The following is a 576716-nucleotide window of genomic DNA, read 5'->3' as shown; positions in this document are numbered from 1 at the left end:
TACCCTTCTATATTTGCCTTTGAATTTCCAGACCTTGACACCACACCCTCAAGTGGGTAACTCCCCTCAATCCCCCTTTTTTTCAGCTCCTTTTTGTCCATTGACTTATCCCCATTAAAGTGTAAGCTCTTTGGGGACAAGAAGTCTTTCTTTTTTCTTCTATTTGTATCCCCATGATTTAGTACAGTGCCTGGAACATAGCAAGAGCTTTAATAAATGCATTTTTGCCTAGTCTTGCCTAGAGGCTTTTTAGGTGTGTATATGAAAAGGAATGTGGTGAAAAAAGATAATGAGCTCTGTTTTAGCAATAAAAGGAGTTATAATTCCCTTTTGGCTAGGGGTATTAGAGAAGGCTTCTTGGAAGAAGGATATTTTTTTAATAAAAGTATTTTATTATTTTCCAGTTACATGTAGAGATAGTTTTCAACATTTGTTGTTATAAGATTTCCAATTTCAAATTTTTCTCCCTCCCTTCCCTTCCTTCCCCCTCCCCTAGACAGCAGGTAACCTGATATAGGTGTTATATATATATATATATATATATATATATATATATATACACACACACACATATATATATAATAACATTAAACATATTTCTGCATTAGTCATGTTATAAGAGAAGAATCAGAGCAAAAAGGAAAAACCTCAAAAAAGAACAGCACCCAAAACAAAAGAAATACTATGGTTTAATCAGCATCCATATTCCACAGGTTTTTTTTTTCTTTTTTCTGGCTTTGGAGAGCCTTTTCCATCATGAGTTCTTCAGGACTTTCTTGTACCATTGTATTGGTGAGAAGAATCTAGTCTATTACAGTTGATCAGCACATAATGTTGATGATACTGTGTATAATGTTCTTCTGGTTCTGCTCATCTCACTCATCATCAGTTCATGCAAGTCCTGGAGGAAGGATATTTTAATTGAACTTTGAAGGATGGGTAATATTTTGACAAACAGAGAAGGGAGAGAAGGTATTCTAGGCAGAAAGAAAGGCATGGAGGTAGGAAATAAGATGTGTTCAGAGAATGGTAGAAACTGGGCTCTAAATTAGGTTTTACATTGAAGAGGAGTAGGAGAAACAACTGGATTGGGGTCAGATCGTAGGCTTTGAACACCATGCTAAGCAGTTTAAACTTTACTCCCAGGGCAATCAGAGCCACCGCAGCATTTTTGGTTGTTTGTGGGGTTTTGTATTTATTTTTGAGTAAGGATGTAACATTTTCAGGGGTGAATTGTAGCAAGACTAATTTGGCAACAATGTTCATGGTAGTGCTGAGGAAGAAGAGATGAGACAGAGGAACACCATTTTGAAGACTGTTACAATGTACAGAATAGAAATGAAATAGAAATGATGAGGGCCTAATCTAGAATGGCAATGGTGAGAATGACAAGAATCAATCCAGGTGTAGAACATCACAACAGAGATTAATTGGTGCTTGAATATGGAAGCATATGGGAATATGGGAATATGGGAAGGGGCAAAAAATTCTTCTGGGTTCCAATCCATGTGACTGGATGGGGAAATCACCTATAGAAAATGAGGTCCTTTATGTGTTTCTATTTATAGATGATATGTGTTGATTGCATTGAGCCTCTAAATATTGCAGAGCCTCCTAAATAAGGTACATATGTAGCATGAACATGATGCTGATACCACCCTCCGCCATTTCTTTTTCTTTTCCCCCTTACTCCTTCTCCCTCTTTCCCTCCTCTTCCTCTTCCCCTGCGTTTATCTCTTTGACTCTATAACTTCTGAGCTCCCACCAATGAGCTCCCCACTAACATAAAACCATTTTAATCGCGAATGTTTACTAAACTAGACAGCAGAAGTAAGCCTGTAGTCAAGAAGACCTGAGATCAAATGAAATGTTGATCTGGAGCTTGGGAGAGAAGTCAAGGCTAGAGAAAGAGATCTGGAAATTTTTACACGGAAAACACATGGAATGGCTAATGTCTCCAAGTGAGAATATATAGAGAACAGCCAAACAATCAGACTGAACTTCTATGAACACCCACATTTAGGAGGCAGGAAGTGAAAGAGGACTCTGATCATGCATTAGCCTGGCCATCTTCCCACCATGCCATTGGATTGTGCAGCTTACCATCTTCCTCCTGCCCCTGCCCTTCTATTTCTTACTTAGTGACAATAATCTAGTTAACATCACCATTCCTTCTGGAAAGGGCATGTCAGATGACTATCATAGCACTCCATCTACTATCCTTGGGACTTCCAAAACCAAAACACCCTCCCCTGGCTAACACTGTCTTGTCTGTGTAATCTCCTATTAGAATGTAAGCTCCTTGAGGCCAGAGCCTGGCTTGCTTTTGTATCTGCAGCCCCTTCATAGCACAGTACCTGGTATATAATTAGTGCTTAATAAATGTTTTTTTTATGTTATTCCTCATTTCTTGCAAATCCCTGTGAGATAGCTTTAAAAAATGGACATTAGAGGAAATGAGGCTCACAGAGGTCAAAGAAGATCTACAGAGTCATTAGAAGTGTTTGATTGAATTTCATGGACAGATTTTTGTCTTCTAGGCACTGAGAACCAGCATGGAAAGGGGTACCAACCCTAGAGTCAGGAAGGCTTGAGCTCAAATCTGGCCTCAGACATTTACTAGCTGTGTGACCCTGGGCAAGTCACTTAACCTTGATTGCCTAAAAAAAAGAGAAGAGTGTGAGAATTGGCCACAAGAGCTCTTGGTTTTAATCTTACCTCAGACAAGCTGTGTGATTGTGGGCAGGTGTCTGGGTTTCTGAGTCTGCAAAATGGCAGTGACAATATTCTCTGTCTCTGTTTCTGTCTTTCTGTGTCACTCTTTCTCTCTCCCTCCCTCCCTTTCTGTCTGTCTCTGTCTCTCTGTCTGTCTCTATCTGTCTCTGTCTCCGTCTCTCTGTCTCTCTTCCCCCCTCTCCCCTCTCTCTTTCTGGGATGCTTTGTAAATGTCAAAGTGCTATACAGGTGTGAGTTATCATTAGGAAATTAAAAGAAGGACAGACAGGACAACTAGTTGTATTAGAAAAAGAGAGTTCAGAGGATGACATGGTCAGGCTGTCTCCAGGTCTGGCAAGGGAAAAGTATGGCCTGACCAACCAACGGGAGTGTTTGGCAGGCACCTCTCTAGAGCAGAAGAGAGCGTGACTCAGCCCAGCCGAGCCCAGTGGGATGAGAACATCTCAGGAGGAGGTATTCTCTGAGCTCTGATTGCAGGGCCTTACTAAGCAGCCTTTAGATTCCCTCATCTGTTTCTCTGAGACTAGATCCAAATTTAAAGGCACAAGTCAAAAGAGTGGAAAGACCACTCGATTTGGATTCAAAGGATCTAAGAGTAGGCTCAGTTACTTACTTTCCATGTGACCTTGGGCAGAACACTTTGCTTGCTCATCTGTAAAATGGGGGACTTTGTTTAGATCACCCCTCTGGTCCTTTCCAGCTGTAGGGCTGGGATGTTACCTCTCAATCATTTTCATTCCCTAATGATCATAGGAAGGGACTCCTGTGGTCTCCCTCCCTTATTTTATAGATGAGGAAATAGGCATGAGGACTCTTGTGATCTCAACTGTCTCATGCAGCAGATGAAGTAATTGAGGTACATGGAGATTAAGTGACTTGCCTAAGGTCACATAGCTAGTCAGTGACTGAGTCAGAATTAGAACTGTTTTTCCTGACTCCAAGTCCAGCACTCTATCCACTATGCCACCTAGTTTCCTTGTAAACAGTAGTGGGTAACTTTGTCCATCCCATTGTAACAATTGGAATGATGCCACCTGCTGGAGACTTACTGTAGGAAAGCTCCACCATGAGGAGAAGGTCTCTGAGGGCAAGACCATGAGTCTTTTCTTTGCCATCAGGAAGGGACGTTTGCTTGTGGGAGGAGGAAGGGGGAGCCTGGCGCTATGACTCTCTCTTTCCTGAGGACTCTGGTGGAGAAGGCAGCTAGAAATGCCTCTCCCTTTAATAGACAGATGAATCTAGGCCTTTCTCTCTCTCTTTACCAAATTCTTATTCTCCTTAATAAATGCTTAAAAGTTTAACTCTTGCTAAACCTTATAATGTATTCGTGACCACTCATTAGATATTTTAGACAGACTAGCTAGAATTTTAGCCCTTACACCATTTCACAGATGAGAAAAATTAGATTTTGGGGAGAGGGACAAGTGCCTTGACCTAGAAGAGAGATGTTGGTGGGACGAGAACTAGAAACTTTCTCAAACAAGGGTGCTTTGTTTGTTTGTCTTATCATATGGCCCATGATGCATCTCTGAGAACACGGTCACCCAAGAGAAGCTGGGGCAGGTGACTGTGATAATCCATCATAAAATTTATGAGAGTTTGACCTTTATTTTTAAAAAGAAAATGAATCCATGCCCAGGGCCCAGGGATACACTCTGTCCAAGCTCCCAGATTAGTGTGAGGACAGTTCATCTCCTGCTGTGTGCTTTGGCAGGCCTGGATGTTTCTTGCCAGTGGCAGGTGGGATTTCTCAACCATCATGGCTGGCAGAGACAGGCCCTCCTTCGGCCAAAGCCTGTGGCCACATCTGAACGTCAGTAGGGGCAGGTTTCAGGAGTCCTGGCCGACACCCCCAGATTGACGGATACACTTGTAAATACAGAATGTCAGGAGGTCATCTTGTCCAGTCTCTGACCTATGGGGAGGACTGTAGTTGGACTGGCCCAAAGGAGCCAAGTTTGTGCTCTGAAGCGCCAAGGCAGATTCGTGCCAGAAATGACCTCCAGAGGAACAAACAAGTTGTAATCACCCGGGCAGTGCCCCCCGAGGATCTCCCACAGCCATCTGCAAAGCAGGATCTTTCTACTACTTGTCATTTACTCAGTCACTACATGGCACGGTCCTAAGTACCATGAAGGGTCCTTATGAAGGGTTCATGAGCAGCCTTGACAAATAAATAAACGTGGCTGCTGCTTCCATAGGCCATTAGATTCCATGACCCTCATATCCATTCTCGGACCTGAGCCTCACAATAACCTTTTGAGGCATTGGGCAAGTGAAAGAAGTGAAATGACCAGCCCAAGGTCACACAGATAGTACATATCTGAGGCAGGATTGAAAGCCATGTTTGTCAGGACTCCAGGTCCAGCTGTCTACACCCTAGCTGCTGCTTCTTCTTCTTCTTCTTCTTCTTCTTCTTCTTCTTCTTCTTCTTCTTCTTCTTCTTCTTCTTCTTCTTCTTCTTTTGGTGAATCAATTGGGGTTGACTTGCCCAGGGTCACACAGCTAGTAAGTATCAAGTGTCTGAGGCTGGATTTGAACTCAGGTCTTCCTGAATCCAGGGCTAGTGCTCTATCCACTGTGCCACCTAGCTGCCCCGACACCCTAGCTTCTTAAACTATGAGTCGAGACCCCATATGGGGTCATATAATTGAATGGGGGGAGGTCACGAAAAATTTGGCAACAGCAAAAGGTTATGTATGCTTATTTTATATATCTATATGCCTGGGGTGGCATAAAAATTTCTTGGGTGAAAAGGGGTCATGAGTGGAAAAGGTTTAAGAAGTCCTCATCTACACCACATAAAACTGCCACATTGGGCTTAGAGTATCCCTACTCCATTCTCTTTCCCCTGCTGGCCATTGGCCGTTTCACTCTGAATCACAAGACTAATCCTTGGGGGACTTGACCTGTTCAGCTCTGAAGCTCCCATAGGGTCGGCGCAGTGATTGTGGGCTGTCCCAAGTGGGGAGTGTACAAACAAAAACTACCCAGGGTGAGCTGGTTCTCTCTGTCTAGGGATACCCCCACCCATCACTTCTCCTCTCCCATGCTTCACCATTCCATACCAGGCATCTTAGTAACCTCTGCTCCCTGCTCCTTCTCCTTCTATCACTTACTCAGAAAACTATAACCAACTCAAACCACCATTGCTACTGGAAAGAGTGTGTCAGCGAACTTATTCCTGTGACATCCCATACCCAAATTCACCTCCTGCTCTGCATATGGCCTTGCTTCTCCTCTTAGAAGCTGAGGGCAGAGATAGTTTCACTCTTCTATTGGATCTGTGTTTAAATTGTATCCTGTTCTGCCCCCTCCCCCAATCTTTCACTCCCTCCCACCCCCAGCCCAGCTTCTAGTCATTATAGTAAGTTTGTAAGTATAATGTAGCAATAGCAGGAAATAAGATTGCAAAGGGGAGCCTGGAAGACATGTACAAACTGTCCCAGAGATCAAAGGGGCGTGATTTTAAAATGACATCACATATTGACCAAAAATCACATCCTGGTCATATGTGGGGAATCAGGGGGAGTCAAGGAGGCCTTGCTGTAAGGTCCTTTGAGGTCTGTGATATGGGTATCTCAGACCAATTCCAGACATCCACAGGAAGACTAGCAGAACACCAAACGGTGCTGATGATTTTGAGATGATGTGGATGTGTCAACTTTAAAGTTTTACTGGCAACTTTGAAAAGATTTGGATATCTTAATGAACTAATGCCAAGGTGGCACAGAGAAGAGGTTAGTCTATTCCTTCCCCAAATCCTATAAAAATGAGACCACAAACTCCTGCCCCCAAGATCCTCCTCCACTTCCATTTGTGTCCATTGAGATGCTGAATGCTCCCAATTCTATTTATGGTTATGGAGTGATTATCTGTGCCCCTCTTCTTCCCCATTGTCCTCCCCATGCTGCCTGCCTTCCTTCTTGTCTGTCTCTGTACCCTTTTCCCTTCTTGTCTCTGTACTTCCTGTAAACACTCTGTGCCTTATTAACTAACATGTGATTGCAGCCTCTCTCCTCATGCCATCATGGTCTTTCCCAATTAGTATCCAAATAATGGGGCAAGACTGTTCCCATTTCATAATTTCATAAAATAATTAGCAATTTGGTATTTCTATTGCTTAACAGATGCTAAGCTCTACTAGATGTAGTTTTTCATTCATCAAAAAATAAAACCTCCTAAAAATGACTGGAAGCTTTGAACTAGAATCAACAAGTCAAATATGCCCAATGGCCGAAGATGGGGGCTATAAGAATCTCAATCTTCTTTAGGCAGGAAACAAGGAAATAGTGCATAGCAGGAAACTTATTGACTTCTGGGAGTCAAAACTCAATGGTACAAATTCATCCAGGACATTAAACACCATTGCAACATCAATCTTACACTATGCCCTTAGAATAGTAAAATGGATGACCATGGATTTAGAAAGTCTCTGAACAAAAACTCAAGGAATGTGCACAAAGCACAGAACCCATCACCCTAAATGAGCTACTTATTTGTCAAATAGAAAGAAGGGGATTGATAGATGTTTTCAGACTGAACAGCAAATAGGACAAAAATTTGTAGAAATATTTTCTGAACAAATAATAACATTAATAGCCTGCATTTATATAGCACTTTAAGATTTGCAAAGTACTATGTGTGTGTGTGTGTGTGTGTGTATATACACACATACATATATATACTTATACCTATACACATATATGTATTGTGTATATTTGTATATATATGATCTTATATATACATGCCTACATGCCCACACACATATGAATGATCCTCACAACAACTCTGGGAGGTAGGTACTGCAATTATCCCCATTTGACAGATAAGGAAACTGAGGCAGACAGATTATTAATAATGTGATAGCTAACATTTATATAGTGCCTACTATGTGCCAGGCACTGTGCTAAGCACTTTATAATTATTATCTCATTTGATCCTCACAACCACCCTGGGAGGTAGGTACTATAACCCCCCCCTTTTTACAGATGAGGAAACTGAGGCAGACAGGTTCATAATAATGATGATAGCTAACATTTATATAGTGCCCACTATGTGCCGGGCACTGTTTTAAGCACTAGCGATGCCCAGAAAGTCAAACAACTGTCCCTGTTCTCAAGGGGCTCACGTCTTAACAGGGGAGACAACATGTAAACAGCTCTGTATAACTAAGATATGTGCAGGGTAAATGGGAGGTAACCAACAGAAAAACAAAAACAAAACAAAAACAAAAGAGAGGGGCAGCTAGTTGGCATTGCAGTGGATAAAACACTGGTCCTAGAGTCAGGAGGACCTGAGGTTGAATCCAGCCTCAGACACTTACTAGCTGTGTGACCCTGGGCAAGTCATTTAACTCAATTGACTCAAGAAAATTATGTGTGTGTGTGTGTGTGTGTGTGTGTGTGTGTGTGTGTATAAAACACATACTCCATAATACCCATGTGAATCTGGTAGTGCAAATATTACCAAATCAGATCGGAAATTGAGGCCAAGAAAGGCTCAGTAATTTACCTATAGCTTGCTCTCTCTCTCTCTCTCTCTCTCTCTCTCCACACACACACACACATACACGTATCCATCCATCTATACATACAGATAATCACAGGGCTAGTAAGGGGAGGATTTGGGACTTGTCCCAACTCTCCTGCCTCCAAGCTCAGTACTCTTTCTAGCACAACATGTACTGCCTATTGGTGCAAATCTAAAACTGGGTGTGAGCACTGCCACTTTTGAGTGAATGAGTCACACTTTCTTTCTGGAAGAGGCCAGTTCACGTGTATATGACAAGAGTAGCCCAGCTCAATACAAAGGTCAGGAAACTCCTATGGGTTTTCTCTTTCAAGAATCATAATCGATATTTGGTTAGTGGAAAGACGGGTGAGTCCAACTCCAGGACCTACGTCCACCACTCAGACGCTCTCCCTCACAACCCACTTCTCTTAACAGTGATGGAATTGCCCAATCACACAACTGGAAGGGATCTTGGAGACCATCAAGTGCAATCCCAGAGTGATCCTCCAGCCTCTGCTTGGAGGCCTCCAGAGAGAGGCAGCTCGTAACCACCTGAGCAATGACCACCCTCCCCCCCCCGCCCCCCCACCTCCCCCATTCCCTGCCCCCATTCCACTTTTGGATGGTATTCATTGTTCTGAAGCCTGGCTTCACATTGAGGCCAGATTGGCCCTTTTGCAACATCCAACCATGACTCCCAGTTTTCTTCTTCCTGGGCCCCAGGAGAAGTAGAACCCTTTGCCATTGGGTAGCTCTTCAAAACCTTGGAAGCCATTCTCATGTCTCCCTCTAAGTCTTTTCTTCTCCAGGCTATCTGTTCCCAATCTGAAAAATGTTTCTTTTTGTATGAACAAATAAACAAACAATAAACAAGTAAATAAATGAATAAATAAATAAATGGACATGAGTTTAAAAAAATTAAAATGGCATTCTTATGCATGGCTATTACCTCGCAACTTCTGAGCCTCAGTTTCCTCATCTGTAAAATGGGAATAATATTAGTGTTTCCTCCCAGGGTTATTGTGAAGACTAAATGAGAGAAGAGATGTAAGTCACTCTATAACTCTATAAAAAGCCTTATAAATGTTAGCTATTATTACTGCCTTTTTATGTCCAGATCTTTATTGTTTTATGGATAGAAAGAACGCTTTGTAAGGAACTTCCTCTACCAATCCATTTAGGAACTTGTTTTGCAAATTATGGCCTTAGAGAATGGCCTGAGGCACTGAAAAGTGAAATGACTTGCCCAGTGTCACAAAGTCAATATATATCTATATATCTGAAAAAATGCTCTAAATCTCTAATGATTAGAGAGATGCAAATTAAAACAACTCTGAGGTACCACCTGACACCTATCAGATTGGCTAAAATGACAAAAAAGGAAGATAATAAATGTTGGAGAGGCTGTGGGAAAATTGGAACACTAATGCATTGTTGGTGGAGCTGTGAGCTGATCCAACCATTCTGGAGAGCAATTTGGAATTATGCCCAAAGGGCAATAAAGCTGTGCATACCCTTTGACCCAGCAATTCCACTTTTAGGTCTTTTGCCCAAAGAAATCATGGAAGGGGGAAAGGGACCCACATGTACAAAAATATTTATAGCTGCTCTTTACGTGGTAGCAAGGAATTGGAAGTTGAGGGGGTGCCCATCAATTGGGGAATGGCTGGACAAGTTGTGGTATATGAATACAATGGAATACTATTGTGCTGTAAGAAATGATGAACAGGAAGAGTTCAGAGAAACCTGGAGGGTCTTACGTGAGCTGATGATGAGTGAGATGAGCAGAACCAGAAGAACATTGTACACAGTATCATCAACATTGAGTGTTGACCTACTGTGATGGACTATATTCTTCTCACCAATGCAATGGTACAGAAGAGTTCCAGGGAACTCATGATGGAAGAGGATCTCCAAATCCAAGAAAAAAAAAGAAAGAAAGAACTGTGGAGTATAGATGCTGATTGAACCATATTATTTCTTTTGTTTTGGGTGCTGTTGTTTTTTTTTTCTATTTTGAGGTTTTGCATCACTGCTCTGATTTTTTCTCTTGTAACAGGATTAATGCAGAAATAGAATTAATGTTATTATGTGTATATATATGTGTGTGTATATATCTATATCTATATGTATATGTATAGAGATATATAGATATAACCTATATCAGATTACCTGCTGTCTAGGGGAGGGGGGAGGGAGGGGAGGGAGGGAGAAAAATCTGAAATTGTAAAGCTTGTATAAACAAAAGTTAAGAACTATCTTTACATGTAACGGAAAAAATACAATACCTTATACATTAAAATATATATATATATATATATATTTAGAGCCAGTACTTGCATCCCAGTCTTTCTGACTCTAAGGTTGGCCCTTGAGTCACTGTACACGTCTTCTCTATAACCATATGCATTTGACTTCTGCACTAAGTTCTAAATCTGGCATCTTCTGCAGTGAGGTGACAAAATAGATGGAGCACTGGGCTGGGAATCAAGAAAACTCATCTTTCCAAGTTCAAATCCTGCCTCAGATACTTAGTAGCTGTGTGACATTGGGTTAGTCACTTAACCCTGTTTGCCTCAGTTTCTCATTTGTAAAAATGAGCTGGAGAAGGAAATGGCAAACCATTCCAGTGTCTCTGCCAAGAAAACCCCAAATGGAGTCCCAAAGAGTCAGACACAACTGAAACAACTGACCAACAATAACTAGAAAATAAATACTTGTCTTTACAATACCCAAACAAACAAACCCATTTAGAAAGCATAACCAAGGTTATGTGTCACAAGGGTAATGTATGCCCTCCCCCATGTCCTCACTCACCTTAGAGCTCCATGGAGATCTAAGTCTGTGTCCTGGCCACTTGTGGGGAAAATATGTGCTCGACCCTCCACAGCTTGTGCCCAGCCAGAATAGACTGGGGAGGTTGGAGTATATGCCCATTACATATGTATCCTTTGTACTTAGCACAGTACCTGGCACATAGTGGTGCCTAATAAATGTTTATTGATTGATTCATGTCTCTTTAGCAAATAACAGTTTGAAAACACCGTGGTGCTCTATGTGTAGATCTCACATTTCATATAGAAAGAGACAGGCACATGGTTTCTCCTTTCTATTCCTGTTTCCTTTCATGGTTAATCACCACTCTTTTTTTTTTAAACATCCCAATCATTTCCCAATATATTTCCAGCCCCACCCCTTGCTACATCATCTCTTGTCATCCAGAAGAACACAAAAGCAAAACTAAATTACAAAGCAGCCACATCTCACAGAGGATGTTGCACTGTGCACCTGGAGGTACCAAGCTCTCTAACAAGAGGAGGGAGGGATATCTCACCCTCTGCTCTCTCAGGAAGCAAGATCATTCATGATGACCATTCTCCATTAATAACAGTCAGCATTCATCTAGCACCTTAAAGTTTGTGAAGCACTTTTCAAATGTTATCTCATTTAATCCTTACAACAACCCTGAAAGGTAGGGGCTATCATTGCAATTTTGCAGATTTCAAAACTGAGACAGACGGGTGGTTGAGTGACTTGCCTTTGTAAGTGGCTGAGGTCAGATTTAAACTTGCAGCTTCCTCACTCCGGGTCTGAGGTTCTATCTACTACACCACCTCGCTGCTATTTCAATTGCCTTTTAGTGCTGTTTTCATTTACATTATCACAATCATTGTTGCTACTTTACATTCTTTGCTCTTCATCACTTAATGTATCTGGCACTATCGACTTGCCCCATCATATTGCATCTTATTCCATGTGCCTCTAAAATGCAAGGAAATGATGAGGAAAATCAAAAAACTTTGTGTCCACCTCTTTGTATGTGATACAAAGTCTCCACATGGAGTACAGTGATTTTTCTCTCTATCATGGAAACCCTCCTTCAGTCATAATCATAATGGGCACCACTGAGACTCAGAGCTCAGTATTAGTTCAGTTCTGGGTTTCCAAATGAAAGGGGATGTGGAAAACTAAGAGCGCTTCAGAAAAGATCAACACTGAGAAGACTATGTTGGGAAATAATATGAGGAAAGTTTAGAAAAAGGTCCAGGGTCATTCTGATGGTAAGCTTCAGAGGTGGTATTTCTTTTTTTCTTTTTTTGGTGAGGCAATTGGGGTTAAGTGACTTTCCCAGGGTCACACAGCTAGTAAGTGTCAAGTGTCTGAGGTAAGATTTGAACTCAGGTCCTCCTGACTCCAGGGCCGGTGCTCTATCCACTGTGCCACCTAGCTGCCCCCAGAGGTGGTATTTCAAACCAGGTCTTCCTGTCCCGCCAGTCCAGCACCCTACCCACACCCTTCATACAAGTGTTCCATTATTTCTCTAAATTCCTCATGGTTGAAGGATTATAGATTTAAAGCTTGAAGGAGATGATTGAGTCCAGCCCCCTATTTTAGAGATGAAGAACCTAGGGCACTATTGTTTCCTATGGCAAAATAATATTCCTTTCTATTCCAATTCCACAAGCTCTTCAGTCATTTGTTTCCAGTTTTTTGTTACTGCAAGGGCTGCGGCTAGAAATATTCTGTTACATATGGAGCCTCTCTTTACATCATTGATTTCTTTGGGATATATATGCCTCAACAAGTTTTCAAGGTCATAGAATATGAACAGTTTGGTGCCTTTTGTTGTAGAGTTCCAACTTCTTCCCCAAAATGGTTGTACCAATTCATAATCCTGTCAACTGTCTATCTTCCCAAAGCCACTCCAACATTGACTGTTTCTATTTTTGATCATTTTTGCCATGAATTAGTATAAGGTGAAAGCTGAGAATTCGATTTGGCGCATTTATTCATATTGTGATTGACCATTTCATTTCTAGTGACAACTTTTTGTTTTCTTATCTACTGGCTCTTGGTTTTTCTATATTTCTATCAAGTCTCTATCTTAAGCATCAGACTCCTCAATAATATCTGAGGAGAATATTTTCCTCATTTATGGATCCTCTTCTTCTCTGAGCTACACCAACTTTTCCCCAGGCAAATATTTTTGGGTTTTATTTTTATTTCTTTCTATTTTCTCCCACCATAGAACAATAGAATAAGATGCAAGAAAAGATACTGCCCCATATCCTGTGCCCTGGCCCCCCATTTCCCAAAGTGGAACTGATTTGTTCTGATCCTAAAGGATGTGTCTGAATTCAAATTTGCTATTGCGGTCTATTCTAGTTGGGAGTGATAGTTGGAGGACTAGATGTCATAACACAGTATTAAAAATATGCAGCAAGGTTTTCAGTTGATAGAGTGCTGGGCCTGGAATCAGGAAGACCTCATTTCAAATCTGGACTGGGACACTTCCTCTCTGTGTGACCCTGGGCAAGTCATATAACCTCTGCCTAGTTTTCTCAACTGTAAAAGAATAAAAATAGCATCCACCTCAAAGGGTGTTGTGAGGATATGAGATATTTGTAAAGCACTTAACTGTGCCTGGCATATAGTTGGTGCTTAATAAAGATTTATTTCCTTCCCTTCCAATGGGTACAAACAAAATTATGCTATAATTCCTTGCTGCATCTTACTCTATGTGCATCTACAGTACAAGGAAATGACAGGAACCACAATGGGCACCACTGAGACTCAGAGTTCAGGATTACTTCAGTTCTGGGTTTCCCAATGAAAGGGGACATGGAAAACTAGGAGCGCTTAGAAAAGATCACCACTGAGAAGACTATGTTGGGAAAGTTTAGAAACAGGATTGTTAGAACAGAGGAAAGAAGACCAAGGAGTTATTTTACAACCAATTACCTAAACTTCAGATAATAGCAAGTCAACTTCTTCATCATCCTGAGAAGAGGAGTGGAAGAGATGGGATTAGAAAGGTAGTCTATTTTGCTAGATGATGCAGTGGATAGAGTGCTGGGCCTGGACTCAGGAAGACTCATCTTTGTGAATTCAAATCTGGCCTCAGATACTTCCTAGCTGTGTGACCTTGGGCAAGGCACCTAACCTTGTTTACCTCAGTTTCCTCATCTGTAACATGAGCTAGAGAAGGAAATGGGAAACCACTCCAGTATCTTTGCCAAGAAAAAACCAAAATGGGATCACAAAGAGTTGGACACAACTAAAAAAATACTGAAACTATATGGCTCATCTGACAATTCAACTATGAGGTGACTGGAATTTCCTTCACTTGAAATCTATGAAAATAGGGTCAATTCTCTTCTGTCTAGAATTATTTAAATGTGATCTTGTCTCAAGGTGGGAAAGTAGATGAGATCCCAGAGGGGCAGGGTGATACAGTGGGAAAGAAGTCTGGGCATGGAATCTAAGCACCTTCATCCAGCTTCTATCTCCAATACTTATTCCTCATGTGACCTTAGAGAAGTCAGCCAACCTTACCGGTCTTCAACACTGTCATCTTCAAAATGAAAGAATTGAATTAGATAAACTATGAGGTCCCTTCTAGCTTTAAGTGCATGAGATGACCTTTCTTGGGTTAATTGTCTAATGAAAAACCTTCCCCTCTTTCCCCTCTCCTTTGAATTTAATATTACAGCTAATGGTGTTATGAAGAATTACACACACACAGAGCCTTTGTCCACCTTTTTGCTGTGTAATTAAATAGTTAAAATACCCACCTGTTTAGAACATGTGAAGATACCATGAGATATAGACGAATTTGGAATAGTCAAAGCCTACAGGGAAGTTTCTATACATCACTGGGGAGGAAAAGGGTCATGTCTATCAGATCAACTGTTCTGTGTTTTATTAAATGTTTATATTTAAACAAGGGACTTCAGGATATGAATCACAGATGCACATAGACTTCTTAGTTATTCATTTTTTCCCTTTACATTTTAAAAAAGTTTTATTGATGTCTTTTGTTTTTAAAAGTCATTTAAAAATAAGTCATTTCCCAACATGATTCTTCCTCTCCCCCATACAATCATTCCTTGTAATAAAGGAAAACATTTAAGTGAAACCGGCTAACAAGGTGACCCCACTGGACATGATCTGAGATCAGCTACCTTTAGTGTTAACTTTGGCAGTCATAAAATCCTCTCTCCTTTCCAAGAGGTAGGAAGAGTGATCTATTTCCCATCTTTTGGATACCCAAATCCACTTTGAAATGCTTTTAATTTGAGTTCAGTTGAGTTTTAGTAGGGTTTTCATCCCCATTATTTAGCCATCATATATACTGTTCTCCTGACTCTGCTTTCTTTACTCTACATTGTTCATATAGGTCTTCCCATAGTGCTCTGAATTCCTCATATTCCCTGTTTCTTATGGAGAATATAATTCCATTCCAGCAGTATACCACAATTTGTTCAGCTGGTCAACCAATCAATCCCCAACAGATGAATAGCCAGTTCTGGTTTATTTCCAGGTTTGTGCTTAAACTACAAAAACAAAATTCTGCTTTGGATATTTTTTGTATATTTGGGATCTTTCTCTCTGCCTTTGACTTCTTTGGGTTATATGTCCAGTGGTGGTATCCTTGAGTCAAAGGACACGAATACGTCAGTCATTTTTCTCAAGTCATTTCAAATTGTTTTCTAAAATGGCTAGACCAATTCTCCGCTCTGCCAACAATGCTTGCACATGCCTACCTACCCATCTTTCTTGTCTTTGTCAGTTCGCTGCATGGAAGGGGAAGCCTCTGCATTGTTTCGGTTTGCATTTGTCTTATTAATATCATGGAACAAGTTTCCATATGTTCTTCTTGTGAAAACTGTCCATAGCCTTGATCCATGTATACACTAGGCATCTTGGGTATTTCAAAGGAATTTGCCTTTGAGGCCTGATTGGGAAACAGAGACTCTACAATGAGTGGTGGGGGTAGAGTGACAAATGAAAAGATGAACAATTCACAGAACAGAAAGAGCTTAGTAGTTTAGTTCTGCTTTTCTATAAGCCACAGGACCTTTGTCTCCTTTCCTTATCCCTTCCCTCCTGTTTAAAATTCTTCTTGGATGGGCCTTGACATGAATTTGCTTGAGTCTTAATGCCTTGGAATTCAGTGGCCAGAGCTGACCTTCACAGCTTTTAGACTCTCCAACCTTGACAACGGCATCTGGGCAGCCTGGCTTATCTGCAGGGACTTTCCTTTTCCATTCCCCTCCCTAGCTTAGTCATCTTGGGTTCTACCCACATTGATCCCCTGGCCATGGCCCGGGAAAGACTATCTTTCCCATTTAAAGTCTCACTGAGAAATGTGGTTTTCTTTTCTGGGCCCCAAAACTCTCCTAGATTTCTGGCCTAGGCACCTCCTTCAATGTATTGTCAAGGTCTGCTGCTCCCCCTCACACCTCTGGCTGGTCTTACAAGCACATTTCACAAAACAAATCTTTCCAAAAGCTTAGATTCTGAGAAAAGAGTACAAATCTTCAAGTTACCCTAGGCAGCTGGGTGACACAGTAGGTAGAGACCTGGACCTGGAGTCAGGAAGACCTATTTTAATCTAGCCTTAGACACTTTCTAGCAGTGTGATCCAAGGCAAGTAAGAACTTCTCTCAGTCTTAGATTCTTCATCTGTACAGTGGGCATGATTGTGGTACCTCCCTCCCAGGGTTATTGTGAGGATCAAATGAGATGATATTTGTAAAGAGTTTTGTAAACCTTGAAGTGCTACAGAAATCCTAGACATTTTTACTACTTGGCCTCTCTGAGCTTCAGTTTCCTAACATGGAAAATAGGTGTAATGATATTAGAATTACTTTCTCTGTTGTTGCCAAGAAGGCACTTCACAGATCTTAAAGCATGGTTTTATTGTTTGTTGTTCAGTCATGGCTGATCCTTCATGATCCCATTTGGGGTTTTCTTGGTGAAGATACTGGAGTGGTTGGACATCTCCTTCTCCAGCTCATTTTATAGATGAGCAAACTGAGGTGAATACGGTTAAGTGACTTACCCAGTCACACACAGCCAGTGTCTGAGGCTGAATTTGAACTCTGGTCTTCCTGATCCCAGGCCTGAAGCCTTAATACATTGTAGAATTAGCCACGTTTTCCACTATACTACACATCACTATACTTAACCTTGTCATGGATGTGAGTCAGGCAGTGTAAATATCACTGAATTTAAATTCTAAACTTGGAGTTCCGGGCTCTGGGTTCAGATTGTGGCTAGGCCACTTACTCCCTTTTTGACCTTGGGAAAAACAATTATCCTCTTTGGACCTCAGCTCCAAAGTAGGGGGTTGGACTAGGTGGCCTTTGAGGTCCCTCCCAGCTCCAGACTAGGGAGCATTAACTTTTTTGTGGGTGACACAAATTCCTTTGGCAGTCTGATGAGACCTATGGACCCCTTCTCAGAAGATTTTTGGATCAATGATTTCAAGTAGAACTTAATGAAAATAAAGATGTAGATTCTCTCTCCACCCATCCCCCCTTCAAGTTCATGGCCTGAAATCTAGTTATGAACGAAGGACACCATAGATCCCAGCTCAAGACCCTCTGACCTATACTTATGATTCTATGACTGCCCCCCCCCAAAAAGATAGGATGACTGGTGTTGGCTTGTGTCATTTCAAGTCCTCCTTACCAATGTGGTGCCTGCTTACTTTTCCTTAAGAGGCAATTATATACTTAATGATCCAAGCCTGAGTTGAAGGCTGTTGGACACTGGTAGTCAGAGAAGGAAGGACTTGACTCTGACTGACTTGCCTCCAGTAGTGTTCATCTTCAACTCACCACTTTCACACCTTGACCACATTCTGGCAGGTACCCATTAGCAATGTAAAGTATGGGAGGCCCTTTTATTCCATCGAAGTTTCCAATATCGCTGGCTTTCTGTGCCAAACCATGTTCTCTGCCTAATTGGAGGCTGTTTTAATGAGTCTCCAGGCCCACAGGGCTATTTGGAATGGGGTGCTCAGTGTTCTGCTCCAGCTCAATTCCCAGTATTTTAATCCCTATTGGATTAGCCAAACCCAATTAAAGTTTCATTTAGATTGCAAATGCCCCCTGGCTGGGTTAAGCTTCATTCGAACCTGTTTCACCTGGACTGTGCTGTTCTGAGTTCATACTGTTCCGTGTTCTGCAGGCATATGCCATCTCCTGAGTGGGTGAGGAGAGGAACGAGATATTGGTGTTCCAAACATGGTGTCTTGTTTCAGGGAGCAATTTTCCAAATAGGATTCTGACTCTTCCTGTTTAGTTCTGGAACCAGTTCCTGGTCTGGCTGCATTACAGATCTGAGATATAAGTACTGATACCCTAACTAACTCATTGGGTTGCCCATCCAGCTGCCTGTCAAAATTTGGGCAATAAGCCTTCAATCAGTCACTCCCTGGTTGATGGGCATCCATTTCCCTTCTAGTTCTTTGCTACAACAAAAAGGGTTTACTACAAATATACACCAAGCATTAGGTGGCACAGTGGATAGGCCTGGAGTCAGGAAGCATCATCTTCTTGAGGTCAAATGCAACCTCAGACACTTGCTAGCTGTGTGACGCCGGCCAAGTGACTTAGCCCTGTTTGCCTCAGTTTCCTCATCTGTGATATGAGCTGGAGAAGCAAATGGTAAACTACTCCAGTACCTTGGCTAAAAAAATCCCAAATGGAGTTACAAAGAGTCAGATATGACTGGAAATGCCTAAACAATATGTAGATAAATATATATATAAGCATGTATATGTAAGCATATGTATGTATATGTGTATGTATATATATGTATATGCATGTGTCTATGAAGGTTTTTCCCTTGATCTTTGACCTTCTTCAGGTATGTGTCTAGTGTTGGTATAAATGGGTCAAACAATCAATCAATAAATATTGATTTATCATCTACTATATACCAGGTACTCTGAGGATACTAGTACAAAGAAGGAAACAATTCCTACACCCAAGATGCTTGCACCCTAATGGAGGAGGCAGCAAACACACATATAAACATATGCATTACAAATCAAAGTGAATCAATTCAAATATATACAAAGTAGATGAAGACAAGGTTGTTTGAGAGGGAGGAGAAATGGAAAAGGCTTCATGCAGAAGATGGGGCTTAAACTCTATTTTAAAGGAACAGTATCCTATGAAGTCGTCAGAGGGGACAATGTTTGTTGACTTTTAAAAAATAGAATTTAAAATGGTTTTCTTCATTTCTAGAAATGAGGAAATGACTCCAGAATGGTTAATTGACTTTGCTATGGTCACATAGGTAGTAAGCAGCAAAGTTAGGAGTTGAATGCACCACTTTCTTCCTTTTCAGGGCTCCATTCAATGAGCCCAATGACATCCATAAATCTCCTTGTGGATGAGAAACCACTCTTCCCTTTAGTCTTTGGGTAGGACATCCCTTGTGACTCTGCCTCCTGGTTATCACGTCACTGGAGGTTAATAGGTAATGGATCATTCATTGAGCAGTTATATCTATGGAATTTTGTAGGATTTCCTAAGGTCCTACAAAATTTGCTAAGATTCATGGTCAGATAGCATGAAATGAAAAAGGCCAAAGGCTTGCAAGCTACTCAGAAGCCTCACATCTTTGTATCACGAATCTGAAGAATCAGGAGGCAATGGGAGTAGTATACAGCAAATGACATTTTTAAAAAATGGAAATTGATTTTTATCTTAAAGGCAAGAAATGACTGATTACTGATGTGAGAGTTATTGCAGAATAATTTGTGTGAGAACTGTTTCATTCAACAAAAATAAAATCAGCATCAAATTAAAAGAAAGATGAAAAGACATTTCATGTAATTATAACTCTAGGCTGACCTATTCAAATGAGCAGTTGACTTAAAAAACTGGGAAATGGACAAAAGTACAAACATTGATACTAACATCATTTCTTAGAGTTGTTTCACTAAGACAAGGAATGTCACAATGAAGAAATCAAAAGAACCCAGATGGTTTGTGATTCAGTCAACACTTGATCTTGAGAAGTGGAAAGACATAGCAGTCAAAGGTAACAGTGTTTAAGATAAAGGTTTATTTGTAAGACATTATGGAAGAGACTTATGAGGAACTATATCTTCTTTTTCTTCTTTTGTAAATTGTATTTTATTTTTTCCAATTATATATAGTTTTCTACATTAATTTTTTTTTGTGAGGCAATTGGGGTTAAGTGACTTGCCCAGGGTCACACAGCTAGTAAGTGTAAGTATTAATCTGAGGCCAGATTTGAGCTCAGGTCTTCCTGAATCCAGGGCCAGTGCTCTATCCACTGCGCCACCTAGCTGCCCCTCTACATTAATTTTTAATAAGATTTTGAGTTTCAAATTTTTCTCCTTCGCTTCCTCCCATCCCCCCACCCCAAGACAGCAAGCAATCTGATATAGGTTATACGTGTGCAATCATGTAAACATAATTCCACATTAGTCATGTTATGAAAGAAGAAACAGAACAAAAAGGAAAAGCCACAAAAAAAGAGAAAATAGTATGCTTCAATCTGGATTCAGACTCCATAGTTCTTTCTCTGAGTCCTTTGGAATTGTCTTGGGTCACTGTATTCTTGAGAAGAGCTAAGTCAATCACAGTTATCATTACACAATGTTGCTTCTACTGTGTACAGTGTTCTCATAATTCTCATCCCTTCACTCAGCATCAGGAACTATATCTTCTTACAAAACATAAAGAAGCAGTTGGGTAAAAAATTAACCTAGAGAAATCTTGGCATTAAAACTAGCTGATCCAAAGACACATGTAAATAAAACAGAGGCCAACAAATGGATTTAAAATAGAATAAATCAGTTGGCCCATGTAGGGCAGTTTCATTGGTAATAATAGTGGAAGCACATTTGAACTTCATCTCAATACACAATGCACTATTTGCTGAAATTGCATGTTAATTAAGAAAATGAAAGTTGATTAAAATGTCTTGACCTGAAAATAATAAATGCAGCAGATTCTCTCATGAAATAACATTTTAAAGATAATTTAAAAATAATTCAAAGAAGGGTAGATTCCAAAATAATGGAAAAGAACATTGAAGATAACATTATTATAAAAATAGAATAAAACTGCTAAGAGAAAAGGAAAGCAAACTGTTTAAAACAATTCATTCTATGAGTGAGTAGCTGGTAGCCTTCAATTGTGCTATCTATATTTGCACTTAACAGGGAAAGCTTGCTTACATAAATAAATCTCTCTTTGGTGTAATAAGTAGTGAGAGGCCCATATTTTCTGGAGAGCATGATGTTTTGGAAAGAGTATAAGATTTGGAGGCAGAGAACATGAGTCTGCAAGCTTGCCTTGGAATCAAGATTTGAGTTCAAGTCACCTCTCAGCTATAGTGACTGTGTGACCCTGAACAAAATATGGTCGAAAGAACAAGTCACTCAACCTCTACCTCTCAGTATCTCCAGTGACCTCCCTATATTGCAGATCAGTTGCAGAGTTTCCTCAACTGAGTTCCCTACTGGGGGAATCCAAATGGGGAGATACAACATGTTAATAGATAAACATGTATTTGAGTATATGAGAGGTGATGCCTAGGCATGGAGCATTGCATTTGAAGGGAGGAAAACCTTACTTCAAACCTCACCTCAGACTGATCTATGTCACCCTGAAAAAAACACTTAAGCTCATTGTGCTTCAGTTTCCTCATTTGTAAAATGATAATTAACCTTTTAGTTGCTTCTACCTCTAAAGCTAGGATTCTGATTATTGGAGAAGGGAGAATACAGGCAACTAATATGCATTAATTAAGCATCTCCTATCTGCTGGGCACTGGGGAAATGGTCTTTGTCCTCAAAGAGTTTACATCCTAAGAGGGAATAAGAACTAGGGGACTAAGAAGAGATTGCACTTGAGCTAAACCTTGAAGAAAGGTGCTTAGAAGCAATCCCTAATGCAGTCAACTCACATTTTAAAAATTCTAGGAATGGGTCCAAGAGTCCTCTAACTCTTGGACATAAGAATTGCCTGAGGTTTCTTCCTCTTTTTGTTTCAAGATGATGCACATCTCCAATTTTGACCTATTTCCAAGGATAACAGCTTTTTCATCCATTTTTGAAGAGGTTTCTCGTTGTTTCCATATGCCTTTTTTCTTCTAGGGATAGTTGGCATGAATCTTGGGCAAGGACATTAAAAAGAGCACTCAGCTATGGTGAACAGTCCTTGTATAATAATCCTTGTACAAAACACAGTGTGCTTTCAGATACAAGGATGAGCAAATGTGTCCTGAATTTGAATACTCATGCAGGGTTAGACACTCAGACTATCAAATGACATTTTCCCAGGATTGCAGGCAAATCTGCCCTGCATGAACCCCCTGATGCAATAGGGATCTAGTCTTTTGACATCCAGTTTGAGTTTCTGTGCGTTTGGTTTCCGGGATTTGGGGTTGAAGACTTGGCTCTATACAGTCTGCAGAAGACAACTCCCAACAGGCAAATCTGGAGGAAAATGTTTGCCCTGTCCTGCCTGTCCTGCCCTGCCCTGGTCCACCCTGCCCCCTAGGCAGAGGCAGAGAAGTCTGGCTGCACCTAGTCTACTCCCACCTGGCCCAGGTGTGAGACTCATTGCAGAGCTGGCCAGGGTGGGGAGCGCTCTAGCTCTGTAAGTTACCAGGCATTTTGAAAAAGGTTTGTTTCATGTTCTTTAAAATTATGTCATGTACAAATAATCTCCCCACAGACTTGCCTCTTGTAATTAAAAAAGAAAACATTCAAGTAAGACAATTCAACACCTCCCTTAGGACTGGTAGCATGTGCAACCTTCTGCACCTATAGTCCCCCTCTCTACTGAGAAGTAGCAAACATGCTTCATCACTAGATCTTGGGGATCAAGATGAATCATTGCATGAGGGCAGCGAGGTGGCACAGGGGGTCGAGCTCTTGTACCCTTGTTCTGCTGATAACGCCATTACAATGAAGATTAAAGACTTAGTTTTGGTCATGTTGATAGGCACTGGGAGAGATAGGAAGTATAGAGAATGAGCTTACAGAATGGTAAGGGAGAAATACAGAATGCATAGAAAAGTCAGTCAATAAATATTTATTAAACAACTACTATGTGCAAGGCACTATGAAAAGTGCCAGGGATACAAATATAAGTTTAAAAAAATAGTCCCTGCCACCAAGGTGCTTACAATCTTTTTTTTTGGGGGGGGGGAAGATAACCTACAAAAGGAAACTGGAAAGTGGGATGGGGTGGGGTACACCCAGTGCAGGGGCATGATGGAGGAGTCCAAAAGCAGCGTAACTGGTTAGAAATGGAGAAAAGTCTGTGCTAAGCCCCTTTTAAAAATAGACGCCCTAAAAATCATGGCTCTGCCTTCCAGTCAGAGGATCCAATCAGAGGGGCAAAGGGTACTGATAAAATGTGAGTACTAGGCAGATTCAATCTGTCAGCATAATGAGATTTACCAATGATAAGTTTCCTGGGAAAGAAAGACACTATGGAGATAAAGGTCCAGAGAAGTTCAAAAGCAGGGTAACTTGTTGGAAATGTCACAATACCACAAACCAACCGCATTCAAGACATGTGAGAGAAAGTGCTATGTGGGATCTGAGGGGAAAGGTGACTGCCAGTGAAGGGCATTGGGAAAGCTTCATGGAAGAATTCCAAGGCATGATGGGGAATTCAGATGCCAGATAGCCAGTGGAGGAAGCCTGAAATTCACCTAGCCTGGCACTCCTTCCATATGACAGAGAGATGCAATCAACTGAACTAAGAAAATATTCACTAAGTACCTACCAGAAGCTAGGTCCTGGGAGTACTGAGATGAAAGTAAAAACAATCCCTGCCCCCAAGTAACTTACCTTTATATCTAGAAGAAGGAAAACTAGCACCTGCCTTTACACTCTGCCCTCTGCTCTCCTACAATGGGTTGCTTATTGATTGACTGCCTGAAATTTTTTCAGTGAGGCTTCTGAATAAACTTCTTTCCATATCAACTCAATCCAATCTAGACACAAATCTCTCTTCAACCTCTGGTCTCATACTTAGCACTCATCAACTGGCTCAGAGACTTTCAAACTTGACATCCCAGATTTCCAATATGGAAATAGGTACATTCCGTACCCCACCCCCCCAGCCCCATCCATGCCCCATCCATACTAGCCCATTTCTCTTGAGGGCTTCACCCACCCCCCACACATGTCCAATCTGTTGCTAAGTCTGGCCAGTTCTCCTTCCACAGCATCTCTCGTACCCAGTCACTTCTCTTCACTTCCAGAGCTTTTGGCTTGGTTTTGGACCTCCCCACCATCTGACCTCCTCACCATCATCCTGCACTATTACAGTAGTGTCCTCATTCATCTTCTCAACATAGCTTCTGACCTCTTCAATCTCTCCTCCACAAGGTGCCAAATTGATATTCCTAAAACACAGATACAATTATGTCTCCTCTGTACAAAAAGCAAACAAATTAAAAAACCTAGAATGGTCCTGTTGCCTTCAGGATGAAATGCAGACTCCTAACTCTGGCATTTGCAGCCTTACATAATCTGACTCCCCAACTCCTTCTCCCATTTTATGTCATGACACTCCATCCCACTAAAAATGACTTGCCAGCAGTCCCTGAAAGATGACAGTGCTGTCACCCCCACCTCTGTGTGGCCTCCATGGCTGAAATGCACAGGGAAATGTTTAATAATTGACTGGGAGATGGGGGTGGTGGTGAATGTACACAGAACACACTTAAATTTAGTCCCCATCATTTTCTAGGCAATCAAGAAAACAAGAAACCAAGTCCTCATTTTTAGCTTTGGCCAATTTACAAAATTTAAATGTTCGCACTGAAAATTTAACAATCAGATCTCCAGAGCTAGTTTAAGCTGTCTCCTTTATACTGCTAGGAATGCACTGATCATCGCCTCACCTGTGCTTCTTGGAGTCTCTAACTTCTATCAAAGTACTGTTCCCACTGATCCCCCAACTTTAGCGCTTCCTCCCTCTTTCAATTACCTTTTGTTTGCATGTACTTTATATTTAACTACCTGTGGGACAACTAGTTGACACAGTGGATAGAACCACGGGACTTGGAGACAGAAATCACCCCCATCACCGTCATCGCATTTATATAGCATTTACTATGTGACCAGCACAGTGCTGAGTGCTTGACAATGATTCCATTTGGTCCTCACAGCAACCATAGCAAGGTAGAGGCTAATACTAATCCCTGTTTTACAGATGAGAAAACGGAGGCAAATGGACGTTAAATGACTTGCCCAAGGTCACACAGCTAATAAGTATCAGAGGCTGTATTTGAATTCAGGTCTTCCTGACTGTAGACCTGGTGCTCTAACCACTGTACCATCTAGGTGCCTTAGATCCAAATTCAAATCTGGCCCTCAGACACTAGCCATGTGACCTTGGGCAAGTCACTTAACTCCTGCTTGCCTTAGTATCCTCAGCTGTAAAATGGGGATAATATTAGCTCTACCTACCAGGGTTGTTGTGAGGTTCAAATGAGGTAATATCTGTGGAGCTCTTAGTGCACTGGCACAAAATAGGCAATCAATAAATGTGGAATAAAATGAATTGTGGTGGTCCATGGTTAAAAGCTGTAGCTATATTTTCATTTAGAGAATATCGATGGTTTTATTTATTTATTTATTATTTATTTGGTGAGGCAATTGGGGTTAAGTGACTTGCCTAGGGTCACACAGCTAGTAAGTGTCAAGGGTCTGAGGCTGGATTTGAACTCAGGTCCTCCTGACTCCAGGGCCAGTGCTCTATCCACTGCGCCACCTAGCTGCTCTTTTTGACAGTAATAGGGAAATGAGGAATAGGGAAGAGTCTGAGGGGAATGATACTGAGTTCAGTTTTGGACAAGTTGAACTTGTCCATTGGAGACTCTAGTACACAGTTGGAGATGTATGACTACAGGTCAGGAGAGAGGTTATGACTGGATATATTGATCTGAGAATCACCTGATAATCCATGAAAGCTGATGAGATAATCAGAAAAGTAGCATAGGAGAGCCTTGGAAGACATCCAGGGTTAGTGGACATAACCTGGAGGAAGATCTAGCAAAGGAGACAGGTGGAAAGAAAACTAGGAGAGAGCAGTGTCATGAAATCCTAGAGAGAAGAGACTGAAGGATGAGAAAGTGATTGACAGTGTCAAAGACTGGAAAGATGGTGAGAAGGATGAAAACTGAGAAAAGGCCATTAGATCTGTCAATTAAGAGATCATTGGTAACTTGGAAGAGAGAAATTTAGGTTGAATGATGAGACTGGTACCCAGACTGTGGAGAGTTAAGAAGAGAGGGAGAGGAAATGAAGTGGGGACATGGAGGATAGATTTCTTTCTCAAGAAGATCAGCCATGAGAGAAAGGAAAGGTATAGGATGATAGGTAGCGGGAATGGACAGACCCATTCGATAATTTTTTAAGGATGGTGGTGACATAGGAATGTTTGTATGTACCAGGGAAGGGGCCAGAGAAGGCAGAATGGAATAAGATCAAAAATGCACATAGGAGGAGTCTGCCTTGGCAAGGAGATCTCTTCCGGTATGTAGTCAATCATCTTCAGGAGTGGCAACGTATGAAGGAATTCATCACCTCACACCAACCGTCTGGTGACGGGCCTCTCCAGACTTCACTTGGTTCTCAGACATGGGAGCCATCTCCAAGCCCACACTTGAAATTTTCCAGGATTGTTAGGCGTCATAGCTTCCATTTCACTGCCAATGGCCTGGGGAGCCCATTGTCACCTCCATGCCACAAATGAGGCAGCAGTGTAGAGCCTGCTAGAGGAAGGGTGAGTTATCAGCCAGCAGCAAAAGACAGTAAATGGATAAGTAATTGAATAAATGAATGAATGAACAATGGAATCCCCACCCAGTGTTTGTTGTCACAATAAAATGTGACCATTAGGACCTCGTAGAACCACAACCTTAGGAAACACAAGTACCCATCAGCTCATCAGGAACGCCTACTAGAGGTAAAGGTTAATTATGCCTAGATAGCACTTCCTTATGGGATGACCTCTTTTCTTCCCTAGGAAGGTGAGGGGAGTAGGGGTGGAGTTAACTCAATGATTTGCATTTTCTGTTATTGCTACAGATTCTGGGGAAATACTTACATCATTTCAGCATGGACATTGGGTGGTGGGTTTGTTTCTTTGTTTTAATTCATTTGCCCATGAAAGCCTTCTGTCAAAAAGCTAGACAGCCCAGTTAAATGCATGTTTGAAGTGAAAGCCTTGTTTTGAGCAGATGTTCAGTAACTCGAATTTATATCAACATCGTATAGGGCTTGTCAAAGAGCTGCCCAGCTGGAAAGAGGAACTTCCTTGGTTGCTTTATTGGGACCCATTATAGCAAATCATTGAGTTCTCTGGAGGACAATGGAGAGGGACAGTGTCATTTTTCCCTCAGAGGACCTGAGTTCAAGACTTGCCTCTGTGACTTTGAGGAGTGACTTTGAGGAGACTCTTAGCTTCTCTGGTCATCAGATTTTGATTATTTGTAAAACAAGTGAGCAAGAAAGAAAAGACAATTAAAAAATACACAGAAGAAAGCAAAAAATTTAAACAGGGTGATTTTGTCGCTACTTCTTTAAACTCGGTGTTTAAAAAACCAAAACTGCAACAGAAGTTGTCTAGTTCATATCCATTCCTCTCTTTATATACTAAAATGTTTGTTGATAAATTGTTAAGTTCATAATAAAAAAGAAAGTAAAAACAAGCAAAGAAAAAAATTAATCTAACAAGTACCCTCCCTGATAGTGACCCCAAATGATGTTGTCTGGTCTAAGAAAGTATATGATGTCATCAGCAGAAGCTCATTTTTGCCCCTAAGCCTAAAGTCAAGGGGAAATTGTATGCATGCAGGCTACATTGTAAGGCCATGGTGTGCCATATTGAATTGAAAGAGGGCTTCCTATACCTGCTCACAAAATGTGTATAGTGGGGGTTGGGGGTCGGAGGTGAGGTGAGGGCTGTTGGGCCAAAACTCTAAGCTGAGAATCAAGGTTAAAACAGTTGATAAAATACAAATATCAGGGGAAAATCCCCCAAATTGGGTTGCTTCATTACTACATTATCCCATAGAGGCAGAGATGGAAAAAAGCCCACCAGCCCCCAGGTCTGGAGAGCGGGAGTTCAAATCCTGACCACCATTTGCTCTATATGGGACCAAGGGCGTGTTTCTTCATTTCTCTGGACCTCAGTTTCCTTGTTTGTAGAACAAAGGGGTTGGTCTGGATAGCCTTGTGGCTCCCCTCAAGCTCTGGGTAGCCAGTGGCGCAGTAGAAAAAGTACTTGGACCTGGAGTCAGTAAGGTCTGAGTGAGTTCAAATCCAGCCTCAGATGCTTACTAGTGGCGTGACCCTGGGCAAGTCACTTAATCTCCATCTGCCTCAGTGCCCTACTCTGTAAAAAGGAGATATATCAGTAACTACCTAGTTGTGAGGATCAAATGAGATAACATTTGTGAAGGCTTCATCAGCCTTAAAGCACTGATGACATTGTTTAAATTTGTAAACTCTTTAGAAAGAAATGCATTATTTCTAGGGGTTCAGCCCTTCTTAGCACAGGGTAGAAAAAGTTCCTTTCTTATCTTCCCTCTCTTCTCCATTCTAATTTTGGGGGTGTGGTAGGTCCAACATTCCCTTTGTATGTGGAGCCAGAAGTCGTGTGCCCAGATTGAGAGCACCCAGTTTGGGTTCTTAAGATCAGACAGGGTTGTGCTATCAAAGCATCTTTAAGATGAGGCTAAAAGGGTCATGGAAAAATTCCTAATCTCTGGGCCTAGTTGCCTGCCCACTGCACCTTATGGGATACAGACAAGATCGAGTCTGAAAAGTGCTTTGTAAGCTTTCAAGTGTTATATAAATAGCACTTGTTGTTATTGTTGTTATTTTGCTAGTTAATGTTCCCAGTTTCCAGGAGTAAACTGATGAATTGATATTTTAACCAATGGTGAAGAGCACAGGATTTGGATCCAAGTTTGAATCCCAGTCTAGCTACTCATTATATACCCACAGGTGAGTTACCTCTTCGGGTTTCTGTTTTCTCCACTGTTTATAAGAGTTGGATCAGGCAAACTCCAAGCTGCCCTCTAGCTCAAAATCCTAGGATCCCATTTTCTTTCCTTCCCTCCTCTAGCCTCAATCTACATAAGCAAGCTTTCCATTGGCCAGCCTCAGCATTCCCTCTGGGTTACCTGAAGTCTTTGGAACTGTGGCCCTGGGGTCCAGCTGTCTTGAATGGTGACCAAGTGCAAACTAGTCCACCTAGCCCACTTTGTCTAGCTAGTCACAGATCCCAGACCACATTTCACCTTTCTGTCCCATCCAGTCATCTACGAAGGCTGTTGTGCCATCTGACTGCCTTGTTTTCCATCCTTTCTCCTTCCCTACCTTCCACCTCCTGTTCTGGCCTATATAATCAAATGTAATAAAATCAATAGTACCACTTATTCTGGAAAGAGCTTGTCCACTGATCCTTCTATAGATCAACTCACCATTCCTATGATACCCCAGAACAAGACTCCCTGCCTGGGCACAACTACCCAGTAGACCTTACCTGTTCAAAAGGAAATTTCTTGAGGGAGGGAGACAATTTTTATTGTATGACCAGCACATCACAGTGTCTGGCATATAATCAACGTAAATACATTTCCATCCATCCAGCCATCCATCCGTCCATCCGTCCAACCGTCCATCCATCCATCTATTCATTCATTCATTCATTCATCCATCCTCTACTCCCCAAGAATGTCAGTGAAAATTGGCAGAACATTAATGAAGAGACAGACTGTTCCTTGAAGAAATGGGACAGCCTAATTTTCCTTCTCCAGTTGTCAGGAAGGATGACCTGTGACTGGCTCACATAATGAAATCACCAGATCACTGCAGTTTCTGCCTCCAGGGATTTTCCATATTGAGAAGCAAGACCACAAATCAAAGTCTGCACCCTCACTAGCAAGGGGTAGTGGGTGATAAGGCAGTGGGTGTGGCCAAAGCTTCTTCCTTTGGTTCCCCAGATTGATAGACCCTTCTTAGCTGATCTCTCTCCTCCTCCCTTGCTTTCCTGGGATCATGAGATAGAGAGAGACATAAATGGCCAGAGAAGAGCACTTTGCAAATGAGCCCCAAACTGCTAAGCACATCAGCTCAGATGCTGTGCTTGGTAGGATGTAGTTGTTTCATGTTGTTTCCCTCCCATTAGATTGTGAGCACCATGAGGGCTCTTCATCTCCCCAGCACTTAGGATGGACAATGCCCAGCACAGAGCAGGTGCTTAATAAATGTTGATTGACCAGACAGAATGTATATGACTTTCTATTTTTGTCATAACTCACAACACTTGGCAAAGAGATCTGGAAGGGACAATCTCCTCATGTTATATTCCCAAGTGTGATTGACTTGACCAAGGTCATATAGCTAATGAGACCCACCTCTAACCCTTACAAGCTATAGCACCTGGGAGAGGATTTGAACCTAGGTCTTGCCAATTACATTTTAGTGCTCTTTGACCATCCTATCCCATGCAGAGGTAGAAAATATGGGCTGGTTGTTAAGCTGATGTGAATTTGAAGAATAGCAGCTACTTTAGAGGTTAGCTAGTCCCAAACCCTTCTCCACAGAGCAGGAGGGTAGGGTTTCAACTGCTTCTTTGACTCCCAGTGCAGAGTTCTTTCCCTGCTTGAGGGGTGTGCTGGAGGGAGTTCAAACTGGCTCATGAAATCGGTTGTTAAAATTGCACTATGAACATTTATACCTTGGAAATCAGCAAAGGTGACAAATCAGGGCTTGGTTTATTGTGTTATTGCTTGTCTAGATTTGTGAAAGTTATGGAGAAAATGTTAATGCAAATTAAACTTGAGTGTCCAGTGGGTGCTTTTTTTTGAGAACTGGTTGTTAAACATTTACCAGCATCTGCCTGCCACTAATTCACATTTCAGTGTGGATCTGTGTCCTAGTATGAAAGTCTCTCCCATGGATTCATACCAGCAACAACTTTATATGCAGGATTTGAACCCAGGTCTTCCTGATTCCAAGAGCACCCTTCTATCCATGGTGATGCCTCGTGTTCACATAAAACCTTTATTTCTAGGTTCCACAGTCTATTCCTCATAAGAACCCATGGAGGTAGGCAGTGGCTGTCTTACTGTTCACACTTTCAGATGAGGAAACCGAGAGCCAGACACTTGATGGATAGTCACACCAAGAGTAACTAGCAGAGCTGGTACTCTAAGCCTTTGTCTCCAACTCCAGTCAAGTTCACAATACCCTGCAAGCATCCCCGGTTATATTGAAAAATAGAGAGCCATTCACATCCACGAATCCAGAGGAAGCCATTCTGTAAGGATTAATGGGCTTGTTCATTACAGAGCCTGAGACCATCATGACCAGAGACTGAAGACTTTTGTGGGTAAATATCTGATTCTTCCTATATTTCTAGGTGTCTCTGGAGTTAGAGGAAAGTGGCAATGGGTCAGTGTAGTGGTCTTGGGTCCCTACTCCCTACTGTTTTAGAAGGCAGCAAGATAGTATGGACAAAAACTAGAAGCAATGGAGAGTTGGAATATTGGAGTGGGTTCCTGTTCTATTTTCCTGTTTGGATGTGTTCAGGCTGAGGATGGATGCACATTAGTTGAAGATGATACAGAGGGGCTTCCTGATTCCAAATGAGCTGAGTGCCTTCCAACTGAGATTCTGCCTCACACAGAGTAAGTATTATTAACAGATAATTGTATTATTTACTTTGAGTTGGACTGACTTCTTAGAAGGTGCCCCATTGGCAAACCCCCAAAGTTAAGAGAATAAGAGGAAGGCCTCTAACATGTTGGTCAATCCCCTTGCAACAGATTTGGGATAGTCAGGTGGTCCAGTGCACAGAGGGCCATCCTTCATAAGACCTGAGTTCAAATTCTACCTCGGACACATTAGCTAGGTGACCATGGGAATGTTGCCTCAGTTTACTTATCTGTAAAATGGAAATAAAGTATCCAAAGTTCAGGGTTTGTGTTGAGTATCCAGTGAAACAACACCTATGAAGTACTTCTCAACCCTTAAAGTATTGTCTAAATGCTAACCATTATCGTTACTGAGAGCACATGGGCAAGAGTCCCTCAGGATGGTCATGAGAAATAAGGCTGGTCATGGAGGTTGGGAACAAATAACACTGGGTTCTGGAAGCCAACCAGGAGATTTATGGTCAGAGGCACCACGGAACGATCCTAAGATCTTGCTGCTGGTAGAGTCTGTTCTACTGGAGACAAGACAAACAAACACAATTAACTTTATGAACTGTATTATTACCACAACAGACTCACAGTTATTCTTGCTAACAAGGAGTGATGAACTTGGAAACAAAATGATTACAGAAAAAAACACACACATTAAAATCTAATTTTAGAAATGCATGTTTGTCTCTGGTCCAGTCGAACCTTTATTGCAATGGCTAAGAGGTGGCGAACTCGAGCTGTGTGATTTTTCCCTTCTTCTCTTTCCTTGCCAACCACTGGGCAGAGGTGCTAATGAGCCAGGAAATTCTTAAAATGCAGCATATTTAAAAGATGGCACAGGAGAAGCTGAGGAGAAGAGGAAGATATTGCTCGAACTATTATCAATACAATATATGCTTTCAGGTATGTTTCCTATAGTGGAAAAGCCTCAGAATGAATCCTTGTGCAAGGGGGACCACAGAGACCGCCTAGTCCAATCCCCTAAAGTGACAAATGAGCCTCGGAGATTGGGTGACTTTCCCAAGTCAGTAGTAGTAGCTAGTTAGTAACAAGGTTGGGACAGAACCCAGTTCTCCTGCATCTCAGTTCAGAGCTCCTGCCGCTCCTAGACTATCTCTGCCTATGTATCGACAGTCATGTTCTCTCTCCTGGTGGCATTTCCCCCTTTCTGGACAGTTAGGGGAGGGACCTTAGAGATTATCCAGCCCATCAACCTCAGTTTATAGATAATGGAACTGAGACAAAGAAATGTGGAATAACTCAAGGTCATACAGAGAGAGAGTAAGAGTCAGAGCTAGGATTTAAACTCAGGTTTTCTGACTGAACCCTTTCCACTGCTCCACACTACCTTTTGAAAGCAAATCCTGCAGTAATAGAACAAATGTTTTTTTGTTTGTTTTGTTTTTGTTTTTTGTTTGTTTTGCATGAAACCAAATGACCTGAGTAGAACTGAATCCATAGCTTTGGTGACTTTAGCCCTATGCCTGCTATGCTAGAGCCATTCTCTGCCTTTCAGTCCCCCTGGCTCCTGATCATCCTTCATGATCCCATTCAAGCCCCTTCTCTTCCATGAAGCCGTATATCAACTACTCCAGTCCATGGGTATGACTCCCTCCTCTGACCTTGTATTTCACCTAGAATTGGTACTATCCGATTTGTCATTCAATATTTATTCACTGATTACAGAACTATAATTAACATTTTCCAAGCCTAGAGCAGCCTTTGCAAAAAATGGCCTCAAATTTTTTTGCTCTTTAAAAAAAAAAATGCTGGGGGCAGCTGGATGGCTCAGTGGATAAAGCACTGGCCCTGGATTCAGGAGGATCTGAGTTCAAATCCAGCCTCAGATGCTTGATACTTACTAGCTATGTGACCCTGGGCAAGTCACTTAACCCTCATTGCCCCGCCCCCCAAAAATGCTGCATAGATATCTTTTGCTTTTGCATCCCCTTCATTTCTGAATATACCAATGCCCTCTCCCCATCCCCCACATTTTTTTAAAAGAGGAGGAAAACCAGCATTTTAGCAAAACCGATAAATATTTCAATTGAATTTGAGGGTTCATGTGATATTTTTCTCCCATAACCTCTATATTCGCAAAGAATCAAGCAATGTGGTTCTTTCTCACCCCCATTCTTCTCTGGACCCTACCTGGGCATTATAGAATTACAGAATTTAAAAGCTGGAAGGGATGCTTGTGATTACCAAGTATAACCCATTCCTGAGATAACCTCCCTCTACAACATATGGCCAGGTGCTCATGCATCCTCTGGGGCCACCCAGAACCTCCCTCTCTTCATGCAAAGAAATCTCAGAGATGATCTAGTTCAAGGGTTCTTAACGTGTGTGATTAAGTCCCTTGGAAGCCCAGTGGATCCTATGTTCTCAGAATTTTGCTTTTAAATGCATAATCTAAAATATAGACAATTACAAAAGAAATCAATTATGTCAAAACACAGTTATTAAACTATTAAAAACGAAATTCACAGATGGGGCAAAGAACCTCTAATCTCATCTGATCCTCTAGTGTCAGACTGCGGAGGGGAAGGGGGCGGGGCATGTAGACGGCACATTGCAATTACACAGTGTGTAGTTCGAATCAACTTTTAAGAATAAATTCATTTGAGGGAGTTGGGGAGAATAGAGACCTCTGGCCATGGGGAGGCAGCTCTACTTCTATCTCCAGGGAATTCACCTGATGTGTGGCCCATAGGGTAGAAGATGTGATTAATACTTCTAAGCTCCCCATCTTAACTAATTGTTCTTAATAATTAGCCTCACTGTTTCTAGCTTCAAGAGAGTCAATGAATCAACGCCCCCTGACTTCGTTTGTCCCAAAGGCCTAGTTGCTTATCTTAGTTGAAGCTCTGGCTGATTGATAACACGGGAAAGGGCTGAGGGAAATAGAAGTGTCAAGTAAAAACCCCCTAGCATCCTCCAGATCTGAAGATCTCGTTCTGCTCTGCCTAGTACAGGTCAGGTTTTCTTGTTGTACTGAACATAGGGACACCACTGGAAAGCGAATCTAAGCCGTATTTTACTTCTCACTCTCTTCATTGAAATGACAGCTTCACACCAGAAAGAAACCTTTGAACCCTCATTATGGATATTTTTTTTCCATTCCAACACGAGAAGGATGGATTAGGGGATCTTTTAGACTGCTTCTCAGCTTGAAATCCTATGATCCTGCATTATCGGAAAATTCCACTCCGAAAGAAAAGTGAATGTTCTAGCTCTAGGGAACAATTTATTCTAGCCTGGTTCCTCCTGAGCTACTCAGATATAAAAATTCATAGAACATAATATGTAACAATTTAGTTGACAGAATGAAATGGGGAAAGAAACCCAAACCCAATCTTCTGGTAATTAAAAGAAATAAGAAAGGCTTAAAAAATATACATTCACACATAGGTGTGTGCCCACACATGCACAAACACACTCACACATACATGTATGTAGAGAAATATGTACACACAGATACATGTTGCATATATACACATATACCCACACACATTAAAATATTCATGCATATGCATACTTTAATGTATGTATGCATACACACATATGTATGTTTCTATATACAGACATACTATATATACATATACATAAGTGTATGCATATCTTACATACACACACACATCATACACATACCTAATATACACATATGAGGCAGCTAGGTGGTGCTGCAATCAGGAAGACTCATCTCTCTGATTTCAAATCCAGCCTTGTGTACTTCATAGCTGTGTGATCCTGGGCAAGTCACTTAACCCAGTTTGCCTCAGTTTCCTCATTTGTAAAATGAGCTGGAGAAGGAAATAGCAAGCCAGTCTGGTATCTTTGCCAAGAAAGCCCCAAATGAGATCACAAAGAGTTGGACATGATTGAAACAACTGAACAACACGAACACCAACACCCATGGATGCACATATACATATATATGTGCACACATAGGCACACACATGTACACGCACACACATGCTACAACCACCCCAACTTAGAGCAGAATGGCCCAGAATGATTGACCGTAGAGAGGGATAGCCCATATTCCAATGTAACGAGTGTACTCTAAGCTCTCTCATGAAAGGCAAGGCCAATGTGTTGGCTATATTTCACACCTCCTCTAGGTCCAAGCACACAATAGGCATTTAATGACATGTTCCCATATGTGTCTATGTTGTCTGTCTTGGTTGGGGACTGTTTTCCTATGGTTTTTTTACCCCAGGGCACAGCACATAGAACATGTCTAATAAATGCTTGTTGATTGGTTGACTTGAGACTCAATCTTTGTTGGTTTTTTGGATCTTGTTGAGTCACATGGCATGGTACAGTGGAAGGAGAGATGGATTGAGACAAAGAAAGCCCAGGTTTTCAGTCCTGGCTTTCTGCAACATATTAACTGCGTGACCTTGATAAATAATTTCACCTCAGTTTCCCCATCTGTAAAATGCACATGATCTTGCCAAGGGTAATAGTGAAGATCAAGTGAGATTTTTGTGAGGTACTTTACAAACCTTAAAGAGGGAGAAATGCTCACTATTTTCCTGTGATCACGGATCCACGTTCTTGCCTCTATCTCTTTCAGAGAAGTTGTTTGTGCATTTGAGAGAGAAATGTGGACATTTTCTACATGACAGTGTCTGATCTAATATCTTGCCACCAGGAAACTTGTAAAACCATAGGACAGTTGGAAATGATGCCACAGGTCCTGTAACATTATCATCAACCCAACTGACACCCTCTGGGAAAGTGAAATGTCCAAGGTCTGCTAATGATTCACCAAAACATCTAATGTCCTGGAACAGAGACTCAGTGGACTGCACATTCATTCAGACAGCAGAACATTTCAGATGTGTTCTCCCAGAAATAAGATTATCTTGGCAGCCAATGAATAAGAATTCTAAGTCTGCCCTGCTTCTGGTCGCCACAGAGACTCTGAAGAAATCCTGCCTCCTCCTTGCTCTCAAGTTTTCTCTGGTATATTGAGTTCCTGTCAGGAATTCATGACTGATAATACAAGAAGAAACTCTCTTATCCCTGCATATGGGCCACTCTGGGGTACTTACAACCAGGGAGTAGATGTGGATTATTAAAGGATTCCAGACTTGAAGATATTGATAGAACTCTGGGGTGAAATCTGGATCTTAGAAGTGGCCTCCTCTGCCATGGCTTTGCAAGGACTTAAGAGTCATAGGACCTGGATTTAAATCCCTTCTCCTGCCACTTAAAGCCTGAGTGACCTTGGTGAAAATCACTCCACCTCCCTAGGACTTACTTTCCTCCTCTGTAAAATGAGTCAGGTCCTTCCCAGCTCTAAATCTGGGATGTAGGATTCTCTATAAACTTCAGCCCCACCCTCAGTTCTGTACTATGGGAACAACATTACCCTTTTCTCTCCTGTTTCATTTTTTTCTGTTTTGGACTAAAATGGCCATATCTATATGCATCCTTCAAAGTATAAATAGGTAGATGTTCACAGATCCATTTTCTCTGTTGCCCAATTGTGCACATTCATCTACCCCTAAAAAATATCAGCATGTGCTTGACTAACTGATTCATAAACAGAAGCCAGTGTTCAGTGAATATAGACATAGTTTCACCCTGGTTTCCTTTTCCTATGTTTGACACGGCTCATTCCAGACAACCAAGCTACCTTGAACTGATAGTGTCCCCAAGTGGCCAGCATGGAGAACTCTCAGACCTACCAACTCCTCTCTTTTCCTTCAGAGAGATTAACACACACATCTCATTCATCTCATTCAAGTTCAGCTAAGGCAATCGCAGATACCTGTATAGATTGTAACTTAAACCACATCCCTGATCTTCTTTCTATTAACTCTTCTCTTCGATCAGGAAAACAAAAACAAAACCAAAAACAAAACAACCAAACCACCCAACAACCTTTCTTTCCTCTCTTTGTCTTCTACTCATGGCTAATAAGTATGAAGAACAGTATTATTCGTATGCCCATATCAGGGAAAAGGAAAACCATAAGAAATCTGTTGCAACCATGCTTCCTACTTTGCATAGGTGGGAAACTATGGATTCAGAGAACTGCATATGCTGGCAGACTCAGAAGATGTGTTGATTAATTCTGCTAAACTGTTTTTCCTTCTCATTTAAAAAGAATTCTCAAAGGCTTATAAGGCTGTGTATATATGTGTGTGTATGTAGATGTGTGTGTGTATATGTGTATATATATATATATATATATATATATATTCTCAGTTAAAGGAATATAGGGCTATATATAGAGATATATACACATATATGCGTAAATTCTTAGTTAAAAGGTGATACAGAGATCCTCAGAGGTTCACTACGTAGCCGAGAATGGAGGACTATATCTAAAAATAAAAGTGATATAAAATACAGCAAATATTTTTAAAAACAGAGAAAATAGAAACTATGTCAGACTGTGATTTTGGCCCCAACTTTCCCCCTATCTAAATGCCACTTTCCTCTTTTTTAGCTGAAAGAATTAGGCTAGATGCTCATTGAGGTCTGTGTTAGCTCTAAAAGTCAATGACTTGATGCTATGACCACTTGACTCCCCAGAGTCCATGAAAATGCCTGGATGTTTTCATCTTCTTTTCCATCATCCTCTGTGGTTGCCAAAGTTGACCAGGCTCTCCCAGAGGATTGGTCTCTGGTCATGGAGGAAGCGTGGTCTAGTTCCGGAGCCTGATGGGGAATTGGAGAACATGCAGAAGCGCCCAAATATTATGGAGGGAATTGCTTTCAAACACATGGTAGACTAGGTGGCCACCAACATTCCTTCCAACTTTAAATTCTGTAATTCTGTGTTATTTTGGAGGGGCACTGTGCTAGGCACCCAGGTATTAATAAAGCACTAAGATATAGTTCCTGCTTTCAAGGAGCTCACTCTAATAATAACTGGCATGTGTATTAGGCAATTAGGTGGCACAGAGGATAGAGCGCTGGGCTTAGCGTCAGAAAGGCCCTAGTGAGTTCAGATCTTACCTCAGATAGCTGTGTCACCCTGGGTGAGACGCTTAACCACCATCTGCCTCTGTTTCTCATGAGACATTGTTGGTTAAGTGCTACATAAACAGCAGCTGTGTAGCCCTTTGACATTTGTAGAACAATTTACCCACAGATCTCCTCCTTTGAGCTTGGTACTATGAAAGACACTACCATCTCCATTTCACAGATAAGGATGCTCAGACAGGTCAAGTGTATTTCTTGGAATTCAGCACTAGTCGATGTCAGAGGCAGGATTTAACCAATGTCTTCCTGCCTCCATCAATTCACCACTGTGTCAGGATGTTTCAATGAGCCCACAGAAGAAAAAAAAGAGAGAAAGGAGTAAGTACCAGTAGAGAGGTATTACAAAGTGTCATGGGAATTCAGTAGAAAAAAGAGTCTTTTTGGCTGAGGCAGGGGAGAATGGTGATCGGAGATTTTGTAGAAATGGCATTTGAACTGGGTGGGACAGACAGGATTTCAAAAGGCAGAAATGGAGGTTGAGAGGATATCAAAGGCAAAGAAAAAGAGCCAGCTCTATTTAGGAGGGGGTAATTAGGTGGCATAGTAGATAGACCCTCACTAGTTATATGACTCTGGGCAAGTCACTTAACCCTGCTTGCCTCAGTTTTCTCATCTGCAAAATGAGTTGAGAAGGAAATGGCAAACCACTCCAGTATCTTTCCCCCAAAAAAAACCCTGAATGGGTCAGGAAGAGTCAGACATGACTGAAAACGACCGAATGATAACAACTATTTAGTATTTATAGTACATAATCTAGTTTGTCTGGAAAGTAAGGATATATTATGGGGAGGATCACGGGTCAAGGTTGCAAAGGAAGCTTAGGTTCAGGCAAGGAAGGACCTTGAATGCTAGTCAGTCAATCAATAAACATGTATTTGATAGCTGCTATGTGCCAAACACCATGCTAAGCACTGGGGACACAAATAGGTAAAAGAAAGACAACCCCTGCCCTCCGGGAGTTTATAATCTAATGGGGCAAGACACCACACACAAAAGGAAGATGAAAAGGGGAGGGAAAACTATACCACGCTGGGGGCACGATGGAGTCCAGTCCAAAGGATGACATCTGGTTGGGAAGTGAAGGGATGGTTGACTGAGAGCCATCAGAAGCTAGAGGCTTTGGGAGAGTTCTTGGCTCCTCCTCCAGGACTTCTACAAGAGGGGCAGAGGTACCGGGGTTCTAAGCTAGCAGGAGAACCAAAGCTTGTGCAGCCTTTCAGGATGATGAGGTTTCCTAGTGTGAGAAAATGGTTAATAACAGGGGTTTGGGGATTCCCAGAGGCCCCCAATGAGAGAGCCAGGACTGACCTTTCTTAAGGTCAGCCCAGAGTCAGGAAGTTACCTCATTCAAAACCACCCCTACCTGAAAGCCTTGTTCCCGCCGGAGGATCTGTTCTCTGGGCTCTGAGCTCAGCACGACTGCACCAAACCACCCTCAAATTCAGTGAACCAGTAGATTTGAGTGATGCCAGCCAATGAGCTTTGAGAAATGCGTATGGGCTGGCTCTGCCCGCAGCAGGTTGGCACAGACACTCGCTCTCTTTGGCCCGGGAACTTGGTGAGAGCAGACACAGCGCTCTAGGGTTCCCCATTTTCTCTCTTCTCTCTTCTATTTCCTAGGTAGGCTTTCCTATCTTTCAGAGCCATGTGCTCTATCTTTACTAATACTTAATATGCTTTAATAAATGCTTAATGCCCCCAAACTGGTGCAGTGGCCTCTAATTTCTAAGTAACAAATAGATGATAAACCCCAGCTACTTTTCCCTACACTTGGGACAGATAGAGGGCGACCCCATATAATTGTACTCGCCACACTAGGAACAAGGGGAGTGTCCCGTCCAGGGAGTGTGCTTAGGGTCCAACAAGGTTGCTTTGATCATATGGCATAAAAAAGAGCTCATTTTATATTTTGTATCTCTCTTTATGAAGAGGCGGTGTGGCTTGGTGGATCGTGTGCTAGAAGTGGACTTAGGGGACTCTTAGGCATGTTTCTTTTACCTTTTGTACCAATTTCTCCATGTTCTTGTATCTCCAACCTCCTCCCTCCTCAGTGGGGTGCAGGCTCGTTGTGGGTAGGCACCAAAGGTATTTGGCTTTGTCACAGCACCTAGCATGGTGCCTTACCCAAAGAGTTAAAGCTGCAAGAGACCTTAGAGGCATCTGGGTCAACCCTTCATTTTCCAAATGAAGAAACTGAGGCACAGAGGCAGAGAATAGCCAAGCTGGGATCTGAATCCAGGCCAAAGGCAGGGTGGTATTTTCACCGCACCACATGCATCCTGCTTAAGCAATGCCGATTGAACAGAACTGAATCCCTCTGAGCCTGGCCAATAACACAAGAAGTCTGCACAGCTGCTGTGAAGCTCTGAAGAAGCCGTCTCCTTGCATCTGCACAGACAGTCCCTCCTGCCAGTTGTGCCCTTCTTCCTCACCTCTTTCTTTCATGAAGCCTTTCCTAATACTGCTTTTTAGTGTTTCCTCATGACCAGTTTATCTTGTATTTATTTTGTATGCATTTATATAGAGGTAGCAAGGTGGTGTAGTGGATGTCATTAGACTTGCAGTCAGGAAGACCTGAATTCAAATTTTCCATCAAATATTTGATAGCTGTGTAACTTTGGGTAAGTCACTTAACCTTTGTCTGCCTCAGTTTTCTCATCTGTACAGTGATAGGGAATAATAGCACCTACTTCCCATTTAAAGTGTCCCTCAAATATTTCCAGCAGTATAACTTTGGAGCCTGTGGGCTTCTTAAAATGTGCATAAAGTGCTTTACAAACTTCAGAGTGCCCCATAGATGTCAGATGCCACTATTAATAATTTAAAGCGTAAATTGAATAGCTCCACAAAGGTATGACTTGGTTTTGCCAGATTCATAAATAATAATAATAGCTAGAATTTATAGAGTGCTTTAAGATTTGCAGAGCACCCGTGTTATTGTATCTGAGCCTCATAACAATCCTGCGAGGTGGACACTGTCGTGAGCCTCATTTTACAGATGAGGTAACTGAGGCAGGGGTTAAGTAACTAGCCCAGGGACATACAGTTAGAAAATTTCCGTGGTAGGATTTGAATTCAGGTCTTCTTGAGTTCTCAGTCTAACAATTCTATTCATAGGGTATTTAAGGGGAGAAACCTTACATCTGTGGAAATTTATTTTGATTTGGGGACCCTACCTTTAGGCTGAGATTAGAAAGCCTTAGCCCCTCAGGGTCTCTCTCCCCCTCCTCCTCAGCTTCAGCGGAGCGAAAAAGCCCTGTGGGCTATACAAGACGCCAGGTCAGACAGCTGGGGAGGGGGGGGAAGCCCCCAGCTCCCTTCAACCTGAGCGGAGCTATCTGAAAGATAGCCTGTGAGGCATGAGGCTCGAGAGCACACCGTGCCGCCCCCCCCCTCCCCCCAGCTGCAGCTCTGGCTGGCGGATTAGCGACTGGGGACGGACTAGGAGGGGGCTGACTAGAGGGCAGCGGGGACAAGGACGAGGAGAGTTCGGTTCGGAAAAGGAGAGACGGGTCTGACAAGGTTACAGGCCTTAATACAAACCAGGGAAAGTGTACCGTGCCCTGAGGCCGGAGGCGGCTAAGGCCCTTATTGTATTCAAGAAGTTCAAGGCGCAGCAGGTGGGAAAGAGACGCAGTGGAAAGAGACCGCAGGAAAGCAGTCAGGTTGTACACTTTACTTCCCTGTATTCCTAATTTGAAATAGTACCTCATAAATAAACTCTGCTTTGATTATTTGGTTAAGAGGCTTCTTAATCTTTAGTCTATCAGTTTGGGAGCAGTGTGGTGGAACTTTATAACCGGCCCACATTAAATTAATGAAGTCAGATAGCCAAATAGTCAACAGTCCCCAGTTTAGTCCTCCAGTCAGATTAGCCCCCCCCCAAATTAGGCTAGTCATTTAAAAATATTTCAACACATCAGAAGTGGGGACAGGAGGGAATCAATTCTTGAGGTTCTTGGACCTCTCTAACAATGTGTTCTTCCAGAGCAGCTATGGCACTTTGGGCTTGTCACTTGTAGAGTCTGGTTCCAGTTAGAGATGAAAGTGACTTTAGGCATGTGCCAGGCAAATGCCATGGGAATGTAAGTATCAGGGCATTTCTTTTCCAGAAAAAAATGGCCACAGTGATTGTGAAGAGGACTGAAAAGATAAACCCCAATCAACTCCATACGTTTCCTCTTCATTTGCCTTGGATAGACAAAACAGAAAATGACACCCATTTGTTTACCCCTAGGCTGAAGAGCCTCCCAACCCACTCCTCAAGATCCGGGACCCCATTGGGTTTCCGGAATGAAGGGGAAAGATCTGCCTCAGAAAGGGAAGGTCCATCCCTGGGGGGAATGGAGAAAGTTCTTCTTGGCCACTTAAACAGCTCTCTCCCCCAAGGGCTCTGAATCCCACAAAGGCTTTCAAGGTGCAACCTGAGCAGAACGCCCTTCCTCATGCCTCAGGCGATGGAATCAGAGCCCTCCTTGGGTTTCTGTCTCTAGCTCCTTGGCATCCAGACTGCACACCATGACGTGAGATGTTTTCAGGTTTCTATCTCGAATGGTTCTTGACTCAGGAGTACTGTTTTTGAAGGGGAGTGTCCTGGCCTCCCTGAGCAACCATTGGATTCTGGACACCCTGTCCTGCCTCCTGCATATAACTCCACAGCAGTTGCCTTGCCCCCCTAAACAGACATCTCACACCCCTACTTTCCTGTTACACACAGCTGTCTGACGCACTGGGACAACTCCACCACGATGTTGAGCCCTTTTGGGGAATGTTAAGCTACTTGGACTCATTCTTTTTTTTTTTTTTTTTTTTTTTTAGGCAATGGGGTTTAAGTGACTTGCCCACGGTCACACAGCTAGTAAGTGTCAAGTGTCTGAGGCCGGATTTGAACTCAGGTACTCCTGAATCCAGGGCCGGTGCTTTAACCACTGCACCATCTAGCTGCCCCCTGGACTCATTCTTGTTTTGTTTTTTTGTTTTTGTTTTTCAGTGAGGCAATTGGGGTTAAGTGACTTGCCCAGGGTCACACAACTAGTAAGTGTTAAGTGTCTGAGGCCAGATTTGAACTCGGGTACTCCTGAATCCAGGGCCGGTGCTTTAACCACTGCACCATCTAGCTGCCCCCTGGACTCATTCTTAATGACTAGCACATTCCTACCTACTCCATCAAAGTGAAGCTAGGTGGCTCAATGGATAGAGTGCTGGGCCTGAATTCAGAAAGACCCGAGTTCAAATTTGACCTCAGGCACTTACTAGCTGTGTGACTCTGGGCAAATCACTTAACCTTTGTCTGCCTAATCCACTGGGAAAGGAAACCACTCTAGTATCTTTGCCAAGCAAACCCATGCACTGTATGGTGCACAGGGTCACAAAGAGTCAGACACAACTGAACAACAAACGACCACCCCATCAAACACCCCGTTACAGCGATTCTGAACTCTGCTCTCACCTCTCTGACTTTATTTCAGGGATATACAGGAGCCAGCCCACACTATTCTCCTGAGATCTGATTGAGACTTTTTCAGTGCGAGGATTTCTATTTCAGCAAATGCTGCAAATCAGGGCTAGATTCATTGCTTTGTTGATTATCTAGATTTGAGAAAGTGGTAGAGAAAATATTACAATGCAAATTAAATTGAAAAGTGTATCATGAATGTATTTTTGAGGTCTGGTTGTTAAACACTTACTAGCCTCTATTTTTATCTTCTTTAACCCAACCCCACCAATGACCCACAAGAAACCCGATCTCTGCACCCTGAGATGACAGCTCCATAGGGAACAAGTGTGCTTTTGTTTTCAATCTTTCCTTTCGGGGCAGCTAGGTGGCGCAGTGGATAGAGCACCAGCCCTGGATTCAGGAGGACCTGAGTTCAAATCTGGCCTCAGACACTTAACACTTACTAGCTGTGTGACCCTGGGCAAGTCACTTAACCCCAATTGCCTCACTAAAAAAAACAAAACAAAACAAAACAAAAACAATCTTTCCTTTCTGACTCCATCCATCTTCTGGAACTCACTGGGACCAGGCTCCCTCCTGATGACACAACTTCCTCCGTGCCCACCCTTTCCAGCACTGGTTACACTTTCCTATACCTCACCCCCCCTCCCAACACACACTCATTGGTCATAGTAGGGAAGATGAACTGTTCCTTGCTCCCCTTGGCGACTTCCTCGCTCTCCCTCTGTCACCATCACTTAGTCACCTCCACAGACACACACAGATGCATTGTTGTTGTCTACTTGTTTCAGTCATGTCTCACTCTTCATGAACCCATCTGGGGCTTTTGTGGTAAAGATACTGAAGTGATTTGTCATTTTCTTCTCCAGCTCATTTGACAGATCAGGGAACCGAGGCAAACAAGGTGAAGTGACTTGCCCAAGGTCACACAGCTAGTAAGTGTCAAGTGTCTGAGGCCGGATTTGAACTCAGGTACTCCTGAATCCAGGGACGGTGCTTTATCCACTGCGCCACCTAGCCACCCAGGAAGCTAAGTCTTCTTGACTCCAGGCCCTGCACTCTATCCACTGTACCACCTTCCCTGTTCCCACCTTGTGCCAACCGCCTCCAATTTATTCTGCCTTAACTTGTTTGTTAACTATAACATGTTATCTCCCCCATCAAACCATGAGCTCCTTTCGGGCAGGGGCTGTCTTTTACCTTTCTTTGTTTCCCTAGTGTTTAGCATAGTGCCTGACGTGTAGTAGGCACTTAATAAATGTTTATTGACTGGATCCCTAACTGCTTTGTGAACTACATTTCTTTACGGAGACAATTTGGGGACCTGACAAAGCTACCATTTGGAGTAATCTATGCATCCTGGGATTATAGAGAGACTCAGATGAGATGTTTTTTAGGCAACATTCTGCACCGACTGTAGAAGAAACCACAAAGAGACCACCCAACCCAACCACAGCCAGACCCAGATCAGTCTATGACCCATTCATCCATTCTGTACAAGAGACCAAGAGAAATGAGTATATGCCCCATTATTGGTCTTAACTCTACTATTATGTAAAGAAACTATAAATATAGCACAGTGTAATTCTGCTGATGAGTCAGTAAATTATATACTGAGTTAATAATAGTGAAACATCTACCGGCTTTTCTGGGGAGGAGCTATGGATGAGTGTGCTCACATTCTGAAACAATGGGGTGATTTAATGGATAAGCTTGCCAGAGGTTCCTTTTGGATTTCAGAGGAGGAAAGCCTGGCAGAGGGAGATGTGTCCCAGGCTGCCTATGGAGCAAGGGGCGCAGAAGGGCTTCCATCGGGGTAGCATGGGGCAAACAGCACATCTCCATTTTAACTTCCCTACAAGTAGGTTGGGGATGGGGTGGGGAGAGAAAACAGATGCTTGTTAGTTGAAAAAAATAAACATTTTAAAATTAATTTTAAAAACAAGTGATCTGGAGGGCAGCTAGGTGGCACAGTGGATAGAGCATCGGCCCTGGATTCAGGAGGACCTGAGTTCAAATCCGGTTTCAGACACTTGACACTTACTAGCTGTGTGACCCTGGGCAAGTCACTTAACCCTCATTGCCTCACAAAAACCCACAAACAAACAAAAACGAGGGATCTGAAATGGTAGTACTTTTCCCCACTAATGGAAAATCATAAGACAGGGAGGTCAGAAGGTGTCAGGGGTGAGGAGACTCACAGCTACAAAGAGAGGAAGACATGGCTGAAGGGAGGGGTGGGAATGAAAGTGCCAGGCACTGGGCAAGCATGACCATCCTGGGTTCTTCCACAGAATGGAAACTTCAGAGGAACTCGCCAATGGGAAAAGGAAGCAGGCCCTCCAGAGGGGAGTTCCTTCCACCAGGGGTGGTTAGATGCCCCAGGGAGAGAAGGCCCCAGACGCTGAGGGAAGTCCCAGAATGAGACAGCGAGCTCAGTGAGTCTGGAAGCCAGAAACAGGGCCTGGAGGGGAATGACTAGTTGAGAGACCACATGCTTCAGGGAAACGGCATTCAGGGCCTTGTGGTAAGCTGAAATCTTGGCCTCAACCCCTGTGGGCTTTAGGTATTGTGTACAAAAAGCAAACAAACAAACAAAAAATCAATAGCATCTCCCGGAGAAAGGTTTATCAGCCTGTCAACTAGAATTTATTAAGCACTTACTATGTGCCAGACACTGTGCTAAGCACTAGGAACACAAAGAAAGGCAACCTGAGTACCTGCCTTCAAGGGCCTCCCAATCTGCCGAGGCGGGAGGGGGGATAACATGTACAAACAAGATGCAGACAGGAGAAATGAGAGGCAACCAGCAGCAGGAAGGCCCTAAGGTTCTTGTACAAGGTGCCTTTTTAGCTGAGACTTGAAGACCCTTTAGACTGGCCAAGTGGGCCTGGAAGTACCTGCTTATGATTGGAGAAACAGGGGTGGCCTTTTGGAGGCCTGGGGTCTAGCAGAATCGCTGGCTCTCTCCTCTGTTTTCCATAAAGAACAGAAAGAGAAGTTGTGAGGTTGATGTAGTCAGATGAAACCTTTCCTGTGATTGGCCAAAAACTGTTTAAGCTGATGGATGGACCCCCTCGGGCTGGGAGGATAAAGAGGCTGAAATGGCCACTGGGAGAGTGGCAGGTGTGGGGCGCCCTGACACATAACCAGCCCGATGGCTTCGGACCCTGCTGAGAGAAGCTTTTAACATCAGACTCTGATTCAGGGAGCCTGGCAGGGAGGGGACAAGGCAAAAGGTACCATATTATACTGGGGAGCTTGCATATTTTAAAAGTTAGTCAACCTAACAATATTATGGCCTGTTTTGTTAGGTTTAAATCCTACTGTTTTAATAGGGAAATTATTTTTAAAAGACTTTTATGGATGCCTTTTGTTTTTATACAAGCCATTTCCCAAATACTCTTTCTTGCCTATGCCTGCACCTTTGCCTTGTCACCAAGAAAAACCCTTTAAGCAAAATCAATCCACCCATCCTCAACTATCTTGATAACAACATCCCTCTGTCACAGACCTTCCCCCCAGCCCCCACATCTCTCTAATGAAAAGAGTGCGATTCTTCATCTCTTTTCTTAGGACCAGTTTTGTTCAATCATTTTTCAGTCATGCCCAATTCTTTTTGACCCCATTTGGAGTTTTCTCGGCAAAAATATTAAAGTGGTTTTTACATCTTTCCCCAACTCATTTTACAGATGAGGAAATTCGGTCATGCAGGGTTAAGTGACTTGCCCAGGGTCATGTGGCTGGTTCTGAGGCTGGATTTGTTTCTGGGACAAAGAGTAACTTCACAGCTCATCAATTTAAGTTCTTCACCCCCTGACTCCAGCTTCCTTTCCTAGATAGATTTATCACAGATCTAGAGCTGGGCAGTACCTTAGAGGCCATCCAGTACTATTCCCTCATTTGACAGGGGAGGAAACTGAGGCCTCAAAAGAATAAATGATTTGCCATCTTGTCAGGCAGGATTTGAATCTAAACCCTCTGCTCCAAAGACCAAGTGATCTTCCCACTTGACCAGATTATTCCTTTATTTACCTTCCATTCAGCAAACATTTATTAAACACCTACTCTATAAGAAGAGGCTAAAGGCAGACCCTGCCCTCAAGAAGTTCATAATTCAGTGGGGGAGACAACACGCACACAAAGCAAGGTATATGCAGGATGAATAGGAAATAATGAAGGGAAGGAACACCATGGAATTAAGAGGGATTGGGAAATGCTTCCTGGATGTGCTCTACAATGCAGGTCCTGCTGAAAATATTGTACTGGCCCACTAGGAAACCTTTCCCCCTCAAAACTCTTTTTTCTTTTAAAAAACCATTGCTTTCAGTCCCCAGTGTTCCCCCCTTTCCCTCATTATAGCCTTTCTTTCAAACAAATAGATATAGTTAAGCAAAGCTAAACAAGACGTTGGCCATGCCAGACAGCATAGACCTGCGCCACCATCTTCCTGCAGAAGGAAGGAAGGGAAGCTATGCTTCAGGATGACTCCTCTGAAGTCACGATTCTGTTTTATTGAGTGGAGTTTTGATGTCTTCCAGTGTTGTTTTCCTTTATGTTACTGTGTGAATTATCTTCTTTCTGTTTACTTAGGTCTATGTTAGTTAATGCAAGTTTTACCAAGCTTGTCCGAATTATTTGTTGATTGCTACTTACAACTCGATACTATTCCATCACCTTCACACACCATTTTTCATTAAGCCATTCCCCAATTGCTAAGCTCCTATGTTGTTTCCAATTTTTTTTGCTATCATAAAAAGGAATGTTATAAATATTTTGCTATATGTCGGACCTTTTCCCCACTTTGTTCACCTTGGGATTTATGCAGTTACGATATCACTAAATCAAAGGGTATAAACATTTAATGACTTTTCTTTTTTCTTTCTTTCTTTTTTTTTTTTTTAGTGAGACAATTGGGGTTAAGTGACTTGCCCAGGATCACACAGCTAGTAAGTGTTAAGTGTCTGAGGTCGGATTTGAACTCAGGTCCTCCTGAATCCAGGGCCATTGCTTTATCCACTGTGCCACTCAGCTGCCCAATTGCAAGTTGTTTTGCAGAAAGACTGAATCAATTCCCAGTTCTGACAAGAGTGCATTAGTGTGTTTGTCTTTCCAGAATTCCTCCAACATTTACCTTTTTCATTTGTCAGCTTTGCCAATCTGATCACTTTGGACAAAACTCAGTTGTTTCCCTTTGCATTTTTCTGGTTATTGAGTGAACCAGAGCACTTTTTGATTTAATGGTTTTTGATAATTTACCTTTCTTCTTTTAATTTTTTTTTGGAGAGGGGCTATATCTTTTCACCATATATGCACTGGGAAATTGTTCTTGGCGTTTTGGGGAGAAAGAAAATTCGTTCAGTTTTAGATATGTTGAGTTTAGGATGTCTATGGGATATCCGATTGAAGCTGTCCAATAGGCAGCTGGAGATGCAAGAATGAAGGTCAAGAGAGAGATAAATAGATCTGAGAATCATCTGCATAGAGATGGTAATTGAATCTCTAGAAGTTGATGAGCTCACCAAGAGAAATAGAATAGGTGGAGAAGAGAAGAGAGTGTAAGACAGCTTTGGCAGACATCCATGTTTAGTGCACTGGACCTACATTGAGAAGTAGTGATGATACAGGACAGAAAATCAAGAGAAAGCAGTGGTATGAAAATTTAGAGAGGAGAGACTCTCAAGGAGAAGAGGGTGATCAACAGCATCAAAGGATGCATGCATGCCATCCACATCTTCTCATCAACTTTGCACAAGTGAATGCCAAGGGAGAAACCTCAGTTACACTAAGGGAAATCAGTCACTTGTGACCTTAAGCACTATATTGCAGTACTGATCATTCTGTGAGACCTCGGAAGAAATCTTTGTCTAAGCTAGATCTAACTTACTAGCTGTGTGACCCCGGGCAAGTCACTTAAGCCTCAATGTCCTGCCAAAAAATTAAAAAAAAAATAAACTAGATCTAGCCACTTGATTGAGGAGTAGTTGTGTGTGTGTTTTTTTTTTTTTTACAGCTTCCTAATGTACTAAACCAGATTCATCTAAGGATGTCTGATGCCCATTGTGTAACTGGGTAACTCCTAAAGCTAATCATTCAGTTCTTTTTTAAACATACTCTCGAAGATGGGGAAGGGCTCTGTATAGTGGAGAAAAAATCAATTCAAGAGGTAGGGATAGGGTCTGGACTTGTGATTTTTCTGTAGGGAACCCCAGGATGAGAATCCTATATACCAATGTAGGCAAGCACCTCTTTTGTAACTTGAGATCTTCCAGGGTCACAAAACCAGAGGGTGTCAGAGATGGGAGGTCCTTGGGCTCAGCGGACTGCTCTCCATTATTCCATCATCATTGCCTCTATGATTCAATTTAAGAAAGAAACACCTATTAAACACCTTCTGTGGATAAGTGCCAGGAAGACTGGCACAAAGAGTTCAAAAGTGACAAAATCCCAACTTAAAGGAATTTATATATGTGGTGGCATGAATAGAGTGCTGAACCTGGCGTCAGGAAGACTCATCTTCCTGAGTTCAATTCCAGCCTGAGACACTTAGTAGCTGTGTGACCCTGAGCAAGTAACATAACCCAGTTTGCCTCAGTTTCCTCATCTGTAAAATGAGCTAGAGAAGGAGATAGCAAACCACTCCAGTAACTTTGCCAAGAAAATCCCCAATGGGGGTCACAAAGAGTTGAATATGACTGAAGAATGACTCCACAACAACATTCTACCAATCAATAAGCATATATTATGTACCTATTATGTGTCAGGCAGTGCTGAGGATACAAGAATAAAAAGAATTAGTCCCTCCCCTCAAGGCACTTTGGTGAGACTCAAGGGGATCTGGGCAGTGCTGTATGTTATCTTCCAAAATAGAATGTCTTTAAATAACACTTGGTTATCTCCATCTATCATGATTATTAATAATAGTGGAACTTTAAGGTTCACAAAATACCTCCAAATATTACTTCATTTGATCCTCACAATAATCCTGAGAGTTGTGTCATTATCCCCATTTTACATTTGAAGAAACTGAGGCAGAGAGTGGTTAAGTGACTTGTCCAGGGTCAGATGGCAAGTATATGTGTCTGAGGATGGATTTGAACTCAGGGCTTCCTGACTCCAGGTGAGCCCTGGATCTACACTACCACCTAGAGGGCTACAGGATGATTACTTCCATCTTTCCCAGAGGGCCATTGGTCCTTCAGTCAAGAAGCTGGGAGTAAGGTTGGGAAGTGAGGAAGGCAATACGAGGGCAGCACTTTGGGATCTCTAGAAGAGAGGAGTAAAAGAAATATACAATGTGAACCATTTATGTAGAACTGAAAGGAGCACCCAGAGGACATCTAGTCCAACCCTCTTGTTTTACAGAATAGGAAACTGAGGTCCAGAAAGAGAAGCAACTTGCTGACCAAGTCACACAAGCATCATCAGAGCAGGATTGGAAACCAGTTCCTCTCTCCATCAACACTACAGCTCTTTCCACATCTTCCCCAATCGTTCAATCAACAAGCATTTATTAAAATTCTCATTGTCTTCCAAGTACTTTGCTACTGAAAACAGTAATAACCAGATGGAATCTATGAACCTATGAACTCATAGGTCAACTTTATGAAGATTTGCATATTTGGTTCCTTTAAATAATCTACCTAGAAATGATTTGTGTGTTTTTAGAATTGAATTCGTTATTAAATCATGATGGGGAGACTTTGGGGGTTTATATCTTAAAGTCACACACAGGACTTAAAATGTATTCTTTGGCCAGAGGAAGTAGCCCTTTTATAAAAATTTGTTTAAACATCTTATTTTATCTTTTAATTTTTTAAATCTATTTTATTGATGCCTCCTGTTTTTACATCATGGTTATTTGCCTACACGTGAAAGTAAGCTCAAGAAGTAGTCTGGGTAGCCATGGGCTGAGCCAGGTTTAAAGAGAGAGCAGGTTGTTTGTGTACCCTTAGAATTATAGGGAGGCAGCATGTCACAATGTGGTCTGCTGGTTTGTTCAACTACTGGATCTTTGGGGGAAAATGTACATAGGACACATGTTTAGTTTGAATCTGTAGCATTTGCTGATTTCCAAGGTATAAGTGCTCATACTAAAGATTTAACAATCAGCTTTCTGGAACCTGTTGGAGGTATCTCCAGCACATCTCCTGGAAAGAACACTGAATTTGGAATCATGGGTATGTGTGTGTCCGGTCATTTTTCACTTGTGTCTGACTCTTCATGAGAACCCATTTGGGGTTTTCCTGGCCAAGATATTGGAATGATTTGCCATTCCCTTCTCCGGCTCATTTTATAGATGAGGAAACTGAGGCAAACAAGGTGAAGTCAAAGTGTCTGAGGTCAGATTTGAACTCAGAAAATGTCTTCCCGACTCTAGGTCAGGCAATCTGTGCACTGTGGAGCCACCTAACTGGAGTCAGGGGACCTGAGTTCAAATCCTGATTCTGTTGTTTACTACTTATATGACTTTAAGCAAGTCACTTCTCCTTGAAGGGTCTCAGTTTCCTCCTCCGGAAAATGAGGGTGCTGGACTTGACTTCTAAAATCCCTTCCATTTACCACTAGGATTTTATGTTCAAGAAATGGCATAAAATTTAATTCGGGAAAGAGAGGTTCTCTCTCTCTGTCTCTTTGTCTGTCTCTCTGTCTCTTTCTTTCTCTGTCTCTGTCTCTCTCTGTCTCTGTCTCTGTCTCTCTCTCTCATTCTCTCTCATTTACCAGCCACTCAGGGAACCAAGGAATGGTTAAAAACAGAAACAAAAACAAACCACTGAGGAAGGCCTCCAGCATTGGCAGAACCTCAATTTAGGGTTTTGGAGAAAACTTGGCAACTAATCCCTCAGGATTAGAGGGAGGGTTACCCAACTAACTGGAGGGAGTGGTCACATTGATGAGATCACTCAGCCCTCTTAATAGGACAGGAGATTCCCTTCTCTAAAGTATCTGGATCTTTTCAGTATGACACCACAAAGTCAATATCGTGTTCTAAAGGTTAAAGATAAATCTATTTTTTCTACATCAGATAATACTTCAAATGCCCTACAGGAGCTCATGATTTAGGAAAAGCTATGGTGAATTATTCTGTAATTGGATGAATCCTTTTGTAATGTGATTTTTTTCCCCCTTGTTTCATAAATCTAGACTTGTAGAAGGTCGTTGATCCAAGCATTTCCAAGCAGAAGGCAAACATCAACAGCATTTCTATAAATGGATTGTTTGTTCCACCTCCCAGAGGAATGAGCTGCCATAGTGGATACAAGTTGGCCTCATAGTCAATAACACCTGGGCTCTGAGCCTGCTCTGACACAGACTGGTTGTTCAGCCCTGGGCAAGTCACTAACCTAAGTCCTTCAATTGGAGATGAAGTTTCCGATGATGAAATCACAGTTCAAATCAAGAAACTGGAAATTATCTAGGGGCCAACACAACTCGTATTGTCCTCTGTAAATGACAATGCAATTTAAAATTAAGATGTCATGTATTTGTACTAAAGAGCAAATTGGAAAGTTGAAGAATTTTCTTCTCTGTGCAATTAAATAAGCAGAAATGTTGTATCCAAACAACAGCAACAACAACAACTAGCATTTATATAGTGCCTACTATATGCTAGGCAGTGTGCTAAGCACTTTATAAATATTATCCTCTTTGATGTTCACAACATGCCTGTGAGGTAGCTTCTACTATCATCCTTAATTTACAGTTAAGGAAAATATGGCAAACAGAGGTCAAAACAAAGTAGTGTGATTCTTACAGCAAGAACACACAAGATCTTATTGGGGAATTTCACCCTTAATGAGAATCTAAATTTCTGGATTTTTATAAAGATGGTTTATTTTCTCTTTTTTAAAAGTTGCTTTTCTGAGTAATTTTACTTCAAGAGGACAAAACAAAACATGAATTACCTGTTTTGAGTCTTACAACAACCTGGAGAGGGTAGATGCTGTTGTAAAATATATATTTTACAAATAAGGAAACTGAGTCAGCTTAACAGGGGTTGCCATGGGGTACTGGGTGACTTTGATTCCAGGTCACCATGGCCACCCACACTCTCAGCCACACCCCATGCTGCCCCTCTGCAGATTTCTTCCCGAAAGGGGAAAAACGAAACAAAATCCAAGGAATACAATCATCTCTCTTTTTCTGGTAAATACTCTGTGGAGGGCCAAAAGGAAATTTGCCAGGCAGGGAACGAATTTACAATAGTTGTAGGATTCTTCCAAGTGCTTGGAATATTCCTTAAGCCTTGTTCTGTTGTAGGGCATCTGGGACAGGATGGAGACTTGTTTTTTCTTCTTTAAAAAATCTGTTTTGTAGGAGCAGCTAGTTGGCACAGTGGATAAAGAACTAGCCCTGGATTCAGGAGGACCTGAGTTCAAATCCAGCTTCAGACACTTGACACTTACTAGCTGTGTGACACTGGGCAAGTCATTTAACCCTCATTGCCCTGAAAAAAAAAAAAAGAAAAAGAAAAATTCATTTTGTAGACGCGTGTTGTTTTCACGACATGGTCATTTTTGTCTCTGCTCCCTTTGCAGATGCTGGTTTTGCTTTTCTATTATTTCCATTCTCACATGCTTAATCTTTAATTGAAGCATTTTATTTATAGAATATCACTTTTTACAATCCATTTCATCAAACGCTTACTTAGGAAGACACTGAATACAAGGGACTCAAGTTTCCCAGGCTGGAGACTTCAGTCATCTTGGACTCTTCTTCTTCATCCTCCTCATCCCACAACTTGCCAAGACCTCTTCAACTTCTCACCATCTGTTCCCTCTCTCATTTCCCCATCCCAGTCATTCTAATTGTGGAGGCTTTATGTGGTTTATTGGAAAGAGGGGTTGATTGAGAGTCCCAAGATGGAGTGAGAATTCTGGCTTTGCAACTAAGTAATTGGGAGACTGAGCAAATCATTTAACCTCTCTTGGCCACACTTTCCTTACCTGGAAATTAAGGAGGAGAAGCTACTTGACTTCTAAGATTCCTTCCAAATCAAAATCAGTTCAGGCCTTAATCTTTTCTTGCCCAGGTCAAAATTAACTTCCTATCTCCAACTGTCCTTTTTCCAAATGTCCACTTCTTCTTCCCAGTACAGATCTCCACCAAATGCCTTCCACAGATCGCCAAACTGAATCAACTCTCAATTCTTTGGTTCAAGAGCCTCTATTATTGGCTTTCAATGAACACTTTCTTCTTTATTTTAAACAACTCAGTTTCAAGTACTCTGCACTTCAGCCAAATTGAGCCACTCTAGTAAAAGTTGTCTCCAAAATGCAGGCTGGGATGCCAGGCATTATCCCAAGGGGTGTGTACTCAACCACTCCGAGTTTCCACCTGCATCAATGTGTGGGGCTGACCCCACACAATCCCACCTACCCTGACCCTTCATGATGACCCTACTTCAGCTCCTTCCAATGCTTAGCAACATCCCAACCTCCCAGTTACTGAGCTGAGAACCTGGTCCTTAGAACAGCTATCACCTAAACTAATTGCTACCCACAGCACCTGTTTGGATGACATGGGGAACATCTCACCCTCTAGGTCTCCGCAATAGCTCTCTTTTGTGTCCTGTGCTTGGGGGCAGTGAAAGGGGGAGTAAGAGCCCCACCTCCTGCCTCTTCATATTGGATAGGACAGATTAAGTCACACTGAATCATGACTCTTTTTTCTCCCAAGCCCACTCATCTTCTGAATTTCCCTACTGGTCTCCAGGGCACCATCATCCTTCCAGTCACAACCTCGGTGTCATCTTGAACTCCTACTTTCCCCCCACATCCCCATCTCCAATGAGCTGCCAGATCTGATCGGGTGTGAGCTCAGCAGTCCTTCCATCTGACCCCTTTTCCCCACTCACACGGCCACTGCCCTAGTTGCAGGCTCTTCGTCTCTCACTGGGACTATCATCATAACCTCACAGCTGGGCACTCTTCCTACCAAAAGTCTCTCCCCATTCCAATCCATATTGAGCAAATTAACTTGCATAAGCTGAATCTCAGACTATGTTGCTCAGTAAACTCCCCTGGCGCTTTTGATTCTGGAACCAAGGGCAATGCTCTCTGTATCTCACCCTTTTCATAAGTCTTGAGGCATCCTTTGAAAAGTTTGAGTCTCTGATTTCATTGGTACAGGGTACGCCCAGGGAGGAAATTCCCTTTACTAGCACAGATCAAAATTCACTTCCTATCTCCAATTCATTCTTCAAGCAAATGTCCACTTTGTGAGAGTTTCCTTCAGTACTGAAAAGTTGTGTCTTGTCAAGGGGCACATTTAGGGTCACACAGCCTGCGTGTGTCAGAGGGGAGACAAACCCGGATCTTCCTGGCTTCAAGGCCACTTCTCTATCCGCTATGCCTCCTGTCCTCTGACATTATTGTTTAGTCTATTTGCACAGGTGGATGCTTTATCTAGTAAGAAATATATACCTATAGGAGACACATGCTCAAAAATAAATGACGTAGGGGGTTGTGATTAAGAAAGTTTCGAGACACTTCTTTAGTAGGAGAGGGGAGAGTTTCTTCCTAATCCCTCCCTCCTTTCTAAATAACTAGAACTAGCCAGACTGTCCATGTAATTCGATGACCAGCCTATTGAGTTAGTCTACGAATTAATAATTGTTAGGCCAGCAGTGCCTAGACCTCAGATAGGAATTGTCAATGGAAAATGAGCTAACACCTCCCCACGCCCCAAATCTGCCCTTTCTTCTGTTGCACCATCAGATTCTTCACCTATTCTCTTCCTCACCCGGATTCTTGAAGGTCTGGTCTGTTTGGAACCTAAACTAGATTTCTTTGAAAGGGAAAAGTGGTCTTGCTAATGACATCTTTTGCCAAAGCACAGAGAACTCCTCTCTGCCCATGATCAAACATCTGACTTCAGGGTCAAGCCCAAATGGATCTCCTGTAAAAAAAACTTTGCCTTCCCCCTTGGGCGATCAGGTTTTCTGTGAACCTTTTTAGCAAAAGAGGTTAAAGCACTCCAGAGACCATAAATAGCCTATGGCTCTTGGTGTTCTCTCCCAATGCAAATTTCCTCGGGTGAGAGTTTGACAAACATCATTGTTAATATTAATGATTGTTAAGTACCCATGCAGCTTTAACTATAAACAATCCCTGCCCAGCCCCCAGATCTTAGTTCAAAGGCAGAAATTTTTACTGGGGGTCTTTAACTTTAATTTATGGGGTGTTTTACATTATATAGATGTAAATATATATATTTCCATGTACACATACACATGTATCGCTACTGAAACAAAGAAGGCTGCGCCGGCTCGGTCATGTGCACCGCATGCAAGATGGGGGCATTCCTAAAGACCTACTCTATGGCGAATTAGCCCCAGGCCAAAGACCTGCTGGACACCCCCAGCTTCCCTACAGAGATGTATGCAAGCAGAGACTTGAGGGCTCTGGGAGTAGACACCGGCAGCTGGGAGGAGATGGCCAAGGATCCCGCCGATGGAGTTCAATACTCAGGAGCAGCTTGCACACAGCTGAGATGGGCCTCCAAGCTCTGGAGGAAGAAAAACGAATGAGACGCAGGAACCGACAGGGAACAGAGAGCGCAGTTTTCCGATGTCCTCGTTGGGGCAGGAGCTGCGGCTCCCGTATCGGACTGCACAGCCACACTGTGGCCTGTGGCTCTTCCAGGCACTGATCCGTGGTCGTCCTCGACTGGCTGAAGCCTGCTATACTATACACACACACACACACACACACACACACACACACACACACACACATGTTAAATATACAAAATGACATACAAATATCACTGTATAAACACATATATATGATGTTTAAACAATACCTATTGAACACATGTACATGCATCTAATGAACTATATTTCAATATAATCAGTTTCCTTTTTATTCCTATTCATTCTTTTAGGCACTTAAAAACATGATTCAGAGAAAGTGTCCATAGGTTCTACTGGCCCAAAGAGTCCATGTCCCAAAGGGGAAGATCCCTTCTTTTTTCCTTGCAGACAAAGAGAGCCAGGCACTATTCTGTATTGACTATATACCCCTCGGAGTTTTCCTCCCCAATTTAATACTTGCTGCACTTAGCGAAGCATCTTAAAGATGGCAGGTGCTCACAGTGTGCTTGCTGCCACGGTGGGTCTTCAGAGCTTAGCCGGCGTGAGAAACCTCATGTGAAGCCCCCTGTCACCATCTGTGACTGTCATCTCGGACTGTCTCCAAGTCTTCCCAAGACTCTCCAGAAATTTTAGGGGCCTGACTTTCGAAAGCAGACTCATTCCGTATGTAGAGCTGAATAGATGTACCTGCAAAGGATGAATGCTGGGCAGAAATAGCGGCTGCCTGGTGTTTCCTACTAAGGCAAAATGTGAGTGAGGAAAATGCCTTGGAAGGGAGGCTACGACCCCCCACAAACAGGCCTGGGGTGCAGAGCTCGAGGTGGATTTTAGAAAGTGTCACCGAACTGCGGGAGCATTAGAAAAAACATGTGAGGCCTCATTTTGTTTGTTGGAGGTGGGTAGGGTGGGCAATGCATTTTTAAATGTTCATAAAAAGGTAAAACAAAGAGGGTCCCAACCTTCCACCATTCATTTAATGCCAAAGTAGCTCTTTTAGTCAAGGCCTAGACCAGGAGAGACAGCATGGGAAAACTGAGAGAGTGCCCAGAGATCTGGATTTGAATCTCCTCTCTGACACTGACTATCTTTGTGATCATAGGCACTGTAGTCTCCTCATCTGTAACAATAACAACAACAAGAACAACAAAATCAGCTAAGATTTATATCAAGGCTTAAGGTTTCTAAAACGTTTCACAAATGTCCTCATTTTTTCTATCTAACCCTTTGGGATGGGTGCTGTGATTACCCCCACATTTTACAGAGAAAGGAAGGGACAAGCATTTATATAGTGGTGGCCATGGATAAGAGACCATAGGATGGTACCCAGGGAGGAGCAATAGTGATAAGGCAGACATTGGGAAAGTCCATGGATTGGCTACCCTCCAATTGGGCTGGTGGCTCAAGGGTAGCCACACAGTGGCTTTTAAAAATCTGTACTACATGGAGCAGCTAGGTGGTGCGGTGGATAGAGCACCAGCCCTGGAGTCAGGAGTACCCGAGTTAAAATCCGGCCTTAGACACTCAACACTTACTAGCTGTGTGACCCTGGGCAAGTCACTTAACCCCAATTGCCTCACTAAAAAAAATTAAAATAAAAAAAAATCTGTACTACATCCCCAAACTGCCTAATTAATTAATTAATTAAATGTCAGCCTGTTCCTCCTCAGATTATGAAAAGCAGGAGAAAAAGCCAGGCGTGGACGAATCTAGCTTAGGCAGCATCACTGAGGCACCCCTCTCTTTACTAAATAGTTCTTCCTATCTGATGACACAGCTCTGTGTCTCTGTTCTTCATCCACAAAGCCAAAGGGGGTGGGGAGGGGGGAAAGCCAATGGGAAAGAGGGGGAGTGAGGTCCTCAGTCATCAGAAAATGGAACTCAAAGTCAGAGAAAAGAAGGTGAAATGGTGGCAGGTTCTCTTGGATGGGACCTACCTCTGAGTCCCTTACTCCTGCTCTAAGAACACTTAACTACCCATAGGTACATGCTGACCAGCAGCAGGACATCACTGGTCATAGGAGCCTTTATCTGTCCCAGGTGGGAACAGAGAATGTGATCTGCCATTTCCCTGTCCTTTCACCCAAGGAGCCAAGAGCAGAGCGTGAGTCTGGCTAAAGGATGGTCTCACTGGATGCCGTGAGTTGAGCGTCACTTGGGAATTTGGGGGTATTCTCTGCATCCAGGCATATGGTGGTCAATGATTAATGTCAGAAATACAGGACACACTTTTAAATTCAATCTGCCATGCAGACACTTTCTTCAGTCTAGGCAATCAATAAAACATCCAGCCCTAATTTGTAGCATCTGCCAGTTCTGAGGTGTAAATGTTCACACTGAAATTTCCACAATGGCTCTTGTAAGAGGGCTCCAGTATATCCTAACTTATACCCCACAAGGTTAAACTGAATGAGTTCTTTCCTAAAGTTCTCTAATTCATATGATTTAAGGGCAGCCTGCATTTAGGAGAAGCCACAAGGTGTGAAGCCTTGGCCTAGATGTTCCATTATGGGTTGTTGTTCAGTCACGTTCAGTCCTGTCCAACTCTTTGTCACCCTCTTCTGGGTTTTCTTGACAAAGATACTAGAACGGTTTGCCATTGCCTTCTCCAGCTCATCTGACAGATGAGGAAAGTGAAGCAAACAGTGTGAAGTGACTTGCTCAGCTAGTGAGTGTCCGAGGCCAGATTTGAACTCAAGTCTTCCTGACTACTGTGCCACGTAGCTGCCCTTCTATTATATATTACTCATTTCTTTGATCAGTGCCTCTCTTTTCCCAAAAGGGTGGAATAAACTTTGTTCTGGCAAGGCAATATGATGAAGGCTCAGTGAAATCCAACAGATCCACAGGGGAAGGAGAATTTGGGATACAGAAAGAGGAAATTGAGAGCAATTTCGTGGGATGGGTGGTAAAAGCTGCCTCATGAACCGTACCTGCCTGTTCGAGGGGAAGAGCATCAGGCTAGTGCCTCCCGAGGCCACAGTGTGGCCAAAAATATTTGTATGCCACATCAGACTAGCTCTATAGCTGGAATTCACTCATGCTGCCAATTTGCAAATAATCGTATTTTTTGGAGAACGGAAAGAAGGAAGGGTTTGGGTTAAACATCACCCAATAATCACAGCAGATGTTCTCAAGTGTATCCTTGAATATTATAGATTGACAATATCTTGACCCTCTGTAAACAGTAGAACTCTCAAAGTTAAGAACATGTCATCAATCAATCAACATTTATTAAATACCTACTATATTCCTGGCACTGTGCTAAGTGCTCTGTAGTCTGTATATTCATTCAAAATTGGCCCAGTCAGAAACATTAAGATGTTCCTCGGCCCCAAGGGGTTTTTGATTTCTAAGCAGTGAAGCTGGTTATAATTTTCTACTGCTTCTCTCTGTGCCAAGGAATGTGCTGTCTGTAAGAGAGTGGATCCTTCCTGCCCACATCCTTATTCGGCTTCTCCTCTTGTGTGGTCTAGCCTCAGCCACCAGCTCCAAAGAACACCCTAGCAGATGAGGAGAAACCTTTGCTGCCCTCCAGGGAGAATTCTCAGGAATGTTCCCAGGCTCCTCAGTACCCTGAAGAGGTAATGCTGATCTTAGGCTCCATGGGCAGAATGGTTTGGCTCTGGGTCAGGATTAGGGAAATCCTCTCTCTCCCTCTCCCCTCTCCCTTTTTTCCCTCTCCTGTCTCCTCTCTCTGTCTCTGTCTGTCTGTCTGTCTGTCTGTCTCTCCCCCCTACTCATTTTTCTACAATCCAAGTCCTGGGTCTCTGGCCCCTATGACATGTTGTAATATGCAGTTTATACTTAGCACATAGTAGGCACTTAATAAATGTTGATTGATTGATACCAGCAACATTGATTCAACACAATCCAAGTGAAATACAGTACTTCCAAGCTTTTAGTGCTCTGAACACTGTGTGGGGCACCCCAGAGGGAGAAATCTAGACACAAGCAAGGTCTGCTGGGTCTTAAAGGAGTTTGCAGGGTCTAGACTAGGTACTTGTGTGCCCTTGGCAAGATTTTAAAAGTATCCCCTGTGAATTACTGTGTAGGGCAGGGAGGGAGGCCTGATACTTTCACTGCACAGTGGTTTAATGGTTAGACTGTCTTTCTGAATTGGAGTCACAAAGACCTGAGTTCAAATTCAGCTATAGACACTTACTAGTAGGACAACCTTGAGCAAGTCACTTAGCCACTATCTGTTTAAAAAAAAAAAAGATAAAAGATAATAATAGTTTGTGTGATGTTTGCTTTAACCCCTCTCAGCCTCAGTTTTCTCATCTGTAAAATGGGGGTTAATAATAGCATCTACCTCCTGGGATTATTGTGAAGATCGAGTGAGGTAATATTTGCAAAGTGTTTTGAAACCTCAGATGCTATATAAATGCTGACTATTATTATTATTATTCCATTTTTCTAAGCTGGCAAATTCCAAGGAAGCAAGGGGATACATGTATTACATTTAATCCATAGCCTTTTGTGACTAGACGAGAATCTATCAGCCAAAGTAGATTGCTCTTAGCCTGTCCTGTTCCCCAAACTTCCTGTGCCTTTGATCATTGCAGACAGGAATATCCTCCCATCCTTCCCTCTCCCTTCCACTCCATCTCTACCTGCTGCAATCTTACCCATTATTAAAGTCCCCTCCTCCCAAGCCCTGAACAGCCTCTGAAGCCACAGTTACCTTCCCTTCCTCAGACCTCCAGCAGTACCACTTTATACACCATGTTGTCTTTGTCACCTTGCTTATTTATGTATATGGTCAGAGCTAGGACTAGGGGTGGGCAAGGTCAGCAGCCTGGACCACACAGAGGCTCCACACCCAACCAATTCAGCTCCCTCCCCCCCCCCCACCCTCCCCAGGCCAGAATCCTCAGAATCAGGCAAGGTAAACAGCCACCTCAGCCATAACTGGGGGAGGAGAGGAGAACAAGGAGGGACTTTAAACAAGATAATTATTAGCAGCTCTTTTTGTAGGCTAAGAATTGGAAATGAAAGAAATGTCCATCAATTGAGGAATGGCTAAATAACTGTGGTATATGATGGTGATGGAATATAAGAAACCACAAACAGGGTGATTTCAGAAAGGCCTGGAAAGACTTGTATGAGCTGGAGAATAGTGAAGGGAGCAGAACCGGGATAACATTGTGCACAAAGACACCAATGTTGTTTGATGAAGAACCATGAAAGACAACTATTCTCAACAATACAATGATCCAAGACAATCCCAAAGGACTAATGATGAAACATACTATCCACGTCCAAAGAAAGAACTGATATTGATGGACCACAGATGGAAACATTTTTTTTTTCACTTTCTTTAATTTTTTTATTAGGGTTTTTGTGAGGGAAAAATCCATCCTCTTCCCAATAATTCTCAGGAACTCAGCATCGAGGTGACAAAGGCTTTATTTTCTTCTCATGAGAAGGAGGCACTCTAGTGTGCAGCTAGTGGGTGCTCAGAAAGGGGGCTCGCAGACCCTGTTTTATACCCTAGTCCCTAACGCGAATGGACCTTCCCCTTTTTCATCACTGGTCGGGGTCACAATCTACGCCCCAAAACTAGCCAATCGGAACGCAGTATTCCCACCCCTCTTCCTTGTATGGGTATAACTCAGGAGTGGACCTTATACTTCCTTATATGGACAGAATTCTGGAGAGGACCTAATTGAGACCAGGGCTCCTTGAACCATGTGACCTTGCTAACCTGAGTGGGAGGAGGGGATCTGAGACCTTTGTCCTACAACCAGGTCAGGGGAGTATGACTGACTGTTATATCCACATTGAGAGGAGACAATTACCCATTTCTCATAGTTTTCTTATACAAAATGAATAATATGGCAATGTTTTACATAATTGCACATGTATAACCTATATCTGATTGCTTACCACCTTAGGGAGGGGGGAGGGGAGAGAGGGAAGTAGGGATAAAATTTGGAACTCAAAATTTTAAATAAAGGAGTATTTATTGGAAAAAAAAAGAGATGACTATCCATAGTCAGAGTTTTAAAAAAAAAGCTTTCTAATGGTAACTGCTGTTTATATGGCAGTATGCAAAGTGCTTTCACAATCAGCTCCTTGGAACCTCCCAACCACCTTCGAAGAAAGGGCGTGTAGGTATTATTGGCCCTAGTTTACAGGTGAGGAAACTGAAGCCCTAATCAATTAAGTAACTTGCTCAAAATTACACAGGAATGAAATCAGAGTCAGGATTTGATCCCAGATTCTTTTTTTATTTTTTGGGCGGGGCAATGAGGGTTAAGTGACTTGCCCAGGGTCACACAGCTAGTAAGTGTCAAGTGTTTGAGGTTGGATTTGAACTCAGGCCCTCCTGAATCCAGGGCTGGTGCTTTATCCACTTTGCCACCTACTGCCCCTACCCAGATTCTTTGAATCTAGGTCCAGCACTGTCTACTGTGAAACCACCTCTTGGTAGTCAAGGTATGGCACAGGAATTTCTTACCCTTTTTTACCGAAGCCCCCTAGACTGATGAAGCAATGACTAGAGATCTCCCACACACATTTCCATAGTATTTTACACAAACTTGAATGAATTAAGCACCAGGGATCTTCAATGCTAATTAAGTGATTTAGCATAGCTCTAAAAATCTGTTTTTCTTTCTTTCTTTCTTTCCATCCTTCTTTCCTTCCTTCCTCCTTTCTCTTTCTTTCTTTCTTTCCTTCCTTCCTTCTTTCTTTCTTTCTTTCTTTCTTTCTTTCTTTCTTTCTTTCTTTCTTTCTTTCTTTCTTTCTTCCTTCCTTCCTTCCTTCCTTCCTTCCTTCCTTCCTTCCTTCCTTCCTTCCTTCCTTCCTTCCTTCCTTCCTTCCTTTCTTTCTTTCTTTCTTTCTTTCTTTCTTTCTTTCTTTCTTTCTTTCTTTCTTTCTTTCCGTCTTTCTTTCCTTCTTTCTTCCTTCCTTCCTCAGTTTCTTTCAGCTACTATAAGCTTTGTGGGGGCAAGATCTGTCTTTCTTTTTTCATTTGTTTCTTTAGTACTTTGCCCAGTGCCAGGCACAAAGTAGGTGTTTTATTGTCGTTTAGTTGATTAGTCATGCCCCACTTTTTGTGACCCTATTTGGAGTTTTCTTGGCAAAGATCCTGGAGTAATTTGTCATTTCCTTTTCCAGCTCATTTTACAGATGAGGAAACTGAGGCAAACAGGGTTAAGTGATTTGCTCAGGGTCACCTAGCTAGTTAGTGTGTGAGGCCAGATTTGAACCCAGATCCTCCTGACTCAGGGGCCAGTGCTCTATTCACTGTACTACCAAGTTTCACCATGGTGCTTAATACATGTTTATTAACTACTGGCAAGTCAGGATTGGTTAAACAGTCTAGTATGTGTCGGGTACTAGAGTTTCAAAGACACACACACAAAAAGGACCAAAAAAAAAGCCTCTGCCTTTGAGGAGTTTACATTCTTTTAAGAGAGAAATGTGGGCAAAGAGACTTACATGTACATCATCTCATTTGAGCTTCACAACATTCCCATAAAATTGGTATTCTAGACTTCACAGAGGAAGACTCACAGGATCATAAACTTGCAGCCAGAAGTGAACTTAGGGATCAACAAGACCAACATCTCTACACCTGTACTTTACAGATGAGAAAAGTGAAGCACAGTCAGGTTAAATGTCTTGCCCAGGGTGACAAAGCCAGTAAGTTCATGAAACAAAATTCGAATCCAGTGCCCTATATATTACACTAAGACCAGAGAGGTTAAAGTGGTTGGTTTTTCTCATGGTAACAAAATATGGTGTGAGAGAAAGGATTTGAATCTAAAGCTTATTTGAAAAGCCAAGGACTGCACAGTGTCTACTACCCTACTGTATGAGATGATTATGGATTTGAGTCAGATTAAACTCTGAGGATGGGGTCTAGAAGGTACCCAGCCCCACCCCAGTATAGTTAGTTTAAAAATTTATTGCTTGTCAAATTCTCACTGTCTCCTTTAAGTTTTATTGCCAATTAACAGTATTTTTACTTCTGCTCAGTCTCCCCACTTGTCAGCTACATCTTAGTTTTACCTGGAATCCATCATGTGTCAGAACCCCAGTCTCTGTTGAGTGGGTCGGGGAGTTTGCTCACCAATTCGGGACTCAAGAAGAAAGGACAGGGCTCGGCACAGGATGCGGCAATTAAGTTGAGACCAGATGTTAAGTGACATGTCTCTTTTTCTCAGAGCAGAATCCCCTTGACCCTAGGGTCCCAACAATGTGTTATTCTTTTATTCTTTATTCTATTTCTTTGATTTCCCAACATAGCTGAAGATAAATTTTAACCCTGTCATCCTTCTAAAATTAACACGACTACAAAACAATGCTGAAACACCTGAGTGACTCTTCCTGTTATTCAAGTTGAATATCTTTAGAGATGGGGGCCGGGAGAGGGGAGTCAGTGGGAACTGTGAGATCTGAAACATCTGACTGTGACTCCCCCGTTCCCTCTCCCTTTGGTTTGACCTTGTTCCCCCTCCCCTTTTCCCCCTTGTTCCTGGAACACGTATGCATGTCTCCATACATTGATCACAAGCTAAACACACACCCTGGGTGAGACAAGATTGGATGTTAGATTGTGAGCTCGCCCTAGTGTGCGTGGGGACTTCCCCTCTGACCAACATTCTTATAAAAGGTCAAGACATGTATTAGCTATTGCGGCTCAGGCATTGAGTTTGCCCATTCCTGCAGGAATGTAATAAATCTGTCTCTGCTTGACTTGGTGGTCTCCTCGAGTTATTTGGGTAAACTGAGGCAGTTTGCCCCATACACTACCATATTTATTTTAACTTTTTCTTTTTTTTAGTGAGGCAATTGGGGTTAAGTGACTTGTTCAGGGTCACACAGCTAGTAAGTGTTAAGTGTCTGAGGCTGGATTTGAACTCAGGTACTCCTGATTCCAGGGCCGGTGCTCTATCCACTGCGCCACCTAGCTGCCCCCTTAACTTTTTCTTGCCCCTCATTTTATCAAAAACTTCTCAAAGGGAATGTTAGAAATGGGAAGACCCTACTCTAATCCCTAAGGGTTAGTGTGGTAGAAGCAATATCTGACATAGGCTAGCTAAGCTAGTCCTTTCTTCAGAAAGGAATTAAGGGGGTCTAAAGCTTAAACCATTACCATCACTTCCTGGTCATCCAGAAACAAAACCCAACACATTTAAGAGCCAGCCTTGACGCATGCTTCTGACCACACTGTCACCACGGCAAATGTGGAAACAGGAAAGCTGCATCCAGTGTAACATTGTTGTCTATCCTTTTCATGCTGCTGTGACGTAACCCTCATTTCCCACCTTCTGAGGGCTTGATCTCATTTCAACCCTGAAGCCGCTAGGACAGGCCAAGATCGTACTTTGCTTGGACCATTCGTTGGCAGGATTGGATGGGAATGACTTTGTAGATGGGCTCATGGTTGAAGTGAGGAAAGAGCAACTTGGATAAAGGAGATCTTTGTGAAATTGGACCCAGTGACCTGTTGGGATTAGGGAGTGAACAGTCTGTGAGCATCAGGAAATTAGAGGCAGATGGAAATGCGCTCCGAGTCTTTAAGAACCATGTCTGGAAGATGATAACTATCATAAAACATTGTTTGTCAAATTTGCACGACTTTCTGTCTAGGAGGGATTGTGATTTCCTAGTACACCAGCTATGGTAGGCCTACGCACTCCCTGAAGACATAAATTTCAACATTGTTTAAAAGCTGTGCTGAATGGACTGCTGTCTTGCTACAAATGACTCCAACCCATGATAGGTTAAAAGGCTACCAGAAATGTCCTCATCTGCAATGTGACCTTGAAATTCTTGGTTCCCATCCTGTTCAATGTCACAATTTTACACTGGAAATCCTATTGCGAAGTCTAAAGTTCAGCATCACCCACCATGTGGAACAGATCATTCACATCCAGGAAGGACTTGGTCTTTCTGAAGGGGAATGCAAAGTGTGGTGTTCCTGCTTTGCCTCCTCCTCCATATTTAGTCATTCATTCCTTTAGGGCATCATTACGTTGTTCATTGTCTTTCTGGTTTGGGTTTTTTTGTTTGTTTGTTTTTGCTGCTTTTACTATCTTTAAACTCCTTCTCCAATGCAGCCAAAGTCAGCCTTTGGCAAATTTTGAGCTCAAGTTTGCTTCGTAATGACCCTAAGGCCATTTAAATTGTGAAAGGGCTTCTAGAAGAAGCTTATGATGAGAAACAGTATTAGAACGGGGAGTTCAACTTACCTCAGCCATTCCATTTGAAACCAGGGTCCTGCTTTAGTTTACATAAAGCTGTTATGATGCTGGGGCTGAAATGTACAACTGGGAAAATCTCTTTCCAGTATGAACCTAAATTTATTGTGCCCTGCAGTACTACATCTATGATGCATGGGTGATAACTCTTGCGTTTATGAGAAACTGGGGGAATTTAGAAGTTAAAATTTGAAAACCTCTATCAATGATTATTGGTATAATATATTTTCCCTCAGTTTCCAAAGTCATTTTATTAGTATCCTTAGGCAAATAAACACCTTTTTTCATAGCCTATGTGTATTGGGGCTGTTGCTAATTTTGTGCCATGCTTCCATACTGAATTAGAAAAATATTTTTTCTAAGCTTTCAACTCAGAGACTCTAACAGAGAAATCTTCCGAATGGTTTTGTTTGATTATATTCTTAGAAAGATGAATTTATTAATCTGACAGTAAAATGTATTCTCTACATTTTCAAGCCATTAGAGTCCCAGAGTGCTTGGAGCTTGAAGGGGATTTATAGATCACGTTGTCCAACCCTTCTACGTACAGATTAAAAAACTCAATTCAACTCAATTCAGTAAGCATTTATCAAATATTTTCCATATGGAAGGCACTGCATTAGCCACCAGGGATACAAAACCAAAAAGAGATAGAGACACTGCCCTCGAGGGTTGGGGGTGGGGGTACGGAGATAAAGTATGTACACAAATAAATATTTAAAACATATACAAAATTTTGTGTAAGAGGGAATTTCATATCCTGCCCCCAAGTGTATTTGATATAATAACAGAGAAAATTAGATATTAATGTGTTAATATGGTGTTAACACCTCCTAGTGATCCTTTTATGAGATGTAATTGAAATTAATTAAAGGGTAGAGGGCAGCTAGGTGGCGCAGTGGATAGAGCACCAGCCCTGGAGTCAGGAGTACCTGAGTTCAAATCCGGCCTCAGACACTTAACACTTACTAGCTGTGTGACCCTGGGCAAGTCACTTAACCCCAATTGCCTCACTAAAAAAAAAGAAAGAAAGAAAGAAAGAAAGAAAGAAATTAATTAAAGGGTACAATCTCATTGGGCAAATAAAAATTGGACACAGCTTTGGAGGGCTTTAAATATCTAAGCCCTAGGGACAGCTTGAGATTTTGAGGGTATATAGACTCTGGAGTTCTTTGTGGAAGACACCTCTGAAGGGGGTAAGAGGGCATTTCTCTTTTCCCCTTTCTATCATTCAGTAACCACCGGCCCAGAGGGAGATATCTTATTTAGTGGTTTGAGTTCATCAATTCAAGAGAGTTTGAGGCATATTAGAGAGAGCAGAGATGTAGACTGCAGATACTTAACCTTATAGCCGACACTTGAGGCCAGAAACAGCTTTGAGGAAAGGAATCCCTGGCAGCAGAGAATAGAATTGACTATGGATTCAAGAAAAAACTAGCCCTGGCAATTGAGAGCTTTGGAGAGGAAGAGACCCTGGGAACCCAACTCAATCTCCCTTCAAGCAGAGATGATATAGTTAAAGGGTGTTGCATAAGGCCTCTATGATGAGAAAAGTAACCTCAGACCCTGTGGTATGGAGTTTCCCTTGGCCATGTGAGTCTCCCATGCGTGTGCCTCATTACTGTTGTACTTTAAATTTGTTCTCACTTTCCCCACAGACAATGTGAGTATTTGTGGGGGAATTTATCTCATGCTTACACAGAGGGGTAATTTTCTAGTTACTGTTTTTTCTTTCTTTTCTTTTCTTTTCTTTTCTTTTCTTTTCTTTTCTTTTCTTTTCTTTTTTTTTTTTGCAGGGCAATGAGTGTTAAGTGACTTGTCCAGGGTCACACAGCTAGTAAGTGTCAGGTGTTTGACTGAGGTCGGATTTGAACTCAGGTCCTCCTGAATCCAGGGCCAGTGCTTTATCCACTGGGATACCTAGCTGTTCCCTAGTTACTGTTTTTAACTATGCCATCTTCACAAATGCCTTTCTTTGCTAAGAACTGGTTTTATCTACTATCTTATCATTCATAGGAACCACACCAGTAGGGGCTACTCAGCAATAGTTTTAGGAGTGATGACTTGGAGAATTAATCCCAGAACCCAAGGAAGCAAGTGACCTTTGGAGGAGAAGCTCAAATGGGGGTGCTCCACATGTGATTTTAAGAAGGAAAGAGAAAGGTCACTGACAACCAAGACATTAAGAAATTACTCTTGTGGTTAGGGCCTCTGAATTGTGTTTTGAATGAAACCAGAAAAATCTATGGCATATTACACAAGGAGAGACTGTATTCTATACATGGGGGCAGACTCTGCTGAGCATGGAATACCAGTTATTTATTTATTTTGATTGATTCATTTATTGAAAATATCTATTGATACATAGATATTTCTAATTGATTGTCTTTTTAAAAAATAAAAGTATTTTATTATTTTCTAGTTACATGTAGAGATAGTTTTCAACATGTTTTTATAAGATTTCCAATTTCAAATTTTTCTTCCTCCCTCCCCCCTTCCCCAAGACAGCAGGTGATCTGATATAGGTTATATATGTACAATAACATTAAACATTTCTATATTAGTCATGTTATAAGAGAAGAATCAGAGCAAAAAGGAAAAACCTCAAAAAAGAAAAACAACAGCACCCAAAATAAAAGAAATAGTATGGTTCAATCAGCATCCATATTCTACAGTTCTTTTTTTTTTTTCTGGATTTGGAGAGGCTTTTCCATCATGAGTACCCTGGAACTTTCTTGCACTGTTGTATTGGTGAGAAGAATCTAGTCTATCACAGTTGATCAACACATAATGTTGGTGATACTATGTACAATGTTCTTCTGGTTCTGCTCATCTCACTCATCATCAGTTCATGCAAGTCCTTCCAGATTTCTCTGAATTCCTCCTGTTCATCGTTTCTTACAGCACAATAGAATTCTATTACATTCATATACCACAACTTGTTCAGCCATTCCCCAATTGATGGGCAGCCCCTCAATTTCCAATTCCTTCCTACCACAAAAAGAGCAGCTATATTTCTATACATGTGGGTCCTTTTCCCTTTTCATGGAATACCATTTAGAGGAACATTGGGTAAGCCAGTTTGCCCGGAATGACAAGAGGGTGAAGGGTGGTATAAGGTGAAATAAATATAGTAGATGTAGAGACCACATTGGCAGGTAGATGCCCTATGCAGCTAAAAACTAGGAAGGTCCCACATCAACATATTCACTGCAGCATTTGGTATTGTAGGAAAGACCTGGAAACAAAATAAGTGCCTATCCATAGAGGAATGACAACAATTGGGGGCACACAAATGTATCAGAATATTCTCATGCTGAAGAAAGTGAGGAATATGAAGAATTCAGAGATGCCTGGGAAGACATGGGAAGTGAGGTAGAGTCGAGAAAGCAAAATCAGGAAAATTATATACTATTGCCACAACATTGTAAATGGAAAAAAAAATACCCAATAAAATAAAATGGAACATCTTGTAACTATAATGGCTAAGCCAGTTGCCAGAGAGGAGTTGGGGGAATATGCTGTCTTCCCTTCAATGCAGGCATAAAAAGAACATCGGGGTCACGTCTAGTTGTCCTGATCTATATCTTGCCACTGGACCCAGATGGCTCCAGCGGAGTGAAATGAGGTTGGTGACTCTGCACAGCCCTCCCTTACTTAAATCCGATTCACTGTAAGTCATGGCATTATTTTCCTGATCTCAAAGTCCTCTTTTAGAATGAATGACAAATAATAACAACAACAGAAAGAAGGTCACATATACTATCAGACATAGTCAATGTGCTTCTTTGGTTGAACTGCTATTTTTTGTTTCTTTCTTCCAAGGGAAGGCTCTGTGGGTTAGCTGGGGGTGGGAAGGGTTATATTTAGAAATAAGTGTGATATAAAACAAAAGGCATGATTAAAAATAAATAATACAGGAGGAGGGAGCCAGATTCAAGAGGGCTTTACACAGGTGTGCTAGAGTCAGCTCATACTGGCTTAGAGAGAGAGCCTATGGTTAAATTTTCAGTGCGAGCACTTACTTATCCTTCTTTTGATGATTGTTTTGTTGACTGTCTAGACTTAAGGAAGTGAAAATGTTTATAATGCAGATTAAACTGCAAAGTGTGTTGGGCTTTGCTGTTAAACATTTACCAGCACACTCCTAGCTTTAAATACCAGGCTGAGGAAACTGAGACCCACAGAGAAGAAACCTTTCCCAAGGTTACACAATAAGTCTAGTGGCAAAATGGTCATTCTAATCATTAACATAGTCATGGAAACAAATGCTTGTTCATATTTCCTTATGGGGGTGGGTGGGGAGCTAATAAATGCTGGGAGTCAGATTTCACTTTCTGTCCTTGCCTGCCACAAATGGAATTTTAACATTGAAATCATTATACTGACCGGAAGGGAACAATGTCTACGTTGTTCATAATTCACTCAATTGACATTCAGTTGGTGAAGAAAGCTTATTGGCCAGACTGTGAAAGAAAGGTGGAAGGGTCGCCCCATGAGTGCATCGGGATCTACTGGAGTGTTGGACAAGCCTTGCATCTGCAATGTTGTGTGCTCAGAATAGAGCAGGCCAGTCCAAAGGCTCTCAACCGAAAACAAAATGGCGGCCATGTGGTCTCCTTGGGGCAGATGACAAAGGCCAGAACCATCCTTTTTAGAAATGTGGGTTGTTACTATGCACTGGGAATACAAGCACAAAGAATGAAACAATCTCTACTCACGGGGGGCTTCCATTCTAATAGGGTACAACGAGTACACATCAAATAACAGCCCTGTAAGGCTGGTGAAGCACCTTACAAATATTATCTCTTTTATCCCCAAACAGTCTTGAGAGGCAGGTGCTGTTATTGCTCTGATCCTCAACCATCGTCTTCATCAACTTCATCATTGACAGACGTTTGGCCTCTTTTTTAAATTCATTTTAAAATCTGACACATAGCAGGCACTTACTAAATGTTTTTTGAATGAATTGAATGAGAAAAGGAAATGAAGGCAGACAGAGGTGAAGGGGCTTACCCAAGGTCATTCAGCTAGAAAGTATCTGAGAGCAAATTTGAACTCAGGTCTTCCTGCCTTCAAGCCTAGCTCTCTACCCAGCAGCAACCAGCAGCCTTAACATATATGTAAATATATGCAAATACATATTTACATACACACATAGCATAAACACAACGTTAATAAGTGCAAACAGATACAAATGGTTAACTACAAGGTAATTACAGTATATTAATTATATTTAATATATTATGCATACATACATGATATATATAAAGACATTTGTAAATAGACAACATAAACATTCCGTTAATAAATAGACACAGATACAAAGTTATTACAAGATATTAATTATATAAACACACACAATTATATTACATTACAACATATTAAAATATGTAAATACACAGCATAAAATAATTGGTAATAAACAAAACTTAGAATAGAGGGTAATTCGGGAGAATGAATAAGAATGAATGAATGAATGAATGAATGAATGAATGAAGTAGAACAAAAGAACCAAAGAAGGAGTGAAAGAAGCCTCCTCCCTGAGGTCTAACCTCAGTTCTCACGCTCTCTCTCCCCCCTCTCCTCCTCCTCTTCGGAGAGCTTCCGTGTCAGTGTCTGTGATGCTTGCTGTCAATAAAGTTTCCTAAATTAAAAAAAACCCTTCAGGGAAACAGCCGCAAGTCCCGTCTCCCCCTGCCCGGGCGTCACAACCCCTCGCAGCCACGTCGCTGCTCTGCTGCACCGGACCCGGAACTGAAGTTCTCGCCGCTCTCACAGGTCGGGAATGCAAAGACTGGCATCGGCGCCGCCCAAATCGGAGTTCAGTGCTCGCGCGCGGCGGCCGTAGTCCCGCCCCGGCCTGCGCTGACGGGTCGCTCCGGGGTACGGCGGCCGCGAGGGGCGGGGCGCAGGCCTTCGCCCTCCCCTGCTTCTCGCTCGCGCCGGGCCGCAGTGGAGCCGAGCGGAGCCGGCCGTCTCCTCGCGTTTCTCGGTCCCGGCCATGGCTCCCAAGGGTGGCCTCAAGCAGCAGTCGGAGGAGGACCTGCTCCTGCAGGATTTCAGCCGCAACCTCTCGGCCAAGTCGTCGGCGCTCTTTTTCGGGAATGCCTTCATCGTGTCGGCCATCCCCATCTGTGAGTAGGCCCTGGGCGGGCGGCCTGGGGACGTGGCGGGCGGGAGGGGGGTGGGGGCGGGGGTCCGCCGCCCCTCACCAGCCATTATTGAGCGCCTGCTGTATACCGAGCGCCGTGAGCCGAGACGGCCCCCCCCCCCATGAAATCAAACGAGAGAGTGTGCCTGTACACAGCAGGCGCTCCATAAGTGCGCGCTCCCTTCCCGTTACCGGCCGAAATAAGACAACTGTATACGGAGTGTGGGGATAGGAGGGGGCCCAGGGGAGGCCCGAGGTCAGCAGTTTTGCTTCCAGGGCCGAGGCCCCAGGGGAGGCTTGAAGTCGGGAGACCCGGGAAGGAAGGACCCCAGTGATGTCACTGGGAGATGAATGAATGGGAAATTGACCAGACTTGCCTCGGATGGGGCGGGGGAGGAGGAGGGATCTGGGGCTGTGGAACAGGACGGTAAGGGGGTGTCTTGGTTGGAAATGGGGGCATGCAGAGGACTCTGTCACTGTGCCCGGAGGGAACAAGAAGACCCTGCATTCTGGCATACGAGATGCCCACCAGACGGGAGAACTTGGCGGTGCTGGCAGGGGCTCAGGGCCCAAAGACCTGCCTGGACCGACCTGGAGTTGTTGGGGGAGGGGGACCGAGGATGGAGAGAGAGAATCCCAGTTCAGTGTATTGATAAAGTGCCTACTGTGTGCCCGGCACCGTGCTAAGCACTGACATCCAAAGAGAGGCAGAAGACAGGCCCTGCCCTCGATGAGCTTACAGTCTGAGGGAGGTCAGAGAGCTAGAGGCCTCACAGGCCTCCTCTCCCATTTCACAGGTGAAAGAAACAGAGGCCCAGTCTGGGGAAGGGTCATGGCTGAGCCGGGCTGTGGCCGCCACATGGTGTTCTGTCTGAATTTTACGATGGCGCTCCTGAGCAGGGAAGGTCAGGATCAGGGGCTTCCCAGGGGGCCCAGAAGAAGATGGTACACTCAGCTTCCCAGCCAGGGTCTCAGGCTGACTTAGTCACCCACCATTAAGTGTGCTGGTGGAACCTACACACAGGCGTCTGGAGGACTAAGTGGGGAGGGGAGCAGAGGTCCCGGAGGCATCAGGCGTGGGGGCATGGAGGCCTTAGAGCTGATCTGCTGAGTCCTGCCTTCTCATTTTGCAGATGAGATTTGAACCCAGGTCTTTCTTGGACCCTGTGTCAGAGAAGGTGTGAAGGATCTGTGTGTGGTTCCTGGATCACCTCCTCCACCATCCTCCTCTCCCTTCTTCTTCTTTTAGGGTGTTGCTGTCCACTGAGCTTTATTGAAATTATAGCTTTTTTGTTCTTTGATGGGTACCTTTCCTTACCTTGTTAGTATTGAACTTCACAACTCCCAGTGAGGGAGGTTGATCCCTGCCCCCTCCCCCCTTTTCCTATTGTAAATATGGGGAAAAACCTTAAGTAAGCCCAACTCCTTGTCCAGGGTCATGTAGCCAATTAGCAGCAACTGGCCTGGGCTCTGTTTCCTCCCTGCTGAGCTTCAGAGCCAATGACATCAACATCTTTGGGGTTTGGGGAGTGGGGGCAAAGTGGTCCTTTATGGTATCCATTGGCGACACCCTAGCTTTGGTATTAGAAGAGCCCTGTTTCTCCTTTGGGCTCAGCCCCTTACGGATGTGGGTACCAGCGGACACTGGGGGCTGTGGAAAGGGCCCTGGCATCAGTCAGAGGCCCTTGGTTTAGTCCCAGTTCTGTTAGTTCTTCCCTGGGTGACCTTGGGCCAGGTTGTGGCTCTCTTATTCTAGGCCTGTAAATGAGGGGTCAGGCTGGATGATCTCTAGAGTCCCTACATTGTCTGTCTCTTATCTTGAAAGTCACTGTTCTTCCTTAAGTCCATATAATGCCCTGCAAGCCTTGGGCAAGTCACCCACACTGTCCTGAGCCTCAGCTCCCTCCTTTATAAAATGTTTATAATCCTCAGCTCTGCCCTTGTAGCCTTAGTGGGTGCAGACAGGAAGCTGTTTGGGATTTGTATGTATAAAACGAATGACTCAGAGCTCTCAGGCCACCTGACCTGTGTGCTCCAGCCATGGTGTTGCCTTGCTTTCAGTGGTGTTGGGGTGCAGGGCTCTGGGGGCTTGGCAAAAACCATATTTAATACAGGCTGTTCCAGAGGTCTTAGTGCAGTTATAAGCTTGGATAACCCCAGCAGGATAAGTGCCACAAACTTTCAAGAAACAACACTTGAAAGATGAATTTTAAAATTTCAGAATGATGTTTCTTATTAAAATCCAGCCTAACCTCTTTCTTGGGCACTATATCCATCTCCCTAGTCAATTTTCAGACGTGGTAAAATTTTTCATCAAGTGCTGCTCAGTGACTGAATGGATCACATTTGTAATACTAGCCGTAAGATCACCTAGAGTATGACATGTTGTTGCATATGTGATAGCTTTGAGGCTATCCAACAAGAAAAAGTCCAGTGGGGATGGTTCAGGGGGCCGAGGGGCCCGGGTAAGGGGACCTTTATTGCAAACTGAGAAAGTGTCATCCATAAACACGTGCAGTGTGTAATGATGGAGCATACCGGCTTCTAAAAGTCAAAATCATTCGAAGTTCGCTGAACTGAGTGCAAAAGAAATTAAAACAAACTTTCCAATGATGTTCCTCCTGAGTCTGTAACATTGAGACGTCTGGAGTTATCCACGGTTAGCACCGCACCGAGACTTTTGGGACACTCATTGTCCGGCCTGGGTCGAGGTCAGTCACACTGGGGCTTTGTCCGTTGCAGGGCTCTACTGGCGAATATGGCACATGGACCTCGTGCAGTCGGCCGTCCTCTACAGCGTCATGACCCTGGTCAGCACGTACCTGGTCGCTTTTGCCTACAAGAACGTCAAGTTTGTTCTCAAACACAAGTAAGTCATTTGCAGGTGAAACTTTATTCAGCTTTTAAAAAAATATTAAAATAAATAGTCTTTTTTTAACCATTAAAAGCTTCTTAGGAAATTCTTTTTTTCCCCAGCAGTGGTTTCTTTTGGTTGGTGGCATAGTCCTTTTGAGTTAGTTATAGCTATTGCTGAAAAACTGACCCAGAGATTGTGGTTTGTCTAAGTAGTACCCTGGGGATCCTTCCAAGCAGGGATAAGTGCCTGAGAATGTTCTTTTAATCGTAAGACTTTTCAGAAAAACAACCCCTTCAAAAACTAGCAACTCCAAACCCAGCCCTCAGAAGGTAAATGGACTTCATTTCTGACATAGTTGTTGCATCCTCTGTATATAAATACATGTTCTTAGAGAATGGCATCCACGAGGAAAATGGCAGAGTGGGCAAGGATTCCTGCCTTCTTTTATTGACTCCTGATGTTGGCAGTTGTTATACATCATCAGATTAGTGTAAGACAAGAAAAATTAAAGGAATTATTATGCTCTTCTTAAAACGACTGTCCTCAGTGGGCTTTGTGAGTATTTCAAGATTAGCTGATTCTCAGTTAGAAACACAGTTGGCTCATCTTAGGCCTCTCTCTTGCATACATCCCATTGATTTGCCAAGGCAGGACTGGCTGGGGTCTCGGGGCTCTGCCGGGTCATAGTCGTATAACATCAGGCTCTGTTTCCTCACCTCTAACGTGAGGAGGGGGTTGGATGGGGTGGCTTCCCAGGTCTCTGCCAACCCACATTCTGTGAATTGATGAATCTTGTGAACTTGTGACAGCTCTTTTAGCAACAGATCCTCAGGAGACCCTTGGAAGTCTTGGGCTGAAAACCCACCAAGTTGGGCTGGTTCTCCTCTGTAGTCTCTGGGACTTTTCCTTCCCTTCCCCTTTACGCCACCGCTAGTCCTAGTAAGGACATTCCTTCAACCCTGGGTCCATAACTGGTCTCTGCTGTACCTAGTTCATCCTCTGCAAAGCCTCTAGAACACTCTTCCTCGGGTGCTGCCGGTATCCTAGCAGTTCCCTGTATTTGTTCACACACCTTGTTTGGATGGTAGTGTTGGGCTCTGCTGCTGAGCCCCTCCAGGCTTAGCTTCATTCCATCCCCTCTTCGGTTGCCATGCCAGTTTCCTGTCTGTCTTAACATCAGTTTGTGTCAAGCATTTCTTTAAGATTGAACTGCAGAGGGGGAAGCTAGGTGGTGTAGTGAGTGGATAGAGCACCGGCTCTGGAGTCAGGAGGACCTGAGTTCACATCTGGCCTCAGACACTTAACACTGACCAGCTGTGTGACCCTAGGCAAGTCACTTAACCCCAATCGCCTCACCAAAAAAAAAAAGAAAAAGAAAAGATTGAACTGCAGAAAGGCCAGCCTAGAGGTGTAACGTGGTTGAGCTGTCCTGGGACATTTGCAGCCCCATGCTTCATACCCCCTATATGCTGTACGTTCTTAAGAGCAACAGTTACGCTGTTGTGTCCTTGCGAATTCCCTGCAGTGTCCATTTCAGTGCTTTGGATTCTGCGGGTGATCAGCACCGTCTTGGCAGCTGAGCCAAAAGGTTTTCACGCTTGCGGTGTTGACTCCCTCAATCCAGTTTGGGATTTAATGTCCATTTTGGTCAGCTCAGCAAGTTGACAAGCATGTGCTTCGTGCACAAGGCACTGTGCTAAGTGTTTTAGAATCAATTTTGGTTCAAAGGACCATAACAATTGTGAAATCACCCCCTGGATTAGTTCTAGTATGATGTTATAGAACCTTGCACTTAATAAATCACGTAGCCCAATATCCTTGCCTGCAGGAAGTTGAATATGTGAATCTTTTGGACAGATGGCTGCCTGTATTATTTTTATTTATTTATTTTTTTGCAGGGCAATGGGGGTTAAGTGACTTGCCCAAGGTCACACAGCTAGTAAGTGTCAAGTGTCTGAGGCTGGATTTGAACTCCGGTCCTCCTGACTCCAGGGCCGGTGCATTATCCACTGCGCCACCTAGCTGCCCCCGATTGCCTGTATTATTGAAGATTCTCCAAGGTTAGGGTCCCCATAGCCTTTCTTGCTGGGTCATTCCATTACACTGATGGTAAGCCTTAAACCTTGCTTTCATTCTTTCTTTTTCTCCCTTCCTTCCCATTCCTCCTTTCTTCCTTCCTAAAATTGAACTCAGTATTATTTATATTCACTTAAAGACAGTAGTTTGTTTTCCTTCAGTTGCCTTTGTTGTTGTTGAGTCATTTTAGTCATGTCTAACTCTTCTTGACCCCTTTGGGGTTTTCTTGGCAGAGATCCTGGGGTGGTTTGCCATTTCCTTCTCCAGCTCATTTGACAGATGAGGAAACTGAGGCAAACAGGGTGAAGTGACTTGTCTAAGGTCACACAGCTAGTAAGTGTCTGAGATCAGATTGGAAGTCAGGAGAAGCGATCTTCCTGATTCTAGGCCCAGCGCTCTCTTCACTCTGACACCGAGCTGAGCTGCCTAGGTTAGACTGCCCACTTTCCTTTCATCTTCCATAAAAGGACTTATTTTTTTGTTCTTTAAATCTCTTCCTAGATCTTTTTTTGATGTCTAGTGTAATCTGATTTTATGCAGAGCTGAGTGGAAAGAAGGCATAGCCTTTAATACATTAGTACTATGCTCGTTCAGCTTTGGGTCATCTCTCCATTTCTCCTAGTTCCTAATACCCTTCTGTCCTCAGCTCCTTTACCCCCCTCGTTTTTTGTCTCCATAGCAGTCCATCTTCCTTAGGTTTCTAGTACTTTGGGTCTTTAAATGGGTCCGTATTGTGCCTGTTGATTTTCATTTTAAGTCTTTGTATGCAGAATAGCGTGGAGCCTTGCCCAGGGAAGACGTTTAGTAGATGTTTGTTAGATTGACTTGGCTTCTAATTTATCAGGTCATTTTGAATTTCATTCCTGCCTTTCAGTAGCAACTTGATTCATCAGTGGCATCGGGCTTTCGCTTTCTTTGTCCTCCTGATAGGCTGTGGATCTGCTGCTCTGCAGCAGGGATCTGGTCTTAGTTATCTCTACATTACCTCCCTCCCCACTCTGTGCTTCAGATCCTGCTTTGTACAGAGGAGCTGGGCCTGGCCTCTGTTGGGGTGGGGTGGGGGGGGGCACTTCTCTCCCTCTGACCCTGTGGCACCTGCAGTATCCCCCTGGGTCCCTGCCTCCCTGCCTGGAGATCACCGTGTGGAGTCCATTTCCAGTTGGAGTTTAGACCAACGTGGGCTATGTTGTCTGTGTTGTCCCTGCGGCATGTCAGAGGAAGAGTTAAATGTACCTGGAGTCATGCTGGTGCCAGTGATTATTGGTAGGCGCTGGATTTCTGTGCCTGTTATTCATTAGTCAAATGAATGGACTTGGAGGTGTCAGCTTGTCATTTTAGGTAAAGAGTGAGTAGACTTGGTATTGATTGACAGCTGCGCTTATGACTTGGCATTATAGACTTATTGAATGTCTACAACTAGGCATGTTTGAGTTCTTAAATAACCAAGCCAGATGCACTGTTATAGCTTCTGGAAGTATCTTGTCGGGGGGTCACTGGCCTGCTTTTGGCCCAGTACAGACTGTGTTTTTGAACTATAAATTTGGGGCTTAGGGTCCGAGCTTCTTTTCCAATGTAAGTAGCCCACAGCTGCCAAGACTAACTGTGAGGACACAGTGTTTCTAGGAGGGCATTCACACCCAGAGCTTGTGAACACTGTGCTGCACATTTCCCCACAGGGTAGCCCAGAAGAGGGAGGACGCTGTCTCCAAAGAAGTGACTCGGAAACTTTCTGAGGCTGACAACAGGAAGATGTCTCGGAAAGAGAAAGACGAAAGGTTGGTTTCTTAAAGTATCTATGAATTTAACAAAAAATGTAAAGGGGATTTGGGAAAATAGTTGTTCAGATTTTAGAATTTCGATGAAAGGAGGTAGAGGTTGTCTGTGTAGGGACCCTGAGCAAGTCACATCATGTGGCCTCCCCCACACTCTCTTCTCATTTCCTTCTCTGTAAAAAACCGAGAGGTTGAGAGTATAGGGCCCCCCCCCCCCCCCCGCGCCCGTGTTCTTTCTAGTCCAAGATGCTCTGCTCTCTCCAGCCAGCTCATGGTTATCTCTGTATAAATGGGGAGCTGGGAGATGGCGCCGGCTGCTGTTGTCGGCTCCCTCTCCCCCCTGGCTTGGCCAGAGCTGCCAACAGTTAGTGGGGCCGATGGGGCTCTCTCCCTTCTGCCAACTTCTGCTTTAGCTCCTGACGCTAAGAACAGCACACTGCCAAACGTGTGAGCAGCAGAATGGGGGCTGAGGTCTGGATAAATCAGTGCTCCAATACCGAAGTGGACTGCCTAAGAGACGCCAGATGGTCTAGGGGAGAGAGGGTTTATTTCTGTTCCTCCCTTGGCCCCTAACACAGGGACTGCCCCGCTTGCCTAAGACAGGCTTGGAGAGTTGGATGGGACTGGGCGTGCGCCATTCCGACCCGTTCCTCCTGGTCTCCTAGCCTCATGATGGCTGCCTCCCCTCCCTCTCCAGGCGTAGCTTCTATCTCCAACCACCAGCTGTCCCTCCTCACCATTTCTAGCCGCCTTTCCTGACCCCATCCCCACCAGAAGTCCTTGGTGGAGAGGTGGTCTCCCCCAGAGCATAAACTCCCTGAGGGCAAGAGCAGCCCATGCTTCCTCAGTGCTGATGATTGACTGGCCCAGCCCCCACTGACAAGACCAGTAAGGTGGTGGGTGGGTGGGTGCGCTTTGCTCACATGCAGCATACACACCCCTCAGGACCTCAGCTTCCTGGTGACCGGCCCTGCATTTCTGTCACTCTAGAGCATGAGACACAGGGTGCTTGCCCTCTGCGGCACAGACATCACTACTCTGTCCTGTCCTCCGTCCGGTCCCGTCCCGGATGCCTCCCTCCCCCACAGCCCAAGGCCCCAGCACGTCCCATGAGCTGGAGCCCTGCTCCACGTGCTTGGAGCCTTGACGCTGCCCTCTCTGTATCTGCAGAATCCTGTGGAAAAAAAATGAAGTGGCCGACTATGAAGCTACAACCTTCTCCATCTTCTACAATAACACCCTTTTCCTGGTCTTGGTCATTGTCGCTTCTTTCTTTATCCTGAAGAACTTCAACCCAACCGTGTATCCTTTGAACTGCTCAGGACCTTCCTTTCTTGGGCTGGGCTGGGCTGGCATGAAGGGCCCCGAGGCAGGAGGCCCCTTTGTTGTGAGCCTCCTCCTTGGTAAGATTTGGGGACTGGATTAGATGGAGTTCTGTGGTTTCATAATAAAGAATCATACCCAAACTGTGCCGGGGATTCCCATATGCCAGGAATGTGTAACAGGGTTTGGAAACTGCAGCGAGCTTGTCACCGTGGGTCTCTTCTAGCTCCAGATTGTCAGACCCTGGGCACTGACATTGGCCAGCTGGCAGGGGCTCTGGAAGAGGCCCACGTCACGATCCCATGCAGGGCCCAAGCTGTCCAATTTGGGTTCATGGTCTAATGGAGCCGTTGGGCAGGAAGAGCGCCTTACCTTGCTTCTAAAAGGAATGTGTGGCCGGGCTCCTCACAGGTGAAGTCATGCTGTCATAGAGGAGCAGTGCCAGCCAGCCAGCCATAGCCTTGTGGGCTTGGAGACCAGAACTCTGAGAGGCCCTGGCGGCCAAGGGATAGCCCAGGAGGGGGCGCCTGACACCCCAGAGAGGGGATCATCCCGAGGGCTCTGCGCCTCCTTTACTCATGGAGAAGACCAGTTGTCTCCTCCCTTCACACTTGCCATGGCACTTAGTGAACTGTTTCTTTAAGACTGAATTCAGTCAGATGAATTGGGTGCCCTCCCCGTCTTTGAGACTTTAAGGTGGCGCAGGTTTTCTGCCGATGGTTCTCTGTTCCTGTGGGCTTCTGCCTTGGGCATTTATTTTCAGTCGGCTGGTTGCAGGGCGATGTGATTAAACACTCAGTGTGGAGAAGCTCTTCTGCTTTGGCATGCTATGATCTGAGGAGTTTGAGTTTTTCCTTAACAATGAACCCTTTGCAGGAACTATATCTTATCCATCAGTGCCTCGTCAGGCCTGATTGCCCTGCTGTCTACCGGCTCCAAATAGATGAAGAGAAGATCCTTCCTTGTAGGGCTGGGCTGTGGTAACAGAAGGGGAGGAGAGGGACTGGGGAGGGAGACATGCAAGAGCTGTTTTTTATAGGCAAATCTAACAGGTTTTGTGCGTGTTTTTTTTAAAATAAGAAGATGTAAAATAACCTTTGTTTTTTGGGCTCCTTTTGACAGATTGTTGAAATAAAATAAATTGGTCAGAAAACTTCGTGTTCCAGAACGTTTATTAAACAGCAAGGATTACTTTGTAATATGCTATAATCACATTTGAGCAGAAAATAACTTGTTTCCTTGACCTGTCAGAGGTCACAGTAACCTGAGCTGTTCTGTTGTTTTTATAAAAGCAAGAAGTTAATAACCAGTTCTCTGTGTTCCCAGGAGAAAATTATATATATATTTTTTACAGCAAACACCAAAACGAAGTATTTTTTTCTTTCTTATTTTCGTTAGCAGCCTTATTTGTACTTTTATACAACAGGCCAAAAACTGTCTCCAGTTTAGAGTTTGAAATAGTTCATTTAAAAGAACACTCGAACACCCAAATTTTTTCATGGTGGGAAACTTTAGAAAAGTTATAATTTCAAAAAAATGGTTATGGAAAGGGTATGAATACAAAACACAGAGTTGTCCTGCGAGCCATGTAAGGATGCCTTTTAATGATCTCCACAGTGTTAGCCCCATGTCTTCAGAAGCTCGGTCATGCTGACCGTGCCAGCCCTGTTGGTTCAGCTTCCCAAGCTTGAAATGTCTCTGACATCCCTGGAGGCAAGCAGGAACAAACTTCTCCACAGAATCCCGTTGGCCTTTGACAATCCAAAGGAGGCCTTGTGATCTTCATTAGGATTCTGAGCGTGGTCTGGGGAAGGGTTCTTGTGGTTGGCTCCTGGACCTGCCAGCACCTTTCTAACAGGCGTTGTGTCATTCTGACCCAGTGGCTGGTGACGGGGTGACGATGGAGTCACCCACACTGGCGGTTTCATGCTATGTTAGCTTTTGCTCACCACATCTGGTAATTCTTTCAAGCCCTAAGCACGAGTGTACCAGACGAATGTAGCTTGTATATCTGACATACTCCTATTAAATTTGGAATTGGAAGAAAAAGTTCTACTTGTTATTTGCTGACAGCTGGAGTCTGCTGTGGTGTAGAAGGAGTTGTGGAGGCAGGACCTGGGTTCAAATCTTGCTCTGTTACTATTGGGCTCGTCATTTAGTTTTTCTAGAAATTTCGTTTCCTTATTTGTTTGAGCTAGATCATATGATCTTTAAAGAGCCTTTCCAGCTCCATTGTTAAGCTAATCTATGAGTCATTGTAACTCACATTAAAGTGGATGTGAAAGGAAGAGGCCATGAGTCTTATTTTGTATAGAGAGCCTACCCTGAAGAAAGGCATTTCCTGGTGCCCTCTTCCTTGGATGCTGGTCATTAATCTGCAGTAAAGTTATGGGAAAAAGGCACAGAGAACTCCCTGTTGGGGACGATTAAGAACACTATGAATTTCTTTTGTTCCCTTGCTATCTATTTCGTGTTCAGAAATGTGTGTTTCTTCTTGTACCTTGCCCAGGAGGTGGGCAGTGTGCCTCAGCCAGGTCCTCCGGAGACGTGCCCAGGCACTGCTGCTTTCATCTGTGTTCTGAAATACCTTTCAGAGGTATTGTTCCAAATTGTTCTGGTTCAGCTCACCTCATTCTACTTCATTTCATCCTTACCAGGATGTTTCTGAAAATTGTTTTTTACATAATTTCCTACAATGCAAGAGTGTTCCAGCACAGCTGTTCTAAAGTCAGGGCAGTTTTAAGCCTTAATAGTGTTAATAGCTCAAGTTCTAAGCTATTAAGTTTAAAGCCATTAAGGCTTAAAATTGCACTAGGTCTTTGGGGACAGCCTGTATTTATATGCCACAATTTGTCCAGCTAGTCCCCATTCAAAGAGCAGCCTCCCCCTACATTCCAAATGTTCTCTTTTAATTTCCCCATCAAGATCAGGGAGTTTGTTTTGCTTGTAACTGCTCCTTCCCCGGTATCCTCCTCCCTCTCAACCCCTCCTCTTCTTATCTCCACTTGTTTCTCTGTCAAATATGTGCATTTCTACAACAGACTTTATGTATGGTGAACATGTGGATTTTCAGCCTCCTTTGGTTCAGTATGAATGTGAGGTTTACACTTGCCTGCTCCCCAAGCCTTTCCCTTGCAGCCCAGTCTGGGAAAGCCAAGTTCCATCCCCTTCTTCCCTCCATTCCACAGTAGAGTGTTTCCTTCTTTTACCCTCCGTTCTCTTTCCCTTTCTGAAATCTTCAGAATGGAGCCAAGATACTCACAGGTCCTGCCTGTTTCTCTTATTTAATGCTTCAATTTCCTATTGAAAAATAAAGTTTTGAAAGGATACCTGTTTCTTTTCCCTTTACTGGATTGTTAGCAACTGCATCCATCATACAGCCGCTTTCTTGCCCTTGACGAAAGAAATTTGCCTTTCTAGTGTCCCTTGATTCTGGTTTCTGCATGTCAAAGTTTCTTCTCAGCTTTGGGCTTTTCATTGGAATACTTGAAAATTTCATCTTTATTCCATTAGAGATCTGTTTTCTTTCCTATAGAATTAGACTGAGCTTTCCAGAGTGAGTTATTACTGGTTATACATGCCATTGGTCTTTGGAATATCCTATTTGAATCTCTTTTCTTACTTATAGTATGAACTGCTGGTAAAGGCTATAAAATGGAGTAAATGCTATAAAAATAGTTAATGCTGTAAAAATATAGACATTGCTATTAAAGCTTACATGATCCTGACTGTGGTTAGGGCCTCAGGCCTTCTGGAAGCTTGCAGAATTTTTGATGTGGAAGCTCTGGATTTTGGCCATGACATTTCTGGGACGTTTAGGGTTTCAGCAGGTGATAGATGATTCTAGATTCACTTTGCTCTCTGGTTATGGTAGATCTGGGCAGTTTTAATTTCTGATTCTTTGAAATAGTGTTTGGGCTTTTTTTTAAAAGCGTAGTTTTCAGGGAGGCCAGTGATAATTAAATTATCTGTCTTTGACCAGTTCCCAGGTCAGTTTATTATATGTGTGTGTATATATTATATATACATGTATATATGATGTATCAGATATCTTACATTTTCTCCTATTTTCTTAATCTTTTGTTTTGTTTTAATGTTTCTTACTGTTCCATAGAATCAGTGATATCTGTTTGATCAGTTCTGCATCAGGTCTTCATTTTCTAGGATAAAATTGCTATTTTATGATCTAAGCTAGTTAGTTTCCTTGTAATTCTTTCTGAGCTTTTTCATGTCATTGACAATAAACCTCTTGCTCCATTTTTTTTGGGGGGCAATGAGGTTAAGTGACTTGCCCAAGGTCACACAGCTAGTAAGTGTCAAGTGTCTGAAGCTGGATTTGAACTCAGGTCTCCGACTCCAAGGCCAGTCCTTTATCCACTGCGCCACCTAGCCTCCCCCTCTTGCTCCATTTTCTAGTATTCACGTAGTCCTTGTGAGAAGCCAGTTTTCTCCTTAAATCTATGTTTCGTTATAATATTCCTTCTGTGTTGGATTTTTGGGCATCACCGCTTCTGCAATAATTCTTTCTCATAATAGGTGTTTTCTTCAGTTTACTTGTCTCTAGACTGTTTCTTGACCTGGGGCTTTGTGCTAGGCCCAGGCTCTGTCTTCTATACTTTTGGATCAGTACTGTTCAGTCTTGCCCCGGCTTCCTTCCCTGACCTCCACTTTCTGACCATATGCCCTTGTATCAATGAAGCTCTATGTGCTTGGTTTTCAAGGTACTCTGTGGCCTCTTGAGATAGAATTCTAGTGACCTCAGCCTGAGACACTTCCAGGGGCTGCATCGTGGGTGGCTGCGCAATGCTGGAGCTTTGGACATTGAGCCCTGTCGGTCACACATTTTTCTGGGAGGCTGTGGGCTGGTTTGCCTTGGCTAGTGGCACTGGCTTTGCTGATAGCTCCCTTTCCATCCCCTGGGGGTTTCTGGCTGACTCTCCCTGTAGTTCTGAGGTGGAAGCGGGCAATGGAGGTCCTCACTGGATTTCCTGATCATTATTTGGCATGATGTGATTCTTAGGTTTTGGCTGGGTGGGTGTGGCCCTCTCTTGTGGCTGCTGTGTTTTTTTTTTTTTTTTTTTTGTGAGGCAATTGGGGTTAAGTGACTTGCCCAGGGTCACACAGCTAGTCAGTGTTAAGTGTCTGAGGCCGGATTTGAACTCAGGTACTCCTGACTCCAGGGCCGGTGCTCTATCCACTGCGCCACCTAGCTGCCCCGTGGCTGCTGTTTTATCTAGAAGGTCTTCCTTTCATTTCTCAACCAAAGCGTAATGAGAGCTTGATCCAACAGTGATAGGAAATGACCCACATCTTGTACCCTATACAGGTTTGCCTATGTTTAAGATTTTCTTAGCTGCTAAGGAAGAATTTGAACCCTTGGCTCAAATGTGGGCTTAGTGTTTATATCAATGCCAGTTCAATGATTAAGATACACCACAGTTGGACCAGTCACTTTGGAAATTGCAGGAAAGTTGCCACTAGATGGCAGTCACTCAGTTAGAAATGAAAAAGATGTTGCTTTTTGGAGCAAGTTGGGTCAATTAGTAGCTCAGGAGTGGTAATAGTTGATGTTGGGGCCTGCATTGTTCTTACAATCGTTTCTATTGAAACAGGACTGAATAACTTGAAGAGGAGCGAGGTGAAATTTATTCCTGGACCTGAACTTCCTTACGGTGGTGCTTCGGTATTGCGTTTTGACCCCTTGGAGAATGAGTGTTTTCCAAGTCTTTCTAATAGATGCCCTGTGTTATTTAAGAAGGCCTTTCTCAGAATGGGCGCCATCCTCCGGGCGTCAGTCTGTTTTCATCAAGGCTCCTTAGATGGGGTCATGTACTAGTGATAACCAACCTTCTATGGCAAGTAGAGTGGGTAGAGTTGGACTTGAAACAAGAGGCATGGATTCAAGACACTCCTGCCTCATGACACTCATTAATTCTTTCCCCTGGGGTGAGCCATTTCCTCTCTTTGTGCCTCAATATCTGGAAAATGGAGCTGGTAGCATATACCTCAAAGGGGGTCCTGAGGACCCAGTGAGATCATGTAAAGTACTTCACAGATCTTCAAATGAAATTGTAGGCATTGCCTCTCCCCCATATAATATGTCTTCATCATCTTCCCTTCACCGAGGAGAGTGGCGTCATACTGATTCAGACAGAAGTTTATTTCCTATGGATTCTGGCTTTAAAAAAAAAAAAAAGAAAAGTGGGAGGGGGGAGCATTGATTGGGTTTTGGGACTACTGACACAGCTTGAGCATCCCTGATAGTACATCATCTCTCCCCTTCAAACAAAAATTGGTTTTTCACTGGGCTGTGCATCGTATGGGAGCTGAATGGCCAGAAGTCCTGAGTGCTGCACCCCTACAAGGTAATGGAGGACAGTGCCTTTCACTTGGCAGGGCCTTCCTTGCCTCCTATGTGGACAGCAGGCTCTTTACAGGCCACCAGCTTTCCCTCCTTCCCTACCACCCTCCAATAATAGCTAGTGCTCTAAGGTTGATTGTAGATGATCCTCACAACAACTCAGTGATGTTGGGGCACTGAGTCAGAATTGTATACCCCGCTAGTGTTGGAGGAAGGATTTGAACTCAGGTCTTCCCACATCCCAAGTCCCAGTGTTCTCTCCCTGTGCCATCTAGCTGCTTCCCAAATTATCTCTGAGGCTGGAGAAAATCCTTAGGAGCCTTAAGAGATCCCATTTCCCCAAACACTTTGAACTGTTTGTCCTGGTGTCTGGGCTCAGCCTCTGCCTTGCGCACTGCCTCTCAGCTGCACAGATGGCCCGGTGGACTTCCTGGAGACTGGGGCTTGGGCAACAAAGGATGTGAGGGAGCGATCCTCTGATTGTCAGTTTCACAATCCAGTGCCCAGCAGCTCTGGAGGTGAGGCAGGGTGGGTGGAATCGGGGTCCTGAATGCCAGTTTGTGACCTTGGGTAAGTCACTTCTGCATACCCTGTAAAATGGAGATGGACAAGATAACCCACAAGGGCCCTGCTGTGCTTGAGGATTCTGTCTAGTGTCGCCCTGTGCTTCAGAAGTGTAGCCCCCCATTTTTGGGGGTCCTAATTTTCCCCACTTTGTTGGTTTCCCTTTATCTTGATAAAGGGTTTCTATTAATTCCATCCTTTTAGCTTCAAGGTGAGCCTGCCTGATTATTGAGTCTTGAGAATGTGTGAGTATGTTAGTGTGAGTGTATGTGTGTGTATGCATGTGCATGTGCAATGAGATCCCTAGATGAGGATGAGAACAAAAAGGGTTCTGGTCTGTCAACTTAACTTGGCTGACAAATGATGCTGTTAACCCATTTTGTGTCATGGCCTGCCAGGGATTCTATCATCCCCATTTACAATTCAGTCTTAATATAAAGGAGTATTCCATGATACTTCAGCTTTCTTCACACCAATGTATTTCTGAGTCTTGAACTTCTTAAAAGCTCTTTAGGGTGAGCAGTGATTTTCATTTTTCAAATGAAATCTGTGTCCTAATTTTGGGCACATTTAATTGCATTTCCAGTTTTTGAAGTAGCAGATCAAAAGACCACCAAGGAGAATGAGAGTCACATATGAAAATGAGCAGGCGTAATTTCAAAGGAAGACACGTCACCAGCATCACCCCACATCTGCTGGCCCCTTCCCCTTTGGTACTGGGCATGCCAGGCCCTGCTGTTTCTCCTTAGTGCCTTTTATGCACAATGAGGGGATTGACACAGATCCAACCTTGGACCACACCTTGGCACTCTCTGTTGGAGGGAGGTGAGGAGTTAGGAAATATACCAGGATGCAGTGCGCCTCTCTTCTTGCCATCTTGGCTGTGAATTCAAGGTCCGTGACTGCTAATTTTGCTTCCAAGAACAAAATGTTCTCTGTACATGGATTTCATCCTTTTTAAAAAGAAAAGGTTATTGGAGATCTTTCTTAAATGTGCCACAGAAAACCCATGCAATCAGAGCATAAGTTTGTCATTCGAGGTTCACAGACCTCTAGATTTCAGGAGAGCTAGGAACTGACATGAGTAAAAGATTCTATCTTTACTTTTACTAGCCTCCACCTGAAATTTAGCATTTGCTTCAGTCATGAATGTAGCTAGCAAAAACCATTATTCTAAGAAGGGGTCTGGCCTTTACCAGACCTCATCTAATCAATGAGATTTGGGCTAGATTTTCTTATTTGAGAAGGAGATGTTTCAAGGGTGAGAAGAGTGGGGAAAGAGATCATGGCATAAAAGATCCTGGCACAGGGGAGGGGAGAACATATTCCAACCCTTTAACTGGAAGCTTTGTAGTTCATCTAAAACTTGCTATTCTTACTACTCATTCCTAACCAGCTGCTGAGCTCTGCTATTTCTATGTTGTGAAAACACTCTAAGAGCCATCAGTACCCTTAAGATTTGGAACCCTGGGACAAAAGCCCAGTTGTCCAACCCTGGTTCTGGTTCTGGTTGGAAGAATAAGATCGAGGTAGAAGTGGAACAGATTTTAGAGGTCATTGAGTTTAACCCTTTCATTTTAAGGGGGGAGTCTTGGGGAATTAAGTGATTTGTTCAGGGTTCCACATCTAAGAAGTGTCTGAGGCAGAATTTAAACTCAGTTCTTTCTGACTCCAACCACAGTGCTCTCTCCACGATGACACAGAGCATCCTCTAAGTCAGTGAGTTCCCACCAAGATCTGAACTCATGTCTGGATTAAAAACCCAGAGTGTTTATTGACCAACTAATTATGGCAGTTCATATCTAAGGTCATAGCACAGGTAGATGCTGCTTCCCCTTTTCTTTTTTGTTACCAATCTTCCAGCAATAACCCATCCCGTTCAGTGGGGTGTTTCCTGTTTTGTGACATTAGGTAAGTTTTACCTCAAAAAGCGTTGAATAATGAACTTTGTAGCTAGAACATTAGATGCACAAAATCCTTTTATTTTCTCCAAGCAAATGTATAGCAAGTAGATTGCAATTTCTGATACTCGGCACTACAGCGCCTTTATACACACGGTAGACCATAAGATGAAATACAAAATGAATTTTAAAAGTTTTTTTTTTTTTATCATGAATCCGGTACTCTTCTGTTTGATGGGGTTGGGAGTGGGGAACAAAATTATCTCCATGAAATAGTTACAGGTTCATGATTATCAAGGAAGAATTGTTGGTGTCCCATATTCACCCTTTAAGATTTAGCATTGAACCACTCCTCTCTGTAAATGATAGTGATTCTATACGAATTATACAATTCTACGATCTTTGGGTTCAAAGTGTTTCGTGTAAAAGTGACATGGCCCTGTTGCTGAGAAAATGAAGGTTGAAAATTGTCCTTCTTTTCAGTGGTCTGATCATTGATGTCCCCTCTGAGGGACAGGTGGGGGAGTTCATAGCATCTCTGTTAAGTGGATGCAGGTGGTATGTAGGAGAATAAGAGAGGTCATTCAGCAACAGGAGTCACCACAACTCAAGTTCAAGGTCAACTAGTGCCCAGTGAATCCATTTGCTTTTTGCCCATGCTGTCTCATGCATACTATGGCTTAATGCACCTATTGGGGTTACGGAGGCATCAGGAAATTTTTGCCTGTTTCTCAGTGGATCAGTGCGGGAATCCACATTGACCGAAGTCTACTGCCTAGGTGACCCAGCACCGCCACGAAACACAACCTGTTTCTTGTTGATTCCCCACCTCCCCAAATCCTAAGCATTAGATTGATAGTCTTAGTGTTGAACTTTTTTTTGGGGGGGGGCATTTTATAGCATTAAATTGCACATGTATATCTTAAAAGCTCAACTAGTGAAACTTTCAGAAGCTATACCTACAAGCAAATATATGAAACAGCTTTTAATAACATGTAGACAAAAATGAATACATTTCCAGCTACATTGGTATATGATTTATTCAGAACAAAGATTCCTTAGAAGCATTCGTTTATCTCCCTCTGATAAAGTCATCATACCATCTCTGGTTAATTATTATGTGATCCATCCTCTTATCAACTATTCCTTTAATCTTTAAGTGAACATAACATTAATGATATCCGATTAGGAGCACTGATAAAGGTATAGAAGACAGTGTTTGTAGCAAACTACAGCTGATATTTAAAAGGAAAAATACCACAGACAAGTGAGAGGCTGCCCATGGAGCCTTGGGTTTAAGGTCCTGCCTGAGATACTACTAGCTGAATGACCAAGAAACCACTTAATCAGTGCTTGGGGAACCTTCTAAGGCTGTTAGGCACAAATTGCCAATCTGCCTCGGGGGAGGGAGTTTCCATGCTGGGGGTACTGTTCCCATCTATAATAATGACAGACAGCTTTGTTAAATGACTAAGTGAAAGAAAACTTGATTTTAGAAAAAAGAAAAGAAAAAAAAAAGCTGAAATTACTCCTGCTTCTTAAGCCTCATCAAGACTTTTTTTTAAATATATATATATATATATATATGTATATAATCTCATAATCGCATCAGAGGATTTTGTTCGTTTGAAAAAATATATCTGTACAGCCTTCTTTAAGTTACCAAATACCTGAAGGTTATAAATCTTTTGTTTCTGTTTCTCATCTACTTTTCATTGCATAAGCATGAGGTACACAGAGCAACAACGCAAGGATCAGCAGCGGCTTTAGTCATAGATAAGAAAATAGAATCGCTATTCTCGGTGGTGAGTTTTCGCGTGTGCTTTCAAACATCGGCACACAGTGGTAGCGACAGCAGACACCTCGGAGGATCCAGGAACGCTAGAGGCTGAGCAGCGGGCTGCTAAGTGACTTGGATGACTGGATATTGGAACAGTTCGGAACTGGCTACAGGCCCCTATGATAACCATGCACTTCCATCGCCTCATGCAGGGATTAGGAGCGATAGTCCTTTTTACTGTAGGGCTTGTTCCGCAGTATGTTATCGATCTCGTTCACCACGTGTGATGTCATCTTTGGAAGGACCTGAGATGAGGGAAAAGGAGAACAAATGGTGGATGTATACTTCCAACCAAAGTGGCAGCGCTGTGAGGGTGGTGACTATATCACTTTTGTCTTTGTATAATAATAAAGAAAAATAGCCAGTTATGCTCTCATTTGATTCTCACAGCAGTTCTGGGAGGGAGGTGTTGTTATTCCCATTTTTGCAAATGAGGAAAATGAGACAAATAGAGGTGAAGAGACTCTGCCAGGGTCACACATCTGGTCATTGAGGCAAAATTTGAACTCAGTCTTTCAAATTTTAAGTCCAACATTCTGTCCCCTCTGCTACCACTGACCAATGAACTTTATGATTTTTTGTTGTATTTAATCAAGTAGTCAGAATCGAGTATCATTTGTCCTCCATTCTTTAGTTAGTTAGCTCTCTCCTGACACCCTGTAATGCCTCTTTGTGGTGAGGAGATGACCCTCAATCCCCAGGACCAACGCTAGCAGACCACAAGCTCTGGCAGGACCTACCAAGGTGGAAATAGTCAATCAATTAAGAAGCATTTATTAAGTGCTGACTGTATTCCAGGCCCTGTGCTAAGCACCAGGAATACAAAGCAAAACTCCAAAAAACTGACTCGTACCTTTATGGAGTTTCTATTCTATTGGAAGAGAAATATACTAGATACCGAACATGAAAGATAGCTGGTGGGGGGGGGGGGAACAGGCCTGTTTACAGGTGATGTCATCTTTGGCAGCTCCAAGAGTTATCTACCTCAGACTGGCCAGCCACAGTCCTAGGAGGTTGTTCATGGGTGATAAAATTGGGGGGCTTGTAGCAATTTTTAAAAAAGTTGAGTAGGAGGTCAAGGGCCTCAATCTGGATTTGCAGAGAGATTATATGGACAATCAATCATAGATCCTTGAAGTCTCAATGTATAGAGATCTATAGAGAGCTACAAATATATTTGACCTGATGTTTTTGCCTGGAAATCTATTACTGACTAAATCTATCCTCAGTCAAGAATCCTGTTGTAGTATCTAACACCAAAGATTACCATAACATCTTCAAATTACTTAAAAGTCTAAGTATAGTTCATTTAAGTTTTGACTCTCCTTTATGGAAGAGTTACGGATGCTGTAATCTGCTACCCATGAAGCTGTGAGTTGCCACAAACACATAAGTAAGGACACATATAGCCTATGAAATTTTAAAAATAAACATTTTAATCTTGAGTTTCTTATCCTAAACGGCATGATACCTAATGGAAATTAACCCAATCTTTTAATACCTAGGTATTTAAGTGGAATAGCTATTTTATATATGACCAGTAGGGGGTGCTCCTCCCTTTGGCTTCCAACTTTGGGATTTCAGAGGCATGGCTATTCTTTTCTGGTCCTCCTAGGTGGGCTCCTTCTCAGCACTGCCCACATTCCATTGGGCATACCCAAGGAGAGAACATTAGAGGAAGGCCTCTGAAATGCCAATTGGAGCTTAGAGGAAAAGCTAATAGAAATTCATCCATTTCTCTGGCTACCATCAGAATTCAAACTAGTGGTTTTCTAGTAACCAGAGTGGCATCATCTTAGGGGGATCCAAGGGTTAGCAACTTGGATAATGAAAGATAATGTTTCTTTCTCTCAACTTCATACTTATTGTATATGTATCACTTGGATTGTGTTGTGGGAGGAGCTTATTGTGTATAAATACCCTGAGGTTCTGAGGTTCAGGGTCTTTGGGTCCTAGACCAGAGACCAGCTTTTTTTTGAGTGAGGATCCCTCTCAATAAGCCTATTTACTTTGGCTTGGAGACTTTCTTTTTTCTTTGTCTAACCCTGCGACTTAGAAATTTTCGCAACAGTAATAAAAACATTTCATACTCCAAGAATCTATCATTTTGTTGGTTATGGATACTTTTTCCACCTACATGGATTGTACGTCCTCCATCACTGAAAAAGTCACTCAGGCCCCCTAGACTCCAGAAGTTAGCTTGATGAGAAGTCTGTGACCTAATTAGGATGGTCCTCAGGTAGCTATGGACAGTCCATCCTTGGAACCCTAGATGAAAATGGATGGACATAATGGCATAATGTATGGGGTACGGGAAAATCTTGATACAGATCTTGCCCTGGACACTTATTAGCTGTATGACCCTGGGAAGGTCACAACCTCTCTGAGCTATAAAATGAGGGGATTGAACCAAATGGTCAATAAGCTCCCTTCCAGCTCTGAAACTATGATCCTAAGATGATGTCATGGGGGACAAAGGGGAAGATAAGTAAAAAGTTTATATTGTATTTTAATTTAAACTCATTTATTATTATTATTATTATTTCTTTTTGCGGGGCAATGAGGGTTAAGTGACTTGCCCAGGGTCACACAACTAATAAGTGTCAAGTGTCTGAGGTCAGATTTGAACTCAGGTCCTCCTGAATCCAGGGACAGTGCTTTATCCACTGTGCCACCTAGCTGCCCCCCTAAACTCATTTATTTTTGACATTCAATTAAAAAATTGAATTCCAAATTCTGTCTCCTAATCTCACCTCCCCCCAATCATTGAAAGGCAAATAATATGACATGTGATATGTAAAATCATACAGAGCATATTTCCATAGTAGCCACATTGTCAAAAGAATCAAGAAAAAAAAGAAAGTGAAAAAAATATGCTTCAATCTGAACTCAGAGTTCATTAATTCTCTCTGGAGATGGATAGCATTTTTCATCATGGGTCCTTTGGAATTGTCTTGGATCATTGTATTGCTGAGAATAGCTAAGTCATTTAGAATTGAACATTGTACAATATTGTTGCTACTGTGTACAATGTTCTTCTGGTTCTGCTCACTTCACTTTGCATCAGTTCGGGGGACAATTTACATACTTCATTTTCATATTCTCAACACTGGAATTGTGAAGGCTTCACAATTCTAATCTGACCCAGAGCAGACTGTAATAGGAGTCAGTGTGAGCCAAATCAATTGTTAAAATTTCATTGTTAGCATTTCTACCTTAGAAATCAGCAAATGCTATAAATTAGAGCTTCATTGATTGTTTCATTGATCATGGGTGATGCATCCTTAGCTTCATGTGACAGCACTACCATGCAGCCCAAACCAGATTAAAATGCAGTTGGGAAATATTTAACAAAATAAATAAAAACACAATAAAACACAGGTAACAGCTAAGTAAAAAAAGCTAGGTCAAAGCTAAGTCAATATGCAGCTCAGAGATCCCTTATGTAGGGATCCCTTAGTGGCCGTGTTTCCATTTGTGTCTAAATTTAAGAAAGTGATGGAGAAAATGTTAATAATGAAGATTAAACTTAAAAGTGGGTAATACATACACACACTTCTTTTTTCTTTTCTTTTTCTTCTTTTTTTTTTTTTTTTTGGTGAGGCAATTGGGGTTAAGTGACTTGCCCAGGGTCACATAGCTAGTAAGTGTCAAGTGTCTGAGACCGAATTTGAACTCAGGTCCTTCTGAATTCAGGGCCAGTGCTCTATCCACTGCGCCACCTAGCCGCCCAAACTTATTATTTTTTTGGAGAGTCTGTTGTTAAACATTTGCCAGCATACTACTGATTGAGACCCTATATATTGTTGTTCCCTGGCCATCCAAATGTCAATTTCATCAGCATACCTTTCTCCTCCTTCTTCTACCCTGCCCTGGGCAGTCCCCTTTCCCTGTACCAATGAATGTCATGGCTTTCCACCTTTACCTCTGGGAACAATCATAAAATTCAACAGTTTTTCTGGGAAAAGGCATGTCAATCAAAAGGTTATTTCTACTCACCATCTCTCTGACTTCCTTGACCAAAACACAACTCCCTGGACACCATTCCCTATGTGTGTTATCTTCCCCTATTAGAATATAAGCTTCTTGAGGGCAGGAATAATCTTGCTTATATTTATGTCCTCATTAACTTGGCAGGGTGCTTAATACATGGTAAAAGCTTAGTAAATATCCATCCATCCATCCATCCATCCATTCATTCATTCATTCTCAGTTGTGCAGTGCAGCAAATAGAATGTATTCTTAATACATTCCTCTCCAGGATTCCTCTCCAATCTCCTTGATGGAATCAGAGTCCACCAGATTTACTGATGATTCATTGGCAAATGTACCAGAGTTTTTTATTGGCTAAGATTGATGCATAATGTTATAATTGTTTCCAAACTAGATCTAACTCATTCTTGGAGTTTGGGGCTTCTTGGCAACTCAAAGGTTATGACTTTCTGAGGCACTGAAATGAGGAAAGTGAAGTCACCATTTGTGAACATTTTTGATGGAACTCATTGGTAATGGGTCTACTTACCTGAATGGCACCGAGGTTTTCTATAAGTTGCTCAGGATTGGAACACCCCAGGAGAACAGAGCTCACTCCCTCATTCCGCAGGCACCATGCTAGGGAAAAAGAAGAATCAATCACTCCTTTGAAGCACTTCTGAAAACTGTCAGAGGAATAGCATATGTAATGGGATTGTCAGACCTTAAAGTACCATGTCAATGTTTTATCATCACCACCATCACCATTATCATTACACTTTATTTACAAAGTGCAATCTTGTAGGGTAGATAAGCTAACCTTTATCCCATGGGAGCTATGGGACTCCATGCCATGGTGCAATTCACCTTTCCTTCCATAAACCTCTTTCCCTTGGACACTAAGATTGTCTCCCGTTTCTGCAGGATCTTGCTCTCAGCTGGCAGCTAATCCCAATGAGATTGTTCCCTATTAAAAGGGTCTCTTTGATGGTGACTATGATGGTAGCTATCATTTCTTTCAAACCTTAAGGATTACCTCATATTTTACACACTATCTCCTTGGAGTGTCATGACAACCTGTGAAATGGTTATCATAGTTATTATAACTGCCTCCCCCCCCCCCATTTTACAGATATAGAGCCCCAAACTCAGAAAGATGAACTGACTTCTTTGCCATCACACAGCAGACAAGTACCTTGGCTTAAGTGACTCTATTTCTTTCTTGTTAAGTCTGAAGAGTATTTTGTCAGACCTCACCATAGGGGACCTCTCTGCAACTTTTGACATTGCTCATCAGCTTCTGCTGCACAGCCCCTCTTCTCTGAGTCTTCCTCTTTTTTATCACTCTGCTCTTTCTTGGGTCTCCTACTACCTGCCTGACTGTGCCCTCTCAGTCTCCTTTGCTGGATCATCATCCACCCCTTGCCTCCTAGCAGTGAATCTTACCCAGCTCAGGTACCACTTCCCCCAGGAAGGGGTCCCTCTAGTTCCTCTCACCTCTGAAGATATAATAACTATATTACTATAAATTTTGTATTTATTTTATGTGTATATATTTTCTCCCAATAGAATATAGATCCTCTGAGGCAGGAATTATTTTTCTTTTAACTATGTATACACAGAGCCTGGCACAATCTCAGGCACATAGTAGGTACTTAAGAAATGTTTATTAACTGAATAACTAAAGCTACAGGTCTAGGTACAGAGCAGTGACAGGCAGTATGGTTTAATAGAAGGAGCATTGAAATTAGAATCAGAAGACCTCATCAATAGTCAATAAACATATACTAAGTGCCTACTATGTTCCAGACACTGTAATAAGTGTTGAGAATACAAATCAGAAAAAGAAGGATGGCCCTTGTCCTCAAGGAGCTTACACTCCAATGGAGAAAGACAATTTACAAAAGGCAGCTAAGAAGGAGGAAGGGAAGACTCAAGAGGTCAGGAGTGGAGGAGCTGTGTTGGAATGTTTATGGAGTAGGAACCAAGCAGAGGAGCTGATGGGAAATGAAGAGCCCTTTCTAAAGGGAGGCTATAGGAATCCTATTTAGAGAAGAGAGGCAACTGAGGGTATTGAGGAGGTGACAAGCATCAATGCAGAAGAATTCTCCTGGAGCATGAGATTCCTGGGAATGAGTTTATCCTGTGGACAGCAGGATCTTCCTGGAGTGAGGCAGAGGAGCTGATGGGAAATGAAGAGCCCTTTCTAAAGGGAGGCTATAGGAACCCTATTTAGAGAAGAGAGGCAACTGAGGGTATTGAGGAGGTGACAAGCATCAATGCAGAAGAATTCTCCTGGAGCATGAGATTCCTGGGAATGAGTTTATCCTGTGGACAGCAGGATCTTCCTGGAGTGAGGCAGAGGAGCTGATGGGAAATGAAGAGCCCTTTCTAAAGGGAGGCTATAGGAACCCTATTTAGAGAAGAGAGGCAACTGAGGGTATTGAGGAGGTGACAAGCATCAATGCAGAAGAATTCTCCTGGAGCATGAGATTCCTGGGAATGAGTTTATCCTGTGGACAGCAGGATCTTCCTGGAGTGAGGCAGAGCAGCTGATGGGAAATGAAGAGCTTTTCTAAAGGGAGGCTATAGGAACCCTATTTAGAGAAGAGAGGCAACTGAAGGTATTGAGGAGGTGACAAGCATCAATGCAGAAGAATTCTCCTGGAGCATGAGATTCCTGGGAATGAGTTTATCCTGTGGACAGCAGGATCTTCCTGGAGTGAGGCAGAGCAGCTGGTGGGAAAAGACCTAAGTTTAAGTCTTTGCTCAGACATGTACTAGGTCACCCCCCAGACAAATCCTTTCCTGTTTCTGAACCTCATTTCCCTTATCCATGGAAAGAAAGGTTGGACCCAATGTCCCCAGAGCTCCCTTGCATCTTGAACAGCCTATGATTTCTCTATAAAATATAATTTCATGGGTGTTCTAGAGCAGAGGTTCTTTTGTATTGTGAATGCCTTCAGAAGTCTGGGGAAGCCTAGAGCTCTTCTCAGATTTCCAAATTTTAACCAATGGAAGAAAATGCTAAATTCCAGTTAGAAGTTGGTGAAAATAAAGGTATATATTTTTCCCCAACCAAGTTCATGGACCTCCAGAATTCTATCCTGGACCACAGGTTAAGAGTCCCAGTTCTTTTAGAGGTTACTTTTTTATTTTTGATTTTGTTTTAATTTTTTGGTGAGGCAATGGGGGTTAAGTGACTTGCCCAGGGTCACACAGGTAGTAAGTGTCAAATGTCTGAGGCCAGATTTGAACTCAGGTCCTCCTGACTCCAGGGCCGGTGCTCTATCCATTGTGCCACCTAGCTGCCCTTAGAGGTTACTTATTCCAAGGAACCATTGGGAGGGCAGGCTCTTCACTTGCTGCCCTGCCAGCAGATGGATCTGTTCCACAGACTTGTCTAAATCCATGGGTAAGCACAGCTGCAGACGATTTGTGATAATTACCAATGGAATGTAGCCACAGAAGTTGGTGGGGATGCAAACTGCCATGCAAACAGCCACAGAAGGTAGCTTGTCACATCCCAAGGCTCCTAGAAACCTGTTCTGTATGCAGGTGTGGGCAGCAGGGGGCCAGGGGACAGAGATGTTTATTTAAATGGCTCATTTCCTTCTGGTGCAGTGGCTTATCTCTTGGCACCACAGTGGATCAAAGGCAATGTGACCCTGGTTAATTTCTCTTAATGCCTTCACAGATTTGTGGTGGAAACTTGTCTGTGAAAGATAAAAAGAAATTGGGAGGATGGAGAAATGTATGTTTGCTCTGTGCTTCTGGGGTGGAGATAGGGGACAGAAGTGGATTATAGAACGAGAAAGTTATGGACATAGAGAATGAATTTATCCAGGGCATTCAGTAAATGCTTAAGTCAACAGAGACTCTCCTCTCTAGGCATAAAATGCTTTCCTACACTTTCAAAGTTCAATTTAAAGGATCCTAGATCACCATTGACTCAATTACTAAGTGCATGTTTTACAATTTTCCCCCTCCTGTCCTCTCTACCAGATAGAGAGCCTCTCATAAAAAACTGTATACAGTTGGAAGAATATGCATGTAGGTTGGTAGTTATTGATATTCCTACTCGATTTTTAAAAAATGAGGGTATTAAGATCTAAGATTTCAGTTATCAATAAGTGCAACGAGATTCTCCAAACACTGAAGGGGAGACCACTAAGCTATTTAGAGGGATGTTACACAAAATTCCCTGAACCACATCAACTCTTCTTGACCATGATAATGAGTCTCAATAGGCATTTCCTAGGGTGATACCATTCCAAAGCCAAGAAGAGATTCTCGCATATAATTTTTAGTTCCTTTCTACAAGCAAAAAGAAACTAGAGGTAACAAGTTCACAGTTTTTTATACAAACTTCTTGTTCTTTGTATGTTGGCATGTTTGTTTGTTGTCAAGTTCACAATAATAAAATTATCATAACACTAGCAACAACACACCAGAGAATGTAGAATGTCAGAACTAGGAAGCAACTTTGACATAAACTAGCCAAACCTTCTGCTTTTCCAGATGGGGAAACTAAGACTCTTTTCTCTGTCTCCAAATTGATCTATGATTTCACCAATTCAGGGGTATGTAATATGAATTACACGTGCCTGCCCAGTCTCCAGGACCCTTGACCAAGTTCTCCCAGAAGTTTGCCATAGGAGAGTTCACCCAACATCCTGGACACCTTCTCTGGTTTCTCCTGACATTAAGAAAGTACTGTGGGAAGTTCTCTAGCTGCCTACGTATCACCCTTGGCTCTTGCCATGTGACCAAGTTCTCTTTTCTTCCTGCCCCAAGCTTCCTTGATGATGACCTTCACAGGTGTTCTACTTCAGAGTTCCTCATCAGTTCTGTGGTGACATTTGCTAACCCCCACCATGCACTTCTCCCTTGCCTTCTGTCTGATCCTTACCTAGTTCTTCTGGTCTCACTGCCATATGTCAACACTAGTAAAGTGTTAATGTTGGAGTTGGGCCTTTGACTTCATGAGAGGCTTGAGGTTGATAAAAGAGTAATTTCCTCCAAGCAATCCAGCCCAATCTTGTTTTCACTTCTGTGCTCAGAATGTTGTCTCCCTGTATCGTCTGTTCCATATATATACAGTCGGACAAGATCTACGGCGTATCTGCCCAGAGGCAAATTGAAATCTGCCCAACTGTCATTTTTCATCCACTTGGTCTTTCTTGTGTCAATGGACAGACCAAACTCTTTTGATCAGGCCTAGATCTCTTCTAGGAGACTGCAACATTTTAGGGCTTGATGCAATCAATACAATGCCTTGTGAAAACATTTAATTTAGTTTTTTAAAGGCCCAATAGATTTCCATTATATTCATATACCATAATTTGTCCAGCCATTTCCTCCTTATTCCAGTTCTTTGTCACTAGAGAAAGAGCTGCTCTAAATGGTTGTGGTGGTTGTTTTTCTTTCTTTTTTCTTTTAAGAATTTTTTCTTTATTTTTTTGGTGGGTCAATGAGGGTTAAGTGGCTTGCCCAGGGTCACACAGCTAAGTAAGTGTCAAGTGTCTCAGGCTGGATTTGAACTCAGATGCTCCTGAATCCAGGGCTGGTGCTTTATCTGCTGCGTGACCTAGCTGCCCTGTGGTGGTTGTTTTAACATGAGTTTTCAGTTTCTTTGGGAACTTCATTCTGGGTCAAAGAGTATACATAGTTAAGCGTCTTTGGGGGCATAATTCCAAATTGGCTTCCAGAATGGCTGGACCAACTCACAGTTCCACCAACAGAGCATTAATGTGCCTGTTTTCCCAAAGCCTCTCCAACATTTGTCATTTTTTGGTCTTGTTTGTCAATCTGTTGGGTGTGAGGTACAACCTCTGAGTTACTTTAATTTTCATGTCCTAAATATTAGTGCTTTGCAGCATTTCACTCATGGCTGTTGGATGTTAAAGTTTCAATGCGTTGGCTTCACTGTCCTTAAAGACCCCTGGATACAACATGTGAATCCTCCCTCTAGCATGACTGATAAGTGATCATTTAGTCCTTGCTTATCACTTCTTACTGCTAATGTAAACCATTCCAATTATGGATTCTAACTCCCCCTCCACACACCCACACCCCTACTGCTCCCACCACTCTGTTTTATCAAGTCAAAATCTACCTCTGCTCCTTATTCTGCTTTATAGGGCTAAGAAGAATGAGACTAGTCCCTCTTCCACATGGTTGCCCAACAAATACTGGAAGATGGGTATTAGGTCTCCCCAAGAGGCTTCTCTTTTCCACAATATACATCCTTGGTTCCTCTCACCACATGGTCTCTAGTTGCCTCATCATCCTGGTCCCTCTCTTTTGGATTTGCCCCCCGATTGTTAGAAGCAAGCACAACGGTGTGGATACTGCTAGGGCAAAGTACAGTGGGACTATCACTGTCTTTGTTAAGGAAACTATACCTCTTATAATGGAGCTTAGGAGAATATTAACATGTTTGACTGCTGTAATGTACTGTGGTCTAATGTTAAACTTAGTATCATAGATTTGGGACTGGAAGAGATGAGTGGACCAAAAAAAATCTATCCTAAAACAAATCTTTATTTTTGACATTTTATCTTCTTTAGTCCCCTTCTACCCAATTTGTCACTAAGAGGGGCTGATTTTCCCAGAAAGGGTTTTAGAACCCACTCCTGTCCATTTCCAAAGTAACCAGCCTAATCTAGCATGTCACCCCCTTCCATCAGGACAATGGTAGCGACATCAGCTCCCAATTGCTTTTCCCACCTCCAGTTTCCAATTCATAAATATGCAACTCATATTTACTGGGCGCTTATTATTCTTATTCAAGTGGCTGTGGGGAAGGGAGAGATGAGCGGGACTTGGTCATTGTCCTCAAGGAGCCCACAGACTAGTGGGGAAGATGAGGCATACACACTAATTCTAACATAAGGAATGATGGACAGTTTTAATGAGAAAGTAACCAAGATACTCGAGTTAGTTCTTTGGAGAAGGCTCCATGGAAGATGGGGTATTTGCCCAGCTTCTTGAAGGATGGCTAGGAATTGGACAGGCAGAATTGTAGGGGAGGGCAAAGGGTTCCCTGCCAAGTAATCCTTTCTGTGTCAGGGCTGGGGGGGGGGGGTCTTACTCAAGCACGTTTGGTGGCATTCACCATCTTGTGCACCAGCAATGAACCTCCAAGTCCATGTCATGCCCCTCTGTAGCTACATTCCAGGACTGTAGATTTAGAGCCCACCGGATGGATTCAGGTGGTTTTTAATTTCTTTCCTCTGCCTGTTTACTTATTGCTGACAAATCAGCTGAGCATCTCTCATTATGCCTTAAGAAATCCAAGGGAATAGTCTCCTCTTAGAACAGCTTTGGTGTGCTGGTGCGTTCTGACAAAGTGAGCTTTCTAAACTGCAAATCTGACCATGTTTCTCTTCTACTTGAAAATCTCCAGTGGTTTCTTTTGATCCCTGGGATAAATGATAACGTCCTTCACAGCCTGGCATTTGATGCCCTCTATCATCTGACTCCTGTCTACTTCTTCTCATCTTATTTCCCATCACTTCCCTTTCCTGTGTTCTCTGTCACAGGCAGACAGGCATATGGGCTGTTTCTTATGCACCACATCATATCCCCCAGCTCCATGACTTTGGACAGGCTGTCTCTCATGTTTGGAATTCACTGTCCCCTCCTAGAATACTGGCTTCCTTCCAAACATTGGTCAGGTATGGACTCTTGCAGGAAGCCTTTCTAGGCCACCACCCCCAAATGAGAGGAAATGGATGGGACAGGAAAGGCCAGTTGTCACTCAGCTTTTGATTGCAACTTTCTCTGTGTGTGTGTGTGTGTGTGTGTGTGTGTGTGTGTGTGTGTGTGCCTGAACACAGGTGTTATTATTTAATGTAAGCTCCTTGAGGTCAGAATTTTTTTTTTTTTTTTGCAGGGCAGTAGGGGTTAAGTGACTTGCCCAGGGTCACACAGCTAGTAAGTGTTAAGTGTCTGAGGCTGAATTTGAACTCAGGTCCTTCTGAATCCAAGGCCAGTGCTTTATCACTGCACCACCTAGCTGCCCCCCAGAAACAAGTTTTTTTCTTTTGGCAGGGCAATGGGGGTTAAGTGACTTGCCCAGGATCACACAGCTAGTAAGTATCAAATGTCTGAGGCCGGATTTGAACAAGTTTTTTTTTTTTTAATTATTTTTCTTTTTTCTTTTTTGGTCAGAAACAATTTAATTTTTTTGTTGTTCTTTTTCTATCCCTGGGGTCTAGACCACACAGGAGGTGCTTAATGAGACTTTGTAGAATGATTGAGGAGGGAAACATCTGGGAATGGAAAAAAGGCTTTGGGTTTCTGGAAAATTCACTTGAGAGAATATAAATTGGTGTCTGCAATACAAAAAATAGCACAAGAAGTGTAGGATTGAAAAAGATAAAGTCTGTGAGTCCAGGCAAAACCTGTCTTCTTTCAGACCATTGGCGCTTACCCACTGCTAGCTGAGGTAGGGTACAGCCCAGGCGTTCAGCAATTGGAGAAAGGTCCTTTAGCTTGCTTTGCTGTTTTCTTCCTTCTTCACTTATAATTTTTTCTTTCAGCCATTGGTAGCACTGTGGGTGAAAGAGAGCAAAAGTTAACACCGCCTAAATATTTGGTGTGAACAATTGATTGGTCAGATTGAGTCCCAACTGATGTCTCTTGATCTGTCCCAGAATTGGTTTAAGTCACAGATCTTGGTCTCTGATGGCTAGCCCAGTGGATAGCATAGGCTGCAGCAGGTTCAACCAGACTAGAAAGACCTTGCATATCAATCATTCCAGCAACAGACTGAGCCTGTTATCCCAAGGTGCTCTAGTTAGGTAAGAGATACCCATCATCAGCTGATCACTAGGTGATGGATTCTTTGGCCGTGCCAACCAGTAAACTTATTTTATTTTTGCAGGGCAATTGGGGTTAAGTCACTTGTCCAGGGTCACACAGCTAGTAAGTGTTAAGTGTCTGAGGTTGGATTTGAACTCAGGTCCTCCTGAATCCAGGGCCGGTGCTCTATCCACTGTGCCACCTAGCTGCCCCAGTAAACTTATTTTTTAAATGACACCTCATCCTCTGCACCCACTTCCAGTTCCACGGTGATGGTAGACTGGTAGAAAAGGAGGCAGAGGCTGCTAAGAGCCTGGACAGACATGAACTGAAAGTCCCACTTGACAGAGTTTACAGGATGATGGAAGAGATCACCTTGACTCATAACTGAGACTGGACTAAATCCTGGGGGATGGAAAAAGGAGGAAGACCTGTCTCTTTATTGACCATGTTCCTAAAATTCCCAAATGACCATTTAAAAAGTTTCAAAACAAACAAACAAAAAAAGAGGGCAGCTAGGTGGTGCAGTGGATAGAGCACTGGCCCTGGAGTCAGGAGTACCTGAGTTCAAATCTGGCCTCAGACACTTAACACTTACTAGCTGTGTGACCCTGGGCAAGTCACTTAACCCCAATTGCCTCACTTTAAAAAAAAGTTTCAAAACTCCCTGATTTTAAGGGATTTTCATTGTCCTAAAGTACAAGGCAAATTACTTAGAAAATTTTGGCATGTTCAGTTCCGGAGAGTGGAATAATTTACTTATCTACTTATCAAAGAACAAAATTTTAAGATGTAGTAAAATTTAATTTTAAGATGTAGTAAAAACCTAATGATTTTATCTCCCCAAACTTGTAAATGCTATTGTAGGATTCTCCCACCTAGCCAAAGATGTCCGGATGAGAAAATTCTCGTTAAGGCATGAGAAGGGGCTTCAGAGGATGGATTCAGCTTTCCTTCTCCAAGGTAGTGACCCTCTGAGAGGCAGCCGAGGAGGGAGTGTGCCCACACTGAAGTCAGAGAACCAAGCCTTCGGTCCTGAAGCTTCCTCTACCTTTAGGCTCTGGTGACTTGGGATAAAAACTCAATTCACGTTTCTTGCCTTGTTTCCTTATCTGCCAAATAAGGAGGTTGGACCAGATCACCTCTAAGGGTCCTTCCAGTTCCAAGCCTGCAACCCTTTTCACGTTTTCTTACTTTTCTAAGGGTTCTCTTTGACCATGACATAGGTAACAATGGAATCTTTTGCCCAAGGTAAGAATAGCTCAGCCAGAAGGAGATTTCACAATATGTAACTCTTTTCTTTTTAGAGAAACTATTAAAAACCATGCCACTGTACAAGGCCCAAGTGATTCTAGGCTCAGAGTTTCTTTGGAGAAAGCATTTGTCAAGTTATAGATACCATTGACCTTTAGCTTCTCTTAGGAAATAAATGGTACAACATTCAGCTGCAGGCAGATCCCAGACACTCCACCCACACTATTTTAATGGATTACATCTTTTCACAAAACATTTTTCATAATCAAATGAAGCTTCCCCAGGGATACTTGCAAATGAATACCATGGCTGTATTGTGGTTTTATTCGTGGGTGTGTGCACGTGTGCGTGTGCCCAAGTGTTAATTCTGCTGACAGTAAATATATTCAAAGAGAGAAACAGAAAGGATGAGTTATATCAGTTTTATTCACCTTCTCCAATCTCACAGGCTTGTGCTCAAGCTCTTGTCTGAGAGAGTTAATAAGGAAGGAAGACCTGCCTTCCACTCCTCCCTGGTTAAGGTGGGTTGCCAGTCCAAGCCCTGAAGTTCTTCAGGGGTTACATTTGACGCCAATGATTTCAGGGTGTGCAACTGTCAGTGGTGAAGATTGGCAATCCAACCTTCCCAGGCAACATTCCCAGAAATGCTAGTGGCTGCTGGAGTGTGTCCCCCTACAGCTCATTTCTGTTCTTAATAGGAAAACCAGTATTGATCCAAATTAGGTGGAAACTTATTGCTGACATTTTCCAGGGACTCAGATCTCCAAATGTGACAAAAAGGCAAACCGTCAATGGCAGGAGCCCAGGTAATGTTAGAATAAGCGATCTGAATTTGCCATTCCAAGGAGTACTTGGCCACATGGATAGATCCATGAGTTCATTGACGTGGTTCTTCCTTCACTGACACATATCAGTCTATCCATGCTTGTATTCTTTTGGTTTTTCTTAACATTATGTGGACGCCATTGGAGTACATGGGGTATCTCTTGAGCTCACTCATTACCTGCCTTATCAATCAATGAATGAATGTAAAAGCATTTATTGTCTCTCTCATGAACCAGACACTGCAGGAAGGGCTAGTGACTTAATTATAAACAAATAAGACAATCCTTGCCTTCAAGAAGCCCACATGCTGATAGAGGAAGACAACATAGATTGGGGAACAATGTCCAGGGAAGCTGGAGGGAATGGTGATTGGTGTCTTGTGTGACTGACATTTCCTTTTTAGGAATGGTAGCATAGATCAGATGACTGACTTCAGAGTTACAGTTGGAAAGCTGAGGAGGGGAGGGTACATCCTGGACAAAGCATGGGAATGGCCAAGAAGCATCAAGGTGGGTCTGGGTCCAGGCGGGGTGAAGGGGATGGTCACCAATCAAATTCCAGGGTCTCCTGAATTTTCCCTCTTGGCCCCTTCTCTGGTACCATTCTTCCTGTGCATTGCTTTGAAGCATACTTGTGCCTCTTCATTGCCCTTAGGTGACCTTCCACTTGAATTCTTCAGTGGGACGCCATGACTCACACACACAACATCCTCAGAAGAATGTTGTCGTTATCCAAAAATATAAGCCTTTGTTCCAGAGAAATGTTTAAGGTCATGAAGAGGGCTGTGTAAGTTGCCGTAACTACAGAGTCTTATGCCCACTTGTACATGTGTGTGACATTTTTGAGAATAACGTACAAGCCTATGGAGAACATGCTCGAAGACTTGACCCTGGGCAAGTTACTCAACCCTCATTGTCCCTCAAAAAATAATTAAAAAATAAAATAAAAAAAAAATAAAAAATAAATAGTAATAGGGAAATGAGGGAGAGGGGGTAGTTATTTTTTTGGGCAAAGATAATGAGTTCGGTTTTGGACACGTCAACACTGCAGATCCTCAAGCATGACACGCCATCTCCTTTTCTTATGTCTTTGTGCTGGCTGTCCCCATGCCCAAAATACTCCCCTGCCTCTTCTTCACCTCCTGTATTCTCTAGTTTCCTTCAAGTCCTGGCTAAAATTCTCCCTTCTAGGGCAGTTGGGTGGCTCAGTGGATAGAGCACCAGCCCTGGATTCAGGAGGACCTGAGTTCAAATACAAACTCAGACACTTGACACTTACTAGCTGTGTGACCCTGGGCAAGTCACTTAACCCCAATGGCCTCCCCCTTCCCCCCCCCCCCCCCCCCCCCCGCCAAATTCTCCCTTCTACAGGAAGCCTTTCCCAATCCCCCTTCATGCTAGTACCTTCCCTCTGGGATCATCTCCAGTTGTCCTGTCTGTAGCTTATTTGTCTAGAGCTATTTGCTCCCCTGTTAGACTAGGAGCTTCTTAAGGGCAGGGACTGTCTTTTACCTTTTTTGGGGGGGTATCCACAGAGCTTAGTGCAGTGCCTGGCACATAGTAGGCATTCAATAAGTGCTTGTTGACTTGGTGTGCATATATATATATATATATATATATGTCAAGATTCCTTTAAAGTTTAACATCAACAACAACTTTCTTCAATTATTCTCTGATTATTAATAGTAAGAGAGGCACAAAATGAGATGTGTTTATTAAAGAAGAATGTCCAGTTCAGAGCCCAAATGGAAGGGGGAATCTCTACAGACTAGCATAGTACCTGGCATGTAGTAGGTGCTTAATAAATGTTTATTGACTGACTGATTAACTGATGGTGGAGTCTTTTAGATGTCCCTTTTTATGGATGACTTTGTGTTGATTGTGTCAAGCCCCAGAACAAAGCAGAGCCTTCCAGATGAGATACATGATCACTCTAAATAGTTTCACCTGCCTATCCCCACAGGAACACTCCAGTGGATAAAGAATTATTGCCTAGCCTATCATATGTACAATTGGGTAGGCAATCTGGGCAACCCACAGAGCTGGTCTAGTTCATAGACCATAGACCATAGTCCATAGTTATCTTTTTTTGTTTGTTTGTTTTGTGGGGCAACGAGGGTTAAGTGACTTGCCCAGGGTCACACAGCTAGTGTCAAGTGTCTGAGGCTGGATTTGAACTCAGGTCCTCCTGAATTCAGGGCCAGAGCTTTAACCACTGCGCCACCTAGCTGCTCCTTCATAGCTATCTTTGACAGAAAGTGAGATCAGTAATGAACTAGGTTCTGAGTTAATTACTCGGTCCTTTCTATGACTCCAACCTTTCTTTCTCTCTCTCTCTCTGTCTCACACACACACACACACACACACACACACACACACACATATACTTTATTATCCCCACCTGAGGCTCTGCTGTGCTTGTGTCTTGTGGTGTTTTTCTTGTGGTTAAAGAAGATTTTGTACAAGATATTGCTTTACTTTAGACAGAACTCTAATAGGTTTTTAAGAGGCGTGTGGGTGTGGGTACAGGGGAGGTGTTTAAGGAGGTGTATCTATGGCACCACCAGAAACTTCATTAATGTTTATTTAATAAAGAGCATCTGCAGCAGAGACGGAAAATGAGAAATTGGCTAATAATGATAATTCCTTGCTTATATTTAAGGAGATGAAAATTCTTTGAAAATAAGTAGCAATATCTGTTTATACAGACAGGAAAGGGCCAGACTAGGATGGGCTTATTTCCAATTGGAAGTGAGTATTTGTCCAGTATTCCTTCTTTAAGGGCGGGTCTGCCAGGGTTGGTGTCCGCATTCTAAAGGGTCTGCCTCGCCCCCTGGAGGTATTGTTGCTCCAAGAATCACAGGCCGAAGCTGGCAAAATGGGTCTGGCTGAGGGAGCCTCGTGGAGAGCCTGGCAGCAGTAGTGGACCCCAGGCTTGAAAGACACATTGTTCTCAGAAACATTTCCCTCCGGCCCAGACCTCACCCCTACTTCTTAGGTTAAATTCAGTGATTCCAAAATTGGAGCTTATTCAGCAGTAGCCTGGCTCAGGGGTTAGAGAGAGCCTGACCTGAATTAGGACATTTTAGGATGCCACTTTATGTTCCTCAGCCAACATACTGTTTTCTTGCAAGTGCTTATAGAGGATTTTTTTTTTTGGGGGGGGCAATGAGGGTTGAGTAACTTGCCCAGAGTCACACAGCTATTGTCAAGTGTCTGAGGTCAGATTTGAACTCAGGTCCTCTTGAATCCAGGGCCGGTGCTCTATACACTGCACCACCTAGCTGCCCCCGCTTACAGATGATTTTAAAGATAAAATTATGAATGCTTTGCATAACATACGTAGATGTGTGTTGGCCTATATTTTGAAGAGCCACTGGTATTTTTCCCTTTGACTATGAAATGCCTTCTGTTAAGACATCTCTTAGTTTTATGTCTAAGAGGAAACTGCTAATGTGCTTTGCTAGCACTTCACGTGCCATATGGAAATATTTGATATGATCATTATGAACCACATCTTCAGTTGTATCCCTTGGCATAAATGTTCTGTCAATGATATGTCATTTATGTTTCTCAATTGACCTCACTTCCATTTTCATTGTGTCGAACCTTTCATGATTTTTATTTGTTGTTATTCAGTTATATCCAACTCTGCAAGACCCCATTTGGGGTTTTCTTGGCTGAGATCCTATGAGAGTTTGCCATTTCCTTCTCCAGCTCATTTCATAGATGAGGAAACTGAGGCAAACAAGGTTAAGTGACTTCCCCAGAGTCTCAGAGTTAGTAAGAGCGTGAGGCCAGATTTGAACTCGTGAAGGTGAGTATTCCTTATTCCAATCCCAGCGACTATATAGAAAACCAGAAACTTTCCACATTGTATGGGGGTCAAGGGTTTTCTGTCTCTTCTGATTTCTTGGCTTTTCTAATCTCTGCTGTCAACTTTTAATTGTTGGTAAATTGTTTATATTTTCCTTGATGTTGCTTTGATTCCCAGTATCTCATTAACTATTTGACATTTGCCTTCAATTGCTGAATAAAGGAATCTAAAGTTTCTGATACACTTCTGTCTTCTAGGTTTCATTCCACATACTTCTTTCTTCTTGTTGAAAATCTTTGGAGACATTGATATTGTCTCTGCAGTGGAGAAAGGGCTGGAGCTGGAGTGCCAAAAACTTGAATCCCAATCAGTCACTTATTAGCTGTGTGATTCTGGGAGAGTAATTTCATCTTTTTTTTAGCCTTACTTTCCTTAGCTGCAAAATGGGAAGAGTAATAGCACCTACCTTACTGGGTTATTGTGAGGATCAAATGTGAGAATACTTATAAAGTGCTTTCGAACCTTAAAGTGCTGTATAAATTCTGACCAGTACTATTTTGTCATTAGTTATTCCAGGAATTTGCATTAATTAAGTGAAGATTTTCAATGACCTTGGCTTCCTGAACTTTCTTCTCTTCAAATTTTAATAGGTCTCTTATTTCATTTGTTATTTTGTCTGATCTAAGCTTAGGAATGAAGTTATTTCTTCTGATTTCAGCAGTCACTTGAGTGACTTGGAGCTGAGGGTACCATTGACAAAACTGAGTAGGGCATCCTTGCTGGGCCAACTGGTAAAATCTATTTTTAATTTTGTTATGATATTGAGGAACTATGGAAGTATTCATGTCTTCAAGCCATTGCATGAACACTTGTCATTTTCCAGCTTTATTGGTCAATATCTTTGGTGCCAAAGAGTTTCCAGCAGGTGAGAAGTTAGCATTTTTTATTTACTCTGCTTTACTTCACCTCCTCATAGTACCAGAATAGGAAGGAGTATGACGGCTCCACTCTCTTCCACGTTAAGAAGAGAGCATCAAGATGGTTTTAAGCAGGGCGACCCTCACCCCTAAGCTGCCCTGTCTATTTTTTTGATTCTTTGGGGTTGTTGCATCACACTGACTGAGGTGCTATCTGAGTAGAGACCCAATTGGCCAGTGTTTTATAGTTCCTATCAGGCCTTTGGAGCCACACGATTTCAGAGCACACAAAGTTTCAGAGCCGCCCTGGGTGGTGTTCTCTTACTTTCCCACTCAAAGCAGAAATGACATGCTAGATTTGGAGGCTGTGATAATTATTATCAACAATGCTATTGGGCAGCTAGGTGACACAGTGGATAAAGCAGCAGCCCTGGAGTCAGGAGTACCTGAGTTCAAATCCGGCCTCAGACACTTAAAACTTACTGGCTGTGTGACCCTGGGCAAGTCACTTAACCCCAATTGCTTCACTAAAAAAAAAAAAATAAATAAAATAAAAACAATGCTATTAGGGACCTGTGATTTTCTTGGTAAAGGGAATTAACTCATGGATAAGGAAACTTCCTCTATCAATATAGGTAGGTACATTTTTTATATCTCATAATCTTAGAGTTGCTTAGAATGCTAAGAAGTTATGTGACTTGCCCAAGGTCACACAGTCAACCAGTATGTGACTAAGGCAAGACTTGAACCCAATTACAAGGCCATCTCTCTATCTACTATACCACACTGCTGCTACCACCACCACCACCACCACCACCACCACCACTACTACTACTGCTACTATTACTACCTCTGCTGCTGCTGTTACTATTATTATCGTTATCATTACTTGAGCCTGGATTAGAACTGATGCTGGGCTTATCAAGATATAGAAAAAATGGAACGAACCTAAACCATGTTCTGGCTTAGTGCGCTGTGGATCATATTTACAACAAAACAACAGGACCAGATTCCCAAACACCCTCAGAAACACTACAGAGATGTCCTCTCTCATTTTTAAGCTCTAATAAAAAAACTCTAGTCACTGGGACTCCTTTTAGAAGTTTCTTAGTTTTACCTGAATATTCCACTGTCACTTCTACTTCATTGGATAGATCCACATAGATAATCCATGTGGATCCTCCCTCCACAAGTGAAGCTCCAATGCCCATTACAACTTCCCATAATGGAAGACTCTTGTCCTTGCTTTCCTGCAAATCCTACATAGAATATCTGTCCATTGCATTGGGGGAACTTCAAAGAGTCATTGACTTCAAGATAGAAGGGGCCTTAAATGCCAACTAGTTCAACCCCCTAATTAAAAAAAAACAAAACTATTGGTCAATGGTCATTTTAATAGCTGACATTTATAAAACACCATAAGTTTTATGAAATGCCTTCCATACATTAGTCATCAATCAGTCATCCAGTCAACAAGACCTTATTAAGTCATTTTGACATGCCAGGCTCTATGGCTTAGCACAGTTCTGAGGACCCTAAAGGAACTCACTGTCTTATGGGAGGAATAAATGTTAATAACTAGGTACACACAAGATATGTACAGAGTAAATGGAAAGTAGCTTGTGAAGGGGAAGGCATTGGTAACTGGGGGTAGGGAGTAAGAGGGGAGGCAGGAAAGGCCTCCTACAGAAAGTGGAATTTGAGCTGAATCAGTCAGGAGGTGGAGGGAAAGGCAGAGAGCATCCTCAGTCTGGAAGCCAGGAAATACAGAGGCATAAGGATGATGAGTGATGTTTGAAGAACTCAAAAGAGGCCCATGTTGTTGCATCATATAAAGCAAGGACATAGATGGAGCCCCAGCAAAGGAGACAAAGAAGGTGTGCTCAGAGGCACACGGGAGAAGCCAAGCAGTGTCAGGAAAGCCTAGAGAGGAGGAAGAATCCAGGAGGAGAGGGATATCAAGAGCGGCAGATGTTGCAGATAGGACAAAGAAGCATCTAAACTAAGAGAGGCCCATTCGGTTTGGCAATGAAGAGATCCTTGGTGGCTTTGGGAAGAGTGAGCCGCATTAAAAGAGGTGCTGTGGGTGTTATTATCCTGACCTTGGAAATGAGGAGACTGAGCCTCTGAAAAGTTAAGTGAGTTGCCTCTACTGAAAACTGGGATGTATCCGAGGTGAGACTGAAAGCTAGGCTTTCCGGTATCCACTCTGCAATTCTGCTTGCTGCAGAGAGAAAAATCTCTTGGGGAATAATACATCTAGAACTACTCTCACTTAACTTGACAACCAGAAAGATTCTAAGTTGCTTAATGAGTCCATCTCGTATACTAGAATCTCCCCCACTGCTTGGACGATGGACATTATTTTGATGTGGCTCAGTTTCCACATTTCTTTGAATCTTCTCCCAGTCCTGTATACTTGTATATGTCATCCTGCAGAGCTGTTGCTTCTGGGATTATTGTCATTTTGGCAATACTTCTGCCCGGTAGGGGTTGGCTCAATCAATAAATTCCACCATTACTTTTATAGCAGTCTGACTGTTTGGTTTGGCCCCGGGTTTATTAGCCTGATTTTATGGTTTTAGGACATCTGGCTTATACTAAAATAGCCTTAGGCTCATATGGACAGTACAAGGTTAATCTATTTATCAGCACACAGTTCAGGGTTTGGTCTAGGTGCATCATGTGAACCATCTCAAGATGCCCGTTGGTAGGACTTGCCCTAGATGTTGGCTGACCTCCATTTCCATTTCTTTGAGTGACTGCCATCTTATTTTTATCACTCCTCACCTCCCCATTCCTTCTCAGAGGGGCTACATCTTTTACTTCTTGCTTTACGTTCCTGGTTGAGTTATTGATCATGAGCTGTTTTCCTAGGTGTGCCCCTGAGCTGTTTCAGAGGATACTAGAGTCGATCATTTATGAAGCCTTGAAATTCCACTGGTGCTTCTGAAGAGCTCTCAACAAACTTGTTTTCTGATCATCTGCTTTTTCAGCTCAGAAGCTTCTTTTTGGTTTATTGCCAAGGAAGTTTCAGTGGTCATTAAGTCTGCTTTATACAAGTAACAACAGACAATAATTCTCAAGTTGCCTTTGGACTCAGCTAACCTAAAACATTTGCTTATGTTTGTGTTTGTGATTATGTGTGCGTGTGTGTGACTCTTATTTTGTGGTAGCAGTGGCTAGTGTCTTTCCAGCTGCATAGCAGCTTCTCTCTGTCATATTTGGAGGTCCACAAATCATCCTGAACAGTAGCTACCCTTTTTTTTTTTTCTGAGCAAAAGTGTGATAGTGTCATAGGTAGATAAATAACCAGGGAACCAGGAGAGCAGTTTTCATCTGTTGCTACATACCTTTATGCCTCAGTTTCTTCATCTCCAATAACCTTTGCCCCTCCCTATCTCCCAAAGATGATGAGAGGACAGACAGATGTGAAGGTATTGTGTTCTCTTGGAATTCCCAAGGACCATGATTCCTGAGCTTTTTTGATTTAATCCCCAAAAACTGACTCAGGAGCAATGGGTGAAAGTTGCAAAGAAGAACATCTGGGATTGAAATTAGGAAAAACTTGCTAACAATTAGAACTGGCCCACAGTGGACTGGGTTGCCATGGGCAAGATGTCCATAGACATATTATTCATTAAAGATGCTTTGAGTTTTAATTTCCTAACTTGTTCTTAGTTAATTCAGGGATAGGGAACAGGGACTACATCTGTGACTTCATTGATATAGGAAATTCATAAGTGAGGAAACTACCAATGCAGGTCAGCATTTTCTCTTCAACTTAGTTGCATAGAGTTTGTCAGATCACTGAGAGGTTAAGTTACTTGCCCAGGGTCACACAGTCTGTGTCAGAGGTGAGACTTGAACTCACAACTTCTTAGCTTCAAAGATGACATTCTATTCACTATGCCAAACTTTGTTCAGAACAACCTAAAAGACTTTTTAGAAGCAGATGTTTGCTTTCTAGATCTGGGATAATTTGCCCAAGAATACCAAAACATTAAAAAAAAAAACTCCAGCACTTTGGAACCATCAATAGAGCTGCTTTAGAAACGTTTGCCTAGCTCTGTGGAGAATATGCCAATTCTCTACTTGTGAGACACAGAATGGACAACCTAATTTCTGGGGCGTTACAGGCAGACAGGAAGGTCAATCCCATAGTCTTAAATACACACTGATTAGGGAATGCACATCATTGCCCTGGTTTCAATAACTCTAGAGTCTTACTGTTAAATAATACATACTAATATACTGTTAAATAACTGTAGGGTCCTACTTGACTTGAGCAGTTCATGAAACAGTTTAGATGGAAGGGAGAGAGACCTACTGGCTTCCCATTAGGGTGGGCTTTAGTTGTTTATATTTTAAAGATGTTGTTGCTTAGTGTATGGCCACATTTTAAATGAATACTATGATCACTCATGTCATTACATATTGCTTCAAGGCAGGAAAGTACTTAAAAATTAAAATGAAGAAATAGGGAGGCCCTGAATCATCACTATAATTCATAGGATGTGCTTTGCGTTTAGATTTTTTTTTTTTTTTTGCGGGGCAGTGGGGGTTAAGTGACTTGCCCAAGGTCACACAGCTAGTAAGTGTCAAGTGTCTGAGGCCGGATTTGAATTCAGGAACTCCTGAATCCAGGGCCGGTGCTTTATCCACTGCGCCACCTAGCCGCCCCGCGTTTAGATTTATAGCATTTCAGAGTTGGAAGAACCTCAATAATCATCTAATCCAAGACATGGCAAAACAAGAATTCCCTCTAGGACGTTCCTGGCCACCAGCTATGACTTGTAGACCTCCAGTGAGGGGAGAGCCCAAGGCAACCTAGCCCGCTGTGGACCAGTTCTAACTGTTGGCATTTTTTCCTGATTTTAATCCTAAATGTTCCTCTTTGCAATTTTTACTCATTGCTCCTGATTCAGCTTCTTGGGCTTAAATAAAAAAGGCCAAATCCCCCTTTCATGTTGAGAGCCCTTCAAATAACTGAGGATAGCTCTTATATGCTCTTGCATCTTTTCTTCCTCAACTCTTCAACCAATCTTCATTAGGGATGAACTCAAGGGCCTTCACCATCTTGGTGATCATTTTTCGGACAGTCACCAGTCTATCATTGTCCTTCCTAAAGTATGGCAGACTTGAACACCATGTTCCAGAAGTAGATGGACCAAGGAAGAATATACCAACTCCTGTCATGTCTCTCTTAAAGTAGCCAAGATAACATTAACTAAATGGCACAGTAGAAAGAACAGTTGGCTTGAAGTCAGAAAGACCAAGTTCAAATCTGGCTTTAGGCATTTACTGGTTGTGTGATCCTGGGCAAGTCATAACCTCTGTTTGCCTCAGCTTCCTCAACTGTAGAAAGGGGGATAATAACAGCATATATCTCAGAGGATTGTTATGAGGATCAAATGATATACTTGTAAAGAGCTTAGCACACTTTCTGTAACATTGTTTAGCCAATTAGTTGTCTCTGACTCTTCATGACCCCAATTTGGGGTTTTCTTAGAAAAGATACTGGAGTGGTTTGCTCTTTCCTTCTCCAGCTCATTTTAAATATGGGGAAACTGAGGCAAACAGGGTTAAGTGACTTGACTAGGGTTATACAACTAGAAAGTTATTCAGGGAGATTAGTTTTTCCTGACTCTAGGCGAAGTACTCTATCCATTGTACCACCTAGCTAGCTGCCCATAATAGGTGCTTAATAAATTATTTCCCCCTTCTTTTGGCTTCTACATTACATTGCTGACAAATACTGAACTTGTAGTCCCCTAAAAATCTTTAGAGCTTATTCAGGTGAATTACTTTCTTAGCACAGTTTCCTTTCTTTGAACTTGTGAAATTGAGTTTTTGAACCCAAGTGCAAGTCTTCACATTTATACTTATTGAATTTCATCTTATTCAATTCAGTCCAGTGTCTGGCTTGTTAAGATCCTTTTGAATTCTGTTTCTGATATTCATTATGCTATCCCTCCCCTCCAGTTTTGTATCATCTAGTAATTGGACCAGGATGCCACCGATGCCCCCATGAAAGTCATTAAAAAACCATTGAATGGAGTAGAGCCAAGCACCACTCCACTCCTTGGAAAACCTTCCCAATGGACATAAAACTGTTATTGACAATATTTGTGATCTGCTCATTCTACAACTTTACGTATATCTAACTGTGGCCAAGATGACTTCTATCTGTCATCTTTACAAGAATAGCCTGAATTCTTGCTCAAATACTTAGCTAGAAATCTAGAGAAACTATTTAAAACAGAGGTTCTTGACTTTGAACATCTTTGGCAGTCTGGTGAAGTCTGGGGACTACTCAGAATAATCTTTTTAAATGCATGAACTAAAATATATAGCACCACAAAGGAAATAAATTCTATCAAATATAGTTATCATGTTGTTTGTAACTTAGTTCAATGTCACCAGGAGAAGAACTCTTAGCTAAAACATTCTTTGGATGTACCAACTGAGTAACCCTCTAAAAAGGAAGTCATGTTAATCTGGGCTGACTTGTTCCTTATACTGGCTCTTTGGGACCTCAACTTTTCTTGCTGGATGTTCTCTAGACATAGGATATTCTCTCATTTTGTCAAAAATCTTTGTTTTGTCAAGTAGAAAATTGCCTGCTGGAGAATGAAATGGTAAACCACTCTACTATCTTTGCCAATAAAACCCCAATGGAGTCACAAAGAGTATAAAAAAATACATATGCTTTTCATCTTATAGGTATAAAAGGATGTCACAGTGCTCCCCAAATGTAGAAATACATACAAATCAACAGAGACACAAATGGGATTGGGGGGAGGGCTTAAAGGGAAGATAATATTAGGAGAGAATAGTTGGCAGCAAAATAAATTTCCTGATCATGAGATTAAAAGGAAAAATAAAAAAAAACCCAAAGAACTAGAACAAAAATAGGGGGTGCCCATCAATTGGTGAATGACTGAACAAATGGTGGTATATAAATAAATGGATAAGAAATGACAAGAGAGAAGATTTCAGAGAATCTTGAATAGTATGAACTGATACAGATCAAAGTGAGCAGAATCATGAAAACATTGTATGTAACAACAACAACACTGTAAAGACAATAGTTCAGAACTCTGATCTCCAAGTAGTAGCTAACCATTCCCCAAAAGGATCTATGATAAAGTCTGTTCATATTCTCTCTCTCTCTTTTTCTCTTGAGAGAGAGTCACTCAACAAGGGCTAAGTGACTTGCCCAGGGTCACATAGCTAGTAAGTGTCAAGTGTCTGAGTCCATATTTGAACTCAGGTCCTCCTGACTCCAGGGCCAGTGTTTTATCCACTGTGCCACCTACCTGCCCCTTGTTAATTCCCTTTTGATAAAGGGTGATGGATTCAAGGTCCACAAACATACAATGGTTGCCAAAATCAAAGTTTCTGTTTAGCCCATTGGAGTTGCTCTTTGGCATAATTAACCTGGTCCTCTTTCCTATTTCTCAAAAAAATTTCTAAATCTATATCCAGTTGAGACTCCCCTTACTTGAACAAAATATAGAAAACATTTCTAATAATTGTAGCTTTCCGAAAATGGAATGTACTGCTCTGAATACTAAAACACTGGAGGTGTTCAGGTGGAGTCTGCATGACTTCTGTGTTGGGGATATTGTTGATGGTATCCGTGCTTTGGGCCAGGGATGGGTTAGGTGTCCTGTAAGGGTGATTTGGACTCTAGGGCTATGTCTCTCCTTGTAACTTGAGCCCTGAGTTGGGGTGGTGGCGGTAGAAACAGTCCAGAGTTGGAGGGGGACACTCTGGAAGCTCCCCTCCTTACCTCTCACTAGAAAAGGGTTGAGGTCTGGGGCACTCCCTAGCAGATTCAGAAACTTGCATGTCAATGTCTCCCTGCAGAGCCATTGCCATCTCCCAGGTGACCCTTCCTTCTCCCATCATCCCGAAAAGAAGCTTCCTTCATGGAAGTTCCAAGAAATACCTTGAGTGATGCTCTGGAGCTTTCGGGCACACCATTGCCATATTTCCCTGAGATGATTCCACAGGCGAGGGGGGACCAGGTCATTGCTCCAACCCCTGCAGGAAAAATATATGCAAATCACCAGAGTGTGGACTTTTCAATGGGACTTTTCCAAAGCAAGAACTTGACCTGATATTTAATTTTCATTATGGCAGATCTCTTTAACAAGACTAAATATCTTTCATTAAAATGGCCACAGTTATGTCAAAGACCATCTACTACATGAGCACTTGCATGATCCCTCCAGCTTCTAGTACTTCCTCCAACAATTACCATGGATTTACTTTGTATTCACTTAAACATGTACCTGATGTCTCCCTCAACAGAATGTATGCTTCTTTATAGAGATTTTTTGCATGGTCTATAAAATGTTTGAAATTTGTTAGCTCATTGCATCCTTTATGATTCTCAGATGCATAAAGGGTCATATTTTTAAATGTTATTGATTACAATCAATAAATTAGCAAGCATTTAGTAAATCCCACTCTGTGCTCAGCATGTAGGGGCTGGGGAAATCAAGTCAAAAATGAAGCATTTGGGGCAGCTAGGTGGCTGTGTGACCCTGGGCAAGTCACTTAACCCTTACTGCCCTGCTCCCCCCGCCCCCCAAATGAAGCAGTCAAGCTTATATTCTATTAGAGGACCATGTATTACTTTGTGGGAGTTTTCATGCTTAGGAAAACTATCTTCTAATCAGTTAGTCATTTATTAAACTCTCTCTTGATAAATCAATCAAGTATTTATTGAGTAAATGATAAGTGCCAGATACTTTGCTGTATATGAGGGAGACAAAGACAAAAATGAAAGTCCCTGCCCTCAGAAAGATTATATTTTGTTTAGGGAGACATTAGGCACGTATGTAAGTAAATATTAAAGAATCCCATGCTAACTGTGGGAGGAATTCCTAGAAGCTGGAGAGATACATACAAGTGCCCATGTAGGAAGTGGTCTTTGACATAAATGTTGAAATAACTGAGAGATTTGAAAGAAAACTAGAGGTTGTTAAGGGGAAAATAGTAAGGTGCCATTTTTCTTGATGATCAAGTCTATAAACACAGCTTTTTCCTATCTTTTAGATACAAATACAAAGAAATCCATGTATGTTTTGCCCTGTGAAAAAAGCTTCAACTCATGTAAAAGCTTGCTGCCACACATGCATCTGATAACTCAGAATGAGTTCACTCATTCATTCAAGGAATAACTACAAGGTAGCTACAACAAGCAAGGGATCGTGTTTGGTGTTACTAGTAGGGTGGTTTGCTTCTATCACCAACATCCCCATAGACAAGATGTTGCCTTATTTCATCCCTGTGAAACTTGTTGGCCCAGGAGATTGTGACCTGAATTCTTTTTGTTTTGTTTTGCGGGGCAATGAAGGTTAAGTGACTTGCCCAGGGTCACACAGCTAGTAAGTGTCAAGTGTCTGAGGCCCGATTTGAACTCAGGTACTCCTGAATCCAGGGCTGGTGCTCTATCCACTGAGCCACCTAGCCGCCCCATGACTTGCATTCTTAATGAAGAATAATTATGGAAGCATTTTGGCAATACTTTTTGTGTACGTATATGTGGCTTCCATGTCATTGGCTTCCTCTTGGCTGAGAGAGAATGAATGAGCTCCCTTCTATACATTACCTATCTTGTGGTATAGTTCCGGCAATTGTACCTCCACCTTCTCTCTTTGGAAAAGATGATATTCAGCTTGTTCACATACTGGTGGAATCATGTTGAACTGTCTTGCTACAGAATAGGCTTCCTAAAAAAAGAGAGAAGCAGCTAGGTCTGATGGAAGCATTATATTCATGTTAATTCAGGATAGACTGCATGATTATGGACAATGTAGTCGACCCCTTCAGGCCTCAGTTTCTTCATTTATGAAATGAGGAGATTGAGTTACATCAGCAATTTTTACCTCTGTGATGTTTAAAATCTAAATTGTGGTCGCCTTAAACTAGAAGCTTCAGCACCAGTCTTTGGGCATTAAACATTTATTAAAGCATAGAGGTATTCACAAGGAGTTCAGAAAGTTAAGAAAAGGTCTATCTAGCTTAGAGTTCCAGCCTGGTTGGGTTCTTCCTCAAGTCCTCCTCCAGGAGCCTGCTTTAATCAGGAACTCTCCAGCAAGCTGATTGTGGAAGCTTTTCATAGGTCTGGAACAGAGGCGGTCCTTACTGCTTCAAGCTGATTGGTTGGCATCATCCAAATCCATTGGCTCTGAAGGTGTTCTCCAGTTGAGTTCCCAGTCTAGCTTCTGAGAACAATACCTTCTTAAGGGCTAGCCAGGTGTGCTTACAATCCAGTTAATTTGAAGTAGGCTAATCAGCAGTTAATCCCTCTCACTTGATTCAATCAGTCTAGATTAATCTCCAGGTGGGTCTGTGAGTATCTGTGAAATCCCATTATTTCATCACACCTCAGGTCTGTGAACTTGTTTTTAAAATATACTGGTCCCTGTATTTTAATAGAATTGGTTTTCTTTGTAATCCTAAGTATTTTATTTTGTGTATTTAAAACATTATTCTGAGGAGGGATCCATTAGCTTCACTAGATTGCCAGTGAAGTCAATGACACACAAAAGGTTAAGAATCCTTGGAGTGGGTGCTTTTTAAGGTCTCTTCCACATTGAAATCAATGATCTTTTGACGATTTCCACACTACCAAATGGCAAATTCATAATATTCTGTTTCTTTGTCAACCACTGGAGATAAACAGTTAAAAATATTTTTTGTTTGTTTGTTTTTGGTGAGGCAATTGGGGTTAAGTGACTTGCCCAGGGTCACACAGCTAGTAAGTGTCAAGTGTCTGAGACTGGATTTGAACTCAGGTCCTCCTGAATCCAGGGTCGGTGCTCTATCCACGGCACCACCTAGCTTCCCCAACAGTTAAAAATCTTATAAATTTGCATTCAGGGAAAATGGAAATCGTGAAATAAAGAAGAAAGAATTTTTAGAGAAAATAAAGTTTCATTATAGAAACTGGAATTGGAATATCTAAGTGTTGACTAATAAAGGTCTTTAGGGAGACTAGTTTAGGTAGGGTATTAATGATCAGACAATCATGGTCCATAATTAAGATTAACTGTTGATCATCAATAGGTTTTTTTTCTCCCAGTACTTACAAACACCTGGTTCTCTTAACTTCCAGCTTCTTGCTAGAAAACCTGTTTGGCTTCGTTGGTTTCAATCAGACCCATAATTTCATTGGTCAAGTAAGCTCCACATAAGGCATTTCCTTTATCCATTTAGTGATCATCTTCTGTATAGTTTCTGGTCTTATAGAACAGCCTTGGGCACAGAGCAGTTCAGTGATTTGCCCAGAGTCACACAGACACTGTGTAGCAGAAACTGAACTTGAACATAGATCTTTTTCACTCCCCAGCCAGCTCTCTATCCATTATGCCTCACGGTTTTTTTTTCCGAAATCTTTTCTTCTATTGATTTCTTCAGCAAATCCTTTTCCATATTTAGTTCGAAACTGCCTCACTCTTGTTCAAAGTCCCTGAAATCCTAAATTAGTGCAGGCTGAATTAATGAGGTTTTACATGAAATCTTTTCCAAATGTCCTTATGATGTTTTGATCTGTGCACAATTTCAAGAAGACATGTCTCTTTAAAGCAGGATAAAAAGGCTCAAACAACCACTTGTCAAGAAATTAGTAAAGGAAATTATAGCTAGAAGTTTTTATTATTGGTTTTCCTTTTTTATTCTGAATTTCCTTAACATCAAATAAAATATTAAATAAAATGATCATTTTTATATACATTGTACAGCTTGCTTTTCTTTTAAAATCTATAATAAATGCAACATCTAACTTTCTAAGTTATCCTGTTTGTGATTCTTTCTGGACTTCCTTCTGTTCTCTTTTCTTGTGTCTGCATGTTTGTGTGTGTGTGTGTGTGTGTGTGTGTGTGTGTTTGTAGGGTCTTCCTCCCCTCTTATCTTCGTTTCTACCCCTCCTCCCATGGGAAAAAAGAAAGAAAAACAAAATCATTGTAACAAACATGTACAGCAAAGCAATACACATTTGTACATTGATCTTATCCCAAAAAATCCATGCTTATTCCATACCCAGAGCCCATTACCACTCTGTCCAGAAGTGGAGAACATTTTTCTTCAACAGTCTGCTGGAATCATGGTTGGGGGTTACTTTGATCCATGATCTTAAATCTTTCAAAGCTTTGCTTTTCCCTTTATGTTGTTATTGTTTTCCTGGTTCTGATCAATTTTTTCTTTATCATGAAGTTCAAGGAAGTTTTCCCAAGTTTCTTTGAAATTATAGTATAATGATACCATTATATATATTGTACACAATTGTATTGAATACAGTACTATTGTATATGTTGTGTATTAGTATAATAATGCTATTGGTTCTCCATGAAATTATTATTTACCTCATGGATGTGTCTCTCTGTGAAGTTACTTAAAGTCTCCCCATAGTCAAAATTAAATTCTAATTTTTGATGGTTTAAGTCCAAATGAGTTTTAATCCCCTCTTCCAGGAATTAGTCGTGTGAACCTGAGCAAGTGAATTCACTTCTTTGATACTCCCTTTGTTTCCTTATCTTTAAATAAGAGCAGGAACTGGACAACCTCTGAGGTTCCTTCCAATGTTTATATTACATGTAATTCTTGTTAAACTGGACACACTATGCAATGTTCTGTGGGTCAGGAACCAAACCCCCAACTTCACCATGGAGAGCCCCATCCCTAAGGATTGCTTTGCTAGAGATTCTCATGCAAATTTAGATAGAATCTCCTCCTTCACATCAGCTGATTTGTCTTATGCTTTTTACTTCCAGCCATTGCAGTGAAGCTTTTGCCAACCTATGTGACCCATGAATATGAATCCTACTTAAGGAAACTACTTATAATTTTCTATAAGTCTTTTTTTAATGCCAGGTGTTTTAAAAATATAAATCCTTAAGAGTCTGAGGATCAAAGGATTATCCACCTAGAACTGGAAAGGACATCAGCAGTCATCTTGTCCAGCTCTCTCATTTTTTACTTTAAGGAACTGAGGTCTGGGCTGGGGGAGGGCAAGGCATTTCAAGTGACTTGCCCAGTGTCACATGGGTAGCAAGAATCAGAGGCAGGATTTGAGAGCAGATCCTTTGCCTCCGGAGACAGTCCTGTTCCCATTGTACCACAGTCTTGAGAGCCTGAAGTTCAGCTTAAGAAAATCCAAAGGAAGGGGGTGTCCTTGACCAATGTAGCAGTGTATATATGAAGAGAGTCAAGGAAGGCTCTCATAATCCATAATAAAGGGGCAGTTCCAGAAAATAAAAAAAAATTATGGATAACATTGGAAGAAGACAGAACCTCATCTTCGGCTAGGATCTTATCATAATAAACAACACCGTGGTTCAGCTGTTTTCCCTTTCAGCCACCTTATGTGAGCTATATGTACTAGTACTTGATCTATCAATAATTATGATTACCGGTTGAAAGTGTAATCCAAGCTTCAATGCTTGGATTACACAGAGACAATGGGTACTGTCAGTGTATCTTGAAGAGGGACTGGAATCTTTGGAGAGAGTCATTTTAACTCTCATCTAGAGATTTCATTTGCATAGCTGAGAGAAATTGTTTTGGGACAGAAGAGACTAAGAAAGGGAACTTCTTTTTCTGAGAGACTTGATTGGATGACATCTTTAAGAGAGAGTGAAGAGACATTTCCTGAGAGAACTACGTTTAACTCCTATCTTGAGATGAAACATTGGGAAGAGAATGCTTGAGAAGAGGTCTTGACTTGCCACGCTGACAGAACCTAATGTCAGGACCATGTTTGCAGCCAGCAGTCACAGTTGATGGTTAGAAGTAACTCTACTGCCACGAATTAATTTTCTTACATTGTTGAAATATTTAAATACATCTTTGTGCTGTTTGTTAAATTGCTGGTAGATTAAATAGTCAATGGTATTCATGATGCTAATTAAACTTATGTGTGTTTCTGAGAATTTGTGAGATTTTCTTTACTGTCAATCTATATAGAAATGTAGAATTACCAATAACCTCAAGGCCATTTGCCCAGGTGAGAAGTCTTTATAGCCAGACAGCAGACCAGAAGAAGACATCAGACAGAAGGAAGAAGGATCTTAGCTTTAGAGTTGGATCTTTGTGTGTGTGTGTGTGTGGGGGGGGCAATGAGGGTTAAGTGACTTGCCCAGGGTCACACAGCTAGTACATCTCAAGTGTCTGAGACTGGATTTGAACTCAGGTCCTCCTGAATCCAGGGCTGGTGTTTTATCCACTGCACCACCTAGCTAACCCCTACAGTTAGATCTTAAAGGCTTTCTAGTCCAAATTCTCCATTTTATAGAAAACTAACTGAGGCCCATTAAAGCAAAAAAACTTGAGCTAGGTTGACTATTTATATCATAAATAGTAGAACTAGGATTTGAACCCAGGTCCTTTGATTTTAGCTCCAGTGTTTTTCCCCCTGTATGAAGCGTGTATTAACTGGGACAGGTACACTAGGTCATAAGAAAGGAGAGAACAAATGAACCTATCAGAAAACAGACTGTGTACCCACCTTTTGGGGATTTTTGCATAAAAAGACTCAGGAAAATGAGCCTCTTCAGGATGCCACCAAAATGACAATGGAATCTCAAGGATTCGACTGAAGGTCAGTTTGGGTCACCACAGCCACACTGCTCCTTGAGCATGCTCATCCACTTACACTGATAATGAACCTTGTATGAACGGTGCCAAGCACTGAAAGAAAGCCTGCCTTGGAGTCAGGCCGACTTGGGCTAGCTCTGTGTTGTGCAATCCTTGGAAATCACGGAGCCTCTAATTCCCCAGGTGATTCTCTAGGACTGTGAGCTCGAGATGAGAGCTCCTCTCTGTTGTTGGTGGAGGAGTGTCTACACATGGAGCTCCCAAACTGAGGGAATCGTAGTATGTACGTGTGAATAAGAACATCGTACATGTAGGTGAGTCTGTGTGTGTGTGTGTGTGTGTGTGCGCGCGCGCACATGTGTGTAACAGAGGGACACTGAGGCAGAGAGAGACAGAAATGCACAGAGAGAAACAGAGACAGATAAGATAGAGATACAAAGACAGAGAGATAGAGACAGAGAATCAGAGAGGAGAGACAAAGATAGAGAGATAGATACCAAGATGGAAAGAGAGGGGAAAAGAGAAGAGAGAGAGAGGGAGGAATGGAGGGAGGGAGAGAAAGAAAGGAGGGAAGAAGGTAGAGGTAGAGAGAGAAAGGAAGGGAGAGAGAGGAAGGGGAGGGGGAGACACACACAGAGAGATAGAAACAGAGACAGAGAGACATACACACAGAGACACAGAGAGAGAGAGACAGAGACAGAGACAGAGAGAGTGTTAAGGTTTGATGGAGCTTCTGGATGAACAAATCTTTGAAAATAGAAATTCTATAGCAGCACGACTCCATTAACAGCACCACATGTTCTATACTTAGGGCCAGGAATCCCTAGGAAATCTTTCTGGATATGGACAGGATGGATCTGTGGTGCAGTCCATCTTCCATATTTGATTGAACAAAGAGCCTAGATAGGTTGTCATGATTTGAAATTAATTTAGTTGAGATCAGACCAATACCAGTTATGGCTTTCCCTAAAACTTGTAAGATACAGTTTTCTTGGCACAGTGGATAGAGCACCGGCCCTGGAGTCAGGAGTACCTGAGTTCAAATCCAGCCTCAGACACTTAACACTTACTAGCTGTGTGACCCTGGGCAAGTCACTTAACCCCAATTGCCTCACTAAAAAAAAAAAAAAGATACAGTTCTTTCTTTCAGGGATAACAAACACATCACTGACTAGAAGCGACTACGCCATTTTTTTTCTTCAGCAACATAGTTATTACTGAACACCATTCATGTTTTTTTTAAAGAAACTCATAACACTGTGCCCACAAGCCCTATGAACCCTGCTATTCCTGTTAGCCTTTTGCTAACAAGGATCAAGGATCCTTGCATATGGTTCTTATTACTATATTTAGCTGTAACAGACTGACTGGGCTTCCTGAGTGTTAGCACCTCCTTCTTATATTACGTCCTGTGGAATATAGTTGGCTTTAAGTGAAGAAAAGAACCCTTCCCTGAAGCTGTATCATGATGGAATTAGCTGCTTGAGACATGGTCATTTTCAGCTTTTAGGCTTGATTTTGGTGGCAATGTGCTGGAATGGACAGAGTGCTGGTCTTAATGGACAGAGCACTCATCTTGGTGTCATAAAGACCTAGCTCCTTTAGCACTTACTGGCTAATCTAGAACTAGTCGTTGATAGACTTTATACTTCAGGCAAGGACCTGTCCATTTACCATGTGCTATAAATGGAATAGATCTTCCTGAAATGGTGGAGGGAATTCCCATACTGTAGCCAGAACACAAATCATTCTTGAATTCAGATTTCAGTACATGATTTGCATAGGGTAATAGATGATTTTTTTTTAAAGAAACTTAATGGCTTTTTCAAAGAAGAAGTCAAATTACCATAATCTCCATAGCACTCCATCTTGATGTTCCCCAGTACATGGCCATTCCCTGGTTTATGACGTGGGTCATTGCTCGGACAATTTCTATGGAAGATCAAACACATAAGCACACCATGAAATTTTATATTTCTCAAGTAAAATATCAAAGTTACCAAGGCTTCTTTTTCTTTCACCCCCACCCCCACCAAGTTATAAATCTATGGCCCCTGAGGTCTCCTCTTGCTCTAAATCCAAGTTCCTGTAATAATAAAAGTTTAATGGAATAAGCCATTGTTCGACTGCTTGAAGGCAATCTAATAAAAAGCAATATTTGGAGACACACAGGAGAAGAGTATTGAGAGATAGAAGGGACCTTGATGGAGAAACCGAGGCCCACATTTGTCAAGATGAGATGATGGGGCTAATCAATGAACCATGATTACCTTTCAAAGCATAGCTTGTAGCACCTCCAGCAGGAGGCCTCTTGGACCTCCCCCGAAACTCTCCTGTTGGTCCAAACTAACATTTATTTATTCTGTATGTCCTTACCTGTGTATGTGTTATTTCTTCCCACTAGAATGTAAGCTTTTTTTTTTTTATGTGGGGCAATGAGGGTTAAGTGACTTGCCCAGGGTCACACAGCTAGTAAGTGTCAAGTGTCTGAGGTCGGATTTGAACTTAGGTCCTCCTGAATCCATGGCCGATGCTTTATCCAACTGTACCACCTAGCTGTCTCCAGAATGTAAGCTTCTTAAAGATGGGAATTTGTATCCCCAACTTTTATCAATGGGTTTGGTATATATAGTAGTAGCCAAATAATGTTGAACTGAACTGAATTGCTACATGGCTGTATTACATTATAATGTACTTACAATGACCCCATGAGATAGGTAGTATGGATCCTATTATTCCCATTTTATGCATGTGGAAACTGAATTCCAGAGAGGTTATCTCACTTGCTCACAGTCACATACTAGTGTAAAGGATAAAGCAGGGACTCATACCAAGACCTGGGGCATAGAGCAACATGGTCAAATTCAGTCAGCTGGTAAATGGCAGAGTCAAGATTCAAAACCAAGTCCTCTCCCTGTGTTCCCTAAGGTCCCTTCCAGCTCATGATTCCATGATGCCATATACTCTAAAGAAATTCATTCTATTGGTTACACTAGTGTTGGAGGATGAAGAGACAGTCTCAGAAGAAGCGTGGTGTATGGACATGAAGCTAGCTTTGTGGGTCTCGATCCTGTTTCTTTCACTTAGTTCCCATGGGCAAGTTACATTTTTTCTCCAGACTTCGTTTCCTCATCCAGACAATGAGGAAGTTAGATGAGATGATCTTTGAGGTTCTTTTTTTTGGGGAGGGGAAGGAAGGAATAACTAATTTTATTATGTAAGACCTAGCAACTCTATATTAAAACTTAATTGGTTTTGAAAGGATTAAAAAAAAGTTTAGGGGCAGCTAGATGGCACAGTGGATAGAGCACCAGCCCTGGAGTCAGGAGTACCTGAGTTCAAATCCAGCCTCAGACACTTAACACTTACAAGCTGTGTGACCCTGGGCAAGTCACTTAACCCCAATTGCCTCACTAAAAAAAAAAAAAAGTGTAATTCATGGCATCAATTTAGTTCTGTATACAAGTTCTTTTCTTAAAATTACACTTTTTACTTCCATTTGAATATTTCACTTAAATATCCTAATTTAAGAAAAGGAAACCACAAGTGGGTATGAATGTAGCCAAAACAAAACAGACCTCATGAACTAGTTCATAATTTTCTCAGTTGTACTGATTTAGAAAACGAATGACATCTATATGTTACAGTTAAAAGTAAATTATCTCAACCATATTTGCATAAACTAGGTCCTGGTGAATATGTTTGAAAACAGCCTAGAGCCATCAAGAACTGTTAATCGGTCAAGTAATATGCTAAACTACAAGAAACCAGGAGGAAACAAACAAAAAATCTTTTATTTGTAAGTTTCTTTGGATGACGATAATTAACAGAAAGAAGTCCACATCAATCATCCATTCCAAAAGTGTGAGTATGTCTAAATTAAGCCGACTAAAGGAAAAGGGCACTTTTTATTTTATTTATTTGTTTGTTTGTTTGTTTATTTATTTATTTTGCTGGGCAATGAGGGTTAAGTGACTTGCTCAGGGAAGGGGCCCATTTTATGATGGGATTTAAAAAAAGAAACATCAATCGTGTATGCCTCAATTGTAAAAAAAAAATATTTAAGACAATGACCATTTTATAATTTATTTCAGACCTGTGATTTGAAGAGTTCTAAACGTTTCTACATCATTATTGCTGGAAAATTTGAAGACACTTACAAACAGCTGTGGTCATGAATCAGAATCATTTGCTCTCAATTTAGCCCTGCATCCTGAGAACCTTCCTGAATGAGAATTTAAAATTCCTTTTTAATCTCTTCCTTGATGGTGTTCATCCACATACAAGTTTGGTGAAGGTTACTCAATACCTGTGTTCATAGTTTAGGCAAGAACACTACGTAATCCCTGGATATACTATTAAATAGCAGGAAATAAAATTAGCAACACGCACTCTAGAGAGAGAGTTTAGGATCAATATTTAGAAGTGGAAAGTAACTTATAAGTCATCCTAGAACAATTCTCTCCCTTTGAAGATGAAGCAAAAGCCCATAGCTATTCCATCTTTATTCTTCAAAGTATAAATCATTGATGGTAGAAACCACCTCTCTGGTCCATTGGTTTAGTCATACTGTGGCTATCTAATGTACTGGCTGTTCAGTGACCATGACTCGATGACATTTTTCTAAATGGCAGTCATTGGTGTGGAACAAACCACTATGTTGAGAGTTCCCCTTTTGCTGCCGCTCCACGTGGAGTGTCAGGTGCTGCTCTGGTTTTTCTGAACTAAACTTTGCTCTAAAACTTCTTGGTAATTGATTTCACTGGGAATTGCATGATGGACATGGTCCAGCTTTGCCAGGGCCTGCTGATTCCATGCTCCCTGAGTAGGAAAATGAGCTTGCTTCCTAAAATTCTTTCGCTGAGCTAAGCATAAGACAACCAGCCATGTGTGGTGGGTTCCTGCAGGACTGGAGGCCTTGGGGAGTCTCACTTTTAATTTGGTCACAAACTGGCTTGGAGTGCTTTCACAAAGTAGGTCAAACAAGGCACATCCCCATGATGACAGACTATTCAGGAACTGTCAAGGGTTGGAAATTCAATTAATCAACAAACACTGAGGTTTTAAATGAATGGTTACTGAAGTGAAGTGAATTTATTACATCCGCACTAGGTCTATGTGGCGAGGTAGTTTAGCACGAGTCAGGAATACCTGGATTCGAATTTTGCCTCTGGCTGTGTGTAGACGGGCCTCCAAGGTGCCTTCCAAGCTCCAAACTGTGGGCAAATTCATCAGACCTTGGGGTTGGAGCTGGAAGGCATCTTGGAGGCCTGTCTAGTCTAACCCTTCCCTCATCTCACAGATGGAGAAACTGAGTCCCGGGGATGTTCAGCAAATTGTCGAAAGTTACATCCATCATAAGTGTCAGAGGCAGCATTTGAGCCTCATCATACAGAAAGGAAACTGAGGCTTATTGAGGTCTTGTCCGTGATCAAGCAGCCTCTCCTGCCATCGGGGTCAGAACTGCACTTCATGCCATGCCATCTTTTCTTAGCAGTAGCCCTTTCCTGCTAAAGATGGGTTTCTGAGATGCTGCACAGCAATAGAAGTTCCATGTTTAAAAGTCTCTTTTCCTGCTAATTGTTCAGACATCACTGGAGATGAGTTCCTATAGAAAGAGGCTTTTTATAACTAGACAAAGATACAGGAAGTGAATGTTGGATGATGGGCTAGGGGGCTGAAAGCACAATGCAGTGGAAAGAACATTGGAGTTTGGGAATCAGATGGCATGGGTTCAAATCTCTCCTCTGAGGCTTAACTACCTGTGTGATCTTAAGCAAGACACTTAACCATCCAAAGCCTCCATTTCCTCATTTTGAAAGGAAGTGAGGTGGACTAAATGGCTTCTGAGGACCTTTTGTCTCTAGATCTATGGTTCTATGAACTGAATTCTCATTCAGGCTCTGTCATTGATCAGTTGTTTGATGTTGGATGAGTCATCTCCCCTCTGTGGGACTCTTGATCATTATAAGAGCTAGCTTTTATATAGGGATTTTAGGTTTGCAAGTATCTAATTGTTTTTTCTTTTGCCAGGCAATGGGGGTTAAGTGACTTGCCCGAGGTCACACAGCTAGTAAGTGTCAAGTGTCTGAGGCCGGATTTGAACTCAGGAACTCCTGAATCCAGGGCCGGTGCTTTATCCACTGCGCCACCTAGCCTCCCCGCAAGTATCTCACTTTATCCTCACAACAACCCTGAGAAGTAGATGCTATTATTACCCCCATTTTAGAGACAAGGAGACTGAGGCTGAAAGAGATTCAGGGACTTGCCCAGGGTCACACATCTAGGTAGTGTCTGAAGCCAGGTTTGGACTCAGGTTTTGCCACTCTGAGCCATATGCTCTGCAAAGGCCCAAACCCAACAGCTCAGACTACTTAGTTCCCCATTACCTGGCTGCCATCTCTCAATCTGAGACATCACCTCAGTTTTTCTCTGTAACTGAGGCCAGGAACATGGCAGAGTCGGGGCAGGAAACTTAGAGGCTGTTGGGCTCAAGACCTGTGATGTACAGAGGAGAGGTGACTTTCCCAAGGTCACATGGATAAGCAGCAGAGCCGAGCTTCCTTGCCCTTTATGCTCTAACCCATTGCATCTCTCAGAACAGAATAATGTCATTTGGAACCTTGAGATCCCGACAGTGCGTTCTGGATGATGATTTAGCCAATGGGGCCTTCAAGGAAAAGCTACTTGTGGAGAATGTAGTATCTAGGTGGCAGAGGGTACTGCACTTGGGAAGTCCCAAGTTCAGATCCTGTCTCAGACACTTTTTTTTTTTTTTTGCAGGGCAAGGAGGGTTAAGTGACTTGTCCAGGGTCACACAGCTAGCAAGTGTCAAGTGTCTGAGGCTTGATTTGAACCCAGGTCCTTCTGACTCCAGGTCCATTGCTTTATCCACTGCACCACCTAGCTGCCCCTCAGACACTTTCTAATTGTGTGACCCTGGGCAAGTCATATGACCTCTCTCTCTCTAAAAGTCAGTTTAATGGGAATAACAACAGCACACACAGTTTTTGGGAGGATTAAATGAGTTCATCCATGTAAACCTTCAAGGGCTATAATAACACCAGTGATTATCATAGTGGTTTGGGTTGAACTAGAAGACTACTGGAGTCCCTTTCAATCCTATGGCCCTGTGGATGTCTTTTCCTTTGAACATTTCATCCCAAATTTCTTGGCATTATTTTTCTATGGTACAAATCAAGGATTTTTTATGTGCTTTAATCATCATAGCCACAAGAGGGCAGCATTGCTAAAAGAAAAAAAAATCCCAATTCCTAGCCACAACACAAAATAGTCTTTTAGAAATATCATTCAGATTCTAGAACAGCAGGGTTAAAAAACTCCTGAAAGGTTATTTAAAAGTCCATTCCTTTGTCTTAAAAAAGAAAAAGATGCTTCAAGCAGCTGACAGAGATGAGAAGAGAGAGGAGATTTCCTCCCAAAATCTTGAAGGGAAGATGGGTCTCTCTCCTTCTGTAAGATGAGGGAGTCAGACCATGACCATTAAGGGCCCTCTAAGCTCTGGGGGTCTTTGAATTGTCAAATTCCAAAATTTAAACTATCTCAATTATTCTCTTGTTTTCATGAGAAACAACATACGCTGCCGAATTTTAAAACTTCCATCTACCCTAAATCCCTCATGCCTCTGAACTAATCACACAGTGTGTATGTGTGAAGGAGGCAGTGTTGCCTAATGGAGAGAGCCCTGGAACCAGAGGCAGGAAGACTTTGGTTTGAATCAGATTCTTACTAGCTGGATGACCCTTGGCAATAGTCATAACAACAACAATACCGATGAGCGTTTATAGAGTGTTTCAAGATTCATAAAGCGCTTCTGTATATTAATCTGATTTGATCAAAGCATGAGACCTCTCTTAGCCTCAGTTTCCTCATCTATGGCAACCACATCACAGCTTTGCAAGGACCAAATGAGATTTTTCTACCTTACCCTCAGTTGTGTGTGCCTTTTATGTATAAGTACCTTGCGTTTACTTTGCATATATTTTATGAATTTTGTTTACAAGATATATAATTATATATGCAATTAGGTATTTATTAGATATATAATTAAATATAACAGTTATATGCACTTACTTATTTATAAGGTATGTAATATATAATAATTGGGTGCATATGTATGTGTATGTAAGTATATATACACATACATACATAGACACATATCTCTCTTTTTCTATCTCTATCTCTATATATGACTTATGTACATACATATTGCAGCTCCTTGAGGTCGGAGTGATTTTTTTCTTTGTATCTCCCATACCTATTGGAATTGAGGTACTTACAGGTTAACTGCTTGTTGGACTTCTTGCTTGCTTGACAACGTATGTAATGTGTCCTTAAATGATTATTTTTTACTATTATTTTTATGTGATGGGTCTTCAGGGATACTAAGAGAGGTAGCTCAGGTCATAAGAAGGTGGCCTAGTTGTGGATGACTTCAGCAGTGCCTTTGAGTATTTATTAAAGATGGAAGACCTGCCTGCTACCTTTCCCTAAGGCTCCCTGAAGTTTGTTTTCTGGGAGACAGTGACAGTAACAGTTTTTATTTCATTCTTCCCATGTGACTACTTGGCAGTCATTTCTCTCCCCGCCTGCTCTTCCCCAGAGAAGTCAGGAATGTAGTTTCATAGTATTACAGAATTTTGATCTAGAGATTATCCAATCCAACCCTTTCATTTTCTCTATGATGTAACGCAAGCCCAGGGAAGTTTTGACTTGCCCCAAATTCCACAGGCAGCACTGAAATCTGTACGTGGATGGGTACTGCCGTTGTTCAGTCATGTTCAACTCTTCATGACCTCATTTGGGTCGTACAGGAGTGGCTCGCCATTTCCTTCTCCAGCTCATTTTACAGATGAGGAAACTGGGGTTCAGTGACTTACTCAGAGTTATACAAGTTAGTAAGTACCTGAGGCAGGCTTGGAATTAAGTTTTCCTAACTTCAGGCTCAGTGTTCTATGAGTACCACATAACTACTCAGCCTTTTTGTTTTTTTTTTTGTTTGTTTTTTGGTAAGGCAATTGGGGTTAAGTGACTTTCCCAGGGTCACGCAGCTAGTAAGTGTTAAGTGTCTGAGGCCAGATTTGAACTCAGGTGCTCCTGAATCCAGGGCCGGTGCTCTATCCACTGCGCCACCTAGCTGCCCCTCTACTCATCCTTTTAAATGTAAAATAATCAGCATTTATGAAGACTTAGAGTGGGGAAATTGATATTATGGAAGAATCATGGATTTAGAGGCTTGGAAGAGATTTCTGAGTCATCTAATACAGTCATCTTATTTTGCAGAAGAGGAAAGTGAGACTTGCCCAAAGCCTCACTAGCAGGACACACCAGAGGGTTTTACTTGGCTTCAGGCTCTCTGACTCCAGGGCTAATTCTCTTTCTATCATGCTGCATTGTATCCTAGGGGTGACCTGTGGGTGAAACCAAGAGTAAGGTAGAGTTCACATGTCCTTGTGGGACATGCTAGTCTTTAGTGAAGATGAGTGGTGAATAAAGTTGTAAACATTTGCTTACTTACATCATGAAACATCCAAGTTGTTCTATGTTTGTGAAGAAGGCTAAGGATGCTGGGGAAGAACTTGGTCACTAGAAAGGAGATCATGATTAAGAAAGAAGAGCACATTTGGAGGGAGGTGATAGAGATAATAAGCTTGGTTTTGGACATATTGAATATTCCATGTTAGTGAAACATTCAAATGGAGATATCCTGCAGGATTGGAGTTCAAGAGAGAGGTCAAGGCTTGATGTAGAGATTTAGATGATATTTTTGGTGATAGACATTATCTTTGTGGAGGTGAGTGAGTTTGTCAAGGGAAAATAAGAAGAGAAGAGGCAATCCCCCATTCCATCATGGACATGTCATTAAACTTGTTGGGTTGGCCGAGCCACTCCTGGTCACAGATCCTGAATATTCATAGTATGTTAGAGCTAGAAGGAATTGTACTGATGCCCTAGTCAAACTCTCTAAGTTTACAGGTAAGGAAATTGAGAACCAAAAGGGAAAGTGCTTCATTTTACCACAGTCACTGACTGTACATTTATGGAATACAAGCCTTGACCTTCCTATGGTCTGTTGAAAGGCAGACAGGGTCTTTGGCTCTGTTGAGCTTATCTTTAGAATTTTGTAATTCTGAGGATTTGTTTGTTTCTCCTGAATTCTACCATTCTATGACTTAAAAAAAATTCCAGAAACTCAGATTTGGAAGGAACTTCCATACTTGGGGAAAAAAAAAAAACACCTCACAACATTGTCCTCAACAAGTTATAGACTCAGCTCTCTCTTCCTGAGTCTATTTTCTCCAGATTTTCCTTAGACTAGCAGGATGGGACTCTATAGTGTGACTGACTAGTTCCCTCAAAGGTCACTCAAGGGCAACCTTTGGTGGTTTTTTAAAATTACTATAGCTCATGAATTCCTGCATGGAGTGCTTCTCACTGATTTCCAGCCAGCCAGACTTAATTGGCTTTAGAAAAGGGTATTTACTAAGATATTATAATGGTCACAAAAACATTCCCCCTAAAAGCTTTTGACACACTCTCCCATTGCCCACACAAGGTCCCTGGGAAGAGTGGGTTTAGACTTAGAGATCATATGTGGTCAAAGGGTAACTCATGGTTCCTGGTCAATGGAAGTTTTGTTTTCCCTTTGTGGAGTTGTAATGAAATTGCCATTCTGTTCAAAATGCCCCAAGAATTTCTAAAAGGAAATGATAATGGAGATTTCTGTAGTAGGATAACAACTCTCAGCTGGTCTCTGAAGGTGGGTGACCTACATTCCAGAAGCTACTTTTCTTCCCTGTGTCTGTATCCTTAAAGGGCCCATGATACAGAGCCTGCCTTCTGCTGCTGCTGCTAACCCTCCAGTGAAGAGAAGTCCAAGTCTTCTGATTGGTCAGAGTTTACAAGGTCATCCTCAGATCTGGACCAGAATGACTGTTTGTCTTTAAACAGCAAGGACACATTTCCTGTGTGATGTCATAGTTTTCATTCAATTTGTATTGGGTTCTCACCTGTAATTTATTGGTTGAAGAGAGGTGTCTAGGAATTGTTAATGTCTATTTTATACCTTTGATACCAAAGAAACATTCTTTCCAGATTAAAGGTAGCAGTGTGCACAGATTCTTATTAATGCTATTTATTAGGATTGAGGGATTGTAGGGTGCCTACCTTACAAAGTAACTATGCATACTTTGTATACATCTGGAGAGGTACCACTGACTCCCTCCCATAGCACTGTCAGATTTTTTCATGGCTGCCATTGTTGGGTACTTTTCTCTTATAAACCTACACTTGCATCTTTGAAATTTCTACCAATTTACTCCTAGATCTGCCTTCTAGAGCCAAGCAGAGCAAGTCTAGTCCGTGGGATCATCCTGCTAATACTTGTAGACAGGCCCTCTCTCCCTACACTCCCTCTTCTTCACTTCTAACCTGCCTAGATTTTCTCTTCCCCAGGGAAATTATCCCAGCTCCTTAAAAGTGATATAGATTGTATATTTTACAATGCAAATATTGCATAATATTGAGGTCCTTCACCATCTTTACCGCTCTCCTTTGAACCTCTTCTGTTTCAATGCCTTTCCTAAAATGTGCTACCCAGAACAGAACACACGACATAGACTGAGTACAATGGGTTTATTAACTGACTTGTCCTGGACTCTAGGACCCATCAATGCAGCCTCATATTTTATGAAATTTCTCAGTTGTCTTATTACAGTGTTGACTCCCATGGAGTTTGTGGTCCATTTGAAGGCTGAGATTCTGTTCAGATTCCCTGCTTCCTGGCCATGCTCACACTTTCCCCAAATTACACTTGTAACACTGTTGTTGTTTTTTAAACCCACCCACAAGGCATTCCCCTTTTCTTATTAAATGCTATCCTATTACACTTAGCTAAACCTTGAAGTGAGTAGAGATAATTTTAATTCCTTTTAGTTTTTCATCATCCAAATGCTTGATTAGTATGCAAGTTATGTCTTTATACATATCACCTATAAAAATGTTAAACAGAACAGGACCAAGGACAGATCCCTGGAGCAAGCTTTTTCAAACTCTTTACTAAAAGCATCAATAATAAAGAATTTGCCTAATCTACCAGTCTATTATTCTTGTTTAAAAAAAAAGTAGTGGTGGTGGTGGCAGGAGAAGTTTATTCTGGTATGACTTGTTCTTACTGAAGATATGTTGTTTCTGGGTGATTACTGCTTCCTTTTCTAAAAATCCACTCACTGTCTCTTTAACAATCTATTAAACTGTAAGCTCCTTGAAGGAAGATACCATCTTTTGCCTCTTTTGTAACCCCAAAGCTTGGCACAGACAGTGCATGGCGCATAGTAGGCAGTTAATAGTGTTGAATACTTGATTGATTCACAATATACCATTGACTTTTTTTTGGAGGCAATTGGGGTTAAGTGACTTGCCCAGGGTCACACAACTAGTAAGTTTCAAGTGTCTGAGGCTGGATTTGAACTCAGGTACTCATGAGTCCAAGGCCAGTGCTTTGTCCACTACGCCACCTAGCTGCCCTTACCATTTACTTTTGCCAGGAATCACAGCCAAACTCATTGGTCTGTCATTTGCAGAGTCCACATTCTCTTTCCATTTTTGAGCAATGGGGTCGTTGTCCTTTTCTGATGCTATTTTTCCTCCAGTTTTTCACCATTTTCCAAAGATCACTGACAATGTCTCAGTTATATTATCTCCTATGCTTTAAATACTGTCAAGTGTAGTTCATTTGGTCCAAACAACTTGGACTCATCAAGGGCAGCCTTTTATCTTTTAGTTATTGAAGATCTATTAGCCACTTGTATTCTGTCTTTTTCAGTACAAAGATCATTCCCCTGACAGAAAAACAAAAGAAAAACTGGAGTTGGGCAGCTCTGTCTTCTCCCTTTTGTCAGTTATCATTGTCCCATGTGCCATAAATAGGGGCACTATCACTTCTTTCCTTTTTTTCCTATGTCCCAAACTCCTCTTTTTGTGGGCCCTGCATTTTCTCACATTATTCTGAGCCTTACCTCTCTTGATGATATTCTTGGAGGTCTGCCCACTTTTGTATTTATCTCTACTACCTGTTCTTGCTTCCCATATTCAATAAATCTTTTAAAAAAGAGTTTTCTGTGCATCTACACTGGTTTCCTTGGAAAAAATCTCCCCTTTCCAACTCATAATAATTTTTTTCTTTCTCTTTTCAGAATTTTATTCTTCAGTTCTCTCTACCCCTGCGGCCCTGATACCCCACTTAGAATCTTAATCCATGGAATCCTACCAACCCTTCCACTGAACCCTCTGAACTGAACTCTTTGCCAAATCCAGGAAGCATATCAGACTATTCCTGGTGCTCCTCTATGTTGTTAGCCAGATTCAAAGATGGAATGGTTGCTTTTCCCTAAGCTTCTCATAATTTTCAACACAGAAACGTCCTCCTCCTTTTGGGCTGAATCAAATCCACAACAGAATTTATTTTTATTGGTTCTTTACCCTTGGAAAGATGAAATTATCATTATGGCAAGTCAAGTAATAATTAGCTAGTGTATTTTGGCAGAGAGCTCTAGTGGTTGTCTGGATAATTGAAGCCCCCCCATCACTACCTTGCCATGCCCCTGTGCCAGGCTGTTTCCTGATCTCTTCATCTACTTCTTTATCTTCATGTGCCCTGTAGTACTCATCAATAACACGGTCACTTCTGTTTCTAATAATAACAATAGCTAATATTCATCTAACAATTTAAGGTTCACAAGGCACTTTATATACAGCATCTCATGATCTCATCCCATTCTATCTTCACTGAAATATTCTCCAGTAAGCTTTTCTTTCTGATTCCCTTATTTCCTCACATGGGTGTATCTAATACAAAATGGTGCTCCCTCCCTTCTTCCTCACTGCCTTTTAATGTCTTTTGTTTCCTCCAAATATGGTTCATCCTTTCAGAGCAGTGAATCAGTGCTGGATTTTGACCCACCAAAGCCTCAGTGATATGTACTAGATCAAATTGGCCTCCTCACCTTAGCATCATAGTTCATCTTGCTTATTACCCATACATTCATTGTTCTTTTGTATAATAAACATTTGACACTATGGGTTTTAAACTGACTTCTTTCTAAGTTTTTGTCACTTTTGAAATTCTGGGTATATAATAGTATAGACTATTCTTCTAACTATTTACTGTGGTATCTGAGAGACTTTTTTTTCAGCAGTGTCCAATTCTTTGTGACCCCATTTGGGCTTTTCTTGGCAAAGACACTGAAGTGGTTTGCAATTTCCTTCTCCAATTCATTTTACAGATAAGGAACTGAGGCAAACAGGGTTAAGTGACTTGCCCATTGTTACAGAGCTAGTAAGTGTCTAAGGTCAAATTTGAACTCACAAACAGGACTCCTGATTGGTGCTCTAGACAGTACACCACCTAGCTGCCCCTATGATATCTAGCTTGGTGCATTCAAATAGACAGCTTCCTTCCCTTGATTTTTCAGTTTTAAAAACCCTTTGATTAGATTTGCAAGATTTCATTCTTTCTAGCTGTTGTTATTTATTTATTTATTTATTTTTTGCAGGGCAGTGAGGGTTAAGTGACTTGCCCAGGGTCACACAGCTAGTAAGTGTCAAGTGTCTGAGGCCGGATTTGAACTCAGGTACTCCTGAATCCAGGGCCAGTGCTTTACCACTGCGCCATCTAGCTGCCCACTGTTGTTAGTTATTAGCTTGACTATCCTTGGTCCGGACCCTATAATTCCTGTATTTTATCCTGTGATCCAGAAATCCAAATTCTATTCTCAGACAGTGTCTTTTAAACCAGTTGTTTAATTCCCAAATCTACCTCTCTCTTACAAATCCCTTGCCTTCCTTTGATGGAGAACTGGAATCACCATTTGTGTCCCCTATGGGCTTCAGTTTCTTACCCAAGGTTTCTAGGCTCTGTCTGGAAGTATCATTTGTGCACATGTGAATCACCAGAAGTGGGTGGCAATCATCTGTCTTTACAAGTCTTGGATGTCATATCTTGGACATACATTCCAGGAAGACAGGAGGTCTATATATTGTTGTTTGGGGGTTTACAAATAGCCTCAGTACTGCTTCCGAGGGAGGCACCAACCACCTTTATTTGTGTCTTCTTTCACATACCCTTACTGGATTATCTCTCACCTATTATCATTCTTTGGAGGACTAATAGTTGCCTCCTCTCCAGAATACCTAAGGATTCTCTGATAAGGAAGAGACTTTTATCTGTTTCTTTCTCTAAGGGTTCAGTGCTCTTTCCCTTTCTTTCTTTTTTTTTTTTTTGCAGGGCAATGGGGGTTAAGTGACTTGCCCAAGGTCATACAGCTAGTAAGTGTCAAGTGTGTGAGACTGGATTTGAACTCAGGTCCTCTTGAATCCAGGGCTACTGTTTTATCCACTGTGCCACCTAGCTGTCCCTCTTTTTTTTTTGTAGGACATGATTGCATTCTGTCTCCTCCTGACACAGCTTGGGATTGTTACTTGCCTTTTTGTATCCTTTATTCCCCTTTTATTTTCACATTGAAGACAGTTCTCCATTTTCCTCATGCCCATGAATCTGAGGGAAAAGATCATTGGGCACTATGTGCCCAAGTGCAGTTCCTTTGGTCACAGCCAAAATTTAAGAACTGCACACTTAATGCAAGTCACTCCAAAATAATACTTGCTCTCCATATTTACTAAAGTGAGAGTCTCAGTTCTCTTTTTTCTTTCTAGTTTCTGTGTTCGAGAACTGGCATCAACAATTACTTTTGGGGAAGCATCTCAATTACATTTCTCCTGCTATATAATTTTTTTTTTTTTGCTGGGCAGTGGGGGTTAAGTGACTTGCCCAGGGTCACACAGCTAGTAAGTGTCAAGTATCTGTGGCCAGATTTGAACTCAGGTCCTCCTGAATCCAGGACTGGTGCTTTATCCACTGCGCTACCTAGCCGCCCCCACAATTCTTAATTCCATAGTTGTTGCTTTGCTTCTCATTAACACCTTGAATCACACCCAACTTTCTCATCCTTCTCTCACTGATTTCTACCTTGTTGGACTACTTCCTCTTCCTATTTTTCCCCCTACCAAATACCTTCTCATATATGATGAGTTCTGTTCTCTCTTTTCCTAAGTTCTTCACCTTGGTTCTTTAGTCTTATCCTCCCAAGATCCTTCTGTTTGAACACTCTTTCCTTTTAATCCTCATATTTAATAGCACTTTCAGGTTTTCAAGGCACTTTGTAAGCTTATTTACATTATCACAACTTCCAAAGGCGACGTTGTATAGGAATGTAAGTTCCTTTGTACATTCTTAGGAAAAAGCATGATTATGAGCAGGACCATTTCATAAAGCAGACAGAAGCTTGATGCAGGGTAAAACCAGTTTAAAGAAAGCGTAGCAAGGTATCAAACTACAGAAAATTGGCCAAGAGGCATTTAAGGATGACAATGGAAAGAGGAACACAGAATAAAATAGAAATGATTTGTTAGCATCATCATAACAAACTTCTTTTCATCCATGATGAATAGCAGAACCACTACGATTAAACCATAACAACATGGTTTCAGATGTGCTTACAGTTGAGGAAGAAATGCTGCTAAAGGGAAGCAAGATGGGAAAAACAGCTGGATGGACCAAGTGTGTAAAGAGGGGATCTCTGCTCCCTAATCTGTGCTGGATGTGATCCAATTGTGAAGGCCTTAAAGGACTCATATCCAAGGTGTCTGAAAGAAGGGAAGTTAACAAAGGTGTCAAAAGAAATTGTAGACCTTATTAATGTCCCCCCCCCAGACTGACCTATATGCCTACCCTTCAATCTGTAGGGAATCTTACAAGGGTTGTCTAAACATAAATAAAGGATATACTTGATATGGGTATCAGTAGGGAACAGGCAGGTTTTTGTTTGTTTTTTGAGGGGCAATTGGGGTTAAGTGACTTGCCCAGGGTCACACAGCTAGTAAGTGTTACATGTCTAAGGCTGGATTTGAACTCAGGTCCTCCTGAATCCAGGGCCAGTGCTCTATCCACTGCACCACCAAGCTACCCCTCTCTAGATGCTTTTATTTGCAGATGACATTATGTTGTTTGTGTCAAGTTCCAAAGCATTAGAGAGCTTCTTGGAAGAGATGTGGATTCACTCAAAGGAGATTGGTCTGACCACTCATGCAGAAAAGACCAAGTGGATGAAGAATCCCCATGGCTCATACTATGACATGTATGAAGATGAACAACCTATAGAACTTGTTCTTCAGTATGTATATTGGAGACACCAATCAATCAGTTGGATCAAGAGTTGAACAGGAAGATGAGGGTAAGCTAGATTGTCTCTGAGAATTGCAAAGGTTTTTAATGATCTCAAGTTTCTTAGGAAAAGCTGATCTTGCTCATACCAACATTTTGTAGTTATTCTTTATGGCAGCAAGACATGGAATTTAACAGCTTACAAATAAATAAAAATGAATGCCACCCAGAGGGCAACAGAGAGACATATGGTGGGTAAGGACAGACTACAACATGTAACAAATGAGAAACTCCAATGAAGCATAGAAGGTAAAGATATCACCTATCATCCTCTGAATACCACACTGCCTTCTCTTTCTTCAACTTCTCTTCAGATTTCCCCAAATCTCCCCTTCCCAGTTCCAATCTGTGGCCCTATTCATGCTTTATTCTTCTCTTCTTTCCTTCTTTTGCTGACATCTTATTTTCCTGCTCTTTCCCCCATGGCAACCCTGCAGGTTTCCTCAATATTTCACATACTGATACTGTGGCTGTAATTATGACAAAGATTCTTACTTATTACTCTCCACAACAAAACTAATAGAACTTGAATGTAGAAATTATTATATTTAATTTTAAGATTAAGAATCTATCTTCTTATGGAAATTAGCCTCTACTTGGGCTGCAGTCATAATACATTTTTTTAGTGATTTACAAATGAGAAAAATCATTTATGGTGATTGTGGTCAAGTTAGTTCATTTTTATGTCCATTTTTCAACATTTACAAAATAAGGAATTATAATAGAATTTTAAACTATAAAGTGGCTGCTTCCTAGTTAGAGCCAGAGGCATTTGGAAGGATAATGAGTTACTGTCTACAAAGTACTTTAGCTCCTATAAAACCACAATGAGCAGCTTATTTTTATGATGGCAAAGTAAGTTAATTTGAGGGCATCTAAGTCAGCAATGAAAAAATATACATGGTATCATGTAACTTAATTAAAAACTATTAGTTCTTGCAGGTAGTTTAGAGGTCAAAGGGCAGACCATTCTTTGGAGAGACATATTCACAACTTTTGCATAGAGTATGGTGAGCATAAACATGAGCACACAAATTTAGACCTCATGTCATACTGAAAATATACCTGACAGGAAACAAACTTTGTACTGACATTCTGGAGCCGACATTCTGGAGTACTTACACGTGCTTTCTAATGTCCTGATTCTTCCTGGGGAAGGTTTGGGTTGGAGATGGGCAGGAGAAAAAGCATGTATTTTACTGACACCCTACCATACTACACCACACAACATAACAAATATTTATTAAGGTCCTGTTGTGTCAACAACAAATGTCTTGAATACTGGAAGCTATGAAAAGTTTAGAAAAGACTTAAGGGGCAGCTAGGTGGCACAGTGGATAAAGCACTGGCCCTGGATTCAGGAGGACCTGAGTTCAAATCCAGCCTCACACACTTGACACTTACTGGCTGTATGACCTTGGGCAAGTCACTTAACCCCCATTGCCCCACAAAAATAGTAATGGGTGCTACATTTGGGGGCAGCTAGGTGGTGCAGTGGATAGAGCACTGGCTCTGGATTCAGGAGGACCTGAGTTCAAATCCGGTCCCAGACACTTGATACTTATTAGCTATGTGACCCTGGGCAAGTCACTTAACCCCAATTGCCTCAAAAAAAAAGATTTGGTACCTTTTGTCATGGAGTTTACAGTCAGAGGATGTGCAACACCAATAGTGAAAAATTGAATATGCAATATTATGGTGTATACTTCAAAGAGTTACAAAACAAAAGGCTATGTGTGTACTGAGGAGATCATGGAAGGCTTTCTGGAGGAAATAGAGTATGAGCTGAACTATGAAGGATACATAGGAATTCAAATGGGAAAGTGATGTGTGAGCCTATTGCAGATATGGAATGTGGTATGTATTATTGAAGGTGTGGAGACTTGAGCATGCTGTGTGCGACAGACAGGCATTTGAAGGACTGTCCTATGGAACAGGGATTAGACATTCTGTCTGCTCCCAGAAGGCAGAAAGAGGAGCAATGTGAAAAGAGGACAATTTTGGCTCTATGTAAGGAAAAACACTCAACAGTGTGAGCTGTCCAAAGTAGAATAAGTTGTCATGAGAGGTGCTGGGTTTCCTTGTCTCAGAGGTCTTCAAGTAGGGATTGGGATGACCACTTATCAGGTAGAGTGGTTTATTATAGCTATGGATCAGAGCCATGTCTGTATAAGCCCTTTCCCAATGTCCAACCTTGTGACTCTGCAGATGAAACATCCTATGTTGGAAGTATAAAGTAGGAAGAGAAGTGCCAAGAGAAAGCTATAGAGGTAGAGGAAGCCATAAACCCAGGCAGCAGAGCCTGGACTTTAATCAGTAGGCAATAGGGACAGAAGGGGAACGAGAAGATAAACATTTATAAGGAGCCTATTGGGCTAATGCTTTACAAATATGTCATTCGATCCTCACAATAACCTTGGAGGTAGGTGATATTATCTCCATTTTACAGTTGAGGAAACTGAGGTAAACAGATTAAGTGACTTTCTCAGAATCCCGTAGTTAGTATCTGAGGCCAGATTCAAACTTAGGGTTTCCTGACTCCAGGTCCAATGCTTTATTCCACTGTGCCACTAAGGTTCCTCAGTAAGGAACCACTGAAGATTTTTTTTTTTGACAAAAGAGTGACATAAACAGATCTATTAATAATGTCAGTGATAGGGTGAATATTTTGTGGAGGGGAGAGGAATGGAAATAGGAAGACTTATAAAGAAGCCGCTGAAATCACCCAGGTGAGAAGAGATGAGAGGGTATACTGGGTCTATTTTCCAATCATTTTTGTTTAACTTTTTTGTTGCTGTTGTTGGAAAGGAGAATTCAATGTAGGGTATAGTCAGCAATGATTGTGATGATTTTAAAAGGTAAAAGATGTAAATTTGAAAAGAAGAAAGACATGGATAAGAATTGTACCCAATGAGAAGTGATTGTAGGGTTGGAGCTTGCTTTGGTGGGGGACATATTGACATTGATGATGTCATGGATCAGTCACAATCTCCCAAAAAAGAGAAAAACAGAAAATCAGTGTGTGAAATGTTGGTTCCTATCTAAATACCAGGATAAAGCACCTATCATCCATAGCCATCACAAAGTGATTATTGAATACATTAACATCTGCAGTATTAGTGAGCAGATGGGCAGTTAGAATTCTGATTCACTTTAAAAATAGGAAATGAGATATAAGAAAATCAACTGAAATTATTAGCAGTGTCTTTTTCCTTAGATACCCTGCATTTCTGCCTTCTGCTCTAAGCCCAGATCATGGGAGTGTCTTTTGGCAAATCTTACTGCTTAATCAGGTAATCTTCAAAACCTAAGCTCTAATTATTTGAACACAAGGACTTTAAGATAACAGAAATATTCAATCAATTTGATTGGAAAATTTGAAAAATCAAAATGGAAAAATTGAGCATTTTTAAAAAAATCCAGTTGAACCTGCTCCGTGGCATTTCTGGCTCCAACCTATTTTTCCAGACTGATTTGCCATTCTTGCCCCTCATGAACTCTATGGTCAGAACCCATTTCCTGTTTTTCAGACATAATATTCTATTGTCCTACCACCATGTCTTTGTATTGGCCATTTCCTCCATGCTTAGAATTATTTCCCTACTCCCTCCTCTCTTGTGGAATCCCATCGAGGTTCAGCTTAAGTGTCAACTCTTGCAAGAAGTGTTTCCCAGTTCCCCACAATTGTTGGAGGTTCCCCATCCCTCTGGAAATTATTTCTTACTTATATTGTATAATTTACTGATCTGTATAAATACTGTTTTCTGCCAAGAGAATGTAAGTTCTCTGAGGGCAGAGTTAGTTTTATTTTTGTTTTTGTAGCCCTAGTGCTAAGGAATGTCTGGCACTTGATAAAGACTTTTTGAAGTTGGTGACTTGCCTGATTTAGAATTTAACCTTGGACTATCCCCATGGGGCCAGTACCTGGAATTACAGGGCTCACCTTTTGGGAAGTTTGATTTCAGGCTAAAGCTATTCTTCACTTTTATTGCCCCCCCAAAGCTTCATAAACTTAAGGTCTCAGGCTCTCAAGATAATATATTTAAAGCTGGAAGGGCATTTGGAGGCCAGCTCTTTGATAGATAAATTTACTCAGGCTTCTCCTATTGAAAAGAGCAGTCACAGGATGTCATGAAGTTGGGAAGTGAGAGATGTGGGTCCCATGTGGTTGGAGAGTTCTGTCCAAAGAAACATATTGGGAGAATTTTAATCTTTCATCATCAAGAATACAATGAGGAATGGCCTTCGAAGCATCTCTGATCTCCTGATTGCCAGCAGAGTGTGATATGGACAAGAGTATCAGACTGAGAGTCAGAAGGCTTGAGTTAGAATTCTGATTTTTACCACTTGTTACTTCTGTGTAGGTCAGTCACCTCTCCCATTCCACCATCCCATTCCTCAGCTTTAAAAGGAGAAGGTTGGATAAGATGACCTCTAAGATCCCTTTAAAGTTTAAAATCCCCTGAAATGTTCCTGCTGTTGCCTTTCTTATTACACAGGCTAGTAATATAGATAGCAATCACCAACGGGGAAATAACCCCCCAGGACCTGTACATCTAGAGTTGGAGGAGACCCTGGGGGTGATCTAGTCTAACCTCTTTTTACAGATGAGGAAACTGAGGCAGCTAAGTGACTTGCCCAATGTCACACAGGTCATGAGAGGAGGGATTTGAATGGTTGGGTAGTGTGCACCAGCTCCAATTCAGAGATCAGGGAGCTGAGACTAAATGAACAGTTAGGTCCCATCCTTGGTTACCATAGTGTATCCATGCCTCATGCCTCTTCCTCTTGTTCTTTTCACTAGGACTCAGCTTCATAGCTAGTCCGATGTCAGCCAAACTCTGCCAGGAACCTGAAGCAGGAAGGACACTTTTATGTGCAAGCCAATAATTTACCTCCATCAGGAAGAAGAGGACCCCCTTAGGTTGAGAGCTTCATAGCCCCTTAGACCACAGGTCAGCTCAAAATTACCCATAATTTATAATAACAACACTTGCCATCTATATAGCACTTTGGGGCTTAATAATCATATAAAAATAACAGCATTCATATCACGCTTTAAGGTTTGCAAAGTGCTTTATAAATATCTTATTTTATCTTCACAACAGCTCTGGGAGGTGGGTCCTTTGTTATACCCATTGACCTAGTGGAAGGAAATCTGGAGTAAGAGTTGGAGGACCTGGGTTTGATGCCCAGCATCACCTCTTACTGACTATAAGACCTGTAAGCAAGGAAGTCACTTAACTCCTTGGGTTTCTCACCTACGAAATGAGATTGGTCTAGATGTCCTTGAATAGACTGTCTAGTCCTAGGACTACTACAATTTAATGAAACGGATGCTCATAGAGATTAAATGATTTGCCCAGGGTCCCACAGCTAACTCTGGTCTCCTTGATTCCAGCCCTATCAATTACATGATGCTGCCTCTCCTATTGATAAACAAATATTTGCTGGCCATGTTCTCTTTGAGAAAGCTGGTGATTTCAGAACACAAGAGCAGCATTTCAAGGGGTGTTTTATTTTGTAACTCTTTTTAACTTTTGGCTTTGGGGTTTTGTTGCTTTTTGCTGAATGATGTAAATGAGATTTTTGCCTTAGGGATGGTGAAGTTCACTCTCTTACTGAGTCCCAAGCAACTGGATTGCTCTACCCAAGGACAGTAGAACAGTAACAAGGACCAAATGTGCTATCTGGTCCATCAGCTTTGTCCCCTGCCCCTCTCTCTTCTTGTTTCTCTTTCATGGAGGGGGGCTGCATTTCTATTTGAGGGCTGGCCAGGCCCTAAACCTCAAAAGGATTAAGTGACTTGGCTATGGAGCTTTGGTCAAATACAATTAAAATTGCAAAAACAATTTGGTTGTCTAATGAATGATTTTTAAAAACATGATCTCATTTCAAAAGTAAAGTTAACTCAAGAAACTAGAAATGCTTCCATTTCTCCTTGTCACTGAGACTCCAAGGTAATAGTTTTTTAATTGTTCTTGTGACCAGTCTGTCTCCTCTCTAATGAATCCATCACCCCACTGCCCAAGTAATCTTCCCAATGCCATGATGATGCCACTCTCCTGATAAACCTTTGGTGCTATAGTGCAACAGAGGACACATGCTGAACTTTTATGTTGAATGTGGAGTCAGAGATCTTGGATTCAAATCCTGACTGTCACTTACTGCCTATGTGACCTTAGGAAAGTCACTTAACCTGCATTCCCTCTTGAGTAATATCAGGGAGTTGCACTGGATGGCCTTTGGAGTAGCATGAAGTTCTACTGACAGATTCTATGACCCAGTGACCACTTGTTGGGCTCCTCACTCCCTACCAAATAAAAGCTAAGCTCTTGACTGACATTTAAGGCCTTCCAGGTTCTAGATCCTACTACATATCCAGCCTTAGCTTGTAGCATTCTCCCTCACTATTCTGTGTTTATGCCAAAAGTGGACTCCTCAACATCTTCCCATTCTTGGCCTGCCTTCTGTCTTGGTCCCTTTCCTTATGCTGCCACCATGCCTGGAACGCACTCTCTCCTCACCTGTACAAGTCCCTCTTTTTCTCCCCAATTTCTCTCAGGTCAGCCTAGTTCAGGAAGCCTTCTCAGAGTGATCCTCTTCCTCTAGGGAAAAATCCTCCCTCTCCCTCCCTCTCTCTCTCTCTCCTTCCCTCCCTCCCTCCTTCCCTCCCCCCTCTCTCTTTCTCTCTTTCCCCCTCTCTTCCTCTGTCTCTGTCCTTCTTTCTTTCTCTGACTCTGTCTCTCTACATACATCATATACATATTTCATATAGCATTTTGCATGCATCTCTAATTCTCTCTAGTATCTCAGTTATTTGTGCAGCGTATTGGCACAGTATTGGGCCTGGAGTTAGGAAGGCCAGAGTTCAAATCCAGCCTCAGACACTTACTAGCTGTGGGACCCTGGCTAAATCATTTGACATCTGTTTGCCTTAGTTTCTTCATCTGTAAAATGGGGATAATACCAGCACCTACCTCTCCGGGTTGTTAGAATCAGATGAGATGATTGTAAAGCACTTGGCACAGTAGTTGGCACATATAAATGTTGGTACCACCTCCATCATAATTATTAACTAGTCCTACAACACTGCTAATGTAAAGAATTAATTGTTATTTGAAGTTTTTATGCCTCGGCAGGCACTGGCCTGGGGCTCCACAAACCGCACGGTGCTCTACCCACTGGTTGGAGCCTTGCCGGGGCGCTGCACCTCACGTCATCACCACTCCCCGATGCCTACATGGGCCTGGCAAAATTATAATGATTGGAAGCCTAGTGAGGGCAGTCATGTGACTGTCAGAGTGGCCATCCAATTGGCTGGGGGATGGGGGGTTTATGGGATTGGGGGAAGAGAATTCGCCATTCTAGCCGGACACTGGAAGGCGACAGGAGCTCTGCTGTGTATTCTCAGCTGATTCCTGGGCGGTGGTATTTCTTCAGGTTGTATAATTTCCCTTTCCCCATTTTATTTCCTTTCCCTTGATCCTGCTGATCCTGTTTGTGTTTTTTTTTTAAGTTCGTTTTTGTTAAAATAAATCCTTTTCTGTTTTGAGGGAGGCTGTTGGTCTCCTTCCTTGCCCCAATATTGCAGTGAGCTGCTTAGCTAACACTCCCTAATTAAAAATTGGTCCCCACACTAACATTAGATTGGAAACTTAAGAAAAATGACTGAGTTGTGTTTATTTTTCTACAATCTTTCCCTCCCCTAAGCACACTGAATTGCTTACAGTAAATACTTAATAATTGTAGGCTGGAGTTTCAGCCACCAATTTTGGACTTGCATCAACATCATAATAATGAAGTATTCAGGGAGACTTAGTAAGCCTGGTGGACCGCTCCTCCCTTAATTACCCTGTCCATTAATGGGGGTTGCTTACATCATCAGCTTTTCTATCTGAGGACCCATCAATATCTTCTCTTGAACTGATAAAGGAAGCAAGCCCCTTGCAGGAGGCATAAGAGCAGAAAGACATAAGCCTAATCAGATTTTCTATAGCAAATACACTTCTGTGTCCATATGAGATGGGCAATCAGTGCAGTTTCAAGAACAGAACAGCTAGAACCTCTTTGACATCTTGGCTCTGTTTGGGGAAACAGAGGGATCTATCTTACTCTTTATGATACTGAAACTTGCCACTGAGGGGATTCAGGAACTTATGCAGCTGAGGCCCCTCCTCCCTGTCACTTAATGTGAGGTTTTACTCTTTTCCATTTAAAATTCTAGAGACATTAGTTGACTCCAGGCAGTTTTGACATTCAATAAAGTGCCTTAAAGACTTTCTTCCAAAGTGTGTCACCCATGCATATGTTAAAATCATAGGAGATTCTCAGTGGATAAGGTGCCAGCCTTGGATTCAGGAGGACCTGAATTCAAACCCAGCCTCAGACACTTATTAGCTGTGTGACCCTGAGCAAGTCACTTAACCCCCATTGCTCTGCAAAAAAAAAAGAAAGAAAAAAAAAAGAAAAAACCATAGGAGGTTCCTTGAAAAGTCCAACAAAAGTAATGACTTTGTCCAATATCCCTCTGGCAAAAGTATCAACTAAGGTATGAAACAGGTATACCTGCTTACCATTCTCTGTGACAGAGAATGGGCAGAAATAGAATCTCAAAGGAAAAGAGATCTGCTAGAGACAGGTTCTCTAGATATGAGTAGGATGCAATGTGCCCCAGAAGATCACACTCAAGGTCTTCAATGTGATCAATAATCCCAATCAATAATCTCTCAAAAGAATCAAGCCTAGCTATTCACCCACCCAAAAGGACCAAATGGATGAAGAATCCCTATTATCTAGACTATAATACATAGTTGGATAAATAGTTCATAGAGTTGGTTCAGTGCCTGGCACAAAGTAGGCACTTAAATGTTTATTGATTGATTGATTAGCCCACATACCTTGGAAAGACAATGAAAAGGAAGAAGGTCCAGAACTGAATGGGAGGAAAAAGTAGGGAAGATTGCTTGTGGGAAATTCTTCAGGATGTTTAACCATCTCAACTTCTCCCCCAAATAATACCAATATCCTTTTAGTGATGTCCTATGCCTGTGAATCACAGAATACCCCAGGCTCAGACTCATAGACTTTTAGAGAGAGGAGGGACCTTAGCCATTGCTTAGTCTAGATTACACACAAAAGGATGCCCATTACAGTATAACTGATGCTCCTATTGAAGGCCTCTTAAGAGAGGGAATCTTGCACCTGGGACAGCCCCTTCTACTGAAGGATAATTCTCCTGATATCTGGCCTTAGTTGGCCTTCTTTTTTTTCAGGACAACGAGGGTTAAGGAACTTGCCCAGGGTCACACAGCTAGTAAGTGTCAAGTGTCTGAGGCCGGATTTAAACTCAGGTCCTCCTGAATCCAGGACTGGTGCTTTACCACTGCACCACCTAGCTGCCCCTTCTCAGTTGGCCTTTTGAGGTTTCTATCCATTAGTCTTGGTTCTACACTCTGGGGCCAAACAGATCAAGTATAATCCCTTTTCTATATCTCAGATCTTCAAAAACTTGTACTGCCGAGACTTGTCTTCTGGATGAACAGCCAATTCCCTCAAATGATTCTCCTATGGCATGGATCAGATGCACTTCAATGTCTTTGTTGCTCTCCTTTGGACATTCTTCAGTTTCTCAATGTCCTTTCATAGATTTAATGGCTTAAAGCTTTTGGATGTTTAAACTTTAATAGCTGAAAACTGCACCCATACTCTTAGAACCTCTGTATAGAGTGGAGCTGCAAGAACCCAGACTTCTGTATATGGCCCCTCTCCTAGCAGGGTTCCATGCATTGGCATTTGCCCTAGAATTTACTCTTCCTTTCCTGTGTATCTTCACCGAATCAATCACCTCCTATCTTACTCTTTCTATGGAATCTTTCCAGGCTCTCTCCTTTAAGCCCCACCACACATGATCATTTTATAATTCAAACTATATGGACTCCTTCACATTGAAGCACTCAACCTAAGCCAGAGCTCTTCCATTTAGTACCATCTGAACAGACACCTGAGTTAGAAGCCATCTAGTCTAACCTTATCATTTTGTATCTGATAAAGCTGGGGATCTAGGAACAGGAAGATTGGGGAGAAGTGACCTCAAGGTCATGCAAGTAGTAAGTATCAGCATTTGAACCCAGGGCTTTTGGCTCCAGGGTTGGTGCCGTGAAACTCTTTGTTCTCATTTTTTCTTTCACTTTACCAGGTCAGCTATCAAATTGTACACCACTAATAACAGCACCGATTAACCTAGATCTCTGGAGAATTAAGGTTTCAGATGACCCTGGAGACAATGAGAGACTTTGGGTAGATGTGAGCAGACTCTAACATATTAAGAGTGAAGAGATGGACAGCAGAAGTGACCATCACAGAGCCATCCAGCCAGGAAAGGACAAGAGACATTAATGTAGCAAAGAGAAGGGGCAACCAATGGAGAGCATCATTATTATGGCGTTACCCATTATGTCATAACTCCAAAATGTCAGGAGACCCAGAGGAATGCCCAGAAAATAGGGTGGCTCCCTCTTGGGAGGGAGAGCCTATCAATCATATGGGATGGAGTTCCATTGGATGAGAAAGACTAAATGGGTTATGATCTGTATCTTTGGAAGGAACACTCACATTAATGACATCAGAGGCCCATCATTATATCAGTTCATGGTGCCAACGACTGTCTCCATCAGGATCAAAGAGAAGCCATTTCCATAACCCATAAAATGGAAATAATAATAATAATACCACCAACAGGAGCATAGGTGTTATAGCACCTAGAAGGCAAGTGATTTTATATAGCACCTACTGTGTACTGGACACTGTGGAGTGCTAGAGGGGAGAAAGGGCTGTATAGGAGAAATGTTATAAAGGTAGAAATGGAAAGACTTACCAATTGATTGGATATGGGGAATGAGAGAGTGAGGAGAATACAATCAAGGTTGAAAGACTGGATGCCTGGGAGAATGGTAGTGCCCTCCACATTAATGGAGGAGTTCAGAAGAGGAGAGGGTTTGGGGAAAATTCTGAGTTCTATTCTGGATATGTTGAGATTAAGATGTCGACAAAGTATGTAGTTCAGAATGTTCAATGGACAGTTGTAGATGTGAGACTGGAGGTCGGGAGAGAGGTTATGGCTAGATAAATAGATCTGAAAACAGCTTTATGGAAATGATAGATGAATCTGTGGGGGCTGATGCACTCATCACATGAATTAGCATAAATGAAGAAGAGCAGAGGGTCCAGGAGAGAGAGAACTGGGAGATACCCCCTCCTCAGATAGTGAGTGTGACTTGGATAAAGATCCAACAAGGGAGACTGAGTAGTCAGAGAAATAGGAGGAGAACTGGAGAGAGCAGTAAGAATGAGAGGAGAGGAAGACAGCAGTCAAGAAGTAGGAGGATTGATAAAAGGCCATTAGACTTGGTGACTGAGAGAGCATTGGTAACTTGGTATTGCCAAGTTGGGCATTTTTATATTCCAGGACTTTGGGGGCCTTTGGAGAACATGTGCCTTCTAGCTGGATAGTTCAGTATCTAGATTTAGTCACACTCCAGTTCTAATACTGATGCAGACATGTACTAGCTGTGTGACCCTTGCCAAGTCACTTCATTTCGGCCAGCCTCAGTTTCCTCATCCATAAAAAGGGAATGATAATAAAATCAACCTCACAAGATTGATGTGAGGATCAAATAAGGCAAAGTAAATAAAGTGCTTTGCATACCTGAAAGTTCTATATAAATGCTATTATTATTATTATTATCGGATGATGTTTGATGTTAGTAATCAGAGGATTACCGAACAGTTATCTACCATCTATCTATTTAAATATGCAGGTATATGCATACAAAATATATACATAGTGCACATAAAAGATGTATATGAACGCTCTAATTTCTGTGTGTAGATTCATTTTAGATGGAAGAATAGAAAGTTCATAACCCGACCACAACCCTTTTAACTTCTCCATAGATGGCGGCTGAGAATGTCAAAGGAGAGGTGAGAAACACAGATGATTTGACAGTTGAAGTGAATTTGCTCTAGTACTTATGGCAAGAGCCTAGGATCTCTAACTACAACAGTCAAGGCACAAAGGCGGACACAGCTACTCTCCCCATGCTCCACTGTACCCCCTCCCCATGCCTGAACTCTCTGCTTCTGGGTCATGTCATTCTCTCAGACACCCATGACATGTTATGGAGGAGACACTCTGCCACTGGATAGCATGGAAAGAATATGAATTCCTCGGAGGTTGCATCTTCCCCTTGGAATGCCAAGTTCATCTTGCCACAGACGCTCCCAGATCCTTCAGGGAGATGACAGCCCCCATGGAAGTTCACATGAGTCAGAGCCCCCAGCCTGTGAATACTAATCAGCTCTGCCTTTTTGCATGGCGGCCATGGGGTGCCAAGCCCTTATCTCAGCACTGGCTAAATCGAACCTGAAATTTTAAGCCTGAATTCCGAGCTTGCTTTATTCATGAAAAACAACTTTTAAAAATGATAAAGCTTCCTTTTCATGGTGAGGACAAGCAGTCACTGTGTAGGGAACAAACAATGGAGAGGTATGACAAGCAGAAGCTACCCAAAGGTGCCTTCCTGCTTCTTGTTCCCACTTCGGTATCTTGGTCATGATAGGGCTTGTGTTCCCATACCCTTTTGCTTTTCTTTGGATGCTATAGAGATGTGAAGAGGAGGAAGAAAGAGAGAAGGGACTACACTTGGGACTTACGATGCAAGCAGATAGCCCATGAAGCCCAAGGCTATTGCATTACTCCATTTCTTTTGATTTGGTGAGGTAACATCTCATTAGTGCAAAGGTGACAAATTGGGAATCAGGGAGACTGGGATTGACTTTTCCCTCTGACAATTTCTAGTTGTATGACTATAGGTAAGTCACATTGTCATTTCCATCATCATCACTATCATTGTCATCATTAACAGGAGCTAGGTGGCGAGAGGATAGGGAATAGGACCTGGAGTCAGAAAAACTAAGTTCAAATTTAGCCTCAGATATATATTAACTATGTGACCCTGGGCAAGTCACTTAACTCTGTCTTAGTTTCCTCAACTGTAAAATGACCTGGACAAGGAAATGGCAAACCACTCCAGTCTGTCTGCCAAGAAAACCCCAAAATGGGGTGACAGAGTCAAACATGACTGAATAACAACATAAATGTTAGCTATTAATATATTGACATTTATATGATACTTTAAGGTATATACTTTTACATATTTTATCTCAGGTGGTACTCACAATCAATCTAGGAGGGAGGTGCTCTATCCAATTCCTATTTTATAGAAGAGGAAACTGAGGCCAGGAGGTGAACAATTTGTACAGGGTCACACAGCTAGTCTGAGACAGAATTCAAACTCCAGTCTTCCTCCTTCCAAGTTTAGTGCTCTATCCACTATAGAACATACACACACACACACACACACACACACACACACACACACACACACACACCAATAGCCTGTGATTTAATCACTGTGATAATGCTTCCAAGTAAGGGAGTTCCATCCACAGAGTTTCCAACCTGTCTATAGGTTTTTGTCTTAGAGGATTGTCCAGTGCCCTCCCTAGCATAGTAGATGATTGGTAGTAGATGGCTGTCCTTCAAGAGTTCCTGTAGCTTAAACACCCATCACTCTGTGGCCAAGTTGGTAGAGAGCCTCTCTGAAGTTAAGTAGGCGGGTCCTCACACAATCAAAATGCAGTCAATCATCAGACATGTTGGTCAACTCTTTACAGCCAGGCTGTCTCTTCCAAATCTTGGACTCACTGGCATCAATGAGATGTCAGAGACGAGATTCAGATAAGTAACTTATCCAGGGTCATACAGCTAGCAAGGGTCAGAATTTGAGCCTTGGAGTCCTTGTCACCAAGTCCAGCATTCTATGCTATACTATGCTATATTGCCTCTCAAAATGTACCCATAGAGGGCCAGCTAGGTGGCGCGGTGGATAAAGCACCAGCCCTGGATTCAGGAGGACCTGAGTTCAAATCTGGCCTCAGACACTTGACACTTACTAGCTGTGTGACCTTGGGCAAGTCACTTAACCCCAATTGCCTCACAAAAAAAAGTACCCATAGAAACATAATTGTGAGGGGGGAGTGGTGTCCAGATTTGAGTTTTCATTGGCACAGGGAACTTTCCAGTGCACAAATTCTCTCCATGAATACAGGTCTGCACCTGCTTTGCCACTTTCTGTCTTACATAGTCACCTGAGGGTCTAAGAGGTTAAGTCATCTGTCTGGGTTATGGGGTCACAGGCAGTCTGAGTCAGAGGCAGGCCAGGTCTTCCAGATTCTGAGACCAACTATTCCTTTCCTTTGCCATGCTGCTACATATATAACAGTATACAGTAACACAGATGCAGTATGGCATGGTAAGTAGAGTCAGGAAGATGAATTTAATTCCTACCTCTGAAACTTTCTAGCCATGTGACCCTGGACAGAATTTTCTGAGCCTCTGACCATTCCACAGTACTTATCTCCCAAATCACTCACAAGTTGAGGTACATTTTCTATTGGTGAAGGGAGTTCCCCACACCTGGAGTCCTTCACCTCAGCACAATAACAGAACCTTTGTTTATTAAATATCTAGCCATATACCCTAATGGGGGGGGAGGGGAAGAAGAGACATGTGGGAAAATAAGATGATAAAGTTGAAGACTCTTGGAAGAGTCCCCAGCTTCCAACCCTACCGGTATACTTTCTTTGGAAAAAAGATGAGATTCATCATTTGGGAGAAAACTTCATAAGGGAGCACTGAATGAATTGTTGAGAGGAGCAGGAATGGAATCAGCTGAGTCAAAGCAGCAGATGTTGGCTAGTCCAAATTTCTGTCACATTCACACTAGGAGAGAAGGAATTAATTTAGGGACATTTGCATTTGGATTTTTTTTTTTGCCATGAGCTTAGTAGAGTTTAGGGTTTGTCCTTAGAGATAGGAATCATTTTCTCCAAATTAATTTCTTTAAAACTCAGCTGTCGCAGCCTCCTAAGCCGAGAGGCTAAATGGATGTGATAGACATGAGGAGCCCTAGGGAGCCACATTGCTGGGGTCATAAATGAAAAGCTTCAGATAATTTTAATCTCATATAATACTCTGGGGGCAATAGCAACTGTTACAAATTACCTGCTCTATTCAACTCAGCCCATTTATTTATCCATCCCACTTCTGCAGAAGGAGCTAACATCAGGTAGTTACACTTACGGCAGATGAGAAGAGAGGACATTTTATGGAGCTTGGGGACACCAGATTCCTCTCTAAATTATCCTGACATGAATTCAACTAGATCAGAAACATGAGAGGGAATTAGAATGAGGGCAGTTACAGAGTAGAGAAAAAATATTTGTGGATGTCAGAAAACAAGGAGGGACCTTATGGAGGAAGCCAAAGTCAATTTTCAAGTGGAAAAAATGAAATTAGATTAGATATTTTGACAAACAATAGAGCTTCAAGGATTCAAGGGAAAGACTTGGTCCTACAATTTTTTTTTGGTGGGGCATTGGGGGTTAAGTGACTCGCCCAGGGTCACACGGCTAGTGTCAAGTGTTTGAGTCCAGATTTGAACTCAGGTCCTCCTGAATCCAGGGTCGGTGCTTTATCCACTGTGCCGCTTAGCTGTCCCCAGTCCTACAAATTTTCAGCCTTTTAGGAAAGATGATCAGAAATAAAGGAGGGAGGCCCAGACCTGAATGACTGGATTGTGTATCCTAGGGGTGGGATATGAAATCTTAGTCTCTGAAGACCTGACTTGGGATGCTTAACGTCCAAGCAAGGATGGCCTCTTTGTATTCTGCCTCCTCAACTTTTCCATGATTGTTTTGTGACTGAATCGGTTAGGGTAATTGTCATCCCATCTCCAGCATGTGCAGCTGATATGGAAACAAAGTCAAAATTCCTTTTTGCTAATTACTAACATACATGTTTGAGATCAAGGACGTGGCTAAGAGGGAAAGATGTGACCTCGATGGCTCTTCTCAAATGAGTTCTTTCTGAAGCATGTATTCACATTACATGATTGCATGACGGATACACCTTGGGAGATAACCATGCTCAGTGACCTGTTGAATGAGGTCAAGGATGGGGAGTAAAGCAGAACAACACATGCCCAAAATATTCAACAGTGTCAGGGAAGATGTCTTGACCAGTCTAAGTAAAAGAATTCCCAATCACTGGTGAGACTTTTCAACTTTTTCTGTTCACAAATGACATTGATTTAATTGCAGGAAGCCTTGAAACATTACAAAGTCTTCTCAGTGAAATACTAATAACAATAATAAGAGATAACATGTGGCAGCTGAGATATCATCTCATTTGATCCTCATGACTACCTTCATTTTACACATCAGGAAACAGGCTGACCAAGGTTAAGTGACTTTTCCAGGAACATACAAGTAGTAGTATCTGAGGCAGAAATGGATTTTCTCCTGACTGCAAATGCAATGTGCTCTAGCCACTAAATATCCATGCCAGAAAAAAAAGTAGGTAAGGAATGTATATTGTCTGGATGATGACATGCGGCTGAATGGATGCCCATGGAGGTAGTCCTTCAATAGATACATGTATATATGCAATATATATCCAAGGTATCATGTGTGCCCATGTGTGTGCACATGGTTTTACAAGTACATATATGTATGTATTAGATAAATGCTATAGATGAACAGTTAACTAATGCAGAGCCGAGTAGGTGTAGGGGGTTGCTCTGGATCAAACCTAGGAAACCATAATACTTTCAGTGATCCCACACTACTATAAAATCCATCTCTTCAATGACAACAATCTCCCATGTGATAGACTGCATGGCTCTGAATCACAGAACACCATAATGTCATAAGAAGAAAATTACAAGTAGCTCAAAGATCAGTGGAAAGATGCATCATGGGGCATGAATAGGCTTGTGGCATAGGCTGGTCCGGATAGACATCATGAAAGCTGACTGAGTGGCAAAGGAGAAGCACCAGTCAGTCATGTCGCAAGAATAAGAGGCCATGAATAGATGTAGAAAATCCATTTCCTACACTGCTACTTCTGAGATAGTCAAAGAACCTGAAGAAGACCTTTGGAGGATTTATGGGGCAGGATGATCCCACTGAGATAAAAGGGAGCAGAATGACAAGCTATGGAGGGATTATGCTACATCTCAGTGGAGGGAATATTCATGCCAGTGAAAGCATGGATCCATTCTATGTCTTAGGATAGCTAAAATATTGTAAGAGATTACAAGTTTTAGCATTTGAAAAGATTTTAGAACCCATCCATTTCAATGCTTTCATGTTTCAGATGAGGTAACTAAGCCCCAGAGGGTTTGAGTGATTCAGCCAATCTCATAAGGTAATCATTAGCAAAGCTGAGATTCGAACCTGGATCCTCTTATTCTTTCCACTGTGCCATGCTGCAGATGAGTGGATGCCCACATTGTGTCCATAAAAAGCATTGAGACTAATCTCCTATGACTTCCTCTTGATCAGATGGGGCTGGTTTTCACCTTTGCTATCAAATTAATTATTTGAATGGGAGCATGAGCATGGGAGTGACAGTAGCCCTTTGGGCCAACTCTTTGTGGGTATCTGAAGCATGTTCTACATGTCAGTTCTCAAGCCAACACTGTTGGAAGAAATTCAGGGACACGAGCAGAGAAAGCTTCTGGAGCTGATGCAGTCAATGGAAGCTTTAGAAGCCCCTCAAATAACTACTCTAGAACTTGGCTTCTTTCATTTCCAGAAGACCCTAAACTTCTTGTGAAACAGAATCATCTTTTTAAAATATAGATGCTATGTTAAAGCCATACAGGAGCAAAGCTGTACATAGCTGAAGAATGGAGATGATGTAGATCAAGTTCTTTGAACACAGGAAACAAATACTGGGTGATTGAGAATAAGCTCAGGGTTTTCTTTACTCTGATAGGGATCAACCATAGATTTCAAAGGGCTCGTGGGTCTGGTTTGCAATAGCTCATTTGCCAAAGGCAGAGAGAGAGAGAGAGAGAGAGAGAGAGAGAGAGAGAGAGAGAGAGAGAGAGAGAGAGAGAGAGAGAGAGACAGAGAGAGACAGAGACAGAGAGAGACAGAGAGACAGAGACAGAGAGACAGAGAGAGAGATAGAGAGACAGAGAGAGAGAGAGAAACAGAGAGAGAGAGAGAGAGAGAGAGAGAGAGAGAGAGAGAGAGAGAGAGAGCGCCAGCCTTGTATTGCTGTTGGGAAGAAAAGAAGAAAAAGAAAGAAGGAAAGAAGGAGGGGATGAAGGGGAGGGAGGGAGGACAGGAAGACGAGAAATGGGAAAGGAGCAGGAGAAAAAAAGAGAAAGAGAAGAAGAATGGGAAAGGGAAGAATGGAAAGAAGGGAGGAGGAGAAGAAGACTAAAGGGGGAGAAAAATAAGAGAGGCAGAGGAGGGGAGGAAAAGGAGAAGGAAAAGGAAGAGGGGAGAGGAAGAAGAGGAGGGAGAAAGGGGAGGCAGAAAAAAAGGAGAAGGTGGAGAAGGAGAAAGAGGAAGAGGAGGAGAACTAGGGCTTGGGTTGATTTTTCCAGGGAATCATAAAATATTCTATAGATGCCAGAAAATGTAACATAGACAGATGGCCCAGCAGATGCTATAAGAGAAAAGTGACTTACTACTGGGTGAACAAAAAAAAAATAAACAAGAAGGGCAGGGAAAGGTAAACACTCTACCATGGGCTGTCAGGACCACATCCCCTTGGCCTAAAAATTCTGGCTGCATTCCTTAGGACTAGATAGTGCGAACGAAGCCTTCTCCCTCCTCTCCTCCCTGCTGGGTTTGGCATAGAGTTCATCTTTCGAGCAGACTTGCTTTTCTGTTGGTTTGTGTTTAAAAGCAGGCATAGAACATTGTAGCATGGTGGTCTTTCCAGGGTGGGAAGGGGGGACCTAAGAGGCATGGTGTTACTCCAAGGAATATACAACCAACCAATAACAGGGTGGGAAGATGGGTGGAGTCATGTCTTAGCCAATGACAGGACTCACCTCCATACAACTGTGACACTTTCCCCTCAACACTGACATACTCTCTCTGATACTCAAGCTCTTCCCATACTCTCCCTTCTGAGAGGGGTGTTGGTGCCTCCTGGTAGCTATAACCTAAACATTATTGGGCATGCACCCACAGATGCAGCAGCACAGTTGCCACTGGGAAAATTTTGCTCCTCTGATATTCTCAACATACCCACTTTCTCCCAGTTCACCTGGCTGCAGCAGGAGGGCACTTAATTCCACTCTGGGCTAATGTCCTGTGATGATGAGCCCCCCTTTTTGTTTTGGGTCCCATAGGATGAACAATCACAGATGGGTCATGATCTGCAAAGATCTCTAACATTATTTTCCATACCCTACCCACCCATCCCACCAAATCCAATCCTCTTCCAAATTTCCCTATTACTGTCATGGGCCATCCTTCCAGTTGACCAGATTTATACCCTCACTTCCCACATCTAATCAGGTGCTATTTCTGGTTTCATTTTCTTTTATCCACTCTCTGCTGATAAGGGCACAACCCTAGTTCAGAGCCTCATCTCTTTGCAGAGGTACTACTGCAGACTCCTCTGATTGATTCCCCCTAACTCTGCCAGCCTGCCCCTTCTCCAATTCATCTTTCATATGGCTGCCCAAGTGATTTTCCTAATGCCAAAGACTGATCTTATTACTCCCTCACCTCAGCAAATCAAGGAGTTCACACATCTTGGGGGGTTCATGCTCATTTTTCAAAATTGGTAAAGGTCTGTGATTAAAAAGGTTGGAGACTGTTGCAGTAATGTCTAGAATAATGTTCTTGGAGTCAGGAAAACCTGCCTTCAAAACACATCTCTACTTCTTATTAGCTGTATGGTCCTTTCTGGGCAATCATTAAACCTTTACATGTGAGGCACAAGTCCCTAAGACTTGCCTAGTAAGTTGCATCTGTAGGGAAGTCATCCTCAATGAAGGGAGCAACCACTTGGAGAGTTTCCTGTGCTGATAAATAATGAAATCAAAGATCCTTCGGATAATCAAGCATATTAAAAAGTTCCAAATGGGGGCAGCTAGGTGGCATAGTGGATAAAGCACTGGCCCTGGATTCAGGAGGACCTGAGTTCAAATCCAGCCTCAGACACTTGACACTTACTAGCTGTGTGACCCTGGGCAAGTCACTTAACCCCAATTGCCTCACCAAAAAAAAAAAAAGTTCCAAATGGGGCCACAAGAAAGTTGGACACAACTGAACTAAAACAACAGCAACAAAAATACCAAAGGAAATGATGGGTGAAGGAAAAAGCTGGGGATTTCATATTGCCAGGGTACTAAAATAATGTTCCACTGAGCACCCTCCTCTAGCTAAACTATGTGATGAACAATGTGTGTAAGCTAATGAAAATTTGCCTCTGAAAATGTCTTCTTAAATCAGTCTTCTTTGCATTTATAAAACGCCATTGTCTAAGTTACACAAAATGCTTTACAATTGGTAAAAATTCAATTGAACAGTCACATACTAAGGCATTATTCTAGACCAAAAATTAAATAGAATGTGCCCTTAATGAGCTTATAGTCTGACTTTATAAAAATCAATCTTTATATGTTCTACAGTATTTAGGCAGGATATAGAGAACACCGATCCTATTTTAAGAGGCATAAATTAGCTCTGTTATCTTTGAATACCTGCTCCCTTTCCTCCCTGTATCATCCACACTCCATCAGTTGTTGTTGTTCAGTTGTTTTTCTGTTGTGTCCAACTCTTTGTGACCCTGTTTGGGGTTTTCTTGGCAAAGATACTTGGAGTCGTTTTCCATTTTCTTCTCTAGCTCATTTGACAGATGATGAAGCAAATTGGGTGACGTGATTTGCCCAGGGTCACACAGCTAGTGAGTGTCTGCAGTCAGATTGGAATCCAAGATGAGCCTTTCTGACTTAAGACTCTATGTACTATGGTGCCACATAGCTGACCTACCCTATGAGTACTTTTCACCTATTGAATGTGGGGCTAGGGACTTAATAATAAGCCTAGTTCTTATGAGACTGCTCAACATGTTGGACTTTGGAGCAGGTGTAGATTCTGTAACTGGTTCTAATCCACTAACCGTGTGCTGAGGAGGAGTGGCTCTGGTCAACAGAAATTGAATAGTGGGAACAGGATCCATTCAAAAGGCATTAGTAAGCTGGAACCTGTCTCTCCCCAACTCACCTTCTTCCTCCCTGGCAGTATTCCACAGAGAGTAGACAGTGTCGTAAGGGGAGAGGGCCCAGGTCCTCCCCGTCTGAGGCCGACAGTCTGGGAATATAGGCCTCAGGGTTTTGTCATGGTGTTTCCTCTAACATTCTAGGTGAGGGAGATGGCAATGACCTTGTGAACCTTGAAAGCTCCGGTGAGCAAGCCACCTGGGTCTGACACCTGAGTCCATGCTGGCTTTTTCAGCTGGCATCCATGTCCCCAGGACCTACGGAGGAGGCAGGACCTTCTGAGCCCAGCCCATAGGTAGCTAAGACAAGAATTATTCTGGCTGTGATGCCGCATTTGGATCTGAACTCAGTGGGTCCAGTGCTGTATAGAAACTCAGTTGTCTGAGCCCACACTTCCCTGAAACAAGAGGGTGTGGGGTTGGAAGGGAAATCTTTGTTTCTGTCCTTGCTATATCTTTGAAATAAATATCCTTTTGTAAAAGCTAGTTGATGTTCATCGGTAAGGCAGAACTTGGATGCTAATGGTGGAGGAAACATGCCAGAGTGGGGACTTGAGCCCACAGCACTGAAGAAGTTATAGCCCAATTTCTCAGGGGGCACCCCCAGAAAATTAAGGGGAGAGACATAGCTGACCTTGCCCTGAGAGAGTGAAGACCCTACACATGTAGTAGAAAAAGCCGAATAGGAGAATGTGTTTCCGGAGACTAGTTCCAAATTCTGGAACCTCTTTGAGATTCAACAAGGAGCTAACATATGCCTTAAGACTAAGCAAAGTCGTTAATTCCTAAAAGCAAAGGGCGCGCGTGTTCTCCCAGGGGCAGAGTAAGACTTAGGCTGGAGCACAGCCAGCAGGAGCCATTGCTTATGGATGAGCCTGGCCAATCTCTCACCCGCCAAGACAAAATGCCACGATTGCCACCAGCCACTGTGTCTATCAGTGGGACTGTCCTTCCCTTAGACTGTGACATTCAATCACCTGTTCCTGAGCAAGAAGGTGACTCCTGGCTTCTGAGACACAGCACGCTGGTGAACCCCCATTGCTCACCGTTCTTGGCATCCTTAGTGGGCACCATGAGCTTGGAGCAATAATGGTGCCCCATGATGCCAGTGGTAATCTTGCCAGGATTCAGTGGTATTGGGTACAGGAAACACATAGGAAACATTTGTGGCTCTGGAGTTTCCCATTTGGAAGATGAACAAGTGTACGGAGCCCACTAATGTCTTCAATGCCGAGTCCCGAGGCACTAATTCCTCTTACCAAAACTTTGTAGCTCCTGTGGGATGGATGTCACTCTATGAAGGAGACTATGTCTACAGCGACCTTTGATTTTTGTCCCTAATTGAGGGCTTTTCTCTACAGGTATTGTCACAGCTTTTCCTGTTTGAGGAGACCTCAAGAATGTATCCCTGCAAATGGGGAGGTATTCCTGCATTTGTAAAAATAGAATGTAAGCTCCTTGAGGGCACGCTCTCTCTCTCTCTCTCTCTCTCTCTCTCTCTCTCTCTGTCTCTCTGTCTCTGTCTCTGTCTGTCTGTCTGTCCCTGTCTCTCCCTAGCACAATGCCTGGTACTTAATACATGTTTGTTTTTTTTTTTTTTAAATTCAGTTGTATCGGGGCAGCTAGGTGGTGCAGTGGATAGAGCACAGGCCCTGGATTCAGGAGGACCTGAGTTCAAATCCGACCTTAGACTCTTAACACTTACTAGCTGTGTGACCCTGGGCAAGTCACTTAACCTCAATTGCCTCACCAAAAAAAAAAAAAATCAGTTGTATCAAATCTCTGATCTAGAGTTATTCCTGAGGCACCCAGGGAACTCACTGTTCCCCTAGTTCAGCCAGTGTTGTTCTAGCCCCACTCTTCCATTTCTGCTCACCAAAATCTTCAGGGTTGAATTTAAATGCCACCTCCTCCAAGTTGAGCTCCCTGATGGGGGCATTATCTCTCTCCTTCCTCTATAAGACTTATACCTTTTTTGGTAAATGGTTCTTTTCACCTCTGGTTTTAATTCTTTACACCTTTTTCTTCTGTCCTTCCTAGAGAAAGAACTTCTTGAGGACAGGGACTGGCTCTTCCTCACCTTGTGTCCCCAGGAGAGCCTGGGATGGGGATTAGTGCAGCATGGCAGCTTAGATACAGATCCATTGACCTGATGGCGTTGGCACTGACCCAAAGAGGATTCAGTCACCACATAAAACAGCAAAGTGGTTTCAGCCAAGCAGCTCTTCAAAGCTACAGCTTACTTGGCAAATTCTGCTCACTTCTTTTTGGGGCCATAGTTTTATAGGTGATTGAGAACAGTGTGACATTTGACATTTGACATACATGTGTGGTTTTTCTTAAGTTTGAAATCCTTTTTGATTTGTTCTAACAAATAGCTAGCCCCTCCCAAAAGAAGCATTTCCTCGTCCCCCTCTAAAATAATGCTATTCTTTTAGCATTCAGGCACTCATGGGCAGCAAACTCCCACTTATCCAAATTCAGACAACCAGAAAGCTCCCAAGCAGGACTAGATTTTTTTTTTTTTGGCATGCTATGTGGGATGTTTCACTGGAAGGCCCCACTACCAAAAATCAGCTGTGCCTCCCCACCCCCATTTATAACCATTATTCCCATTACATGCACATTATAAATTCCATTTTAATTCAAGCCAGCACACACTTATTAAATACCTACTATAAACAGGGCACCGGGGCAGTTACTGGGAGGCAGAATCATAAATTCAGAGTTAGAAGGAACATTTCTACAACCACTGGGCCTTTTCTCTGTTCTTGGTTTCAAACTTAGGAATGCTTGTTAAATTGAATTAAATTGAATTGAACTTTCAAATGTTTACCATTGTTTGAAGTAGCTATAGAGGGAAAAAAGCAATGATATAGTAGCCCTAGAAGACCATCAGCCAAACTGACCACGAGGAGCAGGTACCCCAACCTGAGTTTTGGCTCAGGGTTCTCGCATTACCAAGCCCTTCCCCCAGCTCTACTTCCTTCTGGGGTATGTGGGTGTCAGGGGTTATTATAGAGGGAGCTGGGGCATCTATGGGCTGCATGTTCTGTCGGTCCAACTGCATGTGACTATGGTGGACTGTCTTCTGGGTGTCTCTGCCTCCTCTTTCCCCAAAGAAGTGAAATTCAGATTTGACTCTGCTGAGACTCCCTGAAGAATGTTACAGGAGCTCAGAAAAAGTCTACTGTTGGACCTCTGCTTGAAGTACACCTTTCTGGCTTCCATTGCTAGAGACAGAAATATAGGTAGATCTAAGGAAGCTATTTATTTAGTAGGAAGAACTGAGTTGGACATAAGAATGTCAGATAATAAAGAGCCTTAGTCATTAATTCGACTCTGTGTGTAGTGGAATCACAGATAGGGGGATGGACCTGGGAAAATGAACACGACAATTTGGAAAGGAGAGGAAACCCATTCTCTTTAGTGTCCCTTCCTCCTCTCCCTTTTTAATGAAAACTGCAGATGGTTTCCTCAAAAGTAGGGTTCCTTAACTTGAAGTCCAACAACCCCTAAGGATGCCATGGATAGATTTTAAGGGGTTAATGAATTTGGATGGGAAAAATGTATCTTTATTTTTACTAACTTCTAGCTGAAAATGAGCATTTCCTTCACTTTGAAGGAAGAACAGAAACATTACTTTAAGATGAGATCCACAGGCTTTCTATTAACTGTCTAAGATGTCTATAACAAACACAGTTGAGAATCCTTGACCTAAGGGTAAGTATGGAGGATCCACAAGACTTGCAGGTCAATGATGGCTTCACATCCACTTGGCCCTTCCTGCATTGGTTGGATGGTCTGCTCCAACAGGGATGTCAAGCAGGTTTCATCACTTTCGAACCAGGTAATGCCACTCACTGACCTTCCATGGGTGTATTATTGTCAGGCCGATTGGCAAAGACAACATCCACGTATTCGAGCTGGAGTCTTTGGAGGGAACCCTTCAGTCCTGGAAGAAGTGACAGAAACACACACACACACACACAAACACACACAGAATCCATGGCATTAGAAACACCTTTAAGTAAGTACTGAACAAGTCAACAATTCAACACACATTTATTAAGCACCAGGCATTGTGCTAAGTGCTGGGGATACAAGGAAAAGGAAAAGTAGATCTTGTCCTCAAGGAGCTTACCTTCAAATAGATGGAAGGATGCTTTACCACATTAAAAAATTGCCAAAGGGCTCCTCAGGGCATCTTTTGTAGCTTTTCTACCTTTTTTCATTCTATTAATGCTTGGGTTAGAAAACACACTTGAACCTGAGATCAACAAATGTTTGCTGAATTGAATACTATTTCAATAATGACATTCTTCAGAGACTCAGAGTTGGGTCCAGAGTCAGATTTAATAATAAAGACGGCTTCCCTTTTCTCCTTAAAAGATGAAAATATGTCTTTATTTTAACTTAATCTTTCTGGGTCTCTGGTTCCTTAACTAGAAAATAACGGGGTTGGACTGGAAGTTCTTTATCTGGTGCTAGTGAACTTGTTCTCTATTATTTTAATAACCATTTCAATATAGTTGGTTTCCTTTGTGATCTAGCACTTAGCACAGTGCTTGGCACATAGTAGGTGCTTAATACATGCTTATTGATTGAATTATTGATTCTATGTTTTTGTTTTATCCACTTAAAAACATGATGCTATCGGCATCACCAAGGGGTCTATGTCACAAAAAAATGGTGCCTTAAGCAGTAATATCAAGAACCTGGACCACATGAGCTCTGAGGTTCCTTCTAGCTCTGTTCTTAGGACACTATGATTATATAACTTTTTTGGGGGGGCTCAGAAGGTCAAAAAACAAACTGCGGCAGCTAGGTGGTGCAGGGGATAAAGCACTGGCCCTGGATTTAGGAGGGCCTGAGTTCGAATTTGACCTCAGACACTTGACACTTACTGTGTGACCCTGGCCAAGTCACTTAATCCTCATTGCCTGGCAAAAACCCAAACCCAAACCCAAACCAAAACACAAAGCACAAACAAAAAAACTCAAACAAAACACTAGATCATATATTTAGAGCCAGAAGGAAACTCAGTCTCCATCTAAAACCCCACTCATTCTTCTGATGAGGACCCAGAAACCCTGAGAGATAAGGACTCTTCTAGAGCTCTTGGTGGTGACAGGTTCTGAGACCCCAATTCAATGTTCTTTTTTACTGCATATCAAAATAATTCTCCCAGTAGCCTAGTGACACATCTGATTATGCAGACATGGGAAGGATCTGTGATTGCTCAAGTAAGAAACTCCCAGTGTGAAAACTCTCTTCACCAATGGTAAAGTGTGTGTTACAACTTAGAAAAATAAGTTCTAGGGTCATTGATTGAGACCCAACAAGGTTAAGTCACTTGCACAGGATCACTCAGTGCCAGAAATATACAGGAAAATTAAACCCAACAATAGACATGTGGGAGCATTATAATTTATGGGGAATTGAATTGAGGCCTTGATCTAGAATACTAATAAATAGATTTCATGGTTTGTAGAACCCCCACATATTCTTCCATTTTTATTCTCCTCATTCTTCAGAAAAACAACTAAACATTTTTGGGGAAAAAAAAGATCCAACAAAAACCAGGAAAATAGAGGGAGAAATGAGAATAAGACCTCTGGGCCTGATAGCAGTATCCCAGTTCTAATTACTTGGCCACTTGCTGTGAGAAGTTGGAGAAATTAATTAATTTTGCTAAAACTAACATTTTCCTGAAATATTATGTGGAGTGTGATTCAATGCACCAAAGGAAAGAACTATTTTACCTCCTTTTCCTGAGAAAGAGTATTTTCTTATCAGTTTACTTAATTACATGGGAGGACTGAATATTTTAAATTTGTTTTTTATTATGTATGTAAAATTCATTGTGTGTTAAATGAAGCTCTTATCAAATTAAATGTGATTGGTTTGATTTGGCTTTTTAGCTGGCTTATAAGCCAACCATCTTTTTTTTTTTCTTGATAGGAAAGTGAAGGGTCAGAGTATGTTTGGGAAATATTTTGGTCACTGAGATGACAATGGTTGGTGAAGGGTGAAGGCTGGGCTCACTTGGAAGGACAGGTCATATAAGGTCACATTCTTGAAAGAGCTGATGATAGAGAGGCTGGTAGAAACTAACAACTGCAGGTGTTCTAAGTTCACCCCCAGAACAGAAATTCCCTCCACTGTTTCTGAAACATCCTTTGCCCAGAGTATCTCCAATCATTCCAATGGATACTTTGAAATTCCTCAAAAATTTCTCACAAAGAAAATCGATTTAATTCCTTTGAATTTATCAGAAAATTCGTGTTGTAGATCCCTTCTAGGAAAAGTTACTCTACTCTTCTTCATACCCTGAAAAGAATTTATTTCCTTCAACTCATCTACATTGTTTGGTGGTATCACTTTCTGGTTTCTTTTCAATAGGACCCCTCCCCTAATCTTTTTTCCACATAAACCCATGAAGTGTTTAGTGTGTGTTTATGTATACCCCTTAAAGGTTAATGTTAGCAACCGAGATGAACTTGTGCTGTTCACAAAATATGTCCCCAGAAAGTTGCAGATCAAAGGACTTTGGGGGAGAGGGGCAAATCATAATTTCAAAGCACTGTGGGTCCTGAGCCCTTTGGCAAAGGGAGGTCTCCTTCTGTAAGACATTTACCTGGGTTTTCCAGCATTTAAGTTTGAATTTGAGAATCCTGGTTTGGGTCTGGAATGTTTCCAATGTTAATCCTTTTTTAAAAAAAGCCTTTAATCAGGTTTCTTTCCCCACCCCATCCCATCCCCCCCAAAAGAAAGCAAGGGCAGCAAGTTCATTGTCAAGGCCACACCAAAATGGCAAGGCTATCTCTGCCAGGGCTTTTGTGGGGATCAAGTGAGAGATAGCTTCTGTGAGCGTGTCTGAAACCATAAAGCCGGCTTTCACCGCAGGTCTTAGAATCTTTTTTCAAAGCTCAGGTTCACAAGAGGCATTTTCTGAGCTTCTCGGATATCAAGGTGATAGCAGTGGATAGAAAGCTATACCCAGAATCAGGAAGACCTGAGATCAAATCCAGACTCAAACGCTCAGTAGCTTTGTGACACTGGGCACGTCCCTTAACTTCTGTTTGCCTCCGTTTCCTCATATGTAAAATGGGTGCTACTGTTATTTCAGAGTTGTTGTGAGAATCAAATGAAATAATATTTGTAAAGTGCTTAGTACAGTTCCTGGTACATGGTAAGTGCTATAGAAACACTAGGTATTATTATCATAACTCTTTGTCTTGAGATGATTTTGGATCCCTTTGTATTTAGACGTCTGTGTCCCGATCTTACCTCTCCCCTCTCTCCAAGTAGAATAGAAGCTATGTGACTGTGAGGACTCTTCTGGGTTCTGTTCTTGTATCTCTAACATCTTATACAATTGCCTTGGACCAGTGGGGAGTGTGCAGGTGAATCAGAATGCAGATCAACAATTCACATTCTTAGAGTTGGCAGGGATGGGGTGTGCAAGGGGTGGCCGTGGGGGTGTGGTGAGAGATTAAGCATCTTGCCCAAGGTTCCTCAGCTAGTCCATGTCAGAAGAGGAACTTGAGCCCCAGCCAGAGGTTGGCTCTCTACCTATGAGGGCTTACAAATGTTTGGTCAATTGAATACAATTATTAGGTAAAGGGAGAATAAGCTATGGCACCCAATTCCCTTCCATTGCTGAGGAAACTCTTAGACAAGACTCTCTGATTTACTGTATCACTTAGAAATCAAATTTTCAAAACATTCCTTTTATAATGTTAGATAGAGAGATCATTCCCCTAATGAGTTCAACTGTTGTATTTGGCAAAGAAGCAGTAGAACATTTTAGCACTAGATGGGAATTTTGTGACAGTTAACTAAAGTGAAAAAACAAAACAAAACAAAACATCCCCCTTCAAGAGGGAGCATGGAGTAGTGTGGTGATTACATACACACACACACACACACACACACACACACACACACACACACACATATAATCACCACATTACTCTCTATCTTGCAGGGCAATGAGGGTTAAGTGACTTGCCCAAGGTCACACAGCTGGTAAGTGTCAAATGTCTGAGGCCAGATTTGAACTCAGGTCCTCCTGGATAGGGCTGGTGTTTTATCCACTGTGCCACTTAGCTGCCCCCCCCCAATATATATATATATTAAAACCCTTAAGACCACCACCACCAGCAACAGCAACAGCAAAAACAGCAACAACATATGTGACCTGACACCCCCCTCCAGGGTAATTTATTATTAATAATATCTTCATAATTATTTACTGCTTAAGGCACCACTAAATGATATTTAGTGTGAAGCCCTTGGACCAGCCCTGAACGACTAAAATGGAACCATAGAACAGTAAATAAGAATATCAGATCTGCAATCAGGAACACCTGCTTTTGAATCCTGTCTCAAACCCTTGATACCCATCTACATGATACTGCCTGAGTGACTCAGTTTCCTTAATTGTAAAATGAGCAAGATGGACCTGATGACCTGTATGATCCATCTAGCTCTAATTCTCAGCTTCTATGAATATTTTTCTCTGCAATCATAAAAATCTTAAACTATTTTTTTTTGGCGGGGCAATGAGGGTTAAGTGACTTGCCCAGGGTCACACAGCTAGTATGTGTCAAGTGTCTGAGGCTGGATTTGAACTCAGGTCCTCCTGAATCCAGGGCCGGTGCTTTATCCACTGTGCCACCTAGCTGCCCCCAATTATAGAAATCTTAAGAGAATCTGGTACCTATCTGGAACAAAGACAAGGACTTTGTATTCACTGTGTGTGAGGTTTTTAATGGAAGGTCTTCAAAGTCCATTTATGCCCAAGTAAAGCTCATTTTGTATTTTTAAAACTATGTGGCTTGAACAAGGTCATCCCTAGATCCTCCTTCCCAGATAAAGGGCTGACTATATGTAAATTTGGCTTCTGCCTCAAGGTCCTTGTCTTATCCTCCAGAAATTCCCATTCCTCTTCATTGGATAAATTCAGAACAGTGAAATGAGAGGGAGGGAAGCTGGATTGGATATATACATATGGAGAATAAGATGGGGGAGAAAGACTCAACAGATGGAATCCCCAGGAGGCTGTGCTCAATGAAAAAGCCAGTGAACAGGATGCTGCTGGAGATGGAGTCTGATGACGGTCCAAGGCAAAGGCCAAACTCATACTAGGGCTGGAGGAATTGGACTTCTGTCTGTCAAGATCAGCAGGAAAACATCAGACTATGGCTACTGTCAATGCTGTTAGTCAATCACCAGAAAGCCTCACCATAGCTATTTTTTTCTTTTAAGAGAACAAAGTTTTCATTCAGCATCTCTGTTTTTAAGTAGAATCCACCAAGATGGTGCCTCTGGTTATTGGCATTTCAGGTGCAGAGGCTGATGAAAAATTGGGCTACTGAGCTGAAGTCTTTCCAGATATTTTTTGAATCTTAAGATCTAATAATTGTGTCTTCCTGCAGGATCCAAAAGGTTTTCTCATTAAATATACTTACAAATAGATTAAAAAATTTCTGGGATCTTTCTGCCTCCTATCCTTTACTGAAACTGTACACTATAAAATCTTTTTTTAAACCCAGTTCTTAAATCCCCAAAGTTTTCTGTTTTGAGTTAATGTTCATATCTGGGGCAGTGCTCATTTGGGCTAAAGTGGTTTGCTCTTTTGGAGAGATTAACTCCTCAGAGAACAACTATCAAATTCACTTGGGGGGTGGGAAATTTTGGCCATTGCTATCAAGCCTTATGAAGTCTGGATAAAATTGACTTTACAAAAAAAAGATTCCGAAGTTATGTGTAAATGTTAGAGAAGATTAAAATAATGGGAATGCAATACCCTGCCTTATCTCTTGGTATATAGGATCAGTCCTTCTCAATTTTGTTTTATTCTCTTCAATTTTACCCTTTGCCTTCCTTACTAATTTCCATCCTATATCATTCTTTGAGTTAAAAAAAAATATCTGATTTTCCTCTTTAGAGGGTGGTGATAAATTCTGTTATCAACTTCTGTTATTCTGTTCATTTAGACTCAGATCCTTTCTATGTTGGCTAAGTACAAGTATAGGTCAGCTATGATGATCAGTGTAGACAAAGTAACAGTGAGAGGTAGCTGGATGTTAATACTTTCTGATGCCAAGTTGACCATTGTAGTCTAAGGAAGACATTATTGCCATTTTGCACAAGCCAATAACAGAAGGAATTTCACTAGAACTCCCACCCCAAGAATCCCTCCACAGACAAAATATGTCCCTTTGTTCTGGAAGCAAAAAGATTTATTCTGGCAGGGAAATTCCCTGTACATAGAAATGGGTCGAGCAATGACAGGCACTCAGGGTCCCCTTAGCCTATATCTGGTGACTAATGAAAAAAACATACTTCATGTAAAACAATAACAAAGAAATAAGCAACCTGGGTCACAGTTAATAATAATAACAAAAAAAAGCATCATGGTGCTATGGATAGAGAGTTGACTTAAGAGCCAGGAAGAGCTGGGTTCAAGTCTTGCTTCTGATATACACTAGACAATCTGTATAACTGTCCAGTGCCCCCAGTCAATTCTGTAAGTATCATGGGGCGGGGGTGGGGGTGTTGCATTGGTAAAAGGAAGCCATTCACAAAAGACTTCCCTATACATAGAACTCACAGGTGTGGTCCCAGTCAAAGATGATGATGATGAAAATAAAACAACCTAATTAGCACAGTGGACAGAGTACTGGAGCTTGGGTTCAAATCTAGCCTCAGACACTACCTAGCTGTGTCACCCTGGGCAAGTCACTTAACCTCTGTCTGCTTTAGTTTTGTTATTTGTAAAATAACTACCACCATCCAGGGTTGTTATGAGGATCAGATGATATAATATGCTTTATAAACCTAAAAGAACTATTATATCATATTAAATTATGATCATATAATTTTGATATTATTAATTAGTATAATGCAGCATTACCTGAGTTAATACTATAATTGTTACATACATACAATATTGTAATCATGATAATTCTTATATCTATCATAATATTTCCATGTAGATCAAATGTAGGTGGAGATGTTTGTGACCCTGACAGGAAGCACTTAATAAACACATATTGAATTAAATTCATGTAAGTACATTCCTTGAGGAAAGGGTAAGAAATGACATGAAAATAAAAGATTTAACAAGTGTCTAGTGTGTGGGCATTCCTGGGAGGGAGGAGAGAAGTAGGGAGAAACCGTAATAGTCTAGTAAAAAAAAATTCCTGGAGATCTGATGAGCTACAGGGAAGTTCTGCCTTTAGTGCTTTCTCTCCTCTTCAATGGACTTCATATCATGTATATTGGCTTATCCATGCCCATATTGTGAGCTCCCGGAGGGCTGGGATTATTTCAAGATTTTGTTTGTTGGTTTTTCTTGGTATTGCCAGGATCCTGGCACCATGCCCTTCATATAGCAAGCATTGGATAAAGGTTTGTTGAATTAGACTGAATAAATGAACAAGTAAAAACAAACCAAGATTTAGAACTAGCAGAGCAATACTTTTGTTAGGAGAGGGAGAACTGAGAGGAAAAACAGAAGGGTGACCACCAAGTTAATGAAAAAAAAAAGATCTAGAAAACTTTTCTGGAGTCTCCCTGAGTAATGAAATTCTATCTTTTAAGAAAAAATTTAGGGGGGCAGCTAGGTGGCGCAGTGGATAAAGCACCGGCCTTGGATTCAGAAGGACCTGAGTTCAAATCCAGCCTCAGACACTTGATACTTACTAGCTCTGTGACCCTGGTCAAGTCACTTAACTCCAATTGCCTCACCAAAAAAAAAAAAAAATTTAGGAAAACTTACTTCTCACTTTTAAGAGGTACAAGGGTCTGGCCAGAAACACTACCCTGTGGAATTAATGAGTGAAGTAGCATTTTTTTTTTCCTTCGGGTGCGGCAATGAGGGTTAAATGACTTGCCCAGAGTCACACAGCTATTAAGCATCAAGTGTCTGAGGCTGGATTTGAACTCAGGTCCTCCTGAATTCAGGGCCAGTGCTTTATCCACTGTGCCACCTAGCTTCCCCGTGAAGTGGCTTTCTTAAATTTACCACTAGTTAATTTTCTCAAATTTTCTTTCCCCCTTAGATTTTATAGGGTTGTTGTGAGGATCAAATGAAATAACATGATAAAGAATTCTGTAAATGCTACTTAGCTCTCTCTATTAAAGACTCTTCTTTTTAAGCCTTAAACAAGAGATTTCAACCAGCTTCCAAATTTGAAATGGTTTCTTCCATTTCCAATATTGTCCTTCAGGCTACGTTGGTAGACCAATGAGTAGCCAGAGAGACCATGCAGGGGACAGGATGGTTCAGGTACAGAAAAAGGAGGCTGATGTGGCATTTGCATCAACTGAGCTCCACCCCCAACTCTGCTACTTAGTACCTGTGTGACCTTGGACAAGTCACTTTATGTCACCAGGCCTGTTTCTTCATCTGTAAAATGAGGACCTTATGCTAGATAATGAGTTATAAGGTCCCTTCTAACCGTAGATCTGAGATCTGGCCTTCATTCTTGACCATAAAGAGGAGCTTGCAGAATTCTTGGCCTGTGGAAGGCTACTGCAGGAAAGTTTAAGTGCCTCTGGGCACCCTTTTCATCATATCAGGAGCAGCCTCCATGAGAATCTTTTCGATAGCTCTATCATTTTTCTTTTGGTTAAACTGATAGAAGTTGGAACAACCCCAGCGCTTTTGTGTGGTTATTTGGGAGACTCTCCGGGCTGTTGGGGGCTTAACTGGTCAAGTGCTTTCCTTTCCTGAATCATTAATTCACAAAATGCAGTGGAAGAGAAGAAAGAGTACTCACCTTCAATGATGTGTTTTCGTGACAATCCTCTTTCTGTTTCAGCTCTGCCAAGATAAAAGAGGCAAAGGACTGTGAGTGGGGGTGGCTGTTGGATGGGTTTTTTTCTCCTGTTCTAGGAGTACTGAAGAAAAATGTTCTCACTTAGACAGACCTGCTAATTTTATACACTGTTCTCGGCAAATACTGCGTGCTGGGCGGGTAGAGCCCAGTAAGGAGGCAGGCTCTCAGTGAACTGAGCTCCTTTTCATTGAAGTCCCAGCAAGACAAATTAGGCATGGATTGTCACAGGGACATTACCATTTATCCTCAACAATGCTGTTATTCCCCTGTAACTCAGGGACATTCACAGCATCTGCATATGGTTCAGAGAATTTCAACTCTCCCCATGTTCTTTTCTTTGGGGGCGGGGTAGAAGAAGGATGGCACTGATGAATTTAATCAAAGAACTTAATTGCTTCAAAGGCACAATGTCAAATAGAAATCTCTTACATACAGAGTGACTAAAGTTTCTTTGGTGATGAAGCCCATCTTTGGTCCAGCAGTAATTGGATATATTTGGGGTAGTGACTGAGTTGCTGACAGAGAGGATTCTGCAATTTGGGAATGCTGGGTAAAGTGGCCAGCCAGCAGTACTGTGCCCATCTTCAAGTCTTTTAAGTGACTGCCCATTGTGGGCAGCTTGAAGATGATTTGCACTGGCAAGATGACAGATAAATATTTGTTCCTCACATTCACTTCAGCAAGAACTATAGATAAGGTGTTCAGGATAGAATCTTCCTGGGAAACTTCAGAGAGAGAAGCAAAAGTTGTTGCTTCTGAGGTCATTAGCCAAATAAGAAGGATCTGTTCATTGATTTGTTGATTTTCTGGAGAGAGAAGCAAACGAACATCATACCTTGCCTTGTCCTTAAGGTATAAGAGCCATATTTCTCAGAGTCCTGGTGCTGATACTAGCTGTTTGACTCAGAGCGACTCATTTAGCCTGTGTGCCTCAGCTTCTTCATATGTAAAATGGGTGATGTCCCTTCTACTTACATCTCAGGGTTATAAGGAAGACATTTTATAAATAGCAAACTGCTATGTAAATGTGAGCTATTTGCATGATTATTAATATAATATATCAGTTATTGTTATTATCACAGTATCATTATTATTTTATGTAGAAACTGAGGCATAGTTTAGTAACAAAGAATTTCAAATAAAAAAAACTGGTGAGCTCTCTCCCAAGAATCATTTGTTGATCCCCATTTTGTTGAACCCCATGATGCTGATACAATTCACTCCTCTGTGAAAGGAAACCCAGATCATAGATTTCAGAGGCAGAAGAAATGTTAGAGATCAACTAACATCTGACCTCAGATCTGTGAAGAGGTTTTAAAAATATTTTAATATTTTGATACCTGTATTTCAACATAGATGATTTCCTTTGTATCTTATGCATTTGTTTTCTATTTTGTAAAACATTTTGCTGAGAAGGGATCCTCCACAGGCTTTTCCAGACTACCAAAGCGGCCCAAATGGTAAGAGCCCTTTGATCTATTCCAACCGTTTCATTTGAATAAAAATAGTTCACATTTGTAATTCACCAAGTTTTACGAAGCATTTTTGTAGATGGGGAACATGAGTCTCAGAGGTTCTAGAGCTCACAAGTGTGAAGGCAGAATTTGAATGCAGGCCCTTGGGTACTAAAGCTAGCATAATGCCACACTACCTCCTTTGGGAAGCCTTGCCATCTCCCAACCACAGCTCAGTTCACTGCCATCCTCCTTCAAGTCCTGGGAGCTCACCCTGTAATCTGGGCTTCCCTCAGACTTCCTACCTTGTTTACATTTGGGAGTCACCTTTTAACCAATGAGACTGCTTTGAAATATATTTCCTTTTAAACAATTAAAGCTGACTGGTCTGTCATAGTTTAGGTCCCCACTGATATCATGGCTCTTAGAGAGGGTTTTCTCCTGCCTAGGACAGTAGGCAGAAGGGAGTCTACTAGCTCATAAATTTAAATTATGGATGAAATGTGTCTGCTGCACCAATTTCCTCTGGACAGTCTCTATTGTAATAGACAACAATAAACCATCCAGCCCTTATTTCTTATGTAAACTAGATAATACTATATTCCTCAACAAAGCAATCATTCTTCCAGTCTGTTGTCTCCTCTGTGCAGTTTCTCAAATATAAGCCAGGCTTTGGGTCTAGAGCAAAAGCCCCAACAACAGCCTAGTAAAATAGAACAAGGCAGATGCTATAAATCTACATTATTCATATGTAGTGCTGCTTTATTTATATTCAGACTGCATTAGAGGATAAATCTAAATTCTATCTCCCCAATTTCATATTCACTGTGAGTAGCTTCAGAGAATCAAGGAAAATATATTTTTTCTCTACTCATGGAATAGTCTAGACAAGCCTCTTTCCTTTGGCTTTTTATCAATTTATCAATCACAAGTAGTCATGAAGGGACTTCCAGACCCTTTGTTTTTAACGTTTCATGAGAATAGCTCAGGGCAATCAAATCCATTGGTAGATGGTAGGGCTTCACCTGGTCATGCATTTTCCCCAAAGTCCTAGCTGCCTTATTCTGTTGAATAATGTAAGTACAACTTGAAGTGCAAGAAGGGACCAGCAGAAGTCACTTCATCCTGTGAAGTGTGGAAAGCATGTCCACAACAAAGAGAGGAATTCTCTTTCATTTGGCTTGATGGCAAGTAACAGGGAGACCCCATTTTCATCTCCAATGACATGGTCCTTTTGATTGTAGTTCTCCAAGCTCACCGTAGGGAGGAGGGGTCACAGCACAAACTGGGGGGAGGGGCAGATATTTCTCACTTTGCAATACAACTACTGTGCATTTTGGCAGGTTGGAGGTACTTTGCTCTGCTGAAGATTTGTGCTTATTTGCTTTTAGCTGAGACTTGAATCGTGATTTACAATCAGGACTAGAGGTGAAAATACTGTTCAGAAATCTCCTTGGCTTCCCAAGCATGCCACAAAGCTAAAGCAGCATCTTCCATTTCTTCTAATTTTGCCCAAGTCTAATCCGGGGTCAATTACTTTGTTAAACTTTTCACGCATCACCATAAGGTGAGAAAAAGATTACTCCCATGGGTTTCAATAAGTGGACAAAACTAGTTTTCTAATGTATTGCTACAGAAGAGTCCTGTTTGACTGTAAAGAACCCTGTAAGGTTCTTTAAATACTTTAACAAAGGATAACTTGCTTCTAGTAAAGCAGTAGCATAATTTACTTACTTTCCACCCCAGTAGAGTTTGGTTGTTATGACCAGGCTGGATCTCCTGTACATTATAAAACAAAACCAAGAAAAATCTAAATCAGTGCCAAGATCAAGACCATGCAACAATAGCACCAGAAAGAACTCAATGTTTCATCTTTGAAGCCTTTGCTTAAAGATGTAAAATATTCATCTGACATCATTGGAGTTTGGCCACAAGGGGCAAAAGGAAAGAGCTGAACCCTGGTGGAAGGATACCATAGGAAGAGTGGGTCAGTATTAGCACATGATGGTACAAGGGGATTGGAGGTGAATGAAAGTGGGTGGAGAAGGCTAGGCAGTGATGGTGGCTGGGAGTGGGTTGGTAAAGGCATTCTTTGGAAACTCAAATAGGTTGCTCCTATGGCAATTACTTCAGCTAATTTATTAACCATCCAATAATCATAGTTCGCATTTATGTAGATAGTACTTTATGGTTTACAAAGCACTTTATAAATATCTCACTGATTCTTCACAATAATTCTGGGAGATAGGTGCTGTTATTATTCCAGTTTTCCTGATGAGGAAGCACACAGACAGAGGTCAAGTGATTTGCTCAGAGTCACAAAGCTAGTAAGTATCTATCTAAAGCTAGATTTGAACTCAGGTCTTCTTGTCTTCGGGGCTAAAATTTATCCACCGAACCTCCTAGGTGCACTTACTGTAGACACCAATCCATCCTCACCTCCTAGGGAAGGGACAGGAAAGAATGACACATACTTCTTTTCCACGACCGATGTGCCTAGTGGTCTCCAAAGGTTAGCTACCTCACCTTCTAAACTGGATAACATTCATCAGCAGGTTTTAGCCAAGTTAACATAAAATAAACGTTGCAATGATTGTAATGATATTTACTGACTGTAAGGTTCTTTAAATACTTTAACAAAGGATAACTTGCTTCTACTAAAGCAGTAGCATAATCTTTGGTCCAAAGTTCCATCATCTGACTCAGTAACATAAGACCTTAGATTCCTGGAAGAAAATATAAACTGCTTCACTTAGGCAAGGCCCCCATAGTGATGTGCACTCCTGGTATGACAAGCACATCTTGAAGTTCACAGAAAATGCCATGTCTATAGGGGACTTGCCTAAGAGACTGATTTTATTTCTTGAGATAGATTAGTCAGTTTGATTCTTCCAAGAAAAAGAAAACCCTAATCATAGTTTCAAAGTCTTTATATATATATATATATATATATATATATATATATATATATATATATATATATATATATAGAGAGAGAGAGAGAGAGAGAGAGAGAGAGGCACAGCATATCTATCTATCTATCTATCTATCTATCTATCTATCTATCTATCTATCTATCTATCTATCTATCGATTTATTTTTTTGTGGGGCAATGAAGTTTGCCCAGGGTCACATAGCTAAGTAAGTGTCAAGTGAGGCCAAATTTGAACTCAGGTCCTCCTGAATCCAGGGCCAGTACTTTATCCACTGTGCCACCTAGCTGCCCCACATAGTGTCAAAGTCTTAAAACAATTTAAAAGCACTTGAATTAGTGGTAGCTATGACTCCACCCAGTGAGCAAGAGGTGTAGACTGCTGAGCACTGGGGCAGTAAGACCCCTATCAAAGCCCAACACAGACCATGCTGGTAATTAAACACAATGTGGTTGCATAGAGAGAAAGTTTTAGAAAATGTCACCAACCCTCTCCTGTACCCTTTGAATTTCTCAAGAGCTAATCTGAAAGACTGTTGTTGAGGGGTTGCCCATATAGGTAAGAAGGTATTATTGCTACTAACTCTTCTTGGCCATGATCAAGGCACTACAACTCTCCAGGCCTCAGTTTCTTCATTTGTAAAATGAGAAGATTGGACCAGATGACCTTCAAAGTTCTTTCCACCTTTAAATCTATGAGTCTATGATCTGGATCAAAGCCCCATTCTGAGATCTGTATGACCTTCCTTGGTGAAGTCCTTTTGCTTCGATAGGTTTCTGTTTCTAGATTCTATAATAGATTGACTTCTCAGGCTTATTTCTCACATTCTTGGGGCTTATTAGAGCAACAACTGATCATATGAAAAAACAAATTTTCTGCTTTATGGAGTGAGACTTTTACCAACATTTCTTCCACCTTTTATAAACTCCAACAGGGTGTCAAATGTAATCGGTGTAGAGATCATAGTTATTCGGATCCATTATGAAAAAGTCTCAATGTCTTTTTAAAATGAGTTACTTAGAACATCTGAAAGCTATAGTCTGCTCATTTGCAAGATCTGGGCTTTCTTCTGGACATTTGGATTAAGGGCCACATGCTATGCTCTAGACTTCAAAATAACAAGTAGAGACAGCAATCACAAATAGCCCCCCTGCTCATGTTGTTATGGGGTAATGACTCCTAGGTTGGAGGAGGAAAGAAGAGCTGTTTATTTTATCACCAGTCTCATGGGGCATATATAAACTGGTGAGAACAGTTTGTGGCTAGCTGATTGCCTTGGCATTCATTTGCAAGGCTGATTCGTCATATACATTATGTGTGAAAAATAGGAATGCAGGTATTTTTTGTTACATGTCGCCCAGATTTTAGAAGTGAGCATATACAGGCAGATAGCTACACAGAGCAGGCTTAAAAATGTCCTTATTGATGGTGGTAATTGGGATAGGGACTGGACCTATTTCATTGATGTACAGAATTCCCAGATGAAGAAACTCTACTGGTCTGGGTCAGTGTCTTCTCTGAAACCTTCAGAACTGCAGAGTTACTTAGGGCACTGAGAAGTTGTGATCTCTCCAAGGTCACACAGGTAGCAAGAGACAGAGATGGAAATTTAAGCCAGGTCTTTCTGACTTCAAGGCCATCTCGCCATCCTCTTTACCACAGAATCCTCTGTATCAAGAATGACAGTACAATATTTTGTTTGGCTGTCAGTGTATACCATGCCAAACAAGGAAAGCAAGACATAGCCCTTTTATAATGGGGTGTGATGCATTTGACCACTCTACTTGGATGTTTTGCCAAATAGAATAAAGATAGAGATGGGTCATGTTGGGCTTTCCTGCCCTTAACTTGATTCTGCCTGCATTCAGAGGAAGGACCAATGCATTTTTACATAGCAGGGACTATTTCCTGCCTACTTGGCAGCACCATGACTTACCAGAGCACTCAAGGTGGTACAGAGGAGAGTGCCAGCTTGGGAACCAGCTGTCTGACATTCAAATCTAAGCTCTACTAGCAACTGCCCGTGGGATCTTTGGCAAGCCATTGACCCTTTCTTGTCCTGTTTCCATATGTACAAAATGGGTGTTAGACTAGATGGTCTGAGGCTTCTTCATCAGCTTTGTTTCTTAGGACAGGACTAGAGCTAGGAAGATGAGTTCAAATTGTGTCCCTGATACTTGAATAGCTGTGTGATCATAGGCAAGTTGCTTGACCTCTCCAAGTCTCAGCTTCTCCAACTGTAAAATGGAAATAATGATGCTTCTAGCTACTTCACAGGAATTTTGTGAGGGTTAATTCAGAAAATGTATGTAAAGTACTTTGTAAGTTTGAAGACCATACCATTCAGCTATCCTTCTTATATCTTCCATAAATATCAACTACTATCTCTATAATTTCCTCCATGCCCTTGAAACGAAGGAGGAAGGAGATCAAAGTACAATTGTGTGGATAAATAAACGGGCACAGGATTCATCTCAAAGGTATTTGGCTTCCTCATTTCATTGGATGCAGGGAGATTAGCAGAATAAACAGTGAAATCCTAGGGTTGTTTAATTAATCTGCATCTTGCCTGCTTGTGCTTATCACTTAATTAGGGGAGGGGGAGTTCAGAAGACATGAAGATGCCATTTTCCTTTATGAATAAGTACCTTGAAAAGCCCCCTTCATGCAGTGATCAAGTCTAGCAGGTCATAGTCCTAGAGCTGGGAAGTCCTTTAGAAGCCCAACCCCCTCATTTTTACCCACGAGGAAACTGAGGTCTAGTGAAGGTATGGAACTTGCCTGCACTTTGGCCATCCTCATCCTCTTTTCTCAGGAACCTAGATTCTGATCCCTGGCTCTGGGCTTTGATATGGGGGCTTTTGTCTCGTCTCACCTGGAATCCAGCTCCTCTAGCAATCTGTGGTTGTTCCACAGTTACTAGGAATGCTCTAAGGATCCCACCTCCTGTCATTTAACCATCAGAATAATTTCTATTTCTTGAATCTTGTTCTCAGACTTGCCCTCTTCCAGACCCCTTTCCTACCAGGCACCCAACGCTGTTTTGCTGGGGGTAGAAAGCAACCCCTGTCCTGGTTAGGAAGCATACCTCCATCCCTTCCTCTTGATGATACTTCCAAGGATCATTTCAGCCCTAGAGGGGAGGAAGGAAAGAGAGAATACTTTAGTATCACATCCTGGAAAGGCACGAGTCGATTTTTTAAGCCGATTCCTTGTTTGAATGTTCAGTCACAAAGTTCTTAAAATAGACTCTACTCTGCTTGTGTTCACAATTTCCGCTGTTTCTGCTGGTGCCTGCAGAATTCAGCTATGGAACAGTCCCGGGTGCTTGCCAACTGCTGACTTCCTGGAGGGAGGGAGCCTGCTCTCTCTCCGTCTCTAAGAAGCCCAGAGAAATTGTTTGGCCATTCGACTTGTCTATAAATGTCACCCTTGGGAAAGTCAAATCGGGATCATGGATGTCTCTCTAATCGTAGCTTTGGTTTCTCAGGCCTCCCCAGTTCCCCACTTAGGATGTTGCATGTCATTTCAAATTATGAAGAGAGAAGAAAAATGAAAGTTTGATTATTAGAACAGAAAATGTAGAGAGAACAGGTGCCCCACCTCAGGTCCTGGAATAATAGGTATATTTCAGAGCCCTAGACTGTGGAGTAAAGGCATCAGGAGAGACCATGAGAGGAGCCTAGAAAAAGTCTATTCTAGCCATCTGCCTTCATTGGAGGATTTTATTCCATTGCCTGATACAATGCCTAGACTCATTCCCCAATGGTTAGCAATCTCTCTTCCCCTCTTACACTCCCAAATATGCCATACCCTATTCCTGATTGCTCAAAGGTACCTAACTCCTGATGCCTGATCTCTCCTTCCTATCCACCACAATCCTATCACTCCATGCTGTGTCTGCCATCCTGTCCTCTGGGCACTGTTCTAGAATTAATCGAAAAAATGCTTCTGTGTATACCTGTTCCTCCCACATTCCTCCCCCTTCTCTGACTTTCCCTTCGGGGACTCATCGTACCTTTCTCATAATTAGGCTCCAAACCCCTCCCCAAAACACTTCATGGCCCTTTCACAGCTCCCAGAGTTGGAGTCAGAAGAACACTTTCCTCCATTGCTACTTCTACACTCTCCCTCTAACACCAGCACTCAGTGATCTCTTCTATCCAGATTCATCACTCAATCCAGATCCCACTTTCAGCTATTTACTGACGACCGCAGGGCATTAGCCCTCCTTTCTCAAATTAGGTAACACGTATGAAGTGCTCTACGAAACTTAAAGGACTATAGAGTTGTAATTATTATTTCTCAAGTAGTTCAGGAGCTCAGTGTCTGCCTCAGTTTCTCTCTCCACCTTAAGTCATGCCCTAATTAATACAAGGGGATTTCAACACATATGCTGATGTTCCCTCAAGTGCCCCCACCTCCCAATGCTTCAGTTTACTCCGTTCCCATGACCTGATTCTCCCCTTGTCCCCATTTACCCACAGAGATGGTCATATCCTTGATTTTGCCCTCAATCACAAGTGTTAAATTTCCATACAAAAACTGAAATTCTTTACCTGATCATGCTCTCCTGTCATTTCATCTTCCCTATGCTTTATTCCTCCTCAACCTGTCCCTCATCCTCCCTGGGACCTTCAATTCCTCCTTACCTCTTTCCCAAGTTATCACCTCTGCTGTGGTTATATACCCTCTTTTCCTTCCTTATTAAGTTCAGACCCATGAGATAATATTTGTAAAGTCCTTAGCACAATGCCTGGCACAGAGAAAGCTATGTCAATGCCTATCCCCCTTGTCCTTCCTTTCCCCTCTTCAATGAGTTAGTTTGACATTATCCTCTATTTTCCAATCCCTTGCTTCCTTGTCCTATCATTAGCCAAGTGAAAAAGACTCAGGGATTTTTCATAGACTGGAAGTTTAACATGAGTTAATGATGTGGTATGGTAGCCAATGAGCTCTTTCAGCCTTAACCTGGATGAATACAAACACGGTATTCAGAATCAGGAGTCTTAGTTCTTTTGTACTCTACTGTAATAGTGGCACTATATTTTGGATATTTTGTTCAGTTTTGGGGACCACATTCTAAAAGACTGAGAAATAAGTGTATTCAGAAAAAGGACCTGAGGATGCAGAGGGTACTCAAATCAATACCATAGGATTGGTAGAGGGAACAGAGATGTTTACTCTGAAGCAGAGAAGACAGCAGGAGCTGGGGAAGATGTGGTAGCTCTTTTCAATTTCCAACATGTGGAAGAAAGATTAGATTGTTTTTCTTCTTAAACCCAAAAGGTAGAACTAGATATTACGGACAGAACTCACAGAGTCAGATTGTTTTTTCCACACTATAAACAGCTACCTAACAATTAGGTATCGGGCTATCCATGAAATGGGTTCCCTGTGAAGTAGTAAGTTCCTTGTCACTGGGAGTATTTAAGAAGAGGTTGGATGACTAGTTGCCATGAATGGTTTTATTCCCCATTTTTAAAAATTGGGAAGTTCGCAAGCATTGACTAAAACCAGCTCTTCCATATATTCAGAAGAATTGAAAGAGAAGGCTGTCCAAATAACTTCCATGAACATTAGCTACAATGAGTGAGAGATTGGCCCATTATGGTCCCTTCTAACTCTATGACACTGCAATTAATGATGTGCTTCTTTGCCCTTTTCTGTACAGAGTTTGACAGGGTTCATAAAGCAGAGGAAAGGAAGACAATATATGGGATTTTTTGTTAATATCAGCCTCAAAGGAACATAGGATCTAAGCTAAGAGGAATCTGAGAAGAAATCAGTTATTATAATTATTATTTCACCCTTGGAAACAGGGAAATTCAGAGACATTAATTCTCATCCTTCTTAATGACCCTTAAACAAAAGCCCTTCTCCCTAAAGACATGAAAACAGAATGCACATAAGCCAGGCATTGATGAATCTCATCTAACAAGTGATACAGCTTGATTGTGCTCTCTCCTGGAAAGTGGTGAATTATAACTGCAGCCAATTACCACCCACTGTTGTGTTGGACGTTTTCAGAGGCTATTCAAATAGCTAGATGGTTTATCCATTTCTTTAATTACTAGGGAGCCTTAAACCTACTCTGGAGTGAAATGGATGGAATGTTCTCCTTACCTCTAGTCTAAAGAGTGCCACTTCACTGAGTTAGGAACCAGTATCTGTGTAGCTCAACCTGGTATTAAGAGATATTGGGGGGGGCAGCAGCTAGATGGCACAGTAAATAAAGAACTGGCCTTGGACTCAGGAAGATCTTAGTTCAAATCTACACTTGATACTTACTAGCTGTGTGACCCTGGGCAAGTCACTTAACCCTCATCGCACCCCCCCCCCCAAATACTATGGTGACAGAGAATATCAAGATATAAACTCAGAAAATAATGAAACCAAAACTTACAAGTAAAGCCTCAGAGGAAAACAAAGGTGAATTGGACACAAGCTCACCAAAATTTAAAAAAGAGAGAGATTTTGAATCCCAAACTTTGGCGGGGCCAACCCAGAATGTTGGAGGTATTCTGGGAAGAAGTCATTGGCCATTTGTTCACACATATAGGTTAAAAAATATCAAATTCCCAAATCCAAGATGGTGAGCCTTTGTGAATCATCTGAAAAAGACTTTTTAACAATCATAACAGATCCTCCAGATTATAGCCATCTCAAAGTGAAATGGACTGATTCGAGAGAAGGTAGGTTCTCCTTCACTGTAGTTCTTCAAGCAAAGGCTAGGAGGGCAGTGACTCTTTTCACTTTTTTTTTTGTATTTCTAATACTTAGCATCTTGTACTCACAGCTAGAACAAACTTTTTGACTGAATGAATGCCTGGGGGGGATTTTTGCTTGAGTTATATTGGACCATATGGACTCTGAGGTCAGAGATACTTTCTAACTCTGATATTATGTGATCATACCTAGTGTAGCTCCCCTTTCCCTGTCTGCATGTTCACATGCATGCACACACCCACTCATTGTGTTCTATAGTGTTATACAACTCAGTTTTGATGAGTGAGTTTGAGAGGGTAGGTGCAGAACAGATCATCAGCATCCTTTCCTCTTTCTACACAGTGGCTGTTGTGAGGGTAGTATTATGTAACAAGTTTGTAAAGCAGGAGCAAGGAAAGGGGCCAAAGATTATAGGGGAAAGTAGCTAGTACATAACTATGTCATCTAGGCAGGAGGGAAGGGAAACGAGAGCAAAACAATTTTATGTGTTCCTACATGTACATGCCATGAATCCTTCAGATAGGTAATCCACCCTGAAAACAAGACCTTTGATGAATACGAGCCCCAAAATGTAAACCTCCACTTACTTGCCAGCAGCATACACCTCCGCTGTGTCAAAGAGGTTGACTCCACTCTCGTAGGCAATTGTCATTAGTCTTTCAGCAACCTTAGGGAAGACACATGGAGTTAGATTCATGGAGTTAGGCAGAGAAGACCACTGTGCTTCTAAGCCCAGTGTTCCCCTCCCCAGTCACTGAATCATAGTTTCAGGACTTTGAAATCTCACCAGTGAGTACGTTTACTGCCCTTCTTGACTTCCAGAAAAGCAAACCAATATTCCCAGTAGAATATTAACTTGTTGAGGGCAGGAACTGCCTTCATATCCCATATTTTGCCTTCGTATTCCCCACACCTAGCATATTGCTATGGAAACTTATAGTAGGCATTTGATAAATGTTTGATTAATTGGTTGGGATGATCACTCCTATAGCTTCCCAAAGTTATCTAATGTTTATAATGCAGATCAATCTTCCCCCTCATATTTCCATATAATTTTGTGTGGTCATTTTCTTTCATTCTATCAGAATTAAATATGGTGTCATAGGGACATACTAATGAACCTAATGCATATTCCATAGCTATAGTTATTGCTATGCTTATAACTGAAGGCTTAGATTACATTCCATAAGAAAGTGGTCTCTCAGAAAATAAGGTTCTTTTGAATTTTATTTCATAAGTTGTCATATCCTGTACAAAGTCAAGATCCAAAAATAACTCACCGCGCTAAAACATTGGGACAAACCTATGAAGATAAATTTTAATAGAGACAAATGTACAATGCCACCCCCAGGTTCAAAAAATCATCTTCATAAATATAGGATGGGAAGATGTTCCTAGGTAGTAGTGTCTATAAAAACAGTCTTGGGATATTAGTTGACTGCAAAGTTAAGATGAGTCAATAGTAATATTCAGAAAGGATAATATAATCTTAGGGTATTGTAAGATAGGCGTGGTGTCCAATGCAAAGATGGTGACTTTTGTTCTTCAGTCATTTCAGCCCTGTCCAATTCTTTGTGACCCCTTTTGGGGTTTTCTTGGCAAAGATACTGGAGTGGTTTTCCATTTCCTTCTCCAGTTCATTTTACAGATGAGGAACTAAGGAAAACAGGATGAAGTGACTTGCCCAGGGTCACACAACTAGCTAATGTCTGAGGCTAGATTTGAACTCACAATGATGACTCTTTCTTACAACAGTCCTGGAACTCTATGTACTATACTACCTAACTGCCTTAAAGATGGTGATAGGACTGCTGTCTTCTTTCCTCGTTCAACCACAATTAGACTACTGTTTTCAGTTCTTGGTGCCACATTTTAGGAAGAACATTGATAAAGTAGATAGCATCCAGAGAAGGCCAAGCAAGAGGGTGAGGGATCTGGAGACCACACCATTAAAAGACTGGTTAAAGGAACTGGATATTTTTAGCCTGTAGAAGAGGAAATTTAAGAAGAATATAACTGTCTTCAAATATATGAAGGATTGTCACGTGAAAGAGGGATTTGGCTTCATCTGCTTGTCCCCAGAAGGCCTCTCAATGAGTGAAAATTAGAGAAGTGAATTTAGGCTCTAGATCAAGAAATAGATTCAAAAATTAGAACTCTCCAAGGATGCAATAGACTGCCTTAAGAGGCAGTAGGATCTTTCCCACACCCCCTCCAACATCCAATATTTTCCGTTTTTGTTATATTTGCCACTCCGATAGGTGTGAGGTGATACCTCAGAATTGTTAGAATTGTGAATGACTTGACTATTCTCTACAATACAATGATCCAAGACAATCCCAAAGGACTATTGATGAATCATACTATCCACCTCCAAAGAAAGAGCTGATATTGATGGGACAGACTGAAGCAGGCTATTTTAAAATTTTCATTTATTTGTTTTTCTTTTAATCAAGTTTTCTTGTACAAAATGACAAATATGGTAACGTTTTACATAATCATACATGTATAACCTATATATAGTTGTTTGCTACGTCAGGGAAGGGAAGGGGAGGGAGGGGAAGAGGGATAAAAATTGGAACCCCAAACTATAAATACAAATGTTTATTATTTAAAAACGAGGTAGTGGGATGCCCTCATTAAAGGCCTTCAAGAAAAGCCAAGCTGAACACTCATTGCTGATAATTTAGGGTTCTCAAACAGGGGATTTTTGGAGTGTTTGGCCTCTGGGATCCTTCCTGACTGAGATTCTGAGCTCTCCAACATGATGGTGTTCTAGAAAGAGCACTGGACATGGAGTCAGAAGACCTGAACTGAAATCCTGCCTTGGTCACTTCCCACCTGTGTGACCTTGTGATATTGTGTTACCTCATTTCTTTGGGCCTCAGTGTCTTCATCTGGAAAAAGAGGTGATCAGACTAGTTAGTTTCTATGATCCCATCCAGGTCTACATCTATATTTTTTTATTGTGCATTTGCTTGACAATTTAATTGCAATATTTGCAAACATATTTCAAAGCTTTCGTTTTTTCTTAAAAAGAGTGCCATTAAATTAATTTTTCATATTGTCATTTTTATTCTTTACTTGCAACTTTATAAAAGTCAATTGTCAGAAATTCCAGATGGCATAAATTGTCCAACCAGCCTTTTCCCATTATTTAGGTGAAGGTAGCTTTTCTTATTTTATAAGTCTTTCTGGGGGCAAATTATCCTTTTTTGGGCTTTGAAAGTCTTCCTAACAGAAATTATGCTAAATTTTCAAGCCAGAAAACATACAAGATATTTTAGGAAAATAACTGCTCAGGAATGGCATGAATATTTAAAATATTTCCCCCAAATATTTGCCAACAAGTAAATGGAAATATAAAATAGATTGAGAGTTTCCTTTCAGCACTTCTCTAAACAAAGCAGAGTTTTTTGTTGATTGTTTTTAGAGTGACATTGACACATTCTGGACCGTAAACACTTCAGGGCAGCTAGTCTATGATCTCCATTTGGCAATGTCCAGGAAAGTTCCTTCGTCTTTCCAATGTTTTCATCTGTAAAATGGAAGCTGTGGGAGAATGGAAGAGATTAAGTGATTTTTAAGGTCTCTTCAAGTTCTAATCCATGATTCCTGTTCTGGACTCCTAAAGCACAGAGTTCATGGGGTAAAATTGAAAGACAATGGTAGATTTGGACTGTAATACAATCCCTTCCACTTGGCACCTATGGGATCTTGAGCACTTCCCATTTTAATCTGTAAAATAGAAATATCTAGGGTTCACACTTGTTTTTCTGGAAAACTGGTTGTTAAGCATATACTAGCATACTCCTGACTATATCCCTTAGAAGAAAGAGGATTAGAAGAAGAGACCTTGGGGAGGAGGAATACCAAAGAAGCAGTGCTTACTGCCTTGGAAGACACTAGTAAGCCTAGTACTATATTTTATTCACTCTTCCACTACTTGCCAGCCAACATTCTGTCCCCAATTTCTGCTTGGCCTGCTGACACTACCAATAAAATCCCCAGCTGAAAAAACTAAAACAAAACATTTATCCAAAGCTTGATACTACCAACACAATGGTATCCACAAAAAAGAATATCTAGATATTAATAAGTAATCTGCCCTTCACTTGGATTCTATACTGGATTTCTTCCATGACAGGTTTGGCCAACATAGGTTTCCCTGTTTCATGTCTCAGAGGCTCATTGAACAAGGTCATCCCCATTAATTAGATCTTTAAAGGAGGGAGAAATTAAAACTATACAACATAAACCAGAGTGCTCTGCTCCTCCTCTTTGAAGGTCTTCAGGAAAAGACAGATGTTCTCTTGGTGGGGATGTGAAATAAGGGATCCTTGGTCAGGGATGTGTTGGCCTAGGTGCCAAATGAACAAACATTTGTTATCCATTCTATGTGTAAGGCCGCACTAGGTTGGTGCTAGACTATGGGAATATAGAGACAAAAAGCATGTGTGGGGCAGCTAGCCCTGGAGTCAGGAGGACCTGAGTTCAAATCCGGCCTCAGATACTTAACACTTACTAGCTGTGTGACCCTGGGCAAGTCACTTAACCCCAATTGCCTCACCAAAACAAAACAAGACAAAAAAAAACCCCAAAACAAAAAGCATGTGTGTGTGTGTGTGTGTGTGTATGTATATGTGTATATGCATACATGCACATATATCTATAGCTATTCCTTTATTTTCTGAGGAACAGTTACAAGAGAAACAAGAACTGGGCAATTGGAAAGAAGATGAATTTACAGTATGACTCTATACTCCAAAAGGAAAAGATTCTCATTGTCTCCTTCCTAAGCATCACACTGTCCCACAGCATACTTGCTAGATATGGTGAACCATTTTGTACCTTTATTTTTTTCTATTTGTTGACTATTCCGAATTAGTGGAGTCAGACTCTCATTGACTTTTCTACCCTGAGCACTGAATGGACCAGGACTAAGCTGCGTGAATTCATCTTGCACCTCCCTTACACCCCTGCCTAGCTCTGGACAAGGGGCCTCACATAGTGCCTGAGATCAGCCCAGAACTGAACATTTACAGGGAAGATTTCCCAGCAATCTTGTCAGTGGTGAGAAAATTAGCTCCTTTTGCTTTTGTTTACACATCTGTGCATTCTTGGATTAAAGGATCACAGATTTCAAGTTGGAAGGGCATCTAAAGATCATCTAGTTCAACCTTGTTCTTTTATGGATTAGGGAAATGAAAGATTCAGTGACTTGGCCAGTGACATAGGGAGTAAGGGATGAGGTGGGAACCAAACCCAGTTTGACTCTAAAGTTAATAAATTTTACCTTCTGCAGTGGGGTCTGTTGGGGTCTTTTATGTCACAGGACTATATATTTGGAACCGGAAGTAACCTTAGAGGGCACCAAGTCCAATCCCCTCATTTTGGCTGGGTTCCATCCTCAATTGAGTCAATTGAGCCAGGAGGGCTCAATTCCCACTCAGGCACAGAAAAAAAGAGTCAGATGCTGGGGAAAAGGACAGCACCTTTGACACTCTGGCCAATGCTCTGTTGGCCATTGGACCTTGGGGTGCAGCATTAGCCTGAGCTCATTTGAGCTCTTGATGAGAGGAATTTACTTTTTAAGGACAATGATGACAAATTCGACCTGTAAAGCAAAGAATCCTTTCCTGATGTAAAAACTACTCTCTTCCCTGTTGACTTGTTGTTTTTTTAATTCAGACTTTCATAGCACATGTTTACTTAAGGTCAGGCACATGCAGGGGTGTGCTAGAGCCTGCTAGAACCAGTTCAAGAGAGACGATTTTTCCGTGTGGGTACCTATACCTCAGTTATTGACAAATGCCACAAACCATGGTTTGATTTCCTGTTTTGTTGATTGTCTGGGATTAATAAAGTGATGGATCAAATTTTATTATTTCAGATTAAATTTAACATTATGTTGTGTGATCTCCCCCTACCCTCTAAGTCAGTTGTTACTCAGTCTGTACTCAGTATAGAGTAACTTGTTACATTTTTATTTGCCCCCAGTCTGAAAATGTTATCGATTGCACAGATTTGCAAAACTAGGCAGCCTGTTGTAGTGTTGAGAGTACCAGGCTTGGAGTCTTAAAGATTTGTTTCCCCATTCTACCTCTAATATTAACTGAAACCTTGTTCCTTTAATCTTTATGTGTCTCAAGTCGCTCATAGGGCTTATCATGGAAGGTTGTGATCTGCACTGATGGAGGGAGTTGCTGGAAAAAGAGTAACACCATGGTGAAAAAGCCACAGAATCTTGCTTGATACATTCATAATAATTTGCGAAATAAACAAAGCAAGAGAAAGCAGTCACATTACAGCTAAATTAGATTTAGCCATTTTGTCTTCAAGAAACATCCCAGTGTTCAACACTCTAGCAGCCTGGAACTGGACTCTTTCCAGAGCTCTCCGCAGTATTGTGGTCAACATCTTTTTCAGATTAACTATTTTTTTTTAATTAATGAAAAGCAAAAGTGACTTACCTCATCTGAAATTTGACCTCCAAAAGTGACCCATGTTCCTGGAAAAAAAATACACAAAATTACACATTATTTATTATGATTTCCCTAATCCTGAGTTGAGTGCAATGGGAGATTACTTTTTTCAAATAATTTATTACTGATGCTTGGACCTGGCTGCTGCCAGGTCTATGGTGAGAGGGGATGGCTGCAGACCTGCTTGGGCTGCAGCATTCCCTCTTGTCCTACTGAATTAGCGGAGCAGCAGGCAATTCTGAAAAGGAAGATGAAGTGATGGGCTCATTTTGTCCATGTTCTCTGATGTCCAGCCCATCTATGGCCCCTTCTTGGACTTCCTATGATCTGTTTTCTCTTTTCCCCTTCTTTGAAAGCCTTCCCCCAGTGGAGGAAGCCAGAGAGCCCTCTCTCCTTTAGGTGGTGCTCCTGCTGAATTGGATCCTCCATCTCAAAAGAAGGAATGAAGTGGCTGACTAGAGGTTGAGGGGTGGTTAAAATTCAGTGATTAGCCAAGACTGAGAGAGTTTCTCTACCCTCAGAAGTGCCCATGAGAGAGTGAGATTGAGGATGAGGATGCTAGGGAAAGTACCAGACCTGTGATTTCATTGTTTTAGGGTAATCCCAAAGGAGGAAAGTCCTTTTACAATGAAGGTCAGCACCTTCCCTGCAACCTGTAGTCTTAGAGAGTTGCTTGCAGGCAGTGAAAGATTAACTGACCTGCCCAGGGACACAAATCAGCACTATCAGAGACTGTTTCCAACCCATCTTTCTATCTATTCCACCATACTGTGAGCTCCCCTGAAGACAGTTAATAGGACCAAAAAGAAAACCACTTGAAGCCCTGAGTTTGTAGAAGAGCATTGGAAGATAATCAGAAAGTCCAAGAGAAGGGAAAGGAACATTTAAGAGAAGTCTTTTTGTGGCTGGACTCACAGCCCTGTGTGAGCTCAGAGCAAACTTGCTCAAAGCCACGATAAACAAGGTAAGACCTGGAATCACTTGACCACCCCTCCCAATATCCCAGGAGTGCTTGGCTCCATGCCTAGAACTTGTGGAGGTTCTCCATGGTGTTTGCCCTCACTGATGAAGGTTAGCACTCCAAATGCCAGTATCTATCCATTCCTTAGGAAAAGATGCTCATAATAGACCCCTGAAGATGACAAAGAGAAGCCTCTGCTGCTCAGGGCATAGACACTTCTTGCAAAGACTTGATAAAGAGATCTTATAGAGAGGTTTGTAATTTTGCATTTCAGAATGGTTCCAAATTAATTATGTTTTTTGCATTTCCAATTCCAATCCAAATCCTGGGATTAAGAGCATGAGTTTATGTAACATTCTGTTCTTCAGGGGTCATAGGGATCCAAAGTGCTGGATAACAGCCAAAAAATCCCACAAAAGGAATTACTTGTGTGTACTACTTAGCAATGGCTGTCTGCCTAATCTCTTGATTTTTGTTGCTCTAAAGCAATCTATAAGAATACCAGGACAATTTCTGAAAAATACCTTTAAAATCATAAAATCTATTTTAAACACTCTGCCAAATGGCCCAAGTAAGTCAAGGATGCTTCATCTGGCTGAGACAGAGGATCCTGGATCTAAAAAGCTCAATGGGACTTTTAGACCATCTAGTTCAAACCCATCATTTTACGAAGGAGAAAACCAAGATTCAGAGTGAAGTGACTTGTCCAAGGTAAAAAGGTAAAGAGCAGTAAATGTAAGAGCTGGGATTTGAACCCAGGTCCTTTAGACTCCAAGTTCATCACTTTTTCCACAGCACCATGCTGAGTCTTTCCTGACCTGAAACTTAATCTGTCTCTCAAGAACTCTCAGGTTAAATTTCACACCTTCAGGTCCCCAATGTTACTTCAGGAGCAAACCTCTGATAACAGCCAACTCTTGGCCATACAAACATCTCTACTTCCTTCCTCCTTAGAATTATGGAGGATTTAGGGGCAGCTGGGTGGCGCAGTGGATAGAGCACCGGTCCTGGAGTCAGGAGTACCTGAGTTCAAATCCGACCTCAGACACTTAACACTTACTAGCTGTGTGACCCTGGGCAAGTCACTTAACCCCAATTGCCTCACTAAAAAAACCCACAAAAAAACCCAACAACAACAACAAAAAAGAATTATGGAGGATTTTTTCCTCTAGTTGCATGGTTGAGGGGGTGGAAGAGTAGATATGGCTTGGGGTTCTTGGAAGGAAGGGCACATGGATTAACCAGCCAAATTAAAGAAATATGGTTCATATTTATAATTAGAAAATTGCAAATTAGAGGAAGGAATAAACAACAGCTGGCCCAATATTAGGTAACAGTTTTTGCTAAGCTCCTTTGTGATCATTTTACAAATTCTTATTCAGTTTCTAGTGAGAAGAAAATTCCAAATTCACTGAGATTGTTTATATCTGTTTCATTGTGAAAACTCAAATTATGGCAATGTTGTTTTAGAGAAGTTGCTTTTCTTAACCTGACAGTTGTTATTTATAAAGGTATCATTATTATTAATAATTTGGGGGGGCACAATGTGCTTACAATAGGAAAGGTTACAATGCTTTCCAAAAGAGCTCAAATCCTAGATTCGGATCTCTTTATCCCCCAATGAGTCCATGCATCACTGTTTTTGTCTTTATGTTAGTGAGCCCATACCACATGACACAGAGGAACTACTGGTGAGATGGGAAAAGAAGACAAGAAAATAGGGAGCCTGGTGCAATTATCTTTTGTTCTTTGTTACCTGGTTACCATGTGGGGGATTTACAGTAAGCCTTGTTGTCTACTCACTCAAGGAGCTGGCCATAATTGGGTGTTTACTGTTCAAAGAGACCATTCAGCCCTGAACAAAGAATACTTGGGATGTTTAGATGTGATGTTTATTTCATAAAGCAAACTGTCAGGTTGGCAGAGTTTGTCACTACAGTCTCCATATGACACGTAGACTTGCTTATAATTGTTCAGATAAAAGGAAATCTGAACAATCATAAGCAAATCTGAGGACAGTGCTTATGATTCTTTCAATGCCACAGGTATCTTACCTTAACAGGCAAGCTCAGCAGCTGCTTAAAACTGAGTTCAGCAACCAGGAGAATAATAACAAGAGCTGACATATATATGTATATATACACACACATATATAACACATATATCACTTTAAGGTTTGCAAAGTGCTTTACATTATCTCATTTGATCTCCCCTCCCTCCCTTCCTTCCTCCCTCCCTCCCTCCTTCCCTTCCTTCCTTCATAGAATTATACGATTTTATACTTCCTTCACACAATTTATACAAAGTCATTTCTGGGCAGAGACTATAACAACTAGGAGACAAAGGGACTTCCTGGAGGAGACAGAGCTTGAACTGAGCTTGGAGAAACTAAGGGGTTTTAAAAGGAGATGAGAGGGGCAGCTAGGTGGTGCAGTGGATAGAGCACCGGCCTTGGAGTCAGGAGGACCTGAGTTCAAATCCGGTCTCAGACACTTAAAACTTACTAGCTGTGTGACCCTGGGCAAGTCACTTAACCCCAATTGCCTCACCAAAAAAAAAAAAAAAGGAGATGAGAGGGGCACCTAGGTGGCACAGTGGATAGAGCACCGGCCCTGGAGTCAGGAGGACCTGAGTTAAAATCTGGCCTCAGTGTAAGGGGCTAGAATTCTAGCTATACAGTCTAAAATATCTAATGAGTGGTCACCAATAAATTATAAGCTTTAGCAAGAGTTTAGACTTTTAAGCATTTATTAGGATCTAATGATCAGAGAGAAAGGTAAAAATCTAACTATTTCTAAGAGACCCCATCATCTGACCTGCCATGGCAAGGTCAGGAACCAAAAAGACCCAACTCCTCCTGTGAAACTCAGCACATGCCCTCCACACGCTCACACACAGCTCCAAGCTAATTGGCTGGTAGCTTTGATAGACAGTACCCACGAGCAAACGTCACTTCCTGAAGCCAGGGACCCGACCCCATGGCTTGCCCTCAGACGCCTTCTCCTTATGGCGGAGCTTTCCTACAGTAACTCTCCAGCAGGTGGCATCATTTCAATCGTTACATCAGACACTTTACACTTACTGGCTGTGTTACCCTGGGCAAGTCATTTAACCCCAATTGCCTCACCCCCCCCCAAAAAAAAAAGATGAGATAGGAGAGCATTCAAGGCATGGGGCAAGGCAGCCACAGAAAAGGAGATGGAGTTTTAAACTGTACAGCAAGAGCAGCATTTAGACTGCTAGGTAGCTAGGTAGCACAGTGGTTAGAGCACTGGGCCTGGAGTCAGGAAGATCTGAGTTCAAATATGGCCTCAGACAAAACTCAGTGCCTCTAGGGATTTTAATGGACTGCAAGCTAACAGGAAAATATGCCATTCAATGATGTGACCTTAGCCAGCACTAAGAGAAATCCCAGGAATGAGGAAATAATGGTTCTTCCATACTCTGTCTTGCTCAGGCCACATGTGGAGTTTTGTGTTCAATTCTGGGTAACACATTTTAGGAAGGCGAGCAGTACACTAGTGGATATTCAGAGTGGTGTAACCAGATTGGTCAAAGGCCCTGAGCTCATGCCTAGGAAGAGTTGTTGAAGGATCTGGAAGTGTTTAGGCTAGAGAAGAGAAGACTTAGGGGAGATGGGATTGTTATCTTCAAGTACTTAAAAGGCCTTCATATGGAGGAAGGATCAGACACGTTCTGTTTGTCCAGAGAAAGGAGGCCTGGGAATAATGATCAGAAGTTAGAAAAAAGGTAAATTTAAGTTTGATACAACAAAAGTCTTTTCTAATGATCAGTGGAATGCTTTGTCTCCAGAAGCAGTGAGATCCCTCTCAATGATCTTTAAAGGTGGTAATGGATGACCATTTTTCTAGTGTTTTGTAAAAGGATTTTTTGGGGGAGTATAGGTTGGACTAGGTGGACTCTGAGGTCCTTTTTTTTTTTTTTGCAGGGCAATGAGGGTTAAGTGACTTGTCCAGGGTCACACTGCTGTAAGTGTCAAGTGTCTGTGGCCGGATTTGAACTCAGGTCCTCCTGAATCCAGGGCTGGTGCTTTATCCACTGTGCCAACTAGCTGCCCCTTGAGGTCCCTTTTAATGAAATACATTGATTCTGTGAAGATTGTGAGCCAAGTCTGCTTTCAGTTTCTGGGTCTCAGAGACTCCACTTCATGGCACAATTCATTCTGTTTATTCACATTGTACATCCTTTTTTACCATGTTGCTCCCCTTCTTCCACTATCCCCTACCATGCCTTTTTTTGTGAACATGGATATATTGCCTTCGTGTAAAACCACTCGCATAAATCCAGCTTTGTAAGAACTTTCAAGATGGCATCATTTTCTCCCCTGGCTTACCAGAGGACCTCTTAATCTTTCATTTTTTGCATATGTTTTAGAACTAAAAGGGGTATGAGAGATCACACAGTTAAGCCCCTTTCTTTGATAGATGAAAAAAACTGAAGCCCAGAAAAGTGATTTGCCCGAGGCCATCAATAGGGTAACATCTATTATGGGTTCTGGCACTGAGAAAGGTCCCAGATGGCTCTGCTGAAAGTTAATGCAGTAGGGGGGACACATAGAAACTACAGCTTCTCCTCCTAAGATTGCTCTAGTGATTAAAAGTAATAAAATGACCATGTCTTCCTCTTGGGAGGAAGAAAGGGGGACCAGGAAGGCCCTCTAGGGAGCTGGGACAAAGTTTTCTATACTCATATATCAAAAATATATTAAATGAAGTTGTAGCTCCCTTGGCTCCATGCACAGTCCTCTCTCTATGCATTCAATAAAGCAAATCCTTGAGCCAAAAAGTCAATGCTATTCTTGGCTTTAAATCTCATTCCTCATTCCCCAACTCTTATTCACATGATGCAGAAAAATTGTTCTCCAATCTTTTTGCATCTGCCAGTATTCCCATTATAAGCCTGTCCCTTATTTTTGGAACCAAGCTGCTGGGGCTAGGGGTTCTTTTTTGGCTTCCAGGATATTGCTAATGAGCATCTGGCCAGAGTTATGAAATGGAATTCCAACTAAGCCTTTTCATCAGCTACCTTAATCACCTTTCTGTGCAGTAATCTGGCTCTGCCTTCACATATGCTCTGACATCTTTGTTCTTGACAATAACTTTAAATAACAATGTATGATATGCAAAGAAGGGCTATGAACTACATGAGACAAAGGTGTAATTGACCCAGTGGTCCATTGGTCCTCCCTTTGTACTTATGAGGAATGGTGACGGCTAGGCAAGTCACTACTCCCATTTTACAGGTGGGGATGAAGCTTTTTATTTAAGAAAATGAATTATTTTAGGTCCCTTTGGCTATTTAAAGTACCTTCTTGAGTACCTGTGTTCAAAAGTCAATTTCAAAAGTATAAAATGGGAGAGGCATTTTCAATTTGTTTGGAATTGCAATTTCAATAAGAGCCAACTGTTGGACATGGCGATGAAGAAAATGCATCTGGTCTTATTTGACATTGAAAGGCATTTTATAGGGAATAAGGCAGTGATAGTCTCAATATACTCTACCCAAGTCAGATCATGGGAGGAATATTGGGTTCAATTCTGGGTACCACATTTTAGGATATTGATAAGCTAGAAAGAAACAAGAGGAGGACAATTGAAATGGTGATAGATTTCAAGTTTGTGCCATATCAGACTTAAGTGAAGTCCTAATGATATTTATTTTGTTTGTTTGTTTGTTTGTTGTTGTTGTTGTTGTTTTTGCAGGGCAATGGGGGTTAAGTGACTTGCCCAGGGTCACACAGCTAGTAAGTGTCAAGTGTCTGAGGCCAGATTTGAACTCAGGTCCTCCTGAATCCAGGGCCAGTGCTTTATCCACTGTGCCACCTAGCTGCCCCCCTAATGATATTTAGCTTAGAGGAGAGTCACTAAAACAAAATCAGATTAACAATCCATTCAGGAAAAACCACATGGATGAAAAATGACTATTATCTAAAATATGACATGCAATTGGATGGGCAGCTCACTGAGCTGGTCATTCAGTGTTTATATTTCAAAGGGGCTTTGCAGATAGATGCTGAGCTAATTCCAGAATGGAAGAATAGGAAAACATTATTCTGGCTTGCATCTTGAACATTAAACAGTGATTCCAGAAGCTTTAAGATCTCCCTGAAAGAAAACCCCATCTTTTTAATATCAACATTTTCTTGGTGATGTCATATCACTGTGAATCACAGAACACCTCAGCTTCCCAAGAATGAAAACTGTGGGTGAACCAAAGGGCAATAGAGAGACACATGGTGGGTGTAAGTAAGCTACAGCCTATTAGTAGCAATGACTTGTGTGCCAGAAGTGTTATAAGGAATATCATCCAAGAGATGGATGATCAGAAAATAAAAGAGATCTAAATATGGACTGAGAGGGGCACATACCAGATTATTGCCTGAATACTGCCCTGATAATCATGATATGTGTTAGAAAAAATCTAAATGCTTGTTGGGGAGAGCTCTTACAGGAGGGCATGGGCAAGAATGGAACAGGTGAGAAAGTATGGAAGGGGTGCAGTCTTCTCCTTGGGAGAGGCTGCCTTTACCAAGGAGCTCTTGAATCCATCGATGTTTTGAAATGTGTCATAACAAGGACTTAAGAGGATCAGGATCAAAGGTCTAGGGCTGGAGGGAACCTCATCTAATCAACCCTCTTATTTTATGGATGATGCAACCAAGGCTCAAGAAAGTGCCCACTGTCATGTGGGTAGTACATGTCAGAGGTAAGTTTAGAACAAAGTCCTCTCCCTCAATAACTAGTCTTCTTCAGGTACCTTATGATACTTTAAAAGGTATCATTTCAGGTGTAAATGTTATATTCTATAAAATCAGGGGGAGTTTTATGTTAACCTGGATAAGGGAAGGGGGACAGGAGAGTTGTTTTCAAACACTGAAGGACTTCCAGGGGATTCCAGGGGAGGGATTAGGCTTGTTCAGCTTGGCCCCAAGGGCAGAACTAGGAGAGATGGGTAGAAGTTGCAGAGACATAGATTTAGCCAAGATGTCAGGAAAAAGTTCCTAATAATGAGAATTATCCCAAAGTGAAATGGACTGCCTTGGGAGGAAATGGGTTCCTTCTCAATGGAGGTCTTAAAGAAAGATGCCTACTTTTTAGGTATGCTGTGTGTAGGAGGGTTTCTTTTTGAGGTATGATGCTGTGGAGTGGATAGCCACTGAGATCTCTTCCAACTCTGAATGGCTGTTTTTGCGGAAGATGTGTCAAGATGGTGTAGATACTTCTCTGTCCTGGCCTGCTGTGAGGCAGCCATTGGAAGAGAATAAGTGGTAGAGGCACCTATGTGGTACAGTGGATAGAACACTAGACCTGGTGTCAGGAAGATCTGACCAACCTCAGACATTTACAAGCTGTGTTACCTTAGACAAGTCACTTAACCTCTGTTTGTCCCAGTTTCTTCAACTGCAAAATGGGGATAATATGAACACCTTCCTCTCAGGGTTGTCAGAGAGATCAAATGAGATAACATGCATACAGTGCTTATAGTGGTATAAAGAAATGTTAGCTATGTTGACAATGATGATGGTGGTGGTGATCATGTACAACTCAAGTGAGCCCTCCTATGGAGAAACAGGGGCACAATATTTAAGTTTAGATGTCAGTCTCTCTTTCCCCTGTCCCCCTTAGTGAATAGCATACATGGTTTAACCTTCATGAACTTTCCTCAGGAGGACAGCAACAATGACAACAATAACAATGACAAATATTTATGTCGTGCTTACTATGTGCTGGGCACTGTGCTAAGTGCTCCCCAATGATTACCTTATTGGATCCTCACAACAACCCTGGGAGGTCAGTGCTATTATTATCCCCATTTTATAGATGAGCAAACTGAGGCAAACATGAGCTTAGTGACTTGCTCAGGGTCACACAACTAGGAAGTGCCAGAAGCTGGATTTGAGCACAAGTCTTCCTGACTCCAAGCCCAGCACTCTATCTACTCACTGCACATACATTACATCTGACTATCCTCCAAGCCTGGAATGCTGGAATGGCTTCCTCACCTCACATTAACAACAACAATAGCTACAATTTATATAGTGCTTTAAGCTTGAAAAACACTTTATATAGTATCATTCCTGTGTTTATTATATTATCCTATTTATTATCCCCATTTTACAGATGAGGAAACTGAGGCTCAGAGATATTAAAGCACTTGCCAAGGGTAGTACAACTAGGACATGTTTGAGGCAGAATTAATTCACAGCAGGTTTTGACTTAACACTGAGTAATTGAGGGAGGAAAAACCCACTTCCTTCCTATGTTCCTGGGAGACTCATTACCGACTCGAGTTCCTCAAACAGCTCTAGCCATTTTCACCTTCTGAAATGATGACAGGCCCTGTGTTTATTCTATGAGACTGGGGTTTTTTTAATGTTCATGACGAAAATTCTTTGGCATCTTGCTGACAATCAAGGGGAAGCCAAGCAACCTGTCTGTGTTCAAAATTGCTCTAATTCTTAGGGGAAAGTCACCAGTGATCTTGGAAGCAGCAGGCACCATCAGCCTGCCTCTCTCCTTTCTGTTCTTGTGAAGAACTCCGCAAGAAATGTAGGGAAAGGTTAACCCTGGGGGGAAATGAGCACAAGGGCTCTAATCGGGGCCAATTAACACCCACCAGAGGCCCCTCCTCTCCTACTGTTAGGATTGCAATGCTTCTGTGTTTACCAATTCGGAGACATCATCTTCTTCTAAGAAGGGTATCTGACATTAAAGCGAAAAGGCTGGGGTCTTTGCAATAATTACTTTGGAGTCTCATCCAATGATGACGCCCACTAATATCCCTGAGAATGAAAATAAAGAGGAGGAAGAGGAAGAGGAAGAGGGGGATGGAGAGGGAGCAGGAGGATCATCAGGGAGAGAGGGGAAGGGGGAGAGGAGGAGCAGGAATACCCCTTAGAGGCTTGGCAGTCAAGGTCACCCCCTTTCATGTTCCTTAAGTCCTGAAAAATTCGTGACAAGTCTTGGTTCTTGAGAAGGATTTAAAATAGCCATTTTTCTTCATAGAACAGGAATGTGCTGCTGAGAAGATGATATTTGGTGCAATGGTGTGTATGAGTGTGTATATGTGAATTTGTGTGCATGATGTTAATGTGTGTGTGTGTTCATTTGCCTCTGTGTAAGTGTGTTTACAGTGGGTGCATATGAGTTAATTTGCCTCCATGTGTGTGTCTGTGTGTATGAGACAAGACCTCAAAAACACATCATGAGCTAGGAGAGGGGTGGAGGATTAATTGAGGAGGAAATAGATTCCTTTCCAGTTCCAATGTAAGGAGTTGTTTGTTCTTAGCAAAATGGAAGACAAGGAGATCACTATGTTAGAAAGGATGACAATATCTTGGAAAAGTTCTTTGAAATGTTGTCTTCAGGGCTTGTGGGCATAATATTGTTTATTTCTTTAACTACAACCCACAGACCATTCAAAGGAGGGCTACAAAGTTTCCAGACTGATTCACGTGACTCCCACCACACACATTGCACATTCCAGTCCACTTGCCGTTCCATATATGTCATGACATCTCCTGACTCTGTGGCTGATCCCATATCTTGGGCTTCCTTTTCTCTTCCCTTTCTCCACTTAGAATCTCAGGCTTCCTTGAAAGCTCATCTCAGGTGCCACCTCCCACATGAGACCTTTCCTGATCCCTCAGTCATTTATCCTTTCATCTTCTCACCCCACAAACTACTCTGTTTATTCATTTATGTACATGTCAGTATACGGTTCTAGATGTGGAATCGGAAAGGATCTTAGAAGTCATCTAGTCTGAGGCCCTCATTGTATAGAGGAGAAAACCAAGGATCAGAGTGAGCTTGCAGAGATTGGCTCACTGAAGCTAGGCTTAGAGCTAGAAAGTAGCAGAGCCAGGATTTGAACTCATGTCCTCTGACTCTTGCCTATGCTCCTCCCATTATTCCAGATCACTTTCATTTTTTCTGTAGAAAAGAAAGTCTTTCAGAGTCAGGGCTGTTTTGTTTGTCTTTGTATTCCTGCCATCTAGCACAGCACCTTCCTTACCTGTAGTTGGCACTTGGTAACGGTTTATTCAATTCAACTCAATTAAAATTAGCTTTCCTTTAGAGTACATTTTTAAGATTTAGAAATATCAAGGCCAAAGAAAAGAAATAGGAAAATAAATAAGGGAAAATTGAGAATACCTAAAGATGAAAAAAAGAAAACATTTACAAATCCCAACTCTATTACCCCCCCCAATATTTGAGTGGTTAGACATAAGAAACCTAACTTATTTCAGCTGTTTGTTTCTAATGGGCACCATCTATCTACTGTTAATACTTCATGCTCTGGAAATGACCCAATGCTTGAGGGAAGAATCAGAAAGTTACAATATAGATGTGATGTTTGGTCATGAGCTATTGTTTCAATTATTCAAGTGGTGCAGTTTTCCTTTTGTTTTTTTAAAAAAGAATAAATGCATCTCTTATTCTTGATGGGGGACCCAAATCCCTTTTCTCTCTAGCCCAGTTAAAAAAAAAACAAACAAAAACCCACAATCAAATAAGAAAACATAGTTGGACCCAATTTTTGAAAAATGTGACATTAAAAAAACCCAATATACTTATACATCTTACTTCCTAAGAAACTCCATTTAACCCCAACCCTGGAAATTGAACTTTGAAATAAAACTTCATACTAAAATGCAAAATTAATTAGGATGAAATGGGAAATCCAGAATTATTACCAAGAACTGAGATGGCACTACCAATTTCTGCTCTTCGGACAGGAAGTAGAGGTGAAATAGGGTTATAATTTGGAGTGTAGGAAGGAGTACACCTCAGAATATAACATCTTTCAGAAGGGAAAGAAAGCAAAGATATTTTAGAGCCTACTGGAACCGAATAATGGTAGATAATTATTGAATTTTTGTCTTGGAAATAAGCATACTTCATACATCAGGGCTTGATTTATTATTTTGTTGACTTGTTTAGACTGAAGTGACAGAGAGAATGTTAATCTATATTAAACTTTTAAGTGTTTTCTTTGTTTTTCTATCATTGTTACTTCCCAATGACTCTTCTCTCACCAAGAGAATCCTCACTTGTAAGAAACAAGAATATTCAATCAAAACAAATCAATACATTTTCTGGGTCTGCATATGTGCACCACATTCTGCCTCCACCACTACCAAGAGGTGGGAGGCATGGTTTGGTACTAGATCTCTGAAGTCAGGATTGCTCACTGTATTGGTCAGAGCTCTGGAGTCTTTTGGTGTTGTTTTCCTTTACCTTATTATGAACATTGTATTTGTCATTTTCCTGGTTCTACTTATTTCACTCTGAGTTAGTTCATACAAATCTCCCCAAATTTCTCTGACTTACTGATATTCTTAATTTTAAAAAAATGGCACAATACTATTCCATTATGCTCACATACTCCAGTTTGTTCGGCAATGGACCAAACTATCCTGGGCTTCTTCCTTGTATTTCTTTGCCAGTACAAAAAAAATACTGCCAAAAATATTTTGTATCTATATGATATTTCCCTCTGGCTCTGATCACCTTGGCCAATAGGGGAATTGCTGGATTAATGATTTGAATAACCTTTTTTTTGTTTTTTATTTATTTTTTTTTGCGAAGGGCAATGGGGGTTAAGTGACTTTCCCAGGGTCACACAGCTAGTTAAGTGTCAAGTGTCTGAGGTCGGATTTGAACTCAGGTACTCCTGAATCCAGGGCCAGTGCTTTATCCAATGCGCCACCTAGCTGCCCCTGAATAACCTTTTGAAGCTCTAGTCTATTCACCACTCATTTGTGTTACATTTTTCTGCAGTCTATGATATAGTAGAGTGAGGATGGATGGACTTGGATGGATAGAGATATTGACTCTGTCAGAATTGAGTTTGATTATTACAGTAGATTACTCCTTGATAGCAGGGATATCTTTCTCTTTTATATTTGTATCCTCACTCTTTAGAATAGTGCCTAGAACATAGTAGGCACTTAAATGCTTCTTGACTGACTGACAACTGACTTTGATGATCCTTTGTATAACATGATGTTGGAGGAGGACTGCAGGTCAGGCAACAATAATAGTGCTAGTAGTATAGGACTGGAATAGAAATGGATGTTATTGAAAGATTTTCTGGGGTACAATTCATCATGGCTTATGAAGACAGTCTCTTGAATGACTGGGGCCACTATTCCTGTTATCAAGCAAGCAATCAAAATACATATTAAGAGCTTGCAATATGCCAGACACTGTGCTAAATATTGGGGATACAAAGAAAGGTTAAACAAGGGAGTTCCTATCCTCAAGGAGCTTACATTCTAATGACTCTCTGTTTTTCATGTAGCCAAACAATTTCATTCCAGCGAATGGTAATGGTAAAATATTATCCTGGTGTTTGGCTTGGTTCTTTTGTTGACCATGTGACCCATCAGTCAGTCAACCAGTATTTATTAAATACTTACTATCTGACAGGCACTATACTAAGAGTTGGGGATACAAAGAAAGGCAAAATCAGTACCTGTCCTCAAGGGGCTTACATTCTAATGGGGGGGGGCAACATGTAAATAACTTGTTACATATAAGATTAGAAAGAATAGACAAAAAGTCACCCGAGAAGGAAAAGAACTAGCAGCTGGGGGTGTAGAAGTGGAGCAGGGCTGAAGGAAGCCAGGGAAACCACATGGTGGAGGTGAGGGGAGCAGGGCATTTCAGCCAGTGCAAATGTGCAGAGGGAGATGGAGTGTCATATAATAGACCACTGCAGCTGACTCATAGAATGTGTGGAGGTAGCAGAATATAAGAAGAATGGAAAGATAGGAGGGGGGAGTTTCTGAAGGGCTTTGGATGCCAAACAGAGAAGTCTATATTGAATTCTGGAGGCAGTAGGAATCCTCTGGAACTCTCAGAGCCAAGGAGTGACAAAGATCAGATCTATGGTCTAGAAAAAAATCACCTTGGTCACTGGTGGAGCATGGGAGAGACAAGGAGACTAATTAGAAGGTGAATTCAATAGTCCAGGCAAAGGGTGATGAAGTGATGAGGGCCTTTTCAGGGGCTATAGCTATATGAGTGGAGATGAGATAACATCCTTAAGAAAAATAAAGGTAAACATGACAAAATGTAGCAAATGTTTGGCTATGTGGAGTGAGGGAACAGTGAGGTTGGGGGTTGGGTTATTCAGAGAATGGTAGTGTTCTTGATGGTAAGAGGGAAGTTTGGAAGAAAGAGGAGCTTAAGGGGAAATTCATTATCATGGGTTCTATTTTGAGCCAAGACACACTATTCTACCCTTCAGTAATAGGGTAAGCTCCCCTTCTTAAAATATGTCACTGATATCCTAAGGGATCTTTGGCTCTTTTCCTCTGTCTCACCCTGTTTACATAGTGGTGTATTCTTCCTTACCGTGGCCCCATCTCCTCCTTACCAATGCCTAAACACTAAAAAGTAGACTCATTTCCCTTTCCATCCAAACATTCACATATTCATGAAAATCTTTCCACCTCAATAGCATCAAATACAGATTTGGGGCTTGAGGGTCCAATTCACTGCATTCCTCCCCTTTCTCTAAGGACTCATACAAGGAGAGATACTTCCATGGGATTCAAATGTAGTGGGCCCTGGAGCCTTGCAGTCCAATTTGAGATCAAGAGCCATGGCTGAGATTAGAGATTATCTTTCTCTTAAATGCAGTGAAAATTGCAGAAGAAAGTTTATGGAAAATCAAAACCTTCTCTTCCAAGGTGATACTGCTTTCCAATGAGATGACCCACAGGTCTCAATATTCTTCTGGGGATGGAATTCTCACTTAAAATATGGAAAAATAGATCCTCAGGGAGAACATAAATATCTTATTCAAGGACCCCTTAAAAATCTATCCATTAATACTAAATGCAATAATAATTCACATGCATATCACAGATTTATTATAGTATGATCATGCTTATACTTTATAGCTACCATCCCCCTTGTTTCCCATAACAACTTTTTATCCTTGTCCCCAATTTAAAGATGAAGAAACTGAGACTCAGAAGTGTTGTTATTTGCACAAATACACAGAGCTACAATAATATAATATGCTACCAATTAAAAATTTATTAAACATCTGTTATGTACAGAACACTATCCCAAGTTTGGAAAACACTAAGGAGCTTATCATCTAGTAAAGGAATAAAATGTAAATGCATACAGATCTCCTACACAAATTACAATGTTATGTAAGGAACTTTCTCTTGCTCCCTCTTCCCTAATATGATAACTGAGGTGGTAATCAGTCAGTTAGTCAATAAAAATGTAAATTAACTACAAAGGATGTATGAAGAAAGACACTATTTGCATCCAGAGAAGGAACTGATAGTCAATAAGCATTTATTAAGTGCTTGCTAAGTGCCAGGCACCGTGCTAAGTGTTGGAGATAGAAAGACAAGCAAAAGATAGTTCCTGACCCTGAGGAGCTTGCAACCTAATGGAAGAGAAAACATGCAAGTGCTATATATTAACATTTTAGAGAAAGGAGAAATAGGAAATGACAGAGGGAAGGCACTAGAATCAAAGGGGATTGGGAAAGGCTTCCTGGAGAAGGTGGGATTATAGGTGTCACTTCAAAGAAACCAGTGATGTACCCAGAACAGGAATTCAGGATGGAGGGAAGGGTGGGTGCTGAACCAGGAGAAACCCACAGAGGCCATGCCTCCTAGAGCAGGGATTCTTAATCCTTTTTGTTTCATGGATGACTTTGAAAGTTTGGTGAAGCCTGTGGACCCTTCTCAGATGAATATTTTTGAAAGTGTCAAATAAAATACATAGGGTTAGGGTTGCAAAGGACAACAATTTTACACACATATACATATGTGTATACACACACATCTATATCTAGGTAGGTAGCTCACTGACCCCAGGTTAACAACCCTTGTCCTAGAGTAACTAGATCAGCCTGGGAATAGATTGACAACTTTCTAAAAATCACATGAGTTTAGCATTTCCCCCAGCATACTCTAAAATTGGGTGCAGCCTATCACTGTTAGAACAAGCATAGGACTATCAACAGTAGCTCCTTATTATTAAGAAAAAAAATGATTATTAAATAAAAACAGAAACTTGTTAGCAGCACCCTGATGCTAAGAGGTGAGAGTCTATAAACCTAATTCCAGCACTTAGCATAATGTCTGGCACATAGGGGGTCCTGAATAAATGTTTATTGAGTGACTAAACTTATTCTAGTACACAAATACCCAGTCCTCTGATTCCAAGTCCATTTATGTTTGTTTTAACTATATCATGTAACCCTGGGATTATGTTAAAGGTGATAAGTGGATTAGAATATAGTTTCTAAAGATCATAATTTTCAAATTTTCAACCAATCTTTTTTTTTTGGGGGGGGGGAAATGAGGGTTAAGTGACTTGCCCAGGGTCACACAGCTAGTAAGTGTAAGGTGTCTGAGGCTGGATTTGAAGTCAGGTCCTCCTGAATCCAAAGCCAGTGCTTTATCCACTGTGCCACCTAGTTGCCCCTCAGACACTTTCTTTACCTACTGTGAGACTAAGTGGATCCATCAACTGTTCAGGAAATGGAAGATGGGAGAGCTTTTTGTCATCTGTCTCTGTTCATAGGGGTTGGGGTGTAGGTGGCCTCTCCAGAGTTTCTTTGAAGTGAGAAAGTGGAAATGTTCAGTATAAAGGAAAGGGATGTGTGGTGGAAAGAGGGGGAGAAGGAGGAGCCATCTTTGGAGCCAGCCTGATAGCAGATAGCCAATCAAGGTTTATTTATCTCTGTGCAAGTTGTATAACCCTAGTGGAATGGAATCTACAGCAGGGTAGGAACTATTTTTCATTTAGTCTTTGTATCTTCAGCACTTAGGTTGGGCCAGTCAATAGTGTCTGATTCTTGTGGGAGGCCAATGAGAAAGAGGACAGGGCAGAGAAAGCACTGTGTTTGATGATTGGAAGGCTATTGGTAACTGGCTATAGTAAGAGAAGCCATGTGGCAGGGTAGGGAAATGTGTGGTAGGGAAATAAAGGCAGTGAGTTTAGATTATTCTTTTTATTAGTTTGGGTGTAGAGCTCCCTGGGAGACTGAGCCTGCTGGATCACTTGCGTTTGGCTGTTTCAACCTACAGTAGGACTAAAGCTGATCAGGTGTCTTCACTGAGCCCTGCACCAATATGGTGATCCCTGAGGAAGGGGAAAGGGGAAGAGGAGGAAGGGCAGACCAGAATGCCTTGGGAGTGTCTTCCTGTCCTGGTTTGGAAATGGATAAAGTCAAAAGCTTCTACCCTGATTAGCAGTGGGGCCAGGCTTGAGAGGGACCACTACATTTCCAGCCTGGAGAAAATAGGGAGACCCAATCTACAACAGCAACAACAACAATAACAACAAGAGAAAAAAAGAAGTTAGGATATAAATGAGGATGAGATAGGTTAATGGTGTTGGGGATACAGAGACAGAATGGAACTATAGTCTTTGCCCATTAGGAGCACACTTTGCAATTCTATATGCCTTGTTCATATATTGAAAGTGTTCTTGGACTAGACGTGGTGGTGATAATGTTCCTTAGGGCCATATATGATCAAAGTGGGGCTAACAGACCATTATCTCAAGACCATTTCTTTCTTTCATTCCTTGGCTCTTTGCCCTTCCTTTTAGTAATACTATTAACTTTTCTCCCAAAAATATTGACCAGAAAGTGACTATATGAAATTGCTTACTTGAAATATACATATATTGAAAAGAAGACTACAAAAGGGCATGCAGTCGTATTTGCTGGGATAGAATTACAAGGGTCATCAATTCTCATTCTGTAGGGTGCAAGTTGGATACTGTAAGCAGATGGGGTCATGAAGAAATCTCTCCCACTGGTGACATATAGCATGATTCATGCATTATGGAAATGGCAGGCTTTCCCTGAAGCACAGTTCAATATAGGCTACTAGATCATCAGCCCAATTCTATACTTTTTATTAGCTAAAATTAACTCCTAATTTTCCATAGGCAGGCTATTGCTACTGAGGCATGAACATTAAAATGAAAGAACAAAATGCAAATAATTTCTCAATTATCTCTCATTGTTCACGTCTAGTAATTGAAAGCTGTTGTCTTCTTCATAGATATAGTTTTGAAAATGAGACCTTTGATAAAGATAGGATGCCATTTGATCAAGAAAAATGTGGATGTTTCTGGAAACAGAACTGGAATTAAGCTATTATTTAATTTTTGTTTCTAAAGATTTGTTTGTTTTTTTGTTTGACACAGGCATTTCCCTTTATCTTCTTCCCCAATTGTAACTTTTCCATGTCCCTTACATTTATTTATTTTTTCAATTAATAATCACTTATTTTTCTTCTTCCCCACCTATTAGGGAAAACAAACCAGCACCTTTGTAACAAACTTGCATAGTCAAAAAAATCAAATTCCTTAATTTCTCATTGTTGAAAAGGTATGTATCACAACATCTTGAGTCCAATACTTTCTGCCAAGAGTTGAGTACTTGCTCCATCATCATTCTTCTAGAATCATGTTTGGTCATTGCATTGATCACAGTTCTTGAAGTCTTTCAAAGTTGTTTGTCTCAATAACGTTGTTGTCATTGAATAAATTCTTCCCCTGGTTTCTGCTCATTTGAATCTGGATCAGTTCACATAAGTCTTCCCAGCTTCCTCTGAAATTGTGTCTTTCATAATTTCTTTCAGTGCCATATTATTCCATGACATTCTTGTCCCATAATTTTTTCATGCATTCCCTAATTGATAACATGTTCTATTCTTTTTTTGTGTGTGTGAGGCAATTGGGGTTAAGTGATTTGCCCAGGGTCACACAGCTAGTGTTAAGTGTCTGAGGCCGGATTTGAACTCAGGTACTCCTGACTCCAGGGCTGGTGCTCTATCCACTGTGCCACCTAGCTGCCCCATGTTCTACTCTTTTGACAAAAAAACACCACTATGCAAAACCTGTCATTACAGAATCGTCTCTGACACCATGTGCAAAATTCCAAAACAAGAGTTTTCCATTTGCTATCCTAGGGTGTTTGAGGCCCTGGACAAATTTTTTTTGCAGGACTTCTGTCTATATAAACGATTTTATCTTTAAAAAGTATTACAAAATACATGGGGCCCTGTGAAATATACTGATTCATTCATAAACACTTAAAGTCATTCACTTACAATATTTACCTTTTTTGTAAGAGATATTGCAATTTAAAACACTGAACAGTCCAGAACTGAAATGACTATCTAAATTTGCACTATGATCATTGTCTACTCAAGTTCCAATTCTGAGCAGCATGCTCAACCACTGATGCTTAAAGAGTGAATTCCCCTGTCCATCCTCCAGATTTTTGCAATACTTTCATCAGACATTCCAGGAAAATGGCTCCACTCACTTCATTCCTCTACTGTCTGCAGTCCATCAACACGTGATTATGTCGTCATTCCTTTCCTCAACAAGTTTCATTGACTTTCTATGACTACTGAAGATCAAATACAAAGTCCTTCATTTGTTATTTAATGCCTTTCACAATTGGGTTTCAGGTCATCTTTCCAGGCTGATTGAACACGACATTTCCTTGTGAGCTAAATAAATGCTCCAGCCGCATTTGTTATTCTCCATACATGGCATCCCATCTCTTTCTCTGAGTCTTCACACAGGCTGTCCCCACCCATGGCCTGGAATCTCCACCTCTTGAGCCCTTAGTACCCTTCAAACCTGTTACATAGTAGGTTCTCAAAACTGTCCCCACCCATGGCCTGGAATCTCCACCTCTCGAGCCCTTAGGACCCTTCAAACCTGTTACATAGTAGGTTCTCAAAAATAGCTATTGAATTTCACTGAAGCCTCAAGAGGCCTTTCCTGATTTTCCCATTTGTTAGCACCCCCTCATTCCAACCACGGTATTAATTTTGTATAAACCCTATATTTATTAATCTTTGAATATGTGCTCTTCCTCTAGTAAAATGTAAGGTCCTTGAGGACCCTACATTCCTATGAGTATCCCCAGCCCCTACTTGACCCATTGAATGCTATTAATGCATGGTTATTGATTACAAATGGACACCATAAAATAAAGATACAATCCCTGTCATCATGGAGCTTATGAGTTAAGATGTACACAATTAAGCATATTGCAGGTTAGGCTACAATGAGTGAGATTGAGATACAAGGAGCTACAGAAAAATTTAGGTGAGACAGAACTTAGATGAGCTGATCTTTGAGGGAAAAGACAGCTTTTGATAAGCTTCAGATGAGATAGTGCATTCCAGCCTCCAAAAGAGGCAGGAACCAGCACAAAGAGTTGGGAGGACAGCTCCCGGTGCTGCCTGGCTGGACTGCAATTGTTTAAAGCTAGTTTTGCAAATAAAATATAATAGTAGTAATGAACATTTTCAAATAAAGTCTGGAATGAAATAACTCCACCAGACAAACCATATAAAAAGCAGTTAAAAATTTGAGAGGCAGTGTGTCTAGTAAACAGAGAGTGGTCCTTGGAGCCAAGAAGATCTGAGTTTCCTATCCTGCCTCTGACTTGTCTAGGCTGTGTGTCCTGGGCAAGTCACAACCTTAATGCTCTGAGGAAACCTTGAAGTCTATCAATTGCATAAAAGATGCAGACCTACATTAGTAGAGGGACTTTCCTTACCTTAGAGCTCCCTAAACTGATGAACTCTATCATAAAAGTAATTTCTTTGATTCATATAAAAATATTAGCTGATTTATGACTTATTATTGATAGTCATCTTGGGTGTATTCCAATAAAATTGCTTAAAAATCCACATACTAGAGCTCTTTTTGTGGTGGCTAAGAATTGGAAATCAATGGAATGCCCATCAGTTGGGGAATGACTAAACAAGCTGTGGTATGATGGTAGTGATGGAATATTATTGTGAGATAAGAAATGACAAGCAGGATGACTTCAGAAAGGCCTGGAAAGACATGTATGAAATGATGTATTGTAAAGTAAGCAGAACCAAGAGAGCATTGTACACAGAGACAGCAATATTGTTTGATGAGGAACTGTGAATGACTTGACTATTCTCAACAATACAATGATCTAAGACAATCCCAAAGGACTATTGATGAAACATACTATCTACCTCCAAAGAAAGAACTTATATTGACGGAACAGACTGAAGCATTCTATTTTTCACTTTCTTTCATTTTTTCTTTTAATCAAGTTTTCTTGTACAAAATGACAAATATGGTAATATTTGACATAATCATAGATGTATAACCCATATATGATTGTTTGCCACCTCAGGGAGGGGGGGAGGGAGGGAAAGTGGGATAAAAATTGGAACCCAAAACTATAAATTAAAATGTTTATTATTTAAAATTGTAAAGAATGTAATGTGAAAAAAATCCACATGCTTGGCTACATAAGTCAAAATAACCAAATAATTAATTACCAAAACAATTATTTATAAGTCTACCCTATTTGCCAGGACACAAAGAGACCTTTTTGTAAACAATTGAGCATATTTAGTCAAAATGTTATTGTTAAAATTTATTTTAGTGAGAGTAAAATGTTTTTATACCACTAATAAATAAAATATTTAAAATAATTTATTTCACCTCCTTTTAAAAATCTGCTTTTGTGTATATTTCATAATTAGTAAAATAGGATGTATATATAACTTTTAAATAAATAATTTTTTTTTTTTTTTTAGGCAATGGGGGTTAAGTGACTTGCCCAGGGTCACACAGCTAGTAAGTGTCAAGTGTCTGAGGCCGGCTTTGAACTCAGGTACTCCTGAATCCAGGGCCGGTGCTTTAACCACTGCGCCACCTAGCTGCCCCAATAATTTTTTTAACTGATGGGGTACATTGTCAAAACAGTTTGGACCACACTGTTTTAGGGCACTGAGAAGTAAAGTGACTTGCCCATGTTATCCAATTAGCATAAGCCAGAGACTGGCCTGCCAGGGAGAGAGGAAAAGGAATAAGGATTTATATAGCACTTACCATGTGCTCAGCATTTTACAACTATCTCATTCAAACCTCACAACAACTCTGTGAGGGAGGTTCTCTTATTACTCTAATTTCACAGATTAGGAAACTGAGAAAAGCAGAGGGTAGGGAACTTGTCTAATGTCCCATTGCTAGTAAGTGTCTGAGGCTGGATTTGAACTCAGGGCTTCCTGACTTTCAACATCACCTTACATTGAGCTGAAATCTACTTTTTAAAAGGTTTAAAAAATTTTTTCTTCTTAATAGTATTTTCTTCTTTTCCAGTTATACATAAAGATAGTTTTCAACATTCATTTTTGGGTTATATATGTGCAATTATGTAAAACATCACCATATTATTCATTTTGTACACAAAAATTTGAATAAAAGAAAAAATGAAGAAGTGAAAAACAGCATGCTTCAGTCTGTGTTCTATCAATATCAGTTCTTTCTTTGTAGGATAATATGGTGGATAATATGTTTCATCAGTAGTCCTTTAGGATTGTCTTGGATCATTGTATTGTTGAGAATGGTTAAGTCATTCACAGTTCTTCATCAAAGAATATTGCAGTCTCTCTGCACAGTGTTCTCTTGGTCCTACTCTCTTTACTATACATCAGTTCATACAAGTCTTTCCAGGCCTTTCTGAAATCATCCTGCTTGTCATTTCTTTCTTTCTTTCTTTCTTTCTTTCTTTCTTTCTTTCTTTCTTTCTTTCTTTCTTTCTTTCTTTCTTTCTTGCTTGCTTGCTTTCTTTCTTTCTTTCTTTCTTTCTTTCTTTTTTTTTTTTTTAGTGAGGCAATTGGGGTTAAGTGACTTGCTCTGGGTCACACAGCTAGTAAGTGTTAAGTGTCTGAGGCCGGATTTGAACTCAGGTACTCCTGACTCCAGGGCCGGTGCTCTATCCACTGTACCACCTAGCTGCCCCGCTTGTCATTTCTTATTGCACAATAATATTCCATCACCATCATATACCACAGCTTGCTTAGCCCTTCCCCAATTGATGGGCATTCCTTTGATTTCCAATTCTTAGCCACCACAAAAAGAGCTGTTAGAAATATTTTTGTACAAATAGGTCTTTTTCTCTTGTGGGGGACAACATTTGCTTTTGTAAGATTTTGAGTTCCAATTTTTTCTCCCTCTCTCCCTTCCCTTCCCCCTTCCCAAGACAGCAAATAATCTGATACAGGTTGTATATATATAATCATGTGACATCTCCCTTCTTGCTGATTATGCCCACCACTTTTAGCTTTGAGCAACAGAGAAGGAAAAAAAGTGTGTTTCCAAATCCAAATGTACTATTTCTGAAATTTCAAAAATAGTCATTAAGATTTCTAGCCTGGGTGGTTCAGTGGAGAGATGACTGGACTCAGGAATCCTTCCTTGGGTATTGTGTGACCCCGGGCAAATCACCTTTCTCATTCTGTTTCCTCGCCCGTAAAATCAGGAGAAAACTAATATTTACTTCTCAGGTTTATTCTGAGGATTACATGAAATAACATGTAAATTACTTTGCAAACTTTAAATTGTATAAATGCTAGCTGTTGTTATAACTATAAGTATGTCTCTACTGTATACTTGGTCCCATCCCATACATTAAGAGAATAAGAGGGAAAGACGCACTTGGAGCATGAACATGACATTGATCAGTGTCTCCTACACTTATCTGCTTCATCCTGCTTCTGGAGAGAAGATCCCAGATGCTTTTGGCTGAGTCATTTTTCTCCACCATACAGAAACCTTTGTGAATCCCAAGGAAAGTCACCTTCACAGCATCCTGGGACAAAGAGTAGCTACAAAACAAAAGAGGGTTCTGGAGCCACACAAGGTTTTCTCTCCTCTCTCTCATCCCCAAGCTCCTGCAAAGATAGCTTAGGAGGAGGGATGAATTAAATGAGTTCTGATAAGCCCCAACAGCTCATTCCAATTAAGCTGGGAGTGGAGACTCAGTATTGTTGACCTGGGCTATTCCCACACTTGTCCCATTTAGCAACCAGCCATCTTAGCTCAAAGTGTTTATACCATCTTCTCACCACATGATTCAGGAACATTGGCTGGCTTAATTTAAGTGTCTTCAGATATTCCCATATTCCATACAAATAAGGCAACATTTGTTTGGTCATCCTGGACATTCATAATTATTTTGTTTTATTCTGAATTTAGTTTTTAATTTTAATATTTTTTTGTGGCTATGATGAGTGGGTCCTCAAAAGCCTGGGACCTCCTAAAGCTCAGGGGGCAGGGGTAGTGGCTTCACCTGCCCAGGTCTAGGGGCAGTGCTTTCTTTCTTTCTTTCTTTCTTTCTTTCTTTCTTTCTTTCTTTCTTTCTTTCTTTCTTTCTTTCTTTCTTTTTTTCTCAAGTACACACATTTATTTAGACTCCCATTAACTACAGTCATGGCTACCAAGACATTTATAGTTAGGGATGTGAGTCTATACACAGGGGGATTCATCCAGTCTTGGGGTCCAGATGTGCCATTAGATAAGGGGAACCCTGACAGGGCATGGATCACCTGAGTAGAACAGGAGGGTGAGGGGGAACCCTTGCAGGCATCCCCTTCAGAAGGGGACACAGTTCCCAGAAGGAAGCCTGAGGCCACCCAGTTGTTCATGGGGTGCACAGCACAGAGGATAGGCCAAGGCTAGGGGTTGAATTTGAGGGGGTGGGGGAAGAGCCCCCACCTTAGCTGAAAAGCTGTAGGGGAAGTACTTTCAACACCTCTGAAGAGGGTAAAAGTATATCTCATCATCTATTCTTCAGAACCAAGACTGATTAGAGGTATTTTTCCATGTTGCTTTTCTATAACTTTATTGTGGTTATTGTGAATATTGTCATCTTGGTTATATTAAGCTATCATTTTAATATATATTGGGTGAAAATGTGAAATATAAAATAATAAAATATAAAATGAAATATAAAATAAAATGTGAAAATTGGGTCCCCAAATGTGACACTTTGAGAAATCTGTGATTTCCCTAATATAAACACTCCCTCAAATCATACAGATTGAAATCCTTCCATGCTTTTGCATCCTGTGAATTTCTCATTCAAGTTTTCAATATGTCAAGGATCAAGCAATAGGCTGGAGTTCCTGCTCTGTTTCTTTTAATGTCTTGGGGCTGTCATTGTACTACTACTGGGGCCATGCACATTTCTTCTCATTCTTTCTACATGGCCAATCCACTTTGTTTTCTGGTCATACATCCTTGGTAACATCTCTTGTTCCACTTCTCAAGCCCTTTCTACACCAATGACATGTCACATTCCACTAAATTCTACTCTGCGTATTTCCATTACCCTTTGGGTTACTTGTAATTTCCATTCTTCCACAATCATGTCATTCTATAACTTACATCCACACAGACTCAGCAGGAGAATATTGATGTTAAAAAGGCCAATTTTTTTTGTTTTATTTTATGAAAGTAAATAGTTTGGGGTCACTGAAAGCATTGCATAATTTCGTAAATGCAACCTAAACAAATATCTTCCTATCAATTCTAGGCCAATTCCTGTCCATCTGCAATACCCGTCCAATCTATATGCACTTAGGGACTAACTTTATGCGGTGCATGTCCAGATGCATGTCATAATTTGGGCAATTCATATTTTTGTCCACTTAGTTTTTTTTCAGTGTGTATAGTTAGATCAATCTCTTTTGCATTCTATACATTTCACCATGATGGCTTTGTCCTATTATAGAGGGCTTAGAGCAGTTGACTTAATTTCTATTATTAGGTAGCTAAGTGATTCAGTGGATACAGCACTGGGCCTGGAGTTGGGAAGACCTGAGTTAAAATCCAGCCTCAGATACTTAGCAGCTGTGTAACCCTGGAGAAGTCACTGTCTCTGTCTGCCTCAATTTAAAAATGGATATAATAACTTACTTCACAGAGTTGTTATGAAGATTAAATGAGATATTAGTAAAGCACAGAGCCTGGTACTACTAAGTAAACACTATATACATGTCAGCTATTTATTAGTATTACTATTATTACACACCAATCTATTTTTTTGGACATATCATCTCTCAAATTTTATCCAAGAATAATGAATAATCATGATGCTCTCCCCTCCCCCTGTCCTTTCTGAGAGATGGGTGGAGATAGTTGAAGGTCCTGAAGAAATGTTTTGGGTGTAATGGTTAGGAGAATGTAATTTAATGTCCCCACAGAAGAACCTGGAGGTAGAAGTGGCCCATTTAACAAAAATGTCTAATCATTGCTGGTATGTATTTTATAGAACAATTTAGTTGGGCATGGTTTGTCTTCTCTAGACATTTATACATTTATAACCTAAGGAACAGTTGAAGGCTCTCAGATCATCTAGTCAACCTCACAAACCTTGAAATAAGCTGGGAATTTGAAGGGGCAGAGAAGAGAGGAAAGTGCATGTCAGGCATGAAGGACCATCCATGTCAAGGCATGCAGACAGAAGATTGAATGTCAGGTTGGGGTTACAGCTAATAGGCCATTTTGGCTGGAACAAAGAAAAGGTGAAGAGGAATGATGTGGCAAATCTGCAGAGGCAGTGGGAGCCATGCTGTGGAGGGTGTTCATTGGCAAGCCGACATGTTCAGATTTTGTCCCAGACACAACAGAGAGCTGCTGAATTTTGGAGCCCAGAAGTTGCATGTTCAGGCTTGTATCTTAGGAATATTAACTTGTTAGCTATGCATGATTAAAAAGAGAAGCAAACTTTGCATAATGGAAAATCACAATTTAATGTACAATCTTTTTTCCATCTTCCAAAAAGAATCTGTAACTTCAAAAAAATTGACTATATGAACAATATGACACTGAAATCAGGGAAACTAATTATTGTTTGGTGGTTTCAGTTATATATGACTCTTCATGACCCCATTTGGAGTTTTCTTGGCAGAGATACTAGAGTGGTTGGCCATTTCCTTCTCCAGCTCATTTAATGGATAAGGAAACTGAGGCAAATAGGGTTAAATGACTAGTCCAGGGTCACACAGCTAGTAAATGTGTGATGTCAGATTTTAACTCAGGAATATGAGACTTTCTGATTCAAGGCCCAGTGTCTGTGCACTATGTCATCTAGCTGCTCAGCAAAACTAATGATTACATTCTTCTAACAGTGCAGGTGATCAGTGATAAGAGTCTTGAATGGGAGAGTGGTTCTGTAAGCACATCAAAGATTTATGAATATGAGAAGTATCATGGATGTAGAATTGGCAAGACTTCACTTCTGATTGGAGATGGAGCATAAGGGAAGGTAAAGAGTCAAGGATAACTAGAATTCATGAATCCCATTTCCAGGTTCAGGGCTTTATTCACTAGTTGAGAGGGATGACATCAGGCAAGGATGAAGTACAACTTAACTCTGAGCTCCCTTTGACCATATGACACTGTTCATAAGCACCATGGAAAAAAACACTGGTGCCATGTCAAGTTGTCATTTCTGCAGGGCAGGCCAGGCCAAGGGAGGAGGGATGGGAAGGAGAACTATCCCTCCAGCCCATGGGTCTGTGATCTCCACAGGTCTGCTCACTCCACAGACACAGATCATAATTTGTCCATACTTTCTCAGGCTGAGTAATGTTCAGGTTATCCATCTGATATCCCTTACCCTAATCATATATATAATGTAATGAGCTTGAGCTCAGTAGAATCACCATAATAGTACTTGGAACCGAGGGCATCTGAAGGGAATCTCTCTTCCATTTTGACCTTGCAAAGGCCACCCTCCATGATAGAGATAAACACTTTTGTCACACATGGATTCTTCCAGTTTATATTCAGACATGACATGAATAATGAGCCAATAAGAGTATTATTAGCCATCACATTTATCAGATGGTCTTCTGTGACTTTAACATATGCATGAGAAACTCCTTGTTGGGAGAGTCCTTAAAGATACATTCTGTTCTATAAAATCAAGTGATGGGGGGCAGCTAAGTGGTGCAGTGGATAAGGCATTGGCCCTGAATTCAGGAGGACCTGAGTTCAAATCAGGCCTCAGACATTTGATACTTACTAGCTGTGTGACCCTGGGCAGGTCACTTAACCTTCATTGCCCCACAAAAATAATAATAAAATAAAATAAAGTGATGGTCTGTAAGCAACAAACAAGTAACACAGGAAGCAGGCCCTTGCATTATTTGGATTTGCCAGTCAGCATGGAAACCTCAAGATATGATCCTCTGCAGAAAGAAGTATGCAAAAACTTGCCCATTCTTTTTTCCTGTTTCCTCAAGGGCATCTTCAGCATGCCAGTAGATCATTCTCATAAAGGTTTTATAAAGACAGGTACATAGGCACAAGGGTTGAAGTGTGTTGCTGGTGGCAATGGAGAACAAACTTGGGAGAATTTGTTGGTAGACAGGGATGTGTAATAAGGGTAGAAATTATAAAAGAAAAGATACAGGGGGCAACTAGGTAGCACAATGGATAAAGCACTGGTCCTGGATTTAGGGGGATCTGAGTTCAAATCCAGCCTCAGACACTTGACACTTACTACCTGTGTGACCCTGGGCAAGTCACTTAACCCTCAAAAAAAAAGAAAGAAAAAAGAACAGATATAAAAAGGAGGCTGATAGACTCTCAGCTTCACCTAGTCCTTTTGTTCTTCCCACCAAGTTATTTTTTGTGCCATTGAAGAAGAATTTGGAGTACTAAGGAATATTTCATGGCACCAGGTCCATGTAGTCCCTGAAATGGTTTGAGGGGATGCAAACTGATAGAGATTTCATGGAATTTTAGGATCACAGACTTGGAGACAGAAGGGACCTTAGTGGATAAATGAGCCTAACTCCATGATTTTTATAGATAAGCAAAGTCCAGTAAAAGGTTAATGACCAAGAGAGATGTGAGGAGAAGCACACTCAACTTGGAAGTGAAGATAGAACAGCAGAGAACAGCATGATGGCATCACCAGAAGATTCAAGCAACCCTGCAGGCCAGAGGGGTGAACTTCCCTGACTGATGAGCTCCTAGACTATATGTAGGCCTTGCAAATGTGTCTCTTCTTCCCATTTAGAGGCACAGAGAGCTACACTTGGGGCCTACTGGGCCACGGTAACCTCCTTGATTTTGCCCATCTTCTTGATTTCTCACTTGAAAATGAACCCTTGGGGCAGCTAGGTGGCGCAGTGGATAAAGCACCGGCCCTGGATTCAGGAGGACCTGAGTTCAAATCCGACCTCAGACACTTGACACTTACTAGCTGTGTGACCCTGGGCAAGTCACTTAACCCCCATTGCCCCGCAAAAAAAAAAAAAAGAAAAAAAAAAGAAAATGAACCCTTAATGTCTTAAAGATTATCAGCTGCCTCTTGGGCATCCCAAACTGGATGCCTTGGAGCTCGCTTAAACTCAACACATCTAAGAGTGAACTTGTTACCTTTCACCCCCAAACTCTTTCCTCTTTTTATCTTCCCTTTTGTCATGAAGAATACTGTCTTCCTCTCAGCCACCCAGGGTCCTCACCTAAGTGTCATCTTCATCTTCATTCATTCTCATTCCTCCATATCTACTCAGTTGCCAAATCCTGTTGAGTTTCCCTTTGTAACATCTCTCTTCTACTCCCCCTTCTCTCCTCTGACATCTCCCCCACCCCAGTGCAGGTCTTCACCACCTCATGCCTGGGCTCTTTCAATGCCTTTGCTGGTTTCCCTACCTAAGTCTCTCCCCACCATATTCCATGCTGAACCCAGTTATCAAATTGATCTTCCTTAAGCATAGGTCTGTCATATCACTCCTGGACCTCACCCCTACCTCAAAAACTGTAGTGATTTCCTATCAGTTCTAGGATTAACTATAAAAGACTTTGTTTGGCATTCACACACCTTCCTTACCTGACTCCTTCCTCCATTTCCAGTCTGATTATTCTTTATATCCTTCCATATTCTCTGCAATTCCTGACACTGTCCTCCTTATTGTTCTTGCCATGTGACACTCCATCTACCAAATCTCTGTATTTTCATCGGCTGTCCCCGAAGACTGGAATTCTCTCCTCACCTCTGTCTTCTGGCTTCCTTGAAGTCCCAGCTAAAATCTCGCCTTGTATGGGAAGCTTTTCTCAATCCCCCTTAACAATAGTGCTTTCCCTCTATTATTTCCCATTGATTTTGCCTCTGTCTTGTTTGTACAAAATTGTTTACATGTTGTTTCCTTCTTTCTTCTGTGAGGTCCTTGAGACTAGTGGCTATTTTTGTCTTTTTTATTATGCTCAGCATTTAGCATAGTACCTGGAACATGGTAGGTGCTCAGTAAGTGCTTATTGACTTTACTTGAGCCATTTTTTCTCATAATAATTTTCATCCCTCTTCTCTGTGCTGAGCTTCACGTTGGAGTCACTGAATATCAAAGTAATATTTACTTAGTTTGGAGAATCTTGTCAAAATTCTCCGGAGAGTTTCTTTTTCTCTTCATCCTCTGGAATAGACATTGGCATATAAACTGCTATTATCTTCATGGTAATTTTGTTTTTTTTTTTAATTCATGAGCGCTACAAGATGAGACAACCAAGTATTCTACGAAATGATGTTTCTTACTGTTGTTGTTGTTGTTGTGGCAAATAATGAAATCAGTCGTGCTGACTCATTTGTTAGCCTCTACAAGGAGAATCTGTGACCCATTCTTCTACATGGATCTGACTTCCTTTTGTCTTCTGACTGTTGTGAGAACAGCAATATTGTTGTGCTTCAATAAGTCCTTTCAGTAAGGATGCCCATTCATGGGTCATGGGCCAGTGATACTTTTAAGAGTCTGAACACTTAAATTAAGGTGTAAAAATGCTTTAATAATGGTGTGATTCTTAGTATTTTTTATATCTAGCTGGACCTAGACTACAGACCATGGTCCATATCCCAGCTGACTTGCTACTCCATGAACCCCCTTGCCATCTGTCCTATTGATGCTCTCTGCAGGCCAGCAAACTTCCTGAGATCATGCTCTTGGTAATTTCTTCCACTTGGCTTTGGAACTACCACCCTGGGATGATGCTATGCTGAATGAAGTCAACCAGTGCAAATACACATAGCTCACTATATATGATCAAACCCAGACTTCCCACTATAGGTCTCTCCTTTGCTGTTCCCCTCCCCTGCTTTCTACCTTTTTCTCTGGGAATAGTAATCAAATCAATATCATTCTTGCTTTTGAATAGCACATGTTAATTTTTCTATTTAATTTCTCAAAGTTAAATAGTTTCTATTTAAATAAGTTCCTCTTTTTTCCAGGGCAATGAGGGTTAAGTGACTTACCCAGGGTTACACAGCTAGTAAGAGTCAAGTGTCTGAGGTCACATTTGAACTCAGGTCCTCCTGAATCCAGGGCCAGTGCTTTATCCACTGCACCACCTAGCTGCCCAATAAGTTCCTCTTTAACACCCTTTCCTGACCACCGCTCCCTTATATGTTGTCTTTTTCTACTAGAACAGAAGGTACTGAATCATGGACTGTCTTGCTTTCACATTTCTATCCCCTAGTGCTTAGCATAATTCTTGGCACCTAGTAAGCACTAAATGAATATTTTCACTTGTTCATTCATCTTTTCTCCCATTTATTGCCACACAGGACCTTAATTGGGGAAACCATTTAAAAGGTTTTATTTGCTTCATGGGTGGTCATGGCCACAGAATTAATCGACTATTGGTCAACCTAATGAAGATGAGCCTCTCCATAACTGGCTAGGTTGATTATTGCCCAGCACACTCAGATCGGAACCCGGAATGTACTTGATTTCTTTCAGGCATGGTAGAATCCACCAGAGCGTATGCTCTGCTGCCACAACTTTAGATATGCAATGGGAAAAAAACATTAAATAAGAACAATGATGCAAATCAAATATGAATCTTACCCTGAGCAGTGCTACAGAGTGAAGTTAGTTCATCTCCATTTGCTTCCCCCCTCCTTTCTTTGCCTTAAGAATAATCCTATGGTTAGCATGTCAGCTCCAATTTAGTCCCCAAGGTCTACCATTCATTATCACATCAGCCAGTTTCTATAATTACATGTTGGGCATGCTCTTTTTTCTTTCATTTTAATTAGTCATCAGATGTTAAAATGATTGTTGACAATATTTTTGCTTCCTGCTATTCAAGCCTCCTCATTGCATATATGTATCATCCAGGTGTTAGGATGAAGTTCAGGAAGCCAGGATTCTGCAAAAGATTTCCAAACCCCACTGCTCATTTGGAATTGTGGGGAAGCTTGAGAGGAGGTCATGTATTAAAAAAGTCAAAGTTACCCAGTTACCCTAGGGTAGTTTTCTCTGTGCTCATCACTGAGCATACACGAGGCTGCCAAAAGTAAATTATACTGATGGGGGCCATGTGCGGATTTCACTCAGCTCCCAAAGGACTCCACAACTTCACAACACACTTGGAGGAAAGAATTGCCAAGTTCCCAGCTGTGGAAACTCCAGACATGGAAAGGCAAGCTGTAAAAGAGCCAGGATTCGGTTTTCTTCATGTTTCTCCTATTAATCTCAAAATTCTCCATCTCTTCAAGTGTCCTCTGGACTGGGAGCAGCAACACTTATTGATCTCCTCCTTCCACAATCTACTCCTTTGGCTTCTCACACTCCTAACTCTCATGGAAAAATAAATGAGAAAAGCAAAGACTTTGCAATGAATATGCAGGAGCAAGAAAAACAAAGTCCCATATTGGCTGTGTCCAAAAATGTGTGCCTTATTCTGCATCTTGAATCCATCACCTCTCTCTCTGTCTCTCTCTCTCTCTGTCTCTGTCTGTCTCTCTCTCTCTCAAGAACTGGATGCCACTACATCAGCTTTTCCCAGGGAACCAGACTGTGGAGTTTGGACTATGGACTTCCTACAACATAGTTCAGTCCAAGGCAATTTTCTCTTGTTATAGGAGATGTTATGGGGTTTTAAGTCTAACCCTGAACTGTTCTGCTGGGAGAGTCCCCAAACATCAGCTTAACAGCTGAGAGAAGAGTGAAAAGTCTCAGAGGAAATCACCTCCCATTCTTATTTTCTCTCTTAAAACTTTTGAAATCCTAACAATATGGCAGAAAGCAACAGAGAACTCCCTAGAAAGGATTTTTGAGATGTCTTGGAAGCAATAGGATGTTATATAAGAGCATCACAGACTACTAGTGGGACCCAGATCTCCTTAAGTATTGATGCCAAGAGAAGAGGTCAGTCAGACAACAAACATTTATTAAGCACCCGCTATATGACAGGAGCTGTACCAAGACTCAAGGATGTGAAGAAATACAAAAGACAGTCCCTGCTTTCAAGGAGTCCAGAGTCTAATTGGGGGGTGGGGGAACAAGTAAATGACCAGGTACAAAAAAGCCATATATGGAATAAATTGGAGATAATTAACAGAAGGTGGCTGAAAGCATCATTCACTGAGGACGAATTTAATTATAATCTCCTTTGAGGTTCTTTTGAGTTTCTTGCTGTAAAAGGTAATCTTGAGGGTTCCTGGGCCAGGAGTCTAAAGACATGGGTTCTGATTCTTCCACTGGCTAGCTGTGTCCTGGGCATCTCTCTTAGCTTGCCTGTACTTCAGCCTCTTCAATTGCAAAATGAGGAGACTGGCCTAAGTGGGTTCTAAAATCTCTTACAGTGCTAATGATCTATGATTCTATGACTCTGAGCTAATGATTGCAACAAAAGGAGAACATATTGAACGTTAGAAGTAGTTTAAAGGTTTGGGGATGGCTAGGTGGCACAGTGGATAAAGCACCGGCCCTGGATTCAGGAGTACCTGAGTTCAAATCTGGCCTCAGACACTTGACACTTACTAGCTGTGTGACCCTGGACAAGTCACTTAACCCCCATTGCCCCACAAAAAAAAGAAGTAGTTTAAAGGTTTAACAAAGTTGTGGTTCATAGCATGTAGACAATTTTAATTATTTTGCTTTGTTCCAAAGTACTCCACACATCATTGTATATTCATATAACAACTAGCAACACACATAGTGTTTTAAGTTTTTCAAAGCAATTTGCAAATATTATCTCATTTGGTCTTCATAACAACACTAGGAGATATGTACTACTATTATCCCCATTTTACTGATGAGGAAACTAAAGCAGACAGATATTAAATGACTTGCTTAGGGTCACACAGCTAATAAATGTCTGAGACTGGATTTGAACTCAAATCTTCCTGAGTTCAGGTCCAGCACTCTATACATTGCATCATCCAGCTGCTTCACAACCATTGTCAAGAAGATATAGTCATGTGAGGAAACCTTGGAATCAGAGTGGGGAGAGTGTGGATGAAGACTGACCAAGGCAGAAATAACAGAAACAGGAGCAGTCAAGTAGCACAGTGGATAAAGCACCGACCCTGGATTCAGGAGGACCTGAGTTCAAATCCAGCCTCAGACATTTGACACTTATTAACTGTGTGACCCTGGGCAAGTCACTTCACCCTCATTGCCCTGCAAAAAAGGAAAGAAATAACAGAAACAACAAAACAACATTCACTTAGTGTTTTGAAGTTCACAAAACATGTTAAACATATTATCTCATATGACCTTTACCCAAACCCTATGAGGTGGGTACAGAAACAAAAGTGATATTTTTATTGGAAAATACCATAGACCACTTCTATTGTCTATACCAAAGAATCTGGGGAGGATATAATGAACTTGACATGGAGGTATGTTGTAATAATGGTGAGGGTCTGGTTTTCTGAAGGATTTCTGGAGTTCTCTCTTCTAAAAGCAGAGGAGTTAATCATTTCCTTAATTCCTCAACTTGCCATGATGAAAATCTCATCCTTTAAAAAGTAGAGGAACTGACAAGAGGAACTACTGATCTGGATCTGATTCTCACCAATAGGGAGGCACAATTTGGTCAAATAGAAATGATGTGAATCTTGAAGGGAAATGATCATTCCATTTTGAGAATTTGTAATTGAGAAAAGAAGAGGCAGCTTAGCAGATAGAATGCTGAGTCTGGAGTCAGGAAGACCCAAGTTCAAATTGGGCTTCAGACACTTAATAGTTGTATGACCCTGGGTAAGTCACTTAACCTTTGTTTGTTTTAATCCACTAGAGAAGGAAATAGCAAAGCACTCCAGTATCTTTTACAAGAAAACCCCATAGACATTATGGCCATGGGGTCACGAAGAATCAGACATGATTGAATGACTGAATGACAATGACAATTGAAAAAAGGAGAACTGGGTATAGTTCAACATGCACTCTATATTTGGGGAGAAGATATTTTAAAGATTTCAAAATGAAAGAAAGGGAGGATCCCATGTTCTAAAATTTTTCAGAGAAAGTGAGTTCAGGAAGGATGGGAAGTTTTCAAGAATAAAATTCTGAAGACCCCAGAGAAAAAGCTCTGATGAAGAAAGGAATAAAAGAGTTGTCTAAGGAGATTTATTTGGATGTAGAAAAGAAACCAATGAACCAGCTTAAATTTTTAAAAGAGATCTAAGAAAATAGAAGCAAGTACAAATAACAGGTTGTATATTTGAAAAGGTTGGCACAATCCTAAAAGAATAGCATCCAGAGTGCCAGAATGAGGTGATGCTCAGGGAAAGCTAAGGACAACAGATGAGGATTTTTTTAAAAAAATCTATGCGGGAAAAGAGAAGTCTCTGAAAAGGGGAGGATTGTTGTTTGGAATGGGTGGGATGATAATAATGGATGATGAAGAAAAGGCAGAGCTGCTCAACTTGCCTTTTGTTCAGTTTTCTCTGTCTTCCCAAATTATCTCAGTACTGGATAGAACAAAACAGAATTGGAAAATGGGGAGTTGATAACTAATATAAACAAGGCATAGGTATGGGAATATATTTAATGGCTATTAATGAGTTCTAGTCACCAGGCAGAAATGAACTATGTCCTTTGTTAAGGGCTAAAATTCTAGCTAAACTGTCTAAAATATTTAATGAGTGGTCGCCAATAAATTATAAGCTTTAGCAAGAGTTAGACTTTTAAGCATTTATTAAGGAGAATAAGAATTTGGTAAAGAGAGAGGGAAAGGCCTAGATTCCTATCTATTAAAGGGAGAGCGAATTTCTAGCTCCATTCTCCACCAGAGTCCAGAGGAAAGAGTGCGTGACCCGAGCGCCAGTCTCTTCCTTCCTCCTCCCACTAGCCCGGTCACTTCCTGACGCCAAAGAAAAGACTCCTGGTCTTGCCCTCAAAGACCTTCGCTTCATGGGCAGAACTCTTCTACAGTAAGTCTCCAGCAGGTGGCGTTATTCCAATCATTACAGTTCCCGGCTTTGTTTCCTCAAGAAACAGTATGTTTCCTTGATGAAACAGTCAAAAATAACAGAATATAATAACCTATGCTAACTAACAATATGTTAATAACAATATAGAAAAGGGAGAGAGGAAAGTTTTGTCCAGAAGGGTGATTTTTTTGTCCTCATGAACCGACGCTTTGACATTGGTCTTGCAAAGGGAGGGCCTCTGCAGAGAATACATGTTACAGATGGTGTATATTATAACAGAAAGAGAAAAAAAACACAACAAAAACAACAAATCAAAACTGTTCATTTAAAGTCTCTGAAAGTCTTTTCTCAGATGTCCTCTAGGTGTAGTCGTGGAATGGAAGTCTTTTCAGGGGTTGATGTGTGGATGCTGGTAATCAGCCAGGAAAATTTCCTACAAAATTGAGCTTAACACAACTTTAAAATAGCTTTGTCAATAATCAAATCAAACAATGAAAGTTCTCAAAAACATGTCTAAGGGAATCCAGAATCTTGGTTGTTACACATGAAACATATAATAAAACAAAAATTGAAACATTCTTTAAAATTAATATTAATATAGTCCACCCTTATGGAGGGTAATTGAGAAGACAATTGCTGTGATATTAAATTTTAAAATAATTTTTATCTTTGTTTCATCACTTTTTGCATCATCTGCCTAATTATCCTCATGCCATTATGAGAAATTAAAAATCTAATATAATTGGTAACAGGTGTCAAGGCCAAATTCAACACTGTATTTATCATGACACCTGAGATAATTATGGGGGTTACCATAAAAGAACAGAGAAATGATGGGATATGAGCATTCCCACACTTGAGCAATATGTACTGCCCATACAGTATGCCAGGCTTAAAATAGGTGGATGGAATATATGTCCATGCCACCGAACATATTGGAGGAAACTGAGTCAGACTTAATCAGATGCATGGGATTGAGATGTCCATGGCATCAGGCATATAGGAGGGAGCATAGAAGCCAGGTGTAGAAGTGAGATGGGTGGGATGAATACTTCCAGCCATCTGTACAATATTGTGGGGAAAAATAAAATAAAATATTAAACCAAGAGAATCCAACCTCAACATTTGTCAAAAGCTGTTCCCTCGGCCATACCTTGACTTCATGCATGTCTCCCCTCATGTGACAGTTCAGTGTCTGCTCTTGCATGTATTCCACTTGTGATTGGATGGCATCTTGGCCAACTGGCATCTGATAACTCAGAATAAAGGCAATTAATGTCTTAAATGATAAGTTCCCATAATCCAAGTCTCATATGGATTTAAAAATTGAGGATAATAAATGATTGCAAAAAATGTGAATACATCTTGACTCAGAATATAATATATAATTATGCAACAATTTCAAATAATACCCCTTTTTTTTTACTTAGTATACTATTACTTTTGTGAAAAATCAGAACATATTTAAATACAAGTTAAATCACAACACAATCTCAAAGAAAACTTCTTTTTTGAAAAAAGAAAACTTACAAACGTTCCCTTCTTTTTTTTTTTTTTGGAATATGCTTATTAAAAATAATACTTCTAGAATCAATCTACACTTGCCATGGCAACCAATTTGCCAGGGAAATGGTTTAAAGAGTTTGATCAAATAATCAGTTGAGAAAAAATAACAAAAACAAATAACTCAGAATATGGGGGGACAATACTCCTAGAATTAACATTGTATTATGAAATCAAAACCATGCTTCAAATTAGATAGATGAATGAATAGAAGAAAATACATGTGGAATAATAAAAGACAATGAAATTCAAACTAGGGAAATCTAAATGAATATGAATTTAATATTAATAAGAGTCTTATAAAATATAAACTTGATCACATGACTATAAAAAGCTTTTACAAATATTCTCCTTGTTTTAAAAACTAAGTATAAAACACAATCTCAAAAGCATGAAAATCTCTATGAAAATAAACCCATACCATTAATTTCAAAATGTATATGTAATAGCATAGAAATCCTATGTAACCTCTGAACTAACATTAATACTCTGAGTGAATTCAGAACACTTTTGATTCCGATATCTAAAATCCCCAATACTCATATCAATACCTTGCTGCTTACTTCTACATTTCTGTAAAATATATACCCTTCCATGGCAAAAGAAGCGGAGTCTTGAACTATGTTGATTGGTAAAGAGAGAGAAAGGCCTAGATTCCTATCTATTAAAGGGAGAGCACATTTCTAGCTCCGCTCTCCACCAGAGTCCAAAGGAAAGAGCATGAGCCTGAGCGCCAGTCTCTTCCTTCCTCCTCCCACTAGCCCGGCTCTCAGTTAACAGCACGTGCTTGACTCGGTCTCTCTCCCCAAAGGTGGCCTTCGGCTTTTGGTGAGTTTTATATGGAACATAGACTAAGCCTAGACTTAAGACGATTTGTATTGTATTTCTACTTTCCTATCCTTCTAATCAACATCACCTTGTGACTACCATACAATAAAAGCTCTAACTAGAAAACCAGAAGCTTCTTCCATTTACTAGTCTGGGAGATAAATTAAGGGAAAGGTTAAGTAGGGGAGATTTATGATCTAATATATAATTTTAATCTCACACCTTGGATATTGAATCAATGGCTGAAAGTGATTACTGAGCCACTGTCAAATAATGGAGAATGTTAGAGACACTGCAAGATTAGGGAAAGTCTGATAACTCAGTGTTCAAATAAGAGAAGAGGATGAAATTCATAAACTCTATGAGCTTAACTTTGATTCCTGGCAAAAGTCTAGAACCAATTATGAAAAGGATGGTTAGTGAGCATTTAGAAAATGAAGTATTAAGGTGAAAAAAGTTAATATGGTCTCTTTTTTTAAAAAAGCCATGCCAAACTAACCTCATTTCCTTTTTTTGACAGGACTATTAGACTGTTGCATTATCAGAGTGTTGGAAGTTTCTTTTATATTGATCTTAGCAAAGCAATGTCCATCAATTGGAAAATGGCTTAACAAGTTGTGGCATATGATTGTGATGGAATAATGTTATAAGAAATGATGAACAGGATGTTTTCAGAAAAACCTGGAAAAACTTACACAAACTGATGCAAAGTGAAGTGGGCAGAACCAGGAGAATATTGTACATAGTAACAGCAATATTGTACAACTATAAATGACTTAGCTATTCCCAGAAATACAAAGATCCAAGACAATTTTGAAAGACCTGTGATGAAAAATGCTATCTACTTTCAGAGAAAGGACTGATAGAATCTGAATGAAGATCAAAGCATACTGTTATTTCACTTTCTTTAGTTTTCTTGGGATTTTTGTCTGTGTTTTATTTTACAACAGAACTAAAATGTACCTCAAAGTAAGTTTTCCTTTCTTCAGACTAAATATACCTAGTTGTTTCAACCAATCTATTATGTTATGATCATGAGGCCCTTCACTATACCAATTGATTGCCTCTCTTGCTCCCTGCATGGGTGCTCTCTAGATTCTCTGTATCTGAAGGACTGTCATGTAAAAAAGGGAAGAAAAAAATATTTATTAAATGCCTACTATGTGCCAGGTACTTTATAATTATTATCTCATTTGTTCCTCACAACAATCCTAGGAGGTTGGTGCTGATTATCCCCATTTTATTGTGGAAGAAATTGAGGTTGACAGTGATTAAATGACTTCCCCAGTCACACAGCTAGTAAGTATCAGAGGCCAGATTTGAACTCTGGTCTTCCTGACTCCAAGCCTACTTCTCTATCCACTGCCTCACCATAGTCCAGATTAGTTCCAAAGGCAAGGGCTAGAATCAATACAGTGAGGAGGTAAAAGGGAGGAGGTAAAAAGAAAATGGTTTTGGTTCAATGTAAGGAAGAAGTTCCTAACTATTAGAATTATCTAGTAAGGGAATAAATAGGAAAATAGATAAAGCATTTAGTGTGTGCCACTCTACTAAGTCCTGGGGATACAAATATAAACTGTCCTCAGGGAGATTACATTCTAATGGGGAAGACAGCACATATAAGGGTGTTATCTAGTCCAATCTGTACTATATCAAGGGTCCCATTTACAAGTCCCCAAATTGAGTGTCCAGACTTTGCCTCAAGACTCGTGTGTGTGTGTGTGTGTGTGTGTGTGTGTGTGTGTGTGTGTGTGTGTGTAGGAACCTCTTTATAGGTGCTAGAGAAGCATCTATATGTGTAACCTATGTAAAAATCCAATATATAAAAGCACTTATATAAGACTCTTGTTGAGAGGATGAATGGAGGAAGGAAGAATACCCATTCATGGTGCCATTAGCAGTCAATTGTAGAGGTAAGAATGGGATGAAGCATAACTGACATCCTTTACAAAATGGTGGGCACAGGAAGAGAGTCACCAAGGAGGAGAGGATGGACCCAGGGCATAAGACTGTGTTGAGAGACAGTGCCTCTATAGAGATCTCTTCCTCCCACCTCCCACCTCCCACCACTATATTTATTAAGGCAAAGCCTGGATCACAGTTTAATGGGAGAGATAACAGGAAAAGAACTATATACTAGTAAGATGGAGACAGGAACAATTGGAGGTAGTGTCAGAGGGAAGGCTCTAGCATTTCGGATTCCATATAAATCATGATCCCAGGAAGACAGGTAAGGCTTATGGGCAAGGAAGTTCACTGTGTCTGACAAGGAAGGCTGCTTGCTAATTAAACCACCAGACTGCCAGCAGGAAGCTTGAGTGGTATCCATCCTCACTCCGCCTGACCTCAGGCCAGACTTCTCAGTTTCTTTGTCAGTTCATTTCCTTATCTATAAAAGGGATGGTGAGTAATGTCTTTTCCTTTTCCTTTTCTCTCTTTGAACTTTGGTGAGCCCCATTACATTTGTAAAGCATTGATGACTTAAGGGTAATTATTTGCTCTGTTAAAATCCCACATCTGTGCCTGTGGAGGACCTTTCCTCCCCCATGGAAGCCTAGGTCAATGGTGCCTCTGCATCTACTTGTTTCCTCTTTGAATCCTAGATGCATAAATGAGGGCCCCTTGTTCCTTGCAGCTGCACCCATTAGGAAGAGAAGGAAATGAAGCATGTGCTTGGACTGAAAACATGTGCACGCGCGCACGCACACACACACACACACACACACACACACACACACTCTTTCCAGGAAGCTTTTCTTTGCTATTTTTTTTCTATACAAGGTCCGATCGACAATACTTCTTAATGGGAGGACTATCTATTCTCTCACTTCAACTCTCTAACTCCACTCATTATAAGACATAAAGTGTGATTAAAAAGTAATGGGGTGTTACATAGAATAAGTATTTGATTTAAAGTCAGAGGACCTAGATTTAAAACCTCTGTATCTTAGTACCTGTGTGACCTTGGACAAGTTACCTCCTCTCTTTGGACCTCACTTTCCTTGTCCGAAAAATTAGGGGGGGGGGTTGGCCCATGTGACTTCTAAGCTTTCTTCTAGTTCTTCCTTTTTTTTTTCAGGGCAATGAGGGTTAAGTGACTTGCCCAGAGTCACACAGCTAGTGTCAAGTGACTGAGGCCAGATTTGAATTCAGGTCTTCCTGAATCCAGGGTCAGTGCTTTATCCACTGTGCCACCTAGCTGCCCCCTGTTCTAGTTCTAACACATAATTTCATGTCCCACAAAATGCACAAATATTTCTTATGATAGTGACACCTCATATGTCTATATTCTGAAATAGCTCAGACTGAGCAGTTTGCCATTCCTAAAATATATGTGTACATGCATACATATTATGACAAAAAGGCAAAGATCTATGTTTTTACCAGTGCAGGCATTCCCTACTAACTGTAAAACATCTATAACTTAGTAGGTGGGTCTTAGGGACTGCCTGATGCTCACTGTGGATTGGTAACTTAACTGTGGAAATACAGCTTGTAAGTGTCAGAGGCAGAATTTGAGTCTACTACCCATCCTTTCCAAATATATATTATACATGTATAAACAAAAAATAAGAAACAGGGTGGTGAAGTGAAGTGTTGATTTAGGAGTCGTGAAGGCATGGCCTCAAATCCTACATGTGACAAAACTGGCTAAAGATCCATGGACAAATAACTTAGGTCCTCATTGCCCCAGGCCTCTCTCTAGGGAACCAAATTATAGATTAATTGCTGATATGCATTAATGAAGAAGGGAGGTTCCACACTGGGAGTCCCTCACCAATGAAATCTGAGGTTACACCCTGCTTCCATCCCCTACATGATTCTCCCACCCAAAAGTGATTGCATTGTTGTGAAAACTGTCACAATCCCTGTGGATAGCACCTCATCTCATCTGTAAATTCTGTGTGTGTGTGTATTTTTTTCACTGTCTCCTCCCACTTCAGGGCAGAGTGGCCAGCTTTTGCCTGCCTTATGGGTAAGTAAAAAAGGAATGGTAAATAGGAGTTATAAGCGGCAGCAAGGAGGAAATGCCAGGGACAAGGTCACTGGGCTTCAAAGAGGAAATGGACTATGATTTGCCTCCCAGCTACTAAAGAGGTCTCAGGGCCAGAGACTCCAGGATAGAATGGGGACAGACTTTCCTTGCTAGGGCTTCCCTTTGAATCTACTTCTTCTGCTCCACAAGTGAGGAGTAGCTTCTTGGTGAGGGATTTGCTTTGGTGAGCAGTGGGAAGTCCCTGCCAGGACTGGAAATGTAACTAAAACCAATAAGCCAAGACATCAGTTTTCGTTGGATCCTAAGTTCAAGTCCTATGATGCAAAGAATAATCAAGTCTCTGGTCCAGAGTTCCTAAGTCTTTGTTAAAAAACATTCCTAACTGATAACTGAGTCATATCAGTTGTGCAATGTGTTGTATTGTCTACACACGTTGCCTGATTATAGGAGCAGAAGCCATGAGGGCCTGAGGAAATTGATATATACATTTCTGAGAACTCCTGGGGTTGAAGTGGACTCTGTAATGTTTGAGAAGTGCCTGGGGTCTGGGAAACCTGTGGGCGTACAGTCAAATAGTATATATTACATATTATTTATTGCATTTATTATTCTTGTCAAGAATAAAACATGATGCTTCAGTGGAGAATGGGAGATGACTCCCATTATGCCAGGGTCACCAGACTAGGGCTCTGCAAAATATAGAAAATTTAGGGAAGAGGTAGAATATCAGAGGTAGGGGCTCGGACATTTTCTAATTGGATAAATATTCATTAACCACATCCTTTAGAGTACTGAGTTGGCATGGCCACCTAGTGATGTATACATCTGGGGGTGGGAGGGAGGAATAAAGTTATCTACTAACTGAGAACCATAGGGAGCCTGGCATTTACACTTAGCGGTGTGAAGCACCGTGACTTCCAGGATGAACACGGGACTCCTACATCCTGAGCCTTTCTATTAAATAAGATCAGGTGAATGACTAGCAGCACCACCTTGTGGTTAAATGTATGCATACAGTTACATGTATACCTAGCTATACATTCACGATATATGCCAATATTTCCCCACTAAAGTTACACTCTGGTGCCTCGTTGTGATGCAGAGGTTACCCAGATTTTGGAAGATTAGGCAAATAAGGCAAAAGGTTTAGAAAGCCCTGTCAAGCTGGAAGACCTTGAGTACTGACAAGGCAAACAAGGGTATGTCTGTTGTCCAAATGCTATCTGGAAAGTAGTCCCTGAGGTAAAAAGGTTTTTTTTGACCACAGTGACTTATGAGGGGACTTCTGTTCAGGTAGAGTTTGAATAAAATAGCTTCTAAGGTCCCTTACAACTGCAATTCTTTTTAAATTTTATTTTTAATTTACAGAATAAAGTAGGCATTTTCATTATAGTCCAACTAAGATTCTATGAAACTGCCTGTTAAGAGATGCTATAATTTATATGAATTGTGGAAGCACTCACATTGAGGAAATCATGGATCCTTGAAGGGCTTAATTAGTATTAGTATTAATTAGTAATTAGTATTAATTATTAGTAGAGGGCTTAGAAATGGAAGAGAAACGCACATTTTCTTATTCAGCTCCTTGGCAATTTCATTTCAAAATGCCCCATTGAATCTCTTAAGATTAAAACCTACCTAGGAAAAGTGACATTTTTAGGGTGTTTTGTATGCTCAGAATCACCCAAACTTTAAGACCTGTGAATGTGCTGGATAGACTTTAGACTATTTATTCTTTATTTATATTACGCTGAAAAAATGGTTAAAATCTTTGTGGGAATAAACCATGCCTTTGAAAAAAGCTATCCCATCAAGTGTCTCCTAGGTGCTCAATCACTGCTTTTTGTTATGGTTAATAATAATAGTAAGGACTCTATTTTGCATATTCTATAACATCGAGGATGAAAATTACCAAGAGTATCATAAAAATAAATACTGTTCATTTAAAATGTTTTATGCAAAAACCTTGAATACAACTGCATTGTCTACAGAATAATGAGAAGAGCTAGGGTTGCATAAGTTTGCTTGACCTTGAAATTCACAGACATTTTCATAGAAAATCATGATGTTGCTACAATGACAGTGATGCTATTGAGAACACTGTTTATAACAATTGCCACCAAATCCTCAAATTACAAGGCCTATGGGATGAAAAGCTCTCAAAATAGGGAGATTTCGAAGAGTCTGCTGTGGTTGAATAAAAAAGCATTGGAATGCCATCTCACCCTTGGCAGGCTCCCATGAAGGGAGCATCCTTGGAGTTGAGATCAACAGAGTTGAGATGCACCTCATACTGTCTCCACATGATTTGATCTCCATTTCTAGAGATCTTCTAGAGATTAACATACCCATTTTGTGAATGAGAAAACTGAGAGTCTTTCTCTTCTTGATACTCTACATGGCTACCAAATGAATGTTCTGAAAGCCCAGGTCTGGCTAAGTCATGCCCCTGCCCAAGACACTTCAATGGCTTCTGAGATAAAATACAGAAATCTCTTTATTTTTATCATTTAAGACCCTTTACAATCTGGCTCCAACTTATCTTTCCAGACTGATCTCTCAATACTCTCCCTTATATACTCTCTCATCCAGCCAAAGCAAGGCCTCCTTGCTGTTCCTGAGAAGGAGTAATTGTCCACACAATGCCTTCTACAGAATAGTTCATGTAATGCCTTCTATGGAATAATCCATATAATGCCTCCCTATCTTTGCTGTCCCTCCCTGACTCTGCTTTTTGGAGTCTAGAGCCTCTTTTAAAGCTCTAGTGCCCTTACATGCACAAGGAATTTTCTCTTACTCCATAGTTATTAAAACTCTCATCAAAAAATTGCATGTATAACTTCTATTTATTTTGTCTTTACCATCTCTTTAGGCAGTCAGGTGGTATAGTAGGTTGAGTGCTGGACCTATACTCCAGAAGACCTGAATTCAGATCTTCCTGTAACACCCTGGACAAGTCACTTGACCTCTCTGTCTGTTTCATTTTCCTCATCTGCAAAAATGGTGACAATAATAGCATCTACTTGCCAGACCTTTTTTGGATAAAAGAGATAATATTCAGAAATCACTTTGCAAACTTTAAAGTACCATGTATATGCTAGCGATTGTTGTTATTGTTGTTGTTGCTATCATTACCATTATTATTAGTCTGTATTATTTCCCTCTGGGAGGAGACTGTAATTTCATGAGGGTAGATACTGCTTCCTTGTTCTGTTTGTATCTCCAGGGTCTTACACATAATATGCTACTACTAAATACTGATAAAATTGAATTTAAATATGGCACTGTGAGAACAGTTTACATTAATCTCTTGTACTTAAATCTTCTACACTGGGTTCATCCTTTTGGGTTCCTTTCCCAGCCAAAGCCAAAACCCATTCCTGCCTGGAGCAAACATCTTTTCCTTCTTAGGATCACAGGATTAAAGATTTGCTGCTGAAAAGGATTTTAGGGGGTCGGTGAGTGGGGCCCTCCTCATTTTATAGATTGGGCCCAAAGGGGCTTTGTGTAGCCCAAGGTCAAGTAAGTGATGGAGCTGGGATCCAAGGCCAGGTGCTCTTACTCCAAATTCAGTGTTCTTTCCACTAGTTGACACTTTCTACTCCTCCCACATCATAAACCACAGGACTAGCTCCAGCCTCTCTAGGTCCAAGAATCAGGCATCATCTGTCAAGGTGCTGCACTGATGCATTTGGTGTTTAATTGACTTTCTGGAACCTCCTAGGCCTTGTCCAGCCCCATAAGCACTCAGTCATTACTGCTTGGCTCCATGTTATGCTGACATCAGTTAGTTGGCCTGGCCATCTTTTTTTTCAGAGGTGTCAGAGGCTCAAAATAAATCCTCAGATATTTTATTTTATTAGTTCTTTCCTTCAAGGACTAAGTATGAAATGAGTGCTTTAAAGGATCCTGTGCAATGAAAGAATGCACATCAGGGGACAGCTAGCCAACCAGAGTAATAGAAAATGGAGCCTGGAGACTTGGATTAGAATCACGGTTCTCTTTCACTTACCATCTCTGTGACCTTGGACAAGTCACTTTCCCATTTTAAATTTTGCAGATTAGATTTTAATCGTCACAACTTGAATTTCCTCATCTATAAAATAGAGGGGTTAGCCCAGGTTTCCTAGGTTCTGTCCCTTTCTAAATATAAATAAGAATATACTGCTTTTAGGCTCCTGTGGGATGGAGTTCTAATCCAACATGGTTTTACTCCTACTCCTTTGATTTCTTGCTTCCAAGGCCAAAGAAACAACTTTCTGCCTGGCTCTATGAAAATTTGGCAAGTGATAGCACTCTCTGCCTTTGGCTGGCTGCCCAAGAGAGCCACATTTTGTGCTACATTAGATAAGCTCTCAGCAGGAAATAATCAGGTGATCCAGCCTATCATCTATTGTGCCTTCTCCATCACTTATAAATATCTGACAGTTCATTTTTTGCAGCACCCATACACCTGTTCTCCCATTTCCTGACATCAGCAAAGTGACCTTTTTTGTTATTTGAGAGTGTAGGGGAAATAGCTACTGGTTCTCTATGCTATTACGCAACACAAGGATCCGAAGGCCTGAAAGGAAACCCTTCAAAAGCAGGTATAGTAAAAATTATACAATTCTATCGGCTCTTGATCAATACTGGTTGGCTCAGTGTCCTGTTTCCCTGAAGAGCTATGGGATAGGGAGGGACCTAATTAGACCTTTGGTACTGGGAAGTTCTATCAAAGGGAATGCCCTGACCTAAGGCACATTGGCACCGTCTAACTTTAAGGAGTTGTCCAGAGAAATGAGAGGTGAAACGACTCATTCAAAGTCACAGCTTATATGGATCAGATGTGGAACCTGAACCCGGGACTTCCTGACTCCAAGGAAGACCATTCGTCCGCCGGCAACTTCTTTTCCTCTCTGGCTTACAGAGACACGCGAGAAGACAAGGTGAAGAAGAAGGCTGATTCAAAACTGTCCAGCTTTATCTTTTTGCTCAGAATAAAGCCAGTTGTGGGGATGGACAGATATGTTTTCTTCCATGTGTCATTTGTAATGTTACTGGCCTCCCCCCTCCCAGATTTCAACCACCTCAAAACTGGCACCAGAATTTGAGTTCAACCTGCACTGAAAAGTCCTTGAACATGTCAACCTTGGACTGTTCAATGGAGGTACAATTTGCACATGACATTTCACTGGAGAATGAATTCCTGATATCTACAGTCAACTATGGGAAAGATTCTGGTTTTCTTAGCATTATGGGGCTGACTCTTCTACAGACCTCTGGAAAAAACTCTTTTTCCCTTGAGAGAGCCCATTGTATTTGTTGCCATGGAGATGAGCAATTTACAAGACTTACACGGTGATTTCCATTTTATACATTTTATGTTGTTGGTAAATATTTCAAGTGTTTTTCGATAATGAATACATATGTGATTATAAGTAAATCTGCATGGACTTATTTATGACAAATAGAGAGCCGTACACAACAGATAGCTAGCTATCTTATAGGTGATGTGCAGGACAGCTAAGACCTGCTCAGGTTTTTGACAGTCATTCAATGATAGGTTAACTCTTGAGAAGTGTTATAAGTAGCAAAATACCCGGCTACCTCTGACTTGTCCCCAGCAACACAAGTGAAAAAAAATTATCCTGTTAGAAGCTACTTGTGAAACCTCTAGAGGGATTGAGAGCCTTGATTTGATGTCTGAAAAGCTAAGCGAAGCAGCAGGACTTGTTTCCCTCAGGCTAGAGATTTGTTTATTCTGTTTATCTCCAAGTCAGAACAATATTCCTAATAGCGTTAGGTCTCAGGTGGTTCTCTGAATTTGAACAGGACTGATGTGCTCCTGACACCTGGGCTGCCTTTAGCACCGACAGCCATGCCTGGGGGATTTGAGAGACCCCTGGAAGACTGCCTGGCCAGAACTAAGATCCGAGCCAGAATTCTATCATTAGAGGGTCATCATTATACCTTTGCCTTCTCCACTCAGCCTTCTTTCAAAATTCAAACCTGACTAGGAGGAATAACCCTTAAATTTCTTACCCTTGACTATGGATGAATTGGCCAATTAGACCTTGGGGTTCTTGGTTTTGGAGAGAGAGGACACAGAAAAGTGAAAAAGGAGGAAAGGGAACAAAATGGGGAGGTGAGGTCAAGATTAACTCTTACCTACTTTGTACTCAAGGGACAGCTAGGTGCTGCAGTGGACAGAGTGTTGAGCATGGAGTCAGGAAGACTCATTTTCCTGTGTTCAAATCTAGTCTCAGACACTTACTAGTTGTCTGACCTCCAGCAAGTCACTTTACCCTGTTTACCTCAGTTCCTCATCTGTAAAATGAGCTGGAAAAGGAAATGACAAGCCACTCCAGTATCTTTGCCAAGAAAACCCCAATGAAATCATGAAGAATCAGACATAACTGAAAGGACCAAACAAAAGTATAAAGTAACACTTTATATTCAGTTCTGCCTAATGCTAATCTACCTCTCTATCCCCAGTGAATTTACTTACCAAGTCCCAGGCAGGAAACTCTGAGTCCTGATTTCCCAAGATTCCTAGAATAAGAAAAGGAAATTATGTAAGCAACACAGGTGAAAATTGTATCCTTTTATTTTCTGTCTAGAAAACAGGAATCCACGAATATTATTATCAAGCCTTAATTGTCAATGTTCTTCCTCAGAACTGCGAGAGAGAGAGAGAGAGAGAGAGAGAGAGAGAGAGAGAGAGAGAGAGAGAGAGAGAGAGAGAGAGAGAGAGAGAGAGAGGAGCTAGAGTGGGGGAAGTGTGTGAGCTCTCAGGGCATCTCTCTCCTCCTCAAACCCTCTTGAAGACATGAAAACTCATCTGCAAGAGGAAAAAATAATCTCTCCCCCTGACAGATCAGAACATTATTTCCATCTCATGGTGAATACACACAGAGATTCTTCCTCATGTCCAAGCTCAATAAGCTAATGGTTTTTATAGCAAACCTGCATTTTGAAACAAAACAAACCAAACCAAACCAAACAAAAAATTCCTAGAAGAAGGTGGCCAGAGTTTCCTTTTTGGAATCAATCAATAAGCATTTATTAAGTGCCTACTATGTCCCAGGCACTCTGCTAGGTAGTAATATAAAGAAAAAAAGGAATATTCTCTTCCTCAAGGAGGTTACGTTCTACGGGTAGGTGGGAAGCAGGAAAGAAAGAAAAGAGAAACTTAAAGAATGAACATTAACAAAAATATCGAAATTTAATCCTGTAAGTAGTCATTCAATGCTGTCTATGTAGTGAGGCATTACAGAAGCCTGCCTTCAGGAGGAATCTTATGCTTTAAACAGTCAGAATGAGACAAGAGGCTCTCTCAGCATCAGCTTACACACCTGGGAGTCCCTGGGCAGGGAGAATTTCCACTGAATGCTCAAAACCTATTGACCCAGTGGAAGAATCAGTGCCTGGACACAGGGAACTGACTTCAAATTTCCCTTGTGCCCTGCCCTGGGACTCAGTTTCCTCATCTGTTCAAATGAGAGAAGTCAGGAATAAGTTGTCCCAGGGGCCCTTTCTACTCTAAACCTGATGTATAGTTGGAGGGACCTGGGGCAAGGAGAAGTGAAATGAGTGTAGGAAGTATTGGTTGTGGGATTTGAACTCAGGTCCTCTGATGTCAAATCCAGTGATCTTTCTATGACATAAGCCTATTTCCCAAAGTGAGCAGCACATGGGATTAATCAATTTAAGAGAGTAGACTTTTTGTTTGTTTGTTTCCACCAGGGTCATCCATGCAGACTTTACAATTTGGCAGTTACTACCACTGCCAGAAACTCAGGTTAGGCTCTTTCTGCAGGTGTGGCCAGGGGAGTCTAAAAACATATAGCATTGTGCACATGGTGCTTATGGGAAAAGTTAACCAGATCTCCAGAGAGTAAGGTGAGAAATTCCAATTGCATTAATAATAGTAGCTAACATTTACTGAGAGCTTTGAGGTTTGAAATGTGATACACATACATATATACATGGAAAATATATACAGATAGGTACATATCATATTATATCATATAATAAATATAATATAAATACACATTCTCCTAAATTCCCACACTCTCATGAGAAATTGTTCAAGAAAGTAATATTATGCCTTTTATTTTCCAATCTATCAGTGTCATAAATAGCTAGGGGTGGGGTTGGGTGGAGAGTGGGGGTAGGGTAGGGAAGAGGAGCTTCCTACAAGGATTTCTGGCTCTGAGTTAAAGTAGATTAGGTTCAACCCTAGGGGAGTCTGAACCCAAAGAGAAAGGAGTAGAGGCATACCTTGTTTTATTGTGTCACAGGTAATACAATTTTTGTTTTTATTTTAATTTAATTTTATTTTTTTACAAATCAAAGGTTTAGGGCAACCCCACATCGAACATGTCCATTTCAACATTTTTTTCAACAGCATGTGCTCACATCATGTCTTTGTTTCACATTTTGGTAATTCTTACACAATTTTTAACTTTTTCATCATTATTATATCTGTTATGGTCATCTGTGATGTCCCTGTTGTAATTGTTTTGAGGTGCCATGAATATATAAGACAGCCAACTTAATTAATAATGGTTGCGTTTGTGTGTTCTGACTGCTCTCTGGCTGGCTGTTCCAGTCTCTCTCCCTCTCCCGAAGCCTCCCTATTCCCTGAGACACAACAATCTTGAAATTAGACCAATTAGTAACCTTACAATGACTTAGTTCAAGTGAAAGGAAGAGCCAATAAATTGTCACAGCTACCCTGATCTTTAGCAAACACCACCCTGATCAGTTGGCAGCCATCGACATCCAGGCAAGATCCTCCACCAGCAAAAAAGACTACAACCTGCTGAAGGTTCCAATGGTAGTTAGCATTTTTTTTAGCAATAAAGAATTTTAAAATTAAGATATGTACATTTTTAGAAACAATACTATGCACACTTAATGGACTGCAATGTAGGGTAAACCTAACTTTTATATCCACTGAGAAACCAAAAAAAAGTTTCACTTTATTGTGACATTTGATATTTGCTTTATTGTGGTGATTCATCCACAATATCTTCCAAGGCTTTTCCTGCATTCTTTGGCTTATTGCTTCACCCCAGAGTTTCAGGGAAGACCTCTTAAATAAAAGCTTCAGAAAGGCTCATATCTAGGGACTTCCCTAAAAGTGATTAACAGGATTTCTTTTAGGAAAAGGTACTCAATGTACACTGTAGATTTCAGGTAGAGCACAGCTAAAACATAAGACTCATTAAAACAAACATTATTCAAACTTGACACTTACTAGCTGTGTGACCCTGGGCAAGTCACTTAACCCTCATTGACCCACACAAACCCCCCCAAGCCCCCCAAAACCCCCATACATTAACACATACTTGTCTAGGGAGAGTTTCTGTTTAGACCCAAAGTCTCCAATTCTATTGAATTCTCTTTTCATTCGAAAGGGGGTGAGATACCCTTCATAATTTAGCCCATTCTATGGGCACCCTATACCTGAAGGCAGTGAGCCCAGTATTAATTTCTAGGGTCCATTCTTGCCATTCACCCACAAACTAGAAGAAACCCTTGCTCCCCACCCCACCCCAGCTGAATTCAAGCTGTGCTTTGGCTCATCATAGAATGACAGGCATGAGGGCATGCTGGTAAAATTTGTCTTGTTGCTCAATTTCTAGAAAATTTTCTTTCTGAGGGTAAGGTTCAGAATCAACTGCAGCCTCCTGGGTTTGGAATGTGGTTGCAAAGAGGAACTTCTTCAGGAGTGAAGGGCTGCCTGCCCTTTGCCCTTTTAGAACTCTGGATGTGATTTTTCAGGACCCTTGGCTAGGTGGATGCACACACACACACACACACACACACACACACACACACACACACACACACTGCAATTTTGAAGGTGCTTCTGGATGTAAAAACACCACTAAAGTAATAGCTGTAATCAGTTAGCCACAGGAGCCAATACAACTCTGCTGTTTACAGATAGTCCTGCAGAAATCACAGATGCTTAAAGCAGAGAGCTCAGTCTGGCCTATTAGGATTTAAATTGGCTGCTTCTGGCTGTGTAGATTACCCAAATGGCTCAGAAATGTCAACCATGGAGAGCAGCTTTTAGGGTGGAGAGCTCCCTTCTCATAAAACTGAACCCCAAACTACACCTCCTCCTTCCAAAGAACCACATGGTGGTAAGAGAGAGAGAGTCCTCAGAGGAAAGGTTAACACTGAAAAGGCATGTTTTAAAATGAGCAATTCAGAGAAACTTAGGAAGGCTCCTATGAACTGATACAGAGAGAAATGAGCAGAACTAGAGGAGCAATTTATAGAGGAACTACAATGATGCGAAGAAAGCATAACTGGGAAATGTCAAAACTCTGACGAGTGTCGCTGGTAGCTAGGGCTTCAGTGAGTTGTTGAAGCCTGCAGCAAGATGCAGTGGGCAATGCTGGCCATGGTTCAGAAGCTGAGTTCAGGTTCCCTTGCTGTCTGGCTAGCCTGTCCCCTTTTCAGTTTCAAACTGCCAAATGAGGGAATTAGACTGAATGGCCTCGAATTTATATTGTCCAACATGGTCAAAATGTTGATTTGGTTTGCTCAGCTGAACTCTCTTTTGAGGCAATGTTCTACTCACTGGGGATATTGGGAGGCCCCCGGTCAGAGCTTTTGCAAAGTTACAGTGAAGTAATAAAAGAGTATCAGTAAGGTATTTAATAAATTAAAAGACTGGTAATAGAATTTTTAAAAAGGACAAATTTAAAGCATATGTAATCTACTCTTGCCATAATTTCAAGCTAGTTGACCAGGTAGTTGACACAGTCGATAGAACACTGGGCTTGGAATCAGGAAGTCTCATGTTCCCAAGTTCAAATCCAGCCTCAGACACTTACTAGCTGTGTGACCCTGGAAAAGTCACTTCACCTAATTTGCCTCAGGTCCTCATCTGTAAAATGAGCTGGAGAAGGAAATGCAAACCACTCCAGTCTTTGCCATGAAAACCCCAAATGGGAGAATGGAGAGTTGGACATCAACATGACTGAAAAGTGATTTGACAACAATAGTTTCAAGCTAATCAGAACAGTGCAATTTGACTTAATTTTTAAACTCTTAGGATAACATTTTTGGGCTGTCTCATTCTACTATAATGGTGTCTTTCTGGCCTATCCATGTAAGCCTCCTGAGGGCAGGGACCACTTCCCTTTTTTTTTACTCTTTCTTTCTTGAATGCTTAATGAAGTGCTTTGAACATTTTATACACTTCATAAATGCCTGTTGGATAAGTGAATGAATAGATTTCATTTGGTTACAGGATCATAGCTCAATGACCTGAGAGAGCATCTAGTCCAACCCTTTCTCCCCCCTCCTCCACCTCTAATTTTACCAATGAGAAGCTGAAGCCCAAAGTCACACATGTGATAAGCCAGAAATAGGGTATGAGGACATTTTGCCTGATTCCAAATCCAGGGTTCTTTTCATAGTACCATACTGTTATTTGATTCCATTGCACCAGAAAATTTTAAGTCGGATTCTGAGTATTTGCATTTTGCAAAAGAGGAGCCCATTTCATTTTCCTTTAAACTTATTAATCATTTGCCAGCTAGCTAGGTTTGATGGCTCTGTTAGACATGTGGGTTTTGACAACCATGAAGGTGACGACAAATGGTGATAAAGTTTTCTTACCAGGGTGCCATTCATCACTGTTAGTATAGTGTGTAATGAGTCATTTGGAAACCACCAGGCACATAAATGATTTACAGAATCACATAAATAATATAAACCTACAAATAGCAGCTCATTTTCATTTCTTCATTAAAATGTATGCATTTCTAAGGAACAGAATCAGAAAGAAAATAGAACAGGTTCTAAGTTCGTCTATTGCTTTTCCAATGGGAAAGCAAAATGGTCATTTCTAAATTGCAATTCTATGTTTATTCAATCCTTTTTGCATCTACAATCAATGTGCAAATATAAGGTAGTTGACTAAGCTTTCATTTTTTCAACAAGCATCTATTAAACACCAACTGTATGTAGGGAACCATCCTCAGTACTGAAGATAGAGGGACAAAAAAACAATACAGTCCCTGCCTGGAAGACACTTACAATGAAGCAGAGGAAATAAGACACATCCACAACTAACCAAGGCACAAATCAGAATATGAGACATGCATAGAAGTCCAATGGAGTGAGTGGTATGATCAACTTGTGGCGGGGGTGGGGCTAGCTCATTTCTAGCTGGGTTAGAAAGAAAGGTTCTGCCTGGAAGAGAAGAAAGGATTTCAATGGGCTAAGATGGAAATTAGTCTATTCCAGGACAAGGGAACAGTATGCATAATTGGGGTTCCCCAAGGCCCTTTCAGGGGATCCACAAGGTTTGATATTAATACTGAGATGTTTTAATTTCTCATATAGCAAGTATAGATAGAGATAACTAGAAGTGTGGTCATAAATGTTTAAAACCAGCTCTCCAGGAAAAATTACATATTTTTAAGTTTAATCTGCATGTTAGCATTTTTCTCCATGCTGTTCTTAAGTCTGGACAATCAGCCAAACAATAAATCAAGCCCTAATTTTTGGCTGCTGATTTCTGAGGCATGATTCATGCTCCTACTGAAAATTTAACAATCAGCTCAACCATTTGAGCTGGCTCAGCCCACTGCTGGATATAACCCCTCTAAACACAAGGTCTTTGGGATTCTCAAAAAAAATTTAAGAGTATGAAGGGGTCCTAATACCAAAGCTTTGGGGATCTCTGGTTAGTGCATAGAAAACAGGATCAAGAAGATCTGGGTTCAAGTCCTTAGGTATACTGACTATGTGATCCTGGGCAAGTCCTTTAGTCTCTCAATACCCCCAAGCAACTCTCTGTGCCTAAGTCTTTCTGAAGATCTATCAATCTCCATGGGTAGAAGGTCCTTCTTCAATAGTAGCTCACTCCACCAATGAAATCATAAATCTGGACGAGAAAGAAATTACAAATATTTCTGGGAGGGATGACAATAAAACCATTGCTCAATCACTTTTATCTCACATATGAATGATGTTCAGATCATTTTCTAAGAGTGAGTTTGGGGAGGGAGAAAGGAGAGTGAGAAAAAAGGTGTAGTGATTGTTTTTGGCTACAGCTTAATAAATACTTCTTAAATTGACTGATTCTCTGCAACTCATTATCCTCAAGAGTTGTCTAGGGCTCAGAGAGATTGAAAACCTTGTCCAGGGACACAAAGGCAATATGTGTCAGAGGTAGTACTTAAATTCAGGTCTCCCTAACTTCAAGTCATTTTGTCTATCTGCCATAGCAGACCCATAAATCTTTGAAGGAGTTAGTTGTCAAAGGAATAATTTTTTTGTAGGAATTACTCTCCTAGAAACTAGGAAGACTTCTATGAACTGATAGAGCATGAAGTTAACAGAAACAGAACAATTTATACAAGAGAGGGCTTTCCTCAAAATTGGTTGGAGACTGGGACTAAGAAAGACTTGGGTCGAAATCCTGCCTCAGTCACTTTCTGTGTGACCTTGGCATGTCACTTAAACTTTATGTGTCTCAGTTTCCTCATCTGTAAAATGAGGGGATTGGTCTTGATTGTTTTAAGGTCCCTGCTAGCTTGAAATCTATGATCTAGTGATCTTCTGGAAGAGAGGGAAAGAATGAAAGAGGAAGGTGGAGGTGGCAAAGCTGTTTTGTTTACTTCTTGGTTTTGCCAAGAAGTTTTTTTTTTTACTTGGTTTACTTGTTTGTTTGTTTTTTAACTTCTTGGCTCAGCTTTGTAGGTCAATCTAGGGGCAAAGAAAGGAATGGTGGCTGTTATTTCCCTGCACATGGCTCTTCTGCACATCTACCAAGCCATGTTGTTCCATGCCCCAAGAGTGAAGGCTTTGAAGGTTTTCAGTTTCTCACTCCCTATCAAAGAGGTCTCCCATTGGAAGCCTGGCCTCCTAGAGAGATCAAGTCAAGTTCTCCTGACTCTGAGAATAGCTTTGCGGCCAGAGCCATTATTAGTCTTCCTCGTAATGAGCCGTGCAGTTTTCAAAGACCAAACAAAAACCCACAAGCATTGGACGTGGGAGTTTCATGCTCCATATCTTTCTAATTTTGTTGGCCGTGGGTGAAGTTTCTATTGCTCCTCAGAGCGCCAAGTCAGCAGCAAGCTGATGGTGACCCAGGAATGAGGGCCAGGATGCTGGAAGGACCAACTGCCATTCTACCATACATCTGCTTTCTTCTCTACTCTTCCTGGCCTCCAGGAAAACACACACACACACACACACACACACACACACACACACACACAAAGGCAACTTGACTTTAGGCAGTTGTGGCCCAAGGGGGAAGAACACTGAACCTGACTGTGAGCCACAGTCGATGTATCTGTTAGCTCTCTTACCTTGGGGAAGGCATTTCTCCCCTCTGAAACTGTTTCCCCCCTCTTCTAAATACTCGATATATCTCTAATCTTCTCAGTGTAGGTTCCCTGCAGTGGGGCAGATTGCAGCCCATCCATGCCTGAACATTCTTTTCTGACTCTTTTCTGTATCTTACCATGAATTCAAACCAATTCTAGTAAACAAGCATTGTTTGCAATAGAAAACACGCTATTGTGGGACAGGCACTGGGCTAGGCAATAGAGCTATAAAGACAAAACCTAAACAATACCTACCCTCAAGGAACTTAAATTCCACTAGAGCAAGGGTCCTTAACCTGGAGTCCCTGACATTGTTGTTTTTTTTAAATACATTTTTGATAAGTGTATTTCAGTAGAATTGATTTCCTTTGTAATCCTTTAAATTTTTTTCTTTGTAATCCTATGTGTTCTATTTTATACAATTAGAAACATTTCCCTCACCTTGAGAAGTAGTCTATGGTCTTCAGCAGACTATTAAAGGGGCTAGGATGCAAAATTGGAGAAAAACCCCTGAACACTCCATTCAACTCAACCAGGTCTCTCTGCCTGTGCCTCTGAGTTCAGTTCATTCTACCTTCACCTGTTTGCTCCCATTCACATGCCACTCCTTTTGTGCTCAGGTTAGCCCTCACCTCCTCCTGCCCAGTAGCATCACTCATTTATAACATTGTTCTTATGGCATTAACTCCCCCCCCCCATCATGTTGTTTCCACTAAGGTCAATTTTTTCACCATGTTAGGCAGGGTAAGTGTATGTTGCCCAATTCGGAAGTTTTGCTTTTGCTAAGGCTATTTATACCTGCTGTCTTCTAGGAGGCTGGTGGAAGGTAACCATACCTCCTGCTTTTATAGTACAAAGGAAAAGATACTTAGTACAGACATATCAAGGGTCAAACTTATACAATTATGAAAACACACATCAGAAATGTATATTTTTAAGATACTAAGATTAAAACTCACTTAATATTCTGTTGCAAATGGAATCAGAGCTTTGTCTCCCTGGGCTTACATGAAAAACTAAATCAAATAACTAAAAAAAAATGGCTTCTGGCATTTTGAGCTAATCACTACTGAGGTACCACATGGCCATAATCAAGCCCTGTGAAATAACTCTACATCTTTATGAATTCATCTATCTGAGAAAATTAAAGCAATTAATTTCAGATGGTTAATGCAACCAGTGGCATTTTATTAAATGTGGTTGTCTTAATGAATCACCATATACAGTTCAGATAATGACAATCCACAGGGCTGTGCTCAGTAGAGAAATCAGGAATTGCTCAAGGTGCCAGCCCATCTAGGGATGACATCAGAGAGCCCGGTTACCAATATTCTTGCCTTAATCCTCCATCCTCCATAATGCCCTTCTCTTAGGCCCATTGTGGCATGGAGGTAACTCTCACATTCTCAAGGGATATGTCAATTGAGTCTGCCAATTGGCAAGTCCCACCCAACTGGAAAGGCTTTGAATAGAAGCCTAGTAAAGAAACAACCTAACTAAATTTGGAGAGAATCATCAGGAAATAGCTAGCCACTAGGTGATGGATACTTACTCAACTCATAATGATTATCTAAGGCAGTGGTCTCCAAACTTTAAAAATTAAGTGCCTCTATTCATTTTTTAATGGTAGGTATACCAGGGTATACTGACCTACCTACATATACACATACACACATACACACATACACACATGTATAGTCATGCAGTAGATAGAGCATTGGGCCTGGAGTCAGGAAGATCTAATTTTAAATCTGGCCTCAAGCACTTATTAGCTGTGTGACACCCCGCCCCGGGCAAGTCACTTAACCCTTATTTGCTTCAGTTCCTCATCTGTAAAAAGTCTACCAGCAAAGTAAATGGCAAACCAGTCTAGCATCTTACCAAGAAAACCCCATGGGCAAAGTCCATCCTTGGGGTCACATAGAGTCAGATATAACTGAATGACTAAACAACAGCAACAACAATCCTGGGGGAGGTGGGGGTGATTTTCCCAGTGGCACTAGCATTCATGCTATGGTTGGCATTAGGTTATCTATAACTTGAGGAACTGATGCCTGATTCAGAAAGTAGAGGGTTGAGAACGTGCACAGCAGAAAGATAGGGTGGAGTAGATGAGTACTGGGATGTAATGGGTGATGGATAGGTGTGGTTGTTTTGAACACAAGCCCTATGATTGGCTCTTTTGGGGAGGATGAAATGCAACTGATCTCTGCATGCTCTGATTGGCTGCCACATATCCCTTGGGATCATAACCCTGCCTTCTCTTTGGAGATCACTGGACAGAGACATTGGAAGACTGTCTTCTGTGTCCATAGAAGCTTCCAATCAGTCAGTAAGTGAGCCAGTCAGCAAGCATTTATTAAGTGCTTACTCATGACAGACACTGATGAGTGTTCAGGATACAAAGAAAGGCAAAAATACAGTTTTCAACCTTAATAAGTTCATAATCTAATTGGGGAGACCATCTGCTAACAACTATGTATGTAGAAGATATATATGTATGTATACACATATAAACACACATACATATACACATACTTGGTAAATGGTAAATAAGCTCAGAGAGAAGGAACTAGTAGTATACCTGCCCACAAAATTGTGTACTCATGAAGCACTGAAGTTTTCTCTCCATTAGCAAAAAGGCCAGTTCAGTTAAAAAGGCATCACGTTTGCCCAACATCTGGATGATTAACTAAATATTTGAATGGTCTGGTTGAATTGGCATCTGTAGATGGAGTCTCTGTACCACTGATAGGTTGGCATTTTGTGCTTTCATAGTGGAAAATACTGTGGAGCCATATGTTGTCTATGATTTGTTCCTGTCTCAGCAAAGAAGCAGCTGAAGCTGCCCATACTGGCATCTTTACAAACTGAAGACCATGGCTGAACTGGGTCCATAATGACCAAGTAAGTCTGGAATGCCCTGGACTCTGAAGTCATCAGAGACTCTTCAGTAGAAATGACCAGCGTTGTAAGAGTGAGGAGAATTAGGGCAGGTGCGCTTTGCTGAGACTTAGTCATCTGTAGGTGATAGGAAGAGAATAGCTATGTCTGGGACTGGCAGAAATACACCCCCCCTCCTCCAGCCCTGGGGTTTGCCGCCTACCCCCTCCCTTGCTTGGTGCTTTCTGCAGCCTTTCCTCTGATTGATTGGATGACTGGGGAGAGAGTTGGCGACCTGTCACTCATCTTCATGCCTCATTCTGTCAGCCCTGAGCCAGAAACAGCATGAGGAGAAAACAAGGCAGGAAGAAATTTCCAACCCACATTTGAGATTCACTAGAACCTGACATCATGTTCTTTGCCAGTCCTGGGGTGCTTGATGACAGAGAACTGGGAATACAGAAACTATGGTGAATGATGGTCCCAGCATAGCCTGAATTCAAGTATGTTCACTTAAGTGAAGTGGGAAGAGGTTATGGAAGGTCTTGGAGCAGGATCCAGAAATATTAAAACATCAAGGAAGGGAGACATGAGGAAAGGTCAAAGATATTGGGATCATTTAGACAGAAGGAAAAAAAGAAGTCAAAGCAGTAGCTTACAATTCAATCCCATCCATCATGAACATAACATAGAGTATTCAGGAAAATTGTGCTTCATCTTCATTTAATGCAATCGGTGTCACAGGATCCTATCTAGATTCAGAGCTGGAAAACCCTCAAAAGATATCTGGTTCATCCCCTCATTTTTAAGTTGAGCAAGCTTTTGTCTGGAGAGGGCAAGTGACTTATCCTAGGTCACACGGATAGTGTGTTGGTGTGTTGGGTGTGTGTGTGTGTGTATGTATTTGAACTTATGTCTTCTAGCTCTTTTTTCAGGGCAATGAGGGTTAAGTGACTTGTTCAGGCTTGCACACTTAGTAAGTGTCAAGTGTCCAAGTCCAGATTTGAACTCAGGTCCTCATGAATCCAGGGCAAGTGCTTTATCCACTGCAGCACCTACCTGCCCCCTAACTCTTCTTTCTACTATACCACACAATGAAAATAGTCTTAAAATGACTACAGAAGGTATATGAAATAAATTATAAATATATGATATACATATCTATCCATTTATATCTTAATGCCCCACTTATAAAGATTCCACAGCTTCTCTTATGAACTTGTTCATCTTATAAATCTATTTTATATAATTTCTGAAACTTTTTGTGTATATATATATGTATATGTGTGGATATATGGATATACATATATGTGTGTATATACATATACACATATACATCTATATCTATCTTCTTAAGTCTCACTTGTGAGGCAGTTCCTATAGGTATCATCCCCATTTTCCTGAGGGTAATACTGAGGCTAAGGTAATGTACGTGGCTTGCCCATACTAACAGAGCTTATAAATGTCTATAGAAAAGTTAAACCCCAGATAAGAGCACTCTTTCCAGTGTAACACCAACTCTTAAAACAAAAACAAGTCCATTTGGGAATCCAAGCCATAGTCTTAGTGTTATTTGTATTAGACTCTAAGCAACTAACTTCATATATACAAGACAGAGTCAGTGCTGGAGCTAGCTACAGTAATTGAATTAGAGCTTTGGGTTCCAGCCTTCTTTTCTATGTCCTCTTCTCTCCATAAAGTTCTTGTCCACTTCAGTGAGAGAAGCACTCAGCATCCTTAAGCTCTCCCTTTCTCTCTCATCTCAATCTATGCTATGATAAACTCATTTACTCTATAGTATAAATGGCTAACAAAGCCAAATGTTATTCCTCCCAGGAGGTTTCAAGGGGTTACAAGGCTTTAACCAAAGGAATAAAACTCTAATGGTGGGCTATTTCTGCAAAAGTTTGTCAAACACCGTGGTTCTTCCCATAGATTTTAGTATCATGCTCTGTGAACAGTGGGAGGTCAACAAATCATGACTGCCACTGACTCATTGACCAAGAGTGTGCTAAATATTACCCAGATAAGTTTTGATCATAGGTATAGTAGTGTATGGAGTTGTTTATGGGGTATGATTTAAGACAGAAGGGACCTTCCTCCCCATACTCCCCCAAAATAAACTGTACTTGTCTACTGCCTACAATTCTTAATTTTACTTGGTGAAATTTGGGTTAATGAAGTCTTCCTTTTGATATAAAAACACCCTTCAGCAGATTGATTTCAGCCTTTCTTACTTTAGCAGGAATTTGTTTTATTTAGAATCGACTTTCCCCTAAAGGAAGAAATCTACCCCACTGAGGGAATGGATGTTTCAATGGGATGACCAGGGGGAAAGGAGTAAGTAGGAAGAGGTAATTTGGGGAAATGTCAAACTATGGGGAAAGGGCAGGCAATAGTTGAAGACTCTAAAGATGCGACTCCATTTTTTTTTTCTGGAGTCGGATATGGTGACTTCAAAGAGGAATGAATAAAAAAAGATGCAATATTTTCCTGGCTTTCTTCTGCATAGCTGGAATAGAGCAGCTTCATCTGTTGCTTTCTCCCACAGGGACTGTGAAAACCTGACTTAGTAGTTTTCATTTTTCTTCTTGCCTATAAAACTACAGTGAGAATAGAATTTATCTTCATTTGGCAACTCAAGAATTGACCACCAAGCGCCCTCAGTCAAGACCACAAACTTGCTGAAATTACTTTGAGTTGATCACACACATGTACATACATACACACATACATACACATACACATACGTGGATATATTTTAATCATATGGGTACATGTTTCATCTTACAGAATGTAAGCTCTTTGAGGATAGAGATGGTTTCATTTTTGTCTGTGTGACCTGAGGGCCCAATAAAGTGTGTATCACACTTAAGAAGATACTTAATAAATGCTTGTAGGATGAATTGAATGGATGAACCTGCTCATTTTGCAGGAACCTGAGGACTAGAGAGATGAAGATGATGTGTCCAAGGTCATAGAGGTAGTAAACAGAAAAAAACAGGATTCAAAAGCTGATTTTCCTGCTCCACATCCAATATTCTTTTCATTGCAAATTCCACCACCAGAGCTTCCATAAATGCCTCTCACAAAGTGTGACCCACATATTCAGGAGCATCCACCAAATTCTCTGAAGCAGATTTGGTGTTTGCTCACATTCTTCTCTCTCCGTGGACTAAGGCAAAGTATTCAGGGAAACCTTAAACTTTCATTCCTTCAGTCAACAAGCATTTATTAAATGTTTATGTCCTATATACTGTGCTAATAACTGGGAAAATTCAATAAATTCAAAAGAAAGTGATAATTCAATCCCTGCCCTCAAGGAGCACACATTCTAAAGAGAGAAACAACATGCAAATAACTATATACTTTTTTCATGCATTCATTCAGCAAATTGGTAAAGGTGACCAAAAAAGGAAAATAATATTGGTGGGCCGTGGCATATTGATGCAATGATGGTGAACCTGTGAATGGGTACAACCACTCTGGAAAGTAATTTGGAATTATATGCAAAATGTTACTAAACAGCATGTAATATTTGACTCAGCTCTACCACTACTAGACCTATACTTAAAAGAAATTAAAGAAAGAGGAAAACCTCCTATATGTACAAAAATACTCATAGCAGCTCTTTTTCGTGTCGTGGTGACATAAACTGGAAACTGACAAGGATGCCCAACAGCTGAATAATGATTGAATAAGATGTGGCATAGGAATGTGATGGAATACTATTAACCCATATGAAATGACAAAGTAGACAATTTCAAAGACTCATGAAAGATTTGTATGAACTTGAAAATTGCTTTGTCAAGTGAGTAGAGGATGGATTGAGATGAATAGGAGAGGGATATTGCAATGGTCCAGATGAGAGGTGACGGGGACTTGAACTAAAGTGGTGACTTTGAGAATGGGGAGAAGGGGATTTATAAAGGTGGCAAAAAGATTGGGAAATGGATTAAATATGTGGGGTGAGTTGGAATAGAAAAGTCAAGAATGTCACAGAGGTTGTGTCTGGAAAAATGAAAAGATGGTGGTACTCTGAGCAATAACTGAAAAGTTGGTTGGAGGAGCAGATTTAGGGGAAAAGGTCTGTTTAGACATGTTTCATTTGAGATGCCTATGGAATATCCAAAGGACAACTAGGTGACTCAGTAGAAAAAGCACTGGGCTTGAATCAGGAAGATTCATCTTTATGAATTCAAATCTAGTCTCAGACATTTACTACCTCTGTGACCCTGGGCAAATTCCTTACTCTATTTGCCTCAGTTTCCTCATCTGTAAAAGGATCTGGCAACGGAAATGACAAACCATTTCAATTTCTTTGCCAAGAAAACTCCAAAGGGGATCACAAAGAGTCAAGCATGACTGAAATGACTCAATAATAACATGGAATATCCAATTCAGGACATCCAAAAGGCAGTTGACAATGAGTGACTGGAAACCAGTCAAGACAACAAAAGATCATTAAGTGCCTACTGTGTGCCAGGCACTGTGCTGAGTGCTGGGTATAGCAAAGCTGCATGTATGGGTCTGGGAATCCTTGGCATACATGTGGTAATTGACTACGGTAATTCTCTCCAAGTGGGAAAGAACAGAGGGGAAAAGAAGAGGACTCAGGACAGAGAAGATCTGGATGAAAATACGGGAAAGGAGAGGGAGGAGTGGTCAAACTGGTGTTGAGAAAGCCAGCAGAAAGAGAAGATTCTGCTTGGAAGCTTTGTCTGTCAATGTTCTTACAACAAACCACAGGAAACATCTTTAGGGTGATGATGGTGATGACAACTCATTCCTTAGGTCAGCCAGCTTTTATTTTTTATTAAGCATCTATCATGTACCAAGCACTCTGCTGGAGAGACAGAGAAGCAAACCAAACCAAACCTGCCCATTCTGAAGGAAATAATACGTACATAAATAAATAAATACATAAGTGAGGTAGGGGGCATTAACAACTGGGGAGATCCTACGCTATTCAGTGAGAGACTTCACTTCAGATTCTCATGCAAATACTTAAGGAAACAGTCAACAGTAGCCTGGATAAAAGAGATGGGTCTTAATCCTTACTCATTGCCAAATCATCTCTGCTAACCAGCTAGGCTTGGAAGACATGGCTCCCCATGGTGCTATACTAAGGAACATCACAAGAAGTTTGTCTTCCTTAACAGCAGTACTTTGCATTGGGTATTTTCTAAGGCAGCCAAGTAGAGGAGAGGTTCTATTACTTTTGTGCTGATAAGGAAATCCTAATGTCCCTTCCACAGCCAGTTGAGTAAAATGCATCTTAAAGCTTCCAACATCATGGAGTCCTATATAATGTATCATGTAGGAAAGACAGTCTGGAATTGTTGCTGGCATGACAAGTGCTAGAAATGGATACATTAATTGAATGGAATCAGACAAATCCAATTCTTTGGTGACTGCTATAGCAAGGACTGGAGAAACAAAGAGCTTGTATTCTATTGGGGGGTTGTTGTTGTTGAGTCATTTTCAGTCATGTCTGACTCTTCAAGACCCCATTTGGCCTTTTCTCAGCAAAGATACTGCGACAATTTGCCATTTCCTTCTCCAGCTCACTTCATAGATGAGGAAACTGGGGCAAACAGGTTTAAGTGACTTGCCCAGGCTAGCAAGTGTCTGAGGCCAGATTTGAACACAAGATGGGTCTTCCTGATTCCAGGCCCAGTGCTTTGCCCCCTGGGTCACCTAACTGGATGATATGACATGTAAACAGATAAATATGGGATAATTCGAAGAAGGATCGAATATATGGCTGGGGGGAAGGATCCTGTAGAAGGTAGCATCTGAGCTTAGCTGAGACTTGAAGGTAGCTAAGGATTCTAAGAGTGCATCTCAGGCATGGGACCTTTGTCAAGGTCTCAAGGTCAGAAAAAGCAATGTTGAGTTTGAGGAAAAGCACATAGGCTAGTGGAGCCAGACTATGGTGTACATGAAGAAGAATATGAAACCAGCATGCAAAGGGAGACTGGTGCTGAGATATTAAAGTTGGAAATACCAAGCATAAGAGTTAACATGTTATACAGACAACTGAGAACTGCTAAGGATTCACGAGCAAGAAAGTGATGTAAGATCTACATTTGAGGAAGATTATGGAGGAGTCGTAGAGCAGAGATTGGAATCACAGAGATAACTTGGGAAGTTATTATAATAGGCCAGGTCTGAAGTGAGGAATGCCTATGCTGGGGTAGTGGGTGTGAAATTGGAGGGAAGGGGACAGATAAAAGAAATGTGGAGGTAAGAAATGGCAGATGATTGGATAAAGGGGTAGAGGAGGGCAGAGATGAGATATAGGGAACATTGGGAGCTTGGGAGCCTGAGTATTTGGAAGGATAATGTTACCTTCGACAGAAACAGAGGGAATTAGGAAAATGAGTGGGTTTGTTTTGCTTTGTTTGGGGGAGGAAGAAAAATTTGCAGGGTTCTGTTTTGGACATGATAAGTCAGACATTTTTATGGGAAATTTGGAAGTGTTTAGCATGCAGCCGGTGATGGAAGAATTCAGGGGGGAAATGGGGCTTGATTTTGGAAGCATCTGCAGAAGGATGATGGTTGAGCCTATGGGAGTCAATGAGATCACCAAGGATATAGAGGGAGTGAAATCATGTAGAGGAGAAGAGGAGCGTGCTCAGGGCAGGGTCCTTTGTGCCCCACCTTATAGGGAGCAGGACATGGATGACAAATCAGCAAATTGTATTGAGAAAGAACAAAAAAAATTATGGTGTTTTGGAATGCTTACCATGCTCAGGAATATGCTGAGTGTTCTAAGGATGTTCACATAAAAATATTGGTGGGGCAGGATATATAAATTTGGAAACAGTATTAGTATGAATTTCAGAAATAGACCTAATTTATTTTCTTTTAGTGAGCTGCAAAAACATCCTTTAGACTAAAGTACAAATATACCATTTCCATATATAGATCTATAAAGTTCTCAGCAGAAATGCTTAATTTTGGCCTCTGGGGATTATGGGGTACTTTGATTACCACATTTCCCCCCTTAATGTGTTCCACCCACAACAGTTTTTTTTAAAGGTAAACTGTGATTTATCTTTTGCAAATGCTTTTCTTTTTTTTAATTGAAAATCATTGGTGAAAGCTTGCCTTTTACTCTTTTTAAAACCTAGCCCTGCAGTCTTTAAAAAAAAGAAGCAGGAATGAAAAAGTTTTGAAATGAGTTTCAAATGAAATTTGGCCTATTTGGCGGAAAGGGTTTGTTGCTGTTTCCTAAACAAAGCAGATTACTTCTGGTGGCTGGTGCCTTTGTACACCATATCCTTAGCTGAGGAGGGAGCGTGGGCTAATTGTCAGATATGGAGTCTGGAAATTAAGACTCTGGCTCTATATGTGGCTCTGGTACTGACTTGTTGAATGATTTTGGTTGAGTTCTGCAAGATTAAAAGCAGGAAGGAATGTTTCAGCATCAAGATTTAAGACTCACTGAATGAGGACCTGAGAAGTTTGTCCTGGTATGTAGGATGCTCTACAAAAAAGGGAAAGAAACAAAAGAGAGAAGTGAAAAGAAGAGAAGAGAAAAGAGCCAAACAAATAAAGGAAAAGTAGCTACCTCCTGCAGTCACTGTTCACAGCTAGAGCCTGCCAATGGAAAAATGTCCACAGCAGGGAAGGCTAGCTCACAACTTCTTGAGTTGTCATAGGAAAGAATTATGACAGGGGAAGGCACAGAAATTATACAAAAGGGCCAGGAAGTTATCCTCTTAAATTAGGTGATTCCATTCAATTCAACAAGCATTTGTTAGGTAGAAGTCAATCTCTCAGTGCTCCTAGGTGACTTATGGCTGCTTATTTGTACTGGTGGAGGGAATTGGGGTGGGGTTCTTATACTGCTGAAATGACAGGTTTCCCTCCCTTCCCCCCTCCCCAAATGTTAGGTAGGTAGTTAGCAATCACTGGACTAGATACTGAGGATTTAAAGGGAAAATCGAAAGATGGCACAAAGGATACAAAGGGAAGTGGATTCGGAGTCAGAGGAACTAGTTTTGAACCTTGACTCTGCCATTTACTGGCTGAGTAAACTTTAGGCAAATCACTTCACCTGTCAGTTTCCTTATCTGTAAAATGAAGGGATTGGATCAGATTGCCTCTAAGGTCCCTTCAACTCTATTTGTTATTCTAGGAAATATTCCCTACCCACAAGGAGTTTATATTCTACTGGGGAAAACAATACATACATAGACAAAAGTCAATACAAAATAGATACAAGTGGAGTAATTTCTTAGAGGAAATGTGTGTGGGTGTGGGTGGATCAGGAGAGGGTTCTTGAAGATATTAAGCTGATCTTTGAAAGAAGCTACAGATCCCAAGAATTGGAAATCATGAGGAGTAGCATTCTGAGCATGGGGCCAACCTGTACAAGGGTGAAGAGGTAAGAAATCATATGCATACTAGTAAATCCGGTAGTTTGGCTTAATTGTAGAATACTGGGGGGAAGTAATGTGTAATCATGTTGCAAAGGTTGGTTGAAGCCAGAGTGTGAAAACTTTAGAAACAATTCTATCTGATTTGGAGAGAGCTGGCTTCAAAGCTTAGGAGACTTGGGTTCAAGTCCTGACATTTACTATCTGCATGACTTTGGGCTAGTAACAATCTCTAATTTCTCTAAGCAACTCTATAAGAATATAAGTTGCAGAGACTGTAAGAACTTGCATTGGTACCAAGGGTTTCCTCACCCTGGAATTCTCCCGAGCAAATGAAATCTCCTAGGTATAATGCATAGCTGCTGATGCTTCTTGAGCAGGATAATAACCATTACTTCAGAAATATTCAATTTGTAGCTATGTGAAGGATGAATAGAAGAGAGGAGGGACTGGGGAAAGGGAGACCAACTAGGAAACAATCATCTAGCAGAAAGGTGGGGGAATCTGATCTAGGCTGTATGAATGGCAAACAGCGGGTGGTTGTGGAGGTAGAACTGCTCAGACTAGAGAGTTGCTTGGACTCAGGGAGAAGGGAGTGAGGGGGTAATTAAGAATTCAATATGGCACCAAGGTTCCACACCTGAGTAATTGGGAGGACAGCAAAGTCCTCCACTAAAATTAGGAAGTTGGGGGGCGGCTAGGTGGTGCAGTGGATAGAGCACCAGCCCTGGAGTCAGGAGTACCTGAGTTCAAATCCGGCCTCAGACACTTAACACTTACTAGCTGTATGACCCTGGGCAAGTCACTTAACCCCAACTGCCTCAGTAAAAACAAAAAAACAAAAAACAAAAAACAAACAAATAAAAAAAAATTAGGAAGTTGGGAAGAAGTGTCAGTTTAATGGGAAAGCTGATGACTTCGATTTTGGTCACAGGGAATGAGAGATGTCTATGAAACATACAGGTAGAAATGTCCAACAGGAAGTTGAGGATTAGGGTTCAGGCACTTAATAAAAGCTTGTTGAATTTAATTAAGAGAGTATAGGAGGGGCAGCTAGGTGGTGCAGTGGATAGAGCACTGGCCCTGAAATCAGGAGTACCTGAGTTCAAATCTGGCCTCAGACACTTAACACCTACTAGCTGTTTGACCTTGGGCAAGTCACTTAACCCCAATTGCCTCACAAAAAAAAAAGAGAGTATAGGAATCCTCATAAAATTTGGGTTCTTATTTTTGGCCTAAGGAAGGCCTGGAGTGAAAGGTTGCTTTGTATAATCCCACTGAGATCAGCCAGCGTAAAAATGACACTAATCATCATTGTCTCCACCATGTAGGATGGATGGCCAGTGTAATTCTTGGGTTTCAGAGACAGACCTCTCCCTCAAGACATGAAGAGTGGATATTCCCATATTACCATTGGATTTGTCAGTCTTGGGTGCTACAGTTGTATGATGAATACACTTTAGTAGGTATGAGGGAGATGGCTTTTTGGGAAATTGAGATGACTTAAAAACTTCATAAAGAGTATTTACAGGTCTAATAATAAAGATTACTCATCTGTAAATATCACTGTCACCTAGTTAAATCACTGAATAGACTACTTCTGGATTTTTGGTAATGTTCTCTCTTTATACTTTCCAAGAAGTTCCTCCCCTTCTCCAATGGTTAGCTTGGCCTAATGGAGATGGAAAAGGACTTCTTTGAAAATATCACGTCCCTTCTCTGGGTCTCAGTTTCTCTATTTGTAAAAAGAATGGGTTGAACTTGGTCATCGCTAAGGTCCTTTCCAGCTATCAATCCTATGAATTATTTCCCTCTTTTCTGAAGCACTAAGGACACTTTTTTACAGGAGCCAAATGAAAACAAATGAACAAAGACTAGTTCTGCTAAAGTTTGCTTATTTAATGCTCCTGACTTCAGGGTACATTGCAGTGGGGCTATTGTGTGGTGACTCTTTCCATAAATGTAGGCAGCAGCAGACTATGCAAGTATGTTTTCTCCATGGGGCATTGAAGAATAACACTCCACAGTGGTTGCCAGGCACCCTAGGGTCAAAATAACTGAACAAAGCCCACAGTTGTGAGGGTGAGACAGTGATTGGCACTGATTTTCAGTGTGGATGATTACCTACTGATTTATAATTCAATGTTGTTTTTTTCTCTTATCTGGGGGAAGGGAAGGTAGACAATTGTTTTTAAAATCCCCACATTTCATATCTGCCCCCTTCTCTTTGATCTTTCAGATCTTTGACAGGCAGTAGGATACAGTGGAAAGAGCATTGAACATGAACCGTCGACAGTCCTAAATTCAAATCCTACCTCTCAAACCAGGTTGGCAAGTGACTTCTAAATTCCAATTTCCTCATCTCTAAAATGGGAAGTCATTTCACCTCCCCCACAGGATTATTGTGAGGCTCTTAGACTTAAAGATGGAAAGAGATGTTAGAAGTCATCTAGTCCAACCCTCTCACTTTACAGATGAGGAATAGAGTAACTTGCCCAGAGTCACACAGGTCATAAGCAGAAGAGTCAAGATTTGAACCCAAATCTTTTGTACTATCCATCCTGCCTTCAAATCAGATGGGAGGATATGTGTGAAGTGCTTTATAACAAAGCTTCTTAAACTTTGCCATCCCATATGGGATTACATAACTGAATGTGGGAGCCATGAAAGATTTGGCAACAATAAAAAGTTATGTATACATATTTTACATACCTATATGTACCTGGAGTCATATAAAAGTTTCACATGTGAAAAGGGGTTGTGAGTGGAAAATGTTTAAGAAATCCTATTTTATAACCTTCAAAGTGCTATACAAATTTAATCTCTTTTTTACAATACCCTAAGACTCATGGGATTATTTCTTTGGACTCTTGCAGTGATTTTATATAAAGAGAAAATGCTTCCCCCCATTCTTGTGTATTTTAGCTTCACCATAGCCCTTTCTTATTTCTGAAAAGACAATGTCCAGATCTTTCCTTGGGTAGGTCACTGTTTCTCTGGGGTTCAGTTTCCCCATCTGTAAAATGGAAGGATTAGGACTGAATCTTCATTAAGGCCCCTCTACAGTCTCTGGTCCCATGAGCTGAGCTTGTCTTGTCCTTTCCTGTTGGTACCACACAGTCACCAACAGCACACAGTTGGGTTCTTGAGCTCTGAGGTGTGAGTTGGGATGGGGCCGGAAAAGCAATTACAGAACAGGATTATTTGTGTATAGCCCTTGTTGTAACCAGATCAGCAGAGCATTAGTTCTACAGGTCATCCCCTGGGACATGGGAATAATTCTGGTGTTCAGAATCCTTCTTTATCATGGAGTTCGTGCAATGACACTTTGCCTATATTGATCTTTATTCCTCTATGGAGAAACATAAAAGCTAAATGTTTTCTATAGCCTCTCACTAGGGATTTATGGAGAGGCCTGTGTTTGTAGATTTATGTATTGACTATTTGGGAATACTTAATCACTATTTTTCAGGCAGTTAAAGAGGCATCTAGTGACTATGAACACATGTTTGACATGTGGTTGCTCATTAAACACTATGGTTTGGTGATGGCGAGTCAATTTAATTCAACAAACATTGATTAACTACTAGGTGCCAGGCATTGTGCTAAGTGCTGCAGGAGGCCAAGATGAATGAGACATTGGCAAACATGATGAATGATGGGAAGAGACCATGTCTCAGGGCCCTGAAGGAAGACTCTTGGTAGAATAGCAAAGTGAACCAAACTTGATGGGAAATAATTGGTATTATGTGATAAAATTATTAAATTATTGATGCTTTTTTTATCATAGTGATCCCAGAAAGAAGAATATTTGAAGTGGCACTTTTTACAATAGCAACCCTCCCCCAAATGGAAACAAAGTGGGTATCATCAGTTAGGAAGAGTAAAAAAAGTGGTATATGTGACTGTAGTGAACAATGTATTTGAGAAGTTGTATAAATGGATATAGATAAAAGAAAGTATAACCTAGGGAAAATGTATGCAATGACTACTATAATGTCAGTGAAAACAACATTGAAAGACATAGGAACTTAGTTTAAACTCAGTGACCAGGGGCAGCTAGGTGGTGCACTGGCCCTGGATTCAGGAGGACCTGAGTTCAAATCCAGCCTCAGAAACTTGACACTTACTAGCTGTGTGACCCTGGGCAAGTCACTTGACCCCCTTGGCCTGCAAAAAAAAATAAACTCAATGACCAATCTTGGTTGTGAAGGACAAATCCTGAAATGATCACACTGCTCTGGGCTGCAAGACAGGCTCCACTGTACTGTGCTGCCCCTGAAGAAGGATAGAACACAGATATCAACAACTATAATGAGAAATAGAAATGAATAATTAGCCTGAGTGACATACAAAGTCTTCTATGATGTCTAAGGAAGAAAAGACCATCTTCCTATGAACTGCAGTGAGCTGACAAAGAAGGACTCATCTTTTATCATTCCTTCTGAATTTCCTGATTTTAATTCAATAGGGTGTGGGAGCCACAGCTGCCTTCTTGTCATTTCCTCTCCTTCCACTGACTCAGGCTTCTCTTGCAAACTGAACAATTTAGTTTCTCATTTATTAGGAGATCACTATGAGGAGACACTGTGCCAGGCGCTGGGTTGGAAAGATGGAGCAAGTCTCTCTTTTCATGGGACTTGCTACATAACAGAAAGGAAGAGGCACGAACAAATAACAGAAGGCCAAATATGTAAGTTCAAAAGAGAAGCCAAGCTGGGCTGTGAGAAATTTGAGGAAGGAAAGATGGAGGTGGGAACAAGACATCAGAATGAGGAAGTACCTAAGCTGGGCTGTATGGGGAAGGAGGGATTTTAATAAGAGTGTTGGGGTAAGAAGAGAATTTGCTTCAGATTGGGAAAAATGACCTGGAGGCTAGACATAAGAAAAGGGAAAGTGAGGACTGAATTGATAAACTCTTCCCTTTTCTCAGGTGTAGCAGGTGAGTAGGTGGGAAGTATGGTATAAAGGATTTGGAGTTAGCAAGACCTGGATTCAAAATCTGCATAGTAGCTATGTGACCCTATCCAGTCACTAATTTCTCTTATTTCCAGTACCCTCACTGGAAATAGCAATAACTAGCACTTACCTCAAAGGCTTGTTATAAGGATCAAATAAGACCTGTATAAAGCACTTTACAAACTTTAAATCTCCAAATAAGCAGGAAGTGATTCTAATAGTGAGCAAAGGACATGTGGGAAAGTCCAGGACATATTAATGCCTCACAATTCAGTTTGGCTGACCCATGCATATGGGCTCAGGCAGAGAAGCTACATTGTAGAAGGCCTTGACTGCCCGGGAAAGGCTTGCAAACTTTACTCAGTAGAAAAATGAAAACCACTATGGGGTTTTGAGTAGAGTAACATGACCAGATCAACACAAAAGGGAGGCGCGTTTGAAGGATTTGTATTTCAGGTGGCATATCCACCATGACTCAAATGCCAGGCAGAAGACTCATCCACCAAACGATCCCATGAATACAATAGAACCTCATCTTATTAGAAAAAGGTGAAGAAATGGGCGCCGTGGGTGGCCCTGATTCATAAAAGAAAATAGCTATGGAAAACATGAGTAAGCGAAAGTGACGTAAGTAATGAGTCAGCCCAGTGTTCCTCAATACCTGCAGAGTCAAGGTGAATGTGAGGAGATGTGTGTGTGGGAGAAACTCAGCCCCAGTGGAAAGGAACAAGGTTAGTGGTAAGAAAGAAATAGCTAATGGAGGACAAAGTGGAATGAGAGCTCCCTTTGAAGTCATAGTATCATAGATACAGGGTTTGAATGGATCTTACGCATTACCTAGTCCAAACCTCTCATTTTACAGTTGAGGAAACTGAGGCACAGAGAGGTTAAGTGAATTGTCCAAAGTTACCCAGCTTTTGGGTCAGATTCCCCCCACCCCGAAATTGGAACCTTGATCATCCAGTGAGAGACGCAGCACCTGATGCATGAACTCTGAGTCAAAGGAATTAGGCTTACATTTCTGCTCTGCAACTTTTTATCTGTAGTCCTTTGACAAACTACTTAACCTTCTTAGTCCTCAACTTCTTCCTCAGTAAAGCAAGCACTTAGACTTGAAGATGTCTGAGGTCTATTCTAGGTCTGAATCTCTGCTCCTCTGCAGAGGATTTATGGCAGAGCATGGATAAGAATCATATGGACTCTTATCATATGGATGAGTCATGAATGAGAGGTCATGTGCAGCATTGAAGAGATTATTCACAGTGATGCACCCAACGTCCCATTGAAGCATATGATGAATTTAATAAGTGTAATAATATAAGGATTGCCTTCTCTTTATTTTATTTTATTTTTTAGTGAGGCAATTGGGGTTAATTGACTTGCCCAGGGTCACACAGCTAGTAGGTGTTAAGTGTCTGAGGCTGGATCTGAACTCAGGCACTCCTGACTCCAGGGCCAGTGCTCTATCCACTGTGCCACCTAGCTGCCCTTCCTTCTCTTTAAATATCAATTTACTGCTTATACAACATTTTCATTGTTGTTGTCAATCATTCAAGAGTGAATTTTTTGAAGAAGACAAATGACATCATGGTGTTGGGGATAGTGGATGATGGGTGATGTCTTGACTTGTTCATGAATTGGATTTGTGAGGCAGAGCTATGCAAAGTCATCAGCATCACTCTCTCCTCCAGAGTCATAAAGGCCCAGTGACAAGAGTCAAGACAGTTGGGACTGGCTATAGCCCAGGATTGGGTGACCTTGGTCTTTTAAAATTAAGGTCTTTGCCAAGTCTCAGTTTGTCTGAGGTAATTCCCATTCGATGACTATGGGGTAGGTGAGAATTGACACAAAAAATGGCCTAGTTTCTCATCACAAAAATATCAATCTGAGAGGCAAAGACCCTCAGAATTCTTGGTCAGAACAGAAAACAATTGCTATTTGTACTCACTCTAAGCCCTTGGGACCTAACAATGATAAATTCTGTATCTGCTGAATATCAACATTAAGCGAAGTGTAATATAAAAAGATACATTCACCAGCATCATGGAGAATATACTAGAGAAAATCCAGAGAAGAGATTCTCCACCAACTGCAAAGTCCTCCAAATATTTCTATTCAGAAACATCATCTAATTATTGCATCTAGCCACAGGATGCTATAGAACCTCATTAAGAAGCTCTGTGGTCATTGAAAAGACATTGGCTTAAAACAAAGTGGATGCCAAGTTTATATTGCACAGATGAAAGCGTGTTTTAATGGAAGCACATTAATTGATAAACATTTATTAAGTGCCTATTGTTTTCTAAATACTGTGTTGGATCTGGGGACATAGACAAAAAAGAGGGAAGGAAAGAAGGAAGTATGGGAGGGAGGGAGAGAAGAGAGAGAAAGGAAGAAGAAGAGAAAAAAGGCAAGAAAGAAAGAAGGAAGGAAGGAAACGAGAGAGAAAGGAAAAAGAAGGGAAGAGAGAAAGAACGTGGAAGGAAAGAAGCAAGAAAGGAAGAAAGAATGGAGGAAAGGAGGGGCAGAGAAAGAAAGAGAGGGAGGGAAGGAATGAAGGAATGAAGGAATGAAGGGAATGAGGGAGGATGGGAAAGAAAGAAGAGTCCCTACCCTCAAGAAGCTTATATTCTACTAGAAATAATATTACAGTCGCTGAGCAAGTCCATCAGTACTCATGAAGGGCTTGGAGCTGGATCTAGAATGGAGCAGTCAGAGAAGACAAAGATGAATCACATTCAGGAAACTGGACGCCCTGTTTCCAAGGACCCCTGGCTGCCTGCTGGTGCCAAAGCCCATCCCTTTAACACCAATATTCTCCTCAAGGCACATATGTGTCAAGCATGAAGTGCCACTATCCCCACATTGTTTAAACTGTTGGCTACCAGAAGGGACAGAAGATTGCATGGTGGCTCTAACTGCTGTAACTGGAGGCTGTAGCATGTTTGTTATTGATGGTGATTTGGCCACATGAAGTAGCATCAAAGTCTTCATCCACGCATGATCACATAATGAAATGAGATGGGGGGACACACACACACCTCAGGTGCTGCACTGGGGTCTGTAAATTATCACAAACAACCAAAGAAAGGCACAATGGGTAGATATTACATGACAAGTTAAAGGAAGAACCCTGGGCAAGTTACCTAACCCTGTTTGCCTTAGTTTTCTCATCTTTAAAATGAGCTAGAGAAGGAAATGGCAAACCACTCCAGTATCTTTGCCAAAAAACTCCACCTCCAATGGGGCCATGAAGAGTCAGAGACAACTGTAATGCCTGAAGAACAGAAACAAAAATTGAGAGCATAACATAGAGATTAGGCAGTGCTAAACTTTAGAATCAGAAAAATCTGGGTTCCAACCCTGCCTCAGACACTTATTGGCTGAGTAATCATGGGCATATTAATTATCCTTTCAGAGCCTCAGTTTCCACATCTATAAAATGGATAGAAAAATACTTGTATCACAGGGCTCTTGCAAAGATCAAATTAAATAACGTTTTCAAAATACTTTGTAAGTCTTAAGGTACTATAAAATTATCAGCTATTATCATTATCATTACAAGATGAGAATCACAGGTTCTCAGAGGGAGAAGGAATCTGAAAGGCTGTTTAGCCCAAGCCATAGTGGACCGGGAATCCCCTTGGAAATTTTCCCCCCAAAATCACTTATTCACTCATCTCTTGAACTGAAGAAGACATGACCTCCTGAGGCAGCCCTATTGCAATTTGTGACAGTTCTAATAGTTAAGTGTCTCGCCTTGGTTCACATTCAAATTTGCCTCTTTGGTGTGCATTGGAAGGGCTGACAAATTTCCCCAGTGGAGGGAGTACCCATAGTAAATTAGGTCATGGATTCACATAAGTGCTGATGCATTATAAAGAATTAGAGAGAACATGTAGCTATCTTCACAACTGTCTGTGTCTCCCCTTTCACCCCCTATAGTGGCAGGTATTCTGGATCAGAGAATTGGCCACTAGCTGTGGTGGCTGCCTGCCCATATCATAGAAAGCACAGACTGTTCTAAATTAGCCTAAGCCTAAGTATCAAGGCTTGGATGTCACTTCTGGTTGTTTTTTTCCCTGAGGACACGTGACCAAATAATGATACTGAGATTTCCAGGTGGGCAGCTACTTCCTAGACTTGAAAGCTCTAGTGTCATTGTGAGGTCTGAGTGACTGGAAGCAGGAAGTACTCCCCCCACCCCTGCCCCAGCCATTAAACCATGGCTCAAAGAAAGTAACCACTGAAAAAAAGATGTCAAGACCTACTGGACAAATGGACCAAACATTTTTTTTTTTTTTGTTTTGTTTTTTTTGGTTTTTTGCAGGGCAATGAGGGTTAAGTGACTTGCCCAGGGTCACACAGCTAGTAAGTGTCAAGTGTCTGAGGCCGGATTTGAACTCAGGTAGTCCTGAATCCAGGGCCGGTACTTTATCCACTGCGCCACCTAGCTGCCCCTGGACCAAACATTTTAATCTGATTACCCAGCATGATTACCAGTAGACAAAATATATTGAGACATAGTGCTGGTTACTGCTTCTTGAAACAATATTTTTATATGAACACATAAATATATTCTAGCAAGTACCACCAGATCAGCAGCCAGCAGCCATTCCAAATGTTTAATAATTCTACCATATGTGTTTGATTATGTCACTATATTGCCTGTCCTAATTAAGATGAAGCTAATCTGAACTAAAATTACTTGAAAGAAGAGTGACAACTGTGGGAACTTTATCTATAGGTATGAGGTTAGACCAGCTTATGAGACATTCATAGTGAGGCAGACTGGTGTGATGACTAGAAAGTTAGCCTTGGAATCAGGATGACCTGGGTTCAAATTTTGCTTTAAGTTTAAAGTCAGTTGTAGAACAGCTGTCATTGTGCATTGGTGGAGAGGGTTTCTTCACTGGAGACCTTCCTCCACTGATCTAAGTCCAGAACAAAAAAAGAAAAGCATATGTGTGTGTTGGGGGCTGGGGTGGGAGTGGTAGATATTTCCTGGGAGGAGGCTCTTGTACATATTCCCTGTTCCTATTACTTGTCCTGCCTTTTACCACACAATATTTTTTAAAAAATAATGAATTATCCCCAGAATAAAGAGATCATTGAAAATTCTTATAAAATAAAAAGAAAGTGATTCTTCATGGACATGAAGTAATATAATTCTTATACAGGTACTTTCTCTGTCCCCTCCATAGAAACAGAGATTGTTTCATTCATTGGATTTGTTTTTGACACCAGGACATATAAGGCAAAAGACCTAACATATTGTTATAATAATTCTTTTTTTTTTTAAGTGAAGCAAGTGGGGTTAAGTGACTTGCCCAGGGTCACACAGCTAGTAAGTGTTGTGTCTGAGGCCGGATTTGAACTCAGGTACTCCTGACTCCAGGGCCGGTGCTCTATCCACTGCACTACCTAGCTGCCCCATAATAATTCTTAATAACATAACAATATAATACTGAACAAATACTTATTGATTGATTAATGGAATTGTGACTTCATTGGGGGCAGTATTTTTTTCACTAATACAGATCTCAACCTCTGTCTGCCTTAGTAGTCAGTCTGTGTGTGTTGCCTTGGCCAAAAAAAAAAAAAAAAAAGACCAATTAGAAGTCAATATTCCAGTGGGGAGTCTCTAAACATAACCAGCTTTGCCCTTGAAACAAACAGCCAGCCATTGGGTTCATCTTTGAAACTTCACAGCTTGGGGAGACCTGGCAAAGTCAGCACTTTGCAGGCATAGTTGATAAAAACAAGGTCATCTCCATGCCATGATGAGTCATCAGGGTAGAGCTTGAGAGAAAGAAAAGATATGCTGGCCCTAATCAATGACAAATAGGAGGCAGCATGGGATGCTGGATTGGATTTTGAGTTAGAAATCCTAGCCTGAGCCCTGCTTCTGCCAATCAGTAGTCTGTTAATTAGTAGCTATGTGACCTCAGGCAAGTCACTAAATTTCACAAAGTCTCAGTTTTCTCATCTATATAATGAGAAAGTTGATTAAATGATTTCTAAATGTTCTCTTGGGCAGCTGGATGGCTCAGTGTATAGAGCACTGGGCTTAGAGTCAGGAAGACCTGAGTTCAAATCTAGCCCCAGATACTTACAATCTGTATGATCTTGGGTAAGTCACTTAACCTCTGCCTTGGAGGCAGCTAGGTGGCACAGTAGAGTACTGGACCCAGAGTCAGGAAAACCTGAATTCAAATCTTGCCTCAGACACTTAGCTGTGTGACTCTGGGCAAGTCACTTAGTCTCTGCTTGCTTTAATCCAATGGAGAAGGAAATGGATTTGTCTTTTCTTGTTTGTTTGTTTGGCAGGGCAATCAGGGTTAAGTGACTTGCTCAGGGTCACACATCTAGTAAGTGTCAAGTGTCCGAGGCCAGATTTGAACTCAGGTCTTCCTAAATCCAGGGTCAGTGATTTATCCACTGCACCACCTAAGCTGCCCCCCACTGGAGAAGGAAATGGCCAACCACTCAAGTATCTTTGCCAAGAAAACCCCAGGGACAGTATTAGCATGCTGTGGTCCTAAGGGGAACAAAGAGTCAGTCATGTCTGGACAACTGAAGAACAACATGTTCTTTCAGTTCTAGATCTTATTTTAAAAAAGAATTTGTTTTAGATTAAATTATGGGACTAAAAATTTAAGATTTCAGTCACCTACACCAAGACTTGGAGAAGAAAAAACAACTGTTGAGCCATAATGAAAACTCATGTTTCATTAAACTTTACAAAATATTTTATCACAACCTAGCGAAGTATAAACAATAGAAATGTTATCATTTTGATTTTACAGATGAAGAAACTGAGGCTTAGCAAGGTGAAATCACTTACACTGGGATCTTGGAGTCATAAGAGCTTAGCTCTGAAGCTAGAGAAGACCTCAGAGGGCATCTCATTTAACCCACTAAATTCAATGATGAGGGTAACCAATGCCATACAGGTAGTGAGCCTCAAAGGTAGGATTTGAACCCAGGTCATGCATTTAATAAGTGTAAGAGGTGGGACTTTAATTCAAGTATAATGATTCCAAGTTCTGCTTCTTTTCTTCTTTTTTTGTGGGGCAATGAGGGTTAAGTGACTTGCCCAGGATCACACGACTAGTGTGTGTCAAGTGTCTGAGGTCAAATTTGAACTCAGGTCCTCCTGAATCCAGAGCCAGTGCTTTATCCACTGCACCACCTAGCTGCCTTCTGCCACTTTTCTTTTTGCTCAGTCAGTTTTAATAACTTCAGGGATGCTGTAGTCAATTCTATTGTCTTATGACATTTGACCTTTAGTTTGCAATACAAAAACAAAACAGTAGTCCAGATTAATTTAAATAGATGAGAAATGTTTCTTGTGTCTTGGCAGAAGAAATAAATTTTCAGCATTATCATCTTTATTTCTGTCTTACTTTAAATTGAGTTGCAAATTTCAGTTTTTAGGAGTAAATGAACAAGATATAACATCACTAGGTAGGTTCATTTTATTTTTAGCATTTATTAGATATGACATGCAGCAACCTGCCCATTGGAGACTGAGACACCAATGTGAAATAGACAAGTTGACCCTGTCTGTCCAAAGGGCCAGTCCAAAATATGAGGATAATGATCCCAGGCTTCCCCCCAGAGCAGAAGCAAACATTTGCCAAAGGGTAGAATTTCTCTTCCTTTCTGTCTTTCAGTTACCAAAACAAGATTTAAAAGCATGAGTATGTCACAAATACCTTCTCATGGATTCTTGGGTTTGTATAACCTCCTTATGTAAAGTCAGAGGGAACCTGCCATCAACATCACTGAGAGCTTTGCTTTCAAAGTTCTGACAACTCAGTTGCTTACGGTCGACCTTGGATGATGTTCCATTTGGACAGGGCTTATGACACATTTTAAATAGGATACTCAGATGTACAAGGCAGGCTTTTGAAGTAAGAAAAAAGACTTCATGAGGCATCTGTGTCCATTTCTTTACTTTCTAATCTGTCGACACATATGAATGCTCCCTCCCCCCAAACCCCCCACCCCAATTCATCATTTAGATGCTCCCTCATCGCATTGATGACCTAGAGATTTAAACAATATGCACTTCATAAAGTGAAACATTCTTTAGAAATGTTCTCCATAATGCAAGATCAGAGGTATCATTTGTAATTGAGTGGGTGCAGGACTTGGAGTCAGGAAGAACTGGGTTAAAATTCAGCCCCACAACTTGCTAGACAATTAGTTAATAAGCAATTAGTAAGCACTTATGATATGGCAATCACTGGGTCAAGTATTAAAGATACAAAGAAAGGAAAAAAATAGCCCCTTCCTTTAAGTAGCTCATATTCAAATGCTGGACAACACCGGGGAAAACCTCTGATTATCCTTCTGCAAATAATGATAAATATAATTATTATAATATTCATAATAATAATAATACTCAGCACATCTGCCTCACAGGATTCCTGTAAGTATTAAAGGATATAATATAGATAGAGCACTATGAATTAGTTATTATTCTCTATTCTAGGCAGCATGTTGTGGCAAGAGTTAGGAGCCCAAGAGTCAGGAGACTGACCATCTGGGTTCCAATACTTACTAGCTTTGTATTCTTAAAGAACTTTTTTCACTTCGGTGAGTCTCGCATTTCCTCTTCTGAAGAAATGAGAATAAAATCGACTCTACATATCTCATGAGTGTCTTCCAAAAATGAGCTTCACAAATATAGGGTCAAGGGAACGTGGATAGACTGTAGTTGGTATGGAAAAAAATCTGGAGGTTTCAGCGGACCACAGGCTATGAATTATGCAGGATAATGAAGCAGACAAAAAGGCTAATGCAATCTTGGACTGCAGTAAGAGAGTCATCACTCTCAGATTAGAACACAACCCGTATATCCCATTTAGTTCTGGGCATCCCATTTTGGAAAGGACATTGAAAAGCTGGAGATCACCCCAAGGAGGGCAATCAGGGTAATCAAGGACCTTCATTATTATATACTTATCATTTTATTATTTATGAAGTATTATTATAATACTTCATATTAGGAGGTTCAATTGAAGAAGACGGAGACGCTTATCCTAGAGACAAGAAAATTTATGGTAGATGAAGAGAAATGTTATCTGTGTAAGGGACAGGGGTTCCACATCTCTGTTGTGGTTAACCACATCAGTCATGTCCAACTGTCTGTAATCCCATTTGGTGTTTTCTTGGCAAAGATACAGGAGTGGTTTTGCCATCTCTTCCTCCAACTAATTTCACAGATGAAGAAACTGAGGCAAACAGGGGTGAGTGACTTGACCAGGGTCACACAACCAGTAAGTTGTCTGGGGTCAGATTTGAATCACAAAGATGAGTTTTCCTGACTTCAGAAACAGCACTCTATTTATTGTACCACGTAGCTGCCCTCACATCTCAATCTTAATTAATCAATAGATGTGAGTAGGTTTTTAAAATGTCTACGGTAAGATTGTCTGTGCCCTGTTATCCCTTTATCAGGCGTGGATTCATTAATAGGATCAAGAAGGGGAACAGCGTAATTGGCTAACCAAATAAGCAACCATACCCTTGGGGTTTTAAATAGAGAGAGAAATGTCAGTTGTTAAGCCAAGAAGTCAGCCAGGCCAGAGGTAGAGGATTTGAAATCAGAAGATTCAGTCTAAGCCAATGAAAAGAAATGACTTTTGAAAGGGAGGAGAGATGTTTTCACTCTTCCACCCCGACCCCTCAATTGGCCTCAATCGCAGACAATGTATCCAAAAGTCAAATAAGGTCAGATTAATGAAAGAAGAAAGAAAGAAAGAAAGAAAGAAAGAAAGAAAGAAAGAAAGAAAGAAAGAAAGAAAGAAAGAAAGAAAGAAAGAAAGAAAGAAAGAAAGAAAGAAAGAAAGAAAGAAAGAAAGAAAGAAAGAAAGAAAGAAAGAAAGAAAGAAAGAAAGAAAGAAAGAAAGAAAGGAAGAAAGAAAGAAAGAAAGGAAGAAAGGAAGGAAGGAAGGAAGGAAGGAAGGAAGGAAGGAAGGAAGGAAGGAAGGAAGGAAGGAAGGAAGGAAGGAAGGAAGGAAGGAAGGAAGGAAGGAAGGAAGGAAGATACTCAACGAAGGAAGCAACTTCAAGGAGCATGGGCCCTTGACCCAGAGGAAAATGACAGATCAATAAAGGTTCATTAACCAGGAAATTTCGATTTAGCTTTTGGTCAAATGTATTCTTATCCTAATACTTTAAATTTCAGTTCATTCCTTCCCTGGACTCTGTATTTGTGGGAGAGTGTACCCCAGATTCTGGAAGGACTGTTTTGCACCAATCCTTCTTTTGTATATGATCTTAATAAATACCTTTTAAAAAGCTAATTAAGGGTGGATTACGATTGTCAATAGGGGGGCAGCTAGGTGGCTCAGTGGATAGAAGCACCAGCCCTGGATTCAGGAGGACCTGAGTTCAAATCTGGCCTCAGACACTTAACACTAGCTGTGTGACCCTGGGCAACTCACTTAACCCAAATTGCTTCAAGAAAGAAAGAAAGAAAGAAAGAAAGAAAGAAAGAAAGAAAGAAAGAAAGAAAGAAAGAAAGAAAGAAAGAAAGAAAGAAAGAAAGAAAGAAAGAAAGAAAGAAAGAAAGAAAGAAAGAAAGAAAGAAAGAAAGAAAGAAAGAAAGAAAGAAAGAAAGAAAGAAAAAAAAGATTGTCAATAGGAAGTATTCTACTGGTGACTCATGAGAAACAGGGTTAGAAACTCAGTCCTTCAGGGTTACTCTTAAAAACCCAAGAGTAGCAGTATCCTCCTTCAAGTGACTCATCCAGTCAATGAAAATGAAAGTTGGGGAAGTAGCCCAAAGATGAACACGTGTGTTCAAATATTTGAAGAGCAGCTGGTGGCACAGTAAATTGAACACTAGATCTGGAGGCAAGAAGACCTGAGCTCAAATCTGGCCTGAGACAGGTATGAACTATGTGACCTTGGGCAAGCCATTTAACCCCTATTTGCCTCATTTTCTTTATCTCTAAAATGGGGATAATAATAGCACTTACCTTCCAGGGTTGTTGGAGGATCAAATGAGACATTTGTAAAGTGCTTTGCAAATCTTTATACATCTCTACCAATATAAACCTGTATAAATGCTAGTCGTCATCATTCTGTTTGTTCTCTTTGGCCCCAGACCAGAGGGCACAGCCAGACCAATGGGTGGAGAGTAAATTTAGGTTTGTCAAGATATTAGGAGACCTCCTGTTTTCCAGCCCTAATGCCCACCAAGCAAGCTGTGCCCCGAGCTTGACATAACAACAATCCTTTGCACCCATCATCTGGGTGATGTCATGCTCTGGCAAAATCACATAATTATTGCATTGCTTTGAACAGCACCAGGTGTTCTCTGAGATGAGATGAGTGCCTGCTGTACCCATGTTCTGATCATGAAGCCCTACCATGAACCAAACTTGTCACCTTGTTGCTGTTACCTCCCATTGTCAGGGCTACAACTCACTGCATAGCTCTTGGTATAATTATTGAGATCTCCCTACATTAAAGCAGGTCTCCCCACTAGGGGTGGGGCTCCAACAAAAGTGTCTAATTTGCCTCCTTGCTTGCAAGCATCCACTTCTTCACTTAGAAATTAAACTCCCATTTGACTCCTGACTCTCCTGTCTCTAGCCTGCTCTGCTAGGCTCTGGCCACCCACAGCTTAGAGGCCAGTTCAGTCTGGTTGGCGGATTCAATGTCAGGAAAAAAACAACTTTCCTGACAATTAGAGATGTCCCAATGTGGGATGGACTTCCTCCAGAGGTGGTGGGGTCCCTCTCATTGGAGGTCCTTAAGCAGAGGCTAGATGCTGACTTATTGATGATGCAACAGTTGGGATTCCTTTTACTTCCCTCTCCCCCCACCTTTCCAGTCTTCTTACAACTTTCCCAGCATGCTCTCTGCATTCTTCAGTCCAGTGACCCTAACCTTCTGACTCTTCAGAGCAAGACCCTCCACTGTTCAGCTCCAGGCATTTTCTCTGGCATTCTCCCACATCTGAATTGCTCTCCCTTCTCCACTCTACCATAGACCGACTTCTCTGGCTTTCTGTAAATCCCAATTAAAATCCCTTCTATAAGAAGCTTTTCTCCACCCCTCTTAATTCTAGTATCTTCCCAATGTTCATTATTTCCTAGTTATCTTGTATATAGCTCATTTGCATATATTTATTTGTTGTCTCTCCCATTAGACTGTAAACTCCTTAAGGGCAAGGATTGTCTTTTGCCTCTCTTTCTAACCCAGTTTAGCCCCGTTCCTAGAACATAGTTGTAGTTTGTCTTTCATTCTGCAAGAAGACCATGACATCTGGAGGTGATGTCATGACTTGCAGTGAATTGGATTTAAGTGAAGGAGGGCTGTATAAAGTCACCAGCATCACTCTCTCCTCCAGAACCATCTGGGTCCAGTGGCAAGATATAGAGATAGATAGAGATCAAGATCGAGAGATATCCTGATACATGTAGATGAATAGATATATCCTGCTATCTATCTATCTATCTATCTATCTATCTATCTATCTATCTATCTATCTATCTATCTATCTATCATCTATCTACCTATCTAGATATCAGGATATATCTATCTATCTGTATATCAGGATATATATCAAGACATATATATTTATATCAGGATATATCTATATCTATCTCTATCTCTTTCTATCTCTATCTCCATCTATCTTTATCTATCCATTATCTATCTATCTCTATCTATCGATTTAGATATCAGGATATATCTATCTATCTTTATATCAGGATATATATCAAGACATATATATTTATATCAGGAGATATATATGTATATCAATATATCTATCAGAATATATTTATATATATCAGGAGATATATCTATTTATCAGGATATATATGTATATATCTATCTCCATCTATCTCTATCTATCCATTATTTATCTATCTCTATCTAATCAATGTGTCTATCTCAGGATGGCTGGAGATGGCCCCTGATGTTTGAGACAATGAGGATTAAGTGACTTGCCCAGGGTCACACAGCTAGTAAGTGTCAAGTGTTTGGATTTGAATTCAGGTCCTCCTGAGCCAGTGCTCTATCCACTGCACCACCAAACATAGTAGGTACTTAATAAATACTTATTGACTGATTGACTTGATTAGGCTAGATGGACCCTGAGGTACCTTCCAAGTCTAAATTTCTTTGATCTGGTAAAAAACTAAAGCATATAGAAATGTGAACTGTTATTATCAATGCTAATTCTATCAGTTATCTTAGAAGCATGAAAGAAAAACTAGCATAAGGACAGCTTGGTTTTTAAAATATATATATATATATATATATATATATATATATATATATTAAAATAATCAGAATACATGAAAGGCTCTTGTCAGCATGGAGAAGATTCCAGTGTGGGACACTCTCTACACCAAAACAGATCGTGATGTCTATAGTTTAGTAAACAAATACAATGAAATTGCAGCCTTTGCAAAAACAAGTTGAAAGCCCCAGAAATTATTCACTGCAGGAAGCCAGAAAACTTATTGATTAAATACCCAAAGGAAAGAAAGCTATATCATCTACTTGAATGGAAATATGGATTTTCTGTGGGATGTGTTGAAGTGAGTGGGGAGGGGAAGAGCCAGGGCACACCGGGGACAAAAAAAAAGAGGCTCTTGCATTAGCATTTCGAACAAAGAAGCTTAAGAAATGAATTCCCCAAACTTCTACTTTCTGACTGGCTTGCTTCTATAAATATGACAGCACAATAGGAAAAAGATTTCACATTAAAAACATCTCACCAATCGAAGGTGTCAATTCTTCAAGAATATCTCCATGTTAGCAGTTAACAGCTTTCAATAACACCAGGCGATTGACTTAATTGTTATGTTCCTCTATTTCCTGGGCTTTTTCCAAGTTACAGCAAGCACCAGAGCACTAGCACTACTCCTCCATCCTTTCTTGACAGCATCACACAGGCAAACAAAACATGGAAGGACCCCAAATCAGTGAGAGCTTGCAAAAGAGCGAAAGCAGTGTTCATGCTTCCTGAACTGAGAAACCAAGTTGAATGTCAACAAGTTGACTTAACCCTCTGCCTTGTCCCAAAGTGTAGAACTAAGATCAAGGGGTTGAAGTCACAGAAAAACAAAGTTAGGTTTGGTGGAAGGAAAGAAGTCTGTGGAATGAGAGTTTATCAAATATGAAATGAACTGCTTTGGGGGGCAATAGGCTGCCCCTCTTGGGAGCTCTGTAAACAAAGACAGCAGAACTTTCTTGGGTATGTTGTAGGCAGAAGGCATTCTTGTTCAGGTGTGGATTGGGCCAGATGCCTTCTGAGGTCACTTTTCCCTCTGAGATTCTATGAACAATGTGAGATAAATCCTTGTCAACTATTTGATATGAATTGAGCCCAGATATTGTGCCACTGTGCACTCTGCATGGTGTTCCACCTACCTCATTCTCTGGCAAACCAGTGGCTTTTGTGGCTTTTGTAGGTTCCTAAAATCTAGAGCTGGAAGGAAACCTCAGGATCATTGATGAAGCCAAATCCCCTTATCTTATAGACCCTAAAACCCACCAGTAAAGTGAAGTGCCCAAGGTCACACAGACACTAAATAGAAGAACTGAAGTTTAATTCCAGGGCTTCTGACCTCTAGACCAGTGCCCTCTCCAAGGTAAAAGGTACTTTACAAACTTTGCACTATAGATTCATTCTTGCCTCACCTCCTCTCTTGCCAAGCAGCAGAGAGAGTAATCAATGAAGCTCAGTCTGCTTAAAGGGCATCTGCTGGGGAGACAAATGAAACATTACCTTTCCTCAAGATGCTTACATTCTGGAGAGAGAGAGAGACAGAGAGAGACAGAGAGAGAGAGAGAGAGAGAGAGAGAGAGAGAGAGAGAGAGAGAGAGAGAGAGAGAGAGAGAACACATATATTCATATATAAAAACACGTGTATATAGGATATGTACAAAATAAATGCAAAGTAATTTTGGTGGAAAGGCACCAGGACCAAGAAGAAAGCAGACTATGTTTGAGCTCAACTCTGAAAGAAATTTGGAATCCTAAGAGGGAGTTGGAGAGGGAGTGCATTCCAGGCATGTGGGATAGCCAATTCAATGGCAAAGAGAGAGGAGCTAGAATATTATATATAAGGAAAAGCAATGAGGCCAGTTTTCCTGGACTGAAGACTGTGTGTGAAGGGAAATACCACATAATAAGCCTGGAAAGGTAGGTTGGAAGTCAATTTGTGAATTTCAATGAAATTTATGAATTTCAATGGTAAGTGGAGATGTTTCTTCTTGGTTTCCAAGGTAATAGGGAGCCATTAGAGTTTATTGAGCAAGAGAATGATGTGGTTAAGTCTCTTTTTTAGGAACATAATCCTCCCCAGGAGTAACAGGGGTCAGCTCACATAGGCTGGCGAGAGTCAATGTAAGCATTTACATCTCAGAAATCAGCAAACTACAGTAAAGCAGGGCTGGATTTATTGTATTATTGAGTGTCTAGACTTAAGAAGGTTATGAAGAAAATCTTAATAATTCAGATTAAATTTAAAAGTGTGACATTTCATACATTTTTCCAGAGAGCCAGCCATTAAACATTTCCCAGCACACATTACTGCTCTGATCACACAATTTCTTTTAAAACAAAGAAGAATCAGCCTCTTCCTTATGAGATTAGTTTTGGCACACCATGGAATTGGAAACAGGCTAGGAAGGGGCCTCCAGTCTCTTCTTTATCACAGAAATAATGAAACCACAATATCTCAGGGTTAGAAAGGACCTCAATTGGAAAGGTTTAAGAACCTTCTTTGTGTTGTGGGCCACCCTCCCTTGGTAGTGTGGTGAAACCTATGAATTATTGATGAACATTTATTAAGCACTTACTGTGTGCCAAGTACTGTGCTGAGTTCTGAGGATACAAAGAAAATCAAAGGACAACTCCTGCTCTCAAGGAGCTCACCCTCTGAGGAGGGGGACAGTGCACAAACCCAAACCCCTGGATACAAATGAGGGAAGGCAGAGATATTTGAAATGCAGAAAATCAAATGCAGAAAATTATGAAGGAAGCCAATCATACTGAATTAGAATTTTCAAAATATTTATAAAAAGCCAACCAAGGGGGCGGCTAGGTGGCGCAGTGGATAGAGCACCGGCCCTGGATTCAGGAGGACCTGAGTTCAAATCTGGCCCCAGACACTTGACCCTTACTAGCTGTGTGACCCTGGGCAAGTCACTTAACCCCCATTGCCCCGCAAAAAAAAAAAGCCAACCAAGTTCAAAGTCTCCAGGTTAAGAACCCTTGATCTCTCACAACCGACATCTGGCCAATTCCTTTTACAACATACTTCGCAAATATCTTCTGTGGTCTTTGCTTGAAGACTACCTGCTGAGAGTGCATGCACCCACTACTTCTTTGATAGCCCATTCTGCGTTTGGACAGGTCTCATGGTTGGGTGATGTGGTGTGCCAGGCCTAGAGTCAGGAAGAATCATCTTCATGACTTCAAATCTGGCCTCAGACACTAGTTGTTTGACACTGGGTAAGTTGCTTGACCTTGTTTGCTTCAGTTTCTCATCTGTAAAATGAGCTGGAGAAGGAAATGGAAAACCACTCTAGTATCTCTGCCAAGGAAACCCCAAATGGGGTCTCAAAGAATCAGACAGGACTGAAACAACTGAACAACATTAGCAACAACTACTTAGGAAGCTTTCTCCTTATATTCAGCCTAAAGTTGCCTTTTTACAACTTCCACATATTGTTTCTGGCTCCACCTTCTGAGTTTCCACAGAACAAGCCCAATTCCTCCTCCAGCATGTGACAGTCCTTCAAATGCCTGCAGACAGCTCTCATGTCTCTCCCCTCCTTCATTGTTTTCTTCTCCAGACTAAATGTCATCAGTCCCTTCACCCCATCCTCAGGGAGCAGAAACTGAAGGAGCTCCCAGCTCCCCTCCTGCATGTTCCTGCTCAGCAAAGCCCATCTTTAGATGTGCTGCTCAGGACTTCCTATGGGCCAAGCACACCATGCAAAGTGTTGAGGATCCAAGGAAAGGCAAACATTGGCAGAGTAGAGGGGTACTCCCATTGGACGGAACACCATCACCAAAGATGCTGAGGAGCTGTGCCCTGCATCGTTGGGGAAGGAGGTGATGCCAATATCATTACAGATCCTTCAAATAGTGACAGAGAAGTCCTAGACACTGGATCCCTTTTAATGCAGGCTGACATCTCCCTAGGCTGGGTTTTTTTTGGGGGGTAGCCATCCCCGTCCTGGAGAGACACCATAGCTTAGTAGATAGAGAAGTGACCTTAAGTCTGAAAGATCTGAGTCCTTTTCCTGCCTCTCACATGTACTGGCTGTGAGACCCTTGGAAAGTCACCTTACCACTCAGTACTCTAAGTAACTCTCAGATTGCCTACCAGCATTGTTAAAGAAAGAGTTCTCCTCTGGGAGTTCCCCATCCCAATGAAATCACAGGTCCTGTCCATGTCCCTCTGCCATTGACATTTAGTTTTGGGTCAACTGAAAGCCCCAAGTCTTTTTCCTATTAATTATCTCCCCCTAACCTTGACTTGAAGTGCTGAGAGATTTTTCCTTTAAAGGCAGGACTTTGTCTTGCTGGATTTGGCCTGGAGTCCTGGCGTGTCAATTTATTTTAAATCCTGATTCTGCCATCTAACAAATTAATTGTCCCTCTCAGCTTGTGTCATCTGCAAATGTAACAAACATGTTTTCCTTGTCTTGGCCAATTCATAATGAAAAGGTTAACACAGGACAGGAAGGAACAGGACCATAGAGAGAGCCCTAGGATTGACAGTAGAGAATGATGGGAAGAGTTTAAGGACCAGAGTTCAAATCCTCTCTTGGATGCCCACTGCCTGCATATATGGATAGGAATAAGAACTGTACTTCTCTGTGACTTCCTTGGTATAGGGAACAAAGAGGGGAGGAAAATCCTTCTACCAGAGCTGTCCATTACTGCACTGCAACTCACAATTGGAGAGTTGCCCAAGGCATTGGGAAATGAAGCAACTTCACCAGGCATGGAGTAACACAGCCAGCAGGTGTCAGAAGCGAGACTTGAATCCAGTACGTTTTTAAGCCTGTTCTCTGTTTTTCATGCTGCCTCTCTTCCTCCCATGGGTGGCCTTGGGGAAATCCCCTAATCTTCCTGGGTCCCAGTTTCCTTTTCTGTAAAATGAGGGGGTGGACCGGATGGCCTCTTAGCTTCTTTCCAGGGAGAGCTACAACCCTATGACACTATGAACTCTCACTAGACTTTGCTCATGAACTATCTTTGGAGATGTCCCACGATCCATTGAGCAGTACTTTGGCTATGGTTGGTCAAGCAGTTCTGCATGCACTTGACTGGGCTACGTATCATTCAATCCACGTCTTGTCACACTTGGTTCCCACCTGCCTTGACAGATTGTTATCCATGATCCAGCCAACTGCCCTTCTTGCTCTTCCTTATGTGCAATAGTCCATTCCCATCTTTGTATGGGGTTGGACGCCATGCCCAGAATTCACTTCCTTCCTGCTTCCTGTTCTTAGAATTCTCAGCTTCCTCCAAGCTCAGTTCAAACAACACTTGCAAAATGAGGCCCTTCTGATCCCTGGATGCCACTGTCTCCCCCACACTCAGAATTAATCTTGCATATTTTGCATATATTTACATGCATACATACATCTTTCCCTGTGGAATATAAATTCTTGAGGAAATGGACTGGCATGTGGTAGGTGACTAATAAGTTGTTGCTTGTTGGTTGAATGACTGGGGGTATCTTTGCGCCGCCCTCACCTTATGGTGCTGAGCCCTGGGGCCCACTGTCTTTTTCTGCTGGCCTCATAGTAACTAAGCATTCACAACTTGAAAAAAATCAGTGTCCTATCTCCATTTACGCAGGAAACTCCCAGGCCACATTGCCAAATATATGAGTGCCCTGGCAGGGCAGGACACTAAAGTAAAAAAACAAAACAAAACAAAACAAAAAACCCACTGCTTCTGAAGTCTGAGGACCTGGGTTCAAATCATGCCTCTGACATTTGTTACTCATGTGAACTTGGGCTGAACTCGACCTACCTGGTTCTCTGTTTCCCTGTCTGTCATATGGAAGAGTTGGATTAAATAGGGGGTCCCATTCACTCCTAGATTTATGATCTGATTGTTGACAAAATGCTTCAAGATCTGCCTCATGCCCTGACACTCTGGGATTTGGGTAGACCTTTCTCTGGGAGGTATTCCATGCTTACTGGCTTCAGGTTCCAAAATGGTCATGTCAGTGTACATCTCTTCTCATCTCTGCTAATCGTTTCTGAACCAGGAAGGAATCCTAACATGTGGTTTAAAAAGCGATGCTTCTTTCCAGGGGCAACCCCATATCCTATAGCCCTGGCCTCTCCAAAGGCAGTCCCACATTTTCAGCATTTGTTAGAAAAAGGGACTGATTCGCCTAGAAGCCAGCAGACAGAGAGCATCTCTGAAGATACTGGGAGGAAGGAGCTAGAGCTCTCCATGGCATGCCTGGCTCAGAAAGCTCCCCGGCTGTATCCTGGAGACTAGCCTCTGTGGCAAGTCTTGACCAAATATTATTCTCCCGTTTCTGATGTGTACAGATTGTTCTTGTCCTGGGAGAGCTTGCATTTGGGAAGTTGGAGGAGAGTATACTCAATCACTGTGAAATTATCCAACAGTGAAGAATGGTGTTTTTTAGCTGTTAAGCAAAAGTGTTCAGACATTGGCTTTTTCAGTGCCCAGATTAGATTAATCAAATATGGCTTTGATATAAAACTCACCAGTTTGTACACATGTTGATCAGAAAGTCAGGAGCACTAGAGTGGGGTGTGGGGAGGAAAGACTCATCTTTTTTATAAGCCTGAAGGAATTAGTATTTTCCAAACCAATAGGGAATTGACCCATGCCAAGAGTCCCAACATCCCTTTTACCATCTGTCTCTGTGTTATTGCTGTCCACACCTCCTGGCACCATTATGGTTTAGGGAATTCAGGCTCCCAGGGGTAAGGGGAGGGTGGAGTGGATCAGGGATGGATGCCAGCAGCTTCAATCAATGCAGTCTGGATCCAATTATTGCTGACTTTGCAGGTTTGGAGACTGGGATCTGGTCCTAGGGCACAAGAGGATTTCCTGAAATGAATGATGGCCTAATATCCAATTTGGTCTTTCCCACTATCATTTGGAGGAATTCCAGGCAGTTTGTCAGAGGAAGGTCTGGCCAAACTGAGTACTTCCTCACCGCCCCCAAGTGGGGGCTTCATGGGCTGGGCTAGTGGGGAGAGGAGGAGGGAGAATTTATAATGAGTCCACTACCTTGGTTCAAATCCCAGTTTTGCTACTTGGTGCCCGTGTGACCTTGGACAAGTCTGACAGTTCAGGGCCTTGGTTTACCATCTGCAAAATGATGGAGCTGGATAAAAAGAGTCTGTCCAGTTCTGAATAGCCTGTTTCTGTGATCTGCCTGTATGGTGGAGGACAGAGGAGGCAAGGGAGGGAAGGAAACTCTCCTACTCCCTTTTCTGAAATGGGTCTGTTGGTGGGAGTGGAAAGAGGAGGTAGGACAATTCCTTCCCAGCCGGCTCATATGTATGCAGATACATGTAGATGCTTTGTTACGATTGGATGGGCTGAGGGCGTGTGGTCCAGGGCAAGGGGAAACTCGGGCAACTGTGCATGGGGAAAAGAGGCCTCTCCTGGGTAGAAAGGCCCGGGCTGCCCAGGTTTGCTAGGCCACTCTCTCCCATACCAAGTCACGAGGGAGGGAAGCAATATCTCCCCCAGTCAGGGGAGGGCAGGGAAGCCTGATTAGTCTTTTGTTATTTTGCTACTGATTTAAAACTGCAAACCTCTGGACTTGATTTATTTCCTTTCAAAGGGACTGCTTTGTTATGTAGATGACAAATGGCTGGTGAGGGGCAGGAGAATTTTATATGGAATGAGTCACATTATCTCCCCCCCTGCTGGTGCTTCCAACTCTCCTTGGTTATTATTATTTGAAGTTTATTAAATGTCCACAGCCTGTGAGTACAGATCTAGACAAAGACCCTGCATGGAAAGACTTTTGTACAGAAATCAAAGGAGCCTAGGACTTTCAGCTGAAAGGGACTTTAGGATGTCTAGTCCCATCCCCTGACTTTACTGACCAGGAAACCAGGTCCCACTGAGGTCAAGTGGGCCAATGTCACTCAGTGAATAGGTCTTGGGACACTGAAGCCTTTGGCCCAGGCTGCTTTCCCTTCGCCCTTGTCTTTATGACTTGAGGGCAACTATTAAAGATGATTTGTAGTATGAAGGGTGAAGTGCTTGGCACATAGTAGGCATTCAACAAATGCTTGTTGACTGACTGAAAATAGATGCCCTAGGAGTTTAGTCCTGGGATGCATCCTCTATTGGGCTGCAAAATAACTATTCTATCACAATTCGTGCACACAGCTAAGTGCAGAAGTTGGCTCTGGCCCAGTGATTTTCAAAATCCTATACATAACTTGGATTTGCACCAAAGAAATAAACACACTACTCACTCCTTTTACTGGAGATTGCAAAGGATCATGACCAAGAAGTCAGCCTAAAATCTCAGTAAGGGGGAACTGGAAACTCATCTGTCCTTCCTGCCAAAGCATCCATGGGAGACACCATTGAACTTGAAGAATGAATTCCTCCATGCTCAAAGGGAGGTGTTTCTTTTAATCACTGTAGAATCTACTTTTGCTCTAAGCAAAGTAGCGCCTTTTATAATATCCTACATTTATAAAATCATCCCAATCCTTATTGTCTTCAATATTAGAACTCTGGAACCAAATCTATTATTCCCTTTCCTTTTTTCAAGACCTAGTACAAATCCCTTCCTGGGAAGGGGGGCATTTTTCTAGATAGAAGGAATGAATTTGGGCTTTCAATCTTAGGAGATATTGGCTGTCACTTTGGAGGGTTAGATTTATGGGACCAACACTCTAGACACTGCTTGTTTCCTGTTCAGGTTTTGTCCCAGTAATTCAATTAGCTGCAACAGAGCACATTGTGGTACTGGGTTTGGGATTACAAGTACCAATTGCCTTAGCTTTTCTCAACCATGGGTACTATCACTTGGTTCATAACACAAAGAAAAGGAGTACAGCACATAGTTTTTTTAAATAAAACATCATTTTTTGATAAAAAAAAAACTTAGCATGGTAGAATACTTAATGATTGCAAATTGTCAAGAAAGTGATGCGTAATTTAGAGCAAGGTTTAAAGAAATAGAATCACCTAGGAATCATTGCTTAATTTAATCACAGTCTTCCTTGTTGTGCTTATCAATGATAGTACGGTTTAATTGAGCTAACTCCATTAACTACACGTATAATAGACATATACAGATGCTCTGAATTCTTGCATTTCTGCTTGAGTTACTATTTAGTAGGAAGGAGCATCTCTTGGCTCTTGCAGTGCCTTCTTAGAGAAAATATCAATCACATCTCTTCTGTCCCCCTGCCTCCCATGAAAGCATTTTGTAGGAGACTGTCCTGGGAAATTTTGTGAGGGTAATAACGGTATTTTTCCATCTCACTCTTCTTTGGGGCAAATAATGATCCCCTTGCCACATGTCATTCATTCACTTAGTCCATGAGTATTTGTCCTGATGGCCGCTTGTGCATTCCTGGCTGCATTTTGTCAGATGGGCTCATCATATCTCCAGTAATCAGCAACCTGGGGTCCAGGCAGAGTGAGAGCCTGCTGTGGCTGCAGCCAGAAGCACCAGGGGTTTAGCACTATGGAATGGCCTCTGCTTCAGGGTATCTTTCCAACAACTGTTGATTCATTCACTTTTAGCTCTAAGGGTTTCTATTAGATATCTCAACTAAAAATCAGACCTAGGTCTCTCCTGACAAGTTCAGATTTGGAGTCAGGAAGACCTGAATTCAAATCTGGCCTCAGACAATTGCTAGCTGTGTGACCCTGAGCAAGTCACCTTGTTTGCCTCAGTTTCATCATCTGTAAAATGAGCTGGAGAGGGAAATGGCAAACTATTTCAGTATCTTGGCCAAAAAAACTCCAAATGGGGTAATGGAAGGTTTAACATGACTGAAAAATGACAACAATAATGCATTGCTGTTATTAGGATGTTGATAGAACTTTTCAGTTGAGACTATGTTAGTGCTATGTTTGGAACAGCGTCAAGGACTTCATGAATGCTCAACTAAAAGTAAACAAGGTCGGCCACTGAAAACACCAATATTATCTCAATGATGTTATATGGTTGTGAATCAGACTACTCCAGATTATCAAGAACTGAAGTTGAGACTTACCAAAAGGACAATGGAGAAGTGCACAGTGGGTGTAAGCAGATAAGGCAGCTGGGAGGCATCATCAATGGAGTACTAGACTTGGAGTCAAAAGACCTGAGTTCAAATCACACCTCAGACACTAGTTGTGTAATTCTAGCTGGGAGACAAACTCTCAGCCTCAGTTTCCTCATCGGCAAAGTGGAGGAGAACAGCATCTTTCCTCACAGGTTTGCTATAAGACCCCATGAGATAGTATACAAATGCTAGCTATTGATATTTAGCAGATGGCTACATACTGCAAAAGAGGAAGTATGCTGGGAAGGTGACATAAAGGAAGCGATCAGAAAAATGAATGACCATGGTAAAGATGTTCTGATTGCATAGCAAGAAGGAAGTGTAACTGATGACTTGCCAAGTGCTCCAGTGGTTCCCACACAATATCAAGAGAATTTGAGCAAGCCTCCCCACTTCAGTACTCGGGTGAATCCCCTATTTTCTCAGTCTCTAGAGGATGTGGGCATGAATAGCAAAGAATGGCCTGGCATGGATAGGCTACACAATGTGGAACACTGGCTAGATGATCAACAATATGAGATCAATAATCCACTGAGGTATTGGGGGTTAGGGTGGGACATGAAAAGTTGAAGTTTTTCTTTGGAAATTGAATGCACAAGAGACAAAGGTCTAGCAATCAAACTGTAGAAATATCATTAACTGTTTTATATGGCAAAGAGAAACATTTATTTTATACATCTATATCTACATACACATATTACATATTATGCATAAATGTTCATAAACCACAACATTGTTTATTCTAATCTATGTAGCTATAGAAATGGTATGTAAATGCATATATGCACACATATTTGTTATTGACCTATTTCTATAGTATTCCCAAGCCTGGCCACTATATTTGTCATCTTAAAAACAAGTTATATTTTTGTAAATGGTTTTGTTTACATATAGGGGATTTTTTCACATTTTTATTCCCTCTGCCTCCCTCCCCCACTGGAAGAGCTTTCTTCTTGGAGCACATATCCTTTAAAAAGGAAAATCAATTATCTTGAAACTATGTCTGATCAGTTTCAACTTCAGCTCTCTTAGGTTTTCAAGTGGTCTTTTCTTCTTCCACACAAATGGATCTATCTCTTTTCTCCCTTTGTTTACCCTCTGGTTTTCTCTTTTCTTGACCTGTGGCTCTCCAGATATGGCCTCATTACTTCATTTCTCTCATGTTACTGAGTTTCCCACCTGGTTTCCCTGGAAGCCAATGAACTCCAAAGTTTGAAGGCAGCAGTCATCAGAAGAAAGGCGGACAGACCTGCTGAGAATCTGACAATCACAAAAGCAAAAGGACCATAGGAATTCAAAAAGAAAGAAAGTCGGCTTGTTTGCAGTGATGTAATCTTTCAGAAGAAGGCTCCAGAGCAGAGTCAGAAAACCTGCATTTAAATATTAACTTGGTCATTTACTGAGTTGGGCAAGCCTTTTCATCTCTGTGAGCATCTTCACCTAGAAAGTGGGCATCATTATACATTACCTAGGATACCCATTTTACCAGGCATTGTAAAGATCAAATGAGAGAATGGCTAGAAAGGACTTTCTAAACCTCAAAGTGCTATTGTACTGGGTGTCCCAAAATCTCAGTGCAGCCTTCAGCTTTAATAGCTTAAGAGCTATTACCTTTGATAGTTTTAAGTTGAACTGAGACTTTTGAAATACCCTGTACATGCCAGCTACCATAATTTGGGGGCAAGCGACTTAATATGTTAGTCCTTTCAGCAGTATCTCCATTTTATTTTAAATTATTTTTTAATTAATAAGAATTTTAAAAGAGTGACTCTCCTCCCCTCCAAAAGAGATGACTGCAAATGGTAGAAAGGAAAGTCCTGTATCTCAGGAAGGAAAACCAGAAGCTTTCTTGCTATCCCTTAAATCCCACCTCATTAGTAATCACACATTTTGTATATTTAAGACCATGCTTGTCTTTTGTTATACCTTCACATGGTAGGCACTTCATGTTTATTGGCTGGCTGACTGACTTAACTTCCTTTCCTGATCTCTACAACAGCTTGTGCCTGCCTGCCCTCAATTATGTTGTATTCATTTTGTATATACTTAACTGTGTACATGTTGTTTCCCCTGGTGGATTGTAAAGCAAGAGTTGTTTCAATTTGGAGTTTGTATTCCTAGAATCTAGGATAGGGCTTGACACTGAGTAGATGCTTAATAAATACAGGTTTGTTAATTGTTTTTATTCAGTCATTTTTTCAATCATGTCTGACCCTTCATGACCTATTTTCTTGGCAAAGATATTGGAGTAATTTGCCATTTCCTTCTCCAACTCATTTTACAGACAAAAAAACTGAGGCAATGAGGGTTAAGTGACTTACCCAGGTTCACACAGCTAGGAAGTGTCTGAGGCCAGATTTGAACTCAGAAAAATGAGTTTTCTCAGTTTTAGGCCAAGCAATCCATCCATCGTGTCATGTAGTTTCCCCTGGAGCCCCTGGGTTGGCTAACTGATTTTCTTTAAAATAAGTTTGAATTAACATGGCAGACATCAACAAACATGAGCATTTCTGTATTCAAAGGACAGGAAAAGAGGATTTCATTTGAAACTGTGAGTCTTCTTTTTATGGCTTGTCAACTTTTTGTTTTGTTTTTCAATGTATTTTTAAAAATATAAACCAAATTTAACACAGTAGTACCAACAATGCCCTTCTTGTCTCTGTGATTCATTGATTTCTATTTCCTCATTTTTTCCTCTCATAAATTCTTTTCTCTTTTCTTTCTGTTGTCATTTTCCTCTCCCACTACATATTAATTTCTTTGCCTTGTTTAAAGTGTCATCTTTTTCTAGGACAACCTCTCCTTCTTCAAAACAAAGTATGCAGTCAGGTGATAGATAACAGAAAAGCTAACCTCTCTCCAGTATTCTCTCTTTTGTGGGCTGCATGATGCAAAGAATCAGGGAAAATAGTTTTCTTGACAAATGCTTCCTTTTAGGTTCTGTATTCATTCAAATGGATGAAGAACGCACATTGCCCAGATGCTAGCTGGTCTATCAGCATCAGTGTGTGGGACTGAAGCTACAGCTGGGAATCCTGCCCGGGGCTCAGAGTGGAACAGCAGGAGAGGAGGTCAAACTGCATTTGGGACACTGAGCAGCACTTTCCAGACTACCAAGCTATTTCCTACCATAAGTTGATCTCTTGATTCCAACTTTGCTACTTGCATAACTCTGAGTAAATTATCTGGGAGGCACAGTGGTTCTCAGAAAAATCACTCTTTTAGAAAGCTCATGAGAAGTAGCATAAAAGATGTTCTCAAGGACATAGACAATCAATCGCGACCATGGTTGGATGCTTTGTTATATGGTCAGTATTTACTAATGTGCTGTGTCTCCACAGTAGCATATAAGGTGCTTGCAGTCAGCTTTGAATGTTGGCTTGCATATAGTGGATGTTTTATACCTGCTTGTTAAATTGAATTGAAAGGAGATGGGTTAGCCATGCGATATGAGGGAGAGAAGGCACACGGGGCGGGGGCGGGGAGAGAGAGTGAGAGAAACACACACACACACACAGAAACACACAGAGAGATTGAGGGAGACAGAAAGACACAGAGAGAGATACAGAGAGAGAAAGAAAGAGACAGAGAAGATACATGGAGGGACGAGAGAGGGAGAGAGGGAAAGGGACAGAGAGAGAGAGAGAGAGAGAGGGAGCAAGAAAGGGAGCGAGCAAGCAAATTGAGCACCTACAAAGATAAATAAGATCCAGCCTCTGTCCTCAAGAACCTTACAATTTAATAAGGGTAATGAGATTAGTAAACAAGGACCTAGGCAGCTAGGTGGAGAACTGGGCTTAGAATCAGGAAGACTCATCTTCCTAGTTAAAATCTGGCCATAGAAACTTACTAGCTGAGTGACTCTGGGGAAGTCACTTAACCCTGTTTGCTTCAGTTTCCTCATCTGTAAAATGAGCCAGAGAAGGAAATGACAAACCATTTTTGTATCTTTGCCAATAATAAAACGCCTCCAAATGGGTCATAAAGAGTCAGACATGACTGTAAAAATGAATGAACAACAACAAACAAGGACCTAGAACACACACAACTGAATTTAATAAGTGTCTGAGAACCAAAATATGATCCCAGGTGAGTGGATAAATTAACAAGGGCAGGAAACCAGGGTAAGCAACCAAAATGTATGTATGTATACATGTATCTTTTAAATACCTTGTAGGTGCATGGATGTATATTTATACACATATATAGATATATCTGTATGTATCGATCTCTCCACCCTCAGTTATAAAAAGAGCATAACAATAATACCTGTCACAAGGTTCCTATATGCATAGGATTGCTTGCCTATATGTGTGTATAAATAAATATATTTATACACACATATGCATGGACATACACATACATACATACATACATACATACATACATACATACATACATAATTGTACATGAAAACACACAGAGATGATCTTTCCCAGTCCTTTGTGTCTTGAGAACCTCTTTAATGCCACTTCACATGTGCAAGTCACCAGTGTGCATATGGCACAGCCTGTTCACACCCACCCTTGGAGCTATCTGCAGTTTTTATTCTTTTGAGATTGTATTGTTCCATGATCCAAAGCCACTTAAAATAGACACGATTTTAGTTGGTGTGGGAACTCCCCTCCTTAAACAGATTGTAACCCATCTGGAGTGCCTTGTCCATAGTCCCACATCTGGTAAGTGTCAGAAGCATGGTTTGAACCCACATCTTTCCAACTTCAAGTTCTAAGCACCATGGAAAACTGCCCTTTCCAGTGTATGATATTAATAAAGAGCAAAGAGGTTGCTGCAATAAACTCAATTTGCAACATTTAATAACAGCTATGGTTTCTGGCCACTTTTCAGATGAGCTTTATCAGTTCTTCATTACACATTTTCGGGAAGAGGCAGGAGAGTTTCTTTGATTACAAAACCTAAAAGTATTTCGAGCTTGGAAACCCTTACTACAGACTCTTAAAAGAGGACAGAAAGGGCCTGATATTTCATAGCTACTAAAGCAAAACCTTTTTTTTTTCTATGACAAAACCACTACTCAACTGTGAGAAACCTTTCCAAAGACATCTTGTAGAGTAAGCATGAGCTGGAAAAGGAAAAGCAGTTCGTCTGGTGACAGACTGCAGCATCACTGCAGGCGTCTGGAAGCTGAGATCCAGCCAATCACCAGCAAGAGAAGGACTCCAACCAGCTCAGGGGTGCAAAATGCATTTGGAAATCTCCCATCTTTGCTCTTGTCTATTGGTTGGCAACCAAATCAAGCCGATAATTTTTTTTGGCTGGCATATAAAAATCTGTAAACCTGTTTCCTCATAGCAGCAACTGTTGGAGGCTTACTTTTTCCCTTGCAGAAGCCAAGAGCACATGAGATGAGGCTGAAAGACAACTTGGCCAGATATGGAATGAAAAGGTGTTCATTTTCAAGTAATTTAGAAAGAAAGAAAGAAAGAAAGAAAGAAAGAAAGAAAGAAAGAAAGAAAGAAAGAAAGAAAGAAAGAAAGAAAGAAAGAAAGAAAGAAAGAAAGGAAGAAAGAAAGAAAGAAAGAAAGGAAGGAAGGAAGGAAGGAAGGAAGGAAGGAAGGAAGGAAGGAAGGAAGGAAGGAAGGAAGGAAGGAAGAGAAAGAAAGAGAAAGAAAAAGAGAGAAAGAAAGGAAGGAAGGAAGGAAGGAAGGAAGAAAAAGGAAGGAGAAAAGGAACAATAAATAAAGAGGGAGGAAGAAAACAAGAAAGAAAGAAAGAGAGAGAGGAAGGGAGAGAGGGAGGGAGGAAAGAAGGAAGAAAGGAAGGAAGAAAGCTGGTTGAAGAGGTATGTCAGAGGGGAAAGAAAGGCATGTTTACTATCAAAGCCAAGCTCTAGCACTGACCACCATGATGCCAGCAGAAAATTCACATAACATTTGTAGCCTTAGTTTCCTAAACATGAATCAATACACCATCTAGACTAGACCTCTGAGGTCCTTTCCAGCTTTAAGTCTGTGTTCTTTGTGATCAGTGACAATTGTCCTTTGATAGGAAGAATTCTAGCTTTAGAGCTGAGAGGAACCTTATAGTACATTAAGTCCATTTCATAGATCAGGGAACTGAGGCACAGAGAAGATAAGTGACTTGGCAGAAGACCATGCAGTTCATAAGCATTGGAGGCAGAGTCTGATGGCAGGTCTGGCTCCTAACTCAAAGTCCAGAGTTCTTTCCTCTATACCATATCTGGTAAATGAAAGATTTCCTCAATTGTGCTGGTAAGAAATTTAGCCTTCAAACTAACAAATGTGTTACAAACAGAAAGTGATCATCAGTGCCTGACAAAACTACCCTCAAACAGGCTGTGCCCAAATATTTTTATAGGTAAAAATCCCAAGTGCTAGTTAATATGGAGAGGTCTCAGGAGATACAGAACCAGGGGTGGCTTCTGGGGAAATTATGAACCAGGTAATGGAGCAGAGTAGAACTAGTTGCTTTTGGTGGTGGGTATTGGGCAGGGAGGCAGGTTCAGAGGGGATTTCTGTCATTGGTATCAGGAAATCAAGATGAGGAAATTCCCTCTACCAACAAAGATCAGCCCCTGGTCTGTGAAGTAGTCTTTAGAGTTGCCCAGGACTCTGAGAAGTTGAGACTTGTTTAGTTACATAGTCAGTATATATCATAGGTGGAACTTAAACCCAGATCTTCCTGATTTAGAGGCTGACTGGTTCTCTGTCCAAAATTCCATGCTGCTGCCTCTGTAGCAGTGGGAAAGCCACTCTCTAGTCTTGGTTCTGCCACTAACCTCTTGATAGCCTCTCTGTAGTACTAGAAGTCTTACAAAGCACTATACACACATACATACACATATACATATCAGATACACACATACATATCAGACACACATACACAGATACACATACACATACATTTATACATATCTCATACACATACACATATATCAGACACACACATATATACATATCAGACATATATACATATACACACATACACATACATACATATCAGATACATACACACATATATCCTACTTCGGATACTTAGAAGCTGAGTAGCCCTGGACAAGCCACATAACTTCTGTTTTCCTCAGTTTCCTCATCTACATCTCATGAGGAAACTGAGGCAGACAGTGTTTAAGGGGCTTGTCCTGAGTTATTCAACTTCTAATATCCAAGGTAGGGTGCAAATTCAAATTCAGTTCTATTCTGACTCCAAGTTCAGTGTTCTCTCCACTGGATTACCTCGCCACCTCCTAGCTCTATGTTTAACTTTCTTGTCTAAAATGTTGTACTAAATGATCTCTAAGGTTCCTTCCAGCTCTAACAACTTATGATTCTGGGTCTTTGTACAGAGCTACTTCTTGAAGCCCCCTGCCCAAACTGCCTTGGTTTAACTGTATATATATATTTCATGTAGTCTTGCTGTGTGAGCCATTCTTATTTCTGCACAGTAGAAAGTAAGTTCCTTGAGGGCAGGGACTATTTCACCGAGGTCTTTGCAGCCCTATCACTTTAGCACAGTACCTGGCACATAGTAAATGCTTAATAAATGATTGCTGATTGAATGATTGATGATAGAAGTTTCAATACTAGTTAGAAGCAGGTGGGGATGTTATTTAGTTCTCAAGGACTTTATAGGGAGTTGCCAATTCAGACAATCAGAAGAAAACTGGCCCTGACTTACTCTTTGGGCTTCAAAAAGTAGCAAGTTTCAAGAGACCCCCCCCCACAAAGGACTGAGCTTCAGATGGGGTTTTCAATGCATATGGCAGACACTACCATGCTTTGTCCCAACCACCCAACCAGGTGAAGCAGGGTTTTGCCATGGTCCAACATGGCAGAGTGGATAGAGTGTGGGATATGGAGTGAGGAAGACCTGTGTTCAAATCCTGCCTCAGATGTTTACTAGCTGGGTAACCCTGGGCAAGTCATTTAACCTCTGCCTCAGTTTGTATGGAAGGTTGTGTTAAATGACCTCTAAGGTACCTTCCTTCTCTAAGCCTATTATGCTATGATTACTTCAGAGATATTATCCACTGGCATCCCTATATCTATTGTGTTTGGGGACATGTGGCCACACAGACAGAAAGGGAAGTCATCCATTGTAGTGATCTCTACCCTGTTTGATTTGCCAGCTGCAGCTGGCTCAGTTTCTCTGACCAGTTTCATCCTGTAGCATAGTCCCCGGAGGTTGGCTCTGGCCAAATTGGTAATTGCCTTCTGTGTCTCTCAAAATGTCTTCAGTTTTTGTTCCATGAGTAATTCAGTAATTTCCACTTGGGGAAAAACCTTTAGGAAAGAAGAAGCATGATTTTTCATCAGCTCCCATTTTCTTCAAGAGGAGCTGTAGTCATTGTTGATCACATCACCTAAGGATTTCAGCATCCATAGGCAGCTTCAGGGCATAAGAAAATGCCTAGGTCCCCTTAGACATAGTGGTGTTAAACACCATGCTCAGTGCCCACGTGGGAAGCTTTGTTTATTTTTGAAATGAAATTTAAGACATTAAACATAGAAGAAGATGGTCCTTACATCTTTAGGAAAGTTGGATTAGTGGAAGTAGGCACTGGACACCACAAAGTTCTTATTCCAGCCACTGAGCATTGGAAGAGATCACAGGAGCATAGATTCAGAACCTCAGAGCTCATCCACCCACTAGTGTGGGTCCTGGTCTGTCGTCTCTTCCTTTACCCAGGAAGGGCCCCTGATCCCTGGGGATTGAAATTGATATTGCTCCACAGGGCCCTTATTCCCCCAGGATCAGAAGTGATACTGCTTCTTAGGAGCCTTGATTTCTTGGGAATGGAAGTGATGCTGTTCTTCATTACCTAAGTATTTCAGAATCCATAGGCAGCTTCAGAGAAAATGTCTGGGTGATCTACCCATCTACCCAGTAGTACAACAGCCCTACCTGAAAATCTCTCAGGAGGGGGAACCAAACTGAAGGATGCCTTCTTATTTTTAAATAGCCCTGAAATTGTAAAATGGAGATGATGTAGGTGGGGAGTGAGGAGTGAGATTATACGGAGAAGAGCAGAAGGCCCAGTAAGTTGCTTAAATATCGTGGGGTTGGAAAAGAATGACCTATACCACTGTGAGACATTTTTATCCTGTAGGTCTTCTGATGGTTTATCATTGACCATTCTAAGGTACAAACTTTTGCTAAATTTGAGAAAAGAAGGTGATCATTGTTTTGAGAGAAAGGCCATGGGGCATCTCCCTCCAGAAAGCTTCTTGAAACAAGAGCTGTTCCATATTGAGCCATCAGAATCTGGATGTTTTAATCAAAGCAGATTTTCTTCTTTTTTTTTTCTTTAGTATCTTAGGACCCTGATTTTTCTGATACCATGAGAGTTTTCCTTCTCTCCTCTCTCTTTTAATTTTTTTTCCTTTTTTTTCATAAGAGCTTTCCTTAACTATCCCTACCAAGACCCATCACATTATCTGCTATCATTTGGGCATCATCATGCATATAACCCCCATCCCATACTTGCTGTCTCTATTTCTGGAAATGGCAATCATTGCTGGAAGGGACATGTTAATAAATTGCCTTATGTTCAAAAACTTCTCCCTGGCCACCATAAATATGTTGTCTTCCCCTATTAGAATATAAGCTCCTTCAAAGCATCTTTTTGTATTTGTAGCCATGGCACTTGGCATAGTGCCTAGTACCTTGTAAGTGCTAAAGAAATTATTTTTCATCCAACCATCTCATCCACCTATCCATTCACACACCTCCATCAATGGAAGTACAATATAGTGAACTTAAGTGACTTGGGATTTTGGTTATGTTCATTGATTATGATGTATCCTTAAGAGAAATGAGAACACTGTGTCCCTATGTACTTGATGTCCATGGGTCAATCAACTTTTTAGCCAACATCTATCATATAGCATAGAAAACTAAAGTATCTAGATTGAGAAATATGGTCTTAAATTGATTTAATTAAGTCTTTACAAAGCACTTTCCTTAAATAAAGTCCTACTCTGATGCTTCATCAGTGCATGGAAGTTCCCTTGTCTCCCAAATTGCATTTCAAAAAAAAATGAGCTCAAACAAAGGAATCTTTGACCTCCTTTGTGCCATGGATTCTTCTGGCAGTCAGTGGGTGAAGCCTGTAAATTTCTTCTCACAATCATGGTTTTTTGTTGTTGTTGTTGTTTTTTTTTTTTTAGTGAGGCAATTGGGGTTAAGTGACTTGCCCAGGGTCACACAGCTAGTAAATATAAGTGTCTGAGGCCGGATTTGAACTCAGGTACTCCTGATTCCAGGGCCGGTGCTCTATCCACTGTGCCACCTAGCTGCCCCTAATCATGGTTTTTTTAATTGCATAAAATAAAATATATAGAATTACAAAGAAAATCAAATTTTATTGGCATAAAAATTAGAGAGAATTTCAGGGGCAAAGCCAAAATGGTGGAATAGAGAAAACACTCAGCTAAGTTCTCCCAATATTCCCCTCCAAATAACTTTAAAATACCACCTCAAATTGAATTCTGGAGTGGGAGAGCAAACGAACGGTCAAAGTTAGACTTTCTTCCAGCCCAAGACATCTTGGAAGGTTGGAAAAGGAACTTGTGAGGTGGGGATGCAGGATGGCCCAGAGCCCACATGGATAAAACACAAGAAGTGGGACTGAATGGTGGTGACAGCAGTAGGAGCAGCTTCAGAGCTTTCTATCCAGAGATGGCAACTGGTCAGAAAGAGACTAAAGAGGATCCCTGTGCTAGCACTGGATGTAGGAACAGACAATTTTTGACAAATCCATTACCTGTACCCACTTCTAGGTCACAGGTCGAGGGCAGAAAAGAACACTTTCAGTCAAGAGGGAATGGGAGCCCTGAGTAACAGTAATACTTTAAGGGATCAGGGACCCTGAGGAGTAGCATCATTTCAATTTATGAGTGGAGGACCATCAATGAGCTCTCTGTGAAAAAATTCCCAGGACCAGATCGATTCACTAGTGAATTCTACCAAACATTTAAGGAACAATTAATCCCAATATTATATAAACTCTTTGAAAAAAATCAGTAAAGAAGGAATCCTACCAAATTTCTTTTATGAATTTTTGAAATATGGTTTTGATACTTAAACTAGAAAAAGCAAAAACCATAGACCAATTTCTTTAATGGATATTGATGCAAAATTTTTAAATACTAGCAAGGAATTGCAGCAATTTATCACAAATACAATATACTATGACCAGATGGGATTTACACCAGGAACACAAGGCTTATTCGATATTAAGAAAACTATCAGCAAAACCAATCATATCAATCACAAAACAACAAAAATCATCTGAATATACCGATAGATGCAGAAAAAGACTGACAAAATATAATACTCATTCCTATGTAAAACACTAGAAAGTATAGGAATCAATGGAGCCTTTCTTAAAATGATAAGTAGTATTTATCTAAAATCATCAACAAATCATTAACAACAAGATTAGGGGTGAAGCAAGTATATCCATTATCATCATTATTATTCAACATTGTACTAGAAATACTAGCTTTAGCAATAAGAGAAGAAAAGGAAACTGAAGAAATTAGAATAAGCAATGAGGAAACAAAACTATAACTCTACAGATAATATGATAATATACTTAGGGAAGTGTACAGAATTAACTAAAAATAATTGAAACAATTAACAACTTTAGCAGATTTTTAGGATATAAAATTCACATAAATCATCAGCATTTCTATATACTATACACTGCCAGCATTTCTATATATACTGTATAAATCCAGCAGGAAGATATAGAGGGAAGAAATATAGATATAGAAGAGATAGACATAGAAAGAGAAATAAACTACAGACAGTTGGGAGTCTACCTGCCAAGACAAACCCAGGGACTATTTGAACACATTTACAAAACACTTTTTCACATAAATAAGGTCAGATCTAAACAATTGAAGACATAGTAATTGCTCATGGCTAGGTTGAGCCAAATTCTCCCTAGGTTGACTTACTTATTCAGCATCATATTAATCATACTGCCAAATAATTATTTTATAGAGGTAGAAAAAATAATAACAATTTATCTGGAAGAACAAAAGGTCAGGAAAATGAAATGAATCAATGAAAAAAATATGTAAAGAAAGGCAGCTTAGCAGTACGAGATTTCAAACTATATCAGAGAATGGTAATAATCACAACAATCTACTACTAAGAAATAGAATTATGAATCAGTGGAACTGATCAGGTATACAATACACAGTAGTAAATGAACAAAGTGATATAATGATTGATAAACCAAAAGATTCAAGCTTTTAGGACAAGAACTCACTATCTGACAAAAATTTCTGGGAAAACTGGAAAGCAGTTTGGTAGAAACTAGGTATAGACCAACATATAAAGATAAGGTCAAAATGTATAAATTATTTAGATATAAAAGGTGATATCATAAGTAAATTAGGGGAGCATGTGAAATGTATCTGTTAGATCTATGGATAAAGGGAGAGTTTGTGACTAAAGAAGAGAGGATTGTGAGAAGTAAAATGGATAATTTGGATTACATGAAATTAAAAAGGATTTATACAAGCAAAATTAATGTAGCCAAAATTAGAAGGAAAACAGGAAACTGGGGGAAAATTTACAGCAGGTTTCTTTGATAAAAGCCTCATTTCACAACTATATGAGTAACTGAGCCAAATTTATTAAAAAATAAAAGCCATTACTCAGTTGATAAATGGCCAAAGGATATGAATATATATGAAAGGATATGATAGTTTTCAGAAGAAGAAATCAAAGCTATCAATAGTCACATTAAAAAAGATTTAAATCGCTACTGATTAGAGAAATGCAAATTAAAACAACTCTAAGATATCACCTCACACCTATCAAATTGACTAAGATGACAGCAAAGGAAAATGACAAATTCTAGTGTGTGTGTGTTTGTGTGTGTGTGTGTGTGTGTGTGTGTGTGTGTGTGTGTATGTGTAAAACTTGGGACACTAATGCTCTGTTGGAGTTGTGGACTAGTCAACTTTTCTGGAGAGCAATTTGGAACTACACCCAAAGGCCTATAAAACTGTGCATATCCTTTGATAGGTGGGAGGGCTCTTAAGCCTTGGCAGGCAACCCGCCTAGGGGAAGGAAACCCTGATTTTACACCTTACGGCTACACCCATATATGGGAAAAGCTTTGGGAGTTAACCCCAAGGAAAAATCAGGAGTTGGAGTCCCTTAGGCAGTTGGATATTGGACATTACATCCCTCTGGCAACTCCTGTGGTGGCACTGGTGCCAAACTGTATTGGGTCTGCCTCTCCTTTGGATCTACCAATGTCGTGGAGGAGGAAAACCTGCTGCATGGGCAACAGCTTGTTTTCCAATTGATCCGCCCAGGCCAATGCCCTGGAGAGGACACTCCAGCTACTCCTCATGGGGTAGATACAACACAGGATGTGGTTGTAAGTCACTCAGGAGCTGCAGCTCCCGTATCAGACTGCACAGCCACACTGTGGCCTGTGGCTCTTCAAGGCACTGATCCATGGTCATCTGCAACTGGTGGAGGCCTACTACTACTATCCTTTGACCTAGAAAAATAACTACTAGCTCTGTATTCCAAAGAAATCAAAGAAAAGGGGAAATGTCCTATTTGTACATAAATATTTATAGCTGCTCTTTTATTGGTACCAAAGAATTGGAAATTGAGAGGATGTTCATCATTTGGGGAATGACTGAACAACTTATAGCATATGATTGTAATGGAATACTATTGTGTTGTAAGAAATGACAAGTGGGGCAGCTAGGTGATGCAGTGGATAAAGCATTGGCCCTGGATTCAGGAGGACCTGAGTTCTAATCTGGCCTCAGATACTTGACACTTACTAGCTATATAACCCTAGGCAAGTCACTTAACTCTCATTGCCCCACCGTACCCCCCAAAAAAAACAAGACAATGATCCAAGATAATTCCAAAGGACCCACGATGGAAAATGCTATCCACCTCCAAAGAGAGAATTGACAAAACCTGAATGCAGATGGAAACATACTTTTCCCCATTCCTTATTTTTCTCCTTTTTGTCTGTGTTTTCTTTTGCTACATGACTGGTATGGAAATATGTTATGCATGACTTCACATGTATAATTGACATCAAATTGCTTGTCTTCTCAAGGAGGGGAGAAGGGAAACATATAGTGAAATGAATAAAAATACATTGGGGAAGATGAAAATAAAAATAAAAATGTCATTTTCCCCATCCAAGTTCATGGACTCCCATAAATCTATCCACAGACTTCTTGGGCTCTATGGATTTCAGATTAAGCATGCCTGCTCTAGTAGGTCTTCCAAAGCTGAAATAGTACACTGCAAGTAGGTCCTGCAATGGTACATCGTTCAGTTCTCTAATGACCAGGCTGGGTGAGTCTTTCAGCTAACAAGCATTTAGCAGGGGGGTTACAAAGGAAAGGCAAAAAACACATGTCTTGTCCCCATTAGACTGTAAGGTTCTCAAGAGCTAGGACTGTCTCTACCTTTTCTGGCATCTCCAGAACTGATCACAGTGCCTTGTTTATAGTAGGAATTTAATGAGAATTTATTGACTGATTAAGCTCACATTCCAATGGAGGAGACAACATGCAAGCAGCTATGGATGTTCTGTACATATGAGGGGTGTACAGAATAAATGTGATGTACTGTCAGGAACTTATTGTTAACTGGGTGAGGGTGAGGGTAGACCAGAAGAGACATTTTCCGGAAAGCAGAATTTGAGCTGAGCCTTCAAGGAAGACTGAGAAGCTGAGACAGAGGTGAGGAGGGCGAGCAGTTCAAGCCTTGGGCACTGTCAGTTCAAAGGTGTGGAGGAGGGAGATTGAATAACAAAAAGCTGGAGAGATTCATCCTCTCAAAGTGACCATCTAAACCACACCCACTCAGGAAGCCTCTGTCCAGTCGCTGAAGGATGACCAGCTGTATTGTTGGAGTGGAGTGGGCTAAAATAATGTTCACACCCATGAACAATGGAAGTAAGTATAATGTATAAGTATGTTCACCTTATATTAGCTTTGTGATGAACTAGCTTAGTTTTTTGCGCAAGGATCTATGTGATGCAGCACCATTTTTTTGAGGCAAAATAGGAAATCAAGGCATTCTTGCCTAAGGACCACAGGAAGTCTAGAATCTAAACAAGAACCTAGAGACCCTCCATTTTCCACACTGGGCACAGACTCTATAGCTTGTGAAGAAAGACAACTCTCTCTGGACAATTTATTCTAACTAGGATTGGATTAGCATGCACTTGAGTGGCTAATCTAAGCCTTCAGTGAAAGGCAGTGTAGTCTAGTGGATAGAGTCCTGGACTTGGAGCCAGGAACATCTCAGTTAACATCCCCACTCTGATGCTTCCTAGCTGTGTGACTCTGGACAAGTCCTAACCTCTCTGAACTTGACTCTTCTTAGATATAAAATAAGAAGTTTGGACCAGCTGTCTTCTAAATTTCCTTCTATCTCTAAATTTATAATCCCATGATCTAATGAAGCGTATCTTCAGTGATAGTAGGTACCAAACGAGCAATAAATATTGATAACTTTATTACCATAAATTCTATGCCCAGAAATGTCAATATAGCTTACAATCTGCCTAATGTGGGGAACAAAGACAAGAGGCTGGACCTAAGCATTTATTAGATAAGGCAGAGGAGGGATTAATTAGCAAAAGACTGTAAACACCAACTACTGATATAACGAGAGATGTCTAAGGATCCCTATGTGACTAGGGTTATATCACATCAGAGCTAGAAGGGACCTTTGGGAGAACTTGGTGTGACACCCTGGCTTTACAAATAAACTTCCGTTGGAGTGACAAATGACAACTAGAACTCATTATCTTTTCCTTTGGCTTTTGGGAAAGAAAAATTCCAAATGACTTAAGTTGTGTCTTGCCGTGGCTAGAGCACTGAAGCTGAAGCCATATTCGAATTTTGGCTCTGCCCCATAGCACATAAGGACTGGACAAGTCATGTTTCTGGGTCTCAGTTTCCTCATCTGTGAAAATCACGAGGTTGGATTAGTTGATCTCTAAGGACTCCATAGTCCTAGATGAGAATGACAGAGAGACAGAAACAGAGAGAATCTGCTTCCAGGATTTTCTGAAAATGAAAGTACAGAGACAGATGTCAATATCCTTAGGATTGTCATAAGGCTGCTTCCAAAAGAAAACTCCTATTTTTATATTGGCACTATTTAGCAGTCAGTATGGTTTAGAGAGGCAAACTTGTGTAGTGGAGAGAGAGCCAAGAGTTCAGATTCTGTCTTGATACATACTAGCTCTGTAGCCCTGGGAAAATCACAGAACCTTTTGATGCTCTAGGCAGCTTTAGAAGTTGCAAAGAAGGTGCCAACTTGCACTAGCAAAGGCTGCTTCCTCACCTGGGAGCACCCTGTACTACTGAATTCACAGGTGCAGTCCCTATCTCAGCTCCGTGTAGAAAGGTCTCTTTATAGTTACAGAAGGTGGGTTCTACCTCCCATCCAGTGTTCTCCTACAGCTTTCTTGAGGGAGCACAGTCAGAATGGGATCTATCCCAGAAGTGCATGTCAGTGTGACACTATTCCCCCTCTCCCCTAAATCATGTGCCACAGGGTCTCAATTCAGCACCAGCTTGTTTACTGGCAGTGACATGAAGGTGGCAATGGAAAATGTTTTCCTGTACTTCACTTTGGCTTTGTGAAGGCTTCCCTGTCAGCACTGGACTCACCCTGACGGAATTTCTTCAAAGTGCAAGCCTATTAATGTGTACTGGCCTAAATCTTCCAACTGCTATATATCAGGGGACATGAAAAGAAGCTCATGATGGGTTTTTCCCTAAATTTAATTCGTAGGGGGAAAGTAAGTAACTATAGTCTTAGGAAACTAGAGATGTCAGCATTTTATTATGAGGCAGACATGGGGTCAAACTTTGACTTTCTCTTTTCTGTAATAGTGGAAAGTAGGCTGGATTTTTGAGCCAGATCACTTGGGTGAGACTCCTAATACTTATCAACTGAATTATTTTGGGGGCAACATAGTAAAGTGGAAAGGCCACTGTCTCTGGGCTTGGGTTCAAATCTTGCCTCTGGTGCTTACTAGCATGGGTGACCTTGGACAAATCACTTATCCTGCCTAGCCTTCTGGGGTTTTTCTCTTCTGTAAAATAAAATTTGGACTAGAATGGTCCCAAAACATAAATCCATATGGTGACTCACACATCCTTCAAGTACATTTATGCATATTCCAGGAAGGACCTCAGGCATCACTGTGAAGCAGATGTGGCCTTGGGTTCTCAAAATCCATACCAGAGGAGCAGAAATTCACATGAGTTAAGCTGGAAATTCTAAGTTAAGTTTTGGTTATGGATCAGATATCAAAGGATGTCTTGACCAAAAATTAACCTGAGTTCAGAAATCAGGATAGGATGATAGACTCAAAACCAGGAGGGAGTTTAAAGGTCATCCAATCCAATACTCTCATTTTACTGATGAGAATACTGAGGCACAGCAGGGTTAGATAACTGTAGGATCACACAAATACAAAGTATCAGAGATCAGGGAGTTGATTGATTCATTGGCTGAAGATTTGGAGTTAGATGTCCTAGTTAAGTAGGTGTCATACTACTTTATGACCTCCAGTAAGGCACTCCCCTCCATGGGCCTCAGTTTCCCCATCTGTACTATGATAGGATTGATCTAGATGATCACTAAAGGTGCTTTGTAGTTCTAAATCCTATGATATGTCTGTGTTCAAGGAACAGAAAGCTTCATTGGGTGATGCAGAGTAGAGAGGTAGGGTAGGTCTTCCTTCTTTTCAGTTTAAGAGATCCTATCCATGCTCCATAATAATGGAGCATAATTTGTTGTTATGCTATGTGACAATAAATGTTAGTAAACCCATTGACTGATTGCTCTAATATGTAAGCTGAATATATCGCCCCTTGGCAGTTTTTGATCATGGCTAGGTCCTTCTCAGATGACTCATTCTCCTCTGTCTATCTCCTTGGTTTGCCAGATTGTTAATTGGATCCCTGGCTATAATCTCTAGCCTCAGCCCTTTGAGACTCTTAGCAGCCCTATGCATATTCTAGGTGCTTAATAAATGCTTTTTGACTGAATGACTCTCCCTTGACTTGTTAGCATTGTGGGCCACATGCATTCAGACCTGACATGCCTAGACAGGTTGAAAACCAGGCTGGCTGCCCCTTCCCTATCTTCTCCCCTTAGTCTTACTGAGTATACTTTGGAGCAAGAGAAGTGGCTTCAAAATCCACCTTTGTGCTTACTATCTGTCTACTGGAGCAAGTCACTTAACTTTCCTGGCCTCAGTTTCCTCCTTTGTAAAAAGAGAGAGCTGGACTAAAGGGCCTCTGAAGTCCCTGGAAAATCTGTATCTATGATCTTGTGAGAAAGATGTCAGGTACTACCCAGCATCCTTCAAAAAACTGTCTAGAACAAAAAGGGACTAAAGATCAAGAAATCCCTCCAAACTGTGCAAATTCATGACTTTTAAACTAAAGAGATATGCTGTAGGGAAAATGAATGGTGGGTTTTATCTGAAATGCTAATGGGCTCAGGATCTTAAGGGCATCTCCTACACATCAATCTTCTGTTCTCTTTCCATGGCAACTGAGTGTTATGTTGGAGAATACAAAAAGAGAAGCTGAATTTGTTTAGAGTTTTTATTTGATAGGGAAAATTACTTCAGACAGTAATCTTCACTGTGGAATCCCACCTCCTTCTGATTTGTTGGTTTCTGTGCCAGAAAAGAGTAGATTAGGGGGTGCTAGAATTCAGTGCTCCCAGAAAAGTTCAAAGGGACTTTGTCCATTGCCTGGCTTATCACAAAATTTCCAGTCACTATAATTCCCTTTGAGGGTATTTAAGGTATGAGTTACCTAACAAATGATCTTTTGTTTTTTGGCAGGGCAATGGGGGTTAAGTGACTTGCCCGGGATCACACAGCTAGTAAGTGTCAAGTGTCTGAGGCTGGATTTGAACTCAGATACTCCTGAATCCAGGACCAGTTCTTTATCCACTGCGCCACCTAGCTGCCCCCTAACAAATGATCTTAAAGTCACTTAGAACCCTGTCACAAGATCTGTTTATGTCTCTGGGCCTTCACTCGAGGTATCTGCCAAGCCTGGAATGCACTTGCTCCTCACCTCCCCCTTGTTAAATCTCTAGCTGCCTTTAAGTACTCAGGTGCCACCTTCTATGTAAAGCCTTTCACAATGTCCCCTTTCTCTCCTATTTTAAGCACTCTCCTTCTTATAATTACTTTATATTATTTTGAATATATTTTGCCTTTTTTGTTTGTCTCTATCTTTGTATTTATTTACATGAATACATATAAGTAAGCTCTTTGAGAGAAGGAACAGTTTCATTTTTGTCTCTAGATCCCTGGAACCTTGGACAGCGCCTTAAAATAGTATGGATTTTTTTTTTTTGCAGGGCAATGGGGGTTAAGTGACTTGCCCAGGGTCACACAGCTAGTAAGTGTCAAGTGTCTGAGGCCAAATTTGAACTCAGGTCCTCCTGAATCCAGGACCTGTGCTTAATCCACTATACCACCTAGCTGCCCCCAAATAGTATGGATTTAATACATGTTTTTTGAATTAGCCTATTTTCTCCCAACTACCTTTGCTCTCTTTCCTTCCTTTTCTCCTTCCTTACTTTCTGCTAGGACCAGTTTGAGCTCTTTGATTATAAGTTTATCCTTTCTGTGTTTGGCCCTTTTTCCTTTTCTGCACTTAAAGCAGTATACAGGGAGGGGAACGATAAGTCAAATTTCCATCTGTGGAGCACTAGGAACTACTAGGAACTACAAATATGTAAAGATGAGCAAGACATGACTTGACCTCATGGAGCCTACAGATTATTTGGGAAGATACATCATATTTTAAAAGAAAACCAAATGCTATATGGAAAGTGCCCAAAATGTGGTATGGAGGGCAACTTCTGTAGGAATTTGGAGGTAGCAATCACCAGGTCTAAAGTGCTTCGTGAAGTTTTCAAAGAAGCAGAATTTGAATAATGTCCAAAAATTTGATGGACAGGGAGCAGAGGGAGGAAGATGCAAAGCAGGACCAATTCATAGGGCAAATGAAGCCAGAACATTGGTACTAAGAAGACTATAATCCCTTACATTTGTAATGAGTATTAACATTTTCAGAGCCCTTTTTGTCAGTCAGTCAGTCAACAATCATTTATTAAGCACCAACTGTGTGCCCAGTACCAGGGATACAAAGAAAAGCAAAAGTCAATTCTCAAGGAGGAGAAAATATGAAAATTACTATCTACCAACAATATAGAGACAGGGCAAATTGGAGATCATCAGCATACACATGATCTTATTTCTTCTTGCCAGAAGATTCATGGAATGTTAAAGCTATAAAGGATCATTGAAGTTGCCTAGTTAAACTCCCTCATTTTACAGATGAAGAAATACCCTAAAGAGAGGGGAAGTCATTTTCCCGAGGCCACAAAAGTTAAGTTATGGGTCCAGGATTCGAACCCAGCTCTTAGGCCAAATCTACTGAAGACTCCACTAAACTACAGCTGTTTCAAAGCAGGAAGAAGGGTGTACCAGGGTCAACTTGCTGTCTTTGTTCTTTCTCAGCCCTAGTCACTAAATTTATGAAATCTGAGCTTGATGGCCAAGACAATTAAAATTTGCCCAGTTTATTTCAAAACCAAGCATGCACAGATGTTTCTGGCTGCTGTAGTAATATGAATTAATGAGTGAAGGAATAAAAAAACACATTAAAAGCTTACTATGTGTCAAGCACTGTGCTAAGTGCTGAGGGCACAAATACAAAAGTAAAGGCAGTCCCTATCCTCAAATTCTTTACATTCTATTGAGAGAGATACCACATATAGGAAAATGGAGACCATAGATTCCCACTTGGGTTTGCAAACTTATAGGGATGGTGAGTGGGACCAGAAGGGAATTGAATGTCACTTATTGTTGAAGGAATGGAGGAATTTATTTAATCACAGTTCTAGAACTGAAGGGGAAAGGGTAATCATGCATGACAAGACATCTGGTAGAAGAGAGGAGATAGAACAAAATGAAGAAAGGCTGAAGTCTGCCTGAAATAATGGGTCAGGCACAATGTGATAGAACTCCAGATTTGTAACCAAAACTTGACTGCTCTCACCTGACTGGTGTTAAATAAGCCACTTCCCAATCGGGGATATAATTTCCTTATCTGCAAAATGTGGGGGGGGGAGGGGGAGATAAGGGTGAACTAGATAACCTCTAAGGTCCTATCTCATGCTAAAAGCCTGGGACTACTAAATTTTGTCAAATTATTCCCAGACTACAACATCTCCACCACCCCCAAACACACACACAGACCTTTGGCCATTCTTACAGTTTGTTTACAGTGATTCCAGTTTGAAAAAATGGGCTTTTAATTTTCTTCCTGAAATGTGTTCTGGGGAGGTTGAACTCAGTTAAATTTGTGGACTGCAATTAATCACACTGTTCCAAGGGAAGACCAAGCCATTTTACCCATCTCACCACTTAAAGAACCTACCCAATGATACCCTTACCTCCATAAAATTTCATAATGAAAAGGTCTGTTCTCATGTATAATTTCAGGTACCATTATTATTGGGTCAGCTGTAAAAATAGGGAGGAGCATGGTGCAGAAATCCACGTTGCTCAGCACTTCTAGGTGATTATTTGGCCCAGAAATTTCTAGTACCTAGAGAAAAAAAATCTCAAAAAGCAAATTTAAAATCATTGCTCAAGTAGGTCCTTATTCTTCCTTTGCTTCTTTGGGTTGGTGGGTTTTTGCCTGCCCCCATCCCATGTGATGTCTCTATCTGACACAACTTTAGCGATCAGAGGACCAGAGCTAGAGGAGACCTCAGAGTCTGTCTGGTCCAACTGCCCTTGTTTTTACAGTGAGAGAAATGGGAATCCAAGGAAGAGAAATTACTTGATTGAAACATGCAGGTAGTAAATGTCAGAAGCACAATTTTAACTCAGGCTATGGAAACTATTTCTTGCCTTTCAGTTTCTGATCCACTCCTTTCAGTCTCCTGATTCCTCAGAAGCTAATTTGAGGAAGACTTACTGCTGCTGCCCTCATGCTTTGGCTTACTCCTGTCCTCACTGTTCCCTGTGAGGTTGGTACTATGCCAATAATTCTTCCTACTGTACAGATAGGGACCTGAGGCTGAGAGGTGAAGTGACTTGCCCGAAATCATACAGCTAACAAGTGACAGAACCAGAACTCAGCCTCATGTCTTCAGACTCCATGTCCATTTCTCTTTCCATGCCAAGTCATGCCAAGTCAATGCAAGCATTAATTGACTTCCTACTATGTGCCCAACCAGGAGAGGCAGCATGGCATAGTAGATAAAATGTGGGACATGCAACCAGGACAACCTTGGTTCAAATTCCCAGTCTCTGACACTTACTTATGTTACCCTAAGAGATTGACTTCCCCTCTTAGAGTTTCAATTTCCTCAACTGTAAAGCAGGAATAATAAAACCTACCTCCTAAAGTTTTTGCAAGGATCAAATGAAATCTGCTACGTAAAGTGTCACATGACAAACCTTAGAGTGCTAAATCAAAGTTATTGTTGTCGTTACAATAATAATAGTAATATGATTAAGAAACTAGCCTTTTCCCTTTTCCCCTGAAAGGAGCCATACCTTCCTTTACAAAGGTGACTGGACCAATCAATGAGCTAAAGAATACCATTAATGTGAGAAGGACACTAGAGAAAGAAGGAAAAACATTCCTTCCCTTAAGAGGAAAATCTCTTGGTCACACTGCTAGGAAGTGTCTCAGAGGGGATCTAAGCCTAGGTCTCTCATGACTCCATTCCCAGAATGACAATACTAGGTCACCTCTCCCAAAAGAGATTCGAAATATCCTCCCAACCCCTGTGAAGTGGAGTAGGTGCTATTATTATTCCCATTTTACTGATGAAGAATCTGAGTTAGGGTCCATTCAACCCATATTCCTAATATTCATCCTTCTTTTTTTAAATTAGTTATTTTGGGGATGGAAATATCTAGCACTAAGGAGTTAAACCTGAATGTCCATGCATTTCCCCACCTAAAAAACCCCAAACTGAATGACTATAACTATGGAATCAGGGTTTCTAAGGCAAATCATTTTCTCCTTCTCTGTGATGCTGAGATTTTGAAATAACACAGATAAAACAAAAAACCTTCTGAAGGGGGTTGAAGGGTCACTTTTTGCATTTTACTACTCTCTATTCCTTGTTTTCTTTAAAGTATACTTAAGAAAACAAAAGGCTATTAGGGGGATGTAGAAGAACTCAGCTAGAGAAGATGGTAATGGTGTAATAGGTACTGGGATAGTTTCCCCTTCCCCTAAGAAAATAAATGGTGTCTGGCTGAAAGCATGCCTCCGAAAGTAGGGCTGGTAATTGATGGAATCTAGAGTGAGGACGGTGGAGAGGAGGAATGGAAAGGACCAATAGGAAGGTTGGGGATGGCACTGGGGAGGGGAACACTCTGGATACTTTCTCCTTAATTTCCAGGGAGAAAGATATAACAATAAAGATGAAGAACCCTAGAGACCCATCCTTTCTTTGTCTGAGAAACTGCAGCAAATGAGCTTTGGAGCTAGGGAATGGTATTAACAATAGAAGGAAGCTAGAGAAAAGGGGGGATCACTTCTCAGCCTACTTTCAACCAGTAGAATAACAAAAGAAGATGGCACTTGTGCTTAGGAGGGTGAGGCTCTCATATGTATGTTCAAAAGCATGCAGTTCATAATATTACAGTCATAATTAAGGTATGCCAAATGGGGCTTTGTCCAGGGTACCAACACTTAGGCTGACAATACTTGTTTCTTCATCAATAGAAACAACTGAGCCTAATACCTACTCACCTAGACTAATGAGTTAAAATAGGACAGATAGTCTTGTATAGTGGATACAACTGGTCTCAGGATCAAGTTCAGTTTCTACTTCTGATACATAAAGTCCTTGTGACTCTTGAGGTTTGCAAAATACTATACATATATTATGTCACTTGGTCCTCACAACAACCCTAGGAGTTGGGTACTATTATTACCTTCTGCAGATGAAGAAACTGAGGTCGACAGAGATGAAATGACTTGCCTTGAGTCTTCCAGCTTCTAAGTTTCTGAAGGAGTATTTGAACTCAGGTTTTCTTAGTCCAAGTTTGAAACTCTGTGCACTGAGCAATTTTGCTACCCAGGCACAGGAAACTCCTGAGAAGGAAATGTTCTCCACCAATAAGGATTGTTAATTGACCTTCAATTTATAGTCTTGGAGTTACTTAGCAGTGTTGAGAAGTTGTGGCTTTTTCAGGGTCCCATCGCCCATCACCAGAAGCAAAATTTGAATCCAAGACTTCATAACTCTAAGGCAAGCTCTCCATGCACTAAACTAAGTCGCCTCTCCTTTATTTGAATGAACATGTTTCATACTTTAATTTGTTATTCTTAGCAAATAGATATCTTATAAGACCAATTATTTCTACTTTTGAAGAATTTGGAGACACCTTTCAAATTTTGCTGCCCTAGGGTGGAGTACCAGTAGTTGGATCTTAGTTATGTCTTTTTTGGGGGTGGTATGTGAGGTCGTTGGGGTTAAGTGACTTGCCCAGGGTCACATAGCTAGTAAGTGTCAAGTGTTTGAGGCTGGATTTGAACTCAGATCCTCCTGACTCCAGGACCAGTGCTCTATCCACTCTAGCTGCCCCTTTAGTCATGTCTTTATCTGCAATATTGTGAACTTGCATATTTCCAAGCAAAGTTTCCATTTCAGTACCTGTGGGCTATCATGGAGGGACAATTGAGGCAAGAGGAAAAAAGAAAACCCCAAACATGCCAAGTTTTTTGTGTGTGTGTTTGTCAGAAAATTTTGACTTGGAATTTTTCCTAGTTTATGCATATTGTTTGCCCCTAACTTCTTGGCTATGGTGGTTGTTCTCTGTCTTCTGGACCCCTTGCCTGTCTGTCACATAAATACCATTAATCTAATCATAATAAAAGTGTGAGTCAATGTTCCTCATAAGAAAGTGGAATATTCCCAGGGCAAGAAATAATGTTTTGACTTCAGTGCTACACAGTTCATGATTTATCTCTGTACCTGTAACTTATATAGTATACGGAGCAACCCCATAACAGTAGCAGTAATGCGGTACTTTGCTCAGCTAGCTATTGCCTAAGCACTATTGCCTTATTTGTCACAACCACAGAGCAGAGGAGAGTTGATGAGTGAGGCAACACTGGGAGTGTACACACACATGCACAAATACACATGTGTGTATGCCCACATATTCATATATGTATACATATATATTAATTGCTTTTTTAAAAAAATTGAGACCAAAGTTTTGCCTTTGCACATATTTGGACCTGTAGATCTCTTTGAAAAAAGTTTGTAAATTAAACTCTTGGTCATCTTGGGTTATGGAGGAGTAATGAAGCCTTAGAACCTTTCAACAAATCCATCTCATCCAATGGCTTAAGTGCCTACTCTGGGCCCATCCTATGCTAGATGCTGGGACTCAAAAAGAACAAGGAAAGCAATTTTGCCCTCAGGGATCTTACATTCTAGTCTAGTGGGGTGAGGTACGACACATGACATTTACATAATAAGCACAAGCTAACTGGAAGAAGAAGGGAGAGAAGATAAGGGAAGGGAATATGTATTTATTAAGCATCTAGTATGTGCCAGACACTGTGCTAAGTACTTGACAGTTATTCTCATTTGATCGCTTGGATTCTCCATCCCCTGCCATATCCACTCGTTCATTTTTCAACAAGGATCCATCACACAAGCCACTCTCTATCATGGGAACAAACTTAGCTCTTTCTGAAACTTTGAATCATTTCCCATCTGTCTTTTAAAGTCCATCTCTGGGGGGCAGCTAGGTGGCACAGTGGATAAAGCACTGGCTCTGGATTCAGGAGGACCTGAGTTCAAACCTGTCTTCAGACACTTGACACTTACTAGCTGTGTGACCCTGGGCAAGTCACTTAACCCTCATTGCCCTGCAAAACCCCCCAAAAAACAAACAAAAAACCCCAATAAAGTCCATCTCTGGGGGGCAGCTAGGTGGCACAGTGGATAAAGCACTGGCTCTGGATTCAGGAGGACCTGAGTTCAAACCTGTCTTCAGACACTTGACACTTACTAGCTGTGTGACCCTGGGCAAGTCACTTAACCCTCATTGCCCTGCAAAACCCCCCAAAAACAAACAAAAAACCCAATAAAGTTCATCTCTGAACCTGCAATTGGCATAGCAGTCTCCTGATGATCATGGGGCTTCCTCAACCCATTACAATGACATTCCAATAGAATGACCTCAAGGACAAGGTCTGATTTTTTTCTCATTGGATTTCCAGGATCTAACACAAAGCTCAGTGCATGTAAAGATGCTTAACAGATGAGAGGTGAGATGAATTGAAAGTCCTGCAAGATTGACAGTGAAATCAGAGTGTAGAGGTTGTTCATTCAAAGGAATATTGTCATCTACTGAAATTTCACAGGAGCAAAGAGGCACTCCAACTGTCCATGGAAGAAACAGCAAAGGAACAAGCATTTTCATCAAAGCTCAGGAAGGGAAGATGGGGATGAATAAAGTTAACAGATGTTAAAAGGAAATGAGGCGGCAATGGGGATAGCTTGTGTGATGGTGACAGGTTAAAAGTATTTTTGTAATTGAATATCAAGTCACTAACTCATCCTCAATGTGGGAGACGTGTAGTCATAATAGTAATTGGTTTTTAACATTGAGCTTTAAAGTCTGCAAAGCCCTTTAGACACATTATCTCATTTGAAATTCACAGAAAACTTATGAGGCAGGTGCTACAAGTATTATTACCTCTATTGTACTGCGTCACAGAGGAGGAAAATGCTATCTCTGTGGTCACATGGCTATCCAATAGCAGAAATGAAATTTGAGCCAAGATCTCCTTTCTTCCCAGTTCAACATACTCTCCATTACAAGACATTGCTTCTGCAAATAAATGGCAATCCTTTGTTTGCAAGGGGAATGCTCCTGATTCACAAGTAGAGTGTACCTTACATTTGTTTTTCCAGCAGTGTCAGTAGATTTGCTGATCCAACTCTCTCCATAAGTCCCCTTTCTTATCACTGACTTGCCTTTCCGGGAAGGCTAAATACAGAGCTAGAGAGATGGCATTTGTATTTAGTCATTTTTTTCTTTTTTAAGTCATTTTCAAAATAAAATATTTGCCTGACAGAAATGATTACCCCAGGGTGCCTTGTTGGAAATGGTGTCAAGGAAGACCAAGTAGGAGGTTGTGGTAATAGCCTAAATGAGTTGTGATAAGGTCTTAAACTGAGGTGGTAGCTTGCAATAAGGTGGTGATCTAGAGTGGTATGAGTAGAGAGAAGTGGTTGGATGAGAGAAATGTAAAGGTAGAAATGCTAAGATCTGGCAATTGAGGTAGAATCAGGGAAAGTTGAGGAGTTGAAAGGGACATACAAGTTACAAGCTTGAGAAACTGGAGAGAAGGTGGTTCCTTAAAAAACAGAAATGTTTGGAAGAAGTGGGACTTGGAGAAAAGACAACAAATTCAGTTTGGGGCATATTGAGTTTGAGGTGTCATTAGGACATCCAGTTTGAAATGCCTAGTAGGCAATAATGGTGTGAGACTGAAACTCAGGGAGAGACCAGGACTACATATATAGGTCTGTGTATCTCCATATAGATATAGTAACTAAAACTATGAAAGTTGATACCAAGAAAGGATTATAGACAGAGAATAAAATAAAATAGACACAAGACAGATCATTGGAGGCACGACATCGATGATGAACCAGTAAAGGAGACTTAGGAGTGTTCAAGCAGGCAAAAGGAGAACCAGGAGAGGGTAGCATGATCTAGATTCTGGCTTCATACTACTTAGGGAACTCCCAGTTCCCTCTTCTTCCATATAAGGATTCATGTCTATCATCCATGAAGTGCCCTCTCAGGCTATGTGCAAGCACATGTCAACCTCTGCCAGGTGTTTCTGCTGGATCTTTATCCCTGCACTAGCTGCTGTATTGCTTGTGTCTGGACTTCATCTTGTGTTTAGAAAAGGAAACAGAAGGGGGAAAAGTGGCCAAGAACTTGAGGTCCAGGAGCTACCCTCTCAGGCCTCCTGAACAAGTCCATGCTGCTTGCTGTATGTTTCTGTCACACAATGACACTAAGTACTCATAGGCATGGGTATAGGTTTTCCTTCTACCCCCAGAACATACATCTGCTGAACTGTGGTCTATCTCCTGAAGGCAAAAAGGGAGTCGAAGAAAGAGTAAGAAAGCTGGTCTCACAACTTACTTTGATAAACCAAGAAGAAAGGCTCCTCTCCTGACAAGGGTATGACCCCCCTAGTAAGGGTCAATTAATCGTGGTGAACTCCCCACATCCTATCAACAAGACACGAGAGGGCATGGCTACATTCTGATGCAAGATGTCTCAAATTCTTCCAAATAAAGTCAGAGCCTGTAATTTTGTTGCATTGAGTATGGAAGACATCGAGTTGACCAGGGTCTTCTCTACTCACACCTATAATATTTTAATTAAGGTTTACAAAGTGTTTCCCTCCTCACAACCTTATAAAGTAAGTAGTGCAAGGTATTTCCATTTCCATTTTACAAATAAGGAAATTGAAGCTCAGAGTAGCTGTGATTTCCCTAAAGTCACACAGAGAGTTAGAAATCAGAGGCAGAACTTAGATCTGCCTTTAAGACCTGTGCTTTGCTTCTGCACCTCCGGACTTTGTTACCAGCAACCTCTGGGGAGCAGGAAGCAAAGATATATTGTAGTTACGTGTGTACAGGCCAGAGAGGTGGCAGTGGGACAGTATGGGAGAGCCTCCCTGCCACAGGATTCAGCTTCCTGCGTAGATACGGAAGCATTTCCCAGACAATGCAACATTCCCAAGTGTCATGGGACCCGACCTTCTAAAAACAGAACCAAATATGCCTAGACGGCAGCAACTTGTATAGAGAAGAAAATTGTAGACCTAGATTTCTAGGAGGAGAAGGGGATTAGAGATGCTCTTATTTCCCATGTGATCTTAGAGAAGGAAATTAACTTCTCTGAGTCTCAGCTTCTTCCTCTACAAAATGAGGGGCTTGGTCTCAGTTTCCTCATTTTAGAATAAGGGGCTCAGATCTGATGGACTCTGAGGTTCCTTCCAGCTCTGGATCTATGACCTTACTGAAAGGATGCTGATTCCTCCCAGCCCTTCTGGCTCTAGGTCACGTGGGTTCAGCGAGCAAGTATCTAGAAAAATCAGAAGAGGACTGGAGCAAGACCCAGAAGCTGAGACTTCTCTACTTCCAGGCCCAAGGATCCATGATGACATGGTTCTCTCTGCCATTCCCATGCCAATGTTCCTGTGGTAAGGATTGTGTGTGTGTGTGTGTGTGTGTGTGTGAGAGAGAGAGAGAGAGAGAGAGAGAGAGAGAGACAGAGACACAGAGACACAGAGACATAGAGGCACAGAGAGACAGAGAGACAGAGAGAGAGACGCTGACAGAAAGACAGAGACAGAGACAGAGAGAGACAGAGAGAGGCAGAGACAGAGAGACACACAGAGAGGCAGAGACAGAGAGATAGCGAGAGACAGAGACAGAGAGACACAGAGAGACACAGAGACATAGAGGCACAGAGAGATAGAGACAGAGAGAGACAGAGACAGAGAGAGACAGAGAGAGAGACAAAGAGAGGCAGAGACAGAGACAGAGAGACAGAGAGACACACAGAGAGGCAGAGACAGAGACAGAGAGAGGCAGAGACAGAGAGACAGAGAGACACACAGAGAGGCAGAGAGAGATAGAGACAGAGAGGCAGAGAGAGATAGAGACAGAGACAGAGAGAGATAGAGAGAGGCAGAGACAGAGAGACACACAGAGAGGCAGAGACAGAGACAGAGAGAGACAGAGAGAGGCAGAGACAGAGAGACACACAGAGAGGCAGAGAAAGAGAGATAGAGAGAGACAGAGACAGAGAGACACACAGAGAGGCAGAGAGAGAGAGATAGAGACAGAGAGAGAGAGACACTGACAGAAAGACAGAGACAGAGACAGAGAGAGACAGAGAGAGACAGAAAGAGGCAGAGAGAGAGACAGAGAGAGGCAGAGAGAGGCAGAGACAGAGAGACAGAAACAGAGACAGAGAGACACACAGAGAGGCAGAGAGTGTAATTACACAGAGACACAGAGACATAGAGGCACAGAGAGACAGAGAGACAGAGAGAGATAGAGACAGAGAGAGACACTGACAGAAAGACAGAGACAGAGACAGAGACAGAGAGAGAGACAGAGAGAGGCAGAGACAGAGAGACACACAGAGAGGCAGAGACAGAGAGATAGCGAGAGACAGAGACAGAGAGACAGAGAGACACAGAGAGACACAGAGGCATAGAGGCACAGAGAGATAGAGACAGAGAGAGACAGAGACAGAGAGAGAGACAAAGAGAGGCAGAGACAGAGACAGAGAGAGGCAGAGACAGAGACAGAGAGACAGAGACAGAGAGACACACAGAGAGGCAGAGACAGAGAGAGGCAGAGACAGAGAGACACACAGAGAGGCAGAGAGAGATAGAGACAGAGAGAGAGAGACACTGACAGAAAGACAGAGAGAGACAGAGACAGAGAGAGACAGAGAGAGGCAGAGACAGAGAGATAGACAGAGACAGAGACAGAGAGAGACACACAGAGAGGCAGAGACAGAGACAGAGAGACGGAGAGACAGAGAAACAGAGAGACACAGAGACAGAGAGTGAACATCTGGAGATCCTTGACCTTGAGATGCTCTCCTCTGGCCTAATGAAGGGTAATGGGGCTAAGCAGCCAGCTTTCTCTACCTGTGCTCCTGACTTGAATCCCTTCCAACTTCTTTCTCTGCCTCCTCACTTCCTTAAAAATAGAGACTTATCTATCGTCCCTGTTTCAAAGTTGGCTGCAACAATGGAGATCATATCAGTTCAGAATTTGCACACATTTACTCTTTGGAAATTTCCATGTTGTCCTCTAAGGTCCCCAGACCATGTGTTTCGCTAGTAGATAAAATGGCTTTGTGGATTTGCACTTTCTCTGTTGAGAAGAAATAGCAGAAGGAGACAATTTAAGCAACTCAGCCACCTTGAAAAACTTGTGTGTGGTTTAAGAGATTTAGTGCTGTGCAAGCTTGGTAAAGTTCCTGGGTTTTCTCCATTTTAAATCCTGTCTCTTTCAAAATTGCCCCACCCCATTTCAATGTTCTGACTCCATTGTTTTCAAAGTAGTGTCTAGGGGTGGGGGAAAGTGCTAGATTCGGAGACAAAGGATCTGAGTTCAAATCCCTGCTCTGTCATTTCTTACCCATGTAACCTTGGATAAGTCACTTGACTCCCTCTAGGATTCATTTTCCTCATTTGTAAAATGAAGAAGCTGGACTTGGAGTTTCCTTTTTTCTCTAAATAGGTGCCCCATATCAAAGTATGGCCTCCCTCAGGCTCAGATCTCTAATTTATTAAAGAGACAGACAGACAGACAGACAGACAGACAGACAGACAGACAGAAAGACAGATAGAGACAGAGAGAGAGAATTGGACTACATAGCCTCTAAAGTTCCTTTCACCTCAAAATCATGATCTTGGATTTATTTATAAAATAGGGGGATTGAACCAGTTGCACCCCAAGATCTCTTTTTGCTCTGAAGCCTATTATCCTATGGATTTGGTTTAATTCAATCACACATATATTTCTAAATTACTCATTGTGTACAGAGCACTGTGCTATCAATATGTTAGCAAGTAACTATCAAATTTAGATAAAGACAAGATCCATGTCTTCTTGGAGTTCACTGTCTCATATGGGAATAGGACACAAATAACAATGACTTGAACACAAAATAATGCCTATTTGTTACTTTCATGCTCTATAATAATACAGCATGACATGTTATATGTCATCAAATATTACATGTTATAATATCCAATTATTATTTTGCATCGAAGTTACCTAAATTAGAGAGATAAAAAGTGGCTTTGTGAGGTGGGGGGTGGGAGTTCTGTAGGAGATATTAACCTAAAGGCAGGATTGGTGGGACAATTTTATTTGTCAGTCAATCAATTAGCATTGTTAAGCTCCTACTGTGTGCCAGGGGCACGTAAGTGGTATAGTGCATAAAGTGTCAGACCTGGAGTCAGGAAGACTCAATTTCTGAGTTCAAATCTGGTCTCAGACACTTACTAGCTGTATGACCCTGGGAAAGTCATTTAACCCTGTTTGCCTCTGTTTTCTCATTTGTAAAATGATCTGGAGAAGGAAATGGTAAACCACTCCAGATCTTTGCCAGGAAATGGGGTCACAAAAGAGTCAGACAACCAAAAAATGGCTGAACAAAAAGCTCTTCACAAACACTGTGCTAAGTGCTGGTAAATAACCTGATTTATTTGGAAAGATCTAATTGATTCTGAGCTAATAAATTAGATTTTGGAAGTTTGATCTTTTGATACTATTCAAATTCTAGTTATCTGCCTGTCTAAGAAGTAATCAGGTTTCCTTGGGGCTTAGTTGCTATAAAACAAGTTTGAAACCATTTTCTAGCTCATTTACCATGGAGTAAACATCCAGGGATTTAGCTCTATTAATTTTGGTGCCTTCTTGTTGTCAATGCCTATATAATTTTTTATCTATGAGGGAAGATGACTGAGGCCACGTTTGTTTCCATGCTTGGCTGACAGCTAGATAAGCACTTCAGCACAATGGCATTTTTGACTGATTTCCTTCTTTCCTGAATTGACCATCACAACAAAATAATCATGGATGTCAATGGAGCTCGATGCACCTGACAATGTGAAGCTACATGGAGAGAAACATTCAACCCAACAAGACAAATGGTGGGCAGTCTTCGATGGAACTGACTGACGAGAATGGATTTTCCACTCAAGACTGGATTATTTCAGGTTTATTGAGACACATGACAGGTGAGTAACTTTCCTCTTTCTGGGCATGTGTAACAAGTTGTTTTTTTTTTCTACACATACTTTTCCTTAGTTGTGGCAAGGCCAGAGAAGTTGTACCTACTACTGTTGATTGACAGGCAGTCTCTGATGAGCAACAGGCTAGACAAAGAGGCAGGCTAACTTCTTTCTCCTTGGAGCTCTTATATCATCCTTCTCTGATTCTTTTCCTTTGGTCACAATTTCCATTTTTCAGTAAAAACCCAGAGTAAGTTTTGTTTCTAAGCTCCTAGGGAAATATTTTACCACCTTTCTCTCTCTATTCCATTTCTTGTTGCCCAAAGTCTTCCTTGATCACTGACAGGGGGCCTCTCCTTTCTCAGGACCCTGCAGAAGATGCTGGGACCACTGCCAATGACAGACATCTTTTTTTTCTTCTTGTCCATAGATACTTGCTTGTCACTTATAGGTTTTCAAACAACCTTATATACACTCTATTTCCTTTGATCTCTTACAATCCCTGGATGTGGCTCTCTGAGGCAACATGATATAGTGGAGAAGGTACTGAAATTGTCAGGAAGGAAAAAGAATTAGACAAAAATTCCAAACAGACTTCAGTCCCTTTGATTCCACAGTAATGGTGGAGGAGAGTGGGAACAGGAGTCAGGAAGGGGATATGTTTTGATGTGTATATTTATAGATACACACATACACATGCATGTATATACACATACATGTGTATATTTCTATACATACACATGTTTGGTATGTCACATGTATGTATGTATATATGTATATGTATATTAACCCACTATGTGTCAGGTACTGTGCTAAGTGCTTTACCAATAGCGTCTCATCCTATCTTCTCAACAATCCTGGGAGGTAGGTGCTATTATTAGCCCCATTTTACAGAGGGAGAAACCGAGGCAGACAGAGGTTAAGTGACTTGCCTAGGGTCACACAGCCCAGAAGTGTTGTGGACCAGATTTGAACTGAGGTCTTCCTGACTGCAGACCCAGCACTCTATCCACATTACCAACAAGCTTCTCTGTGTTAAATAATTCTTTCTACTCCTCATAACAACATAAAGGATCACATGATTTTAAGCAGCACCCTCCTGTTTTAAACGAATGAGGAAACTCATGCCCAGAAGAGAGAAATGACCCACCTAAGGCAATAAGTGGCAGGATCAGGATCTGAATCCACTTATTCTGACTCCAACTTCAAGAGCCCAGCATTGTTTACATCGTATTTGAGATATATTTACAGATCACCCCAGAGGAAATAATAATGGTAGAGAGCTGATGTCAGGGCCAGGAATACCTGGGTTAACATCCTACTTCTGATACCTTCTGACTGCAAAGTCCTGCCAAAATCACTTAACCCTCGATGCGACTTTCTAAAACTCTAAACTGAAAAGGTATCAGTTTGCCTTGGTAGACAGGGATTCCTCACTTTGAGCTCCATGGAATCAGAAGATACCTCTCACCACTGTCCTGCCCAATCCCTACCTCCAACTTTCTCTCTCCCTGTCTCCTTCCATCTCTCTTTCTTTCTCCCCCACTCTTTCCCCCTCCTCTTTTCTCTGTCTCTCTTTGTATCCCTCTCTTTCTTCTTCTTTCCCTCCCTCCTCTTCCATCCCACCCTCTCTCTCTCTCCTCTTCTCTGTCTCTGTCTCATTTCTCTGTTTTTTCTCTCTCCATCAATCCCTCTCTCCTTATCCCCCCCTTTCATCTCTCTGTCTGTCTTCACCACTCCATAGGCTACAAAATCAACAAAAATGGCCTTTCATTTTATGAATGGAACAAGCTACTCCCATTTGTTTTGCAGAATACTTCTCCTTCTTTTAAAAAAAGCATTTTCTAAAGTTCTTTCAGACCCTGAAGAAGACAAAGACTTAGAGGCAGTTAGGTGGCCCATTGGTTAGAGAGAAGAACTGAATTCAAATCCATCTTCAGACACTTACTAGCTCTCTGACCCTGGGTGAGTCACTCAACTTCTGTCTGTTTTCTTCTCTGTAAATTGGAAATTATAATAGCACCTGTCTCTCAGAGGTTGTCGTGAGGATAAAATGGGATAACATTTGTAAAGCACTTTGTGAACCTTAAAGAACTATATAAATGCTAGTTCTTATTATTCTTTTTTTTTTTGGTGAGGCAATTGGGGTTAAGTGACTTTCCTAGGGTCACACAGCTAGTAAATTTTAAGTGTCTGAGGCCAGATTTGAACTCAGGTTCTCCTGAATCCAGGGCTGGTGCTCTATCCACTGCACCACCTAGCTGCCCCTAGTTCTTATTATTCTTGAAAGTTATGTTAAGGAATTTTTGGATTTTGCATTAGGGAGATCTGTGGCAGGGGTGCATCAGTGGTTTTCCACTATAATTTTCTTTGTTTCTTTGTTTCTTTTTTTTTGCAGGGCAATGGGGTTTAAGTGACTTGCCTAGGGTCACACAGCTAGTAAGTGTCAAAGTGTCTGAGTCCAGATTTGAACTCAGGTTCTCCTGATTCCAGGGCCGGTGCTTTATCCACTGTGCCACCTAGCTGCCCCTGCACTACAATTTTCTAATGTAAAAGGGGCAAACTTACTAAAAGGCCCTGAATGGAGGGAGGCCTGGCCCAAAGGAGGTGGTGACATGGGTGGCTGGAAGAGGAAGTGTCTGGGTAGGAGAATGGAAGGAAAAGTAGGAAAGGGAAGCAAGACTTGGGTTGGAAATACCCAACTGCTTTGTCAACTCTTTGAGGGCGAGGACTGTGGGATGAAAACAGCAGCAGCAACATTAGCCAGCATTTACACAGCACCTTAAGGGTTGGAAAGTGCTTTACAGAAGCGATCTCATTTGACCTTCCTGGACACCCCAGGAGTCAGGTATCCTTATTACATCAATTTTATAGATGAAAGAACTAAGGCCAAGAGAGTTTAAGTGATTGGCCTATGGATACATGGCTAAATAATCATATGGGGCAGGGTTCAGACTCAGGTCTTCCCACCTCCCAGACCAGCACTTTAACCACTGTGCTACCCAGCCATCCAGATCTTTTGTATTTCCCAATGTCCTAAGAGGGTACTGGGTGCACAGGGGATACTTAAATTCTAGAAGGCCCACCCTTCTAGAATCCTTAGGATTTCCATGTCCTTCCCAACTGCTCTGCAAAGGTGGCCATCACCTTGCATTGGGAGTTTATGCTGCAGTGCTGACTCAGGCACCATGAGGAGTGAATATTTCAGGTAGGACCGTGAGGTCCAAACCAGATTACAAGGTAGCAAACGTCACTGTGCTCTTCTTAGTTTTTGGAAGCTTCAGTCATGAGACCTTTCCCTTTGGGCTTCTCACCTCCTTCCTCCTTCCTCCTCCTTCCTTCCCATCCACCCAGAACAGAAGCATTTCCACACCCAGACTTCCAAACCTTGCTTCGGTAGTAATGACATCAGCAGCAGCACCCAGGCGAAGCTAGCCGCTGAATGCTAACTCCCTCTGTCTTCAGTGCCATAATGCAGCAAAACTCACTGGCATTTTGGTAGTTTGTGTCAGGAGACACACAGAAGGTTTTTTTTCCAGTCCCACACTGAGAAATTACAATAGGTTGTCCCAAGTGCCTGAGAAAAAAAAGAGGCCTTTCACATCATGCATGAAAAAAACATATATTTTCCCCAAGGCTTCCTCACACCCCATTTCTCTCTAAATTGCAAACTGCATTAAGGGCAGTTATAAGATTCTTGGCTTTCAAAGTCTGACATGTTTGTGGGGCATTTTTCAGTTTTCTTGAGCGATGAGTTGCTTATGTGAGGTGAGAACTGAGAATTGAAAAATTCTGAAAGCCAAAATGGACACAAGAATATAGGGGCATGCCATAACAGAACAGACCACTCCCTTCTTTACCCACTTTGCTATGAGGACCCCCTTTTAAAGAAGGAGATGAATTATCTCAGCAGGTCACAGCTTCCCTATAACCTGGCATCCTTCAAGAGGAAACTGGATAACTACTTGCTAGGTAACTCCAGAGTGCATAGAGCACTGACCTGGGAGTCAGGGGGACCTGAGTTCAAATCTCACCTCAGTCACTTACTGGCTGTGTGACCTTGGGAAAGTTACTTAATTTCTGTTTGCCTCAGTTTCCTTATCTATAAAATTGGGAGTGATAATGGCACCTACCTCCCAAGGATGGTATGAGGACCAAATGAGATGACGATCTGCAAACTTTAAAGTGCTGTATAAATGTTAGCTAGAAACCATCCTTGATCAAGGATGGTTTGAATTAGCTGATCTGAAGTCCTTCCAACTCTAAGATTTGGTGTTAATTAACATTGTATTACTATATTAATTATTACATTAATATAACAATGCAAAATCAGGCAAAGCAGAACACATTGTAACACATTTATGAATAAAGAGGACAATTAGCACTGCCTTGATGAGCTAATAGTCAGCATATTTTTCCAGCACATAGCACCCTGTATACAGTCAGAGCTTAATAAATGGGAAAGCTAGGTGTCTCTATGGATAGAGTACGAGGACTGGAGTCAGGAAGACTAATGTCCCTGAGGTCAAACCTGGCCTCAGGCACTTGAGATCTGTGTGATCCTGGGTAAGTCACTTAACCCTATTTGCCTCAGTTTTTTCATCCAGAAAATGAGCTGGAACAGGAAATGGCAAACCAATACTGTATCTTTGTCTAGAAAACTCCAAATGGGGTCATGAAGAGTCAGACATGACTGAAACAACTGAACAACAATGACATGATTTGACCGGTTCTGTGGTTCAATGGTTAGAGCACTGGGACTTCTTAAGTTCAAATCTGGCCTCAGATGCTAGCTGTGAGAACCTGGGCCAGTCACTTAACCCTGTTTGCCTCACTTTCCTCATCTGTAAAATGAGCTGGAGAAGGAAATGGCAAATTACTTTAGCAGCTCTGCCAAGAAAACCCTAAACGGGGTTACAAAGAGTCAGGCATGACTAAAATGACTAAACAAAAACAATGACTGCTAGTAATTGATATATGCTGTCCCACCATGAATAGTGAAAATAATGAAACATGGCACAGAACAGTGGATAGAATATGGGCCCTGGAATCACGAAGCCCTGAGTGTGAATCTCAGTTCAGATGTTGATAAACTCTGTGGTCATAGGCAAGTAAATCATGTTAACCTCTGTGCAGCTCGGTTTTTGCACCTAAAACATCAAAACCTCTCAGGGTTTTATGAGGCTCTTGTGAGGGAGGACAGTGGTGCTGTGGGGAGTGTACTGGATCTGGAGTTAGGGTTCTCAGCACTCTTTTTTCCCATGAGGCAGAGGATCCAAGTTCAAAGTCCTACCCTCATTCCTCCTCCCGCTGTGACTTTCGAGAAACCAAACTCTTTGAGCCTCAGTTTCTTCCTCTGTAAAATGATGGGGCTGGAATGCATGGCTTCTAATGTCCCTTCCAGCTTTAGGTGCGGATTCAGCATAAAGCCCTTTGCAAACCTGAGAACACTCAATAAATGCTGGATATTGTTGCCATGCAGTGCATGGTTTTTGTATGGAAAGGCTGACTCCTTCAAGTATTTCATTCATTTGTTCATTCCACTGATAAATACTCATGAAGGGCTTCTATGTACAAACATATTTTAGTGGAGCAGCTAGGTGGCACAGTGGATAAAGCACCAGCCCTGGATTCAGGAGGACCTGAGTTCAAATCCGGCCTCAAACACTTAACACTAGCTGTGTGACCCTGGGCAAGTCACTTAGCCCTCATTGCCCCGGAAAAAACCCCACACTATATTTTAGCAATATCTTCGAAAGAACCTCATCATCAGAATCCAAAGATCTGCCATTGAGCTCTGTATCCATCACTTACTATCAGTATAAATCATAAGACCCTCTGGGCCTCAGCTTCCTCCCTTATTAAATGGGGAAATAAAAATATCTCATCCTCCATCCCCAGAGGGTTGTTGAGAAAGCCACATGATGATACATGTGAAGACATTTGGGGCTTTTGTTGTTACAACTGTTTTCATTTCTCCTTTCTACCAGAAACTCAGCAAGCACTTACACACATGAACATTTCAACACACACACACACACACACACACACACACACACACACACACCCCAAAGAAGAGGAAAGACATGAAACATGTTTGATCAAAGTGACTGAAATGTGTCAGGATAAGAACCTGACACAATGAAAATTTAACAGGGATCTTTCATCCTGGACATTTCTCTTGAGCATCTCCCATGTGCCAGGTTCTGTGTTGAGCAATGGAATGCTAAGGTAGAAGCAGAATGACATGATGCATAGAAGGCTGGTTTTGAAGTTAGGAAGACCTAAGTTCACATCCTATCCCTGCTATATACTGGCTGTGTGACCCTGGACAAGTATTATGATTTTTCTGTGCTCTAGGCAACTTTTGAAGTCTAAAAGTTACATAGATGGTCCATACCTACATTGGTAGATGCAATTTCCTCACATGGGAGGTCCCTATACTGATGCAATCTCAGGTCCAGTTCCTATGACTAAGGCAGAGATAATCATTCAATTTAATTCAACAAACATTTGTTAATCATGGAGAGGATTAATTAATAGCATAAAGTCATCAGTGGAATACTCATTCACCAAAGTAGGAATGCCTCATATTTACCCTTGGGTACTAGTCTTATTTTGGTTCTAAGAAATGAAACTGTCTTCCCAGGGACTCAGCTCTGTTCAGAATGAATAACTGATATGAAGCATCCTGAGGAGAGAGTAGCTAAGGGCTAATTTAGAGACAAATATACACCACTGTAAAGGTTTTTTGTTTTGTTTTGTTTTTGTTTTCTTGGTGAGGCAATTGGGGTTAAGTGACTTGCCCAGGGTCACAGAGCTTGTAAGTGTCAAGTGTCTGAGGTCAGATTTAAACTGGGGTCCTTCTGAATCCAAGGCTGGTGCTCTATCCACTGCGCCACCTAGCTGCCCCATATGCCACGGTAAAGTAAATAGGCTCTAGGCAGTTTTGAATACTGTGATCATGAATATTTAGATAAGAATAAACAAAGGGATTGGTAGAATTCCTTTGGAATTAGCACTGTATCCATGGATTCATGAGTCATTGTCCCTGATTCTCTCTACATTTTCTCCTTCTTTTCTCTTGGGGAATGGGGGTCCACCTGATAAGGATGCATAGAGAGAAGAGAAGAGGATATATAACTGACCCATAAGGAATATGAGGATGGAATCATAAAAATAATTACATAAGGAAACATTAGAGAGATAGGAGTAGAACCAGGGGAGTAGAAGATCACAAAGATCAAGGAAGGAGAGAATGATGACAGGCAGGAGGAGCTATTCAGAAGTCATATTCAGGAGTCATATTCAGAATCTTGGAGCTAGTGGGGTCTCTAGTAATATTTTAAAAACAAAGCTCTGACCATGTCATTCCCCTCCTCAAGAAATGTGATTCTCCCTATTGCCTTTGGGATAAAATATACTGTTTTGTTTGGTATTCAAAGCCCTTCCCAATCTAGAGCCAATCTATCACTCCAGATTTGGTTCCCATCCCTCCCCACTAATCCCAATGCACTCTATATTCTAGCCAATCTGGCCTGCTTGTTCTTCTCCATATGGGACATTCAATTTCCCTCTTTCAGGCTTTTGACATGGATTGTTCCTCATGCCTACAGATAAATTTCCCCCCTCTTCTGTTTTCTTTTAATCTTTGTATTCCCAATTCTTAGTAGAGTGTCTGGTATATGGTAGGCACTTGATAAATGCTCATTTTTCTCCTCTGTAAGATGAGAATTAAAAAAAAAAAACTTCTACTACCTACCTTAAAAGATCACTGTTGGGAAAGTGTTTGGCCAATCATCAAATTTTCTAAAAATGTAAGTTACTATCATGAAAACACTGTGGCGAAAACTGGCAAGACTTCTATGAAGTGCTACAGAGAAAAGTGAACAGAGCTAGGAGAACAATCTCTCCAATGATAATATTATACAGAAAAAGAACTCTGAAACACCTTAGAATTCTGATCAATACATTCACAACCATGAGTCTAAAAGAACAACAATGGAACACCCAAATCACCTATTGCAGAGGGGTGATGAACTTAAAATTCAAAGAGACAAGAGAAGAGGAGAAGAGGAGAGGAGAGAAGAGAAGAAAGGTCTTCAGTCAAAACTATAATGGAATGTGGATTTTTTTGTTTGTTTGTTTTGGTGAGGCAACTGGGGTTAAGTGACTTGCCCAGGGTCACATAGCTAGTAAGTGTTAAGTGTCTGAGTCCGGATTTGAACTCAGGTCCTCCTGACTCCAGGGCTGGTGCTCTATCCACTGTGCCACCTAGCTGCCCCTGGAATATGGTTTTGCTGATGGTTATGTTTGAGAGCTTTATTTTTCAGGTGTTTTTAAAAATTTACTCAATGGGGATAGTAGTGGGAGGGACAGTTTAATAAAATGTGTGCTTATTAACTCAAAAATAAAAAAATAATACATTTAAAAAAAATAAAGACACTGCAGGCCAGAACTTTATCACTGACAGATTCAACTTTACATATAGGCACAATAGAAATCTGGCTAATGGGCATAATTTTAGGAGCAATGGAATGTCCCTCCCATCTCCATTCATATACCTTGCCTACTTCTGTTCAATGAATATTGTTCAAAATCCCTTCATTAGGGATATAACCTTTCTGTAGCTCAATAAATGATAAAATGATAATACTTAACATTCTAGTCTCCTTGGGATCAAATTTTCATAGTATTATATTGACTGGTGAAAGTGACACACTAGTCACGCTGGAAAAATGAGACTTGGGGGACTGAAAACCAACTTTATCTACTTGTCAGTTTTTCCTAGTGCCCTGGCCCATTAGATGCCATAACATTTGTCTAGTTTAGGCACAAATGAAATGAATCTTCTCCTGGTCTTTTGCAAAATCAACAACTTTCATGCTTTGAACGGCATTAGGCAGGGTATGGTGTCCTACAGCCTGTCATTGCCAATGACCCAATGAGCAATGGAAAGTTGTGCAGAGGTTGCAAGTAAGTCTCAGAGTATCTATACCAAGGATAACCTATGTGGGAAGGGTTATGTGAAATTCCCCATCTAGTCTATGGGTCACTCATGTAATAAGAGGAAGGGATAAAGGATGGAAGAACTTAGTGCTGTGTGGGTATCCATAAAACAGTAAAGGAAGCAGAAAGAGACACCTGCAGGAGCTCCAAGTAGATATTACCAAAACACATGGACAGGGATCACATAAAACCAGAAGGTATAGATGAGATGAAATCTGTACTGGTGGAAGGCATGCCAATACCAATAGGACCATAGATAAATCCATTGAAATAATTTCATTGAAGTCCATTAAAATATTCAAGCATATTCAAGATGAGCAGAAACAGGAGAACATTGTATGCAGCATCAAGAACATTGTGTGTTGATCAGCTGTGATAGACTTGACTTTTCTCAGCAATACAATGGTCCAAGGGACTCATGATGGAAAATGCTCTCCAAATCCAGAAAAAAAGAACTATGAATCTAGATGCAGATTGAATGATACTATTTCTATTTTTTTTGTTTTTCCTTTTTGCTCTGATTCTTTTTACACAGCATGACGAATGCAGAAATGTGTTTAATGTGATTGTAAATATATATAACCTATATCAGATTGCTTGTTGTCTTGGGGAGGGGAGAGGGAGGGGAGGGAGGGAGAAAAATTTGAAATTAGAAATCTTATAAAAACAAATGTTGAAAATTATCTCTACATGTAACTGGAAAATAATAAAATACTTTTATGGAAAAAACACAGTGCAAATTAAACTTTAAAAGAATCAAGCATATTTTCACAGTGATATTGTTCTGACAACTTACACTTTGTAATCAGTAATGTAAAAAAAAACTTTAATGAATCCAATGATTCATTTTCAAATTATATTTCACTTTTCCCTATTCCTTTTATCCTCATTAAAAAACATTCTTTTCATTTTTACTTTTAAATTAAGGTGTTCTTTTCATTAAAAAAAGTTTTGATGTTTCTACCATAAGAGTAAAATCTGACCAGAAATAGCGTTCATTGATTTTTCAGGCCCCTAACTATGCCCCTAACTAGGGATTTTTATGACATCCTCACCATGGTCCAATATTTTTGTTTAAACCCAATGATCTGATAACACGCACTGGCACTAGGTTAGACCCAAATATAGATTTCTACCACTCTCCAAGGTACTCCTGCAATTCTCCAGGGAGAAGATCCTGGTCGCTAGTTAAACTTGATGCTAATTCTGGAAGCTAAATTATCTCATTACTGCATTGCTGCCAAGTCCATCGAGATGCAATAGCATCATTTAAATAAGACATGTGCACAAATCACTACTGCCTAAGTTTTGGATGAGTCAATTGATTTCTCAAGATTTAATGATATTAAAACAAAAGCCATAAAAAATTCCGTAACTCCCATCATAACTAGGAGAACATTTCCAAAAGCTAGCTCTAACCACAGGCACACAGCCTTAGCTGTAGGCTGCATTGTCATTCCTGTCACTTAAAGGAAGTAGGACTAACAGGAATTATGGTGCCAGGAAGTCTCATTTTCTAATTAAATGTTTTTCCTTAGAATGACCTTGAAAGAGAATATTATCTGCAGGGATAGCAGAGTGCGGTGAAGAACACACAGGTTTGAGACGCCAAAGGTTTGACTTCGAGGCTAAGCTAATTAGCCATGCAGCCTTGGGCAGAGCATTTAATCTCTCTGCACCTTAGTTTCCTCATCTGGAAATCAAGGGGTTGACCTAGCATTGACATTGATGATTTTGTTCTAATAGAAAGGAAACAGATGCAACATTAAAATTTGTGCTTCTGATCACCATTATGACCAAGGTTTCCAGGAATCATGACCCTTCCTTCTTTCTATTCTCTACCTCCTCTTCCTCATATCTCTTCACTTCAAGGGATCATCAGAATCAGAGCTAGAAATATTCCTCAGAGATTGTCTAGAACATTTTCCCATCTTACAGATGAGGAAGGGTGCATGTAAGTGGAAGAACAAAGATTTCAAACTATACCTTCTGATTCCCAAGTCCACTGCTCTTTCCATCACTCTGGGCTGTCCTCCCTTTTTAGATTTTTGTCCTGGTCTCACTTGAGTATCGAAGGCTCTCTCTTTTGTCACTCCCCTTCCCTATAACAATCCATCATCATCATCAACAACAACAACACACGCACATCCAGCTTTATAAATCTTACCTGTCTTTCTTTGGTGTTCAGCAAGAATGCCCTGGTGTATGCATTGGTGTATGCTTGGTACACAATCTCTCACAATCCTGTTTTCTGGAAATGTCACTAATGATGCTACTGCCCCAGCTGTCTTAGCTGAAGGCAAGCAGCAAGCCTTTTCGGCCATAACCTTTATATCCAAGTACTGACTGCATGCATGATGGTTTCTCAGGAAATATGAAAAAGGGGGGAAAGACCAAAAGAGTTAGGAGCAATTTTTCCCTCCTAAGTTTCCTGGAAAATGTTGTCCTATGAGGAGAGGAAAGGAGAATGCAAAAAGGAAAATGCTAGGAATACAAAAAGAAGAGAAAAATAGTCCCTCCCCTCAGGGGGCACTAATAAATTATACTTGATACTCAGCTTTGATTTCCCTTTTATAATGTCGTTCTTACCTGTTAACTAACATGTAACAGAAAGGCACTTTTCACTTAATGGATATTTGAGAATTGCCTCCTTTCCATTGAAAGTGTTAATGCCCACTTGAGTTGTTGCTTTAAGATAACACTGGAGCATCACTTTCTCCCTGCCACCTGTTTCCCTGATTAACTCATTTTGTAGCAAGTTGGTTATCATTTAGTATTCATTAAAGGACTTTGTTCAGTGCTCAGAAAACATTCAAGGGAAAAATTCTTGACATGAAAAATTGACTGCTCTTAACTAAAATTAAATACACTCACCCTTGTGTTCCCACAAACCTCATTCATCACCAGCATACATTGTTGAATGCCTTAAGGATTTCAGAAAGTATGCTTTAGTGGGAACTGAACACCAAACTGTTAAACTAGCTAAATAAATCAAGCCCAGAGTTTCTCTGGGAGTGTCATACATATCTTTGCATTAAATGCAAAGGAGGAAGGCGAGTTGCATGACTTTTGAGGCTCATAGAGTTTCTACCAGGAAGAGTCTCATAGAGGTCACCAGTTCCTTTCTCTTTCAGGTTGATAAGTGCTGTTGTGTTATAATGTCTATTGGTCAAACCTATGGTTCTAAAGATTGAATAGTTAATGATAAACAAAAAAAATGAGTTAATGCTAAAAGTTTTAACATCTATCTCATGTCTTAATTAGTGTTTCATTAGCATCTTTGTCCAGAAAGTGGTCAGATAAACATTGCAGGATCAGTTAAATTAGATATAGCCACTCAGTATACAATCTAACACATAATAAATAGTTACTTAACCATTGAAATAGAAGTTCTACAAAGTATGTTATGGAATCACATCTTGCAATGGACTCTAAGTGATGCCTCTTTAGCCTTGGGACATTTGGAATGATGTTAGGATTTAAGCATTTCTCTTACTTCTGAAGTAATTTCAGGTAGACAGTCAGCATAATGAAGAAAATATTGGTTTGGAGTCAGGAAGACTTGAGTTTCAATCCTCCTCAGGCACTTAATAGTTATATGACCTTGAGTAAATAAGATTCAGATTCCTTATCTATGAAATGGGGATAATAATAGCATCTACCTCAAATGGTTACTGTAAGAAGAAAAAAAGAGATACTATACGTAAAACACTTTTAAACCTTACTGATTATTACCTACTATTATGTAGTTGTCCTGACAATATACTCTTTGACACTCTAAAATCATAGATTATCTGTCCAGTATTTATACTCTCCACTAGTACAGATCATGGCCTTCTGCCATCAGTAATTATTTATAACAAATACAGCTTCTGGGCTTCTCTCTTTAAGAGGCAGATACCCTTCCATTGACATCTCTATACAATAAAGGGTCTTCTAAAGCACAAATAGCAAAATACTTGTTTATTATTTAGTAGTGTGTTGAAGCATTGAACAAAATATACTTTAAATCAATAAATTCATCTTTCTTGTTGTTTTTGTCCACATAGTCATTATAACAGAAAAAAGACCAATGTCTCTTGACTTGAAAGGGCTATCTTTCATTCATCTATTTACCTACCCATCTATCCATCTTTCTATCTATCATCTATATAATTTATTACCTAGCTATAGAATCTAAATGAGCATTTCAAAGAATCAAATGTATTTATCTAATACACAATAGTCTTGTAATTTCCATATTTGATCCAAGGTTAAATTAATTAATTTTTGAGACTCTGTGATTTAAGGTTCTCTCCCACTTTAAAATAATTGAATTCATAGATAGCACAGAGGCATTCATATGAGTGTCAATTAAACAAATTAATTGCCATTGCTCTTTCTGTGGACACTTTAGAAAACAGTACCCTGCTCTTCTGCTGAGTAGAGTTAGAGGAGTAATCTGATTAGGTGAATGATGTCTATAGAAGGTCTGGAAAATGCCCCATTAGGCCAATGTTTGTCTGGGTGAGTTTACTCTCCATAATCTCAGATTTGTACTTTAATTGCTGGATACACTGAACAAAAGATGCCATACTGTAAAGGGAAGTCTCTGGGGTGTGTGTGTGTGTGTGTGTGTGTGTGTGTGTGTGAGAGAGAGAGAGAGAGAGAGAGAGAGAGAGGGGGGGGGGGTAAAATTATATGTAGAAATAGTTCATGCTACCCAGTAGAGTATATAATTAAATTTAACCAGCTACAGAATCAATGCTTTTTCTCTTTCTTTCGCCTGTGACATCTGGAATGCTCAAACTGAGTACGTTTCATACTTAATTGTACATCTGGTGCTCATTATGTATCGGTGCTACAAGAGCACAAAACCCAGGCCAAATTTATGCTCTCTGCTCTACTATATTCCTTGAGAACTTGCCCTCTCCTCCTCACCCCCCCCCCATTCCCTCCAGCACAAGAACATAAAGCCAGCTTCAACTTTCTTCATTCGTTTTAACTGGAAATATGACAAATCTATAGAAATCCACTGCTCCTAAATAGCAGCTAAGTTTCTCTATATTTTCTCTCAAAATAGCATCCTATGATGACACATTCTACATTATTACATAACATGGTGATGCATGTTTTTATCTAATCCGATAATTTACTGAGGAGAGAAACTTGTATAATAATGTATGCATATACTGCTACACAAAAGAAAAATACTGTTTTTAGTTAAACTTAATAAAGATTTATTAAGCATGCCTCAGTTTCCTCATCTGTAAAATAAAGTGGTCGGATGAGATGATTTCTAATGTTCCTCCCAGCTCAAAACTCAAAATCTGTGGTCCTTCTTAAGCCATTGTGGTGTGAGGTAGTTAGGTGGTGAAGTAGATAGATGCTTGGACTTGAGAGTCTAGAAAGTCTGAGTTGGAATCCTGCTTCGGTCCTTTACTAGCTAGGTGGTCCTGGTCAAATCTCTCTCAGTCTCAGTTGCCTTAATCTGTGAAATGGGGCTAATGGTAATGCCTTTCTTATAGGGTTTTTGTGAGGATCGAATTAGCACTATATAGAAAGTGCTTTACAAACCTCAAAATGCCATTTAAATGTTAATTAAGATGATAGTATGCAAGGTATTACTCTCATTTTCCAAGTGTTTCCACTAATATTTGATATTGGTTTTTTATATTGGTTTCAAATGCTGCCTTTTCTAATGCACTAATAATTATGTTGACATTTATAGAGCTCTTTAAGGTCTACAAATATCCTAGTCTATATGATTTCATTTGCTCCTTACGACAACCTCATGAGGTAAAAGTTCTGTGATTATTTCCATTTTACAGATGAAGAAACAATCCAAAGCAGCAAGACAGGGGAGCACAATTTAGAGCTGGAGGGAACCTCACAGGTTAACTAACCCTATCCCTTCATGTTACAGATCGATTGAAATGACATAGGTACATTGCTTTGCAAACCTTAAAAGAACTATATAAATGCGGGTTATTCGTATTGTTGTTGCTATAGATAAAGAAACTGGAGCCTGGAGAGGTGAGGTGTGGATGTAGGTGTGTGAGGTGATGGAGACAGGTGTGTGAGGTGATGGAGACAGGTGTGTGAGGTGATGGAGGCAGGTGTGTGAGGTGAAAGATGCAGAAAGTAGTGAGAACACAGGTCCTCTGATATATGATCCTTTTCATTGCTTCCCCTCACACCTCTTACTGCTGACCCTGTGGTCTAGAAATTTTTGATGCTGAATGAGAGGGAAATCAGTGCATATTCATGGAAATTCCACTTGTTGAAATTCCTTCCAGGATGACAGGAAATTACAGCTAAGACAAGGAAGCCAAAGGCAGCCAGGGTAACCTTTTTGCTCATCTGTGTATGCACCACTATGTGCAGATGTACAGCTGTGACTGTTCAGTCAAGAGTCAGTCAACATTTATTAAGTCCCTACTATGTACCAGGCACGAGTGTGTATAAACAATCTATATACAAAATGAATATGAAATAATTAAAAGGGGAATGGCATTAGAATTAGGAGGGATTGAGGAAGGTTTCCTATAGAAGATGGGATTTTTCTTGTGACTTAAAAGAAAGCCAGGGAAAGCTTTAAGTAGAGGTAATGAGGGAGAGTATCCCAGGCATGGGAGACAGCCAGAGAAAACGCTCAGACCTGAGAGATGGAGGGTCTTCTTCAGTTCCTAATTACAGACAGATGAGAAATACTCTTTGTTCAGGAGCCCTTCTGGCCCTCTCTCAGAGGAGAACAGAGGGTTAAGGAGCATGACAGAAGGATGGGAGTTCATAACAGAAAGCTGTAAGGGAAGCTTTTGGCAGAATTTATATTTTTGTTCTGCACTGCGGTGGGAGGTATTCATATTTAATGAGCACTAAAAGAGATGAATCAGTGAAGATGCATGAATGGCCAGTGCTGGAGACAGAAATGGTCCTCAGGGCAAGATAGTCATACCTGCCATCCCCCTAAGGACAACCCTGACTGACATGTGATGCTAATAGATCCTTTTAGAGGTATATTTGTGTGGCACTAGCCCCATGTTTGTTTAGCATTTGGGAGCTCATAGCCACTGTGTAAGAAAGTTTCTTTGTTGACAAGTTACAGAAATGGTCCCTACCTGCATTAGTGGAGGGTGTTTCATTGTCTGAGATTTTCCTATATCAGTCAAATCAAAATCCAGTCCCTACCCCTATGTACACCACAATGTTCTCATATGATGCTTGAAAAACAGATACATAGTGCTTAAAATTAAGCTCTTAGAGCACAAGGTCAGTAATAGTCTTAGACTCAGGAGACCAGGGAACTCACAACTAGATGTATACCTCATCAAGATCAAAGATAGAAAGGCAAATCGAATACACAAGAAAAGGGAAATAGCAGCACTTTTGAGGTAGTCAAGAATTGGAAACAAAATCATTTCCCACTGGTTAGAAAATGATTCCATCAGTTGTGGCACCTGCATACAATGAACCTCTACTGTGCTGTAAGAAACAATGAAAATGATGAAGAGAAGAATCCAGGAAGAGTTACATAAACTGATGTAAAGTGAAGTAAGCAGAGCCAGTGAAGTAGTGTACACGACTACAGTCATGTAAAGGTAAAGAACCACAATAAGAACCAAAATGGAATGCTGTGAAATTATATTGGCCAAGATTGATTCCCAAAAAGAAATATGAGAAGGCTTCCCTCCGTAGTCTTTGAAGAGGTGAGGCTACAGGTGTGGAATACCACATATAATGTCAGACTTGACTGATATAGATTTGATGAGCTGAATTTTTTCCCCTCTTTAAAAAAATCTGTGTTATAAGGGTTGTGTTTCTGGGAGAGTGAGGGAAAGAGATAAATTAGGTAATGTAGATGAAATAAAAGTAAAATGTCTCAATGAAAATTGAAAAGGAAAAGAAAAGAAAATTCTGCTGATTTGTTAAAGAGCTAACTATGTAGTAAAAAATAGTCTAACTATTCTTTTTTCTTTTTCCTTTTTTCTTTTTTCCCCTAACTATTCTGAATGCTAGAAACATTAAATGAACTTTCATAATCTTATTTATATTTATATCTTTTATTATTGCTTAAAAATTAAATTGTTTAAGGTCAGTTTTTTTTTCATTTTTATATCCAGGGTGTGGCATATAGGAGGCACTTAATAAAGACTTAGCAATGGATTGATTTGGTTTATAAATAATTTGCTAAGGTTACTTTTAACAAAGTCAGCATAGATAAAACATTTCCTAAGAGCTTTGGTGCAACAGTGTCTAGTCACTTGAAACATGACTGGCATAAACAAAGAAACAAAAAAAGCAAGTTGTGAAATTTCTCAGGGATTCATGAGAAATGATTCATGTGTTCTAGGATCACTTAAAGATCCAAACTTCCTTTTCTGCCTATAAGCTGAAAGTCCCTCTACAGCAGATTCCCCAGTCAATCAAAGTGTGTGTGTGTGTGTGTATGTGTGTGTGTGTGTGTGTGTGAGAGAGAGAGAGAGAGAGAGAGAGAGAGAGAGAGAGAGAGAGAGAGAGAGAGAGAGAGAATTCTTCATGACTCTGGTCCTCAGAGGCTTTGTTTGCTCATCTATTCGATTTCACAATCTCAAATAAAACACCCACTCTATCACAACACACCAAAGGCATCCTGCCAACCAAGTGGGCAGTCCCAGGATCCCCCCTGTGGCTGTTGCCTGAGAAAAAAGGGCTGAAGCAAGAGGGGGGAAATGCCTGCCCTGAATTCCCAACTTTGGTTGTCCCAACTAAATCCCAGATGCTATGACAGTTCCTCATTCACCATAGTGGCCAAGCCCCTCATCATCTTCTAGTGGATTTCTTCTACTCTGACGTTGCCTACTGTGAGAAGTTTGGGAAAATAACCCTCTCCTAACCCTCCCCTTCAGAAGCTGGCAAAAGAAATTCCACAAAAACTCATAGAGTGGGTAAAAGATACTTATTTAGAAAGCTAATACGCACTTTGCATAGCTGCCAACTATAAGTCCTCAAGTTAATTACACATTGACTTTTGGTAGTTTAAAGTAAAACCCATAGATAGTGAGACCTCAGGTTTGCTTGGCTTTTAAATTGAGAAAGCAGAAGGAGGCATTTGTAGCTGCCTGGAAGGAGGAGGAGTGGGAATCCAGGCTCTGCTGACTGGCTCATTCACTCATTCTCCCACATTGCTACGCAGCTCCTTGCTTGTCACCCTCTTTGCTATCTCTTAAGCTTGATGCCCCCCTCCTCACAGGGTTTTCTCCTGAGTCCTTTGCTTCCCTCTTTTTAAATACTCCTTTCCTTAATCACGTCATTCAGTCCCTCTCTGTACAGAGGACTCCCAAGTTACTGTCTTCCGGCTCTCATTTCTATTGGGTTTCAATGTACACAAACTATTTTATAAGCATGATCTTAGTCACTCTTCCCAACAATACAGTGAGATTAGGCTCTACCATTCTCATTGTTCAGATGAGGACACTGTGATCTAATCTGGTTAAGTGACTTGCCCAAGGTTTTGTAACTAAAAAGCATAAAAGGTAGGATTTGAACCCAGATTTCTCTTGACTTGTAGTCCATTGGTGTTTCTAGTCTATGAGGCTGCCTCTAATCAATCAGGGCCACAATTCTAGAGCTGGAAGGGACTGCAGAGGGCTCAAGTTCAAGTCTCTCATTTTACAGGTGAGGAAACTGAGGCTCAGAAAGATGAAATGAAAAAGATACTCGGTGAAGCAACAAAGATTGGATTAGAGCCCTGGTCCTTAGGTGGCAGTAAGTGCTTATGCCACCATAGAATGTTCACATCAACAAGCCTTTGCTAGGAACTCCCTATGTGCCAGACACTGGGGAGACAAAAACAGAAATGGAATAGTCCCTGACCTTACATCTTGATGGGGGAAACAATCAATGTGTACATACGTACATACATACATACATACATACATAATATGTGCATATATAAACAGATATATGAGAAAGAGAGAAAGAAACAGAGGGACAAAGACATGGAGAAGAAAGATGGAGACAGAGAGAGGAGAGACAGAAACAGAGCAAGAGAAGAGAAGAGAAAAGGGAAGGGAAGGGAAGAGAGAGAAGAGAAGAGAAGAGAAGAGAAGAGAAGAGAAGAGAAGAGAAGAGAAGAGAAGAGAAGAGAAGAGAAGAGAAGAGAAGAGAAGAGAAGAGAAGAGAAGAGAAGAGAAGAGAAGAGAAGAGAAGAGAGAAGAGTGACAAAGATAGAGATAGATAGAGATTGTAGGAGAGGAAGAAACATAGAAGACAAAGAGAGAAGATAGAGACAGAGAAAGAGGAGGGCGAGAGTGAGTGAGAGTGAGAATTGATACAAGTTGACTGGAGCATGGCACTAGCACCTAGGGGAGGGAAACATTCAGGAAAGTATTCTAAGCCCTCATCCTTACCAGGCTGCCTCACCACAAGCACCTCAAACTTGCCTCCAAACTCAACTAACTTTGAAATCTGCTCAGGGGCACGCATTAAGTCTTTGCTTTATTTAAGCCTCAAATTCAGGCTTTGCCAGATCCATTTCTTCTATTGATCTTCATGCTATGATCCCTTTCCTCTCATATGGACTGCCTTCTTTACAAGTCATAATACTTCAATATATTAATGGACCTAGTGATTCACTGGAAATAGTCCTGGATTTGGAGTTAAGAGCCCTGGGTTTAAATCCCAGCCTTGCCACTTATTTATCTGTGTGACTTTGTGTAAGCTTCAGTTTTCTCATCTGTAAAATGGGCTAGATTCTAAGTTCTTAAACTGTGGGTTGCAACCCCATATGGGGTCATGTGGGGGTCATGAAAAATTTGGCAACAGTAAAAGGTTTTGCCTACTTATTTTATATACCTATATGCCTGAGGTCACATAAAAATTTCTCAGATGAAAAGTGGTCACAAGCAGAAAAAGTTGAAGAATTCCTGGGCTACATGAGTTCTGAAGTCCGTTTCAGGTCTACATCTTTGATCCTGTGACTCTTGGGATCTCAGCAATGAAGGAGTTCTCCTTTCAATGGTACAAATCCCAACCTATCCACACCTCATTCTGGGCTATAATTCCTGTCTAAATTCTCCCATAAATCCTCCACAGAGATCCAGTTAGGTTGCAAAGGTCTCCCTCTAAAGCAGGGATTCTTAACTTGGTGTCCATGAATTCTTTTTAAAAACATTTTTAAACTATTTAAATCGCATTGTTTTTTCTATAAGCTCATGTATTTTATTTTATTTTGCATTTTAAAATGGGGTTCTGAGATGGGGTCCATAGGCTTCACTAGACTGACTGTCCAAGGGCTCCAGCTCATAAAAAAGAGTAGATGCCCTGGCTTTTGTGTCTTTTCACATTATAGCATGTGGGCTACCCATCTGTTATTGCTCATTCTTTCCCTGTTATCAGTCCAGCTCTCTTTCCAGACATATATCTCTTCAATAATTTCTTTTTACAAAACTTCCTGCAATGCCATCATTTACCACATACCACATCCCATTTCCACCAAATAAGGTACTTTTCTCCTGCCCTTGGACTGAGCCATCATTGTAAAACATTGGTGTTCTCCTACATTCATGGTCATGCAAGTGATTCTGTAAGACCACTGATGGTAAAAAGATGGGAGAATCTTGGGACGACAAAAATACCTGCTCTCTTTCCTCTTCAATTTTGATTTACTAAGAAAAGCCCCATCATGGAATGTGGAAGCAGAGATTTCCAATTAGCAAAACCTTTCAAAGTAGGTCAATGTTCTGGATTAATTGTTCTGTAAGTAGGCAAGTACAGCATGAATTGGGAATGAGCGTCTCTCTTATCTAGCCCTGAGTGACCTTTGTGAAACAACTCCTCTGTGCCTCTGCATCATCTTCTGTATATCAATCATTCAGAGTTCTCACATGGGCATATGAGTTAACATTTGGGACAGATATACATTGAAAACTTCCATCGCTGTTCTCAGACACTCATTAGCTATATGACCCTGGGCAAGTCATTCATCTCTCTTGGTCTCAGTTTTCTTATTGGTAATTAGAGATAATAATAGCACCTACCTCATGGGGTTGTTGTGAAGATCAGATGAGATAGATGGAAAGTGCTTTGCAAACTCCGAAGTGCTGTCTAAATGCTAGCCATCATGACCACCATCATCACATTATTACTACTACTATCTATGGGAAGAAATGAGCATTCAAGTCTCATATCAAACCCTGTTCACTTTGGTCTGAACTTCTCTAATGCATTTATTGAGCAATGCTATACACAATAATTATTCATCTTATTCCCTTACTAGAGTAAAAGTTCAAGTCTAGTCTACACTTTATATCCTCCCAAATTTCTATTGCCATTTTTTGTCCCTTCTTCTCAGAGGACCATGAAATTGGGAAGTGATGTCATGACTTTCAGTGAATTGGATTTAAGTGAGGCAGGGCTGGGCAAAGTCAGCAGCCTCACTCTCTTCTCCAGAGCCATCTAGGTCCACTGGCAAAATACACATCATGACGACTGGAGATGCCTGGATATTTGAAGCAATTGGGTTAAGTGATTTGTCCAGGGTCACACAGCTAGTAGTGTCAAGTATCCAAATTTGAATTCAGGTCTTCCTGACTCCAGGGCTAGTGCTCTATCCACTGTACCACCTAGTTGCCCTTCCTTGTAGCCTAGCATAAAGCTGTCTGTAGTCCTTGGCTAAAAACAATTTTTTTGAAAGAATTAACATTTAGAACCACTAGACTATAGCTTTAAAACTGGAAGCCTCCTAGGCCAAACCCCTCTTTTTCAGCTAGGTAGACTGAGGTCAGAGAAGAGAAATAACATGATCAAGGTCCCACAGGTAGTGAGCATCAAAAGTTTGAATATCATGCACTTGATGCTTACTTATTCAACTCCTTTGTGCAGTATCATATCAGTTTCTTACAAAAGAGATTTAATTTTTTGGCTCATAGATTCATTTTAATACCACAGTCTCTGAAGAATAAAAATTGTGGGTGATCCAAAGAACAACTGAAAAGTACAGGGTGGAAGTAAATAGGAGGCAGGACATTGTCAGTGGTAACGAGCATATAGGATGTGATAGAAATCTGTCACTTCATGCATGGAAATATATGAAAAAAGTGAGGTCTAGAGTTTATATCAAGAAGGGGAAGCATATGGGCAGCCCAGATGCTACCACAATAGTAACCACCAAATGCTAAATGCCCTAAAGAAAATCTTTTAGCAAATTGGCTGGTTCCTCCATGAGTGATCTGTGGGGAATCATGGATAAGAATCACACAACTTGAAAACTGATGGTTGGGATGGTTGGGTTGTACTGAGATTATGGATCCACTGACATTGGCTTGTGTGATTTCAATGATTCTTGGTATAAAGCTGCTGCTTTTAAAATGATGGTAAAAATGGCAATATGCCAATGAGTCAAGTATCTGGGATTATATTCATATTCTAACTTTACTATAATGCAAATGGCAATCCTCTAAGCCAGGCATTCTCAAACTGTGGTCCATGAACTTGGCTTTTTAAAAACTGATAGCTATATTTCAATGTAATCAGTCTCCTTTGTAATCCTAAGCATTTTATTTTATGCATTTAATAATATTCTGATGATGGGTCAATAAGCTTCTCCCCAGGGATCTATGACCCATAAAAACATGTGGAACCCCTGATTTATACCTTAGTCTCTGAGAGTTACCATCACTGAAGAAGTCACCATTTTGCAGCCGACCTGAAGACAAACTTGTCCAAGTAAAGCTAGGCTGGTCCTTAGAAAATAGGCATACAGTCCATCCCTGGGCCTCTACTTGAGGACTTTGGGGAAAAATCTGGAAGTACCAGGAGAACAAATGTGAAGATGATTTCAAGCCTCCTAAGAGCCTAGATTTAGAACTGGAGCAGACTTTAGAGGGCATCTATCCATCCCCTCTTTTTTGCAGATGAGGGAAATGAGGTCCATTGAAGCAAAGTACCCACAGGTATAAAGTAGTTTCTAAAGACCCAGGATTTGACATGAAGGACAGTGCTCTTTCCACTGTAGGATACTGTCTTGAGAAAGATTTGGATAAGAAATAAATAATTCCTTATCACAAAACATGAGTCCCCTATAAATCAGGTTTAATAGTTAGTGCAATATCAGTACAATTCATTATAAATGAGTTATCCCAAGGCAGCAGATTAAGCATACTTTCCATTTCTCTCTTATCCGGCATTAAAGTGAATAATGACTGGGTTTTAGTAGATTTTTGAAAGGAAATCTGGACATAAAGAGATCATTTCTTTCTCTTTCCTTATTCTGCAAAAGCCTAGTGAACAGAGACTGGAAATCAAGAAAATAGCATTTGTCCTTGACTCAGTAGCGATTGACTTGCTGGGTGTATTTAGCAGGTTACATGACCTCTCCATACCTTAGCTGACCTAGAGCAAAAGAAAGTAATTTTTTTATAGTTGCATCTTGGAATATTGCCTAAGTTTATGTGTTGTTGTTCAGGGAAAATACACTGGGTTAAAATGGGATTGGTGAGATTATCCTGCCAGACAGAGAAGAAAATACTATTATTCTCATTTGGCACAGCAAGAAAATGAGGCACAATGAACTGTTTTATACCAACCACTATATTTGGGCCACCTTGGCCTCTCCACCCCCACACCATTTCACCAAGAATAAAAAAATCAACATTTTGCTGCTTCCCACAGGAATGAAAATTAAATTTGAAAGGGAGGTACACATTCATTCACATGCTGAATTTAAGACATGGCCACCTCAAGAAAGTAGCTTCCTGGTCTAGATCAGTGTCTCTGAAAATTGGGCAATTTTTCACAAGTAAGAACAGACCATGTATGTCTGTGCAGAAGACCATGAACTCCTTACCAAGAAAGGCATCAAAAATCACAAGGTAACTCAAGAAAAAGAATGACAGCTATAAGCCCAAGTGATTTGGGGAAGAAAAAAAAAAGGACTCTGGCTAGTAAAGGGAACAATCAAAGTCGACTAACTTTTCTTCACTTTCTTTTTTTGTTTGTTGGGCGATGAGGGTTAAGTGACTTGCCCAGGGTCACATCCCTAGTAAGTGTCAAGTGTCTGAGGTCAAATTTGAACTCAGGTCCTCTTGACTCCTGGGCCAGTGCTTTATCCACTGCACCACCGAGTTGCCCCCTTTCCTTCAGTTTCAAGGGAAGTTTCTTAACTGATGAGCAGTTTTTTCCAGTTGCTTTCATAGAACCATAACTAGGGTGGGCACTTGACACAGTAACTGGCACATAGTAGGTGCTTAATACATTTGTTAACTTATCCTTGATTAATGTTTTTTTCAGTTTCAAATGCAGTTTCTTATCGAATGGGTGATTTTCCTGATTACTGTTTTGTGTGTGTGTGTGTGTGTTTTTGTTCTTGTTTTTTGTGGGGCAATGGGGGTTAAGTGACTTGCCCAGGGTCACACAGCTAGTAAGTGTTAAGTGTCTGAGGCCAGATTTGAACTCAGGTCCTCCTGAATCCAGGGCTGGTGCTTTATCCACTGTGTCACCTAGCTGCCCCTCCTTGATTACTTCTGTAGAACTTAAGATCTGGTGAGGCCACTGGGTCTTTGTCTCACATCATCGAAATTTAGAGGGCACAACAATTTGATGAGCTCCAAGTCCTGCCCTTCTCCTTCCTGGGCAGAGCTTGCACAGAAGTGATCTTACAGCCTCCCAAGGTCTTCAGCATAGGGTCAGTGGGAGGGTCTTCTCCTCTGGCCCAAGGTTGGTCTGAGAGTATGTTTAGTGCCAAGATTGGTGATTATACCTTTGTACTTGTGACCTGAAACCTGTGATCATAGCATTAAGTGACATTCAAGTCTCTGACGTCCAGAAGGGTTTTACCCCTGTTTGTCAGTCAGACAAATGAAGGACTTCGGAGGGGTGGCATGTGCCAATCACCTTCCTCCTGTGTCCTTTATCAGTTTCAAACTGACTGAAGAAAATCTAACATGTGACCCACTTTGCTCACACTACTTGTTTAATCTGAACTAGATTTCAAAGAGGAAAAAAAGAAAACAAATTAAACATAATGAGCTATGGGATGGTAAGTGCGTAGTATACTAAGGGCAAATTGGGATTTTAATTGAAGTCAGGTGAAGTCTGAAGTACTGTGGATTAAACACCAGAAGTAATGCCCCATGACACTGAACAGATGCCTGCCTATAAAGATCTGGAATTTTCTATTGCTCAGTCTGCTTGTTTATTTTCTAAAAGCTCACCCGCTTATCCTTTCAATGTAAAATTCTTCTATTTCTATTTCTTGGAGTGTTCCTCTATTTTGGTCAGTGTGACCCCTTGGCTGACCCCCTTTACCTGACATCTTGGAGAAATACTACAGCCCCTGAGCTTTTACCTGTTTTTTTTTAATTGCGTTTGTTAGCAAATGGAAGGACACCAACAGAAACTGCAGAAACAACAATAGACTGCTTTACATGTTTTAACTGGTTAACTGGCACTAATCTGAGAAAAATAAAATCCTAAATAATAGTGTCTATTTGAATTGCTTGACCAACTTCATTCATTTAGCTGTAAAGGGGGAAGGTGGGTAATCAGCATATTCCCTTTTGAAGCTGATGAATTCTCCTATCAACCAGTTTGACAGTATGTAGTGTGGTCCCTTGGTAGGCAGCATATTGAGGGGACTTCTGTATAGATCTAGGAATGCCTATTAACATCTTCCATGTTGAATTTCAGAGACAGGGACTGCCTCCTGATGGCTGAACCTCAAGAAGACAGATCTATTTTAGGAAATGCTGTCTCCCTCCCCCTCCCAATAAGACTACCCAAGTGACCCAACATACTAGCTAATTCTGCTTCTCTCTTCTTTTATTTTATCATTATGTCTCTAATTCTCTTTGCCTTTGTCTCTGTTGCTGTCTATCTCCCTGCCTTTCTCTTTCCCTCTCTCATGCCTTCAGAAGACACAGAGGATAGAAGAGTGGACCTGCAATAGTGTGTGTGTGTGTGTGTGTGTGTGTGTGTGTGTGTGTGTGTGGTGGGGAGGGTTGTGGGGGGATGTGTGGTGTGTGTGGTGTGCGTATGTGTATGCATGAGTGCATGTGTGTGTGAGTGCACTGTGTGTGTGTGAGTGCTTGTGTGTGTGTTTGGTGCATGAATTCAGGGAGGAAACCTGTTGCTATGTGCAGTTTCCTCTAAATCCAAGATTATTCTCTCAGGTGTTTTCTCTTTATTCATTGATCTCCAGGAGTCATTGATCTTAACACTTTTGCTCTAAGTTTTTCTGCATCTGAACATTTCTGTCTGCTACACCACAATCTGTAAAGCAGCTTCTGAATTCAACATTTGTGAAGTAGAGAATTCTTTCATAATGTAAATAATCACTCCCTTTTTGTTTATACATTTGGTGCTTGGTGTATTGGGCTCTCTTATGGTGCAATGCATATACTGAACTTAAAGGAATGACAGTTTAAAACATTTGAATTATATACCACTGGTTTCAAACTTATGGGCTAAGAGCCCCAAGGGAGAGCTGATTTACACCAAGGAAGTTCATCTATCAATATGTGAATCTATAAATAAGCAAATATCACTTCTGTAGACTGAATATCTCTAGGATATATGTCTTGTTTTTAATGTATATAGATTTTATTAATGTGACACAAATTCTTCAAAAGGTATTATTGATTCATAGTAGCACTTATCTATTCATTTTCTCAATTCTAATAAAATAACTACTATTATGTAGGGAGCTGCAAAAATTCTTTGATGTTAAGAAAACTCAGAAAGACTGTAAAACATAGTTATATATAATATAGTTTCTGCCCACTAGAAATTTACATGTTAAAGTTATAGAGTGTATAAATGATAAATCAAATGAGTTAATGTATCTGAAGTGTTTCTCAAAGCCTAATGCATTATAAAAATGCTGACTATTATTAGGATGCATATTTGAAAACAAGATCTAAATAAAAAATTACTAGATATTCTTTAGGTAGAAACAAGGACCAATTATATAAGTTTTATAATTTTGCTGTGTCGATGCCCATATTATTTAACATTATTATGCAAAATTATTAAAATATTGAGTGACTCATGAATGGAGCCAAATGATAAAAATGCCAAATCTTTCAATCAACAAGCATTTATTAAGTCTCTATTATATTCCAGTCACTGTGCTCACTGTGGGTCATACTCTGAAGCTCTGGCCTCAGCCCTTATCTCTCTGTCTGTCTGTCTCTGTCTCTTTGTTTCTTTTTCTCTATATCTCTGTCTCTCTCCATCTTTCTCTCTCTCTCCATCTCTCTCTCCCCCCCTTCATCTCTCTCTCCCCCCCCTTCATCTCTCTCCATCTCTCTCTCATCCATTCCTCCTTTCTGTCCAGAGCTTCCCAATATGGCCCCAGTTAATCTCTCCAGGATTACTACCACATTACTTCCCTACATGCACTTCCAGTCTCATAATTTCTAATTGTCTATAATTATACTTTTATACTTTATAGGGGAGCATCATGCAGTGGACAGAGTCCTGGAAATGGAGTCAGGAAGGCCAGGATCAGCTCTTTACTTTGCACACTTACTGACTATATAACCTTAAACAAGTCATTTTTGATCCTCGGTTTCTTCATCTGCAAAATGGGGATAGCAATAGTACCTAATTCACGGGATTATTATGAGGAACAAGAGAGATGTGCATAAAACACTTTGTAAACCCTAAAGTATTATAACCATTCAAGATAATGTTGTTACTTTTATTTCTTCACATAAAGTAGGCATTCTTATACTGGGGTACATGAATGCCTGAAGGGTCTGTGGATAGATTTTAGGGGGTATGTGGATTTGGATCGGGAATATATAAATAAACAAACAAATATACATACAGGCATACATACATTTTCCCTGTTGCTCAGCCATTTTTTTTCAGTCATCTGACTTTTCATTACCCCATTGGGGGTTTTCTTGGCAAGGATATTGGAGTAGTTTGCAATTCCCATCTCTAGCTCATTTTGCAGGTGAGGAAACTGAGGCAAATTGGGTTAAATGACTTTCCCAGGCTAATACAATTAGTAAGTCTCCAATGCCAAATTTCAACTCAGGAAGATGAGTCTTTGTGACTCCAGGCCTGGCCCTCTAACCACTTCAATTCCCAGCTTCCTAGCCTCTTACTAAAACTTGATGTTTTCTTAATTATTTAACAATAGGGTTCTGAGAAGGGGCTTATAGGCTTGACCAGACTGCCAAAAGGGTTTATGACACAAACAATTAAGAATCCCTGACTTGAGGATGAGAGTAATACTGCCTGAGATATCTGTGAACAATGGAATTCTATAGTCTAAGAAGATTGAAATGTAGGATCACCGAAAGGGCAATAGAGAGGTACACAGCAGGCATGGGCAGATGGCAACATGCCACAGAGAAGAAACTACAAAGGATAAGCCATGTAAAAGAAACAGTTAAGGAAATATGGGAAAGAAAAAGATGGACTGGTCACATGGAGAGTGAGAGAGAATCATCAATCAACAAGCATTTATAAAGTGCTTAGGACCTCAGCAGTGGATCACTCCCACCATCCATCTCCTCAGCTCCTACTCACAAGCTGCTGCTCAGAGCTGGAGGAAGTCATACAACTGTGCTGAGTAGGTGCATTATAAATTCATGTTCTTCAGCATTAACCTTAACCCTAATTTCTATTCTTCCCTAATTGATTCCCTATCTCCCTCTCTACCAAGATTTTCCAAACCTTATGTTCTCTCCTCAAACCTCCCACTGCTTCTGCTCCTCCCTGTCTCAGCTGAGGACCTTGTTTCTTTACTGAGAAAATAGAGGCCATTCAGATTGAGGCTCTCTTCTTCATTCTTATGGTCTCCAACCCCCTTGATGTCATCCCTCACTTTACCCTAGTCTTCTTCTTTACCCTGGTCTCTGACAATGAAATAGCCCTTCTTACCACTGCCAAACTCTCTAAATGTCCCATCCCCTTCAGTCAAATGTAATCTCCTCCAGTCTTCTCTGGAAGGTTACCACTTCATTTGTTGTGCCCTTTTTGAATCTTTAACCCTTCAATTACTACTAACTTCCTCTAATGTCTTCAAATATACCAGTATCCCTTAGTCTTAAATGATTTTTACTAGATTTCACTATTCCCTCAACCTACCATCCTATGTTTCTCTTCCTTTTCTCAGGCATATTCCTAGAAAAAAATATCTGTCTATATTTTCTACCTTCACTTCTTTTCCTCACTCACCACTCAACCCTTTGCAATCTGGCATCCATCTTCTTCACCAAGTGGAAACCACTCTGCAAAATTGCCAATGATTTCTTAATTGACAAATCTGAGATCTTTTCTCACTTCTTAACCTCCTTAATACATATGGGCAGGATTATTAAGGGTTTCTTCACTTGCTAATTCCTTGTACCTATAAATTCACTGGTTCAATCCCTCTCCTTATCTCTTTTATACACACACACACACACACACACACGTATTCTTATCTCCTATGCATACACACACACACATATATGTGTATATATACACACAGACACATAGAGATAGATGATAGATAGATAGATGGATGGATGGATGGATCCTTGTCTCCCCTGTTAGAATGTAAGTTTCCTGTAGATAGGGAGTTTCATTCATTGGATTTTTATCCACTGCCTCACATATAATTGCCGCTGGTCGATCGATTGTATTCTTTATACCAGGCAGTGTGCTAAGTGATGGACAGCTCCACTTGTATCTCACCATTTAAGGAAAGTTACAGTGGATCAGATGGACTGTTCTGTCTAATTTATGGAACAATATGTACAAATTACACAGAGAGGGCAGGCACAGATGACTTGTGATCTCTGTAATGGTAGGGAATAGACACAGATGAAATCCCAGGTCCACTTCTTTCCAACTTTCCTTAAAAATGAGAACAGGGATTAAATCTTCAATTTCATTTGTAAAAAGAAGCTCCCTTTGCTGATATGGACCAGCACCTTCTTGGAGATTATAGCCTTAGAGAGATTTGCCTAGAGCAGTGCTATAAAACTCAAACAGAAATGGGACCACTGAATTGTACATAGGGAGCTTCATTGTGACTTTAAAAAACCAAATATTAACATTATCTATATTTTATTGGGTTTTTTACTTTGTTGGATATTTCCAAATTACATTTTTTGTTAAATTATAAAAGTACTTTATTATTTTCAACATTTGGTTTTATAAGATTTCTAGTTTCAAATTTTTCTCCCTCCCTTCCCTCCCTCCCCCCTCCCCAAGACAGCAAATAAACTGATATAGGTTATATATGTACAATCACATTAAACATATTTCTGAATTAGTCATACTGTGAAAGAAGAATCAGAGCAAAAAGGAAAAACCTCAAAAAAGAGAAACAACAACAATAGAAATAGTATGGCTCAATCTGCATCTAGATTCCACGGTTCTTTTTTTCCAGAATTTGGAGAGCATTTTCCATCATGAGTCCTTTGGAACTGTCTTGTACCATTGTACTGCTGAGAAGAATACAACTCTATCACAGTTGATCAACACACAATGTCCTTGATACTGTGTACAATGTTCTCCTGGTTCTGCTCATCTTACTCAGCATCAGTTCATGCAAGTCCTTCCAGGTTTCTCTGAAATCCGCCTGTTCATTGTTTCTAACAGCACGATGGTATTCCATTACATTCATATACCACAACTTGTTCAGCCATTCCCCAATTGATGGGCAACCCCTTAATTTCCAATTCCTTGCCACCACAAAAAGAGCAGCTATAAATATTTTTGTACATGTGGGTCCTTTTCCCTTTTTATGATCTCTTTGGGGAAAAGACTTAAAAGTGGTATTCCTGGGTCAAAGGGAATGCATAGCTTTATAGCCCTTCGGGCATAATTCCAAATTGCTCTACAGAATGGTTGGATCAATTCAAAGCTCCACCAACAATGCATGTGTTCCAATTCAAATTAAATTTTAATCTAGTTAGGGCCCCACTTGAGAGTGTTATGAGCTGCATGTTTGCCACCTCTGGCCCAGAACACTGAGAAAGTAAGTGATTTGTCCAGGGTCACATAGTCAGTGTATGTCAGAGGTGCCTCAAGCCTATGTCTTCTTGGCTACTTGGCCAGCTCTTTATTTATTACATCATACTGTCTTTCCATTCAACTCATTTTACCAGGGAAAATTTGATAAATTTTAAAAATATCTCTCCCATCCACCACTCCTTCCAAATATGGTAAGATAGCATTTAGATGCTCTCAATGAATTCAAGTCACCAGGTGCACAAGAACAATTTATTTCCCAAGGCACTGGAATAACTGGTATAATTGCTGAGCTACTGTCAGTGATCTGTGAATAGCTGCAGAGAATGAGAGCAATGCCACAGGTCTGGAGAAGGGCAAATGTCATCCTGAATTCCTATCAAAAGAAAAGGTGTTGTCTTCACACTGTAGGCTGGGAAGCTTGACTTTGATTCTTGGCACAACTCTCAAATTGACAATTAAAGGCATACTTGGTGAACTTTTAGGAAGGGAAGAAGAGATCACTGAAAGTTGGGCCATTCCAGACTACCTTCAGTACCTTTTCTGACAGTCTAGCTAGATTGATAGCACAACATAATTGATAGCACATGTTGAACCTAGAATTAAACAAAGTGCTGTACAAAATCTCTCATGATCTCCTTTGAGGGAAGGAGCAGAGGCAATAAGCATTTATTAAGCACCTACTATGTGCCATGCACTTAACAAATATCTCATCTGATCCTCACAACAATCCTGGAAGATAGATGCTATTATTATTCCCATTTTGCACTTGAGAAAACCGAGGAAGGCAGATATTTGATGACTTGCCCCAGAGTCATATACCTAGTAAGTATCTGAGGCTAGATTTCAGTTCAGTTCTTACTGACTCCAGGCCCAATGCTCTTTCCACTATTACTTTGTGAGCATGTTAAAGACTTGTGGGCTGGATGGAAGGATAGTTAGGTGAGTTCAAAACCAGTTGAATGACTGGGACAAGTCATAAATGGGTCTCTGTTTTTGGAAAGAAGTCTCTAGTGGAGTGGCCCAGGGATGTGCCTACCATGTTAAGCTTAACTTTTGATGCATTCACAATCTCATTCTAGGTTCTCTCCACCTTTTTGAAAACCTCTTTTTTCACCACTCCCCATCCTTTAGTCTGTTTCAGAGATTGTAGCAGCTATAAAGCAACCTCAACCGTGGGATTCCTCCTGACTGAGAAAAGGGGACTGTCTCCCTGCTCATTTCCTCCCCCCACTCCACACCACAGAACCAAGATTTTAATTTATTAATCATTTCACAATAGTCCTAAGTATAATCCACTCAAGTGCTTTTAGAAATGCAAAGTAAATTTAAATGCATAAAGAGCTATGCATTCTGGAGAAGTAAAATACCTAAAAGGGGTAGAGAAAAAAATGTTGTGAGGAAAAACAAGTGCCCTAAACCCACTGGTTTTGGAAAACCCATCCTCCTTCTGTTCTCTGTTCCCCCAAGATAGAATTGGAGGCTGGAAGATTCCAGATTCTTCAGAACAGCTCTTAGAAATCTTTTCAGATTTGCGATAAACCACCATAATGGCTACATTTCTAGGACCTTGTGTACCAACAAGTTGATGCAATATTCATTATAAGAAACTGAACAAGTCAAAGTCCTCTTATTGGTTCTGTAGCTCACTTCCTTGCATGAGATGAGCCAAATTCTCTCCTGTGATAGATTCAAGACAGAATGAGGAAGAAAAGCTCATTAGAAATTTGTGAGTCCCCAAAGAATCTGGGGCATGTGTCTGCGTAGAAAGGAGGACTAGTGAAAAGGCCATCTACTTCTGTAATTCAAAGACCTCAGTAGATTCTCCCAGGAATCATTTTCTAACTAAGCAAAATGTGATCATTTTCCATGTTAGATCATTTCTTGTTGTTTTTAATCTACACTCTCGGGTACAAACCGCCCTCTTTCCCTTTCTGTACTGTGTTCCCTGGCCATTTACAAAGGTGTGTTTCTACTTATCTGTTTGATATTTATTAACCAGCTAGTTTATTTCTTCATTCATTTAAAAAAGAAGGGCATCTCCATATCAACGCCAAATTTTGCATGGACACCAATCAGTTTAGCAGCCCTTTGAGGGTCAGAATTCCCAAGTTGCAAAGATTTGAGAAATTTGCCAGCCTTATCCTACCCAGTAGCAGGAATTATGGGTGTCCCTACCCCTGGCTTTTTTATCCCTTTCACCTGATCCTTGGAGCTAACTAAAATTCCTTTCCTCAGTCTGTGTCAGAATCACCAATGTCCATGCAGCCATGTCCTACAGCATTGATTTGTCTTGATAATAACAGGGTGGGCTTTCCCCCTCAAGAATGATCATTGAGTTGTGAGGTTTATAATAAATAAATCACGAGGAGGTTAATGAGATGCAATGTTGGTTTAATTTGAGGCTTGCAGTCCTTCTTTCTGCTCAATCAGAACAAACTGAAGGTTCACAGAATTGGACCTAATAAAATTGGATTTGTTTCCATTCAGAGGTTCCAGGTGCACTAAGTTGCTTTCCTTTTTGTCTCTCAAATGAAGGCCTAGATTTTCCAATTACATTATACTCTTTATTTCTATTTCCAAAGGGCTTCTGTTCCACCAAAATAAGGTATAAACAACATTTCCCTTTCCTATTGTCTCTAAGACAAGGGTCTCGAACCAGATCTATCAGCTTTGTTTTACAGGGAGGAAAAAGGCAGGCACACAGAGATTAAGTAATTTGCTCCCATGTAGCAAAAAACAAAGAATCCAAAGCCCACCAATTTGTCCTAAATTCAAGCTTCAACAACTCAAGGCCCAAAGTAATCATTTGGAGTTGATATATGACTTCCCTCTTAATGAACGACTGTATATTCACTTCAGTGGAATTGGATTTTGTAAAAAAAAGAAGCAATGAATCAAAACGAAATGCCTCTTGAAACTTGGAGATGTATGCAATGCACAAAAACCACAATTGCCTTTATCAAAATAAAGAATCTTCATGAAATAACGCAAACTTGCAATGGCAATCCAATTCTGCTGGATTACATTAGTCTTTTGCTTTCCTTTACCTAGGAAATGGATAATTTCAAGTGCTTTTGAGACTGATGGTATGCTGCTGGCTATACCAAGAGGACAACTGAATTGGGAGTAGATTAAAGAAATAAAGAGAAGCAGCCTGACTTAGGAGAATAAGACCCAGCTTTGTAGTCTGGATGACCTGAGTCCAAGCCCCACTTTTTGTTTATACCAACCGTGATCTTGAGTAGGTCACTTACTCCTAGTGCTCAAGGCATCAACGACTATAAGTGATAGATAGAGCAAGGGCTAATCTGAATTGGTAGAAGTTTCCTCAGTGGATGCTCCCTTACCCAGTGAAATCACAGATCTAGTTTAATACAAACACAGAAAGAAATCTATCACTCCCATCCCCACCTCACCTCCAAGGAGCAGGCAAGGAAGAGAACCTATGAAAACAATTTAATGTGATGACCGTTGTGTATTTAAAGGGTGAGGGCCAAGAACAAGGGTGTCAAACTTTGCACAGGGCTAGATGTCCTCTGGTAGGTGCCAGGGTAATCAGCTATGCATCCTTCCTCTGAAGGCTGTGGTGCTTTTTGCAGGGGGGGGGGGAGCAGGGCAATGAGGGTTAAGTGACTTGCCCAGGGTCACACAGCTAGTGTCAAGTGTCTGAGGCCATATTTGAACTCAGGTTCTCCTGAATCCAGGGCTGGTGTTTTATCTGCTGTACCACCTAGCTGCCCCCAGCTGTGGTGCTTTTTAACCAGAAACAACTTTGGACCAGACTGGTGGGGAGCAAAAAGAAGAGCAGAAAGACCAGGAGCAGAAACCAAAACATAAACTCTACAGTAGCCCCTTCATTTAAAATAGAACTGTCCCCCAAATCACAGATTTGTAAAGATCTAAAGGATCCCAGGGATCATCTCTTCCAAGCAACTTATCTTCAGGCTTAGAGGAGGGAGGTGACTTCCCCAAGGTCACAAAGCCAGGGAGCAGTGCCTGAGCCAGAAGGGAATTCAAATACTCTTTTCATGCTTCCTGTTGTTCAAAATAAGGAGAGCCAGATGCAAAGCCTAGTCAGCAATCTAGTTACCCAGACTGGGGCGACTGATTCACAAGACCCCAGTATGAGTTCCATTGAACATCGGCCTCCACTCTTCAAGGAAGCTCACATAGGGAAGTCTGTTGTAGAGAGGAGAAGCAGAAAAAAATTAGAAGTCTTCCCTGGTGCCCCTTAATTCCTGTATCTTCCCTCTCTTAATTATTTCCTCTTTATCCTTTACTAGTTTGTCCATATTCGTTTGCTTGTTGTCTCCCCATTAGATTGTGGGCTTCTTGAATGCAAGCATGTCTTTTGCCTCCTTTTGCATCCCCCAAGCTTAGCACAGTGCCTGGCACTGCTTAACTGACTGACTAGTTTCCCCTTTTCCCATGAGGGGCTTTTTGCTTCAGGGTCTTCCCCAAAGAAAAGTCTGGATATTCTAAGGGATATTAAGATATTGTTGGATCTCAGGAATTAGGGAATGGAATAATATTAAAATCATTTCATAGTGAATCACTTAACGTATTAGGTAGAGAAGTGGCCTCATGATCAGGAAGATGTGGGTTTAAATTTTGCCTCTGACACATAATGACTGTGTGACCCTGGATGAGTCAATACTCCTAAGCCCAATTTCAAAGGCTCCAACTAATAGATCTTTATCCATGAAGGATGCCATGATTATTACAGATCAGGACCCAAAACCCAACCCAAACACCACATAACAACAGCCAAAAAGGAGTTCAGTCCCAGTCAATGGAATTTTACAGATAAATTATAATAAGAAATTGATATTAGTCACGGTTCTTTTTGTGTCCCGGACCCTTTATGCAGGCAGTCCGGTGGAGCCTATGGGCTCCTTCTCTGAAAAAGATCTGCGAATGCAGAAAATTAAGCTAAGATTGCAATGGAAACCAATTGAATATTGGTAAATTGAAATAAAGATGACATTTTTTCCCATCCAAGTTCATAGACGCCCTGAAATCTCTTCATGCGAACCTCAGGGGTCCATGGACCCCAGGTTAAGAAGCCCTGCATTTCATAGTGCTGTAAGATCATATACTAGTTTGTATTTTCTTTTTGCTGTTGTTTTCATTTCTGCCTTCCTTGATAATGTGATGTGTCAGCAAATGTAAGGGCTTTGAAAGCCCCAAGTGTCTCCTCTCTGGTTATTATATCTCGAGTCTCTGGCCCTTATCAAATGCTCAGAGGTTTCTCTATTTTTTCACACCAAGTTCATTAACTACTCTGTGTATGTGTTGTGTCGTTTGAAAATGTATTGGGGTCCCTATCTCTGTCCCAAGTTTAAGGGAACTTAGCTGTGGTTTCTAATATATTGTTACTTAGAAATTAGAGGGTATTGTACCAGTTTGGGGCATTAAGCATTTATTAAAGCATATTAAATATTAGTAAGGAGAGAGAGCACATGGCCCTGAAAGTTCAGAAACCCTATATTAACTAGGATAGAAAAGAGAGAAAGAGAGTGGGGGCCTCATGGCTCCCTCTTCCCGAGTCCCAGGCCAAGAGAGCATTGTGTGAGCTAAACTCTCTGTGGTCCCGAGGAGAGGCGACCTTTACACACTGCTCAAAGCTCATTGGCTAGCATCATCCAAATCTATTGGTTTACTAGACTTGAGTGGTCCATGAGCAGTACCACTGAGGTCAGAGTGCAGAGGACAGACCTTCTGAGGGGTGTGGGGGGGAGGCTTTCAGGCAGATGTGCTTTTAATCTCTACTGTGTCTATGCAGGGTCCAGCTTTACTAACTCTGGGCTGGCCCTGCAAAAACCAGCTAGAGTTCGTGTGTGTGTGTGTGTGTGTGTGTGTGTGTGTGTCTTTTTATGTAGAATTTGCTATGGCATTTCCCTCAGGGTTCTTTTTTTCTAGGCTTAAAGCCATTTTCATGCATTGACTAAAGCAAGATACCTCCCAACAGTGAGGCACAGTGGGAGAAGCTTCACCCTAGAGTTAGGGCATCTCCAGTCAAGGTTCAAATACTAGCTCTGACATTTATGGCCCAAATAGACTTAGACAAGTTACTTAGCCTTAATTCACTAAAGACCTGTTTCCTTAACTGTATATAGGAAGAGGTGTTTGAGTGAGATGGCTTCTGAGGTCCCTTAAGGCTCTCGGTCTACAACCCTATGAAAAGAGATCTCATAGGTCAGAAAAGAACTGAGAAAATCCAAGCCTCCTTGGGATTGGAAATAGTGACCCCCCACATCTTTCTTGTCAGCAGAGAGCCTTAGAGTCACAGAATGACAAGCGAGGCCTGACAAACCACGGGATTAAGAACTGGAAGGGACCACTGAGATCAACTAATGCAACCACTTTATTCCATACTTGAGAAAAGTGGGGCTCAGAAAGGAGGTCACAGCTAATCCAGGTTCCAAACCCAAGGCCTCAATCCATTTTTTTTGCGGGGCAATAGGGGTTAAGTGACTTGCCCAGGGTCACTCAGCTAGTAAGTGTCAAGTGTCTGAGGCTGGATTTGAACTCAGATACTCCTGAATCCAGGGCCGGGTGCTTTATCCACTGAGCCACCTAGCTACCCTCAATCCATTTTTTTTCAATGATTCCATGTTGCCTTAAATATTTATCCATTATTATTATTATTATTATCCACAGATATTTATTAAGCATCTATTTCATTTCATTTGTATTTCATTTATGGGACTTCAGCCTTGTACAGATCAGCAATACACATAAAATTTGCCCTTATTTAAGAAAATCTAATGTTTAAAAAAAAAAACCCTACTCTTAATCCCCCCAAACACACCCAAATTGAGGGGTGACTTTGTATTGGAAAATGATACTTTACAAATAGATTGCTATGTATTTTCAAGATATGATCAGGAACTAAAAACATGATGTCCCTTATTTCTCCTTTCCTTGACCAAATTTACTTACACATGCTATCCCCCAGAAACCATACTTGGGTCATGAGACGCATTTCCTCTCACTGCTGTTCATCTAACCAAAGAAACCTACTTTAAACCATAAGATGTGAGCATTGGAAGGAACCTTCCAGGTCACTAGGCCCCCTCCCCTTCTTTTTGGCTAATGAGGACACTTTTAATTCATTGTTAAGTTGGAAACCACACATGGTCTTTTCAGGATAAGTCTTAGGGGAGCCTCCTAAGAAAAGTAAGAGAAGACCAAAAGGGTCTCAGTGGCCAAAGGGAAGGAAATGAAATATCCTAATATTACCAGTCAGGCAGATGTAAATGGAGTCTTGGCAGCAAATAGCCAATACAGAAATAGTCTTAGGGACCTGGGCAAGCACCCAAATCATAATACTCGTTTCCACTCAATACCAACTCAGCTGATCAGTGGAAATAATCACAAGGCCCGCTGAAGATGCAGGTGGCACATTTTGCCTGCATAGTCCCTGAACGTTTTTCTTTTGTTCTGTTTTGTTTTCACTCTGATGGAGATATGGGGGCAGCTAGGTGTCGAAGTGGATAGAGCACTGGCCCTGGAGTCAGGAGTATCTGAGTTCAAATCTGGCCTCAGACACTTAACACTTACTAGCTGTGTGACCCTGGGCAAGTCACTTAACCCCAATTGCCTCACTAAAAAAAATAATAGAGATATGAAGACTCAAAGTTAGAAAAAAGGCAACCTTGATCATGGCAGAGAAGGAAATATTCAAGCCAAAGGAAATAGGGAGGTGTGTGATTAAGGTAGTCAGTGAATCAATGAGCACGTGTTAGGGGGCAAAGTGCTAGGTACTGAGCTAGGCAATGGGAATGCAAAGACAGAAGTGGTCAGGTCTGCCCTCAAACAGCTTACATTCTATTAAGGGAAATGACATATACATTTTTTTTTTTGCAGGGCAATGAGGGTTAAGTGACTTGCCCAGGGTCACACAGCTAGTAAGTGTCAAGTGTCTGAAGCTGGATTTGAACTCTGGTTCTCCTGAATCCAAAGCCAGTGCTTGATCCACTGCACCACCTAGCTTCCCCCTAGAGATGACCTATAGTTTTCACACACACACACACACACACACACACACACACACACACACACACACACAATCCAAGGCATTTTTTTTTCTCCAGGGGGCGTGGATGGCATGATCAGCGAGGGAACCAGAAATGGCTTCCTGCAGAAGGTGACGCTGGTTCTGCCTTTTAACGGGAACTAAGGTTTCTGAGGTAAGAGTTAGGAGGGAGCACAAGTTAGGCACAGTGGGCAGCCATTACATCAGCATAGAGGTAGGAAACATGGAGTGCTGTGTGAGAAACACTAAGAAGGCCCGTTTAACTGGACCACAGTCTGTGAGAAGGGGGCTAATGTGTAAGGAAACACTTAATGGTGCTCAGTTCATAGCACTTAGTGCTGCTCAGCTCAATAGGTGGCCATTCCAGCTCTAACTGTTCTCTGTTCTTGAATCTCTGTATTGCTGAAAACTCTGCCCAAGATTTCTCCCACCAACCACCTCCTCTGTTCTTCTCATGAGCAGTGGAAAAAGCTGGAAGAAATCTCACAACCTCACTGACTGGTTATCATAATTTTATGTTGTCCAATCTAAATGGCACCCTCAACTGCATTGAGCCTGTGCTTTTATTCCTCCCTAATTGATTCCTTATCTCACTCCCCACAGAAGCTAATCCAAACTTCTGATGCTCTCAAGTGTCCTCTACCGCCCATCATGCCCCCTACCATCAGCTGAGGACATTGCCTCTTGCTTTACTAAGAAAATTGAGGCCATTCAGCATAAATTACTGTTATCTCCTCTTGATCTCAAAATTCCTTGACATCAATGCCCCTTCTCCTTTTTTCCCTCCATCTCTGAAAATGAGGTATCCCAAAAGGGGGCAGATAGGTGACACAGTGGATAAAGCACTGGTCCTGGATTTAGCAGGACCTGAGTTCAAATCTGGCCTGAGACACTTGATACTTACTAGCTGTGTGACCTTGGCAAATCATTTAACCCTCATTGCCCCACAAAAAAAAGAACTATTCTGGATTTGGGCTGGGGCCTCCTGGGTCCAGGGATGGTGCTTTGTCCACTGTATCACCTAGCTGCCCCATAATGACATCTTTAAAATAACATTAAGGGGTGAGAGGAATGCACTGGAAGAAAGGGAAAGTGAGGTGGAATGGGGTAAAGTAGCTCACATAAAAGAAACAAGAAAAAGCTTATGGAGTGGAGGGGAAGACAGGGAAGAAGCAGGGGAGTGAGTGAGCCTAACTCTCATCAGAATTAGCTCAAAGAGGGAATGACATACACACTTAAGTGAGTATAGTAATATAGCTTGCCCTTCGGGAAAGTGGGAGGGAAAGGGGATAAGGGGAAAGAGGTGAAGGAAGGGAGGGCAGATTGGGGGAGGGGACAGTAAAAAGCAAAACACTTTTGAGGAAGGATAGTGTGAAAGAATATAGAAAATAGAGTAAATATCAAGGAGAGGGAATAGGATGTAGAGTAATACAGTCAGCAATAGTAACTGAAAGAAATGATGAGAAGGATGTTATCAGGACTTATGAAAAATGCAATCCATCTACAGAGAAAGAACTGATGGTATCTGAATACAGATTGAAATATAAAAAAAAGAAAATGAGGTGCCTACTCCTTGCTTAACCAACCCCTGTACATGGGTACTTGAACCCATTCCCGTTTTTTGTGGGGGGCAGGACAATGAGGATTAAGTGACTTACCCAAGGTCACACAGCTAGTAAGTGTCAAGTGTCTGAGGCCAGATTTGAACTCAGGTCCTCTTGAATCCAAGGCCTGTGCTTTATTCACTGCACCACTTAGCTGCCCCCAAACATATTCCCTTTTGCCTTTTCCAGAAGTTTGAAATGTCATTTATCACCACTCCTCCTCCTCTTCCTCATCCTTCTTCTTTCTTTCTGTCTCTCTCATCTCTGACCTCTCCCTATCAACTCCTTCTTTCTCTACTGTCTCAAACTCTGCCCATTTTGCTCATCCTTAGAAAAAACTTCACCAGAGCCTACTACCTTTCAAATTCTCATCCCATTTCTCTCTTTCTCACCAAGACTTCTTGAAAAATCTATCTGTACTCATAATTTCTATTTCTTCTCTCACTCTTCAATCCTTTGAAATCTGACTTCTGATCTCAGCACTTAACTTTCTGAAGTCACTTTTTATCTCTTAATTGTTAAATCGGAAGGTATTTTCTCAGTCCCAATCCTTCTCTGCTATATGCTACCTTTGACACTGTTGACCACCCTCACCTTCTGGGTACTCTCTCCTCTCTGGATTTTCCTAACACTGCTGACTTCTGCTTTTCCTGTCTTTTTGTTCTTCTCAGTCTTCATTGCTGGCTCATTATCTATGTCATGCTTGCTAACTGCAGATGTTCCACAAGGTTCTGTCTCAAGCCTTCTCTCTCTACACTTTTACTCTTCATTATCTTGTCACTGCCCATGGGTTTAAATATCATCTATGTAAATTATACCCTAATCTATATGTGTAGCCCCAGTCATTCCCTTAAACTTTAGGCCCACATTGCTAATTACCTTGAAATTGGACAGTTCCAATTGGATCCAGAAACATCTGAAACTTATATGTCCACAATGCAATGTATTATTGTTCCCATAAACGCAACCTGTCTTCTAAACTTTTCTATTTTGTTTGAAGGTACCAACATCCTTCTGGCATAGCCTTGATGTTAATAAACTTGATGTTATCTTTATATTATGTTCATAACCTTGATATTATCTTTGACTCTTCATTTTCCTTCATCCCACTATTTAATTGGCTGCCACATCACTGCACCTTCTCCACTTACCTAATTGGCCAACACATAATTAGTTTCCCTGCCTCAAGGCTCTTCTCACTCTGATCCATTCTCCAGATAGTTGCCAAAGTAATTTTCCTTATACAGAGACTCGAGTGACTTTCTATTGTTAGTAATAATAATTGCTCGCATTTACATAGTACTTTATGGTTTGGAAATTTCTTTAAATATATCACCCTATTTGATCCTCACAACAAACCTGGGAATCAGATTTCTACTATTATCTCCATTTTGCAGGTCAGTATACTGAGGCAGAGGAGCTCAAATGACTGGCCCAATGTAACATGACTAGTAAGTGTCTGAGGTTGGATTTGAACTCAGGTCTACCATGTACTAGCTTTATGATTGTGGACCAAGAAGATAATTTCTCTAGGCTTTTGTTCCCTCTTCTGTCAAATGGGAACCTTATTAAGAATCAAATGAGTGCTTTGGAAACTGAAGCCAAACTGACTGCAAAGTAGAGGTCTTCTACCTCCTCAGATGAATGAATGACTGCGCTACTGACATGATAGAGCTGTCACCTGAATATATGACAGAGTGAGATTAATGTCAGGGAGTTAGAGCCACATGATCAGCCAATGGGCTCAGCTGGAGTTTCCTTTGTTTGACATCAGCTATTGGGTTCATTTGTGGAGAAGCTCATACTTTGCACTCACTTGAAAGGGACTGATAACAGAGGAAGATTAATTGGGTTTAGTCTCCAGACACCAAGCACAGGTGAATTTTCTTGGTTTTATTTGGAAAGAAAATTCTTCATAGCCTCATAGACCAATAGTGACTTTGGATGTATTTAAGTCCAATTCAAACCCAAAACCTCAGGCCCTTTTACAACATCTGTAAGGAATGGTTATCCACCCAGATCAAATGAGATAAAATTTGTAAAAAGCACAATTCCTGGCACATAGTGGGCACTAAATAATTGTTTATTCCCTTCCCTCTTCCCTTTTCCCTTCTCCCTCCCCTTCCCCCTTTTGCCCTTCTTATTTCCCTCTTTCTTTCCCTTCCTTTTGTTTGAAGAATTCCACAGATAGAGTGGGGCTTGTTATGAATTCCCTAACTCTTAGGAAGCCTCCCCCCTAGCCTTTGGCTAAACCAAAATACTCTTCTCTGTAACTTTTTTTCTGTTACCAGGCAAAACAAGTCTCTCTAATCCATTATTCACATGGGCAGTTCTCAAATACTTGGAGACATCAATCATGCCCCAACTGAAGTCTTCTCTGCTCCAGGCCAAAGATGCCCCAAGTTCTGGAACTGATCCCTGAACAAAATGGTTTCCATCAGCAATCTTTAAAGCTTCCTCAGGATTTATTAATGGCCCTTCTGAAATGTGGCATCCAGAAATGGATAGAGCACTTCCTATGTGGTCAGACTAGAACAGCAAATGCTACATCAAACACTTTGTTGGCTGTGGATACTGTGACTCTCTTCAATAGCCTTAGAGTGCATTCACTTTGGAGCTTTATAAGATTATAAATTTGGAGTTGGAAGAGAATTAAAAAACTCTTTAGTTCAATCCCCCAATGTTACAGATGAGGAAACTGAGTCTCAGAGAAGTGAATCAGCTTGCCCAATATCAGATGGCAATAAATGTCACAATTAGGATTTGAATCTAGGTCTCCCTGACTCTAAATTCTTTTCACTACATATTTTCATTGATTGCTGAATCACACAAAAGACTTAACCTTACAGTCTCTTTATGTCCATGGTTATTTTTATTTTCCATGAATTGCTTTTTTAGTCACTTCTCTCTAATCTCATGGGCAGCTAGGCCACACAGTGGATAAGATTCTGGGCTTAGAGTCAGGAAGGCTCATCTTCCTGAGTTCAAATCTGGCCTCAGACGCTTACTAGCTGGATGACCCTGGAGAAGTCACTTATCCTTGTTTACCTCAGTTTCCCATCTAGAAAATGAGCTGGAAAAGGAAATGGTAAAGCACTCCAGTATCTTTCCCAATAAAACCCCAAATGGGATCAGAGAGAGTCTAATATGACTGAAAAAAATGACTGAACACACACACACTAATTTCATATTTGTGCAAGTTTATTGTTGTGGGTGTTGTTCTAAAACCATTGAAGCAATTTACACTTATGTACATTAAATCTCATTAGTGTCAACTAAACATTTCTGCCAGTTGAGATTATTTGTATACCAATTTGGTCATCTAGTATGTTAGCAAATCTTCCCAGGTTAGTGTTCTCCTTAAAATGGTTAAGCATGCCATCTTTGTCTTCACACACACACACACACACACACACACACACACACACACACATACACACACACACCACCATCACTACCACCATCACAACCACCAAATTATTGATCAGAAATTTGAAGTCAGGAATTTAGCATGGTGCCATGGGAAGATCACTGGCTCTGAAGTCCAAATACTTGAGTCAGATCTTTCCTTTGACACTGTGAGAAGTAATTATTAATAATCAATATCTTAGAGGACCCAATGATCTCTCTTTCTTTCTTTATCCTTATTCCCCACCCCCACCCCCAACACACAGACACCCTACAAAGGCCAGTTCTCCTTGAAAGTAAGATTCATCTGGGTCAAAGAAGTTTTGGGTGGAGACAGATCCATTTGTTTAGATAGCTAAAGAACTTTAGCAATGAGATTTGGCCCGCACAAACCACTCCTAGGTGGAAAGTCTTTTGTCCTCTGATCAGCTTGGGGGGTTTGGGGGACCTAGATTCTTTCTCTGATATTCTTGCCAGGATTTGAGTAACCTAAGTCATGTAGACTTCACTCAGACACCTCCAAATCATGTCAACAATTAGATTTTATTACTATGTGATGGGCCTCCTCCAGTTAGAAGGGTATATAAACTCTGAGCCCACCATCATTTGGAGTTTTTGGTCTAAGAGAGATGGCCACTGACCATCCTTTTATTATTAATCTGCTGGCCTATTCATAAAATGATTAAATTACCCCAAAGCTATATCCCTCATTTTTTTTAATCATCACAACACTTACTGCCTTGTGACCTTGGGCAAATCATTACACATCCTGCTGGAAACCTTAAAGTGTAGATAAATGGTAACTATTATTACTTTTTAGATTGTAAACTCCTTGAGGTCAGGGACTATAGGTTAGTATTATAGGATCAAAGATTTCAACTGATAGCTGGAGGAGAACTAAGGTATCATTAAGTTCAACCCCTTCATTTCTTTTTCCCTTTATTTTTTTAGATGAGGAAACTGAGATGAGTGGGATAAGTGATTTGACCAGGGTCAGGCAGTACTCAAACCCAGGTTGATTCTTAAATCCAGCACTCAATCTGCTGCTCTATCTTTTTTTTTTTTAATCTCAGTATTCCTGCCACCTAGTATAGTGTTAAATGCAGCCTACATTTAACAAATGTTTGTTGCAATGAATTATTGATGCCCAGTTCTACCTAATGCAAAAGAGCAGTCACTGGTATACTTTGCAAAAATATATGACCTGTTACTGTGGAATAGTTGCCTCCTTTAATCCTGTTTTAGCTTGAAGAAATTAAATTAGAGAAATAATTATAGTTCCTTGGGTCATAATCAATGCTCCTGTCATTTTCCTTCATGAAAAAAGGCTCCAAAATTCATCCTACAAAAAGAGACATTTCACAGTCAAATGTAAGCATGCAGATCATCTGCCAAAGATGGATATTAAACTGTTATTTTCATGTCTTGGGGGAGTAGAAGAGCTTAGTGGAATCTAGCATCTGACAGGTTTTGTTCTGGTCCTTTAAAACCCCATTTTATGCTCTGTCGCTAAAAACTTGGCCCCCAGGTTTCTGGAGTGGCAGGAAGAGCCCTGGCCTTGAGGCAAAAGGCTTGGGCTTGAGTCCTGGTTTTGGCACTTCACTAGCTGGGCAACCTTAGGTGAGTCAGCAAATTCAGCTCTGTAAATTTCCATTCCCTCATTTGTAATCCCACTCCTGACTAAACTTCCTTGTTGTGTGGATGAAATGAGATAACCCTTCTAAAGAGCCTGGTAAACCTTAAGTGCTATTTGTTACTTAAAGTCTGGAAGACTTGGATTCAAATCCTATCACTAAACTACTCTGTGCCTCAGTTTCCTCATCTTTAAATGAGGAGGTTGGACTTGATGGCCTCTAAGATCCCTTACAGTTCCAAATTCATGATCTCCTGAGTAGCTCCAACAATTAGTCATCTAGGCTCTGCCTAGATGTGAGGAGGAACCCCTTAGCCCCTGAGGAATCCCCTTCTGGACAGCTCCAGTTGTTAGGAAGATCTCCCCTTCCAGATCAGGTGCACTATTCTACTTGGTTCACTGTGTAAAACCCAAGGGACAGTGCCAAGAGTTGACAGACTGAGGGAAAGCTGTTCCTCAGACAGAAGTCTTGGTCCAGGTCTGAGGACAACAATGGATTCTGGAAGGGAGAAGTGATCAGCCCAGTCCTCCCCTCAAGGTATTGGAAATGTCTATTTGGGGGCCAGCTATGTTGTGCAATGGGTAAAGCACCGACCCTGGATTCAGGAGGACCTGAGTTCAAATCTGGCCTCACACGACACTAGCTGTGTGACCCTGGGCAAGTCACTTAACCTTCATTGCCCTGCAAAACAACAAAACAAACAAACAAACAAACAAACCAAAAACACAAAAATAAAATGGCTATTTGAAAATGACATTCTACGATTAACTTTGGATGCAATAAATACTTTTTTAGTCATATCAATGACCTCTAACAAGGAGACTCATGATTCACATTGCTGCTTAGAATCACATCTCCTTCTCTCTCTCTGAAAACTTGTTAGGAAAAAAGGAGGTGAAATAAAAGAAGGTATTCCTAACTCCCTACACTGGGAGATCTGACTTCAGGAAAACAACATCCAAAAAAAAAAATCAAAACTCTGAACCCTAGGGTAATAATAATAATAAATAATAACAATGATAATAACATTCCTTTAACATCTCAAAATTTGCAAAGCACTTCCCACACATCATATCATTTGATCTTCACTACAGTACTGGGAGGTAGATGCTATTATTATCTCCATTTTACAGATAAGGAAACTGAGACTGAGAAAGGTTAAGCAATTTGCCCCAAATCACATAGCCAGTAAGTATGTGAGGCAAGATTTGAATTCAGGTCTTTCTGACTCCACAGTGCAGCACTCTATCCAGTATATGATATGGCTGCCAGTAAGACAGCAGAAAATAACAAGACTAATCAATTAAGCTATAAGCATTTATTACGTACCTACTGCATTCCAGACACTGGGCTAGGTCATAGAATACAGATATAAAGAATGAAAAAATCCTTGCTTTCTTTAACCCACTATACCCCATATACTTCATGTAGTCCAGGGCTTCTTAAACTTTTTCCACTCGTGACCCCTTTCCACCCAAGAAATTTTTATGTGGCCCCATGTATATAGGTATATAAAAGAGGTATGCATAACCTTTTACTGTTGCCATATTTTTTGCAACCACTCACATTCAGTTACATGACCCTATATGGGGTCATAACCCACAGCTTAAGAAGCTAAAATGTAGTCAGTCTACTTATCGACCCTACCCTATATCTCTGTTATTCATGGAATGAAAAGCCCAACCAAACCCTAATACGACTGGGGCTAGGGCAAAGTTTATACTGTTTAAAGTCAGGGTTCATAGGGGAATACAGATCCAGAACTGGAAATAAATTTAGGGGTGTTCTAAAAAGAAACAGAAAAGGGTGTATGGAGTGGGGGGAGAGATGGGGGAGGTATGGGGAAGTAAAGGAGTCTTATACATATCAAAATTAGCTCAAAGACCTTAATCTCATCAGAGTTCACTCAAGGAGGGAATAACATATACACACAATTGGGAAGAGGAATCTATCTAACCCTGCAGGAAAGTAGGAGGGCAAGGAAATAAAGAGAGAAGGGTGAAAGAAGGGAGGGTGGGGTGGAGGGGCAGTCAGAAGCAAAATGCTTTTGAGGAGGAATAGGGTAAAAGAATATAGAAAATAGAGTAAATATCATGGGAAGGGAATAGGATGGAGGGAAACAGTTATGATTATTGAGTATAATGGCAAAATGTATGGTATTTACTTTGCTGGGCTATTGTGAAGAAAATTCTTTGTCAAATTTAAGGTACTATATAAAAGTTATGATGAACAGGATGCTATCAGAAAAACCTAGGAAGACCTGCATGAGCTGAAGTAGAATGAAATGTACTGTATGCAAAATAACAGCAATAGTGTAAGATGATCTGCTGTGAAGGACGTGGTAATTTTCAGCAATGCAATGATCCAATATAACTCTGAAGGACTTATGAAAATTGCAATCCATCTACAGAGAAAGAACTGATGGTATCTGAAAACAGATTGAAGCATATTTTTTTGATAGTTCCTTAATATAATGTTTTGTTTTTGTCTGTTTTCTTTCACAACCTGGCTAACGTGGAGATGGTTTGCATGACTACTCATGTATAACTTATATTGAATTGCTTGAGTTCTTGAGGGTGGGCGGTGGGGAGGGAGGGAGGAAGAGAAGTTGGAACAACTCTTTAAAGTTTTAAAAAATTGATGTCAAAATTTGTTTTTACATGTAATTTGGAAAATAAAATTCTAAACTGAAAAAAATAAATGCTCTATCTATCTACCTATCTATCTATCTATCATCTGTCTATCTAGCCTATATCACAGCACCTTTTGGATGAGGGTCATTCAATAAAGGAAGCAATAAATATCAAAGAATTCAGTTCCCAGGAAGATGAGCACTATAGCAAACACAGGTTAAAAATTGATGTGTATGACCACAATGGCATCTTTTTCTTCTTCATCCCTTTATCTCTCCTTCTTTCTGTTCCCCATTCCAAAAAGATGGTTTCCCACCAAGTCAGACAGCAAGGAAGATAAGGCACAATGGGCATGGGGCTCAGGGCATGAGGGAGGTGTGAGGAGCATTGACCTGGAGTGGATATTAAAGTTTCTGCCTCAAATGAATTAAAATTTGGGAAAAAAATTGCACTTGAAACATTTTGAAAAGGATTTCCACACACTCCCCCCAAAAAAAATAAGAAGGAAGAGAGGAGAATAACAGAAGGTGAAGCTAGAGAGATATGCCAAGGAGGGGATGAAGGGCTGCAAAGACCAATTCCAGTCATGTTACCATTTTGCCAAAGGGTAATCTTTCTGGTCCTTAGCATTTTATCATGTCAGCCAGAGAGGTGGGATGAGAGCTGGGTGCTCTTTGGGGCTCTGATTAAGCTTCCTCTAAAGCTTTATCATGAAAACTGGCCTTATAACCCATCTCTGCAGGGGAAATTATGTACCATGAATCATGTCATCATTTTCTTTAACCAAAGGAGAAAGCAGCTTGATTTCACAGAGTGGTCTTAACAATTTCATTTTTCAGTCTGAAAAGTCCAGATTGCATTTCCAAGTACTGTCCATTCTGCTCAGTCTGAAAAGCCTTGGCCATAGATGACAGGGAGAAAGATTTTCACAGTATCCATGGAAAAGTTTCGTTTGTGAAGAATGGAAATGGAAAGAGGAGCATCATGGTGGAGAGGAGAGAGCACTGAATTTGGAGTCAGGAGACCTGACTCTGAAATCTGCCTCTGCTTTTATTCTTCTTTTCCAGGTTGAACACCTCCCACGCTCTACATTCTCCACTTGATCTTAGCCAAAAGGCCGGGAAGCCATCCACACTCTATATTCTATCCCAACTGTTTTCCTTGCTGTTCCCAGAAATTGCATTCTAGCTCCCCTTTGCCCACATGGTGTGCCCTGCCTTCTCCCTTCCATCTCTTGGCCCCCTTGGCTCTCACCAAGGCTCAGTTCAGGCACCATTTCTTTTGAGAAGATTTCCCCACTTCCTTTCTCTCCAGGTGTTGGCACTCTCTTTCCCTTCAAATGACCATGTTCAGACTTAGCTCTTTAGGTGTTCTATACCCCAGCAGACAGTAGGCATCCTGAGGGTGGGGGCTGGTTTTTAAATTTTGTTTTTGTATCCCACTCATCCAGGTGAGACTTTTCACATAATGGTTGCTTGCCTTATGCAGGCTGGATTTTATTAGATTATATAACCTAGTAACAAGCCCCTTTGGTTTTATGGACCTCAGTTACCTTAACTGTAGAGAGACTTGGATGGACCAGATGATCTCTAAGGTCTCTTCAGTTCTAATATAGATCCCATGATTCTGTTCCAGTCATTATGAAGAACACTATGAAATTACAAACATGTTTTAGTAGCACAGTGCCGGGAACATAGGAGTTATTCTTCTTGATTTGTAAATTTAAAGGGAGGGGTATGGTCAAATGGGAGGTGTTTGAACACAATGGGGAATCCGCAAGGTTAAGAACATAGATACAGGAGAAAGTAAATGACTTAGTATAAGGTTTTTAGTAAAAACCTTAGGATAACTAACAATTTGTCTAGAGCAGAGGGAATAGGTACTGACAAACAAAAACCCCAAACAAAAAAGCAGCTGGTTTGACCCTTTTCCTTGTAGATGTAGCTGAGGGAATAGACTGGGAGTTTACATTTTAAAACAGCTCCCTTAAATAAAGGAATGCCCACAAACTCTAATTAAGCTTTCAAAAAACCAGTGCCCACAAAGGAATTTTCTCTCCTTCCCCCCTTTTATTTATTTATTTGTTCTTTTTTAAAAATGCACAATTTCAAACCTCATATAGAGTCCAGGGCTTATTTTCCATTTCTGTAATTTCATCAAAAGGCTCAACAGATCAAAAGTGTTATCCCCAAACCACAGTACATATTTACATTTCATGATCAGAGAAAAGTGACACCCAGCCACAGGCTGATTCCAGAATCCAATCCCCATGTCCACACCCCTATCCCCACCCCACTCTAGCCCCCAGCACATACAGTCTCATAAGCAAGAGTTTCCAGTCCAGCCTTCAATTCCACAACCAACAAGCATTAGGGGGTCTTGCTAGTCTATGTGCTTTTCTCCCCTTCGTTTTCATGTTTTATTGCTTTTCTCAATAGGCAGCTATGCCAATACAAGGTTCCTTGCCCAGGGATCCTTCTACTCAGAAAGAGAAAGTGGAGAAATCAAGTCTTTGCTATAATATATTTGGCTCACAGTGTAATCACATATTGTCTTAAATCAAAATAACCTCTTTTTTAATCTGCTTGCCTCCAGTCTATGATCCATTAGTGAGACCAAACTACCATAACTAACCTTCATCGCCATTGACTACCATCATCACTGCTCTGGGCGGAGGGGAGAATATTAAACCTCCAGAAAAGAAATTTAGAAATTTTAAAAGAACCAAGCAAAGAAACCCCCCAAACCATTTGTAGACACCTGAAGAAACCAAAGGGAAGAGGCAGTTAAATGCTCAGTTTTCACAAAGCAGGGAAAGGCAGCTCTTGGATTCTAGAAATGTTTTGATTTTATCCCTTGAACATTATAGAACACATCATTAAGCAGATACATTAAGGCACTTAGAAAAATAACAACAATAATAATAATGGAAAAGAAAAAGGTGTTTACTGGGAGCAAGCATGGATTGGCTAAGTGCTAGCAAGGTCAGCTGAAATGATTGATTTATGATGCTAGTTTGTGCTCACACAAGTTTAAGGGGACAGATTTAAGTTATAAATATCTATGTATTTATCATACATGTGTTTTAAATTATTAAATACTATTGTGAAAGAATAGGTCCTAAGTTTACTAGAGAAATCTTTTATTTTTGTTTTCCTTACTTTGCCCTTGTATCAATTAATTTTGAAATACTTGTGTCCTCTGGGTAACTAGTAAATATAAAGTTTTTTTAAAAGTTATTACAGGGGGCAGCTAAGTGGCACAGTGGATAAAGCACTGGCCCTGGATTCAAGAGGACCTGAGTTCAAATCTGGCCTCACACACTTGACACTTTGCTAGCTGTGTGACCCTGGGCAAGTCACTTAACCCTCATTGCCCTGCAAAAACAAACAAACAAACAACTACATGTTACTTGCCCCATTCTCTGCCCCCATGTTTTCCCTGGTTTGGTTTCTCCTTGTTTGGCAGATCAATTTCAAAGCCATTGTAGAATCTTGCTCTAGCTTTCCTTTTTGTATATTCTACCTACCCATCAAACTGGATTCTGTCCCCTGTTCTCATTCCTAACTCATTCGTGTTATTTGGTTTTCTTATATGTGGAATGGACTCTCTCTCCTCATCTTCACTTGTTGATGAAGTTAAGATTCATATCAGGTCCCTCCTCACTATTGAGCCTATCCTGGCTCCACGGGATGACCTCCCTCTATTCCCAGCTAAAATCTCACCTTCTACAAGAAACCTTTCTTATATTGCTAGTGTCTCCCCTCTGTTATTATCCTCAATTTGTCCAGGCTGTATCTTATTCATACATATGTATTTGTATGTTTTCTCCTCCATTAGACTATGAGCTTTTTGAGATCAGGGACTATCTCTTTCCTTTCTTTCAATACCCAGAATTTAGCACAGTAACCTGCATATAGTAGGTGCTTAATAAATGCTCCTTCATTCAGATGGATAGACAGATATAATACAGTTGTAAAAGAGTTAAAACCCAGGTCTTCTGAGTAGTCAATAACAAAATATTTGCTCTCCCTCAAAACTCTCTTCAAAACACAGACTAAGAACTTTAATTTGGTCACTAGTGGGCTGTGCCCTTAGCATCAATGGGCCTATGATTGGTTGATATACTTGGCTTTTAACTGAGCAAGTTTAACTCTAAAAATCTTTCTGTATCCTTTCTGGAAAGTGGTTTCCCCACAAGCATTCTTATAATTTATTTCCATATAGATATATGTATGCATACACATTTGTGTGTACATTGTACATATACATGTATGTGTGTATATGTATGTATGTATACACACAGATAGATAGACAGATAGACACGTGTCACATATACCTTTTGGGGCAGCTAGGTGGCACAATGAATAGAATGTGGGTCCTGAAGTCAGGAAGGCTCAGCTGGAGAAAGAAATGGTGAACCATTCCAGAATCTTTGCCCAGAAAAGCCCAAATGAGGGCACAAAGAGTTGGACACAACTGAAATGACTCAACAACAATAAATATACCTAGTTATTTGAATCCTTCCCCCAAGGAGACTGTGAACTCCTTGAGAGCTGGGAGTAGCTTTTGATGCTTTTTTAAAAAAGTATCTTCATTGCTTAGCATAGTGCCAGGCACATAGATAATGATTAATAAACATTGTTAACTACTGACAAACTTTCTGTTTTCTGAGTTGGGAATAATTAGAAAAATCATATTGATCATTTCTTTTTTGAACTATCTTCATCTGCCTGGCAATCTAAAGTCCAAGAATGGATGGCCTAGGCCTTTGAATTATCTGGATCTTTTTCTTTGTGGTTCCAAATGCATCCAACTATTTCTTGAATTTAGTTTGATGTCATAGGAGGTTTATACATCATCTAATATGTGAAACTAATTTTTTTAGAAAATGAAGATAACACGCCAGCAAAAAGGAATAATTTCCAAGTTCTTATTTTTTGAAATACGCATTAAACAGCCATGATGAACATGCTGATGATGACCAATGACCACAATCATAATCAGCAAGCAGGCTTGTCCTGGGAAGGAAGAGGGGGAGGAGGAGGAGGAGAAGAAGAACAACAACAAAAACAACAACAACAACAACAACAGGAGAACAAGAACAAAAACAAGAAGAAGTAGGCTGCCCGAGTCAGTATCCTCAACATCACAGCCACAACAATAACAATAATAGCATGTATTCAGTGCTTTAAATTTTACACAGCCCTTGATATGAGCCTTCTCTTTCAATCCTTGTGATGACTCTGTGAGATAGGAGCTATTATCCCCATTTTATAGATGAGGACGTTGACACTAATAGAGATTAAGTGATACCTAGAGTCAAAGAGCCAGTAAGTCTCTGATGGAGGATTTGAACTCAGATCTTCTTAATTATGAGTCCACCACTCCATTTGTTTCATGAGCTGGCTCTGCAAACATTCATTCCAGTGACTTTTCCATAATGACTCTCCTCATTATTAGTTCATGAGTTGAGGCATGAGATCTTAGTTTCAGGATACTGGCTTGGGCATTTTACTTAGAGAGGAAATTCAGAATCCTGGATTGATAGCCAGGAGCCCCGAGTTCAAGTCCTGGTTTTGACACTAGTTAGTCATGTGACTGAAGGAGTGGGATTGGTACAAGAGAAAGAATAACAGCTCTGAAGTCAAAGTACCTGGGTTCAGTATCTTGTGGAACCCTAGACGAGTTCCTTAACACCGTTTGGTCTCAGTCCCTTAATGTATAAGAAAAGAGCTTGCATTGGATGGCCTCAGAGGATGCTTTCGATTTAGCTCTATGGTGTTTGACAAGGCACTAATCTCTCCAGGCTTTCACATTAAGATAGAATGATGATAAATGACACGTACAGGAAGCCTTAATTTTTCAAAGCACTTTACATACATTATCTCACATGGGTCTCACAGTAACCTTGTGAGGTAGACATTACAGTCATTTTAAAGAACCACAACCTTTCCAGACACTCTCTTGAGGATGAGCAGAAAGCATTAATGTCAATGCCTAGGCTCCATGCATCTTCCTCTCCCAATCAAATCTCTCTGATGATGGATCTGTGTATGGTCTTAGAATAAGAGAAATTTGGCAGAGTGGAGAGAGCACAGGAGTGGGAGCCTAAAGATGAGATTCCCAATGATGGTTTTGCCATTAACTAGGAGAGTAACTCTTTCTTCCTGGTTCTCAACCTTCTCACCTATAAAATGGGAGAGTAAACCAACTGATAACTTCTCAGGTCCATTGTAGCTATAGAATTTTATGATTTGTTGACTTCAAACTATATCAGAGCACAAAAGTGCATTAATTGTCAATAAAAAATTAGTGGATAAGAATTCATCTTGCTTATTGTATTCTACTTATGCAAGCAAAATGTCTTAGACCGAGGAGATGCTTAGCAACTATTGAGTTGAACACAATCATTTCTATATCTTGTTCTTGTTGGTTTAATCTGTTGACTGACCCCACTCCCTGAACTGATCTTTCATCCATTAAAAATAGCTTTAGAGAAATATTTTCAACAAATTCACTGATCCAGCTAGGGATGTGTGTCATTCTAAAGCACAGAATCAGAGCTGTCTCTTCTGTGTCACTGAAGGTGAGGTTGCTATGGAGATCATCACTGGGAGATAGTGGAACAACACTTTCAGGAAAGTTGTAGGCTGGGATGGCACGTTAAGTTCACATTATTACAGCTTGGCCAAGAGCTTGTTTCCTATTGGTCCCCCAAACCATCTTTTCATATTTTTATAATGCCAGGAATTTGCATATCTAGCCTGAGGCTACCTCTTACCCTCCTTGCAATAGCTGTTTGGGGAATTACTAAAATGGTAAATATAATTATGGTAGCAATAGCTTGGGTATCAGGCACAGAATTGCAGTACAATTTTTCTGCCTTTCACAGCATTCCAAACACAAAAGATATTTCATTTTTAATTTTCCTTCACTTATGCATGACTATAATTTGCTAAAAGTCCAGAAACTTTGCATATGCTATTTTTCTTTAAAAAAAAAACTACCCTAAAATGGAGCCATTTATTCAAAGACTTTATCGTTACTTCTTTTTCTTCCAGTCAATGTTCAGGTTTCATGTAAATATGGAAATGCTGGGCTTTAATAATGCTGGGACATGGGGCAGCTGGGTGGTGCAGTGGATGGAGCACTGGCCATGGAGTCGGGAGGACATGGGTTCGGATCTGGACTCAGACACTTGACACTTACTGGCTGTGTGACCCTGGGCAAGTCACTTAACCCCAATTGCCTCACAAAAAATAAATAAATAGATAAATAAATATAGAGGACTAAGGACTTTAAAAAAATAATGCTGGGACATGATCAGGCAAATAATCAGAAATACTTAATAGAATTAATAGGTAAATCAAATTGAGAATCCAGATCCTGCAGGGTCAACATTGTTTTGCGTTGAAACAGTCAGGCATACTTCCCTTCAGTTAAATAATCTGAGTTCATTCTGTCCTTGGCAGAAATCTAGCTATTTTCAACACTTTTACATTATATCTTCTAAATTAATCCATATTCCATGCATTTTAATGGAGAAATATAATATTTAAGCATATAGATATTTCATTAAGGTTTTGTCCTGTGATTTCCATTAATCGCCTGGAAAAGAAGCAAAGTCAGCATTCTACAATGGAAAGGTCAGTGGCCCTAGAGAAAGAGTTCTTGACTGAGGGGGATGGTGGTCTAAGGATCCCCAAAGGAGTCCATGGCTAAACTTTAAGTGGTCTATGAACCTGGATGAGGGAAAAATGCATCTTTAACTTCATTAATGTTGGAAATTGGACTGAATCTGAATAAGGGAAATTTACCATTTCCTTTGATTATTTAAAGACATGAAAGGGGGCTTCATTAGACTGTCTGTCCAAAAAGCTCCACACAACAGAGAAAGTTAAGGACTGTTGCTCCAGGGTAAGAGGAACTCAATTCAAAACTCACTTCTAACACACTTGTGTAACCTTGGATGAGTCACTTAACCTAGCCGGGGACTCAGTTTCTTCATCTAAAAAATGAAGACGTTAGAGTAGATGGCTTCTGATATTCATGCTCTAACTCTATAACCATATGAAACCTTTGCCTATCTAGATGATTTTTAAAATAAACCAAAGATATTTTGATGCAGACTGTTGTCTCTCTGAGGGATGAGCCTCACCTATGCCCACTCCCTCAAGATATCTGATTAGACTCCCTTATACACATTCTCAAGCTAGAATAAGAATCAGAGGACAAGGGTGCCCAAGACTCACAGAGTCCTGCTCCTGTAGTGAAATCTACTAGGAATTAATAGTCATTCTTAGATCAGCTTAGCAAGGGTTCTAGAGCTGTGGAAGTATCAGGGTCCCTCAGGGAATACATTATTATTCTTCAGTGCTGCCTGTCAAAGGGGTGCTTCTGGCCACCAGTACTACCTACAATGCCTTGCACGCAGTAGGCACATAATGAATGTTTATTAAAATGAATTGAACTTGAAGTATAAATGTACTAAAATAATTCCATACCTTTGAACCCTCAAACATGAAAGTATTTTGACTCTAATACTTTGGAATAAAAAAGTTGTTGTATTATATAAAAAATCCTTTATTAGTCACAATCAGTTCATAAACATTTATTAAACATTTCCTGGGTGCCAAGTACTGTGCTACAAATTAGATGAGCCTTGTGGTGTAGTGGAAAGAGCACTGGATCTAGAGTCAGGAAACCTGGATTTGATTCTCAGCTCTGAGACTGAAGAGCCATGTCTGTGAGTAAGTCACTTAATTATACAGTTTCTCAGTTTCCTCATCTACGAAATGTGACATTATGAGTTACTGTTGTTATAATGCAAACTGTCAGTCACCACAGAGTACTGGTGAGAAAGTCTGGATGGTTCAGTGGACTATGATCACCATTCCTGGAAAAACATCTGAAAGCACATGTCCCATTGACTTTTGGTCAATAATATCATCTTTCTATGTAGAGAGTTATTGGGAGCCTGCTTGCTTAGTTTTCCTTAGCAATATTAATCATCTGCAGACACTTCTTTGTCTTCTAACTACTTGGAATAATAGAAGGATGGCTACTAATTAAGCCTCTTAATCAGCTCTAGCCAAAAATATAGGTCTGGAGAAAGTGATGCATCACATTGTCAGACTGAGTAAAGCATTTTTCTGTGATTACAGAGTTAGATCATTTGGATCTCCTTGATTGAAAGTGAACTAGTCCCTATCAGATTGGCTAATATGACAAAAAGGAAAATTATAAATGTTGCAAGGGATGTAAGAAAACTGGGACACTTGTTCACTGTTGATGGAGTTGTAAACTGATCTAACCATTTGTGATAGTAATTTGGAACAGTGTCCAAAGGGCTGTAGCACTGTGCATGCCCTTTGATCCAGCAATACCACTTCTAGGTTTGTAACCCAAATAAATCAAAGAGAAAGGGAAATGACCTATTCGTACAAAAATATTTATAGCAGATATTTTGTGGTAGCTAAGAATTGGAAATTGAGGAGATTGCCCATCAATTGAGGAATGGGTGAACAAGTTGTCGTATATGATTGTAATGTAATATTATTGTGGTATAAGAAATGAAAAGCAAGATGATTTCAGAAAAACCTGAAAAGATGTAAATGAACTGATACAAAATGAAGTGAACAGAACCAGGAGAATTTTGTACACAGTAACAATGATATTGTACTGTGAATGACTTAGGTATTCTCAGTAATACAATGATCCAAGACAATCCCAAAAGACTCATAAGGAAAAAATGCTATCTACCTCCAGAGAAAGAACTGATGTTTGAATACAGACTGAAACACAATGTTCTTCACTTTCTTTTTTTTTGGTTAGAGTTTTATTGCACAAAATGACTAATATGGAAGTGTATTATAAGATTGCACATATATAACCTGTGTCAGATTGCTTATCGTTTCAGAGACGGAGGGATGAATTTTTGGAACTCAATGCCTGGCTGGACTTAGGAGTGTCATCTCATGTTGTAAACTACTAGATCTACATTTGGAAGGACAATATGGTCCAATCCCCTTATGTTACAGGAAGCTGAGACCCAGGGAGAGGAAGTAACTTGCTTAAGGTCAGACAGGTACTAAGTATATTGATACTTAGAATTTAAATCCAGGTCCTCCAATTCCAGAACCACTCTTCCTTCTTTCACACTCCTTCCTTGTCTAATTTCAATAATGTTTGTCAATATGAATTCTTTGGAGTAATTGTTAAGAATGACAGTCCTAATGTACAGATCATTTAAAATGGGTTTGCATGCTTATACCTCCACAAGGTCCATATTAAGCACCGCCCCCCCCTCTGTCTTTTTCTCTGCAAATAGTTTATTTGGAATGGCATCCAGCCAGACAAACATCTTCTGTCTATTGCTTAAGACAGCTTAAATTACTTGTCCAGAAATTATAGGGGACATTTGGACCCTCAAAATCTTTCTTTGTGGCTTTATAAAATATGGTGGATAATGTGGATCTTATTCAGATTAGAGGTCTTTACAGAGAACACATATCCTACATTTCAGTACTTCCTTTCTCTCTGGTTTCCATAACTACTGTAAAGTCTCTTCAGACACTATTAGATAAGATACTGAGGCCAAACACAAGCTAAGAAACTCCACTGATAGTCCTATCAGCAGCAGTATATAAGGAATTTCATTAATTCCTACCCCAATCATGCTCAACCAAACTTGCTATACAAGAGTATTATTATTTATTTATTCAGCACCATACCAATCAAACTATCAAATAATTATTTTCTAGAACTAGAAAAAAATAATAACAAAATCCATATGGAAAAACAAATGGTGAAGAATATCAAGGGAATCAATGAAAAATATAAAGGAAGGAAGCCTAGTAGTTCCAGATTTCTAACAATATTACAAAGCAGTAATCATCAAAACATTCTGTCACTGGCTAAGAAACAGAGTGGTGGATAAGTTTAATAGATTGGATACTCAATATGCAGTAGTAAGTGACCATAGTAATATAAAGTTTGATAAGACCAAAGATCCACATTTTGGTGGTAAGAACTCAACATTGGACAAAAATTGCCAAGAAAACTAGAACGTCATTGAGCAAGTTTCTCTGATAGATGCCTCGTTTTGAAAATATATACAAAACTGAGCCAAATTTCTAAAAATTAAGAGCCACTCCTCAGTTGATAATTGGTCAAAGGATGTAAACAGGAAGTTTTCAGAAGAAGAAATCAAAGCCATCAACAGTCACATAAAAAAATGCTCTAAATCACTACTTATTAGAAAAATGCAAATTAAAACAACTTCAACATACCACTTCACACTTATAAGATTGACTAAGATGACAGTAAAGGAAAATGGCAAATACTGGAGGGCATGTGGGAAAATTGGGACACTAATGCATCATTGATAGAGTTATGAACTAGTACAACCATTCTGTAGAGCAATTTGGAACCATACCCAAAGGGCTATAAAACTGTGCACACCTTTTGATCCAGCAAAACCACTGCTAAATCTGTATCCCAGTGAGATCAAAGAAAAGAGAAAAGGACCTATTTGTTGTTGGGTTTTTTTTCAGATTGCCAAAAGGGGTCCAAGACCTCTGTTTAAAAAAAATTTAAAAACATTTTTATTTATAGTTTTGAGTTTCAATTTTAATCCCTCTTTCCTTCCCTCCCCTCCCCCTTCCCTTAGGGGGCAAACAATCATATATGGGTTATACATGTATGATTATGTAAAATACTACCATATTTGTCATTTTGTACAAGAAAGCTTGATTAAAAGAAAAGAATGAAAGAAAGTGAAAAATAGCATGCCTCAGGCTGTTCCATCAATATCAGTTCTTTCTTTGGAGGTGGATAGTATGTTTCATCAATAGTCTTTTGGGATTGTCTTGGATCAATGTATTGTTGAGAAGAGTCAAGCCATTCACAATTCTTCATCAAATGATATTGCTGTCTCTGTGTACAATGTTCTCTTGGTTCTGCGCACTTCACAATACATCATTTCGTACATGTCTTTCCAGGCCTTTTTGAAGTCAGCCTGCTTGGAAAAGGACCTATTTGTACAAAATATTTATGCCAGTTCTTTTTGTTTCAGCAAGAATTAGAATTCAAGGGGAAGCACGTCAGTTGGAGAATGGCTGAAAAGTTGTGATAGATGATTGTGATTGAATACCATTGTGATACATTAAATAATAAACAGGATGGTTTTATAAATATCTGAGAAGACTTATATGAATCAATGTAAAATGAAGTGAGCAGAACCAGGAGAACGTTGTACATAGCCAACAGCAATGTTGTAACAATAATCAACAGCGAAAGACTTAGCTACTCTGATCAAGTCAATGATCCAAGACAATTGCAAATAACTTGTGATAAAAAAAAAATGCTATCTACCTTCAGAGAGAAAACTGGTGAACTCTGACTGGAGATTGGAGCATAATTTTGTAAAAACTTTCATGATTTTTATTGTTTTGTTTTGTTTGTGTTTTCTTTTGGATAATATAGAAATGTATTTTTCATAGCTTCAACATTAGACAAATGTATAATGCACGTATAATCAATATCAATTTGTCCTCTCAAGGAAGCGGGAGGGACAAAAAGGAAGGGGAAATCTTGGAACTCAAAACTTTTTTAAATGATTGTTAAAATTTGTTTACATGTAATTGGGAAGTATTTAATGAATTTTTTAAAAAGAGCATTATTAAAACATTATAAATATGCCCGATCAGTGCAACTCCAATTCTGCTGTGCTCTGCTCAACCCTGTTTCCATGGAACTAATTAACCCCTGATATACTGTCTCACCTAAAGTCATTTTTTAAAAACAGAACCCATTAACAACAATAAGTGGGTCTTGCCTCTATCTCTTCTTAGGATGGAATTCTCTATGAAACGTATGGTCCTGTCAAAGAGGGTAGAGGTATGAAGAAGGGTGTAAGGAATCAAAATTGGGATGATTATGTAAAGCTAACTTTAAAATAGATTCTGAATACCTCCTCTGTTTTTAATAGCCTATTTGGTTAGCTATTTCTGTGACATTCCGGAAAGCACTGCTTTGTCTGGATTCATCCAGCTTGACTGCTCTTTTACAAAGTGTTACTGAAAACTACATAAGGCTACCCCCAACTCACAAACAGGACATGTCCCCAAAGTGCCTTTGCACATAAATTGTTTGGGGCTTAGAAAATTGTCCTTTAGTTAAGATCTTTAAAGTGCTTCTTTAATAGCCAGCACTGTGCTGTGTGAGGCAATGTGAGGTTATACAAAAATATTACATAGTCCCTCTCTGCCCCAAAAGAACTCTCTTCTTTTCTGTCTGAATAACTGATCTCTCTTACCTATGTACATGATGTAGAAATTAAATGGAAAAAATAAACATTTTCTCAAACATAGGGTAGAGGTGAATAGAAAAACATTTTTGTTGAAATGACTATTCCCTCAATTTCCTATTGTTAAAATCTTTTAAGTTTTCCTTTCCTCTTTCATAATAAGGTTTTAAGGCCCCCTAACCCAAAAATGCCTTCAAGAGAACTTCCAATCAATTCAGGAATTGTGAATGTCATTGTCATCACATTTGGGTTATTCAGCCATGTCCTACTCTTCATGACCCCATTTTGGTTTTTTTTGGCAAAGATACTGAAGTGGTTTGCCATTTCCTTCTTCAGCTCATTTTACAGATGAGGAAACTGAGGCAAATGAGGTTAAGTGACTTCTCCAGGATAACACAGCTAGCAAGTGTCTGAAACCAGTTATGAACTCAGGAGGATGAGTCTTCTTCTTCTTTTTTTGTGGAGCAATGAGGGTTAAGTGACTTGCCCAGGGTCACACAGCTAATGTCAAGTGTCTGAGGCCAGATTTGAACTCAAGTCCTCCTGAATCCAGGGCCGGTGCTTTATCCACTGCGCCACCTAGCTGCCCCTAGGAGGATGAGTCTTCTTGACTTTAGACCTGGTACTCTATCCACTGTACCACCATGCTTCCCTATCCACATTTGAATAAAGGTCAATAACTCAGCAATTAAATGCATTCTTCCTCTCTTCTTTGTCATAAAGTTTTTGGGTTCAGCCCCATTTCAAATTATGAGTCAATTCACAATATCTTTTATATAGGAAGGTACAATATTGACTGAATACTCTAAAATCTACTCAAAATGTTTCTGCCACTGGTGGTTAGCAATGGTATACAACTAATGCTGGGATCACAGCGTTCATCAAGACCAGTTCTTTAGTTTTATGGATGAGGAAACTGAGACCCAGAAAGAAGTGACATGTTCAAGATGACACAGGAAGTTAGGCGTATGGCTAGAGTTTGAATGTATTTCCTCTGATCAAACAAATGGGTCTCTAAGCATTCATTCAGTCAGTCAACAAGCATTTGTAAGGATCTACTATGTACCAGCACTGTGATAAACTCTGGGGATATGAAGAAAGGCAAAAGATTATTCCTGCTCTCAAATAGCTCACAGGAGCTCAGAGGGAAGACAACATTCAAACAACTTTGTCCAAATAAGATATATTCAGGATAAATTGGAGGTGATCAGTAGGAGGAAAGCACTAGCATTAATGGGGATTGGGCAAGGCTTCTTGTAGAAGGTGGGGTTTAAGATGGGTCTGAAAAGAACTCAGAGAATCCAGGAGGCAGAGATGGGGAGGGGGTCAATAGTCTAAAGGGACTCAAGACTGTGGAGGCCAATGATGATAATGTGGGAAGCAGCGGTTATTTGAGCTGCTGAGGGAGCTCCCTCCACCATCTTGTCTATAACATAGAACGTAAGCAAGCCTTAGGAAGTTGTCTGAAATATGTAAGATTAAGGATTTGACAAGGTCACAAAACTAAATGTTAGAGGCAAGATCTGAACCTAGGATTCTCTGATTGCAACTAAGCTCATTACTCTATCCATCCGTGCTGTCTGTCATGAACAATAACACAACTTACATTTGTATATAAGATTTCAAAGTCTGCAAAATGTTTTCTTCACAATAACCCTGTGGGGTGGGTGCTGAAAGTATTTTTATACCCATTTTAAAGATGAGGAAACTGAGGCTCAAAGAGATTATATCTTGCTGATGAACAGTATCATCACTAGGAAGCAGAATAGCAGACTTTAACCCAGTTCTTATAACTTTAAATTCTTCCTATTGCGTCAATCTGCTTCTCCTGGCACATATGGTAAAAAGAAAGCATGACAGCATCAGTAAAAGAAGCAGAGTCTCAGCAATCAAGAAAACATTTATCGAGTTCATCAAGCAACTGCATCAACAGCAAGACGCACTTCTCATTGGTCACTGCCAAAGGAAAGAATTGATTTTTCTAATCCCTGTTTAATGGTAATGTCACAACTCGATTTTAAAGGGACTGCCTCTTAGAATTCCATTTTCCACATGACACTGAGTAACGTGTCTTGCATAAAACAGGTGTCCCATGAATATTTGTTGATTACCTAAAACCTAATATATGCCATGTGACAGGGAACCAAAGCTGGCATATGCTGCCTGATCCCCAGACATGCAGAAAAAGCATCTTGGACATGAATTAAACATACACAAAGGTGCAGAAGAAGAAATAGCCTAATGTGAAGAATATCTGTTCCCTATCACCACCTTCGCAGAACACTGCCAGAAGGAAAGCTACTTGAGAAATATTTTATGTCTCCCATACTTCTTTTCTCTTCTGTTTGACCTTCTGGATCAATCCTACAAGGAGACTTTTCACTCTAGATGCATAAGTAATCAGGTGTCCACATACCTCAGCTACCTAATTTACTTGCCTAAATTCATATTAAGACAACAGTCTAGTGGAAATAAGCATTTTAAAGGAGATTCTGCAAGGCTGTCGGCATTCACCGCGAAGCATTATTTGTTTATAAGTCTTGTCACTGTTCTCACCCTCAGCTGAGTTTAGGAAGGTGAACAGGCTGGTAGAGAGCAATGGAGTGTGATGAAGTTGATGCCACTGAGAGCTAGGTTTGTCATTTAGTGAATAAGCACTTTAAAGTTGTATACAATGTGCTGGGCTACGTGCTAAGTACTGTGATGTTTAAAATCTAAATTGTGGTCGCCTTAAATTAGAAGCTTTAGCAACAGTCCTTGGGCATTAAACATTTATTAAAGCATACAGATATTCCCATGGAGTTCAGAAAGTTAAGAAAAAAAGCCTATTTATCCTAGAGTTCCAGCCTGGTTCTTCCTCAAGTCCTCTGCCACAAGCCTACTTCAATCACAAACTCTCTCCAGCAAACTGATTGTGGAAGCTTTTTATAGGTCTGGAACAGAGGCGGTCCTTACACACTGCTTCAAGCTGATTGGTTGGTGTCATCCAAATCCATTGGTTCGGAAGGTGTTCTCAAGGTGTGATTACAATCCAGTTAACTTGAAGTAGGCTAATCAGCAGTTAATCACTCTCACTTGATTCAATCAGTCTAGATTAATCTCCAGGTGGGTCTTTGAGTATCTGCTAAATCTCATTATTTCATCACAGTACTGAGAATATCACAAAATGAAGAAAAAACAAAAAACCAGTCCCTGCCCTCAAGTACCTCACATCCTAATGGGGGAGACAACTTGTACATAATTAAGCAAATATAAAATATATTATTAAAATTCTTTGATTCAAAGATTTTTCAGAATTCTTTGCAAGACTATGTGAGCTCCTTGAGAGAAGGACTTGTTTCATTCCTTGTCTTTGTATTTTAGATTCCTGGCATCGAAAAGGGGTTTAATAAATGCTCGTTTATTGATCAGCTCAAGATTGCTATAAGGCATTCCATAACCCTTTATCTGATTCTCTTGATTTTCCTCTTCTTGTTCTATATTTTCTTCTTCTTTGACACGTGATTGTAGATAACAATTTCTTAAATCATTCTCTATTAAGTTGTAGCATTGATGACATGGGCATTGAGAAGAAAGAAGACCAAAGTTATCACCATTTATATTCATGGGAAAATCTACATGCCTTCACCCACAGTGCACATATATATCCCATTGCTCATAAGAAAGACAATTAAAAGATTGGTTTTTATCTCTAGAGAAATTTTGACGAGACAGGACCGGTGAGCCAAGTTTCAGCCATAACCAAATCAGATAACTAAGTTATAAATGTTGGAAAATAGAAAAGCATGATAAAAGTACTGACACAATGCTAATTATACTGTCATTGTCCCTAATATTAATATGCACATATGAATGTTCTTTTGTAGCTCCATGAATTCATGTGGTAGCTGTGTCTAGAATGGTGTTCCTTATGATAGAAGTACCCAGATCACTTTTTTTTTTTTTTCTGCGGGGCAACGGGGATTAAGTGACTTGCCCAGGGTCACACAGCTTTAAGTGTCAAGTGTCCGAGGCCAGATTTGAACTCAGGTACTCCTGAATCCAGGACTGGTGCTTTATCCACTGCGCCACCTAGCTGCCCCCAAAATTATTCATTTTGTTTGTTTGTTTTGGTGAGGCAATTGGGGTTAAGTGACTTGTCCAGGGCTACACAGCTTTAAGTGTCAAGTGTCTGAGGAGGGATTTGAACTCATTTCCTCCTGACTCCAGGGCCAGTGCTCTATCCACTGTGCCACCTAGCTGCCCCTTACCCAGCTCATTTCTGAGGGGAATCATTCTTGAAGCTTCAAACCAAGTTGAGTTCTGTTCATGAAGTGTCTGGAAGAAGCTCCAAGGTTATAGCACAGAATTTCAATTCTATAATGTTTTAGGATAGGGCTAGAGGAAAATCCATTAAGGCAGGGCAAACAAGAGAGGAGAATTTTGCTCCCAACCCTGTCACTCACCTCACTGAGTGATATCACACATCACTCTCCATAGCTGAGTTCCCTCATTTATAAAATGTTAGTCAGGGTCTCTAGCCTACCTTTGATATAAGGCTGTTGTGAGAAGAAAAATGAGACTATATAAAAATGCGGTAGAAGTTCAAAGGTTCACTCAATGATAATTTCCTATAACTAAGGTTTAGTGTGTCTCTTACATCAGCTTACTTATTATTAAGTGCCTGCTATGTGTCAGGCACTCTGTTATGTACTGAGATTACAAAGACAAAGATGAAACATTCCCTGCCCTCAGAGTGCTTATATACTACTCTCAATAAATCATTCAACATTTATTAAGTATCTACTGTATACCTGAAACTGTGCTAAGTACTCAGACAAAAACAAAACAGTCCCAGTCCTCCCCCCCCCCAGAAAACCATAAAGATCAGTGAGCCACATTCTCTTGTATGTGCTGCCTCTCCCATGAGAATGCAGGCCTATGATAAAATCATAACAAAATTCATTGAGGAAAACGAAAGATCTAGAACATCAAGGGAAATGAAAAGAAGGAAGGACAAAGGGAAACTAGCACTTCCAGACCTCAAACTATATTATAAAGTAGCATTTTTGAAAGCTTATTTGGTATTGGTTAAAGAATGCATATTATACACAAGGGGATGATAATAATTCACATTTTATAGCATATTAAGGATTACAACAGTAACACAGATAACATTAGCTAACAATTATATAGCACTTTAAGTTTAGCAAAGTGCTTCTGATAAAATATCTCAATGAAACCTCACAATAACCATGTTAAGTATTGCTCCTTTTGGGGTTTTTATCCACAACTCCTCCAACACTGACTTACCCTTTTTGTCATTTTTGCCAATTTGTAGATTGTGAGTTAAAACCTAAGGATTATATTGATTTGTATGTCTTATTACTAAGAATTTGGAGCATTTTTTCATGTCTATCAATACTTTGCAGTTCTTTTGAGAACTGTTTGTTCATATCCCTTGACCATTTATCTATTGGGGAATGACTGTTTACATACACACACACACACACACACACACACATGTATGTATATTTGTTTATATAGCTTGGACACCAAACCCTTATCAAAGAAATTTGATACAAAGATTTTCACCCATTTGATCACTTTCCTTCTTATCCTAGATGTATTAATGTTGTCTGTGCAGAAGCTTTCAGTTTCAAGATATTGAAGGTATCTAATTTATCTTTTATAATTGCCTTCATCTCTTGTTTACCCATAGCTTTGAGATGAAAAGTGTATGTTTCTTTGCTAATTTCTTTACAGTGTGAGCTTTCATATTAAAGTAACATATCAATTTAGAAGATATTGTGGAGTGTGGTATAAGATATTGATGTAAGCCTAATTTCCACCAAACAGCTCTCCAGTTTTTACAACAGGTTTTTCTAATAGGGAGTTTTCCCCTAGGTAATCTGGATTTTCTTCTTTATCAAACATTAGGTTATTGACTGCTATTGTTTCTGAATCTCCCTTGTCTAGTCTGTTCCATTGATTTGTCTCTCTATTCTCTAATTTCAGATAAGCTTTCAAAATTGCTATTTTATAAAATAGTTTGAGATCTGGAAGTGTGATTTCCTTTGTCATTATTTCTTTACATAATTTCCCTTGATATTCTCTATCTTTTCTTTTCCCCAATGAAAGTTGTTATTATTTTATCATAAAGCCTACATTTTCATGGGAGAGGCAGCACATACAAGAGGGTATAAGAACATGGCTTTCTGTTCTTTATGGCTTTCTCCAAGGTTAGGGAAAATAATTTCTTTGTTTTGAAACTTAATGCCAATACACTTAAGAACCAAGAAAAAAAACAATATCACAAGATGGCAAAAAGAAGAGGACTCTCCATGTTTTCATAAGGGATAAAAGATCAGCTTATTTTTTTTCTGTTTGGCTTAAAAGCTATACTTGAATTCTAAATATTACTTATAGAAGAGGTTCTTAACCTTTTTTGTGTCATAGAACCGTTTGACAGTCTGGTCCACTGAACCTTTCAGATCCCTGCTCAGAATCATGTTTTTAAATAAATAAAATAAAATACATGGATTGCAAAGAAATACAAATATAATGAATTTCAGTGATCATAATATTTTTAAAAGTTCACAGACCCTACATAAAAACCCTGCTTTAGGTTATTGATGTTGCTCTTCTTCTCCTCTTCTTCTCTCCTTCTCCTTTTCTTCTTTTCTTCTTCTTCCTCTTCTTGCTACTCCTTTTCTTCTTCTTCTTCGTCTTCTTCTCATCCTCCTCCTCTTCCCCCTTCTCTTCCTGTTCTTCCTTCCCTTTATATTCTTCCTCCTCCTTTTTTTCCTTCTGCTATCACCATCATCATCGTAGCTAGTACCTTTAAGGCTTGTAAAGTTCTTTTTACATATGATATCATTTTTATATTCACAACAGTCTTAGGAGGTAAGTGCTATTATTATCTTCATTTTACAGATAAGGAAACTGAGGCAGACCGATATTAAGTGACTTGCTAAGAATCACTTAGCCAGATTTAAACTCAAGTCTTCCTGATTCCAGGCCCTGTGTTCTATTCACTTCACCACCTACCTCCCCATGTATGTTATCAAAATACCTCTTTCTGTCTGTGTATCAGAAGACCTGACTTTAATTCCTGACTCTTGACACTATCCATCTGTGTGACCTCAGGCACATCACTCTGGTCCTCAGTTTTCTCATCTGTAAAATGGCAGTAGTAAAACCTGACCTGCCTTCCAACAGAGAACTGTGAATAAGGCGAAAATTCCCAGCTTTACAAAGAATGAACCTGGCATTCACCAAGAGATTCAAGCCTTTGATGGTGTCACACCACACTCTCCATTAAGTCCTTTTGATGGTAGTCTGAAGTAAGTTTAACCTGCTCAGAACCCCAAGGTACCTGCTCTCTGTACCACTCATCTAGCCCTTATCACGTCCTACCTGATGTTATCATTCAGAGTGTTAATTCCCTAGCCAGACTGAAATAACCACAGAAGGGCAGGCAGGATGTCTCAAGCACCTTCATTCCTTCCCCTGGCCTGCCCCTACCCGGGCCCTGAGTACTCAATAAATGTTTGCTGCACAAAGTCACATAATTAGTTTTTAATTTTTTCCAAACAATAATGAGATGATTTCTACATGCCTGGTAACTGTCAACAGACCTGGGTGAGAATTCCATATCCAATCCTTACTGGCTAAGCAGCCCTGGGCAAGTCACCTAACCTCTCTATCATCCTCTCTTTCCTTATCAAGAACATGATTAAAAACACCTATTTCAAAGGACTGATGCATGGATAAAATGAGACAATACATAGAAAATGCTTTGCAAACATTAAAGCCATACACACATACATACATAAATGCAGTGTGTATATTACTGATTTCTTAGAATTTCACCCCATTCCCATGTCATTCATTATAGGATGTAATCCCGTTTAAAATAAGAACCTTTTCTCATCTAGGTTAGTAGAGGGAGCTCTACTCTAAAATTACAGCTTCATACACATACACACACATGTGTGTATGTAATGATATAATTATTATATAATAGAATTATGATATATAATAATTACAATGCAATATAACATAATGTTGTGTAATAATTATATCATACATGTGCCGCCAGTGGTACAGTGGACAAAGTGCCTGGAGTCAGGAAGATTCATCTTCTTGAGTTCAACCAGCCTCAGACACTAGCTGTGTGATCCTGGGCAAGTTACTTTAACCCTGTTTGACTCAGTTTCCTCATCTGTAAAGTTAGCAAGAGAAGGAAATGGCAAACCACTTTAGTATCTCTGCTAAGAAAACACTACATGGGATCAGAGTCAGAAAAGACTAAAATGACTGAATAGCAACAAGCATTTATATGTGTGTATGTGTGTGTGTAAATGTATGTATATCTGTGTATATGAGAGAGTCACTGGCTCCCACTTCCTTGATTTCCTCTCATCTTCACCTCCTGGCTTTTTTCAAGTCCCAGCTAAAATCTTCTTTTCTTTAGAAGCTTTTCCCATTCTCCCTTAATTCTAGTGCCATCCCTCTATTGATTATCTGCAATTTATCCTGCACATACCTTGTTGTCTCCACAATTCAACTAAGAGTTAGTTGAGACCAGGACTCTATTTTGCCCTTTTCTTTGTATCCCCAGCACTTAGAACAGTGCTTGGTACATGGTGGACCCTCAAATTCTAATTGACTAATTAATTGATTGGTGTAAGAGACCAGATTCGCAAAGGCCACAATGAAGTGTTGCTGGTGGTGAAGACATTAATTCTCCTTGCTTTTGCCCTAAAAGAGGGGCACTTGCTCAGCTGGAGAAAAAGAAAATGTGAGTAGGTACAGAAGCACCTGAAAATCTGCTGTGGTGTTACATACTGTCCTAAATATGAGAAAGTGGAAATAGGGACATCGCAGGTGGGAACACACGAGGAATCAGGAAAATGTATTTTCTCCTCAGGTGGATACAATACAATTTTAAAATGATTTCTCCAACCAAGTAGAACATCTCAAAGGGCCAACAGCTTTTCCCAGTGCTGGAGATTATGTTCATAAATTTCCAATTTTATTTCCCTTAGCAAATATGCCACCCTTAGAATTCCATCTATTGCCTCCCAACTTCTAATTAGTTTGCATTCTTGAGAAAGGTAACATTTCTCTTTTTCCTTTTTTTTTCATGGCAATGGGGGTTAAGTGACTTGCCCAGGGTCACACAGCTAGTAAGTGTCAAGTGTCCAAGGCCAGATTTGAACTCAGGTCCGTCTGAATCCAGGGCCAGTGCTTTATCCACTGCGCCACCTAGCTGCCCCGGTAACATTTCGCAATAAGCATTAAAGGAGTTCTCTTCATCACAAGCCAAAATAGAGGCAATCCTTGGAAAATTGAGCTTTTTTTTTTAAGGCAGGGCAATGAGGGTTAAGTGACTTGCCCAAGGTCACACAGCTAGTAAGTTTCAAGTGTCAGAGGCCGGATTTGAATTCAGGTCCTCCTGAATCCAGGACTGGTGCTTTATCCACTGTGCCACCTAGCTGCCCCTGAAAATTGAGCTTTTAATATCTCTGTGCCTCAATTTCTTCTTTTTTAACTCTGAAAAATTTTAATAGCATTTTATTTTTTCCAATTACATGTAACACAATTTTAATATTCATTTCTTTATAAAAATTTTAGTTCCAAATTTTTCTTTTCCCTCTCTCCACTCCCCCCTCCCTAAGATGGTGAGCAATTTGAGATAGGTTATACATGTACAATCATGTATTACATATTTCCATATTAGTCATTTTGTGCAGGAAGAAACAGAACAAAAGGAAAAAAACACCAAAAAATAAATAAAGTGAAAATACTATGCTTTCATCTGCACTCAGACTCTGTCAGTTATTTCTCTGGATGTATTTGGCATTTTCCATCTTTTGGAATTGTCTTGGATCATTGCACTGCTGAGAAGAGCTAAGTCAGTCATAGTTGATCATCACACAATGTTGCTGTTACTGTGTACCTTTCCTGGTTCTCCTTACTTCACTTTGAATCAGTTCATGTAAGACTGTTGAAGTTTTTCTGAACTGCACCTGCTTGTCATTTCTTATAGTATAGCACAATAGTATTCCATTACATTCATATAATACAACTTATTTAACTATTTCCCAATTTAGGAGTATCACCTCAATTTCTAGTTCTTTGCTACCACAAAAAGAGTTTCTAGATATATATAGATATAGATACAGATACAGATATAGATATAGATATAGATATAGATATAGATATAGATATAGATATAGATATAGATATAGATATAGATATAGATATATAGATCCCTTTCTCCTTTTTATAATCTCTTTGGGATTATCAACTAGGGAATAGCCAAACAAGTCATGATATATGATTGCAATGGAATACTATTGTACTATAAGAAACAATGGGGGCGGGGCAGCTAGGTGACACAGTGGATAAAGCACCAGCCCTGGATTCAGGAGGACCTGAGTTCAAATCTGACCTCAGACACTTGACACTTACTGGGCAAGTCACTTAACCCTCATTGCCCCACCAAAAAAAAAAAAAGAAAAGAAACAATGGGGGATGTTGTCAGAAAAACATAGTAAGACCTATATGAATTGATGTAAAGCAAAATGAGAAGAATTCAGAGATCACTGTGTACAGTAACAGCAATGTTGTAATGATGATCAGTTGTGAAAGATGTGGCCACTCTGATGAATACAATGATCCAAGACAATTCCAAAGGACTCATGGTGAAAAAATACTATCCACCTCCATAAAAAGAATTGATGAACTCTAGTTGCAAACTGAAGTATAATTTTCTTGTGTTCTTTATTTTCTTGCTTTGTTTTATGATATTGTTAATATGGAAATATATTTTTCCATTATTTCACATGTGATAAAAAAGGCCTAGGTTCAAATGCCAGTTCTGTCACTTACCTGTGTATCTTGTTACTTAACCTTTAAGTTACTTAACGTTTCTTTCTTTCACTTTTGTAAAAATGAAAAAGTCAGATAATTTCTAGAGGACAACAGATTGTCATGTAGAAGAAAGAGCTAATGTGACAGCCTGCCTAGAACAGAGTTCATGAAGGAAAGTGCTATTTTGAAATATGATCAAAAAGGAAAGTAAGTCACTTATAAGGGGCTGTAAATACTCCAGCAAAACATTGTATTTTAGCCAGAATGTAATGGGTAGCCATTGAAGATTTTTTCAGGAAAAGATTGACAGGTTTTAGGAATATCAACTTGATGTCCGCATACAGTATGTTTTGGAGGAAGGATAGTAGAGGCACAAAGAGCAATCAAGACCTAATACAATAACCTAGGTGAAAGTGAATGAGGGCTTGAATTTAGGAAAAAGCTGTCAGCAAAAACAAGACACATTATGGAGTTGGAACCAATTATATGTGTTAGCTGACTGAAAATGAAGGTCAAGGCAAAGAGGAGAGGCTATGATAACTCTAAAATGGGAAAAAAAAAGTTTGCGTCTAAAAGGACAGTTGTGATATCAATAGAAACCAGGAGTTTGGAGAAATTAATTAAAATTTCAGTGTCTAACTCTACTGATTCTTAATCTTTAGATAAGAAAGTGGGACCTTATTACTGGCTTCTGAGGATAATTAATATCTTTATGGTTCCCAAAAGATTGCTTCTGAAATTCAAGGTGTCATTTAAATATAATGCTGTGTTTTAATTACTAAAACATTATTCTATAGAAGACAAATATATAAGCCTACAAATGAAGCACTTTTCAAGATTACAAGGGAAAAAAACCTTCCCTAAGCAGAAGTAATATTTACTATATTATAGTAATCCCTAAAGATTTTGTAGTCAGTTGTCAGGCAAAGTATTCACTGACCAACTATATGACTCATACTTGCTGGTTACAGTAAGAGAAAACAGGACTCTTGCTTCCTATTGCCTCAACAACACTTGTTGTAGAGTGCTGACCACCTTTTTGGAGATGAGGTGGGAAAGTGGCATAGGGGAGAGAGGCAACTTGACTAGCAGAGGAGATAATGGCCAGCAAACCACAGAGATGGTATTCTGACAGAAAGAGACAGAGTAGGGCAGGAAACCATAAAGTGAGAGGGATGATGTCTTCAGGAATGAGGGTTGGAGAGAAAAGTCAGCATTTGACTTAAATGAACAGTAATAGGCCCTTATATTTATGGTGTGCTTTGCTGTTTACTGGATATCACATCAAGTAGGACTCCGCTAAAGCGTTAGTATATTGCCAAATGACGGTATGGAGTTGACTTAGGATCCTCAAAGGCTCTACAAGCAGAATTCAAGATCTGATAGGTTCTATCCATATTGTAAAGTGCAAGCCTAGGAACAGAATATATGTCTGCCATCAAAGGACAAGCAAGCAAAGTTTGGGAAAGAGCATAAGCAGTTTTGCTTCAGGAGTTTAGGAGCATGTAACTCTCAAAGAACTAGTAGGTGACAGAAGAGTTGCAATCTACATTAGTGAAGAGGGCATACACCTTAATTTAAAATGTTAAAAATTCTTTAAAATGCATCCTAATAAAAATGTTTGGGAGCCAGCACTCACACAGACAAAATCACAGATGACTGGATCACAGATTTCAAGGTGAAAAGATCTTAAAAGACCATCAAATCAAACCTCATTTCACAGATAAGAAAATGGAGTCATTGTGATTTGCCAAAGGTCACACGTATCAAGTAGAAGAGCCAGGATGTGAACTGAAATTTTCTAACCCTATTTATATTTTCCATGCACTTTCATCTATAGTATTTTGTTTGTTTCTCACAGCAAACTAGGGGAAATAATGTTTACATTTTACAGATGAGGAAATGGATGAAAATGAATGAAATGAATGAAAAAAGCATCCAGATACTACTAATTCTATAAGGCCTATATTTCAAGACCTGGTAAATGCTGCTGGAGTCCTCCCTAGTCCAAGATGAACTTCCCAAACTGTCAAATTATTTGTTTAGATCGGAAGTCCACCAATCAGTCAATCATCATGACTAAATGTATATAGGATTGTCATTTAACAAATGCCTTCTCATTCATTCAGTTGACTTATCGGAAGTGGTGGAGTTGGGATGGGGGAACAAAGATTATCTGGTTTCTTTGTTGTTGTTTTTGTTCAGTCATTCAGTCATGTCCAACTCTTTGTGACCCAATAGACCACACTACTGTCTGTGGCATTTTCTTGGCAAAGGTACTGGAGCAATTTATTTTTTCACTTATCCACACTGGAAAAAATGCACTTCTGATTTTGAGCTCTTAAGGTTGATTTAAGGGAGGTATAGTCTCCATTAAAAGTATCAATAGAGCGATAGAAAGACCCTTGGAATGACTTGGTATCTTATTTTCTCATCCTTTGTGTCATTGTTTTATTTTTCTGAACTTTCAGACCAGGACTTAACCTGGAAAAAGTCATTGTGGGAGAGACACAAAGAGAGGCCCCCAAGTGCAGCTCATTCAAAAGGCTATGGAATGGTTCACCGTCGGACAGTGGGAGGAGTGTGGACAAGCTCATCCCAAACTCCAGAAGGGAACACAGGAACACAGCAAACGAGCTAGAAGGAACTGGTTCACCTGCTTGCAAGAGGGCACGGCTTCTCATTGCTCTACCTCTCCAGCACTTAGCACAGAACCTGGCATGTAGGAGGCACTAAATAAAGACTTGCTGACTTGGCTTGACTGCCTTGAATAATTCAGACCCTTCCAGACCCTTCCAGCTTTAGAGCAGGAATTCATAACCAGGAATCCATGAAGTTGTTGATTTTAAAAAATATTTTGATAGCTGCATTTCACTGTAGTTTCCTTTGTGATTCTATGTACTTTGTTTTATGCATTTAAAAACACGCTTCTGAGGAGAGGTTCATAGGGTTCACCAGACTGCCACCAAAGGGATCGATGGCACAAAAAAGGTGAAGACCCCCTCATTCAGAAATATTGGACAGGTGTTCTAAGCTCAGCACTCCTAGTATGGGATTTATTTATCACTTCCCTAAAGGATGTAGAGAAAACACAAGAGGAAGGAGGGAAAGTGAATCTGGTCTGATAGGGTCCCCTCCCAATGTCTCATGTCCCATTTCTGGGACATCAGAATTGGAGGTCATGTCAAGTTACTGTGCTCCCCCCCCCCAATTAAAAATGCTCATGTGCTAAAATGAGGAGTCTGTGTTGACAGCTGATGCCCCATAATAAACTTGATTGACCTATAAGAATGACTTGTAAAATCACAGTGAACTGGTTGGGAACATTCAGCCTCAATCATAGGGTTAAATTAAGATAGGAATAGAAGTTAGAAAAGAGAATTATTTAAGTGCATCTTGACAACCCTGAAGTGATGCTCTCTTCTGTTTTTATCTTTTTTTAAGGAGACACCCAGCAGGAAACCAAACCAAACCAGGCCTAGGTGATGGCCAGGAGGCATTGCTTCAGTTATGATGTCCAACTGGGTTTGTAACTACTACTTTATGATTGCAAAAAGCTAAATACTTTTCTAAGCACCTTCACATAGGTAGGCCCAGGATGGAAATACACTGGCCACTGGATATCAGGTGCGCATATCTCTCAAGGACAAGCAGTATGGCAGAGTGGATAGGGAGCTGACCTCAGAGCCAAAAGAACCTGGGTTTGTGTCCCATCTTTCTGGCTGGGTAAGTCCCACAACCTCTTAGTACCTGCACAATGCTCTAAGACTAATGAGTCACAGAAAAGCTGCCAAGCTGCATTAGCAGAGGGCATTTACTCACCTTGCTCTAACCAAGAAATCACAGCTGCAGTTGCTGTCTTCCATCTCGACAGAGCTTAGTTACCCAACAAGCATCTCTCTTAAGCACAACCACTCAGGGCCCTCTTCTTTCCAAACACAAACCCCCCCCCCCAAATTCCTGACAAAAACAATGCTTCCACAGACAATTCAGTTTGGATGTGCAAATAAGTGTAACTTTTTTCATTGTGACAGAGAATTTTTCATTTTCAGGGATGACTCTTGGGCTCTAAATGCTTTGAGATAATTGGGTTGATTTTAGCATTTCCAAAGTCTCCCCCTTTCAGGTGCTTTTAGAAAGACATTATATTTCATGGCTCATGCTGTGCTTAAAACCTGGGTGAACCTGCCTCCTTCAAGATAAAAGATTTGGCCTGATTTCTCTTTTTTGTGTTAAAGTTCAATCCCCATTTCTCCCCTCAGCCATAACATGCCACAGAAGTGTGGTCCTAATAGCTGTCACACACTGGCCGCTTCCTAGAGCTATGCAACAATAGAATATACTTTTAAAACCTTAATATAAACCGACTTTATACTGCAATTGAGGATGTCACTAAACTCTGCCCATTTTAATCACATCAACGTTCCCATAGCTACTAATGCATTTCAAAAGGTGGAAGAGCGTAGGGAGATTTTTTAAATTACAGAGACAGAAGAAAAGAGAAGTAGCATAAATAAAATATAGGGTGGGGGGAGAGGGTGATTTGGAGTCTGACTGTAGCTGATGGTTTGTGAATGGGGAACAAGAAAAACTTCACACAACTCCAGACCTCTCCTTGTATCTAAAGTTCCCCTTCAACACTACACTATCAACATGATGAAGGTAAGTTAACTTCATCATAAACAGGGTAAGAAACAACATAGTGGATAGCACTAGGAAGATGTAGGTTCATGTCCTGCTTCTGACAAATACTGACTATGTGACTCTGGGAAAGTCTCTTTTCGTCTTAGGTCTCTGAGCAATAAGGACTTACAGAGAGGGTGCCAACCTACGTCAGTAAAGGGTGTTCCCTCACCTGGGTGCTCTCTATATCAAGGAAATCACTGGTCTAGCCCCTGTTCCCTATGTAGAAGATAAGAAAAGGAGATTATAAAACATCATAGACAATCATGCATCAATTTGAGGTATGAGAGAAAGAAGGGCTGGGAAAAAAGAAATGATAGCTTTCATAGATACTCTAGTATGTCTGCTCTCTCCATTCTTGCCATCAACATCATGCACTAAGTCCTTGTCTTCTCATACCTGTCTGCTATGGGAAGTTCTGGTCTCTCTTCTGTCCTCCAGCATCTCTTCCTTCCAGTCTAGTCTATACATGGGAACTGCACTAACCTTTCCAAATACCACCATTGACATGTCATTGTACTGGGAAAAAGTATGGCAGAATCTAGGTATGGACCAACATCTCACCCTGCATAGTAAGACAAGGCCAAAATGGGTATATGATTTATACATAAAGGGTGATGCAATAAGCAAATTAGGAGAGCAGCGTGAAATAGTTTACCTGTCAGATCTATAGATAAGGAAAGAATTTAAAACCCAACAATATAGAGAGAGCATTATGAAATATAAAATTGATAATTTTGATCATATAAAATGAAATATTTTTTGCCCAAACAAAACCAATTCAACAAAAATGAGAAGGAAAACAGAAAACTGGGGGAAGGGGAATTTGCAGCATGCATCTCTGACAAAGACCTAATTTCTAAAATATAGAGACAACTGAGTCAAATTTACAAGACTATAAGTGTGGACTGTGCCATCAAGAGGGAACCAGTCTCAGCCACAGCAGTTTGGAAGGGAGGAAACTTTGGACCTAGAGGTCCCTCATTATTTTCTGAACCCCAATATTTGGCAAGCCATCCAATTAACTCTCTCCATTTTAAATGTGGCCCCTACATAAGTCATCATTCCTCAATCGATAAATGGTCAGAAGATAGAGACAGTTTTCAGACAAAGAAATCAAAGCTATCTATGAAGATATGAAAAAATACTTTAAATTGTTATTAAATGCAAATTAAAACAACTCAGAGGTACCAACTCATACATATCATGTGGGAAAGCCCAAGCCATATAGTGATTAAGTTTAACAATTCCAAAGATAAACAACACATTCTACAAGTAACCAGGAGAAAGACCTCCAAACATAAAAGAAAAGAAATTCAAATAATATAAGACTATTCTGTGTCTATCAGAAAGTAATTGAATAATGTATTCTCTAAGTAAAAGGAGATTAAAATGCAACCCAAGATGATATACCCAGCAAACCTAAGCCTAATCATCAATGAAAAAATCATGTTCAATAAATAAAAGAGAGGCACTTAAAGTGTTCCTTCACAAAATACAGATATGAGCAAATTATTTGCTTTGCAAACATTACTGAGGATAGCATTAGTAACAAATTAAATTACCACAGGGGTAAAAAACTAGAAGACCCTCATGAGGTTCAACAATGAAAACAATAACAACAACAAGAGAGAGACCATTAAGATATATCTTTTGAGGTATGCCTTCAAAAATATTAAATACCAAAATATCAGAAGAGCAAATAGAAATCTAAAATCCAGTCTCTGAAAAGAAAATAGAACTCACTATATGGGAATTTATATCAATAGATGCATAAATGCCTCTGGCAAAGTACAATACCTATTCTGTGCTAAAAACCTAACAAAAGACAGGCACCAAATGGGGATTTAATGTCATCACAAGTATCTATCTAAAACCAATAGCAAACATAATATGTAGTGGAGATACACTAGGAGTTTCCCCAAGGAATACAGAAGTAAAGCAAGGATGCCCATGGTATCTACTATTACTTGATATAGTTCTAGAAATGCTAGTATTAACACTAAGACGAGAAAGAAATGAACAGCACAAAGACAGACAAAAAGGCAATGAAACTATCTCTATGTTCTCTTGAAATTATGTTTACATAGAAGATCCTAGGTAATTAGCAAAGATATCAACTGAGACATTTAATATCTTCAGCAAAGTTACAGGTTAGGAATTAAATCCACATTTCTATAATAAAAACAAAAGCTAAAAGGTGATTATAGAGAGGGATATCCAACTCAAAATAACTACAAAATGCATAAAATATTTTGGTATCAATTGTACCAAACTCAAGAAATGCTGGTATAGATTCACTTATAAAGTGCTTCTTAAGTAATAAAAAACAACTTAAATAGCTGGATGAATATTTGATGTTCATGACTGAACCATGGCAATATAATAACAATTATATTACCAAAGTTAATTTATATTTTTAATGCTATACCAAACTATCAAAGGGATATGAGAGAAATTGAAGAACAAAATTCACTTGGAAAAACAAAAGATCTAGACTATCAAGGGAAATTATGGGAAAAAAGTGGTGATAAAGGAGAAGAGCACTTCCAGACTTCAAGGTATATCATAAAGCAGCAGCCATCCAAACTATTTGGTATTGGTTCAAAAATAGAGAAGTTGGCCAGTGAAGCAGACTAGAGAAGGAAGAATCAGAGAATCAGAAACAATGGAACCAACTAATCCAGGGTTTGATCAACACAAAAATAGAAATTCCTTAAGAAAGAGGAGGCAGGGAGGATGTCTGTGAGGTGGGGGGAGGAAGGTGGGATGCAGTGGGGAAAAGAGGGTGCATAGAGAGCCTGCCAGTAATCTGGCAGAAGTCAAAGTGATGAAGGTGCACAGTAGATTGTCTGTCATGAAGATATGGTAGGGGAAAGGTCAATGAGGACGGGAATGTTGCATTTGGTTTGGAGGAGAAGCAGGAAGGAGGCTCAGTCACATGGTTGTCCAATTCCTATCCCCACCTTCTTTTGCCCCAGTTTTAAGCCACAGACCCTACCCTGCTCTGACCAAATGGCCTTTGGTGAGAAAATTCTGTTATGGCTGGAAGTTGTATAATGCTTCAAAGTTTATAAGTCACTTTACTTACAGCAACACTTCAGTATAGACATTGAGAATACTGGCAATTTTGTGCTAGGAACCTAACAAAGGATAAGCATCAAATGGTGGTTCAATGTCACCAAAAGTATCTATCTAAAACCAATAGCAAGCATAATATGTAATAGAGATACAATAGGAACTTTCTCAGTGAATACAAAAGTAAAGCAAGGATGCCCATGACTCCTGATATTACTTGATACAGTTCTAGAAATACTAGTAATAGGGGGCAGCTAGGCGGTGCAGTGGATAAAGCACCAGCCCTGGATTCAGGAGGACCTGAGTTCAAATCCAGTCTCATACACTTGACACTTACTAGTTGTGTGACCCTGGGCGAGTCACTTAACCCTCATTGACCAAAAAATAAAAAATTAAAAAAATTTTAATTTAGATACTAATAATAACACTAAGACAAGAAAAAGAAATGAAGAGCATAAAGAAGAACCTAGAGAAAATCATTGTCATTTGGTTGAGTTCTCAAAATTAGTTGTGTGTAGGGCTTTGGGAAATGTTGGGATATTCATTTGTTAATTTATTTGCCTAAACATGTTTTGTGTATCAATAGTCTAAATAAGCTTTTTGGCTTTGTTAGTAGCTAACAAATCATAATCCTTAAATAACCAAATTTCTAAACATAGTCTACATAGTTGGTGGGCCTGAACTCTTGCGAAGACATACATTTGATGTTATCTAGAATACTTGCAATGACAATGTAGGGAGTGGAGTATTGATTCCCACCTGGCACCACCACCTGTTGCCACCTGAGGCACAGTTCATGTAGGATACTAGATTTCAAACAGAAAGTGACTTCAGTGATCACCTCATCTAATCCAGAGTTTGATAAATGCTTGTGGTTTGATTGATCCTCTTAAAGATAAGGAAGCTAAGGTTGAGAGAGGGTTCCTGATTTCCCCAGAGCAATACAGTGAAGAAGTGGCCAAACTCAGACTTGAACCCAGATCTTCAGTTTCCAAATCTAGTAAGTATCCTTTTCCAATACCCAAAGCAGAAAATCCAAATGGGATTTTTTAACTCTCAAAGGAAACAAGAAATATTTCGAATCAATGGAATTTGGGGGGATGAGGTTAGCAAGATATTTAATCCTGATCCTGAAACAGAATAAAAAAAATCACTCAAATGTTGAAATCTTCTAAAGATACAGCCTAGGTTTTAGTACCATACAGAAATCATGAAAAAGCACAGTCTACATGATCTACTATTTAAATATACAGACATGTATAATTACTTTCTCTTCTCCATACACCTAATGCCATGCTTTCGTCTTTAAAAAATAATTGGTCCAAATAGAGCGGAGAATTCCCATCAGGAAATCCCTTCCAGCAATGCAAATCAGCACCTATTCTTCAACCTATAGTCTTAGAGATGTCTGGGGCACTGAAAATCTAAGGGACTCGTCCAGGGTCACAGAGCCAGTATGTTAGAGATGTCATTTGGATCTCAGGTTTTCCTGACTTGATGACTGGCTTTCTACCATGTGATGCTATGATCTTACTTCTGCCTTAAAATGCTGACAATATTACCTGTAACAGTAGCTATTTCTTAAACCCACAAACTTTCTGGAGTTTATAGCATAGAAAAGGAAATCACCCTCCAAATCTGTAACTGACATTACTGCCTTGGGGAAGATGTTAATTTATCGATCGGCACCTGCAAACAAACATATGCATTCCTTGCTGCTTACTTCTAATAGCTGCAGTTGCCAAAAATAAACATGATGGTTGCTGCTTTCTTCATCTGCCTATGAAATCTCCGAGAAGCTCATGTATCCTCTGTGATGCCATCTGTGGCCTGTCACACTAAACAAGGTCTCCTATTAGTTCCTATCACTTTGTATATCATAATGACAATCAACACAACCAGCTGGTTTCTTTTCATATTCAATGTAGTTTAATGAGTAAAACTGAAACCTTGCTCATAAATGTTACTCCCCAATGTTAGCTTTCTAAATATTGACTAAGTATATTCTCAGTAAAATAACTATCCTGGGAAATGGTGAAGTCCATATGAGGCAAAGATCTAAAAAGTTAGGTGTCCTTCATGGTGAAATGGGCAGAAAATGGCCAAGATCTTCTTTCCAATTCAACCTTACACTTTTCAAAAATAGGCTGGACAGTTTCTAGGGTTCATTTGATCTAATAAAAATTGGGGGTGATGGTTCTGGTTAATATACTTTGAGAGTTGCCCCAGGAACAAATAAAATCATGTTTGTAATGCACTTTCCATTCATTGGATTTTTTTTTTGTTTTTATAAAACAAATAGCACCAAGTAAGATCATATGGGAAATAATGGCATTTATACATTTTGAAAACTAACCTTTCTCATTTTTCAAACCCTATCCCAAAGGATCTCAAAGTGTATTTCAATATTAAAATGACTAGACACTGTATTAGATGGGCAGACTAAAAAACCAGGCTAATGTTACCAACAGAGCAGCAAAATAAGAAAATTAATGGACTGTCATACTCTTGTGTTTTCCTTTTCTGTGCCTAATGTTAGCTGAAAATAGTGACATGGTCATCAAAAGTGCCCTCCTAAGAATGCAATGGCTTCTTGATTGAAATTCAAGACCTGAAAAATCCAAACATACTCATGAAGTTTAAATATACTTTCACTTATTAATGGCCCCTGAGAGCCTAGAATCAACGTGTCTTCTTAGATAAACAATTATCAGTGTTAAGGTGTGAAGGAGAAGAGCATTTTATGAATTTGCCCACTGCTCTTTCCTTAGTCAATGGAGATAATTTCAAGTGTCAATAGAATACAACCATCTTGGATTTCTAATGAAGCAACTGTTTTAAACAAACATCCCAATCAATCAACAAGCTGTGATTAAGTACCTACTGTGTGCCAGTGACCATGCTAAGCATTGGGGATACAAAGACAAAAGGCAGAAATGGAGAAAGAGACAATTTATTAAATACTTATTAGGAGTCAGGTATTATACTAAATACTGGGGGGAACAAAGTTGAGTCAGTAAGACAGTCCCTTTTTTCTACTGGGGAAGATGAGTCCATGCACAATATAGAGCAGAGTAAACATAAAGCTAACAAATCCATTGAGTTTGGGACAGGCTGAATTTGAGATGTTTCTTGAATATTGATATTGAAATGTACACTAGGCAAAACCAAACCAAACCAAACCAAAACACTTTCCTATTCAAGCTGTCCACAAGTGGAATGATCAGTCTTCCAGTACCCTTAACCAAACTACTGGTCAATGATGTTATAAAGGGAATTCCTATTCAGTCATGTGTTAGAAGAGATGACCTCAGAGGTCTCTACCAACTCAGAATCAATCTCTGAGGTTGTGTATTAAAGCTAGAAATTGAGATCTAAACTGCTATTCTTGTGTCTTCTTTAAAGTTCACACATATCCCCAGAAATGTTTTTCCAATTTTTAAACATTTTTATTTAAAGTTTTTGGTTCCAAATTCTATCCTTCCCTACCTCCCTCTCCACCCCCCTCTCTCAGATGGTAAGCAATAAGATATAGGTTATACATGTGCAATTATGTAAAACATCTCCATATTAGTCATTTTGTGTAAGAAGACTCAAATAAAAGAAAAAAATGAAAGATAGAAAGCAAAAATAGCATGCTGTGGTCTGTGTTCAATCAATATAAGTTATTTTTTTGAAGGCAAATGGTTTGCTTCATTATTAGTCCTTTGGGATTATCTTAGATCATCATAGTGCTCTGAATAGCTAAGTCATTCACAGTTATTCATTGAACAATGTGTACAATGTTCTCCTGGTTCTCTTCATTTCACTATGCATCTGTTCATGTAAGCTTTTCTGAAATCATTCTGCTTGTCTTTTCTTATAGTACAATAATATTCTATCACAATCATATACCACAGTTTGTTTAGTCAGTCAAAAAATCTTTTTGAAACTCTATTCTGATCTTCTGCCACTATTTGGCATCCCCCATTTTCCCTCTATTATATAGAAGCTGCCTACAAGTTTACAAAATGAGCTGCATCTGATGCTCTGAGATTCAAGAAAGTGATCATCAAAATCTGCTGATGGAATCAATAATCCTTCATCCTTTGGCTGGTCAAGTGTCCCTCAGAAGCACCATCATATAGTGAAGTCATAAAATCATGTTCTCATTCTGGCTTTGGCAGTAACAGGCTGTGGGACTTTAGCCAATCAATCAATCAAGTACTAATGAAGCACATCCTATATTCTAGAACCAATGCTAGGCAATGGGGCAAGTCCTTTCCCCTCTGTGGACCTCAGTTTCCTCACTTTTAAAATGGGGTGGTTTGACAAAATAATCTCTAACATTCTCTCCTACTTTAATATTTTATGATTCAAAGATATCTAGCTTTCTTGCAAAAGTGCTCTGAGTTGCTAATGTTGAACAGACTATGGGAAGACAGACACATTAAAACCATGCTAATGGAGCTATGAATTTGTCCAACCATCCTGGAAAATAATTTGGAACTATTCTAGAAATGAGATTAACTTTGTACCTGTTGACTTAGAGATCTCACTACTAGACAAATCTCTTAAGTAGGGCAACATTTCATTAAATATTGTAAAATATTTATAGCAGAGAACAAAAAAAATAATCCTGGAAAAAATAATAATCCTGGAAACACAGTGACTGCCCATTACTTAAGGAATGACTGAATGTGGTAGGATATTATTGCTTCAAAATAAAGGATGAATATGAGAAATTCAAACACACTTCAGGACATTTATAAGAACTAACAGAAGAGGGCAGGTAGGTGGTGCAGTGGAGAAAGCACCTGCCCTGAATTCAGGAGGACCTGAGTTCAGATCTAGCCTCAGACACTTGACACTTTCTAGATGTGTGACCCTGGGCAAGTCACTTAACCCTCACTGCCCAGCAAAACAAACAACAAACATAAAAACAAATCTAACAGAAGAAAAAGAGTAAAACTGAGAAAGCATACTCAATGTCCATGATAACATAAAGGAAAACAACAGTAAGAGATACCAGAACTATAATCAATACAATGACCAATGTTGATTCCAGAGGAATGAAAATAAAATATGTCTCCCTACTCTTAGTTGAGAAATAGTGGGATATTATTATGTCATGTGGTGTGTTTCCATATGGGTACAATGGGTCAATTTGCTTTTACTTCTTGTATATTCCTTAGGGATGGAATTGTCTACCTTTTATAATCATATCCTCAGGGTCTGGCATATTATAGTCATTTAATAAATTACTGTTGATTGATTAAGTACAAGGAGGGTATTAGTGGAAGGAGAGTAACTGGGAAGTGTCATAAGGTGTTTTTTAAGCATCAGAAAGCCACTCCAATGGCAAACCATTCTTTCCCAAGTAAACCCCAAGCATCTTTGTCTAGAAAACACCAAATGGGGTCACAAAGAATCAGAACTAACTGAAATAACTGGACAACCACAACAAAAATATATAAAAGTACTTTGATTCAAATCAACCTGAGAAAGTATTACATTTTCACATATTTAAATTAATACCAGAATAATATTTCACTGAACAATTCTAAGATATATCTCTATAATTAAGATGCAAAGGTTACTAAATTATCACCTTATAGGAAATGATATTTTTTGAAGATGTGACACAATTGAAAGAGTTCATCTGGAAAAGAGTTAATGTCCCCATGTGAGACTTTCTCTTCCCTCCTCCATCATAACTGCATACTAAGAGTAACAAAGAGTTTGGAGTATTGGTCCTTCAGAAGGGTTATGTTGGACATCAGAGCTTGGCTCCACAGAAATTTTCCAAAGCCCTATCATTATGGTACATAATGCATGCATGTCCACACATTAATTGTACTGAGTATAAAATAAATGCTCCTCTCTTTTCCCCCAGCTGCTCTCCCCCTCCTTTCACTACACATCCCCCTGCTATTATGAGTAGATTAGATTTTCACATCATCCTTATTATAGTCATGAAATTCAGAAGCAATTTATGAACTACAGGTATTTTAATTACTGTTTGAGCTTTATAGATACCCAATGGTTTTCTATTAATTCTCCCCAAAATCTTCTCATTTCCACTTAGCTCTTGGAAACACAACAAAAGAAAAAAGACTCTAGCAGGTGCTTAACACACGGGCACACAGGCAAATTGAACTGAATCGGGTGATTGCTGGGTTTAGAATGATTGCCAAGTCTCTAGGTAAAACAGTTTAAATGGAGAATTAATTTCACTGCACTGGAGCTGCACATGGCCAAAGATGTTTTTCATTTTTGACTGGAACATCTGAGCCTCATGCTCTGTACGTAACAAGTCTCCTGGGGCCAGGAAGACTTCATTGACTTCCTCATTCCTTTATCATTTTACTACTCTGTCTGTCCCACATATCTCCATAAAAAGAACATCAAGAATTATCTTTGCCTCTCTTCATTTTCTTGGAACCCAAGCCTTGAGCCTGTAGGCTATATGTTCTCCTTTTATTGGCCTGAGATTTGACCTCAAAAAAATATTTGGAGGTATCAAGTGTCTTAGAGGTGTTTTTGATGCCTTTTGTTTATATAACATTAATTTACTAATATACCCTCCCCCATCCCTCTCCAGTGAGACTTCCATTATAAAAAAGATTATTGTTCATCAAAAGCAACCACACATCTACCAAATCTGACAGGATATACACAACACGCCACACCTAAAGTCACCTGCCTCTCTGACAAGAGGAAAGAAAAACATTTTCTCACCTCTTCTTAGGGCCAATTTTCGTCATTAAAATATATTGTTCTTTCCATTTACATTGCTGTCATCATTATACATACATACGTACATATATATATACATATATATTGTCTTCTTGTCTATCTTTCCTTCGTGCTAGTCCAGTTCATATGTTTTTTATTTGCCTCTGAATTTCCCACCTTTTTTCTTATATCAAAATAATATTCAATTAATTCATGTACTTAAACCTAATTAGCCATTATCTAGGCAATGGACATCCACTTTGATTCTAGCATATTTGGCTACCACAAAAAAGACTGATACAAATATTTTGGCTTATATGTGATCTTTCTGTCTTTCACAGAGATTTATTTAAATCACCCTGCCATAATTCACTTTTAGAAAACTAGTGAGTATGAAAAGGTACATTCTAGAAGATACAAAAAATGGAATTAAAAAAAAACTAATAAACAGGATTAGCTAAAGGAGAGGAGAAGGGAAACTCTGTTTGACTGAGTGGAAAGAAGAGGGGAAAGAAATATATACCAGATAAAATCAGGAGAGAGAAGGAAGGGAATTAATAAACAAAACCCTAAAGTAAAAAGAATAACAAATGAGAAGGGATCAAGGAAAGGGAGTAGAGAGCCAGTGGGAACAGGGCCAACTTTTACAAAATGAAGTAAAGTAAATCACAGAACACAATACTGTGTTGATAGCAATAGAAGGGGAAAATCATAACTTGGGAAAAAGCAATTTTAGAGACAGAGGAAAATATAAACTTAACTCTTGTAACTTTAAATGTGAATGGATTGAACAATCCAATAAAATTTAAAAGAGTGACAGATTAGCTAAGTAAACAAAATTCTACAGTCTGTTGCTTACAAGAAACACATTTTAAAATGAAGACCTATGCAAAATAAAACTGAGGGGATGGAAAAAAAACACTATGCATCCAGTGAATACAAAAAGGCAGGAGTTTCCATCATGCTATCCAACAAACCAAAAACAAACACTCAAAAAATAAAGAGAGATGCCCAAAGGACTATAAAACTGTGCATACCCTTTTATCCAGTAATACTTCTATTAGGTCTATATCTCAAAGAGATGAAAAAGAGGGAAAGAACTTATTTGTACCAAAATATTTATAGCAGCTTTTTTTGTAATGGCTAAGACATGGAAATTAAGTAGATACCCATCAATTAGGGAATGGGTGAACAAGTTGTGGTATGATTGTAATGGAATATTATTGTGTTATAAAAAAAATAACAAGCAGGATGATTTCAGAAAAAACCTGGAGAGACTTACATGAAGTGATACTGAGTGAAGAGAACAGCACCGGAACATTGTACACAGTGACAGCAATATTGTTCAATGAAGAATTGTGAATGGCTTAACTGTCCTTAGCAATACAATGATGCAAGACAATGCCAAAGGACTCATGATAAAAAAATGCTATCTGCAAAAAAAAAAAAAATGCTATCTGCCTCCAGAGGAAAAAAATGATGCTGTCTAAATACAGACTGAAGCATGCTGCCATTTTTCACTCTCTCTTTTTTGTTTTGTTTGAGTTTTCTTCTACAAAATGACTAATATGAAAATACCCTTTTATCATCTCATGGAGGGGAGAGAAAAGTAAGAGAGGGATAGAATTTGGAACTCAAAACTTTAAAAAATGTTTAAAATGTTTTTACATGTAATTGGAGAAAATATAAAATATTAAAATTTTTTAAAAAGAAAAATAGTGATAGTGAAAAAGCAGAATTACTTAACTTTAATTTCACCCTATATCTCTTATTAAGGAGAAGATTTCTAATTAGGAAGTGCAGAGCAAATAAAGTTGAAGGAACATCCAAAAAGAATATATGTGCTAAAAGTTCGCTTCTGTCAATAAGTCAAATAAATCACTTCCCAGAAAAATGAAAAAAAATTAAAAGGGAACTATATTATATTGAAAGGAACCATGTCTATTATAGCAATATCAGTAATAAATTTATACTCTCTAAATGTTTTAACATCCAATTTTATAAAGGAAATATCATCTAAGCATCAAGAAGACATAAATAATAACACAATAGTGACAAGAGACTTTAATATCCCTCTATCAATTTTGGATAAGTCTAAGAGAAAGATAAAGAAAAAGGAAAATATGAAATGAAATAAATTTCCAGAAAAACCAGAGATGACTTATGGCATCTTCTCAATGGGACATTAACATATTTCTCTAGATGCAACTTTTGCAGCAATTGACTACTCAGGTGCAAAAGGAATACAAACAAATGTAAAAAGACAGAAAGAGTAAATACATAATTTACAGATGATAAAAAAGAAATTATACTTTTTGTACCCTGTGGTTTTTGTTTGTTTGTTTGTTTTTAGTGAGGCAATGGGGGTTAAGTGACTTGCCCAGGGTCACACAGCTAGTAAGTGTCAAGTGTCTGAGGCCGGTTTGAACTCAGGTACTCCTGAATCCAGGGCCAGTGCTCTATCCACTGCACCACCTAGCTGCCCCACCCCATGGTTTTTAGACATAGCCACGAAGCATCTCTCATTAAATTTACAAGAAGATATTAGGTAACAACCAAGAATCTTTTGCTGCTAATAAACATTCTTTTCTGTTTAGTACATGACACCACCATTTTACTATACCTCTTGGGAAATATGATTGCCCCAAGAATACCACTCTTGACTGCTTGTTACTGAAGTAGAGATGGGAACATTTGATTAAGCATATAAAATGCATATCAGCTTGGGAAGAGCATGTCAATATATTGAGATTCCTTGACTTTTCTACCTCCCCCCTCTGGCACAATGGTTCCTGAACTTACCCTTCATTTAAAAGGAATGGGGGGCAGCTAGATGGCGCAGTGGTTAAAGCACCGGCCCTGGATTCAGGAGTACCTGAGTTCAAACCGGCCTCAGACACTTGACACTTACTAGCTGTGTGACCCTGGGCAAGTCACTTAACCCCCTATTGCCTGCAAAAAAATAAAAATAAAAAATAAAAGAAATGAACATTTTCAGAGATTAAAAAAACTATGTGCTCTGACTGCTAATTGTCCATGGAGGTGTTCCAGTCTCCTAGGTAAATGAAAATCAATAATAATTATTAGGTATAGCAGTGTAGGTGTATAAAAAGTAAAGATAGTAAATGAGCCTCCTTCAATAACCAGACAAAGCAAGTAAAATGGTTTTTGTTAGTCATATCATTTATTTACATGACTCATTTCTAAAAATGGGCCCAGAGCTATCATCCAAAGAAAAGTAACAAAACTAGTTGAAATGAAATAGTGGACTCCCATATCCCTTTGCAGGGTAGGGTGGGAAATGAAAGCTTTATTTTTTGTTAAGGTCTCTGTTGATCCAAAGAGGTGAGTATTGAATTTTCAGATGACCCAAAGCTTGGAAGAATTGCCAACACACCAGGTACAAGAGTCAGGATCTAAAATATCTCTGCAGACTAAAAAGGTAGACTGAACCTTACAAAATGAAATTTAGTAGTGATAATTATAAAGTCTTATATTTGCATTTTAAGAAATTAACTCTGTAATTACAAGATTGGAAAGATTGATTTGAAAGCAGTCTGAAAAAAATCTGGATGGGTGATAGCAAACTGCAAACTCAATAGGAGTCAACAGTATGGTATAGCAACAAAAAAGGATAGTCAATGAATCAATAAGCATTTATTAAGTGCCTACTATGTGCCAGGCACTGGTCAACAACATATAACAACAACAATGAGAATAATATTTATGTATCACCTTCCAGCTGTGCTCAGTTCTTTGCAAACATTATCTCATTAGATCCTCACCACAGACCTTTGAGGTAGGTGCTTTTATTATCCTCACTCAGTTAAAGAAACTGAGGCAAACAAGTTAAATGACAGCTAATTAGTGTCTGATACAAGATTTAAACTCAGATCTTTTTGACTTCAGGTCCAATACTCTATCCATTACACCACCTTATGACATACAAAGGCATAAATGAAATGTTCCCTGTCCTCAAGGAAAGACAAAATGTACATGTATATGCATGCAAAAAATGTGAATGCCAAGATAATTTTTGGAGGAAGGCACTAACAACTGAAGGGATTAGGAAAGACTTCATGTAGAAGACTGTACCTGATCTGAGTTGTGAATGAAACTTTGGCTGCATTGAACGGGGTGTAAAGAGGAATGAAGCACTATAATCCTGGAAAGGCAGCTTTGGCCCAGATTGTGAATGCTTTTAAATATCAAACAGAGAAGGTTATATTTGATCCTACAGGCAATAGGAAATCACTGGGGTTAACTGAGTAGGGAAGTGACATGGCTTAAGTAGGATTATTTTGGCAGTTGTGTGAAGGATGGATTAGAGTGGAGAGAGAATTGAGTCAAGGAGGTCAATTAGCAGATAATTAGAAAAATCCACTGATAAGACCCTAAACTAGGGTGATGGCCATGTTAGTAGAAAGATGCATTAGGAAAGTAGAATTGGCAAGATTTTACAACTGGTTAGAGATTTAGAATGAAGAAGGATAACACAGAGGTTGTGAATCTGGGTGACTGGAATGATAGTTACTGCCCTCTACAGAAAAAGGGACTTCAGGAAAGGGGAGGGCTTGGAGGAAATGATCATGAGTTCTGTTCTGTATATGTTGTTTGAGACATCCAAACAATATTCAGTAGAAAATATCTTAGAGGCAATTTGTGATTTGAGACAAGAGTTCAGAAGAGAAACTAAGGCTGGTTATATAGACAGGGAGTCATCTACATAGAAATAATTAAACCCATGAGATCAGATAAGGTCATAGAGAGAAACAATGTAGAGGGAGAAGGAAAGAGGGCCCAAGCTACACTCATGGTTATCAATGATGATCCAGAAGAAGAGAAAGAAACATTGAATCTTGGACTATATTGAGAGAGGTGTGATAGCTTCCTGCAATAGAGAGGTGATATCTCCCCAGCATGCTGCTCTAGTCAGGCTGTATTTGGAAGACTGTTTTCAGTTCTTGGTGCCATATTTTTAAAGGGCATTGGTGAGTTGGAGAGCATCCAGCTGAGGGCAACCACAGTGAGGCCCTCACTATTTTCATTTGCAGAAGAGAAGGCTGAAGGAAAGTAGAGTTGCCCTCAAGTTATTGAAAAGCTGTCATATGAAAGGATTAGCCTTGTTCTTTTGGATCAGAAAAGGACAGAGCTAGCAATAATAATAATAAGTGTTTGGGGTAAAAAGACAAATCAGGTTTGATGTAAAGAAATTCTCCTTAAAAAGGAAAGCTATCCCAAAGTGGCATGTGCTGCCTCCTGAAGGTAGTGGCTATGCCACTTCCACTGCCATGCACTGAAGGTCTTCAAGAAAAGGCTAAATGAGTACCCTGTACTTGGATGTGTTATGAGTCTGATATGAATTGGCTAGATAGACAATGAAGTCCTTTCCAGTTCTGGAATCTGTGATATTTGGGTAGGTCCAAGCTCACTAAGAAAAACTCTTTGCTCCCAATTCCCTAGACTGGAGACTCCCTTCCTAGGAACTTTTCTGGAAGACTTAATCACAAGGTTGCACATAAAAGCATAAAGGGAAAATCTCTCTTTTTTAATAGGGAAAAAGATATTTGTCAGATGCCATTATTTCTAGACATATTAATTATTAAATCTGTTGGAGGGGGAAGGGAAGAATGACCAAAAGCAATTAGATTGTGTCACAAGCTATTAGCTTTTCCAGTAGAGGGTTTTATTACCATTACATATTTGGTATCAAATTGGCTCTTTCTCTTTAGCCAATTTAAGGTTTTCATGATGATGGGTAAGGTCTCTTTGGAACAGATGATCTCATCAGAGTTATAGATGATCAGTCTAGGTCATTCTCTATTATTCTAACAAATACACTAGAGTTTAAAAAATATTCACAGCATATTTTTTCCAAAATTGGTTTATAAATATCAAAAATAATTCTGTTATTTTTAAAAAGAAAATCTAGCAGTGAACAAGAAGAAATAGAGAAATGGTGCATCCAAGAACTTGGAATTAATCATAGGATTCTATTTAGCAAAGTCTTGACTCTCTCTGTAGAACAGGGTCCAGCTGTGAATTCCATGACTAGAGAGAGATGTGGCCATCTTTTCTGGAGTACAAACAAGAATCATAAAAGTGATATGAGTCAGAAAGTAGAAGTTATAAGGAGGGGTTGAAAGAACTACAATTGATTTCTTTTGGAAATGGGCAAGCTGGAGTATAATGATAACATTCAAGGACACAAAAAACTATTAGACCATTGTAGTCTGGAAAATTTTTGGTCTTTTAGGTTTAATCTTGCTTTGTCTAGTAAATTATCTATGCCTTAGCTACAGGGCCTCTTCCCACCAGGTGCCACCTTCCCCCCTTATCCTGTCCCTTTTTTAGAATTCCAACTCCATACCAATATCTAGAATCTTTTATACTTAGAATCTGACAAGCTAGAAATTTCCAGTCTCCTAGCTTTTGGGTACTCCCTCTCTCAGGGTAGGAAAATAGGTTGGACTTTACCTCTGCCTATACAATACCTGAGCTGCCATAATACATGGAAACAATATAGTGTAACCATGGGAAAGCAGTATGGTGTAGTGCAAGGGGTGCTGTGGGATGCCCTAGTTTGGAAGTACAAGTCAAAGCCCTGATGTATGGATTTGTGGACCACCCTCACCTCAAGATGTCAGTCCTGATCCTAGTGTGGAGTTTGGGGGGCTGCCAAGTACCATTCCTTTTTTATCTTACCTTTCTTTCCATCTTTCCTCAAGTGTCACTAACTAAGCTATGTGTACTTCCTTGAAATACTCCAACTGAATTGTTTGATTTTTTTTTTGCAAAGCCTCTATGGTTCTATCGATGGACCTTGGCCTAGATGTGTAGTAAAATTATGCTTTTCTTCATCACCACAAAGGAGAGGAGAAGAAGCCCAAGGGATAACAAAGTGTTTCAGTTTAGCCAAGAGAAGAATTTCCTGCTCATGGTATTCACCAGGGCTCTAAAAAGGAGCAGCTATATGGGTGAGCAGGAACTGGGAATTGTCTAATGAAGAAGCTATAGCATATACAATCAGGTTTTTTGGGCCACATCTGCCTTTTTGAGCTGTCTTGACTACCATAGGATTTCAGGCCCTAATCAATATTCCCTAGAGAAAGCAGGAGTTCTTAATCTGAGCTCCACATTTATGAGGTTAAAATAGTGACAATCTAATCAGATATGACAAGAAATTAGCTTAAAAAATCAAAACTGTCAAGGAGATTATCTGAAATATGGATTCCAATCCAGTCTCATTAACAATGAACCTCATCCTAAGTGTATACTGTGCCTTAAGAGATAATATAAAGCCAACACAATTAGCAAGAACTTTTAAAAACTAAGCAAGACTGAAAGCCTTTTGTTGACTAAAATGATGTATGTGTCACCTATAAAATTCTTGTTTCAACACACTTTTACTATAGGAAAGAGAATTTTCTAACCAATTTAAAAATCTTCTCCCAAAAAGAACCTCAGTGGGTTAGGAACTTGTTTGTTAAAAAAAAATAAAATAAAGGGGCAGCTAGGTAGTACAGTGGATAGAACACTTGCCCTGGAGTCAGGAGGACCTGAGTTCAAATGCAGCCTCAGACACTTGACACTTACTAGCTGTGTGACCCTGGGCAAGTCACTTAACTCCAACTACCTCACTAAATAGATAGATTGATAGATAGATACATAGAGAGATACATAGATAAGATACAAAAAAATGCAGCATCTTCGAGTCCAAAGTTTGCAATGCAAGAACAGCTGATTAGCATATTCACTAGCCAAATTCCAACAAAAGAGTTTGCATAACTGTTAGATGAGATTGGAAAATGAAGATCAGATTTTAGGAAATACAACCAAAAAGACATTTCTTACATTTTGTATGAGATGATTATGGATTTGAGTAAGATTAAACTCTAAGGATGAGGTCTGGAAGATACCCAGCCCTGCCCCAGTATAGTTAGTTTCTCTCTTTGCCTAAAAGTTTATTGCTTGTCAAATTCTCACTGATTCCTTTAAGTTTTATTGCCAATTAACAGTATTTTTACTTCTGTTCAGTCTCCCCACTTGTCAGCTACATCTTAGTTTTTTGGCCTGTAATAAAAGTTGTGTCTTCAGCCTATCTGGAATCCATCATATGTCAGAACCCCAGTCCCTGTTGAGTGGGTTGGGGAATTCACCCACCATTCAATACTCGGGACTCAAGAAGAAAGGACAATCACAAGGCTCAGCACAGGATGCTTAAGTTGAGACCAGATGTTAAGTGACATATTTCCTTTTATCAGAGCAGAATCCCCTTGACCCTAGGGTCCCAACAATAGAGTATTCTATCAAACTTTTGGTTTCTTTGATTTCCCAACATAGCTGAAGATAAATTTTAAGCCTGTCATCCTTCTAAAATTAACACGACTACAAAACAATGCTGAAATACCTGAGTGACTCTTCCTGTTATTCAAGTTTTTAGAGAAAGGGGCCGGAGGGGTTGGGGGGTCAGTGGGAATTGTGACTCCTCTCACTGTCACTCCCCTCTTCCCTCTTCCTTCTGTGTGACCTTGTTCCCCCCTCCCCTTTTCCCCCTTGTTCCTGGAACATGTATGCATGTCTCCATACATTGATCACAAGCTAAGCACGAACCCTGGGTGAGACAGGATTGGATGTTAGATTGTGAGCTCACCCTAGTGCACGTGGGGATTCCCCCCCCCGAAAAAAATTACTATAAAAACTCAAGGCATGTATTAGTTATTGCGACTCAGTTATTGAGTTTGCCTGTTCTTGAGAGAATGTAATAAATCTGTCTCTGCTTGACTTGGTGGTCTCCTCGAGTTATTTGGGTAAACTGAGGCAGTTTGTCCCAAACAATTTCAATCTAAGGCTCTCTGTGCTTCATTTCATTTTCAGCCACTGAGACCAAGTGTGAACTTGGGAGCATTTGAACCCTTTAATTGCAATGTCATAAAGTGCTAGCCCGAGATTTTAAAAAGTGTTCAATCTTATTGCTCTTTCTAAAAATTATTATTATTATTTTGCAGGGCAATGAGGGTTAAGTGACTTGCCCAGGGTCACACAGCTAGTAAGTGCCAAGTTTGTGAGGCCAGATTTGAACTCAGGTCCTCTTGAATCCAGGGCCAGTTCTTTATCCACTGTACCACCTTGCTGCCCCCTCTAAAAATTATTATGACAATATGTTCAGTGTGGAGAAAAGGGGTTTGGGGTCCAAATAAAATAAAATGAATATTTTTAAACATTTTTCTTTCATCTTTATCTTAATCTTTACAATTTTTATTTTTGTGCTTATCAGTCAAGGGGAGGATTGACCAAGTACCTGCTATGTGCTAGACACTATACTAAGGTCTGGGGATACAAAAAGGGGCAGAGTAGAATTCAGTGCTAGATCTGGAGTCCGAGGACCTGGCTGGTGTTCTTCCATTTCTCACCTTGAACAAGTCTCTTACAATTCTCTGGTCCTCAGTTCCTAATCTGTAAAATATGGGGTTGGATTGCATAACTTCTAAAGTCCCTTTTATAAGTAAACCTATGGTTCTGTTAAAAAAAAATGTCACTCCTGTACTTTTTTTTTTTCAAAGCTGAGTAACCAGAAATCAAGGAACAAGGATTTTCCTATATTTCTGTGGAAAAAAAATGCATCCCTGTGTAATGATGGTAGATTGACCATTACACGCAGTTCAAGCCTTAAAGATCTAGCAGGGGAATTGTGAATGTTTAATACAGTTAAACCAACCCTGCAGGAATGGAGGGACAGGTCAATGATCCCAGTGTGCCTAGAGCATTCGACTTATGTACCCCCATGTGAACTTTGGAGCAGGGGAACATAAGTGCTCCTGGTTTACTAAATATGTGGTGAAAAGACAGACCTTTAATAGGCTGCTGAACGGAAACCGGTGTGTGTTCAAAAGACACTAACCATTCAAAGAGAGCCTCCTTTCCTTCTCTTTCCTGCCTGTGTTCATTGGAGGAGGCAAAGACTGGAAAGCCTTTAGTAGTGAGACAAGAAGCCTCATACTTTTATCTATCCCCTGGGATAGATAGCCAGGAGTGCAAGACTTTTTGGCTGCTTTTTTCGCTGTTGTGTCTATTTGTTCTGCTTTTAGGTGAAGAAGTATTGGAGCTACCTACAACCTCGTGTGCTTCAGAATGGCAAATGTCCAAAGTCTGTGACCTGGATTCCATGGTGGGATTTGCAGAAAGTCAAAGACAGGTGAAATAGAAACCAAAGTCCTGAAGAGTGATTGGCTAAGAAACAGATTCATCATCAGCTCTACCATGTTCAGAAGTGAATATAGCAGGGTGAATGTTCTGTAGACACCACTTTAAATATGAAATTTTTGTCCCCAGGGACTGAAGTAATAATTGGAAGAGTATGACCTTCCTCCCCCATTAACTTTTGTTCTTGCTATATCTTCAAAGTAAACATCCCTTTGTAATAACTAATTGGGGTCAATTGGTCAAATGAAACTTGAGACACTAAACAGTGATGATTAACATTAGAGAGAATACATTGGAATGGGGGTTTGAGCCTGTATCATTAATGAATCACTCCCCTAATACCTCAGGGTTAGTCCTAGAACCCTGCAGTGAAGATGAGGCCTTTCTCTGAGGGTCCCCAATGCATCAATGTGAGTGTGAGTTGGAATGAGGACCTCTAGCATTTATATTTTTGTACTTTTATAACATAACACAAGACATAAGGTACTATCCTAGGCAATGGGGCAAATACCAATGTAAATAAAATTCAGTTCCTATCCTCAAAGAACTTTCAATGGTCTTTGTGAAATGTGCCATTATCTGCATGGGAGAAAATGAATATTTACATATGCAAATTAGCTATAGCCTTCTATCAACAGGGGAGCTGGGGAAAGGTATTTTTTTTTCCTAGCTTAATGGAGGGACTGAAATGTCATGGGAGAAAGAAGCCCTCCAGTGCTTAAAAGTCCATGGACTCCCAGGGGTTCTTGAATGGGACTTCTTCCTCCCATGATTCTTTAGTACCTTCTTCTAGCTGGAAAAAAAAAACTTTCCACCAGCCTCCTGTTGATAAGAACCTCAATAGGTATTGGGCATTTAGCAATTATATAGTTGTCTGGGATAGGTTTTTTAAAGACTTCTCAATGATGCCAGTAATCCTTTGGAAAATTGTGGCTGTATTTAATATATTTGAGCTGCAAAGGGATTTTCATCAAAGTTCTAGGCTCTTCAACCAAAAAGTCTGACCATCCAGAAAACTCCTTCATATTCTTACTAATGAAAATATAATGCAAAAAAAATAACAAGATCCCAATTAGACTAAAGGGTCTTTCCTCTGAACAATATGGCCAAATAAGTGTGCTTGGGGAACAAAGGCCATATTTTAAAAAGAAAAAGTATCCAGCCTAAGATGCCACATTCCATGTATGATAAGTTTGGGTGTATTAATACCCAGCCTTATATGGTGATTTGTGGTTTGCAAAGTGCTTTACATAAATTATCTTATTGCATCTTCACAATGATCCTGGGAAGTAGGTGCTATTATTATCTCCATTTTATAGTTGAGGAAATGGAGGCTAAGAGAGATGAAATTATTTACTCAGGATCATTGCCTGTGAGGCAAGATTCAAACTCTGAACTTCCTGAATCTGAGCCCAGGATTCTAGCCCTGAAGCACAGAAGTGTTGTTGCTTCCCACACTCTGGGGTCCATCCAAACCATCCTTCTTGCTGTTTTCAACACTGAATCTCTGGTCTCTGTGCTTTTATCTGGCTTGCACTCCCCATTCACTACTAGTTCATAGAATCTCTCACCTCCTTCAAGATGCAGCTCAAACATGACCTTCTCCATGAATCTTTTTTGATTCCCCCAAATGCATGTACCCTCCCTCCCAAACTACTGTGGGCTTGACTTCCTTATATTTGATCTATGTATAATTATTCTGTATATGCATGCATCCATACATGTGTTTGTGCTATTTTCCCCAATAGAATGTAAGCTCCTCAGGGGCAGGAATTATTCATTTCCCTTCTGCCTTTGTATCCTCAGCACCTAGTACATGTATAGCACATAATAAGATCTTAATAAATGCTTGTTGGTTGATTGATTGGTGGTATAGTAGAGAGTCAAGAAGTCTGACCCCTAATCTCAGCTTCTACCATTGCATCATAAGCACATCTCTTCACCTCTCTGGGCCTCAGCTGATGCCCCAGAAAAATGACAGTGTAGGAGTCTAGATGATCTCAGAGTCTCTTCTAGCTCTGCTGCTCTTGCTCTTTTCCACCTCCATAGACCCATTAATAATTCCAACAGCTGAAGTGGAAAAGCCCCATTCCCAGCTGCCCTACCATGAAAATTAATATCCAGTGAGTCGACACATGAAGAGACCTTATGAATTGAAGAGAATCATTTCAACAACAGCTCCTTTGTGAATGAGTCCAGAGCTAGGAGCCCCTTAGTGGAAGAGGGCCAGTGGTCTAGCCTTCCTGGGTCCAGAAGCCATAGCTCTTGTCACATGTTGGGACCTTATCTAGGATCTGAGGGGATGATTCAAATTAACCCCAGGGGAATCATCTATTTCGAGGGAGCCCCATCTGTGTGCAGAGCTCATCTGAGTCTGTTTGTTTGTTGTTTAAGCCATCTTCATCTGTCTGGTATGCCCAATGCCCAGTGTGTTGCAAGGACCACTGCAGACATGGTATCTAGATCCTCATGGGGACTGATTACCTTTTGCATTGGCCATGGGTCCATGGGGGAAATATAGGCTATGTCCTATATGCTTCAGAGAAACAACAGAATTTTTACCCAGCCAAATCAGCAAGCATTTATTAAACACTTGCTATGTGCCAGGCACTTCGGTAAGTGCCAGGAATACAGAGGAAGGCAATCAGGACTGTTGGTTACTCACCTGAACACAAGGAGGCTACTTCCAGTTGACCCCACATCCCTAACCTCTCTTAGGAGCAAGCGTTTATTTGGGGCTCGTTTCTGCCCAAGAGGAGAGTTGTTTTTCCTTTTCCTTTTCTTTATTTTGTTTATTACAATTTTAAACTGGGGGTTTGGGAGGGTTGTTTGGTTTGGCATAGTCTTTATAAGTACAAAGCAGGCAACAACCTATGACAAACCTGATATGATGTCTTACTTTGTTGTTGAATTTTAATAACTTTGTATTTGAGAGGGGTTGTAATCTTCAGACCCACCAGCCATGGTAAAGCATCACATAATGCTGTTAATTTGAGGATTTTCTAAAAGCTGTACTGAATGACTGGTTTGGAATTCTATGGACCATTAAGAACTGCTGGACATCGACTTGCTTGAGACTCTAATTTAAACCACTGGGGAAAATGCTTGAAAGGACAATGCCTGAGACTCCATAGGTGCCCAGAGAAGTTTCTAGAATTGGGGACATGGGCAAATGTGCCAAATAGTTGATTTGCTGAGGAGGTTTCTTTTTAAATGTTTATCAGTGCCTACTTATGAGTCTTTTGTGTTTTGAGCTTTTATTTTGTAATAAAGGAAATAAATAGCTTTCTCATACCTCATCTACCTGGTATACTGAATACTTTTCAACTCCCTTTTGGAGAGATCTGAAACATGAGCCAACCCTAAGTTATAAATTACTTTCTCTGGGCCTCCAGGGATTTGGGTTTAAAGAGTCCTGACTCCTGAAGCCCTTTAGTGAGACAGACCATGCCCCATGCTTCTGGGATCTACTATTCTCTGTCATTTCCTACACTTTCCATACTCCAGTGCCAACTCAGTTGTAGAAAATTTGTAGAGGTCCAGGTGGACAAGGGCAGCAAAGAATGATCCATGCTTTAGCAGTCTTTTGCTATATATTCCTGGACCTCCCTTATCTGGAAAAACACAGGGTCCTAGTTTTAGAGATAGAAGGCACATGAGATATCATCTAGTCCAACTCTCTCCTTTCACAAATAAGAAAACTGAATTCTAGATGAGTTAAGTGCCCACCTAAAGGAGCACAAACAGCATGAGGCAAAGCTAGGCTTCAAAGGCAAACCTGGATGCCAAACCCAATGTTCTTCCCATTGCTCCACACAACCTCCCTCCACAGCCTCAGTCTCAATTTTTTAACCAAAACAAATCTCCCTATACTGGAATTTACTCAATAGCATGATCCTAGATCCATTTGACATCTCAGAACCCTCTGAGTAGCCCTGCTGCTCAGGACTCCATTCCTACTAGTTGTTATCTGAATAGATTTTAAATTTTCCATTGGAAAACATGGATCACTATTTGATAATATAAAGTTCTTTATTAACAATCAAGTTAATTAATTAACAAGTAATTAATTGATTGATTGATTGATTAAGTACTTAGGGCAGTTAGGTGGTGCAGTGGAAAGAGAACTGGGCCTGGAGTCATGAAGACTCATCTTTCTGAGTTCAAATCTGGCCTCATAAACTTACTACTTGTGTGACCCTGACCAAATCACTTAACCCTAGTTGCCTCAGTTTCCTCTTCTATAAAATGAGGTAATGGGGTCATGAAGAGTCAGACATGACTGAAATGACTGAGAAACAACATTAAGCACTTGCTATGCTATGTGCCAGGCAGTGTGTTAAGTGCAAGGGATACCGAGAAAAGAAAAAAAAACATCTTTGCCCTCAAGAAGCTTATAATCTTACAGACAGCATGTAAACATCCAGATATGTTCAAGATTTGTACAGGAAAAGCTAAAGATAATCTTAGAGGGAAGAACTAGCATGGTCAACGAGGAAAGGATTCTTACAGAAGCCTTTGCATGAAAATAATTTTGACTCACAGAAAATCAGGAAACAGGTCTGGGCAGATGAACAATATCCAAAGCTAGCCAATTATATTACTGGGTATACATTAAAGAAAGTAGAATTTATGCATTTGTTTTTCCTGATTGATTTGGTGTGGGGCCCTCCTCCCCCACCTCTTAATATTTCTATGGCATGGAATCATTGTGTAAGATTAAAAAGCACGCAGCACTCCCCACCCCCACCCCCAACCTTCACCACTCTGACTCATCCACAATATGTAGGTATTTGCTAAGGAAGGGTCACTGAATGAATAGTGCTCACTGCCTGTACCCACAGCAACCAAATGAATGTTTACAACCAAAGGAAAAAAGCATGCTGGCATCTCTTGGCTGATTTCCATCACATACTTCCAAAGCAATGGAACTGAAAGACAGTTGCCTACCAACTTCCGGAAAACACCCATCCTACCACTTTCTCACTATACCATAGATGCCAGCCTTTTGACTCTGATACATTGCAAAATTAGAAGGAAAGAAGGAAGTAAAGAAAAAAGGAAGTAATGAAGGAAGGGAGGGAGGGAGGAACGGAGGAGGGAGGAAGGAAGGAAGGAAGGAAGGAAGGAAGGAAGGAAGGAAGGAAGGAAGGAAGGAAGGAAGGAAGGAAGGAAGGAAGGAAGGAAGGAAGGAAGGAAGGGAGGGAGGAAGAAGGAAGGGATGAAGGAAGAGAGGGATGGAGGAAGGAAGGGAGGGAAGGAGGAATGAAAGGAGGGAAAGACAAAGAGGAAGGAAGGAAGATGGGAGGAAGGGAAAAGCAAGGGGGAGGAGGAAGAGGAAGAGGAGGAGGAGAAAAAGAAGAATGAAATGCATACACACTGCATTACATAATACACCAGTTAATGTTCAGAAGGATGCCACTGTCTCTCTTGCTTCATCATTTAGCTTTATAGTACCAGGGAGAGATTACACCCATGGGTGTCTGTCGAAATGAAGACAATGAAAGAGGGAGTTCTGGAGAGGGAGGCTTCATATGCCTGTGAATTATTGTTGTTTTTAAAAATCAATTTGGCATTTTAATAATCCAAGCTGCTTTCTGATCTGGATGGGCATCAATTTTTTTGTCTTGGTACAGAGCCACCTAACTAGATTTTCTGTTCTTCTCCCTCTCCAGCCCACCTATTTCCTCCTACTTTTCCTCATCATGAGGAGGCTTGCTTTTGCGCGCACACGTACACACACACACACACACACACAGAAGAACATGTGCATTTTACATAATGGGCTGACAAGATCGATCATCTCTTTCAATGGCTTCAATTCAGAATCTGCCTCCAAATTCGTGGGAGGCACAGAACTGTGGATGAGAAGTGAGCTTTGAAAATAATCCTGTGAAATGTCCCTGGAGGTGGAATTGGTCAGAGCATAGTGAGAGTAGACTTGGCCCTGAAAGGAACAGGGAGGGTGCAATAAATACCTCTGGACATTTACAAAACTGAATTATTTATTTCATATTCAGGAGGGGTCAACTTAGATTCACAAAAACACTGTTTTGAACCCATCTTCCACATCCCCAACCCCTTAACCCTCTTTTGTTATATTCAATGGCTTCCCCAGTGCCTTTAGGATAAAAATTCAAAATTCCTTGGGTTGGCATTCCAGGCCTTCTACCTTCTGGTCCCAAGGTCCCAGACCTTTTCTTACTTCACATATAGAATGGCCTCCCTTCTTTAGACACCACCATACACAGACACACACGCACACCCTCCTCCCTCAAGCCCTACATTTTCTATAAAGCCTTTCTACACATTGATGCTCACTCCCTTAGCCCAAGTCTGATGAGAATTTCCCTTGTCATTTGGCATATACTGCCTTCCATTACTGACCTTTGTCTGTCTGTGTCTCATTTTCTCCAAGGAGATGATGAGGCCCTTACAAAGAATAGTACCATCTTCTCTGTTTCTGTATCCCCATTGATAGATGCAATGTTCGATACAAAACAAGTCGAATCAATAGCTAGTATTTCTATGGTACTTTAAAATATGCAAAGCATTTGACATGGAGGTGTCACATTCAATCCTCACAGCAACTCTGGGAGTTAAGTTCTATTCTCCAACCCATTTTATTGCTGAAAAATTGAGACAGAGGTTAACTGACTTGCCCAGGGTCACACAGTTGCTAAATGTCTGAGTTGAGACTCAAACCCAGGTCCTCTGACTCCAAGTCCAGTGTTCTGTCTTCTACATGTGGAGAAGGAGAAGGAGGAGGGGGAAGAGGAGGAGGAGAAGGAGAAGGAAAAGGAGGAGGAAGAAGAAAGAAAGAAAGAAGAGAGGAAGGGAGGGAGGAAGGAAGGAAAGAAGGAAGGAAGGGAGGGAGGGAAACAGTAATGCCTGTTTTAACTATTACTAATAATGGCATCTTAGGACTTACAAATCATTTATTTCCATTAGCTAATTTGATCTTTACCCCCCCCCCATATGAGGTAGATACTGTCAGTATTATTATGCCCATTTTTGAGATGGGGAAAATAGTAGATCCTACCTCTCAAAGTTGTAAGGATCAAATGAAACCATGTTTCTACATCTACAATACCCTACACATTTAAATTAGGGTCCCTGATCCTGTGAAAGGAGGATGTACTTTGGGAGACCTGGGTTTAAATCCTTCCTCTGCCTCTGACCTTTGAGACTTTGAACAAGCCATTTAACCTGCTTGAGCTTCAGGCTCCTCATCTGAAAAGGAGGCAGCTGGACCAGAGGGTCTAGGAGTTCTTTCTCTCTCCAGGCATGTGATTCTGTGATCTCCAAGGTTTCTCAGGACCTGACTAGTAAAGCATCACTGAAAACAAGGAGGTCTTTGGAGTCGAATACAAAGATAATGGTTCAGAATAATATGGCATACTTCAGAGAAATCTCTGAGGATTTCAAGGCATACCTCTTCTTATACCTTGTCACCCACAAAAAGGCATGTGTCAGTCTGAATTTAGCTATCAGCTAAACTGGATCTAGAAAGATTCCATCTTACTTTTATTAATAACTCACAATGGCATAACCCTTTATCATTTAGAAAGTGCCTTAAATCACGAGAATATGTTGAAGAAGGTAATGTAGGCATTATTATTGTTGACAGAGGCTGTGATTCAGAGGGTGCCCCCCTTCCATTGTCACATTTGGATTCAAATTCTGACCCGGTCACTTATGACCTGAGTGACTTTGGGTCAACTGCTAAGCCTTCACAGTCTGTTTTCTTAACTTTAAAATGAAGAGTTAGATCAGATGCTGTCAAAGGTCCTTTCCAGCTTCAAATCTGTACTCCTAGAACCTTAAACCTTCTGACTCCTAATTCAGCATTCTTTCTACACACACACACATATATATATATATATATATACACATATACATATACATATACATATATATATATGTGTGTAATCCATATGGTAAAAAACTTCTATTTTTAAAATGACATCTAGCTAGATATGTTCAGATATGGCCTGTTTAGGGACATCATAAGATTTGTCTACACACACACACACACACACACACACACACATTCAGATGTGCACACATGCAAGGAAGCATGAGCTATTATAAGAGCCTAGTCTTTCCAGATAGTCAGGTAAAGTCATTTAACAACCATCCTAACACCTTTCCTAATCAAGATTGGATGGAGTCACACCCATGGTCTCAGTTCTGAGCTTTGACTTCCCCTAGACAAAATGTAACAACTTTTTAACAGTAGGCCAAAATAAACAAACACCCCCCTCCGGTTCTTAAAGAATGATAATTGTATTTTAAACACATACAAAAATCTCTGGAGTAAATATTAGAGAGAAATAAAAGCTTTTGTGGTACTCACATTTAAATAGTACATTATTTTCTTTTAGTGGTATGTCTTTTTAATCTTTCTCCTGGACACTGGAAATTTTGTATAAGATTAAGAATCTTAATTAAAGATAATATAAGAGCTTTATGGTATAGGGACGGCATGGGGCTTGATTTTGCAGGGGTCAAATATAGAGTTTACTTACTGTAATAATGGTCCTACCTTCATGGAATTTAGGTAAAAATAATTACATTAATAATACCTCTGAGACCCATTCCCCATTCCCACTTTTTAACCAAGAGCCAGCACATAAGTCTGCAGGCCACCACTTCCTCCTAGCTCCTCCCAGAATCCCTGGCTTTATATATCTCTCTCCACTTTCCCAAGGGTCTCTCTCTCTCACACACACACACACACACACACACACACACACACACACACACACCACCACCACCACCACCACCCATACCACATCCCTTTCCTTCTATCCCTTGATAAGATGTCTAGCCAAGGAAGTCATGTCACATGAAATGCCCAGGTTTGATGGCATGAAGGATTTCTTTGGTGGCTGGGTTGGACAAATGGCCCACCTTCCCCACCTTCACAATAAATTCCAGTCTGGTCCAACCCCAGTCACTGTTCTCCTTTGCACTCTTTTTCTCCATGCTCTGGAAGAACCCCCCCCCATTATGGTGCATTGGAAAGGTTCTCTAGCTCTAGAGAGAGAACATGAGTTTGAATCCTGTCTCTCTAGTTCCTCTACCTTTATTACTATGAGCTAATCTCTTCATTTCTCCATACTTCAGTTTCCTTGTCTCTAAAATGAGGAGCTCATATTAGGTGGACTCTACTTCTAGTTCTAGACCCATGTTCCTATGATTGCTTCCTGAAATCTAGCTTATTCCTGAAAACAGTACTTCTCTCAGCACCCTCTCTAAACTTGGCTGCTCCTTCTTTTTTACCATCTGACTGGGAGGACCAGAAAGAGCAGGAGTAATTGTAGTCCTTGCTTCCACTGCCAGAATTAGACCCTTCCTCTGCCATAATCACTCAGCAAGTGTTGCTCTCCATCCAGTTCAGCTCCTTATTGCTGTTACCTCCTTCCCAATCAGTTCACCGCCTGGTCTTCCTCCCCATTCCAGCTCCCCTCCTTTCCATCACTTTAACCTTCCAGTTCCTTAGACTTATTGACATCCAAGAGCTCTGTCTTCAATCTACTTCAATCCTACAAAAAGGAGTAGTCACACCTTGGATAGCTCCAGCTTCCTGGTTGGATTTAGCCCAAAGGCTGGACTTTCTCGCTGAAGTTCTGTTTGGCAACGGATGTTGTAAAAAGTTAATGTCGCATAGATCTAAAAGTCATTTAGTCCAAGTCCCTTATTTTACGGATGAAGAAACTGATGCCCAGAAAGTTGAAGTGACTTGCCTAACATCACACAGTAATAACAACCCCAAAGCAAGCATTCCTTAAGCCCTTACTACATGGCAGAGTCTATGCTAAGTGCTGGGAATAATAAGAAAGATCAGCTGCTTTTGTTGAGCTATGCTCAAGGAAGACACAGACTATTGAGTGGGAAATATGCAAACAGCTATGTATAAATAAGATATATACATGATAAATTAGCAACCATTTCACAGGGAAGTTACTAGCAATAATAGGGACTAGGAAAGGCTTCTATTAAAGATGGGATTTTACCTAGAGACATGGAGGAAGCCAGGGAAGTCAGCAGATGTAAATAAGAAGGGAGAACATTCCAAGCATGAGGGCAGTGAATGAAAATGCTTTGTGTCAAGAGATGGAGTATTGTGTGAAGAAGAGCAAGAAGGTCACTGTCACTGGAACACGGGATGGAGAGGGAAAAAAATATAAGAAGACTGGAAAGGTAGGATGGGACCAGTTTAGAAACAGTTTTAAAATCCAAGTAGAGGATTCGACATTTGATTCTGGAGTCAAATGGGAACCATTGGATTGGTTGAATAAGGAGTCGATATGGTCAGACCTGTACTTTAGGAAGATCACTTTGGTAGCCGAGCAGAGGATAGACTAGAGTGGGGAGTGCCAAGGTACAAAGATCAGCCTCCCTAATGGGTGATATTTGAACCCAGGTACTCTGACTCAGAATCTATTATAATTTTCTCATCCAATACCATCTAATAACATGGGAAACTGAGGGCCAAGGGGGTTCAGTAACCTGCTCGCCCAAGATCACCAAGGCAGTAAGTATCAGAAAGAAAATTAAAACACAATTCCTCTGATTCTTAAGCCCCTGTACCTGATTGTCTCCCTGGATATCTGATCAGGTACAGGTTGGATTAGATGGTTTCTGAGGTACCCTCAAACTTTGAGATTCTATTAAAATCAATGTAGTATTACTATTACTATTATCTTCCCATCTTGTTTGATAGAGTTTGGATATCGATGCTCCTGGGCAAGTCCCCACCCTGTTTTTATAATGCTAACAATAATAATTGTTGTTGTTATGAAAACATTTATATAGTGCTTAAGCACTTGCAAAGTGCTTAAGAAATATTTTTGTATCTTATTTTCACAACAATCTTGAAAGATTTATGCTATTGTTTTCTCTATTTTACAAATAATAAAACTGAGGCCAAAATAGATCAAGGGAATTGCCCAGGGTCATGGAAGTGGTAAGTATCTAAGGTTGTATTTGAATTTAGGTCTCCCTGATCACAAGTCCAGAACTCTATCCACCGGGACATGTAGCTGTTATACTTAATATTCCAGAGAAGCAACATGGGTGATGTCAAACTCAGAGAGAAATTGGGTTATTAAACCATATATAAGGATCCCTGTGAAGCTGCATGTTGACTTACAAAATCACAGGTTATATTTACTTTTGTTCTATTGTATTTTTTTTATTTTGTTAAATGTTTCCAAATTACACTTTAATCTGGTCCAGGCCAAAGTCAGGGAGTGTTGCAAGCAGGTTTGTGAGTTTGAAAACTCTGGTGTGGACAGAAGAGGACAAAATTTGGCTTTGAAGTCAGGGATAACAACAACAACAATAAAAACAACAACTAACATGTATATAGCACCTAATATGTGCTGGACACTGTGCTAAGAGCTCTTTACAAATATTATCTGTTGATCAGGAAGACCTATGTTCTAGTCCTTCCTGTAACATTTACTGACTTTATGACCCTAGGAAATTCACTTAAAATCTCAGTGCTCCAGTCATCTCATGCTGAGAAGATAACCTGCATTGGTAGATAGAATTTCCTCACCTGGGAGTTCCACATATAAATGTAGTTCAAGTGCCTATCTCTGTTTAATATTGTCAGGATTATTACACAAGTAGATAAAAAATTGATTTTTGTATTTGTATAAAACTATTGGTATGTGCATTCAGGCTCACTGGGGAAGGGAAAGGAACTTAAGTGCCTACTATGTGCTAGGCACTGTTCTAAGTACTTTACAAACATCTCATTTAATCATAAATATTATCTCATTTAATTAGCAGCTTATTGAGGTAGGTACAATTATCTCCATTTTACAGATGATGAAACCTAGGCAAGCAGAGGTTAAATGACTGCCCAGGGTCTTGAAATTAGTAAATGTCTAAAACTAGATTTGAACTCAGGTCCTCCTGACTCCAGGTCCAGTGTTCTATCCACTGTGCCAACAACCTGCATCACTAAAAGTATCTTTACTACAACTCCAGAGGTAGACTGGTTGATAGGAATTATACATACCTTATGTTGTTCCAACATAATTATCATTATCATTGTTATGACCACCTCCAGATATAATGATGGTAACCAGGGTAATAAATGGATCCTGAATTCACAGAGGGATGGTGAAGCAGAAGTAGAACCTGGAAGTCGCTGAAACAGTGGGAATTGCCTATGGACACATATTCAATTAGCCCTGTCCCAAGTTCAGTGTACGAAGCACCCAGGTAGCACAGAGGATAGAGCATTGGGCTTGAAGTCAGGAAGACCTGAGTTCCAATCTAACCTCACATAAACTACCAGCTCTGTGGCCCCATGCAAGTCTGTTAACCTCTATTTTCCTCATCTGTAAAATGAGGAAAATAATAGTGCATTCTCCACAAGATTGCTGTGAGGATTAAATGAATCCGTAAAGTTCTTTGTAAACTATAAAGTGTTAGAGAAATGAAAATGTAATTATTTTGAGCTGACAACTGAAGACAAAACATTGGTTCTAACCTTGAAAGAAAAAGAAATCATTTGAATCTAGGCATGGAAATTACCTGTTGCCCCACTGTTACAAAATCTTTCTGCTTTCTCTTTCTCTCCTCTCTAATCTTAGATGGTAAGAATCTTGGAAAGATGCGAATGTCTTTAAAAAAACGACAACTATTTCAACCTGGACCATTATTTTACTAATGACTAGGGTGGTAGGGAGCATTGCTTATTAAGTGAAAATCGGGCTTTCTTGAGACTGTCATAGTAAAACAAGACTGCTTCCAAGTAGGATTATTGATGGGATTTTTCATGGAAAGTTTGGGAAAACAGAAAGACAATGGAAACATTCCTAGCATCTACATGGATCTCTATATTACTCATAGCTTCCAGGTATGAATATGAATATGAACTTGTACAAGGAAGTCCCTTCTAAAGTTAAGATTGTTGTTTGTCCTTCATTCTTGAAGAGGACTGTGGCATCAGAGGGATGTCATGACTTGGAGTGAATTGGATTTAAGGGAGGGAGGGCTGTGCAAGGTCACCAACCTCACTCTATCCTCCAGAGCCATCTGAGTCCAGTGGCAAGATATGCATTAGGATGATTGGAGATGGCCTGGAATGTCTGAGGCAATTGGGCTTAAGTGCCTTGCCCAGGGTTACACAGCTAGTAAGTGGCTGAGGTGAGATTTTTAAGTCAGTTCCTCCTGACTCCATGGCCAGTGCTTTATCCACTGCACAACCTAGCTAACCCTAAAGTTGAGACAGAGTGCATTGGAAGTGTGTGTCCGCCATAGAGATCCCAGCATGTCCCCACTGACTTTATGTCCCACTAGAAATCCCTATCCTATTCAAATAGAAGGGTTGAGAAACATCTCTTTAGACCATTGATTTTAATTTTACCCAGAATGCATCTGTTTCTAGTCAACTGAAGAGGGAGCTAGAGGAATGAACACTGGACTTGGACTCAGAGGTCTGCCTCTATTTCTGTCTTTGTCTCTCTTTTCCTCTGTCTCTCTGTCTGTTTTTCTCTCTTTATATATCTCTCCCTCCCTCCCTCCCTCCATCTATCTATCTATCCATTCCATCATTTCCTCATCTCTTCCACCTCAAACTGTGATTAATCCTATAGTCTGTGTGCTTTCTAGTATTCCCCGTGAAACTCCTATTTGATCCCCTCCCTCTTGTTCCTTTTCAGTAATAAATGAGCCATTCTTTCAGCCCTAAATCTATGACTTCTGAGGAGAATTTGCAAAAGGAATAGGACAAATTTTAGTGTGATGTAGTGGAAGGGAAGAAGGCTAGCTGGAGTCAGAAGACCTGAGTTCAAATTTCACCGTTGTTGCCTACTATCTGTGTGACCTTGGGAAAGTCATTTATCCTCCCTGAGCCTTAGTTTCCTCATCTATAAAGTGAAGGGATTGGACAAGATGGCCTACAAGATCACTTCTAGCTCTAGATCTATGATCCCAGGTAGACTTTTTGGATATATTTAAAGTTATCTGTCCATGAGTTAGTGATCATGGATGGTACTTGCTAATGAAGAATAGTAGTGATACTGAAGGGAATTTCAGGGAGTCTGCATAACTAGTGAATAACTCAAAGGATCAATTGTCATATGGCCAACTTTATGACAGAGAAAGGAAGAGTTGAAGTTATCTGTCAATAATTGACAGTGCCCAAGAGAATTTGGTACCATAATGTAATATGGGGAAAACAGAAAGATTTATTATCAAATCTAACATCATATATTAACACTAGAACTTATAAAACTTTTTTTTAATGGAAGTCCCAGAGAATAACAAGTACCAACAAACCAAACCACAAGTAACCATGAAACATTCACAAGAAGGAAGAGAAATTTTTTCTGATTATTAATAAAAGCATCCTTTTGTGCTGCTCCTAAAATTTGAGATGCGTAGTCAAGCTTAATGGACCTGCCTTAAGCTCAGGGTATTAAAAATCTCACTGGTCATTTCATACTGGTGCCAACAGTTCTCAGTCTCAGATGTACCTTGCCGCATCCAGAGAGAAATATTCTTCCTCAGAGAAGGGGGTCTGGATCTATGCCACAGCAGCAGCAAATCTCAATGTATCTACAACTGCAACATAATTTATAGAAATGCCATTGGCAGGGGTTTGGTGGGGGGGATCCAATTTTCATGAGGTTATGGACACAAAGCCCAGTGGCATTCAAGTTGCTACCCAGCACAAAGGATTAACTAAGACTAGTCTAGTATATGCTATATAGGCAATTATAAAAGGTTCCAATATTGTTAACTTCACTCATGACCTCAGTTCTTAAAAAAATAAATAAATCATATCCTGTAAAGATTGGTTTGCTTTGCCTGGGAAGGTTTCAAGGGCTCTTTAACAAAGAAACTTCTTTAAAGGGCAAGTTGAATAACAATGTTTTCAGATTCCATTTTCTCAGCTCACATAGAAGGCATGACTGCTTGCTTTCATTATTCTGACTGCATCAAAAATCCCTTACACCATAAAGCTCAGCCAATAAGAGAAGAGAAAACACATCACTAGTAAATTTGTACCAAGAAAACTAAAATAACCGGAGATTTTTTTCAAGTACATTGTTAGTCTCGTCCACTTTTTCTTCCTCCCCATACACTTTTTGGGAATGTTAAATGCATCACTAGCAAAGAAATAGAGTGGAAGCATTTAGTAAATATTAGTTGAATTGTTCAGAAGGGGTCAGAAGAAGAAAGCAGCTCACCAAAAAGTGAACAGAAGTTGAATAATTATGTAATAAAATTCATAGATGAGCAAATCATCTATTATAAGGAACAACATCGGGATAACATTGCAGTAATAATCTTGTTAGTGCCTGCATGTACAGTGGATTGGTATTTTTGTTTTAAAGGTCTTCAGGAAACCTCCCTGTTTTCAGCACCGTGGTTAGCGCTTTGTCCATATTTCACTTAGAATGCTCCAGTTTACCCTTCAGTGATTCAGATTTTTAAAAGGACAGTTACATTTATCTCTAAGACTGTTTGAACGAAACTTCTGTAAGAACTATGTGCAACATTTGTTACCTAGGGTTTTCTAAAAATAGGCATCGCCACAGAACCACCTCTGAAACGACTTTGGGTAGTATAAATTCTATTCAATTGTCATAGTAACTACTGCATATATCATTCCCCTCATTCTGGCTACAAAATAAGACAAACATATTTATTTTCCCGTTGAAAAACTACTCTGATCTAAACACCAGTTCCTGGCAGTCCCGTTAGTTCCTGTGTATTCGAATTTATACAGCTCCTAAGGTGTTTATAACACTTTAAAATATATTTTAAAAAACAGGCCACCCTTTTAAAAATCCTGGTGCTATTTTTTAATCCAGGCTTTTTTATTGAGGAAATTTAAAATATTTTAGCTTCTTTTAAAAGGTCACTTTGGACAATCACTTTTTGAAGCAATGGTTTTTCTCTTTCGTGTCAGTAATTCTATGCATGCAAAGCCCAGAAACAAGGAATGTTGTATCCATACCTATATTTCATGCCAGTCTGCTTTGCGGTTGACTCTTTCAGAGAAATATGATGCTGAGGGGTGAACGTCCCCAAACTTCGAGCAATGATAGCAACTGTCCGGAATTTCGCCCGGGCTGCATTCACTACATTCGGTGCCGTGGTGTTCTGTTTGCTCAGAAGTCTATCATCACCATTCCGACTCTTCAGATTGTGTTCCGTACAAGCGATAGAGACTTGCATTGCTTCCCCAATAAAGCTATGTTCCCAGCCCAAGTCTCAGTCAACACAGTCACCTTCTTAGGATCTGAGAAAACAGCCACGGGATGCTGAGTGATTCAAGGTTTGCCTCTTTCCCCTCCCTCCTTCTTCTTGCCCTCCCTCTCTCTCTCTGGTTGCTGTCAATGGAAGGTTCAGCTCTCCCTTTCCGAGCCGCCTCCAAAGTGCGATGAGCACAAGTCTCAGTCAGCTTGGTGCAGGACAACCTCTGTCCCTGCCACGGAACTTGCTCACGCGGGCTGGGGCGCAGAGAAGGCTGGCAAAGCCTTGTTTGCCAAGAATCCCACTTGATTGATGAGACCGTGAAACCCAGCTCGGTCAGAGGTTTTCAGAAAGCTCAAAGCTGTGCAGTTGCAGTTGAGCTGGGCGGACCGAGGTCCGGCGCGCCTCCTCGGTGCCTCGGCTTGCTGATTCGAAATCAATGCGGGCAGATATACCGCAGAATGGGTCTCACACGCCCCGTGGACCCCGATCGAGGCACTGGAGAGCCCAGCAGCTGAAGAAAGCACGTCTAATCAAAAGAGAGTCAGTCTCCTGAGCCCAGGCGCAGCCATTGGTGCGTGTGTATGTGTGTGTGTGTGTGAGAGAGAGAGAGAGAGAGAGAGAGAGAGAGAGAGAGAGAGAGAGAGAGAGAGAGAGAGAGAGAGAGAGAGAGAGAGAGACTGTATGTATGAGTGTGAGTGTGTGTGTGTGCGTGCGTGCGTGCGGTCGAGCGAGCACCCCCTGTCCGATGCGGCTGCGGCAGCTGCTCAGGACCCTGACCCGCACATGCCCAGCCTGTTAGCGCCCGCCGGGAGGAAGCGCGGAGGAGCCCGCACCGCCACCACCCGCATGGCTTTGCAGCCGCACGGTGAAACAAGCCTTTCTCTGAACGCCCGAGAAGCCAGCCTTTGCCTTTGTGTGTGAGGGGAAGGGGAGAAAAAGCCCTTTCACCAGCTCCTCGCTGTGCTTACAGCGATCAGGGGCGGTGAGGCTGGCTGCTTGCAGGATTCCGGCCACATGTCACTGACGGGAATTGGGGAAAGAGGTGGTGGAGGGTGAGAGGGGTGCCCCCTGCCTGCCCCTGGGCACATGTCCCAGAATGAACACACGGATTCCTCCCGGCTGCCTAACTACCAAACAGAGCAGCGCCGGTGCCTTCTGCTATTAGCCTTGACTCGGGTTCATTTCACCATTGCACATTAACCGCAAAATGGTTACTTTGAAGTTTTCTTAAAAGCTCTAATTGGACGTTCTGTGAGCCAGTATTGATAATCGTCCCTGTTTGTGGAAGGTTCCCATTCAAATGAATAGCATGGGGTGGGGGTGGGGGGAGCTCTCTTCCTGTTCTGAAGTTCTGGAATGCTGGGTAATCCATACGGGCAAATATTCCGCCGACCTCACTGTGTACTGGGCAGCGGAAGCTAACCCGTAGCAGGTGAGGGTCAGGTTTACTTTAATACACAGCAAAAGTCACCAACTACCTAGGGGATGACAAAAACAGTGTCCAGGCGAATGCTTTCAACAAGGCATTGATTGTTAGCATTGATCCAGGAGTTAGGGTCAGCTCAGTCTGAGGGCCATGAATGAACTGATTTAAAAAGCTATACTAGGGGGGCAGCTAGGTGGCGCAGTGGATAAAGCACCGGCCCTGGATTCAGGAGTTCCTGAGTTCAAATCCGGCCTCAAACACTTGACACTTACTGGCTGTGTGACCCTGGGCAAGTCACTTAACCCCATTGCCCCATAAAAAAAAATAAAAAATTTTTTAAAAAAGCTATACTAGGCATATGGGGAAGGGGTGGGGGTGTGGGGGTGGGGGGGGTGGGGGGGTGGGGGCGTGGGGGGGAGAACAGTAGCCAGATGCCTTTTTTAGCTGTCGTTTAAAGAGGAACAAACTACTTACACACCATTTTTCTAAATATAAGGATGAATCTATACAGCTCCAGAAATTAAGGAAAAGTAAATTCTATATAGAAAGCAGCTAGGTGGCTCAGTGGGTAGAGTGCCAGGCCTCAAGTCAGGAAGACTGGAGTTCAAATATGGCTCAGACACTTACTAGCTGTGTGACCCTGGACAAGTCACTTAACCCTGTTTGCCTGAGTTTCCTCAGGCAATGAGCTGGAGAAGGAAATGGCAAACCGCTCTTATAACCTTGCCAAGAAAATCCCAAGTAAAAAAAAAAAATTCCAAATGGAGTCAGGGGGAGTTGGACATGACTGAACAACAAATTATATATAATTTAATTTACTTCAGTTCAACAGGTACTTATGACTATATGCTGGGCACTACATGTCAGATGATCCCTGTCCTTCAGGATTTTTACAAGCTGTTTAAGGAAATAAGACACAGAGAAGCAGTGTGGTGTACTAGATAGCTGGCTGACTTTGGAATCAAGATCTGGGTTCAAATCCTGCCTCTGATACATATTAATGGTCACATGTGACCATAACATTTTACTTTACTTCTCAGTTCTCCAGGAAACTCTGAAACTATAAGGTGCAGAGGAGTTGCCATCTGTATCAGTAAGGGATTTTCCATGCCAGGAGTTGTTGACCCCACAGATCCAAGAATTCACAAGTCCAGATGCCCTCCTCTCCCCCACAAAAAGACAGGCAGAAGGAATAGTTAAATGATAACATGATGCAGCTTATAATTAAGAGCCAAAATGACTAAAGAAGAAAATGTGTTATAGGAATTCAGAGCAGAGAGAAAGCTGTGGGTTGTAGTTATTGGGAAAGACTTGAAGGAGGTAGGATTTGCAACGAGCTACAAAAAGTGAGTAGGACTTTGATGGAGAGAGGGGGAAGCCTCTTGGCATGAGGTGTGAGGAGATTCAGGACAAGCTCTTTAATAGAAATGAAGTAGATACCCAAGCTCGATTTAGGCAGCACCTAATAACCACACTGAATATCCACATCCCCTTCTGGTATTCAATTGACCACACAGGCATGTTGTTTGGGCTCCAGCATCGTCATGAACCTGATATGTCAAACCAACTGCAGATCACCTTTAAACTCCCTATGTAATGGAGAATGCACTGCAGTCAATGGCTCAGAGTCCAAATTTGGGTTTTCCACTAACTAGCTTCATGACCTTGGTAAGTTATTTAACATCTGCCCTCAGGTTCCTCGATTGCAACATGAGCTCTAGAACAAGAGTTCTTAGTCATTTTTGCATCATGGGACCCCTTTGGAAAGCTAGTGAAGCACATGGACCATTTTTCAGAATAATGTCTTTACATGGCTAAAACAAAACATGTAGAAATGCAAAAGAAGTCAATTACATTAAAATACACTCATCAACATTTTTTATAAGTTCACAAACATAGGATAAGACCTCCTGCTCTAAAGTTGATAACCCTGCCCCACCCTTGAAAATTATGCACAGTACCTGATTTTTGGTAGGATTAACAGCTGATCTATATATTACTATTTATATAGTGCTTGGCATAGTAATTATATCAGTTGATAGAGAAATTTTTAAGAAATAGTGTTATTACACTTTGAATACAATTATACGTGGTTAACACAATTTAATTCTGAAATATAGTTTTTCATCTACTACATTTTCTTTGCCTCATAAATGAAAAAGCAACTGTACTGCAACAACTTACACAACTTGCTCCTTATAACGTTGAGGTTTGAAAATTGCTTTATATATGTTAACTCAGTCAATCCTCACAACAATGCTGTGAGGCAGGTACTCTTATTTCCACTTTACGGATGAGGAAACTGAGGCTGAAAAGGGGTAAATGATTTGCTATATGTTGTATAGCTATTAAGTATCTGAGGCAGGATTCAAGTGTTCCTGAGATAAGGAAGAAAAGACAGCAAAAAAAATGTACCTGTGATAAACAGAGGTAAGAAAATAGGAACCTCTCCTTTTTGAGAGAATATCAGATTCAAAGGAAAAGGGATTGTGGAAATATCATTTTCTCCCCTTATAATGAGTGGGAATGGATATTGAGGGGAAGAAGAATGAAAGGAAAGGCTTTGGAGTATTTTTATGTTCTCATTCAATTTGTCATAGAAGATGATCAACTTGAGTATCTGGGAAGAATGGAAACAGAGACAAGAGGAGAAAGGAATGGAAGAAAAAGGAACAATAGAAGAGTCAAAAGGCCAGTGAGGAGAGTATCTGTGCCTTCCTGAGGAGACTCAAGGGAAGGTGACTACAAAGAGTTGAGGTCCCCAGCTTCTGTAGGAAGAAGAAAGCAGGAGTGGGCGTAGGCATGGAATGCCTTCAAAGGAGCTCTGCTGATACTCAACAACTGAAAGAAAGAATCTCAGCCTTGTGGGCAACTGATGGCTTTATTTTAAAAAAAGTCAAGAAAAAGCACGATAAGGATAAGAACAAAATGTTCTTTTGACTAAAGTTAGCTGAAAGATACTTAAATCTTGAATGCCCTTTATTCACAATTAAACACCAGTGGATTTCTGAAGCACGTACCACCCCTACACACACACACACACACACACACACACACACACACACACACACACACGATGACACGATGAGTAGCTCCTCCTCCTCTTCTCCTTACTACTACAATTTCTTGTACCCCAATTATAATTTTTAGGTGATGCATTTATATGCACATATATGCATACTACTTAGCATAGTACTTTACACAGATTGATCCATATCAGGTTTTAAGAATCTCTCCTGATGTGAGCTTCTTTAACTCTAGACAAGAGATGTGCCTCCCCAACCCCCCAAGGGGCACATTGATAGCAATCTTGCAACTCTAATGCTTTGTCCTAAGCATGTTCAACTTGTTCAGGGAAATGGAATAATCACTAAGCTTCTGGAATGGAGAAATCAGATAGTGGTTGGCACCGAGAATCTTCATGCTGAGTTGTTTCATGTTAACAGGCCACATGCTAATTAAACTGGTGAAAACAGCTGTGAGCTATGTGGGATTTAATTGTTATACAAAAAAGGATTTGAAGGGTTTCTCCTTCATTTCTGATGCTTTCTTAGGTTTCAAAAGAAATATGTCAAATATTTGTGCCCAAATATTTTTGTTTTCTTAGACAATTCTGTTAGAAGAAAATTTTAAAATCAACTCAGCAAAATCTTGCTTTAAGTTGAAATCTGATCAGAAGTGCCTATCCCTGTGCCCTCTGACTCTCCTCTTTGTTAGTCCATTAATGTGTTCATCTGTTATTTTAAAATGTCTACTGTGTGCAAGTCATTTCTTTTCCCTTAAAGAAAACACAGAGAAAGTCCATTTGTTCATTGCCAAGCAAGAATGAAAAAGAGGAGAGGTGTTTATAAACACCACACAGAAAGGATAATGCATACATGGGCAGTTTTTAATATATCACAATTATTTCCCCTACCATCAACATGATTCAACTCTTCCAATTTATCATGATAGACATCTATCATATATGTGTGTGTTGAGTAGATATGTAAATGCATATACATACATATAGATATAAAAAGAAAGATAGAGCAATAGATGGTAGATACAGCAATAGAGATGATAGATAATAGATACATAGATACATAGAACATCTACTAAGCACTTACTTTGTGCCAGGCAGTGTGTAAAATAAGCTCTGTGAATAGATACACGCTGACAAGGTAGTCCCTACCATAAAGAATCTTACATTCTTTTTTCCCCCTTTTTTAAGCTTTCATTCTAATAGGGGAAGACAATATATGAAGAGGAGCTAGAAAGTAGGAAAGGAAGCTTACTGAAGAAAGTAGGTGGAGAAGTTTGGGGAGTGAGCTGAGTCAAGAGTGAATTAAGTATGGCTGGGACCTGTCATGAAACAATCACTGATCCTTAGAGACTCCCCAATCAAGAGAGTAGACCTTAGCTTTCTCTAGGGTGGAAAGGCAGTTGGTAAGAAGTAGAGAGTGTACTGACTCAACATGACTCAAACCTGGCTAGGGTCACTCATCCTTTCATCATTACACTTTTATTCCTTCATTGCAGCTGTCTGATCAGAACAGCTGGACAACTGGTCTATTAGCATCTCAGAATGAGCATATTCAGTGCTTATTAGAAGTCACTGGAGGGGCAGCTGGGTGGTGCAGTGGATAGAGTACTGGCCCTGGATTCAGGAGGACCTGAGTTCAAATCTGACCTCAGACACTTTACACTTACTAGCTGTGTGACCCTGGGCAAGTCACTTAACCCCAATTGCCTCACCAAAAAAAAAAGTCACTGGGGAGGGGGGCAGATAGGTGATTCAGTGGATAAAGCACTGACCCTGGATTCAGGAGGACTTGAGTTCAAATCTGGACTCAGACACTTACTAGCTGGGTGACCCTGGGCAAGTCACTTAACCTTCATTGCCCTGCCAAAAAAAGAAAAGAAAAAGAAGTAAATGGGAGCTTCATTACAATATATAGATGAGTATAGTATCTGCTCACCAATTTTGCCTCTGGCTGGTCTTATCTCTACTCCCTACTAGTAACTAGATTGTTTGGTTGCATAAATATCAGGCCATTTCTCCCAGTGTTCTAAACCCACCCCAAGATCTAGGAGCAGCAGATCTGTGACAAATCTGTGTGGTCTTAATCAAGTTACCTAAACTTCCTGGTATTCAATCTGGAAGATAAGGAAGATGGGCTGGATGATATCAAGGTCTCTTCGGTTTTACTTCTAAGAAGAAGCCAAAGACTACTTGATTTTCAGCATCAAAGTTTTCAAATGAAATAATGTTCGTAAAGCCCTTAAGACAGTGCCAGGCACATTTTAGGTCCTTAATAAATGCCTGCCTCTGCCCTTCCTTTCTCCTTTCCTCTACTGCTTCTCATCTCACCACTTTTAAATTGGGCTGAACATTCTGCCAATACAAGCAAATCAGAATCTCAAAGTTGTCTCACAATCGATCTTGTCCAATGGCTTCCCTCTATGAGATACCCAACAGAGTCCTTCACTCTTTGATTGAAGACCTTTAGGGGTCAGGAACTCCCTGTCTCATTGGCTCATTCCCCTTAGAGGTAGTTTGACTTATTGGACAGTACATCTCCACTCTTTGCTCCAAGTTCTACCCTCTGAGGCCCAGTAAAGCATGTCTAACTCCTTTTGTGCTTGACCGTCCTTCAGATGCTCAAAGACAGAAATCGTGGTCCCTCTACCTTTTCCACGTGAAACCTCACTTTCTTCAGTCAATATTCAAGCAGCATTTTCTCCAGTAGGTTCATCAGCACCATTTCCCTTCTCTTCCTGCTCCTTAACTTATCAATATTCTTGACTGTGCTACCTAGAACTGAGCACAATATGCTGATCTAAGGATGGCCAAACTATCACCTACCTTGCCCTGGGTCCTTGGCCTCTCTTAAAGCAGCCTAAGATTTCAATAATGTTTTTTAACTTCTATATCCCATTGTTGGCTTGTGTTGGATTTGCTAATCACTAAAACCCCTGTCTCTCTCTCTGTCTCTCTGTCTCTCTCTGTCTCTGTCTCTCTCTGTCTCTGCCTCTCTCTGTCTCTCTCTGTCTCTGCCTCTCTCTGTCTCTCTCTCTGGAAAACTGCTACTAGCCATACCTTTATCAATTATGTTAATTTTGATAACCAAAGTGTAGGTCTTTACCCTGGTTGATCTTATTAGAGTCAGCCAAATATTCTAGACTTAGTACCTTTGGTTCCTGATTCTGAGCTTTTAGATTTGTGTCATGTGAAAATTTGACAAACCTTTTATCCAAGCATTTGTAAAGAATTAATTGTTATTTGAGGTTTTTATGCCTTGGCACACACTGGCCTAGGGCTCTGCAAACTGCACGGTGTACCACCCACTGGTTGTAGCCAATGCCATGGCACTGGCACCTCATGTCATCACCACTCACCGATACCTACATGGCCCTGGCAAAATTATAATGATTGGAAGCCTAGTGAGGACAGTCATGTGACTGTCAGAGCAGCCATCGCATTGGCTGGGGCTGTGTGGGGTGTGCGGAGAGGAAGGAAGTTGTTTTTTTTTTTTTTCTTTCCGGCATTCTTACTGGAAGCTGGAAGGCGACAGGAGCTCTGCTGTGTATTCTCAGCTGATTCCTGGGCGGTGATATTTTTCAGGTTGTATAATTTCCCTTTCCCTTGATCCTACTGATCCTTTTTGTGTGTGTGTTTTTTTTAAGTTTGTTCTTGTTAAAATAAATCCTGTTCTGTTTTGAGGGAGGCTGCCAGTCTCCTTCCTTGCCCCAATATTGCGGCCAGCCACTTAGCTAACACTCCTCAATTAAAAATTGGTCCCCACACATTTAAACAAGTCATTGGTGAAGATGATAAAAAAACAATCCCAAGCACAGGTTCCTGGAACATTCTACTAGTGACTTCCTTCCAAGTAAATATCAAGGTTTCAGAACTATTCTCTGCTAAAGACACCACAGGACCTTAATAAGTACTTGCTTTATTGACTGAGACAAGTTATTTAGAGCAGGAAGAATCCTTAGAGACCATTGGCTCAAAAAGTTTCATTTTACAGATGAGAAAACTGAGGCCCAGAGTGGTTAAGGGATTTGCCCAATGTCACTTAGTAAGTGGTAGTCAGAATTTGAACTCAGGTCTCATGACTTAAAGTTCATAACTCTTTCAGTGGCACTGGCTATGACAATTGCAAATGGATAGAATTGTACTATGGTCTAGTTCCCATATCATCATCTTTTCAACAATGCTAGCATAAGAGGTTGTGTTAAATGCCTTTCTAAAATCTAGATACATGAATCTATGACCATAGTATTCCTGTAATCTATCAATGTCAAAAACAAGTAATATGGTTAGTCTGACATTCTCTACTGTTGAAGGAGCCATGATGATTCTTTTTTGGGGGGGGCAGGGCAATGGGGGTTAAGTGACTTGGCCAGGGTCACACAGCTAGTAAGTGTCAAGTGTCTGAGGCTGGATTTGAACTCAGGTCCTCCTGAATCCAGGGCTGGTACTCTATCCACTGTGTCACTTGGCTGCCCCCACTATGATGATTCTTCATGATCACTACTTTGTTTTCTAAACATTCACTAACCGTCCCTTTGTTAATAATCCTATAATTTTGTGAGGAAACAAAGTCAGCTTCATGGGTCTAACTGACTTCAGCTTACAAACTCTACTCTCTTCCTCTTTTTCTTTTGAAAATCAAGATTATATTTGCATTTCTCTAATCCTGCAGTCCCTCTTCTTTTCCCTTCATGTCAGTGGCTGTTTTAGAATACTAGTCTTTCTCTTCATATCCCCTTACTTATCTTGAGTGGTTGGTCACCCATATAACAAGGACCTTGAGAAGACCTTGTGAAAATTGTTCTCTTGTCAAGTTCTAAATATAATATCAAGGGGCAGCTAGGTGGTGCAGTGGATAAAGCACCAGCCCTGGATTCAGGAGGACTTGAGTTCAAATCCAGCCTCAGACACTTAACACTTACTAGTTGTGTGACCCTAGGCAAGTCACTTAACCCTCATTGCCCCACAAAAAAAAAAATACAATATTGAAAAAACTTGTTCTTATTCTGAGTCATAAGGGATTCAGAAGATGACTAAAAACATTTGATTGATTGAATCTTTATACCTCTATTGTTTGGATCCTTTTAAAAACCTTATCAAGATAACATCTCCAATTCACTTCTTTTTTAATAATCCCTAAATCTCAGAAATGGCAACTTTCCCAATTATTTGTCAACTCTTGGATCAATTAAGTTCTCTGCAAAGGAAGTAAGAACCATATTCTTTTGCTCACCCCTCTTGGGATTTTATGATCTACATTAAATTGGAAGGCAATTTCGGCAGGAGCCAGGAAACACTTCATGGTACACCCAGACAGCATAAATATAATTCAGAATGGATAGGAGTCTTGGTCTGAAGAATTGTCAGGGATTCCATGCAAATAGTGTACAGATGGCAAGCTATTCTCCAAGACTAACATTTGTTTGCAAGAGAGAACTTGTTACAGTGAGATATGGTTTTTTCCCAAAAATTCATTTTTAATGGGTTCGGTGAGTATTTATGATCTTAGGACATTCTGAACAAATTATGCAAAAAACCCCTCCAGACTTAAATCAGTGACAGTATTTCAGGAAGACCAGGAAGAGAGGCAGGAGAGCCCAGCACACTACTCCTTTCCATTCTCATTTCAATTCCTCTTTCTAGAATCATAAATAGAAACATGGAAGACCTTAGAGGTCATCCAAGCTAACCTCTTCATTTTACAGAAGAGGAAACTGGGGCCTAGAGAGGCACACAAATAGTAGAAATGTGGAGATAATCCTTAAGCCCATGTCCCCTAACTCCAAATCTAATATTTTTTTTTCCACTCCCCATGCTGCTTCTTCCTTTGACCAAAATCAGGCAGTCTAGAGAAGACAGGTTCTAACAAGAAAATTCTGAAAGAATTCCCAATGTAGGGGGAAGCTAGGTGGTGCAGTAGATAAAGCACCAGCCCTGGATTCAGGAGGATCTGAGTTCAAATCCAGCCTCAGACACTTGACACTTTCGGGGTTTTGGGGTTTTTTTTGTTTTTGTTTATGGGGCAATGAGGGTTAAGTGACTTGCCCAGGGTCACACAGCTAGTAAGTGTCAAGTGTCTGAGGCCGGATTTGAACTCAGGTCCTCCTGAATCCAGGGCTGGTGTTTTATCCACTGTGCCACCTAGCTGCTCCCTCACTTGACACTTTCTAGCTGTGTGACCTTGGGCAAGTCACTTAAACCACCCCCCAAACAAAAGAAAGAAACATTTCCACTTACTAGTTGTGTGACCCTGTGCAAGTCACTTAACCCTCATTGCCCCAGAGGGAGAGAATCCCCAGTACAAATTTCTTGAATTCCTGGACACAGGTTAAATATCTAAAATCAAGGACAAGTATTTAATAAGAATTGTAACTTCAATCCACAATGCAGGTCTTCCTTTTTAGAATCCTGGCATGCTATCCCAGGCATCAAATAAGCCAATGAACCAACTCGTGTTTTGTCTTGTATCCCTGATATACAGCACAGTTCTTAGAGCAATGTAGGTACCTTATAAATTCTTGTTGATTGATTGATTGAACTCCCACCACCATTTTTACTGGATCGTAAGTATTGTAAAGTGTTTACATGTTCAATGACTTTTGGCCAAGTGAAACATTTTGGGGCTATTAATGTCTCTGATTCATTGGGGGTATTTCCCCCCTCCATTAAAGTCCTATTCCAATGCCTCATCATGACATAGTTTGGCCCTGGATTCTTGAAGGCTATACAAGCATACTGCAAAGATATTGAATACATATCTGGTGGTACTGCATGTCTTGAGAATAGGTCATTAGGTCACAAAGACTGAGCATTAAGGAGTAGAGACAATAGGATTTTTGTCACTGGAAGAATTTCCTACATCAATGAAATCCAGGGTCCTATTGATTTTCTACATATTGAATTAGTACTTCCAAAAATTAATAGCAATTACTGATATTCTGCCATTCCTTTATATTTTATCCTTTGAATTATAACAAGATTATAGAACTGAAGATTTAGAGCAAAAAAAGAAAGAACCCTACAGTTCATTGATCCCAACCCCAACATTTTACAGATGAGAAAACAGAGTCTCACAGAGGTTAAAAGACTTGTCCAAGGTAATACAGCTATTAAATGTCAGCAGTAAGATTTGAATACAGGCCTTCCTGAGTCTGATGCAGTTAGATGGCTCAATACATAGATCTTGGAATCAGAAAGACTCATCTTCTTGAGTTCAGATCCAACCACAGACACTTACTAACCATGTGATCTGGGCAAGTCACAATCCTATTTGCCTCAGTTTCCTTGTTTATAAAATGAACTGGAGAAGGAAATGGCAAACCACTCCAAATGTCTTTGCCAAGAAAGTCCTAAATGGGGTCATGAAGGTACTAAAGAGGACTGAAAGTACTGAACAGCTACAATTTCCTGAGTCCATATCTCTCCACTATATCAGATGATCAGATATATTTACTTTTTGTGAAAAACTATCTTTTTACTAAAAACCTTAATTTCCAGAAATATTTATAGCTCATTTCCTAAACTGAGCTCTACTCCAATAAAAATTTATTAAGCACCTACTATGTACCAGGCACTGTGTTAAATGCTGGGGAGACCATTAATAAAAAAAAGGACAATCTGTCAGATTGATGAGTTTACAATTTCTTGAGAGGAGACAACACATAAAAAGAGGTAGAAAAGGGAAGGGAGATCAGGGGGTATCCGGGCCAAGGGATAGCTTGTTCCATGGTGCTGAAACCAGACAGGGCAGCAGATGCAAAATGGAATGAGCTTTAAGTCTAGTTTCTGCCCTCTATAAAGGAAGGCATTGGGAGGAGTTTGGTACTCTGCCCTGCAGCCCTCCAAACAGAAGGGAGAAGGGGCTGAGGGAGTTGGAGTCAGTTAACAGGAAGATAATTAGTTTAAAAGGGGTGAATTTATCTATGGAGAGGTAAGAGCTTCCTAATTCAATCCAAAATAGAAAACACACTGGGCTGAAAGAGAACGTGTCTCTTTATTATAAAAAGGCATTGATTAGCAAGTGAATGAACAAGGCTACTTTGTGAGATAGTGTTAATGAACCGGTCCTTCCTCTTGGAAACCTGGATTCCCTGGCTATATATATATATATAAAACACTTGGATTCCCTGGTGCTCTCTCTCTCTCTCTCTCTCTCTCTCTCTCTCTCTCTCTCTCTCTCTCTCTCTCTCTCTCTCTCTCTCTCTCTCTCTATATATATATATATATATATATATATATATATATATATATATATATATATATATATATATATATATATATATATATAAAATCAGATACTTCAGTTGTAGTTCCAAATGTACTCAGTGGAGTTAGAAGGAGGGGAGAGGGCCATGGAAGAAGTTACAAACTTCTTTCAAAAAAATAGGTTAATGGGCCCTAATTTACTTGTTCTTGTTCCAATTTATCACTCTTCCTAAGGTGAGAAAAACACATACACCAGAAGCAACTCTCTTTCTCTCTTGACATCTGAAAGCATTTTTTCAGGGTATTTTTCTTCCATTTGTTTAAAAAATAAAAATGGCCAGATGTAAACTCCTGGTATGTCTCTTCCAATTTGAACTCTCTCATCTTCAGAACATAAACTTCTAAGGAAAAGCCATGAAGAGAAGTCCCTGGTTTGTCGTTTTTGTAGCTTCTTTTTATTACATTTATTTGAGGTATGTATTCAAGGGTATCATACACCAGTGTTTACCATGATGATCCTGACATGTAGAGGTTCTCAAGTAATGTCACTTGTGTTTGCTTTGTTCTGCAGCCAGATTTTAAAGCCATCATTATTGACAAGTATTTTTGTGAGCGTGTTTGGGACACTTTGCTAGGCACTGGAAATGAAGAAATAAATGGCACCATCCCAATGTTCAGGCTTGGAATCTAACTGAGGAGATAGTCAGTCATTGAGCCAGAATTTGCTCAGTGCTCATGGCATAGGAGGCAGTGTGCTAAGCACTGGGATACAAAACAAAAACAAAAACAAAAATGAAAAAATCCCACAAAAACACTCTGAAGCAATTGTATTCTCTAGGGAGAGATAACCCAGACACATCTGCATTATCCTATATAGCAGCAGTTCTCAAACTTTTTGACCCTTTACACTTTAAAAAATTATGAAGGACACCTAAGAGCTTTTAGGTGTGGTGTATCTATGAAGTTAACTAACATAAATTAGTTAGAGGTTAACTGGGGCAGCTAGGTGGTGCAATGGATAAAGCACCAGCTCTGGACTCAGGAGGGCCTGGGTTCAAATCTGGCCTCAAACACTTGACACTTACTAGCTGTGTGACCCTAGGCAAGTCACTTAACCCTCATTGCCCTGCCTAAAAAAATAAAAGATGAAATAGTATTCAATTAAAAAAAAGAAGTTAACATGAATTAGAATTATTGTAAAATAGTTTTGAACTAATGGATCCCATGAAAAGTTCTTAGAGACCCCCAGAAGTCTCCATACAACATTTTGAGAACTGCTACTATAAACTCGAGAAGCTCTTTACTTGTGAACTAAAATGTGGTCAAGAGACAATTATCTCATATTCATTGGATATTCATTAAGATCTTGTAGGAATTTGTATCTGTGGGTCCTATCCAACTAAAAGCATATTCATATTTTGTATCCTAGTAAGGCTTGAGTTTGAATCACTTAATCTTGCTCAGCTTTAATTCCTCATCCGCAAAATGGGGATGTGTGTATACACACTTGTGTATGTGTATACATGTGTACATATACATATATACATACACATGTATGTATATGACATTCTGGCTATGAACCACCTCATTGCTATATTCTCCCCAACCAACTTTGTTGACCCCAATTCATTTCAATTCAAGAAACATTTATTAAGTGTCAACTATGTGCCAGGTCCTGTTGTAAATGCTGGGGAAAGCTAAGACCCAAATGAGATTATCCCTGCCCTTGCTGTGCTTACATTTTACTGAGAAAAACCATGTGAGCATGGATAAATTTGAAATCCAAACAGAGCATTTCAAAGGTGGCCTGGTGGCCTGGGGCAAGGTCTCTCCCAGAAGGTGGCAAGTCAGCTGAACCTTGAAAGAAGGTAGGAGTTCCAAGAGGACAAGGTGGGAAAGGAGAGCTTTCCAGGCAGGAGAACGGACTGTTCAGAGGCAAAGGAACAGAAAACAGAATGCTTTGGATGGATGACTGCAAATGTGCTAGTTTGGCTGAAACCTAGACTGTGTGAGGAGGAGTAACATGCAACCAGTCTGGAAACCTAGACTGGAGCCAGATTGTGAAGGGCTTTAAATGCTAAATCAAAGAATTTTTATTGATTCTAGAGTCAATGGGGAGCTATTTAAGTTTCTTGAGTAAGGGAGGGTCATGGTCAGTAAGAACTACAATTTGGCAACCATGTGGAAGATGGCTTTGTGAGATGAATGACTACAGACCAGGAGGCTATTTCAATAGCCCACCTACATAATCAGTTTTTCTGGCTTTAAAGGGGTTTTATTTTTATATGATTATTAGCTCTATATGATCTGTGCAGGGAAGTAGAGCAATACTCTTGAGTTGGGTTGGGATTCCACAAAGAAATCCATAAGCTTGGCTTAACTGGGTCAAAGAGGAGAAGCCGCCAAAAATTGGGTTTGGGATCCTGGAGTCTGTCTTTGAGAGGCAACAAAATGATTCAAAATATAAGGTACTGGACCCAGAGTCATAAGGCTTGGGTTCAAATCTGACCCCATGACCTCGAACAAACAGGTTACCTCTCTGGGCCTCAGTTTCTTCATCTATATAGTAGAGATAACAGCAATTCCTATATAGCTTATGTCATAGGGCTGTTATAAATAATAACCACTGTAAATCTTAAAGCATGATAGAAACATGCACTGGAGTTGCTGTTATTTGTCATTAGAACTATTTTCTCTGAGGATTAGGTAATTAAGGGTCTGTTAATGTGGCCCTCGAAACAAACTGCAATTATAGTCTTCCAAACAGATACTCCTCTTGTGAAGCTCATTCACAGTATGATTTGTTGACTTATGATGCTCTAAACACTGCTTTGAGATGCGATGTCATGAAGCAAAACCAAAAAGTAGATGACCAATTTCCCAATGAGTAGAAATTTCATGGAGACAGACTCGGTCTCCCCAGAAGCAATAATGTTATAACCAGCAATTTTAGGAGCACCATGGTTTTCAAAGGCATAAGGATATTTTAAAAGTAGAACTGAGGGGGCAGCTAGGTGGCACAGTGGATAGAGCACCAGCCCTGGAGTCAGGAGTACCTGAGTTCAAATCCGGCCTCAGACACTTAACACTTACTAGCTGTGTGACCCTGGGCAAGTCACTTAACCCCAATTGCCTCACTAAAAAAAAAAAAAAAGTAGAACTGAATGGGAGTGCCCTGGGAAAGTCTGAAGAGGACACAAATCTAGTGACTTAAACTAAATCTCTCCCAAGTATGATTTTTTTTAAATCCTAGACTCAGAGAGCCCTTAGCAGATTCTACTGTTTGGAGCCTTGCCACAGTCCTTGAATAACCAAGGTAAATTCTTCATTTGGATTGGCTGCTGTTTTCATCTCATGGACTAAAGCTAAGCTGTAAGGAGATTGACTATGGCAAGCAATGATCTTTCACTGATGTCAGTGGGAATTTCCTACTATGAATAAAGATGCCTTTGGTCTTGCATGCAGGAAGTTATAACATTCAATATGAGCCCTTGTGTCTCTCCATTCAGTGTTGTCAGACTGACCTTTGCTAGCAAGAAAATCCTGACTGATCTGATTGAACTGCTACCAACAGGAGATGTTGCAATGTACAATTCTAAAGACCTTTTCTGCCAAGAGATAATCAGACGGGACACTTTGGCTATGATAGACAAAATTCTAGGTTTCTGTTTTTAAAAAAGGAGAAAAAGAATTTATCTTTTTTGAGAATAGGAAAGTAAAAGCTTCAGCAGTAAGAGTGGTGAGATTACTAGAAAATCACTAATTGATTTTGCATTCAAAATCAAAATAAGTATACAATTGTTGTAAAGAACAAAGCTTTCTTTAATTTCACACTGATAAAATATCTTCATCCCATCATCCCTTCTGGTGAGGAGGTGACCCTGTGTTCCCAAATGACATTTGAGTGCAAGATCTGGCAGAGCTAGCCAAGCCATAAAAAAAAGCCCATGATGGAATGATAGCTTAAAAATAGTAACAGCAACAATAATAATAACTAATAATAATAATAGCATTTATATATTGCAGTAAGATATTCAAAGTGCTTTTTATACACATTATCTTTTTTGATCCTGACAACAACATAATATGAGATCAGTGCTATCACAATCCCCATTTTACAGATGAAGGAAAAAAGGCTGAGAGGATAAGTGACTAGCCCTTGGTCAATAAATAAACAAGTGTTTATTAAGCACTTGCCAGGTATAGTACTAGGCATGGGAGGGAAGAGGGAAACATGTACAAAAAATAAATAAAACAATTCCTATTTCTATGCTCTCAGAAACATAAAACGCCAGACTCAGTTCAAACTCAGGTCTTCAAAATCCAGCATTCTCTCCATTGCATGTCTATTGTCCACAGACAAGCCTAAGAAACTCTGGAGAAGGTGGATCTACAGTTAGCCATGGAGTGATGGATTCTCTAGTCACATCAACTCCCAAATATTATCTACTAAATGATAGAACGGGGGTTCTTGGCCTTTGGTGTATCATAAACCCCTTTAGCTACCTGGCAAAACCTAGAGACTCCTCAGAAAAATGTTTTTAAATGCAGAAAATAAAATGGAGAAGATTACAAAGGAAACTAATTATGTTGAAATACAATTACAAAGAAATTTTGAAATAAGTTCATGGTACCAGGTTCCTATCCCTTTGAGTGTTTTCATTCACAATTGCTGGGTGGGGTGGGAACCCACACTGATGAAATTGAATTTACTTAATCACATGATATCCAAGCAATGTAAATGGGGCATTTACTTAAAATAGAATGCAAGATAATATTGAGATCAGAATAAGAGCATATTTTCACCATACATTTTCCAAACCACAATTGCTCAGAATTTCAATGAATACAGATTATGAATTCTCTCTATTCCCTTCCCCAAGCTGGTTTATCAGTCCAGAATCATAAGCAAGTAGAAAAAAAATCCAAATGAACTGAACAAAACAAACAAACAAATAAAAACAGGCAAGTAGGATAAGAAGGGGAAGGGAGTGTAAGCAACTTGTCCATCAAAAAATCCCCAGAATGCTCCAAGTCTAAAAGTGGTTTCATCTCAGCACAGGATCTGTCAAAGAATTGAAGTCTTGCAACTAGAACTTCTGCTGAGAGGACCTCCCTACCTGATTCCCCTAAGATAGCAAAGCCTTCTATTGGTAGAAGCAGAAGTTAGAAACAGCACCATCAGTTTCCAGGCTCCAGACCTGCCTTCCTCTTCTGTCTCTTCCTTCTCTTCCTCTTCTCCCTGCTCACATCTACCTATGCTCCGTTCTTGTCTCAAGAGTTCATGCTGGCCTTCCCATGAGACATGTGACAAATCCTCCCCCCACCCTAACCAGAATCTAAGTTTGGGTTTCATCTTCACCTATTGTTCTCTGCATGGGCTTTTGGGGAATGTAGTTCCCAAAAAGAACACAGCCCATTTTTCTTTTATATTTTTTATAATTAGAAAAACAATAATAGTTTACATTTCTTTTTAAATTCTTTTAAAATTTTTATATTATTTTTTTTATCATTTTACATCATTACCTTATCACTTTAGGGTTGTAAAATTCTTTCATATACACTGTCCCGTTTGATTTTCATACCAACCTTGTTAGGTGGGGCAAATGTAATCTCCATTTTACAGACACGGACACTGACTTAACCCTGCTTATATGGGTTAAGTGGCACAATGTCACATAAATAACAAAGAATGAAGCTAAAAGCCAAACCCTGGTGTTAGGACTTCCAGTATAAGGTTCTTTGCATAACAATCCAAAACAAGAGTGGAGGAACCCCATGCTGTTGCTATTATTCATCCTTCTTTTTCAGAGGGCCAATGACATCATGGGGTGAGGTCTTGACTTGCACGTGAATTGTATTTAAGTGAGGCAGAAGTGCACATAGTTGTTGGCCTCACTCTCTCTTCCAGAGTCATCAAAATCCTGTAGCAGGACAAAAAGTCAAGATGGCTGGCTACGGAAAGGGATGCGATGAATGATCTTGGCATTTCATACCTGTTCAATCTCTAAGCGTTCCGCAGGGCCTGCTTTATGGCCATTGGAAAAATTATACTTATTTTCCCATTGGGGTTGAAGTGAAGTCTTCACAAGCTTGGAATAGATACCCCCAACTCACTGACAGGTTTAAGGCCTGTCAATTACCCTCAACCTAGTTTAACCCATCAGCCAAGTTAGCTTTACTGGGGTGTGGCCGCTGCATATGTTACAGAGCCTATTCAAATTCCTAATTCCAAACACAAAAACCTTTTGCTAGAGAATGAGATATGCCCTGCTAAGGATTTGTCTTTTCTTTAAAAAAAAATAATTGAACCAGTTTGGGGTATTATGGGAGGCTTTGAACAATTCCATAAGCTAAAACCATGAGTTTATCTAACTGCATCAAAATTTATTTCTATAAAATACTGTCACCCCTTCATCTCTCATAGACCATACTAAATGCTTGTTTTCAGGTCACATTTACCTAATGACATTAATGGTCCCTAACTGTAAATAATGGCCCAGATAACAGCATCCTCATAGATAATGGATGGTTCTGTGTCAGCACTTTTAGATTGAGGAGTTAGAATGAAAGTGGTTTGTTGGAACCATGAAAAGCAACCTATATATAGCCTTTCTAAGATATATAGGCCAGGCTGCTAAAAGGCATCCTCAGCTAATGGGTTGTACCTTCTATAAATCTGAGCAAGTAGAAATGGAGGGAAGGGAGGGGTACACATGTCACCAAGAGTGAAAATCAAGGAAGTCTGCTCATTAATCTTCATTTTCTTCCAGTATCACAAAGATCACTATTTGCATCTTTTTCTATTATCTAGGGATTCAGGCTTTAAAATGATAATTTCGCTTTCCTTTTCTAGGCTTGATAAACTAAAACAATCTAATTCAGAGACACTTTAGCAATTTGGATTAGAAGGCTGATTTGGGATAGAGAACGAGGGGAGAAGAGGAAGGTTGATGAAGAAGCTGGATGTGAAGAACCATAACATCCAAGGCAAGGTTAACTCTCTAACTGGAACAGGAAAAACACCACAATCTGCCTGGGCTCTTAGCAACTAATATTCCATCTGCTTTAGGGATTAGTTAAGAAAATAGAACCAAATGAAAGGTCACATTTCCCATGATGAGCCTTTGTGCCTAAATAGCAAATATTTCAAAACCCTTCCACTGAGTTCGAGAAGAGTCTACTGAGTAAGTCGGAATAGAACTGCAAACAGATTTTTATGAGAAATGCCTGAGCTCTGCAAACATAGCACAAGGTGGACCATCTACCACCCTGTGGATAAAAAGGTAACCTTGGGGTGAATGGCCTACATCCCGTCCACATTGCCTTTGGGAGGGGGACTTGACTGGTGTCCAAGTGCTGGTCATGGCAGACTACCAGGGGTATGGGCCAGGATACAGTCTATTTGGCAAAGACCTTCAAGAAGCATCTGGCCCCATCCCTTCCCCCAATACCCAGCCTTGAAATGCCATCCAGCCCACCTCTCTCTGAGCTGTAGTCAGAGGAGCCATCTTGGCAGAGCTACAGGGAAGGAAAAGGTCCCTCCCAGTCAAAATATCCTAAACACATTCTTCATTCAAATTAATCCACTTCCCTTTTTTATCTGTTCTTCAAAGAAAAGAGGAGCAGCTGGACATCAGCTTCCCTCGACACTTCTCATTTCCTTGAAGATGATTAAGCCACCTTTCAGCCCTCTCATCTCTAGATCAAATAGCCCATTTGTCTGAAGGTAGATTGTACCTTTTCTCCTCTAGATCTGGCTTATATGAAATGACTGTGACCTAAACTTTTCAATGTATACTTATACATACATATACATACATATGCATATGCACATATATATGCACACACATATATGCATATACACACACATATAAATATACATATACATACAAATCTATGTCTATATCTCTGTATCCATATATATATATATATATATCAATATATCCATATATATATCATTCTATCTGCCTGCCTATCTATCATCTATCTAATGTACATATACATATATAGATAGATGTATAGAAATAGAGCTAGATTTGTATGTATGTGTATGTATATGTATGTATAATCATATGTATATGTGTATATAAGCATACACTGAAAAGTTTAGGTCATACTCATTCCATATAAGCCAGAGCTAGAGGAGAAAAGGTACTGTGTATATATATATATATATATATATGTATGTGTGTGTGTGTGTGTGTTTATCTCTGTAGCATGGGGAATCACTGGGGTGTTGGTGAGTTGATCTGGAGAGGTCCTTGATCCATTAATGACCATCTAGGGTAGCCACGTGGCCTAGTGGATGGAGTGCGAGGTCTAGAGTCAGGAAATAACATTTACTAACGGTGTGACCCTGGGCAAGTCATTTAACTTTTGTCTGACTCAGTTACCTCAAGTGTAAAATGGGGATGATGATAACACCTTCCCCACAGGGTTGTCATGAGAACCAAATGAGATAGCATTAGTAAAGCCCTTAGCACAGTGCCTAGCACATAGTAGGCACTTCATAAATACATGTTTCCTTCCTTTCCCCAAATATTAACACAGTTGAAGCAGTTACTGAATGTGACAGGTAAGTATATGAAACAATGAAGTGTGAAAGCCTTAAAGGAAGAATTGCTTTGTTCTACTTTTGTAAAAAGTTCTAGAGTTCAAGAAGAGAAGTTCTCCAGTTAAACCTGCTGAGATTACAGAGTAGCTAGCAATTGTCTGGCCTAAGGATTAGTTCTTTAGAAAGCAAGATACATTCTTTAGGGAGTTGGGCAGAACAAGAAACAGTTGGATGAGCTCAGGCAGTAGAGAAGAGAGTCAGTAATGGAAAAAGAACCCAGCTCTTGAAAGGGAACAATTCTTCACCTGGTTGGAAGGGTTTTCTCTTTCCCTCTCTCTTCTCCCTCTTCATCAACAATGACATCTTGAGGTAGAAATAATCAGCTTGTAGGAGGCACAGTGTTTAGCAAATAAAAGGCTGAGCTAGTCAAAGCAAAAGGCAGGAGGAGTTTTCTAGGTCAAGAGTTAGCCTTGGCTTCATGAGGGGAGCTGCTAAGAGAAATAGACAAGGAGTCCAGATAAGGGACCTGCCCTTCAGAAATGATGAACTTAATCACAAGAAGGAAAACAAATGATCAGGGCTCTACTGTGCTACCAAAGTGATCTGCCTTGGCCACATACGTTACCAACGCTTGTTATTTCTACCTGTGTCCTCTCTATGTGTGTCCAGTCTTTCCAGTGACTTGGTGTACAGTTGGGAAATGCACCCAAGAATGACAGGGAGCAAAATTTTGTTACTGTTGTTCTTACAGTGTCATCTCAGTAAATGCCTTTACTTTGAGATTATTGCATCTACTGGCTTCCTATTAATGGTAAGCACACCACACATGTGATTCACCTTGGGAGTAAAAAATTAGGAGGTAGTTCCAAAAGAAGTGTTACATATGTAATAGTGAGAGATCTGTGTGTATATAACCTACATATATACATACATGTATTGTGCATCTGTATGTGTGTATATATACACACATATACATAGATTTCTTTTGAAGATATCTCACTTTAAGGGTGTCTAGACTATAATTAGGCTTATATTCTACTACTAATCCCTGACTTCTTTGTTAAAAAAAAAAAAGAAACCACTTATCCACTCTCCTGCCATCCTCTTTCTAGCTTCTATGCTGAAGGATATTTCTCCCCTGAGATCTGTGGCCTCCTTCTATTGTCAGTGACATGTCACTCCTAGGAATTATACTTATCACCCTCTGCTACAGGCTAGTGCTCAGGTTTGTTATTCTTTCTTTTTGGGGAGCAATGAGGGTTAAGTGACTTGCCCAGGGTCACACAGCTAGTTAGTGTCAAGTGACTGAGGCTGGATTTGAACTCAGGACCTCCTGAATCCAGGGCCCATGCTTTATCCACTGCATCACCTCAGGTTTGTTATTCTTGTCCCTTCCCTAAGCAATCCACCAATTTCAGATAATTTGTATCTTCACACCCAAAGCTGTTAGTTCTACGACCAGATTTAGTCAATGTTTGCCATTCTTCCAACAAAAGCTTCACACTAAGCCATCCAGACAGGGACCATCTCTTCCAGAAGTTGTTCCTCCTCTGACTGAAGCCCTTTTGTCTCTGACAATGTCGGTAACATCCAGCATTGGGACCTCTCTCCTTTAGAGGGCTTCTCCATAAGAGAGAGGTCCATTGTACCTTTGCTGCTAATGAAGAGGCATTGATGGGCACCATAAAGAGAAGGTTGGCTAAAAATTTCAGCTGGCCCACACTCCAGTATCAGGCAGCCATATCTGACCCATGAGCCAAATTTTGAAAGCACAGATATTATGGAATGACTAGTGGCATAGACACAACTAGTAGAGATGAAATTATATCCATTAATCAATGACCAAGCATTTATTAAGTGCCTAATAGTTACCATGCAGTGTGCTGGGCACTGAAGCTACAAAGACAAAAAGGAAATCATCCTTACATCCAGGGAGCTAACATGCTACAGAGGACACATAAGCATGTCTATACAAAAGAAACATCTTTCATATAGAAATATGAATGTACAGACACTAGCAACTGAAAAGATCAGGAAAGACTACATATAGAAGTTGGTGCTTAAGCAGAGTTTTGAAAGAAATAAGATCCAAGAAAGAGGAGTGAGGTAGTCGTACATTCTAAAAGCATTGGGGATCACTTGTACAAAGACATGATAAAGGGAAGAGAAGGAAAAGGAAGAAGCACTTATAGAGTGCCTACTATGTGCCAGGCACTGTGCTGAGTGCTTTACAAATGTTATTCCACTTGATCATCACAACAGCTCTAAAAGGTAGATGTTATTATTCCCATTTTATACTTGAGGAAACTGAGGCAAACAGGAGTTAAGACTTGTCCAGGGTTATATAGCTAGTAAATGTTTTAGGATGGATTTGAACTCAGGTCTTCCTGACCCTAGGCCCAGCACTCTATCTACTGTGGCACCTATCTGCCAAATTGACAGGAGTTGTGGATCATCAAGTATAATCCCTTTAGTATATAGATAAAGAAAACTGGGGACCTGAGAGATAACAGTGACTTATCCAAAGTGACACAGATAGTAAGTGGCAGATCTAGCATTCAAAGCCAGGTCTTTTGGCTCTGAATCCAATGTTCTACCACAGTAGTTCATTTTGTCATTATACTGTGGGTCCCCTGCACATACACTCAAAAAAATGGATTATTTTATGAAGACTGAAAATGTCATTCCTGAGCTCACATATTTTCTTTTGTGTATTGTCTTCCCCTATTAGATTGTAAACTCCTTGGGGCCAGGCTCTTATCACAGTGCCTGACACATAGTAGGTATTCAACAAATTCATACTGAATTGAATCAAATTGAAGGGATTTCCCCGTAAGAGTAGAAAATAGCCTTTGGTGAAACTAAACTGAGTTTGATTCTCTCATATCCTCCTTGTTACTCTGGTACAACAGTCAATAGCCTGGCATCTTCTCCCAGGCTAAGCCCAGCACTGAACAGTAGGAAAGGAAGCAGGTGCCTGAAATGACTACCTCCAACTGGCCATCAGCACAGAGCCTCAGGTGCCTTAGCTAAGAACTGAAAAGCTGCCATCAACAGGAGCTGATGAACCTACTATAATAAACACATTGGCAAATGGCCAGACCTCTGGCTCAGTCCCAATACTGCAGAGGAAAGTCAGGAAACATGGGAAATGACAACTACCCAGAACTCCCATAAACTGAACCATGTCAGTGTCTCTGATTGAAGGAGGGACAGAGCTAATGCTGTTTTCCATGTGTTTCTAGGCTCTGCCAAGCTGCTTGAGCCCTGGATTAAGACTATTGCTTTTGTGTTGGATGTGACTTTTCCAGTCCTCATAGTAATAAGCACCATAACCTTGCCAATTGGAGTGGCCTTTCCTCCATCTACAAGAAGTGTTTCTCTTCCTGGCCGCTCCTCACCATATCAGCATTGTTCCTCTGATTCATTCTGATTCTCATTATCTTAGAGCTTAATTACCGAATGTCTTGGGAAGGAACCTTAAGGGTCATTTAACATTTGTTAAGCTACAGAACACAAAATGGAATATTGCCTGATCAATGAGTCTGTCTCGTTAGGCTGATACAAGTACATGGAACCTTGTAAAACAAGTGGCTTTGGGGAGCAGCCTGGTCCTCTGGGTTAGCCCATCCTGTATGTATGCCTGAATTAGGATGAGATGTATGCTCACAATCATGATTCAGAATGGCAGAAACAGACTGTGAGTTTTCCTCTTAAGAATCCAGACTTTCATAATGAGCCTCCTTGCTGGTCCCTATACACAGTAGAACATCCCTTTCCTCTGCAGACTATGTTTCCTCCCTGGAATGATCTCACTCTTCACCTCTGATTCTTGTAATCCTCTTTTTCCTTGAAAATGCAGATTAGCTGGTGCCTCTGAAACAGATGTTTTTCCTGATCCACAGTTATCTGTCTTCACTCTTTTCTGAAATTACTTTGTATTTACTTTACATCAATAGAATGTCCTCAAAATATTTAAACCTCTTAAAAGGGAAAGCTACATTAATACTCTAGAACCCTGAGTGGCAAATATAATAAAAAGAGAAAATATTGGATGTGGGAAGGGATGTGGGAAAGCTGGGATGCTAATCCACTGTTGGTGGAGTTGTGAAAAGATCCTACCATTCTGGAGAGCAATTTGGAACTATGTCCAAAGGGCTATGGAGCTCTCCATGTCCTTTGACCCCCAATACCACCAGTAGGTTTATATCCCAAAGACATCCCCCAAAACAGAAAAAGACTTATTTTACAAAAATATTGATAACAATTTTTTTTTGTGGTGGCTAAGAAACCCATCAATTGGAGAATGGCCAAACAAGCTGTGGTATATGATGGTGATGGAATATTATTGTGCTATAAGAAATAACAAGCAGGGTGATTTCAGAAAGGCCTAGAAAGACTTGTATGAACTGATGTATAGTGAAGTGAGCAGAACCAATAGAACGTTGTGCACAGAAACAGCAATATTGTTTGATGAAGAACTGTGAAAAACTTAACTATTACTCTCAACAATACAATGATCCAAGACAATCCTAAAGCACTATTGATGAAACATACTATCCACCTCCTAAGAGAACTGATGTCTTTGGGAAGGAGAAAGAAGAAAACTATGTACAGAGACAAGAAGTGGAGCTGCATGTTATTTTTCACTTTCTTTCATTTTTTTCTTTTATTCAAGTTTTCTTGTACAAAATTACTAATATGGTCATGTTTTCCATAATTGCACATGTTTAACCCATTTCTCATTGCTTACCACCTCAGGGAGGGGAGAGGGAAGAGAGGGAAGGAGGGATAAAAATTGGAACTCAAAATTGTAAATAAAAATGTTTATTACTTTAAAAAAAGAAATGACTTTGTATTCATTCTACATCAATAGAATGTCCTCAAAATCTCTAAACCTCCATTAAGTGAAAACTGTATTAAGACTCTGCAACTCTTAAGGGTTGCAGAGCAGGTACTGATCTGCATTGGAAGAGAGCATTTCCTTACCAGAGAATTCCCTGTCTTGGGGAAATTGCAGCTCCACTTCTTGTCTCTATACATAGTTTTCTTCTTTCTCCTTCCCAAAGGCTATAAGTTCCTTAAGGGAAGAGACATTTATTTTTTGTCTTTGTATTCATGGTGCCTAACACAGTGCCTAAAATGTATTAGGCACTTAAGGAGTGTTGAATTTAACTGAACATCATTTATGCCCATTAACAGGGATCTTTACAAGTGTCTTGATTTTCCAGTTGCCTGTATATGTATGTATATATGCAAATAGATGTGCATGTGTGTATATATATATATACATATATATACATACATATATATGTGTATATATATATACGTGTCAAGTGAGGGAGAGATTCTAACCCAGTTGAATAATTCTAAGAAAGTGCCTTGTAAGAGAGATGGCCATAGAATGGATTTTGAGGCAGGAAAGAGAATGCAGTACTAATCATTCCCTTCCATTCTCTATATAGATAGATATCCATATCTATCCATAGATATTGCTTTAAAAGAGTACTTTCCTTTTGGTGACAGAGGCAACCTGAGTGCCTCTCTCCAAGCTGCAGAACCCGAAGCCCCCAAATAGTAAATCAACAAAGGAATGCAATCATTAGTTTATCATGTCTGCACTGAGCAGTGATTCTTCCTCATCTGGAAAACAAATGGATCATAAGAGGCAGAAGCAAAGGACCACTCTCAAGCTCCTCATTTGCTAATACCAAATCTCATGACAGGGAAACAGAACCAAGCAGAGATGACTCATTGCTGGTATACAGTATTCCAGCAATTTCCATATCCACAAAGAGGGTGGGGGACAACAATACTTGTAGCCCCCTATCTCTCAAGATTGCCTTTGAGGACCAGATGAGATATCATTTTTCTAAACCTTCACGGACTATAATATCAGCTGTTCTTATTTTATTGGTGGAGAGTTAGACAATTTAAATCAATCGAAAAACATGTTAAACACCTCCTAAGCACGAAACTTCTTGTCAGGAATAGGGCTGGGTGAATACAACTGCAAAAAATGAACCAACCTCTTCTCTCAACAATCTACTATTCATTACAGTCTAATGAAATGGGTTGGCTATAGTCCACAGATGAGGAAACTGAGGCATTTTGAATGAATTTGGATAGATTCAAGGAATAGGAGAGAGGTTCATGTCTCAGGCTTCCTCCTTGCAGGTTCTGCCAAAGATCCCATTTTAAAAACAAGCTTTACAGCATTCAACCTGCTTTGACTAACAGGCATGTTGACAGACACTCAGAAAATAATTAGACCCACCAAACTTGACAAATCTCCCAAGGCAGGATTAAAATATAGCTAGTGGCCTAAATTTCACAGACTATCTAATCTCCAAATGCATACTTATGGAAATTTAGGGCTCTAAGCGCTCTACCTAGAATATATATGTCTCAAGAACACATGGAAATAGATTCTTTGAATAGGTTAGTCCATTTTTTCTGCAGCCAGCCTTTTTTTCCTTCCTATATTAATTTAAAATAATTTCCCAAACTCAGGAGAGATTTCCTTTGTCTTCAGAAAAAAGTATTCACTGCAGTCTTTGAACATGTGATCTTGATAAGCAAATTCAAAGAGATAATCTCAAGTAAGAATCTCACCACTTTGGCAAGGGTCCTTATTCTTTTCTTTTTTTTGCCACAGATCTCTTTGGTAATCTGGATGACCCTTTCTCAGAATAATAGTTTTTAAAGTTAAAATAAAATCATAGGGATAAAAGAACCAACAATATTGAAATATAATTATGTATTATATATATATGTATATGTTTGTTTATCTATGTATTTCCTGACATGTAAAATAGGGGTGTTAATAATTGTATGACTCATGGGTTTCTTGGGGCTAGAGATTAGATCCATGATTATATTGGTTTAGGGAACTCCCCAGGAGGAAAATCGCTTCCTTTTTTAAAAAACTTTTTTTAATAGTTTTCAGTTCCAATCTCTATCCCTCCTTCCCTCCCTCCCCTCCCCCTTCCCTGAGGCAGCAAACAATCTGATATGGGTTATACATGCATGATCATGCAAAGCCTCACCATATTTGTCACTTCTTACAAGCAAATTAAATCATTAAAAAAATGTAAAAACAAAAAAGTAACAATGTGAAAACTCTCCTGCTTCAGTCTGTTCCATCAATATCATTCCTTTCTTTGGAGGGGGATAGTATGTTTCGTCAATAGTCCTTTGGGATTGCCTTGGATCATTGTGTTCCTGAGAATAGTTAAGTCATTCACAGTTCTTCATCAAACAATATTGCTCTCTGTGTACAGTGTTCTTTTAGTTCTGCTCACTTCCCAACACATCAGTTCATACATGTCTTTCCAAGCTTTTCTCAAGTCATCCTGCTTGTCATTTCTTATAGCACAATAATATTCCATCACCATCATATACCACATCGTGTTTAGCCATTCCCCAATGGATGGGCATTCCTTTGATTTCCAATTCTTAGCCACCACAAAAAGAGCTGCTACCAATATTTTTGTACAAATAGGTCTTTTTTTCTTTGTTGGGATGTCTTTGGGATATAAACCTAGTAGGGGTATTGCTGGATCAAAGTGTATGCACAATATATAGCCCTTCCAAATTGCTCTCCAGAATGGTTGGATCTTTTCACAACTCCAACAGTGGATTGGCACACCAGCTTTCCCACATCCCCTCCAACTACCGATATTTTCCATTTTTGCTATATTTGCCACTCTGATACGTGTGAGGTGATACCTCAGAGTTGTTTTAATTTGCATTTCTCTGATCAATAATGGTCTAGAGCATTTTTTTCATATGATTATTGATAGCTTTGATTTCTTTGTCTGAAAACTGCCTGTTCAAATCCTTTGACCATTCTTCCCTAGTGCAAGCTGCACCTCCTCTGTAACTTAAGGGTCTTAGAGGGTTACCTAGGACATTGAGAGGTTAGGTGATCTGCCCAAGGTCATACAGTCATTGTGGATTAGAGGTCAGCTCTCTAACCATTACACCATACTTCCTCATAGAACCCTTACGAGAACTGAATGATAAGATATGTGGAAAACACTCAGCCTATCCTAAAGAACTAAACAACCATCATTACTGGCTGTTGCTGTGACTAGCCCTTCTCAGATTGCTTCCACCCTGAGTTGACCAAACTCCATCATTTTATAGTCACTGCCCACTTTTTCACTGCTGACTACCAGAAAATACTCTTCTCCATAATTTTAAGAATTAAAATCCCAATACATCCTTAGCCCAATTTTAAAAAATAATATTAGCTAGAATTTACATAGTACTTTAATGTTCTCAAAGCACTTTACATATGTTATCTCATCTGATCCTTGCAACAACACTAAAGAGGTAGGTGCTTTTTAAATCCCCACCTTGCAGATGAGGAAACTGAGGCAGACAGTAGATAAGTGACTTGCCCTGGGTCACACAACTAGTAAGTGTCTGGGGCTAGATTTGAAATTAGAATTTGCTGACCCCAGACCCTTTGCTCTATCCATTGCATCACCTACCTTCTCCAATTCTTGCTGATACTAGGTCATTGGACTATATTTACAACTAAAGGCCATGGTATTTATCCTCTAATGTGATGACTTTTTAGGAACAGGTAAGCAAGCCCCTTCCTTTTTTGTTCAACATCCACACTCCTTACATTTTCTTCCACACAAACCTCGTAGAATACCCTGCTTTCTTCAAAGCATAGCTCAAACAGCACCTTCTCCATCAAGGGTTCTTAATCTGGGCTCTAGAACCCCTGGACTGCTTTAAAAGATTCTGTGAAGTTGGATGGGTGTGGGGGGAGCAGGAGGGGAAGGGGGAAATGACACCTTTGCTTTCACTAACTTCTAACTAAAATGACATTTCCTGCAGTTATTTAAAAATGGGATTCTGAGGAGCCTATAGGCTTCACCAGCCTGCCAACTGGGGGGTAATGACCCCTTTATAGGTTAAAAACTGGTTCAGGTCCCCCCAGCTGCTGGAGCCCTCCCTCTTCCCTAACTACCCTGTATTTATTTGTATTTCTTCTGTTTATACTTGTTCAGGGTGTCCCAAAAGTCTCAATGCCATTGTAAACTTGAAAAGCTTTTGTGGAGTGCTATACAAGCCCTCACTGTCTCACTTGGTAGAGGTAAGCTCTTTGTGAGTCAGAATGATCTTTATTGTGTCTATATTCCTCAGCCCTGAGCACAGGATCTGGCAAACAAGTGTTTAATAAATATTTGTTGATTGATTGAAGGATTGTGGGGGGGGGGTTTAAATAGTTGGTATCAGTCCCTTGGAATTCAAGGTTCATTTTTGTCATTGTATCCACAGCACTTGGCACCATGTAAATATTTCATAAGCGTTTGTCACAAGTAATGGTATCAACACAGGGCCCCAGGGTGGGATGGAAAAACTGGGTGTCTAGAGTCACCAAGATGTCCTTCCCACTACAGATCATAGTCCAGGCTTTGTCACTGCCCCATTGTGTGATCTTAAACAAATAAAGCTGAAGCTCAATTTCTTTCTCCATAAAAGGAGAGGGGCAGAGGTGGGACCAGTCATCCCTAAGGTCTCTTCTGCCTCCCATAAATCTCACACTGCCTCCATCCACAAACAGTTTTCTACCACGATAATACAACCCTTTGAGCAACAACACTGTCTTGATGAAGCACCCTTTATGGGGGCCAGGTGGTGCTGAGTGACAGCTCCCAATGCCTCAGGGAGGGGGTGCTGGCAGAACAGCCCCAGAGTGCTGGCCTTTGGCCAGCCATGATTCCTTGCATGCAAACACTGCATATCTGTGCAAGTGCAGCTGTCGCAGAGCTAGGAGGTATCCATTCAGAGACCGGAAAAGACAGAGGAGAGACTGCAGTAGGAATTCCATGGAAGCTGCAGATTCACAGAGCTCTGAACTCCCAGATACCCAAAACAATGGCATATAATAGCTATGTTGAACTGGAAGGGATTAACTACCCTCTTCAGTTTTCTAGCCCAATTTGTTCAAGGTCACATAGGTAGGAAATAACAGACCTGGGGTTTGAACCCCCGATCCTGTATTGGGAAGGGAAGAGGACAGGAATAAACATTTATATGGCACCTACTATGTGCCAGGATCTGTGCTGAATGCTTTTATTGTTTTTTCATTGAGCTTCAAAACAACCTTATAAGGGGCAGCCAGGTGGCACAGTGGATAAATCACCAGCCCTGGATTCAGGAGGACCTGAGTTCAAATCTGACCTCAGACACTTGACACTTACTAGCCATGTGACCCTGGGCAAGTCACTTAACCCTCATTGCCCTGCAAAACAAACAAACAAACAAAAAAAGAACAACCTTATGAGATAGGTGCTATTATGACCCCTATTTGCCTCAGCAAACTGAGGCAAGAAAGAGGTTAAGTGAGTTTTCCAGAGTCACACAGCTAATAAGTGTCTGAAGCTGGCCTGGAATTTAGGAATTTCTGACTCCAGGCCTAGGGATTTATCCACTGAGCCACCCAAATGGCTCTGATCCTAGATCTGTGATCATGACATTCTATCCCACTGCCTTTCAGCACAAATCAGTCACAACAATCCAGGCATCTTGCCTAAGTATAACTGAGGGAAAAATCCTTGTCACAACTGTGCCTCTAGGTGACAATTGGCAACAAATGGAGATGAAGGAAATCTGGGATTTTGCAATCCCTGGGTCAAAATGAGTGAGTGTTCTTAGTAAGCATCTTGCTTGTTAAGGTTCTAAAAGGTATTTGGATTTTCAAATGTAAGCTCCCTGAGGGCAAGAATTGTTTCACTTTGCATTCCCAGTGACTTATACTTGTTTATTTAAAGACTTGCTAATGATTTGTTGGGCCTTCTGAATCCCCTGAGAAATTATCATAAATTCAAAATCACCTACAATTCACATCTGTCTTTGGGAACCCCTTGGCTCCCTTCAAGGACCCACTGGTACCCCTCTTTTAGAAATTAACATGCAAGCACCGGCTGTGAATTCAGGAGGACCTGAGTTCAAATCCAGCCTCAGACACTTAACACTTACTAGCTGTGTGACCCTGGGCAAGTCACTTAACCCCAATTGCCTCACCAAAAAAGGAAATTAACATGCATATACTTTTTATTTACTGATGAAACACACATATTTACTGATGAGACAATGTAAGCTCCTTGTGAGCAGGGACATTTTTGTATTATAGAACCTGGCACACAGTAGACATTTAATAAATGCTTGTTGAATTATATTAAATACCTCAAATGCCATGTATGTATATGTGCATGTATGTTTGTGATCATTGATATATGGTAGTTGCAATTGCTTGGCTAAATAGGGCTCCCCATAGTTCTCTTAAAGCTATTTGCCCAAGCTTGGTAGATCTTGAGACTTCCCTCCTTCACTATTGGGAGAAGATAGCTTCATTTGCAAGGCTTGAACTGCCAGTCCTGGCCAGCACATCAAGACCTTGAGACTTCATGAGAACATCCTGCCTCCCCTGATGAGTCACCAGTCTAAACAGTTTGTGTCTCCACCTTCAGACATGGAAGTCTCCTAAATTGATAGAAGGCTTCCCACTTCCAAGAAGTGGGAGACCCCTTGTTCATCTGGGTGCCTCTCTTTAGTCCTTCAAACTATCCTCACCAAAGAGTTTGACTAATAGGCATAGTAGATGACTACCAACATGCTACAATTTGAGGAGCACCTGGCAAAATCCTTGATCCCCCAAAATCAACACAATCATTCCTCTTTAAAATTATTCCTCTGGAAGTTGAAAGCTTTTTGGTCTTTAAGATTCACCTTTCAAATATGGATACCTCTTGGGAAGGGTCTTACCAAGTCCTTATCAGCTTATACTTTATCCATGAAGACCCTATCAGGAATTAGGTGGCACCTAGCTCCAAGCAAGAATAAGACGCTTGATCTGAGTAGAAGTGGTATGGTGTTGGATGGAGCACAAGATCCGAGACCAGGAAGATGTGAGTTCAAAACCTGTTTCTGCTACTGTGAAAACATAGGCAAGCTATTTTAAATTCTCTGAATCTTATCTTCCTCACCTATGTAATAGGAATCACCACCACCACCATCATCATAGCTGCTTTATAGTGTATGGTTTTGAGAATTAGAGGGGGAAAATATTTAAAGTATTTTGCAAAGTTTAAAGTATCAAATAGATGGGTATTATAATTTTATTTTTGTTATTAAATAGGAAAGGCAGCTGATGGGGGGGGGGATGACACTAAAGACAAACTTTCCTTACTTTACAGTCGAACCCACTATTGATTTTACTGACTGACTTAATACGAAGTGTCTGAAGTAATAGAAAAGATGACTATATTTAATAAGAGATAGTTGCACATTGAAAAAATGCTCTTTAGGATTCCACATCTCTGTCTATAGCTGGAACAAGGAATAATTTCCCTGCCCTCCACCCCATCAAAGGATTTTAAAAATAAAAACACTTACAATGATTTCTAGCAAACATAACCTACTCAAATAAAAAAAAATATGACATTTTATAGTTCCATATTGTTTATCTTGCATGCCATACTTTATGCCTTGGGGTGGGGGGTGTGCTTGCATTTGCTACCAGCATAGCTAATTAGAATTCCTGTTCCTTGATCTTTCGATTATAAAATGGGAGCCACGGTCTATTTTTACCTTCTTCCTATCATTATTGAAGTTTAAGTAATCTTAATTGAATTACTCTCTATTCCTAAACCAAGGTCTCATGGGATATACCTATAAAACATGATGAGTACTGACATTTTTCACCACAGCCTCATTGATGTCAGCAAGTTCATCACTTGGGCATTCATACAGGAACATGTTGTTCTTTTGTCACATTTAGATTCCACAAACAACCATGTGTCAGTGATTCAAATTAAAGGTATTCAACACAAAACCATTGGAAAAGTGACCCATATCTTTCTGAAGTCTTAACCACTGGGGCTTGAGGCCTGGCCCATAAATCTCTCTTCTCTATTTAAGGAGAGATCATGCTCAATGTGAGCACTGCAAACTAAGAGGAGCAGAATGTCACACAAAATTATGCTTCTTACTGCTTTTGTATGCTCAGTGAGGCCAACTCTTGGAGCTCCTTTGTCTTCTTGAGCAGAACCTAAGAGCCCTCTTTCCATGTAGTGGAAACTTCTTGTCTTCCAGTTTCCTTTGTGGAAAGACCATCAAAAGTGATGTGGTTTAGTTATTCCAGGAGAATGTGCTGTCATTGGTCACTGGACAAAGCTTGTATGTCAAGAGCACCAATGGGTAAATTCATGTTCACAGGTGGTTTAAGAATTTAGCTGGCTGATTTTTAGCCTGCTCTAACCCTTATATGACTTGATCATTGTCACTGCAGAAGTTGAAGGGAGCAACATAGAATTAAAGGTTCTTTTTTGGTGATTGATTTAATTAATCACTGAGGTTCAAAACTAATGCATCCCCTGGAAGCCACCATTTGGGTAAGAAGTACTTGAGAGGAGGGCAGCTAGGTGGTGCGGTGGATAAAGCATCTGCCCTGGATTCAGGAGGACCTGAGTTCAAATCCAGCCTCAGACACTTGACACTATCTGTGTGACCCTGGGCAAGTCACTTAACCCTCATTGCCCCACAAAATAAAAGAAGTATTTGAGAGGGGGCAGCTAGGTAGTAAAGTAGATAAAGTACCTGCCCTGGATTCTGGAGGACCTGAGTTCAGATCTGGCCTCAAACACTTGACACTTACTAGCTGTGTAACCATGGGCAAGTCACTTAACCCTCATTGCCCCACAAAAAAAAAAGTACTTGAGAGCTGTTAGGCTGATCATCAGATAGCAGACAGAATCTGTCATTGGGTCCATATGAGGGAAGGAAGAAATAAGCATTAATTAAGTACCTACTATTTATTATTTATTAATATTATTTATTATTGTGTTCTGCTTTTTTACTGAATTCTCATCACCATGCTGATTGATTCGATTTTTAATATTTAACATCTTCTCAGCTTCCTCAGTTGCTCTCTTCTGATTGCAGGGATAAGGGTAGAACACTAAAGCACCTCCCCAGACCCTCTTTGATAGATGGCTCACAAGCTTCCAGGTTTTGATTCTATGGAACAACATGCCCTACCCCTTCAGCTTCCTTTTCTGTATTGTTTTCCCACAGTGGAATGTAAGTTCATTGAGGTCAAAGACTGTCTTTCTTTTTTTTTTAATATGGCTTCCCAGCTCACAGCAGAGTGCCTGGTAGATAAAAGGCACTCAATAAATATTTATTGAATTAAATTGAATTGAATACTATGTGCCAGTTACTCTATATATGCTTTGTAAATATTGTTTCATTTGATCTCATATAACTTAAGTTGTCCCCAAGTGCAAGGAGCTCTTTTTGAGGATAGTGAACTGCCCATCACTCGGCTATTTTGGAAGAGACACAAGCTTAGCACGGTGGTTGAACTAGATGACTTCTGAGAACTCCTCCAATGGCATGATTATTCTATAAAATTCCATAGACTTCAGTGGATATAAGCATTTCAGCAATAGACTTCCCATGAGTAATTTTTCACAAGAGTTTTGCAAAGTGCTTTCAAATACTATATTACTTTAGTCTTGAAAAAGTTGTAAAAGATCATCTTATTGGCCTAATGGTAAAGTGAAATTGTGATGTTGTTTGAAGTCTTTTTTTCTAAAGGAGATTTACATCATTGAATTTTAAAGGAGAAATCATCTCAGATTTGTCATCACTTCACATTGGGCTATTACAATAGCTGTTGATGGAACTGCCAGCCACAAGTTTCTCCCCATTCCATTCTATCCTCCATTCATCTGTCAAAATGATTATCCTAAAGCCCAGTTAAGACAATGTTACTTCCATAGTCAAGCAATTCCAGTGACTATCTATCTCCTTCAGGATTAAATACAAAATTTCCTTGTTGGCGTTAAAACATTCATAACCTGCCCCCCCACCACCTTTCCAAGCTTCTTACCCCCACATACTTTTTTATCCAGTGACACTGACATTCTTTACTGTTCTTTGAACAAGACCCTCTACCTCATTTCCAGGCATTTTCTCTGTCCCCCAGGCTTGGAATGTTTTCCCTCCTCAACTGGCTTCCCTTGACTTCCTGAAAATCCCAGATAAAATCCTACCTTCTACAGGAAGCCTCTTCCAATTCTTCTTAATTCTAGCATTTTCCTTCCATTAATTATCTTGTATTAATCTAACATAAAACATATTTGTCCATGCGTGTTCATTTGTTGTCTCACCCATTAGACTGTGAGCTGCTCATGGACAGTGACTGTCTTTTGCCTTTCTTTGTATTCCTAGTGCTTAGCACAGTACCTGGAACATAAATGCTTATTAAATGACTGACAACTAATTAGAGTTGACATATTTATTGTACATTAAGGTTTGTAAAGCAATTCACATATAAAACCTCTTTTGATCCTTCAACAACCTCATGTGATAGGCAGCATTGGCATGATACCCATTTTGCAGATGAGAGAAACTGAGACTCAGAGGTTAAGTGCCTTGGTCATGGTCACATGATGTTAAAACTTTGGTGTCACTGAAGGTAAATACAATATTCCTTCCAATATACTGCACTACCTCCTATCTGTCAGGTACCTCACCTTGCTATTCTTGAGATACACACACACACACACACACTCACACACACATATATCCGATTCGTGCTAAGAAGTATTTTTGTTTCCTTTTCACCACAATAAAAAGAGCCCTTTTGCTCTTCTAAATCTTGACAAATTCACTGAGTCTATGATTGCAGTCAGAATATATAATCAAGTGAAGAAAAGCAGCAGTGGATGGCTGTTGATCCAAAATGAGGGAGGAAGGGAAAGCCAGGTAACAAAGCAAAATGAAAAAATGGGAAGGGTTGGTGTTCTTAAGAAGCAAACTTGATTGTCCCAGACCCTGCATCCTTGAGATGCACAACGACCTTTGCACCAGGAAAGCAGTGTGGCTGTATCATGTCAGGGGTACTTTCCTCTGTTCGTGTTCTTGGGCTCTGCCTAAAAGGGGAACCATCTGAGCACAACCCATCTGTGTCCCCTCAGGGTAGCCATGTCCTTTGTAGGTCACTGGTGCTTACAGCCTCATACATGTAGCCTCAGTAGGAAACTGGCTGGTGAATATCTAAGAACTACAAGCAGTCTTGTTCCATATTTCAATGAACGCTTCAGAGGCTATTCCCTCTCCCTGGGGATAGATCTGAATCGGTGTCCAGAGGTATAGTTCTAACTATGCTAGAGTATAGTTCCACATGACTATTTTCTACATAAGACTGAATCTTTGTGGGATTTATCCCCATCAATCAGCTGGACATGTTAATATATCTGAACAATTTATTTAATTAAACCATTGATTAAACTAATCATTTAAGGAAATTAGGCTAACTTTTTGGGGGGTGTCATATAAACATGAGAAACCAGTAGGAGGCAGAGGGGCCTCTGACAAATAGATTCACATATGAAAAAGTAGCCAGGAATGACTGGATCCATCTATCATGTGCCAGAATGAGGGGTGGATCTTGTAGCAGGGATGTCAGACAATAAAGAGATCACTGGATCCCACAGATCATAAGGAGCAGTCATCTACTTCAGCATGTCAGACTTGAGGAGATGACCCAATGGTCAAGATAGCTGGACAAAGATGGAAACATCAAGCTTGAAGGTAATGTTTCTGGTTATAATGACACCATGACGAACTGGAACATAGGTAAATATGTGGTACATTCTTCATGTCGGGAAGTTAGGTGGCACAGTGGTTAAGCACTGGCCTGGGAGTGAGGAAGACCAGAATTGAAATCTCACCTCAGACACTATTTACTAGCTGTGTGACCCTGGGCAAGTCACTTAACCCTAATTGCCTTAAACATCCAAGACCATCTCCAGTCATCCTGATGTTGATCTTGCCACTGGACCCAGACGGCTCTGGAGGAGTGAGGTTGGTGACCTTGCACTGCCCTCCCTCACTTAAATCCAATTCATTGAAAGTCATTTGTCAGGGTCCTCTTTGAGAATGAAGGACAAACAACAGTATTCTTCTGGAGTCAGAGGACCTGGCTCTAAGTCCTGGCTCTGCCCTTGGTTACTGCCTGTGTGGCCTCGGCCAAGTTACTTTATTTCCTTGCCCTGGATTTCCTCGGGTGCTTTGGACTAGATCATTTCTTTGATCCCCTTCTACCTCTAGCATACTATGCTTTTGGATTCCAAGGTCTTTCCTAAGTCTAAATCCTATTCTTTTTTTCATAAAAGTATTTTATTATTTTCCAGTTACATGTAGTCTAAATCCGATTCTTAATCCCTGCCCCAGCTGCCAATGTCCTCCTCCTTCCACAAACCCTGTATTTTTTCATTTATATCTACTACATGTCATATATTTGGTGTTTTTACTGTTCCGTCAAGGAAACATTTTGTTTCTTGAGGAACAACAGGGGGGACTGTAACGATTGGAATGATGCCACCTGCTGGAGACTTACTGTAGAAGAGTTCTGCCCATGAAGCAAAGGTCTTTGAGGGCAAGACCAGGAGTCAGGAAGTGACGCGGGCTAGTGGGAGGAGGAAGGAAGAGACTGGCGCTCGCTCTCGCGCTCTTTTCCTGGGGACTCTGGTGGAGAGCGGAGCTAGAAATGTGCTCTCCCTTTAATAGATAGGAATCTAGGCCTTTTTCTCTCTCTTTACCAAATTCTTATTCTCCTTAATAAATGCTTAAAAGTCTAACTCTTGCTAAAGCTTATAATTGATTGGCGACCACTCATTAGATATTTTAGACAGTTTAGCTAGAATTTTAGCCCTTAACATTGGTATACACTTAACTACTTCTTCATAGGGACTATTCATGCCTGACCTGTGGAAGAGCCTTCCAAGCTCTGATCAGACACAGTTAGACACACTGTGCCTTGACTTCAACATAGTGATGTAGTTTTGGTCCTCTTTGAACAAAAAGGACAATAATCAAGTACCTGTTCTCTCAGTGGATAGAACATAATCTCCTTGAGGGTAAGGAGTATTTTTTTCATTTTATCTCCAAGGTCTAGTACATAGTAAAGACTGAATAAATTCTTGCTGATCAATTAACTCATCCTAAATGAGAGAATCCTGTAGGCACTTCAAGGAAGGCACAGATGTAAGCTCCTTCTAAGTAGAGATTGCTTCATTTATTTAATTTGCAACTACAGCAACTAGCACAGAGGCTGGCACCTTATAAAATGCTTGTTGATTGACGAACTGATTAAAGAGTCCCACCCAAGGCCATACCAACCAGTTGAGTCTCCTGTACTATGTAGCAAAATGAGGCCTTTTAGATTCTCTTCTGTATGGATTCCCATTCCTTCTTGCTATCCATGATGATAAAATTTCTTTTCATAAGAAAAAAAATATAATGAACTCTAACATTTACTTACAGGAGTATTTTGGCAATACATAGCAGCTATATTTAGTTCTTTTAATATCTTTGGCCACATGGGCCCGTTAAAGTACAGCCTGTCTTCATGACAACAAAGGGCAAAAGGACAAAAGCGTATTCAAATTATTTTCTCATTTTAGGTTAATCTTTAGAGCCTGGTTTTACAAAGGTCTCTGGGAAGACATAATATTATTAGCTGCCCCCCACCCCCACATACATACTGTTAAGGGCTAAAATTCTAGCTAAACTGTCTAAAATATCTAATGAGTGGTCGCCAATAAATTATAAGCTTTAGCAAGAGTTAGACTTTTAAGCATTTATTAAGGAGAATAAGAATTTGGTAAAGAGAGAGAAAAAGGCCTAGATTCCTATCTATTAAAGGGAGAGCACATTTCTAGCTCCCTTCTCCGCCAGAGTCCAGAGGAAAGAGCCCCAGACTCCGCGCCAGTCTCTTCCTTCCTCCTCCCACTAGTTCGCGTCACTTCCTGATACCAAAGACAAGACTCCTGGTCTTGCCCTCAAAGACCTTCGCTTCATGGGCAGAACTCTTCTACAGTTAGTATCCAGCAGGTGGCGTTATTCCAATCGTTACAGTGCCCCCTGTTGTTCCTCAAGAAACAAAATGTTTCCTTGACGGAACAGTAAAAAGAATATAATAACTATTGATAACTAATAATATGTGAACAACAATATAGAAAAGGAAGAGAGGAAAGTTTTGTCCAGAGGGGCGATTTTTTTTTGTCCTCATGAACTGACGCTTTGACATTAGTCTTGCAAAGGGAGGGCCTCTGCAGAGAGTACATATTACAGATGGTGTATATTATAACAGAAAGAGAAAAAAAAACAAAAACAAAAACAACAAATCAAAACTGTTCATTTAAAGTCTCTGAAAGTCTTTTCTTAGATGTCCTCTAGGTGTAGTCGTGGAATGGAAGTCTTTTCAGGGGTTGATGTGTGGATACTGGTAATCAGCCAGGAAATTTCCTACAAAATTGAGCTTAACACAACTTTAAAATAGCTTTGTCAATAATCAAATCAAACAATGAAAGTTCTCAAAAACATGTCTAAGGGAATTCAGAATCTTAGTTGTTACACATGAAACATATAATAAAACAAAAATTGAAACATTCTTTAAAATTATAATATTACTATAGTCCCCCCCTTATGGAGGGTAATTGAGAAGACAATTGCTGCGATATTAATTATTAAAAATAATTTTTTATCTTTGTTTCATCACTTTTTGCATCATCTGCCTAATTATCCTCATGCCATTATGAGAAATTAAAAAATCTAATATAATTGGTAACAGATGTCAAGGCCAAATTCAACACTGTATTTATCATGACACCTGAGATAATTATGGGGGTTACCATAAAAGAACAGAGAAATGATGGGATATGAGCATTCCCACACTTGAGCAGTATGTACTGCCCATACAGTATGCCAGGCTTAAAAGAGGTGGATGGAATATATGTCCATGCCACCGAACATATTGGAAGAAACTGAGTCAGACTTAATCAGATGCATGGGATTGAGATGTCCATGGCATCAGGCATATAGGAGGGAGCATAGAAGCCAGGTGTAGAAGTGAGATGGGTGGGATCAATACTTCCAGCCATCTGTACAATATTGTGGGGAAAAATAAAATATTAAACCAAGAGAATCCAACCTCAACATTTGTCAAAAGCCGTTCCCTTGGCCATACCTTGACTTCATGCATGTCTCCCCTCATGTGACAGTTCAGTGTCTGCTCTTGCGTGTATTCCTCTTGTGATTGGATGGCATCTTGGCCAACTGGCATCTGATAACTCAGAATAAAGGCAATTAATGTCTTAAATGATAAGTTCCCATAATCCAAGTCTCATATGTATTTAAAAATTGAGGATAATAAATGATTGCAAAAAATGTGAATACATCTTGACTCAGAACACAATATATAATTATGCAACAATTTCAAATAATACCCCTTTTTAAAAAACTTAGTATACAATTACTTTTGTGAAAAATCTGAATATATTTAAATACAAGTTAAAGCATAACAGAATCTCAAAGAACTTTTTTTTTTTGAAAAAAGAAAACTTTTACAAATGTTCCCCTCTTTTTTTTTTTTTTTTGGAATATGCTTATCAAAAATAATACTTCTAGAATCAATTTACACTTGCCATGGCAAACAATTTGCTAGGGAAATGCTTTAAAGAGTTTGATCAAATAATCAGTTGAGAAAAAATAAAAAAAACAAACAACTCAGAATATGGGAGCACAATACTCCTAGAATTAACATTGTATTATGAAATCAAAACCATGTTTCAAAATTAGATAGATGAATGAATAGAAGAAGATACATGTGGAACAATAAAAGACAATGAAATTAAAACTAGGGAAATCTAAATGAATATGAACTTAATATCAATAAGAGTATTATAAAATATAAACTGGACCACATGACTATAAAAAGCTTTTACAAATATTCTCTTTGTTTTAGAAACTAAGTATAAAACACAATCTCAAATGCATGAAAACCTCTACGAAAATAAACCTATACCATTAATTTCAAAATGTACATATAATAGCATAGAAATCCTATGTAACCTCTGAACTGATACTATTACTCTGAGTGAATTCAGAACACTTTTGATTCCGATATCTAAAATCCCCAATACTCATATCAATACCTTGCTGCTTACTTCTACATTTCTGTAAAATATATACCCTTCCATGGCAAAAGAAGCAGAGTCTTGAACTATGTTGATTGTCATTCTTATTCAGCTTAAGTTTTTCTTCTTTAACCCCTCTATATTGTCTGTCGGGCTTTTCACCATACAAATGCTTTATAAGATTACTAATTAAAGACAAAAGCAGGTTAGCAAAATTATGAACAAAACGAGTATATCTGGAATTTAAAGGGCTTTCTAAGGTTGTCTCAGAAGCACAGCCAGGCTGGGGAAGGGGTGAGCCTGAAGCTGCAAATGCAGTTAGAGAAAGTTGAGCATGCGCATTAGATCTTTGGACTTCCCGGGCCAGGGAAGCAATGAGCTTGGCCATGGGAGGAGTAGAGGGTGGGGTTTGGAGAGGAGGGGAGGGACCAGAGCAATTAGAATCAGACTTGATTTTGAACTCAGGCCTGGATTCCTCTTCCCCCACTGGGCCTCCAGGTGCTAGGGGATTAAAAGCTTCTAGAGGGTGGGTCATTGCCTCCAGGCATGCAAAATTAAAGCAACAATTAGTGTTAGAACTGGGAAAAGCTGCAGGAATCTCTTCAGGTTTCTCTGAAAAAGCATGGTTGGGAGAGGGAGAGATATTTCCTTGTGTGAGTAAGTTGCTGGCTCTTTTAACAAAAATAAAAAGAAAAATAGAAAATCCACAAAAACAAAGCATTAACATGATCTTATCTCCCATTTGTCTGGTTAAACAGACTAAAATCAAAAATAGGGTAATTAGGGAGTTTAAAAGGTCCATTCGAAAAAATTTAAAGGAAAACACAGCCAGTGTGCCAGTACTTAGCAGTTAAAGGGAGAGGGAGGGGAAATTTCTTACCCAACCAGAAGATCAGAAGTGAGGTTCAGCTTTCCTCTTCGTGGTCAGCCATCTGTTAAGGGCTAAAATTCTAGCTAAACTGTCTAAAATATCTAATGAGTGGTCGCCAATAAATTATAAGCTTTAGCAAGAGTTAGACTTTTAAGCATTTATTAAGGAGAATAAGAATTTGGTAAAGAGAGAGAAAAAGGCCTAGATTCCTATCTATTAAAGGGAGAGCACATTTCTAGCTCCCTTCTCCGCCAGAGTCCAGAGGAAAGAGCCCCAGACTCCGCGCCAGTCTCTTCCTTCCTCCTCCCACTAGTTCGCGTCACTTCCTGATACCAAAGACAAGACTCCTGGTCTTGCCCTCAAAGACCTTCGCTTCATGGGCAGAACTCTTCTACAGTTAGTATCCAGCAGGTGGCGTTATTCCAATCGTTACAATACATACACCCAGAATTTCCCACAATGCTCCCACATGATCCAATAGCACCCCCAAATAACCCCAAATTGCCTAGTAATATTCAAAACTGCTGCATAGTGCAAGTGGGAAAAGAGCATGAAATCTGGAGTCTGAGAATCTGGGTTTGTACCCTGGCCTCTGAGACCATGGACAAGTCACTGCCCCTCTGGGCTGCAAGATCTCTCATCTAGAAAAGGAGCAGGTTGGGCTAGATGGCCTCAAAGATTCTTACTTGTTCTGAAATCATGACTCCGCCAACTCTTTATTATCACAGCACTGACATCTATACAATGGTTGAAGAGTTACAGTAGTTGTTCCCTGGAACAACCACGGGAGGTCACTGTGGAGCAAATGTCATAGCCTCCAATGCAAAGCCCCAAGAAGTTGTTACTTACTCAAAGCCTTCCAAATGAGTTAGATGGCAGCATCCATAGCATTTCAAACCATTCATCATAACGATCAACATTTATTATATAGAACTTTAAAGTTTGCAAAGAACATTACATATATTACCTCATTGGACTAGATGAAGTTAACCAAGAGACAGAATATAGAGGAAGGGGGAAAAGGCCCATAACAGAACCAAGAGGGCAACACCGTCCTCTCAGTCCCTCAGACTCACAAGCTAGGAATTGTCCTGGATTCCTCACTATTTCTCATTCCACTTTATCCAGGCTATTGCCAAGGTCAATTTCACATCTGCAGCATCTCTCCAATATGCCCCCTTCTCTCCCCTGATGTTGTCCCCACCCTGGTACAGGCCCTTATCACCTCACACCTAAAATATTGCAATAGCTTCTTGGGAGATGGGTGGTTCTGTCTGCTTCAGATCTCTCCTCGTTCCAGCCCAATTCAGCCAATAAAGTGCATGTCGCCCCCCTACTCAACAAACCACAGTGGCTCCCTATTGCAGCCAGAATTCCATACAAACTGCTCAATTTGTCATTCAAGGGCCTTCATAAAATAGACCCCTTCTACCTTTCCTGTCTTCTTACACTTTATTCCCCCAAAATGTACTCTTCATTCTAATGACACTGGCCTCCTGGCTGTCCCAGGAACAAAATGATCCAACTCCTGGCTCTGGGCATTTTCTCTGGTTGTCCCCCATGCCTGGAATGCTCCCTTCTCTGCCCAACTATTGACCACCCTGGTTCCCTTTAAGTCCCAACTGAAATTCCACCTTGAACAGGAAGCCTTCCCCAGCTCCTTTTAATTCCAGTGCCCTTCCTCTGTTAATTATTTCCTATTTATCCTATTTATAGCTTGCTGGTATATATGTGTTTGTATGTTGTTTCTCCCATTAGATTGTAAGCTCCTTGAGAGCAAGAACTCTTTGTTTCACCAGTGCTCAACACAGTTCCTGATACACAGTAGGTACTTTTTCATGCTTGTTGATTGATTGAATTATGTGGATGAAAATCCAATATAGGAAACTGAGATGAACATCTCAGATAGAATAGGCTGCAATACAAGAGAGAGAAGAGTTATAAAAACCCAGAAAAGAGAGAGTAGCAAGAATCAGAGAGTGATCAACTGTGTCAGAATGCAGCAGATGGTTTGAGAAGGGAGACAATTGAGAAAAGTTCATCAGATCTGAAAATGAAGAGATCATTGGTAACTTTGGAGAGAGTTGACTCAGTTGACTCTCATTTCTCTTTCCATTTTTTCCTCTACCTCTCTTACTTTGTCTTCAAAGTCCTTTTTGAGCACCTCTATGGACTAAAACCAATTCATATTTTTCTTGGAAGCTTTGGATGTAGGAGCCCTGACATTGCTATCCTCTTTTGAGGGCGTACCTTGATCTTCCTTGTCACTAAAGAAACTTTCTATGGTCCTCACCTTTGTCTGCTCATCTTGCCTGTCTTTTACTTGACTTTTAACTCCTCCTTAAAGTGAGGCACTGTTTCCAGGTTGTACTGTCCCAAGCTTCAGGGGGTCCCAGGTAGTATTATTTAAGAAGGGGCAGGTTCTTCACTCACCTGGCCTGTTCTCTAGTCCATAGATAACCCCAGGCCAACTTGCTAATTAACCAGACAGCAAAACTTTGTGTGCTGTGGTTATTAGCTCCGACAAGCCTGCACCCCTCCCCCACCTGGGCCACCACCACTCAAGCCTACTTACTTCCTTGCTCCCAGCAGGGATGAAACACCCAAGTTCCATGTCAGCATCAACAGAGATGCCTATAATTTCCCCCCGGGCCAACCACTCAGCCCTTTCACCAGACTGTGAGCTTAGTTCCAGAAGACACTAGCACTGCAGCTGATTCAGAGGCTCTGGGGGTCTCTTTCTCTGGTGAGGCCTGCCTGAGATTGGATCTGTGTCAGTGTGACTGTGGGGTTGTGCTCCACTCCTGCCCTGGCACAGCAGCCCCCTCCTTTCATAAACTGTCTTTGGCTAGAAGATAATCTCAGCCTGTCCTTTTGTGGGTTCTACTGCTCTAGGTATTTGAGTTTCTTCAGTTGAACGACAAGTTTGGAATTCAGACTACAATAGGCTGAGGAATATGGGAGAAGATAGAAAGTGGACATAGCAACATTTTTCCCCCTCATAGGAGGAACACCAGCCTGGAAAACAGAAGATGTGGTTTCAAATCTATTACTAACTAGCTAAGTGATCCAAGATAAGTCATTAACCTCACCATATCTTCATTTTTTATCTGTAAAATGGGAAAATTGGACTAGATGGCTTCCAAGACACCTAATTTATATGTTCACAGCCAGTGGAAGCTAAATCAGAAAGAAACTTAGGGGGTCCTGTCCCCAGTCAGGGTGAGGCCTAAAAGCCTTTGCCTGAAAAAGATCGATGCTTTCAGGAATAGAGTTGACTCAGAAAATGGTCAACTCCCTGGAGAAAGTTTCATTGGTCTCAATATCTTTTGCTTTTCCTACCAAATGTGAAGTTTGGAAAGACAATTTTCACAGAAATAGTTTCTCAGAATTGTTATCAAGTTATTCTAGAACCAGAAAAATTCCAAAGAAATCCACCTCTGCCCCTATAAATTAAGGAGCCATGTCAATGTCTCTCCCAGGTGCCTTTGCCTAGATCAAGGGTTATTCACCTTTTTTGTATCACGGATCCCTTTGACAATCTAGTGATGACCATGGACCCCTTCTCAGAACAAGGTTTTTAAATGATTAAAAAAAATCAAAGGATTGCCGAGGAAAACAGCTCTATTTAAATAGTGTTATTGGTTTTTAAAAAAAATTTACACAACCTAGTTAAGAATTCCTGGTCTAAAGAATTCTCTCATTTCCCCAACATTTCCAAAAACACTCTGTCTGGCTGTTTCCTATACCCTCCTATGTTTTACTCATCTGAAGATCCAGAATTCCACTCAAGTGCACAAAGATGAGAAGTACAGAAAACAAATGAAAAATACATCTTCTGTCGACATAACATCATTCCTTTAGGTTAGGGAAGCACAATCCTATCACCTTGTCTTAGGCACAAAATCAGTCTGTGTACAGTCATACCACTCTAGTAGGCTCTTTGAGGACATTCATTCTTTCATTCATTCATTCATTCATTCATTCATTCATTCATTCATTCATTCAATAAGCATTAAGAATACTAACTCTAGAGTCAGAGGACATGGGTTCAAATTATACCTCTGCTACTTGCTACTTACATGACCATGGACAAGTTATTTAATCTCTCTGGGCCTCTGTTTCCTGATCTGTAAAATGTAAAATAGGTTGGAGTAGATTTCCCCTGATGCAACTATGTCAGTAAAATTATCTTTCCATACTTCCCATTTGGTATGAAAAGCAAAAGATATTGAGACCAATGTAGGTTTGTCCAAGAAGTTGACCATTTTCTGAGTCAACTCTATTTCTGAAAGCATGAATCTTTTAAAGGCAAAGGCTTTCAGTTCTCACCCCTGACTGTGGACAGGGCCCACTAAGTTTCTAGATCCTGGGACCCTAGGACAAATCTTGGGAATGCAAAGATGTAAAAATGTTGCCATCTTTTCCTGAAGGGAGTTGTGTTATGACAGAGGAGTCATAAACATATGTAGGTACATAAGAAGCAGGTATTAAACAGTTATGAAATAGCCTGGGGGAGGGGAGGAACTAGCTACCAGTGCCTAACACAATGCCTGGCACCTTTATCAACACATGAAGAATGATTGATAATGTGCACTGGGTCAGTTTTAATTCCTGTATTCCCAGATTTTTTGGACTTTGGAGGCATTTATTGAATTGAGTTGAATTTTACTTGCAATTAGTTAACTTTGTTGCAAATCTATGGGCACTTCTGGATACCAATAAATGGATTATTTACATTTCAAATGGACAGAAACAATTTTACTCATTTTAGAGAATGATGACCTACCGCCATTCATGTACAAACTCTAATCAATATTTTTTAGTTGTTTTTTTAAACAGCTTTGTTGCTGTCATTTTCAGATCTTTGAAGCCATTAAAAATGGATTCCTTTATGAAAGCCTTCCAAAGCACTTGTTCGTCTGTGTCACTTTTATAATCCACCATGGCCCTCCCAAGCTTTGTGCCCTAATGTGGCTCTCTACCCAACCATGGTGAGCTCTAGGGGGGTCAGCTTTGAAGTGATTGTATAGTGTTTGGATGAGTTATGTGCACCCCATCTGCTAGAGCTTGATTTGCCCCCGAGTCAAAATGCTTTTCTAATCATTGTGCACAGAATTAATCATAAGTGACAGGATTGTTCAAGGAGCTTATTATACCAGGGGATAATAAATTGCTTCTAGCCACTGAGGGGCAAAGCTTATCTTTTCTTCTAAATCCTGTGTAAAAGATCACCCTTGTCCTCACCCTCAGCCCAAAGACTCACTAAGGTCCAGTTATGTACTTCTGGCGATAACATTTGTCATATCCTGGCTTTGAGTTCTCAATTTCCCATAACTAGGAAAAGCTTGAGCGTGTCTGAAAATCTATTTGATGGTATATCATGACTAAGTCAGCAATCGGAGCTAGAAATAGGACTCACTGTTCCATGGAGGAGGGATCATTTGCTTTAAATGTCGGGCTTTCTTCTTCCCTATATTAGCAACACCAAAACAACTCTACAAGTCATTAACCAACCAAAAAAGCCAACATTCAAAAGCCAGTAACAAGAATCCGAAGATTTCTGGCAGAAAAGGAAGGAAAAGATGAGTCTGTTTCCTTTTCTTGAAGGAAAGAATGATGAGTATTCAGGGACTCAGAAATGGAAAAAAATGAGGCTTTAGTGGGTCATTCAGATGGGTTATCTTTCTTTTAATTCTATTCCACAAATGTTTATTGAGCTCTTATTATGAAATTAATATTCCCTTCCCTCAAGGAGTCCTTAACCTTGTTTGTGTCACGTAGCCTGTTGGCAGTCAGGGAAAGTTGATGGATCCCTTCTCTGAAGAATGATTTTAAATGCATATAATAAAATAGATAGGGTTACAAAGAATATCTATTTTGGGGCAGCTAGATGGCACAGTGGTTAAAGCACTGGCCCTGGATTCAGGAGGACCTGAGTTCAAATCTGGCCTCAGACACTTGACACTTATTAGCTGTGTGACCCTGGGCAAGTCATTTAACCCCCATTGCCTGCAAAAAAAAAATATCTATTTTAATGAAATAGACCTATTTTTTCTCTAGGCAGAGGGCCAGTGTTCCACAGCCAATAGAGTGCTGGGCTTGGAGATGAGAAGACCATTGTTTGATCCAGGCTGATGCTCACTGTGACCTTGGACACTAACCCTCCACAGCAGCTCTCCAGTGTCATGAAATCATAGAATCATGGATTTAGGGTTCAAAGGGACTGTGGAGGCCATCGTCCTGACTCCAAGCCCAGCACTTTTATCTAACATCTTGCTGCCTCAAATATCTACTAAATAAGAGATCAGTTGTGATCCTTCCAAAATAATAGATATGTGGCATATGAGGCATAGTGTGGTGCCTAAGGGAAATTGATTAAAAATTTGGATGGAGGAATGAATGAGTGAATGAATGAAAAACATCCTGATTTCATAGATAGATGTCCCTATGAGCCCCTTGCAGAGAAGGGAGGGGATATTCCCTCCTGGACTGCAGATCTAACTCATCCACACTTAGGAAAGTATGCATAAGTTAGTGAGAACCCCAAGTGATACTTGTCAACTTCTTTCCCTAGCCTCTCCAAAGATGGGAGGCCTTCACACAGTGGAGACCTTCAAACATTTTAAAGATGCCAGCACCACAAATGGGTGATATCCGTTTTTCTTCCCCTTCCTTTTAAAGTCACGAACAGCCTTGATTTTTATTTTTATTTTTGGCAGGGCAACGAGGGTTAAGTGACTTGCCCAGGGTCACACAGCTAGTAAGTGTCAAATGTCTGAGGCCAGATTTGCACTCAGATCCTTCTGAATCCAGGGCTGGTGCTTTATCCATTGTGCCACCTAGCTGCCCCCAACACCCTTGATTTTTGCCATATAGCTTCTCAAGCACAAGCTATCCCTGAGAATATTCTGTAGCATCCCATACATACACTCACGATGCATTTTTTCATTGTCCTTTGTATCACCCAAAATTAGCCCATAAGACAAGGATTTATGCATGGGTGCCATTATTTTTATCCTCATTTGACAGCTAAGGAAACTGAAGCAGGTAGATGTTAAATGACTTACTCAGGGTCATAAAGTTGGGGTCAAGTCTTCCTGACTCTAAGACCAGCATTCTGTCCACTGCACCAGGTACCTGCCTTTGGACAAGGCCAAGAGCAGTGTTTGTACTTTCTCTGAATGCATTCCATTGTGTCCCTCTAAACTGCAGTGTCACTAATACACCAAACCCTGAAAAAGGAGATGCTCTGAGCCATTGGAGTTGGAGTTAAAAGACTTGCATCTGTGTCCCCAACCTACCACTTTGTACTTGTGTGCTTTGGGGCAAGTTATCTAACTTCTCTGAGCCTTGGTTTCCTTATCTGTAAATGGGAATCTTAAGGCAGTATGACAGTAAAGAGAGGGATAGCCTTGGAGTCAGGAAGATCTGGGTTCAAGTCTCACCTCTGACACAAGAGGGCAGGTGACTCTAGACAAGTGATTTAAACTCTCAGAAATCCCAGAAAATGCTCTAAGTTTCAGATCAGTAACAAATTTGCATTGATAGTGAGAACCTCCTCACCAGGAATGACCTCCACCAGTGTATCCAATGCTCTAGGTTTTCCTTTCTTTTCAGCTCCTTTTATGTGTCTTTGTCTTTCCCCATTAGAATGTAAGCTTCTGGAGGTCAGGCACAGTCTTTTAGCTTGTATTTGTATTACCACCTATCAGCATGTAGCAAATGTTTAATAAATGTTTTGTTTGATCTGATTTCTCATCTAAAATGCAGGTAATATTTGCCCTTCCTAACTCATAAGGTATTTGAGGGTATTGAGTCAGATAAGGTACATAAAACATTTTGTACTCTTGGATATATGAATGTAGGCTATCTCTTTAAAAGGTTCCCAACCCATTATTCTCCCAAGCCAGACAAGAGTCATTCCCTGCCCCTTTCTCACATGCTCATCATAAAATTCCTGAATCCCAGTCCCTGAGATATCCCATTTGGCTCATACTGGACATAAGAATTTTCCAAATGATTTCATTTTATATCCTTAAAGACTTCTGGCAGGCCAGTTTGTGGGCCCAAACTATGAGCTAGTCTCCATCATATGAACTGATTTTCTGTCCACTCCTCCTTACTTAGGGGAAAATAGTCTATAAATTTAGTCTAAGAATCTAGACTGTCTAAAGATATAAGCAATGATTAGGGATTGAAGGAGATTATTGGGGGGGTGCTTTATTTTTTTTAAGGATATCACTTTTCAACCTCATTGGGAATTTATTTCTTTGATGTATTCTAACCCCAGGATTTCTCTAAAAGGACACAACATGACACAGGAGTTTAAATCACCCAATGGAAATGTTCCCTCTCCACTTTTATTGTTATTCATAGTTTTTCATATGTGTATTGTGTTCCTGACCAGATGAGTCCAAGACTCAAGGCGTCTTTTTCAGTCAAACACTTCTTAGGTCAAAGACTCTGTCTTGTTATCAAAGCACTCCTAGCACCTAGAAAGGTACCCTGAATAGTGGAGCAGTGGCTAGAGGGCTGGACCTGGAATCAGGAAGCCCTGAGCCCTAACTTCAACTTCAGACACTTAGTTGCTCTGTGACTCTAAGCAAAACACTTAAATGATATCTGCCTGTTTTCTCATCTGTAAAATGGAGATAATAATAATGACCAACCCCTAGAGTTGTGAGGATAAGATAAGATAATATTTGCAAGGATCTTTGCAAATCTTAAAGTACTACATAAATGCTAATTATTGTTATTATTATTGATAATATTACAGATTACTTAGAGAACCTTAGAGAATCAACAACAACAAAATTGACACAAGAAGTTAATAGATTTACCAAAGTAGTACTTTAAGATAAAAAATAAATCTACAAATAATTAGTTTTTCATCACTTTGTTAATAAAATCCAGAAGGAAGAAATAGGAAAAGAAATTTCATCGAAAATAGCAAAATTCATTAAATAGCTGACACTTAAACTACAAAGACATTTAAATGTAACAACAAAACATAATTTACAAAAATAAACAAATACATAGATCTGTCTAGATGTGACTTAAAAGGTCAGATCATGGAAAGATAACTCTGATCTTCTCCATCTACCCCTTTCCAAGGAAAACTGATTCTTGCCAGGAGGGGAGAAGGAAACTGGCACTATGAGATTGGCTACTCTGCTCCCCTCAGTGTATTTATCTTCACTTTAAATATTACTGGTCTAGTGGAAAAGAATTTTTTTTTTTGGTACAAGCTGCACTCCTGATCACTAACCCTTAATGGAGGAGTGTTTCAAGCCTGACTCCCTTACCACCAAATAAATGACAGTTACACAAACACCATGCATGGTGAGTGGCAAATACACTCATTTACCCAAACCAATAGCAAATGCAAATCAGAGAAATTATACACATGAGAATATATCAGATGATATGCACAGAGAATGAGCTCTTCTATTGGGAGACATATCTCAATTCAACCAAGAGAGAAATTCCCTGATTTCACCCAAAGGGAGACTCCTCTAGTGTGGGATAGGGACATGATAGAGGCAATTGCTTCTCTACATGTCAGCTTCTTCCAAGTGTCTTTCTCTCCCTTCAGGGACCTCTCCCTGAAGAGAATCTGGACTTGTATATCTTCACTGTCTTTTGAAGCTGGGAAGACAGAAGACCTAAAATCTCTTCTCCCAAACTCCTGCCAACTCTGTCTCTCCCACAGGCCTGGTACCTCAAGCAATTGATGTCTACCAATGAGGAGTCTTTGGCAAGCGAGCTTGTGCCCCTGGTTACATATGGCAATGACTTTTCCTTCTTAGTCTTCGTCCATCCTGATCCCTCTGTGGCCATTGATACCATTGACTACAAGCTCCAGCTGGGTCATCAGAGCGATGTAGGAGCCAAAGAGGTTGATTCAGTCTTGGGCTGCATGAGGAAATATATGGCTTCCAGAAATGAGGGGGGGGGGGCCTGATTCTGCTGTGCTCTGCCCTTGCTGTATCTCATCTGGAGTACTGAATCCAGCTCTCAGGTATTAGTAAACCAGAATGTGTCCAAAAGCGGGCAACCAGGATGATGAAAGGCCTTGATGCCATGCCATAATAGGATTGCTCTTAAAATTGAGCAGATTTAACCTAGAGAAGAGAATATTCAAGTACTTGGAGGGTTCTCATGTGGAGGGGTGATTATATGGATTCCATTTGGCCCTAGAAGACAGAATCAGGACCTGTTCATGGAAGTTACAAGGAGACAAATTTAGGTTTCATCCCAGGAAAAATCCTAACAATTTGAGCTGTCCAAAATGACAAATATTGCCTAGAATTGGTGGTTTCCCTTGCCTTGGAGGTCATCAGAAAGGGACAGTACAACCATTTGTTGGGCATATTAAAGTGGCCATCAATTTCTTGTACAGGGCTAAGCTCCTTTCTGACTCTCAAATTCTTTGATTGTGATATTCAGTTGGGAAGCCAGCTTCCTGCTTGGGAAGGGAATATGTCTTTTAAGATGCTGAAGCCTGGGGCTTTCAGCTCTTATGGAAAAGGAAGTGGGCTCTTACAAATGACAAACTGTATTTGATAGAATTTTGCCCAGGACCAAAGTCAGTCTGTTGACCTAGAATGGAATACAGGGGAAAGAGCAATGTGAACACTATCCCAGGTGAGGGGAAGAAGGAAAAGGGGCAGATTGTGAAACTTGAAAGGAAAGAGATTTCTAGGAATTGTGCATCACCCATCAATAACGGGGAGCAGATGAGTACAGGGGAAAGATTCAGGAAAAAGGGTATAAGAAACTGTGGGCTCTCATCCCCACTCTACCACTCAATCACTCTGTGGCCCTGGACAATTATTCTCACCTTTTTGAGACTCATGTTCCTCATTTATAAAATCAGAGGGTTGGCCTACATCATCTCTATAGTCCTAACTATAAGAATCTACAAGAATCTCCCAACTTCAGAACACACCCAATCCCTTATCTGATCAAGTTCCCAAACCATAAATGAATTCAGCATTTTCCTTAGCTGGACAAAGGCATCACAAAGTTATCAAAAGTGCCAAGAGACCATTCAAGAATGTTTTTTTCTTTCTTAGAAAGACTTGCACGAGCTGATGCAAAGTGAAATGTACTGTGTGTGTACAAAGTAACAGCAATACTGCAGAATGATCAGCTGTGAATGACTTAGTGATTCCTAGCAACACAATGATCCAAGACAACTCTGAAGGACTTATGATGAAGAGTGCTATCCATTCCCAGAGAAAGAACTGATGGTGTCTGAATACAGATTGAAGCATATTTTTTAACTTTATTTTTCTTGAGGTCTTTTTGTCTGTTTTTTTCCACAACATGACTAATATGGAAATGTTTTGCAAGACTACACACGTATAACCTATATTGAATTGCTTGCCTTCTCAAGGTGGGGGAGGAAGGGAGATAATTTGGAACTCAAAGTTTTTAAAATAGATGTTAAGGGGGCAGCTAGGTGGTACAGTGAATAAATCACTGGCCCTGGATTCAGAAAGACCTGAGTTTACATCCAACCTCAGACACTTGACACTTACTAGCTAGCTGTGTGACCCTGGCCAAGTCACTTAACCCTCATTGCCCCACCAAAAAAAAAAAAAGATGTTAAAATTGTTTTTACATGTGTGATGTTTAAAATCTAAATTGTGGTCACCTTAAATCAGAAGCTTCAGCTCCAGTCTAGCCTAGAGTTCCAGCCTGGTTGGGTTCTTCCTGAAGTCCTCCTCCACAAGCCTGCTTTAATCAGGAACACCCTAGCAAGCTGTTTGTGGAAGCTTTTTATAGATCTGGAACAGAGGTGGTCCTTACACACTGCTTCAAGGTGATTGGTTGTCGTCATCCAAATCCATTGCTTTGAAGGTGTTCTCAAGTTGAGTTCACAGTCTAGTTTCTGAGAACAATACCTTCTTAAGGGATAGCCAGGTGTGATTACAATCCAATTAACTTGAAGTAGGCTTAATCAGCAGTCAATCACTCTCACTTGATTCAATCAGTATAGATTAATCTCCAGGTGGGTCTTTGAATATCTGCTAAATTCCATTATTTCATCAGACATGTAATTGTGGAAAAATAAAATACTAAATTAAAAAAGAATAATTTCTTTAAAATATTGGATTTTATTTCTCCTCCTCTCTCTGAGCACTAAGACAGTTACCACCTGTAATGATTAAGCTGAGTACCATGATTTCAGAATTTAGTCAATTACATCAGGCATCTTCACCTACGGATGTTAGCCAGAAGAAACAGCCACCACAGTCCCCAGGAATGCATTGACCAGACAACTAAAAATAATTTATGTTGCAGGAGAAACATATTAATCATCATACATAATTACAGAACAAATAAGAAAGTAATATTTTTCTTGAAAATATCAAGTAATAATTGGGCCCTGAAGACAATTTCCAATCAGTGAATGATTCATTTTATAACTGTCCCTTTTCTTCCTCCTTGATTCCTAAGGATTTGATTCTCTATCTTGATATATCCTAGGATTTGATTCTATATCTTGATATAGGCCAAATATATACACCAATGAGTAATTGAAATTATCCTTTCCAAGCCAGGATCAAGAAAATAGACTTCTTTTCATTCTGTCCACTGTCATATTGAGGATGCTAGCCACAATCTGTACCTTGAATGATGTCTAATGATCTCACAGAGGCCAGCAACTCTGATTTCATTGCACATTAGAAAGTGGATTTCTATTTTCTTTTCAGATTCATCAAAGTTGCAGTTTTGACCATTTCTCAGTGCTGTAGCCAGAGCCAGGTCAGGGGGTGGTAGATGTGGGAGAGTAAAGAAGAGGAAGAGAGACTAAAAAGAAAAAAAAGAAAAGGACATTTGGTTTCCTGCCTCCTCCACAGGAAATATATTAAATGAAAAGCGATGTCACTAAAGGGTAACTGGAATATGTATGGAAAAGGGTAGGGTGGTACTGCTACTAGGCGGTCTCTGTTTTTCCTGGCAATGATCATGGAGGAGCGTCATGCCCAGATTAATAATAGCTAGTGTATGTATGTATGTATGTATTTATGTATGTATATATGTATATATGCATGCATGTATTATGTGTATTTGTATATGCATGTATCTATGTCTGTGTACATGTGTATATGTGTATGTATGTGTGTATATAGTATTGTAAACTATAATACCTGGGCAACTTGGGAATTGAAATTTTCCCACCCTTATCTGGGAAAGAAAGGGAAAAAATTTACATGGGATTTGGGGATTGGAGACAAGATCTTCTAGTGTATTTTAAGCAAAATAAAGGCTTGGTCTGGGGCACAGTGTAATTGACTAAATTCTGAAATCATGGTACCCAGCTTAATCATTCCAGGTGCTGGCTGTCTTAGTGCTCAGAGAGAGGAGGAGAAATCAAACCCAAGAGAGAAGTGGGAGCCATAACCATGGATATAGGAAGCAGGACAGAGATTATTCCATGAGACGGTGACTACCAGTAACTTCCAGGTATAGTCAGGTTGATCTTCCATGGCAAGCAGGTCGGATAGCCAGCCATAATCAGATTAGAATGATTGGAAAAAGTCATTGGGGAGCGAAGGTCATAAAACGATCCTTTAAGGATGAGTGGGATTAGGCTATGGGAAAGAGGAGAGAGGGCATTCTGGATTGTCACAATAACAGGAGTAGTGTAGACATGGGAGTGAGTACTACATATTCTCAGCTACCTGAATCTCCAAGATTATCCAACCTCGTGCTAACTGACATTGAAAATGCAGCAGATGCTTTTTCTTGATGGCTGCCTAAAAAATATACTGTGTAACAATCATGCTGGATTCCTTGACCTATGTGCCAATCTTCTGCCCAAACCATCCTTTTTAGTGATAAATTATTTAATGATAACTTAGATGACACCTGTTTCTTTTCAAAGTATATATTCTACAATATTCAAGATCTCATTTGATCCCCATTACAAACCCAGGAAGGGGTAGGGCAGGAAGCATTACACTTATTTTATAAATGAAGAAACTGAAACAGGGAGTTCAAAGGACTTGGCCAAGGTCATTCAGCAAATTAGTGACTGAACCAAGAATGGCTCCTCACTCTCAGCCCAAAGGCTTTCAATGCTATGCCATTCTACCTTTTGGCAGCAGAAATTAAGCTATAGGACTTGAATCTCACTTATATTTTAGGACAATAACAACAGTCTGCTGATGTCAGCTGTTATCACAAGTCATTAGATTAGAATAGATCAATAAAGCATGTATTAAGTGACTACTATGTACCAACACTGGGAAGTGCTGGAAATATCTACAAGCAAGGCAAGGCAGTTCTTGCCCTCAAGGAGATTACATTCTAATCTGGGAAGACAGCACATAAAGGAGAGCTCAAATGGGAGCTGTTGCTTCTGGAATATAGAAGAGGCATGGGCTCAGGTTAGATAAGGCAAAAGCTGACCTATCAGAACCAAGAGCACCAGATGTAGAGTCTAAGATACTGATAAGGAGAAAGTGAAGGGGATGATCTTGGTAGGGACTAAAATAAGCAATCTTATTCACGTCTTCACCTACCCCTTCAGATTTACCTGACTGATCCACAATGGGCACAAGGTTACATAAAAGAGATAAGCCCACTCTATAACCCATCTCTGATTGTGTCCCTTAGAATAGTAGAATCATGGGGGCAGCTAAGTGGCGCAGTGGATAAAGTACGGGCCCTGGATTCAGGAGGACCTGAGTTCAAATCCGGCCTCAGACACTTGACACTTGCTAGCCATGTGACCCTGAGTAAGTCACTTAACCCTCATTGCCCTGGAAAAATAAAAATAAAATAAAGGGAAAAAAAGAATAATAGAATCACTACTTAGAATCATAAACTATCAGAGCAATAAATAACCTTAAACACTCCAAACTCTTAATTTTACAGGTGAACAGACTGGGGGGGGGAGGGGCAAAGAGGTTAGGTGGTTGACCAGTGATCATTCAGTGATTTGGATGACCAAACTGGGACTAGGACCCATGTTCCCTAGGTCCCTAGCTGGTGTTTTTTTCATGGTACCATGATGCCCTAAAAACAAATATCTTATCCTGAGTGACTTATAAGGGGATAGTGTTATCAAGAGAAATAGATTCTGGGAGGAAGAACAGGTCAAGTCAACTAGCCTTTATTAAGCACCTACTTTGTGTCCCAGGTGCCATTCTGGAGCAGAGGGAGATGAGTTCAGTTTTGATCCTATGGAATTAGAGGAGCTGGTAGAAGACCAAGCTCCGCATAATTAACAGGCTGTGAGAAAGGAGGGATGAGACCTCAAGGGAGATATTTTACTACATGTACATCTTCCGAAGCCAGAGAGATTCTGAAAAATTGTATAGTGGTAATAACTGAAGCCATAAGGTGGTTGAGCTACTATGGGTCAGAGTGTGGAGAGGAGGCCAAGCTTTGGGGGACCTCTGTTCTTTGGGGAAAAGTGATGAAAGACAAATTATTGAAGGAAACCAAGAAGGAGAGGCCAGGTAGATAGAAAGAGAGACAAGAGAGACCTCCTTGATGTTCCAATACAAGCCACTCCATCTTCCATCTCTATACCTTTCCACACACTGTTTGTCTTACCTAGAAAAGTCTCTTGAAATCCTGGGTTTCCTTCAAAGGTCAGTTTAAGTGCTCCCTCCCTTCATCTGTGGACATGTTCCTTTTTCTCCAATAAAATGCAAGCTCCCAGTACCTAGCACAATGCCTGGCACAAAATGGATGCTTGTTGGATGGATGGATGGATGGATGGATGGATGGATGGATGGATGGATGGATGGATGGATGGATGGATGGATGGATGGGTGGATGGATGGATGGATGAATAAGATGCTACAGAAAGGTCAGAGGGTAAAGAACTGTGAAAATATCACTAGATTTGGCAATAAAAATGCCATTGCCATTGAGAGGCAATGTGCCATAGAGAAAAGAAGCGAACTAGGAGTCAGAAAAAGTGGGTTCAAGTCCTGCCTTTGACACATTTAGTTGCACAATCCTGGGCAAGTGACTTTACATCTTAATTAATTAATAGGACTCCAAGGCAAATTTCTAAGACTATAAGGTATAGAGCAGGTGAAGATCTGAATTAATAGGAGTTTCTTCATTGGGATTTCTCTATACCTATGACATCACAAGTCCTGTACTAAACAAAAAAGGTTGTCAATGACTTTGGTAGAGAGATGAGGATGGTTGTGAAATTGTAGGTGACTAAGTGAAGGGTGGGGGGCATGATAGCAGTGAGTGTAGACAACTGCTTTTAGATTTTTATCAGTAAAGGAAAGGAGAAATACGGGACACTCACTCAATCAGCTAATAGGATAAAGGGAGGGGAGTCCCACGTTTGTTTGTAAGCAAAGAGAGAAGCCAGGGGGGCAGCTAGGTGGCACAGTGGATAGAGTACTGGCCCTGGATTCAGGAGGACCTGAGTTCAAATCCAGCCTCAGACACTTGACACTTACTAGCCGTGTGACCCTGGGCAAGTCACTTAACCCCAATTACCTCACCAAAAAAAAAAAAAGGTAAGAGAGAGAGAGAGAGAGAGAGAGAGAGAGAGAGAGAGAAGCCAGTAGAAAGGGGTCATCTGACTATGAAGAAAAGGGAAAATGATAAATGGAGCAGGGGGGAGGGGGCAGGACCACGCTAAGCCATTAATGGCTTCAATTGGATTTTCTTCTTGGAAGGCTTCTAGTTCATTGTAAACATCATCCTAAACATTCCACCAGCCCTCAAATGTAATAAAAATTAATACATTTTATAACAAGATTATTAAATAAGTAGAGTCTGTGACATAAATTTTTAAATAGTTCACACTTCTTTGGGGGTTTAGCAAGCTAATAGAACTTAAAGCAAATTCTTGCAAAAACTCATCTATTAATATTTCAGCCATTTGAAGGGGGAAATTTTTGCTACAAGATTAAGACATGTGTAACCTACTTATGACAACAATTTTAAATCAGTATAGCAATCCCTAATCCATCAATTAATTCATTAATTCAATTAATGAAAAATGAATAATCCATCAATTATAATGAATAATCCATCAATTAATTCAATAAGTATCTATTAAATTCCTAATATCCAGGAGCTAAAGATACAAAGATAAAACTCAATTGATAAGTGAATATTTATTTATTTTCACCTATGCAAGGTACTAGGGATGCAAATACAGAAGTGAGATTTCACCTACCCTTAGGCAATTTATATGGGCGATGTGGGGGGGGGGGGGCAACTTGCATACCAAAAGTGAAAGTAGTGATTTTACATAGTCTTTATTCATTAAAGTAAATCTGGTAGGACCCCAACTAGGCAAATGGAAAAGGGAAAGGATTAAGTACCTACAAGGTGCCAGGCATTGTACTAAGGGTTTTTATGAATATTATCTCATTTGATCTATAGTATGCATTACGTATTAACTTAAGAATGAAACACCTGCATTCATGTTCTGTATTTCAGACTTCTTGCTAATTAGGACTAGTCTTCAATCCTAATTAGTCTGGATGAGAGGGTCTTTATTATAGTAGCTTCAGTTCATCCAGTGAATGAAGTGAACCAGGAATGGTTTGGTGAGCTGGCTAATTGGACAAATGCTGCTGTCCCAGTGCCAGGAGCCAGCTTGCAGATGCCAAGGGCAGCTGACATTACAATGGTCTTATACACTCCTCTCCCTTGTGCACAGCTGGGCTTCACTGCTCTGCCCTGCATGACCCAGCTCTTTTCTCCCTTATTAACATATACTCGCTTAACATGCTCAAAATACAACAGATGAACGTATCTCCCTCTCCTGTTCTGAGATACTGGAATTCTTTGCCAAAGCTGCTAATGACTCAGAGGGAGCTCTTAATGAACATGCTTTTCTTCAGTCTCTCAAGACGTCATTATTTTTAACTTCATGTGGATATAGTTGTACTCCAGAAGGAAAAAAAGATAAGATTAAGAAGAGGAAATAGCTGACGTGTACATAAGTTTGGTCAAAAATTACCTCCCAGATGAATGGTCAAGTCCTTTGATGCTAACTGTTGGAGAACATAAGATCATGCATTTAGAACTGGAATGGATGTAGACTCCACCTTGTCTTACCAATTCTTTTTATAGTTGAGGAAACTACTCCTATGGAAGTGTGATGACTTCCTCAAGGTCATAATAGTAGGGAGAGATTGGATTTGAATCCAGATCACATCAACACTGAAACTCACACCTCATCAGTACTCCCTGCCTCTGGGACTTCTCCCTCCCTCTAATTGGAGAGGGTGGATAGTAAAGAGCTCCTCCAAGATCATCCATTTAAGGAAGGTACCCAGGATAGACATTTCCCATCCTGCTGTATTCCTCTGGACTTCATCATGTCCAATGGGTACCTTCACACATGTCTCTACCTTCGTTGTCTCCTGTTTGCCCCTTTGTATATCACCCATGTTTACCAAAGTACTTGGCACATAATAGGCATTTAGTGAATGCTTATCAAGTAATTCCAAATCCAGTACTCTTTCCAGAGTACCAAGTAACCTCTTTAATTAATTAGACAGTGACCCTTGAGAGAGCTCTTCATTTGTAGGAGGATATACTACCTCTTCCATCAAACTCAGAGGTTCCTGCCTTAATGAAAACTCCCTTGAATGGCCCAAGCCCTTTTAATGTTAGTATGGATAGACTAAGGGGATCATCTCCAGTTCTGATCTACATATGGCCACTAGACCAACTTGGCTCTGGAGGACAGAGTAAGGCTGGTGACTTTGCACAGCCCTACCTCACTTAAATCCAATTCACTACAAGTCATGAAATCACCTCACCTCCCCGATGTCATGGTACTTTTCAAAAATTAAGAACAACAAATTTTAGAGTGAAAAGGATATCACCCATGTGGCTCCTGATGCTGGGAGGACCATCAGCAAGGAACAAAAGTCATGATATCAAGGAACACAGGACTTGCTACAGAGAGGAAGGAGGAGATTATTGATTACTTATGGGTTTTAGTGAATCTTTCCTATATTTTCTTCACTTTTATGGGTCCTGGTGTATCCTTTGAACTTTATTGGGGTTGAAATAAAAGCTGTTCAGTACCTAATGAGTGCATTTTTCAGTCTTGAGTGGTCATATGACTTGGGACACTTTAATCCACATTTGTAACTATCTGGATACAAAACATAGTGAACATCTGGCACAGTAAACTTTGAGTAGAGACGATATGAACCAAAAAGAGCATAATATTTGCAGGCCTTCACTTGTATTGAATTAATTTGTATAAATCCAAAGCCAAAAGGCCCCAGGCAATAAGTTACATATAAGTAATAGTAGGGGACAGCTAGGTGGTGCAGTGGATAAAGCACCAGCCCTGGATTCAGGACCTGAGTTCAAATATGACCTCTGACATTTGACACTTACTAACTGTGTGACCCTTAGCAAGTCATTTAACCCTCATTGCCCTGCAAAAAAAAAAGGAAAGAAAAGAAAAGAAAAAATAAGTAATAGTAACTATGCTTGCAATCCAGAGATGCTGCTAAGAGATGACCTAGTCTAAAATATTGATTTGAGAAATGAGAAAACCGAGGAACCCAGGATGGCTTGACTTATAGCACAGTTGCTTAGGGAACTAAGTTTGGACTATAGTCCCAAACCTGCCACTCTTAAAGTCCTATTTCCAAACCAATGTCCCCATGACATGATCTCAGGATGACTACTCTTTGGTCACATTTTAACCTACCTTGAAGAGTAAGCAAGAACAGGTCTCAATATATATTTGTTGAGTGAATCAAATACTATAAAGATGGATAGCTATTCTTTACAATGTTTATAAAAATTGGATCTGAAATAAATAATTTTATTCTTCTATTATCAGGAAAGGAATTAGAGTTGAGAGAGAAATCATGAGTCCTAAATGCCTATTCTAAAAGTGTAGAATGAACTGGTGATTTTTCAGGTTATTTTACAGAAATAGTCCATTAGTTATTGGCTTTTAAAAATGTGTCACATGCTTTCCTTTGCACTTTAGTGTGACAGATCTTGTCTGTTTGTCAACTTGAATGACTCTTGAAATATTCAACTTCCCCAAACCAGCAACCATTGCAATATCCTTAACGGTCATTGAAGTGTACTCTTTAAGATTACACTTCTTTTATTACCCATTTTAAAGGCATAGGACTAAAAGCACAAGGAAAAAGAACAAAAAAAATATGTATGCGTGAGAGCCATTGCTCAACTGACATAAAATTAGTGGAGACACTAGCAGAATCCAGTTTCATCTGATCAAAGTCATTCTGACTTAGCCTAGTTTTGGAAGAAGCAGACATGTAAATGTTGATCAAATGAGATACTATTGGTAAAAACTGTTTAACACAGTGCCAGACACATAGCAGGTGCTATTTAAAGTCTACTTCCCTTCCCTTCTCATTGCTGCCAGAGAATGAAACAATATCAAACCACTGTAGTTGAAGAAAGTGACTTGTCCAGAGTTAAATCATCCCTTTCTTCTTTTCTACCAATATACCATCACAGCCCTTGACCTGTCCTCAACCTAGCCTCAGCTTGAACATCCAGGTAACAACAACCATACTTACCTGATTTAGCTACTCCCACCCATAAATCCAAATGCCTTTGTATTCTCTCTTGTCCTCCAGATCAAAACCTATTGTCAGGAAATGTTTTACTTTATAGAATTACATTCATTCCATGATTTGGATCCTCACCAAAGTTCCTATTTGACCCCCACAGAGACTCTGAGGGCTGCAATTCACTCAGAAAGAAAACACACTTGCAGTGGCTAAACAAATCTTTCTTATTCCTACTGGGTCCATGCCATCCAACAGGGTTGGAGCTCCTTCAGCATGATCTCCAGGCCCTCACCATCCTGGTCAACTTCTTCTGAACAATCCCCAACTCATGAATGACCTTTCTAAAATGTGGCATGCAGAGGAGTACTATGCAATCCCTAGGAGTGGACAGGGGCAGAAGATGGAGGAGGAGAAAGGACAAAGTCCCTGTTTGTCCTAAGCCCAAAGAATGACACCTAAATTAGATGATTGCAAGGATTTGCAATTGAGTGGGAGATATATTTAAGGTTAGTGTCTCTCACTACTAACCACCCACTTGGAAGGCTCAAGCTTGTCCCAGGCAGTAGATTCCTGCAGCTACCTCTCTTGGTACCTCTGCTGAGTTTTGTACTTAGTTATCTTGAATTAGGAAGAGGACCTGAGTGAAGATTGGGGGAAAGCAAGCTCTAGCAAAGCCAAGTCTTATCAGCACTGAGCAGTTTTTGAGGGTTATGTCTATGGGACAAAGGAATATGGGAGGAAAAAAATAACCTGTCTTCAACGTCATTCCCTTAAAGCCCAATATAGGCAGCAGCTATTAAAGCCAAAGGCACCTGCCCTCAAGCAGGGATTAGCTCTTGGAGGAGGTTCTTCTCAGCTCATAATGACACACTAGAGGATGCCATAATATAGTTTGGATTTCCATTACAAGAAACTCAAGAAAATGCAAGTGTTTTCCTGGTCCAAAAGGGAAAAACTACAAACACACACGTGTCATATATAACATGCCTATAGTCTGTGTATGACATACATGTGGTCACGTGTTTTGTGTATGACGTGTACATGGTGCCTATATTTCCTATGTATGTGTTGTATGTATATGTAAGTGTACATATGTGTGTCCACGCACTCAAGTGCATGTGTCTCCCACCCACCCCATGTCCAATAAAAGTTCTCCACTGAGCAAAGGCAGAATTCCTACAAAATCCCTTTTTCTGATCAGCAGCAGGACAGGGCGTGATAGTCCCGGATCCCAAAGAGACATTGGCACTGGTGTTGCGGTCTCCCCCCAGCCAGAGCCTCAGAGCGAAGCTGCTTGGGAGTCATTTGGGGACTGATTGGGTTGTTTTGGTTCTCAGGGTGCAGGAGATGGTGCCCTGCTGATCAAGTTCAGTTCATGTTAGGCTGATGAATTCTGGGATACAGTAGAGCCCTTGTATTTATCAGGTAGGTAGAGGGACTTATTATTCCTCAAATGACAAACTGTTTTGTATCAGGACTTTTTTTCTGCATGTAGCTATAATTTTATTTATGAGACATGATTTGACCCTTGATAGAGATAAAGAGAGGTAGGGTATTGTCATATAGATGGAGGGCTGCCTAGAAATAGAGAATACCTTGGTTCAACCCTTGACACATACTGTCTGTGATACCAGAGCAGCAACTAGGTGGGAGTGACCAAAACTTACCCAGGGTGAAAATGGTAACAATACAGGGTTAAATGCCTCTTTTAACACCCCCCGCCAGCAGCCATACCTCTGCCTTCCCCTGAACTAGTCTCCTTCCCTTGTATGTCTTCCCATGCCAATCCATAATCCACAGAACTGGTAAAGTGATTTCCCCTAAGCCAAGGTCAGACCATGTCACAGCCTTAATCAGTAATGCCATTGCCCTCTGGGAGAAACTATAAACTATTCTCAGTGGATTTTAGAGCCATTCACAACCAAACCCCAACCTTCTTTCCCAACCTCATTAAACATTATTACCTTTTTTGTACCTTAAAGTTTAGCCAAACTGGCTTTCTTTTTCTGGTCTTCCCCAAGCCTGAAATGATCTTCTTCTCACCTCCACCTGATACAATCCCTCACTTCTTTCCAGACACAGTTCAAGCATTTGTTTATCATATCGTATTTATTTTGTTTTTATTCTGCCTATACTTAGGTGTACATGACTGTCTCCCCTGATGGAACAGAAGCTCTTGGAGGGCAGGAGCTGTTTGATTTTTGTCATGTCCCCAGTACCTGTCCTACTGTGAGCTACATGGTGGGCTCTTAGTAAATGCTTACTGTTGGACTGACTGCCTTGTCTAGCCTTGGCATGAGGGACTTCCTGTCAAGGTTCTCTTCCTCCCCTCAGAGACACTCCAAGTGAGCTGTCCCTGGCCCCGGGTACAAAAACTCCTAGTTCTACCTCTGTATGTGGCCATGGGCACATTCACAGACGACTCAATGCCAGACTCTGCCTTATATGTGAGGTGCCAGCCTACATCAGTGGAGGGGCTTTCTCTACTGACAGTTTCCCACACCAATTAAATCACAGGCATGTACAGAAAAAAAAATCCAATGAGAGCAAAAACAGAGCAAAGCTAATTGGCTGCCACAGAGACTCAATACATGCCCTCATTAGTACCAGGCTCTTCCCAAACGTGCTTATTTGTCATAAACTTCATTACCAGAGGTAAAAATAACATGGAAGGAGGAAGAGGGAAGCATTTCAGGGCATCAGATAATGAGAACAATCACATACAACCCTTGCCCACAGTCACCCAGACAATGTCCATACTGACCAATACAAAATTCAGAATGCTGCTTCTAATAGATGCTGCCGTACTGAATACTGATAGCCCCTGAACTTAAGGAAATGCAAAGCTCTCACCATATAGAGATGAGACTTAGAAATAGAATAATAACAATAGCAAATGAACTTTATGTAGGGTATTTACATATATTATCTCACTTGATGTTCCCCACAATCCTCTGAGGTAGGAAAGGCATTCTTATTCCTGGAAAACTGAGAGGGGAGAAAAACTGAGAAAATGAGATTTGCCTAGGATCACACAGCTGGGATTTGTACTCCAATCTTTCAGACTCCAAAGGTAATACACAAGAAAGGTTATGATCCAAAAAGAATAATGTTTATCCTAGTGGAAGTCAGAAACTTTTCATCAGGGATTCTTGGGGAAGAGGAAGGAGAAAGTGAGGTATGAGGTTAGACCTGTGCTTGTGACGAAGGCCCGGGTTCTAGAAAAAGCTGGTATTGTGTAGACAAGGTTGTCTGACTTTGGTAGCCTTGCCTGTGTGAGGCCTCAACTCATCTTCCCTGGTGAGTGAGCTAATAGACTCTGACACCCACATCCTACTTACTCTGCTCTTAGGAATTACCCTAAAATTTTAATCTTAAATTATAAAGCAGGTTTGCTCCCAGGGTTAGCTTTAAGAGAAGTGTGACTTTGTTGGATCTGTTCCCCTGCCAGCTGATGCCTAATACTTCTTCAACAGCAGAAAAGTCCTTCAGTCCTGGACATATAATAGATACAATAAATGCTTGTTAACTCATTGACTTTATCTCACAATGGGAAAACAAAAGCTCTTCTAACATCAACTCATGTTGATACATACATTGGTTAAAGAAAGTAATGGAAACTGAGTCCCACTAACATATGACCAGTCAGCCATCAGCTGTAGTGATGGAGAGCAGAGCCTAACCTATTTTGACGGGGGGAGAGAGGATGAAGGAAGAAAAGTGGATGGCCTTGAGGATGGAAAGTCAGGAGAGAAATTGTCACTGAGAGGGGAGAGAGGGGGCATAGGGGAGAAAAGGGAGAGAAGGGGAGTCTGGGAGAAAAGAAGACAAATTCCCTTTGACCACATCATGCCTAGGGCTGTCACTGTTTTTGGTTGGGTGGTTGTTTTATTAACCTTCAACTGACCACAGACAAATGGTAACCATGTACAGAAGAATTTTCTTCACGCCCGGCTCCTGTGATTTATGAGGACACTTTCTTTATTTTTTAATACAGCCAAAATCATTACAAAGTAGCTTATTTCCCTGAGGGTTTGTGAATAGAGGCATTGCTGTATTGGAAAAAAAAATCAAAGGAAGCTTCTCAAGAGGTACACACTCTGGGGAAGTGCTCTAGCCTCCAGAGACCAGGCATTTTCCCTCAGGGACCTGCTTAAATGAATATATCTGAACTAAGAATGAAGCTGTTCAATCAAACCCCATTTGTTCCAGCTGATACTGGAAAAGCCTGATAAATAACCCCACCAGCAACACCACCCTTTTACATTTTAGCACACTCTATGTCTCCTCAAATTAGTACAATTTACAGCAAAAATCGGGTCTTTAGTCTAAGTATAAGGTCCTCTTTGCTACCCTCATAGATTAACAGGCTACTTGTGCTAGAAGGGCCCCAGGCAATTAGAGGGCTTCAAAGAGAGCTTGAGTCTGGGAGGGGGTTTCATCTCTGAAATTAAAAGAGTTCTGAACTCTAGCACTTAAACACTCTCTTCATATCTCTGAAGCTGGGGTTGGTACCACTATAGGAGCTAAGGGAATAAAACTGTTATAAAAAGTTCAGCCATCTAATGCCAAGGTGGGCAGGGAGCAAAGCTGGGTGAGGTGGCTGGCTCAACTGGAGAGAGGAAGGCTCCTCATCTCAGCTCCTCAGCCTGCCATTTAAAGCTCTTCACAAAGTGGCCCCTTTCTACCTTTCCAGTTTTCTCACACATTATCCCCATTACTCACAGAACTCTCCACCTCCTACTTATCTGTCCTTAGACCCCACAGAAAACTGAGAAACATCATAAAGGACCAACAGTAACTGACATTAGCCTATAAACAACCAACATAATTCTTCTCCTGCTCAGGTGAGTCTCACTTTTCTTCAGGGTTCTAGAGTCCTCTGGGCTCACAGATACAAAAGTTTTGGATTTCCATCAAAAGGGAAATAAACTTAGGATTGTTAGAGAGACACAACCTCTTTCTCATTGGACCTGTATTTTCCAAATACACCAAAGTCAAGAGGACAGAGTTCAGGTCTTTTGCCATCTTTCTTTAATCTTCCCCCCTCCCAGGAGCCCAGCATTTCTTCATCTATAAAATGAAAAGTTGGATTAGACAGGCTCTAATGTCCCTCACAGCTATAAATCCTATTATTCCATCCCCCATGATACAAGTCTGATATATGGAAATTCATCAGCTTTATGTAAACAAAATTATGATCTATCACCAGGAAGTCTGTCCCTAAAATTATTGTGTTCTTACACTCAGAGAGGAAAAAATAACCTCACGGTTACAACTGCTTTATTTCATGTCATGAATAATTCCCTGTCACCACTCCCATCCCCACCCCCCAATCCCCACCCCAACCACCACCAAGATGGAAGTCAAAAATAAAAGAACTAGAGAATCTCAAAGTTGAAAAATATCTCAAAAGCCAATTCAGTCCAGTGCATATCTAAATAAGAATACTCTCTATACCATACCCAGCAATTGGTCATCCAACCTTTGCTTGACATGTAGGGAAAAGCGAGCCACTACCCCCCAGGGAAGCCTATTATACTTCTAGATCCCTCTAATTGTTAGAAGAGTTTTCTTTGAATTAAACCTAAATTTTCTTCTTTGCAACTCCTATCATTGCTCCTGATTCTGTCCTAGGAAGCCAAGGAAATAGTTCTGAGGCACAACACAACTTTTTCTACAGGGACATCATACCATTCCTAATTACTTCAGGACCCAATCATTTTACTAGTTCCAAATATACCTAATTGTCTAGACAACATCCATCTCTCCATCTCTTTCACAAGGCTAGCATGGGAGACTATTGAATACTAAATTGAAATCTGGGTAAACTTTATCTAAAACATGCCCATCATTTGGCAGTCCAAAAAGGAGAACAAAGGTAACTGGGAATGACCAAGTCAACTTCCTGATTCCTAGCCTGTGGTCTTTAGTGCTACAGATACAAAGAAAACCAAAATCAGCCTCAGTTTCCTCATTTAGAAAAATAGAGCATCTACCTCCCATGGTTATTGTGAGGGTCAAATGAGATAATGCTTGATGAGTAGGATGCTATCAGAAAAACCTGGAAAGACCTACATGAGCTGATACAAAGTGAAATGTACTATATACAAAATAGCAGCAATATTGTAAGATGATCTGCTATGAAGAACTTGGTTATTTTCAGCAATGCAATGATCCAAGAAAACTGTGAAGGACTTATGAAAAATGCAATCCATCTACAGAGAAAGAACTGATGGTATCTGAATACAGATTGAAGGACATTTTTTGTTAGTTCCTTTATCTGAAGTGTTGTTTTTGTCTGTTTTCCTTCACAACCTGACTAACATGGAAATGTTTTGCATGATTACTCATGCATAACATATTGAATTGCCTGAGTTCTTGGGGGCAAAGGAGGGAGGAAGAGAATTTGGAAAAAATTGATGTCAAAATTTGTTTTCAGAGGGGCAGCTAGGTGACAGTGAACAAAGCACTGGCCCTGGATTCAGGAGGACCTGAGTTCAAATCTGGCCTCAGACACTTGATACTTACCAGTAGTATGATCCTAGGCAAGTCACTTAACCCTCATTGCCCCACAAAAAAATTGTTTTTACATGTACTTTGGGAAAATAAAAATTATAATCAAATGATATGATGCTTACAAGGTATTTCACAGATCTTGAAGTTATATATAAATCTTTACAATTCTTATTACCTACTGTTGCAAGCCTTTTCTGACAAGATGAAGAATACTTGATAACCATAGTTCAGTGGTACTAGGATCTCATGATAGCTGAGACTAAATTACCTCTGAGGTCTCTTCTAATTCTCAAATTTTTGAATGTGTGTGTTCCTTCCAACAATAGAGATTTCAACTCTTCCACAGGTGTCATCCTATGTGACATTTGTCTATATCCTCCCATAAATTCTCTCCAGTCGGTCCACACAACATACAGGTAGCTTTCATTTGACATCAAGTGACTACCAAATACAGAACAGGTATACCTCCTTTTTTGTGCTACGAAGATGTTACATGTTTTATGAATTGAAGGTTTGCAGCAACCCTACCTCAGGCAAAGTATCTTGGAGACATTTTCCCGACAGTATGTGCTTACATCATGTCTCTGTGTCACATTTTGGTAATTTTTATAATATTTCAAACATTTCATTATTATTATATCTATTATGGTGATCTGTCATCGGTGATCTTTGATGATATTATTGTCACTGTTTTGGGGCACCATTACCTTGAACCAAACTTATATAAAACAACAAACTTAACAGAGAAATATTTTGTGTTCTCACTGTTCCACTAACTGGCTGTTCCAGCCTCTCTCCCTCTCCTCGGACCTCCCCATTCCCTGACACACAACAATACTGAAATTGGGCCAACTAACAACCCTACAATGGCCTCTAAATGTTCAAGAAAAAGGAAGAGTCAATCCATGAGGCAAACTTCATTGTCATCTTGTTTTAAGAAATTGCCACAGCTACTCCAATCTTCGGCAACCACCTCCCTGATCAGTCAGCAGCCATCAACATTGAGGCGAGAGCCTCCACCAGTAAAAAGATGACAACTCACTGAAGGTACAGATGATGGTTAGCATTTTTTAGCAGTTAAGTATTTTTTAATTAAGGCATACATATATATTTTTAGACACATTACTATTGCATACTTAATATAAACATAACTTTTATATGTACTGGGAAACCCCCCCAAAATCATTTCTTTTGTTTAGTCATTTGTCATTTGTGCCCAACTCTCTGCAAACCCATTTGGTGTTTTCTTGGCAAAGATACTGGAGTGTTTTGCCATTTCCTCTCCAGCTCATTTTACAAATGGGGAAACTGGGGCAAATGGGGTTAAATGATTTACCCAGAATCACATGGCCAGTAACTGTCTGAGGACACATTTGAACTCAGGAAGATGAGTCTTCCTGACTCCAGGCCTCTATCTGCTCTATCCGCTGCACGCTCTAGCTACCCCGTGTGACTCAGTTTATTGCCATATTTGCTTTATTGCCAGTGGTCTGGAACTGAACCTACAACATCTCCCAAGTATGCCTGCATGCAGATTGTCAATAAGCTAAAGTGACGGGTTCACCAGGTGACATAGTTTACATATGTAATTGCCATACAGCATTGTTTAATTATACATTCAATTCTATTTAGTTCAGTTCCATAAATAAGAAATAAATAGATAAATCTATCAATCCCACAGCAACCAATGCAATGCCATGTTACTAATAAGGACTCCACCCAGGAATTGCAAGATTATTTCGACACCAAGAAGCTGGTAATGTCCACTAGAAACTAGAGCATCTGCCAAAGCCAGAAGGCACAAGAGAAATAAAGGACCCCGCACAGATCCCTTCTCACTGGCAGCACGGCTGATGTTGTTTCTGTCACTCTTCTCCTGAGTGCCCAAATCAATGGGTCTCTGGCTACAGGACCTCTATCTTCTCTGGTGTGTGTGTGTGTGTGTGTGTATGTAAGAGACAGAGACAGAGAAACAAAGAGACAGAGAGAGAGAAACAGATGGAGAAGAGAGACAGAGAGACACAAAGAGAGACAGAGAGACCAAGAAAGCTAGTGCCTCAATCACTGCACAGTGTGTCTACTGTCCATGGTAGAAACCACCAGGCATTCTGCCCCTTACCCGCCACTGACATTTAGAGGGACTGTGCTTGTAGGAAGCTTGAAGAGCCAGCCCCCAAATTGTTCCTGTGCTTGTATTCCCAGCTGAGATCTTGGTTATTTTCAGGAGTTGGTTTGCAGCACAATCCTTTCTCTTGACAGATGCCAAAGGCTGGTCCTTGCCACTGTGAGAGGCTTGGGCCCTGGCAGTGCCTTCTGTCAAGATATGGAGTTTCCCCTCTGCTGGTTACCAACCACAGCTAAAGAGCTCCTCCTACTGAAATCCACCTCCAGGACCTGAACTCTACAGCCTAGGTCTGTCTGTCTGTGGGTCCTGCAGGTGGCTTGCTCTGAGTTGAATGGGATTTCTTGTTTCCACAAGACAATAAGCATTGAAAGCTAGAGAGAAAAGGTAAGAAGAGAGTGCCAACCTTTACTGGACATGGATGGGCTGAATCCGACCAGCTTTCTTTCACTCCCAAAACACACTTTGCTGCTTTTCTTCCTTGTGGTGTTAATGGAGTTCTTAAGGTCCAATTAGGTTGTGATTTGTCTAAGTTTCTTGATAAAATCTGCAAGGAATTCTGTCTCTTAACAAGGAGAGACAATGCAATCCAGGAGGAACGGTGATGGAGTCAGAAGCTTTGGGTTCAAATCCTGGTTTTGACATGTAATCTTAGGCAATTAATACCTTCTGAGGACCTCAGTCTGTCCCTATGTACAATAATTGTCCCTAAGATTGCCCCCAACGGTTGCTTCTAGTTCTAAATCTATGGTCTCTTGGTGCAGCAAAACAAAATTCTGATTCTGAGTCAGAGGACCTGGTTCTAATTCTGCCACATACTGTCTGTGTGACCTCAGCCAAGTCATTCAAATTCTCTGGACCTCTATTCTCCCATCTGTAAAATGCAGGACATTGGAGTAGGTGGACTGTGGGGTCCCTCCCAGCTCTAAAGCTATGACCTTATGACATTTTCCCCTTAATTTACCCTCATTTCTTTCTCATCTTTGCCCTCTGATGCCTTCTACCAAAACCACTATTACTAAGAGACTTTCCTTCCATCTTCTGGACACCAGACCCCAACCTTTCTATCCAACAGAGGCTCAGAATCAGGGCTCATTTTATGGCTGCAGTACTGGACTTGGAGCCAGGAAAACTTTGGGTCAAACCCTCCCTTAGCTGGGTGACCATGGGCAGGTCCCATAATCTCTTTGAGCCTCAATTTCCTCCTTTGTCAAATGAGGATCATAAAACTTGTAGTCTGTACCTCACAAGGCTATTATAAGCTTTAAATGGGATGAACCTTGATGTATCATAAATGTCACTTATAATGATAAATACTATTATTATGATAAATATCATTATTATTGTCATGCCCTTGAGACTCTATGGGAAAAAGTACAATGGAAATTATTGCCAATTCAGTGCACTCCATAAATGCTTTTTGGTTGGTTAGTTGATTGATTAGTCTTGATCACAAGGAAGATAATAGTAGCATGCAGAAGTTAGAATACTAAGGACCCAAGCCCCTAGAACTTCAGCTCCATCTCCATCTGCAGAAGATGTTCATGCCAAAGGATGCTGATGGTGAAGAGACTCTTTGAGGTAACACGAGGGCCCTTTCAGTGCTGATGAGGGGATCAAGCAGAACAGGCAGGCAAAGCTCCCAAACACCTTCACTGTGTTGAGACTCTGACTCCAGCCCCTGACACAGCCCTGCAGGCTTCCTGAACTGTAGCTTAGCTCCTCAGACTCAGGACTGGATTTAGTAAAAATCAGACAGGTTAGAGCTTGACAGTTAAGTCTTCAGGGATACTTGGCATGCATGTTCCAAACTAAGAAACCCAGAATTGGGGGGAGGGGTGGATACCGTGAAGAGAACACTGGATTTGGAGAACTTGGGTTTGAAGCCCAGATATGCTACTCACTCTTGGTGTGACTTTGGGCAAGTCACTATACCAGGGCTCTGAAAGGTGAGAGAGTTGGAGTAGACAGACTCTAAGATTCCTCCCACATCTAAATCCCATGGTCCCATGTTTCCACTGGTCCTGCAACTGAGCTCCATGGTAACTGACTCAGCTTACCTACATGTGTTCTTTCCTTCCTCTGAATGCTTAACCTCTCAGTTCACGGACTGGTGACAGAGAGATTCTACAAACCTCAGTGGACATTACTGGTTGGCCACCCCAAAAGGAACAGCAGACATTTTTTCATCATGGTAAATTCCCTGCATTTAGGTCACACAGCAGCACAATGCTTACAGAACATGCCCACGTTGTACTGACTGGCACACAACCACCAAAGAGACTTGGGAGGAGATTGGCTCTGGGTGTCTTCTTTCATCACAGCTTTTGATAAATAGAGATACGATGGAAATGACTAGGTCTGTGTATAAATCTACTGGGTATAAAATGTTCCTCCCATCCCTCCCTCAGTGGTCCTTCTCAATTTAATTTTTTTTGCCATTTAAAAAAAATTATATGTACTGGGAATGTTTCCAATGAATGCAAAACTCTGTCCTAGAAGAGTTGAAATAAATTGGAAAAGGGTTTGCGATATGATTGCTTATTAGAGGGCCTTCTCATATGATGCACACTAGCAGTCCTTCTCCTAGGTATGCTCTGTCCTGAAGACATTACTGGGAAATGATTGGACTGCATGAATTCCTTAGAGTAGACACGGAGATAGGGATTAATTTGTGATGTATGAAGAAAATAGGAAAATTAAGCATCCAAAATGGAGAAGGTACATACATGGATTTGGTGTTAATGGCATTGATTATAAAAATGGGAGTCTTAGGAACAAATAAATATACAAGGGGTCCAGGTGGCTGTCAGTTAACAAGCATTTATCAAGCACTTAATACTGCGAGGTTAATTACAGGAATTTGTATGGCGAAATGTTTTACATATAGGTTATCTCATTTGATCCTCAGAATAACCCTGTTGTGGAAGTGTTATTATCTCCATTTTACTTTTGAGGAAACTGAGGCTGAGAGAGGTCAAGTAACTAGCCCGGGATCACGCAGATAATACATGTCTGAGGTCAGTCAAACTCAGGTTTCCTGACTCCTGGTCCAGTGCTCTACCCACCATGTCACCATCTCACTGACTGTGACTGTCCCCTCCTATTAGGTTTCAGTCCTCTGAGGACCATGGGGGGAAGGAAGTTCAGTCATGTGTACCCAGGAGGAAAAGAAGCACACACTGGACATGGTTTCTGTTAGTTTATTCATCGTAGCCAATATTGTGTGAAAGTGAAATATTCTCTCTGGGGAAGTGTATTTTATTACAGAATTGCACATCTTGGTCCTTTAATGTCCCTTGTGATGGAAAATTGCATAACATAAGCATTGGCTCTAAATGAAGAGCATAAATTGTACCCTTCCCTCTTACTGCCCATTATTCCTCAGGGGATGAGGGGAAGAGACTCTTCCCCACAACTGATTGCACTGCCAGTGCTCAGAGCTTGTCTGAAAAAGACTTCTGGCAGCCATGGTGCATGAAAAATGTCAAATGTTAGCCAATGGACCATTCAGAAAAATGATTCCCACCCCCGGCAGGGTTTTTAACCTTTTTTGCATCATTGGACCCCTCTGGCAGTTGGGTGAAGCTCATGGGCCCTTCTTAGAATGGCGGGGGCAGGGGGTAATCAATTGAAGGAAATGATAACTTTCAGCTAGAGGTTAATGAAAATTAAAATGGAATTTTTCCATCCAGGTTCAAGGATCCCCTGAAATAGACAAAGAATATCAGCCCTAGGGTCATATTTCTAAGGTTAGAAACCTACCACAAATTGGGCACAGTGGGTCCTATTCCTGAAAAGGGGCCAAGAAAGCAAAATGGGATGAGCCAAATCTGTAGAATCAAAAGGATAAGAGGGTCTTGAGTTCAAGACCCAGGATCTGATGGCCAGCCTTTTGGAGAAATGGCCACAGGTGCCAGCTTGAATCAGCTAGGAGTAGGATATGGTAGAAAGTTCTGTTAGTTCCTTTCCTTCCTTCAATGTCCCTCTCCTGGGCCACAGACTTCAAATGTAAACCCCTTGAGGGCACGGTTTGTCTTTCTTTTTCCTTGTAGCTGGATCCAAAGGCTTATCCCAGGCCTGGCCCATAGTAGGCACCTAATAAAAGCTTGTTGCCTCACCACTGGGAACTTTCCAGCTACCCCCAGCAGAAGATAGGATCCTCGATCTAGAGTTGAAAATCTAGAAAGATCCAGACCCTGACCCCTTCCCACTACACAGTACAGACCCTCCCAGAATCTCTCCTTCCTCATGTTCCTCCAAGTTCTGTTCCTGGGTTTCTCCCCAGAATTTCTGTCATGTGCATTTATTTCCTAGTTATTTTCATACCACACATCTTCTCTTCCCTTCTACACTCTACACTCCTGGAAGGTAAACTCAGCACCCAGCCCAATACTTTGCACATAGTGGGCACTTAATTCAATCCACTCAATTCTATGCTATGAGAAAGACGTAGTGGTCAGAGAGACCTGGGTTGGAGTCCTACCACATCAAGGCTGGGGGACCCTCAGCCACTTACCTCACTTCTCTGTGCTTTCAAGCAACTATCTAAGATTCCAATTTACAGAGAAGTTGGTGAACTGCATTGGTAGAGGGAGTTGCCTCTCAAGGAGTTCCTTCTATCATTGAAGTCACCGGCCTAGTTCAAATATATATGGGGGGTGGGGAGATGTGCACATGCATGTGTATACTACACCCAATAGCAAGGTTCTTCAACACAGGTGCCACTTCCTCCATGAAGTCTTCTTTCTCCTTATCTCCAGATAAATGGAACCTTCATTCCCTCTTCCCATTTTTTCATAGAACTTTGCCCTGTATAATACTTTCATTCTCCTTCTCCTTCTCTTTCTCTCTCTCTCTCTCTCTGTCTCTTTCTGTGTGTCTCTCCCTGTGTCTCTGTGTGTCTGTCTCTGTCTCTCTCCCATCTCTCTGATCTCTTTTTCTCTCTGTCTCTTTCTGTATCTCTCTATCTCTGTTTCTCTGTCTCTCTGTCTCTGTCTCTCTGTCTGTCTGCCTGTCTGTCTGTCTGTCTGTCTGTCTCTCTCTCTCTCACACACACACACACACACACACACACATACACTGAGTTTCAACCAACTATTCCAGGCTCACTGTGCATTATTCCCATTCACTAATTCCCCCCAAACAACCTCTCTGGCAAACATATGGTGGTACAGTCAAAAGCACTGGGCTAATCATTGCAGGGTCTGGGTTCAAATACTGCCTCTGCAGTTACTATATGACTTCTCTAGATCTGTTTGCTCTACTATAAAATGAGGGGATTGGATGAGATGACCTTGAAATACCTTTCAGCTCTAAATCTCTGAACTATGAGCATCTCAGGCTCTGTTCTGAGGTCTCTAATGGCTCACACCATCCCAAGGAAGCCCATCTGTGACATGTACCTCATGATAATAGCCAACATTTTATATATCACCCATTATGTGCCAGGCACTCTGCTAAATGCTTTATAAATATTTTCTCATTGATTCTCACAACAACCCTAAGAGGTAGGTATTATTATTATCCCCATTTTACAGATAGGGAAACTAAGGCAAACAGAGACTAAGTGATTTGCCCATGGTCACATAGCTAGTGTCTGAGGCTGAATTTGAACTCAGGTCTTCCTGACAGCAGGCTCAGAACTCTGTACATTATGGTGCCTCTTAGCTGCCCGCCTCACTGCAGTGGATATGATGGATGTCAGAGGGGCAGTCACAAGGCTGCCCTGGTACTCACAAACCCCTTAAGCATGAAGAGGAAAGCTTGCAAAGCATTGGGTTATTTCTCTACCAAAGGTCCATGGAATCATATTGGACAAGAATAGCACAAGGTTAGGAGATATAGGTGAGTCATGCTCTGTCCAGGTGGAGGGTATGTCCCTATCAATAAGACCACAAGTCCATTAAAATGCCTATGTCATATCTCTTGTTATGAGATGACAAAAATATTTACAATGTCAATAATAAAATTATTAGAATATTTAATTATATGGGATAGTGGATAGGGTACTGCACTTGGTCTTAGGAAGATCTGGATTCAAATCCTGATTCAGACACTAGCTGCATGACCCTGGGCAAACCAAATCATCACTTCACCTCTCTGTGGCTCAGTTTCCACATCTGCGACATGAGGCAATTAGGCCTGATGGTCTCTAACTTCTAAGTCTTTTAGGAAAATCCCCATTTGTCCTGCTTCCTGAGAGAAGTCCCCCACTTTCAGAGGTCTCTTCAAAGTGTCTGATGCTCCAGGGGAAACATTATAGGCATAAGACTGGGGAAAATAAATTTTAAAAGGAGTAAAATAGAAATTGTAAAAGTTCTTATGGAGTAATAGCTCATTTTTATAGGGCTGTGTTTTACAAAGCCTCTTTCCAGGTAATAACCGGTGTTATTATCTCCATTTCACAAATGAGGAAAGTGGAGGTGCCAAGAGAAGGGCTTTTTGCAGATTTCACAACAAACAAAATGTTGGAGAAGACACCTTCAGCTTGGTCCTCTGCACCGATTAAAGGAAACTAGACCACAAAACCCTATGTTGATTTCTTTTGGGAAGGAATAGAGTGGGAAAATATTTATTGCTTTTGATGTGCTACACACAGACCTAAATGCTGGGGATAGACATAAAAGCAAGACAGTCCACGCACCAAAGAAGCTCCCATTCTAACTGGAGAGAACACGTACAAGAGGGTTTAGCCAAAGTGGCAAATGGAATGACAGGATGGTCTTTAGACACCAAGAAAAATCCAGAAATCCTCAGATTATAATGACAAGTTAGAAGGTAATACCCAATGGGCCCATAGGGCATGGCAACAGGATGGAATGGTAAGGTTGGGTGACCTTCAAGGAGTCAATGGCAAGGCAGATAGTAAATTCCAGTGGTCCGTCATCTTACCAGAAGGCTTTTAGCTAGTTACTCCCTGGTTATCCAAACCATATAAGCAGTCATGTCTCTCACCAGCAACTATCAGAAAGAAGGCATGATTCGGAGACTAAAGGTGGGGTAGGGCATTGCCTGGGCCTCATCTGAACATAAGAAACAGTACTGGGTGATGTGGGGAACATTGTATGGATTTCTCACTCGTAAGTTGCACGGCCTTCATCATGCTTACCACAGTGTGTGTGTGTGTGTGTGTGTGTGTGTGTGTGTGTGTGTGTGTGTGTGTGTCTCCCTCCCTCCCTTTCTCTCCCTCTCTCCCTCCCTCCTTCCTCCCTCTGTCTCTGTGTGTGTCTCTCTCTGTCTCTGTCTCTCTCTGTCTCTCTCTCTGTCTCTCTATCTCTCTCCCAAATAGTAGGCACATAATCAGTTTTAAGAGATCGATCAATTAAAAGTCAGAGAAAAATCATAAGTTAACAGGTGTTCAAGCAAAATGAGAGTAGTGGCAATTCCAAACTACCTCAAGGGACAGTGATGCCACCTGCTCCGTGGGTGTTGCAAGAAAATGCCTGAAACCTTGGCTTACTCTACTGATGCTTCTAACATTTTTGAGATGCCATTTCATGGTTGGAGATAACAATAGCACTTCAAAGGTTAGGTTTTTTTTCAAAACTCACTTTTGTGTCCTTAACATTTCAAAATGAGAGAGGTCCCCAATGCAAATGTTAGGTTGGAAGATTTGCCAATTCATAAGCAATTTTGAATGTCCAGGAAGATTTGATGTGGGAAAAGAAATCACATGAAATCTAAGAAAGAAACCTGAATGGTTTTAGCATATAGAAGGTCAAAGGCACATAGGTGTCTTTGTTCTTTTTTTAAAAAAGAAGACAAGGGGCAGCTAGGTGGCGCAGTGGATAGAGCACCGTCCCTGGAGTCAGGAGGACTTGAGTTCAAATCTGGCCTCAGACGCTTAACACTTATTAGCTGTGTGACCCTGGGCAAGTCACTTAACCCGAATTGCCTCACTAATTTAAAAAAAAAAAGAAGACAAAACCAGAAGACCATACTGATCCTTTTTCCTTTTCTTTCTCTTTTTTTTTTCAGCTGGAGTCACAAACTAAAATAATTTATTTATGTTTATGGATTGTTAGGTCAAAGTCTCATGCTACAAAAGCCATGGTGGCCAACTATTTGGGGACCTGTGATACAGAAGAGAAATTAGACTTAGTCCCTATAGCTCCAAATGCCAGAGGAAGGAGCAAATGGGTTTATGGGAGAGGAAGGTAATATTTTATCTCTCTATAAAAAAGTCTGAACAAGGGGAACAGGCAAGCTTCAGAGAAGGGATGACAAGAAGACCTGAAAGCCAAAGTCCTGCTTCTGACAAAGGCTGCTGGAATGACCCTGAGAAATCCTGTAATCTCTCAACACCCCCCAGGGAATTCCCTAGGATCACAGGATGCAGAGGGGTTGCTAAGTATAGGGTTTCCAGCACCCAAGTTTCCCATCAATGAAATAACAGGTCTAATTAAAAAGATGATGGAGGAGGAAAAGAAGGGGGATAATGATGACTTCCTAATAGATTTGGCCAAATATGGGATGGGATGGTTTTGGATGGCAGGAATTCCTCCTCCCTGGAAACCTTTATGCAGAAGCTGGACAGCAACTTAATGAGATATTGTAGAGAGGATTCAGGCTTCAGTCATGGGCTGGGCTTTGAAGTCTCTTCCAAAACGAGCTTCCATAGTTCTTTGCAGCCACAGCTCCAGAAAGAATCTATAGGTATATGGAAGATTAAAAAGTGGCAAATTTTCAAGATAATAAGCTTTTTTCCTAAACTCAGAAAGAGAAAATAGTGGACATAGCACAAATAATTGGTCTGGGATAAAAGTAGATCATTTAGGAAGTGGGGCCAGAGGCATGTGACCTTGTCTGGCTTATGACTGTCTAATGGGAAAGAGTTGAGGTTACTTCCAGATGTATGGATGAAGTTCATGTAAAGAAGGGGAAACAGAAAAACCTGGACTGCCATCATTCTCAGACTCTGCCATCAATCAGCCAGTATGGATGTGGACAAACAGCCCAAGGTCAACCATCTGTTCATCAAGATGAGGGCCACTAAGAATACCATCTCTCAAGGACAACAAATATTTATCTGGCATTGCCTGGGCACTAAAAAAAGTGAGGTCACTGATGGAAACAAGGTGAGATATGGAGGTGTGGTGCAGACTCCAATACCTTTCAGAGTGTGCATAGTGGTTGCCTAACTGGACCCATGGGATATGTACAGATATCAAAAACCAGTCTCAGTGCTTGTCTTAAAGTCACGTAGCAAGACATTGAATAGAAGCCTGTTTTGGGGTAGCTGAGTGAATAAATTAGGGGTGGATGAGATGATTTCTTCAATTATGTTACACTTCAAGTGCTTCAAAGGCAGAAAGTGCTCATGGAATTGATAGTTCTTTGATAGCATTTCTATAATAGTTATTTTCTTTAATTGGTGCCTGTGGGTTCATGTCAGTGCCTAAGTCTGTGGATGGTTGTGTAATAGTTTTGGGGTAGCCAACCAACCTCCAAGATAGAAATGCAGCAGAGCCCAAAGAGCTATGACCAAGTAAAGGACCAGTAACCAGATGAGGAAAATGTTCAATATTTCGCCAATTGATTCAATTAACTTGGAAAATTAGATTCAAAGGAAGGCAAAAACAATCAAACCTAGTGAGACCCTACTCCCAAAGAGGATCCATTCTAATGGGAAAGACTAACTGTAAGTATCCAGGTACAAACAATAGATACAGTGTACAGGAAGATAATCTCAGAGAGAAGTAGGGGATGGAGTTAGGGCAGGGACAGGATTCCTATAGAAGGTTGGATTTGAAGGAAACTGAGAGGCAGAGGTGAGGGGGCAGAAAACTGTAGCCATGGGGGACATCCAGGGCAAAGGCAAGGAGATGAGAGGTAGTAATATGTTTAGGGAATTACTAGTAGGTCAGTACTGCTGGCTCACAGAGTGTACAAAAGTGGCAGCTAGGTGGAGCAATGAACAAAACACTGGGCTTGGAATCAGGAAAACTCATCTTAGTGAATTCAAATCCAGCCTCAGATACTTGCTAGTTGTGTAACCTTGAGCAAGTCACTTCCCACTGTTTGCCTCAGTTTTTCATCTGTAAAATGAGCTGAAGAGGGAAATGACAAACCATTCCAGCATCTTTGCCAAGAAAACCCCAAATGGGGGCATGAAGAGTCAGACATGACTGAAAACAAGTAAACAACAACAAAAATGTGCAGAAGGGGAGGAAGGCATAAGAAAACTGGAAAGGGGGAAGGAATTTATATTTGATGCTGCAGTTACTAGAAAGCCATTGAAACTCCTTGAGCAAGGATGTAACACATGATCTCTAAGCAGCTGTATGACCTTAACCAAACCACCTACCTCTGAAGGCCTCAGTTTCCTCATCCATTACACTAGGTCCTCTCTAAAGCCCCTTCTAGCTCTTGCATCCTCTGATTCTATGAAGTTGTTCACAGGTACAGAGAGTAAGCTCAGGCAATGGTACTTAAATCAGGACAAAATGAGATTTGGGTAATTGTTGTCTCATGCAATTTTTCTTAAACCAAAGTTGATTGAACTAAACTATTTATTGGGACAGGAAAAAAGGGGGGCAAAAGACTAAAGACCCAATAAACAGTCCATTGGAGGAGGATTGAATGAATGCTCTTAAGGATAATGCATTAATCCATCCTGAATTAAGTAGCACTTAAGGCAGGTGTTTTTCTTCTTAGCTTTCCTGAAATAAGCCAATGCCTTGCAGACATGTGGGTAGGTGGCAAAGCTTCCTAGAGTAGGAGAATGAAAGGGGGATCATTCCCTCACCAGTGTCACTCCTACATTGAAGGGGAGAAAGGGGACAAAAGTTCAGGACTGCTTCATCTGCTTACAGGATTTAATTTTATTCAGTTCTACAAGCATTATTAAAGGCCTACTATAATAGGAGCAGCTAGGTGGTGCAGTGGATAAAGCACTGGCCCTGGATTCAGGGTGATCTGAGTTCAAATCCAGATTCAGACACTTGACACTTACTAGCTGTGTGACCCTGGACAAGTCACTTAACCCTCATTGCCCTGCCAAAAAAAAAAAAAAAGACCTACTATAATATATTGGCTTCTGGGGATCCAAAGACAAAAATAAGACAGTCCCTGCCTTTGAGGAGATTACATTCTACTGAAGAAAATTTTATGTGCACAATTATGTAAATACAAAGAAATTTGAGGTAAATAGAGAGCCCTAAGAACTGCTTCTGGGCATAAAATTCCATTTTGTGTGACACGGGTAAGTTGCTTTGCTCTAACGCCTGAATAAACTCACAGTGACGTAGGCTATAGAATATGGCTTTACTTCACTTCTTCCAGAATAGTCAGGAAATTTTCCTGACATCAAGGCTATATTTACAATTTGTGCATTGCTTCTGGTTTAGTACTCTGGAGACAAACAGGGCAAATTCAATGCCTCTGCCCTCTGACAATCTTTCAAATACTTGAAGACAAGTATCATCTCACCCCCCCCCCACTCCCAAGTTACTTTTAAAATAAAATTATTGATATATGTTGTTTTTATATTGCCTAGATTTTCCTGTTTCCAACTCCTGTCATCCCCCACACAGAGAGCCATCCTTTATAACAAAGAATATTTTGTTTAAAAAAGGAGGAAAAGATTTCCACAAAACTAAAGCAATACATGCAGAAAATATGACACTATATGCAATGTTGTGCACCAGTGGACCTCCCATTTCTGCAAAGGACTGTCTTCTAATATGCCCCCTAAGAATGTTAATCCACAAACCTCTCTAGGATCAAAATGATGATTTCCAGCCTGGATAGCCATGATCCCACCTTCCAAAAATAATGTCTTTAGTAGTCTCAAAAAATCTCCAAAATTATAGGAATTTACCCAGTTTAAAGGGCAATATATCATACAGCACTCTTGGGAAGATGGGCTTTGGATATAGCAAGTTCTCATGAAGGGTGTTGATTTAATTAATTAATGTTGCCTTGGACTGTGTTCTAGATAATAAGGAACTGCTGAAACTCTTTCAAAAAAGAACAATGGATCATAGGAAGTAGTTATACTGGTAGAAAACTAATAATGAATTATAAATCACTTAGGTACATTGCTTGGCTCTGAAGTTCTTGTACCAAGATCCTCTAGCGCTGCAAGAAAATGTCTCCCTTTTCATAACCACCACAGCTTGCAGATGCCTGGATGACAACTCCTTGGTTGCCTTTCCATTCCTAGGACAGTGGTTCAGATATTTTCTTTTCTACCTATTGAGGGTCCATGTTGTAAACAGGGTAAGTCTCATCGGTGATGAAGATATGGCATTTTCACAGAATCTTGGGGTTGGGAGGGAACTCAGAGTGCACCTCTTCCAAACCACACCTGATCAAGAGTTCTTTCGACATCATATGCTACAAAAGGTAATCTACTTTTTGTTTGAAGACCTTGAGTGAAAGGACTCCACTACTATTACTAGTTATGACCCATGCATCTGCAGACTGTGAGGGTAATGAAAACAGAATCTGTATTTTCCTTTGGTGCTCTTTCCGCTGTACCACAGAGATTTCCCAATGAAAGTAATCACTAGTGCACATAGCAACAAGCAGGAAAAATATGATGCCTCTCTCATCCTTCAAATACTTAAAGGCACCTTTCATGACACACACACCCCCCAAAAAAAACCCTCTTTTAAAAATAGTCAATGGGGCAGCTAGGTGGTGCAGTGGATAGAGCACTGGCCCTGGAGTCAAGAGGACCTGAGTTCAAATCCAACCTCATACACTTAACACTTACTAGCTGTGTGACTCTGGGCAAGTCACTTAACCCCAACTGCCTCACGAAAAAAAAGTCACTGATATATTGTGATTTATATTGCCTAGATTTTCTCCTGTATCCCTCTCCTGCTCCCTCTCCCAGATAGTCATCCTTTATAATAGTTTTTTTAAAGAAAAAAAAAGAAAAGAAGAGGAAAACTTTGACAAAACTAAATAATGCTTTAGAAAATATTATATTATGTGCAATGTTGCATTGTGGACCATCCACCTCTACAAAGGAATGGATGGGAGCAGCTAGGTGGTGCAGTGGATAGAGCACCGGCCCTGGAGTCAGGAGTACCTGAGTTCAAATGTGGCCTCAGACACTTAACACTTACTAGCTGTGTGACCCTGGGCAAGTCACTTAACCCCAATTGCTTCACTAAAAACAAAACAAAACAAAACAAAGGAATGGATGGTGTTTTCTAATATCTACCTCCCTCCAAAATCTTTTATATAAATACAGGCTGGCATGTCTGAGATATACATGGACTTTGGACCTAAAGATCAGGAAAAAGAATCTGAAACCCTCATCTATGGATAAACAGATGTCTTTCCCCCCCACACTCCTCTCCACCTGCTGATCATAGGAGATACTTTGTTTTGCCCAGGATCAGCAACAGTGTTCATAACAGCTGAGAAAAATGATTGACCCAAGAATAGTTAGAGAAAATGGTGACCTGAGCTCTATGATTTGAGGAGTTTGGGGAAGAGTATTCATAGAAAAAAAAAAAGAGTACCTTCTATCTGAAATAATGCTATTAGACATGGTAAAATGTTCTTTCTTTCTTTTCAATTTCTTTTTTTTTTTTTTTTTGGTGAGGCAATTGGGGTTAAGTGACTTGCCCAGGGTCACGCAGCTAGTAAGTGTTAAGTGTCTGAGGCCGGATTTGAACTCAGGTCCTCCTGACTCCAGGGCCGGTGCTCTATCCACTGCGCCACCTAGCTGCCCCTTTTCAATTTCTTTGGGTACTGATAACTCAGTCCCTTATTCCTTGACAAAAACTCAAGTAACCCACAGAGAGGATCATACATAAAGCCTCAAGACCACTAACACCTTCTTCTATGGTGCTTTCTAGCTAAAAATCCATGATCCTATGTTCTTTAGGAGGATGAGCTTGACAGCATGGCCATGGGTGATAAAGGTCCAGGGAGGCAGTGTGGAACAGTGAAGGAAAATCACAGCATCTGGAGTCAGATTGGGTTTGATTCCTAACTCTGCTCTTCACAGTCTCTGGGGCAAATCACTCAATCTGCTTTTTGATATCTCCATATATTGGATAAGTAGCTTAGGATTTCTGGGCCTCAGGTTCCTCCTCTGTAAAATGAAAAGATTGGACTATATAATTTTCAAGACCCTTTCCAACTTTAAATCTATTATATAGATGATAGATAGATAGATAGATAGACAGATAGATTGATAGATAATAGAAAAAGATAGAGAGATGATAGATATGTATATGTGCATATATGTCTGTAGATGCAAATATATATATGAACACACTTGATATGAGAATTTGTTTTGCTTGAATATGCATATTTGTTACAAAAGGTTATTTCTTTTAAATCTGGGAAGGAAGAAAAATAAATTCTTGTTAAATGAAAAATAAAACAAATCTAAACTCTAAGATGATGTTCATAAGTTGAAAATATGAGCAAAAGAGACAGACCAACTATTTTTCTAGGCACAGATATATGTCTGGGAGCAGACAAATTCCCTTCCTTACCAGACTCATCTTGAAAATTCTGTGACGTGGTTCAGAACCTACTATACTGTGGAACATCTGTACCAGATGCGTGGCAAATTTGCTCCAAGAAAACATCAGGCTGTGTTCACCAGCAACATGCCTGTTAATGGACTGCTTGGGAACCTAAAAAGAACATTGTACTTGGATTCATTCATTTATTATAAATGAGACATGACTATTATGTCAGAAGGGCTTTTTTTAAAAATCCTCAAAATCAAGAGAAATGTGTGTATTCCTGTTGAAAGGATTTTGTAGTCATAACAAAGTCCCAATTAGTATTTCCTGGATGAAATTATGGAGATTTTTGCAGTCACCATTTTGAGGACTGAAGTATTTTATTTTCTTTGTCAAATAGTGTATCCTAGTGCCACCAACAGGCACTACATGGAAACATGAATTTAGTCTTTGCAGAAAACATTTTTTACCTTATAAGCACATCTAATTCACTGGGGGAAAACTCCCTCTTGGTGTGCTCACATTCATATGGAAATATTATGACCACTATATGAAGAAAAGTCTGTAATGGATGAGATCACAGTCCCTCTGTACTCTGCCCTACTCAATATTTATTGCTCTCCTTCCTTCGCCCTCCATTCCACTAACCTGCTGCCTGTTTCACCTAACATCCTATCTCCATTCCTTTGCATAAGCCACCCCCTCCCCATCTCCCACACTCATGATGTTCCATCACCTGTCTCCATTCTTTCATGCAAGTATTCCCCCAAGTCTAGGGTGCATTCCCTCCTCACCTCCACCCTGCAGCATCTTTAGTGTCTCTCAAAGTACAACTCAGGTGCTGCCACCTACATGAGGCTTTTCCTGATTCTCCCTGTTGTCAACCCTCTCTGCCTCTTGAAATGATATTGTATTACCTTTCATATACTTTACATTTACTTCCTTGTTCACATGCTGTATCCCCTCAATAGAGTCGAAGCTCCTCAAATACAGGGACTATTTTGGGGAGGTCTTTGTATCCCCAGCACAGAGAGCAATAGCTTACACATAGGAAGTACTAAATAACTGTTTGTTCAATTGACTTGTTCAGTTCTGGGCACTACATTTTAGGAATGAAGTTGACAGTAAGTGAGAGAATGGCCAGAGAAAGGAGACCAGCACCATAGGTGCCTACAGCTAGAGCTGGAAGGGACTTCAGAACCTAACAACTATTTTACAGGAGAGGAAATTGAAATTGGGGGAGGGGAAGGGGAAGTGACTTGCCTAAGGTCATATTTGTAGTTTATTTGAACCCAAATTCAAAGAAGATCTTTGAGATCATCCAGTCCAACCCAGATCCAATTCCTAACGTGGAGCACTCTCTCTACTACACTTAATTGTCTCGTGTAAGCTCTATGAGGTCAGAGACCATATGTTATGTCCCTGTGCAATTAATAATAATAGTAATAATAATAACAAACAACAACTAAAACTACAATTCTCTAGTTCTTTGAGGTTGACAAAGTCCATTCCAGCTTTGAATCTTCTGACTCCAAAGCCAATGCTCTTTCCATTGTACCAAGATGGTGCCAAATAATGATCATTTGAGGGAGCTAGGCAGATTTAAATGGGATAAAGGAAGATACAGGACCTGCTCCGAGTGTCTGCATGTTGTCAAAGAGAGAATGGATTCTGAAAGCAGTACTCTGAGTAGTCAGTAGAAGTTGTAGAGAGACAAATTTAAATGTGATATTTAAAAAATTCCTGGGGGTAGTTAGGTGGCACAGTGGATAGAGCACCAGCCCTGGATTCAGGAGGACCTGAGTTCAAATCCAGCCTCAGACACTTGACACTTACTAGCTGTGTGACCTTGGGCAAGTCACTTAACCCTCATTGTCCAACCAAAAAAAAATTCCTGATAGTTTGAGCTCTCCAAAGGCAGAGTGGACTGCCCCAAGAAAAGTCACTTGAGTTCTTCAAACAAAGGCTTTGCAGCCACTTTGGGTGAAGAAGAATTGCAGGGGTGAGAGTGGATTCTCCATCAGGAATGGGTTTGATAATCTGGAACCAAAAATCCTATGAAAACAAATGTTGAAAACTATCTTTACATGTAACTGGAAAATAATAAAATACTTTTATTATTAAAATTTTAAAAAAACCTAAAAAGCCAATTCTACCTAAAAAAAATGATTGGGTTTGATGACATGGTTCCTTCTATCCAGAGATGCTATTATCCTGGGAGTGCTAATAAGAGGCTACCTGGGGACCTAGGATCCCTAGCCTTTTGCTGGTCAGTCATTATTCAGTTGTATCCAACTCTTCATGATTCCATTTGGGGTTTTCTTGGCAAAAATACTGGAGCAGTTTGCTATTTCCTTCTCTACCTCATTTTACAAATGAGGAAACTGAAGCAAACAGGGTTAAGTGACTTACTTATAGTCACATAGCTAGTGAGACTGGATGTGAACTCATGAAGATACGTCTTCCTGATCCCAAACCCAGTGCTCTATCCACTTTGCCACCTAGCTGCCCCAAGGATCCCTAGCTTAGGTTTCAGTAAAATTAATTCTAAGTCTTAGACCCAACCATGTACATGATGTTTCCTTGGGCATGTACTTTAACCAGTTTAAGCATCCATTTCCTTATCTGTGAAAAAGGGATGCTAATAGCATGACCTACTTCACAGGGCTGTTGTGTGAGATTATGCTCTTTGCAAACGGTAAAGAATCAGTGAAATGTCAGTTATGGTTTTTTTTTTAAAAAAACCACAGGTTGATCTAGGGCCGTGAACTTCAGTTACTTTTGTTGGCATGCTAAATCAACACTAAACTTAGCAATCCCAAAAAAGACTGGTTGCTCCCCGACAAGCCCCCTATAAAAATGAAAAAATCTAAACCAGCATCAATTCCTCCTACTATATCTTTAAATCCAAAAGGGAGCTGGCACTGAACTGACATTATAAAAGTTTGTTTATTTCAGAATCTTGGGGGTTTTAATAGAAAATAAATAGACTTTGTTCATTTTTAAATAATCTCCTTTCACTAAGTCTTCAAGCTCCTCGCCCTCCTATTCAGGTCTCTGATAATCATGTTAGTTCTGAGCCAGACCTCTTTTGGTATCACTGACATTTCTCTAGATATGTTGATGCAAGGAGAAATACTGCCAGGGGGCTCAGAACCAATCAGCACAGGGCTAGGGACTGGCAGAAATTAGGCCAAGTTTAAAATAAATCACTGGAGTCCTTTTTTTTAGTTGGAAAATATAACCCACAGCCCTGGGAGGCACTGTCCTTCTGGAGGACGCAGATTTTTCATCTCCATTAGACCAGTGAATAACTACTATCCAAGAAGAGCCACAAAACGAGTGGGGTCCCCTGGATGCCTGGTGAAGGTGTTTCTGGAGCCTGTATACTCATAAATGACAGAACCAGAAGGTTCCTTAGAGGTCAACTCATCCAGGCTTTCCCTGAATTTTTGCTACTCAAGAAAACATTTACTATGAAAGGTCCTCTGTCGTTGTGTGTATGTGTGTGTGTGTATGCATGTTTTAGGTATGTGTTCCAGACCTACTTTTTTTTAGCTGCATGGGAACTCCAAGTGTGGAAGTTGCCTCCATTGAGTGAGTAAACTGGAGCCCTGAGAAGTTAAATGATTGGTCCAGCTAATGTGTGTCAGAACTAAGATTTGAACCCAGGTCTCCCTCATTCCCATGCTGACTTGCTATCACCATGCTATCTCTCTACCAAAGGGTCTTACTTCTTAAAATACATGCCTTTTCCATACCTCCTCTGAGAGAATAGAATCATGGGATTTAAAGTTGGAAGGGACTTTGCACACCTCAAGGAGGTTTGTAAATATATGATTTGTGGTTTTTGTTGTTGTTGTTAATTACACAAGAGCATAAGATAAAGGTAAGGTCCCTGACTACACAGGGCTTACAAGGTATATGTGAAGCAATGTGGTGTTGTTCAATCATGTCTGACCCTTTGGGACACCATGAACCATACTGTCCAGGAGGTTTTCTTGGCAAAGATACCAGAGTGGTTCGCCATTTAAAGACTTCACTTTTAGTCCTGTCCTTGTTCTTAACTAGCTCCCTGACTAGGGGCAAGTCACCTACCACATGTGGACCTCCTCTTCTTCATGTGTAAATAAAGGGGCTGGACCGGATTCCTTGCTAAATGTAACATCCTGTTATTTCTCCTGCCTTTCTACTTCCCCCTTTCTAGAAAAGTTGGCCAAATTCCAGAAGGGTGCTTTGGTCCAGAAGGAATTCAGCTTCTTCCTCTTTCCTCCTCCTCTTGCCCCTCAGTCCTAACCCTTTCTGAAGCCTCCTGTGGCCAATCCAAAACACCATGATTTAGAGAAACCATTTGTATCACCCAATGCTTCTGGTCTGTTCCTGTGAGCGCAGACCGTGGGGATAGGGTGTCAATAGCTTACCCTCAGATGTACAAAGCGTGGACTTCTATCCCTCTTTTACAAATGAAGGCCCTAAGGATCAGAGTCTTTGAATTATTTGCCAAAGTTTGCAGAACTAGAGAGTTTAAGCACTGATACTTGAACCTAAGTATCAAGCTCCAAATTCTATAACACTGGTGTGACCTCTCCAGTTCAATTAATAGAGACAAAAAGTCCTCTTGTATGGGAAAGGATTTAGATGTATTCTGTGTTATTTCCAGAGCGCAGAGCCAAGACCAATGGGTAAGAGCTAGAGGAAGACAGATCTTTATTTAACAGAAGAAAGAATATTGGGTTAATTAGAGCAAACACTGAATGAGATGTTTTGCAAAGTGAGTTCTCTGTGATTAGATGTATCCAAATCAAGAGAAGATAACCTTCACCCAGGAATTCTGTGCAAGGCATTCCTACATGACATGGGAGGATTCACTATATAATTCCTAAAGTCTTCTTTCTACTTTCTGATTCTATGAATAAACTTCAATTCTCTCAGATACAATTAACAACCCATCTGGTGCTACTGTTGGTAAGTCATTGGATAATTAGGAAGGACTCAATGATACTTTTTCATAGCCAGAACTGTAACTAGGATTTTTTTACATCCAAGACAAGTAATAATAAAGGCATCCTCAATTGAGTGGGTTGGCACAGCACAGTTGGCCTTGTAAAACAAAGGTAACCCCTTAAAGGGCTGCTGGTGGACAGGGCAGGGGTAAGTGAGGAGCAGGGTAATGAGGTCACTTCAGTGCAACAAAAGAATGCAAGTGCCCTCTTAATTCAGTAATCTCTAAAATAAGCATCCTGGGGCAAAGCCCCATTCACCTAACCTTAGTTAAAGCTCTGTCTATACAAGGACTAAACCATCAAAGACTTATATAAACCTTTGTCGCTTCTGACTCTGGCATGAAACAGTATCCTTCACCTCCTTACAATTTTTAAACCATTGATACATGAATTCAGAGCATTCTTGTTTTTATTTTTTCCCTGATTACCTTATCTGGAAATAAAACTAAGTCACCATGGAAACTGCATTCTACACTAGCCCAGCAGAGAGTGCCCTTAGGCAGCGACATTGGACGAGCCCATTTGGGAGACAAACCCACCTCGTCAAGTTCCAGGTCCCATTGGGGGACAGTCCCTGGGAGGGTCTCAGAGGGGAAGAGGCAAAGACGCTTTGCTATTGTGAATCACCAAGGATAATTTTGTCTTTTTATAGCTTGTTTCTCTCCAGGGTGATACAAGCTTAGATGTTCTCTGTGCAGGCGACTGAGAAGGTTTTTGTTTGCTTCATCATTTCCATTTATATACAGTTTGGTCTAGGTGGCCCCCTTCACATATGGGTGGGGCTTTCATTGCTTAGTCATATCTGACTCTTGGTGACCCCATTTGGGGTTTTCTCAGCAAAGATAGTGGAGCGGTTGGTCATTTCCTTCTCCAGCTCATTTTACAGATGAGGAAACTGAGGCAAATAGGGTTGAGTGACTTGCCCAGGGTCACACAGCTAGTAAGTGTCTGAGGCCAGATTTGAAACCAGGGAGATGGGTCTTCCTGACTCCAGGCCTGGCACTCTATGTACTATCTCTCTCCACTCTCTATCACTCTCCACCATCTAACTGCCTTAATGGATGGAGCTTGGCAGCCACTAAGTCCTCTTCCAACTCTCAAACTCTGTGAAATGATGATATCTCAAAAATGCATTTAAATTTCATCAGAACTCATTCCAAACTTCTGAAAAATACACGAAAGTTACATACTTCAAGGAATAGGAAAAGGAAGGAGGAAAAAATGGCAAGGGTGACCTTTTGGCTAATTGGACTTCAAGCTTCTAGTCTCTGCTCTTCAGTCCATTCTCTACACAGCTGCCAACATTATCAGCCTAAAGCCATGTTGCTCCCCAGCTCAAAAGTCTCCATGGCTCCCCATTTTCTTTATTTTTTTTTTATTTTTTGTGGGGCAATAAGTGTTAAGTGACTTGCCCAGGGTCACACAGCTAGTAAGTGTCAAATGTCTGAGGCCAGATTTTAACTCAGGTCCTCCTGAATCCAGGGCTGGTGCTTTATCCACTGTGCCACCTAGCTGCCCCCTCCCATTTTCTTTAGAACAAAATATAAAATCTTCAATTTGGCATTTAAAGCCTGTGACAACCTGGCTCTGACTTACCTTTTCAGACTTCATATGACACCCTTTCACATATTCAAACACATTCAAAATTCCGGTCCCAATGGCCCTTTTCTTCTTCCCTGAATGCATTTCACCTACCACCTGTGCACCTTTGTACAGCCTGTCCCCGATGACTGACATTCACTGCAGTCATCACTTCAAACTGTTGGAATCTCAAACGTCCCTCAAAACTCAGCTGCTGAATTTCTTCCTATGGGAAGTCTTTCCTGCTCTCCCTGGTTGTTTGTGTTCTCTCTCTGCTCAATCATCTTTTAGTTACTTATCTATTCATATGCTTGTATCCCCCAATAGATCCAAGCCCCTTGAGCAGAGAGATAGGAGACGCAGAGAACAGACTGTCATATACATTCTCAGATACGTACAGTTGTTTCTGTTTCGGTTTAACTGATTTCAAAAACTATTATTATGAAGCACAGCTCATTTCCAGGAAAGCGATATACAAGGAGTGGCTGGGAGGGAATAGCGTTTCTCCAGAAATAGCGATGACATAACTTTGAATGTATAATCAATATCATATTTCTTACTTTCTCAAGGGGTGGGGGAAGGTCAGAGGAAGAGAGAATTTGGAACTCAGAATTTTAAAAATGGAATGTTTAAAAAAAGAATGTTAAAAAAAAAAGGGGGGGCAGCTAGGTGGCTCAGTGGATAGAGCACTGGCCCTGGATTCAGGAGTAACTGAGTTCAAATCCAGCCTCAGACACTTAACACTTACTAGCTGTGTGACCCTGGGCAAGTCACTTAACCCCAATTGCCTCACTAAAAAAAAAAAAAAAAAAAAAAAAAGAATGTAATTGAAGGGGTAGCTAGGTGGTGCAGTGGATAAAGCACAGATACTGGATTCAGGAAGACCTGAGTTCAAATCTAGCCTCAAACACTTGACACTTACTAGCTGTGTGACCCTGGGCAAGTCACTTAACCCCAATTGCCTCATTAAAAAAAATAGTATAAATAATGAAATGTTTATTTAATTGAAATGAATAACAATGGTCTCAGATAGAAAAAAAGCTCCAAAAAGGGACCCAGGGGAAACAAAGTTCTATGTGAGCTATTTTAATAAGAGAGTTCACTAGACTGACAACAAGTTGCAGAAGAATGTGGGGTAATACCCTGGCTATGCCCTTGGCCCCAGTCACTTGAACTTAAAATAATGAAGAATTGAGAATCTTCTTCTAAGATACAATTTGGAAAAATCTCTATCAACTACCTTTGAAATTTCTTGCCTTTGTCCACATTTGATTCCTAAATAATGTCGATGTTGGTGGAAGGGTGGGTTGAAAAAATTCCTTAGAAGACCATGGTGCCTCATAGTCTTGGGGGCACCAAATTTCAGATCCAGAAGGGTCTATGGAGTCAGTTTTGTTTTACCTCTAATCAAATGCTGGGCATGGGCAGAGAGGGGGCCAGGAAGGCACATAATATTTCTTGCTATAACCTATGAATTTGGCACACTGTTGACTTAACCATTCTGAGCCTCAGTTTTCTCTTCTGCAAAACTGGGGTACTGATACCTTTACAGCACTGATCTCTCAAGGTTATTACAAAGAAAGTGCCACCCTTAAAGCACTACAGACAGAAATAATCTTCTGATATGTTCTTTCAGACTCCATTAGATCTTCTTCCAAAGGAAAATGTTTGCATCCAAAGTGTGAGAGGTGGGGGCAGCTAGGTGGCACAGTGGATAAAGCACCGGCCCTGGATTCAGGAGGACCTGAGTTCAAATCCGGCCTCAGACACTTGACACTTACTAGCTCTGTGATCCTGGGCAAGTCACTTAACCCCTATGGCCCCACAAAAAAAAAAAAGAAAAAGAAAAAGAAAACAAAAGTGTGAGAGGTGATCACTCATGATTTCTGCCATGAATAATCTCCTCCTTCCACTAACTGTATAGATTAGAGAAGTCTCTTTTCACTTACCCAGGCTGGATGCTAGCTACTCCCACCCCCACCTCAGAGGGGGCCATTAGACTGGGAGCTCCAGAACTGAGGCTGGGAAGCAATTTTTTTTTTTTTGCCTTGTCTCAGTTTCCTTATCTTTAAATTGGGAACAACAACTTTCTATCTTCTTTGGAGATCAGTGGGCTATTCCAGGGTTTATTTATGAGCTGCATATTTCAAGCTCAGGTGTGTGAGATAGTAATAAGTCCATGAATGACATCAGTCTAAGATGTGACTTCTCATCTCCTGTCATTTGTGTAGTGGGGCGGGGGGAGGGGAGGCGTCATCCCATGGACCATGCTCGGAGTCGCCCCATTCCTGGTTCCAGGAGATGACTACGTGGTCACAACATGGTGGTTGGGAAGGGGAGGAATGCTTCCAGCCCATCATGACTCATAGTTGAGGAGATTTTATTGTGAGATGATGAAGATTCTCTTTATTGGCTATGAAATGTAAGGAATTTATGACTCCTTAGAACAAAGAGAAGTAGCCTGCCACTTTACCTCCTTCTTCCTTTCTGGCTGAGGATCAAGGCAAGACACTTTTTGGATGCTTCCTCAGAGTTGGGTGGAGGAAAGGAGGCTGCATCTGAACACTAAATCCCCCAGATTCCCATCCATTCCATACCCATTGATTGTACTTTCTCATCAAAACCTCATGGATTTTCCATGTGAAAGGGAACTAATAGATGGGACTATTTCCCCACAAGCACCCAGCCCTTGCCTGGACTGCCAAAAGCAAGTTCTTCTCACCTCATTTTCCCCCTCTATGTTGCCAGAGTCAAAGAAGCTAGATTCCATATTTTTTAAATGCAAGAACATGTAATTAGAAATAGGCAAATGTGCGATCACTTGTGCAATTATGAGAAGTTGAGGCTAAAGGGGAGGCTAACTTACTGTGTGAGTGGTATCATCCAAGGCATTCTTCAGCTGAGCTGAAGGAAGGAAAAAGCTGGGAATGGAGCAGGAGGAGAAGGGGGAGGGGGAAATAGCAGAGGAAAGGGAAGGAATGAGGATGAATAATGGGGAAGAAAGAGAGAAGGAAAAAGGAAGAGAAGAGAGAAAGGGGAAAAGACCCATCTCCTTCCAAGCCTCATCAAACCACCCTCAAGGAGTCACACTCACTACTTGTTAGGAGGGCAAAGGGGAAAAAAAAAGAAAAGAAAAAGAAAAGGAATTCTTACTAGAAGAAAAGGGCATTGCAGGATGGAGTGTAGGTGACTGGAAGAGACATGGGGAGGGGAGCAGAGGTGTGGTCTACATGGCCCCTGAAGGCTCTCCCAGCCAGGGTCCGACACTGCTAAATATTTCCCTTCAGATTGGAAAGAGCTAATGCTTTTCCCAAACATGGAAAGTTTCTTCTACCCACAAGTGGTCTGCAAAATGCTTTTCTATCCAGAGAGATGCCTCATCACAGCAACTTGGTGTATTGGAATTAGTTCATGATTAGCAATTTTGTAATTTGTCATTAATAAATTAGCCCAACAGGACAGTTAGATGGTACAGTGGATACAGCACCAGCCCTGGACTCAGGAGGACCTGAGTTCAAATCAGAGCTCAGACACTAAACACTTACTAGCTGTGTGACCTTGGGCAAGTCATTTAACCCTCATCACCCTGCAAATAAATAGATAGATAGATAGATAGATAGATAGATAGATAGATAGATAGATAAATATGTGAATAAATGAATGAATTTTTTAAATGGATAAATAAATAAATTAACAAATAAATGAATGGATGGACAAATAAATAAACAGATGAATGAATAGGCAAGCAAATAAATGAATGAATGAATGAATAAATAAATAAATAGAAAAATAGATTAATTAATAATTAATGAATAAATAGATCAGCACAACAATGGCTCAATCAAAGTGGGCCTGTCAATATTTTAAAAATTAAGTGTTTTGGCATTTTTGATGAACATTTAATAATCGTGCCCTGGGTGGTGGAAAGCCTGGGTCTAGGACTCGGTGCCCTAGTGTAAAGGTTAAGCTTGTTGTGACCACTTCCAGTTTCTCTGTTCATTTGACCTTTCTTTCCTCCACACCATTGATGTTGACACCAATTTCATTGTCAGGCAGGCCCTGTTCCCCAGCCCTGGATGGAATCCAGCCTGCTGCAGAACACCTTAATGGACCAGATCTCTTCTAGAAAGAACACGAGGTACTCCAGGGCACACAATGTTCCCCTCAGAGTAATGGGCAAAGGACCGCCCCAGTTCCACTTGGACGGGCATGCACTGACTATTTAATCATTAACAGGATAAATGATGGCCCCAAAAGGTGGGAGAAGGAACTCTCATTCATCTTGAGCTGTGATGATAAAATCTCCTGCCATTTCAGACAAGCTTGCTCAACACCTGAGCAGCCCCATTAGCTATTGGCACAGGCTAGTAACTAATACCTCAAAAAAAATGTCAAGGCTCTGTCTTTGAATTTACAGTTCAATGCTTGCCTGGGAGGTCTCTTATAGGGTCAGGAAGTCCTGAATCCCCCCTTCTGATGTTGGTTAAGTCACTCCAGTGGAGTGCTGGAAAGAACCTTAGAGATCAATTCTGCTTCTGCTGCTGAAGACCCGTGTGACCTTGGGTAGGTCCTTGACCCCTGCGAATCTCAGTTTCCCTTTTTATAAAATGAGGGGGTCAGACAATGCGAGCTCCCAAGTCCCTTCCAACTCCAAAACCTCAGCTTCTAAGGGGACTCAGCAGTCATTGAGTTGGAGCACCTCATTGTCCAGATAAAGAAACTGAGGCACAGAGCTCACTTGGCCAAGGTCATAGTCACTAAGTGTCTGAGCTGGGTTGCAGACCTAGACCCTCTAACGTCAAATCCAAAGTTTTCTGGATGAAGAAAAAGGCGGAGGAGACTACAGTCACAGAGGCATGCCTCTCCCACACAAGCTGGCCTTAAGGGACAGGCAGAAGTCAGATAACTCACATGTAGTTACACAAAGCACAAAGACACCTAGCTCCAGTTTGGGTCTGACAAAACCTAGTGGCTCACCTTGGATACAGTCACAGATGGTTTTTTAGTAGATTATTATGGGACTCTGTCTGCAGACAGAAACGAGATGTCACATACCTGGAGTAACACACAGAGAGGAATCAGATTTTTGGAGGAAATGAGATAAAATTTGCAAAGAGCTTAGCACAGTGCCTGGCAGACAGTAGGTACTTAATAAATGCTTATTCCCCACACTTGCTCCCCCTTTGGACATCATAGGACCCTAGAAAGAGCTGAAAGGGAACTTAGAGTTTATTTCCTCATTCCACTGATGAGAAAACTGAGGCCAACATTCTCTGAGGTCACACATGTAGTAAGAAGGATGGGCCGGATTTGAACCCTCTAAATCTAGCCCTCTCTTCCCATTCCCTTTCCTTTCCCAGTTTCTACAGAGTGGTTCTACATGGCAAGAACCTGTGGACGCAGGTTGACGGCTTACTGAAGAGGTACCTGTAAGGCATGCCCGTCTCTGCCCGGACCGTCTCCTGTAATGAGAGCCCGTGGACCCTCAAGAACTTCTCCAGATGCTTCCGTTCCACAGCACCGCTGATCCTACCTGGCCCGCACCATGCTGGAGGTCGCCGTTGGGGTCCAGCAGCGGGGCGCTTCCCCTTCAGAGCCGAGTCGCTGGATTTCACCAGCCCCAGCTTCGGGCTGGGAATATCTGCGCAGGCTGGTTTGTAGAGATGCATCCTCCCAAGCTTGCAGCCTGAGGCAACTGTGAGGACACCTGCTGGGGCTCAGATCTGCGGACTGCTCAGCGTTGGCCCTGGGGGCCTAGTTATCTCCCCAGTTTTTGTGTGTTTCTGAAAGAAGCCGGTCTCTGGTCATTAGGTTCCCAACAGTGCCCCAGGTCTGCCTCTACTGCCAACCCCCACGGTCGTCTGGCAGACATCGTGGGAATATCCCATGATGTTTTACCCTTCCGGTCATGGGCACGGCTTCAGAGGCCAGCCTACCGTGGACCCTGGCAGGCCTAATCAGCTTCCTAATTCCCCCATGGTCAATTTGAAGCAAAAGTAACTGCATCTTGGCACTGGGCAGAGAGCCTGAGATTTCTTTCTCATATCTTTCTATTTAGGTAAAGAGAAACATTGTTGTAGGCTTTGGGCCAAAGCTCCCATTCTCCTAAGAATTATTGAAGGCTTTCATTTGTCTCATGATTTCAACAGTGACTTTCTTCTAAATCATTGACCATTCCCATCCCCACTTTTTAAAAAGTTACAGCCTCCATCCATCTGGGTTCCAGATGCCAACAAGGATGATTCTTGTCCGATGAATGCAAATCTCTATCAGGTATTTGCCAAAATTCAAAGACCACCCACCCAGTCTAGCCCTATCCCACACCTTTCTAACTTCTGAGTGCTTAAAAACTGCTTGTTAATCGATTGTTGGTTGGTTAAAACCCCTTCTCTAATCAAATGGTTCTGTTTGGTGGCTAGAGGATGGAACTTTCAGAAAGAGCTGGATTCAAATTCTGACTCTGACACTCTGGCCATGGGCAAGTCGCTTAAGTTTTTAGACTGTTTCCTCATCTGTAAAATGGGAATAATGATACCTCTGGTCCCCACCCCACAAAGTTGTTATGAGACTCAAGGGGGACAATGAAGGTAAAGTGCTTTACAAACTTTAAAACTCTATATAGGAGGAATCCAGGTGGCAGTGGGTAGAGCACCGGCCCTGGAGTCAGGAGGACCTGGGTTCAAATCCGGCCTCAGACACTTAACACTTACTAGCTGTGTGACCCTGGGCAAGTCACTTCACCCCCATTGCCCTGAAAAAAAAAACAAAAACAAAAACAAAACTCTATATAAATATCAGTCATTATGATTATTTTCCTACTTTGTTGCCTTCATTCATATTTTCTCACACACACACACACTTTTAAAATGCCATTTACTTCATTATCTCTCTTGACTGGTCCTTCCAGTCCTAGTTCTAATCTCTCCTCTCCTCTGAAGCTATCCCTGACTATCCATCTCTAAAGCCCCCATCCCTCCATCCCTCCATCCTCCCAACTTCTCTAGCAGTTTTGCTATCTTTATCTTGTCTTTTTTTCTGTCCTACCCTGTATTGTTAGACATGTTTAATATTATAATAATAACTGGCACTTATACAGTGCTTTTAAATTTGTATAACATGTCCAAATTTGTCTCATTCGGGCTTTGTAACCATCCTGGGAGTTAGACAATACCAGTAGTGCCGACATTTTGAAGATGAAGAAGCCAAGACTCAGAAAGGCGGTGACTTATCCACTGTCATGTAACTAACAATGGTCAGATGTGAAACTTGAACTCAGGTCCTCCTGATACCAAGCCTCAGACTCTAGTGAGTAAATCCAATGACCTTGTCTCAGTGCACATCCTTCTAGACCTCCGATGGCATCTGACACTATTGGCCATCTTCTCTTCCTCCCTCCCTTCAGTGTCTGGATTTTTGTGACATTGCTCTCCCCTGGCTCTTCTCCTACCTCTCTGCCTGCTCCTTCTCAGTCTCTTTTGCTGGATCTTCATCATCGCCAACCCCCCCATACATGCACACTCTCTTGTGGGTGTACCCCAAGGCTCTGCCCTGGGCCCTCTTCCCTCCTCTCTCTGTGTATTTTCTCTGCCTTCCTCAGCTCTAATAGTTAGAGTTCTTAACTTGATAAGATGGCACCAAAACCAGTATTTCCCTTAAGCTTCGGTCCCACATCACCTTATACCTAGGAAACGTTTTGAACTAGGTGACTCATAGGAAAGTCAAGTTCAACTTTTCTAACAGAGAACTCAGTATGGTCGTGTAAAAGCCATAAATCTCCTGAACTCCCCTGAACTGGAGCCCATAAGTCTTCTACTAGCCCTTGTTCACAGCTTTTAAAGTCATTTGCAGCTCTTCCTCTCCCAGCCCCCATGCCCCATCCATTGCCAAGGCCTGGCTCATTCCTACTTTTGTCTGCATGTATTCTCCCCCATTAGGCCTTCCATGTAGTAGGCTCTTAATTGATGTTCACTTAACTGGATTAAATGGAATTAAATTGAGCCTGACAGTGTGGAGTTTCATTTGAGAATCTGATCTGGGCTTTTGTCCACATGATAGGCCTTTAATCCCCAGTAGGTCCTCCAATGTCAGTTGTCCCCTCAGGGAAGGGAGGGTCTAGATGTGAGCTCAAAGAGTAAGGGAACATGGAGCAGACTTGATGGGCCTTCTTAACAAAAAAGGAGAGCTTGGTGGTAAAACCTCTGAGAACCAGGTCTAGGCATAACAGGAGAGTTAGAAGCTTGAACCATAGCAATCAATCAATCAATCAATCAATAAACATTGATTAAGCACCTGATATGCACTAGGTACCTTGTTAAGTACTGGGAATTACGTCATTTGAAAATATGTGGGGATGGCTGTCTCTGTTCTAGGTTTTAGGAAACTTAGCTGGGGGTTTTAATATATTGCTGCTTACAAATTAGAGGCTCTAGCACTGGTCTTTGACATTAAGCATTTATTAAAGCATATTAAATGTTAGTAAAGAGAGAGAACACATGGCTCTGAAAGCCATGGGGCTACCTCTTCCAGCATCCCGGCCCAAGAGAGCTCCTGAGAGAAAGCATAAGCTCCCTGCGGTCTGGAGGAGAGGTGGCCTTTACACACTGCTCCAAGCTAATTGGCTAGCATCATTCAAATCTGTTGGTTTACTGGACTTAAGGGTGGTCCATATTAAAATGAGCAGTATGTGCTGAGGTCAGAGGCCAGAGGTCAGACCCTCTGAGGGAAAAGGCTTTCAGGTAGGTGTGGTCTTAATCTCCATTTTCTCTATTCAGAGTCTGAGGTCCAACTTTACTGACTCTGGGCTGCCCTTAAAAGAGGTCAGGCAAAGCTCCAGAGTTAGGCCCTTGAGTGGGGGGGCCTCTGGGACCCCCAAAACCCATCATTTTCTCACAGAATACAAAAAGAATCAGGAGAGTCTTGTCCTTAAGGAACTTAAAATCTAATGGAAGAGACAACATGGAAACAAATATATACAGACATGCTTTATACAGCATTTATAGAAAATAATGAACAGAGGGAAGGCTCTGGAATTCCGAGGGCTTGAGGAAGACTTCCTGGAGAAGGTGGGACTTTAGCTAGGATCTGCAGGGAGCCAGGAGGTCAATTGTCTGAGCAGGGGAGAGAGAGCACTCCAGGCATAGGGAACAGGCAGAAACTATGAATGCCCAGAGTCAAGGCAAGAGGGTGGATGCTATTCTCCACACCCGAGCCCCCTATCCCTTCACACTCTTTTTTTTTTTTTTTTTGGTGAGGCAATTAGGGTTAAGTGACTTGCCGGGGGTCACACAGCTAGTAAGTGTCAAGTGTCTGAGGTCGGATTTGAACTCAGTCCTTCTGAATCCAGAGCCGGTGCTCTATCTACTGCGCCACCTAGCTGCCCCCTTTCACACTCTTTGATTCTGTGACACTAGCCTCCCAATTGTTCCACCTGAGCTTCAGGAACCCAGGGGGATAATGGCAAGAACAAGGCAGTGAGCCAAACCCAGGAGGCTCAGGAGTGCAGGGCCTACAGAGAGGCCCAGCCAAAGAGTGGGGAGTATCAGGGACCTAACCTTGGCCCAACCAAAGCCAGGATCATGTGCTGACTAGTAAGAAGTAAAATAAACTTTCAGTCCTCAGTTCTAGACACAAGACCTTTTTTTTCCCCTGGGAGACTATTATTTTTGGAGAATTCCAAATAAGTCAGACCTTCATTTTTCAAAGTACTTGACCCCATAGCCAACTTTTTGCACATAGTGTCCTGGCTTTTTTGTAATGTCACAGTCCCTCAAAAGGATTTCTGAGTCTGTAATTGAAAACAAAGGAACAGAAAACTTGTCCAGAGCTGGATCCTACCCTTAAGAAAAGCCAGGACACTGTGTTCCAGTGGCCTCAGCAAGAAGAGACTTCAGACTGGCCCTGGGATCTGGGCAGAGGACACTTGGTCAGAAGAATGATGTTTGAAATTTTCATGGTCTGTACCCTTTAGCTTTGCTAGGCCTCCTCTGGTTCTCTCTCTCTCCCCCCCTCTCTCTCTCTCCCTCTCTCTCTCTCTCCCTCTCTCTCTCTCTCTCTCTCTCTCTCTCTCTCTCTTTGTCTCTCTCTCTCTCTCTCTCTCTTTGTCTCTCTCTCTCTCTCTCTCTCTCTCTCTCTCTCTCTCTCTCTCTCTCTCTCTCTCCCTCTCTCTCTCTCTCTCTCTCTCCCTCTCTCTCTCCCTCTCTCTCTCCCTCTCTCTCTCTCTCTCTCTCTCTCTCTCTCTCTCTCTCTCTCCCCCTCTCCCTCTCTCTCTCTCTCTCTCTCCCCCTCTCCCTCTCTCTCTCTCTCTCTCTCTCTCTTCATATATATGTATGTATATGTATTTATTTATATATTGTATATGTATATATATAATATGTACCTTGTATATGTGTGTGTATACACACACACACACACATTTATACATTTATATTTCCATAAAAGTTTGTCTGCTAGGAGAAGCCCGAGGAAGCCTGGAAACGGCCAGTGACCTTGTTGTTATTAAGTCAGCACTTAATACTTGTTGACTTGGCTTGACTTGCCTTCTCCCTTCAGAGTGGTACCTCGTGATCCTGCCTTCTATTTTAACCATCTTTTCAAATCCTCCACTAAAAAGGAGGATTTCCAATGCCTCCAATGTGAGCCTGGAGGGGACTCCTCCCTAGTTTCCCAAAAGCTTTGCCAGCAGATCCCAGGTTCTGGAATTCTAGACCACGCTGGGAAGACTTGAGGTTAAGGCCCACTAGAAATAATTGCCTGATCATGTTACAAATATATTTTTCCTCTGTTACAAGCACGTGCATGTTTGAAACTTTATAGGTGTGTGTTTGCACTCATTTCAAGCTTTAACATGAGGACTCCTTGGAAAGATGAGAGAACAGCACTGGGAAGGAAAGGGAGGGGGCAAAAGGAGGCTTGGGGCCCTGGGCTTCTAGCATAGGACTGACCCACTGATCACCATCTGTTGGGGCTGCTGGGGAAAACTTATTAACCTTAAGACCTCAGCTTTCAATTCAATTCCGTATAATTGAACAAACATTTCCCGGTGGCAGATCTCAGAGTTGGCAGGACCTCGGGGGCCATCTGGCGCAAGTCACGGCCGACCAAGAACCTCACCCACTCAACAATGGTCATCCAGCCACCAGACGAGCTCAAGGGAAAGGGGAACTTTTTCCTTTCAAGGCTTTGAATTGTGAAGCTCTTGGTGGTAGAAAAAAGGGAGGGACTCCACCCACCAATGCAGGTCAACCCCTACAACTCACCTTTGAGTCTGAGAGAGTGCCTGGACTCAGGACTCCATTCACTGCTCCGTGCTTCCCTTCATATCGTGTGTGAGTCTGTGTATTGACACATTCTATGATTTCACTTCCTAGTGAGCCGCTTCTCAAGACCCTGTACCTCACTGGCACATGGGGTATACAGTGAGTGATTAATAAAGGCATGTGGATGGGTTGACTAGAGGGAAATAATGAACATGTGAAAGGTGATTAATACGTTCTCCTCCTTAGGAGGAGAAACAATGATGGATTTTACACATATTGGTGTTTCTTCTGGTCCCGGGGCTCACAGGGCTCAACATGGTGACCGTTTGTTTCTCTGCAGGAAGATGGATTGTAGATATATTTGCTGTAGTCATATTTTTGTCATTTTTCACGAGCCTTTGCAAAAGGAACAAGAAGGGATCATCCAAAATGTCGGGGACATCAGATACCACATGTGCATGAAAGGACCATCAGTATAAAGGACACATCATCCCTCTATTGTCTTGTTTTACTCAGAGACAAAGGAGCTGTTGTGGGGAGCAAAATACAAGCAGGAAATCTTACATTTGAACTCAGGTCTTCTTGACTACAGGCCCAGAGCACTATCTACTATACCACCTGTTTGAGTTGAACTCTGATTATTATCATTTTTTTTTGCCGGGCAATGAGGGTTAAGTGACTTACCCAGGGTCACATAGCTAGTGTCAAGTGTCTGAGGCTGGATTTGAACTCAGGTACTCCTGAGTCCAAGGCCAGTGCTTTATCCACTGAGCCACCTAGCTGCCCCCTGATTATTTTTTAATATATGTCATTTTATCACTTTCCAACACACGGTCATAATATAGTTCAGGGCTTCTAAATCCTGCATCTTCTGACTGGCTTTTGTAATATTTTGATAACAGTTTTCTTTGTCATCCTATGTATTTTCTTTAATGCATCTAAGAATATGATTCTGAGAAGGAGTCCCTGGGCTACCCAGACTACCAACACCATCACCAGCTATGGACCAGGGTCTTCTAAGTTCATGGATGTCTATTGCAGGGGAGTGGTGGCTTTCTATCCCAAAGAGATGAAGTACATGCCTGATCTCTCCTCAGAGAAATCACAGGCCTAGCTTTGCATCATCTGGGCATGTTATCATGGAAAGGGGACCCTGCTGTAATCCCAGAAGCAGCTCTCTGAAACCTAAGCCAGGGGGTCTCTCAAAACAAATACCGAAATGGTTTTTGGATACAGGAAGAAGAACAGGGGCAGTTAGGTGGCGCAGTGGATAAAACACCGGCCCTGGATTCAGGAGGACCTGAGTTCAAATGCTGCCTCAGACACTTGACACTTAGTAGCTGTGTGACCCTGGGCAAGTCACTTAACCCTCATTGCCCCGCAAAAAAATAAAATAAACAAAGATACAAACCCTTCAGAAGCTGTAGCCAGACTTCCCAGGGCTATGATGGATTATTCTCCATCACACACTCCATGCACTAGTCTGCCAAACTGAGCATCTTCCTATTTTCCATATAGGACATTCTTTCTCTCATCTCTCTCTCTTTGCACAAGTTATCCCCCTATACCTGGAATCCATTCCCACCACATCTCCACCCTGTAGAATCTCTAGGCCTAGCTCAAGTACCAAACCCTAGAGGCCTCTCTGGATTCTTACCCTCCCCCATTGCTAATCCTACCCCCCAAATCACTTTTATACATGCTCTCTATACTCCTTTCTACACATGTGATCTCATCCCCTATCCTCACCCCAAAGTATAGAAGTTTCCTGAGGGCAGGAGCACTTATTTTTTCTTAGTAACCTAGGCCCCTGGAATGCACCAAATAATAATAGCTGCTTATGAATTGATGAATGAATGAATGAATGAATGAATGAATGAATGAATGAAGAAAGACTTTCATTCCATGAGCTCACATGAAGGAAGCTATTTATCATATTGCTCTTCCAAGGTCAGCCTAATTGACATCAGTGTAGACGTTTTTGTGCCTTCTGTTTAAAACAGGGCAGTGAGGATGGGTGAGAAAGCATGAAAGAATATAAAGTCTCTGTGTTGCCTGTACTCACGCTTATAAGAAGAGGTTTAATTTACCATTTCTGTATCTTGGGTAAGCTTTGTAAGACCCGCACAGCTTGAAATGTATTCTCAAATCAAATTTTGATGAAACTCAGTTAGGGGCAGGGAGAGGCCCCAGGACAAAAGCCCTCTTTGGGCAGAAGCTTCTGAAAATATACAGCTACTGCTGGAGGTGCGGGGGCAGAGAAGGGAGAAAGAAGGAAGACCAGAATGGACAAGGCAGGTGATCACCTGAGAGGTGTCCACTTGGTGGAGGAAGGATGGAGAGAAAGCACGGCTTCTAGTCATTTCACCTTTTAAGTGATTATTCTCACTAAATGCTAAGCTCAGTTGCTCCTTAAGCTTTCCCCAATCCCTCTTAATGCTAGTGTCTTTCCTCCAGGATTATCTCCAATTTATCTTGTACGTTTTGTTCATACAAGTGGGTTTCCATGTTGTTTTCCCCACCAGGCTGTGAGCACTCTGAGAACGGGGACTGCTTTTTGCTTTTCTCTTTTTCTTCTTAGTACAGTATTGGCATATAGTAGGTGTTTAATAGAATCCTGTCTATGATTTGACTGGAGGAGTATAATTTCTGTCATGCCCTCTAATTTTGGTGCTGTGGGCCAAAGTTCTAAACATCCCCGTCCTAGTTGCAATTGTGGCTAAAAGAAAGAAAGCAAAGAAGGAGGGAGGAAGGAAGGAAGGAAGGAAGGAAGGAAGGAAGGAAGGAAGGAAGGAAGGAAGGAAGGAAGGAAGGAAGGAAGGAAGGAAGGAAGGAAGGAAGGAAGGAAGGAAGGAAGGAAGGAAGGAAGGAAGGAAGGAAGGAAGGAAGGAAGGAAGGAAGGAAGGAAGGAAAGAAGAGCACTAGCTAGATTATAACAAGGCCCCGGGGAAAGATAGGTGGTACAGTAGATAAAGCACTGGCCCTAGATTCAAGAGATCCTGAGTTCAAATACAGCCTCAGACACTTGACACTTACTAGCTGTGTGACCCTGGGCAAGTAACTTAACCCTCATTGCCCCCCCAAAAAAATAATAATAACAAGACCCATAGTTACAGCAAAACAAAATTGTGAAATATCTAGCCACAGCTGGTCTTGAATCTTTACCTCTTCTTACACCTCTGATGCATTCTGTTATGAGACATCTATTAAAAGGAGGTTCCTGGCTTCTGAAATTGACAAATGCTCATATTGGACCACCCTGGCAGCCTCCCATAACACTGACAGATTTACAATTCTCAGATGCCTTCAAGGATATTAATTCCCTTGGGAGGAACACATGCATAAAGAAATTGTAGGATTTTTCAGCCTCCTACTTTGCTCCTTTGCATTCCTTGGGCTTCGTTCTTCTTCCTCCTCCTCCCCTCCCCACTTTCACTATTACATAGATGCTCATGTCTTCCTATGAACTGTCTTCTACCCCACAGCCCTGCACCCATTGGCATTAGGCAGCAGGAGTAGAGGACTACAGAGAAGGATGTATTGCAGAGCCTTATTTTGCTTCTGTAATGGCTCACATGGCAGGCAAGGAGCTGGTGGGGAAAAGGGGAAAGTCTACTACATTGGAGTCTGCAAGGAAGCAGGTGAGTTCTTCTTTGTTCACCTAGCCTAAGCTTTCTGAGTCTAGGTCTAGGTGTGGGGGAGAGGGGTGTCCTTTGAACTAGCCTGGTAAAGCAGAGTTTGGAATGCACTGAAGCCATTTTCCAGGTCCCTAAAGTTGAGCTGGGACAGACACCATTCATTATTTGATTCTTGTTAACAGGGAAGAGTTTTAGAAGGAGATCTAAGAGGAAGATCCAATGACAAAAGAGCCATTATTAAATGTTGTAAAATTATAATGACCAAGCTTGACCCCAAAGAGGAAATATGAGGTATTTCCCGTATTCTTTTATAGAAATGAAGGACCTTGGGTGTGGAACACTGCATATAACTCATACTCTCCTGATATATTGATTAGTTTTGCAAAACTTTATTTCTTCTTGATTTATTCTTTATTATAAAGGAGATGCTGAGGGGAGGGATAGAGTAGGTGATATAAAAGCAAAAGTTTTCAATTAAACAAAGAAATCTTGGAGAAATCAAACCTACTCCCAAGATTGGAAGAGTCAAATTTCACACCCATTATTGTTAAAAAGTAAAACAGCATGGGCTGCTAGATAACTCAGTGGATAAAGCACTGGCCCTGGATTCAGGAGGACCTGAGTAAGAATCTGGCCTCAGAGACTTGACGCTTATTAGCTTTGTGACCCTGGGTAAGTCACTTAACCTCCATTGCCTAGCCAAAAAAAAAAAAAAAAAGTAAAACAGTATGACCCTATTTTTATGAAAATGCTGAGTTCATTGTCAGTTCCTGAATACACATCAGACCCCAAATGTCCAAGAGTCATTGAGCAGCTTAGACTGCATAACCTCCAAGGTTCCTCCCAGCCCTGCATGACAATCTGGAGACCCAAGGAAGTAGTCATCATTAGCACAATTCTGGAGAGAGAATCTCTTGAGGCCAATTGACTTGCCTCTTGGGATAGAGACACACCACACAATTGAGAAGACAGGAATAGATAGAATGCCATGATACCACAAGGCTTTTTGTTCCATCCCACATGAAGCTATTGTTGAAAAACTAGGAAAACATGGTCTCAACCTATTGTTCCAGGGCAGGGGGGAGAGGGGGTAAATCACAAGTACAGCCTGGGGAACTGGGGCAAGACTAAAACAAAGGGAGGGACCAGGAATGGAGATGGGGCTGACTCTAGGCAGGCTCAGAAGCCAGCATGTTGAACTCAGTGTCCACCAAGGTCCTTTTCAGTTCTAACATTCTGTGATTCTAAGAGTGAAAAAATAGTTAAGTAACCCAAACTGGTAGACTGGGAAGAATAGGGGTTACTATAAGGTCAGAGTTAGAGATGGCCAAACTGACTTTCAATGGTTGAACTGGTAAATCCAGGAGAGAAGGCTTAAGGGTTCAGGATAAGTCTGGGAGAGACCATAAAGAGCAACATCTATGACTCCAGAGTCAGCCATGGCAGCCTGGAGCAGAAGGTTTCTTGGCCAGATGATGTCCATTTTTGATTGCTGCTGCTGGGTTGTTTCAGTTGTGTCTGACTCTTCATGACCTCATTTGTTATTTTCTCTGCAAAGATACTGGAATGGTTTTCCATTTCCTTCTCAAGTTCATTTTACAGATGAGTAAACTGAGGCAAACAGGGTTAAGTGACTTACCCAGGGTCACAGAGCTGGTAAGCATATGAGGCCAGATTTGAACTCAGGTATTCCTGACTCCCGTCACCTAGCTGCAATTTTGCTTAGGTAACTCTCACAGCCACCTCCCCAGGGGATGAGGGATTCAGGAGTTGGGGAAGAAAGGAAAAGAAGACAGTTCTTTTCCAAAGACCACACCCCAGAAATTTCTAGCCTTTTCTTTTTGATCTCTCCAAGAGTGTCCCCCCACCCCCAGGTCGATCCATTGCAGGACAGCCCAGGAGGATGGCTTTGGCTAAGTACACAAATGCTTGACTACAGAGCAAGGGACTCTCAGAGGTCCTTACTGGATCCAGACTGCAGTGTAGTCTTGGAGAAAGAACTCTGACTTTAGAGTCTGAGGACTGAGGTACAAGGTCCACCTCCTTGGACCTCAGTTTACTAATCTGTAAAATGAGAAGGTTGGATGAGATGGCTTCTCTAGTCTCTTCCACCTCTAGAGCTATGATCATCCTTGTACCAAAAAATAATTCAAAACATCATTCAGGGGGCAGCTAGGTGGTACAGTGGATAAAACACCGACCCAGGATTCAGGAATACCCAAGTTCAAATCCGGCCTCAGACACTTGACACTTAATAGCTGTGTGACCCTGGGCAAGTCACTTAACCCTCATTGCCCCACAAAAACAAACAAAAAAAACCCCATCATTCAATTATTAAGTGCCTACTATATACCAAGCTCTGGGATTGGGGCAGGAGATACAGAGACAAAAACGATAACAACCCAGTCCTGAAAGAGAAAAAAGAACATGTACACAGATCTGCATAAATGCAACATTACATAAATTAAACTGAAAGGAAATAACTTGAGGGGGAAATGTAAGAAACAGGGGGACCAGAAAAGGGGACCCCTGAGCTAAAAGTCTGAGAGATACAGGGGATTCTCAGAAGAGTACATGGAGAGGGAGATAATTCCAGGCATGGGGGCAGTGTGTGTGAAAGCACAGACGGAAGATGGACTTACTTAGCACACAGACCAGGTAGGCTGATATATAGTGAGTAAACAAGAGCAGTGCATAACCAATCAGGAAAGGTTAATAGGAGCTACAGTGTGAGGGATTTAAAAGCTAAACAGAGGACTCTGTACTTTATCCTAGAGACAAAAGCAAGTCACAGGAGATGATTGAGTGCTGAACTGACACGTTCACATCTACATGGGGAACTTAGTCTGGCAGCTGTGTGGAGGATTGATTGTGATAGGAAGACAGATGAGGAAAGAGCATTAATTGTGATGGGGAGATAGATGAGAAAGAAGGCTTGATTGTAATGGGCAGACAGCTGAGGAAACTACTGAGATACTTTAGGTGAGAGAGGATGAGGGCATGAATTATGTGAGGGGAGACAAGGGGTCCAACAAGAAAGATATTGAGAAGAGAAGAAGGACACTTGGCACCTGACTGAGTATATAGGGTGAGGGAGAATGAGGTATTGAAGAGAACTAGAGGTATCTCGATGCCTTGTCCACAGAAATAGGGAAGTTGGGCAGAGGTGAGGATTTGGTGGACAGATACTGACTTCAGCTTCAGATACGAGTTTGAGATGTCACTGGGATATCTAATTTGACATATCCAATAAACAACTAGAGCTATGGGGAGAAACTGTAGCTAGATTTATAGATCTGCGAGTCATTTGCATAGAGATGATAATTAAATTTCATGGAACATAGGATGATAGAGCTAATAATAGAAGGGACCTTAGAGTCTAAGGTCCATCCCTTCATTGCACATACAGGGAAACTGAGGCCCAGAAAATGTCAGCAACTTGCCCAAGATCATTTAGGGAGTGAGTATAATGTGGGATATGAACCCAGATCATTACAATCAGAAGCTAGTGCCCAGGGTAGTGCCATATCTCTACTTTCCCCACAGCAGTCTCTCCTATCTGCTTGGACCTCTCAGCCTGTTTCCTCCTGCTAGTCTACTGTGGCATCCAGGCACTGCCCACTGCTGCACACATCTGGTACCCGCTGCCCCCTGCTTATTCCCAACTTCCCCTGCTATTCTGATCTATGGGACTCAAGGAGACAATTGCTGATTGCCAATCACTGACATTCCCTGGCTCCAAATGCACAACTGTCTGACTCTCCTCTAAAACCTGCCCCCTGATTTCCTGCCAGCTGGTTTGCCCAGGCTGGGTCTCAGCCATCCCTGGTCTGCCCTCTCCCACTGCCACCTGAGCCCTGGGGCTGATGTCCATGGTCGAACATTATTCTGTGAGCTTGGCCCACATCTAAAGTATTAATCAGTCTCTTCCAGACACTATCCCTTTCACCCCTCCCTTTCAATCATCTGATTTCTCATCTAGCCCTGACCTTGAGATCATTGTTCTTTCCTATTCATTTCACCCTAAAGCAAAGCCTGGTTAAATTCTCTTGCAGCTTATCGACTCATTAGCAGGATGTGGAACTGCGAAGGACCCCCAAGACCAGATGCCTCAAACAAGGAGACTGCACGCTGCATACTATAACTGGGAAATACTTAACAAAATAAATAAAAATACAATAGAATATAGATAATGTTAATAAGTGGTTTTCTTAGTAAGCATGCGGCCCGAAGGGATCCTTATATACAATGTAATGGTCCCCATTTCTGTTGGAGTTGTACACCACTGATCTACTTTCATCACCTTCAATTTTTTCAGATAAAGAAACTAATGCCCAGAGGGTTTAGGTTGCTTGATAAACATCCCATTGCTAGTAAGTAGTATAGCCAAGATTTGAACACAAGACCTCTAACTGAAATTGGGCCGTCTAACTTTTGGCCTTGTATGGCCAACACATAAGCACAATGTCTGGCTACATTTGGTACTTAAGAACTGTTCATGCATTTAGTGATTGATTTACTTTAAATCTGCTTTCTCAGTCCCTTGGGAGAAAAAAAAAAAAGGTCCATTTTATTCTGGGACTCAAGTCCATCCCTCAAATTTAAAACTTCTATTCTTTTTGTTTTGTTTTGTTTTGTTTTTGTTTTTGTTTTTGCAGGCAATGAGGTGACTTGCCCAGGGTCACACAGCTAGTAAGTGTCAAGTGTCTGAGGCCAGATTTGAACTCAGGTCCTCCTGAATCCAAGGCTGGTTCTTTATCCACTGCGCCACCTAGCTGCCCCCTAAAACTTCTATTCTTAAAGCCATGTCTCAGTTCCCTGGATTATGATCCTAAAATTTCCCTTCATTAAAAGTTCTCAGGGCAGCTAAGTGGTGCAGTGGATAGAGCACTGGCCCTGGATTCAGGAGGACCTGAGTTCAAATCTGACCTCAGACATTTAACAATTACTAGCTATGTGACCCTAGGCAACTCAATCCCAATTGCCTCACAAAAAAAAAATTTTTTTTAAGTTCTCTTTTCTTCTCTTTTGGGTTCAAGTTACTGAACTGAGGCACCCAGAGCTGACCATCCTATTTTAGGAATGCTGAGTTCTCCCTAGATCTCATCTGCTTAAAAACAAACAAACAAACAAATGAAATTAAACTAAGAAACCAAAACCACCTCCAAGCTCCTTTATAAATTTCTTTCCTTCCCACTCCACTTCAATCAGGTGTGAACATCTGGGTCCTTAATCTCCCAGGAAGAGTCAACAACTCCACTCAAGGATTGGTTGTTGCCTCTTCTCTGACCCATCAGCAGAGCGACATATGCTCTTTGAAAATGGGGCTGGGGTTGGGGGCAGCTAGGTGGCACAATGGATAGAGCACCTGCCCTGGAGTCAGGAGTACCTGAGTTCAAATCCAGCCTCAGACACTTAACACTTACTAGCTGTGTGACCCTGGGCAAGTCACTTAACCCCAATTGCCTCACTAAAAAAAAAAAAAAATGGGGCTCAGAGCCTGACTCTGGAGTCAGTTCTATCAATATCTTGATTGATCCGAACAGGCAAATAACCCATTCATTCAATTTGTAGGTCACTCTGAGTTGGACAAGCATGCTAGTATTAATCCTCTTATAAGGAGCCAGGAATCAAATGGACGATGACCTTAATAGATTGGGGAAATGCTTCTACCAACAAGATCATATTCATTTAAGACAACCTGTTGTTTGTCCTTCATTTGTGAAGAGGACCATGACATGGGAATGACTTGCTACCCAGCTCCTGCCAGACAGGTGTTGGACTCAAGTTGCAGAATGAGGCATGTGTATTTTGGACGTGCCCAATGCTTGCCTACATACATGTGTTATAAGGGCTTTGTTTTGTTTTATTTTGGGGAAGTGGAAGGGAGAGAAGAACAATGTTTCCTGAGGAAAAGTTAATTTTAAAGTTTATTTTTAAAGAAGATGGGTTCTAGGGACAGCTAGGTGTCACAGTGGATAAAGCACAGACCTTGAACTCAGGAGGACCTGAGTTCAAATTTGGCCTCAGACACTTGACACTTACTAGCTATGTGACCCTGGGCAAGTCACTTAACACTCATTGTCCTGAGGAAAAAACAAAAAGAAGAAGCTCGTCAATGTTCATTGATTAAGAAAACAGTATGTAAGAAGTGACAAAAGAAGGAGATATAATAGTCCAAAGAGTCTAGCTGGAGGGATGTGGAAAACATACGTAAATAAGTGAATGAATGAATGAATGCATAAATAAATGGACAAATGGAAACATTAATAAAGAAATGAACAAATGAATATGAAGGAAGGAAGGAAGGAAGGAAGGAAGGAAGGAAGGAAGGAAGGAAGGAAGGAAGGAAGGAAGGAAGACCCAGGAGAATGCCAAAGTACAGGAATATAAGCACACAAATGTCACATAACCAGGAGAAAAATTGATCAAGAGGATGTAGACCATCTTCCAAAAAGAAAGAAATTTTTTTCAGTTCAACTCAAGAAGTTTTATGAAGCGCCTACTATATGCAAAGACTATTGCTAGGTGCTAGGGGTACAAGGAAAACAACCATCACTAATTAAAAAAAAAAAGTTTCTACTCTCAAAGATCTTACATTCTGTTTCGGGAAAAGGAGGAGATGATTACATGTAAACCAGAGAGTGCCAACACTTGGGAGGATGAAAAAAGAAAAGTCCCAAGAGATGACTCCAGCCTGGAACCTTTGTTGAAACTGGGGGTTCTAAGAAGGGTCAGTGAGGAAGGAAGGCATGCTAGGCATGAGACAGGGCCTATGCAAAGACCTGGAGGCCACCCAAATGCCAAATTCAGCAACCAGAAAATAAGAATTAATTCAGTACAGAATGTTTTTTGTTTGTTTTTATGGAGAAAAGAAATACTTTCTCTTAAAAAGAAAAAAATACTAAAAAACACTTTATGTATTCGGGAGGACTTGAGTTCAAATCCAGCCTCAGACACTTGACATTTACTAGTTGTGTGACCCTGGGCAAGTCACTTAGCCCCAATTGCCTCACCAAAAAAAAAAAAAAGTAAAAAATAAGCTTGGCTTGGTGGGGTCTTAAAGGGGCTACATTTCTACACTGTGGAATGGGCAGAGGAAGGACTGTGCCTTGATTACTCAAGAACTTTGCAAAGTGGAGCCCAGTGAAGAGAGAGCAGCAGAAGAGCGGTGTAGATCATAGGACATGAACTCAGCCAAGAGATGAAAAACTGAAAAGGGCAGAAGAAATCCCCTCCCCAAGGCAGGGAGCAGGGTAGAGTCCACATCAATGCCCCTGGAGGTTTCCATTCTGTAGGTCCACACCAATAGAGTTTGTCTTTTCTTTTCATTGTCCTGACATTAGAAAGCTCTCATGTCCTACCCTGGCAGTGGCTGAATCTCATAGGTATACATGGTAATCCACCTATGGGGTCCTACCCCTTACCTGTCTTCTTTGAGAGCATATAATGTTTTCTTAATAAATATTAGTGGGGCACAACAGAATCCTCCATGATCAGATCCAAGTCTGGCACCCATTTGTTCATTATTAGCCATCCTAAGAGTAGCCCCAGTCTCAATTCCCTTTATGAATTACAGAAGTTCCACACACCTCACAGAACTACACAATTTTAGAAGATGACAGAGCTCAAGCTAAAAGGGATCTTTGGGTCATCTAGCCAGCTGGCTGTGTGTGACCCATAACACTCCCTAGTGCAACCTGAGCCCAATAGTTGAACCCATTTGTTCTTCTGTGTGTCTTGCAAATAGTAGGACCTTAATACATGTCTGCTCAATGGAGTTGAGCAGACCTCATAAATCTAGATCTGGAAATGACCCCAAAGCTTCCTCACACCAAAAGTGAGAGGGATGGTCTAGACCAGTGGGGGGGTGGGAGGGGGCTACTACACTGTACATGAGGAACCCCATAGGCCACATATTGACTTGCAAAACCATATATTGACATTATCGCTATTTTACTGTGTTTTTATCTATTTTGTTAAATATTTCCCAATTACTGTTCCACACTTCTAGTTGTCATCGTTGTCCATTCTCTCTGCAATGTACCCAACACATGCTTATCTACCTTTCCCTTGAAGACTTTCATTGAATAGGAACCTACCAGCTCCTGAGCCAGACTCTCACACTGAGCCTAAAGTTATCTCCTTTGAACTTAAATATAGCTAAGCCTTCTGTCACATGTCAGCCCTTTAAATCCTTGAAAACAGGGCCTGGTCCCCCTGAGTCTTCTCTCCAAGATGAGTATCCCTGAGCCCTTCACCTAAGCCTCATATGACATGGTCTGGAGGTATTTCAATATACTGGTTACCTCCCACTGGGGGCTTTTCCTATAATGTGCTGCCTATGACTGAGCATAATAGAAGGGGGAGAAAGTGAGGAAAGGGCTGGCTCTGGAGTCAGAGGACCTGAGTTCAAATTCTGTCTCTGATGCTTATAACATGGGTACCTTTGGGCAAATCTGAGTGTCAGTCTATAATTGTGTAAAATAAGAGGGGTTGGAATAGAAAGCACCTGAAGTCCTTTCAGGTCCAGTTCTGTGATTCTGCTCTGGATGTGGTTTGACCATGGAAGAATACAGCCAAATTATCCTTTATATTCCTGGAAGCTTTGCCTGTCACTGCAGAGGCTCAGTTTTATGAGATGGAAAAACAACAAACAGCAAAAACATTTTTGACAGCTACAAAGCAAAGCAAATGTGCAAGTGTGTTTGCTTCTTGGTGCTTGGTTTCCACTTTTGTAAATTGAGAGGATTAGACTAGATGAGTTCTGGAGTCACTTCCAGATCTAGATTTATGAGATAGGAATCAACTTCATTGAACAAACATGTATTGAGGGCCTACTATGTGAAAGGCATATGGTGAATCAAAAGGTCCAAGCATGAGGTGGGAGAAAATAAGGCCAATTGACTGTTACATCAAATAGACAAAGATTCAGAGAAAGAGACATTTCTCAAATCAGAGCCCAGTCTTCCATGTTAAACATGCAGGCAAATAGGCCACTGAGCTTCCAGGTATTATTTCTTAAAAAATAACCAGGCTTTCAAGGTCCTGGCAATAATAACCTAGCTCTCTTTCTAATGCTTTCTTTCAATCATCTAATAACAGCCTCAATGAGAAATACAGGATATTACCAAAGCATGGCCTGAAAATAATCCCCAAATCTCTCAGAGCAGATGAACTGGAATTAATCTGCTGTAAAAGATTTGTATTTAGTCTTCCCAAGGGGGTAGTTGGTTTCTGGAGCACTTCTGTCATTTTCCAATTCTTTCTTTCTCTCTCTCTCTCTCTCTCTCTCTCTCTCTCTCTCTCTCTCTCTCTCTCTCTCTCTCTCTCTCTCTCTCTCTCTTTGCCTCAGTCTCTCCCCTTTCTCTCTCTCCTTTCTCCCTTTCTCACTCCCTCTGCTTCTGTTTCTCCATTTCTCTCTCTCTCTCTCTCTCTCTCTCTCTCTCTCTCTCTCTCTCTCTCTCTCTCTCTCTCTCTCTCCCTGCCTCAGTCTCTCCATATCCTTCTCTCCCCCTCTCTCCCACTGAACCATAGAAAGTTAGAGCTGAAAGGGATCAAAGAAATTACCTGGGCCAGTGTCATCATTTACTGAAAACAGATTCAGGGAGGTAAATTTACAACACTTCATATTTGGATGGGACCTCAGAGGCCATCTACTCCAACTAGTATCTAACCCAGATTCCCCTCTACAGCACACCCAACAAGTGGCCATCACCCTCTGCCTGATTAATTCATTTTGACTCAATATGCACTAATTTTAATGTTCTTAAATGGATCTTATTGAGTTCTACTTTTATATTCTGATATTCCCCACCTCCTCCCAGAGAATCATCCCTTATAACAGAGTTTCTTTTAAAAAAAAAAAAAAGGAAGAAGAAAATTTAGCAACACATCAATACATCAAAAACAAAAATGTCTGTTTTCATGTTCCACACCCTTAAACTTTATGCCATCACCCCCCCAACCACACCACTGAAAATAAGGGGGGTGTCTTTCTGTATCTTTTCTTAGACCCCCAAACTTGTTCCTTAAAATTTCACAATTCCTATTGTTCTGTAGTTATTGTTTTTCCCTCTTACATTGTTGTGAACATTGGGTGTGCATTTTTCCAGGCTGTATTTTTTTAATTTGCTTCAGTTTATGTAGATCTTTTCAAGCTTCTCTGTATTCATCATGCTTATCTTTTCTTCCAGCATTGTAATATTCCATTCTATCACATGCCCCAATTTGTTTAGCCATTCCCCCATTCATTGTTTTTAACCACAAAAAATGCCACTATCCGAATTTTGGGGTGTGGGGCCCAGACTTACTTATTGTCAGTGGCCTTCTTGAGGCATATCACTTTAGATGCAACAGCTTTCATTGACATGCTTTGGACATGATGAGTTTGACATGCCTCTAACCATCCAGATGGAGCTGTCCAGCTACCAGCTACTTCCCAAGCAGCTTGTCCCACTCACGGTCCTTTGTAAGTAAACATCACCTCTATCTGGAATTGGTCTCTCTAGAGCTTCTGTTTGTGGCTCCAAATTTGGCCCTCAGGGTCTTGTCGAACCAATATCATCCCCCTTGCACATGACAACCCTTTGAATGTTACCATCTTACCCTACATCCTACCTTGCTGAGTCATTCTTATCAAAAGCATTGCAGACCTAGGAGATCCAGGAAATAAGAGGGTGTTGATCAGAAACATGCTGTTAAATGAAAGAGCAAGGACTCAAGTCTGAGGATCTTGACATGATCAACTACACTTTTCCATTTCAATACCCTTCCTCTCAGTTACTACTTCTAGATGTTCCTGGACAAGTTAAGAAGTTGTTCCTACAGTCATATCCCCAAAATTTCTTATGTTGGGGGGCAGCTAGGTGGCAGAGTGGATAAAACACCAGCCCTGGATTCGGGAGGACCTGAGTTCAAATCTGACCTCAGACACTTGACACTTACTAGCTGTGTGACCCTGGGCAAGTCATTTAACCCTCATTACCCTGCAAAAAAAAAAGAAAAGAAAAGAAAAGAAAAGAAAAGAAAAGAAAAGAAAAGAAAAGAAAAGAAAAGAAAGAAAAAGTGCTTATGTTGTCATAGACATAGTATCCAATATAATCTTTTGTCCCTATTTTAACTGGCTCAAATATTGTATTAATAATAATAGCAATAATAGCTAGCACTTAATATAGTGCTTTAAGGTTTTAAAAAACTGAAGAAATATGACTTCATTATATCTCACAACCCTGATAGTTAGGTACTACTATTATCTCTATTTTACAGATGAGGAAATTGAGGCTAAGAAAGGCTAGGTGGCACAGGGTCACACAGCTAGTAAGTATCTGAGGCTCATGTGACATGGTCTTGAGGTATTTCACTGTACTGGTAATCCACTAAGTCTGGATTTAACTCAGGGCATCCTAACTCTTCAGGCAGCCAGGTGGCACAGTCAGAAAGACCTGAGTTCAAGTCTAGCTTAGAAAAATTTTAACTGTGTGTCCTAAAGCAAGTGACAACCCTTATTTGCCTATGTACCAGTGATCCACCAGGGAAGGAAATAGCAAACCACTCCAGTATCTTTGCCAAGAAAACCCCATGGACAGCATTAGTGTTCTATGGTCCAGGAGGTCATGAAAAGTCTGACATGACTGAGCAACAATGTCCAAAATTCCTTCCCACTGCTCCACCTATCTATCTAAAAAAAAAAGAGTTGCCCTGATTTTCTGAGCAAAATAAAGATATAGTTATGCAATGCAGGGATTTTCCTAATGAATGCAGTCGGTTCCAAACGAACAGGAAGTAACTATGTTAAAGTTTTGTAGTGTAAGATAGACAAAGTATTTGCTGTTCTCCCCCACGCTAAGAGACAGACAAGGTCACTGCAGATCAAGGATGACTAGCATTGTCCTTCCAAATGAGCCTTGGAAACCATTCATTTTAAATCATATGTAACCTGATTCTCCTTATTAAATGAAGAGATTTTTAAAAGAAAAAGGAGACGGGCAACAGAAGGCTGTGTATATATGTATGTACTTGTATTATACATGTATGTGTGCATGTGCATGTACATATGTATATGTATGTGTATGTGCATATCCAAGGTGGCATGATTGATAGAAGGTTCACCTGGGGGTCTGGAAAACCTGAAGTCAACTTCTCTCCCTTGACACAAACTGGCTGGGTGAACCTGGACAAGTCACTTAACATTTTAGGTTCCCGCAGGCTATTCTTTCAATAAGACTATAAGCTATAAGAAGATTCCAACTTGAATTGGCAGTGAAAGCTCCTCACCAGGAGCTCCTCAGCCCAGTGATAACAGGTCCAGTGAGAAATCAAAACCAATATACAGCCATGTACCCATAGATTGACAACTGATTCTGCATCACAGTTAATTGGACTTCTCATTGCACAAAGAGATTTAAAAAAAAGAGAGAGGCAACAGAGGGATAAAGACAGAACATAACATGAACATAAACAGAATATACAGAAATGTGTATTGTCACAAATAAAACCCTGAAAGACAAAGTTTCTGGGTGTTAATAATTAATTTGTTAATTAGATTAGCAGCTAATCACTAAATTGAAGTTGAGTGGTTTCTCTCACTAACCAAAGACCAAGAAGGGAAGCTCTGAAAGAGACATATTCCTTCTGACAGGGAACTCCCCTTGCAAATGAAATTCAATCCTGATTCATGGACAGTTAATGGGGAGGTGGGTAAAAACTCCCCATCCCTCCCAATTACCACATCATTGGGGGGGGCAGGGTGGAGATCAGCTGAAAATGTGGCCTGCTCATGAGTTTTGAGCTTCCTCTAGCAATCTGGGCACCCCAACCAGGTTCTCTCTGGTTTAGGCTCTCTTTCATGAGCTTGGTCACCCTAAATTCAAATGAAGGAGAGCAGATAGGAACTCTTTCCTTGGAGAGGGACCTCACCCAAACTGGATCCCATCTATGCCTTAGACAGAAATCAGGTTTCTCAATTGGATGAGGTCCTGCCCAGGCACCTGAAGCATAGCCAGGAAGCGGGGCTACTCTCTAAGCTGGCCTTTTTATAGATAAGAGAATCTTACAAATTGTCAATAATCAGATGGCACAGCATTAAAATTAATTTCTCTCAACACACACACACCCATCTCCCCCTAAAAAACCTTCCTATCTTAGGTAACATTCCAATCTGTCATGGAAACCTAATGTCATGGAGAAATTGGCTACATTTTGACCTGTGGGGCAACAATTGTCTGGTCATGTGATTGTTGGACTCCCAAAAGGCACATCTCTGGTCGATAGTCAATGAAAGGAAATGTTATGTAAGCAAGCCATTACTGGAGGTTCCCTTTGCCATTTAACTTATTTTCCGGAGGCTTGTTTCATAATGGATTTATGAATTGGGATCTAAATGTCCAGTTCCCATCAACGACTAGCTCACTGAAGATGCCTCTACATGGCACTATCCAACCCCAAGTCAGCTCCCCAGAGTCAGGTGAATTGCTGACTGCTTGTCTGTCATGTTTGCTTCTGGTGCCCCAGCCCGTCACAAATCTTAAAACTACTCCACAGTCACTAAAAGCTTTATCTTATTCATTTTCCTAAATGCGTCTTTTTGAATAATGGAGAAAATCCAGATCAGGCCATTCCATCAATACTTTGCCAAGGAGACAATGAAAGTCCCTTGGTTTGATCATTTTTTGAAGTTTCCAGCTAAATGACTTTTTCATTCAGTTGCTAAATAAACTTTCGTGTAATGTCTTGAAATAGTCTCCCAACTGGTCTCATGACCTTCAGTCTCTCCCCAGCTCCAATTCATCTTCCACACAGCTGCCAGATCACCGATGTGATGATGCCCTTCTCCCACTCCAAAATCTTTGATAGCTCCCTATGGTCTTTATGATAAAAATCTTGAGCCTATCCCCTCCACATTCTGGCTTCCACCTTTCCATGTGACTCTCGTTCATATACCATTCTTGTCAGTACAATTAACCTGCTGACTGTTCCCTGTGCAGGAAATTCCATCTCTCACCTCTATGCCTTGGCCTACAGGTGATCTCTCCCATGTCTTGAAGGCAGTCCTCATGGAATCTCTAGGCACCACCTTCTCTGAGAGTTCCTTCCCAAGGTCCCTAATTGATGGTACCCTCCCTCACTTGGAATTTTGTATTCTTTTGCACAGACTTGGTAACTACTTGGATACATATAGCATTTCCTTTCCCTTTCCCTACTTCCTCCAATATAACCCATTTGATGGCAGAAACTTTTCACTTGTCTCCATATCCTCAGCTCCTAGCCCAGGGTCTTGCACAAAGGAAGATTTAATGAATGTTCTGTTGAATCTAGTCTTCTCAGTGTCTAAAGTATCTCTCTTAAGCATCCTCAAGGGTGGCAGATGGCTTTGACACGGGGAATCGACTACAGAGCTTCAGCCCAATGAGGCAAGCTTCATCGTGGGATGGTATTCATTATACAGCTTCTTTTAAAGGGAGTTTGGGGTGTTCTTCCCATTACATTGGAACATTTTGTTTCTAATCAATTTTCTGTAACCTTATGAGAAACAAGTTGGTTGCAAAGTGATGATTTCTCTGGCCATGATACTTCTTTAAACCCCATTGCCTAAGGGGGAGGAGGGGGTGTCTGCAGTCTGCATCAACAAAGAGGGGAGTACACACACAAAGGAAATCCTGAATTCCCAAAGCAAGTGATTAAAAAGCAATGACTGGCATAAATCATTCTTTCCAGAAAATTATGTTTACTCCTATGAAAATTTCCTGTGAATTAAATAAAGGGTACAGACTAGACCACCCCCTCTAAAGACCCTTCTAGTTCCAATAAATTATATGTTATGGGGATATACTAGAACTGGAGGCAGAGGTCCTGGGTTCAAATCTTGTTCAAGTCCCTTAATGTTCCTGAGTTCGGTTTCTACATGCATAAAATGAGGGGATTGGACTGGATAGCCTGATGTCCCCTGTAGTTCTCAACCTAGGATCCTATGTGTAACCTTGGCCAAGGCACTTGATCAGCGTGAACCTCAGTTTTCTCATCTGTATACTGAAGACTTCTTTGGTCCCTTCTATCTCTCATTCTAAGATTCTATGTTCCTAAGACCAGGAGAACCAAATTCATTTTCTAAATATATCTGGATGGCAGAATTTCCCAAGCTTTGTTCATGTTCTCTGCCCCAGTGGCACTTGGGATTTGTGAAACCAGTCTTATCTTGAGTTATTTGAAATCAGCCTGGGAAAAAAGCTGAAAGGAATACTGCAGGGATTTTCTCTGCAGTACCTATGATCTAAAAAATTCTACTTTCTCTTCTGACTTCTGAGTGTATAATGAAATTTAATCAGCCATGGGTTAGGGCCACACCAGCAGTCTGTGTTTACTCTCGTCCGTATTACCAGCAACAATACACCCATTCTGCAAGTTGGCTGCTCAGCTTGTGCCCAGGAGTGCGCAGCTACAGATGTGAAAAAGGATGCAATCAAAAGATCAACTACAGGGAACCAAAAGAATTCTGTTACTGGATCATTGAATTAGACCTGGGAGGAACCTCAGAAGTCATCTTCTTCCTCATCACTCCCACCACCAGCCCTCCACATTCTCAAAATGAAGGAAGGAGGCGGGATGGAAGAGGATTGTTTTTTATTGAAATGAAACATTTCCTGTCCTAGATAGGTGGCTTTCAGTTCTCTGGCTATTAATAAAGTGAAACCTTAATGGGATATATAACTGTAGAGCATCTTCTCCCACCTTCACCCCAGGGTTGACAAAGGAACAATTAGACATTGTCTTATTTGTCAGTTTCACCAAGTTCCTGCTCCCCCTCCCCACCTCCGGGTTTTGCCTTTTTTAAAGTATCAGTCACTGTAAAGAAATTAGAATCAATAGAAGATGGTATCATGATAAGGAAAGAAAGCAAACCAACCAATCTGAGTTAATCATACTTTTCAAGTTTTTTTTAACTTTCTCTTTAAAATTCCTTTCAAAGAGGAATGACAGGAAAGATGAAAAGAACCTTACCTATGAGGCATCCCGGTCGTGTGGGCGACAGTGTGCTCAGATGACAGGTCCCATATTTTTAAATACCAGTTCATTTCCAGTTCACGTAATAGAGCCAAACGCCGGGCCCTGAGCTGACTGGGGTCCGAGGTACTGAGTTGGTTGTCTGTTGCATTTTCTGGGGCCCTCTTGGGAGATTTGTCCTTGCTCCCTACAGAAAGCACAGATTGTTTCCGTAACTTTGTGCTCTCTTCGGAGATCTTACTGCCCACAGCCCCAGTCCTGGCTGCCAGCATGGTTAACAGTGGTGTGTCTGTCTTGCTAGAGGGAAGCTCTAAGTCACTGTCATCAAAGTAATTTGAATTGATTTTCTGCTCCTAACTCCCTCCACCCCTCTCAGAGCCTCCTTCCCCCATAACCTTCTCCTGGCCACAGAGCTGTAATTAGATCCATGTCTGTGGGGCTCAGCATGAAAGGATAGCTGTAAGCTTTTCATGTCTCGATCTGTGGCAGCTGCTTACCTGGGATGTGCTGGGCCACATCATTTGTTTTTAATAAACTCTAATTTAATAATCTTCAAGTTGGTTCAAGGTTATCTATTTCAAGATGCTAACCCTGCTGCCATCCCGGCTATAACTTTTTAAACATAGCATCAATGATCCTGGAATTCCCTTGTCTTTGATCCACATGTCAGAGTTTTATAACTAACTTTATAACAAAATAGACTTCTTATGATAAAATATTCCCCCTCTCTCCCCATTACTACCCACCCACCAATCTACTCTGAATCTTGGTAGAACTTTTTAAAGTATTATGGTGAATTGTATCAAATTAGCTTATCATTGGAAAAGAGGTCTACAGTAATTTAAGGGGGCAGTGGGTAATACCTTTTATGTAATTTCAGAATTTCTGCCTCTAATGGTTTTTTATTTAATCTGGAAGATAGACTTGGCCAAAAGTTGGTGAAGTAAGCTACTGGTTATGTGCACCCTATATTCTTATTTCATTATAAAATTCTCATTTCATCTTTATTCATTGACCCTCCCCAAATTGGAAATAGTGGGATCCTAAATCAACATTTGGTAGCTGGAGAACTAAGACACAAGGGATTTGAGCAACTTAAGCTAAATTTTAGTCTAGGTGCTCTTGCCCAGTGAAAGCATTTTCCTCTGTTAATGCATTTGAAGGGGAGAAGGAATGAGGAATAAATGATCTGTCTGAGCGTGTGAGGTGTATGTATATGAAAGAGAGACAGGGACAGAGAGAGAGAGAGAGAGAGAGATTGAGAACCTTTCTAGCTCTCAGGAATACTGGTTTGTGAGGGGAAATAAATGGTTTGAATGAATTGGAAAATCACAAACTAGGATTTTTTTTCACCTGGAGAAAAAAGAAGATTCGTTAATTTGGAGGAAGGGTGGCAATGTGAAAAATAGTCTGATCTTGGGTTCCAACACCCAAGGAAATATGGGAGAAGGTCCTGCCCCCAGGTTCTTGAGGTTGAGGAGAAAGGCAGACTGAAGAAGAGTGGTACCACAAGAACATGATCCCTGGAGGAGGCAGTGCAGGTTACCCCCTCTGCTAGAAACCATGGTCATCCCATTGTCCACAAAGTCAAGGTAAGAAAATAATAGGGACCACAGGGAGAAAGCACATTTTCATGGAAGTGCCCCTGGGCAAAGTTCTATTTACCTTGTATAAGTCCAATGAATGGCCTTGTCTCTGTGGCCCCCATGGTTGACCCACATGAATATCCTCTAATAAGACCTTTATAGACAATGATGTCCTTGGCCTCCTTAGCACCAGATGCCCCAGAGAAGGTGAACAGACCTTCCTATCCTGTGACAATGACTTGAGATAGCCAATAAGAGAGAAAAGTAAAGGAGAGTAGAATAGGAAAACTGTAGGCGTATGATATGATGGGTGGGGCACTAGTCTTGGACCTGGAAAGATCTGAATTCAAATTATACCTCAGATATTTATTAATTCTTTGACACTGGTCATGTCACAACCTCGTTGTGCCTCAGTTTCCTCATCTGTAAAATGAGGGGCTTGGGCTCCATGGCCTCAAAGGTCCCTTCTAACTTTATATCAATGGTGAGCTGAATCTTAAAACTTGTAGCACAAGGGGCATATAGAGCACTGGCCCTGGATTCAGGAGTACCTGAGTTCAAATCCAGCCTCAGACACTTAATACTTACTAGCTGTATGACCCTGGGCAAGTTGCTTAACCCCAATTGCCTTACCAAAAACCAAACAAACAAAAAAACTTATAGCACAGAGATGACAGCTATTACTTGGGGTTGGAAAGGGAAGAAAGGATGGGGAGGGAAGAGAAGGATGGGGATTTTTTTTTTTTGCTGATGTGATTGCTAAACTACTGCCTTTATTTTTTAAATTATTTCATTTTTTCCAATTATATGTAAAAAATTTTAACATTAATTTTTTTAAATGTTGAATTACAAATTCTCTTCCCCCATTGAGAAGGCAAGCACTTTTATATAGATTATGCGTGTACACTCATGCAAAACATATTTCCATATGTTGTAAAAGAAAACAAATTTTAAGAAAACAAGAAAAAATACAGAAAGTTTTTTTGAGCATGCTTCAATCTTCATTCAAACTCCTCAGCATTTTTTCATCATAAGTCCTTCAGAATTGTCTTGGACCATTATATTGCTGAGAATAGCTAAATCATTCACAGATAATCAGACAATATTGCTGTTACTGTTTACAATGTTCTGCTGGTTCTACTCACTTCATTTTGCATCAGTTCATGTAATTCTTCCCAGGTTTTTCTGAAAGCAGTAGAGGAGGATGTTTTTTTTAAAAAGCAGAAGCCATAGAGAAGGGAGAAACAATATATTTGAAAGGTTATTTTTGTTGTCTCTCAGTCATGTCCTATTTTTTGTGATCCCATTTGGAGTTTCCTTGGCAAAAATATTGGAATGGTTTGCCATTCCTTTTCCAGATAAGGAAACTGGGGCAAACAGGGTTAAGTGACTTACCCAGGGTCACACAGCTAGTAAGGGTATGAGACAAGATTTTAACTCAGAAAGATGATTCTTCCTGCCTCCAGGCACAGTACTCTATGTACTACACCACCTAACTGCCCTATAAAGGTGAGATAAAATGAAAGAAAGAAAGAATGAAAGAAAGAACGAAAGAAGGAAGGAAGGAAGGAAGGAAGGAAGGAAGGAAGGAAGGAAGGAAGGAAGGAAGGAAGGAAGGAAGGAAGGAAGGAAGGAAGGAAGGAAGGAAGGAAGGAAGGAAGGAAGGAAGGAAAGAGGGGAAGACAAGACAGGAGACTGGGAAAGGAAGGGAAGGGAAGGGAAGGGAAGGGAAGGGAAGGGAAGGGAAGGGAAGGGAAGGGAAGGGAAGGGAAGGGAAGGGAAGGAATCAATTAAAATTAACAACATCTACTCCAGGAAGGATTTGGCCATGTTTAATATATTTAGTTATGAGATGACATCCCTGGGAGGAGAAGACCCAGGTCAGGGGTCCCTGGGCCCTCCCCAGCCCCTGTGCACTGATATATGGTGAACCTCTTGAACCTCAAGATGCCCAAAGTGGAAAGGAAAAGGAGATATTCCCCATAATCCTGAGGAAGGAGAGTGAGTGGGGCCTTTGTTGACAGGCTATCAGTTTCAGTCTCACCTGAATGTCCCTAATGATAATGGGGGCCTCAGGAAATGTGAGCTCCAGATGGAACCCTCCCTGTTCACATCTACTGGCTCCCGCAGACACATAGAGACATTCTGGGAAATTTTTAACTACCAGTTCTTCGGGGGGAAAAAATAAATTCAACACACATCTAAGTCAAAACTGCATTCTTTTTCCATCAATATTTAACATTCTAGATAAACAACAAAACAATAAAACCTTTATTTGTAGAATTTTCTTTTTGTCTGTTTTTTAACAAGGTAATTGGGGTTAAGTGACTTGCACAGGGTCACACAGCCAGTAAGTGTCAAGTGTCTGAGGTGAGATTTGAACTCAGGTCTTCTTGACTCCAGGCCTAGTGCTCAATCCTCTTCACCACCTAGCTGCCCCTTGTAGCATATTTTCACACTAAAAATTTAACAGTTGACTCTCATTAGCCATGAGAGCTGGCTCCAGCACACCCTGGCACATCCAGGTGACAGGCCCCCAAAATTTAGCCCCAGGCCCAACCCAATCCAAGCCCCACTCATCTAAACCTATTTCTATGAGCTAATAAGAACAGAAGGATGATTAGACTTAGATTCAAGAAAGCTGCTTTCTTATCCTGGCCGTGTCACCAACTACCTGGGTTCCCTGGACACTGAACTGCTTGAGCTTTAGTTTTCACTGATGCAAAATAAAGGGATTATCATTAAGGTCCCTTCCATTTTTTAAAGTTTATAACAAAAGACATTTGCTCTTGGAAGGACAGTTATAGCAAATCTGGACAGCATACTAAAAAGCAGAGACATCACCTTGCCAACAAAGGACCATATAGTTAAAGCTATGGTTTTTCCAGTAACAATGTATGGTTGTGAGAGTTGAACTCTAAGGAAAATTGACCTCCACAGGATTGGTGCTTTCAAATTGTGGTGCTAGAGAAGACTTTTGAGAATCCCTTGGACAGCAAGAAGAGGAAATCAGTCAATAAAAGAAATTATTTCAGGGTATTGTCCACATTTTACATTTGAGGAAACTGAGGCAAATAGAAGTTAAGTGACTTGCCTACGATCACACAAGTAAGTGTCCTTGTAAATTGCTTTGCAATGTTATATAAATGCTAGGTAGATAGATGGTAGATAGATAGATAGATAGATAGATAGATAGATAGATAGATAGATAGGTTTGGGAGTCATTTGTGTAAGGGTAATAGTTGAAGCCATGGGGCTAATGAGATCTCCAAGAGGATGTAGAGAGAGAAGAACAGAAGGATCAGGACTGTATAACAGAAATAGGAGGCATGGAAGAGAGGAAGGCATTATGGATGTGGGAAGTGGAGACTGTCATGGGCAAATGTCCAGAGGTAAGAAAAGTGCACAGCACATATTTAGAGGACATGTAAGAAAGCATAACTATGCAAAGAACCTCTTCAGTTCGTCCTTGTTCAATATTTACTCTGGTTCATTTCATGAACTGCAATCATTTAATAGATAAAGACAGTGTCAGAGGTCAGAATTAGAAATCAGGTCCTCCCGACTACAAGTAATCTTCAACTTAAAACCCAAAGGGACCTTAGAAGTCATCTAGACTGACTCCCTCCTTTTACAAATGAGGAAACCAGTTTGATCAGCCAGGTCTGGGGTAGAAGTGGATTCCCTCTTTGATATGCATGTTGATAAGTCTCTTTGATCAAGACTTGGGTGATGCAAGTCATGTATCCCAAGACCCTCACTGTAATATAGCCCAGTCCTTCAGTTTAATATTCATTTTCTCATTAATTGTTAACCAATAAGAGTTGGCTGGCATCCTCAGGAACACCGACCCTTCCAAGAGAATATGAACTGTAAGCGCATCACTGTGAGGGGCCTTTGGTCTAAGAGAGACGGCCAAATGACCATCCTTTTATTAATAAATGTTCTGGCATTATTAATAAAATGATGAAATTACCCAGAAAAAAAAGCAAACGAAGAAACTGAGACCCAAAGAGGTTGTGACCTGTCCAAGGTCATAGAGACAGAAAGAGGCAGAGTCAGGATTTAAACCAAGTTCCTCCTGGCCCAATTCAAGTTCTCTTTGCACCGTCTCACATCGTCTCCCAAGCATTCATTCTATCCTAATAAATGCTTCTTAAAGTGAACGAAACAGAGCGGCCTTTCTATCCTAAATCCTATGAACCCAACAACTTGTGGTCTCCAGGAAGCTCTGGCTTGGTAATGTTAGCAAGGAAGAAGGTCCACTTTGTAGCTGCCAAGTGTTTGAATGTGAACAGGATGAAGTATTTAAATTAGATGGACAACCCACTTCATTTCCTCAAACACTCTGATTTCCCTGGCTTCCTTGAAGTCTCAAGTAGTATCCCACCTTCTATAAGGGCCTTGCCCTGGTCCCTCTTAATGCTAAGACCTTTCCTCTGAGGCAACTTCCGATCTACCCTGAATATATCTTGTAGTTGTCATAGGGCTTTGCACATGCCCAGATCACCTAAGATGGGGACACTCATGTGAGAGAGAGCAGGGACTTGCTTCTGGTAAAAGACATGCTGTGTTCCCTACCATAGGCAAGGGCAGCAGACTCTTTCCATCATCTGTAGAACCAGAGCAGGCTATGGCTTCAGAAGAGTCTAGGCTGGGACAGTCTCTCTTTCCACCTGCATCTTGTTTACCCACAGCATAGGCAACATACATTAAGCTGGGTGTGACAGGAAGGACCACCTCCCCCCAGCCCCACTTTTGGTCCCCTTTGTCCTTCTCAGGTCTACACATAGATGGTGGAATTCCTGGACCCAGGAATTTGAGTCATAGTAACCTTGGAGTCAGGATTCCAGGATAGATGTTGCTGCCCAGCAATGGTCCCCAGAGGGGATTACCTGAGAAGTCGGTGTCAGGACACAAACTGGGTGGGATTATGCTATATAGGAACTGAGTTCAACTAGGAACCTAATGTCCCTACCTTCCCCAGAGACCAAAATGGGGTGGGGATGATTATGTTGGGGGGGTGGCTTCTCTTGCTATGACTTTGAAGCAAATATTCCTTTCTAAAAGACAATCTGTTAAATGATTAAATGGAATTGGAGTGCTGGAAGCACCTGAAATTAGGGGAACACAATTTGTGGATATTGAGCCGGGGCAGACACTGCAGGGTGCTAGAGAACCCTGGGGGAAGGGTGAAATGTGCCATTCTTGCCCTCTGGTAATGCGGGGACAGAATAAGCATGGCTAAATATGTGCACAGTTGTTGACCATTTTCCCTCCCATTAAAGGATGAGCTCCCTGAGGGCAAGGTCTGTTTTTGTCTTTCTCTGTATCTCCATTACAGTGCTTGGAACACAGTAGTTGTTATATTCCAACCAATCCTTGTAGACTGACAAACCCCAACCCTAGGATTATGTGCATGCTATTCTAGAGAGTTGCCACTAGATGGCAACTCTGTCCAATTTAGGCAGCATGGAATTATGGTCATTTCTTCTACTGGATGGTCTTCTGAGAATCCATAAGCATTCACTTGTTATAAGATTGATCTTTATGGCTTTTTGGTCAAATTGCACATTACTATCAAGACACAACTATAGGTCACAATTACAATTAACCACTGGAAGAAAATCTCCTTTGGAACAGCCCTTGAAAGGAAACACAAGATGAAGTGACTTCTCTCTGCACTCCAAGCCCCATTTCTTTGACATTACACGCCCACAGGGATTTTCCTCACAGTTCATAAGTAGAAGTGAATGTTCTCCTCCTGGAATTAAAAACCTGTCGCTCTGTGAGTAGTTCACTCACCCTCTAAGCAGTACAAACCTATATAGCTCAATGACATACCCATTACAAAGCCCTGGCCATCTTCCTCACTAGGGTTAATTAATAAGTTCAGATTTAAGACTAACTGATTTCTATAAAAACCAAACAGTAGCTGCATTCACTGTGTGAAAGCAAAACTCCAACATCTTAACCTCATAGAAGACTTCTTCTAACCAACTCAAGTGACAAAGATGATCTTCCTAGTTTTGTGACTATTTTCTGTCCAATTGGGGTCAGGTTTTAGAGGAAAATCCAGGAAGCCTCTAACTAATGAGATTTTACTCCCCTACCCTTTGTCTAGGAATTTCAAGAATTCATGAGAAGGGGATGGATACAACTACAAAACACTCTACAATTAAATGATTAGAGAAACAGTAATTGCCTGTGGTCAAGCCAATATAATAAAAATGACAATACTACCTAAATGTATTTATTCAGGGGAACACCCAGAGGTATTGTAAGGCTCAAATAAGGAAATGGATATAAAGCATTTAGCCAACCTAATATGGATATAACAACATTGTAAGAAAAAAACAAGTTTGAAAGACTTAAGAACTTTAATCACTACAATGACACCCCTCTTGCATGCCCCACCCCCTCATTATCCAGAAGACCAATGATGAAGGAGGCTACTTACTGCCTGATAAGAAGTGATAGACTAGAGATGCAGAACAACACATACATTTTTAAACAGCCAACCTGGGAATTTGTTTTGCTTGACTATGTATATTTCTTACTTGAGTTTTGTTTTTCTTCTTTTTTTCTCAAGTTAAGGAAAAGGTAGGTAGAGGATAAAAAAATTCTTATTTGAAAAAAAAAATTAAGCTCACCAAGGGACGACTTTAAGACATCTGCTTAAAAAAAAGGCAAGTCAACAAGAATTTACCAAGTACTTACTGTGTGCTAGGCAAAGGAATTAACAAGAAAAATAGGTTAATTTTAAAAAGCTCTACCTTTGAATAAAAAAAAAAAAATTAAAAAAACATAATTAAACATCATGTACCAGACACTGTTCGAAGAACTGGAGATAGAAACACAAAAGAGAGATTGTCCGAGCCCACAAAGAGCTTATATTTCATTAAGGGGAGACAACATATATAGGGAAGTTGTGTCCAGTGAAGGGAGTTTTGGTCTAGTGAGTCAATGAGTTGTTCCATAGGGTAACTGACTCACAAATCCTTTCCCAAAGCAATGACCAAATTGGTTTGATTCTTTTGCCCAGAGCTAGAAATAGAAGAGGGGAAGAGGGACACAATGACAAATCTGGATGAGGATAATGATGCATTGTCAGGTCTGAGGTGCATCAGTGTCAAAATCACCATTACATTAGCTGAACCCCGGAAAGCCTGGGTTCAAATCCCACCTGTAATACATTTTAGAAAAATCACTTAAACTCTCAGTGCTCTAAACTAGAAGTATCAAACTTACAGTGGCTACATGTAGCAGAAACATTCCCCAATATGACCCAAGGCAGACTAACTGTAATTGGGAAATATTTAACAAAATAAACAAAATATAATAAAATATAGAAAATACCACATTTTAAAACTAAGTCAATAGGTGGCCCACAGGGATCCTTATGGATGGTTTACTGGCACTGGTTCCTACTGAAATTTGACACTGACTCTCTAAGATGCTAAGTCACGGTAGGTTTGCCACTCTGCATTAGCAAAAAGTCCCTCCTCACCAGGGAGTTGCCTACATCAATGAATTGTCTCATTTGCTCCTCACAACAGTTCCCTGAGATGGATGTTGTTATTATTATTACTCCCATCTTAGAGATGAGAAATCTGAAGACTCACCAGTATTATACCACTAGTCAGTATCAGAATATGGTCCAAGAGAAAGAACATTAAATTTGGTTTGCTAAATTTGGAGTCACATGACTAAACAAGAGATAGAGAATATTATGAAATGCAAAATGGATGATTTTTATTACATTAAATTAAAAAGGTTTTGTACAAACAGAAGCAATGCATCCAAAATTAGAAGGGATGAAGAAAGCTGGGAAACAATTTTTATGGCCAGTACTTCTGATAAAGGTCTCATTTCTAAAATATATAGGGAGGGGCGGCTAGGTGGCGCAGTGGATAGAGCACCGGCCCTGGAGTCAGGAGTACCTGAGTTCAAATTCGGCCTCAGACACTTAACACTTACTAGCTGTGTGACCCTGAGCAAGTCACTTAACCCCAATTGCCTCACTAAAAAAAATAAAATAAAATATATAGGGAACTAAATCAAATTTATATAAATCCAAATCATTCCCCAATTGAGAAATGGTCAAAGGATATGAACAGGCAGTTTTCTGATGAAGAAATCAAAGCTATCTATTCCCATATGAAAAAATGCTCTAAATCACTATTGATTAGAGAGGTGCAAATTAAAACAACTCTGAGATACCACCTGACACCTACCGGATTGGCTAATATGACAAAAAAAAGGAAAATAATGAATGTTGGAGAAGCTGTGGGAAAATGGGAACACTAATGCATTGTTGGTGGAGCTGTGAACTGATCCAGCCATTCTGGAGAGCAATCTGGAATTACGCCCAAAGGGCTATAAAGCTGTGCATTCCCTTTGACCCAGCAATACCACTTTTGGGTCTTTTCCCCAACGAGATCATAAAAAAGGGAAAAGGACCCACATGTACAAAAATATTTATAGCTGATCTTTTTGTGGTGGCAAGGAATTGGAAATTGAGGGGTTGCCCATCAATTGGGGAATGACTGAACAAGTTGTGGTATATGAATGTAATGAAATTCTATTGTGCTGTAAGAAACAATGAGCAGGAAGAGTTCAGAGAAACCTGGAGGGTCTTGCATGGGCTGATGATGAGTGAGATGAGCAGAACCAGAAGAACATTGTACACAGTATCATTAACATTCTGTGTTGATCTACTGTGATGGACTAGATTCTTTTCACCAATGCAGTGGTACAGAAGAGTTCCAGGGGACCCAGGATGGAAGGGGATCTCCAAATCCAGAAAAAATAAAAAAGAACTGTAGAGTAGAGATGCTGATTGGACCATACTCTTTCTTTTGCTTTTGGTGCTGTTGTTTTTCTATTTTGAGGTTTTTCCTCATTGCTCTGATTCTTCTCTTATAATATGACCAATGCAGAGATATGTTTAATATTATTATGTATGTATATATAAAACCTATATCAGATTACCTGCTATCTAGGGAAGGGGGGAGGGAGGGGAGGGAGGGAGAAAAATCTGAAATTGGAAAGCTTGTATAAACAAATATTGAGAACTATTTTTACACGTAACTGAAAAAAATAATTTTATCAGAAAAAAGTAATAAAACAATTGAACATAAATAAATAAATCTGGAGTCACAAAACCCAAGTTCGAATGCTGTATGGTCCACTTTCTGCCTGCGACCTTGGGAGAATAACTTAAGTTTTCTCAACTGTAAAGTGAAGATGTTCAACTACATGGTATCTAAACTCCTACCTCTTTATCTCTCTCCCTCTTCTTCCCCTCTCCCTTTCTCTCCCTATCTCTGTCTCTGTCTCCCTTTCCCTACACACACACACACACACACACACACACACACACACACACACACACACACACACACACACACATCCTGAGTGATTAGTAACCTCTAAATTAGGACTAGGGACTGGACCCAGGATTTTACTGGTACCAGAAACTCCCAGGTGAAGAAACTCTCTCTCCCAAAGCAGGTCAGCACCTTCTCTTCGAAGTAAATTCTCAGGGGGCAGCTAGGTGGCACAGTGAATAAAACACTGGCCCTGCATTCAGGAGGACCCGAGTTCAAATGTGACCTCAGACACTTGACACTTACTAGCTGTATGACTTTGGGCATAACTTAACCCCCATTTCCCCACAAAAAAAAAAAGTCAATTCTCAGAATGTTGCCTTGAGTGAGTGGGAGTCGGGGAGTGATTCATGAGTGCAGGAAAGACCCATAACCTAGGGGCAGGTTATTTGGCCTTTGTTACAAGGGCCCTGAATGTCAGCTCTGTATGATTCCCCTGTTGTATTTATCCTTTCAGCTCCTGGTTCCCCTATCAGACACCCTGATGCCCCTAGTGCTTACTTCCCCCGTGTGTGAATTCCCTTGTCACTGGCTCTTGGCTCATAACCTCTGCGTCTCCCTTGTTACAATCCAGTGATATTGACCTTCTCTCAGTTCCTTGCATCTCTCCCTCCTCATTTCCACCTGCTGATTTCCCCTGCCTCCTTCAAATCCTGCCTAAAATCTCTCCTTTTCAAGACTTTTCTTGTCCTTCATCTTAGCCCTTCCCTCTGAGATTACCCTTTATTTGTTCATTCATTCATTCATTCATTCATTCAAATAAACATTTATTAGGTACCTACGATGTGCCAGTCCTCTATATGCTCTTTATACATGGTTAGTTGCTTGCATGTTGCTTCCCCCATTAGACCATAAGCTCCTCACAGACAGAAACTGTTGTATTCCCCTTTTTTGTATCCCTAGTGCCTAGCAGATGTACCTGGAACATATTAGATGCCTAATAAATTCTAGCTGACTGACTACTGTACTTAAGATTTCCTATTCCCCAGCCATCATCACCTCTTTTCTGCCCCCTCACCCTAAGGGCAAAATCCGTGCCTGGTATGATTCACCCCTCCCCCACCAAGAAACCAGTAAGCACCAGCCTCCACCCCCACCCCCACCCCCAGTGATTTTTTAAAATAGTTAAACTGGCAAAAAATGAGTGTTGGTTCTTTGAAGGTGCTGTTGAAACCTCGCCAAACTTAATAAGCCATTTCACTTCTCTGGACCTCAGTGTCCTCATCTTTCAAATGTAGACCAAAGCTGGACTAGGTGACTTCTGAGTCCCTTCTGGGTCTAAAACTCAGATCTTATGATTCTAAGCCCACGAGCAAATATTCCCATTTAGCCAACAAGGTGAATGTTTGATTTCTGAAAAATGTCTTGGGCAGAACAATTTAAAATTAGAAAATCAATCCAAAGACTAAGGCTCCAATTTTTGCAAGTCTGGTCTTTTTTAGAGCTTCCTTTGAACTTTGAAATGTCATACTTCACATCCTACCAACTCATCCACAACTTTCCAGATATTCCATAGCTCCAAACCTGGCCACCTACCACCATTTAGCAGAAGGAGAAAGAAAGCACTTCAGGCATCCATCAATCAGCCTGAGAAAGGGATGACATGTGAGCTCTCAGCTGACAGCATCTCTGCTCAGTGTGGTCTCAGCCACCTCCCTTTGGACCGGTAGTGAGAGATCCTGCCTTAGCCTCCCTCCAGCATCAAGAGCCATCCTGTAATCCTGGGCTGGTAACAGCAGCCCTGGGGGCCTATGAAAAATGTACAACATGGCCACAACAGATGACCTTCTTCCTAGAAAAGCAATCCAATCCTCGTTAAACATTGATGCCAAGGTTCTCCTCTTGCGTTCAGGCCCTTCATTGCACTCTGGGTCAGTTGATGGTGGCAGGGATAAACATAAGTCTGCATTTTTCAGATGGGCCCATTTGCTGGGGCCCCTCCCCCTGCTAATTACTTTGTTTTTACTTATTGATGAACATGAGATAATATAAGTAAACCTTAAAGGGTTTGCCAGCTAGCGTCCAGAGAGCCAGCCTAGAAGCCTGGGAGACCTGGGTCCAAGTCCCACTTTTGGCATCCTGGCAAGTCACTTAACCCCCAAATGCACCAGGAAACTCTAAGAATCTGAGTTTCAGAGGAGGAATGTGGCCTGCATGGGCACAAGTGTTTCCTTCACCATTGAAATCACAGGGCCAATCCCTAGTCCCATAAGCTCCTTGAGAACAGGACTGGCTATTTTCTTTTTCTTTGTTCCACCATATTTTATGTGCCTGGCAAATAGTATTGAATAAATTATACCTGTTAAATAAATGAGCGAATGAATTTTTCTGTCTTGGAACAAATGATGCACAATTGTAGTCATTAAGCTAATTAATGAGACTGAGTAAATAACAATAATATCTTGAATCAAAAAAAGGTGATGAAAACCAGCAAGGCCTTTTACAAAATTGAATGCTCAAATGAATCTCTGATCTCATAAATTGGGAGGCAACCCATTGTCAATCCATCCATGCTTGCCAAGCCTGTATAACTCCTGTCTGCATTTTCTCCAGATTTCACTATGAACAGTCCACTCAATGTGCTGCAGTTCTCCCTTCTTTTTCCCACATCACAAGGATATTGGGGGATCATCTTGGCTCTCCAAATTGTGACCTTCCCCACTCTTGCCCTATGACTAAGCCATTTTCTCTTTCTCTCATATATTCCTTGATGACATCCTTTATTCTTGCCCCTCTGTGAAGTCTTTCATTGATTGTATGGTATAGCCTACTCACACTCACCACTTCTTCCCCAATGCTATCTTTAGTCACCTTTTGTCCTATAGAAGCAAGGGTGTTGTGGAAAACAATATACAGTATGGTGCTATGTTATCATTGAGAAGATCAACCTTTGCTTTCATAGGAAGCCCAAGGTCAA

At 40.9% G+C, this 576716-nt stretch overlaps 2 protein-coding genes across 3 annotated transcripts; one reads left to right on the top strand and one right to left on the bottom strand.

The window, feature by feature from the left end:
• Positions 1-73951: 73951 nt before the first annotated feature.
• On the top strand, positions 73952-83394 carry SSR3 (signal sequence receptor subunit 3). Its single transcript, XM_043999109.1, has 5 exons — positions 73952-74196; positions 76956-77082; positions 80823-80921; positions 82089-82220; positions 83118-83394. Exons 1-5 carry the CDS (start codon positions 74064-74066, stop codon positions 83182-83184), a joined length of 558 nt encoding a protein of 185 aa, XP_043855044.1. The 5' UTR covers positions 73952-74063; the 3' UTR covers positions 83185-83394.
• Positions 83395-91138: 7744 nt separating this feature from the next.
• KCNAB1 (potassium voltage-gated channel subfamily A regulatory beta subunit 1) lies at positions 91139-563151 on the bottom strand. 2 transcript variants are annotated; one of them, XM_043997394.1, is made up of 14 exons: positions 562819-563151; positions 244930-244973; positions 196024-196061; positions 190138-190217; positions 185910-185954; positions 181623-181667; positions 178375-178418; positions 169446-169532; positions 128962-129047; positions 122131-122251; positions 120460-120554; positions 105320-105440; positions 97430-97518; positions 91139-93152 (listed from the first exon to the last, which is right to left on the bottom strand). In XM_043997394.1, exons 1-14 carry the CDS (start codon positions 563091-563093, stop codon positions 93063-93065), a joined length of 1260 nt encoding a protein of 419 aa, XP_043853329.1. In that variant the 5' UTR covers positions 563094-563151; the 3' UTR covers positions 91139-93062. The 2 variants fall into 2 exon arrangements, with proteins under 2 accessions (XP_043853329.1, XP_043853330.1); XM_043997395.1 differs by lacking the exon at positions 562819-563151 and adding an exon at positions 438375-439225.
• Between the last annotated feature and the right edge of the window lie 13565 nt (positions 563152-576716).

The sequence above is a fragment of the Dromiciops gliroides genome, chromosome 3 (genome assembly GCF_019393635.1).
Source record: "Dromiciops gliroides isolate mDroGli1 chromosome 3, mDroGli1.pri, whole genome shotgun sequence".
NCBI classification, from domain to species: Eukaryota; Metazoa; Chordata; class Mammalia; order Microbiotheria; family Microbiotheriidae; genus Dromiciops; species Dromiciops gliroides.
Note: the sequence above shows the minus strand (reverse complement) of the source record. Positions and strands in the feature narration are given on the sequence as shown.

What these genes read in the sequence shown, in the direction of transcription:
- KCNAB1 (XM_043997394.1), bottom strand. Translation starts at nt 563,093, where the DNA reads ATGCTGGCAGCCAGGACTGGGGCTGTGGGCAGTAAGATCTCCGAAGAG. An exon ending in AGTTTCCTGCCTGGGACTTG is followed by an intron (nt 196,062 to 244,929) that starts GTAAGTAAATTC and finishes TTTTTTTTCCAG; the next exon opens with GAACATGGGTCACTTTTGGA. An exon ending in GAGGTCAAATTTCAGATGAG is followed by an intron (nt 190,218 to 196,023) that starts GTAAGTCACTTT and finishes GTCTTCCCTAAG; the next exon opens with GTTGCTGAAAGACTAATGAC.
- SSR3 (XM_043999109.1), top strand. Translation starts at nt 74,064, where the DNA reads ATGGCTCCCAAGGGTGGCCTCAAGCAGCAGTCGGAGGAGGACCTGCTC. An exon ending in CGGAAAGAGAAAGACGAAAG is followed by an intron (nt 80,922 to 82,088) that starts GTTGGTTTCTTA and finishes CTGTATCTGCAG; the next exon opens with AATCCTGTGGAAAAAAAATG. An exon ending in AAGAACTTCAACCCAACCGT is followed by an intron (nt 82,221 to 83,117) that starts GTATCCTTTGAA and finishes AACCCTTTGCAG; the next exon opens with GAACTATATCTTATCCATCA.